General features: G+C 45.4%; 2 protein-coding genes, 2 long non-coding RNA genes and 1 pseudogene across 10 annotated transcripts; 2 read left to right on the top strand and 3 right to left on the bottom strand.

Annotated features, from left to right (window-relative positions):
• The first annotated feature begins 73,839 nt into the window (after positions 1 to 73,839).
• On the top strand, positions 73,840 to 169,389 carry STK24 (serine/threonine kinase 24). Of its 4 annotated transcripts, none has more exons than XM_081548935.1 (11): positions 73,840 to 74,246; positions 118,446 to 118,676; positions 143,408 to 143,464; positions 149,649 to 149,757; positions 150,042 to 150,199; positions 154,780 to 154,965; positions 157,240 to 157,385; positions 159,289 to 159,418; positions 160,568 to 160,636; positions 162,161 to 162,297; positions 166,422 to 169,389. In XM_081548935.1, exons 1-11 carry the CDS (start codon positions 74,205 to 74,207, stop codon positions 166,456 to 166,458), a joined length of 1,302 nt encoding a protein of 433 aa, XP_081405061.1. In that variant the 5' UTR covers positions 73,840 to 74,204; the 3' UTR covers positions 166,459 to 169,389. The 4 variants fall into 4 exon arrangements, with proteins under 4 accessions (XP_081405061.1, XP_081405062.1, XP_081405063.1 ...); XM_081548936.1 differs by having other exon boundaries at positions 143,408 to 143,468; positions 149,653 to 149,757; XM_081548937.1 differs by lacking the exon at positions 143,408 to 143,464.
• Positions 169,390 to 170,213: 824 nt separating this feature from the next.
• Positions 170,214 to 471,196, bottom strand: FARP1 (FERM, ARH/RhoGEF and pleckstrin domain protein 1). Of its 4 annotated transcripts, none has more exons than XM_081548931.1 (27): positions 470,920 to 471,196; positions 403,460 to 403,656; positions 274,800 to 274,904; positions 252,857 to 252,899; positions 250,069 to 250,147; positions 241,686 to 241,783; positions 234,860 to 234,974; positions 233,864 to 234,011; positions 230,875 to 230,970; positions 228,949 to 229,112; positions 228,019 to 228,087; positions 225,342 to 225,417; positions 223,957 to 224,209; positions 209,880 to 210,067; positions 208,622 to 208,711; positions 207,448 to 207,581; positions 191,146 to 191,227; positions 185,480 to 185,717; positions 183,237 to 183,367; positions 179,078 to 179,146; positions 178,720 to 178,809; positions 177,985 to 178,067; positions 177,773 to 177,885; positions 177,186 to 177,349; positions 173,943 to 174,050; positions 173,414 to 173,565; positions 170,214 to 171,698 (listed from the first exon to the last, which is right to left on the bottom strand). In XM_081548931.1, the coding sequence occupies exons 2-27, from the start codon at positions 403,628 to 403,630 to the stop codon at positions 171,617 to 171,619; spliced, it is 3,141 nt and encodes a 1,046-aa protein (XP_081405057.1). In that variant the 5' UTR covers positions 403,631 to 403,656; positions 470,920 to 471,196; the 3' UTR covers positions 170,214 to 171,616. The 4 variants fall into 4 exon arrangements, with proteins under 4 accessions (XP_081405057.1, XP_081405055.1, XP_081405056.1 ...); XM_081548929.1 differs by lacking the exon at positions 470,920 to 471,196 and adding an exon at positions 470,249 to 470,649; XM_081548930.1 differs by lacking the exon at positions 470,920 to 471,196 and adding an exon at positions 470,249 to 470,649 and having other exon boundaries at positions 403,460 to 403,653.
• On the bottom strand, positions 276,941 to 277,030 carry LOC145530651 (U6 spliceosomal RNA; annotated as a pseudogene).
• On the bottom strand, positions 391,120 to 394,930 carry LOC145529157 (uncharacterized). Its single transcript, XR_014070976.1, has 2 exons — positions 394,793 to 394,930; positions 391,120 to 392,279 (listed from the first exon to the last, which is right to left on the bottom strand). It is a non-coding gene; the product is annotated as an uncharacterized LOC145529157 (long non-coding RNA).
• Positions 471,197 to 487,912: 16,716 nt separating the features above from the next.
• Positions 487,913 to 490,442, top strand: LOC145529153 (uncharacterized). The gene is made up of 4 exons (XR_014070972.1): positions 487,913 to 488,015; positions 488,180 to 488,347; positions 489,119 to 489,283; positions 490,275 to 490,442. It is a non-coding gene; the product is annotated as an uncharacterized LOC145529153 (long non-coding RNA).
• Positions 490,443 to 513,877: the final 23,435 nt, after the last annotated feature.

The following is a 513,877-nucleotide window of genomic DNA, read 5'->3' as shown; positions in this document are numbered from 1 at the left end:
CATCTCAAAGGATTTATCTCAATACTCATGAGCATTTTTCTGCTTGAATAAAAATTGTTCCAAAATACTGTAAACACTCCCTGCCCAGTCCATCCTATAGATATTTATCATACAACCATTCCCAAGTGTCAGACCCAGAGTGAGTCTGCCTTGACACTCCCGTAAAAAACAAGCAACAGTTTATTTCAGACGTGCGCCCAGCTGTGAATGTGGGCACGGGTTCCTGGGTTTGGAGCTTGGATCTCCGAGACGCCTCTGCACAAGCTGATCGTCACACCGTGGAGACGGAACGACGCGGAGACAAAGTCCAGAGTGAGAAACAAGAACGCGATGAGCAAAGCTTGCTGAGGGATCTCTTCAGTCCTTTGGAGCAAGTCCTCATTCTCAACTGAGGAGGCTCTTTCTTCCATGGATATGTCACCTTTCTCTCCACTCACTGCGATCCACCAGCTTCCGTCTCCTGGAATGCAGTGGGTTCTCTTTCCCGTCAAAGGCAAAAGAAAAATCAGATCCTGAGACACTTAACCCCGACCCACCCTTACTCACGTGCCCCTCCTGGCAAAGTCCTCTTGTCTTTGGGGTCCAGGCCACCGGTTTTGTTACTGAATTAAGTTGCAATGGGCTTCCCTTGTGGCTCAGCCGGTAAAGAATCCGCCTGCAATGCGGGATACCTGGGTTCAATCCCTGGGTTGGGAAGATCCCCTGGAGAAGGGAAAGGCTACCCATTCCAGTATTCTGGCCTGGAGAGTTCCATGGAGAAGTCCATGGTGTCGCAAAGAGATGTGACAGAGAAACTTTCACTTCACTTTGAGTTGCATGGACCCTGCTTGAGCCCTCGCCCAAGCTGGGTTCAAGTAGGGAAGTAGCGAAACTGAAGCTGAGATCGACAGAGTGAGCACAAACTTTATTCAGTAGCCAAAGAATGGAGAAATGGAGACCAAGTTCACAGATCAACTTCTCACCCTCCTGGGAGAGATTTGATTTCAGGGTAACGACAAAGGGGGGTGGAGTGAGGCTGATGATGGGGAAACATATGCCATCTACCCCGGCGGGTGGGGGGAGGGCCTTTTCAAGGAAGTGGAGTGCCACTCTGTTTATCCTTTTCTGGTCCTCAGTGTCCGGTCATGGCTGTTCGTAGGGGTGTCATTTAATATGCTAATGATGCTAATGTAGTAAAATCAGTGTATAATAAGACTCAGGGTCTGTCAGAGATCACATTCTGCTGCCATCTTGGTCCCAGCTTGTTCCATCTGTTTGTTTGTTTATGGCTTCCTTTCTTATCTCTAGACCCTTTAAGATTTTTGCTCATGCTTGCTAAAGGTATGGTTGGCAGGTTTTGAGCAAAAACATGTTCCTGTTGCCCTGACAACAGTTTGGCTGTCTCTCTTCTGCACTTCCATCACTCACCCCTTGGGTATTGAGACTATCCAGCTTTCCCTGGATCAGAAGCTCTCTGACCGGAAGCTCTATATCCTGTTGTCTGTTTAATTTCCAGAAGTTGGTTGGCCTCTCTGTGTTAAATGCCAATTTAAAATCTCTCGGACTGAGAGGAGTGAAATGGAAGAGGCTGAGAACTGAGCATTCGGCAGTGATTTGAATGACCTCGTTGACAAAATCTAGTATGAAAGACTAGCTCTAAGGGCCTATGACTTTTGCCTCCCTGGTCATTTCTACCCCCAGCTTACACAGTGTGCCTTTGATGGGGGAAACCAGCAGTCACGAAGATAAGCACTCAGCTTCATTACCCTACTCTTGTCAATAATCCAAGAACTCCTCCTAAATCCTCAAAAGATACTCTGGTCCTAACACTTCTTACAACTGCAGGGTAACATGGGCAGCTCTTCACCTTGCAAAGCTCATTTTCCTCTCCTACAAAGTGAAGAGACCATGAGACAAACAGAAGTCTTTGCAATCCTTTGTTTCAGGGTGCCTGACACACACCAGGCTTCCAAATGTTGAGTGGAGACTTGCTCCTCGATTGACTCTGATATGAACACTGACCATGCTTTACAGCTGGACAGGAACCACAGCTGCGTGATCTCCATGGCCTTTAAAGGATAAGGGGAAGGCCTGAGGGGCACCAGCGCACTGTGATCATTAGAGGTGAGTTTTCAGAGTAAACTTGCCGTAATCTTCCCGTTTCTTCCAAACGTAATCAAGACTGATGGGAACCACCATGGGTGTTGTAGACTTTGTTCACAAGACTTTGACCAGTGGCAAGTGTCATGGGGCAGGAGTGGCCGAGGGGGACACATGGGGCCATATCCACAACCTCTGGTCTTCTACCCTTTCCTCAGCCCCTATTTTTTTGTGCTTTACACCTTTCTCTAAGTTCTAGGCTGATCAGTGTTTAACCAAAATAATTCACTGACTTTAATGTTGGCTGTGTTGAAGTACCAGCCTATATGGGTTGGGAGAATGTCTGGGGTGGAAATGAATTCCTTGGAAATAGCAGGATTTCATTGCTTTTACCTAAAAGTCAGAATATTGGGGGGTTTTCTGTTTTGTTTTTGTTTTTTTATTTTTATTTTATATTAGAGTATAGTTGATTTACAATATTGTGTTTCAGATGTACAGCAGAGTAATTAGGTTATTCATATACATATATCTATTCTTTTTCAGATTCTAATCCATGTAGGGTATTATATTGAGTAGAGTTGCCTGTGCATATTATACAACAGGTCCTTATTGATTATCCATTTTATATATACTAGTGTGCATATGTTAATCCCATACTTTCAATTTATCCCTCCCTTTCCCTTTTCCCCTTTGGTAACCATAAGTTTGTTTTCTAGGTCTGTGAGTCTGTTTCTGTTTTGTAAATAAGATTATTTGTATCATTTTTTAGATTCCACATGTAAGTGATATATTTGTCTTTTTCTGTCTGACTTACTTTACTTAGTATGATAATCTCCAGGTCCATCCATGTTGCTGAAAATGGCATTATTTTATGCCTTTTATGGCTGAATAATATTCCATTGTACATATGTACCACATCTTCTTTATCCATTGCTCTGTTGATGGGCATTTAAGTTGCTTCCATGTCCTGGCTATTGTAAACACTGCTGCAGTGAACACTGGGGTGCATGTACCTTTTCAAATTATGGTTTTCTCTGGATATATGTGCAGGAGTGGAATTCCTGGATCACATGGTAGCTCTATTTTTGGTATTTTAAAGGGACCTCCATACTGTTCTCCATAGTGGCTGCACCAACTTACATTTCCATCAACAGTGTTGGCAGAGAAGGCAATGGCAACCCACTCCAGTACTCTTGCCTGGAAAATCCCATGGATGGAGGAGCCTGGTAGGCTGCAGTCCGTGGGGTCTTGAAGAGTCAGACACGACTGAGAGACTTCACTTTCACGTTTCACTTTCATGCATTGGAGAAGGAAATGGCAACCCACTCCAGTGTTCTTGCCTGGAAAATCCCAGGGACGGCAGAGCCTGGTGGGCTGCCATCTATGGGGTTGCACAGAGTCGGACACGACTAAAGCAACTTAGCAGCAGCAGTAGCAACAGTGTCGGAGGGTCCCCTTCTCTCCACACCCTCTCCAGCATTTACTGTCTATAGACTTTCTGGTGGAGAATATTTTAAAAAGTGGTTATAATGTCCACATGAGTCTTATCAGCCTATTCTTGTTTTGCTTCCACAAGCCTCCATCATGCTGTTGTTTTTTTTTTCTTTTTGGTGGTGGTTTTTTATTTCAGTGTACTAAGATATTTATTTTGTGGTCTATTTTAGAATTTTTAAAAAGTTACTTCATTAAATGTATGTTCCAGTTTGATTTTTGTTAACCATTGTAGCCATGCACTCTGGACTTTTTTTTTTGCAGCTTCATGTTTTTTTATGACAAATAATAGTGGTTAACATTTACTGGACACTGAATATGGGCAGATGGCATGTGAAGCACTTTACTGTGTCAAGTTTACAAGCATGTGGCCTTTGCAACAGCCCTATAATGTAGATTACTGTTATTATTCTGATTCCACAAAGGAGAAAAAATAAGAACTGAGAAACCAGGTAATCTGCCCAAGGTCACATCCACCGTCTGGCTCCAGAGCCCAGGCCACCAACCACTACACAAACCTGTCTCTCAACTGCCAATGCTAACTGGACAGTATGGATTAAATGAATTTAATCCTTATAACGATACTAAAGAATGTCTTAATGCCCCCATTTTAAAGATAGGAAAACTGAGGCATAACCAGCTTAATTAACTTGCCCACAGCCATGTAGCCGGCACAAACCCAAGCCCGTCTGAGCAGGGACGAGTGCCTGCCTCCTCATCACCAGGCTGTCCAGTCTCCTTTCACATTGCCAAATGCAGACATGTGATGGCAGGGCTGATGTACCAGGTCCAAGAGCAAAGGGGGACCGGCCTGAGGGGCCTCAGAGAAACACGGTTCACCTGATACCCAAGTGGACACCCCAGGCCTGGCCTCGGTGAGCGAGAGGGGCGTGTATAGGGAGGAGAAACTGGGAAGCCCTGCTCTCAAAGGATTACATGGAGAAGGATTAAACATGTTTGCCGTCTTCGAGAGAGCCAGGCCCTCTTGTAAAGATCTCATGACGTTCTGGAAACACCGGGACCCCCTCCCCAGTCGCTCTGGATTTTGCACGCCTCCATCACCAGGGGGAGTCCATCACTGGCTCCTCCGGTGTTGTGGCGATCAGCTCTGAAGCTCACCATGCCGGGCCCAGGGTCTCAGGTGCGGGGAAGCCAGCTTGGGAGGTGGGGCATGGGGGTGAGCCACAGAGGAGGGGCCAGCAAGCCACCGCAAGAGCCTTAGAGGAAGAGCAGGCTGTTTTGTTCTCTTTTTTTAGTTGTGGCAAAATACTGGGTTGACCAATAAATTCATACGAGGTTTTCTATAAGCTGTGATGGGGGGGAGGGGCATGGGCGAACGAACTTTTTGACCAACCCAATACATACAAAACAAAGTTCACCACTGAGCCATTTTGAAGTTACAGACTCCAGGGGTGTTAGGAGCATCCACGTGGCTACACAGCCGTCACCACCGACCCACTCCAGAACTTCTTTGGTCTTGCAAAACAAATTTATCCTCATTGAACACCAACTCCCCACTACTCCGCCCCTCCTCCTGCAATTCTCCTTGCAGTTGCCTCCCTCCTGTGATGTTGGAGGCCTGGCAGGCTTTCTAGAGAAGTCCTGGGTGTCAGAGGCCTCAGCTCACCCCCAATCAAAGGCGATCAATAAGACAGAGCCTGGGCCGAGGGGTGTCAGTGAGGACACAGACTGCCTCCAGCCCCTGCAGCCTTGTCCCCACTTCCCAAATCCTGCTGACCTCTGATTATTCAGAACTCCAGGGTTTTGATGGAATGTTTGGCTTGTGCTAATGAAACTTGGAGACTCCGCGCTGTGTGTGCATGCTAAGTCGCTTCAGTCGTGCCCAACTCTTTGCAATCCCAGGGACTGTAGCCCGCCAGGCTCCTCTGTCCATGGGATTCTCCAGGCAAGAATACTGGAGTGGGTTGCCATGCCCTCCTCCAGGGGATCTTCCCGACCCAGGAATTGAACCCACATCTCTTATGTCTCCTGCATTGGCAGGCGAGTACTTTACCACTAGCGCCACCTGGGAAGCCCCTGGAGGCTGCATAGATAGGTTTAAAGGGGACAGATCTGTAAGGCTGCTGTCCTGGTGCCCTCTAGACAGCCTTGCACTGGCCAGGCTCTGTCCTGTTGACTGCCTTTGATCAAGGGTGAGCTGAGACCCCTGACATGCAGAACTTCTCCAGAAAGCCTGCCAGGTCTCTAACATCACAGGATGGAGAACATCCTTGTGCTTCTTAAGACTGGAGGCCGCTGTGAGGCCCTAAGAGCTTTCTGCTCATGCAGGAGTCAGAGGATGGGTCCAGACGACGGGCCTTTGTGCCTGGGGACTGTCCTGTCCTCAGCGCTGAGTGAAGAAGTGTTTCCCTGGACACTTTCAATTTCATGCGCAGCTCCTAAAATGGTCTCTGCCCCCATCACCACAGGTCAGAGGAGGGAGGTGCAGGCCAACTCACAGAACTCCCTCTGACAGGTTTCCCAGCTTTGCAATTACCAGCAAAAAGGTGCCGGGAGCCCTTCTCTAAACGGCCCCTTTGGGCAGAGAAGACATTCCCAGCTGCCCCCTGCTGTTCAGCGGGTTTCTATCTCGGTAAGACTCACCCTCAGTAAGGCTAACCTGGAGTAAGTCTAACCTTCAATAAGTCATCCATCCTAACTTGGGTCCTTGGTTTGGTTTTCAAACCTGCAAAGAATTCTTCATACATCCCACTCAGCTACTAACAGCACAGCCCATGTGTGTCTAGTAAGTCTTGAGGACCTACAGCAGGCGGCCCAGCTGGGAGGGAGCGAGGGAGGCCTCACTTTGGAATTCACGCTCTTAGAAGTGAAGCTCTCCCCCCCACCACACCACTGTCCCCTCTTTCCCTCCCTCCTTCTCTCCAGCCCCCCATCTCCTAGCACCCCCAGGCCAGAAAGAGAGGCCTCACCAGAAAGCCAACCCTGATGGCGTCTTGACCTTGGACCTCCAGCCTCCAGAACTGTAAGTAAATGAATTCCTGTTGTCGAAGCCACTCAGTCTGTGGCATTTTAAGGCAGCCCAAGCTGACTAATACAGGGGCCAACTGTCCCTGTCTGTCAGGCACTGAGAGCGGGGGCTGTTCTGGGACATTCTTGGGCAAACTGGGACAGGTTGGTCAGCCTGATTTAGGAGACAATGCGTGTAAAGTGTTCGGGCTTCCTACAGTGCATGGCAAGTAGTAAGTGCGCTATAAATACTCACAACTATTATTTCATCCCCTCAACTGTCTAGTCAGCACCTACACTGTGCTCAATGCAGTTTAACATACTAGTAGTACAAAATAGATAAAGCCTGCTGTCGTGGAGATGGCGAGCATTTACTGAGTCCCCAGACCAGATCATCAAAGTCTAGCTGTGATAGGTTGGTGCAGGGATATGTCAGAAAGGGACTACCAAGGTTGAGCCGGCCTGGGCTCTGGGGGGGTGGCCCTCGGACACTTCTCTCTGCTGTCCCCCAGCAGAAGCCACCAATCGAGGCCGTCACTTCGGTTGCTTCCTGCTTCTAAAAAACAGAAGCCTGAGAAGCTGGGTAGCACTGGGGTCCTGGTTAAATGACCACAGCTGTTTTACCGAATGGCCCTGGGCAAGCCCTGCCCAGATTCTTCCGTTTGACTAAGCAGAAAAGAAAAAAGTAAATTGAAAGTAGCTCAGTCATGTCCGACTCTTTGTGACTATATAGTCCATGGGATTCTCCAGGCCAGAATACTGGAGTGGGTTGCCTTTCCCTTCTCCAGGGGATCTTCCCAACCCAGGGATTGAACCCAGGTCTTCCACATTGCGGGTGGATTCTTTACCAGCTGAGCCACAGGGGAAACCCAGCAATACTGGAGAGGGTAGCCAACAAAGATCCGTCTAGTCAAGGCTATGGTTTTCCCAGTGGTCGTGTATGGATCTGAGAGTTGGACTATAAAGAAAGCTGAGCGCTGAAGAATTGATGCTTTTGAACTGTGGTGTTGGAGAAGACTCTTGAGAGACCAAGGAGATCCAACCAGTCCATCTTAAAGGAAATCAGTCCTGAATGTTCATTGGAAGGACTGATGCTGAAGCTGAAACTCCAATACTTTGGCCACCTGATGTGAAGAGCTGACTCATTTGGAAAGACCCTGATGCTGGGAAAGATTGAAGGCATGAGGAGAAGGGGATGACAGAGGATGAGATGGTTGGATGGCATCACAGACTCAATGGAGTTTGAGTAAACTCCGTGAGTTGGTGATGGACAGGGAGGCCTGGGGTGCTGCAGTCCATGGGGTCGCAAAGAGCCAGACACGACTGAGCGACTGAGCTGAAGCCTATCCCTTCTCCAGTGGATCTTCCCGACCTAGGAATCGAACCGGGGTCTCCTGCATTGCAGGCGGATTCTTTACCAACTGAGCTATCACGGAAGCCAGGCCATCACCAACTACTTGCCCGAAAGTTCCCCAGTTTGGCCACAAGATGGCAGACGAGAACATCCTTGGGAAAACTTGGGACAACGTACCAGTATTTTTTTCTAACGTTTCATTCTTGGGACTGGCATGAATAGGTTCTGTTCTCTCTGGAACTCGGATACAGATTCCAGCAGGGGTCGCTGTTCCCCGATTTGGCACCAAACAGCATCTGGAAGCCACTGGCTTGGTGTAATTGGGGGAAAAAACTCACGTTTATCAAGCACGTCAGTTTGCATTATTTAACTTACATCCTCATCCACTCATTTATTTGTACGGTACATATTTATTAAGCTTCTCCCATTTTCCAGACACTGATATAGGCCAGGTAAACTAATAAATGTAGTGTCAGGTGTTGATAAGCGTTATGAAGCAAAAAATAAACTGAGTGAGGGGTGAAGCCTGATATTTAGAAGGAGTAGCCCAGGAGGGCCTCTCTGAAATGGTGACATCTGAGCAGAGATCTGCATGGAGTAAGGGAGCAAGACAGAGGAAGAACATTCTGGAGGATCCTGACAAGAGCAGGTGCTTGAGATGGCAATAGGGTTCGTGGGTCTAAGAGCAGCCATGAGGTGCCACGTCCGGAGTGTGGTGAGCAGGGGACGAGGGCGGGGCGACCAGATTGGTCGTCTAGGGCCTTTGGGGGCCGTGATAAGACCCGGGATTCTTTCCTGTGTGTATCGGGAAGCCGTCAGTGGTTCTCAAGCTGGGCTGCTCCTTAGCATCATCTGAGGAGCCCCAATGCCTGTGCCTCCCTAGACCCAGGTTCAGCATTCTGGGGTTGTAGCCTGGGCATCTGGGTTTTTTTCTAAACACAACAGGGAGTATCAGTAACAGAGGCTGACACACAGCTTTCACTATCATGCAAGAGCACAATAGAAGCTGTCAAACGTGGTGGAAACACTCTGATCCTGTGTGCCTTTGGGAACAACTTTGGAGCTAGTGAGTATATGGAAGCGTGGTGTGGGTCACTAAGGACGACTATTCAAAACTATGAGCTTTAAGCTGGAACTCCTGTCTCCCATCACCACTAGTGAATCTTTCCTGGGGAAAATGCAACTTCTAAAGCACCGTGAGTCACTCGAAGGTGTGTGATGACCAGCGCAGTAAGCCAGATGGTACAGCTGAAACACGGGCGTGTGTCTGTTAAATTTGTCAGGTGTGTTTAGATGTAAACTCTCCAAGACACCGTTCCGATTTCCTTGGTGCTGTTGTTAGAACAGATTATCAGGTAAGTGTGTTATTTAGTAGTGATTAAGTGTGTGTGAAGCCTTTTGACTGGTCTTTGAAATTTCTATCTCATTGCAGTTAAAAAAATTTCAAAGGATGGTGGGCCCTAAACAATGTGGTTTGAGCAGCAGAGCTAGGAAACAGCACTGCCTGCACGAGCCCTTCTTGGCTCTTCTTCAGTAAACAGTGGTGCGAGGCTTTCAGGTTACCGTTCCCTTGGTCAGTAACTCGGCAAGACTGTGTGCAGAGTGGCCGGTCACCTGCTACCCCAAGTTTATTTTGACAAGATAGAGGTGAGGCACCCAGAAAGCCTTCTCACCAGGGATTTGGGTGCATGAAATCTGTCCTCACCCACCTGAATCAAAATGATTGTCCAAACACAATCCGTCTTGAATACTCTGTACTAATGCAGTATATTTTTTTAATTAGCTTTTTAAATCAAATCAGTTCATGCAGTCTAAAAAGGCAAAGATCTCTACAAGACTTGTTTTGCAAAATAGCAATCCATTTTCCCTCCCCCAGCCAATTTCCACTCCCTAGAGGCACTGCTTTGAACTGTTTCAAATAGTCTGAGGGTTTATCTCCAAATAGCATGCTTACATAACTACTTGTTGGTTTCTCAGTTTTCAACTGTATATATTAGCTTCCTACTGTAGACCAAAGGAATTTAGCTATTCTTCACAGACCCTGATACTGGAGAAGATTGAAGGCAGGAGGAGAAGGGAGCGACAGAGGATGAGATGATTGGATGGCATCACTGACTCAATGGACATGAGTTTGGGCAAACTCCAGGAGATGGTAAAGGACAGGGAAGCCTGGTGTGCTGCAATCCATGGGGTCGCATAGGATCAGACACGACTTAGTGACTAAACAACAACAACACACATACCTTGCCATTTGCACCAGCTGCAAATGCACACTTGTATCCACCCAATATAGCTTTATAGTAATTTTAGTTAGATTTATTTATTATTATATTAAATTTATTTAGTTAGATTATTATATTAGATTTATTTAGTTAGGTTAATATTAATATTCCAGGACTTCCCTCATGGCTCAGATGGTGGGGGAGCTTAACCGTCTGATTCCACATGCTGTCTCACCTTCATGCATGCTTCCCGAGATGCTAGTGCTGCTGATTCTGGAGATGGGTGTGCATGGGTGTGTGTGCGATTTGAGTTATTGTATAGCTTCCTTACTATACAACTTTGAAGCCAGCTCTCTGAATGGGCTAAGTTACCCTCATCTATCTGCTTTCCAGCTTCTAAACTTGTCAATACTGACTTCTCTCCAACTCTTTGAATTGGTACATTAAAAAAATTCTCTTTTCACCATCCTCACTGTCATTTCGTGAGTTGATGGCGTAGATGTGAATATTTGTATTCAGTCCTCATCTCTATCCAGAAGCCCACTGCCTCCGTGACCCAGCTCTATAATTGCAGCCTTTCTTCTGATTGAACAGACTTGCTGTCTCTACTCTTTCCAGCACCTTATTCCAGATGCCTGGAAAAGCTGCTTTCTCCCCGGGTCTAGTTTGGTGACCTGTTCTTCCCAAACCCTGCAGAGATTAGCTCGCCACCCCCCCCCCCTCCACTCTCCTGCCATTGGACTTCAAGCCATAAGCCAGTTTGTGGCATCTACTCAGCACAGACCTGGTGGAGCTGAAAATCCTGGGATCCGGGGAGAGTAGAAGTCATTTATCCCCATAGATATCCTGACACTGAGAACCAGGCGGCCTCAAATCCTGATCTGGCCACCTCACATCCACAAAATTTGTTTTCTGATTTGTTTTTCACTTTTCCCCATCTGCTTAGACTTAGAAAAAGGGAAAAACACTCATCATGTACTTGCCTTTGACTGCAAGTAAGAGAAACCCCAAGCCACACTGACGGAGGTAACATGGACCTTTTTTTTGGCTACATGCTTGAAAGTCCAAAGAGGAGACAGGCTTCCGGGCTGGCTGAGCCAGCTGCTCTATGATGTCATCAGTGGCTCCGTTCTTTCAGTCTCTATTTCCTTTCAGTTTTTCCTCTACCCACATCATTCTCATTTCATTCTGAAACTGATTCCCCTCGGGGTTATAAGGGCTATGCTGGTAGCAGTAGTTCTGCAGTCATGGTCAATGTCAGTGCACACGTGACAGAGAAGAGACTTTCAACTCAAAGTCCTTCCCTTCATGTGCATCACATGCCGACCGACTACTGCACTCATCACTGTTAGCAGAGAATGTGCACAACCGGCTCAGGTCTGGACGGTGGGGAGGTTCCTCAGGAGACCGGGACAAGGCAAAGGAAGTGAATGTCTTAAAACTAGGGTGGTGGTCATGGGGCCAGTTGAGAAAGAAGAGTTTTCAGGGGGACTTCATTTGAGGTGCTAGGAGAATCAAGCAGGGGAGCATCTTGAAGGCAGGGGAGGAAGGACCAGTGGAGGAGAGTTGGGGGCAGGAGAATTTGGAAGGGGAGAAAGACGCCTGGGGGCCCTACATTGCTCAGGCCCTGGTGTGGGTTGAATTGAGTCCCCAAAAGGAGAGGGTATCCACACCCCATTTCCTGGGAACATGACCTGATTTGGACATGGTCTTTGCAGATGTCATCAAGTGAAGGTGAGGTCATCCTAGAGTAGGGTGGGCCCTTTATCCAATATGATTGGTATCTTTTTTTTTTTAATATTTATTTATTTATTTGGCTGCACCAGGTCTTAGTTGCAGCATGCAGGATCTTTAGTTGAAGCATGAGACCGCTTAGCTGCAGCACGTGGGATCTAGTTCCCTGACCAGGGATCGAACCCAGGCTTCCTGTCTTGGCCACTGGACCACCAGAGAAGTCCCAGCTGGTATCTTTTTAGGAAGAGAAGGGACGCAGAGACACAGCCTCATGAGGAAGGCAGAGACTGGAGTGAGGCAGCTACAAGCCCAGGATGCCCAGGCTGGCTGACCGGCAGCACCAGAAGTTAAGGGAAACGTCTAGAACAGAGTCTCTGCTAGAGCCTTCCGAGAGAGCCTGGCCCTGCCGACAGCTGGCACTTGGCTATTGGACTCCTGGACTCGAGAGCTTTGGGAGAATGAAGTTCCGCTCTTCTAAGCCACCCAGTTGGTAGTAATTTGTTACGGTGGTTCTAAGAAACTCACACCCACCCCAGCAGACAACAGATGGCACCCGCAAGGTGGGGAAGTGAGATGAGTCTGTAGGAACCAGAAGCAGAAAAGAGTGTGGGTGAGGCTGGGGGGAGATGCACATCGATCAAGCACCTGGCTGTGGTGGAGACCTTACCAGTGTGAGACTGAAGGAGGGAGCAGGTCCCGGAACCCGGAGCCGGCAGCCCAGCTGCGGGGGAGGGCTGGGGCCCTTGGAGGAGGGGATGCGGCCAACCCAAGGCCACCAGGGAGGAGAGATGCCCTGACCTCCCTCTCTGCCCCCAGCCTCCCACTGGCTGAACCCAACCAGAGCAAGGCAGCCTCCTGGGGCACACAGCAGACTGGAGGTGGGGTGGGGTGGGCAGAGAATGGACCTGGAGAGGCCCATGGAAAATACTCCTCAGAAACAATGGGGATTGTGGTTTTAGCTAGAACCTACTGATGGGCTTCCCCATGGCTCCGTGGGTAAAGAATCCGCTTGCAATGCAAGAGACTCAGGAGACGTGGGTTCGATCTTTGAATTGGGAAGATCCCCTGGAGAAGAAAATGGCAACCCACTCCAGTATTCTCGGTAAAGAGTCTGCTTGCAATGCAAGAGACTCAGGAGACATGGGTTTGATCCCTGGTCAGGAAGATCCCCTGGAGGGAGGGCATGGCAACCCACTCCAGTGTTCTTGCCTGAAGGATCCCATGGACAGAGGAGCCTGGTGGGCTACAGTCCATGGGATTGCAAAGGACCTTCTGAGAGAAAACATAAATAGGCTGGTTGTCTAACCAGCTGATGTGAACTAGCTTCTTGGTTCCTAGCTGGAATGGGTCTTGGTGTGGGGCTGGGGGGCCACACCTCCCAGCCCAGCTGGCTGCTCCAGACCCCCTCATGGGTCTTGTCCGTCTTCTGTTCCATCCTCTCCAAAAGGTTACCATGCCTGGGAACCTCTTCCTAACAACTCTGCACTCCCTTCACATTTCAGAGTTAGGCTTGAAACAACAAAAGGCTAGCATATTATCCTGGAAATCACTCAGACCTTTTATTATGGCATAAAAGGCAGAGTGTTTAATAGGCAAATAAAATAATGAGAATTGAAAACTATACCTTGGAATAAAGCAAATAACCAAATTCCAGTTAAAAACACTGAAGACTGCTGTGCCCTCCATTGTTGTGGGATTTTTTGTTTGTTTTTATCTCAAATTTGAGCTTTTTTACAAAGTTTTGCGTTGTTTGTCAAATTTTGCATTAATTTGTCATTACGAGAAAATAAAGTTATTTGGGTTCTACACATGTCCAGAAAATGAAAAGCAAAATGAGAAATTTTTTTCTTCTATTTAATTCTGAATTGCCTCAGTGGCCTGTTTTTACAGAGTATTTTATATAACAGCTCCGGTCAACATTAATCTGTGAAGCAAACATTTTCAAGGGCAGAGGACTCAGAATTATAATAGTACTGATATAGAACAAAGCCATCCATTACTATCACTTTCTGCATAAGTCTTTCATCCTCATTAAATTTTAAAAATGATGAAGTTGTGGCCTCCATGAGAAATGTAAAGTGTTTTTTAATGAAAAAATACATTTGAGGGAGAGGTTTTATTTATAGACGGTCATAACCATATTCATCAAGTTAATGTAGCCATGTTGGATAGGTGTCCAATAAATCATTCCTATTTTGTAAAAGCTATCCTGAGCTTCCTCACCAACAGATCTGCACATATTAAAATGGCTAGAGCTGGGATTTGGGGGGGCCAGATCACTATTACAAAAAAGAAATAATTATAATAGCAACTGCTACCATTTATTGAGCTCTTACCATGCCTGATCCACACACATGAATTCATTGATTCTTCACGACAGTCCTGTAGGGTCTGCTTATTTTACAGATGGGACCCAGGCCCTGTCCAATGACAGGCCATGTTTTGGCCATGATGCTTTTCATCCTATTGAAAAAGGGTTTTCTCCCATTTTGTGTAAAACATAATTCAAGATATGATTTTAAGAAGAGCTGTAGTTCAAGTGCAAACTAAGAACCTGGATTACAAGACTGACCATGAGAATACAAAAAAAAAAAAGAACTCTTCAAAAGTGAAGTCAGAGATTTGCCCTAAATGACTTTGTGAAATTGTTCTTTCAGTTGCTAAGTCGTATTTGACTCTTTGTGACTATAGCCCACCGGGCTCCACCGTCCATGAGATTCTCCAGGCAAGAATACTGGAGTGGATAGCCATTCCCTTCTCCAGGGGATCTTCCTGGCCCAGGAATCAAACCCGCATCTTCTTCACTGGCAGGCAGGTTCTTCACTACTGAGCCACCAGAGAAACTTGTGAAATTAACACTCATGTAAAAACACAAGTTTTAATGAAATTAACACTGGTATAAAAACACAAGTTCCTGTTTGACTGATTAACTTTGGGAACTAGATGAACTACTTCTGAAGTTGACATGAACGAATAAATATACAAGGATACCAGAAAATCCTAAACAAGAAGACCACTGAGGAAAGACTCGCCTACAGGACAATGTCAAGAACTGGGAAGAGTGGAAGATTTTACCCTTCTTAAGAGCCAACAAGCTACCCCACCACAGTTTCATGACACTGGTAGAAGACATGAGACCCCTCGGTAAATCTGAAGTGTCAGCATTAGCAACATTTTACTGTGTGGCTCCCCGAGCCTTAATTCCCAGAGTGACTTGAAGAGGGCCAGGTGGGTGAAGGGAAAGAGACCCTGCCCTCAGGAAGCCCACATCTTTCATGATGGGCAGGACCACACATACCCGTTGCTTCCAGGAGACACTGCTGCTGTTTCCCAAGGCTGTCTGCTATACACATATCCTTAAAAGACAGCCCAGAACAAAGGCATCTTCAGCTCAAAAGATGTGCCAAGATGCAAGAGACCCAAAGACGACTGTCTCCTGGCAGATAACACATTATACAGCTCTATAATTAAAACAGGAAATGTGGATCATGAAAAGACAAACCAATGGAATGGGACATAAAGATCAAAATAGACCCAAATAGGGCTCCCCTGGTGGTCCAGGTGGTAAAGAATCCTTGCAATGCAGGGGACACCGGTTCGATCCCTGGTCCGGGAAGATCCCATATGCTGCAGAGCAACTAAGCCCTGGAGCCACAACTACTGAGACCACATGAAGCAACTAATGAAGCCCGTGGGCCTGGAGCCCAAGCTCCACAACTAGAGAAGCCAGTGCGGTGAGAAGCACTGCGGTTAGGGCAGCCCCGGCTCTCTGCAACTAGAGAAGAGCCCTCGTGCAGCCATGAAGACCCAGTGCAGCCAAACAATAAATAATAAATATGTTAAAAAAAGACCTAGATATATGGGAATTTAGAGTTTGATAAAGGTGTAGTATCAAACCATTGGAGAAAAAGATGGCTTTTCAACAAATGGTGTTAGGAAAATAGAGGAATTATCTGGGGGGAAATTAAGTTGGCTCCATATGTCACAATATACTCTGAATAAGTTCCAAAAGAAGAAGATATTTAATCACTTTAAATAATGAAACTGTGGAATCGTGTACATCAAAGTAATCATTTATATATATAATATATATACTACCTCTGGGAAACTTGGCTTTATCTGAAACTTTCTACTCTTTTAAAGGCTAGTAAATATAGAAGGAATGATAGACTGAGACACCTTGCCATTTTGAACCATCATAGTATTGATTGATGAAAGCTAAAATTATCGACGGTGCTAAAACCACTGAATGAAAGTTTGGAGAATTTGATGGCTGACTCTATATGTCAGCTTGGCTGAGCCAGATATTTGGTGAAACATCAGTCTAAATGCCATTGTGTAGGTATTTTTAAGGATGAATTAACATTTAAATCAGTAGATTTTGAGCAAAGCAGATTATCTCCCGTAATGTGGGTGGGCTTCATCCAACAAGTAGAAGGCGGTTGGAGAAAAACACCGAGGTTCCCAGAGGAAGTAAGATTTCTGCCTCCGGGCTGCCAGCCTGCCCTGCAGAGTGTGGACTTGACAGCCTCTACAACTGAGCAATTCCTTAAAATCAGTTTCTCTCTCTGTATATGTGCGCACGCACAGACGTTCAGACGCACATCCTGCTGGTTTAGTTTCTCTGGAAAACCCTGACAAATACAGTGGTATATTCCCACAATTTAAAAATGTTATTAATTACAAAGGAAAAAAAGGAAACTTTGGAGTGGAAAGAGCTGAAGGGCAGTTTTGGTTTTGACGGAGGGTTTTGGCCACACTGTGTGGCATGTGGGGTCCTAGTTCTCCGACCTGGGCTCGAACCTGTGCCCCCAGGCGCTGGAAGGGGGAGTCGTAACCACTGGACTGCTGGGAAAGTTCTCTGACGGCAGTTCTTTGAATGATCACCAATAATGAGAAGAACCAGCATCACAGCCCCCCTGAGGTGATGCTCTGAGAAGGATCCAAGAACATTGATGTGGCTGCTGCTGCTGCTGCTAAGTCGCTTCAGTCGTGTCCGACTCTGTGCGACCCCAGAGACGGCAGCCCACCAGGCTCCGCCGTCCCTGGGATTCTCCAGGCAAGAACACTGGAGTGGGTTGCCATTTCCTTCTCCAGTGCATGAAAGGGAAAAGTGAAAGTGAAGCCGCTCAGTCGTGTCCGACTCTTAGCGACCCCATGGACTGTAGCCTACCAGGCTTCTCCGTCCTTGGGATTCTCCAGGCAAGAGTACTCGAGTGGGGTGCCATTGCCTTCTCCGACATTGATGTGGAAATCCTGCCAAAAATGAACAACCCTATTCTAATCAGGAGGGAAGCTGATTGTAATCATGAGGAAACAATCAGAGCTAAAATGGAGGCAACTTCCACAAAGCAAATGGCCTGTCCTCTTCAAAAATGCTAGTGCTGTTGAAGAAAAGGTCTGAGGAACTGGTCCCGATTAAAGGAGAGTAGGGAGGTGTGACAACTAAATAAATACGAAGCATGATCCTGGATGAGATCCTGGATCAGAAAAAAAATTAAAGGATATTACTGGACAGGTGGTTAGATAATAGGATAATGGCATCGTTAAAATATCTCCTGACTGACTAGTTGTACTATAATTAGGTAAGAGAACATCTTTGTTCTTACAAGAGAAGGGGAGGGAGAGAAAGCAGGAAAGCAAAAGTGAAAATGTGTAAAAATGACTAATTGGTGAATTCAGGTAAAGGGTATATGGAGTTCGTTATACTATTCTTGTAACTTTTCTGATGTCTGAGATTTTTTCCAGGATAAAAAATTTAAATTTAACAAAGAATACATAAGCACTGTAAACGTTTTAATCAAATATTAGTAAGCCTGCTTTGAAAAGACAGAAGGATTTCCAATTCATTTAATTACATGGCAAAAAAAATAAAAAATCTTAAGCCTTCCTGCCGCTATTCTAGCCACCTAATCAAGATGAAGTAAGATGCTGTGGCAGGAAGCTTTCTACTTGCCCTCCCCTAGTTATCTGGTACAAGTTCCCATGGGGGCCCCCCTCCCCATAACTGATACAGTGGGTATCATCTCAAAGCCAGGTATTATAAGACTTGGTACAAGAGCTGTTTTTAAAAATGCCTGTACCTGTGATATGTTTTTCTTGCTTTACCTGTTTAAAGATTTTTTAATTCGAGCTTATTTTGGCATAAAGCTCTGATCCAGTCCCCATTTCCATCCTTAATATGGCAGCTCTCCCATCATTATGGGGTTTCAGCTCAGGCAAAGTCAGGAGCAGAAACAGCCCATCCTAGAAACCTGGGACTCAGCCCAGGGAGGGGCGCTCAGTGAAAGAAAGTTCTTGTCGGAGAACCTGACAATGGGCAGTAGGGGGGCAGGCCCAAGCTCAGGGTTTCAAGGTTGGCTTTGGAGACCCTCAAGACTTGGGAGAGAAGGCAAGGTCCCAGTCCTGGAGGATCTCTGGACAAAAGAACTCAGAGCAGAAGTGAGGACAAGATGAGGATCTGGGTGCTAAACTGCTTATCCGAATAGGGCTGTGCTGTGCTCAGTCTTGTCCCACTCTCTGCAACCCCACAGACTGCAGTTCCCCAGGTTCCCTGTCCATGGGATTCTCCAGGCAAGAATACTGGAGTGGGTTGTCATTTCCTCTTCCGGGGATCTTCCCCACCCAGGAATCAAACCCATGTCTCTTACATTCTCTACATTGGCAGGTGGATTCTTTACCACTAGCACCACCTGGAAAGCCATGGTCTCAAAACAGAAGCGCCTGGGGCATGGGTGTCCGGTGAGCTGCAAAACCAACTTTGTCAGGAGCTCTTGAGCTCACAATTCCTTCAGCTATTTGGGTTACCCTTTGATCTTTGCCTCATTGTCCTTTCCTCACCCCCTCCACTTCCCCATGGACCAGCCATTCAGAACTGTGCAGACTCAGGCTGACAGAGTCCTCAGTGACTACAGATGCATTGAATGTTGATTTCTGCTGAATGGGAGTGATTGAGTGTTAAAATCGATACCTGGTTGATGCTGAAGCCGGATATCAAAGACCAAGTTCATGGGTTACCAAAAAAAATCTGACATATCCTCAAAAACAATTTGATTATTCTTACAATGTTATATTAAAAAATTTAGAAGTTAATTTTTTTAATTTGACATTTCACTGTTGAAACAATTTCTCTTGTGGTCACAAAACTACATTTTCCTGATATTAGTCACCCACTTTCAACAGAACTTGGTGGGGGGAGCAAGGTTTCTTCGGCTGAGTTTTGCAGGTTCTGTGTGCTCAGCTGATTCATCATGTCCGACTCTTTGTGACCCTATGAACCATAGCCCGCCAGGATCCTCTGTCCATGGGATTCTCCAGGCAAGAATACTGGAGTGGGTTGCCATTTCCTCCTCCAGTGGCTCTTTCCCACCCAGGGATCGAACCCACATTTCTTACATCTCCTGCATTGGCAGGCAGGTTCTTTACCACTAGCACCACCTTAGCAGGACAAGGTACTGATGCTGATAATGCTGTCACCAAGTATTAAGCTTCCCTTCCTCTCCAGTGGCAAGTGACAAGGGTAAAGATCTATTTATTCTTTAACACCTGAACCTAGAGATTGATCCGTGGAAATGATGCAAGTTCACTGAAGCAGTCCTGCAGACTGAGACCTTCTCAGTGCTCTGAGAAGGATGCTTTATTACACATTGATGTGTTATTGAACCAAACCTGGACCCGCTCGCCCTCGAGCAGTCAAGCCAATCTACTGACACTGGTGGTAAAGGAAAGTGCAGCATTGTTTACAGGGCACCAAGCAAGGAGTCCAAGGCAGCTTATCATCAAACCCCCCAAACTCCCCCATGAGGTTCAGGCAAGCCTTTTCACAGGGATGGTGAGGAAGGGGAGTTCCAGTTCATGTACTGTTCTCTGATTGGTTGATGATGAGGTCATGGGGCAGGGTCACAGGGGTTATCATGATCAATCCTTAGGAGCCAGTAGGTCTGGGGGCTTCATGCTCCTGGTCATCAAGGAGTTAACATTTTAGCACCTGCAAAACAACTCAGAAAATGTGCATCACATCCTATTATTATCTAGATACTTCAGAGAGGGGCAGGGGATATGAGGGAGGGGTCTGTCCCAGAAAGGCCCCATAGAGTCCTGCTCTGTAACAGATGCCTACTCATATTCGAGAGTAAGTATTCAGGGATAACAATAAATGTGAACAGCATTCCTTGTATCACTTGCATCACCCGGCTGACTAGAGTTAATGGGAACCTAGGCACCTGAGGTCAGGGAGCCTGAAAAGACAAAGAAGTTGGCTCTTGGACCATCCAAAGGTGCCCCTGACTGCACAGCTGAATCACAGATTTGCGCCAAGAGCCAGGGCTAAGCCACCCTCACAGGCTTATCTGCTATTGGGTATTTTTCGAGAAAGCTTTCCTGGTCTCTCTGCTGAACCGTCTTCAGGACGGTGAGGTATAGCAGGATTAGACCACATGCCAGGTGACTCCTGCTGTGCTCAGCCGTGTCCGACTCTTTGTGACCCCGTGGACTGCAGCCCCCCAGGCTCCTCTGTCCATGGGATTCTCCAAGGCAAGAATACTGGAGTGGGTTGCTATTTCCTTCTCCAGGGGATCTTCCCGACCCAGGGATTGAACCCGCCTCTCTTGCGTCTCCTGTATTGGCAGGTGGATTCTTTACCACTAGCGCCACTTGGGAAGCCCCAGGTGACTCCTGGGGACCCACACAAGCCTCTCAGGGGGCTGGATGGCTCTGACCCCTCCACACACACACAGGTCCAAATATTTGTTCTCTCTCCAGGAACACACACAAGCAGTATCTCTGCTGTGTCCACATCATCAGAACAATGCCCTTCACAAAGCTGACCATCACCCCATTTTTGTGGAAAGAATGAATGAGTGAAGGAATGAATGGATGTCCAGTCAATGGCAGCAGGTGGCCACATTTTGTTGAAGGTCAGACCAGCAATCACCTGCCTGAGGACATCCGGCCAAGACGAATCTGAAGACCGAGAGTTTGACCTTAAGATTTACTGGAGATCTTTTCTTGAGCTCTGATTGCTTTGCTAGAAACCCACTTGGGGGCTCCTGGGGGAGGTTTTAGGAAAGCAGGAGGCTGGAGGGAGGCGGGGTGGGGTTGGGGGTCGGCATTTCCAGAGGGCGGTAGGTTGCCAAGAGACTCCTTGGAGGGAAGGGGAGAAAACGTGTGTGCTTAAGGCTCACCCGCTCACCCCCCACCCCACCCCCGCACCATGTTCCGGCAGCTCGCGTTCTCCTTTGCTTCCCGCTGCAGCCCCAGCGGCAGCCCTTCCAATAGGGCGTCTTCAATTGCTGTTGAATGGCTCTGACTCATCACCTGACGCTCGTTTTTTTTTTTTTTTTGCTCTCATTTTCCATTATAGAAACCTTAGCTTGTGAGTCAGGATCAGAGAGAAAAACGTGAGCCTGGCGGAGGGTGGGGGCGGGGAGGGTGTAAAGGCTGCGTGGTGGGCAAGAAAGGGGGACAGGAGCCCCCCCAGTGAATCCCCGCTTTGCCGCGAGGGTTTCTCTCGCCAGGACCGCGGAGCCCCCTGCCCTCTCTTTGGCAACGAAAGGGGAAACCGCACCCACACCCGCGGGTTTTTCCGCCTGCCCGGTCCTCGCCAGGCTGGTCCCTCTGAACCAGGAGTCCCCGACTCCTGAGTCAGGTATGGGTGGTTTTTTGTTGCTGTTGTTGTTTTAATTAAGGTAGAGTTGATTCACAATATTATATTAGTGCCAGGCGTACAAATTCCGATTCAATATTTTTATAGCTTATACTCCATTTAAAGTTATTGCCAAATCATGGCTGTTTCCCTGTGCTGCACAACATACCCTCGGTGCTAACCTGTTTTATACACAGTGGCTTGCGTCCCTTAATCCCCTTCCCCATCTTGCCCCTCCCCCCTGCCCACTCCCCACTGATAACCACTAGTTTCCCTGTGAGTCGCTTTTGTATACATTTTTTTAGATCACGCATATAAGTGATGTTTGCTTGAGTGTTCAGTCGCTCAGTCCTGTCCAACTCTTTTCGACTCTATGGACTGTAGCCTGCCAGGCTTCTCTGTCCATTGGATTTCCCAGGCAAGAATACCGAGGTGGGTTGTCATTCCCTCCTCCAGGGGATCTTCCTAACCCAGGGATCGAACCCAGGTCTCCTGCATTGACAGGCAGATTCTTAACCACGGAGCCACCTCAGAAGCCCCCATGTAAGTGACAGCATAGAATATTTGCCTTTGTCTGACAGGGGTAGCTTTTGTAAGGGCAAGTATAAATCAAGAATAGAGGCTTAATTCCTGCAACTGAAAGGAGGGGGAAAAAGACTTCTCTACCTCTCCGTTTTCTTTCAGAATTTCTTTTTCTGTCTTTTCAAACGTAGGTAAATCGTTTTAACGGTCAAGGAAACCACTTGCCAGTATTATGACACAATCGTTTCCTCCAGGGCCTGGAGCTGTCCCTTTGCAAAGTCAGGGAAGATGAGGCCCTGGCTCCCAGTGTCCGGGGAGAAGATGGGCCCAAATTGTCATCTGACTCCTCGTTGTGAAACCTGCAGATGTAATCCATGTACCCACTGAGCCGCCTAAGAATGAGGCTACTTCCTGTCTGCATCCCTTCAGCAGACTGCCTGCCATACCCATCACGTTCTGGTTTAACGCTTGCTCAATAGTCAAACTGCTTTCTTTCTCTTCTACCATCGTGGAGAGGTTTTCAGGGTTAGGAGCGGATTTTGTTCTTAATTCTATTCACTTTGCACAGCACCGGGAATGAATCTCATGTCAGGGACAGGCAGAGACACGAATCCTCCAGTTGACCCGACGAAGGCAGTCCAGGCCCAGCGGTCTGTGGCTTCTCTCCCCAAATTTTCAGCTGATTTTTTTTTTAAGATTTATTTATTTTTGGCTGTTCTGGGTCTTGGTTGCCGTGTGGGGGCTTTTCTCTAATTGTGGTGAGCGGGAGCTACTCTCTGGTTGTGGTGCGTGGGTCTCTCATTGTGGCGGCTTCTCTTGTGGTGGAGCTCGGGTTCTAGGGCTCACGGGCTTCAGTAGTTGCAGTTTCTCGTCTCCAGCGCACAGGCTCAGTAGTTGTGGTGCATGGGCTTAGTTGCTGCTCAGTATGTGGGATCCTCCCAGATCAGGGATAAAACCTGGTCTCCTGCATTGGCAGGTGGATTCTTGACCACCGGTGGTGGTGGTTTAGTCCCTAAGTCGTGTCCGACTCTTGCTACCTTGTGGACTGTAGCTCGCCAGGCTCCTCTGTCAATAGAATGTTCCAATCAAGAATGCTGGAGTGGGTTGCCATTTCCTTCTCCAGGGGATCTTCCCGACCCTGGGATCGAACCTTGGTCTCATGCACTGCAGGCAGATTCTTTACCGACTGAGCTACCAAGGAAGCCCAGGGACCACCACTGGACCACCAGGGAAGTCCCCAGCTGCTGAATTTCTTACTTATGAGTTTTGAATTGTAGGCAGAACATGCTCTGTGAGCATCAAAATATTGAACCTAAATCTACAGGAACGGAATTTTGTAAATGTCCCAAGATGGTTGCTGATGGCCCACGTGCTTTGAGTCCATTTCCCATCTGAGAGGCCAGGTGGCCGGTGAGAATCCTAGGAATTGTGTCACTCCACGTGGCACCAAATCCCTTGCTACTTCGTCCAGGTGCAGCCTGCCCTTGGCTGTGGCTGTCCTCTGAGCAAAGCAGCGAAATCAAAGAGGCCCTCCCTGCTGCACAGGACATAATTACCTGCCGCAAGATACTCCCCTCCCTTACTGCCAGCAATTCTTTCCCTGAGTCACACCCCAAGACTCTCAGGAGTTGCAGCTGAATGAGCTTTAATCGGCGTCTCCTTCGGAGACGCAGAAGCACCTGGGAAGGCTCTGCGGGGTGCGTCACACTTAACCTGGTTGTTTTTGCAAATGTCCACGGAGACCTCACACTTATGGAGCTTTGCCAGGAGGAGGTGAGGATTGAAGAAAGATGGGTTAAGAAAACAGTTGTTTTAGAGTTAGGCGTGTAAATGTGGGGAGAGGGGGCACCGTGGGGAGGGGTCTGTTAGGACATTGATGTGCCTCCCAGGAAGCCAGCCAGCTGTGTACGTCAGACTTGTAGGAGGTCAGGCCAGTAACTCTCGCAACCAGTCCAGGAAGCAATAATCATTCTAGCAATTGGGCAAAAAAATGGCCGGGACTCGCTTAACAACTGCCAGCTTCCCTAATTTTTGTTCTCCCTTCCAACTCGCAGCCAACCGGAGAAAGCCAAATGTGGCCCCCAACCAATCACATAGGAGCTCCGCTCCTACTGGCCCGCCCCCAGCTTCCCACGGCCAGCAGCCTCCAATCAGGGAGGAGCCTTCCCTGTTCTCTAAATCTTTCCCACCCCTCTGCCTGCCCTTGAGTCTCTGCCAAAGGCAAGTGTTGGCTGCTGCCTCCCTTGCTACAGCAAGAGCTGACTTGATAGCCTCCCCCTTTCTCATTTCAATTTCAGTGAAAGTTGCTCTTTGCAGCCCCTTGGACTACACAGTCCATGGAATTCTCCAGGCCAGAATACTGGAGTGGGTAGCCATTCTCTTCTCCAGGGGGTTCTTCCCAACCCAGGGATGGAACCTAGGTCTCCTTCATTGCAGGTGGATTCTTTACCATCTGAGCCATCAGGGACTCCCATTTGGTTGCTCTTTATTTCCACAAAGGTCAGACCAGCTACTCAAGTTTCTGAAGAGAGAAGGCTCCATCCAGTGTGGGGGATGGGTAGAGTGAGTGAGAGCAGTATCCGCCTCTCCTTCCAGGGTAGGTCCCTCTGATGCATCCAGGGGGCCAGAGATGCTTTTGAGGACCAGGGACATCATCTATGGTCACCACAGGCAGAGGGCTATGTAAGATATTTTGCCATGTGCCAACTTGGGCCTGAAGATCTTCTTTCCAGAATCCTCACTACCCTCCCCAATGGGCCGGCCACCTCATCCCTGCCTGCCCACCCCAGGGGTGGGGGAGAGATGATCAGATGGAGGTCTGGGGTGGTTTTCACTTGTTTTTGAATCATCTCCCCAGTGTGGGTGCTCCGGTTACTGAGCCATCAAATCTGTGGGCATAATTTTGGAGTTTCAGGGGAAGTGACTCTCTGGCCCATCTCCTTTGGAAAGCAAACAAAATTCCCCCTGGAAGTCACCCTGCAGAGCTGTAGTCGGTGTGGCAGGTGGCAATACAGGCTGGGGGCAGGAAGGAGAATGCTATGAAAGACCATAACAGCATCAGCGGGATTATGCTTGGTGACTGCTTGGGGTAATCTGATGGCTGGTGATAACAGTGATCAGATGCAGAACACAGGCAGCCCCACCACCACCTTCAGAAAAGAATTAATCAGGTTTCCCATAGAAATAGTGAATTAAACCTTGTGGAATAGAGTTTCATGTGCTTTTCCAGCTCTTCCTTTGCAAAGTAGAATAACTTTTCATGAAAGTATTCAGAGGAGGTGTCCCTTCCCCTGCCTTCATCCTTTATGCTAAAGCATAAATAAATAAGGAAAATATAAAAAAATAAGGAAAAGGGCTCTTATTTCCTTAAAGCTGATTCTCCCATATTTTTTGAGAGTGTCAACTCAGCCATATCGGATGTTCTGGGGGTTATAAAGAAGCCTCCCTGAGCCGGCCCCAAAGTATCTGCACCCATCTGAGACTAGATGGGACACCAAATGTCCTCGCTAACTCCAGTATTGTTCTCGTGTTGGTTTGGTTTTGGTTTTGTTACTGTCCATAGACATCCTGTAGACATTACAGAATTAAAGCACTGGGATGAAAAGAAAGTGAAGTCGCTCAATTGTGTCCGACTCTTTGTGACCCATGGACTGTAGCCAGCCAGGCTGCTCTGTCTGTGGGATTCTCCAGGCAAGAATACTGGAGTGGATTTCCATTTCCTTCCCCAGGGGATCTTCCTGATCCATGGATCGAACCCATGTCTCCTGCATTGCAGGCAGGCTCTTTACCATCTGAGCCACCAGGGAAAAGAAAGGAATCTACAAAGCAAATGCCAACAGGCATCTGAGTGCTGAGGCCCCTGGGTCAGAGGAGTGTTTAGACTTGATCTTGTCATCAAAATGTGGCCCAAAATGGGCACAGAGCCTTCCCAGTTGGATGGTGACGGCAGTCATGTTTGCTCGGTCTGAGAATATTCTCAAATGACACCCATGTGACTACTCAGCCTGGTGAAGGCTCTGAATTCCATTTTATGGACCTTTTTTGAGTTCAGAAAAATGTTTTCAAAAAGCCCTCAGAAGAGAAGTGTGGAGCATTATCAAACTCCCCTGTCTCCACCATTATATTCCAAACCCCTTTTAGCATAATTACTACACTGAAGGCCATTATCAGCTCTGGGAGTCGGCTCGGCCTTTCTTATTTTTAACTGTCAGCCATCACCCTGGAATTTTTTTCATTTCTCGTTCCATTTTTGTGCTTTCTCATCTTAATACTTCTTGTCTGTTACTGAACCTTATTTTCGCCAAGGCTCAATACAGTGTTCAATGCAATTAAGACTCCATTTAGAAGAAAGCACACGAAAGACGAAACAAAAATGTGCTAACCAACAGAAACTGCTCAACATTCTCATTCTGATGTTCTTTTCATTAAAGGCGTTCAGGAAAGGAAACGAGGCTTCTCTGACCTGAGTACCACTGCATTTTGGAGCACGTGCATTGGCCCTATGGTATGAAGATGCTCCAATAAAAACTATTTACCAACTGAAGAGCAATTAGTTGAAAACTGTTTTTTTATTATGACGAGGCAGGGTACAACATTTTTTCTTACTGAAAAATTTTAACTCCTAGGTTAGGTCATATTCATTTTTCATTTAAAGCAGTGTGTCCTCATTTGGTCTGGAAATGTCAACGAGAGCCTGAATGATGGATAGAGGAGCTTAGGAGAGGCTCAGGGCCCTGCCAGTGCTCCCCTGTGTTCTAGGGGAAAACAGTTAGCCGTCCCTGACTTCACCTTTGCTTGCTCCTCATCATAGTGCAGAAGAGCAAAGTGGAATTTCAAAATGAATGAAGGTGATGCTCCCCAAGATGGCACAGAACCAGCGAATCCAAGGCACTGGGGCAACTCTAGACCAGCCAGAGGAGCTGTGCGCTTACCGTCTCCAGCGGGTAAAAGCCACCGACATCGGACGTTTTCTACCAAAATGGTTCCTCAAGATCAATTTCTTACCTTACTCAGCACCAAACAAAAATTTTTAGGTAACAAGCATGCATCCATCACAAGGATATTTTCATGTGGCTTTGGCAGGGTTGCCTCCCAGGGCTCTGAGCCCCTCCAGCTCCCAATGCAGGGGGCCCAGGTTCTATCCCTTGTCAGAGAACTAGATCCCACATGTCACAATGATGACCGAAGAAGATCCTGCGTGCCGTAACTAAGACCCAATAAATAAATAAATAAAAGACTTTCTTGATGTTGGAGGCTTGCGTTTCTTCTGGACTTTGATCTTCACTCCTGGCATGCAAGGCTTCCTTAACTGCAGACCATCCGTGTTCAGCCCTGGATGTCGTCTGATCCAACAAGCGAAAGTTCTAGACCCCTGGTCCTGGCTCTGCCCAGCATCACCACCTCAGGCGCCTCCCCGAGGACCTCTAAGCGCACGCGACCAAAGAGAGGAGGAGTTCCGGGACCAGGGCAGCCACGAGGCGGCCTCAGGGTCACTCTCAGAATTGCCAGGAATCAGCCTCACAAGGCTCAGGTGATACAGTGGCTGCGTCTGGAACCCAACGTGGTCCCTGGACCAGCAGCGTCAACGTGACCTGAGCGCTAGTTCGAAATGCACAGCTGCGCTCCATCAGAAGCTCTGGGCGTGGAGCCCTTGGATGCTTTAAGAAGCCCCACAGGTGATCCTGACACAGGGAACATGGGCAGTGGGTTTTAAGAAAGGCTTTGCTGACATGCTGGGCCCTTTACATACCTCCTCGTGATCCAGTGTCTCCAGAAGAAGGCACAGCCCTCAGCCAGCCCACTGGGATGACAAGCCGTGACCATAACCCCTGGAATGCATCAGTATGTCGTCGGGATACCCAAAGACAACAGTCAAAAGATTTCCTGAAGTAAGATCCTCACGAAGACAGGCGATACAGCACGAGCTACGCCCTGGATGGAAGGCCATCATTGTCTCGACTCCAGAAAACAGACTGCGTTGCAGCGGCCCCAGAGGATCCCCCTGGTGTTGACTGTGGCTGAGCGAAGTTGATCTGGGAAATCCAGGACTGGGGGTAAGTAAGGACCCTGATTTTTATTTTTATGCATCCAGTAATCACCGAAAAGGAACGTGATGCCTTCCGTGCTTTGGGCGGCAGGGGGTGGGGTTGTGGAATCCAAGACACCTCAAAAGGTGTAGGTTAGAATAAATTTCGTCTCAAGTTAATAATCCAGTTTTTCCATTCATTGACTAACGTGCCAGGCATTGTGCTAGGAGTGTCTTGGTTGATCTGCAGAACAACTGTACGTGAAACTGCTGATGGAGAGATGGTAGGCGGTGGAAAGAATTGTGCCTAGAGTCTGACCACTTGAGTTGGGGTCTCAGCTCTGCCACTAAGCAAACACTAAGTCTGAACTAGGGGAAAAATAGTTCTGGATTCGTGGACTTTTTCTGGTGACTCAATGAGACAATGCCTAATCTGTGCTCAAGAAGTTTTGGTTGTGAAGGATTACTTCCATTTTAAGGAATATAAGAACCAAAAAGCTTGGAGAGGCAAACCAAAGGTGCTCCATGCTGGTGGCACTTTGAAATCACCTGCAGGGCTTTGCAAAGCCGCCCAGTGTTTGGCCAGGGGCAGCAGGGCTGAAACCAGTGGGTGAGTGAGTTGCTCTTGATCCCCCAGCCAGCAGGTGGCAGGGCTGGGACTGGAGCCCAGGTATTCTGACACTGAAACCCACACTGTGGGTAATGAGCCAGCTCAGGGAAGCGCAGGTGACACCTGCTTCAAGAGGCAGAGGTGGTGAGAAGATGCTGATCTCTACGGGGCTTTCCTGTGGCCATCTGACTGGTCACGGTGGGGATGGTGTTTTCCCAGCAGGTCCAGTTCAGAGTCTGTCTCAGGTGGTGCTGATCTCAGCAAGGGTTGACCCTTTGGGGGACAGACAATGCTGGAAGTCACGGGGAAGGATCGGAAGTTTTCCTACGGATGAAAGGGAATACTCGGCCATTTAAGAAAGAAGGAAAAAGAAAAAGAGAGGAAAGCTGCTCCCTGACATTATACAGAGCAGAGTAATAAACAAAGCACATTCATACTTATTTACCAGCTCTGTCACTTCCTAGCTGTGTGTCTTTGGGCAAGTTACTTAATCTCTCTGTTTCTCACTTTCCTTGTTTGAAAAACTGGGGTGATCATCGTATCTATCCCCAAATGTTTCTGTGATAATAGGATGAGATGACGTATGGAAAGCCCTGGGAATAGTGACTGGCATATGGATAGTGGGCAATGATGTCGGCAATTATTGCATTCAGGTTTCACAAACTCAAACCGGGGCTTTCTAAGTCTGGGTCTAAAGGTCCGTTCCTTCTCCACCCGCACTGCATCAGCCCTGTCTTCATCATCTCTCACCTGGGCTCTGCGGTGGCTGCCTACCTCGGTCCCTATCTCTAGGCCTCCATCCAATTCCTCTTTCTTCCTTTCTACTTATATATTTTAAATCTTTTAAGTTGGTGTGGTTTTATTTCTATTTTATTTTTCTTCACAAAAGTAAAAATACTTCACTTTTCATTGTAAAGTAGAGGTAGCAAAAAGTGTAGGGTAAGGGAAATCCAGCAAGAACCCCCCTAAACTTGATGCACGTCATGGCTGCAGCTCTGTGTCCTAAACATACAGTTCTTTCCGCCATGGTTCTCTTTGGAGTCTATAAGAACCACCAGGATGACTTGGGTCAAACTCAGACTCCCGGGCTCTGGCCTCAGGTATTCTGATTCGGCAGACGTAGGAGATCTAGATACTTCTGATGGCATCATCTTTGAGAAACGCCCTCTTGGCATCACGCGTGTCCCTGTCCTTTTTCACCTGTTCGTGGAAGTGCTTCCCCACACACACCTTTCCTGGTTGCCTCGCAGGCTTCACGACTGTAACTTGGCCTCCACAGGGTTCCATGGGTCCTGATGTTCACTTGTCACGGTGCTGTGTGCTGATTCACCTCAGTCGTGTCTGACTCTTTGCGACCCTGTGTACTGTAACCTGCCAGGCTCCTCTATCCATGAGGATTCTCCAGGCAAGAATACTGGAGCGGGTGGCCATGCCCTCCTCCAGGGGATCTTCCCGACCCAGGGATTGAACCTGCATCTCTTATGTCTCCTATATTGGCAGGTGGGTTCTCTACCACTAGCGCCACCTGGGTGTCTTTTCCTAGCTGACCAGCTCAAACTCTGCAGTTGCTCTGATCTCAGATAAGGGGTGCAGGAAATACACTGTTCAGCTAAGGGGGTGCACAGTCGTTTACCTCTGATGAAACCTTTCAGTTAAATCTGAATAAGCTGTCCAGGCAGGTCTGGGTGTGACTAAGCCAAGTGGAGGTCCAGGGTGGAGAAACTAGACCCAGAGTCTGAGCAGAATCTGAGCTCAACCCACTGGGCAAAGCCTGAGTCTGGAGCAGGAAACTTAAGACTAGGGAGATTCTAGAATCCAGCCACTGGACGAAGACCCCAAATCACCAGGAGAGAAGTCAGGAGGGTGAGGGGGTGGCCAGGGCTGAGTGACCCTGAGACACAGGGCTTTCCTTGCATCACATGGTCCCTGCTCTGTTAACCACATTGTCTGTGACTACTTCTCAAGACTTCTTGTTGAGTTTAGTGCGGAAAAATCATGCCCACTGACCTGCTCATCCATCTGTCCCACACCTCTGGGTTTAAAAGGCCCTCCCTTTTCCTTACCCCTCATTATCTGGGTTAATTAATAAGATTATGTCCTCAGCTCCAAAATTTATTTTCTTGGGTTCCAAAATCACTGCAGACTGAAATTGAAGTGACTGTAGCCATGAAATTAAAAGACACTTGCTCCTTGGAAGAAAAGCTATGACAAACCTAGACAGCATATTAGAAAGCAGAGACATTATTTTGCCAACAAAGGTCCACCCAGTCAAAGCTATGGTTTTTCCAGTAGTCATGTATGGATATGAGAGTTGGACCATAAAGAAGTCTGAGTGCCGAAGAATTGATGCTTTTGAACTGTGGTGTTGGAGAAGACTCTTGAGAGTCCCTGGGACTGCAAGGAGATCCAGCCAGTCCATCCTATAGGAAATCAGTCTTGAATATTCATTGGAAGGACTGATGCTGAAGCTGAAACTCCAGTACTTTGGCTACCTGATGGGAAGAACTGACTGATTTGAAAAGATGCTGATGCTGAGAAAGATTGAAGGCAGGAGGAGAAGGGAACGACAGAGGATGAAATGGTTGGATGGCATCATCAACTCAATGAACATGAGTTTGAGCAAGCTGCAGGAGATGGTGATGGACAGGGAAGCCTGGCGTGCTGCAGTCCAAAGAGTCAGACACGACTGAGCGACTAAACAACAAATATCCTCAGCCAGGTTGATGGAAGGAAAAGAAGCTCATGGCAGAGCGTGTTCAGTTATTTCAGTTGTGTCTGACTCTTTGCAACCCCATGGACCTCTGCACATGGGATTTTCCTGGCAAGAATACTGGAGTGGATTGTCATGCCCTCCTCCAGGGGATGATCCTGACCCAGGGATTGAAACCACGTCTCCTGTGTCTCCTGCATTGCAGCCAGATTCTTGACCGCCGAGCCACTGGGGAAGCCCTCGTGGCAATGAGTGGAAGTTGCTCAGTCGTGTCTGACTCTCTGCGACCCCATGGACTATACACTCCATGGAATGCTCCAGGCCAGAATACTGGAGTGGGAAGCCTTTCTCTTCTCCAGGGGATCTTCCCAACCCAGGGATTGAATCCTAGTCTCCTGCATTGCAGGCAGATTCTTTACCAACTGAGCCACAAGGGAAGGCCTCACGGCAGAGGGAGAGCAAAGTAACCCAGCAGTTCAGCGGTCTTGTGGTCAGTCTCCCCTCCATCAGCATTGTCAACCAAAAGCCTCCCCCAGAAGCAAGATGGTCCCTCATCTGTGGCCATGAAGCTCCCCTAGGGCCTCCAGCTCTGTTTCCAGGATCCTTAGCATTTCAGGTCCTGAAATTCAGACTCACCCAAGGGTGAAGGGGCCAGACTCCACAAAACCAAAATGCTCGTTTATTAAATTACAATTAAAAACAGGCATGTCTTCATTTCAGCTGGTCAACAGAAAACTATGACCTCAGAAAACCTCACTGAGGTCAGAGTTGCACAGTGAATACAGAATTAAAGTGAGAGAAGCCAGATGCTGTAAGAATTATTTCCACCAAACCGTGGTGCATGTGATAGGTTTCTGTTCTTCACTGTCGAGACTGTTTTATCCTGTCCATGAACACTTTTCTCCTGTTTCCAGCTCTCTGACCGATTCCTTTCCCTGTCTTTCCCTTGTCAGTGTTGCGAGCCAGCTCTCTGAGCCAAGCTCCCAGAACTGTTGTTTCATGGTCAGCCTTTGGGAGGAGCCTGTGCCAGTTCTAGTTGCACTTCCTCATATGACTTGGTGGTTTTATGACATTTCTGATAGCTTCTCTTCTTGGCCAATTTCCCCTTCACCTAGTCCTGGGCTTCCTGGTCTCTGTGTCCTCTTGAGCCTTTGAGTTCACATCATTAAGGAAGAGGCGATTTGGAAACACGAGGGCTCGGCTGCCGGGCTTGAGAAACTGGTTTGACAGGAAACTCGCTGTGGTAAGAAACAGGCTTTACAGAAAGGGCGGTTGGCACGAAGGCCTCTTGAGCCCGTAGGTCACAGGCACCGTGTCAGAGCAGGGGCCAACCCCTGCCAGCTCAGGCAGACTGGTGAGGTCGGTCTTCATCCGGTCAAAGCTTCTGGACATCACATTTCCAGGAGCTGATGATATCACTGAGGCAGAACCGCAGGCCTGGCCATGACCCCTTACTTACTTTTTGTGTCCTTTGCAAATGACAGCTTCCCATGAGGGTCTGGGTCACGAAGCCCCAACCTCATCTTCACTTCTTTTATCCCTAGAGCAAGGTTTCTGAACCTTGGCATTATTGACATTTGGGGCTGGGGACATTTGGGGCTGAGTCATTCTTTGCTGTGGAGAAGGAAATGGCAACCCACTCCAGTATTCTTGCCTGGAGAATCCCAGGGACGGCGGAGCCCGGTGGGCTGCTGTCTATGGGGTCGCACAGAGTCGGACACGACTGAAGCGACTGAGCAGCAGCAGCAGCAGCAGCATTCTTTGCTGTGGCGGCGGTGGGGGTTGTCTTGCGTATTGGAGGGTGTTTAGCAGCATCCCTGACCTCTGCCCACTAGACAAGCAGACATCGTCCTCCTCTGTGACAACCGAAAGTCTCTTCAGACTTCGGAACATATCCCCTGGGGTGTAGGTGGAGGCCAACTATCCCTGGTTGCGAACCACAGATAGAAAGGTGACTCTGCTTTGAATCACACAAGGAAGTCAGGGAGGGAAAGCAACCGACACTAATTGTCTCTAATTTCAGGTGGGTGCAGAGAGGAGGTGAGATTGGAGGGAGGGGAGTGTTGGAGAAAGAATATCCTGAACAAGAGCGCTCAGCTGGTCTGGTCCCCTGCCACTCCCTCTCAGAAACTGATTTATGCAGCCAATCGTTAAATATGCTAAATACAGAAACCTGCTCTTTCGTTTCTTAGGTTCTGGCCAGTTTCAGAGCTCCCCTGAAGGCTTCCTGTGTCTATTATGTATGCTCACTCTGACTCAAACTAACCAGAATCTTGAAAATAATTTTTTTAAGAATGAGATTTTACTTTTTAAGAGTAAGATTTTTTCCCCCCAAGTCCAACGCTTTTATTTTTCACTTTCCTTCTAGTTCTCAACTATACAAAGACATGTTTTCTCTACACACTAAACTCTTGAGTAGATCCTCCTGTTAGGTTCTCAACACCACCTTCTAAATGAACATTTGTGGGGTTGGCATATATGAGTTGTTCTTTTGGTCTCTGAAGATATTTTAAAGAAAATGTAAACCAATGCACGTACATTTGCAGCAATCATTTCAGCTGTGGCATAATATTTAGTGGAGGGTGTCCAGGAAGACAGTTTCAGCCTTGATTCCCCAGATGTGTAATCACTCTACTTTAATGACGGGACTTTAAACCAGAAAGGACCTTAGGAGTCATTCAGAGTGTTCACTTTACAGATAAGCTAACTGTGGCCCAGTCATGATGACTGTTCTGCTAAGATAACATGGAGAGTTAACGGCAGGCATCCTGATTCCCTGATGAAAGCTGATGACTTCAGCCACCGCCTCCCGCCTGCATACCCATAAAAGTTTACTAAGGGGAATGACCCATCAAAGCAAAAGCATGACATCATAAGGAAGCTTGTACATAGCTGATTTTCACAAAAGATTTAATTTAGGTTCCCACACCACAAGGATTAGGGTTCTGAGTTTGTGGCATTTCATAAAACTATGAGTTTAATCTGCTTTCTTGTTCTGAATTGTAAGAGTCCCTTTATTCAAAAAAAAATTTTTTTTTTTGGCCATGCAGTTTGGCTTGTGGGATCTTAGTTCCCTGAGTAGAAATCAATCCCAGGTCCACAGCAGGGAAAGCACTGAGTCTTAACCACTGGAAATCCCAATACAAGTTGAATCTGGCCTCTACAATTTATGATCTCCCAGTGGCTCAGGGGTGAAGAATCTGCCTGCAATGCAGAAGACTTGGGTTTGATGGCTGGGTCAGGAAGATCCCTGGAAAAGAGAATGGCAACCCACTCTAGTATTCTGGCCTAGGAAATCCCATGGACTGAGGAGCCTGGTGGGCTACAGTCCACGGGGTTGCAAAAGAGTCGGACATGACTTAGCAATTAAACAACAAACCCTAGATGAATTGCTTAACGTTCTCTTAGCCTTGATTTCTTAATTCAAAAAATGTCAATAATAACACCTACCAAGTATATATTAAGACTCTAAAGAACATTATATCCTTTGGACCAATAATCTCCCACTTGGAAAATTTTATCATTAAAAAAATTCTGGCATACAGAAATAGTATACCAAGTAATAGGACTCATTTTAAGAAACAGAACACTATCAGAATCCCAGCACCCTCTCACACTCTTTACCCACCTAAGGTTATCTACTATCATGCTTCCTAGCTCCACTGGTCACTTTTGCTTATTTTGAACTTCATATAAATAGACTCATACAATATATATTCTTTAGTGTCTGGCTTCTCTCACTTGACATTAAGTTTGTGAGATTCAAGCCTATTGTTGTATGTAGTTAAAGTTGATTCATTCTCAGTGAATCTCATTTTATATACAACAGTGTGAATATGCCATAATTTCTTTGTTCTTCTGTTGATGGAGAGTTGGACAGCTTCCAATTTGGGATTATTCCAATAGTGTTACTATGAATATTCTTGTACATATCTTTTATCAGACACATGTATGCATTTGTCTTGGACATCTGCCTAAGACTGCAATTGGTGAATCAGGGGAGATGTACGGTAACAGTTGGTAAATATTACCAATTTTCCAAAGTGATTGTGCCAATTTACACTCCCAACAGCAGTGTATGAATGAATGTAGCCAGACTAGTTGTTCCACAGCCGGACTAGTCCTCATTTTATTTTTGTCTTCTTTTGTTTTAGCCACTGTGTTGAGTTTATAATAGTGTCACATTAGAGATTTAATTTGCTTTCATGATGTCTAATAAGAATGAGAGTCTTTTCAAATGTTTATTGGCCATTCTTGAAATCAGACTCAAATTTGTCATGCCACTGGAATTTTATCTCGCTTTGCATTAGTAAACAGACTTGTGTTAAAACTGAGTGTGTATGCTCTTAGTATCCTTGGTAATACTCTCACCCCCAGGGTTCAGTGTCAGAGTGGAGTGACAAAGAAAAGAGTTCATTAATTAAAGAATAATCTTAAAAAACCTCAAGTTCTTGTACTGCAGTTCTCAGACATCATGAAAAGAAATATACAGACTACCAAATTGCTTCTTTAAATCTCTTTTGCTCTGTTATTTAGCCCTCACAGCTGCCCTGGCATCTTTCTTCCAAAAAGGGGGGAAAAAAAAGTTATAAAATAGTTTTCAGTGGAAAGTCTTATTCATCAAAATCCAAAATTCATATAAGATTGATAAACACAGCCTTGGCCAATAAAACAAACAAAGTCCACAAAAGCTTCTTCATTTTATTTAATGTCTCACTGGAAGCCCTGGCCAGTGCAATAAGGCAAAACATAGGAAGAAAGGGCATGCAGACTGAAAGGGGACCCAGATGGTTTCTCTGCACAGGTGAGATGATTGTCTACACAGAAAATCTCAAGGAAACAAACAAACCAAAAAAAAAAAAAACCTCCTAGATAAAAAGTGAGTTTAATAGGTTGCAGAATAAAAGGTCAATATGAAAATCAATCATCTCTACATACTAGCAGTAAAACATATACTGAAATTTTTAAAAACACACATTATTTATAATAGCTTACTCGAAATGATAAATCTATAAAATATGTATAGCATCTGTATGCTGAAAACTATAAAACTCTAATGCTGAAAGCAATTAAAGGAGGTTTAAATTGATGGAGAGTTGATAGACAGGAAAGACTCAGTATAATTAAGATGTCATTTCTCCCCAAATTGACAAAAAATTTAACATAGCTTTAATCCCAGCAGGATTTTTTTCTAGGTACAGGTGAGCTGATTCTAAAATACACATGCAGAGGCAAAGGAACAAGAATGGGCAAAATGATTTTGAAAAAGAAAAATTCAGAGGAACCATTCCTCTCATTTAAAAAACTTATTATAAAGCTATAGTAATCAAGACAGTGTGGTATGGCAAGGGAGAGTCATATTGATCAATGGAACAGAACAGAGAAGCTAGAAATAGGGCCAAATGAACATGGCCAATTGATTTTTGAGAAAGATGCAAGGCAAGTCATTGGAGAATGAATAATCATTTCAGTGACTTTGCTTTAGCAGCTTTGGAGCAATTGAATATCAACACACACAAGATGAGCCTGGACCTAAATCTTACATCTTTTATAAAAATAAACTCAGAGTGGATCATAGATCTGAATGTATAACCAGATATCATAGGAGAAAGTCTTCATGAACTGAGGTTAAGCAGAACTCTTAGGCAGGATGCCAAAACATGATAAATAAATGAAAAAATGATTAAGCAGACCTCATCAAAATTTTACAATTTTGTATAAAGCACACAGAATTTTGATTTGCAAAGATTATGCTAAGAAAAGGAAAAGACATGTCAGACCCTGGGGCAAAATATTTTCAACTCACATATCCAACAATGGATTATATGTAGAATATATGAAGAGCACTCTAAACTGAACAGTCAGAAACAACAACCTAATTAAAAAGTAAGCAACAGATTTGGACACTCACCTAAGAGGACATTGGGAAATAAGCATCAAATTGTTAGGGAAATGCAAATTAAAACTGTAAATGAGATACCACTACATACCTATTTAATAGCTTAAACAGAAAATATTATCAGGACTTCCCTGATGGTCTAGCAGTTAAGACTTCACTTCCACTATAGCAGGCACAGGTTAGATCCCTGCCCTGGTTGGGGAACTAAGAGCCTGCAAGCCATAGGGTGTGGCCGAACAAAAAAAAACAAAACAAAAGACATCCTACAACACCAATTGCGGAGGAAGAGGAGAAGCAACTGTGCTGGTGGGAATGCAAAATAATCAGTCACTCTGGAAAACAAGTTGCAGCTTTTTATAAAGTCAAACATACAACCCAAAAAGTCCACTCCTAGGAATTTACCATGTGTTCACATCCAAAACTCTTATGTGAATGTTTGTTCAGCTCTATTCATAATTGTCAAAAACTGGAAATATTCAAATGTCCTTGGTGAATGGATAAACCAACTGTGGTATGTCCATACAATGGACTCAGCAGTCAAAAGGAATGAGCTAAGGATATAAACACACTTTGAATGAATCTCAAAGGCATGATGCTAAAACAAGCTCCATACAGAATGATTCCATTTATAAAATATTCTTGGAAAGAAAAAACTATAGTGAAAGGAGGACATATCAGTGGTTTCTAGGGGTGGGGAAGACATGGCTACCCCTGAATGGCACCAGAAAGTTTGTGGGGTGATGGAATTGTGCTGTGTCTTGATTGTGGTGGTGGCGGCTCTATGAATCGATGCATGTGTAGAACTGTACACCAAGGAAAGAGGTCAGTTGTATTTTATGTTAATTTTTAATAAAACACCTTTTGCATGGCCAAAAGCATCATAAGCAAATTCAAAAGACAGATGACAGAGTTAGAAAAAGTATTTATATGACGCATATCACAAAGCACTAGTCACCCTAATATATAAAAAGCTCTTCAGTGTCAATAACAAGACCAAAACACCTGCTTCCTGAAAGAGCAAAGAATATGAACAGTTTACATTAAAATAAATACAAGTAACTTAAAAATATAAATAGATGGTCACCCTTGCTAAGTCACTTCAGTCGTGTCTGACTCTTTGCAACCCCATGGACTGTAGCCCACCAGACGACTCTGTCCACAGGATTCTCCAGGCAGAAATACTGGAGTGAGTTTCCATTTCCTTCTCCAATGGTTACCCTTACACATAAGCAAAATGCATACTAAAGCTACAGCAATATACCCCTGTTTATCTATAGGACTGGCAAAAATGTCAAAGTTCAACAACATAAATTGTTGCCCAGACACACTCATTTATTGCTAGAGGGAATGTATATTAGAAGATTTAGCACTGTAAATATTTCCTTTGACTCAGACATATTTATTCTGGGCAAAATACAGCCTACTCAAGGTTATTCCTTACAGCATTTTTTATAGTAGCCAAAGAATGGAAACTAGCCAAATTCCATCACTAGGGGGCAAATATATCCATTTATTGAGCTGCTCTGTAGCTATAAAAAAGAGTGAAGGAACTTTCTATGCCCTGATAGTGGATGATTTCCAGCATACATTATTGTTAAGTGAAAAAAAAAAGGCGCAGAATGGTGTATAGTGTACGCTTGTTCTGTATAAAAGGTGAAGGGTATAAGTAACGATGGGGCTTCCCAGGTGGCACTAGCGGTAAGGAATCCGCCTGCCAATGCAGGAGACTTAAGAGACTCAGGTTCCATCCCTGGGTCGGGAAGATCCCCTGGAGGAGGGCATGGCAACCCACTCCAGTATTCTTGTCTGGAGAATCCTATGGGCAGAGGAGCCTGGCAGGCTACAGTCCATAGGGTTGCAAAGAGTCAGACACGACTGAAGTGACTTAGCTGCACGGATGCACGCATAAGTAAGGGTATTGGTACTTGTACTGCATAGAGAAACTCTAGAAAAATAAACAGGAAAATACTAGAAGTGCTTATCGGTGGGGAAGAGAGGGTAGGGAACAGAAAGATGGAGAATAAGAGCAGAAACAAGATTTTTCAGTTTGTGTCTTACTGTATGGTTCATTTTGGAATCATTTGTGTAAATTACTTGTTTGAGAAAATAAATTCACAGTTGCGTGGTCAAACAAGATAAAGCTTCAGTGATAAATCATCCATTCTCCCCGCTGGATACAGAACAGACAGAAGAGTACGGGAAAGCTGAGACAGGAAACGAGAAGGAGAAGAAGTCCTTTCCTTGCTTCTTGTTGTTATTTTTCATTCGCTAAAGACGTGTCTAACTCTTTGTGACCCCCATGAACTGCAGCACCCCAGGCTTCCCTGTCCTTCACTATCTCCTGGAGTTTGCTCAAACTCATGTCCATTGATTTGGTGATGCCATCCAACCATCTCATTCAATGTCGCCCCCTTCTCCTCCTGCCCTCAATCTTTCCCGGCGTAAGGGTCTTTTCCAATGAGCTTGCTTCCAAGAGGTAAAAATGCAGGAGAAAAATAGAATTGGTGAAATTTATACAAAAGCAGAAAGGCTGTGTCCTAGAAAGGGGTGCTGGTGAGAGTGGAGGAAAAAGTCTTGACCTGGGTAAAGAAGACTTGCTTTGGCCCTTCTTTGCACTGACTGGGGGACTTGGGGTTGGTCTTCTAAGTTCTCCAAGCCGGCTTTCTCACATGAAAAATGGAAAGAAGAATAAAACCTACCTCACAAGTAGATTGTTAGGATTTAAACGAAAGAAAAAAACACCTTGCAATGGGGAGTGGAGCTGTGTGCCAACAATGTTGTATTAAGAAGTAAACAAGAGAGGGACTTCCCTGGTGATTCAGTGGTTATAAGACTTTATGCTTCCACTGAATGGTGCATGGGTTTGATCCCTGGTCAGACTTAGGGAACTTAGATCCCAGAAGCCCTGAGGCGTGGCCAAAAAGAATAGAGAGTAAACAAAAGCGTAAACAAGGAACACAAAAGCCTCCTACTTCCTTCCTGCTGCCTCTTTCTTCCTGAGACCTGGGATCTTACACCAAGAGAATCTCAAAGAGAGGGACCTGCAAGGCTGGACCCCCTGGGAGGATGGGGAGACAGGAAAGGACAGAGGGGCAGGGTGGGAACCCACCTCACAGGCCGGGAGGGAAAGGACGGGTCATCCTGTCCCAAAGGACTCTGCTTCCTTACCAAACTCCTTGAGTAAGTTCACAGTGGGTTACCTTGCTGTGACCAATTTCAGAGAGTTCAAATGGTGTCCTGAGGGAAGCCATCTTTGAGGGCTTTGAGTAGGGGCAGGGGAGGGGCACAGATCAAATGTGCTCTGTTCAGAAAGACTGGGGGCTGAACATCTCCAGAAACTGCTGCAACAATGTGGGAGAGTCGATGTGGTCAGAACTGGAGCGAAGGGTTGGAAAGATGTGGATGGAACTGAGAGATGCTGAGAAGAACCCAGAGGGTGTTAGAAACACAGCCAGACAGTAAAGTGGTGGAAACAGATCTTAACCAGTTAACTACTGGCAGAAGAGGAAACTCCTGGGGTTCATTCTGATCTGAGCAGAGGTGACTGGGTATTTTAAAAGGAGAATGGAAGGGAGGGGTGGGGAATGGCAGGAACTTGAGAAGAGTCAGGGAAGTGAAAAATGACAAAAAGCAGGAAACGGGGTGGGTACGTGTGAAGCCATCTGGGTTTGCTAAGTTAGGCTCATCCCCTCCCACGAGGCTGGGAGCAGGGGCCCGTCTTCAGGCGTGGCTGCAACAGGCACTTCCTTGGGCAGCCTTGAGTTTTCTCAGAAGGCACTTTAAGGAAGCTGCGGCCACCCTATGAATGCGACCTTAAGATGCTAGAAACCACGCTCACATTTGACCAAGTCTTATGGGCCAACTTTTTTTCTGCTTTAAGTAATGTCTCTGCTTTTTAAGACAAAGGTCTTAAAAGACAAAGGTCTTTGCTTTTGCCAACAAAGGTCCATCTAGTCAAAGCGACGGCTTTTCCAGTAGTCATGTATGCATGTGAGAGTTGGACTATAAAGAAAGCTGAGCGCCAAAGAATTGATGCTTTTGAACTGTGGTGTTGGAGAAGACTCTTAAGAGTCCCTTGGACTGCGAGGAGATCCAACCAGTCCATCCTAAAGGAAATCAGTCCTGAATATTCACTGGAAGGACTGATGCTGAAGCTGAAACTCCAATACTTTGGCCACCTGATGCAAAGAACTGACTCATTTGAAAAGACCCTGATGCTGGGAAAGATTGAAGGCAGGAGGAGAAGGGGACGACAGAGGTTGAGATGGTTGGATGGCATCACCAATGTGGTGGACGTGAGTTTGAGTAAACTCCGGGAGTTGATGATGGACAGGGAGGCCTGGCATGCTGCAGTCCATGGGGTCGCAAAGAGTCGAATACGACTGAGCAACTGAACTGAACTATGGGCCAACATTGAGGCCTGACCAAGGAGAGGACTCAGAGGAGCCTGGGTAGAGTCTAGTCAAGGAGAGACTCTCAGTTGAGAATTCGGTGAGGTGACTGATGACCTGTCGTGGGCGAGGGAGAAAGGAGAGGCACGATGCCTCCCAGGTTGCCCGTGGAGCAGCCAGGGGGGTGGGGTGTTGTTGCTATTCCCTGAGACAGAGAAGAGAAGGAGGCCAAGGTTGATGGTGAAAGATGGTGAGTTCAGTTCTGAACATGGCATGTGATGGCGGTGAGGTGCCAAGTGAAGGTAGTTGGTGGTCAGCTGGGCATCAGGGTCTGAATTGAGCATAGCAGTCTGGGCTGGAGACAGCCAGCTGCGGATACCCATGGAAGGTCTGTGAGAGGTGGCTAGGGCCTGGCAGTGGATGTGGAGTGAGAAGGACCTGAGACAAAACCCTCAAGAATGTCACTTTATTTAATCCTCCCCAAATGCCGTGTAGGGCTAGGAAAGGACATACGGTTCTTTTCACTGGTCCCTGTCAAATAGGACAGTGGATCTGAGCCTGAGGTTGTGACTAACGTCAGCCAGTCATTCCAGAATCCGCACCCCTAATTAGCTACCTAGTTATTCACCTGTTAATTAACTCATTATTGATGAAGCCACTAGAATACATTTCTCCACTCTTAGAACTAGATAACTACATTTTCTTTTTATGGATTTTGATTTTTGAACTATTTTAGTATTAAAAAAAATTTACCCACCAGGAATTAAGAATCCAAAGATAGAAAAAGAGGTAGAAGAGGCCACATGGTCCCCTAGAACTAATAAGAAATACTTCCACTTGTTACTGCAACATCTCAAACAAGCATTCTCAAAAAAACAAAACAAAACAAAACATGCATTCTCTCTATCTTCAGTCTGTTGAGTTGGTGATGCCGTCCAACCATCTCATCCTCTGTCATCCCCTTCTCCTCCTGCCCTCGGTCTTTCCCAGCATCAGGGTCCTCTCCAGTGAGTTAGCTCTTCATATCAGGTGGCCAAAGTATTGGAGTTTCAGCTTCAACATCAGCTCTTCCAATGAACATTCAGGACTGATTTCCTTTAGGATGGACTGGTTGGATCTCCTTGCAGTCCAAGGGACTCTCAAGAGTCTTCTCCAACCCCACAATTCGAATGCATCAATTGAGTGGCATTAATCCAACCAAAAACATCTGTAATCACTGCAGGGTAAATTGTGATAGCATACCTCCAAGGGATGAAATTTCTCAAGGTTCTCTAAAGGCAGCATCCTAGTTCTGTACTCTTGCTAAGTGTTGCTGAAGGGGTTGTATACACAAAGGCTCTGGTGGGGCAATGAGCATCTTGTTGCTCTACATTTAAAGTTACCTCTCATGTCCAAAAACACACTTTATAGATTAAAAGAGATGATTAGCCTATCAATGCCTTTCTCTTGACTTCCATCTGCTAAATTATTTTTCTCAGAATGGCTTTGTCATTTACCGTCTTAAACCCATGATATATTGCCCACAAAATAAAAATCCATTTATCAGTTCAGTTAATTTAACACTGTTTTCTCCTATAGTGGGCAGCAATTCAGCCACTAAGATGAGGGAAACATTAGTTTTTATTCCCTTTATTTAACCTCTATCATTCCTCATTCATACTAAGAGTTATATATCACAGCCTGTCTCTAGTAAATTTGATTTCTTGGAATTGCACTCTTTTTTGGGGGTGGGGGGAAATTGTACTCTTAAATCCCACTCTGCCTGTGGGAAATCCTCTTTACCACATGTATAGGGTTGAAGGTGAAGTCACTCAGTCGTGTCCAACTCTTTGCGACCTCATGAATTGTAGCCTCCCAGGTTCCTCCATCCATGGGATTTTCCAGGCAAGAATACTCGACTGGGTTGCCATTTCCTTCTCCAGATAGGGTTGAAAAGAGTACACAATCCCATGCCTCCAAATTTATGTCTTTCCTCTAACCTCAGAATGTGACTTTATTGGAAAATAGGGTCTTTGCAAATGTAAAGTTAAGATGAGGTCATACTTGTATCTATTAGAATGGTGGTGGTTTAGTCGCTAAGTAGTGTCCGACTCATGCAACCCCATGGACTGTAGCCCACCAGGCTCCTCTGTTCATAGAATTCTCCAGGCAAGATTACTGTTCAGTTCAGTTCAGTCGCTCAGTTGTATACGACTCTTTGTGACCCCGTGAACCACAGCACGCCAGGCCTCCCTGTCCATCACCAGCTCCTGGAGTCTACCCAAATCCATGTCAATCGAGTCGGTGATGCCATCCAGCCATCTCATCCTCTGTCGTCCCCTTCTCCTCCTGCCCCCAATCCTTCCCAGTATTAGGGTCTTTTCCAATGAGTCAACTCTTCGCGTGAGGTGGCCAAAGTATTGGAGTTTCAGCTTCAACATCAGTCCTTCCAATGAACACCCAGGACTGATCTCCTTTAGGATGGACTGGATGGATCTCCTTGCATTCCAAGGGACTCTCAAGAGTCTTCTCCAACAACACAGTTCAAAAGCATCAATTCTTCAGTGCTCAGCTTTCTTCATAGTCCAACTCTCACATCCATACATGACCACTGGAAAAACCATAGCCTTGACTAGATGGACCTTTGTTGGCAAAGTAATGTCTCTGCTTTTACATATGCTGTCTAGGTTGGTCATAACTTTCCTTCCAAGGAGTAAGCATCTTTTAATTTCATGGCTGCAATCACCATCAGCGGTGATTTGGAGCCCAAAAAAATAAAGTCTGACACTGTTTCCACTGTTTCCCCATCTATTTCCCATGAAGTGATGGGACCAGATGCCATGATCTTAGTTTTCTGAATGTTGAGTTTTAAGCCTACTTTTTCACTCTCCTCTTTCAATTTCATCAAGAGGCTCTTTAGTTCTTCTTCACTTTCTGCCATAAGGGTGGTGTCATCTGCATATCTGAGGTTATTGATATTTCTCCTGGCAATCTTGATTCCAGCTTGTGTTTCTTCCAGCCCAGCGTTTCTCACGATGTACTCTGCATATAAGTTAAATAAGCAGGGTGACAATATACAGCCTTGATGTACTCCTTTTCCTATTTGGAACCAGTCTGTTGTTCCGTGTCCAGTTCTAACTGTTGCTTCCTGACCTGCATACAGGTTTCTCAAGAGGCAGGTCAGGTGGTCTGGTATTCCCATCTTTTTCAGGATTTTCCACAGTTTATTGTGATCCACACAGTCAAAGGCTTTGGTATAGTCAATAAAGCAGAAATAAATGTTTTTCTGGAACTCTCTTGCTTTTTCGATGATCCAGCGGATGTTGGCAATTTGATCTTTGGTTCCTCTGCCTTTTCTAAAACCAGCTTGAACATCTGGAAGTTCACAGTTTACGTATTGGTGAAGCCTGGCTTGGAGAATTTTGAGCATTACTTTACTAGCATGTGAGATGAGTGCAATTGTGCAGTAGTTTGAGCATTCTTTGGTATTGCCTTCCTTTGGGATTGGAATGAAAACTGACATTTTCCAGTCCTGTGGCCACTGCTGAGTTTTCCGGATTTGCTGGCATATTGAGTGCAGCACTTTCACAGCATTATCTTTCAGGATTTGAAATAGCTCAATTGGAATTCCATCACCTCCACTAGCTTTGTTCGTAGTGATGCTTCCTAAGGCCCACTTGATTTCACATTCCAGGATGTCTGGCTCTAGGTGAGTGATCACACCATCGTGATTATCTGGGTCATGAAGATCTTTTTTGTACAGTTCTTCTGTGTATTCTTGCCGCCTCTTCTTAATATCTTCTGCTTCTGTTAGGTCCATACCATTTCTGTCCTTTATCGAGCCCATCTTTGCATGAAATCTTTCCTTGATATCTCTAATTGTCTTGAAGCGATCTCTAGTCTTTCCCATTCTACTGTTTTCCTCTATTTCTTTGCCTTGATTGCTGAGGAAGACTTTCTTATCTCTCCTTGCTATTCTTTGGAACTCTGCATTCAGATGGGAATATCTTTCCTTTTCTCCTTTGCTTTTCACTTCTCTTCTTTTCCCAGCTATTTGTAAGGTCTCCTCAGACAGCCATTTTGCTTTTTTGCATTTCTTTTTCATGGGGGTGGTCTTGATCCATGTCTCCTGTACAATGTCACGAACCTCCATCCATAGCTCATCAGGCAGTCTATCTATCAGATCTAGTCTCTTAAATCTATTTGTCACTTCCACTGTATAATCATAAGGGATTTGATTTAGGTCATACCTGAATGGTCTAGTGGTTTTCCCTACTTTCTTCAATTTAAGTCTGAATTTGGCAATAAGCAGTTCATGATCTGAGCCACAGTCTGCTCCTGGTCTTGTTTTTGCTGACTGTATAGAGCTTCTCCATCTTTGGCTGCAAAGAATATAATCAATCTGATTTTGGTGTTGACCATCTGGTGATGTCCATGTGTAGAGTCTTCTCTTGTGTTGCTGGAAGAGGGTGTTTGCTATGACCAGTGCGTTCTCTTGGCAAAACTCTATTAGCCTTTGCCCTGCTTCATTCTGTACTCCAAGGCCAAATTTGCCTGTTACGCCAGGTGTTTCCTGACTTCCTACTTTTGCATCCCAGTCCCCTATAATGAAAAGGACATCTTTTTTGGGTGTTAGTTCTAAAAGGTCTTGTAGATCTTCATAGAACCGTTCAACTTCAGCTTCTTCAACGTTACTTGTCGGGTCATAGACTTGGATTACTGTGATATTGAATGGTTTGCCTTGGAAACGAACAGAGATCATTCTGTCATTTTTGAGATTGCATCCAAGTACTGCATTTCGGACTCTTTTGTTGACCATGATGGCTACTCCATTTCTTCTAAGATTACTGTAGTGGGTTGCCATTTCCTTCTCAGGGTATCTTCCTGACCCAGGGATTGAACCCTGGTCTTCCACATTGCAGGCAGATTCTTTACTGACTGAGCTATGAGGGAGGCCCTATCTATTAGAATATGAGTATGCTATTATGGAGAAAATGGAAAATAGCAAGTGCTAATAAAATCGTTGAGAAATTGGAACACTTATGCATTGCTGTTGGGAATGTAAAATGGTTGTAGCCACTGTGGAAAATAGTCTGGTGGCTCTTCAGAAATGAAACATGGCATTAGCATGTGATTCAGCAATTTTTCTTCTAGGAGTACACCCAAAAGAGTTGAAAGCAGAGATGCAAAGAGACACTCATGAACCAATTGTTCACAATAGCCAATAGATGAAACAACCCAAATGTTGAAAATGTATGTACACTGGAACATTCAGAGCAGCTGCTATTTTTCTTATGAATTTTTCAATTTTGGGGGGCCTGAGTTACTTTATTTTTTAATATTTATTTATTTATTTATTTGGCTGCACTAAATAAATAATTATTTATTTGGGTCTGAGTTGTGGCATATGGGATCTAGTTCCCCTGCCAGCGATCAAACCTGGCCCCCATCCCCTGGTTTGGGAGCTTGGAGTTTTAGTCCCCGGACCACCAGGAAGTCCCCTGAGTTACTTTAGTAATCAGAACAAATAATGAATGTTAAAACTTTTAAGTTTCAAAATCAGAAATAATTCAGTTCAAGTTGGTTTAAGTTAGGTTGAAATTGGGCTTCCCTAGTGGCTCAGACGGTAAAGAGTCTGCCTGCAATGCAGGAGACCCAGGTTCAATCCCTGGCTCAAGAAGATCCTCTGGAGAAGGGAGAAGCTACCCACTCTGGTAGTCTTGCCTGGAGAATTCTTGCGGGCCAGCTTTCATACACTCCAAGCCAGAGGTCCGAAAGCATGCTGCTGCCCGTGGGCCCCAGCCCATGACACTCGGCTCAGGCCCCAGGTACTCCTCATTCAGTGGTCTGGACAGGAGACCACGTAGGCATCAGATCCCCTGAGAAGCCCCTTTTATCCCCAGGCTCACAGCTTTGGATGCAACCATGTTCTGAGTTTTTCTCCCACCAGAATGATGGTGTTCCCATGTCTATAGACATTCTCTACATTATTTTCTCACCAAGAGTAAGCCCTCTCTAAACAGTGTGGTTTGTACTGACAAATATTTATTTTTGCCAGGCACCTTGCTACGTACCCCGAGGGGTGGTGCAGTTTTGTGATTAGGACCATGAGATCTAGAATCAGACTGCCTGGGGCTTGCCTCCTGGCTCTATCATTTCCCTGCACTGTGAAATGGGCACATTACCCAATTTCGTCATGCCTCAGTTTTTATATCTGTGAAATGGGCAAAATATATTTAATCAAGTCTCAGATGTCTTTGAGTAAAAGCATAATATATTTAATCAAATCTAAGATGTCTTTGAGTAAAAGCATAATATATTTAATCAAATCTCAGATGTCTTTGAGTAAAGGCATACATTATTTACTTCTCAGAAAGGCAAATGCTGCCATTTAAACTTTGGCATGTTGCCTTAAAAAAATAGCCCTGTATAGAGTATGAATTGGTCACGGCAGCCTCCCATGGTTTTCACATCTCCTGCTGCGTTGCTCAATATGTGATGGGTATTCCCTTTGTGTGCATCTCGGGAGCTGAAGGTGACACAACTCCATCTACCTTTGGGGAATATTCTCTGTCCCTGAAGCCCGTGGTTGTTGCTTTGCAAGAAAGTGTAGAAGTGCAATCATTTCTCCACTAACCATTTTCCAGCTCTGTGTCTGTACTCACGTAGTCCTGGCAATGCACGTAACTCAGTTGAAATGCTAATATTAACAGCAATGACCGAATCTGTGTACATATAGAAGACAGCTACTTATTGCTGCTGCCTAGTCCATACTGGAGAAGGCAATGGCACCCCACTCCAGTACTCTTGCCTGGAAAATCCCATGAATGGAGGAGCCTGGTAGGCTGCAGCCCGTGGGGTCTTGAAGAGTCGGACACGACTGAGCGACTTCACTTTTCCCTTTCATGCATTGGAGAAGGAAATAGCAACCCACTCCAGTATTCTTGCCTGGAGAATCCCAGGGACGGGGGAGCCTGGTGGGCTGCCATCTATGGGGTCGCACAGAGTCGGACACGACTGAAGCGACTTAGCAGCAGCGGCAGCAGTCCATACTGATTGTAAAATGCCATCAGTTATAAGATGCATCAGGATTCTGAGAGGTTAGTGAAAAAAATATATTTAATACATAATATATATTAGCATATATAGTTTATATTTATTCATAGTATGTTAGTAGTATTATTAGTATTGTTATACACATCATTAGGGGCTTCCCTAATATCTGAGCTGGTAAAGGATCTGCCTTCAATGCAGGAGACCCTGGTTCAATTCCTGGGTCAGGAAGATCCCCTGGGGACAGGATAGGCTACCCACTCCAGTATTCTTGGGCTTCCCTTGTGACTCAACTGATAAAGAATCCACCTGCAATGCGGGAGACCTGGGTTTGATCCCTGGGTTGGGAAGCCCACCTGGAGAAGGGAAAGGCTACCCACTCCAGTATTCTGGCCTGGAGAATTCCATGGACCATATAGTCCATGGGGTGATAAAGAGTCAGATACAACTAATCAACGTTCACTTTCATATATCATTAGTATATATATTAGAATTGATGAAGTCAGTGTGACCTCCCTCTTGGAGTTTTCTGGTGATTGAACAATGCCTGGCGTGTATTAAGCACTCATTCATTGTTAGCAGTTGTTCTGTTATTATACATGTGGCTATGACACTTTCCCAGCCCAGAAAGGCATGGGTCCTGAGGCTTGGATCTCAAACTGGGGTTTTGAGGGACTTCCTTGGTGGTCCAGTGGCTAAGACTCTGAGCTCCCAATGCAGGGAGCCTGGGTTTGATCCCTGGTCAGGGAACTAGATCCCACATGCTGCAGCTAAGAGTTTTGCATGCTGCAACTAAAGGTCCCACATGCAGCAACTAAGACCCAGCTCAGCCAAATAAATAAACAAAATAAAATAAAAAATAAAACTGGTCTCTGAAAGAACTAACATGTGTGTAATAAAGTGAGTAGAACCCTAGTCCTTCCTTCCTGTCCTGAGGGATCTCTATACACCATTTCTTCTTGGACCCAGACACTAAGTCAGTGTTTACTGAAATCTTTCTATGTGAGGAGCTGCACAAAGGGCCCTCCAGACTCGTGGTCGGTGTGCAACACATTAAGGCAAGGGGTCTGTGGCCACACTGGAGCCCCTAAGCATTGCTCATCTGGGTTTAAAGGTGGAAGACGATCAGGAAGTCCAAAGAATAACTGAAAACAAAGGAACAGCTTGGGGAGACAGCAGAAAAGATCTGCACCTTAAAGATGCTGGAAACAAAAGAAGAAGGCCTTGGATGAGGAATGAGAACTAATGTCCAGTCCTGTGCTTCTTAAGTCAATGTGATTCTAATATCTCCTTCCAGAACTCTGTTTTGAATTTCACAAGAAATCATCGAGGTTTTAACGTCCACTTCATTATTTCATTATGGAGCAACGCAAAGCCTGATTTTCTGTATTTATCAATTATTTTATCATGTGCTCTCAACACAATGGAAACACCTAATCTACTGACAGAAAAGTCTCTTAAGCAATATTCCTTTTCATCACAGCCTGGGAGGAACAGCTACTATACAAAGAAGTCCCTGACTTTCAGTAAAGAATCTTAAAAAACAACAACAAATAAAATATCTCTGTGTCAGCAACAAAAATATCTTTGTGAGGCAGGCTCTAGTAGGAGAAACATAAACACCAAATAAGGAACATAAGTCTCTCTTTTTTTTTTTCATTTTTATAAATAGACTTTTGGATAAAAGGGCAAAGGACATGAACTTGCCATTAAAATAATATTTTTAAAGCTGTTCATTGCAGTAAAAATTTTGCTCTAGGACAAGGGTGACACACATATATAATAAATTTGCATGTACATAAAATATTTACATATATTAAATATAGTTCTTTTATATAAAATAAGTATAATGCATATTTAGCTTATAAAGTTCTGGAAATAAATATACAAGCATAAGCATGGCCCATAATAACACTGATGAGTGACTGAAAGGTCTAGAAATTCTACTGGAAGCCACTTTCTAGTAAAAGCTGAGCCTCTCATAAATTCTAAACTTGTCTTGCTGATAATGTCATCTCCAAATGCTGACCAATCGAAAATAAATAATTAATCAAAGTTAAAGTTTGGAAGCTCTGAAGGACAATGACCACCAGCAGCGAGGGCATGCTGAGTGACCCAGTTAGGTCTTCAGGGCAACAAGTCAAGAGAAATTGGCTGATTGGAGCCTAACCCCGCAGTAGGGTGAGTTGAAGATTTAGGAGCAGACCACCAAACCCACGGGTGAAAAGCTTCAGGCCTCCCAGGGGACCTGAACCAGTCCTAGTCGTCTCTCAGGCCCAGGTGATTCTCTGCACTTATCTGGCTACCAACTTTCCCATCTATTTTACTTTGTGTGTGTGTGCACGCTCAGTGGTGTCTGACTGAGACACCATGGACTGTGGCCCACCAGGCTCTTCTGTCCATGGGATTTCCCAGGCAAGAACACTGGAGTGGGTTGCCATTCTCTTCTCCAGGGGATCTTCCTCACCCAGGGATTGAACCCATGTCTCTTGCATCTCCTGCATCATAGCATGGGGAGAGAAGGCATGGAGGGAAGCAGGAAGCGCCCAGGAGCTCCTAGCCCCATGGATGAGTGTGCTCCAGGACCCCAGGGTGATTCGGCCATCCTGTTGCACTCTGCCTGCTTCTGGGGATCAGGCCCCAAGTAAACTGTCCATATGCAAACTCTTACTCCAGGCTCTGCTCATGGGAGGAACGCAGCATAAGAGAGTGGCTTCAGCAAACTCTTTAGAAGCATCCAGGCAAATAGCAGAACAAAAGCTAAAAGTATTACAGTACAATTATATTGCAGCGTTCTCTAACTTGGAGACTTGAAAGTTTCTCTCTTCTCCCCATCCCCACCATGTCCTCCTCCTCCTCTTCTCTCATCACTTCTAAGATGCATGTGAACTTCAGAAGTAGTGAAAAGTACAAGGTCATGCATCTTCTTGTGCATCTATAGGTTTTCTGATTGTTTACTCTCTGCCTGCTTCACGCTTGTGATTTCCACCAGGGCAGAGATGGAGTCTGATGTAAATACTTACCAAAACATAGTAGGTGTTCAGCAAGTATTTGTGAGTAGCAGAACAATGGACAGCAAGGAAAAAGGAAGCTGAGAAAACTGAAGTCAGTTTTGGAAGAAGAACTCTAAGAAATAGATCTTTAGTGAAGGACTTGAAGAGGAAAAAAAAAGCTGATTGAATCCCCAGGAACTGGAATGAATAAATAAAGACACAAGGGAAGGAGACCCATGACCAAGAAGTAGCTTAACCAGCCAGCAAAAGACCTAGGGAGGCTGGTTTCCCTGAGGACTCTCTTTCAGTTCAGTTCAGTTCAGTCGCTCAGTCATGTCCGACTCTTTGTGACCCCATGGACTGCAGCACGCCAGGCCTCCCTGTTCATCACCAACTCCCAGAGCCTACTCAAGCTCATGTCCATTGAGTTGGTGATGCCATCCAACCATCTCATCCTCTGTCATCCCCTTCTCCCCGCTTCAATCTTGCCCAGCATCAGGGTCTTTTCTAATGAGTCAGTGCTTTGCATCAGGTGGCCAAAGTACTGGAGTTTCAGCTTCAGCATCAGTCCTTCCAATGAATATTCAGGACTGATTTCCTTTAGGATGACCCTCCTTCACTGAAAGGCAAAGGAGGAGGGTCTAAGAGTTTCAGCAGAGGATAATGCTTTTGCCACAATCCCCTTCCAAGAAGTCAGAGAAAAATAGGTTCAAAAAGGATTATTTTCATAAGCATGCTTCCTAACTAGCTTATAACAATTTTTCTATAAATCCTTCCAGTGCTGCTTCTGTAATCCACGAAGGAAATTTTATATTTCAGTTCCTTCCGATGACACTACTTCCTAGATAACATACTTGGATTTCACAGATTAAGACGATTACTGCTGCTTAACAGAACAATTACTGGGTCAACAATGCCTTGCTAGTTAAGGGCAGAACCGTTTTCAAAAAAAAGAAACCATTAAGATATCCAAGGGGTGGCCCCGGTAAATGTGCCTTAAGACTCTCCTTTTGGAAAATCTTGTTTGATCCCCAAATTAGGACCCTGAAAAGGCAGCAAATGCCCTGTGTAAGGAACCAGAGGACTGTATATATGGGGGATACTTTAGGAAAATGAGCAGTTATTTTCCCCTTCTCCTCTTTAAGGCACTCAGAGCTGGATTTGCTTTTAGCTGAGTAGAGTCCAGGGCCCTTGTCTCAAGTGTCAGGCAGTGACCAGGACTTCTGTTTATCAGCATGAAAAAAAGTCTTTATGGAGATCATTATAAACATAACAGGCAGAGCTCGAGTTGATTTTGTGGTTGGTGTTTTAAGTGGAGGTTTCACCTTACATGCAGCCTTTCCAGAAAACCAGAAATAAGCCTGACTCTGGCTTGTGAGCTTGGGTAACAGATGAGACTGGGTCAGTTGAGTTTCCTTGTTCAGGAATCTTAGCACCACTGGTGTTCCTGCAGGGCAGTGGGGACCCACTGGAGGCTTTGGAGCTGAGGAGCAGCTTGATCTGACCTTTAACTGGAACAGTCTGTTGAGAATAGATCAAGGCACCAAGAACAGAAATAGGAGAACTAACTGGGAGGCCATTGCAATAATTCAAGGGGGAGTTATTGTGTCTTGGATCCGGGAGTTGGGTGGGGATGGGCATGGATATACCATGGAAGTGGTGAGAAGGTGTTGGGTTCTCAGTATGTTTTGAAGGTGGAGCCACATGGTTTTGCTGACAGATCAGTTATGGGATGGGAGAGGGAGAGTGAAGTCAGCAATGTCTCCAGGGTTCTCGACAGGGAAAGTGGCATTGTCATGTACTGAGACATGAAAGGCAATGAGAGGAACAAATTTTGGAGGGGGATCTAGGGCTCAGTTTTGGACAAACTAGGTTTGCAATGCCTACTTAGATATTGGCTTCCCTGGTGGCTCAGATGGTTAAAGAATCTGCCTACAATGCAGAAGACCTGAGTTTGATCCCTGGGTTGGGAGGATCCCCTGGAAAAGGGAATGGCTACCCACTCCAGTACTCTTGCCTGGGAAATTCCATGGACAGAGGAGCCTGGCCGGCTTACAGTCCATGGGGTTACAAAGAGTCAGACACGACTGAGCGACTAACACTTTCACTTTCACTTAGATCTTAGGGTATAGATGTTTAGTAAGCACTTGGATATGGTCCACACTCAAGAAAGAACTCTGTTGGAGATATAAATTTGAGACTCATCAATACTGAATATCAATCTTACCAAAAATTACAATACAGCTATAACGGGAGGGTGGTGAGAGGAAAAAGTTTACATGTACATGGAGCAGGTGGTGTGTAAGAAGTGGAATCTTCATCTTTTATAGTAAGAAGTTAATGGTTGATAGAGAACTCGGGGAAAAAAGTCAAGAAATAGCTATATATGCATCATAAGAAAGAATCCTCCCTATTACTTCTACTCTGTATCTCCATATCTTAACATTTTTCTTCTTCATCTTTTTTGGGGGGTGGTATGTTTATAATTTAATTTTATTTATTTTTAATAGCTTTACTGAGCTATGACTCACATACTATAAAATTCATCTATGTAAAGTGTACAGTTCAGTATCTTTTAGTATATTCTATCATGACCACTGATTTTAGAATTTTCATTAAGCCAAAAAGAAACCCTGGAGCTTCCCTGCCTGTCCAGTGGTTAAGACTCTCCGCTTCCACCACAGGGAGTGCAGGTTTGATCCCTGGTCAGGGAACCAAGATCCCACATGCTGTGTGGTGCAGCCAAAAAAAAAAAAAAAATCAGATAAGAACCCCTGAACCCCTTAGTCATCAACCTTAATCCCTCTGTCGCTCTCCCAGCCCTAGGCAATCAATCATCTACTGCTATCTTCTATGGCCTACCCTGTTTCATATAAATGGACTCATACATTACATCATCCTCTTTAACTGGCTTCTTTTACTTTGCGGTTTTGAGTTTTTTTTTAAATCCTCCTCCTCTTCTTCCCCAAGTTCTGTCCTTTCAAACCCATCCCCAGGTTTCAGGTTCTCTGGTCCCATTTTGCAGAAGCCGCTGTCAGCCCGCTCCCCACCCACTGGAGTTGTCTTTAGAATTTCCTGCCTCTGCTCGAGTCCCTCCAAGGCAAAAAGACACTCTGCTGTAACTCCACTGATGATTGCCATTCAGCGCTTTGAATGAATCAGAGGTGCTCTGGGGAACCCCTTCCGTCTTCCCGGAGGTGACTTGGACTCGGCATCCTGAAATGTGAGCTGCCTGGTGATTTCAGCATACATTCCAGGCAACTTCATCAGCAGTTATCTCTTAGCCAGTTGCAAATGATAAGGGATAGAGAGCTTTTGAGGAAAGTCTGCCTTGCATTTTATATTTTGGGTTGGGTGGTGTAGCCTTATGATATATTTCTATCCCCCAAATTCTCTTTTATGTTTGAACCAGTGAAAAGTGTTTTGTTTTGTTTTTGTTCAGTTGAATTTTACAGGCTTGCGCAGTGCTTGTTTCCAAAGGCCCGTGGGTTACCTATGACAACAAAAACATTTTCCACACTGGCATTTGACTCAGGATTGAAATAGAGTGCTGAACCTATTTTTAACATATTTGGGTATACCAGATGATGTTCTTTCAAAGAAATAGCCATCACGTCCAGGATAGTCTTCCTAAAACTAAACTAAACAAAGCTAGAAAGAGTTCTATTTTCCATACTGACAACATTTGAATTTTGATTCTTTATCCAGAGGGGTTTCTCTCAAGCTTTCAGAGCATAATTTATGGCATTTTGCAAAGAAAACCACTTCTTTAATACTTGAGGGCCTTTTCCATGCATTTATTATATGAATTAACTAATGACTTGAACTGAGAAATAGTCCTATTTGCAATGCAAATATAACATTCATACAAAGAAGGACAAAATCAAAGGAAACATTTCTGGATTTAAGGTACTTTAAAAAAAAAATGAGGCTGTCAAATATTTCTGGTCTTAAAAGAGATACAATAAAGATGAAAGTTAGACAAAGGACAGCAGTATCTTAAACCACAGTATATTAAAGGCAAACTATACAGAACACACTTTATTCTAAGAAAAACAGGAGGCTATTGGAAGGCTTTTAGTATGTGAGGGACGTGATTTGTTTTGCTACGTGGAGAATCTATTGGAAGGAACCAAAGACAAAGCAGGAAGGTCAGGGGGAGAAATTACAGTGGTTTAAGAGAAATGCTTCTCAAATTTCATATATAGGCAAATCATGTGGGGCCTTATTAAGTGTAAATTTGGACAGGAGGTCTGGAATGAGGCAGGAGACATGGCATTTCTGACAGGTTCCTAGGTGAATAGGATGCTCTTGGTCATGGACCCACACCTGAGTGGCCAGGGTTTAGCACAGGGCAATAGGGCTTCCCTGGTAGTTCAGATGGTAAAGAATCTGCCTACAATGCAGGAGACCTGGGTTCGATCCCTAGGTTGGGAAGATCCCCTGAAGAAAGAAATGGCAACCCACTCCAGTATTCTTGCCTGAATAACCCCGTGAACATAGGAGCCTGGAGGGCTACAGTCCATGGGATTGCAAGAGTTGGACATGGCTTAGCAACTAAACCACCACCACCAGTAACAGCACAGACAGAGGAAATAGGTCGAGTTCAGAGCCATGTAGAGGATAGGATAATGGGACGAACTGATTAACCAGGAGAAGGAGATGCCCGGGTCAGGGATTTTTGAGTGAGTGAGTTTGTATGATCAGATTAGTCAATATTGGGAATGGAGGAGGAGAACGAAGTTTTTGACCTTGGCAAACATCCTGATGGATATCATAGATAGTTGACTTTACAAGTCTTGAGCTCAAAAGAGAGGGCCAGAGATATAAATTCAGGAATCTTCAGGGTAACTTAAATGGTATGTTGGACCCAAGGGAGTAAAGAAAAGTAAGAGAATGAGGAGGTCTGGAACTGAGACTTAACTCATTATTGACCAGAGGATTTTTGCAGAGACTAATGCCTATGGCCCCTGATTTGTTATATAAGTGATACTGATAACGTCCCTTGGGGATGGTCTTAATCACTGCCTCCTGTACAATTTCACGAACCTCCGTCCATAGTTCTTCAGGCACTCTGTCTATCAGATCTAATCCCTTGAATCTATTTGTCACTTCCATTGTATAATCGTAAGGGATTTGATTTAGGTCATAGCTGAATGGTCTAGTGGGTTTCCTTACCTTCCACAATTTAAACCTGAGTTTGGCAATAAGGAGTTCATGATCTGAGCCACAGTCAGCTCCCGGTCTTGTTTTTACTGAGTGTATAGAGCTTTTCCATCTTTGGCTGCAAAGAATGTAATCAATCTGATTTCAGTATTGACCATCTGGTGATGTCCATGTGTAGAGTCTTCTCTTGTGTTGTTGGAAGAGGGTGTTTGCTATGACCAGTGCATTCTCTTGGCAGAACTCTGTTAGCCTTTCACCTGCTTCGTTTTGTACTCCAAGGCCAAATTAGCCTGTTACTCCAAGTATCTCTTGAATTCCTACTTTTGCATTCCAGTCTCCTGTAATGAAGAGGACATATTTTTTGGGTGTTAGTTCTAGAAGGCCTTGTAGGATTTCATAGAACCATTTAACTTCAGCTTCTTCCGCATTATTTATTGGTTGGGGCATAGACTTGGATTACTGTGATATTGAATGGTTTGCCTTGGAAACGAACAGAGATCATTCTGTCATTTTTGAGATTGCATCCAAGTACTGCATTTCAGACTCTTTTGTTGAGTATAATGGCTACTGCAAAAAGGCAAAATGGTTGTCTGAGGAGGCCTTACAAATAGCTGAGAAAAGAAGAGAAGCGAAAGGCAAAGGAGAAAAGGAAAGATATTCCCATCTGAATGTAGAGTTCCAAAGAAGAGCATGGAGAGATAAGAAAGCCTTCATCAGCGATCAGTGCAAAGAAATAGTGGAAAACAACAAAATGGGAAAGACTAGAGATCTCTTCAAGAAAATTAGAGATACCAAGGGAAGAATTCATGCAAAGATGAGCACAATAAAGGACAGAAATGGTATGGACCTAACAGAAGCAGAAGATATTGAGAAGAGTTGGCAAGAATACACGGAAGAACTGTACAAAAAAGATCTTCATGACCCAGATAACCACGATGGTGTGATCACTCACCTAGAGCCAGATATCCTGGAATGTGAAGTCAAGTGGGCCTTAGGAAGCATCACTACAAACAAAGCTAGTGGAGGTGATGAAATTCCAGTTGAGCTATTTCAAATCCTAAAAGATGATGCTGTGAAAATGCTGCACTCAACACAGCAAATTTGGAAAACTCAGCAGTGGCCACAGGACTGGAAAAGATCAGTTTTCATTCCAATCCCAAAGAAAGACAATGCCAAAGAATGTTCAAACTACCATACAGTTGCACTCATCTCACACGCTAGCAAAATAATGCTCAAAATTCTCCAAGCATGGCTTCAACAGTACGTGAACTGTGAACTTCCAGATGTTCAAGCTGGATTTAAAAAAGGCAGAGAAACCAAAGATCAAATTGCCAACATCCGTTGGATCATGGAAAAAGCACGAGAGTTCTAGAAAAAAAATCTACTTCTGTTTTATTGACTACACCAAAGCCTTTGACTGTGTGGATCACAACAAACTGTGCAAAATTCTGAAAGAGATGGGAATTCCAAACCACCTGACCTGCCTCCTGAGAAATCTGTATGCAGGTCAGGAAGCAACAGTTAGAAGTGGACACAGAACAGCAGACTGGTTCCAAATAGGAAAAGGAGTACGTCAAAGCTGTATATTGTCACCCTGCTTATTTAATTTATATGCAGAGTACATCATGAGAAACGCTGGGCTGGAGGAGGCACAAGCTGGAATCAAGATTGCCAGGAGAAATATCAATAACCTCATATATGCAGATGACATCACCCTTATGGCAGAAAGTGAAGAAGAACTAAAGAGCCTCTTGATGAAAGTGAAAGAGGAGAGTGAAAAAGTTGGCTTAAAGCTCAGCATTCAGAAAACTAACATCATGGCATCTGGTCCCATCACTTCATGGCAGATAGATGGGGAAACAGTGGAAACAGTGACAGACTTTATTTTTCTGTGCTTCAAAATCACTGCAGATGGTGACTGCAGCCATGAAATTAAAAGAGCTTGCTCCTTGGAAGAAAAGCTATGACCAACCTAGAGAGCATATTAAAAAGCAGAGACATTACTTTGCTGACAAAGGTCCGTCTCGTCAAAGCTATGGTTTTTTCAGTACTCATGTATGAATGTGAGAGTTGGACTGTAAAGAAAGCTGAGCACCAAAGAATTGATGCTTTTGAACTGTGTTGTTGAAGAAGACTCTTGAGAGTCCCTTGGAATGCAGGGAGATCCAACCAGTCAATCCTAAAGGAAATCAGTCCTGAATATTCATTGGAAGGACTGATGCTGAAGCTGAAACTCCAATACTTTGGCCACCTGATGCGAAGAACTGACTCACTGGAAAAGACCCTGATGCTGGGAAAGATTGAAGGCGGGAGGAGAAGGGGATGACAGAGGATGAGATGGTTGGATGGTATCACCGACTCGATAGACATGAGTTTGAGTAAACTCCAGGAGTTGGTGATGGACAGGGATGCCTGGCCTGCTGCAGTCCATGGGGTTGCAAAGAATTGGACTCGACTGAGCGACTGAACTGAACTGAACTGATATATCTCTGGTCAACAATGTTCGGGTAACAAAAGACAGATTAATGCATCTCTGGTCAATAATGTGTTAAGAGCTTCCACTATTTAGAGGTTTGGTAAATAGACTGAGCCCACTGGGGACAATAAGAAACAGAAACCTGAAAGGTAAGAAGAAGCCAAGAGGATTTGTGAGACAGGTGCCAGCAGAAGGGATGGCTGCAAGAAGGCATTGTAGTCAACCTTGTCAGATGCTCAGATGAAAAGATGAATGTTTTCAAATTGCCCTTGAGATACATCTGTCTCAGTCAATGGTGAATTCAGTGCTGCTTCTGCAGAGCAGTGGGGACACCGAGATTGGAGAGAACTGTGGAGTTGGTGGGAGCAGGCGCCAGGTTGGAGGGATTGGGGAAGGGAGGATAAAGTGAGGAAGTAGATCACAGCTCCAAGAGGTGGTCTGTGGATGCAGAGAGACAGTTGGGAGGGTAGCTGGAGGGGGTCCGTGGGGTTAAAGGAAAGTCATTTTTGTATCTTTTAAAATAGAAGAGACATGTGTGTTTAAATACTGATGAGAAATATTGAGCAAAGAGAAATAGAGAACCAGAGATAGCACAAGATCACTGTAAAGAGCAGAGAGGGGGAGGAAGCGGACTTAGATGTGGAGAAGGGCACGTCCCTTCTTTCCATGGAAGGGAGGACTGGGGTCAAGGTCAGTGGGTTTGGAGACTCGGAGGTGAGATACTGAGAGATTTCTCATCTGACAGCATCTGTGCTCGGTGAAGCAGGAAAGAAGAACGCCTGCTGAAAGTGATGGGCCAGAAGAGGCAAGAAAGGCCTCCTGTCACAGAGGTGGTCTACAGGGAGCCTAGGGTCCCACTGGAGACTGGGGATCTGAGGTCTGCAGCCCGTCCCCCCCCACAGTGACGTTTACCCCAGGTGCTCCACTTCTCAGGGGCCAGAGGGAGAAGATGGACATTTGATTCATCTAGGATTAGAGACTTGCCAGGTGGATATGAAAGACAAAGGGCTTCCCGGGTGGCACTAGGGGTAAAGAACCCACCTGCCAACGCAAGCTAGACCTAAGAGATAAAGGTTCGATCCCTGGCTCAGGAAGATCCCCTGGAGGAGGGCATGGTAACCCACTCCAGTAGTCTTGCCTGGAGAATCCCAAGGACAGAGGAGCCTGGCAGGCTACAGTCCAGGGGGTCGCACAGAGTTGGACACGACTGAAGCAATTAAGCATGCACACATATGCAAGACAAGTCCAGAGAGACATAGAGTTTAGTTTAAGCTATGGAAAAGAACACTCTGTGGGCTCTAGGGCCTGGTACCCAGTAAGATCCCCAAGAATTGTGTTTATTATTAGGAGGGAAGAGAGAAAATTCCTTACCTCCCCAAGCCTTCCACAGCTCCTGCCCGACGACCATCACCTACACACACAACTCCAACCTCTTTGTTCCCAAGGTATCTGTACAGAAAGTAGATGGGCTTTCAAAGGTAGATGTGATTTTTTAAAATATATTAATAGTTGGTCATTTTTCAGTTATTTTCTGTATCCCCACTTCCTTATTATTCAGGGACGATTGTAAAGCCTCAGAAATTGGGTTCTTTGTTCAGGCGTTCAGTTTACCACTGGTAATCCAGTAATGTTATGCACAACTGATTCTGAGTTTCAACAAATGATTCTGCTTAAGAAAAGTGATCATCAGATGAGCCACAATATGTAATTTATTATAATCATAATAATTTTTTAAAATCCCTTATGGAGAAAATCACCTTTTTCTAAATATAGTTGGACTTAAGGTCTTTTTTTCCCTTTAAAGTGTTCTCTTGGTTACAAGTCTGTAAGGAAGGCTTTTGGTCTGCTAATCTGAAAATTAAAAGTTTCTACGTAAGAAATAGATTTCAACATAAAGGTCACACCATGTATGACTAGTGACAAAACCAGGAACATGTTTTGGTACAAGGAATTAGGAAGTTGGGCAAATAATGTTGGCTTCATTTAGGCTGGGTTTATTCATCTGTAAAGGTAGAAAATTAGAAAATAAGAGTTCTAATATCACGAGTCTATCCAAATGGTAGCCACTAACTACACGTGGTTACTTAAATTTAAATATATTAAATTAAATAAAATTTAAAATTCATTTTGTCAATCATTCTAGCCATGTTTCAAATGATCAGTAGCCATAGGCAGCTAGTATAACTACTGGGAAACCCAGATACAGAATATTTCCCTCACTAGAGAACATTCTAGTGGACAGTTCTGATCTATAATTCTAGTTTTAATACAAGTGCAACAGAGGGAAGATGGTAAGATGCTTCCAGAAGTCATCACATTATAATTTTCCACTTAATTATACTAGGACAACATTTCTAGAATATACCTACAGCTCACCTGGCCTAAAGGAGCAAGAGTGAATTCAAGCAAGCTGGACCTATTGCAATGAAATAATCTCCAGATAATGGAGAGATGATACACTCTAGACTCCTCCCACTTCCCTTCCCTCCCTGCCCTTCTTTCTTTCTCATATTTTTTATTGAGTGCTAAGTCCTGAGTCGTCTACTCCCATAAAGTTAATTAGACCTGTCAACTTGATCAGACAGAAATGGGTGATGGTAACACAGTTTATTTGGTAAGGGATATGATAGGATCCTTGAAGTTCCAGGAAAGTCTACAGGAGGAATCATTTGTTCGTTCAGTCGCTCAGTCTTGTCTGACTCTTTGTGACGCCATGGACTGTAGCTTGCCAGGCTCCTCTGTCCATAAAATTTCCCAGGCAAGAATACTGGAGTGGATTGCCATTTCCTTCTTCAGGGTATCCTCCCAGATCAGGGATTGAATCCATGTCTCGTGCGTCTTCTGCATTGGCAGGCGGATTCTTTACTACTTAGCCACCAGGAAATCCCAGGAGGGCTTACCTAACTTTAATAGAAGAGACAAGGGAAAACTTTCCAGAAAGGGTGATACTCAAGGAAAGTGATAAAGGACGTTTATGAGTTTAAATGGTTTACAGGTTTGAATATTGTGGTTTGACTATTAATTATGACCCTACTGAAATGCAACAGTAAAGAAAAGAGAAAATTGAGGAAGTGAATAGCAGCTTTTTATATTATTAGCATTACAAAGTCTCTGTGGTACGCATGATTTTCAGAGGCACTACCTACCTTCCTCAGTCTTTTTAGTTGCTTCCTCCTTTGCTTTAAAAGAACAGTGAGTTGGTTCTGCCCCTTTAGGCCCATTCCCTTCTCCAACTGCATTTCTCAAGACTACATTGATTCAATAAACATTGCATCTGAAATCTCTTAGTTTCTCAGAACAAAATCCTTGGAGTTATTCTTGACTCTATTTTTTTTTTTTATATTCCATATCTATTCCTTTAATAGATCCTATTGTCTTTGCCTTCAAAATATATCCAGAATAATATCCCTTTTCCCTTTTCCTTGTAATATCTTTGTGGTTCAAACCACATCCTGCTGAGAGAAGAGCAAGTCTTTTCATGATCTTGTCCACAGTTGCCTTTTCACATCAATTCTGCACTCAGCAGCCAGAGAAACTCATTTAAAACTTAAGTCAGATCTGATCATGCATCTGTTCCAAACTCTCCAACAGCTTCCCATTTCACAAAGAGAAAAGTCCTCATCCCAGACCATAAGTCCCTACGTGATCTGCTCCAGGCTACTTTGTGTGTTACATTCTTTCTTGCCTACTCATCCTTCTCCTGCCTGCTGCTTCAGGCATGGTCCAAGCACACTGGCTCTTCCAGGACTGCTCAAAAGCCACGTAGATCACCTCATTCAGATGTCTGTCCCAGTGTCCCCAGACACAGCGTGCATTCAGCCTATCGCAAATAGGTGCTCTGTGTCACCAACTACACCATCATTTTTCATCCTTACTCGGCTGTGTTTTTCCTTCATTGCACTTATCACCACTTGATGTGTTATATATTTGTTTACTATAGTCTCCATGAGAGCATAGATTTTGTTTTGTTTACTGCAATATCCCAGGCTCTGATTCAGAGTCTGACTTGTGTATATACAATTCATAATGGTTAGTGAGGGCATGAGTGGCATTTACTTTATCACATTTCGTCTACAAGTATATGACCCCTGTAGACTGTAAGGTCCTAGAGTCATGATTACACATTATTATTCCCAGCCATCAGCCCACTATGTGGAAAGTAAACTCACTATAAAAGAAATTCCTTGAATGTATCCCCCTCCTCATATGGAAAACTATAGGATCACAGATGAAAAAATGAATCATAAGAGGTGTTCTGGTCTACAGCCATGCCCTCAGGAGGACCACATTTAACCATTATTCTATTCTGAAAGGTTATCAGGAAAGAAGAATCCATCATTTTTTCTGTTTAACAACTTTTAGTTCTAGGAGACTCTTAAGCCAAATCTAAATCTCATTTTTACTCTGGGATCAGGAGAATTTGAATAAATAAAACTGGTTAGTTCTACATCAGTTATACCTCAATTTAAAAAAAAATGGTCAGTATTTCATTTTTTTTTCTTTTTCTCTTTAATTTCCTTTTCCGCAAAGAATCCAGATTATTGTAGAAAAACACAAAGAAAAGAAAAAAATTGTTATAAAGCTCAAATATAACCTCTATTAATAGACTCTCTTATTTACAGGTATGTATACACATATATTAGTAAATATTTTATTGATGTATAACATATACAGAGAGAAGTACACAAATCATAACAGCTTGAGGAATAACTTAGTCAGTAGATCAGTATAACTACAACTCAGGTCAAGAAATAGCCTCCCCCATTCCCACACCTAACCATTATTCCCTTTATCTTTCCTAAATTTAACCACTGATGTCTGACACTGTAGATTATTTCTGTCTGTTTTTATTAAATATTTTAAAAAAATTTTTTGGCCATGTGGCATGTGGAATCTTAATTCCCTGACCAGGGATCGAACCTACACCCCCTGCATTGGAAGCATGGAGTCTTAACCATTGGATCCCCAGGAAAGTCCCTATTTTTGTCTGTTTTTAAACTTCATATAAGTGGAACTATCCAGTATTCTGTGTGTACAATATTCTTTTATGTCTGTCTTCTTTTATTCAATATTATGTTTAAGTTGCAGTGTACACACACACACTTTTTATATTAAATCTCTCTTTAGTTGTATCTAATCAGCTTTTAAACCCACTAATTTTTTTAAAAAAGTCAATTCTATTTTTTATTTCTAGAATTTTTGTTGATTCGCTTTTATAGCTTCCAGTGTTGTAGCAAATTCTCCACCTTTTAGTTTCTTGACTGTATTGCATGTGTGTGTGTGCTCAGTCATGTCCGACTCTTTGCGACCCCAAGGACTGTAGCCCACCAGAGTCCTCTGTCCATGGGATTTCCCAGGCAAGATGACTGGAGTGGGTTGCCATTTCCTGCTCCAAGTCTTGACTGTATTGGTCATATTTATTTTCATGTTCATTCTGATGATAGCTCCTATGAATATATTTCTATTGTATTTTTCTTCTCTTGGTTTTCTGTCAAGTCTTGCCTTCTTGTATGCCTGGTTATATTCTGTAGGTTCTAGTTCACTATGCCTGGTTATTGACTCACCCTTACTCTAGAGAAGTGGCGCTTTGTGCTCCCAAGCAAAAGTCTGGATTATTTGCCTGAATTTATCTTCCTTAGAGGGCACCAAAATCTAAACTTTGCCTGCCTGGCCCTGTGAAAGTGCCAAAGTTCTGTCTGTTTTGTTCTTTTGCCACTGAATTGTCTCTTTCAAATTAGCAATTGCTTCAAGGAGAAAAGCAGCCCGGAGTGCCAGGTTCACCTCTCTTGGCTTCACTATCTTCTGGATCTGGCTCCAGAAACTGCCTTGCTAGTTCCCTGATAACTTCCAACACATGGAATTTTTTTCTTCTTTATTAATTCTTCTACTAATCAATTTGTCTAGCTTTTCTTGTCATTCTTAATGGCAAGATTGTTCTAAAACAACCTACTGAAAAATCTTGTTATACTACATTTCTATAACTTCCTTTTCTCAGTTACCCTTATGTGAATCATGTATATCTTAAATAAATGTCAATATTAATTGACACAATCATTTAAAACCATTACATAGAATTTATACCATTCTATGAGTGCATCATAATTTTTTAGACAAGCCCTTCTAACTGGATATTTCAACTGTTTCTATTTTTTCTCTATTATAAACAGCAACACAATACTCATCTTTGTATACACATTCCTAAGTAGTTGAAATTATTCTCTAATTATTATACCTTGAAACAAAATATTTACTTTATTTGAAATAAAAATTTTCAAGTATGACTATTTTAAGGTTTCTGTTATATTACTAAAGATTCCTCTAGGAAAATCATACCAATTTACACTTCTATCAACAGTATATAAGTGCCAATTCCCTTATATTTTTAAACACTTTCTAAATAATAGAATTTTTAAACTTGCCTGTGTTTGATATAAATGAATAAGTATTTATTATATGATTCCTCTATTATCCCATACCAGGAACACTCTTGGGATTACAAGAGAAAGAAACTAAACTTGGACCCTGACCTTAATTCTGACCTCGTGATTCTTCATAGATATTCTATGACTCTCTTTTTATTATGAAGATTTCTTGGTAATGTTCCTGGAAGGCTTGCATCCTCATATGGAAATTGGCCTCCTCGTATTCTTGCCAGTTATATTTGAACTCTGCCTTTATCTGTAACCTCAATCATGCATTACAGACTTATTTACAATACACAGCCCAGGATAGTTCCTTGGTCTCAACTCTTCTATCCATGTGGGGTGGCTGTAGTTTTTTCCTCCTTCTTCCTGTCCTTCCCTGAACCTGTCCTGCCTGAACTCCATTATGTGGTCTGACCACTCACCCAGCTCTCCAAGTTACTCATCCATATCAGGGGTCCACAAACCTGCCAGCTGTGCTTGTAAATGACATTTCCTTGGACCACTTCATCTTGGGTTATGTGCATATATCTGTGCTGCTCTGCTGACACTAGAACTGAGTAACTGGGACAGAGGTCGTGTGCTCCACAAATGTAAAAAATACCGACTATTTGGCCCTTTACAGGAAAGATCTGCCAACCCCTGATCCATGGATCTTTGTGAGAAGATTCTGAACTTAGTAAGAGATTTCCCGTCTACTAGATTAAGCAGCTGTACAGAGCAAGCCTCCAGTCCCCCCACTCCAATGGACGTAGGGCTCTTGTCTGCTCATTAACATTTCATTTAGTGTACAGTTCCCTCACCCTCCCCCCCTGATGACCTTGAAACTGTCTTCTGTCTCTGGATTCTGATCGGAATCTGACTGAGTTATTACCTCTTAATGATTTAGGACCTGGAGCATGTGTAGGCTTTGGACTCAGTAGGGACAGAGGATGAAAATTTATGAAATCCACATCTACAGAGGGAAGGATAGCATTTGTTTAGCACACTGGGCTGGGGCTCTGGGTGTCTTGGCACTACCCAGCTGGTAATACCTTCAGGCATGGAGAGCTGCCCTACCGAGGTACCATTGCCCAACACTTAGAAGGTTACTGGTATAAAAAGGCCAGAAAACGCAATGAAATGGTAGCTACTAATTTGTTCTATCTGTGAATCTGCTTCTTTTATGCTATATTCACTAGTTTCTTGTATTTTTTAGATTCCATATATATTATATCATACAGTATTTGTCTTTTTCTGACTGACTTATTTCGCTGAGTATCATGCCCTCCAAGTCCATCCATGTTGCTGCAAGTGGTAAAATTTTGTTCTTTTTTATGGCTGAGTAGTATTCCATTGTATATATGTACCACATCTTCTTTATCCATTCACCTGTTGGTGGACACTAAGGTTGTTGCCATGTCTTGGCTATAGCAAATAGTGCTTCTTTGAACATTGGGGTGCATGTATTTTTTCAAATGAATGTTTTTGCGAGTTTTTTTGGATGTATACCCAGGAGTGGACCTTCTAGGTCATACGGTCGTTCTATTTTTAACACTTATTATTTAGATGTAGATTTAACATTTCGACATAACTGGCCTGTGAAAAGCCACATCTAGATTTGACAAAAGCGAATGCGTATTATCCGGAGCATCTGGACTAGGTAATGGATGGTCTAACTAGAAGGTACTAGGGCTTGACCTGCTTTGGGGAAGAGGTAAGTACATGGTTGGATATGCATAGCTTGGCTCTATCATGTTGGAGAAGAAATTACATGTATGGAAAAAGAGAACACGTATGTGTGCACAAGTGTGTGTGCATGTGCAGGCTCCTGCTGGGCAGTCAGGGGGTGGAGTGTATCAGGCCAAGCGTCCTTTTTCCCTCGGTAAGCCCCCCTTCCACATTGTACGCTATTTGTATTGGACTCTTCCATGGCTGTGTCTTCTTGTCCTCTGGTTGGTCTCACAAGAGTGTACAGGCACAAATTTGAGTCCTTCCACTAGATGTAGCCTAGGGACACTGGGGTTGCAAGGACTATGTCGAGTGACTTTTGTAGAGAGAACCTATATGAGGATGAAGCCGTGCATAGGTTGGCAGACGTGACAGAAAGACAGAGCTCGGATTGGATCACGGTGCCCACCCTTCTGGATGTCTCCACGCCTGATTGAGCCACGCTTGGATTTCCGCCACTGAGCTAAAATTTTCCCCTTGTGCTTATGGAGGCTTGAGCTAGGTTTCAGTCACTTGTTATTCGAGAATCTCTGACTAATAGTATCACTAAGCATAGCTTCTTGGGAAACCAAATAAATCTGGGCTGGAAAATCAATGTATGGGACTACATGCTTATCTTTTTGCAGGTGAAGTCTTGATGACAGGGCAGTATAAGGCCAGTGTTTTCATGAGGGTTCCAAGTATATACACTTGGTTCTGTGCATTTTGGAACTCAGGCTCACCATCAATGCCTGCAACTCAGAGGCAGATTTTACCTTTGTGTGGTTACACAATGTTCCTTAATTCCCTAGATCGCCTTGAAGTGAAAATTAAAATCATTTTCTACAATTTATCTTCCTTGTCACAAAACAGGGCCAAGGGCTTTTAAGAACTCTTGCTGTGGTTCCGTGATAGTAGGATGGATGACATCACCCTTATGGGGAGGATTTCATTTATGCCTCTTCTGGATACTCTTGAGAGCAAACCCAGCCTTGGGAGAGAGGGAACTACACACACACACACACACACACACACACACACACAGCGCTTGATGAGTCTTTGTATACAGAAGCCTTTCTAAGCTGATTGGCAGGGTCAAGTGGCCACTATTGAGAGAGTGACGTGCTTGGTTAATTGGCTCTCTGCCAGGCAAAATTGCACAAGAGAATTTTTCTAGTGAGCCTGTTTCAGCAAGTCCTTCTGAACAACCTAAGTTTCCCTCTTGTGAGCCCCTAGAACTGTCATGCCAGGATCACACAACAGAAAGCACCCTGGGGCCCCAGACGCCAATCCTTCTGGTGAATTGCATCCACAACTGTGGTGACACTCAGGGGTGAAGGAGAACTAGAAAGAAAAACAGACCTTACGAAAGCACAACCTTTTGGCTGAAATGAGTGGTTACGACTTTTAATGTACTCCCTGCAAAATACTCTGAACTTTTTTTCTGGTAGGTATTGCTATGTATTCCAGGTGAATTCTCCTAATTAGAAATATTTTATCAAGCAAACACCTGCCACTGCTCTGAGTGGTCCAGTGATTAGAGATGGTGTTCTGGTTTCTGTGCAGCATAAAGTTTAGGGACTACGCCCAGGGAAATATGAAGCAATGCCTCTGAGCAGAAATGTGAAATGTGATGTGTGTAGAAAGGCCTTGGGAAAAGAGAAAGGAAACTTGTGTTCGTGGAGCTGAGCCTGGAGGAGCTGCTTAGAGGGAGTGACCAGAGATGCATTTACAGTGAGAAGGGTGTGTAATGGGCTGAATCGGGTCCCCTCACCTGGTTCATATGTTAAAGTCTTGATCTGAAATAGCTTAGAATGTGACTCCATTTGGAGATAGTCTTTTTTTTGGCTGCGCTGGGTCTTTGTTGCAGCGTGCGTGCGGGCTTTCTCTAGTTGCCCTACAGTACACAGGATCTTAGTTCCCCAACCGGGGATCCAACCTGCGTCCCCTGCGTTGGAAGGTAGATGCTCAACCACTGGACCATCAGGGAAGTCCCTGGAGATAGTCTTTAAAGAGGTAACTAAGTCAACATGAAGTCATTAGCGTGGACCCTAATCAAATATAATGAGCATTCTTATAAGAAGAGGAGCTCAGGGCACATTCACACAGATACAGACACACAGGAGAGGCCAGTATGGACACAGGGAGAAAATGGCCGGCCACCAGCCAAGCAGAGACGGCTCAGAAGAAACCAACCCTGCTGACACCTGGACTCTGGACTTCTAGCCTCCAAAACTGTGAGGGAATGAATTTCTGCAGGTTAAGCCACCTAGTCCGTGGTACTCTGTAATGGCACCCTTAGGACACAAAGGCACGGATGCAACCCCAGACTGAGTGATGCTGTTGTGAGAGCCTGCCCTCTGAGCCCCACACCCCCAGAATAAAACTTTATGTGCACCATGCCTCAGTGTAGCTAGATCTTTTCCTAGGGCTTGAACATGCATTTTCTTGCTGTCATGTCATCCGACTGTGACTAGACATGCTTCTTGTATACTGATCTTAATTATCTGTCTTCCTCTTTTGTGTCTTCACCTGCTTAACATGTATAGAAATTTGTTAAGCCTTCTGTTACATATCCAAGCTACTCATATTTCTCTTTTAAAGTTCACCGTGTAAGTCCTTTTCTTTAATCCGTAAATTTAAATTGCTAATGTGCTACTTGTCTAGCTGTTCTTTATAAAGTGGCATTTGGGGGGTGTTTATCTTTTCAACTCAGAAGGAGAAGTGAAGGGACTGATTGTTGAATTCTTGTTTTCAACTGAGCTCTGCTGAGACTATGAGCCGGCTGAGGGGAAGTCAAACACAAGGGTTCTATATTTGGAGGGGTATGCAAATGTCCTTTGTGGTCCCGAATATATGTGAGAGCACAATTCATCACCCAATTCATGTCTTTAAGTCAACACAAAAGACAAAGAGGGTCAGGGGATGAAAATAATTTCATGGGTTAGCATCTCCATGGAGACCAGGAAATGCATAATCTCTATGGAGACCCTCAAAATCTCTCCTTCTGAAATTACAGTAATGTATGATCTGTTGTCATTGTAATTGAGAGTGGAAGCAACGTGATAAGAAGAAGGGGATGAGAGGATAATCTTCTTAGTGGAAATTACGTGTGGTTCTGATTTTAATCAATCGATATTGTAAGATTCTGAAGTTAGGATGCTGCGAGGCTATGTCACCAAGGGTGGGATGAAGCACGTGAGGATCTGGTTGTTTGTACGCCCAGCACTGAAGTAGATGTCTGACATAAGTTGGCACTCAAAGAATGTGTTAATATTGAAATGAATGCAGTGGACAATTGGGCAGGATCTCATCGGTGGCTCGGCCCTGTCAATCATCTCTGCTCTGCTGAAACAAAGGGAGGAGGTTACTGTCCACCATACTGAGGAATGTCTGCCTATGGCCGAGCGAAACCAGTACCTCCTTTTTGGTTTCTCTCTTCTCTTTCAAGGAGAACGCTGCTCAGTTGTATATATATGGTCAAAGGAGGAAATGAAGTTTAGTTGGGATGAGGAGATAAGCAGGGAATAGGGAAACAGACCAGCTAATGAATGCAAGTCACTGTGTCCAGATAGATCCTATCCTGTTGTAACCGACATGGGCTTAGCCTCACTAGTCTCTGGGATTCTGAATACTTAAAAAAAAATTATTTATTTGGTTGTGCCAGGTCTTAGTTGTGGCATGTGGGCTCTTTTTTTAAAAAAAAAATTTATTTTTGGCTGTTCTGGGTCATGTTGTGCCAGGTCTTAGTTATTGCGTGTGGGATCTTTTTAAAAAATAATTTAGTAATTTTATTGACAGTGCTGGGTCTCCGTTGCTGTGCATGAGCTTTCTGCAGTTGCAGTGAGCAGGGACTACTCTAGTTGTGCTGCGCACAGTGGCTTCTCTTGTTGTGGAGCACAGGCTCTGGGGAGCACAGGCTTTCAGTAGTTGCAGCTCCCAGGCTCTAGAGCACAGGTTCAATAGTTGTGGTGCAGGGGCTTAGTTGCTCCGTGGCATGTGAGATCTTCCCAGATCAGGGATCGAACCCATGTCTCCAGCACTGGCAGATGAATTCTTTACCACTGAGCCACCGGGGAAGCCTTAGCACATAGGACCTTTAGTTGCACTATGCAAACTCTCAGTTGCAGCATGTGGGATCTAGTTCCCTGACCAGGGATTGAACCCAGGTCCCCTGCATTGGGAGCTTGGATGGAGTCTTAGCCTCTAGACCACCAGGGAAGTCCCCTGAATACTTTTTATGCCTAGATTACTATGGGTCAATGCTTTCCCCACCATCCCTGGGTCATTTGTTGGAAACTAGCCCACTGCAAAGTGGGCCCAAGGGTTCTTTGAATTTCCTACGCTACTGCCTCAGATCAGTGCCTGGACATCCCTGTTCACTCGCCCTTATTTCTTCCTCATCTTGCTGCCATGTTATTGGCCTGGTGGCTGACCCTAAGGAGAGACCTATTAGCATGATGGTCTCTACTGGTTGACTACTAACTTAAAAAAAAAAAAAAAATCATCTTTAATTCCAGGGCTAGCCACTGCTAAATCTTGGGGCATATACTTCCAGGTTTTTCTCTATTTATTCATTTACACACAAAATTATATACATACACACATACATATATATATATATATATATGAAGGGTTATATATTTAAATACTTCATACATATGAAGTAACTTGAGATCAGACTATACATATTGCTTGCTACCCTGCATTTCCTTAACAATGTATCATGAAAATATTTTCCCGTGTTAGTAAATATTGAAGTACATCACTTTAAATGACTTTATGAATATATTATCATTTAAGTAAGTCTCAGACTTTTAATCTGTTCCCAATTTTACCACGATCATAAGTATCACCGCATTGCATCTTTTTATATCCATTCTTCCGCACTTCTCCATTCTTTCCTTAGGCAAATGCTTGGGTTAAAGATGCTGAGCATTTTTATTATTCACACTCTTGTCTGCTCTGCCGTCTATCTCTATGTACACATTTTTTTTTTGTACATAAAATTTACACAAGCTGGTGAGCCCCCTAAGCATCAGGGTTCATGCTTTTTTTAACTTTGTATTTGCTTTATTCTCTTCACAGTACTTGGGGATGGCAGGGTTTCAGGGCTCAGTGAAGGTCGCACAGCAAGGACCACCGTGAGGTATCTGAAAGTATCCTGGAAGATGCTGAGGAAAAAAGCCATGCATAATTTCCTAAAGGAAAGCGGGGAGTAGGTTTTTAAGCACCTCGCTTCTTGTCTGCTCCAGAGCGCCGCAGGGAACTCTGAATCCAGTTGACACCTCTGAGAAGAAACACTCCTCAGTTCGGTGGAGGACTTTTTAACTTCTTCCAACGGTCTGCGAACTCTCGGGGGCTCATTTTTGGAGGTCTAGCCTCGCCCAGCCTTGGTGCAACGTCATTCACGGGCACGAATGTAGACGTCGGGGTCCTAGCAACCCCGGCTGCAGCCGGTCCCTTCAGGGGGCTGCCGCTGTTTGTCGTTGTAAACAAAATACTACTTTCTGGAGTCAGCACTGACTCATTCCTTCTTGTTTCTTTCCTCTGGAGTCGGAGGAGAGGTGACTAGAAGGTGGAGGCAGCCGAAAGAGCGGGAGAGAGCCAGGGGAAAGTCTAGACACCGTTTCCTTCCATTGTCTTCCCTTCCGCCTTGGCCCTCCCTGCCCCCTTCTCCTTTCTGGTGGGTGGACGCCCCCCGCCCCCACGCCTTGGTCCGGGGCCCAGCGATGATGGGGTTCAGCTCCCTCACTTTTTGGGGGCTAAGTTCACAGCTCCTAGTATTCCAAATGCTTTCAAGCAGCCAACGCACGGGAAACGAACCGCTCTCGGCCTCACCCCTCCCGGAGGGCTTCCTCCTCGGGTTGGTTTGGAAACTTCACCCGGACACCGAAGAAGCTCCGCCCCGGTAGTTCTGAACCGGCCGCTGGCCGAGGCCCTCGCCGGGCCCCCCACCCCTCCCGAGGGCCGCGGGGCCCAGGCTCTGCCCTCGGGGAGGTGGCCTGGGGCCCGTCGCCAGGCCGAGAGGGCTGGGCTTCCTTGGAGGGCAAGCCCAGATCCTCCGGGACGCCCGACCGGCCCGGGCCTGGAGGGCGGGGTGGGCGCGTGGCCCATCCCTGACTCCGAAGGTCCCCGCGCCGCCCCCTCACCACGGGCGGGGGGGGGCAGGCCCGCACCCGCCCGCGCGTCCCTCTCCACCCGCCCCGGCCGGCGCGGAGCTGGGGGCGCAGCCCGTGAGAGCCGCGCAGACCTCCAACCGGCCCGGCCAGCGGCTGCGCGGGCGGCTGCGGCCTAGGGCGCCGGGCGGCCGCGAGCCTCCTCCCCCTCCCGGAAGCGCGGGGCGGGGTCCCCGGCCCGGCCGCGGGGGCGGGCGCGGGGGCCGGGCCGGGGCGGGGCGCGCTCGGCGCTCGCGGGCTTGGCCGGCGGTGCGCGCCCCACTCCAGCTGCAGGCGCCAGTGCGCGGGCCCAGGCCGCCCGGTTCCAGCCCAGCAGCAGCGGCAGCAGCAGCGGCGGCCGCTCGCGGGGAGGCCCCGCGCTCCTCGCAGCCCCTCCCCGGCGCGGTGCATGGAGACGAGGCCCGCCGTCCGCCCCTGAGCCCGCCGCCCGGCCCAGGACCCGCGGGGGGCTAGGGTGGCCTCGGGCTCCGGCCGGCCGGCCCTCCACCCACCCACCCCCGGCCGCCCGAGGAGGGCTGCGCGCGGCCCGCGGGCCTCGTCGCCCGCGCGGATCGCCGCGGCCCGGCCGTCCCGTCCCAGGAAGTGGCCGTCCTCACCGCCATGGCTCACTCCCCGGTGCAGTCGGGCCTGCCCGGCATGCAGGTACAGGCAGGAACCGGGCCGCCGAGGGGCGGGAGGGATGCGCGGGCCGGGGCGGAAGCGGGGAACTTGGCGGTGTAAACACGGCCGCTCCCCCACACCCCAGTCCCCCCAAATGCTGCCCCTTCCGGGGTCGCGCCGGCCTCCCGCGCCGCGCTCGCCGCCTCCCGGGCGCCCTGCCCGGCCCCGCGGCCCGGGCCTCGGGGGTGGGGTGGGGGCCGTGCGGGGACCTGGGGGGCCGCGGCCCGGAACCGGCCCTCGCCGGTCGGGAGTCGCGGTGGTCCGAGGGGGAATGTGCGCTGCTCGCCGCGTCGCCCTCCTCGCGTCCCCCTCCCGAGCCGCAGGCCCCGCGCCGGCCCATCCCCCGGGAAGAAGTGATGTGGAGAAATGCCCTTGGAGGCCCGGCTAGCTCTCCGGGCCCGGGCGCGGTTTGGGGGCTGGGGGTGGGCGGCGGTGGAGGCCCTGGTCCCTCCCCACCCCCCCCTACCCCGGAGAGGGGGGGCCCCCGGGCGCGCCCTGGCTCGTCCCGGCCCGGCGGGCGGAGGAGACAGGGCGGGGAGAGGAAGGGGTAAGCGCCAGCTCCGCTTTCAGCGCGTTGGTCCGCGCGCTTCTTCCCGGTGCAGACGGACGGGAAGGTGCGAAACCTGGAACCCCCTTCTGGAAGGGAGGAATCGATCGGACAGCGTGCACTCGGACAGCGTGGGTCCCGGGACTCGGCTGGACTTGGAGACTCGATTGGATCCGGCCACGGAGAGTCCCTTCCCACTAACCCTCTCCGTGGCTACTTTGTGGCCTGTTGGCCTCCCAGCGACTTAATTTTTTTTTTTTTTCTGGAGTGGGGGCGGGGAGAGACGTTGAATTTCACATTTACCTGGATGCATCAAAGAAAGTTTTTCGCCTTTGGGGACTGTTTAGCCCTTTGAAAAATAAAACCACCTTCCTTGGCTAGTTTGTAATGTGTGTAAACGGGTAAATGGTGGCAAATGTTTGGGATTAAAAATCTCACGGAAGGGTTAGGGTATCTCTTAAAAGTCTTGTTCCCCCCAGGTTAGCCGGGCGAGGGAACGTACAAACTTTAAGAAAACAAGCACAAGTATACGAGTGGGTTATTTATATTTCAACGTGCTGTTGCGCTTTTTTTTTTTCCCTCCCCTCCCTCTTGAGGGCTGAGAAGTATTTGGACCACATGGGAGCCAGGAATCTGCCCCTCATTCGAGAGAGATCATTTCTCTCTCTCTAAATCCGAAATAGAAAACTCAACTTCATTGTTCAGGTTTGATATCTAGAAGAATAGGAGCACAAAGTTACCGGGATTTTAGCTTTTTTTTAAGTGGAGCAACAGTTAACATTAATAACTTTACTGTGCTTAAAAGAAAACTGTCCTTGAACCTCTTGTAAAGAGCTTTTAAACAACACGCATTTAAAAACCTAAGCTACTGCTGACCGCTAGGTAGAAATCAGATGTGGTTTCTTGGTATTTCCTAAAATTCCTGCTTTGGTTTGGTTTGAATTTAGAGACAAGAAAGCAGGGTGAACTGGGTAAAAAAGTATTTGTGACCAGTAGAGCAAGAAAGACCTCTTGTAATGAATAAAAAAAAAAAACAAAAACAAAACCCACATTTACTCAGTACTTTCTTGAGATATACTCTTATGCTGTTAATCAGGTTGTAATCTAGTACACATGGCTTGCTCAGTACTACCATGGAGGTATAGTCAGCCTTTGTGGAAAGCAAATCTATTTAAAAAGGTACTTAAAGCCTCTCTGGCTGATTCCCTCCAGTCAGTATCAGATGGTCACCAGGTGGTTATCTAGTCTCAACACCTTTTTTTTTTGTCCTCACCTTTTAATTTTTTGCTTCAAGAGTGTGGGCCAGAATTCTTAAGTCTTGGGTAGAGAAGATACATTTACTCACAAAAGAAAAGTTTGCTTCCCCAAATGTATTTCCTCGGTAGGGTTACAAGGGAGCTGTTTTTATTTTGCTTTCTCAGTATAAACGCTGGTAAGTTTTTATTTGGTTGAAACAACCAGATTTTCAGCTGTTGCAATTTTAGGGGCGCGAGGTGGCTTTGGACAGAGTCATCCTTGTGTTTTAAGTGTCTCCATACAGTGTATGATGATTGTTTTTGATGTGCCATTTGGGAAAGAATATTCTTTCCTTCTCCTTTCCACTCCAAAAGAAAAACAACACGCACATTTATTTTCTACTTTGAATCAGCAGCTGCTACTGCCCAGGGAAGCCTTCCTCAGAGTTGTTGAGGATTAAATTAAAGGCACACCTGCCTTGGACGGCTCTCTAGGATAAAAAACGGCTCTCAGGCTGCCGTCTATGGGGTCGCACAGAGTCGGACACAACTGAAGCGACTTAGCAGCAGGATAAAACGGGAGGAAAGTACTAACCCACCTGTGCCCTTGTTCTGTTAATTCCATCTCCCCCCCTTTTTTCCCCTCTTATCTCCTGACCAGGATTTATGTGGAGATGGCTTAAAAATTTCAAGAAAGACAGCAGAGTGGGTTCAGGCAGCCTAGACAAAGATGCTTAAAAAAAAAACCTGAATTAAAAGAATAATTGCAGTAAAAACATCATTCTTCATTGTCTTGCAAATCATTTTTACGCCTCTTGATTCTTACTGGTACCACCTGAGGCGCAGGTGTAATTTGTCTTATTTTCTAGATGTGGAAACCAGCAGAAACTAATTGAACTGACCCAAGGTGAGAAGGTGCATTATGTGGCAATTTGTGACTAGAGACCAGGTCTTTCCTGCCTTTGAACTCATGCTCCTGCTCACCTTGCTGAATTACTGTGTTATTATTACTTTAGCAGAAAGTAACATTTGTTTCATCCCAGTTGGGTTTGCAGAAGAAATTAAAATATGAGATTGATATTTTGTTTGTTCGATCAGCAACTGTTACTGAACTCTGTTGTGCCAGGTGCTCCATGAGGGGTTGATGGCTGTAAGTCTGAATGAGTTATCCTTTTTAATAACTGTTTCATAAGAGTTGCTGGTGGTGGGGGAGGGGGGCTTTTCCTTTTTTTTTTTAAACCTCCCACATCCCAGTTTAATTAGCATTGGGGAAAAATGGAAATCATGAGCTGAATGTAGTAACTACAAATAGAAAGAAATTAGGTTGAGTGGTGGATTTAATAACTCCCTGTCCTTCATCGAACATTTGTTGCTTCTCTGAATTTAATTCAGATTAAAAGAGGAGCAAGCATCAGCTGGATACAGCAGCATTGATCAGCTTTTAGTTGCAGAAGTTGTAAGTTAGAATTAGATCTTGGTTTATAAATTTCTATCATGGAATTTTATGAGTCACTTTAAACCTCTTTTGAACTGTGACCCATATAAGAAATACATTTTACATCAAGACCTGAAACTAAAAGTTTCAGAAGACAGTCCTAATCCTCACTACTTGTGGTGTGCTGTTGTGTGATGCGTTTTATTAAAGAGAAGAAAGAAGCCTTGCAAAACTAAATTGATTTCACAGCTGACTGAAGTATTGTCTTCAGTCGCTAAGTCGTGTCTGACTCTTTGTGACCCCATGGATTGCAGCACGCCAGGCTTCCCTGTCCTTCACTATCTCCTGGAGTTTGTTCAAGCTCACGTCCATTGAGTCGGTGATGCCATCCAACCATCTTGTCCTCCGACTGAAGTATACTCCGTTGATGTGTAACACGTATGGTAGGGCCCAAGTCAGCTCTAGTCGGTGTTCAGGATGTCATACATCCTAGGTGGCTCTAGTGGTAGAGAACCCGTGATCAATGCAGGAGACGTAAAGAGACGTGGGTTCAATCCCTGGGTCAGGGAGATCCCCTGGAGGAGGGCATGGCCACCCACTTCAGTATTCTTGCCTGGAGAATCCCATGCACAGAGGATCCTGGCTTTCTGCAGTCCATAGGATCACAAAGAGCCATGATTGGAGCGACTTAACATGCAACTACATATAAGATAGTCTCGTATTTGAAAGTACAGACCGTTTACAGGAAGAGCTGGAAGAGTAAAAGTCTCTACTTGTCACCGTCATCCTTCCATTTCTCTTGCTACTTGGAGAAACCTTCACTGAGAATGCCTTTTGTGTGGGGAGCGAGAAACGTTTAGTGGCCATTCGGGGTGAGTTGGGACACATCTCCAGCGCTCTCGCTCACCCTGGGGAAACCTGTGTGCGCTGGAAATCTAGAGACAAACAGAAGGATGGCCGTACTTAATTGTGCCTTCAGTGCTCTCCGACTTTTTCCCTTCTTGGTGGCCCATCTCCATAGTTTTCGTTTTTGTGGAAGAGACCTCCCCACGTTCATCCTGTTGGCCCCTGCACCCTGGGCAGAGGTCGGCGTGAGTATGTGGACTTGGGGTGTTTGTGAGCTGGGTGCCCTGAGACTCTGGAAGGGAAGGCTGACCTGTGGAGTGTGGTCCAGCGTTGGACTGGATGGGGAAACCCGCATACACGCGGCTTGTTTCTCCAGCAGCCCCGGCTGGTGCAGTCGCCTTCTGGCCGGTCCTTAGGAAGTCCGCAGCCTAGCGAGGGCCGATTGGGGTGCTCTGCCCAGGAAGGTTCAGAAGGGTGGGGGGGCGCACAGAGCAGGGCTGGAGTGGGCAATTGGACTCGACAGGCCTAGCTGGAGCTGGAGGAGTGGCACCCGGGGTGAGGGCCTGCATTCCTGGCTCCCTGGGGCCGAGTGCTGTCGGAACCCTGCTTCCTCCATGCTTTCTCCAGTGGTGAGAGAAGGTGGAAGAATGGTGGGCGCGCTGGTGCACGCTCAGGAGGTGGTGGTTGCTCTTCAGCGGTGTGATGCGAGCTTCGTTGCTCCCTGGCATGCGGGATCTTCCCGGACCAGGAATCAAACCCGTGTCCCCTGCATTGGCAGGTGAGTTCTTATCCACTGTACCACCAGGGGAAGTCCATAATGGAAACTCTTAACCATCATTTTATAGTCTTTATTGCTCTTTCATGCCCCTTGCATTTGTTTTGACCTTTTTCCAATGCAGTGTTACAAGGAAAATAAAAGACACATTGCTGTTGTTGTTAGTAGCTTGTTTTTAAGTTTTTTTTTCTAAATATTCATTTCAAGACTTCATGTTTCCTCTTCTCTATCACCAAAACTTAAGAAAGTTAAGAATTTGTTTTGCTTAAAGTCAGCTCTTGAGGGAGAGGGTTGTCAGAAGATTAGAAAAAAGAAAACAGCTTGGAGGAGTCCAGGACGTTTTGGTTCTAATCCCGCATCAGGGAACGTTCGTGATAGTATCTCACATGGAACCAGTTGACCTTCAAGTAGAAATTGGTCCGATTCGATTTTTCTGGGCCGCTAACAAGCCCAGCATCCTGGAGGAGGGTACTTATGCGTCCATGGCAGCTGCCATCGGCCTTTCTTGTTCCTTTCTGTAATTTTTTTTGGCCATCTTTGAGTCACCGTTCTGGTGTGCAAAATGGAGCGTACTCATTTGACGCAGGTTGACACAGCTTTTCAGTTGAACCGTATTTTTCTAGGACTTGGGTTCAGGTTTCTGCGGAAATGAACTTGTTGGCAATTGCTGTGTGTTTTACAGTCACACTGAGGACGGTCCAGGATTCTGAGGGTTTCTTGTGAAACAGGTCACTTTGCTCTCTTTTTGGGCTATTTCTCCCAGTGGTTCAGAGTTGCCTGCTAGGCAACTCCATACCTGCAGGAAATGGACCACACCCAACCAGCCCAGCTGGGGCTTTTTTTGTGCTTGGGCTGGGCTCCCCATTGTTATCATTAATGGAATCTTGGGGCGGTCGGGAGTGCAGGAAATAAAAGAGTTGACTCTGTTATCCCTCCATTGCTGCTCAGAGTCAGGCCATGTCATCCGGCTGGCCCTTCCCCTCCCAGAACTTACATTTTTGCAGTGTAATGCCTTTCAGACTCTCAGTGCCAAATGCTTTGAGAAGGAGAAAAACAGGGCTGTTACAGCACCTGGCTCTTGGGTGATAGGAGTTTCCTAATCCTAAAGGGCTCCCTGGTTTCCAAGGTTTTGTTTGCTCAGTCGCTCAGTTGTGTCCGACTCTTTGCGATCCCATGGACTGCCGCATGCCAGGCTTCCCTGTCCTTCACCATCTTGTGGAGTTTGCTCAAACTCCTGTCCATTGAGTCGGTGATGCCATCCAACTATCTCATCCTCTGTCGTCCCTTTCTCCTGCCTTCAGTCTTTCCCAGCATCAGGGTCTTTTCCAGTGAGTCAGCTCTTTGCATCAGGTGGCCAAAGTATTGGAGCTTCAGCATCAGTCCTTCCAATGAGGATTCAGGGTTGATTTCCTTTAGGATGGATTGGTTTGATCTCCTTGCAGTCCAGGGGACTCTTGAGAGTCTTCTCCAGCACCTCAATTCGAGAGCATCAGTTCTTCTGCGCTCAGTCTTTATGGTCCAACTCTCACATCTGTACATGACTGGAAAAACCATAGCTTTGACTACGTGGACTTTGTTGGCAAAGTGATGTCTCTGCTTTTTAATATGCTGTCTAGATTTGTCTTAGCTTGTCTTCCAAGGAGCAAGTGTCTTTTAATTTCATGACTGCCGTCCACAGTGAGTTTGGAGCCCAAAATCTGTCACTGCTTCCACTTTTCCCCTATTTGTCATAAAGTGATGGGACCAGATGCCATAATCTTAGTTTTTTGAATGTTGAGTTTTAAGCCAGTGTTTTCACTCTCTTCTTTCACCCTCATCAAGAGGCTCTTTAGTTCCTTTTTGCTTTCTGCCATTAGACTGGTACCAAGGTTGAGAGGAGAGAAATAAGATGTACCTTGCTTGAGACAAATAGTAAAAACATCCCAGTTGTGGGTTACAAAGGTACTTGGTGTGCACCCCGCTGGGGACAGCACTCCACTTACATACCTTCCGTATTTTCAAGAGGGCCTCAGTCAGTAGAAGAGGCTGTGTGTTCAGCGCCCTGTTGGTATCTGAATACATTGTGGGAACTTTCTGAGTTTTATATTAATGCTTACCAGATAGGCAGCCTGTGTTTATCTTCCCACTTAGTCCCTTCCTGTTTTTCAAAAGACTTTTCTGGCCCTAAGATTTGAAAGGACCCCATAGGTCCAAATACTTTGTCTTATGTTAATTGTTTAGGTTTTTTTTTTTTTTTAGTTTTTATTTTAAAAGTTATGCATGTGATAAAGGGTTTGTTGGAAGAGAGGCAGTTCCTTGCCCTTTGCTTCCATTTTCTCCTCCCTGAAGGCAGCCCCTTTGCTCTTTGCTGGCAGTTGCTATTACTTCTTTGGTCACAAAGAGCATTTGCAAATAGCCGCTCGGTTTCCGGTCTGTAAACTTTGGACCCCGACGATGGTGACGATTTAGTTCTTGAGTCCTTGCCTCCTTCCCTGGCTTGTCCCTCCCCTCCCTGCACCCGTGCAGTTACAGGGTAACTTGGGTCCGCTGCGTGTGTGTACATTAACGGGACTCCAGAATCACAAAGCCCAGCCGGTCATTACTAAACCAGGATTACTTTTTCAAGTCTTGTTTGGAAGTTCTTTTTTTGGAAATGTAATTGTTTTAATCTGAGCTGCTGTTACAAAATAGCATTAAAAAACCCTAGTGGCTTAAACAAACACTTGTCACAGTTTTGGAGGCTGGAAAGCCCAAGGTCAAGGCTCTGGCAGATTAGGTGTCTTCTGAGAGCCAAGGGGGTGGGGGGGTACTCTGGGGCTCTCCTTCCAAGGGCACCATTGCCAATCTGGAGGGCTCCACCTTCGTGACCTAGTCAACATCCATCACGTCGGGTAGGAGGTTGGGTTTCACCATACGATGGTGTGTGTGTGTTAGTTGCTCAGTCGTGTGCGACCCTTTGCGACCCCATGGACTGTAGCCCGCCAGGCTCCTCTGTCCATGGGATTCTTCAGGCAAGAGTACTGAACCATGTGATGGGATAGGGGGTACTCATAAACGTTTAGTCCTTAGCAGCATTTGTAACTCACTCAGCCCCAGCCCCAGGCCAGTTGTTGAAACCTTCCCTCGGGGAGTCCAGGCGGAGCACACAGGCTGGCTGTCTCGTTTCACTTCTTTGGAGACTCCTTCCCATGAGCCTCCTGGCCTGGACCGCTGGCATCCTGGGTCGTCTCTACCTTCATCCCCTGGGTTCCTCGTGCTGCTGTCTCGGCTTACCTTGTGTTCTGTGTCTCCTGCCATTGTGGCTTCCACCACTGAGTTGGTGGAACATAACCTTGTAGTGGCCTTCTTGTGAATAGGGTGCATGGGAGATAGGTTTTTTTTTTGTTTTTAAGGTCTTGGATATCTGCAAATTTCTTCTTTTTGCCTTTCTCCTCCGTTGATATTTTGGCAGGGTATTTAGTTACGGGTTGGAAATTGTTTCCTCCACAGTTGTGACGGCGTCTCCGCAGTTTATATTAATATTAAACAGATGAATGAAGTAGAAGGTGAATTCCAAGGTCAGGACTGCCCAGTCTCTGGTGCAGGGAGGGCCTTCTGAGCCGCTGTCCTCTTCATCGTGGGATCTTGCCTTCTGGTTTCTGTCTGTCAGAAAAAGGTGGTGTACACACATCCTTGTTTTTCCATGTGTCTGTGACCCCCACCTCCCCTGACTTGAATACCCCTTCCCCTTCTGTCTCTCGTTCTCTGGTCTCAGGGCAGCCCGCCGTATCTTGTCAGAGAAACTTGTGCTTAAGTTGACTGATGTTTGAGGCATGCAGCTGTGGTCCGGGAGTGAGTGTGGGCTTCCTGGGAGGACGGGGGTGGCACCGCCAGGGTAGGTCAGGTGCCCATGGGACCCGGTTGCCCCTGCACATGTGTCCGGGACGAATGAGGAGCGAGCATACCCGTGACCCCGTTCTTGGCTCCGTGCTGCTCCTCAGATGCTCGCATCAGTGGGCACGTGGCTCCAAGGCTGCGCCTCCTACTGAAAACAAAGTACCTTTTGGGGGGTAGAAGCACACAGTGCTAAACGAGTGGAAATGAAATCTAGAACTCAGGGACCGGGCGTTGGTCAGCAGCTGTTTTCAGCACAGCTTTCCCAGCATTGCTTTATTTATTTATTTTTTTAAATAAATTTATTTATTTTAGTTGGGGGCTAATTACTTTACAGTATTGTAGTGGTTTTTGCCATACAATGACATGAATCAGCCATCGGTTTACATGTGTTCCCCATCCTGAACCCCCCTCCCACCTCCCTCCCCATCCCATCCCTCTGGGTCATCCCATTGCCGCACCAGCGTTGCTTTAAAAATCCAGTTCAGCGCGGTTGACTCACAGTTGTCAAACTGGCACCTGAACTCCTGCTGAACCGAGAACCTGCCGAAGAAGGCCCTGTGTGAGCACTACCTCCCCTGGGTGCGATGCCCTTTTGTGGTACCAAACATTTCTTGAGAGGTAATTTGAAAAGAAAAAGATGGGTGAGTACGAAGAACTGCTTTCTTCCTCAGCAGTTGCTACCGGGAGGCGGGTGGCTTTTTCCTTCTGCTTCACTGGGGTACCTGAAGAGACAAGCAGGGAAAGGAGATGGCCTTTGGGCGTTCCCAGGTTGATGCCTGTCAAGGAGACAGTGGGGTCCTTGTAGTAAGGGAACTTTGTTTTCTTTCTTTCCTCCCAAGGGCCCCCACGTGGGGGCAGCTCACGCCCTCGGCCAATCCTCAGGGCTTCTGCTGTGAGAAGGGCTGTTGGACCAAGTTTTACAGATGAGAAAACTGAGGCTAAATGAAACTGGACCAGGGCTCCCCAGCTGGGAGCAGAGCTGTGATGTTTAGCGCTCTCCACCCGAGTGCCTCCTGCCCGGCATTTCGGGTCCTGCCCCGCCCTCCACGTGGCTGCTGTTTTCCTAAGGACCTGGCTGTGCCCCCAGCTTCTCTGAGAGCACCCCAGTTCAGAGCTAGTAACTGCTGGTGTTTGGGGGCACTTTTATTTCCATGATTTCTTTTTTTTTTTTTTTTTTTGACTTTTGAAGAAGATTTTGTTCATGTTCCAGGGCTATTTTTAATTGACTTCCTGGAGTTTCGGATGGTGGGTGTTGGGGAGGTGACTGGTTCTCGTTCTCTCAGTTCTCTCTGCGGAGTCCTTAGGCCACCCTCGGGGTGGGAGAGCGGCCTCTGGCTTCTGTTTCTCGCCTCTCAGGTGTTGCCCAGGTTGTTTTGAAACACACAGGAGTAACTGGAAAAAGCAGCCTATAACAGTGGATTTTTCAGATTTCAGCGTTTATCCTTATCCCTCGCCTGGAGAGCTTGGTAAAGTGTAAACAGTCTGGGGTGGAGTTTGTGTTTCTAACAAGATGCCAGGTGTGCCAGGGCCAGTTTGAGAGCCGCTGCACCGCTGAGTTAAAAATCCTCATCATGGGCACACACCGCAGTGGTGCCCGTTTGCGGAGCGGCCCAGTGCATAGTCAGTGCTGGCGAGTTGGGATGTGTGTTTCAGAAACCGACTTTGGAAGCACGGGTCTGACTTAGAAAGTTGAGATTGGCTTTTCAGTGGAAAGAATTGTTGGACTCTACTGTTTCAGTGTGTATTTCACACTGGCTGTGGAACAGAGGAAGACGTGTGCTCCATGTCCGTTTGACTTTGGAACCTTATTTTTTAAGAAATGCATCTCAGAACTCGCCTTTGTGGTTCTTTTGGGAAGCCCTGAGCCTGAAAGGACTAACGCAAAGATGTTACTTTGCCAACATAGGTCCGTCTAGTCAAAGCTATGGTTTTTCCAGTGGTCATGTAAGGATGTGAGAGTTGGACTATAAAGAAAGCTGAGCGCCAAAGAATTGATGCTTTTGAACTGTGGTGTTGGAGAAGACTCTTTCGAGTCCCTTGGACTGCAAGGAGATCCAACCAGTCCATCCTAAACGAGATCAGTCCTGAATATTCATTGGAAGGACTGATGCTGAAGCTGCACTCCAATACTTTGCCACCTGATGCCAAGAACTAACTCATTGGAAAAGACCCTGATGCTAGGCAAGATTGAAGGGGGGAGAAGAAGGTGATAGAGAACAAGATGGTTGGATGGCGTCACTGACTCGATGGACATGAGTTTGAGCAAACTTGGGGAGTTGGCGATGGACAGGGAGGCCTGGCGTGCTGCAGTCCATGGGGTTGTAAAGAGGCAGACAAGACTGAGTGACTGAACTGACTGAACTTACCGTTTTAGTGTGTATTACACACTGGCTAGGGGCAAAGTCTGTTTGACTTTGGAACCTTGTTTTTTAAGAAATGAGTCTCAGAATTAGCCTTCGTGGTTCTTTTGGGAAACCCTGAGCCTGAACGAAGGTCCTGAGCCCAAAGCTCTTCCTCGGCGTTGTCAGGGTCATCTCTCTTAACTGTTTCCATCACGTTGCTCCCTGCTTAAAACTCTTTGGTGGCTTCCTGACCACATACAAACTCCAGCTTAGCACTCAGGACCCCCTCGCCTTGCAGGAGAGCCTGCCCACCCCTCAGGGTCACCCCAGGTTCCTGTGCCCGGGAACCCCTGGCGAGCCTTTAGTGTTTATATTCTGTCCCCTTTTCTCCCCCCTTAATTGGATTGTGAGGGAAGACCTGCAGTGAAGATCCCCATTGGCTGCCTCCCACATGGTGCTCGGCTGGGAGGAGGGCCTGTGCCTGGTGGGGGGTGGGGGGCAGCTAGGAAATGAGTGGGCACCCCTGGGCAAAGTTGATGTTCTTTTCTCGTGGTGGTTCTGCTTAACACTTAACTGAAGATATGCGAGTGTCTGAACTGAGAATACTATTCCAGACCAATAGTCTTTTTCCTGTTTCGGGTGTCAGAGGTTTTGTGCTTTTATGTAGAAGTTGTTGATTTGATATTTTAATTCAAAAACAATCCATTTCTGTGTTGTTGTTTAGTTGCTAAGTCCTGTCCGACTCTCTTGTGACCCCATGGACTACAGCCTGCCAGGCTCCTGGGTCGATGGGATTTCTCAGGCAAGAATATGGGAGTGTGTTGCCATTTCCTTCTCCCCGGAATTTTTCTGACCCAGGGATTGAAACCTGAGTCTTCTGCTTTGGCAGGCAGATTCTTTACCGTCTGAGCCACCCATTAGCAGCCCTTTATTAGAGTGTTCTGCGATTACCTAGACTTGCTTATTTGAGGATAGTTTTTGGTGGTGGGGAAGGGGTAGAGGACTTTTTCTTTTTTAATTGTGTTGTAATTTTTTTTTGCTGTTAACTGTATGAGTTTTTTCTAGCATGAGGGTGAATGGCATAAGAAGCAGATTTAGGGGATGAACTGTGTCCAGAAAGGTGGTTGTGAGGTTTGGGGGCTCTTATCTTTCCTTTGTTAATAAAGGATCTGAAGTATTTGTGTGTTTTTCTTTTTTAAAAGCCAACACAAGAAAACCCGTTTAGTGTCCTTCAGAATGCCTTCCTCCCAGTGTCGTCTTCAAGAAAAAACGAAGTGCTTACATGGAGTGAAACTGCATTGCATTTCCTGGCCTGCTGACCCAGGCTGCCTGTATTTTTCCGTGCTGTGGGCGGGACGCGCTTGGATCTGAGTGGTGGGGGTCTCTGGTCACCCTCCTCAGTGAGCCTGGGGCTTCAGCGACCCCCGCACCAAGGTGTGGCCCGGCTATTGCAGGATAAAATTCTGTTTTGCCATACTGTGAAGCGGAGTCATCTTCTAAAGTGATCACATAGTTTAGAATAGTTTTTAATGGAAAAGCAGTTTTCCCAGGAATCTACACATTTCCTGATCTCGTGGATCAGTTACTGCTTATGTGAAGCAAACGGTTTCATGAGAGGAGGCCTTCTCAGCCCTCCTCCCAAAATACATACATACTGATACGTGTGTGCGCGCCTATAAAATGGGTTTTCATCTTTTACTTTTATATTTTCAAAAGGAATAAAATAAAACCCTCAACATCCTGAAAATTAATAGGAGTGAAAGTTACTAAGTTGATAAAATGCTTTTAAGCCTTTTTTTAAAAAAAAATTACTTATTTCAATTGGAGGATAATTACAGTATTGTGATGGTTTTTGCCGTACATCAGTATGAATTGGCCATAGGTATACATGTGTCCTCTCCATCCTGAAACCCCCTCCCACCTCCCTCCCCGCTCCATCCCTCCCAAGTTGCCACAGAGGACTGGCGTTAGGTGCCCTGCGTCATACATCAAACTCTGCACTGGTTATCTGTTTTACACATGGGAATGTATATGTTTCAATGCTATTCTCGCAACTCATCCCAGCTTCTCCTTCTCCCACAAGCCTTTTTAATATGGCAAAATTCTCAATATTTTGAGATATTTTATATTTTATACCTAGCCTGTTGCATCAGTTATTTCTTTATATGTTACTTGAAGCCATTAAATGAGGCTGTTTTTCAAATTCCATGAAAACAGTTCCTCTCTTGGTTCCTTTTTTTGCATCAGAGCAGCGATGATCCGGTTCAGAAGGGGTGGGGGTGTGGGGGTGTGTGCTGGGGAGGGGGGGCCGTGAGGACTTCTGGCCACGCTGTCTGCCCATCGTGAAGTGCGAGTTTGAGGAGGAGAGCGTCTAACTTACTCATGTTAAATACAGAAATGGAGGAGCACCTTCAGTCCATGGGCCATTAAACTGCTTTTAAAGCAGGGACGTCTGTAAACCCACCTCTTGAATACAGCTGTCTTCCAGTCGTCGTTTCTGCACGCGTCTCTCTCTAAGTGATGGCAGTCACCTGCAGGTGCTCTTGATATATTGTTTTCCATCCAGAAATGGATCATGAATATCTTGCCCGTTTCCCTGCAGTTTCCTTGTGACGATTTTAATGGCATTTCTGACTCACCTCCTTACTGTGGGGCCTGCCCATCCTTAGGACACAGAGTTCTAGCCAGAAGCGCATTCCTGTTTGGCTCTGCTGGTGGAGATGGAATTACCTTGCTGCTTTTTCCTTTTGCCTTTGGAGAAAGAAAAATTAGTCATCCTCCCCCTCCCACAACAGTGTTATTGGAAAACACTGGTTGTTGTTATTTAACAAGTTTTCGTTGGCGATTGCTTCAGTTAACATGAGTAAGTTAGATAGCTCTCCTCGTGTTATTACGTATTCACTCTGGGCCCCTTTCCCTGTGACAGTTGCGTCCTAAAGAGAGAACCCCACCTATGGATGGGGACCTGCAGAGACTGTGTGTGTGTGTGTACACGCGTGTGTAACAGTGAGCGTTAACTCAGAACAACACTACGGGTCTCCTTTCCCAACTGCCTGTCCTCTGTGGATGGAGCAGAGGGACGGACCTGAGGCTGGGGGGTGTGGAGTTCTGCCTGGCTGAATTGCATTCTTCCTGGTTGTTCTTCAGATGGATATTTTGTGTATATGATAAAAGTCCTAGTTTTAAAATAACTTTTTACGTCCCACGTGTCTCTTTTTAGTCTTTAAATGAAAAGTTGTAGAAGATGTAGAAATTAACAGGTGCAATAATAGGTGCAAGTAATAATAATAACGGGTGCAAATATTGTGACTTAAAAATCTAATCACTGCTGTGAGTGAACAGCCCTCCCCTGCCGCCCCAGACGAGGACGAATGTGTCTTTGACTAGTTTTATGTCCTGAGTGACGGGGCCGTGGTCAGTGAGGTCACGCAGACCGTGTGCACGCGTTTTCTTCCCGCCCAATGTGCACATCTGAGTGAGGCTCTGCTGGTGGTGATGGTGTCTGCCTTGGCTGAGCCACTCCAGGTCTTCCCGACACGTGGGTTCTGATCACTTTAGGTCTCCCCACCTCCAGGGGAGTTTCGAAAAACGCTTTGTTCCCAAAAACGCTTCGTTCCCAGAGACTTTGAGGATTTGGTTAAGGGGCACTGACCTGTGCTACTGGACTTCTATCATGTTTGATGAATAGAAAAACTTAGGGAGACGTACACAGCAATAATATGAAAATATAGCATGACTGAATTTTGCTAGAACCGGTTTGCTTTTTTCTTTATTCAGACTTAAAAAATGTTTCCTTATTGTGTGACTGATTGTCTTTAGTTATTTGTTTCACTCTTACAAAAGTGATCACAGAAAGGGAAACCTGTTGGGGAAGAGAACAATGAAAGAAAAAGAGGCTGTGTTGTCAGACTTTATAAAAGATCTTTGCTATTTGAAGCTGAAATTCTATGTAGTAATGTAGTCAGTGTGGCCATTTTACTTTATTGTACTTTATAAAACAAAATTAATAAGGGATTTATTAATGTTTTTATTTGTAATTTCCATGATCACCTCTCTTACAGTTTGCTACAAAAAAAAGCAGATTGGTTTCATGTGTCTGAAATAAAGTTTAAAATATGGGTAGTCCCCAAGTACATTTCAGATTTCGTTTGAAAGTTTGTTGGTTACAAGTGCAGCTTGTTTTTTTTTTTTAATAGAAATGAATTTGTAAACAGTGGTTAAATTGTGAGGCTAGGCTTGAAAAGCCTAACTGAACTATGAGTTAAGAGTTTCTGGTTCTGCAGGCAGGAAGCTAGTTGGTATAAGAGAGCTGGAAAAGAAGGCAGACTTTTCTTTACTATTCTTGGTGCAGGCCTGGTGCCATGCAACACCTCTGAGTTCAGGTTGGTCTCTTGCCCTATACTGGGCCTCCCTGCTACCGCCAGGACCCTTGTTCTCCATTCTTTAATGCCTTCCTAATATTGCGTCTCTGGCATCTCTTTGCTACATTTCATTGAGAAGTTCGTATTCTTCATTTTAAAATTGATTTTAGCTAGATGTTGGGAAAGCATTTATACAAGTTCATACCGGTAGTAGTCTTCCTTAGTAAGAGGAAGAATGTGTGTTGATCTAACCAGATGCCTAATAGGTAGAATATGAGGCAGTGAAGAACTGATAACTTGAGACAGGCATGATGTCTAGGGCTGCAGAAGAATCTGCCACTGTGCTGGCATTGATGAGGAAGAGTAATGATAACCCTAATTTCAAGGGGCTTACAGTCTAAGAGCAGAGGCACGTGAGTGAACACTTTTCACTGGTGCACATGCAATTGTAGAAGGAAGTATAAGGCCCAGAAGTAGCACAGAGGAGGGAGTAATTATATCGAGAGGTGGCAGTTTGAAAATCAGTAAAGGAAATGATGCCTGAGCTCTTTTTTAAAAAAAGGCAGAAGGAATCCGGACTTCCCTGGTGGCTCCTGCAGGAGACCCGAGATCAATCCCTGGAGGGAGAGTGGCGTGGCAACCCACTCCAGTATTCTTGCCTGGTTGAAATCCCATAGAGAGAGGAGCCTAGCGAACTACAACAGTCCTTGGGATTGCAAAAAGTTGGGCATGAATGAGCGACCCACGCAGATACACACAGAAGGAATCTAGACAGAAGAGAGTGTTTAAAAGCATAGGAGGGTTTTTTGTTTTTGTTTTAATAGCACAGAGTGTTTGGAAAAGGGCAGGGAATTCAGTTTTGCAGGACTGTTAAAGAAAAAGAACGAGATGGACGAAGTTGAAAAGGGGACCAGCTCATAAAGCACTGTGCTTAGCGGTTCGGGCTTTGGTTAGGTGGTGCAGCATTGGGGAGAATGTTTGAAGGGGCAGAATGAGACCAGTTTTTGTTTTGACAGTTTGGTGCTTGGACTGGAGGAGGGGTGGAGTGGTGGCTGGTTGACCATTGATGGGGGGAAGTGGATCAAGGCTTCGCTGTGTGGATGGGGTTCAGGAGGGAGCTGTGGGTGGAATGAGCCGGCTTGGCGATGGGGATGGGCCGGAGGGAGGGTGGAGTCCTGGGATGGCCCCTCTGGATCTGGCCTGGGTGTGGGGGTGAATGAGTCATGGGGCCACCTATTGGCATAGATGAGGAAGAAGCTACACAGATAAGGAGTTTCTGTTTCAGAGGACTGGAATGCAGGTGGAGGGAAGGGATAGGAGCATGGGCCCGGAGCTTGGGGGAAGAGTCCAGGCTGGGGACTGCGGAGGCCTCTGATTTATGAATGAGGTCATTGGAGTGGTTAGCCTCCTGAGGAGGGGCATGGACACTGTGGGAAGGGCGGTTGGAGAGGGCAGAGCCCGCACTCAGCTCTCAGAGGCATCTGCTGTCCCACCCTGCTTTACCTGTTACGCACCTGTGAGGCCTTCTGCTCTGAACTCGGCTGCATCACAGCATCAGGGCAGTCACAGCGTCAGTGATTTCCACCCTGGCCCCGGGGGGCGGGGGTGGGCAGGGAGGGGCACCGTGTGGCTTGTCTGTCTGTCCCCAGCAGGAGCAGTTCATGAGCTGATTGTCTGGAAGTGCAGAGCAGCTTGTCGTTACTTGGGTGATGGGAGTTTGATTAGATAAACCGTATGCCAGGGTTCCAAAAACCTAGTATAGACTTAGTTTTGACCCCGCCAGTCTTTGATGTGTAGTTTGATGAATGTCATGCCTGAAGTGGCTCAGAAAATAACTTTCTGAGCTGGATAGCAGAATTTTGCAAGAATGTCGTTCGGGCGTCTTAGACCTCGGTTACACATGCAGAAATCGTTGTAGAAGCCCCTTGTTGCTCAGTCGATAAATCTTGTCCAGCTCTCTTGTGACCCCATGGACTAGAGCCAGCCATGCTTCTCTGTCCAAGAGCTTTTCTAAGCAAGAATACTCGAGTGGGTTGCCATTTTCTTCTCCAGGGGATCTTCCCCATCTAGGGATTGAACCTGGGTCTCCTGCATTGCAGGCGAATTCTTTACTGCTTGAGCCACTGGGGAAGCCCGTCGAAGCCTCTCGGTTAACTCTAAACCCATCCAAGCTTTCTTGTTACCCCAGACAGGTGACGCTGGGTTTCCTGTGGTGCTTCTTAACCTGGCCTGGTGCAGCCTGGAGAGTAATGGGGAAAAAGGAAAGCCGTGTTCGGGGTGGATTTTTTTTTGGATTATGGTATTAAAATAATTCTCTTTAATATTTGTACAGGTTAAGCATCCTAAAATGCTAGTTTTAAATGAGAAGGGGATTTTGGAGTTTGAGTCCGTCTACTTTTAGTTTATCTAATCTCTTAAGCGGCACGATACTTTAGAATACTTGGGGGCCTGGGGATGTCCATTTATAAAATTTGACAGGTTAAATCAGATCTCCTGTTTTATTACAGTTTTAGCCAGAGGTAATTTTAATAATTAAAGTGAAATGGCCCATTTAAAAATTCCCCTCGGTAAAGAGCAGTGGCCGTGTTTTGGGGAAGTATGGGCTGACTGGGGGAGTGGGTAACTGGAGCAATGAAGATTACTCATTTTTAAAAATGAACTTTATTTTTTAGAGCAGTTGAGGTTCACAGCAAAATTGAGCAGAAGATGCGGAGATTTTCCCAAGCAGTCTCTGCTGCCTGTCACTGTTGGCGTCCTGCACCGGACTATTGTTACTTTTTATTAGGGACTAACCTTCTCTGACACATACTTGTCACCCAAAGTCCATAGTTTCCATTGGACGTTGCATTGCATTCTGTGGATTTTAATAAATGTGTAAGGATCCTACAGAAGAGTTTCACTGCCCTAAAACGGCGTTCTTAAAGGATGTCACTTTGATCCGACTGAAGTGGTTTTCTGTGAATGTACGCCGTTTCCCATACCTCATCAGCTTCTGCAGTTTCTGGTGTCTCTTGGCATGGTGGCCCCGCGATTGCCCGTGTCCCTGTGACCACTAACGCCGCTCGCACTTGGGGTTCCCAGGACGCCCAGACCCAGTGTGCACCCTCAGGAAGAAGTGAGTGGCTCTTTGCAGCCACCCCACCCCCCCAGAACCCGACAGGGAGATTCTGTGACAGCACACTTCTGCACAGCTCATTTCGGTTCTCTGCCCCTTCAATTATTTTGAGACTAAGTTAAAAATCTAAGTGTCCAAAAACTGAAAATGGAAGCACCTCCTTCTCTAAGTAGGTCCCTCCTTTTTTTTTTTGTCTTGACTCCATCATCCTGTCCTTTCCCAGCTGGGTCGAGTGGATGGAGTTCTCCCCTAGGGATGGATGGGTGCTGACTCAGTCTCTGCAGGGCGGGTGTGTGTGTGTGTGTGTGTCTGTCTGTGTGTGTGTCTGTGTGTGTGTGTCTGTGTGTGTGTGTCTGTCTGTGTCTGTGTGTGTACACACAGCCCCAAGCCTCTCCTGCCTCCAGCCCTGTCCTCGGTCTTGCAGCTCCTGCGGCCTCATCAGCCTGTCAGCAGCAGCTCTCGTGTTCCTGACCTCGGTCTGGGCCTCACTCTAACTCCAGCGCCTGCGGGAGACTCTTGGCGATTTACAAGAAGGGACAGACACCATATGGTGCACACCCCACCCCACCCCTACCCCCCGCCAATGTAAAGATTCTTTTTTAAAAAAATTGAGCTGTCAAAAATATTCCTTTATTAAAAATATTATAGAAGTAGTGTATAATCGTTAAAGAGAAAAAACAACACAGGGTTGTATAATTTTGTTCCCCAGGGGAGTAACATATGTTGAAGTCAAGGAGTCTGGTTGTTTAATTGCAAAGGCTTGTTCACTGTCTTGCATTTAGAACTGAAGGCAAGGCTGGGAATTCCATTTGATGGTTTTTTCCCTTCCCTTGTGCAGCAGTTCCATCAGAAATGTCACTAACCTCTAACCAGGACCCTTGAAGCAGTCGGATTTCTCCCAGCACTTAAGTGCTTTTCATGTTCCTAATGAGACACGAGGTTCATTCGTCAACCAGCAGAGGCTTAGTCTGCTGTGTTAATGCGCTGTGCTCGAGACTGGGCAGGGGGCGAGCTGTGCCTGCTGTCCTTAATGCACTGACAGCCCGGTATGGGCAGACTCCAGTGAGTGATGGCAGTCTAGGGTGATGTAACCAAAGTGAGAGAAAGAAAGGAGGCCTTCCTGTAGGAGACGGCACTCAGGTGTGTATTTGAGCAGTTCTTCAAGGTGTTCTAGTGGGTAAGCACACTCCAGGCAGATGGGTCTGTTCCGCGAATTGGCTGTAGTTTGGGGTGACTGGTGTAGTAAGGTGACAGGTTTTTTTCTTGCCTTCCTCCTACCTGAGATGATGGGGAAGAGAAGGTATGGGGGTGCTTGGAGTAGGTTACAAGTGTTGAAAAAGGAAGGGGAAGTATGATGGGGGCTTCAAGTCAGGTGGTGTCTCCTGACTTGGATGGACAATCCGGACCAGTCCTGAAGGGGTCTTAGCTTCTTTCTGATTTGCTTGAGGAACCAGATAATAAGGAGCAATTGGAAACCTGGGTAGGCTTGATAGAATATTCTGTGTGTCTCTTTTTAAAAAGTTGAGCTTAGTCTTCACTCCTGATTCAGAAGAGAGATGTTTTTGTTTTCTTTTTTTTAAATTGGGCTGAATACACCTGAAGCACAGTAGACAGTGTCGATGGTTTCATTTTCTTTTGCATAGTTAGAATTGGGCCTCTCGAACGAAACAGGACAGTTTTTTTTTACAAAAATGACTAGCAAGTTAGTGATTTTACATAGGAGCCAAGAGCCCGGGGGAGAAGGCAATGGCACTCCACTCCAGTACTCTTGCCTGGAAAACCCCATGGACAGAGGAGCCTGGTAGGTTGCAGTCCATGAGGTCGCTAGGAGTCGGACACGACTGAGCAACTTCACTTTCATTTTTCACTCTCATGCATTGGAGAAGGAAATGGCAACCCACTCCAGTATTCTTGCCTGGAGAATCCCAGGGACGGCGGAGCCTGATGGGCTTCCATCTATGGGGTCGCACAGAGTTGGACACGACTGAAGCGACTTAGCAGCAGCAGCAGCAGCAAGAGCCCTGGGGCTGGTTTCTCTGGTCCAGGAAAGGGATGGCTGTGTCCGTGAACCAGGGTATCTGGAAGCACGGTTGGACTTGGTAACAGTTAACTAGTAGTTTGTCTTTTGAGAAGACAAAACTATAGAAGGGAGGCTGCTCCTATTTAAAGAGGGGGAAGAGGGGTAGGAGAATCAAGCTTTTACGTTTTCTGAAGAATTAGCTCAGTTGGCAGCAACCATTGGTGAAGTTTTGGTGAGTTAGGGTGACAGCCCCTTTGTGGAGGATGGAACTTGGCTGTCGTGGGGGACCCTGCAGCGTCACAACTCCAGCCACTAGAAATAACGTCTTCATGAGTTAAATGAGTAAGTGAGGTTCCTGTAGAAAAGTCAGGGTCATTCAGTTAAAGAGTTGTAAGGTGTGACAGCCTGGTCTGAGGTTCCGCAAGCAGAGGCAGGCAGGGAAGAGGTGTGTGGCTGAAGGAGGAAGTCGCTAAGCTTCGTCGATGGTTAGCTGATGATATTTCAAGGCGTTGTAGCAAAAAGTCCTTCTTTTTCTGAAACCTTTGCGTTTCACAGCCTGTGTCACCTGTAGTCACAGGATGGAGCTACTGGTGCGGTTGTATTAGCAACAACCCGATTGCAGAGGCCCCTGAGTCGGGCCCACTCTGGTCCTCGCCCTGGGTCACGATTCGGGCTTGTCTACTTACTATTACTTAGGGTTTGCCTGAGAGATCAGAATGCACGTTGAAGGTCATGCAGTAGATTAAGGAGTTCATTCGTGTTTCCTAGAGAAAGACTTGGCAGCAGGGAGGCGAGTGATGTGTGTATGTGGTCAGATGTATGCTTTGAGGATAAACCCTTGAGAGGGGTCAGGTCCTTGACACTTGCGTGACTTGTCTGTCCATATCCAGCCATTACTTGAAATTTACAGGGTGGCAGTTGTCTGCATTTCAGTGACGACTGCATGGAATTTGGCAGTTGTGAGGCAGAAGAAGGATGCAGCAAAGTCTTCAGGTCAAACTGGAGTGGGGACCCAGGATCATTTGTTATGTGCAGCTTTAAAAAGTTAATTTTCGTATTTTATTCTCAGGAAAACTATAGTATATGAGCTTTGTCCTTTTACAGTTGAGTAAACTAAGTCCTAGAGAATCAAGTCACAAGTACAGAGGTGGATTTGAACCCAGGCATCTGGCCTCGCCATGTTCTTTCTTCACACTGTGCCCAGTGTTCCAGTGGATTTCCGTACTGGAGTGGAGACTGAGGGTTTGAGTTGAGTTCTCAAGGAAAAAGGGAGGGACTAGTGACCCAGCCCCATAGATGGCATCCATTCCCTGAGGGTTTGGTGGTGGTTGTTCGGTTGCTCAACTCAAAGAGTTGTATCGGACTCTTTGTGATCCCATGGACTGCAGCACACCAGGCGACCCTGTCCTTCACCATCTCCCAGAGTTTGCTGTAACTCATGTCCATTGAGTCGGTGATGCCATCCTACCATCTCGTCCTCTGTCGTCCCCTTCTCCTGCCTTCAGTCTTTCCCAGCATCAGGGTCTTTTCCAATGAGTCGGCTCTTTGCATCAGGTGGCCAGTGTATTGGAGCCTGAGGGTTTAGCAGCAGATGGTTGAGTATGGGTAAGAACTGCAGCTGGGTGCCGATACATTGGAGTGATTGATTGAGGCTGTGATGCTGACCTCTAGATAAGGTTAACTGTATATGTTGTGCTTTTGTTTTCAGTCTGTTCCATTTTGGTCAGAAGGAGTCGGTAATAGGGCCAAGGTTATTGGGTTGATCGCTAAACAAAGCTGGGGGCCTTGCAGAGAAACCAGTGATGGGCAGTTAAAGCTGACAGCTCCTAAGCTCCCCTCCGCTACTCTCACGGCATCCATGCCCTTTTGAGAGTCAGCAGACAAAAAGGTGTCTCAGTGCAAATACTGGGAAAATACCTCCCAGTCAGCACCCTGTTGACGTTTTCTTTTTATGGGCATCATCTTGTAAATTTTTATTTAGTTTTGGCTGCGCTGGGTTTTCCTTGCGGTGCACGGGCTTCTTTTGTGGAGCTCCGGCTCTCCGGTGCCCACACTTCAGTAGTTGCAGCTGCTGGTCTCTAGAGCACAGGCTCAATAGTTGTGGCGCACGGGCTTTGTTGCTCCCTGGCACGTGGGATCTTCCCAGACCAGGAATCTAACCCGTGTCTCCTGCATGGGCGGGCAGATTCTTTACCACTGAGCCACCAGGGAAGCCCTGTTTTTAATTTTTTAATGTAAAAAATGATGCCTTAAAACAACCCTGGTGGCTCAGACGGTAAAACGTCTGCCCGCAATGCAGGAGGCAAGGGTTCGATCCCTGGGTCGGAAAGATCCCCTGGAGAAGGAAATGGCAACCCACTCCAGTACTCTTGCCTAGAAAATTCCATGGGTGGAGGAACCTGGTGGGCTACAGCCCAGGGGGTCGCAAAGAGTCGGACACTACTGAGCAACTTCACTTCTCTTTAAAACAAGTATAGAAGAAAGGCGCTCTGAGGCTGCTGCAGGGCCCCAGGGGTCAAAGCTCTAAGAGGGTTCACATGACACCCACAAAGAGTCAATATGTTATGTTATGTCAGTTTTTAGTTGAGAAAATCCGTCTTCTTGGCTCTTCTGAACTTGCTGCTTGGTTCTTGGTGCCTTTTTGAAAGTGAGAAACGGGAGTTAAGTTTCCAGGCTGGAGGCTGTAGCACCTGCGCTTGTGGGGTTGGAGATGAGAAGGCCTGTTTGGGTGATAAAAGGCCCTTGTCTTCGGGGTGGCTGGAAGGAGACCTGGCAGAAGGACAGAGGGCAGTCCCCAGCGGGTGAGGCCTCTGCTGCCTCTGAGAAGCGCCGGAGTTGGCCTCTGTTCACCGTGTTCTTGGCAGAATTGGTCACCTTGCGGTGATACCATCAACAGCACCTAAGCTTTTTGACAAGTCTGATAATTTCATCATTAAAAAAAAAAAAAAGGAAAAATACAGAAAGGCTTTTAAAATGAATGATTCAAGTGCTGTTTGATTTTGTGATATTATTGGAAAGAAGAGAAGCAGGTGTTTGACAACAGAGGGGTGGGGGTCTTTCCATCTGTGAGCCTGGCCCCTGGAGAGCTGCCTGGACTGGGAGGGACACCTCTGGCAGGAGAAGACCGTCTTCAGGGAGAAGTGATTGATCCGTGCCACGTGCAGGCCCCCAGAGGGCCTTCATCGGGGTCTGTGGTGGGAGGTGAACCTCCTCATCGGCTGGACGCCTGCATCCGCCTGGCATCTGTCTTGTCACATCTTGTTCTCTGCCTGGAAGTGAGAAGCCACCTGTAATTAAATGTGCTGTCTTTTAAATGGAACGATGTCATAGAATGTAATTTATTTCTCCTCTTGTTCTCCTTGAGTGCAACCTAGAATGACAAAGATTTTAAGAGGAGTCCTGAATTACTTGTCTCTTGAGGAATTCCTATGAGCTCCCAATTTCTTTAAACTTTCACGTTTCCTGTTTCGCTTTAGAAAAAAAAAAGGTGGATTTAACAATAAATGCAGATATGGCAGGAATTACGTTTTCTTGAGCTCTGTCAGGTGATTTATCTCTTTTAGTATTTTTGTTTTGTATATCGGTTCTCCTTATGGGGAGAATTGCTTAAAAGTAACGCAGTAATTAGTGTTTGGTGTAATATAATTCCAAATGTGTAATCTAATATAGAAGGACATTGGCTGCTTTTAGCTTCTTTATTGTTTCCAGATTGGTTTAGGGTAATGGGTTAGAGATCTCTGATCTTTTGTAGCCAGAATGCATTAATCCAAGAATTGTGGACTGAAAACTGAAAATCTCCTTCCTGAACTTAACACTGGCATTTTTTGGTCTTTTAGTGTGTGTTCTGTATGTGGTTCTGTTCTTTAAAGATGGAAGTGCTGTGTTGTTCTGCTCTTGGTAAATTCACAGAATAAACTCATTTTAAACAATGGGGACAATGCAGAAAAACAGATTAAGTAAAACAGAAGCACTGTTACCATTTTCGTGTACATCCTTCCACAGTGTTCTTCCCTGGATGTATATTACCTGACCCCCTCTCCATACACACGACACAAGTTGGAGCCATTCTGTCTGTACTGCTCTGTATTGTGCTTTTCCTTCTTAAACATCGAGATGCTTTTCCATGTCAGTAAATCAACGCTATTTTGAGTGGCTGCTTGGTATTTCATTGTATGACTGCAGGGTAATTCCCGTAATTAATTGATGTCTGCTTAGGTAATTTGCAGCTTAAAAAGAAATTATGGAAATCTCCAGTGACTCTGTGAATCTTTCCACTCGTCTTAATTATTTCCTGAGGATAAACCAGAAGTGAGATTTTTGCTTTTTCCTTATATCCATTTTTAGGTATAATACATATGTATATGTGGAATCATCTTTGCTTCCGTATCTAGCAGCTTCTGTGTTCCCTTTCATCTTTGCAGTTTTTCCATTTTTACACGATTTTATTTTTGTTCTGTCATTGTTTTCGGCAATGTCTTGTCTACTTTTTTGCTGCTCTTAATGTGATATTTATTTTGGTAATGATTTTATTATCTCTGTCTCCAGCCGTGTTGACTTGGAGATTTTGAAAAGAGAGCCCCAGTTTTCTTTAATTTTGAGTCACGAAAAGTATTTGTCTGAAATGTCTCCCCTCTCCCTTGAGAATTCCTTCTGCCTTTTGCCTGTTGCATTTTTTTCACTGTCCCTTCCCTCTTAGAGGCGTCTCTGCATGTTTCTCTGGGGCTTCCTCTGGCATGGGCGTCTCTGGAGGGGGCAGTTCCGTCTGTCCAGCAGGGTGCCCAGCACAGTGCAGGGCCCCCGGGTCGCCTGTGTCCTGCACCCGACACCGTCCTCTGTCCAGTTCACTCTTCCAGGTGACTCAGCCAGCATCTCCTAGTTTGATTGTCGATGGATCTTTTTTCTTATTTTCATTTTATTAACTTCACTGTGGATCAGAGGAGAGCAGCGTAAACGTGCCTTTCGTTTGCCTTCTTAAAAGAGGCTATTTTTATCTTTTTAATAGTAAAATATGTATGAAAGTGTTAGTCGCTCAGTCATGTCTGACTCTTTGTGACCCTACTGTAGCCTGCCAGGCTCCTCTGTCCCTGGGATTGTCCAGGCAAGAATACTGGAGTGGGTAGCCATTCCCTTCTCCAGGGGACCTTCCCCACCCAGGGATGGAACCTGGGTCTCCCACATTGCAGGCAGATTCTTTACCATCTGAGCCACCAGGGAAGCCGTCTTTTCCTGAAAGTGTCACCTTAGTTATGCTGAAGCCTGGGCAGGACTGACTCTTCGAATGGGAGCCGGGAGGGACGTCCACACTTGCCAGTCTGCTCTGTGCCGTCCTCATTCAGGGCAAGACCAGGGAGGAGGTGCAGCTGCGTTTGTGTAATAGCTGGTTCATCTGGGGTAGAGCGCTGCGGGGATGACCTTACTAATGTCTGGCAGTAAACCGTCTCGATGGAAGTCCTTTAACGATCTGCCTTTAGGTCAAAGCTTCATTTCACAGTGCTGATCACGAGGTCCTGTGAGTCCTGAGTCTTTCCGGTGGGTGGGCTGGGAAAGCAGGAACCCTGTGCTCTGGGGGCCTCTGATGCTCCCTCGGTTCTGTTCTGACCTGGCCCAGTCCCACTGGCCGCAGGTCCTTTATGGCAGGGACTTGCGGAGGTCGCCTCCCTGGTCCCCCTCTGGAGACAGTTGGAAAGAAGCTAGCTTTAGGGACCAACTGTGGGGCGGGGTCTGGGGTCTGAGTGTCTGCAGCAGACCCTTTAGGGAGCTGCATCTTGACTATTGCAGTGTGGTATTTCCAGACTTCTTCCCATGGGAGCTGGCTGGCATTTCCCCCCTGCCCGGGGAGGGGGCAGGGTCCAGGGGGTCCGAGATTCAGTGATGCATCAGGGCACTGCCTGTCTGTGCCCTGGTTGCTGTTAGGCACCCAGCCTGCTGCTGTGGGTTAGGAACCTCAGAACTTGGCCTCACTGAGAGCGTGTTGACAGTGGACCAGAATGTTCTGTGGGAGAGCAGAGAGCCCAGGACCCCTTGTGTGAAGAGCAGTGCGTGGGAGTTCAGGCCCGGGATTCGTGACGGCTATTTTTGTGCTCAGAGGCCTTTTTTTTTTTTTTGCTTCGTGCTTCCGGAGAGTTGAGGTTTCTAACCTCTGACCTCTGAATCAAAGCTGAATAGTTGTGCAAGCTTCAGTTAAATATATGCATACTTGCCAGCGCACTCCAGCCCGGGAGCAGATTTGTTGCATTATTCATCTGATTTGCCCTTCAAGTGTTGAGTTCTCTTTTGGCGGGGGGGATGCTCAGCTCCGGGGGAGGGGGGGTGAAGGGGGAGCTTTGGAGGAGGGCGGCCTGGGCTTGGAGGCCGCCTCCCCACCTCCCACCCCTTTTCCCTGTGCTGGCGTTTTCCGGCCCAGGGTGGCTTTGGTTAGATGGCTTCCCCTACACTCGGGCCGGAGGGTCTCAGACTTTGTTCTCTGTCCTGTTACCTTCACAACAAACCCATTCTTGCCAGGCTGTATGTTATTGCTCTGGAGGTTGAAAATTATGGGGTCTGAACTTGTGCTAAGCTGTTGCAGCTGGGTACTGAGAGTTAATACTCAGACACGTGGATGGAGAAAATCCAGGAAAAGAGTCAGAGGTAGGCTCTCTTGTCCACTGTCCCAGGGGTCTGCATTGCTTCCCCTCAGTTTCACTGCGTGTTTCCACTCCAAGAGACAGAGATTTGATCCAGATGATCTCCTCCTGGAGATCAGGAGCCAAGAGGACTGAGTGTTCATCTCAGCCATGTGCCGTGTAACGTGTATCTCTTAATTGGAAGTCAGTGGACCGTTTTGTCCATTGTTTCCTGGATCTGAGAGGTCAGCTAAACGATGCTTTTCTGAGAGACGGGTTTGAGGGATTACCGTCTTACTAGTTGAGTTGAACCCAAATCTTCAAGGCTGGCTCCATTTTAATGACCATCAGTAAAATGCAGGGCTGGGAGGAGGTTGGAACCAACCTTCAGGTGGAGTGTTTTTTTTTTTATTTTTTGACTGTGCAAAGGATGAGTGTATCATTTTTGTCAGTCCTTTGCCCTTTACCTAACATGCAAGAGAGACTTGGCACGAATGGTCCTTATTCAGCTATATTTACTCAGGTTTGCACGCCTTCCAAAAGGTTGCTTATTTCAGCGCCGCTGCTGCCCCTCCCCCCCACCTCCCCTCTCCCCCGCCACCCCCCCCACAACAGAGCAGTTGACCACCTGATGCGAAGGGTTGATTCATTAGAAAAGGCCCTGAGGCCGGAGAAGGGGACCACAGAGGATGAGATGGTTGGATGGCATCATCGACTCGATGGACATGAATTTGAGCAAGCTCTGGGAGTTGGTGATGGACAGGGAGGCCTGGCGTGCTGCAGTCCGTGGGGTCACAGAGTCGGACATGACTGAACTGAGCTGACAGAGCAGTCAGCACCTGGGCTGCTGGACTCTGGTGCTGGAAGGGGGTTACCAGTCCAGAACGTGATGCAGGCCTGGGAAGGCCTTGTGGTGTTCAAGCTGGGATCAGAAATGGGAAGCCGTTAATGGCCTGTGATTAGAGGAAATTAAATCACTGAATCCTCCCCTCTTCAAAGACAGGGAAACCACAGTTTCTTCAGAGATTCTTTCCCACGATCATCAAGCAGGCATGTGGTAGGGCCTGGCTTTGAACCCGTTTGTTTCAGAAGGCTACACCCTGAACCACGATGCCCAACACGCACGAGGAAGCCTTGTATTTCCTGTGTAAACGGCAGATGCCGGTGTTGCTGAAACCTGGGATTAAGTGGGACAGGCCGCATGAGTTCCAGGTAGTCTGCCATGTAGCAGGCAGTCCGTGCTTACTCACTACTTGCAATAGTAATGGGACTAGTTCTAGAAAATAAAGTCCTGCATTTCAAAGATTGATGGTTTCTCCTTAATAATTACGGTCTAGCGAAATGCCAGACAGACAGATGGTGCAGAATGCAGGTGAGTCAGGGCTTCGCTCACAGCATTTAATTCCCCCGGTACACTTATTACATTGGCTGCCTCTGAGTCAGAAGCAACAAATCTTTCGCGACAGAACTTAAACATTTATTTTAAATTGCAGTTTTTCCCGAATCTTCACCGTGTTCGAAATCTGATACTGAGATTGTTCTCTTTCTTCTCTCCCCACAGCCCCCAAGGTTTTTTTTTTTTATCCTATTGCTCTTCCAAAGATAAAAGGAAAACACTTTTTAAACTTTGAACAGACACCGCACTTCATAGATAGTTTGTCAAGGTCCTGTCACATTTGGTCTTGAAGCTTCATGGACACGTTGGCCAGTGACCTCTGCACACCATTCTGTCTGGGTGCCAGATTGGGTGGGGGAGTAGATGGAGTGTGAAGCTGAGGTTAATCTTGGAGCCGTGGAAGAGGGCAGAGCCATGTTTTGTTTTTAAAAAGAAAAGTCATTCATTCTCTGGACGTTGAGCATTCCCTCTGTGCCAGGAATCTAGCAGGGTGCTGGGGTAGGATGAGCCGGGTGGCATCTCTGCCCTTCCCTGCAGTCACTGGGGAGGCAGGTTAAGAAAGATGCCCTGTGTGGTTTTTCTTATCAACAGCTTCGTCATTGTGGTTTGTTTTACATGTCATAAAATGCCCTCCTTCCAGGTGAACAACTCAGTGATTGAACAACTTTAGTAACTTTACCAAGTGGTAAAATCGCCCCCAAGTCAGTGTAGAATATTCTCGTTCCCCCAGTGTGGTCTCTCATGCTTTTTCTCTCCATCAGTTTGCCTTATCTGGGTGTTTCCTATCCAGGGAGTTGTACAGGACGTGGTCCCTCATTGCACCTGGATAGTGTGTCTGAGGGTCATGATGTAGCACGTGTCCGTAGTTAGCGCCCATTTCATGCTGAACAGTGTCTGTTGTTAAGAATCCCCACGTTTCTCGGTCCATCACCAGCTGATGGACATAGAGGTCATTTCCAGTGTTTGCCTGATGTGAATGCTTCATGTCATACGTCCGCTTCCTAATTCTTTGGGTGGACATATGTTTTCAGTTCTCTCAGGAGTGGAATTGCTGGGTCCTAAGGTGGTTTTATGCTTAACTTTTTGAGAAATTGCCAAACTGCTTTCTGAAGCAGCTGCACCATTTCCTGTCCTTCCAGCAGTTTACTGTAGGAAGGGACAACATATTGTGGTTTTCATGGATTTACTACCACTGCTTCCAGTATAGCATGGATATGGTACATCAGTGCGGCAAAATGGAGAAAAGCAAGCTAATAACCAGAAGGTTGTGATACAGTACTGACTCTCTGGGAGGCATCTGAGTGTGAGAGCCAGCCTGACCCACCCGTGGGAAAGGAATGCGCTCCAGGCTGACAGCTGGAGTGAACAGGTTGAAAGTGGAAGCGTTCGTCACTCGGTCACGTCGACTCTTTGTGACCCCGTGGACTATAGCCTGCCCAGCCCCTCTGTCTGTGGGATTTCCCAGGCAAGAATAGTGGAGTGGGTATCCATTCCCTTCTCCAGGGAACTTCCCAACCCAGGAATTGAACCCAGGAGTCTTGCATTCTTTGCCATCTGAGCCACCAGGGAAGCTTCTGCTTTGTTTTGGGTGGAACAACTTTTTATGTAAGTTTTGGTTATTAACCCATTTCCTTCGGTCATCCCCATGAACCGCAGCCCTGGACTCCTATGTCTACTTATTTAGTTTTCCTTATGGTATCTTCCAAAATCCTGACAGATTTCGGGAGGGCAGGACAAAGTGATCCCTTTACCGTGGTTTTCTGGGTAATGAGGAAATTCTTTCACCTCCGTTTGGGTCTAATTAAGGAGCCAGCAAGCAAGAAAGGCTGCTGGGGTGGGGGCCGGTGGGAGAGGTAATGAGCCTGGGAGGTTGAGTGGCAGGTGGGGCACGGCGGGGAACCCATGCTAGAGCTATGGTTCTCACACAGGGAGTGTTCCTCGTGTGTGTGTGTGTGTGTGTGTGTGTGTGTGTGTTCCTCGTGTGTGTGTGTGTGTGTGTGTGTGTGTGTGTGTGTGTGTGTGTCACACACATAGGCTGGGAAGAGAAGGAGAAAACGCTCCACAGAGTCCACAGAGACGGGAGATGAGACAGATAAGATGAGCTGACACCTCGTCCCTGGAGCTGAAGGTCAGTGTAAGGTGGAGATAAGCTGCTGCCCAGGAGGGGATCAGCAGAGTGATGGCCCAGGTGGGAACACCGCTCTCTGCTGAAACCTGAAGTCCACTGTGATCCTCAGGGCAGAGGTTCTGGAAGCGGTGGGCACTTGCTGATTGCCTGTGGACCCGTGACGATGATGAGGGGTGACGGAGAGCAAGTAATCTGTCGTGATGGTGAAGCAGGAGGGCAGCTGGAGGCCGGGCGGGGTCGGCCGACTGTGACCTTGAGCTGAACCCGGGACTGAGCGGAAAGAGAGGCGCCTAGTCCTTCCGCATAGATGAGCTCTTATCCCCGCCTCCTGCATGGCCTGTGACCGAGGTGTTCTTCTCCCCCGTTTACAGAAGAGGAAACTGAGGTCCGGGTCAGCTGGGTGATTTGTCCAGGGTCCCTCATCAGGTCTGGGAAGCCGATGCAGGCGATTTTGCATCTCCCCTCTCACTCCCTGGAGCTTTGCTGGTGGCTCAGGCGGTAAAGAATCTACCTGCAATGCAGGAGACCCGGGTTCGATCCCTGGGTCCAGAAGCTCCCCTGGAGAAGGGAATGGCAACCCTCTGCAGTATTCTTGCCTGGGAAATCCCACGGACAGAGGAGCCTGGTGGGCTGCAGTCCAAGGGGTCTTCTACCTGGGAGGCAGCGCTGCCTGCCCAAAGCCCCTGTCTGCGCTGCTGGGCCCTTAACTTGCTGGGGAGGCTGAGTAGCCATGGTGCCCAGCAGGGTCTTTGCTCTGGGGAGAAGGCTCCCGCCTGCCTCCTCTCTGCTACAGCCACAGCTGACACTCACTGAGGGTCCCCTCAGTGCCAGGCTGTGGGCTGTGTGACGTGAGCCCCTTCTGTGCAGGAGAGGGGACCAGTGGGTGCGTGGTCTGCTCAGAGCCCCCTGAGGTGGCAGAGTGTTGCTCTCGCCTGGCCTGGCATGTCCACCTTGTTATTTGAGCCCTGTGTGAGGACCAGCCTCCTCCACGCTTCTTGTGTGAGTGACCTCTGCACCCCAGGTTTCTCGGCTGTGTCGTGAGGCTCAAGCTCTCTTCCTCGTTGGCCGGCAGCTGGGAGGCCCCTAGACGAGGCCTTGGCAGAACTGCTCAGCATGGACTTTCGCTCGAGGAGCTCCTGGGAACAGGAGCGACTGCTGGTCGTCAGGGTGTCTTGTTGTCGGGTCTGGTCAGCGTATTTTCTGTGGCTGGCTTGTTATTTGTGTTTTGGTTTTAATAAAGAAGCTGCCAGGGTTCATTTTTCAATGAGCTATATACATAATTTCATTTGGAACGCATGGCCTATCTTTCATCAAGTGCTTGCCTAAACGAAACCAGCCTGATGTTGGTCTTTGCCGCGACACCTGGGCCTGCTTGCCACCTCAGAGAAACCCCAGGCCTTCGTCTTCCAGCCGGGGAGCCTCTCACTGCAAAAAAGTGCACCCAGCATCTGCTGGGGGAGCTGGCTGGGGTGGAGGGGCAGTGAAAGGTCCCTGTGTGGGGATTCTGGGGTGCCGAGCTCGCCCTGAGCTTTGTGACCCGGGGCGAGTTGGAGCCCCAGGCCCCTGGCTCATCCTGCAGTTGGGCCTTGAGCTGCAGGGGCTGCGAAGGAGGTGACCCCGCCAAGCATCCAGCACAGTGTCTGGGAGCGTTTGGTGCTGGGCAGGCGGTTGGCGGGGTCGTACCCAGAGCCTCAGAGCCTTTGTTCAGTCTGTGCTGAGAAAGAGCTTGGCCCCGAGTGAGTGATGGCGGAGGGCTTCTCTAGGCGGCTTCCAGCCTGGACCCCTGTTCCGCACCCCAGGAGCATGTCCTGCCTGAAACAAGTAACCTGAGTGTTTGCAATCACTTTTTTTCCCCTCAGTTTTAATGCTTTTCTAAAAGTTGCATTTTGTTAGAGCCGTTTCTGCCTTAAACATCCACATAATAGAATGCTGTTACTAGGATTCCCTAAATTTTAAGTTTTAGGAGAATTTCTAGTAATTTGGATATGTAAGTCTAGACATAAATTCGTGCATTTAACATCTCCGTCTCTTTTTTGTCACATTTTGTCGAGTATTTATCCAGGTGGCTGGAAACACAGGTGGGGGGAGGTGGGTTTACTGACAGGGTTGTGGAGTGCGTGTCACGTGGCTCAGAGCACTGGGGTGAGAGGCTACACGGGCTGCTCCTCGGAGGCAGCGATCGGCGTGGAAACCGGCTGCAAGGAGCTCACCAGGGGATTGATGCGCTGCGCAGGGAAGCCCGTTTCTGTGCAAACCTGGGACTTAGGCCTCACCCTGAAAAACGGCCTCCCATCAGTTAGCTCGGAGTGAGACTTCTTCTAAAAGACCATCTGAGGATAGAAATCTTAATGCTGAACTAATTGGAGCCACCTGCTCTTGAAAGAGCTTTATCTGGTAAATAGTTACTGATTCAATGGACATGAGTTTGAGCAAACTCCAGGAGATGGTGAAGGACAGGGAAGCCTGGCGTGCTGCAGTCCATGCGTTGCAAAGAGTCGACCGACTGAACAACAACGGTTTTTACTTTGGAGACTTTAAATCGACCAACTAGTTAATGTGAAACACTTGGGGCTAGAGGCGGAGAATGCGTGTCCTTGGTGGTCAGCGAGGCGGGAGAGGAAGGGGCTGGAGAGGAGAGACTGGACACGCAAGCTGCTGGGGGGAGTTCCACAGGCCTGTGACTGCAGACGCCCTCTGGGGCCAGGCCCCCGCTCTCAACTTTGGCTGCACAGTGAAATTTTCAGGGTGGGTTACGTGGAGGTTAAATAATGCTGGGGCTGGGGTCCTTGCCCCAGGGATTGGGGTTTGCTGGTGGGGCTGGGGCACAGGCGGTCCTGGCTGGTCGCACCTGTGCTGGGAACCACTGGCCCCGTGGCCCCCCCCACCGTGGGGTCCCCCGTGTGCCCTGTGGGGACCCTCGGGGTTGCAGTCTCTCCCCTGGCCCCTGAGTTCCTTCAGCCGAGACAGAGGAGACGGCAGACTCCTCGGGTGGTTCTTTCTTCCTCCCGGCCGAGACCCCACCATGTCTCTGGTGCCTTTGAGGGATGCGAGCTCATGGAGGAGGAAGCCATGGTAGCTTTGCCCTTGGCTCCCCAGGAGGAGCCCTGAGTCCCGAGGCAGCATCAGGGGTGAAAGAGAAAGTCCTGCCCCGAGACCTTCTCATCAGGTTGGAACAAGGAGCCCGAAGTTCCCCTGTTCTGCTCGTGTCCAGCCATGTCTGGCGGGTGGGAGTGGGCGCACTGACATGTTAGCGTGACTGATGTCTGGTGGCTGGACGCCTTCCCAGAAGTGTGGGAGGGGCTTCCCAGGCCAGGGAGAAGCAGGGATTTCCCCCCGCCAAGTTTCTTTGTGCCTCTGCTCCTGGAGTCGAACGGGGTTTGGATGTTGTAGAGACTCCTGGTTATAGGATTTCTGGGAACATCCCCATAAAGAGTATTTGGCTTGGGGGGGGGGCCGGCGGCGGCTTTTTCCGTTCGTTGACAAACTTGGCATTGGCCTTGTGTGTGTGTATACAGATTTCTGTATGTATTTTATAAAAAGGCAGCTTGATTTTCAGGTGGACAAAGTGTGGAAAAGACCCTGGTATAGAGTGAGCTTTGAGCTTGTTAGGAGGGAAACCCTGTTACAGGTCAATAGGCTTGATCAGACAGATGGCCCAGGTGTGCTTTGAGTAAGAAGGCCTCTTGAAATGTAATGGTTTGATGAAACTGATGAGGCAAGTTTTCAGGGCTTTTTATTTGTTCTCATTAGCTTTAAAGATATTTATGGGAAGAATAATTTGTGTTTTAAAAAAAATAGGAATATGAAGTTAAGCCGAACTTGAAGACAATAATTTTTAACCTCGTCGGGGCCATGTTTGTTGTGCATGGTTTATCCTCAGTGTTTGGGCCAGTGTTTTCAGTTCAGTCGCTCAGTCGCGTCCGACTCTGCGACCCCATGGACTGCAGCACGCCAGGCCTCCCTGTCCATCACCAACTCCCGGAGCTTGCTCAAACTCATGTCCGTCAAGTCAGTGATGCCATCCAGTGTTTGCCGGGCCAGTGTTTTAGTGATTTCTAAAATGTCTCCAAAGCCAAGTGCTGTTTTAAAACCCACCTCACTGCCTCTGCTGTGCTTGCTGAGAGCCGGCGCCCACCCTGCAAGGTAACAGCCGTCACCTGCGCTCTGCAGAAGGGTTTGCGGTGGGCCTCGCTTTCCCCTCTGCACTTGGGTGGATTTGATTCTCTGCCGCACCTGTGAGGTTAGTAAACACTCAGGCATTGTTGTTCCCGTTTTATGGAGAAGTTAAGACCTTGCTCAAGGTCGTGCAGCAGTGCGTTACTGCAGGAGGGAAACCCAGGTCTTTTGAGTCTTTAATTTTGTGCTCTTTCTGTCGCAGTCTGCTGCCAGAGCTTGGAAGGCAGTTATCAGTGTGCTTGCTTTTGGAGTCAGACGGCCCTGAGCTCTGTTTCAGGGTCTGTCACAGGCCCTATGTCCTGGGGCAGATCCCATAGCCACCATATAGCGGAGATGCCCCTCCTTCGGGGGCACATTTGGAAATGGGGGGGCGTGCAGAAATGGTGGCCGTCTTTCTCAGGGTTCATTCCACCCAGGCCAGGTCCAAGACTAAAGAGTTTCATGGCCTCCAACTGCAGCTGCTTTGTGACCTGGGGAGCCAGGATTTGAGCTTGTTTATGGCTGTCGGCATGCAGCGGCCTCATGCATTCGAACCTTCTGCAGATTGTTTTGCAAGATTTTCTAGATTTGGGTTTCTGCTCAGAAACGATGAACAGGATTCCTGTTACACAGACTAAAAGTATGTGTTTCTGTCCTCTTGACAAGCTGGTGGAGTGTCTGTGTGTCCCAGGACCCCTGCCTTTTGCACCTTGCCTTCTTTGCTGTGATTCTCCCTGGGATTGGGCCTGCGTTCCTTTTTTCCACTTAAAATCTCTTCTGCTCATCTAGCTTGAGTCCCTTCTCCTGAAGCTGCTGGTGCAGAGCGGACCCTTCTTTTGTTTTTGGTTCTGCTGGTCTTCATTGCTGTCTGAAGGCTTTCTCGAGTTGCAGCGAGCAGGGATTCCTTTCTAGATACGGTGCACTAGCTTCTCATCGTCGTGGCTTCTAGGCTCTGGGGCTCCATAGTTGTGGCACAAGGGCTTTAGTAGCCTCTCAGCATGTGGATTCTTCCTGGGGGCAGGGATCGAGCCCATGTCCCCTGCATTGGCAGGCGGATTCCTATCCACTGTACCACCCACCAGGGAAGTCCTTTTCTCTATTTTAAGGGATCTCATAATCACCATTATCGGAAAGTTTGAAAGGGAGGTTTGTGAAGGCTTGGAAGGTTCTCATAGGCACCATCTTTTGCTTATTTATGGCTCCCAGCTTCCTTTCTTAGCCCTGAGAGCCTCATACTGGGGGTGGGGAGGTGTCATTGTCTGGGTGGCTCAGGGCCCTCTCTGGACCCTCGTGATAGAACACCACCCGGGCCGCAGGGCCCTCTGGCCTCGCTGGCTGGTGCACCCCAGGGTGGCCTCTACTTGGTAGTTTCACAGCTGTTTCCTTCCCTCTTTCTGAGGATGTTCACTCAAGGCCTCCTAGAACTCTCCTTGTCCCCTTCCTGAGGGAGTAAAGGGGATTTTAGCTGATTTTAGGATCATGCCGTGGAGGCTGTGCCGGTTTGTGAGTCTTGTTATCAGGGTTTTAATTCTGGTTCTGGTTCAAGTAAGAGGCTTCTAAGAAGCTGCTCAATCTTGACCAAGTGTTGTCAGAAAGAATAACTCAGTGTTAAGTACACACAAAAGCAACTGTAACAGCCAAAGTGGTTTCTGTTTACTAAGGACCGTTTAGCAGATCCCATTCAAGGAGCTTTCCTTAGGTTCTGATTTTATCCTCTTGGCATCCTAGGCAGTAAGGAGTGTTAGTGTTACGTATGTGGAAGCAGGTGGGGTGTTAATGTGGCTCGCTGGTAGTATGGTAGAGCTGAGACCTGAACTTGGGTTGCTTCGAACGCAGGTACCTGTGGCCACCTGGAAGCCTGGATTTCTGGGAGATGATTTAAGCACTCAGAAGGACCGCATTGAATTTCCGTGTTTGGTAGCTTATCCGGGGTAGGGGCGGGGGTGTATCTAGTGTCTTTTCTCTGCAGGTCTTGTCCAGCTGCTGCCCCAAAGGATACTTTGCAGAATCAGAGCCGAGCATCTGTTTGGTGTGCCCAGCACCTTGTAATATTTTAGGCCATGGTTGCATTTTCCTTGTCTTCTCCTTATTATGCGCTGAACTTTGGCTAGGGTTTCGATTTTTTTTTTTAATTTTTTTTTTGGTGTAGTATTTTTTTTTTTTTTAAGATTTACTTATTTATTTTTTGCCTGTGGGGGTCTTTGTTGCTGCTCACGGGGTTTTTTCTCTGGGGGGTTTTTTCTCTAGTTGCGGCAGGTGGGGGCTCCTCTTGGTTGCAGTTTGAAGGCTTCTTGTTGTGTGACTTCTCTTACTGTCCAGCATGGGCTCTAGGCCTGAGGGCTTCAGCAGGATGCCGCACGCGGGCTCAGTTGCTCTGAGGCATGTGGGATCTTCCTGGACCAACCAGGGATCGAACCCATCTCCCCTGCATTGCAAGGTGGATTCTTAACCACTGGACTACCAGGGAAGCCCTTGATTTTGTTTTTTTTTTAACGGGGCTTGGGTGTCGCCTGCAGGTTCCCATGCTGCTCACCTCTTTGCTGTGTTAGGTTGGCAGGATCACAAGATGACGTTCTTAAGTGGCAGTCATAGTCTTGAGGAAGGAAAATGCTCTGTAAAATGTCTTGAATATGTGCCGGAGTCCTGCTCTAGCTGGTCCAGGGGTTCCCTCAGGATGGACGGCGTCGGCGAATGAGAAGACACAGCGAGTCTTAGCGTCTCCCAAGTGTCTCCTGACTTTATTGCTTTCAGGACAGCTTTTATATTTTTAGTTGTACATAGAGACAAATGTAAAGTGTAAAGTCATGCCAAATGAAATCAATGGGTCAGCAGTTTTTGACCCTTATCGGAACCAGGACACTGTTTGTGTTTTTAGTTACAAAAAGTTTAAAGTTGTTTACATCATCTTCTGGCCTGGAGGCCTGCTAACATCTGGTGACTCTTTTATTGATAAGGGTTGATCAGCCAGGACACTTTTGCATCAGGCACAGAAAGCACCAGGGTTACATTTTTTTAAAAGAATACAGGCACAGCAGATTATGACAAAGAAAGAATTCACAAACTCAGAGTTTCAAAGTAAAACCTGTTTTCTGTGCTCTATCTTATGCCTTGAACTTGAACAGAGAAGAATGTGGTCCCATAAAGTCATGGCACAGCAAGCTGAAAGTGCCAAGGTCAGTGCTTAGCAAAATCACCAGCTGAATTAACAATCGTCTTATTATTTTTTGTATTAAAGCTTAACTTCGATTTATATAAATCTCTAACTATTATGCTTTCATTATAGAGGCTAAATACGTTAAGAGCAAAAACACAGTGAGTAAATGTAGACTAAGTAACAGTTTCATAAAGCAGTATCTCTTATATTTCTTAATAAGCCTTTTTTTCTACGAAGGGCTCTGTGCCCATTGGGGCTTTCTGTGTGGAGGCTCTCAGTATTGTTTATTGTTAAGGAGCAGTCATGCACATTAGCTCCAAAGGCACAGGTACATTTATTAAACAAACTAATATGCTAGCAAGAGGAATTTAGATTAGCATACTCTATATCCTAGATAATTTTATTAGGGTGCTGTCGTTCAGGGGCCTTGTCGATTGAGGTTTCAGATTGATTTATTTTAGAAGAGAATCAGGAAAAGCTTTTTGCCCAAGTCACAAAAAAGAAGAGGTTTATTATAGCAAACATCAGAAAGACAGACATCATCTTTAAGGTGAGCGCTGAGGCAGCCTTCCGAGAATCCCTGAGGCCTGAGAAGCTCTGCTCAATCAGTCCTTTTCCTCATGACTCTGTCATGGGTGGGATCTCGTGGGCTGGCTCCCGGCAAATATGGTTTTCAACCAGTGTCACGAAACATGTGCCCTGGCAAAAAGGAGCCCTGGAGCCAGACTCCAGGTTCACATCAGCAGACGGGAACTTTTCAGCTGTAACAGTGGAGTCATAGCGGCCTCTTTGGGGGCACAAGGAACCAGGTATAGAAAGGACCAAAAATTCTAGTAGAATCACCCAGTCGGGTTGCGGAAGCCCCGGTGTTAACCCTCACTCATTCCTAGCCCCCATCCTCCCCTCTCCCCCCCCAGTTCTGCCCCTGGAGAATTCTCTATCCCCAGTCATGACTACAGCCTGTAACCCTGGGTGCTCATTGACAGTGTTAAGAAGTTGGGTGGTCGGAGGGTAAGTTGGGGGAGCAGCAGGAAGTAAGGGTGGGACAGGGCTGTGGGCTTCAGCTTCACGGCGAGTGCATGACGTCAGTCTTGAGATGGTGTGCCGTTGCCGCCGCTTTAAGCAGTGAAGGAAAAACCATGAGCTGCGAGGGAGCTGAGCTCTGCCGGCAGGGTGTGCAGGGGGGTCTGGGGGTGTAGCCACTGTGGGTGAGCCTTGCGTGGTCGGGGGAGCACACGCAGAGACCGTTTCAGTCGGGGGCCGTAAGACAGGAATTGCAGTGCAGGGGTTTCCAGCTTTGGGAATAACAGACAGTAATACTGCTAACAATGGGACCCACGGGGAAACCGACATGGGAGGATGAGGTCGTGGGAGACGGCCTGTAGCGCCCGCCTGGGTGCCTTGGGGAGGTGGGGAGGGCGGGGTTCTGAGGCCAAGTTGGGCTCCAGGAGGAGAGTTCTGTCCTTCACTAGGGATGCTTACCAAGTTCAGAAGAAGGAAGGGGCCTGCCTAGTCCAGACCCCGCTGCCCTCTCGTCTGTTGTTTTGGGGATGGTGATGTGATAAGGTGCGGGTATTAAGAGCACAGCAAACCTAGACCGTTCCTTTTTCTTTTCCTTGAGCTTGGCTTCAGCCCAGAGTGGTGCCGTGTGCACAGTCGTACAAGTAGTACGTCTGAAGCTGAGGGCCTTTGAAGGTTGATTAGTGATGCCAGATGCATTCTTTCATTGCCAGAAGTGATCAAAAGAACACAGTAATAGCTGTTCAGGTTTAAAAATATAAAACAATTAAGTCATCACGGAAGTATTTTAATGAGTTCTCTCGATGGATCATGAAATGGGCTGAATGACCGTAGAGGCCAGAGCTCCAACGGGGCACTCCGGTGGAGGGTGGGGAGCAGGCATCGCACCCTGGGTTTCTTTTCTCAGGGGGATCGGAATCTTTAAGGTTCAGGGACTGGACCCCTCCCTGTGCCACCTGCATGGTGACAGCCACTTCTCCTGCGCTCATGCCTGTTCACGTCCGGCTTCCGGGAGATCCCAGGCTTTTGGGGTAGCCAGTAGCCCCGGCACTTTCTTATCATAGTTAGTGAGAAACATCTGCGGAACTGGTGGTCCCAGAGCGCCTGGGCACGTTTGCTTGGTTTTGGCTCTTCAGCGATCCTGAGCCAGGCTTTCCTGAGCTCGATGGGGAAGGGACGTGGGAGTCTTTGCAGAGCCCAGATCTGTACCTGGACTCCCCTACCCCGGGGGAGCCTCAGTGTCTCCATATTTTGGTCGGTTTCAAGAATCCTGACCTTAGGACATATAATGAATGCCCTGTTTTTTTCTAAATCTTGAAGTTAAACAAGACAAAGTGTGAGTGGGTAGAAAGGCTTAGAATTTCACTGACCAAAGTTTGCAGAGACAGATGGCTTGGAGTTGCCGTGATGAGGAGGGTGATGGAAAAGACTGAAGCCATAAAAATTAGGATAAGCCAGTGTCATCTCCTGCAAGTTTTCACTTAACCTCCAGGCTCCCCCAGATAGGATGTTGGGCTGTTTCCTGACCCAGGTGGGGAAGGTTTTGAGGAATGTGGAGAGATGGGAGCAGAGAGGAGGCATCAGTATGGGAGTGCCTTCTCTTACAGACACATCCTTTGGTTGGTGGGTACCAGATCCCCACTCTTAGCTGCATGTAATCTGGAGAGATGCTCCTCTTTCTGTTATTTCTCTCTCCAGTCCTTCCCTCAGAGGGGGAAACACAGACCCAGGGGCCAAGGTACCTCGGTGGGATCACATAGGTTGGTGAGCAAATTTGTGAGACTCATACCCCCTTGGCCGTGGAGTAATGATCTCCTGGCTCGGCTGCGGGACTGGGAAATTTCCGCTGGGCATCGAAGTGATGTTCTTGAGTGACCGGTCTGGAACCTGAAGAGCGGGGTGTGCAGGCAGCACCCAGCCCCACCCCCGGTCTCTCCCCAAGTCCCTCAACTCGTTGCCCTAGGAGAGGGGAAGGGTGGGGAAGGGTCCTGGCTTTCCCCTGCTCAGAGAAGGCCGAGCCTTTGTGTGTCCCGACTCCTGCCCGGGAGCTGGTTGCCTTTCAGGCACGTGGGGGACAGGTGTGGTGAAGGGCAGGCCTTTCTAACCTCAGGTGATGACCAGTGCTTGGTTCAGCTTAGACCTCTCCGAAAAGAGAATTGTCGAGATGGTCAGCAGGATGACACCCCTCTTCCTCAGGGGGTCTCCTGTCTTCGGAGAGCGGATTCTGGTGGCAGAATCTTGACGTTCCTTTGTGCACTAGGTCATCTCTGGCTTTGATTTCCTGACCGTAGTGCATGGGCTGCAGCACTTCGTGATGGTCTTGTGCAACAACTGCCTAAGGGCGGGGACCCTTGTTTGTTCAGGGCTCTGCCGTCACCATCTTGACAGATGGCTCCCTTCTTTTTAAAAATTTATTTATTTTTCGGTTGCACTGGGTCTTTGTTGCTGCACGCAGGCTTTCTCTAGTTGCAGCAAGAGGCGGGGGCCACTCTTTCTTTGCCGTGAGCCAGCTTCTCTATTGTGGTGGCTTCTCCTGCTGCAGAGCACAGGCTCCAAACTCACGGGCTTCAGTGGTTGTGGTGTGCAGGCTCCGTAGTGGTGACTCTGGGGGTCTCGAGCACAGGCTCAGTAGTTGTGCCCCACAGGCTTAGTTGCTCTGGGGCCGGTGGGAGCTTCCTGGACCAGAGTGGAGCCTGTGTCCCCTGGATTAGCAGGTGGGTTCCCATCTACTGCACCACCAGGGAGGTCTGTGGCTCCCTTCTTGCCAGGGGTGGGTTTTAGTTCGGTTTATAGCTGGTGGCCCAGAGGCAGAGTGTGGAATGTCGCGCCATACTTGAGCAGGTGTGAGACCTGCACTGACTTTATGGCTGTGGATGCTTGGGAAAGGGCCGCAGGAGGGTCAAGGCAGTAGTGGAAACAGCTGTTTTTTCCTAAGGGGTTTTAAACCCAGCACAAGGGAAAGGGGCAGTTTATTGAAATGACACACTCCTCTCCTGAGTACAGAAAGTCTGTCTGTCTGGACCCTGTCCTCGGGAATGGACACTTTTGTCTGGTAGTGGTCAGCGATCTCTGTTGATTTCCGTTACCTGTTGGGTTGTTATCAGAACTTTGTGCCTGAAACAAATAGTGATTTAGTGTTTCTCCTGATTCCTTGGGTTGACCTGGGGCTTTTCCACAGGGCCCGCTAGCTGCCCGTGGTCAGCGGGAGAGCTGCTGGCCTGGCCCGGGTGGGGCAGCGAGGACACTGGGTGTCCCTCCCTGTGCCTGCAGTCGGCCGGCTGGGTGACCCGGGCCTGGGTTCTCCCCGCCGGCAGCCAGCGCAGGCCTCCTGAGGGGCTGATGGAGGTGCAGCTGCAGGGCCGCAGGCTTAACCTAGCCCAGCATCGCAGGAAATCCCAAGGGCGGCCGGGGTTCGATGGGAGCAGCAGGCACAGTGCAGGAGGGGCCCGGGCTTGGGGAGGGATCGTTTCGAAGCTGGAGGCATGATTGTAACAGTCTACAGGCTCGTCCAGGTCAGGGGAGGAGGTATCAGCCAGCAGTTGATCTGGGAGGCATGGCTGGAAAGGCAGGACTGCAGCCAGCAATTTGAAAGTTACCAGATGCATACACGATAAAATATGGAGATCACACTGCCTCCTCCTCGTCCCCCCCCCACCCCACTTATGACTGTGAGAGTGTTTGGGGGTCTCTAAGTGTCCCAGGTGGTTCTCACCAGCCAGGTTTGGGGAAGGTGGATCCTAACCCCGGGAGGAGCAGGAGGAGAGAATGAGCAAGAGGCCAAGTGTGGAGGCTGGGCGGCCGCCCGGGAGGACAGCCCGCGCCTGAAGAGGCTTCTGGAGCCAGGAAGGCTGGAAGAGGACCGGCGGGGAGCAGAGCCGGGCAGGGCGTCCTTGTGGAGGAGCCAGTGCCAGAGCCGGCCTGTGACGGGGTGGAGGGGTGGGGGGGCTGGCGGCTCTGATGGCTCTCAGGAAACTTGCTGGGGAGGGGGCGCCCTGAAGCACAGTGGCGGTGGTTTTTCAATGGGAGACACCTGACTGTGTTGCCCAGGGTGGAGGCAGGTGGGGGGCGGGCGGCACGCAGAGGAAAGGTTCCTGGCTGAAGCCACGTCCTAGGGCGGGGGAGGGTGGACTCAAAGGCCCTTGGAAGCCCTGTCGCAGGCAGCTCCATGGGGTCACCCAGGAAGGCGGGTTGGTGGGAGGGCCCGGTGAGTCCGCAAGGCCCACCCACACTGCCAGCTCTGTGCCTGACCCCTTACTTTCTGTGGGTCTGCCTTCCTGGTTTACTGTTCTTGCTCCTCCTCTCAGCCCCCCACCCTGCTGTTTCACAGGGAAGGCGTGTGTGTAGGTTGTAGTCTGAGCCGCTCCTTGAGGTTAAGATGGGAAGGATCCCCAAGTGTCAGCGTCACCTCTCACTCCCTCCTGGGGGTGACGGGCGCTGCCCACGGAGAACTCAGCTGCTCACCCTTCTCTCTGGCCAAGGGAGCCGCTAGGGTGGGTGCTGGAGTCCTTAGAGATAAACCTTACGAGGTAGGCGGTATGTGCCTTTCAACGAATCAGACTGGTTACAAGCCTTTAGAAGCCATTTCAAGGGTATGACGTTTACCTAACAAAAGAAAACAGTTCCTTATTGTTTCCTGGGATCCGGTTAAAATATTTAGGCCAAGGCAGCAGCAGCAAGCGCAGATGCATGGGACTGTGTTTGCTGGACACGGCCTGTTGTACAAGCTCAGGTGTACATCTTTTTCTCTGTTACATGATGTTGCTGGTTAACCTATGTTTCAGCATATACCTACCCAAATTTAAAAAGTTGGGGGTGGGTGTAGGGAGAAAAGTAGAATTTTTGCTTAGGCACGAGTGATTTTTCAATAAATCCATATATCTGTTATGTTCAAATAAGTGGTTTGATATTTGTTTACTTTATACAAAAGCTGGAGCCTTCATCAGTTTCTATAATTGAGCTGGGTCACTGTTCCTGTTTGCACACTTGCCGTGTTTGATAGTCTAACTTGCACATGCAGGTGAGATTGAGAAATGTGTGTGTCCTGAGTGTGAAGACCTGTGATCACCACCAGCCTGATCCTTAAGGAAAACGAATCTGTCCTTAGAAAGACCATGGTCTGGACGTTGTTAATACATGGACATTATCCAAGTACCCCTGTGAGTTACTGAAGTTTCCCTTTTCCTTCTCTCCTGCAGAACCTAAAAGCAGATCCAGAAGAGCTTTTTACCAAACTGGAGAAAATCGGGAAGGGCTCCTTCGGCGAGGTGTTCAAAGGCATTGACAATCGGACTCAGAAAGTGGTCGCCATAAAAATCATTGACCTGGAGGAGGCAGAAGATGAGATCGAGGACATTCAGCAGGAAATCACGGTGCTGAGTCAGTGCGACAGTCCCTACGTAACCAAATATTATGGATCCTATCTGAAGGTAAGGCTCAGAGATGCGAACACGAATTAACAGCGGGCAGCGCCTGACTGAGATGTGAGCTGCAGTCGGGAAGGACTTCAGTAAAGAGCACAGCGGCCTCTCAGAGGAAGAAGTGTCCTGACCTTTGCAGTCAAAAGGACCTGGCTCCGATGGTGCTCTCATCTTAAATGTCACTGACGGAAATGTATTTTCAGTAGAAAGTGTTTGATGTTGAAATTTCTTTCAAACAAGTGTAAGGTCTGAGTAAGACCTTGTCATCAAAAGGGCATTTTTTTTTTTAAGCTATTATAATGACAACTACTCATCAACTAATTTTAGCATGGTTTGTGATGAAGACTCAGGCCAACCTAAGAATATGAGTCTTTTGATATTTTCATATCAAATGTGTTTTAATTTACTGTTTTTTTTTTTTTAACTGCTGAGAACTGATTAGTGAGCTAGTTTATCTCCGTTTGACTTCGAAGAATTCTTGATTAGTAAATTATTATTTAAAGTGGTGGTTACAGTATACTACTACAAATAGTCCTCAACCTTCACGCAGTTGTTAGGTGGGAAAGAATTCTGTTAAAGATGGTTTCCCAGTCCTGTGTGTAAAATTTAAGATTGTCCCTCATGTTTCAGGTTCCTTGACATAAACCTGTTTTACTGCATTTTCAAATGGAGTTTTAAAAATCTTAAAAGAATTGGTGAAAAGCTTTCTGAAATAATTCTTGCGGAAACTAGAACTTGGCAGGTAGAAAGAACTTCCGGAGAGGTAGGCAGCAGTACGCCTGGATGATAATGTAAGGCCAGGCCTTGTCCTGCCCTGGGTGTGTCCTCTTAGGTCGCCCTATTGTAGCGGTCAGCCTGCTCTGACGTCAGAGGGCTGGTGCGGGCTTCGATTTTGTGGAAATGTGGTAATAAGGTATAAGTGGGAGGATGGGACATTGGTGAGCCGTTGATTCACTAAAATGCATATTTAAAGGAAATGAATATTGGATGGTAATGCTATCTTTTTTTCATTGCCTGAAGAGTGGCGGTATGTCGTAGGTCGAGTGCAGCAGTTTGAAATGGGAAGAATAAGTTTCAGAGTCAGTTGTCCTGGACTTTGTGTTTAAACGTCCCTGCTTCCTCATTTGTAAAATGGAAGATCATGGTAGACACCTCATTGTAGCAAAGAGTAAATAGAATTGAGTATATGAAAGTACCTGGCGTGTCGTGGGTACTTAATGAGTGTTAATTTCCTTTCTTAATTGGCTGGGTTTATTTCCATTTATCTCAAGTTACCTTGCAGTGGAGGATGTATCCACTGAGGTTGGAAGCAAGAAGGAGGGGGTAGCAGTGACAGTTGCTGTGGGGCAGCATCCAGCTTGGGCCTCGACGGGACAAAGGGGAGGCCCTGTAAATAAGCTTTATCATTTTCATGGTCCAAGAGAAGGGCACAAGTGACTTCCACACGGGAAGGCAAAGGTCTTCTTGATGTTAAATTTCTATTGAGAAGAAAAAGCTTAACAGCTGAAGAGACTCGCCTTGAAATCTGTCTACTGATCATCACTTACCCTTGAGAAATGACTTCAACATAGTTTCGTAGTAAATTCAGAGTTGGGTTTCATGTGGTACGCAGGCATTGTAATTTTAACATGAATTATTGTAGCTTTGGCAAAGGAAGTGCAGAAGAACCTCACGAATTTTTGCTGATGAATATACCGGCTAATATCTAACTATGGAAGTTCAGGAGCAATGGTGCAGAGGTGTCCCCTTCAGCCACAGCTCCTCAGCGGAATTTTTACTGCATATTGAGTAGATTGCTTTATTGGGGGCAAACGTGGCATCATCTTGACTGTGCATGTCTACAGAGAGAGTCCATCTGCATGTCTTGTCTCGCCTGAGCCACTAATCCCAAGTCAGTCTAACCTTGTTCTAGAGTCGGCCAGTGAATGAATTAACCTCATGTCAGCTGCTCCTGGAATGAACACCCTACGTTTTTAATGGCTTGATAAAATAGAAGTTTATTTCTTGCTCACGCATAGCCTTGATCCGTGGCTGGTTTTCCTTCTGTTTCTAGGAACCCAGGTTCCTTCTCTCCTGTCACTCTTCCCCGCATCCTGCCTGTATGGCTGTGTTCAGCCGCCCTAAGTCAGCTCCGGGGCAAAAACGGAGGCTCCTGTGGGGAGTTCTCGTGCACCCAGGCCAGGACCCAGGGCACCTCGTTTCTGCCCACACGCCCTGGCCAGGCTCAGCCTCGAGACCACACTCGACCCGGGAGAGCCTGGGAAAGGCCATCTAGTCCAAGGGCTGCAGAGCAGACCGGCTTGGTGCTGAGCCAGGCAGTCCTTTCCAAGGCCATCTGCTCTCAGAGGGAAGCGGAAGAACCCCAGGGGTGACTTTCTCTCGCTCTGCTCAGGCAGGATGAAGAGCGGTAATAATTCTGTCTGTGGTGCTTCATGTATTTCACCAGGCAGATTGTCCCATGAAGAATGTAACTGCCTCAAAAATGCCAGGAATAATATCACTGTTGTGAAAAGTCGCTCTTCATTTCTTAAACCTTTCTGACACATTTGATGAAAACCTATGAACTGCTCTTGTTAAAACGGTGTTAACTACTGTAGCTTGAGCAGGACAAGAATCCAGACCCCTGGTTCTGCCTGCTCTTTTGTGAGAGAGTCACACCAAATTCCTTGGCCCAGAGGAAGGCCCTCAGTCATGAGCCAGAGGCTGTTTCCTACCATCTCTGTAGGATTAGATAGTTTGATTAGTATGGTCCATACTGTCAGGGGCTTCCCTGGTAGCTCAGATGATAAAGCGTCTGCCTGCAATGCAGGAGACCCAGGTTCGATCCCTGGGTTGGGAAGATCCTGGAGAAAGAAAAGGCAACCCACTCCAAGATTCTTGGCTGGAAAATTCCATGGATGGAGGAGCCTGGCAGGCTACAGTCCATGGGGTTGCAGAGTCGGACACGACTGAGTGACTTCACTTTCACTTCCCATACTGTCAAGTAGCTTCCCCCCGTGGCTCAAGACAGTAAATAAATGCCTGCAGTGCAGAAGACCCTGGTTCCATCCCTGGGTGGGTGAGATCCCCTGGAGGAGGAAATAGCAGCCCACTCCAGTATTCTTACCTGGGGAGTCCCATGGACAGAGAGCCTGGTGGGCTACAGTCCATGGGGTCACAAGAGTTGGACACGACTTAGCAACTAAACCACAACCACGATACGGTCAAGTAAGATACACTTTAAATTGACATGTAAGAGGAATGAATCCTTGACACAAAGTTGAAAATTACTGTGCTTCATGTGGCTGTTCCTGCCTTGTTAAACTCCCCATAGCTTTCAGAGCTAGTGTTTTTAGTCCTTTAAGTGGTGACGGGGAGAGGACCTCATTGTTTCACCTTGTATTAAGGGACTCTAACTCACTGGAAAAGACCCTGATGCTGGGAAATATTGAAGGCAGGTTGGATGGCATCACCAACTCAGTGGACATGAGTTTGAGCAAGCTCCAGGAGTGGTGATGGGACAGGGAAGCCTGGCATGCTGCAGTCCTTGGGGTTGCAAAGAGTCAGACACGACTGAGCGGCTGAACTGAAAAGGGACTTTCACACAGCTGAGACTGAGTAAGGAGGAAGTGAGCAGAGACTGGTTTCTCTCTCGCTGGATTCGCATTAGAAGGTCTCATAATTATGTTTTCCTTTCAGTACTGTACTTAAGGGGAAATTAAAAAACAATAGATAAGTGGTCTAAATATGCTGAATGTTACTGAAGGTCAGCAGAGTAGAGCGAATTTTGACTGTGTAGCTATAATCAAATTACAGAGTTGCTATGTAGCCTGTCTCCCCCCACTCACCCCGCCCCCATAGTAAAAACAAAAACACCACCACCAGTTTAGGGAGGAGGGGGAATAATGCAACAGTGAAAACTTAGATTGATGAATCTGAGGCCTGAAAAGGTCTTGAAGATGATCACATTCCATAGAAGTTTCATTCACTGTACAATTTGGGGAAAGTTAAAACCAGCTGGAATATTAACCAAAAGCTTTCGTATCCCAACCATTACGTATTACCACTGGAACTTTCTGCCACGAAGATACAAGGTCATCATGAAGCCGTGTGTGTGTGTGTGTGCGTGTGTGTGTGGAGTGACGGGTGGTTTGGGTGTGGTGTACCGGAAAGAGAGACTTTTTTGGCTTTAAGTTACTCTGTGAAGACATAAGATTGTTAAGAGTGGACAGTGAGATGCTATAGATGAATCTAAGCCTGATTTCTTTTTAAACAGCATTCATTAGAATCACTCATTCTGTTCAGCATCTCAACTCTATGGGTCTTTTGGTCTTGGGAAGATTGCCAGCCTTTTAGAATCTCTATGTTGAGATTCTTGCTTACGAGTTATAAGCCAGGATTTTAGTCTTGAATCCTAGTTCATGATTACCTAACTGTCTTGTATCTGATGGGATTACTGTAAAGATTGAAATCAGATAGGTAAACTGTCTAGCATGTTAGATTTTTAGTAAATGCTAATTTAACAAGAGTTTTTTTTTAATTAAGGGAAGAGTTATCTTGCCAAGTTTTAAGTCTTAACATTTAGCATGTTAAAATTGGGGTTATCATTCTCTTTTATAATAAATTCTGTAATATTCGTAAATATCAGGCCAGTTTAACCAATGCAGATCAGGCGCAAGGCAAAACAAAGCTGTGTTTGTCACACCTTTACTTTTCCCAGTCATTTTTGTTGTATTAGCGATATGAAGGAAGCATGTCCATTAGTTCTTGTCTAATAGTGCATTCAGATTGTTGACTTAAGAGTAAGTTTTTCTTCAGTTCCTAGAACTTTCGGGGTAATTTTATCAACTGTATTTGTCAGAAAAGTAATACAGGAAAGTCCCTTCGTATGTTTTGGAGCTGTGTGCAAGTATAGACGATTCTGCTATGGGGTTGATTGTACGTTAGCATGATGGTTTCAGAAAGCTCATCCATCTTGTAGCATGTGTCTGTACTTTATTTCCTTCTATTGCTGGATAATATTCCATTATACAGATGCACTACATTTTATTTACCCATTTGGCCGATGATGAACATTTGGGGCTGTTTCCACTTTTGGGCTATTACGGGCAATGTTGCTGTGAACATTATTTTCTGGTTTTTGTGTCAACATGCTTGCGTTTCTCTTGGGTATATGCCTAGGAGTGAAATTGTTTGGTCATATGGTAACTCTGTGTATAACACTTTGAGGAACTGCCAGGCTGTTTTCTTTTCCAAAGACCTGCGCCAGGAGGGTTCTAGTTCTTCTACATCCTCTTTGCATTCCTGATGATGGCCACCCTCAGGGATGTGAGGTGGTATCTCACTGTGGTTTTAGTTTGCATTCCCCTCATGGTTAATGATGTCGGGCCTTATTTTTCTGCTTCCTTGCCAGTCTTGATAAACAACTTTAAAAAATGTTCCAATTCCATAAGTGCAATAGAGCATTTTATTATACTCCTTTGCATTTCTGTCAATAGTGGGTTTGAGTGTCTTCACAGATCCTTAGCCCTTAGGATTTCTTACTCTGTTGAGTTTTGTTCATATCTTTTTAAGTTTTCGGTTGGCTTTCCTGTGTTTTAATATTTGATATGTATATTGAAATGTTACCAGTTTTAGATACCACAGGTATTTTCTCTGAGTCTGTTACAGTTCTTTTAACTTCAGGGTGTCCTTTGTTGAAAAAAATCCTTAATGTAGTTATCAATTTTTACCTTCAGATTTCTGCTTTTGGGAACCTACCAGTTATCTAAGGTTAAGAATTATATGATAATTTCCATCTTTTATCAGCCTTATAATTTTGCCTTTTGCATTTAGCTGTTTTATCTGTCTGGCATACAGTTTGAAGTGAGGGTTTTTTCTCTGTGTAGAAATAAGTTTTATAATACTATTGTATAAAATAGTATTTTCCCCACTTATATGTGATGTTATATACCAAAGTCCTCTTGTATGTCTAGGCCTATTTCTGGATTTTCTGTTTTATTCCTGGGCCAGTATCACTCACTGTCTGTGTGTGTGAGAGAGAATTATTGTTACCTTGGCCTTGTTTTGAGTCGTAATATCTGGAGTGATAATGGTCTCCACCTCTGCCCACATACATCCAAAGACTTTTGCTATTTTTAACAAGTACATGAGGTCTCTGAAGACCTTTTTTCTTCCACATGTCTTAGAATGAGTTTGTACATTTTCAGTTTAAAATCTTACTGAAGTTTCAGAATTGATTTTTGAGAACTAACATCTTATGTCATCCCATCTTTGGCTATTAATCTCCATTTTTTTTAATCAGGTTTTCATATTTGAGCTTTAATGCAATGTAAACGTTTTCCTTCAGAAAGATTGTGCAGGTTCCCAGACGCATTTTTATTGCTGTTTTGAGTGATATATTTTCAGGTTGGTTATCACATAGTTAAAGGGAACAAGTATGATTATTTTTTTTCACATCGTTTCTGGCAATCTTGCTGAGCTCTTACTAGTTTTCTGTGTATGCACTCACGTCTGTAAATAATGATGATTTTCTGTTCCCCCGTCCATTCACATCACCATCTTACAGCCTATGTTTTGATGACCATGACCTCTGAAACGGTGTAGGCTGGCAGCAGTTGGAGGGATACACTGGCCTTGTTCTTGATGTTAAAAAAATGCACCTTAAATTTTTCTTTAAGTATGATATTTGCTATAGAATTTTGATGTGTGGCCTCTTTTTTTATTAAGAAAGTCTGCTTCTATTCCTGGTTAGACTGTTTTGGTCTTCATTTTTATTTTTATTTATTTATTTATTTTGATATAGCATGTGCTTTTTTTTCCTGTTATTGTAAAGATAGGTGTGGTTTTTCTCTTTCCATCTCAATGTAAGTAGATGGCAAATAGCCAGATCTCCAGTGTGCCCTGTCTGATTTCTAAGAAAGTAAATTGGTTTCATAGAGCCCGGAAAGTCTTCTGTAGTTGGCTGTTGCCAAGAGGCTCAGAGAGTTGCTTTATTAGCTGAGAACTGTCTGAGCCCCTTCTGTTACATGTCAGTTCTCTTTTGTTGAATTCTGCACGGTGCTCACAGACAGAACAGGAAAATAGAATTTGACCTTGCCTCAGACAGCATTCCCATTGCCGACTCCCTCCCTGGGTACTTCCTTCCTGCTCATGGGTCAGGAAGGATGCTGATGCAGCATTTTTGCTGGTGGTTCAGTTGATCGTTGATTTTTCTTTTTTTTTTTTGAATCATTGAATATTGACTCCCTTTTGGGCTGGCAGTTCTGCATCTCGACTCCTAAACCATCTCTGGGTTCTGGGGTGGAGGACTAACTTGGCTCAGAGTGACAGAGCTGAGAACACTGTGAACTGGCCGGTGCATTACATTGAAGAGATGTCTGTCGTCTGTGGACTGTTTGTGTCTTGGAACCAGCAGGAAGGGGCAGTGGTGTGTCAAGAGTCACTCAGATGACAGCGGGGAGAGGCCTCGGGTGGTCCTCATTGCTGTATGTGGCTTGGAACCATTTTTGCCTTAGCCGAGGTCGGTCCGAAACACACTGGAGCAAAGCACCTCAAGAGGCAGGAGGCCTGGGAGGAAGGTGGGGCTCTGGGGGGCTTGAATGGCTTCGGTGAGCCATACATGGGTCCTGAATTTACTGTAATACTAAGTCTCCTTCCTCCATTGCTTTCAAGTTCAACTTTGATACTTTCCCTCCGTGTTTCGGGCCAGGCAGCTTGGTGGGATGACGTGGCTCCAGCCTGACTGGGAGAGAGGAGTTTGGGGACTGGGGGCGGAAAGCCTGCAGATGTGATTTGAAGAAAAATCATAAGCAAGCTGGAGATGAAGCCTAGTTAGAAAAAGAGGTGATGGTTTGCCTTGTGTCCCCACTTCTCTGTGCTTTTCTGACCCCCAGGCTTGAGCTCTGGAGATAGTCTACCTGCCTCTGAAGGTAAGGGGCCCCAGCTCCGAGTTAAATCAGCCCTGTAGTTGGTCACCTGGTGTCGGACGTGTGTCCTTAACTGCAGAATGACGGAGTTTGGACATGCTGATCTTTCAAGTTCTTTTCTGTGTGCTTCACCTTGGCTTGCCATTTAATCAAACAGGTCTCAGGGCTTCCCTGGGAGCTCAGTGGTAAAGAATCTGCCTGCCAACGCAGGAGACATGGGCTCAGTTCATGGAGGAGTTAAGCCTCTGCACCACAACTCTTGAACCTGTGCTTTAGAGCCTGCAAGCCGCAACGACGAAGCCCACGTGTCCTGGAGCCCATGCTCCACAACAAGGGAAGCTACAGCAGTGAGAAGCCTTCACATCGCAACCAGAGAGTAGCCACTTTCCACCACTAGAGAAAGCCCATGCAGCAATGAAGACCCAACACAGCCAAAAATTAGATGAATAAGTAAAATTATTTAAAAAACAAAGATGTCTCGTGCAGAGAAATTATTAGAATTGTAGGTTATTAGAGCGGAAAGGGACCTGGGAGGCTCCCGGCCTCACCCTTTGTTCTCTCGAGCAGAAAGCTGGAGAAGCCACCTCAGCGGCTCCCGCCAAACAGGATTTTTCCTCTGGAGCTGGAAGGAGGGTGGGCTTCCCAGAGTCCTGGGGCCGGGCCAGGGCAGGAGGGGAGAGAGCCCGTGGCTGCGTGGCCCAGCCGTCCGACAGGGTGCCTACGGCCGGTGGCTCCTGCAGGGTCCTGCCCTGACGGCTGACGTGTCCGTGTTTGCAGTGCCCGCCACCACCATCCCATGGAACCTGGCGTCTGCTCGCAGGTCAGCCTTTCCGCGGAGACTCCACGGGAAGCTTGAGCAGGTGGTCAGATGGCAGACCTGCAGGCCCCCGGCGCAGGGTCCGCGGAGACTCCACGGGAAGCTTGAGCAGGTGGTCAGATGGCAGACCTGCAGGCCCCCGGCGCAGGGTCACCCTGTCACTTCTGCCTTGGTTCTGAGGCTGGAAGGTGTCGTCTCCACGGGACGTTATTGTCGCCGTGTTGAATTTTTATTTACTGCCCCCTCGTTTCCTGGGTAGTCCCATGGAAGAAGTTCTTGCCTGGCACGGGGAAATTGTTTTCTTCACTCTCCGAGGCAGAGCTGATGGTCCCCTCTGTGGCGCATGGATGAAGACCACGTGGACTCGGACTTGTTTAGGAGCTGGGGCCCACGTCGACCTAGACCCAGAGGCCTTGCACATGCTGCCAAAACCCCCGGGGGGCTGGGCAGCTGGCCCCCCGCGCGGCCCTGGAGCCCTGGTTGCAGCAGCCCCGCCGGCTGCCCCATCCGTCCCACTGCTTTGCCCGCACCCAGTCTCTGCCAGGAATCACCGTGTGGCCTGGTTCTTCGGCCAAGGGTGGAACGCCAGGCAGCCCTTGCCTCCGCACTGCCCGAGCCCATCCCCTTCCTCCTCAGCTCAGCCCTTCCTGACGGCTCCAATTTGATGCTCTGTGCCCTGGCATCCTGGGATGATGATGTTGCCTTTTGATTTGACAGTTGAGACCCCTTGGGTTCTAGAGGACTGACTGCTGGAAAGTTAGTTAGCTCTTGGTCCTTTCAGGAGGGTTGAAGTGGTTGAGATGTTTTTGAAAAACCTGCATATGAAACCGAAAGGTTTTACTGGTGCATTTGAGGGTCCTTTTGTCCTGGTCGTGACAATTCATCTTTTTAAAGGGCTTCCCTAGTGGCTCAGAGGGTAAAGCATATGCCTACATTGTGGGAGACCTGAGTTCGATCCCTTGGTCGAGAAGATCCCCTGGAGAAGGAAATGGCAACCCACTCTGGTACTTTTGCCTGGAGAATCTCGTGGACCGAGAAGCCTGGTAGGTTACAGTCCAACGGGTTGCAAATAGTCAGATACAACTGAGCGTCTTCACTTTCTTTTTCTTCTTTTAAAATATGGTGTTGGTTTCTGCCATACATCAACACGGATCGGCCTATAGGTATCCATTTGTCCCCTCCTGTGATGACTCATCTTTAAAGAAGTAAATTGATCTGTAGGTGACTTTCGTCTCCTTCCTCTTTGGAAGTCTAAAACGTAGATTTATTAAACTCCTCATGAGTAGGTTCCCCGCTCTTGTCTCCGTATGCTTGATGCACAAATGTCCAGACAGAGTGTTCTGATGTCTGTTAGTCACATTATTGTGGTGGCAGGTAGCAAATATCTTCAGGCATTTCTTTGAAGGAAAGAGGAATTCTTTTTGAAGAAAGGGAGCTTGGGACGTGACATTCTGTAGAACATGTGCAGACAGCTTTGCTAGCTGTGCGTTTGCGTGCGTGCATTCTACGTCGCTTCAGTCGTGTCCGACTCTTTGCAACCCTATGGGCTGTAGCCCACCAGGCTCCTCTGTCCATGGGATTCTCCAGGCAGGAGTACTAGAGTGCATTGCCATACCCTCCTCCAGATCTTCCTGACCCAGGGATCGAACCTGCATCTCTTACATCTCCTGGATTGGCAGGCAGGCTCTTTACCACCAGTGCCACCTGGGAAACCTGGGAATTACTGATGTCTTGGCTTGGGTGGCTGTAGATCTACTGCAGGTTGAGTTGCTAAAAGCAGTTTCTGTAACCTGTTAAGCCCACCAAGCATCATCACACTGGTTTAGGTCTTTTAAGTTAGTTGCCTGGATTTTTATGGTTGTTCATTGCCTTAGTGTGAGATTGGCTTTCTGATTATATGCTTCAATTCCATCTAATGACTGTTCCATGTTGAAATAAATGGGAATCAGTGGAGATAGACCAGTGGTGAGGTTGGCTATAGACCAGTGCTTATTGAAACTAATCACCCACATTTTTTGTTTATATAGAAGCCCTTTTCCCCTGCTTTTAATCAGGCTGGTATAGAGAGCCATGTGGATTTGGGAATCATTATTGGGCACATTTTTTAAACGGCTGTGATGAGGCGTTTGCAGGTGTTGAAATGTTTGGTAGAAAGTGGTTGGTTCTTTAAAAGTAACAGTTGATTTCTGGCTCTGTTTTGAGAAGGAAATGCTCTTAGGCTTGCTTTCTGTCCTGAGTTGTGGCATTCAAGACCGCTTGCTTTTCTCTCTTCCCCTTAATCCACCCTGCCCTTAGGTGGAGCGGTATTTCTGGACACTGAATTTTGAAAATGGAGCTCCATTCACAGGGGGACAGACTTGTCCCTGGAGGAAAAGGGACATAAATACGCCAAACGCAAAACCACAATGATTTCTTTGATTGCAGGGACCTTGGGGCCATCTTGCGCTAAGAACTTGCCTTTAGAAGATGCTTTGGTTCCCATCCATGTCTCCCTCTCCTCAAAGGGATGGCAGCCCGATGGACAGTGGGCACATGACCCCCGCCTCGCCAGACTGCCGCGGAGGTAAGCTGCTGTCGGTGCTGCCCGGACAGACGTGTGCCCTCCGTCAGCCTGAGCTCCGCCTCCACCCACAGCTCGTGCACGCATGTCAGAGGCCCCGAGACTTTCTCTCTGCTGTCTCCAGCCAGGGCTGGGGCTCTGCCTTGTCAGATAACCATACAGGGCTTAGGAATGACTGGAGTGCAAGGCAGGCCTGGCCACTTTCTCCAGGTTGAGGACAGGCGTTCCCCTGACTGAGATGGTGGTCTTGAATGCCAGGATCTCCCTCCTAGCTCCAGGCCCTGTGCTCTGGAGAGGCCTGGCCCGTGTGGAGAGTGTTAGCAAGATCATCTCCTGGTTCTCACATGCCCTTTTACCTCCCAGGTCCCCATAGTGTGTGTACTCTCCTAGAGGCGTGGTCAGCCACCCGCAGTCCCTCGCTCTTTCTTTCATGGACTATCTGATGAGGCGGCCACACCTCTAGTCAAAGGAAGTCAGTCCCAGCCCAGCATCCATGTGAGCAGCAAGTTATGAGCTCAGGGTTATTCAGAGAATTTTTAATTCTAGCTTCCCTTCTTGGTTTAATAGTGTACCGAGTTTGATACTACCTTTTCCGGTTTGAATCAAGTTTCTGCCTCTCTCTGACATTTGGAAAATTAGAGCTGGTCCCCTGAAGTTGACTGTCAACAGGAGCGGCAAGTTCCTAGCCGGGCTCTCTGCCGTCTTCTTTGAGCAAAGGAGCTTTGGGGCTCTCAGTCCTGCCCTAGGTGCGTTGCAGTGTGCAGAGCTGTGTCCGTCTTTTACCTCATTTCAGGAAAGCACTCTCTGGGTCAACTGGGATCTTTGGTAGTTGGGTTAAGATAAGGACTGGCCCCCGCAACTCCACCCCCAGAGCATATTTAACTAGTGTTCACTTGTGCCATACTGGAAAAAAAACAAACACGTAGGAAATGTTCGCAGCATATCCAGTGAGGTGTGTGAGCTCTTAATGACTTTGGGGTCTAGAGTGTCTTTCCCCACAGGTAATCTGACAGGTGCTTGCTTTTTAAAAACTTCGAGCGGTATTCTGTGTGCACGCACAGGGCCCTGGGGGTTCAGAGTCCGGCCTCTCCCTCCTGGAGTGTGTTCTGACTGTGCTGGTCATTTGTGTCGGAAGGTTGTCCTCCCTTCATGCTGCTGCTGCTGCTGACAAGAGCTCAGCCATGTCTGGCTCTTTGCAACCCCATGGACTGCAGCCTGCTAGGCTCCCCTGTCCATGGGATTTTTCCAGGCAAGAATACTGGAGTGGGTTGCCACTTCCTTCTCCAGGGGATCTTCCCGACCCAGGGATGGATGGAGCCTGTGTCTCTGGCGTCTTGTCTCCTGCATTGGCAGGTGGATTCTTTACCATTGGTACCACCTGGCCTGGGTTTTAGGGCCCTGGGCCCCCTGCATCAGGTCCAGCCACCCCTCCTGCCACCATGTCGTGTGACTCGCTGCTTCTGGGTGCTCCGAGCCCCGCTGCCCTGCCTCCGTTGGGCACGGATGCAGGTGGGGGCCCTGTGCCCGGATCTTCTTGGGTTGGTGAAGGAAGGAGACGCGTGATCTGGCCATTGCCACCCTGGGCAAGTGCTCCGGTGGTCAGGGCCCCTGTCCAGGAGGGGGGAGAGGGTGTGTTAGGTCAGGGTGAGATGGAGCCTGGCCTCCTGGATCTGTTTCTCAGAGTTTCTCCAGCTCTGGATTCAGACCGAGGAGTCCAGAGGGCTGCTCAAAGGCAAGAGACCGCGTGGCCTGGGAGACTCACCCTGTGCCAGAGGGTCCGGAGATGGAGGGGGCAGATAGCAGGGGGGCTGCGGTGATGAAGACGCCAACCCAAGGAGGGAGAAGGGAAAGCCACTCGTCGTGGACGCTGACACACGTGACTCCCGCGTGCTGGTCGCACCACAGGGCCACAGAGGGGTGTCGTTCCAAGTCAGATAACTTAGTCTGAACTGAACTCACCCACATCAGACAGCTGTACACACTACTGAGTTCTCTGAGCTTATTATAAAGGTGGTGTGGTTTCTGCTCCTAAATTATAAAAAAAAAAAAAAAAAAAGACTTGAAGCATTTGGCGGGGCTGGGTCTTGCCCTCCGGGTCTTGCCCCCCCCGGGTCTTGCCCCTCCGGGTCTTGCCCCCTGGGTCTTGCCCTTTGGGTCTTGCCCCCTGGGTCTTGCCCTTTGGTGCCCTCGTTCTCCCCCTGCCTCTCTCAGCTGTTCCCGGTGCCCCCTTCCTGCTGCCAGTTAAGGGGAGGGGCCTCGGGCTGTGAGCAGGGTGTGCGCAGGTCTGCATGGCTGTCCCTTGGGGTCCTGCTCCTAGCCGGCCACCTTGGGGGCTCCCTTGGCGCTGTGCCCGGGAACCCCACCCCAGTCCCTGAAAACTGTGTTTCATCGCTTTGGTTAATTAGATACTCAAGAGTTTGAAACCACACATAAGAGGTGTGAATAATGGGATATAAATATTGCTGGAGCCCTCTGTGGTGGTTTCCCTTTTTTTTTCCCTTCTATTTTCATTTCAAAGTTTAAACAGTAACGTGACTGACAAGTCTCTAGAAAGACAAGTTTCTTGGCTCGTCTGACATGCGTATACAGTTCAGCTCATCACAGATAGTAAGAAAAGGTGCAGGCACTGGAGCGCATTGAGGTGTAACTTGAAAGTCTGGTGAGTGAAAGTCACTCAGTCATGCCCGACTCGTTGCGACCCCATGGACTATTTAGTCCATGGGATTCTCCAGGCCAGAATACTGGAGTGGGTCGTCTTTCCCTTCTCCAGGGGATCTTCCCAACCTAGGGATCGAACCCAGGTCTCCTGCATTGCAGGCAAATTCTTTACCAGCTGAGCCACAAAGGAAGCCCTTAAAGTCTAGATGTGTTACTGAAAGTGTGAGCCTGCATGGTTCTCATGAATAATGGAAGTTGGCCACCTGCCTTTCACACTGTATTTGGGCCTGTTGGGTCTTTGCGGGCCGAATCTCCCAGTTATCACATAACTGGAACATAATTGGGCCCCGCGGATTGGCGGGGGTGGGGTGGACGGGAAGGACCTCACGCCGATTGGAGCGCAGCAGGCTGGCTACCTGCTGGACGGCTCCGAGGAGGGGCTCGAGCCAAGGGCGCGTTTCTGGGTGCGCCCCGTCCTTGAAGCTGTTAGTAGGTGCAGCCTGGTGAGATGTTTGGACACGCTGGGTCTGGCAGGCTTCTGTTAGAGTGTTCCTGGAGCTTTTGAGCCTTGAAGGGGAAGTTTCATAAGTGGCATTCCTAAATGTATTTTCTCTGTGGGACCCTTCTCTCTGTCTGTGTTTCTCGCTTGGTAAGACAGATCCCTCTGGAAGTAGCTCTCTAGTCAGCACTTGCAGGATAAGCCTTAGAAGACAAGTGTGAAGAACGTAAGCCCGGAGACGCCAAGTTGCCACTAAGCAGCAACTGTCTGTGGGTCTTCTGCTATTTCACTGTCTTTAGAAAAGCATTCCTTTCAGTGTTAGTGGTTTAAAAGGACCATGAAGCATGAAATAAAAGGCGGTTAATGACATAGCATGTTAATGTTTTAAACAGTTTTATTTTCCAGTAGTTTTGTGAGTGAGACCATGGGATTTGAGAGGAAATAAGCTGTGAATTATTTGTGCACGCCTTGTTCTGTAGGAAACACTAGGTAATACATTAGCACTCACACACAGATCACGAGAGCCGAAATCTACGGTGGATTTAAAATCTTAACGGACAGAAATTGTTGGGGGCTTGGTGGTGGTGGTGGGGTGATTAATACCACATGTCTCTAAAATCTTGTTGTCTCACTTTTTCATAAAAGTTTGCCAAAGCTGTTTCTAAGGGTTCCTCTGTCCCAGCGGGGGTGCAGTTCGCTTTCTGTTCATTGCTTCGTCCCCAAGCAGACGGTGTAACCGAGGGATGAAGGTACCTTAGGAGAAGCCATCCCAGGCCTGCCCTGTGGGCCTCTCTGCCCTGCCCTGACCCTCTCAGGCCCCTGCCCCTCCTGCAGGGCTGCCTGATCTTGCCCCAGCATTGGGGCCGCACACGTGCAAGCGGTGGGTGGGTGGGCAGGCACCCCCGCCTCCATCTCTCTGCAGTCCTCAGGGACCTCGACTCCTAGTTTGGGGTGAACGGGCCAGCCGCAGGGAGAGGCCAGGCAGGGAGGCCGCTGCCCACCTGCCTCCCTTGGGCTCGCCTGTGGCTGAGCCTGGTGCGGTTGGGAGGAACCTGGAAAATGCCTGCTGCTTCTAGAAGCGCTCGACCTGATGACGTTAGACTCTCAGTGTATTAAAACTTGGAAGGGAGCGTGGACTCTCTGCCAGGAAATGATACGATTTGTCCATTTTATCATGTGTTTGTGAATCCTCTGGGTCACTTTCTTAGGTTTTTGGCTTAAACTCTTTTAAACACAGTTGATTTCAGAGTAACTTCCAAATATCTGCCCCGTTCCTGTACTCCTTCCTTCTGTGTTCGCTATTTGTTGGCTCCAATTAATTTTCTATATTTTCTAAAGAAAACGGGCTTGGGGCTTATGATTCCATGTGAGCAACATGGCTATGAGAAGGTAGAGTCTCTGAAAAGGGAGGAAATGCATGCATGTTTTCATCAATGTGAGCAGATGCGCCGCTCTCTCGAACCTCCTCTGAGCGGTTGTTTCCCAGATGTTGGATTTTTTTTTTTCCTTTCAATTTTGTGGATAGGGGAGCCCTAGTGTTCTGTATGTATGGCCAGATGGTGGGTCCACGCCCAGAGGGGCCCCCAATGCCGGCGCAGGGCAAAGCCTGTCCCGGGCCGGCGGAGACCTTGGTGCTGGTGCTGGCTGTCTAGTCACTGACTTTGGTTGCATGAAGACCTGGCAGCAGCATCCTGTCCCACGTCCCCCAGCTCCACGAGGAGGGCCTTTTCCCCAAACAGGAGCCCGGGCTTCGGACTGCACACTCTCCCTCCATCCACATTTGCTGCCTTGTTTGGAGATGGTACTGTTGACTCCCAAGTGTGGAGACCAGGGTGTCTTTGGCTCTCGTGAGCCGCCTGCCGCTAGCCACCCGGGCTAGTGGGGCCCTCATTTCACTGTGCTGATCTGCGCAGTCATTCAGCCACATAGGGGGAGCCCCGTGTCCCCTCCACACGCACCCACACGGTGACAGCCACCCTCCAGCCTCCATGGCCATTTGGAAGTCATCTGCCGCACTCCCTGTTGTCCTGGAACAGCTGCAGCTGCTGCTTCTGGGAGAGGGGAAGGAACATCTGTTTTCTCTGAGAGTGATTTTTAGTTTGCGAGCATCTGTCCTTGCGTTTCTGGGAAAAATAGAAACGGCCAGGGAGCCCTTTGTATCAGACCCCCCCAGGGTGACTGCGGGTAGAAGCAGAACAACTGACTGGTGGGTGGACTAAACGAATACCCAAGTAAATCTGGCTGTGAAATCACAGGGGAATATATTTCATCTCACAATCAATTATGGGAATCGAGTAGTCGGCTCAGCACCAAAGAGAACAGAAAGCATTGAGATGTTTCGGAGGACGGGGACGTGGATTCCTTTCTCTCCCCGAACACACTACCTGACTAATTGAAGAACATCTCTGCAGACACTGGGCAGCTCCATTTTATGGTTTTCAAGAAAGTTGAATGAATTAAAATTCCAATCAGGCGAAATATTTTACTTCACCAAAAAGAAACTCAGGTCTGTTTTCTGACTGATGATACCTATGATTTCAAATAAGCATTAATTGTATTCCTAGTTCTGTTTGTCTCAACAGCTGATGGAAATACCCAAGTGAACTTTTGGCCAACCCTTACCGCTTCTGCACATTCAAACCTTGGACGTATCTAAACACAGCTGATATATTTAGATATAATAATTGTAACTAATTATGCCATGTTGGGCTTCCCAGGTGGCGCTCGTGGTAAAGAACCCACCTGCCAGTGCTGGAGATTATAGAGATGCAGGTTCGATCCCTGGATTGGGAAGATCCCCTGGAGAAGGGAATGGCAACCCACTCCAGTATTCTTGCCAGGAGAATCCCATGGACAGAGGAGCCTGGCAAGCTATTAGTCCATGGGGTTGCAAAGAGTCTAACACAGCTGAAGCAGCTTAGAACCCAGTTACGCCATATGCTTTTTTTTTTTTTTTTAAACTTCTGTTGTCTAAGTTAGAGATGGAAACGACAACCCACTCCAGTATTCTTGCCTGGAGAATTCCATGGACAGAGGATCCTGGTGGGCTACAGTTCATGGGGTTGCAAAGAGTCAGACTTGACTGAGCGACTAATCACATCACATTGTCTAAGTAAATTTCTGAGAGGGGGAAAAGAAGTATCCTGAGATGACAGCCCTTGCTTAGATTATGTAATGAGGAGCTGCTTAGCATGTAGTTACAGAGAAGCTTCCTGTGGGTGAGGGGAATGGACTCCTTCCCACCCACTGTCACAAGCACAAGCGGGACTTGAAGGTGTTTGGGTGAATGCAGACGTGGACTGCTCGGACCAGGCCCTTTTACTGAACCCTGTCTGGGAGCCACACGATGTGACGGTCATTACTGACCAACCACAGTTTGCCAGTTGCTGGGTGGGGCATTTAGCGTGACTCCTCTCTGAGCGTCTGTACAGAGCTGTGTGGACGTTTGTATAAATGCCGCGATGGGGTCTTCTGGCCAAGACAGCAGTGGAGCTGGGGGAGGGGGTAGTTGATGTCACGGTTGGGTGTGAGGGACCGGAACCACCGGTCTTGTCAGCGACCTCAGGTCTGTGCTCTGGGAAGGGGTTGCGCATTTGATGCATACACAGCTTGACTGTGTCCAGTCACCCTGTATCCATACGAGTACCTGCGTCTGTCTGACTGTTATCCTGGAATAGAGCTGTGCAGAAGATAAAAGCAAGTGAGGTGGCCAGGAGGTGGGGAGGAAGAGGAGCAAGGATTCGGGTGGCAGAAACGTCTCCTCAGGACAACCCAGCTCTGAACAGATAGCACATTGAGAGGTCCCTTCCTTCGGAAGCGGTTTACTGTTGGGGTGTGGTAATTACCCTGCAGGATGGAAATAGAAGTATAAATACATAAGAGAATTCTCCACCCATGCACTTGAAATAATAGCATCTGTTATTCGTGAATATCCTAATTCCATAAATTGTCTTTAACACTTAAGGCTCCTCTTCAATTTGCAAACCACAGTAAAGTCTTCTTTCTCAGCTGTGTTCACCCTCAGGCTTGGTCTTGTCTAATCTTTGGGCTGGGCCTTAATCAGAGAATTAATTCTGCACCCTAGCAATCACTTCTTTTGGTTTTATGGTTTTGTTGCAGATATTTCTGATGTATGCTGTGTTGTCATCGTTCAGTCACTCAGTCGTGTCCGACTCTTTGTGACAACATGGACTGCAGCACGCCAGGCTTCCCTGTCCTTCACCGTTTGCTCAAACTTAAGTCCATTGAATTCGTGATGCCGTCTAATCCTGTGTCGCCCCCATCTCCTCCTGCCCTCAGTCTTTCCCAGCATCAGGGTTTCTTCCATTGAGTCAGCTCTTCACGTCATGTGGCCAAAGTGTTGGAGCTTCAGCTGTAGCATCAGTCCTTCCAATGAACATTCAGGACTGATTTCCTTTAGGATTGACTGGTTTGATCTCCTTGCAGTCCCAGGGACTCTTAAGAGTCTTCTCCAACACCACAGTTGGAAAGCATCAATTCTTCAGCACTCAGCCTTCTTTATGGTCCAAATCTCACATCTATACATGACTACTGGAAAAACCATAGCTTAGACTATATGGACCTTTGTTGGCAAAGTGATGTCTCTGCTTTTTAATACGCTGTCTAGGTTTGTCATAGCTTTTCTTCCAAGGAGTAGGTGTCTTTTAATTTCATGGGCGCAGTCACCATCTGCAGTGATTTTGGATATGATGTGCAATGATAGGAAAATCTTCGCCTGGCAGAAGGATACTCTTGTAATTATTAGAAACACTTCACTTTTAGGAAGAGTCCATTTTTAGCTGATCGTGATTATGGCAGACGTGTTTGACTTGGCAGTTTATGCCCACTGACTGTTCTGTTTGCTCTTGTATGAGGATGGGGGGCAGGGGAGGGGGGAGTCCTCCTCTTTCACCTCCCCAGGCACTCCTGCCACCTTCTCTCTCTTGTTTTGTTTCCTCTCCATCAGATTTAGGTTGTGACTTTTATTTCCTTGAGACCCTGTAAGGACCCTGTAAGGACTGCTTTTATCCATCTTAATTTCTACCAGCATTCAGCACAGAAACGTTGCATTAACACATCTTTTACTGCGCTGTGCCAGATTTGTGTTGATGCCAAAGTGCAGAACATCTCAGTACCCGTCTGGGGAGACTTAATTGCTGAGACTCAGGCACACACATGCACGCAGTTAGAAGGCAGCCTTTTCCAGGAGAGAGAACCTCCTGACATGAACCTCGAGAAGCACGTCTGGGGGACGGCTCTGTGTCCTTTCCAATTTACCGCAGGACATTAGGACAAAAGTTCTTCTTCTTGGCACAGGGGAGCGGGGAGTGGGAATGCCGCAAGTCCCAGGCACTCATTACATAAATTGAGCTTCTTTTCAGGCTGTTGGATTAGAGTTTGTTGCTTTCTGAAAGGAAAGGGATTAAGAGCAGTTATGTTAGAACATGTTTCCCTCACTGGCATCCTTGAGAAATTGCTTAGCGTCTGTGATGTTTGTTCCTGTGGTTCTTGCTGTTTTGGTGTCTGACTCAGCATTAAGTCTGGGTTTGAGCCCCAGTTGCCTCCCCTCCCTGCACTCGACCGAGTATGCAGTTCTGTCGAGTAGAAGAGGCTGATGACCTAGATGCATGTTTCCTATGTCTGTGAGTCTGGTCCTGTCCTGTAGATAAGTTTCTTTGTATAATTTTTTTTTTTTTTTTTTACTAGACTCCACATATGAATGATATCGTATGATACTTGTCTTTGCCTGCCTGCCTTACTTTACTCAGTATGATAACCTCCAGGTCCATCCATGTGGCTGCAAATGGCATTATTTCATTCTTTTTTATGACTGAGTAGTATTCCACTGTCTATATGTGCCATACCTTCTTTATCCATTCATCTGTCGATGGACATTTAGGTGGCTTCAATGCCTTGGCCTTTGTGAATAGCGCCGCTGTGAACACGGGTGTATTATCGTTGTGAATGATAGTTTTGTCTGGATATGTGCCAAGAGTGGGATTTGCTGGATCATATGGAAACTCTTTAATTTTCTAAGGAACCTCCATACTGTTCTCTAGTGACTGCACCAACTTAACATTCCCACCAACAGTTTCAGGAGGGTTCCAACAGTTTGGGGAGATTTCCCCTTTCTCCACATACCCTCTAGGCGTTTGTTATCTGTAGACTTGTTAATGATGGCCATTCTGACCCTTGTGGGGTGATACCTCATTGTAGTTGTTTGATTTGCATTTCCCTAAACATTAGTGGTGGTGAATACCTTTTCAGGTGCCTTTTGGCCATTGGTTTTCTGACGGATCTTCTCATCTCCTTCTCTCGCTATTACTTCTGTGGTGTCTGTCATTGATCAGACGGGCCTCTCCTCTGAGCACCCACAGCATTTTGTCCCACCACAGACCGGCTGGTGGTACTTATTTGCTCACTTTTTCTGTCACAAAAAGTGATTCATTTAGGAAAAGAGCCTGGGCCCTGTCACTTTATAGCTCCCCCACGACCCTGTGTTGGAGGGCAGGTGTCTGAATCACTGAGGAATGCTGACGTCTGTGGGACAGAGGAGCAATTAAATCCGCCTTTGTCGAGGTCAGGGGTGGTGTTCTTGTGCCTGGAGTACAATTGGAAGGTGCCAAGATCGTCAGGGTGTTGGTTTGACTGTAAAACAGGGTAGGGGTTTGGCTTCGATACCAGTTTCTTGCCTCCTGGTTTCACGAGCCTCCCGGTGGACCTGGGTTCAAACAGGGGACACTCTATAAAGTCCATGTGGTCATAACAGCTCAAGTTCACGGGCACTGCGGTGTGCAGGGCTCGCCCCTGCGGTGGCCGTCCTTCCGTCCCTGGAGCAGACGGGACACTGAACATGGCTTCAAGCCCTGTCTTTGGGTCACAGAGCTGCTGAGGGCCAGAGGCAGATCCAAACCTGCGCTGGAAAGTCTGCGTTCATGCCTGGCATCTTCACAGAAGGCACCTTTGCTTTTTATAAACTGTTCGCTGGCTTACTAAGACCTGCTGCATTGTTGAGACCTCCTGGGCCTGGCCTTTCCTTGTAGCACAGATGCACAATGTTTCATTTCAGAATTCATACTGGAACACGTAATCTTTGTTAACGCTGCCGAATCTGCCGCATTTCTCATTTACCTGGTTTTCACCTTCCCGTTGTCTGAATGTCTGTCAAGTCCCCCGTGATGGTTGTGAATGTGGGGAGTGGCAGTTCTCAGTCACCTACTCCAGACGGCACAGGGCAAATTTGCCTGTCAGTGGTGTCGTTGTAGACGTGGTGTCCACGTTAAACTAATCTCCACAAGCAAAAATTGCCAAAAGCAAAATCAAAAGACAGATGAGGACATTGCTGTGTTTGTGGCTCATGTTACAGGGAGCTAGCTGCTTTCTCTAATATTAGGTCAACAGAAAAGCAGACAAACGGTGTAACAAGGGCTTACAAAAAAGAAAACACACGTGACTCAGACTCAAGCCCTCGGTGTCCTTGAGGCCTCTCTCCTTGGCTGGGAGGTGCCGTCTTCCTTCTCCCTGTGTCGTCTCGTGGCTGTCCCTCTGTGAGCCTGGGTCCTGATATCTCCTTAGGAGGACACCAGTCACTTTGGACTAGGCCCACCTGTGTGACTTCACTTTACCTTTCACCCCTTGATGAAGACCTTGTCTCCAAACACAGTCACATTTTGCGGTGCTCAAGATTGGGACGTCAGCGAATGACTTTCGGAAGGGGACTACAATTCAGCTCTTAAGTTCCGTGACACTGGTTAAGGGATAGAGTGTGTTGACAAAGCAGGGGGAAAAATTAGCACCCATACATTGTTGGAGGCAGGATGAACCCGAACTGACCTCTTTGAAGAATCATCTGTCATTATCTGTTTAAATTCAAGTGGATTCGTTTGACTCAGCATCCAGGAACTCTTAAAATGATACCTATGGGAGGTTCTTAAATTGACAGCTGGCTCATGATAGCAAAAGAATGGAAATAACATTGTCAGTAGGGTGTGGGTTGGTTATGGCTACCAAAAAAAAAATTCCTTTATGGACAGGTATAGAGTGCTCTGAGGAGAAGCAAGGTATAGGACAGTGGCTCAGATGGTAAAAAAAAAAAAAAAATCGCCTGCAATGTGAGAGACCTGGGTTTGATCTGAGAAGGTCCCCTGGAGGAGGGCATGGCAACCCCCTCCGGTACTCTGGCCTGGAGAATCCCCATGGGCAGAGGAGCCTGGTGGGCTACAGTCCACGGGGTTGCTAAGAGTCGCTAAGACCCTACTGAGCAACTAAGCCCACAACGTTGCATAGAGGGTTGCGTTTGGATAGAAGTGAAGGAAGCGTTTAGAGGTCTCTGCAGAAGACACCTCCCTGAAGTTATAGAGAACATGATGCCATGTTGGATGTGGAGGCTGGGCAGCCAAGAGCCAGGGGCGAGACGGAAACTTCCCACTCCACACACTTTGTGTGCGTGTGCCAAGTCGCTTCAGTCGTGTCCGACTCCTTGCGGCCCCATAGACTGTAGCCCTCCAGGTTCCCCTGTCCCTGGGATTCTCCAGGCGAGGATTCTGGAGGGGGTTGCCAGTTTCTACTCCAGGGGATCTTCCCGACCCAGGGATCGAACCCACATCCCTTCCGTCTCCTGCACTGGCAGGTGGGTGCTTTACCACTAGCGCCACCTGGGAACACTTGGGTGCCTTTTAAATTTTCAATCCTGAAGTTGTGATAAATAAATATTTTCTTTCCCTTATGAGGAACTTACAAGGTTATTTATAATTGACATGGTCTGAGGTCATTTTTTTAAAAATATTCTGATTAAAATCATTCTTATTTTTAGAACTCTTATTTTTCTTAGAGCGCTCCCACGAGTCATTCATGCAGGAGGCTTTGTGAGGGCACTGACTGCGTATCTGGATCCTGACTGTGCTTGGTCACCAGTTTGGTCCCCAAACTGTGTGTCCCTGGAGCAGGCCTCCTTCTCAAGCACCTGGCCTCAGGGCTGGTGGGGCAGTAATTATTTTTTCATTCTACCGTAGAATGTATATGGATCAGTGTTACGGATTTTATTTGGCTCAGAAATTCCCATGCAGGGAAATACGATTTGGCCTTGGTAGTTGGACCGTTTCGGTTTTATGAGGTTATTCTGAGGCACTTCAGGGTGACGCTTGTGGTGGAGGCTAATAGCACTTGGCTTGTTTAGTTCCCTGAGCTTTGCAAAGCGCTTTCACATTTCATGATCTCATTTTATTATCAGATGAACTGTGAGGTTTATTATTGCCATCTTTTTCTGGCCCACGCACTCACAACCTGGCTGTCTCACAGTGAGTTGTGACCGGCGCCCAGCTCGGAGGCTGCCCGATGTAAAGTGGCTTTGCCAAGGGCAAGAGAGAGTTGTCGGTCAGCACTGCTGTGCAGTAACACTTGAGGCTGATGGACATCGATCATGCAGTTCAGCGGGGGCGACTTTGGCCCCCAGAAGACACTGGCCGTGTCTGGTCTTCAGGATGGGGAGTGCGCTGCTGGCCTCTAGTGGTCGGAGGCCAGGGATGCCCTTCAACACCCTCTCAGGCACAGGGTGGCCCCCGGACAGAGGTGATCCCGCCGCAAATGTCAGTGGTGCCCAGGATGAGAAATCCCGACGGAGCCTGCAGCCCTCAGGGCCCAAGCACGTTGGCTTTCAGGGGAGTAGCACTTGGGGATTTGTGAAGTAGCACTTTGGGATTTCTTGAAAAGAACCTGGGAAGCTGTGGGGCTTCAGAAGGGATGGAAGGAAGAGACACAAGACACAGAGGCTGGGGAGAAGGCTGGAAGATGGGGAGCACGCCGCCCACTGCCCCCCACCTGGAGATCTCCAAGGAGGGCACGGCGGCCTTCCTGGGTGACCAGCTACACCAGCCGAGCCACCTGCCCCCCCTGCATGGCTCAGAGCGGCAGGCCGGAGGGAGGTGGCCTGTCCCCAGCACTGCAGTCCGGGCGCCTCCTGGCTCAGCCCTAGGGCCGGACCCAAGTGGCTGCTGCTGGCCTGGCCTGGCCCCGAGGGCCAATACCCCACCCCACCCCTGCCCCGACGCTCCTGTGCCAGAGGGTCACCCGCTGACTTTGTGAAAACAAGGCGCCCCCCTTCAGAGCCCTGGTGCAGCAGGTGTGGAACCTGGTGCCCAAGAGCAAGGGGGTTCTGGTGCAGGGTCCCTCTGACACAGTCGAGGCTTCCCACACAGTTCTTACTTGGATGTGCTTTACTTGCTGTTACGTATTTATAAAATTTTCTAGTTTCAGAATCACAGTGAAAAATACCTTTAGGTTATTTATTTTTTGTCTTTGCAGGACACTAAATTGTGGATAATAATGGAATATCTTGGCGGGGGCTCTGCACTGGACCTCGTAAGTATCACGTCGGATGTTGAACACGCAGCAGCAGTCTTGGTTGTAAAGATGAGAGTGTTTACATTTCTGTCTCCCTCTTCAGTTGCATGAGAAAAGGGCCAAAATACTCCTTATAATAGGGATTTCTGCTCCCGACACATTGCTGAAAAGTAGAGGTTCCCTTGTGAAGCCAGTTTTGGCCATATCGTGGGAAACCAGTGAATTCATTCCACGCAGCCACGAAAGGTGTTGCCTGCTCTGTCTGACCTCAGAACAGTTTCTAATTTTCTAAAAGGTTTGAACTTTTGTGACATTCAAACACCATCATTGTTTCCCATTTCAGATGGTAACTTCACTTCTAAAACATGCGTGGAGCATTTTCATTTATAATTCATTAGAATTTTTAAAAATTAAAATTTGGTTTCGGGGTAAGAGGCACAGCGTCACACGTGGGAGTGGTGGTCAGGCCACGTGTGAACGCACATGTCTGTTTCCTGGGTGCACATGCAGAGGGGCCTCGCTGAGCCTGCGGTGTGTTTCTGGGGGAGCTGACCCCTGCCAGTGGCGGTGTCTCCTACTTGGCCTGGACCCAGCTGCCTGGCCCCCGCACACGGTAATGGCAGCTCAGTGTAGGATGACCTCAGTCACAGTCTGCGATTCGTTGCTCATGGTAAAACATGATTACATGTTAGCCTCAGGTCAGCTGCTCAGAAATCACCAGCAGATCATAAGCATTACTTGGGTCATCCTTGAAACACAGTATATGCAAAACAAAGATTTTTAAAAGATCTCACACAGCTGTTTAGCCCCTGACATCTCACCCCGATGTGGTCATGCAGTGAAATCAGCATAATCAGCACTCTTTTCCCTGACCACGGGGAAAGGTAAACCTCTAAAACTGTGTGTGTTATGAAAGGCTGTTTTAAAGAACAGTTTTTAAAAAATCACATAATGATATAACCATAAAAGCAATTGGTCAAAATAGAGTTTGAAAGGAAATTTCAAGAAAAAAATTTAACACAGTCTCAACAATTGTATTAAAATGGAAAAGTGGCAAAGCAGCTGGATACACTTTATGACTCGCTTTGCTTTTCCATAAATATATGTATTACACAAAGAGCTGTCATTTTTTTTTTTTACTCTTTTGAGAACTACTACAGAAATGTAGAAAATTGCCTCATTTTGTATAATTAGATTTACTATTATCTTAAGTGAATTTCACTTGTGGCATGTGTGAAGTTATTTGTGGAGACGCTTTCCCAACGCTGAGCTCTTCAGAGCAGCAGTTCTAGTCTCTAGATGCTTTATTTATTCATTCCTAATGCCACCATAATTGAATTTATTTAGTGGTAACTTTCTTTGGATTTTTGAGTTGAAGTCTGTGGAATTGTGGACATGACAGTTTGCAAGGCAGCGTAGAATTCTCCACTTATTAGATAAAATCCCATCTGGTGTGAGTCCCAGCAAATTGCCATCCACCTTCTTACCTCAGTGGCTCCAGGCACCTTTTTTGAATGTCCCCAAATCAGCTTGTTTTAGTCGAGGAAACAGAAACACTCAGAAATTAGGTGTCCCAGCTAGCAAACAGAGCTGGGCTTTGCACGTTGTTGTGACCAGCTGCAAAGCCCCGACTCCTCCCTCTGACTTTGTCGTTTCTCTCTTAATCTCTTACCTTTTTCTCTTTTGCTGTCCTGACCCCAGTCCTCAAAGAAGATGCACTTTAATAATAATGAGATAGAAGAATTATTTATTTATTTTTTGAATGTTGAAGACTGTTAGGATTATTTTGAGAGAGTCTATTAAGTGTTCATACAAGATTTTAAAAATGAGTATGGCTGTAGTTGAATTAAATGGGTTTGGGGCATTTCTTTGAAAAATTTCACCTTGCTTTATCTAGCGTCTGTGTGTTAAGGGACGGTGCTGACAGGTTTGTGGGTGTCTTTGGAGCAGCCCGCATACATGTGGCCTGTCGAGGGGAGATGACCGTGTCTTGTTAAGGGCAGGGCTCTGCTGTTTTCCTGGAGCACAGAGGTCTCACTGGCGCTCTCCTCGCTTTAGAGACATAACTTCTTCTTCATGCACCGGAGCTCCTCTAACATAACGCCACAGTCCGGGTGGCTTTTCTCACTCTTCATTTTAGTCATCATGCCTTTTTACTGAGGCTGTAAGACATTAGTCTCAATGACACCTTAGCCTGGGGCAGGAAGATGGCACCTTCCTTCACCCAAGATTACCTTTGAGCATGTCTCATGGCTAACACTTTCTTTTCCTTCCTTTCCATCTGGAGTTGAGGTTCCGAGTGGAGGCAAACAGTGGATTATACTGCATGTGGGGAAGTGCTACAAGCAAAGGAAACTAGCGTGAGGTCAGTTGGGAGAAGGGGAAGGAGGATTAGCACTGGAGGGTCTGACACGGAGAGATTTGTCACTGATGATAAGATGTCAATATTACAGCAGAATCTAAGGAATCTAATTAAGGAACTGGGTTATATGAAGCAACGGGACTATGTAAGGGGGCTTCCCAGGTGGCGCAGTGGTAAAGAATCCGGCTGCCAATGCAGGAGACACGGTTGGATCCCTGGGTCAGGAAGATCCCCTGGAGAAGGAAATGGCAACCCACCCCGGGATTCTTGCAGGGACAATCCCACGGGCAGAGGAGCCTGGAGGGCTACAGTCCATGGGGTCGCGAAGAATCGGACACGGATAAGTGCACGCGCAACAAGAACAAGGCTGCGTAAACCGGTCACTCAGTCAGGCAGAGAGATGTTTGACGGACTTAAAAACGAGTATGCAGCATGAATTTTAAAGAGTAGGGTGACATGCTCATTAATGTTTAGGGCAAGCTGCTGTGGCAGCCGCCCCAAATGGTGTCTCACACGAGATGGAAATTCGATTCTCTCCCGCACGTGGGCTCAGTGGCCTTAGGGCCCCTGCTGTGGTGGGTGACTTCCCGTGGTCTTAAGTCCTTGTCCTCTCCGGCGGCCGGTGTTTCAAAGCCAAGACTAGGGTTAGGAAGGGGCTCTTCTCATATTCCTTTGGTGAGAGCTTGGTCATGTGGCCAGACTTGGTGGCCGCAGAGGCCAGCAGATGTGGTCCATAGTTGGGTGGCCGCCTGCAGGCTGAGGGTCTCATAATAAGAGGAGGGAGGGATGACAGACTTGGCAGAGGGATTAGAGGTCACCCAGAGACGAGGAGCAGTCTGCATCCTTCCCCCCTGCCCCTGAATCTTTGTTTTATAGAGATTATCACAAGAGTTCCACAGTCCTCTTAACTGAAGAGACTGCTTAGAAGTGTATTGTTAGTGGTGAACAAGGCGAGTCCCCACAAATTGAGCAGCTCTGTGCTCCAGGGAACAACTGGACGCCCTTTGCAGTGAATTTTGACCCTCAAAGGACGTCCCTGCTCTGTAAATAAAATGGTCTTTCTCTCCCCGCCCCTGCCTGTGACTCACTGGTGGATGGTGTCTGGGCCAGATGTAAAAGGGCATAACCATCCATGCATCAGTCAGCGAGCCAGCTCTCAAATGGTCCAGGGGAGAGGTTTCAGCTCTTACCTCCCGTTGGTGATGACTCCAGGCCGCTCTGCCGTTCCTTTCCGGACTCTTGATCGTAGGATGGAGGGAGTCCAGCCAGATGTTGTGGGTTGTCCGCCTGGATGACCATGCTGGCGGAGGAGATGGAAGCCCAGCGTGGGGACAGTGGTGTGGATGGCAGGGTGAGCCTTCTGCACTCTGTGCCAGGAAGGAGGGCACATCTGGCAGCTCCTCTGCCTCCTTCCTCTTTTGCCCTTGGTTATGAGAAAAGTGCATTTTTCTTCATCTTGAGTATCTTGAGTATTAAAATTCTCACAATCTACGAACTCAGAACTAGACGTGAAGGCAGACAAGGCGGAGCTTCCAGACTGTGCTTTGGAGCAGTCAGTGTGTTCCTTGAGAACAAGACTCCGAGTCAGATAACTTGGGGAGGAATTAGGTTCTGCAGATTGAGATGTATAGTGAACCGTCCTGGTCTGTGGTGACGGCGGGCAGGACTCTGTAGCCCACTAGGCTCCTGTCCATGGGATTTTCTTGGCAGGAATGTGGAGTGGGTTGTCATTTCCTCCCCCAGGGGACTTTCCTGACCCAGGGATTGAACCTGTGTCTCCTGCATTGGTAGGTGGATTCTTTACCACTGAGCCACCATGAAAACCCCTATGTGTGTATACATGTCATCAGTTCAGTTCACTCACTCAGTCGTGTCCAACTCTTTGCAACCTCATGAACCGCAGCACGCCAGGCCTCCCTGTCCATCACCAACTCCCGGAGTTCACCCAAACTCATATCCATTGAGTCGGTGATGCCATCTAACCATCTTATCCTCTGTCGTCCCCTTCTCTTCCTGCTTTCAGTCTTTCCCAACATCAGGGTCTTGTCCAATGAGTCAGCTCTTCACGTCAGGGGGCCAAAATATTGGCGTTCCAGCTTCAACATCAGTCCTTCCAATGAACACCCAGGACTGATTTCCTTTAGGATGGACTGATTGGATCTCCTTGCAGTCCAAGGGACTCTCAAGAGTCTTCTCCAACACCACAGTTCAAAAGCATCAATTCTTCCGTGCTCAGCTTTCTTTATAGTCCAACTCTCACATCCATACATGGCTACTGGAGAAACCATAGCTTTGACTAGACAGACCTTTGTTGACAAAGTAATGTCTCTGCTTTTTAATATGCTGTCCAGGTTGGTCCTAACTTTCCTTCCAAGGAGTAAGCGTCTTGTAATTTCATGGCTGCAGTCACCATCTGCAGTGATTTTGGAGCCCAGAAAAATAAAGTCAGCCACTGTTTCCACTATTTCCCCATCTATTTGCCATGAAGTGATGGGACCAGATGCCATGATCTTAGTTTTCTGAACGTTGAGCTTTAAGCCAACCTTTTCACTCTCCTCTTTCACTTTCATCAAGACGCTCTTTAGTTCTTCACTTTCTGCCATAAGGGTGGTGTCATCTGCATATCTGAGGTTATTGATATTTCTTCCAGCAATCTTGATTCCAGCTTGTGCTTCCTCCAGCCCAGTGTTTCTCACGATGTACTCTGCATATAAGTTAAATAAGCAGTGTGACAATATACAGCCTTGACGTACTCCTTTTCCTATTTGGAACCAGTCTGTTGTTCCATGTCCGGTTCTAACTGTTGCTTCCTGACCTGCATACAGGTTTCTCAAGAGACAGGTCAGGTGGTCTGGTATTCCCATCTCTTTCAGAATTTTCCACAGTTTATTGTGATCCACACAGTCAAAGGCTTTAGTATGGTCAGTAAAGCAGAAATAGATGTTTTTCTGGAACTCGCTTGCTTTTTCGATGATCCAGTGGATGTTGTCAATTTGATCTCTGGTTCCTCTGCCTTTTCTAAAACCAGCTTGAACATCTGGAAGTTCACGATTCACGTATTGCTGAAGCCTGGCTTGGAGAATTTTGAGCGTTACTTTACTAGCATGTGAGATGAGTGCAATTGTTGCGGTAGTTTGAGCATTCTTTGGCATTGCCTTTCTTTGGCATTGGAATGAAAACTGACTTTTTTCAGTCCTGTGGCTACTGCTGAGTTTTCCAAATTTGCTGACTTATTGAGTGCAGCACTTTCACAGCATCATCTTTTAGGATTTGAAATACATGTCATATCACGTAACAAAAAAAATTCCATTGTGAGGGATTGACCTTTCTGCTCTCTTCCCCCCAAGGTTTAAAATTTAGAGTTATTAATAAAAAATTCTGGTGCAGGGGGTAGCCTCGGAAATCTGTCAGCTCCCAGGCCTTCTCTTCGTGACGGCTCGTGTTTTGATAACCGTTGCCTGTGTTAGGACAGAGCCTGACTGCCCGGTCCCCTCCCTGGCAAGCCTTGCGAGGTGCCGGCTTTGGCTTTCTGGCCTGACCTCCCTCCTCTCTCGGGCTACAGGCATGGCAAACTGACCTTGGCCTCTCTCATTGGCCCCACTTTGATTCATTCAGCAAAGTCATTTTCTCTGGTTCTTTATGTTTTTATTTATTTATTTTTGGCGAGGAGGGGGATTCCTTTTAAGTAGGTTTTAATTGTGTGGGCAAAACGTCTGTTTTGGAATGAAGAAGATTTCAATCTTGATTATTCTTGTCCATTTAACATTGGCTCTGTCCTGTCATCTCATACTTTTTCATCTAATCATGTAAGTAACCTTAATCATTTTTTTTTCTTGTTAGTTAGAACCTGGCCCTTTAGATGAAACCCAGATTGCTACTATATTAAGAGAGATACTGAAAGGACTTGATTATTTGCATTCGGAGAAGAAAATTCACCGAGATATTAAGGGTAAGAAAGCACCCTGTTTATGTTTCTTTGAAATCCCCAAGGCGGGTAGGAAGGTTCGTTGTAGCATCTTAGCTGTGCTTCTCTTCTCAAGGGAAATGGTTTTGCGGGCACGTGGAGAGTGCCTTCAACGTGCCTGAGTGGGTGGGGGGCTCTGAGAGGGTCTCACCCACTGCCTGCTCCTGTTGACCTCTGATGGCTCTGGGGGGCATGCCAACCCGTTTCTAAGGGAGCAGATGGAAGCGTCCAGCAGCCAATGTCAGGGCGTCTTCGGTTTTATTTTGCAGCTGCCAACGTCCTGCTCTCTGAACATGGGGAAGTGAAGCTGGCGGACTTTGGAGTGGCGGGCCAGCTGACGGACACCCAGATAAAGAGAAACACCTTCGTGGGCACCCCTTTCTGGATGGCGCCTGAAGTCATCAAGCAGTCAGCCTACGACTCAAAGGTGAGGCTGCCGCCTGGGCTTGCAGGGTCTGTGGCAGGCGGTGGCAGGGTGTGTGCCAGACACCTCTTCTTCTCTTTAAATGGAAATCTTCTCAGTCCCTGGCAGATCCCCCCACCTTGTGAAACGTAGCACACAGAACGTAGAGTGGCTTTCCCTGGGGACCTCAGCTCCACGTGGTGAGCCGTCACGTTGGTGCTGAAGTTGCTGGGGGACCTGTCCGTCAGGGCTTAGGTGGCCCTGGCCCTCTTGCTGTTGAGGGCTGTGACTTCCATAGGCTCATGGCCTTGGAAGCCACTGGCCAGTAATTGACGGTAGGTTTTCAGCAGAGCTGCGCAGCCTTTGGCGTGTTAAGACTCCATAGGAATTTATGTATTCAGTTCATTCTCTTTATTTTAAGCCAAGGCCCATTTATCATTGGCTTCCTGGTGGTTCAGATGGTAAAGAATCTGCCTGCAATGCAGGAGACCAAGGTTCGATCCCTGGGTGGGGAAGACCCCTGGAGGAGGGCATGGCAACCCACTCCAGTGTTCTTGCCTAGAGAATTCCATGAACACAGGAGCCTGGCGGGCTACAGTCCCTGGGGTCACAGAGTCGGACACGGATGAGTGATGTTCACTTGGAATTTTTTTCACTTTTATTTATCCAGGTTCACAGGTCTAGATTTTTAGGCAGGGCTGGGACTAGAGTCCAAGTTTCTTAACTCCTCTGATTACACCCCTGATGTTTCTATTTTCTTCCTTTCTGGTCAGTTAGCTGGTCAGTGCTGGCCCCCTGTGACTCGGGATTCAGATTTTACCTTCTCTGTGTTACTCCTCACTGCCCACCTCACACTTCCTCAAAAACTGTCCGGCCTTCCTGAGACTCCCCCCTCTCCACCTTTCCGCCTGGGCGGGGGGGCCTCTCCTCGTGTTTGCTGAGGACAACGCTCTGCGCCATGGAGATCCCAGGACATTGGCAAGCTTGGCTGCCTCTTCCCTGGAGCTGTCTAGATCAGAATGCTCTTCTGTAGTCAGCAGATGCTGCGACGTTCTTTTTTAGGCAGATCAGAAGATGCTGTCACAGACATACAGGAAATGCACGCTTGGTTGGGCAGCTTGAGAAAACACGTCCGACCTCTCTGTTGTTGTTCGGTCGCTAAGTCGCGTCTGGCTCTTTTTGCAGCCCCACGGACCACAGCCTTCCTGGCTTATGGCAAAAAGCCGATTCTCTTGTTGGCTTGGATCAGACCCAGCAACCCTTAGCTGGAATTCAGTGTGAGGAAGTTTGTGAAATGCGCCTCCCAGGCTTGTTGACACAGGAGGTGTGGGCAGCGCAGATAAGGCTCAGGGCAGTGAGTGCGGAGCTTGGTCAGAGAGGCTGCTGGGCAGGGGCTGCCAGCGCGCAGTCTGACAAAGGGCCTCTTCCCAGGGACCGCCTCCCGCCCGAGACCCATCTGGCAGGGCCGTTATGCTCTTTAACGGGCACCTTTGCTCTCCTGAGACACAACTCGGCTTCTTGCCAGTGCCGGGCTCCTCCCCGCATCCTTAGACAGTCCCCCCACTGGTCTCTGCGTTACAGGTAAAGAGCGTGTCCCCTGGGGTCCCTGGGGGAAGCCAGGTGCTCCTGATAGTTTTCAGGGCCCACGTGCTGATGATTCTCAAAAGGGGGAGCGGGTAGGGTGAGGATGGACTGTGCCTGCCTCCCCAACGTCTTTATCTCCCTGAGCTTAAAGGGGCATCGGCCTTAGTGTCGTGTGTGTGTGTGTCTAGAACTGGCTTGGCACAGTCATCTCTGGAACCAGTATGTTTGGTCCCTTGTCATTTGCCCCAGCTGAGAATGCTGATCTCAGGTCTTGATCTGAGCCCAGCATTTCTAACCCATGTTAGCTCAGAGGCCTTAAGGACCTTCTTCATCATTATCGTTCTCTTTAAGGTGACCTGGGAAGCTTAGTATAAGATGCCTGCGGGCGCAACCGTGGAGCCGGGGCTTGGGCCGAAGACCCTTCCATTTTTTCCCCCTTTCTCTGTAAGGGGAAAAAAGGTCCGTGGATGGGGTGGACTCGGGTGGGGACCTTGCCCCCTTCTGTGCTCATTCCGTTCCATCCTTGCTGTAGCTGAGCCCAGCGCCGTGCCAGGTGATTGACATCTTCAGTGAGCCAGTGTGGCGCTGGGCGTCAGGGGCTCTGACGGTGAGCTGGTTCAGGGGGGCCGAGAGGGCGTCGGCGTGATCCTGGAGGGCAGCACAGACGCAGGCTTCTCAGTCCTTCAGAGACGAGGGGGGAGGAGAGGAGAGACACTTGTGCTGGGATTGTCAATCCACTTCCCTGCTAGCAACCCCTGTGGAGGCTTGAGGGGCCAGTGCTGGAGTTCTCCTTGTAAACAACTTTCCCCTTTTTTGGTCTCAAAAGCAGCACATAGTCTTTAATCTGGAAAATACTGGAAAAAATGAGACGAAAGGAAAAACATCTGTAGGCCTAGTACCCAAGCACAAGCTAAGTTATTTTGGTGTCCAGTCGCGTCCGAAATAACTGTTTGCAGTCACCATGGTGAGAGATGAAAACAGGTGATGTGTTGATGGAAAAATAAAGATGAGTGGAAACGCGGTCAGACCGGCCCATCTGTTGGAATGTGTACAGCCGGCTGGTCCACTGGGTACGTGACCAACCCTCCCGTCCCGATGGCAGCCCATGGCCTCCCCTGCTCCAGCCTCAGGACCAGGAGTTCCCACGTCCTGGCCGGGAGTGATGCACCCTGCAAGTGGGGGAAGGGTGTGAGTGGGAAAAGCATGCAGCTTTATCCTAGCATCCAGCTTTATCCTAGCATCCAGCTTTATCCTAGCATCCAGCTTTATCCTAGGTGATGGAGGCGCTGTGTATTGCCACGGAGTCGGTCACAGACAGTTTTTATACCTCTCGTGCTACTTAATGTGTTTCTGAATATTGCATCTTATTAAATAGTTTCTGTTAAACCCTTTTTGAGCTATGTTTTAAACTAGTTGTAACTGTTGTTTGGGGTTCTCCATGGTTTTCTTTTTTCCCCTGTCTTCCTTTTATTTTGGCCGCCCTGCACACCGTGGGGTCTTAGTTCCCTGACCAGGGATCAAACCCATGCTCCCTGCAAGGGACCCCTGGATTCTTAACCACTGAACGTCCCCCTCTGGTGGTGCTTCATAGACTGTTTTCTATACATAAATTTTTAAATGCCACTTAAATTGTATTTTGTCTACAGAGATGTGGCCAGGTGACTTTTACTTAGCTTGGTATTCCTGCAAGGATTTTGAGAGTTGCTGTTCGCTAGTAGTGGCCCACTTGGGTCCCCGCACCCCCACTGCTCACCAATAATGGATAATTCTGTGTTGTCACTTTTAGGAGAATGCTACCCAGAACTGACCACATATGGAAAGAAAATTTGTGTTTACAAGTAAATACCTGTAGTTCAGTTGTGATTTTTGACTTAGTCTCATTATTGAAAATCACTGTTTGTTTCTCTTAATAGCTAATTTCCCAAATGGTGGTAAAACAGGTCTCCTCTTATACCTCAATTTTAATTGCTTTGTAAAATGATTGCCCTCTCCCACATAATTATTTTAAAATCCAGACACATTTTTAAATCTGATGTCGTAAACCCTAGGTACTGTAATAGACAAACTCAATTGATTCTCTATCAGTGTCATTGGTGAATATTTGATACTTCAGTCAAGTTAATGTGCCATAGTAAGACAGTCATTCTTCTAAGGTTTTAGCATAAGTAATCCTGCTTTTGAATATTTTAGGCATCCCTTACCATTTTCTAAATATAAAATTTATTTAGGATCAATTCCTAGAAGTGAAATTAGTTGGTTTTAACAAGTGTGGGTATTTTTATGACTTTTACTGCATAATGCTGAATTGCTTGCCATTTATTCAATAGGGCCAGTCAAGGTTTCCAAGTTAGTCAGCAGGCTGTTAGATGTATGCAGGGGAAGCCTGCGGGCAGGAAGACCACTCCGGAGCCCGCCACAGAAGCGCTAGGGACAGAAGACAGCTCTGAACTAAGCTGGGGGGAGGAGGGATAGGTGGGGACCCAGGGCACCAAGAGATCAGGAGCCACACACTTGGCAGCTGGTTGATTTAGGAGGAACCAAAGAGTAGTTCCAGGGGTTGGGCCCAGGCTCCTGGCCGGGCTGTCGGGGAACAGGGGTCTCATTTTGTCCTGATGTGGCTTTAAGGGCTGTGCCGGCTTCTAAGCATGGCTGGATGCGGTAGCCGCAGACGTGGCGTGGTCCCTGGACACGCCGTCTCCACTGACCTCAGCTTCCCTGTCCTGTTGACTCAAGGAGTTGAACGTGGAACGTCTTCCACCTCCAGCAGCAAAGGGAAGAGGCGTAATCGTCAGAGCCGGCCTCCACGTCGAGGCAGAAGATGTTACTACATGTCCTCCTGTGCGTTGCCTGTTTTGAAGTTACACCAAAGGCTTTATCTTTAACAAATTTTTTCAATTAAGATTGAGTATTCAAGACCTCAGAAGCATGTCAAGATTTTTTTTTTTCCTTCTCTTAGGAAGTATGTTTCTTCGAACTGCCTCCCCGCTGAATGTGTAACTAACTGTGCTTTGCTGTTGCAGGCGGACATCTGGTCCCTGGGCATCACGGCCATTGAGCTTGCCAAGGGGGAGCCGCCGCATTCCGAGCTGCATCCCATGAAGGTCCTATTCCTTATCCCAAAGAACAACCCCCCGACGCTGGAAGGGAACTATAGCAAACCCCTCAAGGAGTTCGTGGAGGCCTGTTTGAACAAGGAGCCGAGCTTTGTGAGTGTCTCGACCTGGGAACGGGCATCTCCCCCCACGGGGGCCTGATGGGTCTGGATGCGTCTTAGTGGCCTGTCTTCCTTCTCTGTTTTCAGCTGTCTTCATGATCTCATTTTCTAAAAGGGTATATGATTGATTTCTCTGAAGTGCAAATGCTTTTTATTGTTATTTTATCTTTTTAAGGCTTCAAAGTCTACTTACCGTCTTTCAGATTTTCTAGTATCTCCTACCGCATTGAGCTTGAAGACTGTTCTCCTTAATATTCAATGTGGAATCATACATTTTTAATATTTATAGTGGAAGGTTGGGTTATTTTTAGCTGTTGTCATAACCGCAAAGTCCGGCCTGAGAAACAGTGGCTAAATAAGTCTTTAAAGTAAATGTTTTCAGTTTCTTCTTGGCATGTGTTAGGAAGGAAAAGAGGGATGAGATAAATGTAGCCCCGCCTTGCTTTCCCCTCTTCCTTCTGACTGTCTCTGCTATTGAGTTGACCCTGGCAGAGCCATATGGCAGAGATAACTACATGGCTTCAGCCCCTTTTTCTCTCTGAGTTAGGATATTTCTTTCAAAGTTGTCTGTGTATTTTGGTGTTGCAGGTAACACCCTGTGTCCTTGTTTGGTTTCTGAGTTTTCCAGCAGGGTCAGCCACAGGTCAGGTTGAGACTTCTGAACCCGTGTCCCCCCGCCCCCCTGCTCCCTGCAAAGAACTCTTTTCTAAAAACATGCTTTTGTTAGCTGCTCAGTCGTGTCCAGCTGTTTGTGACCCCCATGGACTGCAGCACACTGTGCTTCCCTGTCCTTCACCTTCTCCTGGAATTTGTTCAAACTCATGTCCATCGAGTCGGTGATGCCATCCAAGCATCTCATCCTCTGTCGCCCCCTTCTCCTCCTGCCCTTCATCTTTCCCAGCATCAGTGTCTTTTCCGTTGAGTAGGCTCTTCACATCCGATGGCCAAAGTATTGGCGCTTCAGCATTAGTCCTTCAAATGAATATTTAGAGTTGATTTCCTTTGGGATTGACTGGTTTGATCTCCTTGCAGTCCAGTGGTTAGTTATAATAAGAGCACTGTGGGTTTCTAATACCATACCAGGTTTTGGTAGCGGAATTCAGTGAGGAATGCCAACATTTTCTAAGACCCCCTTGGGGATGCAGAATACACCACTCATCTGGTGCCATGTGGGTCACTGGTCATCATGTCCTTGAGCTCTGAATGTTGTTGCCAGGAGTTTATTCCCAGCGCTTAGAAGATGCCTCCTCATGCCCGCACATCCTCCCGTTACATATACAGGTCTGGTATTGCTTGCCAGCCCAGTGCACACATCTCTAGCCCAAACATACCGAGGGGAAGATGAGAGGCTGAGAGTCTGGGCTCTTCTGAGGTGCTTGGTGTTTCACACTCGTGTGGACGGGGACTGAGAAATCCCGGAAGTGACCCAGGCTTTTGCACAGGCTTGAGTCGGAGGAGCGTGCCTGGCTGTCATTCAGGAAGCTTCAGTGATTCAGTGCAAGCGGGAGTGCAGTCTGACGTGTGTGGTTCGTGTGCTCCTGCTGTCCGCTCCTCTTTGGGCTGCACAGTTTCTCGGGAGGGGTGTGCCCTACAAGTGGTTTTGCCATTCTCAAAGCTAGCAGCTGAGTTCAACGCACACTTACTGTCTGGGGCCATGCTGAGCCCAGGCCCCGGAGGAAGTCCTCACCCCGATCACAAGGAAAGAGGCAGACCTGGGAAACCAGTGTTTCTAACTCAGGAAGGCTGATGACTAAGAGAACTTGCCCTTTCAGCATTCACAAAAAAGCTATCTCCTGGCTCCTTTCTTCCAGATGAATCTAAATGAACATTTATCTTCTTATTGTTTGGGGGATGGAGCCAAACAAAAAGAAGGTTAACGAGGTGATATACAGAACACGTTTTCTCTCTTGCCAGTATTAGCGATGATGGTTGAATGACTTCTGTGAAATTCTCTGTAACATTTCTTTGTGAATGCATTTTCCTGGGGGAAAGGGCGTCTGCTTTCATTGAATGGTTAGCTCCAGAGTTTTCAGGACTCCAGTAGATACTAGGTACCTGTCCACACTGTGAACGGGATCCCACCCACTGATGCCGAATGACCGTCTTTGAATCAATCTTAAAAGGAGAAAGCTTTGAAACAGGACTCTGTCTTTATGTATTAGAATTGGTTGCTGGACGTTTTGAGGCAGAAGCCTGTCCTTTGGGGTGGAGTTAAATGGAATGCCAAGAACCTGATCTCATGTTTTTTCTCTTTGGTGTTTTCCAGAGACCCACTGCTAAGGAGCTACTGAAGCACAAGTTCATAATCCGCAACGCAAAGAAAACATCCTACTTGACCGAGCTCATCGACAGGTACAAGAGGTGGAAGGCTGAGCAGAGCCACGAAGACTCCAGCTCGGAAGACTCAGACACGTGAGTCGCTCGGCCTGAGTCCTTCGGGGTGTCTGTGACTTGCGGGAGAGGGGGGTGTCCCCCAGCCCTGGGCCGTGTCCGAGCCCCAAGCTGTGCGTGACGTGGGCCTGTTTGTTCTCATCTCTTGATTGGGGTGGGTTTGGGGTTTCTTTTTTCTTTAAGAAAGAACATCCAGGCTGACGGTGCTTTTGGTGTTGGTATGGGTCTGTATTTGGGAATCTTTGAGTCTCTCTTTGTTGCCAGTGGAGTTTCTCTGAGTAAATCTGTAATAGTTATTCAGTCGCTCAGTTGTGTCCGACTCTTTGTGACCATAGACTGCAGCACTCCAGGCTTCCCTGTCCTTCACCCTCTCTGGGAGTTTGCTCAAATTCATGTCCAGAATCTGTAAAGAGCTGGACCTGGTTTCTTTTTTTCAAAATACGGATCAGGTGAAACGACTTGAAACACATTTTTCAGTTCAGTCGCTCAGTCATGTCGAACTCTTTGTGACCCCGTGGACAGCAGCATGCCAGGCTTCTTAAAAAAGCAAACAAACACATTTTTAAGAAGAGACAAGTGAAGGTATTGGTGATTCTGTGTTGTGTGTCGGTATATGCCTGGTGTTGTAAAAGCTCCGCCCCAGGCATTTCCTGTAACCTGGTGTCAGGTTGAGCACTTAGGAGATCTGTTAGCTGAAGAGGTGAATTGAGTCTGGGAGCCCTTTGGGTGCTTAGAGGTGGGGAGAGCTGGACTGGCTGTGCTGATGTGAGCAGAGAAGGGAGCCGGGAGGGGAGGGTCAGGGGTGGAGGTGCTCCCAGGGGTGGTGGCTCCTTGCCTGCACTCCTTCACACCATGGCCAGAAGTGCAAGCTGACCCCCAGCCCAGGCCCACGTGCCAGGCCACTGGGGGAGACCTAGAGTGTTTTCAGGGTCCCCAGCTGATTGCACTGCAAGGTCAGGGTGAGGCCCACAGGCTAGGACATTGCTAAGGTCACAATGTTGAGCAACGCCGGTGGTTGGGACGGGGATGAAGAGACGGGCGAGGGGGGGTGGTTTGGTGGTTCTGGATGTTTATGGTTGGGTCTGGATAATGGAGGGGGGGATGGCGTCCAACTTGCGCAGTGTCAGGGGTCCACTGAGGGGATGGCCCTGGAGACCAGGCTGGTCTGGGGAGGCCAGGGCTCAGGGAACCGGCTTTGACGTGGCAGCTGTGGGCCTCCAGGAGGATGTGTCCTATCTAGAGCAGCGGTGAGATTTGGCCTTGAGGCGAGAGGTATAGGCAGACCATGTGGACTTAGAGCGCCACCCTGTGAATGGTCACAGGAGCCCTGAGGACGTACCTGCAGGGAAGGGCCGGGGCCTACGACTAAGCCCTGGGGAACAGGAGCAGGAAGGAAGAGCCCTCGGACCGCTTGGGTGGGAGGAGGTCTGGGTGCTGTGACCAGGGGCCTCTAGGGGAGGCTGATGAGTGGGAGCGCCCAACAGAACGAGGACAGAGGGGTGGCCCCCTGTCCAGTGGCAGGCAGGGGACGGGGCCTTGGCCACGGCGGGTGCAGGTACAGGGTCGGTTTTGAGGGTGAGCAGAAGGTAAGAGATGGAGGCAGGAGTGGAGGTGACGTGGGTGGAGGTGACATGTCCAAACCTGTGACTGAGGGCTGAGAGGGAGCTGAGAGGGCAGGTCTGCATGCTCACATTGGGGTGGATCGAGCCGGTGGTGCAGCTGCTTCGTGGGATGTGATGGGGACCACATCCCCACGAGGTCTCCCGCCTCTGGGAGGTTGAGGGCAGGATGGGCTTCTGCAGTCCCAGAGGGACTGGATCAGGCATGGAGCACGGGGCCCCCCAGCCACAAAGCACTGCCCCCTCCCCCCCCCCCCCCCCCGAGCTGGCGCCACTCACCAGCACACCTGGGTTTCTGTGTTAAGGGAGACGGACACGGACGGCCAGGCTTCCGGAGGCAGCGACTCGGGGGACTGGATCTTCACGATCCGGGAGAAGGATCCAAAGAGTCTAGAGAATGGAGCTCTCCAGCCGTTGGATCTGGAAAGAAACAAGGTACGTCTGCGCGTGCGAAGAGACTAGCCCTTGTCATCAGGACTGGCAGCATTTCGGAGCCACTTTGGCATGAAGCCTGCTGTTCTCGTGGGCCTCGCGGTCCGTCTGGGCAGCCTGTGTTGGAATTTTGCTGTCAGGAAGCCGAAAGATTAAGGGATTCCCTTCTGTCTGACTACCCAGCGAGGCTGGCCCGTGAGTCTGAGTGCTGGCCTGGTTCGCGGTGCCGCCTGCTGCTCTCTGTGGCCGCACCATCAGCTCAGCATTTCTGACACTGGGTCGTGGTGGGTGGGGAAGGGTGGCCGGGAAATGCCTGAAACGACTTTCCAGCTTTTGATGACACTCTGCCTCTGGTCCACGTTGGCGTTCCTCATCAAGGCACTGCGATTTGGGGATTGAGTTTTAAGAAATCTAAACACATCACTTTTGGTACTTCCCTGGTAGCTCAGGCGGTAAAGAATCCGCCAGCCATGTGGGAGACCTGAGTTTGCTCCCTGGGTCGGGAAGATCCCCTGAAGAAGGGCATGGAAACCCACTCTAGTATTCTTGCCTGGAGAGTCCCGTAGACAGAGGAGCCTGGCGGGCTACAGTCATCCACGGGCTACCGTTGCAGAGTTGGACACAACTGAGCGACTAACACTTTGGTACTTTGGTAAAATGTGATTTTCAATGACTTGGTTTTGTGCCTGTTGGCATTTATGAAAAGCTGTAGTTTTGGGGGATCATTTTGAAACACAGGCGTAGTTTATCCTTGGCAGAGCGGACCAGTGGCTGTCCCCTGGCGACCCTAAGGTCCCGCTCTGAGAAGCAGACGGGGGTCATGATGTGTTCAGATAGAGGCTGCAGATGAGAAAAGGCAGCGCTGTCCTGTGACAGCCCTTGCAGCAGCCGGCTCTGGCGTGAGGGTCTCCAGGCCCTCTCTACGCGTGGCCCGGCGGTGCAGTTTCGGCCCTGCCCACCTCCACGCGGGATGCGGCTCCCCCGCGCTCCATGCCTTTCCATGGGGAATGGTATCTGTGGTCCCCCGTAGTCGAGTGGAACACAGTGAGGCAGCCCTACGCAGCTACCACTGCGGACGTGTCTCAGAGTCCATTGAACCCCGGCAAGTGTGGGTGTTAAAACATTTCTCATTACCTTTTGTTTCCTCCCAAGATGAAAGACATCCCAAAGAGGCCTTTCTCTCAGTGTTTATCTACGATTATTTCTCCGCTCTTTGCAGAGGTAAGATGCCCAGCAGATGGTTGGGGGCCATGCGAGAGGGGAAGGGGGGCGCAGGCGCTTATGTCTCTGGCAGGGCTGCCCATGGAATCAGGGAGGTCGGAGCAGCCGGTGCAAGCAGGCAGACAGTGGGCTGTGTTTCCAAGGCCAGCTGGGCCAGGCCCTGCCTTCCAGGAGGGTCTCCTGCTTTCCCGGGCTGTCTTCTATCCAGTCCGTCGTCCTGGGAGCTGTCACCGTGGGGCTGCCAACAGCGTCCATGGGGACTTCAGCAGCCTGGCCCCGGTCCACGGGGCGACTTGAACTTCAGTTGTGCTGCTTTCTGTAGAATCTGGTTGGGTGCAGCCTGGCCTCTCTGCTTCTGCCAGACTTGGGTAGGGCAATGTGAAAAGTAGATGTTTACTTTAAGGGGATACCAGATTGCCTGAGGTGCTTGGGTTTCCTGAGGAGCCTCCACAGTAGGGGCCTCACCCCACAGGGCCCCTGATTGCAGCCACTGCATCCCGGTGCCCTCTTGGGGGACCCCTGCACCCTATAGATAGGTGCATGCGTACAGCATTCGGAGGTGTTTTGAGAGTGGGTCTCAGGGTGAACATTGTTCTTCATCGGGTTTGTAGCGACTAGAACATGAATTGGAAATAACCCTCTCTGACACTGCCCTGTGGGCCCTCCTGGCTCAGGCCGCCTTTGAGGTAATTCCGAGTGAGCCACCTAGCCCCTTCTGTTCGGGTGGTGATCAGAGCTCTTCAGGGAGGCTCTAGCAGGGGCTCCTCTGTCCTGGGTTGGGGGTCCTTGGTGGGAGGGATGGGAGGGACCCACAGGCTCATCCCTGGGCTCTGCTTGGCCTTGAATCCCCCTTGGGGAGCGCCTGGCTGGCAGAGGTGCTGGGTGGACACCAGCTCCCCAGGAATTAGGGCTGCCACCCGGTTCCATGAGCTTCCTGGTGGCTCAGCTGGTAAAGAATCCACCTGCAATGCGGAAGACCTGGATGCGATCCCTGGGTTGGGAAGATCCCCTGGAAAAAGGAACGGCCGCTACCCACTCCAGTATTCTGGCCTAGAGAATCCCATGGACTGTGTTGTCCATGGGGTCGCAAAGAGTCAGACACGACTGAGTGACTTCCACTCACTTTTCACTGGTTCCATGAAGTTGAGTGTTCTGGCAGCACCCCAAGGCCTTAGCCACCTGCCTGGTAACCCCAGGAGCTCCGAGTTCCCAGCCCGCGCGGCAGCTCCAGGTGCAGACCAGAGCTGAGTGGGCATGGGACGGCGTTGCTGGTGGGAGATGTGGGTGGAAATGGAAGGAGAGAGCAGAGGGCGCAGACGAAGAGGTGCACAGACGCCCCCTCCCCTGGGGAAGACAGAGACCGGGGCCTGCCTGGAGCTCTCAGCCTCCTGGTGGGGAAGGGTCCGAGCTGAGGCCACCGGGGCCCCGTGGCTGGAGCAGGCGTGGGCCACATGTTGCATCGCAGATGCCCGTGGTTCCTCATCCTCGGAGGAGTCACGCTGGCCCCGTGTCTTGTGTTCGCAGCTGAAGGAGAAGAGCCAGGCGTGCGGAGGCAACCTGGGGTCCATCGAGGAGCTGCGCGGGGCTATCTACCTGGCGGAGGAGGCCTGCCCCGGCATCTCAGACACCATGGTGGCCCAGCTGGTGCAGCGGCTGCAGAGGTGAGTGGCGTCTGCGCCCAGTGCCCTTGGGCTGGGGCCAGCTGCAGAACTGGGGAAGGGAGGGGGTTCCGCCCTCGAGAAATCGGTTACGGGTGAACTGTGTGAATCTGGACTCTCCAGGCAGGGCCCAGAGAGCTCTGTGGTTGTGGCGCTTGTCTCATAAACACCGGATGACGTCGGGGGGCGGGGGGGCATCTGGGCTTTGCCCAGTCTGTGGCAGCCTGCTGTGGGGTGGAGTTGGGGGTGTCCTGTCCTCGCCAGCGGCCCTGGTGGCACGCCTTGCTGAGTGAGGAGGAGGTGGGACTGCCCATCTGGCCCCCCGCCGGCTCCCCCGAGCTTGTTTGTTGGGGAGCCTCCCCGTGGAAGAGGTTACAGAAGCGCAGTCCCCCAGGGTGCTGCAGAGAGCGAAGGTGGACCTTCCTGCAGCTCTGTGAGCTGAGCTCTCCTCCACACCCAAACCCTTCTCTCTTCCCCGCAAAACACTGGGCAGGTCATTGCTCTGAGGTTCACCTTCCAGGAGAATTGTCCAGGCTGCCGAGCTCATCCTAGAGGTTGGCCAGGCCTCCATGGGAATCAGGAGCATCTCAGATCTCTCCTGAGATGTCGGCTGGATGGCACGTAAAGTTTGGGGTGTGGAGGATCACTTCTGCCACTTGGAAGTGGTCATGAAGGGGCTGCCTGAGTCCCCCCGAAGGGGAACGTCAGAGAAAACCTCAGTGCTAACCCTTCAGGTTGGTTCTCTGGAACTCGGGCTCCCTCGTGAAAACATCCCAACTTCATAACCTGCTCTCACGTTCAGGCTGGAGGAAAGACTTCACTTGGCTGCGGTCAATTCTGAGGCAGTTGAGGGAATCCAGTATGGTGTTTCGGTAACTTCCCTGCTCCTCCCCACTTTTGATAACTAACAGACTAGGGAAATAAAGGAAAATAGAAATAAAAAGTCACCCGTATGCTCACCCAGACACCATTGTTTTTCACCAAGATTGTGTCTCCATTCAGTGTGTGTATGCAATTGCATTTCTAACATAGCTTTGTTAAAATCATTGAACATTTTATCCTAGAGTAATGTCACGTATGGAGAAGGCAATGGCACCCCACTCCAGTACTCGTGCCTGGAAAATCCCATGGATGGAGGAGCCTGGTAGGCCACAGTCCATGGGGTCGCTAAGAGTCGGACACGACTGAGCGACTTCACTTTCACTTTTCCCTTTCATGCACTGGAGAAGGAAATGGCAACCCACTCCAGTATTCTTGCCTGGAGAATCCCAGGGACGTCGGAGCCCGGTGGCTGCCGTCTATGGGGTCGCACAGAGTCGGACACGACTGAAGCGACTTAGCAGCAGCAGCAGCAATGTCACATAGACTTTGCCCTATTGAATTAATAATGGTCTGTCTTTCTGATTTCTCTGGTACCGCTTCATACCGGCATTTATTTCTCGTTGAAAAGATTGTTCAAGTCAAACGAAGAGAACCAAACCAGAAACGGGTGCCGTCTTCAGTTTCCTGCGTCTGGGGTGCCCATCTTAGAACTGATGTTTTCCACGTTGTCCTGAGCTTCCTGAGGTTGTTAGCAGCGGGGCCTGTGGGTGACTCCATTTCCCCGCAGCTCCAGGCCCAGAGGGTGTGGCCTGTGTGGCTTTAATTGATCTGTGTGTCTGTTCCCTTTCTCTAGTTGCTGACACAGGTGATCTGTCCTAGTTCTGTTCAGCAGAAAGATGGTGTGAGACACACATGTGTGGCTTTAAATTTTCTAGTAGCCACATTAAAAAAAAATAGTTTAAAAAAGTGAAATTGGCTTTAATAGTATATTTCTTAACCCCCTGCATCTGAAATCTTGTTTCATCATGCAGTCAGCATAGAGGTCTTTCCCCTTGTTGTAGGGCTGAGACTCAGTAGCACGTGTGTGTTTCACACTTGACGGCACGTGTCACTGGGAACTCCCTGCATCTCGATGTCAGCGTCGAGAGTGACCGTACGTAAAACAGGATAACATGGGTTTAAGTGCCCGCCGTCTGCATTGCAGTTGGCGTTTTATTCCCCATCCTCCCCAGTTCTCTCTTGTCTTCCTCTTCCTAATATGTCCTTCTTTATCTGGCCGTGCTGGGTCTTTGTTCTGGCACGTGGGATCTTTAGCTGTGGTCTGTGAACTTCTGGTTGCAGCATGTGGGATCTGGTTCCCTAACCAGGGATGGAACCTTAGCCCCCCCTGTATTGGGAGCACGCCGTCTGAACCACTGGACCAGCAGGGAAGTCCCCTTCTTTCCTCTCTGACGTGGGACTCTTCCCCAGCCCTTGGATGACCTTGCTCCCCAGGGTCCCTGTCTGGCTCTCCGAGCTCTCTATGTGTTGTCCCCCCCCATCCAGAGGCCTCACCGTCCACAGCAGCATGGTCGTGGCTGACTCCCCAGACTTGCTTTCGCTCCCTTTGTGTCCCTCCAGTTGGGTCACTGAGGAAACGGGGAGGGCCGGATTTTGTCCAACGCGTTTTGAAAGGCTTCTGTGTGTTTTACTCTGAGTTAATGTGTGGGTCCTTTTGTGTAGCGTCAGTCCTCCCATGACTTCAGTTCAGTTGAGTTGCTCAGTTGTGTCTGACTCGTTGAGACCTTATGGACTGCAGCACCTCCTTGTCCATTGCCAACTCCCGGAGTTTACTCAAACTTCTGTCCATCGAGTCGGTGATGCCATCCAACCATCTCATCCTCTGTCATCCCATTCTCCTCCCACCTTCAATCTTTCCCAGCATCACAATCTTTTCAAATGAGTCAGTTCTCATGGCCAAAGTATTGGAGTTTCAGCTTCAGCATCAGTCCTTCCAGTGAACACCCAGGACTGATCTCCTTTAGGATGGACTGGTTGGATCTCCTTGCAGTCCAAGGGATTCTCGAGTCCTCCAACACCACAGTTCAAAAGCATCAGTTCTTCAGTGCTCAGCTTTCTTTGCAGTCCAACTCTCAGATCCATACATGACTACTGGAAAAACCATAGCCTTGACTAGATGGACCTTTGTTGGCAAAGTAATGTCTCTGCTTTTTAATATGCTGTCTAGGTTGGTCCTAATTTTCCTTCCAAGGAGTAAGCATCTTTTAATTTCATGGCTGCAGTCACCATCTGCAGTGATTTCCTAATCGTTTGTTCCCTGGGCGAGCGTCACGTGTCCTAAATGCTCTTAAAAGAGGACGTATAATTTGGAATGTTTGCAGCGAGTCCCATTAAGCTCGTCCTCAGCCATCTCCTGTGGTTGGGTCAGCTCCAGTTTTGAGGTGGCTAAGGGAATCTTGGTCATGAAAGGGACTCTGACCCCCATCTGTGTTCCAAAGCGAGACCGTGTGCAGAATTCCTGGGGGAGAGGAGCTGTCCCACCATTGAGTCTAGCCACCACCACCACGATTGTTGGGGTGTTGCATTGCTTTCCATTGCCGCATACGAGCCGTGAACCTACCCAAGTTTTTGGATTGTAATCTTTGGTCTTTATGTAGAACAAATTGTGTAAAACCAGACATGTATAATTTTGTGTATACTTCTTAAGCCTGTATTTTTCATGTTGCTTAAATATTACTATGATTTGTAATCTGTTTCATTCAGCTCACTTTTACTTTTCCCTATTGTTGGACATCAGAATTGTTTCCTAATTATTGTAGTTACTGAACATCTAAGAGACAGTTTTAGGAAGCAGATGACTTGAACCAAGCCATCAATATTTTTGTGGCCAAAAAGGGTTTCTTACACTGATACTCAAATTGGCATGTACATGTGCCCTTGGGATCTTACTGTGTCATTGGATATTATCGATATTTCAGTTTTTAAAAATTGATTGTAAGTGAAGGTGTATCATTTACCGCTTTATTCGTATCTTTTTTTTTCTCTCCTGGTATGCTGAATACATTCTTTTAAATTATCTGTGAAGTTTTTAGTGTTGGAATTGTGATTTTCGTAGTTTTTATGAATTCTTCGTGTCATACTATAATAGCTCACTGAAGCCTTGTACCACTAATTTGTTACAACTTGGGGTTGTCTATGAACACTAGCACTTTGATCATTGCTTGAAGTTTTGCAAATTTTTTTTTTTTTTAATTTAGAGAAAATGACATTGACTTACTTCTATTTCTTGTTTTGTTTCTTCCCAGATATTCTCTAAGTGGTGGAGGAACTTCATCCCATTGAAATCCCTTTGGCATTTGGGGTTTTGTTTTTCCTTTTTTTTTTTCTTCTTCACCCTCTTCCTTTTCAAAACTCAACAAGAGCCTTTGCTGACTCCGCTGAAGAGGCGCACCATTGGGGGGCTGTTCCCGCAGCGGGGTCGCCTGTCCAGGGCCCCACAGCCCTTCCTTGCTGGCCTGGGGCCTGATGATGACTCTGGATGGGGTGGGGGAAGGCCAGCTCCTCCAAGCGATTATTTTATTATTCTCGTTTTTAATTTTAACCACAGTGCACATATCAAGGAAAGTGTCTTTGAAAACAAAAATAAACCCTGAAATGTATATCTGGGATTATGATAAGGCGATTGAAGAAATGAAACCTCAGGTATCCTGCTTTACGTTGATAAGCCGCCCCCCCCCGCCCCCCCTCCCCCCAGGAGATGGAGAAATCACTCTGGTGGATTAGTGTACAGACTTGTAAATAGCGTCATTTCTACAGAAACCCTTTAGGCGTGCATAGGAATCACTGTGTACACATCGGCCAAGTGCTTCTGTAGATACTGTCAGTGGAGTAAATATTTGACAGGCCATAACTTGAGTCTATTGCCTTGCCTTTATTACATGTAAATTTTGAATTATGTGACCAGTGATTTGGGTTTTATTTTGTATCTGCAGGGTTTGCCATTAATAATTAAATGCCCCTCTTTGGGAACACTCCCTCTGTTTGTACCTCAGCAAATGCAGATTTTTTCCTCCTGCGTGCCCTACAACCCCTTCGGTACACTTAGAAGTTGATTTTCTTGTTTTCATTGATGGTACTATTTCTTAGTGTTTTAAATGGAAACATATCGCGCCTCATGAAGCTTTAAATTATTATTTCAAGTTTCTCCCCAGTGAAGCGTCCTCGTCCCACTTTTGCTGGAGTCGCGCCTGGCCTGTGTCCCGCACCAGCCGGCCCGTCCTCCCTGTAGGGTTTTCTGTTGCATCTTGTAGTGAAACCTGCATATCATCTTTCAAAACCTCAACATGTCTGAATGCTTACATGAATAAATTTTATAACAGGATTTTTGCATACTCTCCTTGGAACGTGACTCTTTAAGCGGGGGCCGTGTCCCTGCCATGTGTGGTGTGAGTGAGAGTGGTGTGTGTGTGTGCGTGCGTGCGTGCATACACTGATGAGGCTCCAGGAAGAAGTGCCCACATTCAAGCTGTGGCAATGTCCAGGTCAGCTCCCTATGCAACTTTTAAACGGTCCTCTGAAGAGATGGGTGACTACTGCTGGTTGGTAAAATTGTTCCATCTTCTGAGTCGTTTGCTTTTTCCTTAAAGGAGCGGGTGTCCACCAGTTGGTCGGCCAGGTGTCTGTGCTTTTCTCGGCCCGTGGCAGGGGTCTCTGGGATGGGCAGTTGAGTTCTTGCCGTGATTCTTGACCGATCTGAGTTAACGTGTGACATTCTTGTATATTTGTTGATACGAATCATAGTCGACTCTTCCTGGGCTAGCAGTTCTTGAGGTGGAACCCAAGGCTTTTTGGAAGGAGGGAAGTTACTGGGTGAACTTGAGGACAGGTCAGTTGTCTGCAGGCCCAGTGGCCTGGAAGTCACCGGGGGAGGACACAGGCCTCAGTGCGAGACCTCTGAGGGGTGCTTCTTGTTCGTTCGGTAATGGAACGGAGCTAGTTTTTAAAACTCTAAAATTGTCGTGATTTTTTAAATTAAAAGATTCGGGTTAATTTCTTTAAGGGATACATTTTGGTTAGGAGACATAGAACCGCATTGCTAATCCTCCTTGTGCAGATATGTGAAACAGTTCAGAATTGAGAGAGTATTTCGTTTTGTGTTTTGGAGAGTGCTCCATATGAGGGGGCTGGCTGTTTCCCCACGTGAGGCATAAGCCACAGCTGAGTTTGGTCCTCGGCTGGAGAAAAGCATCAGAGGACGGAGCCGTGTTCCCCCAGGGGTGTGCCGCTCCGCTGATCTCAAGAGCCCCGTCACAGCAGCTTTCCGACCTCAAGTTCTTCAGACCCACATACGGACAGTGGTTTCGAGACTGGACGCTGATGTGAGTGAGGGTGATGCTGACGGGTGGACGGGGCTCGGCGAGCTGGTGCGACCCGTTAGCAGTCACTGGGGAGCAACAATGCGCATCTCCCAGGTCAAGTGGCCAACTGCTCTGGGGTTGGGTTGGAAATGTCTTCTGTTGATGGGCTTCTCGGAGTGGGGGGAAGGCGTGCTTTGACCGGCTTTGGAAAGTGGGTCCCCTTCCTCTGTGAGTTCTCCTGCTTGCTTTCTGTAGACAGAGCATCTTGCTGAGTCAAGGGGGGCTAGTGCTGGCCCCTGTCAGGTCCTTTGTTAAAAGACCAGGCACCAGAGCTCCAGCAGGACCCCCTTGGGCCTGTAAACGGCAGGTCGTGTTGAGTCAGACCTGGAGCTCAGCAGTCAAGGTGCATTCAGCACCACACTGGAGCCTCTGGCTAGTGAGCCCCAGCGGCCAGCGGCCTGTCTGCCCACACTGCGAAGGCAGGGCACCCACATGGAAGCACAGCCGGCCTTTTGGAAGTGGAGGCGGAGGGCCGACCGTGACTGGTTGTTTACATTTTCCAAAGTTGTGTCTCCGCACGGGCTGCACCACTGTGGTCTGGGGGCTTTGACACCGTAACAGTCTTGGGGTTGTCTCGCTGTAACCAAGTGCTACCCACCTTCCCAATCTGACGGTTTTGTTCTCTGATGGGTCTTTTGAAGCGTTTCGTTGGGTTCTTTACGCGGCATTTTGTACTTTCCTTTTGGCAAAAGATGCGGTCTATTTATAAGCATTTTTATATTTTTCCTTCCTTAAAAAGACATGGCTTCTGTATTTCTGCTAGAAAATAATGGCAATAACTGGGGAGTTAACACTGCAAGGCGTGTTAAGCACAGGGTCTGTATCATGCGAGGGTCAATAAAGTTCGCAGAAACAAGTTGTTTTTGGAATTGTCTTGTGTGCGGAGGGAATAGATGATGTTTGTGTTGTGGTCCCCTGCATCCCCCCAACCCCAGCTTTACATGTATGAGGCGGTGGGGGCTTTGGGAGACAAGTGATGAGGGTGGAGCCCTCAGGACTGAGGTCAGCTCCACAGCGATCCGTCACCCCTTCCACCACCTGGGGAGTCGGCCTCTGTGAGCCAGGAAGCCGGCCCCCACCAGGCACCCAGTCTGCGAGGACCTTGACCTTGGACTTCAGCCTCCAAACCGTAAGACAGATACTTGGTTTTCCTGCTTGCTTGTTTTTTAAGAAATGTGTTTTATATGCCACCCTGTCGATAGTATGTTTGTTAACAGCAGCCTGAACGGGCTGAGGTGGAGGGTGTCCCTGAAACCTCACGTTTCCAGCAGCTTGGGGGTGGTCTGAATCGCCCCCGTGATCTGGACTTGGGTTCTCTTTGACGTCGCAGAGGGACACAGGTAAGCGTGAACAGAAGACTGAACCAGGAGATGACTTCTCCCCAAGCCTCGCAGAGGGGTGTGACCAGGGAGGCTTCTGGAGATGCTCGCTGACTCTGCCATTGCAGCTGCTCAGGGACTGGGCTCAAATGGGCGCCGGTTCCCCAATCTCGCCCCTCAGCCTTCCAGAGCCTCTGACCGTCAGGTCTCTTGGAGATGTTCTGCTTTCCAAGTTTGGAGATGCAGATGAAAGTTATAAGATTCCAAGTTTTTTCCTAATACACTGTCTTCCCCCCTTCCTACCCCCTCCCCGTGACCAGCCACCTCCCTGACCCAGTTAAAAGACACGAGACAAGGGTGGTTGTTTTGCCTTAAAACTTGAGTGTGCTGGATTGTGGCGTGAGGTATTTTTTTTTATTCCCTTTTGTTAGTACTTAAAACCATCTGTACAGATTGTAAGGCAAGTGATTCACACATCTCGAGTTCCTCATCCATTTGTGTGTTTCCACGTACGCTGGTCACAGCCCCCCCAGTCGGGCTCGTCCTGTCGGTGTGAACCGTGGGTGGATGGACCGCCCGCCCCCCACAGGGGCTCAACAGGATCAAGGGAATAGCGGCCACCCAATTCCCCACGGAGATAGGCAAACGGATTTTGACTGGCGGCCCCAGCGGTCACTGGAACCCTGTTCCCTGTGTCATCCGACTATCAAGGATGTGCAATGTCACATGTCCATCATACCCCAGGCCTGGGGGGTGGTGAGTATAAAAAGGAGGAAAGAATGGTTTGTGAAGACAGGCACGATATATATATATATATACTACTATCGAGTGTGCAGTTCCAAACCACAGTTGCAGGAGGATACAGGTATGATTGTGGGGCAGTATGCACCGTTGACTCGGAGCCCCCACACCCACAGGAAGCGCAGACACGCCCTACAGCGGAACACAGCACAGATGGCCCTGGCCACCGACATACACGTTCTCATGCTTGTGAAACAGCAAAACACCACAGCTTACTACCCTCCCATCGACACAGCACTCGGTACACTTGACAGTCCAGAGAGCTTCTCTTAACAGAAAACAACCCGCCACACCACATGAGTAGCCATCACTTCAACAATTTGGTCAACCTACGCCAAGAAGTAGGTCTGGGAACCGGTGGGATACAAGGATGTTGCAAATTGCTCATTTTATCAAAGAAGTAAAATCGTACTAATTTCCTATCATTATAAAAGTAGAAAGATTGGGGTGGGGGGAAACCCAAATCTGAAAATGATCTCATTTGCTTAAGACTGTGCCACGTGTATTGCAAACACTGGAAAATCCATTTTGTAAAATGCAGCAGCCTAGAAATAAAAACCCCCCGAGTTTAAGAAGAAAAAAGCACTCGCCCTGTCTCTTGGTTGAACGGATGTGTTGGTGCTGCTTTAAGGTGCAGCTGTGGAGGAAGAAACTGTCATTTGGCACTATCTCCATGACACTGCTTTATACTGGCCCGAGCTGGAGAGAACCCACCAAGGGGACGATGGCCAGAACGCCGCCCGCACCGGAGAGGGGGCTGCAGCCCCCTGCAGATGCAAGATTAGCAGCTGAAAAGACAAGGTTGAAAAATGGTCCTGTGGGGACAGGTGAGAGTTGCTGCAAAACCACGTTTTTTTTTTTTCCCAGACAGGTGTTAATTTTACTAGGCTTCATTAATACAGGAGAGAAAACGCCTTCCGAGAGTCAGCACGGCTGAAGCAATCCACATGTGTGTCCCCATCATCAATACACGTGAGATTCCTTGTGACTCAGGGTGTGGGCACGTGAGGCCGAGCTGGTGGCACTTCGGATCACCTCCATCCATCTAGGATAAGAAAGAGAAATAACTGTCAGGGCCTGCTTTTTATAAACCATGGCTCTGAAAGGTGCTTGCTTTATTTGTAGATAGCTCCTGACCCTTGGCAGTTGTTACAAAGCCACACAGTCTGACCTAACACTGCCTGCTGGACAATCTATTTTAGCAGAAGAGATCGTAAATGAACTCCTAGCTCCCAGGTAAATCAAGGGGGGGGGGGCGGACGGGGACTAAAGGTTCCTCCTGGTATTCCTGAGGAACCCACCTTGAGAACCACTGACCTGGGCACGCTCACCCTGCAGAAGTGCCCAAGGTGGGGCTGCAGTGCCCACTCCTAATCATCCTCAGGACAATGGGTGGGGCCCCATCCTGCTTATTGGTAATTCCATTTTATACATTCAAGTATTTGCAGTATAACCAGTGGGTAGAGGTGGGGCTGCTGCTAAGCATATCCACCCCCCCGCCCGACCCCCAACAAACAACAAAGCCTCCTCTGGTCTGAAACATCAGTAGTGCCCAATGGAGAAAACTCGGGGCGGTGGGCCCAGCTTGCTGCCTTTGTGGAGCTTAGAGGGCTTAAGAAAAAGAAAGTGAAGTCACTTAGCCGTGTCCGACTCTGTGACTCCATGGACTGTGGCCTGCCAGGCTCCTCCAAAATCCATGGAATTTTCCAGGCAAGAGTACTGGAGTGGGTTGCCATTCCCTTCTCCAGGGGATCTTCCCCACCCAGGGATCGAACCCGGGTCTCTGCACTGCAGGCAGATACTTTACCATCTGAGCCACCAAGGAAGACAGCCTAATCCCAGGCTCCTACCACTGCCAGGCTACACCATAGCAGTGACAGCATCTCAATTTTCCAACCTGGAACACATTTGAGGACTGCTAACCCCCCAGGCTCACTTTTTAAGCAGTGTCGCTCAGGGACCACTGCTCTGGGATGTCTCAGGCACCTTCAACCTGGTTTTAAACCTCTGTGCTCTGCAGCAAGCGAACTTTACCAGGGCTTGTGCGTGGATTATAACTGGCGCAATGGTCAGAAACTCGTGGGATCATGATGACAGCAGTGGGACCAGGAGAGAAATTTCCCCCTAATAGGGGTGGTTTGGCACTGACGACTGCTTTCATAGTCTGCCGCATGATGTTAAGACCCAGAAGATTCAGAACTGAACTTATACTTGAATGTGGGCAAATGAGCTAGCCTGGCTCCTTCTGTTCTCTCTCTTCACTAAAGGAAGACCACAGCCCCTGGTTCTCTATACCATAGAGCCAGTCTCATTGATCAGGTAGCTCTCAAAGGCGCTGGGATTATTTTTTTTCCTTCCTCGTGTTGTCTTTTGACCTGAATCTTAGCCTTTGGGCCACAGGACTAAGCTACTGCAGCCATCAACTGAAAAAACACAAGTTCAAGATCAAAAAGTATGCCATGCATAGTGTGTGAACTAGCGTCCAGGTTAAGAGCTGATATTTCCAGGGAGAGTCACGCTTCCATTATCCCAGGAAAACAGGTGGTTCCTCGCGTTGGGCAGAGGGAACCCAGATCTTATGAGATACTTTCATTTTAAGCAAGTGGCAGGGTTAGAACGACAAGCCCATTCTGGAAGGAAGCAGGCGTCCAGGCTGCAGGGAGCTGCTGCTAGGATGGCCTTACCGCTTATTCGCTTGGGAGACAGCCCACAGCTCAGAAGAAGAGTGTCCTTTCTCTGCAGGTGCCTGGGAACACTTACCTTTCAAACGTGTATTCGCTTTCGGCCCTGAAGTAGTACACATGGGACTTGAAATGCAGCTTGAACACGTAGTCTTTGTGGATGTCCTCAGACTCCGAGGGGATGGTGAGCGAGTAGCCAAGCAGAGGCAGGCTGGCGAGGGGGTGATTGTCCTGGAAAGAGGGCAGGGGGGGGGTAGGGCGCTCTGGAGAGGCGACCGCAGGCGTGGAGCCTGCCCGCAGCCTCTCACCCCACCGCGGTCAGTCTTGGCTGAGAGGTCCTGGCCTGGATGGGTTAGCTGGACACCAGCGTGTCGGCCACCTGTTAAAGCTATCCCTCCTCCGTTGTGGGTTAACGTCAGCCTCCACTTGGACCTGAGGCGTCTCTGATGGCTGTGCCCTTCCTTGCATGGCCTGTGGCAGCCACCCCCTGACACCTGGCTGGGGGGCTCAAGGGTCAAGTTCTTCATCCTTCTAGAGGAAAGCGGCCTGTCCCCTAAGAACAGAGGGTGCTGGGAGAGGGTCCTTCAGCGTCCACCCCGGCCACCTACCTGGTGCGATTTGTAGAAGAAGAGGCAGAAGTTCGTGAAGACCACCCACAGCTTCTGCCACCCGTTGCTGTTTTTGAATTTCCTCAGCAGGTTCCCAGACAGCTGATTCTGCAAGACAGGGAGGCCTGGAAGGAGTACCGGTGGGGGCGCCCCTGCTCTGGGTCCACGGGCGGGGCCGTGATCCCGTGAATGGGCTTCCAGAGGACAACTTAACGAAAACGACCTTTCTCCCTGGTAGGGGGAGAAACCCTTGGCAGAGTGACTACGTGAACCTGGTTTAACTTTGCTGTCTCTGGTTGAATGCTGTCCTCCGATAATATCTTGAAGCCCTAACTCCCCCACCTCTGGGACCTTACAGGGAAACAGGGTCATCAGATGTAGGATGAGGAGGAAACCACCCTGGAGCTAAAGGTGGGCCCGTATCCACCACGGCTGATGTCCTCATGAGGAGGCGAGGACGTGCCTGTGTGGACCGAGACTGACTCAAGTGATGTGTCTACAACCCAAAACACACCAAGGCCGACCCTCAACCACAGAAGCCGAGGAGGCAAGAAAGCTTTCTGCCACACAGGCTTCAAAGGGAGCCTGCACCCCTAGCCACACTGATGTCTGGACTTCTGACCTCCAGGACAAACCTGTTGGTGGTGCTTGTTATGTCATCTCTCAGAGAGGACCACCCCCCTCCATTCTAAGCTCTCGGGAGCCCCACGCCCGCGCTCCTGGCCGCCACCTGGTGGCCATGGCTGGAACATGGGTCTCAGCCTGCACAGCACTGGTGGAACCCACATCACTGCACTCCCAGGCGAGTCCTCCCTCCAAAGCCCCCGAGTCACCTCTCAGAGGACCCTGAGAAGGTGCCTCCACGACTCTGACGAGCCAGCAACTCCTCACCAGGAAGACTCAACGAAAAGAGAAGCGGATGGTGACGATCACATAGCCTTGTCATCACTGCCACTAAATCAATCACTTCAGAATGGTGAAATGGGCAAACTCTCCACAATAAAAAATATATATATACAATTATACCTGTCTACTGTACTCTCTTCCTTTGGGACTTTTCTGTACTTACTCAAACAGGCACTCTTAATTAAGGCCCCTATGAGAAGAGTTTAAATGGCTCTGATGACAGGTTTCCCACAGTCTGATGGGGAAACAGGGTATTAGGCCAAGAGAAGGAAGGAAGCAGAGCTGTCGCCCGTGGCCAGGGGCACCGCAGACAGTGTGCCATCACCCCTTCTGGCTGCCGCTCGCCCGCTGGTGAGAGGCAGGAGAGAAGGGGCAATGCTCCGAGTTTCAGCAGGTGAGGGTGGCAGCCAAGTGGTGCTTTGATGCTTCTGCAACAGTGTTAAGATCCCACACCAGCCTCACTGTGGAGGAAGGAGATTAGCACATTTTCCTTTCCTTGTGCTTATTTTTTTTATACTGAATCCAATAACTTCCTCCAGACAGAGTCCAAAAAAACCTTTCTCTTGGCTGCAGTTGTCTTTGGAGCTGCCACCTTAAAACCACACTAGTCCAGGGCTCACTCTCGTGGGCTGCAGCCCTCAGCAGATTTTTCCTTCAAGGATCACAGCAAGTATTTGGATCTCTATAGTAACCATTCAGAAATGGAAAAGCCCATTCTTCGCTGACAGCCTAGAACCAGGCAGGAGGCGGGCAGGGTCTGGGCTGCGGTCACCACGTGCTGACCGGCTCCGTCACTCAGCCGACCCCGCATACGCAGGGCTGCACAAGGCTGACTGTCACCCAGAGGGCTGTGTGCCTCCTGGGATTAAAGAGGCAGTTTCATAACCAAATTCTCTACTTCTCTACGGCCCTGACTACACGTAAAGGTGAGCATAAAGTGAGGCGAAGAGGATTTCTCACACACAGCACGGCCCTTCCCCCTGGCCTCGCCTGGACAGCAGATCTGATCAGGTATCTCTCAGTATCAGAGGATCACTGGTTCTTCCCTGCTCCCTCCTTGCTGGAAACATCCCTGTTCCCTGGAGGAAATCTCTGGTTGGCAAGGTCTGCCAACAGATGCAGTGGAAGGGAGGGAGGAGGATGGGTATTTTCTTGGGAAGAGAGAGCCCCCCCTGGGGGTGGGGGTGGGTGGTTCACCAACAGCCCAGCCCATCCAAAGGCCAGGCACAGTGGGATGGCGGGCACTGAGTCCCCTGGGGATGTTTTGAGAAGGAAGCACGGGTTTTAAAACATGATCCATGGCAGGGAAACTCAATAAAAGCACTAGCCTGAAACTGTGACAGTCATTGCCAGAGATTCATCTCAGACAACCCTATCCATCAAGACAGTCGGCTTCCCTGGTGGCTCAGACAGTAAAGAATCCGTCTGCAATGCGGCAGATCCCTGGGTTGGGAGAATCCCCTGGAGGAGGGCATGGCAACCCACTCCCAGTATTCTTGCCTGGAGAATCACCATGTACAGAGGAGCCTGGCAGGCTGCTGTCCACGGGGTTGCAAAGAGTCGGACATGACTGAGCAACTAAGCACGTCCATCAAGAAACCTTAGGCACAGTCCCAGTACTGTTGATTCAAAAAGGAAATGAACTGTTCTTGGCTCATCATCTCTTATGTGACATCTTTTGAACCAGGCATACCTGGGGATCCAGAACTTGTCAGGTTTTAGAAAGATCACCCAGTGCCTCTCCTCCCTAGCACCCCAGGCAGTGGGGTCTAGGGCCACAGCAGAATCGAACTCATTCTTCAGTAAAACAGAGGCACCCACAAAACCAGTAAACAGCCTCCTGCTGCCAATGGGGTATGCTGGTAACTTAGAGGTTTTAGAACTTCCTGGGCTTGGCGTTTTCGCAAAGGTTACGGATTATGAATCTGGACTGGGGGAGTGCTTTTAGAATGGGGTTTGGCGTGTTCTGGAAGGTTCCTGGCCCCAGACACGCCAGAGAGTGGGCTTCTCATAGGTTCTCCCGTGAACGACACCTGCAGAGGCCCTGGCTGGCCCCAGCTTTCCAACCACACCGCCTCCCTGCACCCAATTCAGGGGTGGCGGGGGGGCTCCAGGGTACCGCCAGCACAGGGCTTGGGTGGCCCAGCCCAAACTTCCCAGCGCCGACACATGAAAAAACTGCATAGACCGTCTGCCCTACGACTGACTCCACGAGAGAAGAGGTCCGGGAGAGCAAGAGAAAACCACCAGCGTGCAGACAGGCCGCCGGTCCTGCAGCCTTCCGGGGTACAGCTGCGCACGCACAGAAGGCCGCGCCTGGCCCTGCCCCGGCCCTACCTCCACGGCCACGCTGAAGTCCACCATGGACACGCTGGTGTTGCGGTGCCAGCATACGTGCACCATAGTGTTGCCGCGGTGCGGGGCCTGGCGCTCCAGCGAGGTGCGTGAGGCGCTGAGGTCGTCCTCCGACTCCTGGTCGCCTGCCGCCTCCTCCGGGGACTCTGCCGGGGGGAGGCGAGAGAGGAGCTTCCATCTCTGCCCTCCAAGAAGCGCAGGACGGCCTTTCCCCACTGGCTCCTGGGGGGGCCTAAGGCACCCCCTGGGCAGGAAGTCACATTATAGCAGTGAGGGCTTGGGCTTGGCCAAGGGGCGTCCCACCAGCCCCTCCCGGGAGCCCCTCAGCATTTTCTCCACCCCCCAGGCACTGACAAGCAGCAGGGCTGGCTCAGAAACAGGGATTTCTCTGCTCATTCATACTGCTCAGTTCCTGGATGTTGAGCTTAAAACACAAACGTAGACCATGGACGTGAGGCGCCCTGGTAAGGCGATATTCAGTGCTAGGATGCCTTCCAAGTGCTAGAGCGGTCCCTCTGCATCCTGGCTAATCCCTCTGGGGACCCCGGACCTGTGTGCCCCATACTTACTGTTGTCTGGGGGGCTGCTGGCCAGGAACTCGGGGGCGGGGCCGCTGCTTTTCTCAGCCAAGTCGATGGCCATCTGTATGTCCTCCACCCACTTGTCCATCTCCAGCCGAGAACTGGAGAAGAGATGGACGTCAGGTTTTTTTCAGGCCACGGGGAGATGGGGGCGGGGGGAAAGAGGGTACCCAGGTCAAAGGTCAGGCTCCCCGAATTACCTGGCGGCCACCACGATGGACTGGCGCTGGCCCCGCAGGGTCAGGCAGTGGGGGACGCCCCACTCCTCTTCACTTTCCTCGATCTGTAGGGCGAGTGTGGTCATAAGTTACAGCCAAGCAGGGGGCGGGCCACAGTCAGTGCGTTTTCCAAGATACACTGAACTGGCTACAGCCCCAAGGGAGCAAGTCAAAAAAACCCCAATAGGGAGGGTAAATGAAAGGTGAAAATGCACTGTCTTTTTTTCAGCAGAGTCATAGACTTCCCTCTCCCTGACCACCAAGGAGCATTCAGGGGATAAGCCAGGGAAAGAATCCTATGGACACTGGCTCCTTGTTTGCCTCGCCCACCAAGGCTCATGGAATGTGGACACCCGTCTACAGGACATTTCGGGGAGAAAGATGGTTTCCTGGTCTTTACTCCCCGTGCAGTGAGGACACAGCCTCTCAGGGTCTGGGGCAGGCACCAGGCAGTAAGAAGCACGTCCACACCACGTGGCCGCAGCAGCTTGCCTCTGCACCCGACTCCAGAAGGAACGTGCTGTGCATCCCACCTGCAGAAGGAGTGCTGTCCCAGGGCCCGTCCAGGGCAGCCCTAGCAAAGCCCAGGTGTTTTCACAGAGCTCCTGACGCTCTCACTTCCTCATCAAGTCCCTCCCTCCCTCCCTTCCTCGTGCAGTCACTGGCTCCTAGCCCAGAGGACCAGGTCCCCAGCCCTGGCCCCAGGCGCATACTCACGGTCATGCCGTAGAGCGGGAGCTGCCCGTGGACTTTAAATTGATTTGAGGCTGTCAGCCCCCGGCTCGTGTACAGCAAGACGTCGTTGAACTAGAGGAACAAGGACAAGAGCGGCTGAGACAAACGGGCCCCATGTGAAACCAACAAGGGCAGAAACGACTGATACATTTTCAGAACGCTGCATGAAAATCCATGGATCTCAACATCTCCAGTCTGAGCAGCTCTGACTGCTCTTCCTGCCTCCCACGTATGCCCGCTCTGGGGTGGCCGACGCCCAGCCCCGTGCCCCTTGCTGGTTCCACGGGCCCACGTGTCACTGATCGTGGTGAGGAGGGACAGCTCGGCTCTCACCACTTACCAGGAAGAACATGCGCTGCTGGAGCCCCTTCCCGGAGAGCTTGCTGAGGCTGCCCAGGCGGATGAATTCCTGCAGAGAAAACACACCCACGAGTTGGCTCGAAGCCTGCAAACCCGCGTTGGCGCAGATTCAACAGCCACGTGAGATGCTTCCACTCACCGCGGTCCCTTTCATGCTAAAAATCGTAGTGATCACAGCTCCTGTTTACTGAATGCCCAGCTGTGCTGGGCATTTACTGAATGCCTCTCAGTGCCTTGCCTTCCCAGCAACCTGCAAGGCCGAGGCTAACTTCGGCTTCAATACCAGACGGGAAGCCAGCGGTCAGAGGTCTATGGACAGCTTCATACTGGGACCTGTCACTGTGCACTTCGCCCCCAGGCCCTGCGGGCTTCCGCTGCGAGGAGGTGACCAAGGACTGGGAGGGATACAACGGGGCAACGGGACCAAGGACGAGAGATACGCCAGAGGTGAGAACTATGAATAGAGAGATCTTCTTCACCACTTAAACACTGGTTATCAAAAACTAGTAACTGTGTTCTAGAATTAAAGAGCCTCAAGTAAGGAAGAACAAAGATTCTGCAAGCTGCAACTAAGACCTGGCTCGGCTAAATAAATCAGTAAAAAATAAAAAAATATTAAAAATAAAACACCCCTCCCCCCCAAACCCCTATGAAATAGAAAAAGAAAAGGCCCCTAATATCCTTAAGCTCAATCGGCTTCCTTCTGGAACGAAATTCACGATGTGCAGGCCTCTGAGTTTTAACCAAATGAACCCGCACTGCGCTTCTGGAAGGACTCTCTGGGCACACAATGCCTAGGACAGAAAACATACCCCAGGGCCTGGCTCAGGCCAGACTGTGCTGGGGTCTTTTGCCTTGAAAGAAATCCTGTTTCCAGGACACGACACCCCCATCTCAGCCTGACCCCAGCAAGAGGGCAGCAGGATTATGCCTGGAAGCTGTGTTAGGAATTAGACTGCAGGGAGCGTGAACATCAGCTGTAAACCTCAATTTTTCAAATTCCACGTGTAGACCAACCTACTGGAGCCGTCTTTCCACTCATCAGGTTATTTCAATAATTTTAAAAAGATAATCAATTAGCCTCAGTGTGTGGAGCAGCCCACCTTAGAACTTGGCCCTCTGAGGGCCTCGGATCCCTCTTTCCCATTTCCGTCAGGGCTGACCTGAAACACCGAGGGGCCACGAAGATGGCTGATTCACAAAAGAACATACAGGCAAGGTGGGTCCTGCAGTGTGTACCCAGCACCCCAGTTCTGACTTCAGCTTCATCAATAATGATTTATTAGCACATGGTGTGTGCCTGACATGTGCTGGCTGCTTATATTAGGTCCGTACGCAAGCCTGTAAATTCATCCTCATTTTTCAGATAACGATACTGAGGAGCAAAATGATTAAGGAACTTGCCCACACCTGGTCAGTGGGTGAATAGAGTCCACATCTGGTGAAATAATTCTGTGCCTTGTACAATGCTGTAGTGTGAAAGTGAACGTGAAAGTCGCTCAGTCATGTGCAACTCTTTGCGACCCCATGAACCATACAGTCCATGGAATTCTCCAGGCCAGAGTACTGGAGTGGGTAGCCTTTCCCTTCTTCAGGGGATCTTCCCAACCCAGGGATCAAACCCAGGTCTCCCGCACTGTGGGCGGATTCTTTACCAGCTGAGCCCCCTGGGAAGCCCTCTGGGTACTCAGTTACATTATACTAAGTGTACACATAGTCTCTTCAAATGAATGTAGGCGGGAGAAGAGGAAGGTAACATATTTACTATGTTAGTTTTGCAGATTAAATCTCATTTGATCCATATAACCTTCTTGGACCTTTGCATAGGAATCAAATGTTTTTCTATCATAAGCATGATCCTATGTTAGTTTTAGAAATCAATCCAACTGTTGGGTTTGTTGCCAATTACCTGTGTCCAGTATTTCTGGGTTACCTTGAATTTCTGCACTCCAAGGTTCTAATTGGCCCTGAAGAAATTTACTTTAAAGGGAAAATGATAAGTCATGTCCAGTCAGTCACAATTGATATTCCTCTCAGCTGGCCAATTAATAATACCTGCTCTGACCCTGGCAGTAGATTTAAATGTTCTTTTGGGGTCACTCAGACTCAATCAGAGTGATGAGCTATGTCTCAATCAAAAACTTAACCTCTCGTCTCCAAACGGAAAACTCCCACAACTGTGGGCTGGATCCATATGATTAACACCAGGCTGTGGTCATTTGGAGAAAGAAATGGCAACCCACCCCAGTATTCTTGCCTGGAGAATCCCATGGATAGAGGAGCCTGGCAGGCTACAGTCCATAGGGTCACAGAGTCGGACTGAGTGACTAATACACACACAGCCTATGACAGAGAAAGTATGGTCCCCATGTTACAGAATGAAAGGAATATTCCAGTAGGTGAGACAGTCCAGTCTGGTGGAGCCAGAAACTGAACCCAGGGCCACCTACTCCATTCCACTGCTCTTTTCAAAGCACCGTGGAAACTGTTTCTCAAAATAAGAAGTTCCTTACAGATGCTGTGTTTGCCGTGTAGCATATAATATGTTAAATATTTTATAACATCCGAAGTTAAGAGAAAATCATATTGATTCCATAAGGTTTTAAAGGCTTCTGCATGGATGGGTAAACATGGGTTGTTATGTGCTGAGTCCTGGCAGAAATGTCTCACCAGTAGAGCTGAAGTAAAGTCCCAGCTTTAATTTCCAGCCAACAATTACCACATAACTCTTCTGACAATGTTTTATAGCTGATACTCTGCTCAGCTTTGTAATTAGGCTTCCCAACAGAAAGACCCAATACCCAAAAAGATGAAGGATATTTTTCTGAAGTTTAAGACAGGTATATGACAGATCAAAGAAGCTAAAATAAAACGCCTTTCTGAACCTGCGTCAGGTGTAGTTTGAGACAGGAGAGCTGGTAGAGAAAGTTCCCATATAGAGATTTGGTGAGATGGAGCAACTATTTTTAATTCCTGGTCAATGACTGTTTCCTAGGAAGAGAGGTGGAAAAAGGCAAGCTACCCTGTATGTTTAAAATGCCCACTGGCCTGGAGGAAGCATGCTTGATATTGAGGTCCTTTACTGTGAATGTCACGTGCATAGAGAAAGTGGAAGTGTTAAGTCACTCAGTTGTGTCCGACTCCTTGTGACTCCAAGAATACTGGAGTGGCTTATCATTCCCTTCTCCAGAGGATCAAACCTGGGTCGCCTGCACTGCAAGCGGATTCTTTACTGTCTGAGCCACCAGGGAAGCCCCATGGGGAAGTAAAGGTTAAATAGCATAAGTGAAATGTGTATCTCTCCCAGAACTGTGTTCTGGCTACAGTTTTAATTTCTAACTTTCCCACTTACATGGCAGTTTATAGCACACTTTCGTACACTAACTTCTTCTCTGCTTTCTATTGCCCCTTCACCCAATTATTTTTTTGGGGGGCCACACCACAAGGCATGTGGGATTCCTCCCCAACCAGGGATCAAGCCTGTGCCTCCTGCAGTGAAGCATGGGGTCTGAACTAACCCCTGGACCACCAGGGAAATACTTGACCCAATTCTTTAAAAAATATTTTTCCTTTTCTTCCATCTTCATTTACCTAATTTTTTTTTTAAACAAGGAATCTCAAAGCCTCTCAGAATATGGTGGGGAAAAAGTAAATAAGCATATCAACTAATAAGGAGAAAAAGCAGAATATGAGGTCAAAGGATTCATTTATCTTCTTTTGACCCAAAATTTCTGAATTGTCACTGTAATATTCAAGGCATTTTCCCAGATGTCTCCCTGGGTGGGGAAGAAAGCCACTTCAGAAGGAGCGTATTTTAATTTTGGGGTGCCCATATTCAAAAGGCTCCAATGTAAGTCACTGCAAGTCTTTCTTGGGGCTTCCCAGGTGGCACTAGTGGTAAAGAACCTGGCTGCCAGTGCAGGAGACATAAGAGACACGGGTTTGATCCCTGGGTTGGGAAGATCCCCTGGAGGAGGATGTGGCAACCCACTCCAGTATTTTTGCCTGGAGAATCCCATGGACAGAGGAGCCTGGTAGGCTGTAGTCCATGGAGTTGCAAAGAGTCGGACACGACTAAAGCGACTTGGCACACACAAGTCTTTCTGGTTTCACCTCCAGAGCACACAGAGAGAACTTACCCTTCCTGGGATCACAAGATTGTCAACGCCAATCAAATCTTTCTTGAGTTCATGCAGTTTCTGGAAATTCTCCATCTTGATCATCGTACCGTGAAGCTGGGCCACCATTTCCGTGATCTCTGCCAAAGCAGCTGAGGAGGGAAAGACACAAAAACTGCAGCATTCACAGCAGACAAGGGTCATTTCCCCCTACATCTTGAAGCTTAATTCTCCAGGGTAATATCCTCTGGTAGCTGAATTATGTTAGAAGCCTTCCTTCTAAGGAAGACACTGCTATTTCTGAGTGATAATAAAAACTGAGTGATATACTTTATATATTGATTTGCTTGCTTTAGTTTCCCACAAACCATCTTGAAAATGTCAATGCCTCCTTCATAGCTCGGTGGTGGACAGCTGTCCTTCAGTTAGAATTACTTGTTGGCATAAAGGGGCAGCAGCGAGGGGGTAAGAGTACCTGGAATTTTGTCCCCAGGACAGAGATTTTTTCTCCCCTCCTCGTTAACCGGAAAGAACAGAGCAGAGTGAACAAAGAGGCCACAGAAAAATCCCGGGCGAAGGAGAGATCTTTCTGGCAAAGGGTCTAACTGATAGTGTAACACTTTTGGGCAACAAACATTCCAATATGTCCTGGTTTTTCCTTCTGCACTCATCTATAGTGTTTACCAAGCTGGCTGCAAAGAAAAACTGCAACTAAATGTTCCAATATTGGGCACATCTCCCCTACACCGATGGGCACTCAGGGTTGAGGGCTCGAGGGTCAGGCACAGTCTGAGCCTTAGAGGAAGAGGAGGATTCTGCCAGAGAAAGGACCAGGAGGTGGTGGTGGGGTGTCCAAGTGGAAGGAATAGAATATGCCAAGGCCTGAGGCCGCATGGTTTGTTTTAAAAACTGATGTCTAAAGCAAGTCAAAACCACATCTTGAGCCATTTCTGTTCCCATTGCATGAATTACCAATGTCTTCATTGGTGGTGGTATTGGTGGTTTAGTCACTAAGTCATGTCTGACTCTTACAACCCCATGGACTGTAGCCCGCCAGGCTCCTCTGTCCATGGGATTCTCCAGGCAAGAATACTGGAGTGGGTTGCCATTTCCTTCTCCAGGGGATCTTCCCGACCCAGGGATCAAACCCGGGTCTCCTGCACTGCAGGCAGATTCTTTACCAACTGAGCTACCAGGGAACAATGTCTTCATTAACTCTACCAAATCTTCCCTTGGTTTGCCTTTCTAAAAACCAAGATTAAGTTTACATACTTTAGGTAAGAGACACAGATCCTGACATACTAATGGGTGTGCAAAGTCTTGTAATCTGTCAAGAACCACCTGGGGAGGGTACACTGTGTACAGACTGGCTCCAGAGTGTCCTAGCCCCCAAGGCTACAAGTCTAGGCCAAGGAGTGCAGACAGTAACAGACCACAAACAACACGAGAAGAGGATGTAAGTTCAAAAAGACGATGTGTGGCACAGTGGGAAAAGCATGGTCTAGTGTCAGCTCCCATCTTTGGCTAGCTGAGGAATGCTCACAAATCCTCTACCCCCTCTGAAGCCTGTTTTCTTATCTATAAAATAGGATAACAACCCTTCTCTCATGGAGTTGTTAAAGAAGTAAAGGTGTTAATGTAAGAAAGATACCTGGCAGAGTACCTGGCCCAGGTGCTGAGCGAGGGACAGTGAGTAATATCATCATTAGCTGGTAGGGAAGGATGGTCAAGAATGTGGGTTCTGGGTTTAGGTTACAAGTCGTTTACTTTGCAGCTGTGTGACTTTGGGAAGTTTCCTTAACCTCTCTGGTCTCAGCGGTCCCCATATGTAAAATGAGCTCACCATTATCTTGCAGGTATTTCTTGAAGACTGAGAGCTGATACACCTGAAATGCTCAGTGTGGTGACCTCACGAATGCCCTGAAGCAATGAGCAGTAGTGTTTATTACCAGCCATTTCCGGTGGCCCATCCAAGGGGAAAGTGATGAGCTTCTACCTTGTAGGTGAATGGAAGCTTTTTGGAAGGGACTGACTCTAAGTGGAGCTTCTCCAGGGTTCTTTGCACTAACCACCCAAGATAGAAGGAGAAAATGCAGGCAAGAGGATGGAGAAGAGAAGCGAATCACTACTGCCTTCTTGACAGGACAGACCAAGAGGGAACAGAAAATATCAGACCACGTCCTACAAAAGCATGTCTGCCTGGCTTGGGAGACAATCCCAGAGACCTCCCCCTCCTTCCCTCCCCAACACACACACCCACTCACCTCGGCAGTCCCTGAAGTCGGTGTGGCTGGGCGGGTAGTGTTTGCACAATCGCTCCAGGACCTGCTTGTAGTGCATGAGCCGGTGCAGCGGGCGCAGAAGGAAGGTGTTGAGCGGTAGATAGCACACCTTTTGCAGCTCAAAGTCTCGGCACAAGCTCTCCAGCCGCCTGGAGCCCCGGATGCCGGTCTCCAGCGCCTCCAGCGCCTCGCTGTGCTTCCACAAGTGAGCAGCCAGTTGCTGGTGGGGAAGACATGGGAGGGGGCGTGGCCGGGGCCGTGGAGAGGGGCGGAGTCTGGCTCAGCCACGTGGTCCACTCCAGCTTGACCCTCCCAAGGCATCACCTTTACTTTCATTATCTCATCCCACTTGTTTAATCTCATGCTTTTAATATTTCACTATTTAAGTTCTCAGGATGAAATAAAAAAGCTCTATAAAAGCACAGAGCAGTTTAAAATAAGCAGGGATCATAAAATATTTCAGATGTATATGGAACACTAGAGATATAAAAGTGTCCTTTTAAAACAAGACTGGTGAAACTCAGGGGAAATAAATGAATGGGAGTGCCTTCAGGGGGCTTGGGGTTTTCTCCTAAATGTCAAAAAAAAACCCGACAAAGAGGCCAGGGCCACTCAATAAACGTCACATAGTGAAAAGTACACATTTCTGTTAGGCCCCGTCCCCTTCGCTCGGGTAATAACTGAGCATCTGCCGTGAGACACCTGCTCTGCTGGATTCTGGGGAGCGGATGGGAATGACGAGCCTCGGTCCTTCTCTACTGGGGTCTGACCGAGATCCTTTGCTTGGGCAAACTTTTGTCAGGCTCCTGAACCTTCTCCCAGGCCTGGCTGTACACTTCCCTGTACCATCCAGTTTTAGAATCCTGTTATAAGTCAGTTCAACCAGAACCCTCCACCCTGGGTATCTGGTCACCCTTGACATTGGGGGTCTCCATCCGCCACTGCCTACCAGGTGACGTCTTCACCTAAGAATCCTATTAGGTCGGTTCAGCTAGAATTCCCCCTCATGACCCTGATGTTTCCTCCTAGTACTTTTTCACCCTCTGAGCCTGGCCCTGATCCTTGGCTGTAGATCCCCGCTGCACTGAGAGCTGAGCGCAGTCTCTCCCCCATTGTAAGAATCCCCCTGCCGTGTCCCCGCACCTACTGCAAAGGTCCAGAACAAAGTCTGCTCTACCCTCCTTAACGACTGTTGCTGAATATGGTTTTCCTTTAATGGGTGGTGGTGGAGACAGCTGCAGGGTAAGAAGTCTGATAGAGCATTCCAGAAGGGATTAATTCCTCACAGCAGCTATTGTCCTTGTCTTCGCCCTCCTTCCCAGAAGCGGGCTCACTATCTGTGCGCTAATTCCCAGAACATCTGGGTTCCCAATCCTGGCACCTCCATGCCCACAGCCCACAAACAGCTGGAAATCCAGGAGTCCAGACATCAACCCCCCCACGCCCCCCACCCTACTGCAACTGAGGCTGCCCCCCAATCCTCTCACCCCAGGATGGGTGCTGCCACCTGTTACTCAAGACAGAAAAACCAGATGCCCTCAGGTTTTGGGTCCTTCACCAAGACCTACCAACTCTACCTCCTGCAGACAGCAAGCCTGTTCCTGGCTTTGCCCGGTGGTCACCAGGGTCTCTGCCTCTACTCTTGCCCCTTGACTTTCAAGTACCCCCAAAAGGAACTTCCACCAATGCAATCGAGCACATTGCCTTTTGCTTGGGATATGTAAAGAACTCCCACCTCCTCAGGACAACCTCCAGAGTCTTGGGCAAGGCACATGGGGCCCTGATCAGTGATCTCTCCTCCCCTCCATTGTGGCTTCTTGCTACTCACTCCGGGCATGTACTGAACAACCTGGCCTTGAATGTGCCGGGCTCTGACACCCAGAGCCGTGGCACAGGGCACTCTACTCCTAAGGGCCCCCTTCAGGCTCAGCTCTGAGGCTTTCCCTGTTCTCCAGGCTGAGCTAGTGACTCCTCCTCCTCCTGGACTTCCTGTCCCCCTTAGCCATTATCACGTGGTCTCCCTGTTGAGTTTATTTGGTTATTTAAAAAATATAAATATATAGATTCATGCATGCTGTGCTGAGTTGCTTCAGTCATGTCCGACTCTTTGCGATCCCATGGACTGTAGCCCACCAGGCTCCTCCATCCATGGGATTCTTCAGGCAATACTGGAGTGTATTGCCATTTCCTCCTCCAGGGGATGTTCCCAACCCAGGGATCAAACCTGCATCTCCTGCATTGCAGGTGGATTCTTCACCACTGAGCCACCAGGGAAGCCCCATATAGATTCACAGAAGTTGCAAAGACAAGTCCAGGGGGTCTTAGGTGCCCTTCCCCCGGCCTCCCCTCCTGCTCACATCTTGTCTAGCTACAGCACTGGAGCCCAACCAGGATGCTGACACTGGGACAGTCCAGGGTTTATTTGGATTCAGCCAGTTATTCACACCCTCAATTGTGTGTGTGCATATGCCAGTGTGTGCATATGTCAGTGTATGTGCACGGGTGTGTGTGCATGTAGCTCTATGCAGTGTTCGCACACATGCAGTCCCTTTTTTTGAGAGTGTCCATCCTGTTACTACACCCTCATGGCCTGATACACACAGTCGGTGCCTCCAGGAGGCCTTCTGCCCACCTGCAGTAATGAGTAGATGAACCACTGCAGGCATCCCGCTCAGGCAGGGTCTTGCAAGGCTCTGAGTGCCTGGAGAGGTGGGTACAAAGTCCTTGGAGCACAGAGTAGAATATGAAGGATCTGGGGGGAGGGTGGGGTGGGTGGAGGGGTAAGGGATCTGGCAAAACTGTCCAGGGAAGGCTTTCTCTGAGTTTGGACTATATTCTTTAAACCACAGAGAGACAAGGCGGGTTTGGAGCCTCATCAGGGTGGCCATGATGCAAATGGTGGCTGGGGAGGATAAGAGGTAGCTGGTGAGTCATCGGGAAGAGAACTGAGAGCCAGAAGGAGGGAAGTGCTAGGAAATAAACAAGGAGAAGGGGCAGGAGGTGACCGGGCCTTGGGGGGAAGGTCACAGCCTAGATGACAGGGGAAGGGTCAAGGTTTAAGGCGAGGGCCTCCTCTGAATGTGTGGATGGTGAAATGCTGATGCTGCCAGTAGAACACTTCGGCCTGGGAGAGAGATCACCACCTGGGTGCCTCTGACTTTTAGGTGGGATTGGAGCCCTGGCCGGCTTGCTCATCCTGTGCGGAGGGCCTGGGGACAAAAGCCGGTGATGTCCCCAGCCCTGCTGAACATCTGCACGTGCACAGGTGGACGCCCGGGTAGGGGGATGGGCAGGAAAGACTGCAAGCTGGAGCCCGTGCGAAGCACTGTGGACAAAAGTGCCAACATTGGCACTTCTCTAGAACCTTCTGCTGCTCCCCTCCATGCTTTATAAAAATTCCCTATAACCGACAATAACAGCCACAATAAAAAATAAAAAGAAAAACCAATTTCTCTAAAATGCTGCCAGAGTCTAAGCCTCCCCATCTATTTTTATTTTGTTTGCACAGAGTTCTGCACCATAAATGCTTGTGGCATTGGCACAGTAATTAAAATACCAGCACGGCCAAGGAAGCCAACTAAATGCAAAAGTGCCAGCTCACTAGACGGAGGGGAAAGAATTGCCTTGGGCGGAAATCGGGTCTATTTTTAGGAGGTTTTAGGTGCTAGGTGACCAGAGAGGAGCGTGGATGTCTAAGCAAGGGCACCCTTCCTTGAGAGGGTCGCAAGGGGAGCTGGTACACAGGGAGAACTCCGGGGCTATCCCCAAGGGGGTGGTGGGACACTTTCAAACCTCAACAATAACTGTAACTCTACAAGTGCTTTAGACATTGTAGGCTCTCAGCTAGTATGGATGGATGGTAGATATAGACAGACGGAAGGATGGTTGGATGGACTGAAATGGTGACGGGACAAGCAACCTGCCTTCTTCAGGGGGTAAAGAATTCGCCTGCAATGCAGGAGATGCAGATTTGATCCCTTGGTTGGGAAGAACCCCTGGAGAAGGAAATGGCAACCCATTCCAGTATTCTTGCCTGGGAAATCCCATGGACAGAGGTCGCAGAGTCAGACACGACTTAGAGATTAAACAACAAGCTTAGTTATTAGTAAAGGTTTCGCAGAGTCGGACATGACTGAGCGACTCACACACACACAGACAGGCTTTGCAGGTTGAGATACAGGAAGATTGCTTTAAAATGTTAAGTATAAATGTATTCAGGCTTCCCTGGTGGCTCAGACAGTAGAGAATCCACCTGCAATGCAGGAGACCCAGGTTTGGTCCCTGGGTTGGGAAGATCCCCTGGAGAAGGGAATGGCTGTTGTTGTTCAGTCACTCAGTCGTGTCTGACGCATGGACGCAGTCTTTGTGACCACATGGACTGAAGCACTCCAGGCTTCCCTGTCCTTCACTATCTCCTGGAGTTTGCTCAAACTCATGTCCATTGAGTCAATGATGCCAACCAACCATCTCATCCTCTGTGCCCGCTTCTCCTCTTGCCCTCAATCTTTCCCAGCATCACAGTCTTTCCCAGTGAGTCAGCTCTTCGCATCAAGTAGCCAAAGCACTGGAGCTTCAACTTCAGCATCAGTCCTTCCAATGCATATTTAGGGTTGATTTGGCTACCTATCCCAGTGTTCCTGCCTGGAGAATTCCATGGACAGAGGAGACTGGCGGGCTACAGTCCATGGGGTTGCAAAGAGCCAGACACAACTGAGTGACTAACACACACACACACACAGATGTATTCATATTTGAAAGATGAATTGTGCGAGTTAAAACATTCCATTTTTAAAGGAATTACTAATGGATTCGAATGAAAGGCAAAAACGAAATTTCAGACCTGAGAGGTAGGACAGATTTCAAACAAGAGGCGGACTACGGGTTCCCTCTGTCCCGACATTCTGGGAGACTTTCATTCTTTGGTATCATTTGCTACTGCTGCTGCTAAGTCGCTTCAGTCGTGTCCGACTCTGTACGACCCCATAGACGACAGCCTATCGACGACACCCCATAGACGACAGCCTATCAGGCTCCCCCGTCCCTGAGATTCTCCGGGCAAGAACACTGGAGTGGGTTGCCATTTCCTTCTTCAATGCATGAAAGTGAAAAGTGAAAGTGAAGTCGCTCAGTCGTGTCCGACTCTTAGCGACCCCATGGACTGCAGCCTATCAGGCTCCTCCGTCCATGGGATTTTCCAGGCAAGAGTACTGGAGTGGGGTGCCATTGCCTTGGTATCACTTAATGGTCCAAAATATATTTACCTTATAAACAGACTGAGAGTCACAGAATTGCCTGGAATTCCTACATAGCTCTGAATCCAATATTTCTGTCGAAGAAGCCAAAACAACTGACTACCAGTGAAATGCTCAGTCAACCCATGTTTTGTCTACACAGCTTTTTTCAAATGACTCATAGAGAATCCCTGTTGTTCTGGTTACAACACAGAACTCTGGAAAAGTACCGAAAATGCCTTCCCCAGAATGACTGGATTTTCTTTTATGCCGCCAAATAAAATTATCCAGAGGAGGCAGGAGTTTCCCCAAGGCTGTGCTACATGCAGATGTGAATCACAGGCAGGGATCACAGTCCCGAGTTATCTTCCCAGGGGAGCCCCGCCCCCACCTCCCCTCCCCACCCCAGCAGCTTACCTTCATCCCCTGAATGTTCTTCAGCATCACGTCTCCGATTCTTTGGTAATCTCCTCTGATGTGGGCATTCGAGCGGCCTTCCCTGGGAGCAAAGGGTTGGAGACCAAAGCGTTAGCAGTGAAAACATGACCGGATCCACATGCCAGCCCCAGATGACAAACCATCAACCTTCACGTCTTCCAATCCGTTAACCCAACTGGACATCAGCGCTAGAAGGAGACTTCAAAATGACCCCAGTCCTTCTGCAGACAAAGAAGTCCACTTGTGCTCTGAAAAGTGGCTGGGAAGAGCCACTTTCTGTTCACTTTAGTTTGATCTCATTTTACTTTTCTTTTTCCATCCACGCTGGGGTGATTTTCTCAGCGTTAGAACAACGAGGCGATGACTTGCAGGAACAAGCTCATGAAACTGATTCTTTTTCACAGATTGGGACTAACAGACACTTGTAAGAAGCCAAGCTTAGCCTCAAAAATCAAGGTTTCTGCTCCCAAGAGTCCTTACCTGAAGCAGACAAAGGGCTGTGTGAAAAGCCCTTGGCAAGAGAAAAATATAATTGAGGGAGTGCAGGAGACCCACTTACGGAGGTGGGTATGTGAAGAATGACCCAGAAGAGGGCAGGATGGGGTCCCAGGTACTGAGATGGGTCAGGGGTCCCCCCAACATGCTGGGTGGTGGATGACAAAGATATGGGTGTTTTGAATGGAGCATCTGGATATATATTAATTTCTCTTTGGCTGTAGACTATATCCAATATTGATAATCTAGGGGCTTAAACAGCAGTGAGAAAAGGAATGCTATTAATAATAATGGCAGCTTCGGTTACTGAGCACTGACCACAGTGCTGAGCATATTACAGGCACTGACCAGTCACTGAATCCTCTTGGCAGCTTTGTGACCAGGTACCACCATCACCCTCTTCAAACAGCTAAATACTGAGGCACAAAGAAACAATGCAATATGTCTAATGTCAGTGATCACAAGGCTGGAGCTCGGAGCCGAGCCCAGGAACCCAGCCTATGCACTTCTAGCCACCATATCTGTGCGTATCTGCCAATTAATCCGCTGAATCTCCCAGAGAAAATTAAAACATGATTTTAACAATGAACCTGGCTAATATCTTCAAACCAACTGTTCAGGATAGCCAGAAGCCAATTTAAGGAAAAGGGACAAACTAAAAACGAAAAAAAGGTAAAAATCTGGGCGGGGAGGTGAGACGTGCTCAGGGTGGAGTATAATACCTGCAGTCCGAGCGCGGAGTGCTTCACACCCACAGGAGCTGCTGCCCTAAGCCTCCAGCACTGGGAGGAATGACCCCCCTTCTCGGCATTCAGGGCTTTCCAGAACTGCCGGCTCAACCTCTCACACGGCAAGGGTCTCAGGATGGGGAGAGGAGGGCAGGGAGGAAGGTACTGAATGAGGCTTTCCAGGTGGTGCTGGTGGTAAAGAACCCACCCCCAATGCCCGAGATGTAGGAGATGTGGGTTCGATCCCTGGGCTGGGAAGATCCCCTGGGAGAGGGCATGGCAGCCCACTCCAGTATTCCTGCCTGGAGCATCCAATGGACAGAGGAGCCTGGTGGGCTGCAGTCCATAGGGTCACAAAGAGTCAGCCTCGACTGAAGGGACTTAGCACGCAGGGGGCAGAAAAGTCTGAGCAGATAGAAACAGGAGGGCTGGCTCCTCTCCTAGCTCCCCTCTCCCCACACCGAGCAGTGACAACACCACGTACTCCACCATTTATAACTGAGCACAGACTGGGAATTACATCACAGGAGAGACAAGCAACCAGACCCATCAGGGAATTAAAGCTTCTATAAAATAAAAGGAGTGAGGGTACTCATGATGTTCCCAGCCCCTGCCAGGGTCTTCTAAGGCTGTCTTTATCTTTTTAAATTAATATTTATTGGAATATAGTTGCTTTACAATGCTATGTTAGTTTCTACTGTACACCAAAGTAAATCAGTTATATGTATAAACACATCCCCTCTTTTTGTTTGCACTTCCTTCCCATTTAGGCCACCACACAGCATTGACCAGAGGTTCCCTGTGCTCTGCAGTAGGTTCTTAGTGGTTACCCATTTTATACACAGTAGTGGCTACATGTCAGCCCCAATTTCCCAATTCATCCCACTCTCTCTTTCTCCGCCCTGGTGTCCATACACTTGTTCTCTGCATCTGTGTCTCTTTCTGCTTTACCAATAAGTTCATCTGTATCGTTTTTCTAGAAGGGCTGTCCTCTCGTTAACCTATTCCATTCTTTTCCACCCCAGTGCAGAATTCCTCAATCCTTCTGCTTCCTCTTAGCTGCCAAAACAAACAAGCTGGCTGATGGCCTCAATTACTATGCACTTCTCTTCTGATTAAAGTATGGATTCTCTTCTTGCTACTGCCTGAAATGCTTCTGTGCAAGACTGCCGCTGACCTCTGAGGTACCTAATCCACCAAGGGAAGTACTGTCACAGCTGCTCCTGGTCACCCTCAGTCCCAAACGCTCTGGCCCTGCTCTCTGGCTTCTGGAAGCCTCCTCTCCAGCCCCCTGGTTTCTCTTCAGCTGACATCTTCAGTCCTGTTTGCCAGGCCCTCCTCTTCAGGCCATTCCTAAGCTGTTTCTGTGTTTTGAGAACCCATCCCTGGCTATCTTCTCTCTCTTCATTTCTACCTCTCCCTAAGCAAGCCTTTCTATTCTCCATGGTTTCAACTCACAATGCCACAGCTATGCCTCAATGAGCTATGTAGTTACTAACCCAGGCCCTGTATTTTATGACTTTCAGAGGTCACTGCCCGAGTGACCTCATGGTGGTGGTTATAAAGATGCCACATCATATGTGGTGGTTTAGTCACTCAGTTGTGTCTGACTCGCGACCCCATGGACTGTAGCCTGCCAGGCTCCTCTGTCCATGGGGATTCTCCAGGCAAGAATATTGGAGTGAGTTGCCATTTCCTCCTCCAGGGGATCTTCCCGACCCAGGAATCTGCATTGCAGGCAGATTCTTTATCAACTAAGCTCCAAGGGAAGCCACCTCATAGGAATCTCAAACTCAAGAGATTCTGCACAGAGGTAGTTATCTTGCTGCCAAAATCCAATCTCTTTCCTCCATTTCCTTCCTTAATGAAGCAACTGTCCTGCCTTAGCCTCAAGCCAAGAGCCTTGGTTATCCACACTGGTCTGCCTCCCTCATCCCCATCCATCGGGTCATTCTCCCCCAAAGTGGTCTCAGTGGAGAATGCTCCAGCGTCTGACTTAGACCAGGCTCCCCTGGTGGCTCATATGGTAAAGAATCTGCCTGCTAAGGCAGGAGACCCAGGTTCGATACTGGATTAGGATGATCCCCTGGAGAAGAGAATGGCTACACACTCCAGTATTCTTGCCTGTTGAATCGCATGGACAGAGAAGCCTGGCGGGCTACAGTCCACGGGGTTGTTTGACACGACTGAACAGCTAACACTTTCCCTTTCCCCTCCTGAGACAGCACTTAGCTCTCTGCTTATGATCAGAAATTACTCCACCCCATCAGCTACACGGTTGTGGTATCTTTGGATCTTTGGCAAATGGTTCTTAATTGGGTCACAACAGAGATGTTTATCGTTTGGTTATTCTGTGGATCCTGTGTGAGTGTGTGGGTGCAGTTGTGAATTTACAGGTTGCTGCTTCTCCTTACACACTTCAGGCAGGAAGGAGCTCCTGCCAGAAACGGAGGCTTCCTGCTGTTCAAACCACCCACCTCGCACCTTCAGCATCACGGGGAAGCTCTCTTAGGAGTTGGGAAATTCTCCTTCCCTCCCCACCACATCTAAACAACAAAGGAGGACCGAATTGCTGAGCTAGAACAGCCTCGTTTCAATAAAAAGAGGGAAGACACAACTTATGCTGGATTTCCAGGTATGCAGCTATCATCTTGGAACCTAAGTCACTGACCCCAAACTTCCAAATGGGCGTGCCACTTGACAACGCACATGGGACAGGTCTTCAGCTCATCCAAAGGACATCATCCAGATATTTTAGTGAGAATGCTCTGGACTGGGCAGGGGCGGGGGTGGGGGGAGGACTGGGTGTCTCGGTTCCCACTGGTACTGAACAATCTTCTCTCACAGAGAGCATCCTGACCCACGGGAAACCAGGAGCAGTGGAGGAGGCAGGGAGGAGGGGCAGAGCGCGGTGATGGAGGCCAAGCTAGATTGACTTCACTTCCTTTCTTCCTTTGCCAACTCTTTATTAAAAGAGACGTGCCCTGATGTTTAAAACCCCAGACGCAAGGGGGACCTTCCTTCCTGCTTCGGCTGGCCGGCAGAACTTTATCTGTTCCCGTCAGTTTGCAGAGTCTTTGTTTCATTTGGGAAACTGCTCTGGGAGAGCATCACGGATCCTCTGTGCTCAGCCAATCCACTGAGCTGGGGGCGGCCCGAGGGAATGCGGTGAAACCAGGCTGGGGTCCCAGAAGTTCACGCGGCCAGTATGGGCAGCTTGGCCCCCTTCCCTCACCCTGCCCACCGCAGCACGCAGCAGGGGCCAGCCCTCCTTGGTCCCAGAATCCTTGGTCCCAGAACACGGAGTCAGCCCTCGGGAAAGGGGACGAGACCTGCGCTCCTCTGCTCCATAGAGAATGACCGTCACGTTTACGCTTCCTCTACATGTGAACGCCAGAGAACCCGCAAGTCTAGTGCACTGGCCTTACCGTAAAGAGCTAAAAGGTCACTTGATTATGGAGAACAGGGAAAAGTAATTATAACTCTTCCGGAACAGCCTCTGGATGTTAACCTCACAAGAAAAGGGTGCTTGTTGGGAAGATGGGGCCGTGTATTCACTGTCTGGGTAACTACTGCGCGACAATGCAGCGGAAAATTCTTTTGACAATTTCGCTCTGGAAACCCAAGGAGCCTCCCAGATGCTGAATTCTGACCTGTGCACCATGATTAATGTGCTCCAGCGCACAACTATGTGTCATCTCAGCACAAGGTTGAACACACACACACACACACACACAGAATCTCTGACTCTTCCAGACCCTCTGTAAATGTTTCATTCACCACTACAAACAGACCAAGGCTCCGCCCTTTCCTCCCTCTCACAACAAAGAATCAGCTCATTAGATTAAAACATAAAAGCAAAACCACACAGCTTGGAGCTAAAAGGGCTGACTTTTTCAACTCAGCTTTGGGTCGCCGTGCTCTCTGACTCCAAGAAAATAGATTTAACTTTGTGAAGTTTTAGGCCTCATTTGCAAAACAAACATCATGCCCTAATTCTTACTATTCCTTGTGGTTCCTATGATTCTAAGTAGGGGGAAGAAAATAGGCTGTAATTATGTGTTTGTGTGTATCTGTGCTGTTATTGTGCTAAGTTGCTTCAGTCGTGTCTGATTCTTTGCGACGCTATGGACTATAGCCCGCCAGGTGTCTCTCTCCTCTCCATAGGATTTTCCCGGCAAGGATACTGAAGTGGGCTGTTACGCCCTCCTCCAGGGGGCCTCTAGCATTGGCAGGCGGGTTCTTTATCGCTAGCACCATCTGGGAAGCTATGTATCTATGTATCTGTATGTCTATGTGTATCTATGTAAATAAAAGGATATGTAAATGAGCAAATGACTAAAGACAAATCTTCCACTAATATGTAGGGTAGGAAGGGCACCTGGGTTAAAAAGCAACAAATTAGCCAGAGTAATAGATTTTATGTCTGTGTGTATATATATATATTAGCTGCATGTAATAGATGAGGATTTCAATATTCTTTGATGAATTTCAATGCCTTTTGAAATCCCTGGAGAGGAAACCCCATGAATGTGAACATTAATTCACACTGCCACTTGCAGGGAAGCACTTGTGAGGCGTTCTTGCTGGGCCGGGGTATTTCCCCCCGGTAGCGACAGGTACGCGACCATCCCGTCCTTTGGCTCAGGTGGACATGGCAGCTTCAAGCCCTCCGCTACCTTGTGCTCATCAGCTATGAATACATAGCTTTTCTTCTTCCAAGTTTACCAGGTCCAGTGTAATATGAGGCACAAGAGTTACAGCCCACTCACAGGCAGGCTTGACGGCACCAGATGAGACCTGGGTTTGGTTCTGTTGATGGCCGTGCATTAAAATATAGCACAATAGAAGGGCACTTTCAAACTCATCAGTGGCCTAAGTGTGTTCCAGCAGAAATCCACCTGCAATTGGAAAAATCATTTCCATTTTTCTAAACAAACAAACAAAAAAGTAGCTTGCTCTTAAAGCACAGTGGGCTATATAGACAAGAATAAGGCAGACAATTCAAGAAAAATAGCTCCTGCATATGCTTGACAACAGGCAATTTTACTTGTGTGTTAAAAGGAAACAATCACCAACCACCGCTGGCCTCCTAGGGGGACAGAGGGAAGCTGAATCTGGGCAGGATGCAGTGGGAAGATCCCAGCATCCTTAAAGTGTCATTGCCCCCCATTGTATACCCTCGATCCGTATCTTGCCCTAACTTCCTTCCACTGTGTATTCTTCCAAGCTTTTTTCCAGGTAGATCACACTGCCTTGTCTCCAGTGAGTTTCATGGTTTAATTTGAAAGTAATGATTTTAAACCCTTTTTGCAGGGCCTTCTTTTAAAAAAACCAGTGAAAATATTTTCAAACAAAAGCTTTTACACAAGAGAAGTAGATCTGCCTGAAGCAGGAGCAGAGGGCTCAGACGGCCCATCCTTGAGTTAACCGCCCGTCCTTGAATCTTGCGTTTTGAATACAACTTCAATGACTCTGGACAGCTTCCCTAGTGGGAAGCACTAATGGTATTTTATTTTTTAATATTAACATGTTTCAGATTTTGCATGTGAATACAGATTTTCTAAGTGTAAAAGCATGGTCCATCATCATTTGCCAGGTGCCCTTCTGCTTTGATCCTTTGAAACACAACAACAAACTAAATAATCTTTACCCCAGAGGAAACCAAGACATTTTCACGAATTTAAGTATTTTGAGCAACTATTGTGTGGTGGGCCCTGTGTTTGGTGTAATGAGTACTATTCATTCTTTTTAATACAATTTGTAAAGGTTGCAACCCACTTACAGTTACTACAAGATATTGCTCCATTCCCCATATTGTACAATATGTTCCTGTAGCTTCTTATACCCAATAGTTTGTACCTCCCAATGCTGTGAAAAAGAACTTTCTATGATGATGGAAATGTGTTTTATGTCTGCTGTCCTAAACGCAGCCACTACCCACATGGGTCTAATAACCCTTGAAATGTGGCTCGTGTTACTGAGAAACTGAATTTTTAATTTAAATTATTTTAAATTGCTCCAAGTGGCTAGTGGCTACCACATGGAACAGTGCACTTTCGATGTCTTTGCTTATCTTTATCTTGAATTGTTTTCTACTTGTTAACTGTCTCAAAATCTTTGTGGAAGATGAGGCATAAAAGGATTTAAGCGAAATGAAGTGAAGTGAAAGTTGCTCAGTCGTGTCCAACTCTCTGCGACCCCATGGACTGTCTATGGCATTCTCCAGGCCAGAATACTGGAGTGGGTAGCCTTTCCCTTCTCCAGAGGATCTTCCCAACCCAGGTCTCTGGGATTGTAGGCGGATTCTTTACCAGCTGAGCCACAAGGGAAGCACAAGAATACTGGAGTAGCTTATCCCTTCTCCAGGGGATCTTCCTGACCCAGGAATCGAACCAGGGTCTCCCACATTGCAGGCGGATTCTTTACCAACTGAGCTATCAGGGAAGCCCTAAATAAAAATGAGTCTTAACAAGAGTTGTGATGCAGTTTACCAATGAGAAACCATTCATTCGTTCTAACAGGCATACATTACCTGGAGTTCCACCCTAGACTCTGAGACCCAGGAACAGGTCCGCCTGGAGGAAACTACAGTCTTGGCAGATGCTAAGACTCACACATCAGGAGCTGAGATTCCAGGTGAACCAGGACGAGCGAGTGACACAGGAAGGTTAGTAAACGTCTCGGGAATTCAGAGAAGGAAGGATGGAGGTTGGTGGGGAGGAGGGAGTGAAGGAAGAGTCATGGCTTCTGAGCCGGGCTAAGTCCATTTTACAGGTGGAAAATCAATGCGGTGAATTGACCTTGCTGGATTCGAGAGTGACTCGGGGATTTCTGACATGCAGGGTCAACACCCTAACTTCCTGCTCAGGACAAAAAACTCATTACGGCTGGAGCTGCAGGAGCATGTCAAGCCTGCGACGCAGTGGGATCCCTCGTCACACGAGAATGTTCGCTCCACGAGACAAGGCACCACAGCTGATTTTACTCTGAACGAGCAAAGCTGTCATTGCCAGTGGTAAACGCACTATGGTGACGACAGGAGCTGGCGCACGAAAGAATTATCCAACCATGAACAAAGTGTGTGAGGCTGGAATAATTCCCCCATGAAATAATTACAGGGGTTCTCTGCAGTCAACCTTTACAAATATTTTGATCTTGGGCGACAACAAAATAACATGGAAATCGGATCCTTTCCTTTACGTGGATGTGGGAAACAGTCCACAGACATCAACTTTGGGGGAACAAAGCTTTCATATCATATAAACGACCTGCTTGGCAGAGTCAGCCAGCACTTCATGGTGTGGCAGGAACCACTTGCCACTGGCGACCTCTCAAAAGGATGGTGGCCAGGGTCCGGTCCATCCTCGGGGATCCAGAGATGAAGGCAGCTCTCAGGGTTGAGAAGAGGGGGGCATGGGGGGTGTGTCCATGTGTGTGGTACGTGTGTGTGCTCCTGACTCAACCAACCACAAGGGGATGCTGTGAGAAACTGCCCTGGCTGGAGAGCAAGTGAGCTACCTTTGGGGGTGGTGGCCACAGCACAAGGAAAAAGAACAGTGTCTCTTCCCGCCCTGTTTGCAGGACCTGCCAGTGCACCTCAAGCTCATGACAACAGGCTGTCTGGTCACCAGGCTCCTGATGACCCCAAATTCAAGCACAGGCCAGAGAAGACAAGAAGTTTATTAACGTCAAAGGTCTCCACCTCGGGATAAAAGCAGTCTGACCAGCTGGGATCATTGCCCACCACACCCTTCACCAGGTCACTTAAGAAAGGTAAAAAAGCCTGTTTTTACTTTCCCACTGTTAAAAATAAAGCCCATGGACCTCACAGAGCAGTAGGGCAGTTAAAAGGAAATAACAATGGGAGCTGAAAAGTACCTCCAAGAATGAGGAAGCTGTTGAGAAGTGAAACTTTGCATTGTGAGGTCTGCCTTCCAGTGGAAAGGCACCTGGACAGATAAGCCCCGCCCATGGCAGCTGCATTCTGAATCCGTAAGACAAGAGCGGAGCTCCCAGCTCTGCTGGGAGTAAAATGGTACTCTTACCATTTTAGCTTTAAACTGAGGTCTAACGTTCAACTTAACCTCTCAAGGCCTGGCTGTGAATGCTGACTGAGTCAGAATGGAGGCAATTCAATCAGCCAACACACCTGTCAAGTAAGCCTCACCTGCCTGCCTCTGGGAGGTTCCAATGAGTTAATTCAGGAAAGCCCTTGGTAGCGCCCACAGAGAACCCACAGGCATGGTGACCTTCATGTGCAAAGCACTGCTTTGAAGTCTCTTGTCTTCTTCTGCATTGGAGTCCCTATGATTTTGTTTTTTCTGTTTTTAAAAAATTGTAGCTAGATAAAGATTGTCGGCAAAGAGACATCTCTTTGCTGACAAAGGTCCGAATAGTCAAAGTTACAGTTTTTCCAGTAGTCATGTACCAATGTGAGAGTTGGACCATAAAGAAAGCTGAGCACCGATGAATTGATGCTTTTGAACTGTGGTGTTGGAGAAGACTCTTGAGTCCCCTGGACTGCAAGGAGATCAAACCAGCCAATCCTAAAAGAAATCAACCCTGAATATTCATTGGAAGGACTGATGTTGAAACTCTAATACCTTGGCCACCTGATGCAAAAAGCTGACTCACTGGAAAAGACCCTGATGCTGAGAAAGATGGAGGGTAGGAGGAGAAGGGGGCAACAGAGGATGAGATGGTTGGATGGCATCATCAACTCAATGGACATGAGTTGGAGCAAACTCCAGGAGATAGTGAAGGACAGGGTAGCCTGGAGTGCCACGGTCCATAGGGTAGCAAAGAGTCAGACACAACTTAGTGACTGAACAACAACAAAAGATCCTTTAGAGGAGGAAATAACAACCCACTCCAGTATTCTTGCCTGGAGAATGTCATGGACAGAGGAGCCTGGGTGGGGCTATGGTCCATGGAGTCGCAAAGAGTCAGATATGACTGAGTGACTTACACAGTTTCTTTTCTCACTACATAACCTAATATCTACCACCATAACCATTTAGCAAGTGTACGGTTCAATGGCATTAAGTACAGTCACATTGTTTTCTTGAACCTGGCTGATTCTTTTTGGAAGCTGTGTGCCCACAGCCTACCCATGCCTCCTTGCATGCTCATCCCTTGGTCCCAGTTCCCCACCAGCCGAGTTCTATCCCTGGCAGAACCTGGGGCAGGTCTGCATCCATCTCTGGGGAGTTACTTGGCCAGTTTGTGCCCAGCTTCTGCGAGTCATTTTAGGGCTGGAATTCGGGACTCCTGCCCAAAGGCCAAAGAGCTTTAGTGGCTTTCTCTGAATGCGTTTGAATAGCTGAGTAAAATGTCCTCACTTGCAAAAGAAAAAGCACTCTTTGTGTTTTCAGAAGTCACTGAACCTGTTTCCTTGTTTTTGAAGAAACGGGGTAACTTGGGCTTGGGCCTGAATGAAACGGTCCAGCCTCTTCTCCCAGCGTTGACTTGGGAGAATGCACCATTTGGACAGGAGCAGGTGTGTTTGCTGAGCCAGGCTCCAGCCTAATCATTCAGGAAAACGTCCTGGTAATTTTTCTGCCTTATAATTTCCCCTTGCTGATGGAAGTATACGACAGCCTAACTTAGGGCAGCAAAGAAAAGCACAGTGGCGGTGACATTTATGCCCCAAATCCGGGCGACCTTGATGAGGTACAAGGTAAACTTTAGATTTCCATTAACAATAATTGAAAATACTATCCTGGTTAAAGTCTGGAGTTTAGTTAATAACACAGTGTTAAGAGAGAAAGGACAGGCCCAAAATGGAGTCACTTGGGCTAAAGCCAAGACTTAGTACCTAACCAAATCACAGTCACAACCCCCCACCCCCACCCCTCGAAGGTCATCCTAACCAGTCAGCCATTGGTCAGCACCAAGGAGGTCATTGGTCACATGGGCCCTCTTGATCCCCAAAGGAAGATGAGGTCATCTGCCACCGAGACCCCTGCCGTCCCCCAGGTAGGTTACCTACGTCTGAAATAACATTGTTTATTCCTTGTTTTGCTTGTAAAGTTAAAAGTGTTAGCTTTCTAACGCTAGTTAGTTAACTAAAGTCGTGTCCAACTTTTTGTGACCCCATGGACTGTAGCCTGCCAGGCTCTCTGTCCAGGCAACAATACTGGAGTGGGTAGCCATTCCCTTCTCTGGGGCATCTTCCCGACCCAGGGATGGAACCCAGGTCTCCTGCACTGGCAGGCAGATTCTTTACTGTGTGAGTCACCAGGGAAGCCTTTCCATTTCTGGAGCACCTCCCTCCTCGCCACCTGAGATGCTGCTCATTCATGAATCATTCATTAGAGCCAGTTAGACCTTTCAATTTTACTTGCTCAGATTTTGCTTTTTAACAGAACCACAACACTGGTTCCTTAGGTTTGAGGAATGTGCCCAGTGATGTAAGAAGCTGACGTCAACGGGAGGGTCTGGAAAAGGAGTGTGCAAAAACTATTCTCATGGCAACTTTTTCCTAAATCTAAGATTTCAACTTATAGGAGAAGTTTATATTAAAAAATGGTCAGCCTTTCCCCTTTCCTCTGTGGGGGACAGGATGCCAAGCCTTTTACAGACACTGTCTTATTTAGTTGGTGTAACAGCCCTGTGAGATAGAAACCACATCTCATCTTATAGGTGAGGAAATGAGGCCATAGACAGCTGGACGTGGACCTCAGGTGTTGGTGTGATGAGGGATGCAGGTACTGCCAGCCCACTCCACGTGGGCCAGTCCATGTCTCCTGTCTCAGAATATCAACACACACACACTCAGTCTGTCAATAACCCAGAGCAACCTCTTTTCTTAAGAAACTTTATGTGGTACCTTCTTTTCATTGAACATATTTGCTCATGGGTTGCTTCTTCTGCGCGGGCATTAATGGCCCACATGTCCTCCCAGACAGAACTAGCCAGTGATGCCCTCATTGGACATGGCCCATTCAGCCATGAGAGGGCCTGCCCCCTCCCCTGAGACTGCAAGTCTCCAGCAGACGAAGCCTGGCGCTTGCTCACTCACCCATGCATTCATTGCTTATAGAAGAAACAGAGTTATAAGTAAAACGCAAACCAAAGAATCATAGGGTCGCTGGTTTCTCAGACACTGCACATGAGTTGTTCCAGAAAATTCATTCATCACAGTCATCTCAAGAAACACTGAAAAAGTACAAATTTCTGGATCTCATCCCAATGTTCTCCTAAAGGAGGGCCGGGTACAACGTAGCAATCTGTAGCTTTTCAAAACTCCGCTGGCCCACCAACCCCAGGTGACCCTAATGCCCTGCCAGGTTGGAGGTTTTGTCCAATAGATAAGTACCTTCTGGAAATGGGCAACTTCAGCTTAAGAAACCCTGAGGCGGAGGAGCCGATGCCTTGGAAGGCAGCCTGTCATCACTAAGCTGCACTTGCTGTGAAACCCTTTTCTATGCTCAGATACAAGGTGCCTCTTCAGAAACTCACTCCTTTGTTTAAATTTTGTCCTCTGGTACAACTAAGATGATGCTGACACCCTCTTTCATACAACCAGCCTGAAAAGAGCCATCTTCTTTTCCAAAATCTTCTCTTTGAGGCCAAATGCCCATACTTCCAACATTTTTTTTTTTTTTAATGAAATGCATTCTATTAGTCCATTTCAAACGTGACACTCAGAACTTGGTACAGTATTCTGAGGGAGCTCTGAGCCTTGAAGTTCCAAGGGGCAATCCTTGGTCTCCTTCTAATGAGGCACAGTCGATGGAAGAGGTTCACAACCTTGGCTGCACATTGGAATGATTACCTAGGAAGCTTTAGGAACTACTGACGCTTACATTCTACCTCTCAGGGATTCTGATACAACTGTCTGGTGTCCTGCCTGGTTTTCAAGATACTTTTTTTTCTTAGAGGTTCCAGGTGATTTTAATGAGCAGCCAATGTTGACAGCCACAGACAGAACCGACATTGATATCTCTTCCTCTGTGATTCTACTGGCTCATTCACATTCAGCCTTCTGCCGTGAATCCCTGCCGAGCCAGGTCATTTTCATCATGCACTTGAGGAACTGATTAGCTGAACTTAATGGCACGCTTGGATACTGACTCCCGATAAACATCATCAGTATGCCATGGGTCCATTGTTGCACAGCCATGAAGGTCAAGTTGATGGAGCTGCGTATTGACCATGCATGCTCTCTCGCTAGCCTTGAGTCTTTAATACGCTTCTGGCATCTTCATGGAAAACATGAATAAAATTATAAACCTTTGAAAGATACGCTACTGAAAATTCTCTGGGGAAATAAATGACAGCAGGTGCTTTTTAAGCAGCTGGACACTCTTTCACAGATAAAGGCTAAAGATTTATGATCACAGATAAATCCAAGAGCATGGCAGTCATTCTAAAATGAAATGTGTTTCATACAGCTCGGCAAAGCTCTCTGGTGGCAGTGTCAGAAGTGAGAAGCGTCTGTAGTTAGAAGTGAGAATATCCCTGCCCCTCCATCCTGGACGGGGTCATCCTTCCCTCCTCAGTCTGGACACTGGGAATCAGAACATGCCCAGAGATCCTCCGTCTTGTGGTCAAGGACCACCCTTCAAGTTTCCAGCCCAGTCGAGACCAAGCAAGATAAAACAGCCAGAACAGGTTGGTATAGGCAGACCAAGACCTAAGAAATGACTCAGCAACCCAGGGTTCATGACACTGTCATTATAATAAGTGAGCATTACAGGTTTTGCTCCCTCACCTCCCCCACCCCGGATTTCGCTTGGGTGCTTATGGGTTGGGTCCTGCACACGAAGGGGCAAGTTATATAACCCAAAGCTGTCAATCAACTTGTCAGTCAAATGACGCAGGACACAGGGAGGGGAGGGACCACTCATCTAAAAACCCAACCCTACCCCCATCATGGGCTTCTCAGGTGGTGCAGTGGTAAAGAATCTGCCTGCCAGTGCAGAAGACGTGGGTTCCATCCCTAGGGAGGGAAGATCCCCTGGAGGAGGGCACGGCGACCCACTCCAGCATTCTTGCCTGGGAATTCCCATGCACAGAGGAGCCTGGCGGGCTACAGTCCACGGGGTCGCAGAGAGTCAGACAGGACTGAGCGACTGGGCGGGCACACCCCCATGGCGGGAAGGCCTCTGGTTTCCAGACAGCGCACTCTCATGTTTCTCAGGGGCATACTTTCACTTTGCTTAATAAACTTCCTGCTACTGAAAACTGCTCTATTCCTCTTGTCTGAATTCTTTGCCTTGAGAGGACAAGAACCAGGGAAATGACCGCTCTGCCAGTGACAGCAGGAGTGAGCTGAAGCCGCCACACTGGGCTGCCAGGGCACTGCCAACTGAAGACACCTCCTGTGTGTGACCTCCCCGACCTTATTTAAATCAACTGCCACGTGGACCAAACTGCCGTTTATGATACATCTCAAGATGCTCTGAGCATACAGGAAAATTGGATGAATATGAAATCACTGGCCAGAAAATGAACCACTGGATTGGTTTCTCCAGAGCTAGGTTGTCTTCAATTCCACTAAGAAAGCATTATTCAACTTTGTCTGACTAAGGAGTCACATGGCAGAACACAATTGAAAGCTTTCCAGTAAATCTTGGGAAGATAGAGTTAGATGTTATAGAGCCATTTTTTTAAAAAAATTTCTAAAAGTGGTATTTCTCTTATATTCATAGCACCAATCTAGAGTAAGAGTCTAAACTGGCATTTTCAGTCTTTCATCATCTCCTGTGGAGCTGAGTTTTATACCTGTTCTTTCTCAGTCCAAGTTGAGCTCTCCTGCCTGGGGCACCGGAGTAAAGCCTCCCACTTCCTTCTATCATGGCAGAGAGAGCTGCACTGAATTCTCTCCAGGTACAAAAAACATACAAAGTTGGATATCTGAGCACATTTGCTTCACAGCACAGGGAGTAGCTCTGTGAGCCTGTTAACCAGTGCCCGAGCCCCCCACTTGGAATCCCCCAGGGTGGGACCACCTCATCCAGGTCTCCGGCAGGCCCTACAGTCACTAAAACACCCCGAGAACACCTTGAACCAAACTCTCACCTGTAGTGAGGATGGACACAGTATACAGTGGGTTCCATTTCGGCCCAAAACACAGAAAGCTTCTGCTATTATCTCCTGGCATTTTTCAAATGCATGTTTACTAGAGAGTCAATTCCTCATGTGTCTATACATGTCTTAAAAAAAAGAAAACCCATAGGAATTTTCTGCAGAAGTTTCCATTTTAGGCCAAGGGACTTTGCATTCTACAGTACAGACGATTTCTCCTGATGTTTTGCATCCACAGATTAATATTTTATATGGTATTTATAAAAACAGACTTAATATTTTTATCCAGCCTGCTCTTCCTGAGTATTTAGGTCAGTTCCAATCTTTTAATTCTGCCATGGATATCACTGCCATTTGTCATTTCATACATTAGAATGCATCCTTAAGATAAATTCTTAGTAGTAGGAATCAAGGTAAAAATGTATGCATGTGTGGGGTACAGGGTTCTATTTTTTTTTTTTTTGGCCATACCACACAGCAGGTGGGATCTTAGTTCCCCAACTAGGATCAGACTCTTGCCCCCTGCAGTAAAAGCATGGAGTCTTAACTAAAAGACTGCCAGGGAAGTCCCTATGGGGTCTATTTTTCAAAGCACTCTTTATAAACACTATGAAATATATTACTAAGAACAGCATGAGACAGATGATACTTAAATGACTATAAAGCAAGCATCAGTAATATTACCACCCTAAAAGTTCCTCTTCTGCCTCTACTCTTTATAATCGTCATCAACCATCCAAAAGACATTACTATATTCTGTGGGATTCATTATCGTCAGAAAACATGCATTTTGAAGAATTGTAAGCCAAAGGGGGGAAAAAATAATTGGGGATGTGATCTGACACGTATAGATTTACTGGGAAATCATTGTAGGCTTGGCTTGTCTGAAGCCAGCTTCTTGTTTTATCTTTGCTCATAGCTACTGCTTACAGGGAACAACATAAAAATAAAACGAGAAACAGAGAAGCCAAGAGGAGAGTGGTGGGGATGAGGCTGAACAGTCACCCAGAATTGTACTCACCACAGAGCGAGTCGTTGCTCAATCTCCTTGAGAAAATTTGTATGAAATTTGTGCAAAGGTTCAAAATTCGGGAATATGAGACTTTTCAAGGTTTCGGGCATGGAGTCGTCTTTGCTCACTGTGCTCTGAAACCACTAGGAATAAAAAAGAGGGCACATTTAGAAACGTAGAGGTGAAGAACCAAGGCCTGCAGCTCTTTGGAGGTACAGCCCACCACGCTTGGAGACATAAGGGCTCTCCTGCCGCATCCGTAGGATTTCAAGAGCGTTAAGGGCTTTAAGGCTTTTCTGTTTTCCCTCCTTCCATTAGATGGAGTAAGAAGTACCACCTCTGCATTACCGCTTCCTAAAATTTGTTACCAAGTGCTGTTGAAGCCAGGACAAATCTCTGAAGCGAGCAGGTACTCAAATCAAAACTTCCATCATGGCCAACTCCCTGGGGTCACCCCTGATTTATGCCCCCGCACGCCCTCAGTTCAGTCCCGAAGAAACTTCCATTGCTCTTCCTTTGTTGAAATGCTGAGCAGGAAGGTGGCTGAACCAAAGAGGTGATGCCTCTGCCTGCACATTCACCACTCATCTCACCGAGCTGAGGCTGGGCTGGGCCCCACGAGGACTGCTAAGCGCCTGCTCTAGAGGCAGACACCAGACCATTCCAATTGACCTGCAGTTGGCTAGCTCCTTTCCAGAATCCAGGGTCACAAAGACATCTGCCACCACGCTTTGAATTTGTTTCTAAGACTGAACAAGATGGATTAAAGTGATAAAAGGCAGTCTTTGAGGCAGATTTTACTGACATGGCTCAATTTATTAGCAGAGATAAAACAAGGTTTTCCTTTCACCTCTGAGGTCTCTCTCAAGCAAAATTGAGGCAAAACACACAAAGTTCTGCATCAGTGCAGGCAGTGCAGACAGTGAAACGTTTAATATTAAATTTCTCCACTTTAGAAACTTCCTTCCTTTGCAGTTAAAAAATCATAATTATAAAACCTTTTTAGGGCATATTCCAAATTAAACATACCATTACTGCCTAATTTCTACAACTCAGGACTAAAATTCTTTTAACTGGAGTTGGAGAACCCAATATTTAATTAGATCCAGCTTGTCTCCTAAAGCTGAGTATTAGTCAAGATAAATTATGTAATTTAACACTTTAGGGGAAATGCTACACATACCGAAGTGATGACTTCAAGATCCTTCAGATACGTTCTCTCAGTGGTGGAGACTTCCTTAGCGATGAAGTATGCTTTGTCAGTTGGGAATCTCTGCAAAATTCATAAAAAGAAAAAAGACACAATAATTTGAGCCTCAGTTTCTAAGAGAGTCCTAGTTATAAGAAAGTCCTAACTGAAGTGACGCATTGCTAACTTACGATCTTTGGTTGGTTGGTATCAAGGCTAAATGAACTCTTACTTACTCTCCTTTCTGTGCGAGAGGAACTAGAATAAAGAAAGGGTTTCTATGATGAGAAAACTGTCTAGGAATGTTTCCTTCCAAGCAAATCCTACTGGCAGTGAAAGAATTCAAGTGAGTGTGTCAGTTACCACTGAAGACTTTCATTCAAAACTGGGTGCCTGAAAATCTAATTAATTAGGATAGTACTAGAGTGATGCAGCCTTCAAGGAAATGAATGAAAAAGAACCACAGCAGCCTTTGTCCTGGGTATCGTGGCCTGGTGGTATTGGTTTTTAGGAAGTGGACGTTACATTGTTCTTGGGAACATGAAGGGTGGCTGATCTAAAGGGCCAGGGTGACAGGAGGCAGAGTCCCTCTGTCAGGTGGGCAGGTGGCACTGCCCTAGAGAGGTCTACCACTGGTTTTGCTTCTCTTTAACCAGTCAGTTAAAGGAAGCCAACCCCCTGTTGCTGACCATCCCGCTTACTTCCTACAGGAGTCCACCCCATTCTACCTCTGGGGATACACATGAAGCAGAGATGAGACCAGATACTCGGTACACCATGTTCCCAGGACATTAGGCAAAACAGCCAAGTGGAGGAAACAACCCAACTGTCCATCAGTGGGTGGATGGATGCACAAAATGTGGTACCTCCAGAGAGCGGAATGCCAGTCAGCCTTAAAAAAGAAGGAAATTCTGATGCAGGCTACAACATGCATAAACCTCGATGTTATGCTGAAGGAAATAAGCCAGTCATAAAGGCGCAGACACTGCATGATTCTACTTTATTGTTGTTATTCTGTCACGAAGTCATGGCTGACTCTGCGACTCCAGGGACTGTAGTCCACCGGGCTCCTCTGTCCATGGGACTTCCCAGGCCAACCAGGGTGGGTTGCTATTTCCTTCTCCAGGGGATCTTCCCAAACCAGGGATCAAACTTGTGTCTCCTGCATTAGCAGGTGGATTCTTTACCACTGAGCAAATTACTGGAATTAAAAAAAAAAAATCAACAGGTGAGGGCCTGCCAGTCCTCATACCTTTCTCCGGCCGTCATCCTCGTCCTCGGCCCGTGGGCCGGCCTGGTCGTTCAGCAGGGGGCTGACCAAGGGGGAGGCCTGCTTGGTGTCAGGGCTCAGGTTGGGCGACAGGATGGTGTTGGTGGGTGCAGTTCCTCCCTGCGAGTTGATGGACAGCTCTGAAAGGTGAGGGCTGCCAGTCAGGGAGCCTGTTTGGGGATGAGACGTATTAAAGAAAAAAAAAAAGTAATTCCTTCTGGGATCCAGTCTCCACTTACAATTTTCACCTTTTCAAACCTTTAGAAGCTTAGACTACTATATTACTATATAGCACGCTTAAAATGCCCCCTATGACTTTCTAGTTTTTTTTCCTTAAGTTGTAGCAGCCTTTATCCTCAAGATACCATTCAGTGGAACCACAGTTACGTCATTAATGATAAGCTGGAGAACTCTGCTTAGAGCATAATTACAATAGTTTAAAAGCATGTGTATCTGCAAATAGCATCTTCATCTCCTAACTATTGCCTTTATGTCTTAAGAATTACTCGAGAAAGACACAGGGTCTATATCACAAGGAGATGTGGAAAATGACTAGAAAATAGCGCTATTCTAATAGAAGACTAGAGGACTTGCGACACCAGGACAGACTACGTCTTGGAACAATGGGTCACAGCTAAAGAAAGGGAAAGCAGCTACCTCCCCATTCTACGAAGAACAGAAGCAAGCTGGTTATACCTGGTGATGGCACTCCATGTCTCTCTCACTGTTTGGGACAGAAACACTAGTATCACAATTATAGTAAAGGTGATCATTTAAAAATGCAAAGCTGGAGGTTATCACATTATCACAATTTCCCCTTTTGAGTCAAAAAATGACAGGTAATTAGTTATTCCTCTGAAAATGATACCAGATCATAGGAAAATGTATGATTACCCATTATGAGTCAACCAAATGAGATGACATGCACATGAAAACTCTTTGCCAACAGAATTTTGCAAATACCAATACCTCAATCTATTGAAACAAGTGAGATGTTTCAAAATCTACTTCTAAACTCAAATGTTTTGGCCTAACAGATCTATAATTCTCATGCAGACTCATAGAAACTAGGATTAGGATGAACATGGTTTAGGTAGTCTGCAGCCCTGTCAGTTACTATCATAGAGAAAAACTACGTCAATGCTTTCTCTATTTTCCAATATCCAGTTTCATGGTTGCGGCTACTCAGCCCAGTGTCAAGGAGCTCGGAGAGAGAGGTGAAGGGCAGTTTTCTGAGAATTCCCCCAATTTGTTCACCTCTATCCTGTCTCTCTGGATTCATTCAGTTTGCTTGGACATTACAAGATAGGTCCGCCTCGAATGGAGCTGCTGGAGTTGGGTCGTGAACGTGATCCCAGTATGAATGAACCATGCAGAAACCCCCCCCCCCCGCCCCACCCAGTCTCAGGTCACCCCGCTAGCTGTGTCACCTACACACAGGGTGAAAAGCCACCACGCCCACAAAAACAACAGAAAGCAGACATCCTGTCCACTGACTACTGGTCAGTACAATCATCCTTGAAGAACAAGATTAGAAATGTCAGGAAAAGTCAGGTTCCAGAAGTTTGCATTAAAAAAAAACCCTCCATTTCAATGCCTTGCATTTTCATAAACATCATTATAACAAAGTCCTGATGTTAGACAAAGACCCAATCGCCCCTCACACCACCAGACCCAGGAAAACCCGGAGAAAAAGGCCAGAAATTGCTTCACAAATGTCAATTTTATTGACACTAGTGCACAACTGAATACAATAATTGAGAGAATTTGAACTTGTCAAATAGAAATAGTGACAACAATCATAACTGCAATTGATTCAAGATACTATGCTATTCTCTTAAGGAAAAAAAAAAAGAATCACAAAAAGAAAAATGTTATCACTACAAAGAGGAATTAGAAAAAGAGAAATTCTGGCAGTCTGTCTGGAGATCGAAACGTTTCATGCATTTGTGAGTCGCTGCTGGAGAGTCACTTTTTATTTGTCCACCATCATCTGGCACAGTGTGGGGGCTTACCTTCAGTTCTCACACTGTGTGTGAGACCAGGTGAGGCAGTTTAAGTGAGACCGTGCTGGGCCTTGAATCTGCAGTGACGCGGACAGAAAAAGCATTTGCCTCGTCTTTGAAAGAGTTGGAGCCAAGAACAAAAAAGCAGTTAGAAGCTTGGACTAGTGTGGACGAGGAGTGTGGGTGGGGAGATAGTACCCAGGAAGCCTTGGACCGCATCCAGCAGATCAAAAACCAGATGCCACATCGCAAGGGAGAGAATAAGGGTGAACACATTCGAGTGCAACCACGTCCACCCTCCAAGGTCAAAAGCTGTTGTTGCCCTTGTGAATTCCCCTGGGGACACTTTGGTTCGGTAGACCCAGTGGGCCGCAAGGATGATCTAATGGACTCTTGGAGGGCTCTTGGAGAGGTGCAACGCTGCCAAGAAGGCAGGACACATGGCAGAGAAGATAGCCATCTAGAAGACTCCACACTGGAGACAGGAATCAGAAAGCAGGGCACTGAGAGTGAACCTGATGGCAACTGTGTTCCTAGGTAGAGTCGGGGACAGTTCTGGGTTCAGCTACGTTCTCACTTATCATGCGGCCTAAAGATGTGTGTGTCACCAACATGACACATGTAATACACAACTCTGGAAGGGGACCAAATTACAGTAGGCAAAGTCCATTTCCAGAGAGGTTACTTCAGCTGGCTTTGTGTCTGATCATGGGGTCCAAGAAAGCCAAGGTGATGACAGTAAGACCAATAAATCAATAAATACCAAGCAGCCTGTTCTAGAAATCTATCAGCAAATGCTAAGGAGGGGAAGGATCCAAAACTCTGAAGTTCAATTTTACCAATCTGAGCCACATCCATGGAGAACAGCCTCTTTCCTCCCCTTGCAAGAGAAACTCCTCAAGGCTTTGCAAATTCAAGGATGACAAGGTTGCAAACACAAGCAGGTAGGCTCATTTACCATTCAGCAGCCAGTGGCATATGCAGAGGGGAGTAATTAGTAGAATTTGGCAGCTTGATGAGTAATTAAAATTCTCTTTCGACTATGAGCCAGTGGGTGGCAAGGGTTTGTACAAACTGATGTCCACAAGGGGCCTGCCCTTGGTCCAGTGTGAGGAGCTGTGACCCAAACGTCAATGTCTGAGGTCACCATTATCAGAGCTGCATGTAACCAATTTTCACTGAAGTAGTCCATTTAAAAGAAAAAAAAAGCAAGCAAACATGGTGGTGTTAGATAAAATGAGTTTGCCAGATTTCTGCAGCTTCATAAAGCCTGCTCTCATCAGTCTGTCACCTGCCTTGAAGGCACAGCCCTGCACGCTGAGGAGAAAAGGCGACTGGTGTTCATTGCTACCCCATGAACATATTAATGCCCGGGAATTGTATCACTTTCCTCCTTGAGAAAATGTTATACATTTCCTTCACTGACACAAAGGAACTTCTTTCAGCAAGGGGCTCTAGATAAATAATTGGGGGGGTGTGTGTGTGTGGTGTCATCTAAGAAAAGCACATGGTTATTAAGGCAATGGGTAGAGAGAAGTATGAAGAGATTAGAAAAAGATCAGTTACACCTTGAAAGTCTGGAAGCTTTTGATTCTTAAAAAAAAATTTTTTTCCCTTATTTTTAGAAATTGCCCTGCATGTTTTTAGCATTCAGTTATATTTCTGGTTAATAACCTTCAGGTCCCTCACCTGTACCAAATAACTTCCTGACACCACCCTCTACCCTTCATCTGTATCCAGTGGGATGAATTTATGTCACTCCCGCGGACTAAACACACCTTCACCAACGTTACTCTTGAGGGAGGCATTTCTGGTAATTGCTTTTAAAAACCCTTTTATGTGTACACATTCTCATGGCACAGACAATTATGGAACTTCAAATTAGCACTGCGATATTTATGGATTCCAGTTTATCACCCAGCCTGGAAAATGGCTTATCACTTTAATGTAAAATACATTCATAATTCTTCTCTCTGGCTGCACAGGGAAGCTTGGTTTGCAACCTCACCCACACTGGAGCATTTCTCCACCAACTCTCCGGCAGAGGCACATAAACAGCAGGAACATAGTTTATGCTCAACGAGCCAAACTCGCACCCTTCTTCCCCTTCTGGGACTAGGCACAAGCCACCGGATAACCATCTCTTCCTCCAACTCTATTAAAAGCTTAAGAGCAACTCACACAAGCCTGGGAAAAGAGAATTTTCTGTTTTTCAAGTCATAAAAATGGCATTTCGAACACCTAGTTGTACCTGTCCTGTTTTAAATTAGCCAATAAATTGGGAGTCCTTGCTTTTAATTAGATAAGTGTTATTTTTCCCAGTAAGGAGGGAATCAGAAAACCTGACAACTTTAAAAACAGTAATACACAGGTTTGTGAAATACGAAAATATGAGATTGAGAATCCTAATGAAATTTTGATGGCTTTCTCAAGTCCTCTTTCCAAAATTTAGAGAGTATAATGATTAAAAAAGTATCTATGCAGGTTCCTCAGTATTTCCCCCAGAGTTATACATTTGGCAAGCTTCTAAACGTCATCCTTCAATCATTACTTGTCTTCTGTTATTTGGTTCTAAAATACAGGAGATTGCATCTCTACGTACCCACAACGTGCTTCAAAGGCACATGCAGAAAATACATTATAGATGCAGGTTTTCATTTATTTTTAGAAAGGCTCTTTTTAAATCCACAATTTTCTCCCTCTAAAAGAGAAGACAAACTCTCTGGAGATGGCTGCATTTGAAAGCCAGTTATCAAAATAAAAAGGTCAGTATTGTATTGATTCATGGCTAGTCTCCAGAACAAGCATGACTCATTCTAGTCTGATAACTAAGCTAGATCCCACCCCAATGGAATATGTGAGGGGGGAAAAAAAAGGCTGACAGTATTCATCGAAATTACAAGATTCCCCAAGAAAAACCAGATTACAGGATTACCAATCATAGCAGGGTGGCCTTCTTCTTGACAGCTTAGGTTGTTGTGGGAAATGTACGTGCTTCTTAGACCAAGTTCCTTGAAGAAAAGTTTTACAAGCAGCCAAACATCAGCGTTACTGTTCACCATGAAGCAAGCCAGAAAAGCAACAGTGATGCAAGTTTCAGAAAAATAAAGAGAAATGCTGCTAATGGGAGAATATGGTGGTGGCGGGGGTCACAGTGTCTGGGTTGGGGTATACGATGCTTTGAACCAGTGAAAAACACCATCTTGTACTTAGGACGAAGCTTCAGTCATCAGTAGGAAAGAACAGTTACAATTGACAGTTTTTACAGCAAGATACCTGTTAGGTCAAGTACAACCCTCTTTCGGTTGAGATTGACAAGAGCTATTAATCCCGTGCATACACCGTGACATGAGTTTGGCCTTCCCTGCTTAAAGAATCACCGAGTTCACTGTTATTGGAGAAACCAGCTAACCACCCCAGTGGAATAAATCCATGCTTTAGTGAGATACTGTGCTCAGCCATTCTGATGGAACCAGACAGTATCTGTGAGTGCCTACATTCTGGGCAGACAGCAAACCATTACTCAAACAGCTCATTGGCCACAAGGAGCCAACTAGGGTGGAGCCAGATAAAGTTCTCTCTACATTTCTACCTACCCGACTCCCTAACAAAACACACAGCTAAACAGTTATAAGCTATATAAAGTCTGCTATTCCCATTGGCATAGAGATGTGCGTGTGTGCTTAGCTCCTCAGTCGCGTTCGACTCTTTGCGACCCCATGGATTGTAGTCCACCAGGCTCCTCTGTCCGTGAGATTCTTTTCCAGGCAAGGATACTGGAGTGGTTGCCATTTCCTCCTCCAAGGGATCTTCCAGACCCAGGGATCAAACCCACGTGTCCTGAGTCTCCTGCACTGCAGGTGGATTCTTTACCACTAGCATCACCTGGGAAGCCTATTGGAATAGATGCTCCCATTGAACAATAGGAAGCCAATCCTTTGGCTAGCTGTCTGAGCGCCCCCATATAAGCTCCTTCACAGATGCTCTCTGTTTCCATGAGCCCTGTCGTGCCCCCCACTACAGAGATTCTGCTCACTTCCAAAGGCCACCCATACCCCCACACAGTATGAAGCACAGGCCTGGAGAAGATGAAGTCAGGAAAACGAAGTCCGTTCTGTTCATCTTCTATTTCCCCACCTTTAGTGAAATATGGTACCACTGAGCAATGCCGCTCAGGATGTCTCCATGGTAAAGCTTGTTGTTTAGTGAGCAGGATCACTGTATTCTAGAAGAAACAGGTATTCCAAGTACAAATTGGTATTCAGTCATGTTAAAAAAAAAAAGATGTCAGACAGTGCTCCAACAATGCAGGGAACAGAAGGTACAACATGCTCTGAGGATAAAGACAGAACATTGGGGAAAAAAAAAGCTTTCTTTTAGGTAGGTACATGCTGACCATCCAGGGCATACCATGGCACAACATAAAAATGTTTTCTCAACTCAATTAAACAAATGACAAAAATGAGAATGAAGTCCCCAGCCTTGTCTATTGTAAAATTAATTTAGCGTATTAGAAATTTTTAATAAAATATTAAATACGCACACAGAGAGAACAGAAGGGAATTGGGTTAATAATTAAGGCCAAGCTTGTGAGATGGGGTTAGTTAGGTTTTCATGGCAACTTTAGGCAGAAAGAAGGTGAGGGCAAGGGACTGAATCCACTGGCCATTCAAGTGCAAGTGTAGACAGCAGCAGGGGTGTGTCCTCAACTAGGGAAGGCCTATCTGTGGTCTTTCTATAAACCACTGTGGGCAGAGTGACACATGCTTTCTTTCTTACGAGGGAACTTCCAGGTCCAGGAAAAAGCAATCGTTGGCCCAGTTTCGTGAGCCAGAAAGGTCATCTGTGAAAATGACAGGCCCATCAGAGGTTCCAAAATGACCCCTCTACTGTTTCCTATCTGAGAGGCAGTCAACAACCCCAATTTATAATAAAGCCAAAGCATTGCTTCCAAACTCTCCAACTAACACCTCCACCTCTTACTCAAATGTAGTTAATTCCTGTTCGATGCTTTTTTACCACACACACACACACACTGATCCTCGCTCTCTCCTTACTATTCTTGGTTTACGTTACATTCGGCAGTGATTTCTAACTACTACTCTTCCATAGTCTGAAGTCTTTGCACTTGGCCCCTAGCAGCAAGATCACGCAATTCCTAGGACCATTTCCATGGTTGCATCAACAGCATCTGCCTTGCAGCTAGCTAATCTTCCACACCGGCTCTCAGCTACACCCTTCGATGAGATAACCCATGTCAACTGCTATGAGGTTTTAATCCTTCCTACTTTCAAATATAAAACCACCCCAAGACATATCAGGGTAACATGATCTAGCACCCACACCAAGATGCCAAGGAGCTGTCTTCTATCAGAAGTTATAACCAAACACCAGAGGCCAAGATGGTTGCCAAAGGCTGTTTTCAAGGCTAAGCTGTGATGTCTGCATCGTTTAGTCCATCCACAAGGAAACGATCCTGAACAAATCAGGGTTTCTTTGATTCTTAAAGCTTTTAGGAAAAGAAGATTTTCTCATTCTACCCTAGGTTCCGCCAGAGTTTCAACTGCTTTCATTGGAAAAGAAAAAAAAAGTTTCCCATGCTGGAGGGTTCGTCTATGTTTTCTGGAGTGATGTGTGGTAAATTTTATGAAGCAAGACCTTTTTTTGTTTCCACAAGACTCAACTCACCTCCTCTCAGATATATCTATGACATATAAATCAGCATTTGCAACTTCCATTCATAGAGGAAACACACAAAATCCCTAAGTTTCCCAGGAAACAGTAATAGTCCTTTTCCAAGTATGTGTCCAAACAGGTAGAAATCAGGCCGCTTTTGATCTTTGATGTCTACAATACTAGGCCAAATCATCATGGGTATTTTTGCTTTTCATAACGATGATTATTCTTTTATTTTTAAAAAGGCTGCCACATTAAGTGGCATGCTTATTTTGATCTAAAAGTCATGCCTTCAATTTAAAAACCAGCAACCAGTGTTAGAGGTATACACAGTGTACACTAGAGACCTGATTTCCCTGTATTACATTTCACTTAACTAAACAGAAACAGATGGATTTAGACTAACAAGGAAAACACAGCACCAGTGAATTCTTTAAATGTCACCAGAGTCAAGTTCTTTAATCACTTCCTTCTTGTAGAAGCTCATCCACTAGTACCTTTCTTTCCATACATTCTTATGAGCTTGGCTAACAGGCTGACTGTAAAACTCATCTGAGAGCTATTAGCAATGGTTTATTTTGAAATATCCACCTCTTCCAGGTTTAAAAGAAACTTATTCTATTGCAGAGGTTGCACTGAAAGATTCTTCTGCAGTTTGATTTGTAAAATCTGCAGCAAGAGAGTTGACCCTTGGACAATGCTGCAGGGGTCAGGGGTGCAGACCCTCCAAACAGTAGAAAATTCACATGTAACTTGGAATCGGCCCTGTGTTATATATTTACACTTTCACAGCTGCGGATTCAACCAACTTTGGATTGGGTAGTGCTGTAGTATTTACTACTGAAAAAATATCCAAGCATAAGTGGACCTGCATTATTCAAATCCATGTTGTTCTTCTAAAGTCAACTGGAGCTTCATCCCCATGAAACTAGAAGAAGGCCAGCCTTAGAGTCATTAAGCTCTTCAAAGGATGGATGTTTATACAGTACAAAGGAGAAGATGGAGAACAAAAGAGCCTTTCTTGGGGAAGCAACTCAGAGAGCTCTTTAAATTCTGGTTAATAAAAATAAGGACTCAGACAAAGAAGAGTGATCGAAACAGAAGCAAATAAACTCAAACTTCATGATGAGGGGGACCCCAAGTTTCTTAATTTAAGGCTGGGCCTATCTGCAGTCCAATTACTCACTAACGCCTTCAATTGCACCAAACCCATGAATATTCATTGGAAGGGCTGATGCTGAAGCTCCAATACTCTGGCCTCTTAATGTGAAGAGCCAACTCAATGGAAAAGACCCTGATGCTGGGAAAGGTTGAGGGCAAGACAGGAAGGCAGCGACAGATGAGATGGTTGGATGGTATCACCAACGCAATGGACAAGAGTGTGAGCAAACTGCAGGAGATAATGAAGGACAGGGAAGCCTGGTGTGCTGCAGTCCATGGGGTCACAAAGAGTTGGACACAACTGAGCGACATACTGTGCTGAAGTAGGGAATAGCATTTTAAGTGGAAAAAATTGATTAAAAACATAGGAACACCGATTAAAGATACGAAAAAGGGAAGCTGATATGCATGTTCACCAGTTTTAACAAAATTTAAAATGGCATCTCAATATTTTAATTGTTTCTTCTTTTAGGAACTGCTTGACAACACAGTCAAACTGATTCGAGAGCTAAGATGCAAGTGGGGTTTCTGATTCAATTGTGGACAGGCTGGGTTTCATATACTTGGTGGAAATTTCAAGAGGTTCATCCTATATTTTGGTTTTGCAGCCCTAGCTTTAAAAAAAAAAACACTGCTTGGTTTGAATCTTCAAAGCAGTTCTGAAGACTCAAGTGGGAATTATTCACATTGTAAGTGCGGGCCACAGCAGCACAACTTGGTGAAATAAATCCGTGAAAAGTTTCCAAATATGAGTCACATATGCGGGGAAGAATCTGGTCCACGGACGTTCTTTAATTAAATACCTGTCTAATAAAATGTCGTCAATGGCATACAGATGACTGGTAAAGGAGCCGGGGCAACCGGTTGTTGAGTTCTGGAACTCATTAAGTGCATTTATTTACGCTATGAGAATTTCTTGCATTTTTATCTTGCCCCGAACGAGCAACAACAAAGTATCTACTGCAAAAGGGTCTATAATTTACATATTTTGAAATATTACCAAGCGAAAGATATTAATGCAGGGAGGCCATGGAGTAGCCCTGAGCGGCTTGAACATTTCTGCTTATCTATCTGGCTTGTTTTCCATCTGAGGCCTTAAGAAGACATCATTGCATAGAGCAGCCATGACGTGAAGACCTGGCTTCCTTGTTGATGCAGGCAACCCTCTCCACTAGCTACGAAAAACTTGCAGACTGGTCTTGGGAAACCCTTTGAAAATCTGAAAGAATTCACGGGTCTCTCATCTCTGCTGCCCATTCTGTTTATACTCAAGCCCATCTCTGACGTTCCTGCACTTGGTTCAACTTCATGGATGTGTCTGCCCTTCTCAGACCACACAGGGAGATTGCAAAGGCCAGGAAGGGCTTGGGGACCAGTCTCACTATAGGCAGGGAGCATGGAAGGTGGGAGGGGGGAGGCTTTTGGCTTTTCCGGACAACCTCACTTCAGTGAACTGGCTCTACCGCCAGGCTCACAGAACGCTTAGACTGACTCCCCCAGCAGTGCAGGCAAGCTCTCCCAGAGGCAACGAGTGAATATTCTGAGTGCTTCAGAACATGTGGCTTTTGAACAAACTATACCCCCACATCCCCGCACCCCTCTTTTCCTATAAGCACCGTGAACCACACCAAAATTGCCAGTCTCACAAAGACTGGCTGAGAAGCAGAAACTGAGTTGCTTGGCTGGTACAAAACCAACCTGAGAAAAACTCCCAGTGACCCTAAAAGTGGAAAATCTTGTCAATATAGAACTGGGTACACCACTGTTGATCAGCTGCTTTTGAAAACACTTTAGATAAAAAGCCCACTTCTTCAGGCCAAAGCAAAAGAAAATAATTACTGAAATATGTTTTGCTTTGGGATTTACATCTGATGATTCACATTCTAAGCTGGGTGAGTTCATACCTTTTGCTCCTCCATATTTCATGATCAGACTGCTATATGATTAGAGGTGAAAACAAAATTCATTTGAGCAAACCACCTTCACAAATAAACCACAGATTCCAAATGTGACTCTGTTTAACTCACATTTGACTACTTTTTATATAGCAAGTTGACATCTTTTTCTAAGTTCAAAACAGGAAAAGCAAAATTGGGATATAAACTGCAAAAATCCCACAAAATAAAAAGCAGAAGTTCATCTTACCTAGTGTGGACTCTTAACAACCTACGCCTACGGGATTCCTAATCTCCATGATTTTAATTATTAACCCACACAAGAATGTCAAAAAATAAAATATTGACTCCAAAAGTTCCTAGTGCATTAAGATGCCACAGAGAGTAAAACACTGAAGTCTAGAGGCCAAGGCTCTGGTTTTAGCTTTGTCATGCAATAGCTATAGGACAACATGAAGTCTCTTACCTTCATCAGAACGAGGTTTCTCAACAATAAATGAAGGTTTAACCTAGGTGACCTCTACAGTCCCTTTTGGTTTTAAAATTCTGCGACTCTGTTAAATATGTAAATCTAAAGCAAGACATGAAAAGACTACTTCAATGAACATCTTTCAAGCTATCCAGTAATCAATTTGATTCAACAATCATGCACTGAATCAAATGACTAGGAAGATAAAGCCAAAGTGTGTATAAAAATGGATTAAGTTTTCAGAATCTTTAAAACCAATGTCTTGACATTCATGTGGACAGATAGTCACGTGTGAACCACAAGATCTGTCAATATTTTTGCTTGTTCAACATTGCTGCCAAATTCTACTCGGTTTCCTAAACACGCTTAGTTAGCTCTTCCTCATGACAAAGCCACATGATGAGTTTTTATAAGGCCACTGGCAAGGCGGCACCCCAGGGATGGATCACTGTTACAACTCTTTCCAATAGTTTTATAGTTACTTAGAATCTAAAATTTTTGTTCTACAATTTATCTTAAAAAAAAAAAAAAGTACCAAAGACTAAAAAGTACCAAAGAGCAGGCAAAGTACCAAAATACCAAAGAAAATTTCATCTGTAATGCTTTTCTTATTCAGCAAGCAAGCCAACATTTCAGCTAACACTTTCATCACATTCCACTAGGTTCTAGAAGGTAATAGCATCTGGCCAAGAAATGACCCTGGCTGCCTAGCAGAGCAATCTGGGGAGCCCAAGAGGCACTCCAGACCAGTTATATCTCAATTTCTAGGGTCAGGGCTCAGGCAACAACCACTTTTAAAATGTCTCAGATGATTCCAAAGTGCCACTACGGCCAAGAAGCAAAGCAAGTTCAAACCACCTTCCATCTGAAATGCAGGAATACTGGGTGGAAGGCACTAGTATAGGTGGGAAGATTTAAAAAGAAACCAAACCTCTCATTACTTCCACTTTTTTTTTTTTCCTGCACAGAGAAACAGCCCGAAGTCACTGATCTGGGAAGAAGACACTGTTCCTGAGAGTGTGAATGTTAAGAATATGCATAAAAATCAACCAAAGGCCATGAGACTGGGAAACAGTCCTCAGCAGACTGCACTAGTCAAAGGCAGGCACTGAGTTTGCAAACTTCCTAGTGACAACAGCATGCACCCTTTGAGATCTTACTTTCTCCTGTGTCATCACTCCAAAGCAATTCTGTGCTTCACCAAGAGGTTCTGACAGCCAGAGTTACAACTCCTTCAAGCATCACTAACATTTGACTCACGAAAGCAAACCCAAACCAAACCAGCAATCCCATGCCAATTATGGTTCACGAGGATTTATATCCTTTCATAGGAAGTCTGCAAAGAAGAGAAAGAATTCCACATGCTTCCGATTTAAATATTCATTAGTCTTCACTAAGATTTCAACCACGCTTCATCTCAACAAGCAACCAACTGGGCCTTGAATTTTGCCAATTCCTCACTTTATGAGGCATAGCAAAGCAGTCCTCCTTTTAAAGAAGGGGTTCAGAGTAAAGCCTGCACCTTTCCTGGGACCTCAGTGACACTTTAGTCCCAATACTCAACCAAATGGGGGGATGATCTGTGTACATGATTGAACATACGTAGAAAATTTCCATGTAAATACGACACACTATACACAGGATCAGATTCATAATAGTATTTCTTCCTCACCGTCAACCAGAAAGAGAAACAAGCTCTTGGTATGACCAGAGAAACTTGTCATGATACGTGAAGTTTTGTTAGTCTGAAAGATTTGAGAAGTCAGGCATGGCCTATCTAAACCCATCTGCCTAAAACTCCCTGTGACAAATGTCATCACAAATTAACAAGCTGCTAGGACTCATCCTCTCCAGGGAAACCCTGGACTCATGACACCAGGTTCCCAACTTTTGAGGACTGGCCCTCTTGTCTCCTCATTCCTCCTCCTCTCTCTCCTGGGTCAGAGGCAGGCTACCCAAGGACTTCTTTGTCCTCAACCTGGAGGGGGAGCTCAGCACGGCTGGATTGCCAAACACCAGGGGCTGGCTCAGAGGGTTCACCATTTCAGAGTCTGAATCACTGGATTCACTCCCACTGCTGGTGGAGCCCTCGGTCATTTGCAGAGGTGCCTTGCTAGCAGTACCCACTGACCGTGCCACCCTTGAGATTGGACCCATGAGAGGTGTACCATTAGCCAGCATTCTACCTCCTGAACCAGCCAGGCCTCCCTTCTCAAGGCCATCAGGCGTAGCCATTGCCTCCGGGGTTGAGGCTACCTGGCTAAGAATGAGTGGGTCTGTCTCTGACTTGTTGTATCTCAGATTTCTTAAGTATGGCCTTTGTGAGCCAGGGGAATCATTTTCATAGCGGGGCTCCTGGCTTGGGAAACTCTCTCCTCCCACACCTCTCTCTCTGCGGTCATGTGTGTTCTCAGAAACATAGCCTTGAGACCCGGTCCGGTCCCAGCTCAGACTTGGACTTGAACTCCTGCTGCTGGGAGACAAGGGTGTGGCCAGGGGACTGTGACCGCCTGAACCTCTGAACATCTCATCTATCAGAGAGCTGTGTCGTGGGAGTCGGGGGCTCCCACTCAGATCGAAGCTGAGGTCTGCTGAGTCATTGTCACGGAATTCTCTGGAAGGGGGCCGGGAGGACTTGGCAGGGTGAGGGGCAGCCCGGGACCTAGCCTCTATTCGCCTCTCCTCATCCCTGGACGGCAGATAAACGCCACTGGTCACGTCACCCTCATAGTTGTCATTTGTTTGGGACCGGGACGCGTGTTCCCTGAGCAGGTCGGATTCACTGTCTACGTCACTGCAGTCAATGAAAGGAATGGACGCGCTGCTGCCTCGGGCAGCCTCGGATGCTGGACCTGTGCTTGGCTGCAGGGGCCGCGGCCTACTCTGCTGGGGCCTGTCCTTAACGAGCTCCTCGTCTTCCTCCGCCGCCGCCCCGCTGGTCCCGTCTCCCTTCGTGCTCCCAGCCGGGCTCCTGGATGGGCCGGGGCCGCGCTGCCGCTCAGGGTCCTCGGCCGACGCCGCGGTCAGGTCCCCTGCCTGCGGGCAGCTCTGGCCGCCCGGGGGTTCCGAGCCTTCTCCGAGGGTCAGGCTGACACTCTGCTGAGCCTGGGGGAAGAAGTGGGTTGCGGGGGGCAAGAGAAAGGGATGGGGGGAGATAGAAAAGAGAGCCGTTAGACCCCAGTGCAAAGAGAGAGCAAGACGCAGCGTCTAATTGAATAGCAGAGCCTTGAGCATCAAGTGGCCAAGGAGCGCGTGAGAAAACCTGCCCACCAGTCTTGGAACAAAGCACCCTGTCACTAAGCAGGCCCTCCCAGGGGTGTCTCACCGGGTTCCAGAACGTTCTTTCAGGGTCCCTGGCAGCCCAACTGAGGCAGGGCCTCGCCATTCTAGGACCTGGGGTCTCCTCTTGGGTCTCCCGCGTTTTCTTTGGAACAAGAGCTCCCTTCCCGCCCACAGGGGGCTTCCCGAGGCAGTGTGGGGGCAGGGGCGGAGGAAAAGGCACCCCCAGCCCCGGGGCCCCTGAAAGCGAGTTGACACGGATTTCAGACAAATGACAGAAACCGGATTTCAGACAAATGACAGAAACCGTCTTTGTTTCGATGCTCAAGGGTAGGAATGGGCTGGTCACGGCTCTCTTTGGAGTCACACAATGAAATCGCCTTCAGGTTCTTCCCCAACAAAGCTCTTATTCTCCTGTAGAGAAAACCCTGAGAGCACATCCAGAGACCAGCTCCGGGGCAAACGAGCTCTGGCCACCCTCAGAGTAAGAGTGATAATGGGTTCTGCTGCCAACTGCCGGCGCTGCTGTGTAACGTGAGCCCTGGGAACTGGCCGCCCGGTCCTCCGCCAGTGCGAGGTTCTGACCTTGGCACTGAAGGGGAGCTATGCCCATCCCTCGCGAACTAGGTCTTGATGCTGGCCACAGCTGGAGGAGGAGGGTGGGCTTGGCTCTGGGGGGCCCCACGCTGAGCTCAGGCCAACAGAGAAACATCCTTGGGGGCAAGGGCATGGGAGGGATGAGGGGCAGGGATATAGGCCGAGGTCTCGGATCCCAGGCTGCAAGGTGAGGAGCGCAGAGCCTGAGTCTTGTCAGGGTCAGAGCACAGAGCTCGACTCTCCGGAAAACACCCCTGAAGGGTGAAGGACGAAGACCTCCAAAGCAGACTAGGACACCTGGTCCTCAGCGGAGGACGTCTGGTGGCAAACAGCTAAGACAGCGACTGACACCATCACTGACTTGTTTCAGCACTTCTGAATTTGGCTCTGACGGCTGTGTAGCAAGGCTTCTGATGGAATGGATCTTGCTGTGTTTCCTGGGAGAAATCACACAAGGCAGACCAAGTTAGATGACTTGTGTTTTTTTTGTTGCTGTTGATTAAAATAAATAAAAACAGCACTAGGTACTCACTCAATAGGGAAGGCACCTAAAGTAGTCTGGATAAATGATTCCTGGAAACAGACCCAGTCACCCCTTCTATAACACTTGTAGGATCCAGGGGTTGCTTCAACCTTGAGCTAGTTCTCGGCATGCCTAGCTTCCGCTGGATTGGTCCAGCTGGTTGGGAGCACCAGCCACTGAACGCTCCCTCTCTAGTTACGGGAAATGGCGCTGGGAGGGAGAAGGTGGCTGGACTCGTGTAAGCTCTGAATTGCAAGCGATGGTGTGACAATACGAAATCAATTTGTGTGCTCTGGGTAATGATTTTCTAGATCAGTTCTGTAACAGAGGCCACTGGCACTAATTGGCTGACTCCTTCGCAGCCCTCAGTTCAGAGAAAAGGCACTACCCCAGGAATGAATTTATAGACTCCACAGAAGAAGCAGCTTGATTTCAGTGCTACCAACACCTCCCCTTTAATCTTTTCTTTCCGTTAGCATGTCGGGCCCCACCTTCCCAGGGAGCAAGCATTAGAAACCTTTAAGGCATTCACACACGTGTGCTAAGCCACTTAGTTGTGTCTGACTCTGCGAGCCCATGGACTGTAGCCCGCCAGACTCCTCTGTCCATGGGATTCTCCATGCAAGAATACTGGAGTGGGTTGTCATTTCCTTCTCCAGGGGATCTTCCCAACGCTCATGGATCGAACCCAAGTCTCTTATGTCGCCTGCATTGGCAGGTGGGTTCTTTACCACTAGTGCCACCTAGGAAGCCCATTCATACACATCGAACTGTAGAGAGATTCAATTCCAATCTCTATCCAGCTTTTCTTTAAAATACTCCAAATTAACACACCAAAGCTCTGGAGCACCCACATTTTGAGTCAGAAAGAGCAGGGCCCCTTCTTATATGATCCTCAAAAGACTAATTTAAATCATCTGAAAAAATGATGGGGTTTGTTACATCTAGATAAACAGGCAAATAACCTTCTGAACCTTACGTCTCTGGATACGGGGAGGGAGAAACAAGCCCAGTTCTGAATCACGACAAATATACAAGGATGGTCACGGCAGCATGTTTGTTTCAGCAAAGCAAAACACCCAACAATCCCAATGTTTGTCAACAGGGAATCAGATAAATTAAAAATAATACTTTCATGATACCATAAAATGATGAACCTAGATCTCAAACTCAGGGTAGGGTTTAAGAAGCAAGATGCACAATTATGTACAATGTAATACTGCTTATACAAATGAAAAAGGACATCCCCAGGGCAATTCTGCCTGTTCTCTTGGGTGCATGGATATTTCTATTACAAGTAACATGAATCAGGTACTTTGCCTCTGGGGAGATGAGGAGGGACATAATGAAGGCTGTTGGTTAAAGGGGATTTTTCACTACATCCGTAACCACAATAGCTACGAATAAAAGAAAGAAATAAAACCCCAGAAGCAAAGTGTTAAAAATGTTACTAGCTAACTCTAAATAGTAGGAACATGCATGCTTGCTGTATTCTCTGTGCTTTATTATACTTTTTAAATGTGTTCAAGTGAAAATAGAAAAACATTAAAACAAACACTTGTAATTCTCCAGGTAGGTACACCGGAGTGGGTAGCCATTCCCTTTCTCCAGGGGATTTTTCAGATCTAGGGATTGAACCCAGGTCTCCTGCATTGCAGGCAGATTCTTTACCATCTGAGCTACCAGGGAAGCTCTGTTACTAAATAGTCCTTGGTGAACCAACATTTCACCCCTTAACCCTTTTCTTTTAGTTCCTGTAGGCATAACAATGCTGAAGGGCAGTGGGCCCTGGAGCTGGGTGACCAGGGCTCGCTCACCAGCTCTGAGATCTGGGCGAATTACTCAGCATCTTTGAGCTAATGTGTTTCAATCTTTAAAAAGGGAAGAAAATAGCACCGACCTCGCAGAGAGGGTATAACGACTCCATGAGTTCATATGTCTAGGGGACTTGGGGCAAGGCCTGGCTTATAACAAGAGCTACCAGCATTTGCTAACAACAACAATAATAATAAATTCTGTTTCTCTTCAATCAAACTTCATTGAGTTAAAAAGTTTATAGAACTCTACTCAGTACAGTACTCTGTAATGACCTGCAACGTAGATTCTATGGGAGTAGGATACAAAAAGAGGGGATACATGTTTAACTGATTTACTTTGCTGTACATCAGAAACTAACACAACACTGTAATCAACTATACTTCTAATAAAAATGAATTAAATAAATAAATAAAACTAAAGAAAAGGGGTTGCAACTTTTCCAATTAAAAAAGAATTCATAGAAATACTGTCAGTTCAAATCCCCGAATATCTAAGGACTCAAGGATGAGTAGGTTTCCACAGTGCTGTATCCCCTCTGTAAGCTCCTGCTCCTCCTCCATCTCTGCCCTCTGCGGCTTCCTCTCACTCCGGAGTGAGGGTCTGCAGCTGTTCTTAACACTGAACAGGCAGGGGCCTACCCGTGGCCCACCAAGAACGACTCCTCTCAAATCAGAAGCAGCACTGACATTTCTCTTACCTTTCAAACTGCACTTTCTTATGTCCGCCTTCTTTAACATAGTCGAGAACCTGCTTCTGAGTCCGACCACTACAATGAAGACCGCGAGAGGGAAGGGAGAAGACAGCAAGGCGTTCTCAGTTCACATTCAGCCCAGCCCTCGGCCATCTTTGCCTCCCCTCCTCCCGGAAGCAGTCCCAGGACAACCTGTGGCTTTGGCGTCCCTTCTCCCTCTCGATATTTCCCTTATAAATACAACAGAAAAAAAAGTCCAACCACCCAATAATTCTGTGTTTGGTTATGAAGCAACCATCCCAAGAGCCTGTATACTTCACCAAAGTGGGATAGTTCTAATCACTATACGCCAATGCCTAGGATGGAATCTGACAGGCAGTAGACACTCAAAGATTTGTTGAAAGACTGAGAGAGAAATTGAACCAATGACTGGCAAGTCTACACAGCCTTCGGTGAAGATAACAGCAACTTTTTTTAAGTTGTTTTTTTTTTTTTTCCATGTTGAGCATTTTTAAAGTCTTTATTGAATTTGTTACAATATTCCTTGTGTTTTATGTTTTAGTATTTTGGCTAGTGAAGCATTTGGGATCTTAGCCCCGGAATCAGGAATCCACACCCACTGCATTAGAAGGTGAAGTCTCAACCACTGGACCGCCAGGGAATTTCCTCTACAGCAAATGTTGACAAAGGATGTCCACCTCTACCTAGAAAGGGAATTCTTTGTGCCCTAGAGAGTTCCACTGGGAGTTGACCGTGGCTGGGTAAGACAGCCTCGTGGCTATCTAAGATTCAAATAGAACACAACAAGGATCTACCAGGAGCCTTCTAGGATGACCAAGCCAACACCCTATCCACCAAGTTGTCTTGCAAGATAACTTGAAAGTCTTGGGGAAATGAATCCATGATAAACGTGGAGATGGGAAGCATAATCCTTACCTGAACCGAAACGATGACCCTCGGCTAAAGAGAACGGGCTTGGGCTTTGGCTTGGGCTCTTCGAAAAGTCTGAAAAAGGCATGATGTTCAACACAGATTTTCCAGAAGGACTTGCAAAAATCCCGACTGGCCATTAGGAACTCCAAGGTATCCTGGTACGAGCTCTAAAAAGAGAAGAGAGAATCGTGGGTTTTGCCATTCCCACAGACGTTCAGTTGAAAAACAGGAAAGGGGGCAGAAAACAAACTCGCCCCATAAAGTTTCAGCTGTGTATTTCATTATGGCATGACCATAAACCCACATATTGAGTAAAATACAGGTGTTCCCTATGATGCAATATTGTCATCTTTCAACCATTTTCTTCCCCACTTAATTCCTTAGAGGAACAAACAGAAAATGGGACACTGGGCAGAAATCGTAACATTCCCTTTGACTGAATTCATAAACAAATTCTGTTCACTTGGCTTACATTTCCTTCTTTAAAAAAACCCAAGTACCAAAATTCCTTTCATGCCTCCTTAAAAGAATCGAAACAGTTTTTCTTTCCATTCTCTCTCTCATGGTTCATGCCAACTTTGAATATTGTGCTTAAGCCTTTCCTCCATTAAATAGCGTAGGATTCCAGCCTCCAGGTGGCCCTAGGGACCGTACAGGAAATGAACATTTTTTTTCTGGAGCACAAAAGTATCAGTCAAGGCTGAAAAATTCATGTCCTTTGATTTGAGAAAGGGGATATGGTAATTTTCTGCTCCTACACTGAATGCTCCCAATTTAAGTGGCCAGCTTATGTAAACAAAGGTTACCACAGTCCTCAACATTCCCAGCAGTCCCAGCTATTTTGGGGGAATCTCACAGCTCTGTTTCAACTTACAGACAAGTCAGGCTGCAGTACACAGTCTTTTGGACTCAAAACCCATTTTCTCATACAAAACAACTTCCAAGGGTGCCTGCTTTCCAGGTCAGGTCATAAAAACCCATTTCATCCATACTGTATCCAAACTACTATAAGCCTTGTCATTGTTCAGTAGCTCAGTCATGTCCAACTCTTTGCAACCCCTATGGACTGCAGCATGCCAGGCTTCCCTGTCATTCACTATCTCCCAGAGTTTACTCAAACTCATGTCCATTGAGTCAATGATGCCATCAAACCATCTCATCTTCTGTCATCCCCTTCTCCTCCTGCCTTCAATCTTTCCTAGCATAAGGGTCTTTTCCAATAAGTCAGCTCTTCACATGAGGTGGCCAAAGTATTGGAGCTTCGGCATCAGTCCTTCCAATGAATATTCAGGGTTGATTTCTTTCAGGATTGACTGGTTTAATCTCCTTGCTGTCCAAGGGACTATGAACCTAGACTGCCATTTATCATCTTTCCCCACCCCCCATGGGAAAAAAGTACTCCAGTTCTGGTTGGGGACACCAGTGCTCTGTCATCATCTCCTCCATCCCTATTTATGGTGGAAGAAGATGTTTTCTTCCTTCTTTGATCCAGTGCCACGTGAATGACATCTTTAGAGGGTCTGCGGGCAGCCTGTGCGGGAGGGGCTGGGTCAGCTCCTGAGAATGCACTGTCAGGGGTGGGGGGCCCCTGGATGGGCAGGGACAGGCCTGGAACACGGCAGAATGCTGAACGGGATCTGGAGGTGGCCGAGGCTGGAGACACAGAGGTTACAAAGCGGGGTTGGGGAGGGGGTGTCGGATATGCACAGGGAAGTGACCCCTCCCAGGCGCACATCTGCGCCCTCTGCTGATGGCAGCTGCGGAGTGGCTCAGCCTTCAGACACACCGTGCAGACTAGCAGACGCCTGGAGGGCTGCTGGCAGCGGGTGCCACCTGCGCCCTAGTGAGACCCACTCCACCCCGAGGTGACTCAAGTTCACTTGAGGAACATCAAGTCCCGTCCGCTGGAGGTTCCTGAGAGGCACTTACGTTCACATCTGGCCGGAGCTTGATGAGAAAGCGCTTCCTCTTGAAGCTCAGCTTCCGCACCTTTGCCCAGTTGAAGGCATTGATCTTCGTAAAACCCTGAGGAGAGAGGCATCAGCTGGTGAGCCGGGAACTGCACGACAAGCAACACGGGAGTTGCTCTGCTTTGCTCCCGGGGATCAGAAAGGAGGGCTGATGTGACTGTTCATAAGAATGCCTCCTGCTGCAGAATTCCAGGGCTCTGTGGCTGTGGGTGATACCCGCTCCCTTCCTAGATTCATTGTTTCACACTAATTCTATGATCTGACTTTCACACTTAAGTCTGCCTCCAGGGAGAGAAGAGGCTGGCCAAGCGGCTGATAAAGAGAAAGATAAATACCAAAATAATAACCACGACAACTACCATAATTATTAGCGACCATCACTGAGGAAGTGCCAGGCATGGTCCCAAGTCCTTTACAGGCCTTTTCTTGTGAAACCTTACATGAAAGCCCAGTGAGCTGGGTTTATCTTCATTCTACCCATGTGGAACCTGCAGTGTGGCGAGATTTTAATTTGTTCTAAATCACACAGTTTCTGCAGCAGAATGAGATTCCCAGGCGTGTGCCTAAACCAGGAGCCACAGAAGCAAGAGAGCAGTTAGCAATCACACTTTGTCCACTTTGTCCCTGGACCCGGCGGGCTTCCGACAGCATGGGACAGAGGGAGACTCCACCCTCGGGGTGTCTCTGATACCAGAGAACAGTCTCTGGGAGGAACGCGTATATCCTCATCTTTGATCACCAGGTGGGATGTGGGGGACCCACAGAGGGGAGCCCCCATATTCCAGCTCCCATCTGTTCCATCTTCTCAGCTGAAATTAGAATTCCTCCAGCCCACTGGAACACCAGGACCATTTGTTTAAATTGGCTGGAATGAAGCAATTAGGCAATGGCAGGAAGATTAATTCCAAGACACAGTCCTTGTACATGATTACATTACTGAGCAGTTCTCCACATTTCAAGTGTCTCAAACACAATCAAAGCAAATTAATTCAATTGTGAGGCACATCTTCCCCTGCCAGCCCTCCCCTCCCATCTTTAGAAATGTTGAAGGGTTTTAATTTTGAAATGGGATGCTAGGACTGACAACTACATTGTTTTATTGTCATTTTTTTTTCTCATCGGGGACTCCTAGATTATGTCTGTGGGTCAAGAACTGTTAGGGACAGTCACCTCCTCAAACGCCACACTGCTCTTAAAATATTGCTTCCTAGTGTCTCAGAGGAAACGGACTTCAACTTCACTTGGGACATGAATCTGTGGTGATTAGTGTCCACTGTAAACGTCTGAGGGCATCCCTGGTAGCTCAGTGGTAAAGAACCCACTTGCAATGCGGGAGAGACCCAGGCTCGATCCCTGGGGTCAGGAAGATCCCCTGGAGAAGGGAATGGCTACCCACTCTAGTACTCTTGCCTGGAGAAGCTCATAGACAGAGGAGCCTGGCGGGCTACAGTCCATGGAGTTGCAAAGAGTTGGACACAACTGAGCAACTAACACACAGATGCAGATTAACATCTGACACAGGAGAGACAGAATCTCTGGTTATTTTGGTAAAATACAAAGGGGGAGATGGAACACAATCCAGCAGAGTTCAAAAAAGTTTTAGGTCATGCATGAGTTGACACATTCAAAACAGGGTGAAATCTGACCCTACTTCATGAGACAAGGCAGATGCTTTCTTCATATCCCTTTGAAACTGAAGCACGGATTATCCACTCTTGTTTAAAAGAGAAGCCTTGAGGGATGCATTGTGCAGCACAGGGAATCTAGCCAATATTTTCTAACAACTTTAAATGGAGTAAAATTTATAAAATATTCAATCACTGTGTTGGGCACCTGAAAGCAATATAATACTGCAAATTGATCATAAAAAAAGAAAATTAAATTAAAAATTCTTCAATTAAAAAAAAAGTCTTGGGGAAAAGCTTTGAGGTGGTGCATACGTTCCCTGCCTTGATTTCATAGGACATACAAGGTTAAGAACTTACCCATATTGAAGAATGGCACATTTTAAATGTTTGCATTTAATTGCATGTCAATAATACTTCAATGATATTATTAAGAAAAAGAGATGCACTCATCAACAACAGTACAGCAGCACTGTGGTCTAGGGTGCATACATTTCAGAATGCAGAGTATTATGTCCTTTCATAAAACACAAGTAAGGGTCCAACACCAGTATGTGTTTTGCTGCAAAATTACAGCAGAACATGGACACAGCTTCTAGGAATTCATAAAACTGCTATATCTTCTAAGTTAGGGAAATGTGAAACCACAAACAAGCTGACTTGGGTAAAATCCAAATCAATTTAAAAAAACAAAACAAACAAACTCAAATTAGGTTAAAAAAAAAAATCCGATGAATAACATGGGCAAGTGTGACAAAGGTGCTTATTTTGTGGATCTGAAATCTCGATTCTGTTCAACTATGTTCTAAGTTAGGTCCACAGAGAGATACAGATAATCTGTGATCCTACAAAGTCAATGTGCTAAGTTACTTCGGTTTGTGTCTGCTTCTTTGCAACTCTATGCACCGTAGCCTGGCAGGCTCCTCTTTCCATGAGATTCTCCAGGAAAGAATACTGATTGGGTTGCCATGTCCTCCTCCAGGGGATCTTTCCAACCCAGGAATCAAACCCGTGTTTCTTACATCTCTTGCATTGGCAGGTGGGTTCTTTACCACTTGGGAAGCCCACAAAGTCACTAAACACAAACAAATCTGCAAACATGGATTCCCCATGCAGAGCAAGGGCAATGGAAATCCAATCTGCAAGTCTGAGGGCATGGAAAGAAATAGGAAACCTTGCAGCAAGGTTTGCCTTTTCCCTTTGTCACCTAAAAATAACTATCAGAGATCTTAGCCTGGACCACCCAACATGGAATCAGAGTTGAAGGGTCAACTCTTATCTCTCCATCACCAAGGGGACCGAGCTGGTTCTAAATGCTCTTACCTGAAACACTAGAATCCCCGTGTTGGCCACGGCCAGGTTGATCTTCGTGCCTTCCCGGTCCTTGGCTGGGTGCAATCGGATGCCGTACATCTCCAGTCTGCGGGCAATCTCTAGGAGCTGGAAATCCGATTCTGCTGGTGTTTGTCCACTGACAATACAAAAAAATCAAGAGAAAGGCCAGGAGATTTGAACTCCCTGTGTCTATGAACTCAAGATTAAGCACCTTCTCCTGGCAAATAAAAAGGCGTTTCATCACTAACAATGGGGCTACCTGATCAGACGACACCCAGCCTCCAGCTCATTATAACTCAAAGTCAGGCCAGTGGAACAAGAGCTGTATTGCTTGTGTAACATAAAACCCCCAAAGTCTATCTCATACTCGGCCAGTTTTTTGGAATCTCAAAGAGTTTCCTTTAAGGTCATATGAAAGCAAAACACCATCATGCTGAAACAAGTTTCTAGTCACTTAACAATAGCCCTAAATTTGCAAAGTTCAAGGCAACACTCTATCAAAGGCAACTATCAACCAGGACTTGAGTGCTTTCCTTGAAACGCAATAACAAAAACAGAAGGCACAGAGAATAGTTGAAAATATTTTATTGATCAAAGGAAAGAAACCAAAATGGAGGTGGAACAAAGGTTCCCCATTTCCACACTATTCTTATGTTGTCCCTAGTTCATGATGAACTCTTCCTGATTTCCTGGTACTTGGTCTTACACTCTTTCTTGTACTCAAAAGCACAGGGTCCTAAAATGCCAGTGTTATTCTTGTCTCACAAAAAAGCAAGGAAGGAGTCCAGGGGTTTGGTCTCGAGTGGGTAACCTGCATCTCTGAGAGTCCAGGGTAAGTAACAACACTGACTAAGCCTCTGGGCCCTCCTCCCTCACTCTTTGTATATTTCTTCCCAACACTTAATCCCTGCGTGTGTACAGGTACTTAATGAATGTCGGAGGACAGAGAGAAACAGCTCAAAGGAAGCAACAAAGGAGACTTACATGTGGTTATGGTGAAATTCCACGATTTTGTCTTCTAGCGCATCTTGCTGAGGTATGTACTTATTTTTTGCTAAATGCTCTCTGTCCGACGCCTCATCAAAATCCCCAATCTCAGCTACAAAGTAAGAGAGAAAGAAAACCCAGCCACATATGATTAATACTTCACAGCTTGTTACATTCCCAGGGGACTGTTCCCCAGCTAGTAAACCGGAAAAGCTAGTCGAGAACATAAGGCGATCCCAGCTGGTGGGTATCATAAGGGTGAGATGTGAGAAGCTGTGGACGGGAGGACAGATTTAAGAGCTCTGCCAATGCAAGATGACAGTTTCCACTTTTTCTCATCTCTACCCGTTGGAAAGAAAACTTCAGAATCATTCATCTTTGGCCATCCCTGTTCCTAGTTTTCTTTCCTCCCCACCCAACTAGGGGTTGCTTCTACTTTAGTAAATTCTAAACAAGTGGATCAAAACATTCTGACTTCTAAATAAGCCCCAGAATTTCAGGACTTGACAAAATCGACTTTGGAAATGTACATATAACAATTAGTGCAAACCCTACATGCTTAGAAAAGACGATTACAAAAAGGGGTAAAAGTACACAATGGGCTTCCCAGGTGGTTCAGTGGTAAAGAATCCATCTGCCAATGCGGGAGACCTGGGTTCAATCCCTGGGTTGGGAAGATCCTCTGGAGAAGGAAATGGCAACCCACTCCAGTATTCTTGCCTGGGAAATCCCACGGACAGAGGAGCCTGGCAGGCTACAGTCCATGGGGTTGCAAGAGTCGGACGCAACTAAATAACAACAACAAAAGGTAGCTAATCTAATTTGGTAAAAATATATGGCTCTTAAATTTTGTGTAGTCTTATTATCAGAAATGACCCAACAGACTGCAAATCCTTACAGAATTTTCATCGACAAGAAAGAGGGTGCCTGTTTTTCTCATGTAACCTCAACACAGTCCCCTAATTGCTCTCACCTGGAAAATTAAAGCATAGAGCTTTAAAGTAATCATTGTTACCTTTAACAACACTAACTCCAGCTCAGTTTATAGCAATTCAGTACAGATGGGACAGTGTGCCTTATCATATAGTCTGTGTAACAAGCTTAATAAAATGAGCGGAGCCCAGCTGTTTAGAGGAAAAGCAAGTAAACCGTTGCTATGAAACCCACTTTTCACTTTGTCTTGTGAAGCAGCTTGTCACACTTTGGGCAATGCACCGCAGTAATCACGCAGGATATGCACTATATGTTGCTATAATTCACAGCGCCTCAGAATATTTGCTTTGCACCCAACAGTGCCAACCGGCCTGGCACCAGCTGGGCCACTGGAACAATCAATCACTCCCTAGCTTCTGACTGCTATGGCAAAATCAATATTATATCCTAACTGCCCTTTCTTAACAAATTTCCTCCTCCCTAAGTTGCCACTTTCTATCACAAAGCACAGCATGGAAGTGGGGGGACCTCCCCACCACACTGCCACCACTCACTGGTGGCCTTGATGATGATGGCACTGTCTTTTCTGAAATCCCTTCTATCTTGGCTCAAAAAAGCCAAGTTTATCTCATCATTCATGGTAATGGTGTTCTAGCAAGTCCCTATGAAACATCAAATTAGTGAATACTAAACCATCATTCGGAGAAGGCAATGGCACCCCACTCCAGTACTCTTTTGCCTGGAAAATCCCATGGATGGAGGAGCCTGGAAGGCTTCAGTCCATGCGGTCGCTAAGAGTCGGACACGACTGAGCTACTTCACTTTCGCTTTTCCCTTTCATGCACTGGAGAAGGAAATGGCAACCCACTCCAGTATTCTTGCCTGGAGAATCCCAGGGATGGCAGAGCCTGGTGGGCTGCCGTCTATGGGGTCGCACAGAGTCGGACACGACTGAAGCGACTTAGCAGCAGCAGCAAACCATCATTCCCAGGTAGCTCAGCTGGTAAAGAATCTGCCTGAAATGCGAGAGACCTGGGTTCAATCCCTGGGTTGGGAAGATCCCCTGGAGAAGGGAAAGTCTAGCCACACCAGTATTCTGGCCTGGAGAGTTCCATGGACTGTATAATCCATGGGGTCGCAAAGAGTTGGACACGACTGAGCGACTTTGACTTTCAAACCATCATTCCCAGGGGAAATAAGAGCTTAGGTTCCTCCAAGAACCTTGAAACACTTTCATCAACTAGCTGAGTTTTCTGTATGCTTCTGTAGAAATACATCCTCTTTTATGCACTGTGTTGATTCATTAGCATTGGATCCACAGCCAACAGCATTGTAACTCATGCCTGAATGAAGCATATCTGCATCCATGTCTGTTTCTCCATGTGTGAGTGTGTGCTCAGCTGCTGTCATGTCTGACTCTTTATGATCTCATGGACTGTAGCGTGCCAGGCTCCACTGTCCAAGGAATTTTCCAGGCAAGAATACTGGAATGGGATGCCATTTCCTCCTCCAGGGGATCTTCCCAACCCAGGGATCAAACCTGCATCTCCTGCAATGGCAGGCAGATTCTTTACCACTGACCCACCTGGGAAGCCCTTATTTCTCCATAAGGCACGTCAAAACCTTCCTGCACTTAGGAAGACTACAGAGCAGTTCAGCACCGATACTTGGGGGCCATTTAAACAGGGAAGTCACCAACAATGCACAGAAATGCAAGAAGTGTGTGTGTGGCACTGAATGGATCACGAAAAGGATACTCGTTTCCAGTATGAGAGCTGAAACCAGAAAGCACAGCATCAACTTCTCAGGCCCCAGCTGGGGAGGTGTGTGTGGGAGGTGACTCAGATGTTTTAACCATCTTGTGCATGTCTGCACACGACCATGAAAGCACCAAAAATGCTAATTCTGGGGCTACAAAGAAATGTTAGAGGGCAGGTGCATTTGCAAACATGAAATCTACAGATAATGAAGACTGACTGCATATGGTGAGGGCGAGTGGGGACTCACCTAAATCCGGAATTTTTTTTTTTTTTTTTTTTTTTTACAAGTTTTGAGTTTGAGTTTCTTAACATACATGGATTTTAAAACACAGTCTCTTCCATAATTCAGTATAACAGTTAAGACTTCCAGTTTGTCCTCTGGCATCAGGGTCAATACACCTAAATTGTTTTTTCCTTAGAATCACTTGCCTTTCAACTCCTAAAATGTAAGGGCAACATGACTATGAAATTCACTTTCTCCCATATGCTTTCTTCTTGGAACTATAAAGTGGTGCCTCCTTATGTCTGGAGAGTTTGAGAAGTGCTAAGTGTTCAAGATATGACTTACCATTTTTTAATCAGAGGTGTCCGATTAGCTGATGCGTGCAAGCTAAATCGCCTCAGTCGTGTTTGACTCTTTACCATCCTGTGGACAGTAGCCCACCAGCCCCGTCTGTCCATGGGGTTTCTCCAGCCAAGAATACTGGAGTGGGTTGCCACGTGCTCCTCCAGGGGATCTTCCTGACCCAGGGATCAAACCCCTATCTCTTAGGTCTCCTGCCTTGGCAGGTGGATTCTTTACCAGTAGCGTCACCTGGGAAGCCCCCATATCAGCTGACGTATATACTGAATTCCGTATCAGTCTACTCTCAGCAAAAAATAAAAATAACAGCTCCAGATCTTGTGATTTTCCTGAACAAACTCTCACGAGGATGTGCTTGGGCAAACTTGTGCTTGTACAGTCCTAAGACTGGATGCACACACAACCTGCTGAAATGTACCCCAGCCGGCATCCACGCTACACAAGAGGTCCTCTTATAAACAAGCCTGCCTAGTGTTTGAATTGAATCTTCTCTTCATCAGCTTGTCCTACTGGTCTTCTCAGAGTCGATTAGGGAAAATTAAAAGTCCGAAGTTTATACAGGGGGTATCTAAGATCAGTAACAAAGGAACCAATGAAAAATATGTGTGAAAGATGACAGCGAATTCAAATGAAAAGAGGAAAATTTTTAAAAATCGAATTGTGTATATAGGAAAAGATGAGATGAAAATATAGCTCAGTAGAGATAATTTTCCATCAGCATTAATATTGCTTTCTACAGAAGGGAGATGAACTGACCCCTTCTACCATACTGATCATGTAAATAATTATCAATCATTTAAATGAACACACTATTCACAGAAGATTCTCCTTCTATGATACGATGTACGGTTTAGTTGCTAAGCTGTGTCAGACTTTTGTAACCCCCTGGACTGTAGCCCGCCAGCTCCTCTGTCCATGAGATTATCCAGGCAAGAATACTGGAGTGGGTTGCCCTTTCCTTCTCTCTCCAGGGGATCTTCCCAACCCAGGGATCTAACATGGGTCCTCTGGCATTGCAGGTGGATTTTTTACCGACTGAGTCACCAGGGAAGCCCAATACAATGTATGGGATGCTCAAAAATACAGAAATAGGGCTTTGTAAGTATAAGAATATTGAAAGTGTGTCACAGAATTGTGTATCAGAGAGAATGGAAATAGCAGGAGTACTTCTATTTTATCTCCTGTGGAGAATTAAAGACTCTCAGGGGATTTTTGAGCCCTTGTTGATGTCTGGGGTGAAGGGTCCACTGGAGCAAGCACATGGCTTTCTGGACTTCAGTGACCCTCTAGTTCCCATGTGTGTGGTTTACTCTAACAACCGACTTTAAAAAGGAAGGGGCATAAGAGAAAGCAAGTGCAAGACTAAACGGCATCAGAAATGGTTGAGTAAATTTCTCTTCTCTCACCAAAAGCCCAGGGTCGGAGACATTTCCTGAAGTGGCTGTTCCAATAAGGAAGTTTTATTTCAAATTTTCCCATTGTTTGGAAAGGGAGGGCCGCAGGTGAGTGAGAACAAAGACAGGAAGGCTCGTTTATTGAACACCTAGCGTATTCTATATCAGTGCTATCGTTTCATTTTCACAGCTGTAGGAAACAGATTCTATTAGTCCCCTGTTCCAAAGGAAAGAGAGGTGAGGGACTTCGTAACTTGCGGGCTGATTGATCAACTAACAGAAAGGAGGACTGCCTGATTCAAAACATTGCTCACTCCACTATTACTGTCAGAAGAGGGAAGACCGAACACATGAAAGGGAAGTTAGGTGACTGTCTGCACCAAAGTGTCCTCAGTTTAAAACGGGGACACATGGGGCTTGTTGCTGCTGCTGCTAAGTCGCTTCAGTAGTGTCCAACTCCGTGTGACCCCATAGACAGCTGCCCACCAGGCTCCCCCATCCCTGGGATTCTCCAGGCAAGAACACTGGAGTGGGTGGCCAGTTCCTTCTCCAATTCAGGAAAGTGAAAAATGAAAGTGAAGTCGCTCAGTCATGTCTGACTCTTAGCGACCCCATGGACTGCAGCCTACCAGGCTCCTCTGTCCATGGGATTTTCCAGGCAAGAGTACTGGAGTGGGGTGCCATTGCCTTCTCCACATGGGGCTTGTTACGAAAATTAAATGAGATAATACACAGATCTGAGCTAATACACAGAACATGGTCAAGTCTAATAAAGATCACTTTTTTTTTGGCCTATCTTTTCTTTCTCACATCATTTTTTCCCCAAAATTAATAAGAAAACACCCATCTAGTAAGTCTGGTAGATATTCAACAATGCCCAGGCACAAAAATGGCTTCCCTGATAGCTCAGTTGGTAAAGAATCCGCCTGCAATGCAGGAGACCCCTGTTTGATTCCTGGGTTGGGAAGATCCGCTGGAGAAGAGATAGGCTACCCACTACAGTATTCTGGCCTGGAGAATTCCATAGACTGTATAGTCCATGGGGGTCGCAAAGAGTGAGACACAACTGAGCGACTTTCACTTTTAAGCACACACAAAAAAGATAAGCATGGTTTCTACAAACACCTCATCATTTTGGACTAAAGTAGTTTGTTGACTACTAGGAGTGACCCTTCCTACAAACCTGTGGAATCTTGTTAACTGGGAACCTTGTGGACAGGCTGGGCCTGATTACATGGGATTGCTTTGTATACAATGGAAATTTTAAAATGGTATGATAGCATTTTTATACTAGTGCTTATATACATATGTTGACCCTGGTCTATGTACATATTATCCTTCCTGAAACATAATGTGTGTATTTCATTTTAAGTAACTTCTCCCTTACCAAGAGAAAAAAAAATGCCCAGGTGAGTAGTCAGTAAGCCTTAGAATGAGCACAATCTAATTATCCTTTATTTAGTGTAAGAAAGTTAAAATCTCTACTTCAGGCATCACTTGGATTCTATCCAGGGTCATGAGTCTTGGTTTACTGAGCTCTTGAGCAGAGTACAGGAAGGGCAATCTTTGACAGTTTTATTTCTTATGTCTGTAGGCTAAAGTGTCATATTCAATGATGAATATTAAATCCAAGAACAGGACAGAACTAGTTTTGTCTACTTGGCCACCGTCCATTCAACTGAATTCGAGTCAGCTGAGTTTTCAACAATTGCATCTTCAATCTTGAAAAGTGTAGACAACCACCAGGACACAGAATTCCTGGGTCAACGTTTAGGGGAGAGGGGTGAAAGCGTTAGTCACTCCATCAAGTCTAACTCTTGGCGATCCTATGGACTGTAGCCCACCAGACCCCATGGAATTCTCCAGGCAAGAATACTGGAGTGGACTGCCATTCCCTTCTCCAGAGGATCTTCCTGATCCAGGGATAGAACTCAGGTTTCCTGCACTGCAGGCAGATTCTTTACCGTCAGGGAAGCCCATGGCAGGGCAGGAGTATTAAATGATGTTAAGAGTGCTGCTTTCCATCCTCTGGCTTTTGTGCTAATGCAACATAAGACAAAAACATTGTTTTTAGTAGATGTCATTTTTTCCCCCAACAAGCAGATCACTGTGTATTTCCCACACGCTTTCTGAAGGAGATCAACAGAACTTACATTGTACAATGTGTGAGATCAGGAGGGCAGCGCTGGTGTCATTACATGTTAGCCTGCCTTGAGCCAGGTCCTGCTTCACCTGCAGAGCAAACAAGTACCTGCAAACAGAAACAGAGACGGGCGTCATATACATAGAGGTGGGTGTCAAGCAAAAAGGGTATAGAGTTTTCGCAACAAAGTCAGGCTCAACCGTGGCAACTTGCCTTTACAGTGAGGACCTGGTCAAAGGTATATAAACCAAAGAACAAGAATGTCTGCACAGGTGGGATGAATTCTTGGTGCTACTGGCTGCAATGTAAATATCCACACCTCCCTAAAAACACTGGGAGACATATGCTGCAATCTTCACACAATGAGTAATGCACTTCATTTTATATGGAGAGATACAACCATAACAATTAAGACTATAACTTACCACCCTATATATTTTTGTGGGGTATAGCACGCATTTAAACTTTTCTCACAGATCAGTCAATTATTCTGAAAAATGGCTCTATGGCTCGGACAATAACAGTAGGCTATCATGGTTAGGAAAAGCCTTGTCAATGGAATTGGAAACACAAGAGTGTCTTTTTTGTGGTGTAACAGTCACTCAGCTTCTTCCAAAAGCCTCAGCTGCCAGATGTGTAAAAATCCATTTATTTAAAAATTCTTTTCTTTGCATGGTAGAATAAAGCAAGTAAACATTTTTAGTGGAAGAGAAAACTGAATTTATAAATCAAACAAATTAAGTAAAACCAGGGTGATGTTAAAATAGATTTGAGAATACCAGTATGAATGCACAGATTTGTAGGAAGATAGTTGCTAGTTTGGAGAAGGCAATGGCGCCCCACTCCAGTACTCTTGCCTGGAAAATCCCATGGATGGAGGAGCCTGGTAGGCTACAGTCCGTGGGGTCACTAAGAGTCGGACACGACTGAAGTGACTTAGCAGCAGCAGCAGCAGCAGCAGCAGTTGCTAGTTTGGGGCTTCTCTGATGGCTCAGAAGTAAAGAATTCACCTGCACTGCCAGAGACCTGGGTTTCATCCCTGGGTTGGGAAGATTCCCTGGAAGAGGCAACCCACTCCAGTATTCTTGCCTGGAGAATCCCATGGACCGAGGAGCCTGGCGGGCTACAGTCCATGGGGTTGCAAAGAGTTGGACACGACTGAGCCCAGTTCCTTCCTTCCTTGCTAGTTTTGTCCACTGTTGAGAAGAAGTGTCACCTTGGCAGCAAGCAACCCTCACCAGCTAGATTCTGGCTCTCACACAATTACCACTTGAAGGATATAAAGGTAGGTCCTTGGAGAAACGGTAGATTCCAGGCACGGAGTAGGGAAAGGTACAGAGTGAACCTGGAATATCTAGTTATGCCAGAGGGCAAACAGCTTGCAAATATAAACGGGCTGTATTAAAAGGGGGAAAATATCTGGAAGGTGTGTCCACTGGCCAACATTGTGACAACCTGAACAGCAACATGAGGGATTAAAGTGAATCAAAACACATGGAACTAATGAAATTTCATGAGTACATTATGATACTCAGGAAAAAAAGAGAAAGCAGGAAAAATGAACTGTATGACCATTTGAGGAGTCTATTAAAGCATTCTGTATTAAAAACTGGTGATAGTGAAAGTTGCTCAGTCGTGTCCGACTCTTTGCGACCCCATGGACTATACAGTCCATGGAATTCTCCAGGCCAGAATACTGGAGTGGGCAGCCTTTCCCTTCTCCAGGGGATTTTTCCCAACCCAGAGATCTAACGCAGGTCTCCCGCATTACAAGCGGATTCTTTCCCAGCTGAGCTGCAAGGGAAGCCCAAGAATACTGGAGTGGGGTAGCCTATCCCTTCCCCAGCAGATCTTCCCGACCCAGGAATCGAACAGGGGTCTCCTACATTGCAGGCAGATTCTTTACCAACTGAGCTATCAGGAAAACAAGGAAGCCCAATATCAAGAAGCTCAATATCAATATCAAGGAAGCCCAATAAAAATTGGTAATCCAAGGCAAAAAACTGGGCATGTAATCTGTCTCTCCTGTAGGAAGAGTATTTCATGACATACAGTCAGGTAGCTCTAGTGGTAAAGAACCTGCCAGTGCAGGAGACCTAGGAGATGTGAGTTTGATCCCTGGGTTGGGAACATTCCCTGGAGGAGGACATAGCAATCCATTCCAATATTCTTGTCTGGAGAATCTAGAGGAGCCTGGTGGGCTACAGTCCATAGGGTTGCAAAAAGTCCGACACAGTTGAAGCAATTTAGCATGCATAGATAATCCAGCGAGATGAGGCAAAATTCTACTTTACAGAAGAACACCAACAAATAACACAACAAAAGTAACAATTATAAAACACTCATCCTACGGCCTCTAAAGAAATTATTGACTCTGGCGAGGATTGTTACTTGGTGTAAAAACCAGTTAGGAGTTTGGACATTTGAATGTAGACAAACTCACAAGACTTCCCTTCAGAAACGAAAGGTCAGAATGCTACCTCCCTACCTCAGTGGTCCATCTCAGCATCACTAATGACATAGGAAGCACACAGCATCATTCACGAGGCGATTCCAGTCAAGAATGTTTAACTTGTATCTGTCAAGCTTTTAGAACCGAGGTCCAGTTTGCAAGGAGTACAGAAGACACAGAAAGAAGTTAAACAGGAAGCAATCCAACAAACTTAGGAGGTAGGTTATCTCACAGTACAGCTGGTCCAGTTTTTTCAACAAGATGGTATCATGAAGAAAAAGAGATTCTGCTGGATTAAAAGAGGTTCAAAGGCCATAACAACCAGCTGCAATGTGGGGTCCTACAGTAAATCTCACTTTAGATGAACAGATATAAATGACATCTGGGCGACAAAGGGGGATATTTGACTATAGCCAGGGTATTAAATGAGATGAAATGTACATGTATATACACAGAAAAAAAATCAGGAAGGCTCTCCCTGAGGTGCTAGCAATGCTCAGCTCTGGGCAACAGGAACATGGTAGGTTTATCTTCTTAGTCACATTTATCTAGATATTCTAACTTTCTACACTGTACATGGATTACTTTTGTAACAACAAAAGGGTCTAATTTTTTAAAAAAGGGCTTTTAGCAAGACTAACCACAGAGGTGTCGTGAAGAATTAAATAACACATGGAAAGCACAGTGACTGGAATAAAAGCATTCAATACAAATTAGCAATTTTAAAAAACTGAATAAAAATGAATCCCCTTTAAGTCATTTGCGTGTGTGCAAAATCGCTTCCGTCATGTCTGAGTCTGTGGGACCCTATGGACCGTAGCCCACCAGGCTCCTCGGTCCATGGGATTCTCCAGGCAAGAATACTAAGTGGGTTGCCACGTCCTCCTCCAGGGGATCTTTCTGACCCAGGGACTGGACCTGCGTCTCTTTAAGTCTCCTGTGTTGGCAAGCAGCTTCTTTACCACTAATGCCACCTAAGTCATTTAGGACCATGATTAAGAACTAAAGAACGACAGAGGCATTTCATAACCAGAAAAAAGCAAACACCCAAAGGTCTACCAGTTGACAACAGCTGACCTTTCCCCAAGTCCCCATAACGTCCATTCATTCCTTCTCTTTCTCTGTCTCTCTCCCTGGGAAGTCAAAGCAGGGTAAAACACAGCACGTAAAAATAGTCACAACATCAGCACACAGGTTTACATGGGGAGAGGTGGCCCAAACCATCTCTTTGGATTAGGCTGTGGTTATTGTGTTTTGAAGCCAATACTTCTTAGAACTACAGGCTTTAATTCTTACCTGTGTAGTTAATTTTCAGATAAGTAGGAAGTCACTTTTCAGGAAGTCACTTTTCACTTTCAGACATTGGAGAAGGAAATGGCAACCCACTCCAGTGTTCTTGCCTGGAGAATCCCAGGGACGGGGGAGCCTGGTGGGCTGCCGTCTATGGGGTCGCACAGAGTCGGACACGACTGAAGCGACTTAGCAGCAGCAGCAGCAGCAGGAAGAACATGTGTTTTAAAAGCATGACATTCCAAATGTAGCCATCTATCAGTTTAAACACAGGGCCCTGTGGTCCAGAGACAGAACTCAGGGTTCAGGGCCTCTAGGGAGGGTCTCTTGTGGGTGTCGAGAGGGTGTGGGGTTTCCGAGAGCACCCCTCTTTCATTAGAGCACAAAGCCCGAGCTGAAGGCTGCAGGAGAAACCTGTCACTCCCTGATTACGCTGACTCTTCCTGTCCTAAGGCCCTTGTAATCCCACTGGGCACCGTGTCATCTTATAATGACAGCTGTAAGTCAGGCACGCTGGCTGCAGGGCTAACTTCAGAAATTCAGCAGCACTTTCTGCACCATAAACTGAAGCAATTCCAATCGACTTCACACAAAGTGCTCAGAGCAGAATAAACTGTCCTTGGCAGAATATGAGGAGGGAGGCGACGACAGTGGTGGGGCCAGAGGGCTGGCACTTCCAGGGCCCTCAGGGGAGGAAATCACACCCCTCAGAAGCCATGTTTTAAACACGCCTGTTTCAATTTATTTCATTTGGGAGCTCTTAATCTTTCTGCCACTTACTCAATGTACATGACAGTGTCCCAGCCAGCCAAAGACAACACTGCAGCGGACCCTGCATAGCAGCAAACTCAGATAGGTGCCCTCCGCTTAGAAGATCACAGCCGAGGGACTTCCCTGGCCGTCCAGTGGTTACGGCTCCACTTTCACTGCATGGGGCGGGGGTTCGATCCCTGGTCGGGGAACTAAGATCCTGAGTGTCATGTAGTGCGGCCTTCCCGTCTCCCCGCAAAAACACAGCCAAGTAGAAACTAGATCCTACTTAAGATGCGATGCTCAGAGAGTACTATGTCTGACCTCACCAGCACAGCCAAGTAATTCCCATCTAGGCCAGAAGAAAGCCTGGTAATTTCTTTTTCAAAGACCCCTTCTAAAGTGGTTTTAAATCTGCACCGAAGAGTCAGTACTTCGCTCCCTCCAGATGCTTGAGCCCTGGTGTCAGGAGAGCGAGAGATCCAGGGAGAATGTAGTCCAATAAATAGAAAGGAATCCAGCCTCTTGTTTAACAGCGAGGTGCAATTCAACCTTTGATCTATACAGACGGGGAGCTGAAAGCTATTCCTGGAGGCCCGAAGAATTAGCTCCAGCTCGAGCGCACTTCAAGTCTGCTCAATTGCAGGCCCATTTCCATCTGTCTCACTCTCATCCACATGTCCCCCGCCTGGAGTACTGCCCGTACAGGGCTTCTCCCAGATCCTCCCTCCCTCACCATCCACTATGGAAAACTGCCTGGAGTCTCAAAGGTCACATTATTAGATTTCTGCTTAAACAGGACTTGGCGAGTGTAGGAGTTGACCCCTTGGATCTGAGAGGTCGCCTTCCTGTCACATCTTGCAGCAAAGCGGCAAGTGATGCGGAGCTTCTAAACTTCCGATCAAGTTTATCAACCCTGAGCCAAAGTAATTCTCTCGTCGGGAAAGACTTCTAAGATGTCAGTTAACTCTGGAAGCCAGAAAATGGCAACAACAAAACCCCAAACCTGCTTGTGGCAGTTGAGGAGTTTATCAGATTGGTCAGAGCAGCTGTCAAGATACCAGGAACAGACACACACACAGGGCTGACTGGTCACAAGTTGTATGGAATTTTATGACAAGGACCAGAATGACAGAAAACTCCCAAGTCTCTAGAGATGATGATTCACGAAAACTGAAAAGGTGCAAAACTCATTGCAAAGTAGAATGGGGAGAAAGGTGTGGGGGGCGGGATTTAATGCTGTCAATTCCCTAAGCAGGATGAAGGCCCAGTGAGATGCAGAAGGAAAAGGCCCACTGCCGACCGACAGCTGGACTTGTCTTTAGATTCATTTCAATGTTCTGAGCTTCGAGCAATGCACGTTGCAACAACAGGAAAACCAGGCCCAGAAACTGACACACTAGCCCAATAACGACACGGCGTGAAGATGCTACTGGGGTCGGCCCCTCTGGCCTGGAACTTGGGGCGGGGGGGTGCAGCCCCAGCTGCCTCTCCTTCACATGAAGCGTCCCAGCCACGTGGGTCCCAGAAGGCTGACGGTCTCTCCAGGTCCTGATCACGTAACTGATTCTTTCAAGGGATGGAAGTGGAGGAAAATAACCAGTAGTGACTCATTCAGAACACAGTGGGCTTCCATGGTGGTCCAGCCATTAAGAGCCCACCTGCCGATGCAGGGAACACGGGTTCGATGCCTGCTCCGGGAAGATTCCATCTGCCGAGAGGTGGTGGAACAACTCTACTGAGCCCATGTTGTGGAGCCTGGGAGCCACAACGAGAGAAGTCCGAGTGCCTTAGAGCCCATGAGCTGCAACTACTGAGCCTGTGTGCTGAAACTGCTGACGCCTGTGCACCTAGAGCCTGCACTCTGCAACAAGAGAAGTCACCACGATGAGAAGCCAGGCTCCGCAACCAAGAGTAGCCTCTGCTCACTGCAAGGAGAGAAAACCTGTGTGCAGCAGTGAGGACCCAGCCATAAATAAATAACATACAAAGCCATGGGAAGGGTCTTTGTCTTTCCCTCTTCCTGGAATCGCGCATTCGGGTACCCAGTGCCCCTCCTGATGCAGCCCTGGGATGCTCGGCAGGGACCTCCCACATCACCTGGCAGCACCAGACTCTCGACTCCCCACCATCCCCAATCCTCTACCTTCCCTCCACCTGTTCCCATTCTCGTTATCACCCACCTGGTCGCTTAAGTCCAAAACCTAAGCATTCCCTCCACTTCCCTCACCGTCTCCACTTCCAACCCATCACAAGCTCTGAACGACCCCACCTTGAACACGTGTTCCACGTGCACATATCTTCTCCACTCCCACTCGTACCACCTCCTCTGCCACCATCATCTCGGCCTGGGTAGCTGCCGTTTCTTCTTGTCATCCTCCCCTCGGTATCCACGGCAACTGGTCTCAACACTACTTATCATCCAGCCTCTGTCCCACCTCAATGCACTTCGCTCTCAATGTGCCTGCCACGAAAGCCCTCTTTTAGGTCTTTGAACATCCGGTGCTTCTTGTGATCTTGCGCACTGACTAACTGTTCCTTCTACCTGGAAAGCTTGTCCTCTGAAAATGACCGACAGATCCTTGTTGCTTTCTCAGCACCAGCACCCCAGATCCAACACTGTAAAGTCATCAGAAGTCAAGTCATCACCAGTCTCCTATCACATCATCTACTTCCATTACCTAAAGGCTCTTACCGTTTTCTGATATTTTTCGTGTTTAATTATTGTGTCTGGTCCCATGGGAGTCAGGCCTGTCTTTTCACCAGTACGTCCCCCGTCCCTGGGACAAGGCTTTCACACTGTGTACATTTCATCACTATTGTTGACTGACTGCCTTCACCCTTCTGATAAATCATGGTCAACCACCCAAGATACTGTGCTCTGTACCGAGGGATGAGAAAGATGTGACAGCCTTCACTGGGAACAGCTAAAGCTGAAAGGCAAGTGTGGCAACAATCTGGCTGGTCAGACTAGCGTACTTAGTCTTGAAAGGGAGGCATTTTATCTTCACATGTTCCCAGCAGGCTCTGCTCTCTTTTAGAACAGCATGTGTCTTGCTGCAAATTATAAAATGGGTAATGTAATAGTAGGGGTGAGGATGATGGCATCCCTACTGGGTTCAGAAAATGACTCCCCTGGTGGTTCAGATGGTAAAGAAGCTGCCTACAACACAGGAGACCCAGGTTTGATCCCTCGGTCGGGAAGATCCCCTGGAGAAGGGCATGGCTACCCATTCCAGTATTCTTGCCTGAAGAATCCCATGAACAGAGGAGCCTGGTGGGCTAACAAGTCCATGGGGTCAAAAAGAGTTGGAGACAACTGAGTGACTAATACTTGCACTTGCCTGCTACTGGGTTCCAGGCATTCTGTGTATATTAGCGCTTATCCTCAAAACAACTCTGGCTAAGCAAGCATTGCAGTCCCATTAACACGGCAGTGAACAGAGGTGCAGGGGGATTAAGTAACTGGCTGGCCACACAGCTACCAAGGGCAGGGCTTGGCCACGCTTTCGAAGACATGGACAGTTCACAGCCATTCGGCCACCGCAGCAATGGACAGAAACTCTGATTTCACATCTTGGCTCCACAGAAGAGATTCATTTCCCAAAACTGCCTTGTGATGTGACAGATAGAAGAGGGAGAAATATGACAGTAACAGATTACAGGCCCAGATACTTCATAGCACAGCTTTTAAGAAATCAGCTTGCAGGGAAACCGCGGCCCTTTCTTTATTCCCATGCTTGTAAACACAACTGGGGGACAGGAAGGTTAAACTGTCAGGCACAGAGCACACGCTGGTCAAGGCAACATCGTGTCAATGTTTCATCAGTTGACTTATAACATTCACTCTCTCTCTCTGCGACATCCACAGCCACAAACACCCCGTTTCCAAACCACTAACCTTGTGAGTTCTTCTTGGAGTTGAGTGTGGTCAGGTGGAAAGAATTTCACCACAAACTTGACAATGACATGCTTCGGCCCTAAAAAGGGAGGACAAAAGTAGCAAAGCATTTATCGGTTTGTCTTGCAGATGCCATTAAAGAAAGACACAAGAGGCGATATTATACACCAAATAGTGAGTCTCATTCCAAGCTGCTAAGAGGAGTTCCGCCAACATGCAAGTCACTTCATTAGTTGGTTAAGTTTGGTTATTATTCACATTTTCACATTGTGGGGAGACATATAGCTCTTTTTTTTTTTTTTTTTAACACCTCGTGGCATGTGGGATCTCAGTTCTCTGACCAGGGACTGAACCCATGCCCCCTGCATCGGAAGTGTGGATTTTCAACCACTGGACTGCCAAAGAAGTCCAGATACCTATTTTTTAAAAATACTGTGACAAGGCTATTACACTGAAGCATCAAACTTTTTCTCTGGAGACTTAAACTATACCCAGATTTTAAAAGCAGACATGTTCTTCAAAAACTTTTCTGTCTGCTTTACTCCAAATATGGGCTTCCCAGATGGTGCTAGTGGTAAAGAATCCACCTGCCAATGCAGGAGACGCAGGTTTGATCCCTGGGTAGGAAGATCCTCTGGAGGAGGGCATGACAACCCACTCTATTATTCTTGCCTGGAAAATCCCATGGACAGAGGAGCCTAGAGGGCTATAGTCCATGGGGTCACCAAGAGTGGGACACGACTGAAGCAACTTAGCATGCATGTACATTTAGCCCAAATATAGGCTTTAGATAGCTTAAGGAAAACATAATGAAAAAGTAAATCAGTTATGTAATTTATTATTTCTGCCTCCAAGCCACAGCAGCTAATGTGTTCATCACAGTTGATCAAAGCCTTTGTTAAGTGTCTGGTATACCATTTTATTAATAAGGCCCAACAAAATTAAGAAGCAGATCTGGAAGGGAGTAGGCAGGGTGAGACTGGGAATGAGATAGGGAACTTCATGGAATTAAAACAGAACATTAAATCAATGATAAAATAATCATTTGTCGCCTGAGTCAGAGTATATTTTGCTATATAAGCCACAATGCAAAAGCAGTCTTACAGGTTCTGCTATTTAGAATAAAAGCAATAAATTTATGTTCTATGCAATACAAGGTATTATGATGAAATTCCAATTTTAACAGCAGTTGTATAAAAGCAGAAAATGTCGTTTTGATCCACCTTTCACTATTACAAAAAATAGATGTTGTGCTACCATTTCTATGATAACACATTCAAATGTAAAGAAACTAAAATGATGTATCATCAGGTGATGCCAGGTGATCTGTACAAAACGGAAGGAAGACAACAGGGCACATGAGTACTGGAGCCAAGAGAAGCCAGGCTTCTTTCCGCTAACCACTTTGAAAATTAACAGAAATCCCTCGCCGGTCAATTCCGGCTCACAAAATAAGAAGAGCAAAATGGGAAAGACAGGAACGTCTAGCTAATTCCTCATAGCAATTTTCACAAATGGGGATTTAACTGAGGCTACTTGGATCCTCAGACAACCCGCGGCTAGGCAGATGCTGGTACTAAATGGAGAACGACGGCCTTGTCACACGAGGCAAGTCACAACCCACAGAGTTGAAAAGGCGAACTTCTGCTCAGGTGCTGACCCAAACCACGGCGGCGGTCCTGGCACTGACATCTTTCCACCATTTGCAGTTTCCATCTCAGGTTACTCTCAGGGACAAATGTCATCATTTGAGATGCTACGCTTCCTCTAGCCTTCAGGCCTGTGGGCTTTTCTCAGCAATGTGTCCCGCACTTAGGCCCTGGCCAGCCACCCAATAAACGCTGAACAATGGCTGTTTTGTTTTCTGCATTAATAATTGCTTAATTTCAATGACAGAAGATCAACATCAATTTCAATTGCATGAGGGCACATTTAACACAGTGCGCCTGTTTATTACACTCACATAAATTGCTGTAAGTGGCCTGGTGGGGTTTCTTAATCAGACATAAAATCGACCCCACGAGGTACTGCGCGTTTCATGCTCAACTAAAGGCATGCAGCCAGGGGCCCATCCTCAGACTCTTGCCTGGTGCCTGGCTGCAGTGAGGGACCGTGTGGGATGACCTGGAGAACAGAGCTCGTCTCTGAACCTGACCCCTCCAACCACAGAGAGGGGAGAGCGGTTTGGTGCTGGTGCACAATGAGAGGAAGGGGAAATGCAAGTGTGTCTTTTTCTTACTTCTCTCCTAGACTCTCCTTAATCTTTTCTTTGACAACTCGGTCTAAATGCAGGCCAGACCTCCTCTGTTCTGCTTACCATTCAGACAGACACAGACACATACATTTTTGGGCACTTATTCTCCCCCCCCCCCCCCAAATAACACTTGCATTCTAATTTCACAGGCTTTGAAAAGGCAGCATAGAAATCCTAATGGCAATTTTATGAATAAATACTTCCATCTCCCTCTGCAAAAGTGACAATAAGAAACAGGATTACAGACAGAAACCAGCTCAATTGCTCTGGGCCTTAATAGCCTGCTTCAGTCATTAATCAAAGTGATATTTGATTTTTCCAAGCAAGGTTCTGATTACCAAATTGTTATATATTAAAATTGCAGAAGATGCATTTGAATAGCACGTAAATTAGTGGATGACAAAACACAATCGTAGGGTAAAAAAAGAAGAGATGGCTCCAGTGCTTGTCGCCACAGGGCAGTGGACGTCTAGACAAGGAAGCCATCTGGCTTATATCTGACATCACTGTTAAACAGGAGGGGCATATACTTACTTCTAATCTGCTTGACAATAGGTTTTAAGAGATCCAGCCACACCTACAAAGGAAAAAAGAAGAGACTGAGACACAAATTCTCAATGATGAGATGCAAGTATTTTGAGACTTCACTAGGAGCTGTTCAAAATCAAAATAATTTTGAGGGTTTGAGGCTGTCTGTGCCTTTTTTTTTTCTTTTCTCCAGAATGCTGTAACTTATATTGTCTCCCACATTTATAGAACAGACCCAAATTTGCTATGAGTATCCCTGAGCTTAAAAACCAAAATCTCTCCTAGAGGCAAATAGTCCACATGGCTCACTAAGAATTTTCTATTCTCACTGGTACTTTTATCACAGTTCACAGTTTTACTCAGTAAACATTAATGCATGATTGCATGTCTGGCTACAAATGGAGTAAAATACACATGCTCTTCAGTGAAACAAAATTCACATATGTAGACCCGCCTACAGAACAGCACAGCTTTGAGGGGTACAGAAAGGGAATATTTATAGAACACACCTCTGCACTAGACACCATCCATAAGCTATCTACCTCTCAAAGCAAGGCCAGAGGGTTCCTGTTACTCAGGAGAGAAATCTGAGACTTGCAGAGGTTCAATAAATATCCCAGGCCCTCAGCTAGACAGCGTCAGGGCTAGGACTGAAATAGGTCTGTCCAACTTCAAATTCCAGACTCTCTTCACACTGTCTCCTGAGCATGCCCTCTGAACAGCAAAATTTTAAAAAGAGAGAGGGAAACCAGTTGCCCTTCATAATAAAGTGTAAGTTGACTCTTGAACTTGTGATCCTGTGAAAGGGTTCTACTGAAGCTCATATTTGGATATATAATAAAAACAAGGTTAATGGGCTTAATGGAAGAGGGGTTTTATAAGTAAATACAAAAAAGAGAAACACTCTTAAAGAAAACTATGCAAAGAATAACAGGGTAACTGATGACAAAAAAATGCCAATCGCTCACAAGAAGATGTCTAAGTTTAGAAGTAATTTGCACTATAAGTGCAAGTTTCAGTTCAGTTCAGTCACTCAGTCGTGTCGAACTCTTTGCGACCCCATGAACCGCAGCACACCAGGCCTCCCTGTCCATCACCAACTCCCTGAGTCCACCCAAATCCATGTCCACTGAGTCGGTGATGCCATCCAACCATCTCATCCTCTGTTGTCCCCTTCTCCTGCTTAGTCAATATCATTTCTACCCCTAAATATGCAACTAGATGTGCCTGTATGCAGTACATGTATTTTATAAAGCTGAAGTTGGCAAGGGTGCCAGAAAATGAGCACTGCCTTACTTTATTGGTAGATGTATGAATTGGTACCATGTTTCTGGAGACCAATTAGGGAATGACTATCTAAAGCCTAAAAAGTATTCACAAAGATACTCTTTCATCCAGTAACTTGACTTTTGAATATTTGAGAGTGTGGGAAACTGTTTCAGAGGTGAGAAAGTGGGTTATTTCCTCTTTTCTTCTGCCTTTCTACATTACCCATATTACCTTCAATGATCATTGGAATTCTCATAGTGAAAAACGTAAAAATTTTAAGTGTTTACTTATTCAGGTTAATCTTCCCCACCACCTTTTCAAATAAATAGGTTTTCTTAATGAAATTTTCATTTCTACACTCCCCATCCCCAACCACTCTGTTACCTGAGAAAAACAATAAAGGCGTTAAGTTGCCTTAGGATCATCTCCACTGTCACATTCATAAGACCTAACCTTAAAGGAGAGAGAATAACCATTCAAAACAACGGTCTTGTGAGATGTATTATTTTCCTCTCAAGAATCTTAAAAGATGGCAAAACGTCTCCATTGACAGATGAAGAAATTGAGATTTGGAGCACAGCTGCCCAGGGTTGGGATTCGAACCCTGTTCTTCAAACCCATTTACTTATTCAACAACACACCACTGTGTCTTTCTGCTGGGTCTGGGAATGCAATGATAAGAGACAAGTCATGGCCCCTGCTTCATGGAGAGTAGGGTCTAGTAAAGACAGACAGGAACCAAGACCTTCCCAAGAAAAGTAAAGAAATACCTAGGACAAAAGCACTTTGCCAACAAAGGTCCGTCTAGTCAAAGCTATGGTTTTTCCATGTGAGAGTTGGACTATAAAGAAAGCTGAGCGCAGAAGAACTGATGCTTTTGAATTGTGGTGTTGGAGAAGACTCTTGAGAATCCCTTGGACTGCAAGGAGATCCAACTAGTCCATCCTAAAGGAGATCAGTCCTGGGTGTTCATTGGAAGGACTGATGCTGAAGCTGAAACTCCAATACTTTGGCCACCTGATGTGAAGAGCTGACTCATTTGAAAAGACTCTGATGCTGGGAAAGATTGAAGGTGGGAGGAGAAGGGGACGACAGAGGATGAGATGGTTGGATGGCATCACTGACTCAATGGACATGAGTTTGAGTAAATTCCAGGAGCTGGTGATGGACAAGGAAGCCTGGTGTGCTGCAGTCCATGCGGTTGCAAAGAGTTGGACACGACTGAGCGACTGAACTGACGAAAGAAACAAGGGGGGAGTCCCAGATGACTCTGAGCGTCAGGACAGAGAGGTCTGACTCAGTTACACGTGGAGATGAGGCAGGAGGAGGGCTTCCCTGAACGTGACATTGTGCTCAGATCTGAAGGGGATGAGAGAGGTGAGGAGAAGCTATGAAGACCTGCAGTAGAAACACCTGTCCAGATGGCTCAACATCCTGATGGGAGACCAACGTGACTGCAGAACAAGGCTGGTGGGTCAGGAAGGGGCCAGACTCTACCGAAGCCACATGAAGACACTTCACTGTTATCCTGAGAACATGGTGCAGACTTTGTAAGTATAGAGCGATACAATCAGATCGACACTTTGAAAAGATTAGTATGGCAATGTGAGAACAGGCCGAGGGGTCAGAACAGATGCAGGATGCCTGCTGTATTCGTCCAGGAAAAAAAGATGGTGTTTTGGATCTGGAGGGGAGAAGCAGAGTTGGGGAGAAGTAGATGCACTGGAGAAGGACATGGCAACCCACTCCAGTGTTCTTGCCTGGAGAATCCTAGGGACGGCGGAGCCTGGTGGGCTGCCGTCTATGGGGTCGCACCGAGTCGGACACGACTGAAGCGACTTAGCAGCAGCAGCAGCAGCAGGTGGACTCAAGAAAAATGTTAAGAGGTAAAACCCAGTGGGACTTACTGGTGGGCTAGATGAGGTGGCCGAGCAGCAGACAATAACCAGAGTGGCACTGAGATGTCTGCTGTCGGCGTCTGGATGGAGGCTGGTCCATTCGGAGACAGGCAGCAACTGGAGGAGGGTCAGGACGGAGGGGTTCTAGACACTTTCATTTTAGGAGGGGCCCTTGGATTTCATGACGAAGAGACAGCGTGGGAGCGGCGGGACACACACATCCAAAACTCAGAGAAGCCTGGGCAGGAGATCTCCCAACACCTGACCCCAGGAGGACAAGGTGGTCTCATAGAGCCCAGAGGATGGACTGCATCAGCACTGATGACATGTCCACCAGAGAACGGCCAATGGGAGCAGATGAGGACAGAAGGGACGTAAGGAGAGAGTGGGGTCACGGAAGCCACGGGAACACGGTGTTTCCAGAAGGAGGAAGAGCAAGAACTGTTGGACTATCAGACAAGGTGGGAACTACAGGATCTGTGGGTCAGTGGACCTGGAGGTGGGTCTGAGAGTCTAGTGGACAGTGAGGAGACAGGAAGGATGAAAGGCTTTTCCAAGAAGCTTGGCTGTGAAGGAAGAGGCCAGAGACCAGGAATGGGAAGGAGAGAGAAGAATCAAATATAGGTATTGTTTTTTTAATTTTTAATTTTTTAAAATTGGGGGATAATTGCTTTATTGAGTTACAGTGTTGTGTTAGCTTCTGCTGTACAACAACACGAATCAGCTATAATGCATATACACACACACACGCACACACATATATATCCCCTCTTGGACTTCCTTCCCCCTCCCCGCCCCCATCTCACCCCTCTAGGTCATCACAGAGCACTGGGCTGAGATGAGTTCCCTGTATTATACAGCAGCTTCCCATCAGCTGTCTATTTTACACATGATTGTGTATATACGTGCCAACGCATCTCTCGCAATTTGTCCCCTTCTCTCCTTCTCCTCTGTGTCCACATGTCTATTCTCTATGTCTGTGTCTCTCTATTCCTACTCTACAAATGGGTTCATCAGGACCATTTTTTTAGATTCCATATCTATGCGTTAATATACGATACTTGCTTTTCCCTTTCTGACTTACTTCACCTCTGTATGACAGACTCTAGGTTCACAAATAAAGGTACTGTTAATTGCTTGTCTTCCATAGGAAAGACCTGTTGTGCCTGAAAAGGGGAGGGTTTGAGAATATGAGCAAGGGATAGCCACTACCCTAAGACACCTGAGATGGTGTGAAAAGACAGCTTGACAACACAGGGCATTGGGGAGCGAGCAGAAAGGCTAATGGTAGACACGACCGTCTCCACTTCTGCATCGGGAAGATAAGACAGTTCCTCTGATGCCATCTGTCTACCCCTGTAACATCTGAGGGCTGGAGGATCCAGGCAAATGGAGAAACTCTGACACAGCTGTGTTTGCCAGAGTTGAATTAACTAGAGAATTCTAGAGGGGTTTCCCGTGACGGCTGAGCGCCCACTCACAAGCCTGCCAGCCTGTGCCCTTGTGGCCTCCTGGGCCACCTCAAGGGAACCATCTCTGAGCTCATTCACCATCACCCGTTCTATTGCAGAATCGCCTAAACTTCTGCAAACCCGCTCAGGACCCAACAGCTATGCTCTGGCGCTGTGGCTGCCAATTTTATGAATTGTTTTAAAACATCTCTCTCCTGTTTTTGGCATTTCTGCAGAATGCATCAAATACAAGCACCCATTTGAGCCAACTAGCATGTGGTTTTAGAACATGGAGGTCTGGGAACATCGGACTGGCCTGAATGAGCCTGTCGGGTAGAGTTCTACAGTGATAATGCTCCAGGGCCTCGGTGAGAATACTGGGCCTGCAAGAGCCTTTGTTTACCAATGAGATCGATATTCGCAGGGCTGACAGAAACACATTGCCCGTGGAGGACTTAAACCACTCTAAACCACTCTAAATGGATGAGATGGAGGCAGCAAAAAGGAATATAGGGTTGCCGCTTAACTAGTTAAAAGTATTGAAGCTTGATATATAGAGAGGGCTCTGGTGTGCTTATTCGCTCAGTTGTGTCCAACTCTTCGCGACCTCATGGACTGCAGCCCGCCAGGCTCCTCTGTCCAGGGGGATTCTCCAGGCAAGAATACTGGAGTGGGTTGCCATGCCCTCCTCTAGGAGATCTTCCCAACCTAGGGATTGAACCCAGGTCTCCTGCATGGCAGGCGGATTCTTTACCGTCTGAGCCACCAGGGAAGCCCATGAATACTGGAGTGGATAGCCTAACCCTTCTCCAGGGGATCTTCCCAACCCAGGACTGAACTAGGGTCTCCTGCATTGCCAGCTAATTCTTTCCCAGCTGAACTACCAGAGAAGCCCACAGAGAGGGCCACAGGGGAGTATTTGAACCACACCAGGTCCTCCTAGACAACTCACTTGTTCCTTCAGCCTAAGCAGAAGAGAAACAAAGTTCCAGATGAGTAACAAAGGAAACAAAAGCACCATCATCTGTCTTGGCCTGCCAGAAGATCTCTAGAAGGTCACAATTGTAATCACCCATCTCTAACCTCACCTCCTGCAACTTCTTCAACCAAACCACACATCCCTGTGCTCACAAAAATCACGCTGCTGGTCTCCAGAGCACAGCTGGAGATCCACATTACCTGACTGCAGAGAGATGTGGTTAAAATGCATGGGCTTCCAGAAATCCCACACCTGGTCAGGAAGACCTTATGGAACAAAAAACTTCCCCCACTGGGCTTTGAAGGCCTGGAAATAAAGAGTTTGCTCAGGCTGCCATCACAAAGGACTACAGACAGAGTGGCTTAAACAACAGAAATCTATTTCCTCCCAGTTCTGGAGGCTGAAGGTGCCCCAGCTCTGGTTACCCCTGAGGGCTCTCTCGTTGACTTGCGGACACCGCCTTCTGACTCTGTCTTCACCAAGTCCCCCCTCTGTGCACACAGGCCCAGTGACTCCTGGGTATCTCCCCGTTTCCTCTTAAAATTGATACTGTTCAGACTGGTCTAGGGTGCCCTCTAATGCCCCTATTTTAACTTAATCACCTCTCCAAAGGCCTTGTCTTCAAGAACAGTCACATTCTGAGGTGCTGGGTGTCAGAACTGCACATACACATTTGGTGGGGGGGACACAATAGAGCCAACAATAGCTATGTTCCACAATTTAGTTTCAACACAACTTTTCAGCCCCATTTTGCCCTGCTTGCCTCTATCTCAGCCAGCCTTCCTGTTTTCCTTTGATCCCCTATTAATGTTACTTTCCTCTTTTGGCATGTGTTTTATGCACTGAAATACTCTTAGAGAAGAAATGCTTTAATGCCTAGGTTTCAAAGGCAAAGCAAGATGAATCGCTGTCCCCAAAGCCTTTATGTTCTTTTCCTAAACATCTTTCCCCCCTATTGTTTGGTGAGAGGCATTTCAGGTGGGTTTTGTAGGCAACTGAAATATTTCAGGTACTTTTAGAAAGCGTCTTATGAAAAGCGAGTCACTTAGGGACTTCCCTGGCAGTCCATTGGTTAAGACTCCACACTTCCACTGCAGGGGGCGTGAGTTCAATTCCTGGTCAGGGAACTAAGATCCCCCCTATTGTGCAGTGCAGCGAAAAAAAAGTCACTTAACATGACATTAGGCAGAAGGACAGGGAAGACGTGATTTCACGATTTCTGTGTGCCAGGCATTGGATAGGTAATTTATACACTCTCATTTAATATTCACAACAAAATGGTTGTTTTTACACATGAGGGAAGCCAAGTTCAGAGAGCTTATTTAAGTTGTCCAAGGTCAGACAGCTGGGATTTGACTTCAAATCCATCTGACTCCACACCTGTGCTTTTTCTGCAACATAATATGCTGCTCCTCTAAAAAGACTGAAAAGTTCATCTTTCTTTTTCTTAATGTCAAAGCTGCATACAACAGAAATATTTTACCATCAACTATAAGATGTATAGGAGCCAGATAAAATCTGATACAAAAAATTATCCAGTGTCTAGAACTCACTGCAATAAATTAATCTTCCTGCAGGCTGGCTCCTATAAGAAATGACTTTACTTTGAATTTTTGTTTGTAATAGTTTGCTTGAATGCAATTTTTCATATTGATCTTAATTGGTGGCTCAAACAGTAAAGAATCTGCCTGCAATGCAGGAGACCCAGGTTAAATCCCTGGGTTGGGAAGATCCTCTGGAGAAGGAAATGGCAACCCACTCCAGTACTCTTGCCTGGAGAATTCCATGGACAAAGGAGTCTGGCAGGCTATAGTCCATGGGGTTGCAAAGAGTTGGACATGACTGAGCTTTCTTTCTTTCATATATGGCTATATGTATATATATATATGATTCTAAATGTGGCTTTCTTTTTAAAAACCTATTAATTTTTAGAGAGTTCTGGTCAAACTAGAGTAATAGGAACTAGATTTATCTTCCTACATGAAACACCAACAAAAAAAGAAAAAAAAAACCATTACATCTGAAGATCTGGACACCAGTGAGAAACTGAATGATCCCTGAGCGACAAGAAAGTAGAATCATGACCCCGATGACTACAGCAGCCTCTGCCCTGAGCACGTCTTCAGGATACAGTGCAGAGAGAAAGAGAACAGCAGCACCTGGAAAACTCCATGAGCTGAAGAGATGAGGCTAAGCATGCAAGGGATCAGGGCAGAGAGGGTTTGCAGGAAAGTAGGAAGCACGGAGGAGAGGACAGAGGGTTAGCAAGTAAGCAGTAGAGTACTCATCAATGTGTGCTCATGAGCGAAGTAGCCAAGATGCATCAAAAAATTTAAAAAACAGAACACAGACGAATTAGAGGGAACAGGCCTGGTGCTCACACAAGGCCAGGAATGCTACCTATTTGCACCAGCCTAAGCTCTTGATTCATGGACACTGGGTAGAGTACTGGAGGGTCATCGCTAAGGAGTAGGGAATAATTCAACCGAAACTGCACACTACACCAGTCCTACCTAACAAGAATTAAAAGCCAGTTCTGACAGGACTAAATTATTTCCAAATAACTTACATGCAACTCCCTCCCCAAACTCAGTAACATTCATAGGAATGTAAAACTACCCAGCACTCAACACAGTGAAATTCACAGTATCTGACACCCAAGTGAAAAAAAAATCATCAGGCATACAAGGAAACTGGAAAATATGCCACATAAATGGACAAAACAAAAGCAATCAAGTCTGACCTAGAAAGGACACAGATGTTAAAATTAGTAAAATAAAAAGGATGTGAAGACAGTTATTAAGACTGTATTCTCTATGTTAACAAGGTTGTGATATGGAAGATTTTAAGAGGAATCAAACTAAACTTTGAGATGAAGATACACAGTGTGACATAAACACACACATGCGCAAGATGAGATTAACACCAGGTGAAACATGGCAGAAGAAATACTGGTGAACTTGAACCAGCAATAGAAGCCATCCAAAATGAAACACAGAAAGAAAAACTACCAAAAAATTAACAGTGTCAGAGAACTGTAGAATAACTTTGGGCAGCCTAACACCCATGTAATTGGAGTCCCAAAAGAGAGGAGATGGCAGGGGATGAGGCAAGAAATGAAAAAATATTAAAGAAATAATGATCGTAAGTTTTCAAAATTTGATGAAAACTATAAACCTACAGATCCAAGAACCTAAGCAAACCCCAAGCATAAGAAACATGAAAAAAATCTGTATGAAAGCACAAATTATTATATAATCAAATTATTCAAAAATAATGATAAAAAGAAAAAACTTTAAATCAGCGAGAGGAAAAGAGATATTACATACAAGGGAGCAAAGATAAAGACAACATTAGCTTTCTTGACAGAAACAATGCAAATGAAAATACAATGGTAAAAGATTTTTCAACATACTGAAATCATCTTAGAATTTTACACTCAGCAAAATACATCTTTTGCTGGAAAGGAAAGCAAAATAAAAAACATTTCCAAACATGAAAGCCCAGAGAATTTATTATCAGCAGAGCCACATAACAAGATATGTTAAAGGAAGCAGGAAAAAAAAAACAATATCAGATAAGAAATCTGTATCTACACAAAGAAATGAGGAACACCAAAATGGCAAGTTCATGGTTAATATGTTTTAAGAATTTTTAAATTATTTAAGTCTCCATAGAAGGTAACTGACTGGTAATCAAGTATACTTCAATAAAAATATAACTGCTTGGTAAACAAAAACAGTGTAATACAGGTTTCATAACTCATGTAAAAGAAAAGCTAACAATAGCAAAAAAGTTAAAAAAGTAGAAAATGGAAGTATGATGCATGCGTGCTAAGCTGCTTCAGTTGTGTCCAACTATTTGCAACTCCATGGACTGTAGCCCACCATGCTCCGCTGTCCGTGGGATTCTCCAGGTGACCATACTGGAGTGGGTTGCCATGTCCTCCCTTCAGGGGATCTTCCCAACCCAGGGACTGAACCCAGGTCTCCTGCATTGTAGGTGAATTCTTTACCACTGAGCAATGTGAAATGAACCAGTATCACTTGAAGACAGGCTGTGATAAGTTGAAGATGAACATTACTAACCTTAACACAACCATTCAGGTTACAAGTCAAAGAGCTGTAGCTAATAAACCAATAAAGAAAATAAAATGAAATCAAAATATTCAATTAATCAAAAGGTAGACAGGAAAAAAGGAACAAAGAGGGATAAGACAAACAGAAAACAAATAGTAAGATGACCGATTTTATGATATCAATAGTTAACAGTAAATGTAAACGGTCTAAACACCTATTTACAAGCAAAGATAGTCACATCTGACAAAAAGGCAAGATCCAGCTCTATGCTGACTATAAGAAACACACTGCTAATACAAATACACACATAGTTAAAAACAAAAGGATGGGAAAAAAGCACATTATGCTAACATTAAGAACTCTAAAAAACTGAAATGGTTAGATTAGTATCAAAGTCGACATTAGACTAAAGAATATCATCAAGAATAAAGAAGGTAATTTCTTAATGGCAGAGAAGTCAATGAATTAAGAGAAAATAAAATCTTAGTTATTTATATGCTTAATAACAGAATTTCAAAATACATGAAACAAAAACTGATCAAACTGCAAGGAGAAAGAGACAAAAACACAATTATAGTTGGTGATTTCGATACCTCTCGTTCAATAACTATTAGAACATATAAGACAGAAATTCAGTAAGGATAGAGATGATTTGAACATCACTATCAACTCACGTGGCTCAGTGGTAAAGAACCTGCCCGAATGTGGGAGACATGGGTTGGATCTCTGGGTCAGGAAGATCCCCTGGAGAAGGAAATGGCAACCCACTCCAGTATTCTTGCCTGGAAAATTCCATGGACAGAGGAGCCTTGTGGGCTACAGCCCATGGGGTCGTAAGCAGTCAGACATGACTGACTGAGCACACACATATTTACCGATATGATCTAATTGATACAGATGGGATACTGCATTCCACCCACCAAAATTTACATTCTTTTCAAGTACACATAAAACATTTACCAAAACAAACCACATTTGGGGCCATTAAAGGGATATCAATCAATTATTTAAAAGCCTTTCATGTCATACAAACTACATTCCCCAACAAGCAGAGAATTACATTAAAACTCAGTAACAGAAAGAACTGTGGAAAATCCCTATATTTGGAAACAAAATAACATACTTTTAAATAACACATGAGTCAAAGGGAAACCAAAGGGAAATTACAAAGTACTTTACACTGAAATGAAAGCGAAAACACAATAAATTAAAACTTGCAACATGCTCTTAAAAGCCTCTTAATTTAAAAATAATCTATTGGTATAGAATTCATCTATACGCAAGCTATAGATAATTCAAATAAGCAAAATTTTAAAAATTACAGTCTACCACCAAGAGATCATGGTTAACACTTTAATGAAATTGTTCTCAGAATTAGGCTTGTATCCTCTGTGATGACCTAAATGGGAAGGAAATTCTAAAAAAGAGGAATATATATGATAGCTGATTCACTTTGCTGTACAGTAGAAACTGCTGCTGCTGCTGCTGCTAAGTCGCTTCAGTCATGTCTGACTCTGTGCGACCCCGTGGACTGCAGCCCACCAGGCTCCTCTGTCCATGGGATTTTCCAGGCAAGAGTACTGGAGTGGGGTGCCATTGCCTTCTCCGACAGTAGAAACTAACACATTGTAAAGCAACTATACTCCAATAAAAATTATAAAAAAGAAAAACCACTAAAAAAAGAAAAAAAGGAATTGAGCTTGTATCACATTCACCCTAAGAGTTTGTTAAAACATGTACCACGGGGGGCCCTGCTCCTCGAGCTCCTCATCTGGGTGAGGACCTGAGAGCCTGCACTGCTAAGGTGATGCTGAATGCTGTTGCTGCTTGTCGGCCTGGGGGGTGTGATTTAAGACCCACTGCCTTCGTGTATATCCTTTCTACATCTTCTTCTACGAGCAATGTCCCTGGATATAAACATGTGTACACTTTTTAAAATCCCAAATGAGGTCATAATGTTTATAACTTAGTTTTTGCTTTTTAGTCAATGATTTCTATCTTTCCATTTTGTGAACTTTTTCATCACCAAATACTCAGACTACTCAAATTTTTGCATGTGAATAAAGAAAGTATTTACTGTGATATGTTAAAGCTAACATCCAATCCAGGACCATCCTTCATATCTGCTTATGTCCATTAAGTCTCTCTTAATCTAGACTCATCCCTTAAAAAAAAAAACACACACAATTGACTGCTGAAGGAATGCAAGAATAAAATTTGAACTGAAAAATTGAGACTGTACTTACTTACAAGGAAAGCTTTAAATAAAAAGGAATTAAAGATAGATCTGTAAACCAAAATATGAGATGAAATGTATAAAGGTATTTATGCATTAGTGCATTCAATTCACTAGGCAGCATTTGATATCCCAGATGTGTGCAAAGGGAGCTTACCAAGTGGTAAAGAATCCATCTGCCAATGGATTGGCAGGCAGAAAAGGGGACATAAAAGACACGAGTTCAATCCCTGGGTTGGGAAGATTCCCTGAAGGCAGGCATGGCAACCCACTCCAGTATTCTTGTCTGGAGAATCCCATGGACAGAGGAGCCTGGTGGGCAGGTCCATAGGGTCAAAAAGAGTCGGACGTGACTGAAGCAACTTAGCACTCATGCATGTATGCAAAGGGAAGTTTTGGAAAAAGAACTAAGAATACTATAATGCAATGCCTGGGGCTTCAGAGGACGTTAGTCTGGAGGAAAAATTTAACCTTTGGGAACCTCTACTTTTTAAGAAGGGCTCAGCAGTAGGCCTCAGGCATGGTACTTGTAACACATCAACTACTCAGTTTTAACTAATTTAAAATCATTTGTTCAATTTGCATTAGCTTTGAAAAATTCAGTTCAAAGGATTTCACTTGGGCATTCTGGCTACTTAATTGGATATTCCTCCTTTAATCTGTAGTTTGTTTCTTCTGTTTTCTTTTTTTTTTCTCCATTTTAAAACTCTAAAATAATATACAAGTGCTTAAAACTACTGAAAACAAATGTATAGCTTAGTGAATTATTTAATGACACACACCCTTGTATCCATCAACCAAGTCAAGAAACAGAACTTTGTCAAGCAATCAGCCACCTTATCCTAAAACCAACCCCCTCCTTCTAACAGGAACCACTATCTACATTTTTTACAGTAACCATGCATATTTCTTGATGTTTCACTTCATCAAGTGGTACATCTCTTATACTACTGTTCATTCTTCCTTATTTTCAAAAACGTGATGTCCTTCAAGCATCTTTTTACCTATAGGTTCTTCCTCTCTCCCTTCTTTTCTTTATAGTAAATCTATTGATCTGGGGAATTTCCCAGAGTCTGGACTTTGCAGATTGCATACACAAGGTTATCATTCAACATGTTCCTCTGTCCTCTGTATTGAGTGCAATTTGGCAGCTGGATCCAGTTGGTCCCTTTGGTAAGGCTATATATATGGTATGTTGGGAACAACCCACTTAAGGTGTTTTTTATTTTAAATATGACTGTGATACATTTCCGTTACTCATTTTTATGTGAAAACTGTTTTCTAACCCTTTGAGAGGAAGATGGTTCACAGTAGTTTTCCTAACCCCCCAGAGCTTCCTCTTCTGTTGATTTTGGGCCATGTTCTTTTTTTGTTTTTTTTTTCAATGGCAGCTTGCTTTCTGAGATCGCCTGGCTGAGTTTCCCTCCTCTATTATTTCTCTCTGTTGTCCTTGCCTGACTCAATTTCAGTCCCATTCTCCATAGTTTCTCCTATGTGATGGCCTGTCCTGGAAGATCAGTTACTCCAGCTCACTGGAGCTGGACTGTTCCAGCCTCTTCTGAGCTCCCAGTTTCCACTGTCCTTCTCAGACTGTCCCCTGTGGTTTCCAGCGGCTCTTTGAGGGCTCCCTTCTTCGGTCCATCGAATGCCCTGCTGCTTCCCTCTCTCTCCTCCTGTACAGGCCCTGATCCAGCACACAGACCTTGTGTCCGACTGATGCTTTGTTTCCGGTTACTTGTACTTCGGAGTCTAGGGCTTACGCTTTGACACCTAGCTTTGCCATCAATGGGGTTCATGGGTGTTTTGATTTTGCCAAGTGGCCATTTTTATGTGGGATCTTGGGTTCGTGAAGATCCAAAAACTATGACTGCACTTCCATCTTCTCAAGACTATCCATTTTAGAAAGCTATTTCCCTGTATTTTTTTTTTAACCAAATTAAGATGGGGTCTTTGTTACTCACACACTGGGGTTAGGAGATGACTGCCGTTGAAAAGAGAGTTTGTTCCTCATGGGCTCCAGGAGGAGGAGACATGCTACAGCATGCAGGGCCCCGTGGGGAAGCCCCAGGGTCGGTAGCAGAAAGGACAAGGACCAAGCATGCGCAGGAAGCGTTACTGTGGTTTCCATGGGGAAAGGAAAGCTACGTCAGGGTGTGAAGCTTAGGACTGGGGAGCTTGAGTCATCTTAGTGGGCTCTGGGGTGTAGGGCCATCTCTAGGTGTCTAATACCTGCAATAATTATGAGAAATGAATTCTGTCTTCTGAAGCCTAAGAGCCAGACAGAAGAGGGGGTTTGGAGTATGGGCTCTGGATTGGTTCATTTGCACACTGGAGGTGTGCTGGCAGGGGAATCACTTGCCATCTCTAGGAAATGGCCTGCTCTGGGAAGGGCAGTCTCTTCTTAGTCAGTGAGGCCCCAGATGCTGAAGCATCAAGAACACAGGAAATAAGAAACACTGAAGGAACAAAAAATCAGTGGTTCTTAGGGGCTCAGAGGGAAGAGAAGGCTCAACACACAGACTAGAGGGGATTTTTAGTGCGGTGAACTATTCTTTACGGTATTATAAGGGTGGATATATGTCATTATACACTTGTAAAAACCTACAGAAGGTAGAACATGAAAAATGAACCCTAATGTGAACTTAGAACTGTAATAATAATGTATCATCACACTACTAGTATAAGATGTTAATAAGAGGGGACACCGTATGGAGAGACATCACTGGGGACCACTTGACTTTCTGCTCAACTTTTCTGTAAACATAGAGCTTTTCTAAAAAATGAAGCCTACTAAATAAAACAAAATGATAATACACAAAAACCTCAGGTATCTTTCTTCCAGTCTAAGAAATGGAAGATCAACCATAGCTGTATTTTTCCAGCAAGCTGCCCTTCCCCCGATTCTCTACTGGAGGAAAGCTTTGCCCCCTCTGGGACCTGCCCTGTCACCGCAGCCACTGTCAGATTGAACCACAGGGCTGCTCTGCCACCCCACCTCTGCTGGCTTCCCAAACTTTCACCTGTTCTCAAGCCTGCAACGTTCTTCATCCTTTACTCCTCGCCATGTTCCATAAGGAGCCCCTCCTGGTCTCAGATGTCCGCAGGCCCCCAGGAAGAAGCAAGGTCAGAAGGCTGCAACTAAGCATAGACGAAGAATATCTGCCCAACCCAAGAAGAGCTGGACAAGGAGCAGTAAGTGATGCTGTTATCCCAAGTAGCCTGGGGTTTCTGACCTGAAGCCCTAGAAAGCATGCTTGCTGCTATGGACTGAATTGTGTCCTTCAAATACCTGTGTTGAAGCCCTAACCCCCAATGTGGCTGTATCTAAAGATGGGGGATCTTTAGAAGGTAATTAAGTATGTGGCTCTATCTAAAGATGGGGGTCTTTAGAAGGTAATTAAGGTTTAGTGAGGTCATATAGGTGGGGCCCTGATCTATTAGGATTGCAGCCTTGTAAAAAGAGACAAAGAGATCTCTCTCTGCTGCTTGAGGACACAGTGAAAAGGTGGCTGCTGACATGCCAGAAACAAGAGTCCTCACTAGAATCTGATCATGCTGATACCTTGATCTCAGACTCTAATACTTAGAGAAATGTCTGTTGTTCAAGCCATGCAGTCTATGGTATTCTGTTATGGTGGCCTGAGCTAAGACACCTGCCAATGGCAAAACTTTCTTTCCCTGGCATAAAGAAGATTATAAAATGAATGAAAGATTCTTCCTGAGCTTTGAAAGTGAAAGTCACTCAGTCGTGTCTGACTCTTTGTGACCCCATGGACTATACGGTTCATGGAATTCTCCAGGCCAGAATACAGAAATGGGTAGCCTTTCCCTTCTCCAGGGAATCTTCCCAACCCAGGGATAGAACCCAGGTCTCCCACATTGCAGGCAGATTCTTTACCAGCTGAGCCACAAGGGAAGCCCAAGAATACTGGAGTGGGTAGCCTATCCTTTCTCCAGTGGATCTTCCCGACCCAGGAACTGAACCAGGGTCTCCTGTATTGCAGGAGGATTCTTTACCAACTGAGCTATCAGGGAAGCCCAAGCTTCATCAGTATTTATTTATACAAAGCTGGGATTTTTTTTTTATCAGGTCTCTGAGCATCGTCACTTTCATGAAAGATGGGTGAGCCAGCCTCACTGGTTTCTGAGTTGGAATGCAAGAAGAAAATCCAACAGATACCTGAGTGTCTTGCTATGTCAAAAATTCTGCTGGGCTCATTATTGTAAAGTATCTGAAGAATTCCCATGATAACCTTGTAAAATAGTCATTTATTAATCCCAGTTTTCAGATAAAGCACAAAAATCAAAGACATTCAGAATCTACCCAGCTGTTAAATGACAAAGCAAAGGTTTAAACAGATTTACAGGCTGCAACACAGAGCTGTTCACACTCTCCCCAGTAACCACAAGATAAATCTTAGGTACACACCCATCTCTGCTGCCAGTTATGCACAGCTCTTTGCAGCGGGAAGATGCAGCAAAGGCAACAAGTGAAGCAGAGAGAACTTGCAACACCTGAGACAGGTCTGCCTGTGACTCATGGTCATACAGTCCACATTGAATTTGCTCATTGTAAAACACGGATGATAAAATACCTACCTCGGAGAAATGTTGTAAAGCAGAGATTGGTAAACCAAGGCCTATGGGCCAAATTCAGCCTATGATTGGTTTTGCTTCAGTCCAAGAGCAATCACGGGCTTTTAAATGGTTGGGGGAAAAAAACAGTAGCAATATATTTCATGACATGTGAAAACTCTGTGAAATTCAAATGTCCATGTCCATACATAAAATTTTATTGGAACTCAACCACCATCGTCCATGTACATTATCCATGGCTGCTTTGCACGGCAGTGGTAGAGCTGAAGAGTCGCCACAGAGATGGTACAGCCTGCAAAGCCTAATGTATTTATCATCTGGCTCTTTTTTGCCAACCCCTAAGGGGAAGAACAAGGAGATCAAACTAGTCCATCCTAAAGAAAATCAACCCTGAATATTCACTGGAAGGACTGACGCTGAAGCTCCAATACTTTGGCCACCTGATACAAAAAGACCTTGATGCTGGGAAAGATTAAGGGCTGGAGGAGAAGGGGACGACAGAGCGTGAGATGGCTGGATGGCATCACCAACTCAATGGACCTGAGTTTGAGCAAACTCTGGGAGATAGTGAAGGACAGGGAAGCCTGGTGTGCTGCAGCTCACGGAGTCGCAGAGAGTCAGACACAATTTGGTGACTGAACACGGTGAAGAACAAACAAGGTGCATTTAAGTTAATAGCAGAGTGCCTGTCACACTGTAGAAGTTCAAGGATAGTGAGCTCTCTCAGTCCACTGGCAACCCAACCTCTCTGACCGTTACCAGCCTTCAGACTCTAGGTACCCATTAGCTGGCATATTAGGTAGAGGGTCTTGATTCCTAAGATCCATAGTGTCCCTGCCATGGGAAGGCAAATCAATGGTGGGGAAAAAAGCTGATTAAAAGATTTCTCTGCTCCTATGGGACAGTCCCATGGGTCAGCTGCTGGACTCAAGGACAACATGGGCCTGACTTGCATGTAAACATAGCACTCAACCCTATTAACAGACAAGCCATGGGGCAAGTCTAATTGAGCGTAGAGCACAATTGATTACTTACTAATTATCACTGGTTTATTCCCAGTCTTAAGAAACACATCTTAGACAGTGGAATGCATTCATTCTTAAGTGCTTAAGCTTTTTCAAACCCTTTCTATGAAGAATGGTCTGATGTGGGCTATTTAATGATAGAAATGATGAGAAAAGGGTGGAAGGCTGAGCTGCAATGCGAGCTGCCTGGCCTTGCCACCTCGGGACAAAGGTTCACAACCTTGCATGCTGGGGGCCTTGGGGGAACAACTGGTTTCCCACACATCACACACAAATAAATAAACAAAATCAGTAGTGACAGCCCAGGTCTGGGCATTTGAGACCAATCACGCTTCCTGTTGGGCTTCCCAGGTGGCACTAGTGGTAAAGAACCTGCCTGCCAATGCAGGAGACAAAAGAGATGTGGGTTGGATCCCTGGGTCTCGAAGATCCCTTGGAGGAGGGCATGACAACCCACTCCAGTATTGTTGCCTGGAGAATCCCATAGACAGAGGAGTCTGCAGGGGCCACAGCCCATAGGGTTGCACAGAGTCAGACACGACTGAAGCAACTTAGCACACATGCAAGCTTCCTGTTGGTTTGTCAGTTATGCGAGCAGCCTCCCAAATGAAGGCTGGCAGAGGTAATAATCATGACAGCAGTATTAAAACTAATAATGACAACCCACCCATGTTCGTGGCAGCATTATTCACAACAAGCAAGGGGGAAGCAACCTGAATGTCCATTGACAGATGAGTGGGTAAGCAAAATGTAATCGAGCCAACAATGGAATAGTATTCAGCCTTAAAAAAGGAAGGACATTCTGACACATGCTTCAACATGGATGGACCTTGAGGACATCACGCTAGGTGAAATAAGCCAGACACAAAACAATAAATACTGTGTGATGCCACTTACATGAGGTATCTAAAGTGATCAAACTCACAGAAACAGAAGGTAGAATGGTGATCACCAGGGGCTGGTGGGAGGAGGAAAGGAAGTAGTTATTGATTGGGTGCAGAGTTTTATATAATGAAAGTCCTCTCTGTTGCACAACAACGAATATACGTCACACTACTGCACTGCACACTTACTTAAAAATGGCTAAGATGGTAAATTTCGTGGTATCTATTTTTGACCACAGTGAAAAAAATGGTAATGATGATAATGATAGCAATAAAGTTTTATTGAAACAAATCCATGCCCATTCATTTACACTACAAGGGAAGAGCTGAAGAGCTGGAGTAGAAACACTCTGCTGTGTAAAGTCTATTCTAGTATTCACTATCTGGCCCTTGACAAAAATTTGCTGCTCTCTGCTTTAGAATGTGGGCCTTGTTCACTACTGTGTCCACAGGAACTAGAGCACTCTGATGTATGGTAAGCTCTCAGATAGTAGCCTTTATTTCTAACAATTAGCTTCTATGTCTTTAAGCCATCATTAATGGATTTAGTAAACTCTGCAGTTGAACACACTCCAAAACAATACAATAAGCAAACAGTGAAATCATAAAAATCAAGCCTGATAAAAGCTGAAACAAGTCATCTCCGAAAGATCAACAGGTTTGTAAACCCTAGCGAAAGAGAAGCACCCACAGCCAATACAAAAGGCAGCAAGTCTGAGGTCAGATGCGGTCAGAATCCTAGCTCTGCTGGTAGCTAATTGGTTGACCTAGAAATGGAACAATCCTCTTGCTATCCAGTCTTGATACCCTCACTACTGCTAATTTATGTTTGAGAAAAGAAACTTCAGGAGGTTCAGAACAGGGTAAGACTGGAGTCAGGAAAACCATTGGAACTCTGAGAATGCAGGTAGGTTGTTAGAAATAATGAGAGAACAAATCTTCAGGTGTTCTGAGAATCATTACTGTAATACAAAACAAATTTAAGAAACAATGTTCCACTGAACTTGCTACATGGCATGATAATTATTTGCTTCCGTATCAACTTTCCTAAGCAGGCACTTCTAATGACTGGAAACAGGAACTATTGCTGACAAGCTGTCCCTTCATAGCATGTGTCTTCGACTGTATGAAGTTTGATGCTAGACTTGGCATTGGCACAAATAATTGTTAGATGCATAAATGAATGTGGAATTAGATGTGGCCCCTCTGTGGTCATTTGTCACATCAGAAAGAGGACTGGGAGTCAGGGCAGCTTCGATTTAATGTAAGCACTAGAAAACGGCCAAGTCGCTCAGTCGTCTCCGACTCTTTGTGACCCCGTAGACTACACAGTCCCTGGAATTCTTCAGGCCAGAATACTGGAGTGGGTAGCCTTTCCCTTCTCCAGGGGGATCTTCCCAACCCAGGGATCGAACCCAGGTATCCCGCACTGCAGGCAGATTCTTTACCAGCTGAGCCACAAGGGAAGCCCAAGAATACTGAAGTGGGTAACCTATCCCTTTCTCCATCAGATCTTCCCAACCCAGGAATTGAATCAGGGTCTCCTGCACTGCAGGCAGATTCTTCATCAACTGAGCTACCAGGGAATCCCAGAAGGCTTAGAAGTTAGAAGTATGTTGAGAAAACACAGTTTGTGCCCATCTTTAGGGACATGTTAGATCCCCCAGTCTTCCCCTATTCCAATCCAGCGACAGTTCTTTTTCTACACCATAAATCAGATGTCACACTCTCTTTAAAATTCATTAACAGCTTCGCAAACATATTAGCTCAGTACAGAGCTGTGCTGTCCCCACACACGTGACCACAAAGCACTTGAAATACAGCTGGTCTGGCTGTGAATGTCACATACATATAGGATTCAAAGACTGAGCAGGAAAAAAAATGTAAAATCTCCTACTCATAGGTTTTGATGTTGATTTCATGTTGAAATGATAATGGTTTTGGTTGTTTTATATCAAATTAAATAGGCTATTAATTCCACTTATTACAAACTTCTAAAACATTAACTGCTAGAAAAATTGAAATAAAGTTTGTGGCTCGTATTCTATTGCTACTGGATAGTAATGGTACAGAAAGCCCTTTGAGATAGACCTGGCTCCCTCCTCAACTTTCAGTGTTTTCTCTCTCACCTCCTTCAGTAGAGCCCTCCTCCACCTACCTCTAAACTTCAGCCTCATTTGCAGGTTCCTGAATAGCTTACTTGCTCCCTGGGCTTTGTGCATCTGGCGCCCCCCGCCCTGGAACACCCTATCAGGTCAACTCCTACTGATCTCAGAGGACTCAGTTTCACAGAACCTGGAAAGGATTTCCTGAGCACAAATGCCGTTTGCTGTTCCCCGTGCCCCATGCCCCACGCCCCCTGCTTCCAGTGGACTGTGTGCCACGTGTCTTGAACTGGCCACTGACTCAGTTTGATTATTGTCGTTGTTTAGTCGCTCAGTTGTGTCCAACACTTTGTGACCCCATAGACTAGGGCCCACCAGGCTCCTCTGTCCATGGGATTCTCCAGGCAAGAATACTGGAGTGGGTTGCCATTTCCTTCTCCAAAGACTCAGTTTGATGCCGCACCTGGATCCTACATTCTCTCCATCTCACTCCTGTTGGGTCCCCAGTGGCCAGCAAAAGTTCTAGGCACTCAGTGTGGACTGAATGAAAAGGTAAATAGAAATGCAGTCAATAAATTTACACCCTAAAAGCGTGCCTCATAAGAGGCAGACTAGGATACAACCTTGAGAAAGTGCCATCAGCCAAAAGAGAAAAAGTAACAATAAGTTATATTCTAAACTTTGGGTTCAAGTCAATGAAACCTTTTTAAAGACCTACATGACATATTTAGCAAACTTCAAATGCTTGATCAGCAACAACACTCTAAAGCAAGCAACTACACTCCAATAAAAATTTAAAAAAATAAAAGGCTTGAACTCATAGATGATACAATTCTGTGCCTTTGGATCTGAACTGAGATAAATCCTTGACCATGAATGCAAACATGAATGCATCAGTATGTTCACTGGAGCATCATTTGTAATAGCAAACAATTCAGTACAACCTAAGTATCCCATCTTTCACAGCAAAGGTTGTAAGTGATGGTATATCCATTCAGTGGAATAGTATGAAACTGTGTAAAGGAAGGAAGTAGACTATGTGCTGAAAAGGAAAGATCTCAGGATATATAAATAGTGTGTGGGTGGAGTACAGGGTACTGTATATTGTTTCTTCACATTATATTTCAAAAATATGTTTGTGTGCACATATACATAGACTTTTACAGGAAGCATACACAAAACACTAGTGATGGTGATTCCTGGAGGGAAAGGTAGAGGGAAAGGAGGAGAGAGAAGTAGCCTGCACTGCATATTCTCTTTGGATGTCCTAATCATATGCACACATTACTTTCAAAAACAGATCATCAAGGGCTTTCTGGGTACTTTTTCTGGTGTACATTCCTGTAAGGCCCAGGAAGGTCCCAATTATTTCCCACTCTCAAGTTGAACAGATGGTAAAATAGCAACATCTCATGGACATCACCTACCGTGATCTTCTTGTGGTCAGGAAACTCAAGGCCAAAATAGTCTCCTTCCACGAGGTTGAGGTGGTTGCACACGGCATCCAGCAGCACTTTCCCGGGGGCTCTTTGCTGGGAACAGAAAGAGCAGGAGTTACGCCCTCTGAGATAGGCAGCTACGGAAGCAAACCGCGGCTCCCACCTCAGGAGGCCTCTCATTCCCAGGTCTGTAACGGTTCCCCACCCACCCCTCCATGACACCCAGGCCACCAGCCCCATGCACGCTGCTGGTTCCCTTCCCACGCTGCTCTCATGCTTAGAGGCTGATCTCTGCCATCTTTTCCTCACCCCAATGCCAGGCACTACACCCCTTAAAACAAATGGACCAATACCATACGATACCACTTGCATGTGGAATGTAAAATATGACACAAATGAACTTATCTACAAAACAGAAACAAACTCACAGACAGAGAACAGACTTGTGGTTGCCGAGCGGGAGGGGGTGGATCGGGAGTCTGGGATTAACAGATCAAAGTACGAGACAGAGGATGGAGGAACAGCAAGGTCCCGCTGCAGAGCACAGGGCACTCTATTCAATATCCTGTGATAAGCCATCATGAAAAAGAATTGTGTATATATGTACAGCAGGGGTTCAGGGTAGGGGAAAGCACAACATTGTAAAATCAACTTCAACAGAATACATTTTTAAAAATACACTTTATTTTTTAGAGCAGTTTCCAGAAAGTTGAGCAGGAAGTGTGTAGCCAGAGCACAAGTGCGTACCAGGTACCCACCACACCTGGGGTCTCCTCTTACTGACATCTTGGATTAGTGTAGGACATTTGCTACAACTATTGAGCCAACATTAATATTAATACATATCACCACATGAAGACCACAACACGCATTAGGATTCACTCTGTGTCTATAGTTTTATGGGTTTTGACAAAGGCATAACATCATAAAGCCCCCATCAAAGGATCACACGGGCGAGCTTCATCAGCCCTAAACATCCACTGTGCTCCCCTCTTCCACCCTCCTCCTTGCCCTACCCTGAACCCCTGGCAACCACTCATCTTTTTACGGTCTACAGTTTTGCCCCTTCCACGATGTCACATGGCTAGAATCATACAGTATGGAGATTTTCCAGATTGGTGTTTTTCACTTAAGTGTCATGAATTTAAAATTCTCCCCATTCTTGTCATGGCATGCTAGTCATTTCTTTTTATTGCTGAATGATATGCCACTGTCTGAGTGGACTACAGTTTGCTTATCCATTCGCCTACTGAAGGATATCTCGGTTGCCCCAATTTAGCAATTATGAATAAAGTTGCTACAAATATTGTTTGTGTGCAGTTTTGTGTGGATGGAAGTCTTTATGAGCCCATGCCCATTTTGTGACGGCTGAAAGCCTATCCCTGGTTCCTCTCCCTTCCCAACAAATGTGGCAGAATGCATGGCTTTCTCTAGACTTCGCACAGGCTCATCTAGACTTCATATGCATGAACATAAAAGCCATAGGTTATTAAAAAAAAAAAAAAAAGCCATAGGTTATGTTTTTTTCTATTTATTTAAATTAAAAAAATTTTTCTACAATGTTGTGTTGGTTTCTGCCATACAACAAAGTCAGAAAGAGAAAAACAAATAGAGTGTTTTTAAGGCCATAGGTTCTTAATCGCCTTACCCAGGATGCCCAGTGAAAGGAGAAATGAATACAATCACTCATTCCATCGTATTCTATTAATATGTAGTTAAGTATCCACAAATCTGTCTCTCTAATGAAACTCTGGGCTACATGTTCACCTTTCTGTTCCTACTGGCAGAGTCCCTGGCACTCCTTCAATGTCTGCTGAAATCCATACTACACATACATATTCTATACCTTGAGTCTATAGTGAAAGGGAAAATGATATGCAAGAATCCATTTTCTACCCTCAACAGCTCAGCATCATACGCCTTGGTCTCTTTTCTCTCTCTGGTCAATTCTTAAAGGAAAGACAGTGAAAGTAAAAGTCACTCAGTCGTGTTCGGACTATACACTCCCTGGAATTCTCCAGGCCAGAATACTGGTGTGGGTAGCCTTTCCCTTCTCCAGGGGAACCTTCCCAACCCAGGGATTGAACCCAGTGCAGATTCTTCACCAGCTGAGCCACTAAGCAAGCCCCCAAAATATGGAACGCTTCACAAATTTGCGTCATCTGCTCATCTTCTCAGTATCATTCCAATTTTAGTATATGTGCTGCTGAAGCGAACACCAATTCTTAAAGACCCACTTGCGAAACAGATGCAATTCCACCACACAGATCAAACCCAGCAAGAAAAAATGTTTCAAAAACCTTGCCATCTCCAGTTACTGGTTTTATATTTTCACCTCCCTTCTGCGAAGAGCAGAGCAATTTAGGAGCCAATGAGTAACCCCGGGACTGAAGGCAGTAGGAGTCAGACCCTGACAAGCACAATGATGGGCCCGTCCATTAGGCCGCCCAACAGCATGACCTGAGGAGCCAGCAATAAAGCATCTCTTTTTTTTTTTTCAGACACCACTTTATGTTCCTATATTCCTCATCGCTGGAATTCATAAGACCCTCACAGCTATCTAAAGACATTTGGTAGTCCCCATGCATAATGTCAAACTCACAAGGCTCTAGACATTGAATGCCTGGTTCAAAGGTAACTGGGAGTCATCTCAATGGCACAACGAACACGTGATGGTGTGTAAACCCCATTCGTCTCAATCAAACAGATCCCTGCCACCCTATCCAGCACACACGTGCGTGTCCGACTCTGCAACCTTAAGGACTGTAGACCATCCTGGCTCCACTGCCCATGGGATTTCACAGGCTGGAGTGGGTTGCCATTTCCTCCTCCAGGGGATCTTCCTGACCCAGGGATCCAACCCGTGTCTCCTGTCTTGGCAGGCGGATTCTTTACCACTGAGCCACCTGGGAAGTTCCCCACCCAGCGCGCACACACACACACCTGCATTTATCCAGTGTTAACAGCTTCATGGATTGGGTCACCAATCTTATTTCCCACCTCTCTGGCAGAGCAATATCATATTGAGAGCACTTGGGAATTCACTAGCCAGGCCCACGGGGTCCTTGGGTTCAAGTTCTCACACCTGCCTCCATAGAGTTACATGAAGAACTTAGACACAGCTCCTTGTTCAACGTCCTCCTCCCCGTCCAGTAGAATCTGCAGACACGAGCTAATAAAAACACGACAGGAATGGGTTGGGTGCTGAGAAGTTGTGGAAGAATTCCTGTGTCGTTAAGTTTGTTTTTTAAAGAGACAATCACATTCAAGTTTCACAATTCTTCTTTCTCACCATTCTTGACATTTCCTACTTGTCTTAAAACGCAGCACCAATTACCTGACCAGCTGGCAAGCACTCACCGTCTTCCAAAGAATTCCTGGAACTAAGTGAATTCGATAACTTCATCTAGATTTACAGGGGCTGGGAAATGAGACTTTACAATTCAATGCTGGAAGTCTAAACAAGTTTAAAAAAAAAAAAAATCAGAAATCAGAGTACATTGGACGCCTTTATAGAACGATGTTCAACTAAGCACTTGGTGGAACATACCAAGGAGAGATAGTATTACGTCTGAATTAGGTCCTTGGTGGAGTCGACAGGGATTTTTGTGACCATACTGAGCACATGCTGGTAATAATAAGAGGATGGAAATAGATGTTTGCAGTCAATTTAGTTAATACATGATATAAGCCTCCTCTCAAGTCTTAAACATTTCCTTAAAATTTATTACGTTGTACAAATCTTTGACACAAAATGACTGCTCAATGGAACCTCAGTTTTTACATAGGGAGAAGTTAATTTCAAGTTTGGTCTTCCCTGGTGACTCAGACGGTAAAGAATCTGGCCGCAAACGCAGGAGATGCAAGAGACGTGGGTTCGATCCCTGGGTAGGGAAGATCTCCTGGAGAAGGGAATGGCTACCCACTCCAGTTTTCTAGCCTGGAGAATTCCACGGACAGAGGAGCCTGGTGGGCTACAGTCCATGGGGTCGCAAAGAGTCAGACATGACTAACACTTTCATACTTTTCACTTGACTGATATCATAGCTCTTAAAATTGGCCTGTGAAACAGATGCCTTTAATGCATTATATGAATTCTCCTGTGAACACGGCTATCTTCAGGGATAGAAGGAAAGCCAGCATGTAGCATTACTAGAAAGTATTTCTAAGGGTAGAAATGCAGTTGCTACATGACAACTGCATGGGGAAATGGACACAGCATTAACATCTCAATGTGCACCAGGCAGCTATGCCTAAAATGTTTCTAGACATCACAACAGCAAAGTTCAGGGACCCTGTTCTCTTCTAGGAGTTAGTGTAGAAATGTCTGGGTTTCATTAATGGACCCAGGGTTGAATTCAGCTTCAGAGGGGGCACCTCAGAGAAGGGAAGCCAGAAAAGTTTTATCCACATTCTTAAAGAAAAGTTATCCCCTCCTTTCTTCCAACAGTGGATTCACTCCATTAATCCTCAACATCCTTTCTTTATGCTTGTCTCCAAGGAATTCTTTGAACTTCACATTAAAAGTAATTCTGCTCAAAAATCATACCACGGAATGTAAAATGGATGGTTGCACAACCCTGTGAATGTACTTAATACCTCTGAATTGTACACTTAAGAATGGCTAAAATGGTAAATCTTTTGCTGTGTTCATTTTACCAAAATTTAACAATGCAGAAGAAAGAAGACCAGAAAAAAAAAAAGTAAACAGAGGATGGTATTCACATCTACAATATTCATATCTACAAATGATCGAAGAAGATTACTCACAATAGAGCCTGTTTAAAAACTATTTTTAAGAACAAAAAAAATAAAGAATCCACTTCCTTTGCATTAGATCTTAGAGTAACACTGAGGGCGGTAGGACCCAGCTCAAGTTGAGTGGCTGCGAAGAGCCTTATCATGTGGGGGAAATGAGCTAAATATCCATGCGTGTGACGAAAGGGCTGTTAGTATTTGACAGCACAAAGGGCTCTTTTACCTGTCTGGCAAAAAAAAAAAAAAAAAAAAAAAGGCATGATATGAACATTGTTGGAAGTAGCCACAAATTGTGCACCTGGGGCAGGCTTTGCAATAGACAGATGATGGGATTCAACAGCTACAAATCCACCAGCCCTCTGCTGCTAAAACAAACCTGTCAGTGAGTCAATCAAGTCTGGACATGGGGAAAAGTAGCAGAAGCACAGATTAAGTTGGCAGAACACAAAGAAGAGACGCTCAGAACATTCATTTGTAAAGGCACTGTCTCAAAGAGCGACTTACTTTAAGAAACACAGAGACTTACATTTATGACTGCACAAATGATCATACACGAGGAAGGAAAACATCACGTACGCATCATATGAAAACCTATACACGTTAATAGTGGTTTAACAGGAAAGGGATCTTACAATGAATGTTTTTCTAATTGTTCCCAAGTGTTTCTATTGGGGCTGAGAGGCCAGACCTCTGAGACTCCCAGAGCCTCTAAGAAACCAAGAGTCTGGCCGACCCCACACATGGCCAGTCTGGACTGAAATAGTCCAGAAGTGTACTCCTTACAGAGAAGAAACCAAATAGTAATTGTATGTTACATTTGAGAGAACAAACTGGTGATTAGTGAAACCACATAATCAAATTTTGATCACTTTTTCTTATTGGCTACTTTCAATTATGTTCCAAGAGGCATCTGAGTTTTAATCTGAGGCACAAATAAGGTGGCTGATTGCTTACTGATGTACCCACTGCTTTCTCCATTTTGAACAGGCTTTTCATGGAATCCTATAAAATTAAATTTTAGGAGGAGGTGTACATTCTTGGGGAGTGTCTGGCAATGAAGCACTGAATAATAAATAGCACGAATTCACACAGAGCTTCAAGCTATTAAAAATGGTGAAACAAAGTCGCTTTGGTTTATTGTGCCTTTAAAATATGTCTGTGCCTTCAGGTTATTTTTGTCACATCAGGTTTTATGAGGAAGTATTTTCTTTCTCCTCTAAAAGAATAAAGACAATTCTTTCTGGGCTGGGAGTGTCTTCTATACCCTCCCCACCTCCTCTGCAGGGCTGAACAAAGGAGTCACCTCACTTGATACAAGCTAACATCTGCCTTGCTGAAATAATCTCATAGATGGAAATGGATGAAGATAACATTTGACCAAGTTCACAAAATGTGCATCTGCTGAGGTTTCAGAGAGCAGTTTCTGGGAAGTATTTTGTTTTTCTCTCATTTGGGATTAACGTAACCATGACAACCAGGGCATGCTCTTCTCCTGCAAGAGGGAATGGCTCTCTCAAAGGCCTCGGCCCCTTTTTCCTAGCATTACTACCCATTAGAACATTGTTCAGATTTCCACAGCCCACTAACCCTCCACACAGGCGCTGTTAACACTGCAAATTCTCCTCCTGGCCCATTGGCAGGTTTAGAACAGCTGGGTGGAAGTATTAATAGCTACGATGGCTTAAGAAGCCTGGGGTACATTTGTCAAGTGAGTAGCCACATACAAACAGTCACTGTGCTAAGGGCCGAGGGAATGGAGATCAGTTTAGCATCTCTCTCTCTCTCTGAGTCAAGGGTCAGACACTAAAGCGACAAAGTGACTAAATTAGAATGTATGATAAGTGCTAAGTTAGAGAGAGACGCGCGCACACACACACACACACACACACACACACATGCACAGTGCATGCACAGTCTGGTGTCATTTCTTAGAAGGATACTAATCCTATGCGATCAGGGCTACACCCTTATGACCTCATTTGGGCTTACCCACCTCCTTATTCCTTATTCTGATGTTTCAAGCCACCAGTTTGTGGTTCTTTGTTACAGCGGCCCTATCCAACTCATACAGCCACCTTGCATGGGGCTGTTACCGACCTTTCAGGCACATGCGGGCACAGATCACACAGTGATGAACCGCACTGTCCCTTGTAAGTGAAGAGATTACAGTGAAATAATAACAGGATAAGTGGACTGGGGATAACATAAATATTCTGGCCTTGAACATTCCTCCAACTCGAGAAATCAAATAAGCTCAGGAAGTAGAAGACTAATGATAGGCGGTGATTGATTCTTTCCTGCTGATTATTAAAAGGTGTTCCTCTTTTCCCTGTTGCTGTGCTGTCTTAGTTGCTCAGTCCTGTCTGACTTTTTGCAACATCATTGACTGTAGCCCGCCAGGCTCCTCTGTCCATGGGACTCTCCAGCCAAGAATGCTGGAGTGGGTTGCCGTGCCCTCCTCCAGCGGATCTTCCCAACCCAGGGATCAAACCCAGGTCTCCTGCATTGCAGGTAGATTCTTTATCGTCTGAGCCACCAGGGAAGCCCAAGAATGCTGGAGTGGGTAACCTATCCCTTCTCCAGGGGATCTTCCTGACCCAGGAATCGAACCAGGGTCTCCTGCACTGCAGGCGGATTCTTTACCAGCTGAGCTACCAGGAAAGTCCCATTGCTGCTCTAGATATGAGCTGTGTTCTATGATCAAAATTCTTTTTTATATCCTAGTCTCTTCTGGACCCTTCTGCCCATGCATCGGGAAAGCTGGGGTCCAGGCTGGGAAGTCACTCAGCTCATACACGCTCTCCCCATCCCAGTCCTCCATCCAGGGCTCCCCCTTCCTGGCCCCCCAGCATGTAGTCAGGAGCTGCCACTGAATGAAGCAGAGGGCCAACAATACAACTCAAGAAATCCTCACTGGATCTATCCATAAATACATCTTTCTTAGAAATTTTACAAGGCTACTGCCAGACTGCGCCGAATAGAAATGATTGGGAAGATGATACTTAGATTTCCCTGGTGGTCCAGTGATTAAGAATTGCCTTCCAATGCAGGGCACATGGGTCCAATTCCTGGTTCGGGAAGATTCCATGTGCCATGGGGCAACTAAGCCCACAAACCACAACCATGGAAGCCCGCAGCCTGCACACCCTAGAGCCTGTGCTCCAGAGAACAAGAGAAGCCACCACGATGAGAAAGCACCACGAGAGAGGAGCCCCGCTCTCCGCAAGTAGATAAAGACCATGGCAAGCAGCAAAGACCCAGCGCAGCCAAAAATGTGTGTGTTCAGTTGTGTCCGACTCTTTGCGGCCCCGTGGACTATAGCCGCCAGGGTCCTCTGTCCATGGGATTCTCCAGGCAAGAATTCTGGAGTGGGTAGCCATTTCCTTCTCCAGGGGATCTTCCCCACCCAGGGATCGAACCCATGTCTCCTGCGTCTCCTGCATTGGCAGGCAGATTCTTTACCACTAGTGCCACCTGGGAAGCCCAGCCAAAAGTAAATAAATAAAAGAAGATGTGGCTAAAGATGGCAGACTGAACACTTGCAGCTTATCTCCACAACACCCAGAAACCTTGCTTAAAAAAAAAAAAAAAAAAGAAACAAGGAATAAATTCATAGAACAGATAAAATGAGAAGACAGACAGCAGGTGACAGATTTCCCCCAAATTCTAGAAGATGACAGAGGAGCAAACTGCAGTCTAATTACAGAGGAGAAGAGACACAGCAACGAGCAGCCTAATTCCGCAGAACTCCCCAAAAGGTCAAGAGTGGGAGACGCCAGGTACTTCCGCTGCTGCAGGGTAGAGTTAAAAACTTTTAAAAACACTGTAATTTGTATCCTCATATAGCTCAGAGTTTATAAGGAACATTACCCCAGGAGGTTATAAAAAGGAGTATTTGGTTAACGAGAAAGAACTCTTAGGGAAAAAAAAGCACAGCAGAAATAAAAATGTCATGGGGAGAGTTTAAAGACACAGTTGAAAATTCTCCTAGAAACCAGACCAGGCGACAAATAAATGAATGGGAGCGAGGCGAGGAGGCGAGACATTTAGAGGGTCAGCAACTGAACCAACCCTGGGACCCCTACAACTAAAGTCCCCAGGGGAAGGGGGATGATGCAAGAATAATAATAAGAAAGTTTCCAAGACTGAAAAAGGGTCAGAGGGTATCTCGCAGAATCAATGAGTGTAATCTATTTCAAGGCAAATCACTGGAAAACTTGGGAACACCAGGAAAGACAAAGGATTCTAAAAGTAACAAGTGTGTGTGCGTGCTAAGTCGCTTCAGTCCTGTCCAACTCCTTGCAACCCCATGGACTGTAGCCTGCCAGGCTCCTCGGTCCATGAGATTCTCCAGGCAAGAATACTGGAGTGGGCTGCCATTCCCTTCTCCAGGGGATCTTCCCGACCCAGAGATCAAACCCAGGTCTCCTGCATTGAAGGCAGATTCTTTACCAGCTGAGCTACCAGATGAGGTGTGTTTTTTTTTAACCACTAGTGCCACCTGGGTAGCCCAAAACTAATGAGAAAAACAAAGGCTAGTGAATTGTAAAGGCTCAGGACTTCTGGGCAGTAGGCTGGAAGCCAGAACAGAGTCCCAACCATATTCTTTTATGGGATATCACTAATAATGTCTGTGTGACGTGCAGGAGTCAATGAAGATGCACCTGCCCGGGGTGGGCGTGTGTGTGTGGATGGGTACCTCTGCACGCCCACGACACACCTAAGCTGTACCCCAGGGATACTCCAGGCCACAGGACATGGAGTTGGCACCATGGGCATGCCCACTGTGGAGCTGAGATTGCAATGCAGCTTTAGAGAATCTGCTCCCAAGACTGTATTTCCCTCTTTTCTCCTCTAAGACTTCCAAGCCCAATTTTGAGGACACAAACTGTCCTGGAGAAAACATGCTGGTAAAACCAAGGGAAGAGGCTGCGTTTGCCAGTGCTGAAACTCAGGGCACCCAGGCCGGTCAGTAGGGCACATGGGCTGATAATGACACAGCCCCCGCAGGCAGGCTGAGTGTCACATAAACCAACGGTGACCTGTTGCAAAGGCAGGACTCCTTAGTTAACCAAGAAATCAGACAGTTGATATGTGGGGGGTGTTTCTCATGCTCTGTCTCCAGCCCCTGGGGGGCCTGAGAGAAGCATTGTAATAAAATTATGAAGAACACAAACTCGGGGGCCATCTGCCTTCTTGCAAATCCCATATCTCCACTTCAGGCACTGTGACCTGGGATGTGTTAGTCTTTGGGCCTCAGTTTCCACTTCTGTAGAATGGGTGCATGACTGGAACACTTCATAGGATGTGGTAAAGATCAAACAACTCAGTATATAGCAAACCTGAGGACAGTACGGTACCCAAAACAAAGAAAGCTCTCCCTGGTACTAGCTATGATGAGGAGGAGGGGGAGGAAGAGGGGATAGAAGAAGGTGGGATGGAGGAGGGGGGAGGGGAGAGGGGGAGGGAAGGGGGAGGAGAGGGGGGAAGGGGGACAGGGAAGGGGAGGGGGAGGGGAGGGGGAGAGGGAAGGGAAGGGGGAGAGGGAAGGGGAGGGGGAGAGGGAAGGGAAGGGGGAGGGGGAAGGGGGAGAGGGAAGGGGAGGGGGAGAGGGAAGGGAAGGGGGAGGGGGAAGGGGGAGAGGAAAGGGAAGGGGGGAAGGGGGAGGGAAGGGGGAGGGGGAAGGGGAAGGGGAGGGAAGGGGAGAGGGAAGGGGAGAGGGAAGGGGAGAGGGAAGGGGAGAGGGAAGGGGAGAGGGAAGGGGAGAGGGAAGGGGAAGGGAGGGAGGGAAGGAGAAGAGAGAGGAGGAGGGGAGGAGGGAAATGACTCAAAGCCCAACAGCAGAGTCAGTGGCAGCCTTGGCTGTGACAGCGTGATCTCCATTGCTGTGAGATGCCAAGCAGAGCAAGAACAGGAACCACAACGGTAAAACAAGAGTTTGTGGAGCCAGGACAAGGCTTTCATTCTGGGAGAATGGAGCTAAACGTGGAGGCCGGCCCATCTACTGGGCGCACAAACGCCTAATTCTTCCTTGGCACTGCGGCTCCAAGGGTGGGCACAGCGTCTGGCGGGCCCACACTGAGCTCCTGTTCCCTCTGCACTGAGTCCCCGCGTTTAGAGCGCTCATTAAACACCCTTCAGCTTGGGTTTCAGAGTCCCGGCTCTGGGCTGCAACGAGAAAGAGCCCTTTCAGCAACTTTGCTGCAATTCAGCTACGTTAAAACTGCCCACCTTCCCTCACCCCAAGACATCATATGTGTGTGTGTGTACGTGTGCACATGCGGTGAAGGATTTCTACTGCTTTTGTGCAAACCTGTTACATGTGAACAAAAAAAAGAAAAATATTGATGGAGAAATTGGCTACTCACAGTGCAGGGTTTGTCTGCTCCTGACGTTGAACAATTCACTGTCTTTCAATCACTTTTCAAAGTAGATGAAAATGAAAAAGTCCAAGATTTACTGACACTTTGTTTCTTTAAATACCCACTGGACAGGGGACAAAGGATCCCATGGGGAATGAAGGAGGCAAGTGTAAACCAGAGGGTTTTAAGGAAAAAGCGCCAGAGCTTTTCCAACAACAAAAACATGCTCGCCTATTTCTCACGTCTCTGCAGTTTGGTACTTTTCTCCCTGGACTCGATGGTCTAATTAAACCTCAAAAGTGCATTTAGGCCCTTGTGCCTAAACTCTCTGAAAATACGCCTAATATCATACCTTAGCCTCCAAAATTAGTACCCCAAAGGAAGAAGAAAAGCAGATATTTGATTGAATTTAGCTTAACATTTTAACAGAAAGGTGAAGACTCTGTAAACCCAGGTCACCGAATGACCCCTGTGGTTCTTGGTTCTCGTTTTTTCTTCACGTGCAGACAGCTCTTCAATCGTGTTTCTGAAACACAACCTTCCCCAAAACCAATCACCGAGGCTCTTGGAGAACCTCTGAGAATGTCAAGTGAAAGAAAAATCATTTTGTATGTTTACAGACACTTTCAGCAGAAAACATTTTTAATGTTTTTCAGTTAGTGGGAAGAACTAACCCCACTTAGTTCTAGAAAATTAAAACTAATCATTTTCTCAATCTTGAAGAGGGATTTTAAAATTATCTCTTAGGCAGAGGCTTTCAAGTTTAAAAATATGTCAGTTACAGGGCGAAAACACCGCTTTCTGCATCCTCTAAGAATCCTCGGCTCTGGGAAATTCCCGGGTGGTCCAGTGGTTAGGACTCAGTGTTTTCACTGCCGGGGCCTGGGTTCAATCCCTGGTTGGGGAACTAAGATTCCCCACAAGCTGCTACTACTATTTTCCCATCTTTCTGATGTACTTCCCAGGCTTGAGAGTTTGTTAACTGTGGAAGTGACGGGGGTGGGGTGGGCTCTAGTGCCAGCTTTATGTATTTTGCAGGGAGGGCAGAGTTCTAGGAGAAGAGCAAGGACTTCTCCTTTGAAAAACTGGAAAGCTTGGATGAATGGGAAGCACAGAGGCGCTAGACTTAGGGAGAAGAACCAAGGTTAAGTCAATAACAAAAATGCAAGATCCACATCTGAGAGACCGAAAGTAGAACGGTGGTCCCCAAGGGCAGGGAGTCAGTGGGGACGAGGGGTCCTTGATTAACGGGTACAGAGCTCAGTCTGGGGAAATGAAGGGAGATCTGGAGCTGGATGGTGGCGAGGGGTGCACAACAATGTGAGTGGACTTACTGCCACTGAACTGGATGCTTAAAAGTGCTACAAAGACGGCAAATCTTATATGGTCATTTTCGGTGTGTTTCATCACAATAAGAATAAGTGGAAAAAATATGCCCAAGCACTGACAGTCTACAGAAGGCACTGATAAGTTTAGGGGTGAGGGGTAAGAAAAAGGCAAGCATTTTCATCACAAAGACAGAGGGGAACCTAACATTTGCGACATTTCCAATGGATGAAAACTATCACTATTATGTATAAAAATGTGTGAGATGATGTCGCCAAGCAATGGGGAAACACAGGCTCTGGTGTCGGTCAGTTTACAACTACAATGCCTGGGTGCACGGCCCAGGCTGGGCACTGATCTCCCCTTCCGAGCAACGGAGGAATGATGTCCCGGAAAGAGGGGGTGGGGAGAACTAAACGAAGGAAACACACGTCAAGTGCCAAGCACCAGGGCCAGTGTTCAGCAGAGACTCAATAAATCACAGTCAAACCATTAAGCTTCATTTTTAGTGGAAACCTTTCCCAAGTTATTTCCAACTTTTGGGAGCTATGCAAACTCCCTCTTGAGCATGTTTATGCCTGACGACACATTCACCACTACAAAATAAAATTTGTATTTGCCCTTATATTCCAGTTATCTTCTTTTTTATTACAGTTTTTGGCTGGGTCTTCGTTGCTGTGGGTGGGCTTTCTCGTTGTGGCAGGTAGGGACTACTCTCTAGCTGCAACACACGGTGGGCTTCTCATTGCAGTGGCTTCTCTTGTTGCAAAGCACAGGCTCCAGGGCACGGGCTCAGTAGGTGTGGTGTGCCGGCTTAGGTGCCCCACAGCATGTGGGATCTTCCCAGACCAAGGATTGAACCTGTGTCCCTTACACTGTCAGGTGGATTCTTTACCACTGGACCACCAGTAAAACCCTCCAGCTATCTGCTGATGAGGGGTTAGAGAATCCATATCCACTGATATTAGAGGAAGGGTGAGGGAGATAGATTGATGTACAAACTAGGAAAATACTAAAAAAGCAAAAAACAACTCCAAAACTGTATGCGTTCGCTGTTGTTAACAATCCTTTCCTGCCAGCAAGCTGCCAGAGTAAGACAAAATATGAGCACACAGACCCTAGATTTCAGCAAAAGAAACTTACAGATACATATACAACAAAATTACAGAAAGCACATCTCAAAATACTAACATCTATTAGAAGGACTGAAAGTCTGAATAAGATGCATTTTCTCTTTACATATCAGACAACAAGCTCCTTGAGTGTACCACAGTGCTGACGCACAAGATTATTCTGCACAGGTTACACACAGATTCTTTACGTTCTTACAAACTTCAATAGAAAGGAATGCTGATCACCAGCCTAGATGTAATTAAGGAACTCATTTCAGTATAGCAATGATTCCAAAGGGATCCTGAAGATCAGGTTCACCTGGAGACATCAAATCATTCACATTCTCTCTAATCCCGGGCATCCCCAGAGAATCACACAAGAATGAAGAGTTTGGAGATGAAATCTGCCCTCTTCCCTACCACAGGATTCTAAAGAACACACACCTCACACGTATTTGTGATACTCGGGAACCTGGAAACCATGCAGCTTACCCTTTCATGACATTCCCCTTGAATTCACCATTTTGAACATCTTGCTGCAACTTTTTTCATGACAATTCCTTGAATTTCTCTGTTTCTGACCACTGTCACTTTTGGTTGCCATCTGACTCATTAAATACATAAATAATTCCCAAATAGCTTCTCAAGTCCATTCTATTAGAAACAATTTATCAACGAAATTAGATGTTGTCACTCCTCTGCTCAAAACTCAGAGTAAAAGCCAGAGTCCTGACAATGCAAAACAAGGTCCCAGAGGGCAGTTCCACCCCGTGTCACCATGTCACCCCATCACCCATGTGCGTGCGTGCAGTCGCTTTAGTCCTGTCTGACTCTGAGGCCGTATGGACTGTAGCCCGCCAGGCTCCTCTGTCCATGGGATTCTCCAGGCAACAATACTGGAGTGAGTTGTCATGCCCTTCTCCAGGGGATCTTCCCGACCCAGGGATCGAACCAGCATCTCTTTCATGTACATGCATTGGCAGGCGGGTTCTTTACCACTAGTGCCACCTGGGAGGTCAAATCCAGCTGCTTTTCCCCCTTGCTCACTGGCCTCCAGCCACTCGGAGCACATCAGGAAAACAGCAGCCTCAGGGCCTTTGTACTGGCTGCTCCCTCTGCCTGACAGGCTCTCTCCCCAGAAATCTTCATCGATAATTTTCTCACCTCTTGGGAATCTACACAAATATCAGCTCCTCGATAGGGCAGACCCTGAGCACCTAGCTTAAAACTGCAATTTACCCCCACACCTCCAACCTCTTATTCTGGCCTATTTCTTTCATTTTTCACTTTCAGTTATCACTCTCTAGCACCCAAACAATGTATCTCTTCATAATATCTCTTGTATTTATCTTTTGGCTGCTCCTTAGCATGTGGGATCTTAGTTCCCAGACCAGAGATGGAAGCCCTGCCCCCTGCAGTGGAAGCTTGGAGCCCTAACCACTGGACTGCCAGGGAATTCCCCATCATGTTCCTTATACAATACACGGCAATCCATCTCTGAAAGGACACACGTTCTGCCAAAACATGCATCTTCATCTGTTTTGTTCACTAAAAACAGCATGAAACACAGAAGGTGCTTGTCAAGATTTGCTGAATGGATGAATGAATGAGATCATTTTAGAACCGCAGTTTTGACGAAGAGACCGTAATAGCACAGTCCTTAAAAAACAACAACTCTAAAATGGGGGTCTGGACTCGAAAGTCAGTTTGAGAATATATTCTGATTTCAAGAAATTGTTGCTCCAAGGGTTGACATTTTCCAAAAACCATACATGGAAACCATTCAGGAAAGGTCAACCTTCGGGGAAATGTTAGAAGGAAAATGAGAAAATGAAAGATCACATTCTATTGACCAGGAAATATGTTAAACTGGGCACGATGCACCACAAATAGAGTCACGTGACAGTTGCACAGGGACAGAAACACCTACAGGAAGAAACTCTGTGCATTGCACAGGGGGCCTGTCTGCCTTGTCCTCAGACAGCTTCTATGAATATACTAAATAAGTGAAGCTACGATAAACCTAGACAGCAAATTAAAAAGCAAAGACCTCTCTTTGCCGACAAAGGTCCATCTAGTCAAAGCTATAGTTTTTCCCCGTAGCCATGTGTGGATGTAAGAGTTGGACCATAAAGAAGGCTGAGCACCTAAGAACTGCTGCTTTCAAATTGTGGTGCTGGAGAAGACTCTTGAGAGTCTCTTGAACAGCAAGGAGATCAAACCCATCAATCCTAAAGGAACTCAACCCTGAATATTCATTGGAAGGATTGATGCTGAAGGTGAAGCTCCAGTCCTCTGGCCACATGGTGCAAAGAGCCGACTCATTAGAAAAGACCCTGATGCTGGGAAAGATTGAAGGCAGAACGAGAAGGGCAGCCGAGGATGAGATGGTTAGGTAGCACCACCGACTCAACGGACATGAGTTTGAGCAAACTCTGGGAGATAGTGGAAGCCAGGGAAGCCAGGTGGGTTGCTGTTCAAGGGTGGCAAAGAGTCGACACAACTTAGTGACTGAACAACAACGAACAAGTGAAAGAAAAGGAGGGCTTGCATTCTCTTCATGCTGTTCAGAGACTATCCCGACATGCTGGCAATTCCTGATGCAGTACTCCTAGAGTACCTGGTATTTCAGTTTTCTTCTGAACTGGTTCACTAATTTCTTCTTGTCAGAGTATTTCAAACTTTGGTACAGAGAAAGATGGCCTGGGTTTAGTGCATTCTTTGTTAATTCACACTGGCTCTCAGATGTTGGCTTGTTGCAAGCCCCCTGTGACAATACCTTATTTGGAAGTATGGGGTTGGCTAAAAAGTTTTTTAGGGTTTTTCTGTAACGTCTTATGGAAAACCCTGAACAAACTTTTTGGCCAACCCCAAAGAACATCCGCGCAATCCTCATTTTAGTGGTCCTTCACTTCCTGTACCTCACAGCTGTTCAGAGTGAGTGGTGGGAAAATAAAAGGCAAATAGATGTAAGATCTGTAATAGAAAGCACAGGTATAGATTATGTCTTTTACACGGAATCCTGCCCAGCTCTAATTTAGTATTGCAAGCAGCCTATGGTCTTCCCAACATAATTATTGAGAGAAAAGCCATATTGGAGACATATACAGATGTTTCTGAAAAACAAAAACAACAACTGTCCGCTATAGTTTGATAACATGCGAAACATTCACCTGCAATGGGGACAGACAAGAAGGGATGTGCAAGCTGAAAATTCAGTGAGCTCCCCTTAATTGGGGTTATTCAGGATGACAGCATTCTAGCAATGGTGTGGACTCGTCAAATGTATTGTGTCCAAATTTGTAAATTATTACCTTAGTGCTAAAGCCAAATTAAACTAGAACACTGGAGGTCGATAAGCATGTTTCTGAGAGTCTGTCATCTGTTGAAAATTAAATACACACTGATAAGAAGAAAAAGAGTTCACAGGTTTGCCTAGAAACTGAATAGTTAGACTCATTCTGGCTGAGAGAGACAGAAAAAAAGGTCTAGTTTTTAAAGGTTGGATCAGCCTTTCACCGCCTAATTTCTTAGTTCACCATGCAAGATGACTTTAACATATTTTAAACAGTGATGCCAAAAGAAATGCTAATTAGAGCTCCCTACACTCGTGGGTATATGCTGGTTCTATTTTACGAAACCTCTGTGAAAATTATGGGTGGTTTCTCTCTTCCTTAAAGGCACGATTAGCCCAAATTGCACAGAAGCAAGAGAGAAGACTCCGAAATGAATATTTGGAAAAGAAAGCAGAGAACAAATTCATAGAAACAGAAAGCAGAACAGTGGTTATCAGAGGGTAGGGGGATAAAGATTCAGATTTGCAAGTTGAGAAAGTTCTGGAAAGGAGTTTTACAGCATTGTGAATATACTTAATGCTTCCCGGGTGACAAACAATCTGCATGCAATGCAGAAGATGCGGGTTCGATCCCTGGGTTGGGAAGATCCCCTGAAGAAGGAAAGGCTACCCACTCCAGTATTCTTGATCAAGTACGAGAATCCCATGGACAGAGGAGCCTGGTGGGCTACAGTCCATGGGGTGGCAAAGAGTTGGACATGACTGAGTACACAAGCGCACGCACACACACACACCAGATTATATACTTAAAAATGGGTAAAATGGGCAATTTTATATGTTTTTAACCACAGTTTGAAAACAGAAAAGAAAGCAAGGAAGACTAAATCTCCAAGGTGGAGCCTGTGAAAACGAATCTTTCCTTCCTTTAGGATACTATAGGCTAGGCTGGTTTATTAATTGCACGGAACGCAAGTAGAAAGCATAAATAAAACACTAAAGGCAGGCGACACATATGCACTTGAATGTTCTTTGGCGTGTGTTTATTCATTACCAAGTAGAGGGAGCCATTTGTGTCTTTATGTTTGATTTTCATTCATTTTTCAAAGCTGTCATCTATTGATGGATTCCCCGATGGAAAAATTTCAAAGACATTTATTATATCATTAACAGCTCCGTTTCAAGCCCAATGTGTCTCCAAGCTTGTCAGATAAACCCACGAAGAGCAGCGATAAAACAAGCTTTGTTTCCTCCGCTGAAATGCCCGGTGGCTCTTTCAGGGTATTAGGGACAAAGCACAGCTTTCAGACTCAGTGGTTCCAGCTTTTACTTTTTTTTAAACACACAAGACATTAACTCTAACCAACACACTACATTAACACACTATGTGTTAGTGTGTTGGCATAACACACTATGTTATGCTAACTCTCCAGCTACACATCTTTCCTGTAGGATGGCTCTAGTAAGACCAAACTGGAAAATGCTACAAATAGTAAGATACATATCCTTAAAGGATCTTCTGAGCATGTGTTCAAGAAGGTACCTCTCCGAATTGTCAAATGACATTTGACACATGTGTAATTTTGAATTTAGGGAACCTGATTTTGCCTTCACAGTTACGATAGCAAGATAGGTAAGCCTAGCATTTTCCCTGGATCTCAGCTTGTAACCCTCCACCCAGAAGTCTTCAACAGTTCATGGATAAAGAAGCTGGCAGAGTGTCAATAAGACTGGTTACTCCAAAATGACCAGTCTAACCTGAATTTAATCAGCAAGCCAATAAGGCAAGCAAGAGCTTTCATATTTAGGAACATCGTATGGTTACCCAAATACCACTAAGAACAGTGCATAAGAGAGAGAGAAAGGAGCAAAGGTCAATGGTTTTATTAATCAGATTGATAATAAGCTGAGTATAAAGATGGATCTAATAATACTGTGAAAAATATATATATATATTTCTAGAAGTACTGCTTCAGTACTCATGGGAAGACAGCTGTTGAAATGTAGGAAATAATTTCTCCCACCACAACATCAAATGCATAAACTCAACCTTCCTGGTGCAAAAATCGAATGTATGTGTCCTCCCAAAATCCGTAACTGAAAAACTGAAAAACGAAAGTGTTAGTTGCTCAGTTGTGTCCGACTCTGAGACCCCATGGACGTAGCCACCAGGCTCCTCTGTCCATGGGATTTCCCAGGCAAGAATACTGGAGCGGGTTGCCATTTCCTTCTCCGGGGGATCTTCCTGACCCAGGGATCTAACCTGGGTCTCCCACATTGCAGGCAGATTCTTTACTGTCTGAGCCACCATGAAAGCCCACCCAAAATCCATACATTGAAACCTAATCCCCACTGTGATGGTATGGGGAGGTGGAGCCTTTATGAATGGGATTATTACCCTTTTAAGGAAGGTCCCCAAGAGTTCTCTTGTCCCTTCCTCTGTGTGAGGACACAAGGAGAAGAAGACAATCATCTATGAACCAAGACTGGGTTCTCACCAGACACTAAATCTGCCAGCATCTTGATTTTGGATCTCCCAGCCTCTGGAACTGAGAAGTCAATTTCTTCTCTTTATAAGACACTCAGTCTATGGTATCCGTCACAGCAGCCCAAACTAAGACCCTTGGGAGCTATATCCAAAACAAATTTTACATTTGAAAGAAGAAAAGTGGGAGGGAAACTTTACTTGTATTATCTGAAATTTGACCATTCATGAAGGACACATCTGCTTCCTGCAGACAGGTGATCATGAAGTATGTAAAGATTCATGAAGAGAGATAAGGGACACCACGATTTAGCAGGCAGCAGAAACAGGAGCTGGCCAAGAAAACTTAACGTTAGCAACATGAACAACACGTCGCTCTCCACTTCCTAAGAACAGCACCAGGACAGCAAACCCTGGACCATTCCAACGACAAATACTGTGTACGCATTCGAGTCCAAACTCAAGAGCAGCTGACCCTGAGGCTGACAACAGAGAGGCGCTCTGCTGGTTCAGCCAGAGAAACAGGACAGGGCTGTGGCTCAAAGAATAAGGGAAAGGAAAAATTATTATAGAAAAGGAGATTTTAAGCTTAAAGAGAATTCCAAAATAAAAGCATTCAACTGCATAACAGTTTGTCATGGAAAGCAATGAGCTGTCACCTCCAGTGGGGTTTAAAGATAGATGAGAGAGAAAATGTGGGCTTCAGGAAGAAGGTTACAACTATAAGACATCAAATGAGGCAGGATATTCTCTATCTAGATAATAGATAAACTCAGGTACCATCAGATGCGAAGACACTGAGATCTAGTGGGAAAACAGAAAATCACTTGAAGCAACGTGAAGAAACGCAGAAGGAATGAAACCAATCTGTTAATTAACAGTGACCTGCACACGTGTGTGGGTATGCACATGCCCACAAACGATTTGCACAACAAAACTTACAAATGGCCTGGCGATCTCTATCTTGAGTAAATATTTATCTCATAGGAGACGGCTGGTTTCCTACTGTGCTGATTCGTTCCCCAGCATCCAGAACTCAAGCTCTTTCCATACTCTTACATACATCATCCCCCCACCACCACTAAATGAAAAATGTTACCATTACTATGTAAAGGACAAGAAGTTTGCCACTTCATGGGGGAAAAAAAAAGTTCCACTAAAGCTTAGTGTGGAGAAGGCAATGGCACCCCACTCCAGTACTCTTGCCTGGGAAACCCCATGGATGGAGGAGCCTGGTAGGCTACAGCCCATGGGGTCGCGAAGAGTCAGACACAACTGAGCAACTTCACTTTCACTTTTCACGTTCATGCACTGGAGAAGGAAATGGCAACCCACTCCAATATTCTTGCCTGGAGAATCCCAGGGACGAAGGAGCCTGGTGGGCTGCCGTCTATGGGGTCGCACAGAGTCGGACATGACTAAAGTGACTTAGCAGCAGCAGCAGCAGCAAAGCTTAGTGACGTCTAAGAAGGGACAGAATTGAAAACATATGACAGTAAAGAGACCTCTGAAAAAATAAAAAATCTAAAGATTAGTAGGATTAGTAATAAAAGGGCTGAAGAAGGAGGAGGCCTACAGTTTGGAATTTCCCATAAATTAGATCCAATTTTTTGCTCCGAGGGGAAACAGACTATCAAATGAATTATGTTTATGGAGAGAATAAATCCCTTCGATGTTTCCCAGCTGAAAGAATAAAGTACTGTGATTCATCACGGTCATTTTGGTCACCATCCCAAAGAGATCACTAAATTCTAGTGTGATGAACCCCTCCAAGGCACTTCACCTGATATTAAGGGCTTTGGACGCTCACAAACATACTTCAGCTTTGCAGGATGAAAAAAGTTCTAGGGTTTGGCTGTTCAACAGTGTGAACGCACTTAACATTGAAATTCAAAAGGGTCAATTTTATGTTACATATATTTTACCATAATTAAAAACATTTTGAAAAGTGTATTAGTGTGAGAAAGACAGACAATACTAAATGTTGGTGAGGACGTGGAGCGGACAGAACTCCTGGGAAACGAATCAGGTGCAGCTCCTTTGGGAACCTGCTAGACAGTTTCTAAGTGGAACATAGGCAGAGATGCAGCATTTTCATAAACATGCATCAGAAATTGGTATATACATTCAGCAAAAGACACTGCAATAGGCCCAAGTTAGAAACAAGTTATCATCGATAGAACGAATAAATAAATTGCGGAGTTCATTCCAGAAATCAGAATGCATACACCGTGGCCAGAGTGACACCAGGCACGAATCTCCCATACATAAGGCCCAATGAAGGAATTCACACAAAAGAACACATGCTGTTGGCCCTCTGAATTCACGGGTTTCACTTCTGCCAGTTCAGCCAACACTGGATATGGGGAGCCAACTGTCTTCCGCCACTTTATATAAGGGACGCGACTACCTGTGGATTTTACTATCTGGGCAGGAGTGTGGGATCCCGAAACCAATCCCCTGTGGATAACAAAGAATGACTGCAAGGGATGCCACCGATTACAAATCCACTTGCCATACTAATTGATGGTGTTACAAATCAGGATAGTGGCTACCCTGGGGAGAAGCAATGATCCAGAGAGACTGGGGGTGGGTTTGAACATCTATTGCTTGATAGGGGTGAAGGACACCTGAGTTGTCCACCTTGTGGACACTATATGAATTTTACACTATAATAATGCTTTTAAAAGCTACTGTTATCATTTGCTAGAGCTCATTTATTTTTATGATTGACCTAATTCTATGCTCCTAAAATCTGACAAACATCTAAATCCTGGGTTCTTACTCCTCCAGCTGGGTTTCTGCAACATTAATGTTCAACGGCTCTGAACAGCGATCCACCACAAGGGCCTCACACGCTGCCTGCTGGAGGAATGTCGTCTGGACAGCCACAAGAATGCCGGTTCTGTCCTGTCCACAGCTTCTCCCTATTGCCTTCTGTGGGTTTCTGCCAGGATCCCTCCCGGGCCTGCGAAGAAAAAGCCACCAGCCAGGTAATTCCTGTCCACCCTGGGCTGTGTTATGGAAACTCAATTTCCCAGAAGAGGAGCTCTGAAGCGTGGATAAAAGGGTAGAAGGACCACTCCCCAGCACTGACCTTCTCGAAGCATGTGTTCCTTGGCGAGCAAAAATTATAAAAACCGTATGCGTCAAGGATTTCTAGGACAAACAGAAAACATACAGGACTGGCAGAGCTGCTGTAATGCACTAAAGGAAACGCCATAACATCATGAGGTTTCAAGAGAGTGCTGTTTATTATTCCATAATAATAATGGCCACACCCGAGCCAGCAATTCTTTTTTCATTTTCACAAATGTTCCTTTTAAGTTATTTGCCAACCAGGCTGGGAAACCTTCATTGGCTCTCAATGGTTCACGAAAAAGTGTCCAGAATTGCTTTACCAGTATCCATTTCACTTTCTCTACCCAGTCTGGCTAAGAAACTTCAATTACGTGTTAACATCTCAACAAGCAGAAGCCCAGGAGGCCCTGCATGATTGGTAGGAAGGCAGCCAAGAGTCATGGAAACCAACAGGTGGGAGAGTCTGCCTTCGATGGTGACAGAAGCACAGACCCTGACGACCCTCAGAATGGGGTCCAGCCCACTGGGACCTGGTGCTTCCAAGGGTCTTACTGGCCCAAAGGGTTGAAAACAGAAAGGAGTTTGGGAAGAGAATGGTTGTGAAAGTACAGGTCATGGAAGATGGTCAAAACACACAGCAGGTTTGGTCAACATGTTTTGACCACAAAAAATAGACCAGTGAGGTCTTCATATTTTTTCCGATGGTAGTTAACTATTTTCTTTTGAAGGCATTAGAAAAAGAGCTCTCTAAAAGTAACATATCAAAAGTAGACTCTTTCCAGAAAATGTCAAATCACTGTTACATCAAACTATTCAGACTCCATAGATGAATCATGAATTTCAGCTTGGTAACAATTTGCAGACAGTTATAAATTAAATGCGAAAACTCTGAATACCCAGGTTATCCACTACGAAATAAATCTTACATAAGGAGCAGTAAGAACTGTGCTTTCCTTGTCTGTACTGCCAAAATACACAGGCTGGTTTAGATGTAGCAAGATTTCCTCCTGAAAATGGGATTTCCTTCATGAAAGGCTAGGCAATAAAGTCTGAAAGCAACTTGAGCCTTTATTCTTTCCAAGCCACAAATTAGAACAAAGAAAACGAAGAGTCACCTGGAACTGACAAAACATCTTAGCAACCAAGACTATACCAAAATTCAAATTTATATATGAAATAAAGGATTACTGTAACCCTTAAATCACAGACCTCAAGAGCAAACTTTCTTAGTACACTGAATATATTAATCAAGTGCTACAATTCTGACTTACATGAAATTCTTTAGACACAGTTCATCTGTGATGCAGCTCAGAAGGTATATTAGTTATAAATACAAAGTTGACTAAATTCTATTCTGATTCTTGAGTATTTAATCGTTCTAGAAATTAAGCAAAAATACACAAATGGGACCTAACCAAACTTACAAGCTTTTGCACAGCAAAGGAAATCATAAACAAAAGGACAACCTACATACTGGGAGAAAATATTTGCAAATGATGTGACCAATAATGGCTTAATTTTCAAAATATACAGTTGATACAACTAAATATCAAAAAAGACAAACCAATCAAAAAATAGGCAGAAGACTCAAATAGACATTTCTCCAAAAAAGAAACACAGATGACCAACAGGGACATGAAAAGATGCTCCACGCTGCTAATCACTAGAGAAATGCAAATCAAAACTACAATGAGGTACTACCTGACACAGGTCAAATGACCATTGTTTAGAAGTCTACAAATAATAAATGCTGGAGATGGTGTAGAGAAAAGGTAATCCTCCTATACCATTGGTGGGAATGTAAATTGGTACAAACACTACAGAAAACAGTCTGGAGGTTCCTTAAAAGACTAAAAACAGAGTTATCATACGATCCAGCAGTCCTACTCTGGGATATATGCCTGGAAAAGATGAAAACTCTAATTCAAAAAGATACATACACTCCAATGTTCGTAGCAGCATCACTTAACAATAGCCAAGACATGGAAGCTATCTAAATGTTCACAACAGATGAATGCATAAAGATGTGGTACATATACATAATCGAGTATTATTCAGCTATAAAAAAGAACAAAATATTGCCATGGGCAGCAATATGGATGGACCTAGGTTTATCATACTAAATGAAGTAAGTCAGACAAAGACAAGTGTTATATATTACTCATATATGGAATCTAAAAAATAATACAAATCACTTATTTACAAAGCAGAAACAGACTCACAGACATAGAAAACAAACTTAAGTTATCAAAAGGGAAAGGGGACAGGGAAGGATAAATTAGGGATATGAGATTAATAGATAACACAGCTATATGTAAAATAGATTAACAAGGATTTATTCTACAGCACAGGGAACTATATTCAATATCTTGTAATAGCCTGCAAAGAAAAGAGTCTAAAGCTGTATACATGAAACGAACACGGTATTATAAGCCAACTACAGTCAACTAAAATAAATATATATATATTGTACTGTGCTAGGTATAAAATATCAACCAGCCTACTTTCTTGGCTTATATGAATTAAATATAATAATGGATTCAGAACAATGAATAAAATATAGAGAATATCAAAAAAATAAAAAGAAAAATAAATGCTATGAATTTGCAAAAAAAGAAGAAAATAGAAAAAGGGATGAGAACAGTGACCACATTTTTTCAAAGGTCATTGTTGGAGGAGTTCTGACTAAATGACTGCTCCAGGACAGTTATGTTTACAATTCAAATTCCAACAAATACTGAAGTTTATCTAACCGTCTAAGGTGTCACTGGGACACCAAGGGAGCAAGTTGACTCTGCTCATTCTTATCTGACTTATGAACCTACCTGAACAGCCCATTAGGCACTGACTGTGCCATCAGCTGCCGGGATAAATTAGGGATATGAATCCCAGTTCTCCCTTCCATTTCATCCTCATCTTCTAAAGATGATCCTAAAAATTCAGCCTCACGAAACTTAGGATGGGTACAGGTACCCAGCAAACTGAGCAAAACTATAATCAGACAAACAAAAACGAAGCAGCAAGAGGGGCACCTCCAGACAGTTCCGGAAGACAGAGAGCTGGGGTGCGGAGACAGAGGGCGGGCTGAGCGCACCTGAGCCAATCGGAGAGCCTTTTCGGGGAACTTGGAACTGCAGCTGAGAACCCGGCCTTGCCTCCTGCGGGCAGGACTGTGACTCTGGGCTCATGTCCCAGGATGGGCATCTTCCACTTTCCACGAGGCCTGGCGAAGCCAGGAGTGCAGGTCGCCAGCTAGAAGCAAGAAGGCAGGCCCACGGGGGAGAAAGGGCGGGTGTCTGAGCCCCAGACCAGCTTCGGATAACGCCAGACTCCTCGACTGCACTCCCAACCTGGTGTCTGAGATGCCCTTGGAGCCTGAGAATCTATTTCCATTTTCTACTTGAGTTCTCTGTTTACAGTAATTCAGAAATTATGATTTCTGTTCTCTGAACAATCTGGAGGTCCCTTGCTGCCTGGTTTTTGTTTGTCTGATTATAGTTTTGCCCAATTTGCTGGCTACCTGTACCCAGCCTAAGTTTTGTAATTCAGTAATTCTCTTTTGTTGACGTAATTCAGAAACACACTTTTAGTCTTTTTTCCCCAACTGACTTCAAGAAAAGAATGTTTTTTTCAGTGAATATAGGTATCCAGATTTCAAAAATAAAGGTGAGGCTTGTATCTGTATTAAAAATATTCTACCATATTTTTGCCCTGGAGGGTACTATGCTAAGTGAAGTAAGACAGGCAAAGAAAGACAAATACTGCACAGTATCACTTATATGTGGAGTCTTAAAAAAAAAAAAAAAGTCATAGTAACAGAACAGAACGGTGGCTGCCAAGGACTGGGGTGGGGGTGGAGAAATAGAAGTTGGTAAAGACTTTCAGCGATAAGATGAATAAGCTCTGAGGGTCTAATGGATGAAATAGTGACTACAGTTGACAACACTGTATGGTAAAACATTGAAATCTGCTAGGAGAGTAGAACTTAAACGTTCTTCAGTTCAGTTCAGTCACTCAGTCATGTCCGACTCTTTGCGGCCCCATGGACTGCAGCACACCAGGCCTCCCTGTCCATGACCAACTCCCGGAGCTTGCTCAAACTCATGTCCATCAAGTCGGTGATGCCATCCAACCATCTCATCCTCTGTCATCCCCTTCTCCTCCTGCCTTCAATCTTTCCCAGCATCAGGGTCTTTTCCAATGAGTGAGTTCTTTGCATCAGGTGGCCAAAGTATTGGAGTGTAGCTTCAGCATCAGTCCTTCCAATGAATATTCAGGACTGATCTCCTTTAGGATGGACTGTTTGGATCTCCTTGCTGTCCAAGGGACTCTCAAGAGTCTTCTCCAACACCACAGTCCAAAAGCATCAATTCTTCACATCCATACATGACTACTGGAAAAACCATAGCTTTGACTAGACAGACCTTTGTTGGCAAAGTAATGTCTTTGCTTTTTCATATGCTGTCTAGGTTGGTCATAACTTTTCTTCCAAGGATGAAATGTTCCTACCCGCACACAAAAATAAGAAAGTGAAAGTGAAAGTCACTCAGTCGTGTCCGACTCTTTGCAAACCCATGGACTATACAGTCCATGGAACTCTCCAGGCCGGAATACTGGAATGGGTGGCCTTTCTCTTCTCCAGTGGATATTCCCAACCCAGGGAACAAACCCAGGTCTCCAGCATTGCAGGCGGATTCTTTACCAGCTGAGCCACAAGGGAAGCCCAAGGGAAACGTGAGACAATGGATGTGTTAATTAACTAGATAGGAAGAATCCTTTCATATACACATAAATCACCACAATAGACACTTTTAAAATCCTACAGATTTATTTCAATTAAACCCCAGTAAAGCTGAAATTTTAAAAATATTCTAGAATAGTCAATGATAACAAGTTAAGAAATAAAACTAATTTGATCCTACCTAGTTATACTTGAGCTGTAAATTTTTTAAACATGCTCTACTGCAGGTTTATATATAAATTTATGGTGGGAAAATAGAGAAATAATGAGGATTGTAAGCTTATTCTTGGTTTTCCATGATGGCTTGCAGTCTTCTCTTCCTAGTATTCGGGGCTTCCCTGGTGGGAGACTAGGGTTTGATCCCTGGGTTGGGAAGATTGCTTGGAGAAGGGAACGGCAACCCACTCCAGTATTCTTGCCTGGAAAATTCCATGGACAGAGGAGCTTGGCGGGCTCCAGTCCACGGGATCGCAAAGAGTAGAACACAACTGAGCAACAAACACATCCTAGTATTTACTGTTTAAAAACTAAACTCCAGAGGGTGTAATATATATACATCTGAAAACATATGTATCTTATGTATTACACAGATGCACAAATGAAACAACCACACACACACACACACTTTCCAAATGCAAAAGCCACCAGAGGCTTAGACAAGCAATGGCAACCCCATCACCCACTGCCTGGAACTGAAGGCAGGGCAGGAACTCTAGAGAAACACGGCAGATGGCAAAAGAAATGGAAGACAAGGCGGGCTGCTTAGTGGGGGAGCTGCAGCAGCCTGGGTACCGGTCCAGGTCTCCCCAGCTCACCTCACCACCCAGAAAAATGCAAGACCAGGCAGGGAATATGGCAAGAAGCCCAGGAAAGCAACAGCCACCTTCAACTGGAAGATGCTAGGGAGACACAGGGTGGTCTGGCTACCTCCCAGTCTCTTGCCTTGGGTCTCATCTTCTCCCTGATTACACAAGATGATGGCTTATGGGTGGAATTGTGTGTCCCTGCAAAATTCCTATATGTTGAAGCCCCAAATCCCCATGTGACTGAGTTTGGGGTAAGCAAGTCATTACGGTTCAGTGAGCTCAGAAGGGTGGAGCCCTTGTCTAAGAGAATTAGTGTCCTTATAAGAGGAGCCACCAGAAAGCTCTCTTTCCCTCTCCCCCAGGGGAGGCCACAGGGAGAAGATGGTGGTCTGCAAGTCAGGAAGAGAATCACCAGGAACTGAATCAGCTAGCACTCTGATCTTGTACTTCCCAATCTCCATAATAGTAAGAAGATATATTTTCATTGTCTAAGCCACCCAGCTTGTGGCATTTCCTTACAGCAGCTGGAACTGATCAAGACAGCCACTTATCCCAAAAGACGGAGGGGATAAATGGATAATTCCATCTTTACCATCACTGGAAAACAGGTGGATAGAAACAAAACAATCACCTTCATAGCGGAAAGGGGCCTTAGAGTCTAAGGAAGGGAAGTCTTGTCTCAACAACAAAACTTCCACTTCCAAATACATTTATGAAGTGGATGTCTCCAGTTCTAAGCAACAGTGCAGACCGTTCGAGGTGGGGTTTCACTTAAAAAATTTCTCTCAACCTCAAGAAGAGTTCCTTCTTCTTGAATCTCCTTGTAAATGTTGTGTGTTAGTCACGCAGTCATGTCCAACTCTTTGCATTGCTTTGGACTGTAGCCCTCCAGGCTCCTCTGTCCATGGGATTCTCCAGGCAAGAATACTGGAGTGGATTGCCATTTCCATCTCCAGGGGATCTTCCTGACCCAGGGATCAAAGTCATGTCTTCTGCATTGCAGGCAGATGCTTTACCATCTGAGCCATGAAGGAAGCCCTTTGTGCTGAGCTTTGGTCAAAACAAGAAAGCATCTTTCCCAGATGATATCAGGGTAAGGAGTGGGAGCTGACAGAAGCTTCCTGCATCCAGTGCAGCTGAGAATCGAGGGGAAGCCTACCACTTACCCTCAGAGTTTCTGATGCAAAAACTGTTAACATTGGGGGATATTTAGAATCAGCCTTACAAGTCTTCCTTTCTGGGTTTACCGATCTACCAAAAACAGATTACAAAACAGGATGAAAAGAACACCTATTTGATTCCCACTGGTTGCTTCTAAGTAGGTCTTGACTCTTTACAATGAACCTCCTAATCACACATGTTCAAACATCAGGCCTCATTTGATCTCTGCCTACATCACATCATTGGCCACCCAAATACCACTTTAAGGAGAAAGACCCATTTCATCTAAATTTCCCGATAATATAATCACTGGAAAAAATTATAAACAGACTTGAAATGAGGTCTTTTGGCATCAGCTTGTTATGAATGGAACTTTAGTTCTGTTCACAGACGGCTATGGCAATGAAGCCAGCTGTCACTCAAAGGTGCCCCAGTGGGGAAAGAAGGAGGAGGGGGTGCACCTGGCTTGGGAGGCCTTGGAATGAGAGGAAGGTGACTGCAAACATGGGGCTGCTCGGAGCTGGCTGCACCCTCTGGGGTGATGGTCTCATGGGTGTTGGGGAGAGGGCTCCTGGCCCTGTGTGGAGAGAGGGTGCAGCACCAGGAGATGGAGGGGGAGGGGTGTCTGCTATAGTTAGAGTACAGGGTCCACCAGATGTGCGCTGTGTGACCTTGGGAAAGTTCCTCAACCTCTCTGTGCCTTCATTTCCTCATCTGTGAAATGGGGTGATAAAGCACCCACCCAGCAGGGTTCTTGTGATGAATAAACAGGGGCTCACAACCCTTAACACTGAGTGCAACTTACTGAGGGCTTCCCAGGTGGCTCATCCACCTGCCAAGGCGGGAGACACAAGTTTGATCCCTGGGCCAGGAAGATCCCCTGGAGGAGGACATGGCACCCCACTCCACGATTCTTGCCTGGAGAATCCCATGGACAGAGGAGCCTGGCAAGTCACAGTCCATGAGGTCACAAAGAGTCAGACATGACTTAGCGACTGAGTACACACACACAAGTTAATAATTAGTAGGGGCTGATAACAAGGAGCTATGGGTGGGTGTCAGGGCCTGTCAGTAGTGTTACGGCTGCTCTTTCAGGACGCCCATGTGCTTCAGAAGCAGGATGATAGCCAGAGGCCAGGTAGGGGCTGTAGGGTGTGGGGCAGAGGGCCGGTCCCTGCCCAAGGTGGGCAGCCCTCTCTGCTTGAGAATCCAAAGGACAGGAAGAAAACTGCATACAAACTGGGCCAACATAAAAATGTTCAAGGGTGGCCACTGGATACAGGGATACCAACCTCGCCTCAGGCCCAGCACCATCCCAGGGGTAGGACCAGAAGGAGGGAGCGGATAAGATTCTGATGCTCCGGCCTTGGTCCCGGAGCAGAGTCAAGGCTGCAGGAAGGAGCTGAGCTGCTGAGTTTGGGTGTGGTGTGGCCCCCAGGCAGGTGGCGTGGGGCTGCTGTCTCTGCCCGGAGAGGGCACCTTCCCAAACTCCATCCACCCAAGGGGACCGTCTCCTATCCCAACAATTGTGTGGGCAGCTGAGCACCTTCCTGAGAAGCAGACTGACAACAAGCCCTGAATGAGACGAGAACCCAGCCAAACACTGACATGGACAGGCGTTCAATCCCTGCCAGCGGAGCCCGTATCATCCACCCGAAACTGCCTCCTCTCACAGGCTCCCCCGCGCTCCCTGGCCCCATTACATAAGATTGCATTTATTTTTATAGTCGGAAAGGATTGACTGCGCTACCCGTAGGAGGCATAGGCCTGCATTTGCTAAGCATCTGAAACTATCTCAGATTATTAATGGTAATGAGGTGCTGAAAAACAAAGCTTTAAGAGCTATTTTATTTGAGGATAATAATTATGACTCAGACTTGAAACCAAGATCTGCCCGGCGTTTCGTACTCCCCGACGGCTCAACGGCTGAACTGGAGCTCAGAAAGCCATCAGTGAATTCTCCTAAAGATGGTGACTCAGACCTTAAGAACAACCTTTACATCTCAACTTCTCCGTAACATCACAAGGGGAAGGAAGGAGAAGAGTGCAGACGTATATCACTGGCTGGTACCACTGCCTGCGTTGACCGTGATCTCCCAAAAGCAGCCTGATCCTCCTACAGCACACGGTCCTTTGATATAAGGCTGCGTATTTCCTAGTAGCTCAGTTGGAAAAGAATCTGCAAGCAAGGCAGGAGACCCGGGTTTGATCCCTGGGTCGGGAAGATCCCCTGGAGAAGGGAATGGCAACCCACTCCAGTACTCTTGACTTGAGAACTCCATGGACAGAGGACCTGGTGGGCTACAGTCCATTGGGATCGCAAAGAGTCGGACACTGTGTGACTAACTTTCCTTTTTATTCTCATATTCATGCCCTGAAATTCCTTCTGGAGAGGGGGAACAGAAGGGCACAAGTAAGTTACTTGAGTTGTGATGTTCACTGGCTTCAATCAGATAAGCACTTGACAATACATCAGCCATATTAATAGAGCATCTTTGCTTAAAACGTTTCATCCTAATTTGCTATCAACTGTCATTGTGCAACCATCTGAAAAGGCCCAAGGAGGCGTGAGGCAGAGCCCCAGAGGCTCTCCGCTCCCCTTTGTCCATCTGCCACTGGGCCCCTGGCCACTCTCTCCCCCACATCACCCTGGTCCCCTTCTGGAATCCTCTCTCCAAATCTGCAAACCATCTGCTGCCTCCAACCCGAGGCCCCAGGAAAACAAAAAGTTTTCTCTCAATGACACAACAACACAGCATGTGAAGATGGTCTGCTGGGCTCTCCTCCCTAATTTGATCAACCTCCTTCCCCAGTGGCCGGGTCGCCCCAGGAAACGGGTACCCTGTATTTGAGATTTCCTTACGGCAGATAGTGCAGACACAGGAATGCACCAGAGGCTTCTTCCTCTTTTTTGAGCCATTTCCAGTTGCAAAACTAACAACAGTACTTTGAAGAATATACTAAATACCACTTAGCACTGTCCCTGACTGTCTAGTATTTGATTTTTAGGTTGACTGTTGCGAAGAAATGAAAAACTAACATTTATTGAGCACCCACTGAATGAGGCAAATTGTACCAGACATGGGCAGACCTCGTTTCACTGCATTTTGCCTTATCGTGCTTTGCAGATATCATGTTAGTTTGGTGTTGTCATTGTTGCTGTTGTTTTTACCAATTTAACATCTGTGGAAACTGCGTCAAGCAAGACTATGGGCACCACTTGCTTGCTTCATGTCTCTGTGTCACATTTTGGTAACTCATGAAATATTTCAAACCCTCCACCAGCCAAGACGATTATAGTTCACTGAAGGCTCAGAAGATTGTTGGCAATTTTTAGCAATAAAGTCTTTTTAAAAAAAAACACACACACATTTTTTGATGCGGACCAGTTTTTTCTTAAGTCCTTATTGAATTTCTTACAATACTGCTTCTGTTTTGGTTTTTTGGCCCCAAGGCATGTAGGATCTTAGCTCCCAGGGATCAAACCCACACCCCTAGTACTGGAAAGCAAAGTCAACCACTGGACCACCAGGGAAGTTCTTATAAAGTCCTTTTAAATTATATATATTCAAGATATGATGCTATTGTACACTCAGACTACAGTATAGTGTAAGTACAACTTTTACATGCACTGGGAAACCAGAAGCATTCATGTGACTCGCCTTATTGCAATATTTGCTTTACTGCCGCAATCTGCAACCAAACCCTCAACAGCATCAAGGTCTTATATACCTGACTTTATATACCTTGTCTATCCTAACAGTATGCCAAAAGGTAGGAATTATTTGGGGGAAATGTTAATTATTATTAGGTCATGTTGGAACTACCACGGTAAATCACTGGCTTGGAAGTGTTTTTAAAAATTAAAGCAACACATTTTGGTGCCCAGCAGAGCACCAGATGTATAGTAGACTCTTGAGGAAATGCTCATTCTTCTACGTTCTTAGTGGGGCTGCGAGTTTCATAGCGGGCTCCACATCGCACATGAAGGACAAGAGCCAAGTTCAACCCCAAGTGTACTCGCCCTTCCTGGTCTGAACGAAATCCTCTTGCACACGGCCCTTCCACCCAACAGGACGGTGGACCCAGCCTAGCCCATCGCACACGCAGACGCTGTGGTGGGGGAGGTCTCGGGACAAACAGGAGCAAGAGTCACCAGCATGCGACCCTCCAAGCCCAGTCTCTGTTTAGACCCTGAGGACTTTCACAGTAGTTCTTCCTGACATGTACATCCTTTCCTAAAAGTGAAATAGAGTAGGGCTCTGGTCTGGGGAGGAGGTGGGTAGGTATAAGGGGCCCTCACAGGCAGGCTGAAGGGGTCTTGGCCTTTCACCCCTTCCCAGTGCTGTGTGAGGCTGTTTCTTCCACATTTCTTGTCTGAAGGCTACTTTTCCCTTCGTCACAGAACACGTGTAGACTGACGCAGCAGCCTGTGAGGGTTGTGAGGCGGAGGAAAGTGCCCACAGCAGGTTGATGTGGGAGGTGTGTATCAGCCTCCTATGGCTGTTGTGACAAAGTACCAGAAACTGGGCGGCTCAAAACAAAAACTTTCTTCTGTCACAATGCAGGAGGCTGGAAGTCTGCGATCAAGGTGTGGGCAGGGCTGGTTCCGAGCGGAGGCTCTGAGGGAGAATCTGGTTCTGGCTTTGCTTCCTGCCTTCTGGGGCTGCCAGCCATCCCTGGCGTTCCTCGGCTTGGAGAGAAATCACTCCAGCCGCTGCTCCGCCTTCATTTGGCTGCCTGTTGTGTCTCTCTCCTCTTCTCCTCAGGACACCAGCCAGACTGGCTCAAGGACCCACCCTACTCCAGTCTGACCTCATCCAAGCCCACATCTTAATTATATCTGCAAAGACCCTTTTTCCAAACAAGGTCACATTCACAAGCACTAAAGGGTTAGGATGTCAACAGACCGCTTGATGAGGGGCACAATTCAACCCCGCTTCCCAAACAGCCCACGAAAAATCCCACCCATTCCTCTTTTTGCCCTATTTATCCAAATTATGCCTGCGATCAAGTCAGAAAGAACATAAATATATGAAGGCAGCTGATGACACTGGCCGAGACAAAAGGCAGAAAGAGCCCCAGTCTAACCCAAGGGTAGCATTCAACTCTGTTCTGTGTCAAAATTTACTCTCACTCTCACGCCAGAGATGCTTGTTTTGTTGTCTCAATTCTCTTCTTATAAATAATGTCCCCACCCTTCACATCTTCCTAAAACAAGACAAAATACCCAAGCCTGCCCTAGCTAGGAGTCACTGAACTATTCCACTGAGTTATGTGAACCTCTTTTCAAGTGGGGAAAAAAAATAAAAGCATTCCAAAATGTCTTCGCATATCATCAAAATTAGAACCAAAATGCTAGAAGAAACCTACCTTTTCTCCATCTCTAATCTTTATAATTTGGAGAGCAAACATGCACCTTGGCAATGTAGCAAAGACCATCTTAAAAAGAGAGCTGAATTCGCAAGCAAGGCAAACACATCATTACAGAAGGCCAGACCTGCTCATCCAAGTTTAGTTTTTAGAGTACAAATTCTCTCTGGGAGCTGAGAGTTATGTATAAAATTTCTCTTAGAAAGAAAAGATTTTGTAAAGTCAAAAAGGGTCACCTACCAAAACACTAGAATTGCATTTAAAAAGCTATCGTTCTACCAACACACACACACACACACACCTGATACTGCATTTAAAAAGCTATCATTTTACCAACACACACACACACACACCTGATTTACCATCTGTCAATTTTCCTTGTCTTAGTTGCCTGAAAGGGCTTCCCTGATAGCTCAGTTGGTAAAGAATCCGTCTGCAATGCAGGAGACCCTAGTTCAATTCCTGGGTCGGGAAGATCCGCTGGAGAAGGGATAAGCTATCCACTCCACTATTCTTGGGCTTCCCCTGTGGCTCAGCTGGTAAAGAATCTGCCTGCAACGCGGGAGAGACCTGGGTTTGATCCCTGGGTTGGGAAGATCCCTGGAGAAGGGAAAGGCTACCCACTCCAGTATTCTGGCCTGGAGAATTTCATGGACTGGACAGTCCATGGGGTCACAAAGAGTTGGACACGACTGAGCGACTTTCACTTTTCACTTTGAGCTGGCTGAAAAAAGGTAAAGAGAGCTTGTCATGGAACTAAAAGACACTAAACATTTCTTAAAGGTCAAAATTCATAAAGTCAACAGGGGTGGTGGGGTTGGGGGGCTTCTATCAGCTGGCGCTTTGCCAATCGTATTGCTTCTAGAGTGAGAAAACCTGAGATAAAATTCCATTCAACTGCTCCTTGGCCGTGACCTTGATACAGCATTGATCTTTCTGGGCTCCAGTTTCTTTGTCTGTAAAACGAGGCTCACACAACTTCCCCTGCAGGTTTGTTGAAAGGGTGAAACTCTCACACGTAAAAAGTGCATTGTGGGGCACCAGGCCTACAGGAGAAGCTCAGCAACTAGTATTGATGCTGTTGCTGATGGGTGAGTGGTACTGTTTCTGCTGTAATGACAGCTATCACTGATAATACTACCAGATCGTAAGACCAGTCTCCTGCTAAACTTCCTTACTACCTCTTCCCGACCTTCCTACTACTACTACTAAGTCGCTTCAGTCATGTCCGACTCTGTGCGACCCCATAGACGGCAGCCCACCACGCTCCGCCGTCCCTGGGATTCTCCAGGCAAGAACACTGGAGTGGGTTGCCATATTCTTCCCGACCTTCCCCGGGCCTCCAAACGTGGTGCCCTCTTCTCAGAATCCTGACAATTTCTGGGGCTGCAGGTCCTCGTCCTTTAACCTCTCCTCAGGTGACTGAAAAGAAGGACGGGCTGACCCCTGGCCCTAAGGATGCCTCTGACTCTTTTGCAAAAGGGGTGAGCGGGAAGAAGGATAAATAAAGGTTCTTCCCAAATGCAAAAGTTAAAATCTCAACGACCTCAATGAACAATTTGAGTGTACTTAAACACCTCATGCTGTGCTAGTTGCTCCATCCTGTCCGACTCTTTGCAATCCTTTGAACTGCAGCCTGCCAGGCTCCTCTGTCCATAGGATTTCTCAGACAAGAATACTGGAGTGGGTTCCCATTTCCTCCTCCAGGGAATCTTCCTGACCCAGGGGTTGAACCTGCATCTCCTGTCTTTCCTGCACTGCAGGTGGATTCTTTACCCACTGAGCCATCTGGGAAGCCATCTGTACACCAGAAACTAACAACACTGTAAATCAACTATACTTCAATGAAAAAATTTTAATACTTTATTTCTTGGGGAGATAAAGTTATTGTTTAAAACAAATCTACGTGATGACCCACTTTGCCACCACCTATTCAGCTGCTGGTTTACAAACAGTCCTTGCAGGTAACATTTCTTCCCATCACCCAAAATCTACAGGTTTCCCACTTGTGGCTCACATCCACCGCACTTTCAAATCTCAGGTTATAATGTCCAGGATGAAGAAGCTATGTGTTTTGTAATTTTTAAATTCCTCTTTCCCCACATTTTCACTCTGTCAAGATCAGACACACACTTTTGATCAATGACCAATCACATCACATCTTGCGGTTTCTAGGTGGTGGGTCACTCCCCACAGTGCCCACAGACAGCAAAGCCTCTGGCAGTGTGACCTCCTCATCTCCCTGTGATGAATCCATACAACATTTCACAAAAATGGATCACACAAAAAGGGACTGACACACAGAGAGGAAAGCAGAGGCAAGAAGTGAACATAAAACACGAAGCAAAAGGAAGCAAAATGTGAAGGAACATTCAAGATGTTAAGGAAATAGCTGGAAATAGTTGAAATAACATTCAACACAAGAATGTTGATGCTGCCACCACATACAAGACTCTAAAGATGCAGCCAGAGCTATCTACGGGCATAAACGAAGAAAGTGTGATGAAAAGGATGAAGATGCCCCAGGAAGAGAGACTAGAGAAAAGCTTCATGTGAAAGAAATTCTCAGAGATACATCCTGACATTGAAGGTGCAAAGGATAAAGCGCTGGAAGCGGATCCCAACACTCAGAAAGGAATATGACAACGGACCAAGGAAGAGCAGAGATGCTCGCTCGGTGTCGTGCCCTAATGACAGGACAAGGAGGCAGCAAGCACTGTTCACACCACTCTTATATGTTTAAAAATTCTCACTTCATATGTTTAAAAATTTAAACTACGGCATACTAAATATGTATGAGTTTTTACTGTTTTCTTCACTTCCCTCTACATTTGTAACTAACAGCAATAATGTTTTTCATGTATTGATGCGAAGTTTTAGAGGTCATAAAACAACTATAATTTTAAATTCTGGCTCTGCCACTAACTGTGTGACTTGGGCCAAGTTACTTAATAAATTCGACCACTGTTAAGTGTCTAACTCACGATTTTTAGTAAATGTAGGCAGTGATACTAATATTACCACAATTCAGTTCTAGAATGTTTCCATCTCCCCTAAACATTTCCCTCAGCCAGTTTGTAACTGGTTCCTGCTCTTGGCCCCAGACAACCATTTGCCTTCTGCTTCTATAAACTCATTTCAAGATGTAGTCATTTGGACCTGGCTTGGCTTCCCAGGTAGCTCAGTGGTGAAGAATCTGTCTGTCAAGCGGGAGACCTGGGTTCGATCCCTGGGGTGGGAAGACCCCCTGAAGAAGGAAATGGCAACCTGCTCCAGTATCCTTGCCTGAGAATCCCATGGACAGAGGAGCCTGGGGGGCTACAGTCCCTAGAGTCGCAATGAGTCAAACACGACTTAGTGATGTATGTATGCATCCTTCACTTAGCATAATGCTGTTTGAGGTTCACACACATTGCAATGCCCCTTCAAGGGAAATTTTACGGAGATTTCCTTTACAGTCAAGAGCCTGCTACCCAGAGAGCAAGTCCAAGGAAAACTGAAAACTGCACCGGCTCAACTGGTCATCTCCAGACCTCGAGCAAATACCCCAGGGGCATCCCAGCTCATCCTGGTTCCATGATCTCCCCCCACCAGGACTCTGGCGCCTCTTTGATCATTTATTCAGGTGGGCTTATCACTTGCCTTACTCTCCATCGCCCATGATTTCAAAGCACCCACAGCTGCAGATCAATACCTACCAGGCTACCCGACTCGCTAATTTACTAGAGAGAAGGGATATATCCCGTAACTGAGAACTAATGGCTAGATTTTCACCCTAATGAGATACTGAAAAAGTTCTTCCTTACTCTTCATCTTATCTTTTCTCTCTCTGGCAAACAGGGAAAAAAGATGGTGCTTGCCTGACTATGCCTCTCAAGGATAAGGGCTGATAAACTAGATCTGCCTGTGGTTGGGAGTAGAGGCTTAGGGAAAACAAAAACGGCCATCTTTGGTGATTCGTGGCTGCAATGGTTAAAAAAAGGCGGTGGGTGAGGGGGGAGTGGGCAGGGTGAATGCACCAAGTAGGGAGTGGAGGATTGAATGTGAGATACAAATTAATTCCTTGCTAGAGGCAAAATGACAAGCATCAAAAAAAAAAAAAAAAACAAAGACACCCATCAATTAGCACTTGGTACTCACAGGAGACTCTACAGAAGTGGATGAATGAATTTCTTTAAGTGCACTCGCCATGTTTTTCTGGAGGTGTGATTATGGCTTTCCATCCAGGAGTAGAGTCATAGCTAACTGGCCAGCCCCTGCTTTTGTGTCATAAAAAAATGTGGGGCAGCAGAATCCAAAGCATGGAGAATTCCTTTCTGCTTCCTGGTTCTCAGCAGGGTCCACAGAGGATCTACGGAGGGGTCAACACTGAGGTATGTCTACAGTAAGTTTTCCTTAAGCGGAATCTGGCTTCATAAGGGCAAAGAATGTTTGTCTGTGAATGTTCGTGGCTAGAGCCAGGCTGATCTGTTTTGTTTGTGAAATCCGGTCACCCTAATTAACCAGGTTGCCCTGAGCAACCTCCCAGCCCTGGCCCAGGCTTGTGCTCAAAAAGGGCAGTTTTCAGTTTCTGCTTTTTAAGAGGTCCAAGCCATATGCCACTGAGCCCGTGTGCACTTGAGTAAAGGAACAACGAAAACATTTGCTCCTTAAGCAGGTTAAGTGTTCCTGAGTGTGTTTTCCATGCACCACCATTTCTTGGCTGGTTTCCACCCCCCTCCCCTGCCCCTCAAAAGAACCCTGCCAAAACATTTCCACAATCACATTAATTTATTTTGTTGAAGTGCCGCTTCTTCAGACATTAGCCCCTAGGAAGATTAAATGATACACTATAGTCTAGAAAACTCTAAGCTTTGAATAATCCAAGTCCCAGGAATGTACTGGAAATATGGAAGAGTAAACAAACGCCATGTTGAGAAATTACTGCCAGGAAAACTCTAAATGAGAGAAGAAAATGAGCCACACATTTTTAACGTGGCTTAGAAAGCCGACACCTCTGTGTAACTGCGGGTTTCTCACCCTTGGCAGCACACAATAGAGGCTCTGTTTCCTTGAATTGAGCCCATCAGACTTATCCCAGAAGCAAGCTCCTCCATCGTTTCACCTAGAAAACCTGCAGATGGCACATGAACAAAGGAAGCCGTGCACAAACCAGAGAAACTCTGCAATCCAACAGGAGAGAGGTGCACTGAGGAGGGAAGGCAGGCGCCAAACCAGTGCGTGCCCTGGCTTCCTCCACGTGGGAGTACCCCAACCTTAGCACAACTGACACTTTAGATGGATAATGCTTTGCTGCAGTGGGAGGTCTTGTGTATTGTGGGATGACTGGCAGTCTCCCTGGCCTGTGCCCACTAGATGCCATTAGGAGACAAGCAGAACAGTCTTCAGAGATTCCCAAGTGGACCCCAGTCGAGGACCACTGGGCGAGACCAACTATAGAATCATCATTTTCAGGGTTGGGGAGATCCCAGAGACCACCCGGGCCAAGGAGGAGTTGATGGAGTCTGAGTTAAGGAGTTAAAGGGGCTAAGTCCTGGACTTCCCTGGTGATCCAGTGGTTAAGGCTCCATGCTTCCAAAGGGTTTGATCCCCTGATGAGAGGTTCAGCATGCCATGCAGTGTGGCTAAAAAAATTTTTTTTAATTTAAAAAGTTAAAAATAAAGGGGGCTGAGCCCCTACTCCGTGGCAGCGCGGAAACCAGACATCAGGGTACCTGAGCAGACCACCATTTTTGGAGAAGTCTTTTTCCCATGAAATGACTGAATACAAAGTGCATCATACATCTTCAAAACCACCACTGGGTAAAATAAAATAGTATTAACAATGCCAGTCTGTCCTTCTCTATTTTACAGAAGAAAAAGTACAGAGGGAACAAAGAGAGGTGGCCCCATGGGGACACCCCAGCTGCTGAGATGGTGGATCTGATGAGGGCAACAGTCAAGAGGGCACCGTTGGAGCACAAAAAATAGCAAACACTTATTAAAGCCATTTTGTATACCTTTCTAAAATTACTTTGATGTAGTATAAAATTTCAACCCACTCCAAGAAGTGAACGCATTCACATTCTAGATGCATTGTAGGCAGGTGCTTGGACAAAAGGGGTCCCAAGCACCTGCCATCCTTTTACCGCCGTTCAAAGAACAGACTACTAGAAATAAGGGAATGGTGTGGTTTGTATAATTACCACCAAAATCTGGACAGTCACAGGGCCCACGCATGCCACAGTGGCCCAGGACCTGAAGAATATGTTTCCAGCAATTGCCAAGAGACTTACAGGAAAGCCTGCAGCCACCACCAAACCAGGATGCCAGCACCTGCTAACCTAAGGCCTATTTCCTCCTTGCCTAAACAAATAATCTGAATCAAGATACAGGGCTCTTAAGGCACAGGTGTGGGCAAAGTCTCAGTTTGGTGGGGTTCTTGCCATGCCCTGGGGACCCACAGGGAGCTGATCAATGAGTTCTTAGAAGATTATTTGGGGAAACGCCAGCGACTATTGAAAGGTGAGCTCAGGAGAGGGGATGTTCAAAACTCCTGGAGTACTTTAGTCCCAACTGATGAGCACATTTTTGTCCCAAATGAAGCACAGATAATCTGCGAAGCAGAAAAGCAGCGAAGACATTATTTAAAACTATTTCAAACCATTTAAAAATAAGAAAGAGCCAGAATCATATGCATGGATGACTAAAGCAGGAATGATTTCAGTACACGTTTTTTGGTACACGCAGTCATGGTTTACAGCCACATTGCTCCATCAAGCAACTTTTTGTTACTATTTTTTTCCCTTGAAACTCTCAAATAGAATGATTAAAGGATTACATTTCTTGTTAAGGCTGCTCATAGAAAAGGAAAGGAGAGAGGGACTTCTGTGTACCGCTCTTATAATTTGTGAATTCTGGTTTCCAAATGGATTACTGGAGTTAAGACTTTGGTGTAATTCTTTTGGGTGGGACCAGATCTTTATAACATTTTCCCTTCTGTAGTAATTATACTGTCCCCTCAAGGGCATACTCTACACCCAACACTCTACACCCAAAACTCTACAGAGTTTTCTGTAGAAGAGGCAAGGAGAGAGATTGCGTGAACACAAAATCCTGCCTTCAACAGGCAGCCCCAACACTTTCATCCACTTTACCTGTTGGGATCTAGTTTCCTAATGGAGCTGGTCAGGGCATGCTTCTAGGTCTTTTAACCAGTAACAGGCTCATTGTCGAGGCATGGCAGAGATGGTATAAAGAGAAGAGGCTGCTTTTAGCAAAGCTCCAATACTTCGGCCACTCGATGCGAGGAGCCAACTCATTAGAAAAGACCCTGATGCTGGGAAAGATTGAAGGCAGGAGGAGAAGGGAACAACAGAGGACAAGATGGTTGGATGGCATCACCGACTCCATGGACATGAGTTTGAGCAAGCTCCAGGAGATGGTGAAGGACAGGGAAGCCTGGCGTGCTGTAGTCCATGGGGTCGCAAAGAGTCAGACATGACTGAGTGACTGAACAACAACGATATTAACAAGATATCCAGTGCAAGGAAAAATGGACACCAAAAATTTATAATAGTGGTCAGCTGGGTAGGATTGGGGGCAGGAGGAGAAGGGGACGACAGAGGATGAGATGGTTGGATGGCATCACTGACTCGATGGACATGGGTTTGGGTAGACTCCGGGAGTTGGTGATGGACAGAGAGGCCTGGCGTGCTGCAATTCATGGGGTTGCAAAGAGTCGGACACAACTGAGCGACTGAACTGAACTGAACTGATGCATTGTTGGGCTTCCCTGGTGGCTCAGATGGTAAACAATCTCCTGCGATGCAGGAGATTGATCCCTGGGTTGGGAAGATTCCCCAGGAGAAGAGAACGGTAACTCACTCCAGTATTCTTGCCTGGAGAATCCCATGTACAGAAGAGCCTGGCGGGCTATAGTCCATGAGGTCGCAAAGAAGTGGATGTGACTAAAGTGACTTAGCATGCACACATGCATAGTAGAATTTCTTTTCCTTTCTTTGGCTTTAATTTTTTAAAACCAGGAACAGGTATTCCTTACTGTTTTATTTAAAATTAAAAAAAAACAAAAAGGATTGTTATTTTCTGAAGTTGTGAATTGTGGGGTCATGCCTGGGCCTGCTCACTGCTCTCCCATTGAAAGCCCGGTTTCCCCATCCTGTCTCTCTGGCCAGATGGCATCTACTAAGCAGGATGCCTCTGCGCTTGGCAACCCACCCCCACCTACGACACAGTGGTCTCACTGAGCACAGTCTGAAAGCTCTTAGAGAGACACATAACCAGAGAATTAATAAACATCTCAGGAAGAAAAGATTCTGGAAGGTCGACAGCATTAACACACAGATTAAAAAACCAAACGAGGAGTGTGCTGTATTCCTAAGAAGAGTTGGCAGAACCAACTGACAATGACTGAAAACCACAGGGATGGCTCAGCAGGTAAAGAATCCGCCTGCAGTGCAAGAGACGCAGAAGACGCGGGTTCGACCCCTGGGTCGGGAGGATCCCCTGGAGGAGGAAAAAGGCAACCCACGCCACTATTCTTGCCTGGAAAATCCCACGGACAGAGGAGCCTGGCAGGCTCTAGTCCATGGGGTCACAAAAAATTGGACATGACTGAGCGACTAAGCACTCATGGGGAAACCAAAAAGAATTAAAGCTGATGGTCGCACCCAAACCAAAGCTTTCACAGCAGCTCATGTTACAAAATGAAACACAAAGTGCAGGTCCATGAGAGATTATATCTACCACTTCAGGACTTGGGTTTTCTAGGTGAGTCAGTTAAATTTGAAAAATACTTCCTGGGCCCCATCTTTGTTCAGGTATAGGACCACTCTACGGCAGGCCCTTTAAAGCATGATGTTTAAGTATGAGCCACAGTTTCTTCCCCTCTCTTTGGCAAAATGGGGATAACCAAGCACCTTTCAAAATGCTGATACAGAAGTTAAAGCAAATGCTAGAAGTTAAAGTAAATACAAGGTGTCTAGTATATGACAGGTGCTCAAAAAGTGGGGTACACCTAGGGCCACTGTGTAACTCAATTTTGGGGCTGTGGGGCATTCCCATCACAGTCTTCCTTGGCCTTGCAAGCAAATTCTGGATCACCCTTCTTCTTAACATCCCGCGTTGGGTTCATTTCATTTCTCACCTCTCTGCCTTTTCTCATCAGAAATGCTCAATAGGACGATGGCACACCGGACCCCCATGAAATACCTGTGTGTGTGTGTGTGTGTGTGAGTCGCTCAGTCTTGTCTGACTCTGTGACCCCATGGACTGTAGCCGCCAGGCTCCTCAGTCCGTGGGATTCTCCAGGTAAGAATGCTGGAGTGGGCTGCCATTCCCTTCTCCAGGGGATCTTCCCAACCCAGGGATCAAACCCAGGTCTCCTGCATGGCAGGCAGATTCTTTACCATCTGAGCCACTAGGGATGGCACACAAGATACAAGAAAATGGATAATTTAGAAAAGAGCAGGCTTCTCACAGAGATCTACTTCTATGTCGTAGAAAAAAGACAAGGAACTCGTTCAAGATCTATCTTTAACTCCCAGACACAACTGACGACTTCAAAGAAACATGAATCAATGTTTAATCCTCTCATTTCTTTTGCAGGCATGGACGTGGAGGCTCCACAGGACCCTTTTGAGGATCCGATGAAAGAGAGCAGCCTCTTTCCCGCCCCCCCTCCCCCCGCCAAATATACACATATATCCAAATTTTGCTTACATTTCAGGCAATTCAGAAACACACATCTCCGCCTGTAGCTCCTCCACCACAACGGTAATACAAGAGAATCAGGTTGACCTTCTCATGATTTCAATACAGAACAAGCTGATTTCTTAAGATTATTGTACAGACAGCTGGCTGCAGTCCCAGTAATTCTCTCTCTAGGTTGAGTTAAGAGTCCAAGGAACAAAACAGCATGAAGAAAACCCTGGGAAGTTTGTGCAGTCAGTCTTCAGTCCAAAACGCCTGCTGCTTCACCAAATAATTAAGCCATTACTTCATTTCTATTGCACACCTGCAGCATAATTGCTTCACAGGACCACGCTCACAGATGGCTTTGAGAGGCAAGTCTACATAATAAAAGTTCACAGGGCAGCTCGGATATTTGCACAAGGTTTTGGAATTACAGAGATGCCGCCTGAGGCAAACACATCACCTAATTAGCTCGGATTGATCAGCTGAACAGGATTTTGCAGAGACTGGGTATGGGGGACAGGGGGTTGCTGCCGTATCTACCTAGAGGGCAAGCGGATGCCTTCTAAACAATAAATAACACAAAACATCCCGCATCCTGGCTTAAAGAGGAACAGAGTCTACAGAATGGTGGCATATGAAAACCCATGTGCTGTCATTTAAGGATCAAAGCCGACAATAACCGTAAACTACTTGGCTTGTGTAAAATGCTTTGCCCTTTACAAGCACTTTATCAGGGCTCAGAAGGAAAGGCAGCGAGCGTCGCCAGTCCACTCAGTCGTTAGCAAATGCTTTCTGGACACATTGAGCTGGGCGTGAAGGGTGCACGTGAAGAAGGGTGGTCCCTGTCTTCCAACAGCCATGGAAACGTAGGACAAGAGGGCCAAGTCATCTCAGGAAGGGAGGCGGGTTTCACAAGGGATGGAACGCTAACTCTGGTTCTTAGGGGGAAGCGATTTTGTGCAGAGAGCTGGAATGGGAGGAGACCAGAGAAACCACAATCAAGGCACAAAGAATAGGGAGAAAACAAAGGGAGAGAGCTGAGAACGGGCCTGTGCCAGGGAGCCGAGGGAGTGATGGGGAAGGAGGCTGGAGAAGTAGATGGATCAAATCTAGAAGGATCCTCTCTGCAGGTGACAATGGGTGTTTTTATAGGTGTGGTGGTCAAAGACCCAGATCTGCTAGAATAACTGTTCTCAAAGCAAGACATGCATTAAGTCTCCATGGGGAGCTTTTCTAAGTGTACTGATACCTGGGTCCCACCCCCAAAGACTCTGTGGGACCCAGGCATCAGTACTCTCTTTAAAAAGCTCTCCAGGCAAGTCTACTGTGCAGTTCATATACACAAGCCCTGGGCAAGAGGTTAAGTAGCCGTCTAGGGTCATTCACGCTCAGGGCTCTTCTTGGACTCTCAGTGCCACAATGATTTCCCTTTAATCTTGTATAAAAGAATGCAAAAGAGGGACTTTCCTGGTGCCAGGTGGAATCTGCCTGCCAATGCAGAGGACATAAGTTTGATCCCTGGTCCAGGAAGATACCACACATCGTGGGGCAACTAAGCCCATGAGCCACAACTACTGAAACCCCCACGGCTAGGGTCCCATGCTCTGCAACAAGAGAAGTCACCACAATGAGAAGTCTGATTTTAGCACTGCAACTAGAGTAGCCTCTGCTTGCTGCAACTTGAGAAAGCCCTCAAGCACAGCAATGAAGACCCAGTGCAGCCATAAATAAATAATCAAAATGCAAAAAGAAAACAAAAATTTTAGGGTGGGAAGAAAAGGCTCCTAGAACAACCCACATACCCATACCTCATTCATTACAACACAAAGTGCTTTAGCATTAGTTATTTGTTAGGTAAGATGTCCTGATTAATATGGATGTTAACAAATCCGAACTGACCTTTGCTTCTGGAGCATGTGTTTGGACTGGGTAAAAAAAGAAAAAAAAAAAATTCTCAATGTCTCTTTATCCCCATACCTTTCTTTAAGGCTTTGACGCTTTGCTGAACAAGATCAACAAGTCAAATAGGGTTCCTGAGCTAACTCACCTGCCAGCATGATGCGGGGGCAGAGAAGGTGAGCTGGGAGGTGAGGTTTATCTAAAGAGCATCAGAGCTTTCAAAGGCCATCGTATGGACAAATCTGGAGTTCATAAGCAGACCAGGTGAGACAAAGGTAATGACCCTGCCAACCTCCATAAACCTAAATGGCTGCCACTCCCCGGGTAGTACCGTCAGCAAACCTGGTCGTGTCTACTGCCCCTTGGTCCCTCTCATGGCCAGCAAGGTCACTGCTCATCACGGAGCAGCCCGCTGTCTTTCTACACGCTGCTCCGGCAGCTGCTGTGGACCAACTAGACTCAGCAATAGAATCAAACTTGATTTCTGATTCCTGCCTTATGTATGACTTAACACCACTTTAAAAAGAACCACTCACAAAGGCTACTTTGAAAGAGTACTAATTTAAACCAGGCAAGAACCCAAGACGTTGATTCTACTCATTTAAACTAACAAGACAGCCTCAGATCAGGAGAAGAGAACTTCCAAAACAAAAAACATTGGTAGGTATAGATTTGGGGAAAGAACGAAATGCTTTTCACTGCTGCCAAAACAAGAAGAAGAAATAACGGGGGGCACCCTTCAATCTCAAAACAGCCTCTGATACTAACCTTTGAACACACTCTCTCCCAAAGTAATTCCAAGGATTCATCTTTATGCCAAGGGCCAGGTTTGTAGCTATTTAATTAGGACCTTCTCTGTAATCACACGAAGAAGTAATGAAGGTATTGCCTCTTCCTTGTGAGTTGTTGTGTGTGTGTGTGTGTAGATTTGTGGGCATGTGATTTTCTTTCATTGCTCAACATTAAATTATTTTTTTAAATGGAGTGTAACTGCTTTACAGTGTTGTGTTAGTTTCTGCTGTACAACCGTGTGAATCAGCTACAAGTATACATGTACCCCTCCCTCTTGAGGTTCCCTCCCAAGCCCCAATCCCACCCCTCTAGGTCATCACAAAGCACCGAGCTGAGCTCCCTGTGTTATATAGCAGCTCCCCAATAGCTAATCATTTCACACATGGCGGTGTATATATGTCAATGCTACCCTCTCCATTTGCCTCACATGCAAGTTTATTTTAAAATTAACATCTAGAACAACTCAACTGCATGGCAGTTGAGTATAAAGTTTATAAAAGTATACTAATACTTATCAATATTTGTTGGATGTGTGATAAGTGACGGTTGACTCTTTCAGGCCATCTAGGAATTTGCGCTCTTTAAGTTCACCGTTTTTGAAGTGCGTCACTTCCCTGATGACTAGCACCACATCGGTGTCACAGAGCTGTGCTTTCCCAGCCCTCATTGCGGAGGAGGCTGAGGGTCACATGAGGGTTTAGCAAGACAACCCTGGGGCCAAAATGATGCTGGTCAACATGTGTGTTTATCCTGTCCTTTCAGAAAGGAAAAATGATCAGCATGCTGAGATGGATCCAATCTGGGGGAAAGGGTTCAAGCCTACCGAAATTCCGCAAGATGGGTTTCTACATGTATAAATACACTGACCGACTTTGGAAAGAATAAAGGCCAACCAGACCAGTCTATCTTGAGGGATCATCACATTTATCTCATAGTCTAAAAGATGCCTGGAAATCCAGCCATGATCAAAAGCTTTGCTGACTCGAGAGTGATCACGAGATGTAGGTAACAAAGAGGCCGTCTTGGCAAATCGAATGTCCTACGGTCCCCTCTGTCGTGTGGCCAGCAAGTCGTTAGTCCCCACCCTCTGGCCCGAGAACATTCCCAGGCTAGCCTGGTCAATCCTTGGTCTGTCCTCATCCAGACTCCACCATCACTGTGTGTTATTAGAGGATCCCCCAGGCTCATTCAACACACGTGCTTGGTAAGCTGCAAACTGAGACACGTCCATCATTGATACTGACTCCATTTCAGGTTGTATTTATTGACTGTTTCCCTTGTGTCACTTGAGCTGCTCCCAGACCTCTCCGTGGCTGGGTGGCCTCACACCTGGAGTTCTCCCAGGGACGCTGCGATCACCTGAGGCATACAACTGAGCACCCCAGAGAGGGGGGTCCCCACTTCCTTAACGGGCCCGATTTGGAAAGCCCAGCTGCCCTCTGTCAGGTGGCCTGGAGTCACCTTCTCTGCAGGGTCCCCTTCAGGCCCTGGGGCAGCAGCCTCATGAAGCAGCTCGGCTATGAGGGGAATGCGCCCCACTCCCCGGCACCCCCAGCCCGGTTCTGCTCTCCCAGGCCCAGACAGCTTAGTCAATATTTATCCAGCAGGTCCAGCCTCAGCCAAAGCACAATAACCACCCTTCGCCTGCTCTTCATACCAGAAAAAACAACTGACTCTGTTTAAATGTCATTGATAAATAAGGTGATAACATGTTGGTAACCCACGGGCCTGTTGAGAAAAGATCCCTCCATCTGGCTAGCTTTTAATGAAAGTTGGATAATACTATCTACATATGATTTTAAAGGGCTTCCTTGGTGGCTCAGATGGTAAAGACTCTGTCTGCTAATGCAGGAGACTGGGGGTTCGATCCCTGGGTCAAGAAGATCCCCTGGAGAAGGGCATGGTAACCCACTCCAGTATTCGTGCATGGAGAAGTCTATGGACAGAGGAGCCTGGCGGGCTACAGTCTATGGGGTTGCAAAGATTTGGACACGACTGAGCAACTCACACATACACACAGGATTTTAAAGATGCCCTTCACCTCTGCTTCTGCTTTCCTTCCGACATCTTATGACATCATGGATTTAAACTATTCCATTGCCTTTTTACTAAGATGGGTTATACTTCTATTGGAGAGTCTTGCAAAGAAGTGAGCACAGTACCTACACGGGTAACTTGTACTGTCCTCAACCAGGGTTACCAGAGAAATAAACGTCCAAACTGAAGGGCGAAAAAAACCAGTCCTCACCAAGCACTTGCACCATTTTACAAGATCACATCATTCTACAAGAGTGGAGATTTTCTTCAAGCCTCTCGACCCCTTTCTACTCTCAGGCAGATTCAGACAATCAGTGAAATGTATGATGCTATTATAGGTGGTCCGTATTTTACAGCGTAGACCAGCACTGCCCAGTACAATATTCTCTGATGAGGGCGATGGTCCAGTAGCCATGAGTCACATATGGTTGCTGAGCACTTGAAGATGGCCAGTGCGACTGTGTCTTTAATCAGATTTCATTTAAACCAGAGCAGTCACATGTGGTTAGTGGCTTCTGGACCGGATGGTGCACTTCTAGGCTGTGAAATACACTTATGACTCCTTTATTTAGTAACATGTTTCGGCAAATACATTTTCCCCCCAACAGCTTTCCTACCAAGTACTGACTAGCATCTTATCACTTAGGGTCGCCAGTTCTCTAAATCGAACCCAGGTCTCCTGCATTGCAGGTGGATTCTTTACCAGCTGAGCCACCAGGGAAGCCCAAGAATACTGGAGCGGGTAGCCTATCCCTTCCCCAGTGGATCTTCCCAACTCAGGAATTGAACCGGGGTCTCCTGCATTGCAGCCGGATTCTTTACTAACTGAGCCATCAGAGAAGCCTGAAGCAAAGGTTAAAGGTCGGTTTAATGGAATAACAGGAACCAATTTAAATGTGAGGTTTCTAGTTAGAACTATTGACACTCTATATTGAATTCAGTGATTCTTCCTCATCCCACATCTGTGATAAACAGCACTTTTTAGACAAGTCACAGCCTGGGGGATACTGCAAGGGGCTAAGGATGCATCCACAGCACACCCTCTGGGCACCCAGCACACGCACTTGGCTCACGAGCAGGAAACATGAACAGAACAGGTCCGCCGGGGGAGGAGAATTACATTTGGCTTCCCACTCTTGGGAAAGCCTTTTCTGTGTCCACCCACCCGAGTTGACAAGAACCTCTCTGGAGGGCAAACTCAAGAACACAGGAGCTTTTGTTCCCTCCGAAGCAACTCGCCTCAAGCAGGGCTCTGTCTCGATGCTGCCAAAGACGATCACTCTCGGAGAAAACGCCACCGAAGGACTGGGTCACGCGTGTCCACTTGGAGCGTCTGCACACATTGCTCCTGAAGGACCAAGGAAGAGGCGGCAGGGTCCCTGGGCACCGAAGAGTGGAGACCCAGAGGTAGGGTCCCGGCACCCCCGGCTCCATGCTCAAACAGGAGAAAGCAAGCGGTGGAGAAGAGGGGCTCGCCTTGATATTGAGGGTGGGAGGCGGGGGTAGGGAGGAGCTGGCTGGGGGAAGGGGTAACCTGGAAGGTGGGCGGTCCCAGGGAATTGCACTCAGTAATGGGGTACAGCATCCTGCTGAGTGTCAGAACACATGGGCTGGAGGGAAAAATGTCCACCGACAGAAACCTGCCCGCCAGGAGACTTACGGTGCGAGCCTGGAACCCACCCACACACTGTAGGATCAGAGTCCCCTGCTGCGATGGGACACTAAGGCCAACTTCACAGACCCAGACAATCGCGAAAATCAGGCAATGATCTTATTTACCTATACTTTCAGAGATGCACATCCTTTCAAATGAAGCTCTTGTAAGGAGCAAAGGACTCATGTTCTTCTCCATGCACTCACCCCTTGGTCTGCCCTTCTCAAAACTGGTGACTCCATTTTGCCAGCTGCTCAGGCTAAACCCAAGAAGTCATCCTCAACTCCTCTTTCTCTCTCCCTTAATATCTAGTTCCTCAGCAAATCCGGCCAGATCTACCTTCGAAATACGCCCAAGACCCAACCACTAACCACCACTGTGGAACTCCTGGGTGACCACAGCAACTTTGTAATTGACCTTCTCACCCAGCCACTGCTGTCCGCTCAACTAGGCAGCTGGTATGATCCTTGCATGAAGTCAGGTCAGACTGTGTCTCTCAGAATAAAATCCACCCACTGTCTTGGGCTCACCAGACCCCATTATTTTTCTGGACACCTCATGCACTGCCATTCTATTCCAGCCACTGTGGTTGTCTTTCAGTTCCTCAAATGCAATGACCATGCTCTGGCCTCAGGATCTTGGCAAGCCCTCTTCTGTCCTTTGAAATGACTTTCACCTCTCAAATGTAGGGCTTGTTCTCTCAATCCCCGTAAGTGTGGGTGTTAGTTGTTCAGTCATGTCCGACTCTGTGATCCCATGGACTGTAACCCACCAGGCTCCTCTGTCCATGGAATTCTCCAGGCAAGAACACTGGAGTGGGTTGCCATTTCTTTCTCCAGGGGATCTTCCCAAACCCGGGATCAAACCCAGGTCTCCCGCATTGCAGACAGATTCTTTACCGTCTGAGCCACCAGGGAAATTGTCACTCCATCCAAGGGCTTTCCCAGACAAATTCTAAATAAAATATGGACACACATCCATCCATCCACATACCACTACACTCTCTCCTTTCTCCCTTGCTTCATTTTTCTTCTCAGCACTTAGTACCACCAGCCTATGATGTATTTCGTTCTGTTTCTTTCTCTACTGGAATATAGGTTTCATGAGGACAGGGGTATTCTCTGCTTGGGTCAACACTATACCCCCAGGCCATACTTATTTAGCACATACTAGGTATAGCTCAGTTGGTAAATCATCTGCCTGCAATGCAGTAGACCCAGGTCTGATTCCTGGCTCAGGAAGGTCCCCTGGAGAAGGAAATGACAGCCCTTCCAGTATTCTTGCCTAGAGAATCCCATGGACAGAGGAGCCTGGCAGGCTACAGTCCACAGGATCGTAAGAGTCAGACATGACTTAGCGACTAAACCACCACTACCAGATGCTAAGTATCTGCGGCTTTTCTCCTTGAATATTTCGCTCTCGCCTTCACGAAACAGAGTTTTCTCAAAATGAGACTCATGTGACTATGGTACACATCAGGAGGTTGACTCAAATAAGCTATGGCTCATAAAATCACTAATTTATACAACTATTTAACTTATACAAAGCAAGTGAATTTAAGACAAAATGGTTCTATGTAACTGGATCTGGACTCAAATTTAGGTTCACTAGAGTCTCAACTAGTTCTTTCTCTGAGGCTCTCCCTTGAATTCTCAGAGGAGAGAACGCATCTACCCACCAGGCAGCTCACGTCGGAGGGGGACTCTGGCTGCCCCCACCCAATCTGTGTACAGTCATGGGATCCCCTAAACATAAGGTCTGGGGGTCCTGGATTGTCCTCTCCCCTTGAAAAAAAGGGGTAAGTCCACTACACACATCTACATCAGAGGGTGCTTAAGTAACAAGCCACGAAAATGAACACACGTGCACATGTGTCACTTACCTGTGTGTCAGGAAGTCTATTCAACAGGCACTGAATTCCCTTCTTCTCTGTCAACAAGGGGCTGTGTGCTCCTCTAGGCCTGCTCCTGGCTCTACCCGCCCCCCTCCCCAGAAGGCTGTAAACCCCGTGAAGATATCAGACTTGTCCTTTGGGAACACCTGTCCTTCCATACCCAGGGCCAGCAACATTGCAGGGACATCAACTGAATGTCTGCGGAGCAATGAAGATGCTGGTTCAGATCTGGGGCCAACCATAGCTAACTTGTCCCTAATAATCCTCAGGCTGAATGGACCCGAAAGTATGTGAGATGTCATGGGAGACAAGGCTGCTTTTACTCTTTAGAGAAAGTTGAAAAAGTGTCAGTCACTCAGTCATGTCCGACTAGGGCAACCCCATGGACTGTAGACCGCCAGACTCCTCCATCCTGGGATTCTCCAGGCGAGAACACTGGAGTGGGTAGCCATTCCCTTTCTCCAGGGGATCTTCCCCACCCAGGGATTGAACCCGGGTCTCCTGCATTGCAGGCAGATTCTTTACCGTCTGAGCCACCAGGGAAACCCTGAAAAAGCTGACCATGTAGCGATGCTTTTGTCATTCATTTTCAGGACAGCAATCAGCATCTCACTAATAGTCCCTGTGCTCTTTCTACTCAGGCTAATTTTAATCCCATCTCATCGGTTCCTTCAATAATCAATGCTGACAGTCCCAGCTGCCAGGCCCTTGGTGATAGCATCTGCTTATCCCCTCCAGATTAATCTAAACATCTTAATCTCCAGGACAGCAGGTCTTCCTCTAGAGTTTTGCAGAAGAGAAAGCATACAACACAGGTCAGGCCAACAGCCACATGAAAATCACTGTACTCAGAGCATCTCTTTACCTGGATGGTGATCTCCTTGAGAGCAAGGGTTTCTGTCCCATTCACTGTGGGCCCAGGTGCCTCACAGAAGATCTATACCTAATAAAAGCTTGAAAAATGTCTCTGGATGTGGTAGGTGCCAACCAACCAAAAATTAATAGGTAATCCAACAGTGTTTACTGCACAAGGATGGTTCAAATGAATGGTTCCAATAAATATCATTGGGAAAAGATGCATTTTTTTCGCAGCATCACCCTATGGTGTTACCAGAGTTCATATCAAGTGTATGATCTTAGACACCATACATGCAGCCAGATTTGCACTCAGTAGGAATAAAGTTGCCTCCCATTTTCTAGGAGGAAAATCTCTTAGAATTTCCTATGCTGTGCTTAATTTAATTTCAATTTTCTGAGTTAGCCAAAGAAACATTAAAGTTCTTTCTTTGGAGAAAGAAAGATCCAATTGGATTTACTTGCCACCATGTACATTTACCAGGCCAAGCATGTGGTTCCCGTCTGTCACTGGATGCATGGTGCTTAATTCTTGGCATAGGATAATTACAGCATAAAAGTACATTCTAATGGCCCATGGGATCAATTCCAGTGGTAGTTGACAGCTAATCCTGAATATTTGGGTACAGAGGATCACAAACATTAATGAGTTATAAAATATCATCCCACTGAGTCAAATGGCTCATATACAGAAAAACAAAATAACACTAAGACAGCAATTTCTACAATACCCAGAAATAGAATTCATAACATATGATGAGCCCAATTAAGACATTTGGGAGCTTGGCAAAGATAAATAATTACGTAATGGACAACAATTCAGAATCAGAGAATTTAAATGGCATGGAGGCCAATATCTCACCAAATACTGAAGCTTCATTCGTCAGATCTCTGACAGGGGTTTATAAAGTCTGACACTTACGGAAACCAGATGTTACTACCCCCTTTGGAACAATGATTCCATTGGTAGGCAGCTCTTACCATTAGACTTATCAAGCATCTGTTACACACTACATGTCATGATAGATGCCAAGGATAGAAGACATCACTTCCATCCTCAAGGGTCTCAGAATCTACTAGAGGAGAAAATAAATTCTATAGGTGAAACGATCAGCGAGGAGACAGAGAGAGGCCACAGGAGCACAAAGGAGAAACAGCACACAGAGGAAACGGGGAAAGGCTCACAAGAAGTCACGGACACAGTTTGAGGCCCACACTGAAGTCTGCTGAAGAAACAAGGGGCCAAGATGCACAAGGCGCTTCCCAAGAAGCACAGACAGGAAACCCAACAAGTACAGTGAGCCTGGGGGATCTGCAAGCCTATTAATTGATCCTAGTTGGTTCATGAAGGGCCTTGTGTACAGGCTAAGGCGTTTGGGTTTTATCCCAAAGATGAAGAAAAACCACTGAAGAAGGACATGCTCGGGTATGCATAAACACAGCTACAATGCTCTCATCATTCTTGATTGGGCTGCTTACTACTTAAACGTCAAGTTCTTCCCCATAAACCTTAAGCTCCCTAAGGGCAGGGACTGAGTTGGCTTCATACACCCATGTGTTCCTATTATGTAATAAAATGCCTGAAACAGGGAAGATATTGGGTGGACACTAAATGGATCAATCAAGCCATCCATCCATCCATGAGTGGTCTTGGGGAAGGGTGGGTTGAAAGGGGGAGATCTGAGGGAGGCAGAAAGACCAGCCAGTTACAGGGTTGCTCTAAGACTGGTTAGGGGAGAATTCAAAGATGCCTCTCCGTATGGTCTGTGGGGCTGAGTCGAAGGAACAAAGTTTTAGAGACAAGTAAGGGAGAGTAAGGGGCTTCCCTGGTGGCTCAGTCAGTAAAGAATTCGCCTGCAATTCCGGAGACTGCCTGCAATATAGGAGACCAGGGTTCGATCTCTGGGTCAGGAAGCTCCCCTGGAGAAGGAAATGGCAACCCACCTTCAGTATTCCTGCCTGGAAAATCTCATGGGCAGAGGAGCCTGATGGGCTACAGTCCATGGGGTCACAAAGAGTTGGACACGACTGAGCGACTAAACCACTACTAAAAGGGAGAGTAAGTTCCCTTTCAGACACACTTATCTCAGAGTATCCGGTATTGACGGAGCAGCCAAGCGGAGCTATCAAGTCAGACTTGGGTCTGACTAAATGGGGTGGAGGGATGTGGCCCTAAATCAATACAAGTGGTCATTAAAGGGGCCAGGAGGTCACCGATGAGGACACAGTAGCCTGAAGAGGGGATTTCATCTACATGTTGTGAACCTGGGACAGTTTTATGCCAAATAACGACTCCCTTCGAGTTCACTGTTACTACCACGAACCATCTTGGGAAAGCAAAGACTGACCTCACTGAGCGACTTGCTAAAGCAATTCATTTTCAACTTTGAAGACTGCCAAGAGCTAAAGCAGTAACTAGATTATATCCACAAGGAAATTGGTGGCTTGAGTGCTGGCTATCAGGTTAAAAAGCAATTTCAAACAAATACGCATAACAATGTTACCCTAATGTCAGATGCAAAGAGGACAACGATGACTCTTTTCACTACAACTAGGATCCAGCAAGGGTTTTGGGTTTCTGTGAGAACAAGGGACAGATGATAGGAAAGATAATGAGCGTGTTTTAATGTCTGGCATGCACCTGGCTTTTTCATACACTAGTGACATCACCAAGCAGCCATGCATCTTCATGGAGCCTATTTGAGAAAATGCTCAGAAAGTTCTGAATAAAATAAAATGAATAGCTGATCCAGGCGAAAAGGAAACGCAGCTGAGATTCAGGACCAGAAATTTTAAAGTAATCTGTTTTCTTCCAATCTTGTTAACTCTTTACTAGTAAGAAAGTCTCCAAGTCCATTTTGGTGGAGGGAGAATCTCTCAATAGAACAAATTTAGAAAAAGAAAATTAAATGTGTACATTTTTTCCCTTCAAAATTAAAACAGCTTTGTTAAGTTTGATAAGGGAAAATGTACCCTCTTACCACCTGGATTGCAACTCACAAGAGTCTTCTCCAACACCACAATTTGAAAATATTAATTCTGTGGTGCTCAGCCTTTACAGTCCAATTCTCACATCTGTACATGACTACTGGAAAAACCGTAACTTTGACTATACGGACCTTTGTCAGCAAAATCATGTCTCTGCTTTTTAATACGCTGTCAAGATTTGTCATAGCTTTTCTTCTAAGGAGCAAGCGTCTTTTAATTTCATGGTTGCAGGCACCATACATTTTTGTAAAGTAGCAACATGGAGGCAACTTTCAACATCATTTGTTCTGCAATCAGATCAAGAGTCAGCTCATGTCAGATAGATCCCATGTGGCTTTCAGGCCCAAGGGAACTCATTTCTGATACAGGAATAACCATTCTCCTGTCTACCCAATAGGGAAGGAGTACTCTCAACATTAACGAGACATGTGCTTTAACAGGAGGAGAGTCAATAGTCAGCAGTTGGTGATGAAAAAGCAGTTCCTGTGCCTGCTTTTAATCTCAGTCGCAAATCACCCTGTGACACAAAGAGCCTCGGAATGTTAAAATTAACCTTTTCAATTCACTATGGGACCAAGTTTCTCTTGCAAATATAACCAGAAAAAGACAGCAAGGAAGAAAGGAGTCAGCAATCTGATATAACTGGGATTCATATTTCTGGAATATCCAGGAGTCCCTAGTATAATTAAGAGAATAATAAAAGCAATCCATTCAACTGATTCCTGAGATTGTAAAGAGTTATTATTACTATTTTTTCCAAGCATCCTTACGTCTGCTGAAGCCAACCTGGCCACCTACTTCTGGGGATCAATTTCTAGCTCATTTCTTATACATGCATGCTTCTCATGAAATTTTTCATTGCCCAGGTTCTACTGGGAGATGATGACAGAACTAGGGCAGAGCACAGGAGGGGAAATTAAGGTGTGTGCATCATCTGACTTTTTTAAGACATTTATACATAGAGGGGAAGTGGTGATAGTGGTTATCTCAAGTGTGGACCAACAGAGCTTTCTGTAGTGATAAAAATGTTCTACGTAAATCTGCCCTGTCCAATATGGTAGCCATTACCCATATGGGGCAACTGAGAACTTGAAACATGACTGGTATGAATGAGGAACTAACATTTAAATTATAATTCAATTTTAAAAGCCATATGCAGCTGCCATAATGGACAGTGTAGCCTTTGGAAAACAACCTAACTTCTTTGTGAGTTGCCCACCCAAATACAAAATTCTAGCCTTGAAAACGTTAGAATTTTATTAATGAACGTATATTTCCTTAGGTATGGTTAGTAAAGGGATTCCCTGATAGCTCAGTTGGTAAAGGGTCCATAAAACCCATATTTGGGCAGTGTGTTTTATGAACAAGCCAATTAATTAGCTTTTGTTTTCAGAGATATCCAGACTACCCATATGGAACAAACTTTCAGTTTAAAGGTGTATCAATTATGTAAAAGCACAAATCTTTAATTACTTCAAAGTGAGAGCGAATACCTAGAAAAATTATAATGAACTGGCTGATAATATCAGGAGGCTTATTATCCAAAAAAATATTTAAGGTAAAAAACCAAAACCAAACAAAATGTCTTAGAATCCCACAAGAGCCTCAGGCGTGGCTACTGTCACAACACACGACCTAGATTCTGTCTGGTTCTGCAGTCTTTTCTTCATTCTCTGGCTCTTCTACATGGTCTTCTGGGTGATACACCAACAGCTCTGTTAGTTCCTTAGGCATTTAGAGGACATACCAAGGTTTTAATCAACATGCATAATGCTTTCCAAAAGGAATGCCTGCTGTATTGTATGTTCTAAAGAGCTTGAGAATAGGTCAAAACCCCAAGTAATTTTAGCCTTTCTTGTCATTCATTTTGCATAAATAGCTTCCCCTCCAATTCCCCTTTGGTTTTCTCCTTGGAATGAATAAAGATGTCCTCATTTTCCTTATGAAAATTTCAAACTAAGTCAAATTACAGGAAAGCCATTTTCATTCACCAAAGCACATACACAGATTACAGCATTTATGTAGAGTTATCTTGTTTAATCAAGAAAAATGATCCTTTTTAAAGTACAGAAAGACAAATTCTCTCAAGTGCACATAAAGCCCTTCATTATACAGAGAAACGCATAATAACATGTGCATACTTAACATAATTTTAGTAAAATGCATCTTCTAAGAGAGAGTACAAAGGCATCTCATATTTACAGCAATGTTTAAAAAAATGAAGCATTCAACAGGAGAGAATTTTCTAGAACTTCCCTTTTACGATCAAATCTTTCAATCCTCTTCGATAGAAGCCATTTCTTAATATGTTTATAATTTCTTTCGTTCTTAAAGAATGGAATTTTACACTTTTCATTGAACACGATTATTGCTGTCATTACTACTACTATCCTGATTGTAGTATTTGAAATATCTATGCCTGCTTCTGAATTACTACTTACTTCTTTCAAAGTCAAAGCATCAGCCAGCTATCTATTCTCTGCTAGTCTTCTGATTGATAAGCTTCCAGTTTTCTCTGTAGGGGAAACAATAGCCAAGCCTCTGTAGGTTAACTGAGTTAATCATGCTTTGAATGGGGAACTCAAGAGTCAAGTACAGGACTGCGGGGCGGCGGAGTTCTGCCAAGTGAAGCATTCAGAGAAAGGGTCAGCGCTCCCCTCCTCTCACCCGCCACCCACAGTAGAATTTTACTTGTGCTAAAAGAAGCTGAGCAGGCCAGAACTGGGGTCTCCAAACACCGAAAGTCCAAACTCCAGTGAACATAAAATGAACTGGCTAATTTAGCCTTAGCCAGAATTAAGTTTCCTAGCGGATTCCTGTAATCATCGCAGAGGTGCACAGCTTATCCGCAGCTGAGAGACAGCTTCGCTGTAAATCTTGAAATACAAAAGCCTCATCATCTTGAATGGTGACCATGGGGCAAATTTTCTGCGTGCAGTTGGCACCATTTAACTTTTTTCCGTTACAATCAGTGAGGGCTTAATGCACTCCGGTGAGCTCCCCGGGCAGGGTTCGTGGGCAGGTGGAAGCGTGACCGCAGGACAGTCAGGAAATGCAGGTCAGAGGGCAGACCCTGCGCTCACTCGGGAGGGTGGTGGGGAGCAGGCTGAGTGCCACCAAAAAGCCATTCCTCTGAAAACCTTCTTCAAAAAAAAACAAAACTATTTTTATCACTTGTTACCCACTAATGTAAATGTTCTCATTTCTGCTTTTATTATTTATAATTGTCCAAAAAAAATTTTTGTAACAGTATTACATGAAGTCCTCTAAAAACTCAACTCATAACAAAGGCAAGCCTCTGTGTATTTTTCTTTTTATAGGGGGAATCCAGCCATTCAGAATAATCTAGATTATTCTAGATTCATTCACAGCCATCTATGAACAACATACAATGGGCCCTGAGTGGGTGAATAGTACCCTGAGTAGAAGGTCAAGTACACACTGCTATATTCAAAATGGGTTACCAACAAGGACCTACTGCACAGCACATGGACCTCTACTTGCTGTTTATGTGCCAGCCTGGAGGGGGAGGGAGCTTGGGGGAGAATGGAGACACGTATATGCACGGCTGAGTCCCTTCGCTGTGCACCTGAAACTACCACAACATTGTTAATTGGATACATCCCAATACAAAGTAAAAAACTGAAGCTTGAAAAAAAAAAAAAAAATAGTACCCCAAGTAATAATAATGTGTTTTTGGAAAAAGAAAAATTTGAATCAAGTCAATGACATTGAGTAATCAGCAACTAAAGTTCAAGCAGTCAGATTTTATGTAAAAAAAAAAAAAAAATCATTAATTTATCAAACTTAGGACTTAAAAGACGTGAGAACGGATGGAAACCACCCCAGGGTTGAGTGAAATTATTAACTTGGTCATGTCACTCATTCACCAAACACAGCCACTGGCCAGGCTGTGGCTCAGTGTCCTGCCAGGCACTGCCAGGCTTGGGCAGGCAACAGGAGTGACCTCTCTGGATGGGTGGGAGGGCTTCCTGCAGGAAGTGGCATCTGAACCATCACAAGAAGGAATGAGACCTGGACGAACTGTGCTTGAGCTCCGTATCGCCCTGATTATCTCAATGTTCTCAGTGAAGGGAATCAACATGGAATATAAAAATAAAAACTGCTTTGACATTCTCTTGAAGATACAAAAGACTCAAAGAACCTTAATTGAAGCAATAAATTTCAAATGCCAGCACTGCTTTGCTAGCATTTTTTCCATTGTGCTTATCTAAACTTACTATTCATTTATTATGCTGCCAATGTGGATAAACGGCACTAAAATAATAAGAGAAACACTCCAGCCTGGTCGTGGGGGGCATCAAAAAGTCTTCCAAAATGTTCACAATTCATGTTTTTAAATTTATGATAAGAGTCCATAAAACCAAGCAGCATAAAACCAGAATTAAGGAACTGCTCAAAGTAGCAGTTAGGGATTGTTAGATCTAACAAGTCCTGTGGGTTTTTAATACAGGTTTATTGATGGATAGTAGTAGTTACACCAATAAATACACACCCTTAATGTTCAAACAGTTACACCGTCAGGGTAGCGATAGGTTTGGAATAAAGCACCATTTGCACAAAGGTCAGCTGGGGAGTCTCTCTCACTCACACACACATACATACATGCAGGCACCATTACTCAAACCCAGACCAAGCCCATCCAGTGGGGTGGGGGCGGGAGGTGGGGACAAGTACTTATATTTTTTAAGAGCCCTTGAGGAGATGCCAACATGCAGAAGGAACTGGAAACAACGACAGGCATGAGACAAAGCTTTGCCGTCATCTATGTGCTCCCATTAAAGCCTCATTATGGACCCATGGGAGCAAACACAGCCCTTCTTAAAAGTCACAATATTTTCCTTAAGCTCAATTTAAAGCAACATCCCATTATCAGCCAAGTCACTGGGTTCTAACCCTTGCTGCGTGTTACAATCATCTAGAAGGCTCTTTAAAAATTCTAATGCCCAGGCCCCCTCATGACCAACTGAATGAGAATTTCTGGTCGTAGAACTGGTGTGTGGTGTGTGTGTGTGTTTTACAAGATTCCTAGGCGATTCTAGGAGGCAGCTAAGATAGAGAACCCCTGAGCTGGGTGAACCAAATGCCTTATTGCTTGGAAAATTGAAAGCAGCCCAAACAAGCCCAAGAAAATCAGACTCATTCCAGAGAAATCTGTCTAAAATCATGCCACCAGTATAGGAATTTATCCCCGAGGCTGTAGCCAGGAGATGCTCTGGACAAACCTTCACTCAGCTCTTACCACCACCATTTCCCACCTCCTCACAGAGCATAGGCAGCAATCAGCACTCAAAAACTGCCTGTTGAATCAAGTGGAACCAATTGATATGGTTATGGATAATCTTTTTATAAAAGATGAGTAAATTAAAATCTTTCTTTTGAGAGGAAATACAAGAGCCCAGAAATGCTTTGAGACCAAGTCCTGATTTGACCTCACAAATCACTCTGAACACACAAATTTTTTATTTACAATGCTGAGGCTTCCATATCCATCAGGTTTGACCATCAAAACAAAATATCGAAAAAATCTTATTAAGGACAGAACAGCAAAGAAACCTATCTGTGAACAGCTACTGGAATGTCCCTTCTCTGCCAACCTCCCTCTCTCTCCCTTGTCATGCGTGCTTTGCAGGAAACATACTCCGTGTGGGTGGGTGGTGGGGCAGCATTGGGAACCACACCCCCCTGCACAGGGTTTGAGAGGTGTCATCCAGGGCTTCCCTGGTGGCTCAGACAGTAAATAATCTGTCTGTAATGCAGGAGACCCTGGTTTGATTCCTGGGTTGGGAAGATCCGCTGGAGAAGGGATAGGCTACTCATTTCCAGTATTCTTGGGCTTCCCTGGTGGCTCAGCTGGTAAAGAATCTACCTGCAATGCGGGAGACCTGGGGTCGACCCCTGGGTTGGGAAGATCCCCTGGAGAAGGGAAAGGCTATACTCACTCCAGTATTCTGGCCTGGAGAATTCCATGAACTGTATAGTCCGTGGGGTCACAAAGAGTCGGACATGACTGAGCGACTTTCACTAATCCAGGTCTTGGGAAAGACATAGGCAGACCCTAAATCCTCTTCACTGACATCATGGAACCTAACCACATGGAACCTAACCACTATTTAAACCACTGCATTGGAAAATTCCATCTTTGGAACTTTCTGAATACCAGAAAGTCAACTTATTTTAGTTCTTTCGTAAACAAAAAAACCAAACGTAAAAAAACAACTTGAAGGGCAATTTTAATCACGAAAAAGAAAAAAAAATTAGCCATATTCCCTTTACCCAAACACAATTACATACTGGAAGTTTCCTACCATCCCAAAAGGAGAGTGTTCCTAGGAAAACTTTCCTAAGTGGAAACGTCATAAAGCAAAGAGTATCCCACGCTTTGGTTTGAGTTTTGATCTCTCAATTAGTGAGAAGAGGCATTTGCTTAGTTCTTTGATTTTGTTTACTGGCGCAACATCCTCATACAGCTTTTGCAGATGTTGCGTATATACAACGTAATCATCTCATATTCCGCCTTTGCTCACACCATCACACGGTGAAGCACCAGTTCTACAGAAGGGGAATTCTTGTTCTACAACATTCGTTACAAACCCTGGACACTCCAGATGAAAATCAGCAGGCCCTGAGGCTCCTCTAGAATTCTTCTTCAGAGACTCTGTTACCCTCTGTAATCTAGAAATGGACCTCGTCCTTGCCATTTGGGGCCCCATCAACCACAGGAATAGAGGGAGGGCTGAACACAGTGCTCCAGCCTCCGGTAACGCTTAACAGCACTGGTGACAGGCACGGAGCCATCAGGCTGGCCAGACCAGCCATCGTAAGCCTCTCAGCATGTTACGGGGAGCTGCTGCTGCTGCTGCTAAGTCGCTTCAGTCGTGTCCGACTCTGTGCGACCCCATAGATGGCAGCCCACCAGGCTCCGCCATCCCTGGGATTCTCCAGGCAAGAATACTGGAGTGGGTTGCCATTTCCTTCTCCAGTGCATGAACAGGAAAAGTGAAAGTGAAGTCACTCAGTCATGTCTGACTCTTAGCGACTCCATGGACTACAGCCTACCAGGCTCCTCCATCCATGGGATTTTCCAGGCAAGAGTACTGGAGTGGGGAGCCATTGCCTTCTCCGTTACAGGGAGCAGCCAACATCAAACCAACGGACTCCATCGCCTGCAGGACTCAGAAATGACAAGAGACTGTCAGCATCACCGAGGACTTAGGACGCTTACACGCAGCATGTCCTTCACCTCTTTGTTAGTTTAACGTGCAGACTTTTATGATGCCTTGAGAGATCCACACATGAAGGAGTGTTTTGTGTTTCTCAACTGTGCTTAACCACCACACAAATCACACTGTCTCCTGCCCAGAGAGTGACCAGGAGGTTAGCTGTCAGCCATTCATCAGTCTGAGACTTTCTTCTCGTCTCAGGCCTGAAACTGACCAGCCACCAATGCCAACCACTCGCTGGCAAAGTGGGATTTTTACATTAACTGTCACCATACTTCAGCTCAGTTTCAGAGATACAAAAACTGCTCAGACAAGCATTTTCCTTCCTAGAAACCTGTCAGATTTCTGCCTTCGAACATAACTAAATTTATTAACATTTTTTGATTGTAGCATATTTTAAAACATATATCAAATTCGCACCCAACCTCTGTGACAGTCAACTCACTGGCTGTTGCTACCTTAATTTATCTCCCCCCAAATACTCACACATCCTTTTTCTATGGAAGCAAAATCATTTATTTTATGCATCAATAGTGGAGTGGGGGAATTCCCTGACGGTCCATGGTTAAGACTCTGCATTTCCACTGCAGGGGCACAGGGAGGGGTTGGATCCCTCACCAGGGAACTAAGCGCCTGCATGTCACCTCGTGGCTTTTAAGATAAGCCGCTTCCATAGAAGTGGTGAATGAATAAGCAATGATCCCTGCTCAAGAAAAGGAAACCTGGGGTTAGTCTGTGAAGCTCTGCATTTCAAAGAGAAACTTGAAGGGTCAGCATGCCTTTCCTAAATTAAGCCTGTCTGTGTGCCCCTCAGGAAGTGCCAAAGAATCTGGCTGAATACCTTGGGGATACCTTGTGTCCTCACTTATCATTTTTCAAATCCTTAAAATTTTCCCTACGGAGATCACACCGGCGAAACGACCATGCGTAACACGGATGCCATCTGAATCAAGATGAAGGGTGATGAGAAAGAAAAATCCCAGACTAAGCAGCGAATATACAATGAATTAGTAGAAACGGTGTTCACTTGAAGGGAAATATCCTTGGGTCCATACCTCCTTGGAATTGACCGAGGCTAACGGGCACACTCACAAACTTTTTTTTTTTTTAATGCTTTTGCATAGGTTTTGCCATTTTTTAAACAAAGGAATTGATTATAAGTGGCTAAAATCTGTCACTAGCCCACATGATTCTTGCCTGTCCTTCTGTAGTACAAAGAAGATGAGCCATGTTAGGAGATAAACCTATGTTCAAATCCCTGCTCTGTTGGTCTCTCTCTGTTTGACCTTGAACTCCTTCCTAAAGGTCAGAAACAGCAGTCACAAAGTTTAGTTGGTGTCATCTCTTTAGGTCCCTGCACAAGACTCTTGAGAGTCCCTTGGACAGCAAGATCAAACCAGTCCATTCGAAAGGAAATCAACCCTGAACATTCAATGGAAGGACCGATGCTGAAGCTGAAGCTCCAATACTCTGGCCACCTGATGCGAAGAGCCAACTCACTGGAAAAGACCCTGATGCTGGGAAAGACGAGGGCAGGAGGAGAAGGGGGCAACAGAGGATGAGATGGTTGGATGGCATCACTGACTCAATGGTCATGAGTCTGAGCAAACAGGGAGACGGTGATGGACAGGGAAGCCTGGCGCGCTGCAGTTCATGGGGTTGCAAGGAGTCGGACACGACTGAGCGACTGAACAACACACAAAGGAGCAGTTGCGACCTCACAGGTGCTGCACAAGCAACAAACTTGACAATTTTATTCCACATTAATTGGCAAATACTTATTGAATGCTTACTGGGTCAGACACTATTGTAGGCAAAAAATCAGACTGGGCCCTGGTTCTTGCATAGATTAAGTGTGGCCTGGGCCCTCCTAGCTCTACACAAAACTGAAAATATTTGTGCCTCATACCCCCTCTTCATCCAGCCAGTCAGTGCCTTCTTTCTGCTTCCATCCTCAGCCAGTCCTTATAATTGTCACTTACTACCTCTCAAATGTGAGCTGATGGGCACTCCAGTCAAGGCCTTGTGCCATCTCAGCAGCAGACTTCACTAGCAGACTGATCTAGCACAGCACCTTCGGTCCCGAACTCCAGCTCCAAGCCCTTCTGGAAAAGACACTCTGACCAGCCGCTACCAACGGTCATAGAGTTGGCAAAACTGAACCGACTAATTAAAGTTCTTCCCACATATCTGTACTTTAGTATCAGGCCCCTGAAGGCTGAAATATAAAGACCCCTTAAGCTGGCAAACACAAAGGTCAAGAAAGGAATTAAGGGAGAAAAAGATGAAGAGCATGCACGTCATATGAGTTGATCCAAGTTAAAATTTCCTCTTATCTTTTAATTAAAATCATTCTCTGTAATGACTGTTGGGCTTTTTCTAAAGTGCAAACGGGGCTATTTGAGGTCCTTTAAAAATCATGTATATTCCTTAGTGGGAGACGAGATACACTCCAAGATGTAAGATGTGTCCATGCGATTAGCTCGTCGTAGGCTGACAAGGCTGACTCGGCCAACTGCTAAGTGGAGCACTGAATGAATGACACCAAACTCACCGCTGTCACCTGGACTTGAAAACCTGTAGCCACGTGTGTAATCGTTTGTAGGGTGTCTTATTTCTTCCAAACTCGACAGTTTCACGAGGGCAGATTCCATCCAGGTCTCTCTTGTTGAGTGTTGTTTCCCCAACAACTATGTGGTTTAGCAGAGTGTCTAAGCCACAGCAGATTCTCAAGTATTTATAAATGAAAGAAATAGCTCCTCCACTCCCTTAAATAATCTCATGTAGGCCATTTTCAACTATTCTGTCATCCTGACTTGGGAAATCCCTGGGACACCAGCAAAATCTATAATAATACACATGAAAAGGGCTTGGACAACTTTGACCTTTCACTTTGGTTTGTTTTTAAATACTTATTATTTATTTACTTGCTTGCACTGGGTCTTAGTTACAGCATGTGGGATCTAGGTCCCTGACCAGGGATCAAACTCGGGCCCCCTGAGTTGGCAGCGCAGAGTCTTAGCCACTGGACCACCAGGGAAGTCCCTGATTTTTCTTACTTTGTGAGGACAACAATGTGAAACTGTGAGGAAATCATGGCCCACAATTACTCAGAGCAGCCTCTAGATTCGTACATTGACTGGTCTTCTGATGTCAGGCCACTGCTTTCTGCAGGTCACCATGCTATCTCCATACACTGACTCAAATGAATGGCCCACTAATTTAAAAAAAGAAAAAATTAAAAACACATTCTGTTTCAGTTTCTGAGCTGTCCCAGTTCTCAGACTAAGAAAACCATTCTCATCAAAATAAGAGTTGGCTACCTACCTCATCTAGACCATGACAATATCCATATGTGGGTTACATAACTGATACAGATCACGACAATACTCATATGTGGGCTATATAACTGATACACATCATGACAATATCCACAACCCCCCATCTTCCCTAGCAGGTTTCATGAAGCCAGTATCTGTGAACTCATCGGTTTCACATGTACACAGCTGTAAACACAAAGGAACTGTCAGATCCCACGTACTGCCCAACATCCAGGAGGGGAATGCAGCCAACATGTTGAACATTTAACCAAGTGGATGCTTCCAAGAAAAATATACTGAGCGTTATAAATCATGAAGAGTTTAAAAACCAAGACACAACAAAGCCCATGGACACATGTATCGAAAACCAGATGTGCAACCTACACTGCAATAGGAAATTTAGGGCAGTCTACGAGAGTTCTGAAAAAATAAGCACAAACAGAAAATTTAGGGCAGTCTGTGAGAGTTCTGAAAAAATTAGCACAAACAAATGGAGACAGTAGCATGGCAACATATACACTACCATATGTAAAAATATGTATATATGTTTTATACACATATATGTATATACATACATACGTGTACATATGTGTGTATACATGTATATACATGCATATATACTACCATATGTAAAACAGATAGGCAGTGGCAATTTGTTGTATGACTCAGGGCTCTGTGACAACCTAGAGGGGTGGGATGGGGTAGGAGGTGGGAGGGAGGTTCAAGAGGGTGGGGACATATGTACGGTTTAGTCCCTAAGTCATGTCCGACTCTGCCACCCCATAGACTGTAGCCTGCAAGGGTCCTCTGTCCATGGGATTCTCCAGGCAAGAATACTGGAGTGGATTGCCATTTCCTTCTCCAGGGGACGTATGTATACCTATGGCTAATTCATGCTGATGTACAGCAGAAACCAACACAATACTGTAAAGCAGTGACCCTTCAATGAAAAAGACAATTTTAAAAAATAAGCACAAAGCACATTTTGTCAGATTTACTAGTTATGTGTTGTTGAACATACATGAACAGCTCAGTCTCCACAGGCGTGTGATGGACCCTGACCAAATGAAAAGGATTATTATGGCTTATTACATGCTTCCCCAGTGGTCAAACGTGAAACATGCCATTGAATAATAACCTAGGTTTACCTGGCAATAAGGATTATGTATTTTTCCATCTATAAAATTTCCTGTTCTCAAAGCCTTTTGATTAGTAGCAGTACAGCTGGATCCATGGTAAGTATTAAACAAATATTAATTTACCTCAAACCAGATGTTTTTTTATCAGTACCCCTACTCACTCAGGCAATGTGATCCAAATACCGACCTAAGGGGGAAAAGATTTAAGTAAATTTTCCCTTCTTTCCCCTCTCCCTTAAGTAGCAACAAGGCAAAGAATCAAGCAGTCATTGGAAAGTTAAATAACAGGTTGGCCCATAAGAAGGACAAGGCTCCTGCTTATCTCACTATCCCAAGAATTTAACATTAGAATGGGGTTTATGTTATTGTGGTCAAAAGAATATCCTTATTTTGGGGAGATGTACTCTAGGTATTTAAGAGCGAAGGCTTTGTGAAAACCCATCAAGCTGTCATTTGTGTGGTTTTTATACATATGTTACATATTTCCATTAACAGAGTGAGAGAATCTGATGTCTAATTTAGTTTTAAAAGGTTCAACAGATATAAATAGGTTGGTTGGATGGATGGATGGATGGATGGGTGAATGAAACAAACACGGCGACTGTTAATTGTTGAATACAAGGATCTTGTATTGTTGAATACAACTATCTACTTTTCTGTACGTTTTTTTTTGGGGGGGTGCTGTGCCACATGGCTTGTGGGATCTTAGTTTCCTGACAAGGGAATAAACCCACGCCACTGACAGTGAAAGCAAGGAGTCCTAACTACTGAACTGCCAGGGAATTCCCTCAAATTCTCATAATAAAGAATGCACTTGGATTTCCAAGGTGTTCACACAAATAGTTTTAAGTGATTTATAGAAATTAACAGGGTCTCTGGCAGGAGGAAGGGACAGCCTAATGAGATGTAAGGAGATACAAATGCCTCCAAACGACCTTCTGGAGTTTTCTAAGTTCCAGAAGGGCTTAAACCAACCTCCACCTCACCAAGCCCAAGGATAGAACTGGGATGACCTGTTTCAGTTACACAAACGTTGGAAACAGGAGAAAAACGGGTAAGAGGGAGAAAGAAGACAGTTACTTGAGTAACTGTGGCAACCGAGAAGTGTGTGCACACCCATCAACACTGTCTCTAGGGAAGGAGAGAGGAATCAGGCAATTCACGGGTGAAACGCACCAGTCTATAGTCACCTTTTATGAAAGTAGAATTCTCGCTGGGGGGAGTGTCTGTATCTGAGCCTTTGGTTCTGGATCTGAGCCCCAGTGTTGACTCTTCTGCCTTTCAGAGCCTGACAGTTCTCTTCTGAATCTCATTCGCCAAAAGTAGAGGCCGACCTCTGCTCCATCCACTTTCGAGGGCTGCTGTGAAGGTCACTCCAACAGCAGGCTTGAGAAACATAACTGGAATCATCGTTGGGTTCCCATCTTAATGTTTGAATTTAATGAATGGACAGGGCTTTCAAATTCAAGCTCATTTTCCTCTCCCACCAGAAGAATCTATTAGGATTTTATTGTTTACATCTGTGTTGCCCACGTAACTACTTAACATCCCCTTTCACGGATAATTAAAACTGAGAAAGAGTAAAAACGAAGCTCATTATATTTGCCTGCAAAGGTTGTCATTAGATTTGCCAAGTGAAGAAGATTCATTTCTATGGAGGTGAATGATTCAAAGTAAGGGGGGTGATAAGATCATCAAGGGTCACAGCAGTGCATTTACCATAGCTTTTATATTAAAACGAAGCCAGTGAATCATCAATATTTATTAAATAATACAGATGTACAAAAATGCTATCTACAGGGCACCTTAAATCAGTTACAGGAAGGGATAAGCAGAACTGTAATCAACTAGACTTGCTTTGAGGGAGGCAAACTTTTCCAGTAAAGGGTCAGACAGTATATGTTTTAGGGTTTTCGGTCCTCATCATCTCATCACAAGCACTAAACTGGCCACAGCGGCAGGAAAAACCTCCCCAGACAAGAGATAAATGAATGGGCAGGGCTGTGTTCCAACAGGACTTTCAATACAGGACACTGAAAGGTGAATTTCACGTCATTTTCACGAGTCATGAAATATCCTTTTTACTCTTCAACCATTTAAAAAGGTAAATGGGCACAGAGAAGTAATTTTGCAGGATGAGAAAGTTCTGGAGGCTGGTTGTCCAACAACACAAGTATATTTAACACTACTGAACTCTACACTTAAAGAGTTAGTGTGGTTGATTTTATGCTATTTTTGTGTGTATTTACGTGTATTTTATAATTTATAATGATTCCTAGCTGGTAGGTGGGATCTAGTTTATAAACTGTAGTTTGTAATCTACAAACCCTTATGTAATCCCCCTTCTCCATTTCATTTGGAAGCGAGACATGAGGCGTCCAGCAGGTTAACAAAAAGCATCAGGAAAACAGCAGTCAGCAATCTCTAGATACCGGCTCCCAGCACAGTGAACCAGAGTCCGGGGGTCCTTTGCGCCTTTGAGGGCATAGACATTGCTTGGATTCTTGTCATAGTTCTGTTGACCGTGCCTTAGGGCTTGTGAACTCAAAAGTCACATCCCTTCAGCCTGTGTGAGCCTAATCAACTGGAATCCTTTCCCACAGTGAAAAAAAACTGGATTTGAGGAAGGTCCCCACAGGCCCACCACCCCACCCCAGCAGCCATCCGCAAGGCCATTGATGATGCTGGGCCAGCATCTCAGCGTGGGAAGGGGCTGGCCCAACAGAAGACTCGGAGCAAAGCTGATACAGGTCTGAGCTAAAAGTCTGGGGCGCGGCGGCCAGACTTGGAAAGCATTTACATCATCACCAAGGAGGGAAAGGGACTGTATTTACAAAGCCCACACTTCCCATGTCCACACCAATAGCCAAATGGAGGCGGGAGGCCAAGTATTCTGAAAGCAGCGCCTGTGATGCAGGAAGCCAAGCCCCAAGGACAACCCCACGATGCCACAAACCTGAAGCCTTAGGCCAGAGGGTGAGGGCTTCTTTAAGAAAAACACAGGGCCCTTGTTTGCGAATGAGCGTGTGGCTAAAACTTGCTGTTTATGCGAAGATATTTTTCCTCTGATGTTAATTTGTTGAACGCCTTGGTTAAAAAAGCAAAAAATTATCCCTTTTTGTGTATCTCTCCTCCATCCATTTCTAGTTTTCAAAGGTTTCATTAACAATTAGAGTATCTGGGGATCACCTTCCCTCTTTGATCTACAAGTAAGATCTGGACATTTTGCAAACTGGTTTGCAATCTGTGACTTCAGAAAACTTTCCAAAGGTGGTTGTTCCAAAGACTGACTCACAGCTAACCTAGACCCTGGTTTCTCCTCTGAGCAAGTGAATGAGTAAGCTGTGTGTTAATGTTCAAACTGGATTAAAAAGGGATGATGTTTATTCAGCGTGGAGGGTGGCGCTCTGGGCCCTGGTGCTTGTGGAACATTACTGCTTTCAAAGGACAAAGCTGCTGTTGTGAATCCCATTGTACAGAGAGGGACAGTGAGACCCAGAGAGCAAACCTGCCCAAGACCACAGAGCCAGTACTGCGTGAACTGGGATCTGAGCCCAGATCTTTGACACTAAAATGAATGCTCCCTCCCACCATTGCCGTCTTGCTGCCTTTCAGATGGATTCAACAGAAAAAGGGTCTATTAATGTGACAATCATTGCTAACATGAGATGGAAAACCATTTTAGACAGAACACCTACCCCTCGGCTACTTATGCTGAAGTCTCACTCTTCTTATCAATAAAGGACTGGGTGGTGCAAAAAGCATCTATTAATATAATGCCTCTTGACACCAACTTTGCTCTCATTAGTCAGTCACACATGCCAAGAGGGGAAAAAATGGAAAAAGGCACTTAAAAGTCATTGGGCACTTTTTAGCTTGCTCTCTCCTGTCACACAGAATGATCACCATCACCCCTGGGAATCCAGGGGTGATTCTGGCAGGGCAGAGAACTTTATAACATGCAGAGAAAACCAACCCATTTCAGCGGCAGTCTGACTTCCAGCTTTTCACGTGGGGCTCACATTTACCTCTGCGACTGAGCACACGCACACACAGCGTTTTACATCTGCCTCTGCCATCAGACTGTGAGCTGTAAAATGCTCCCCCCAGCACCACCACAGGACCCACAGCCATCAGCAGAACAAAAGCCCAGTTTCCCTGTGTTGTTGAAAATAAGGTTGAAATAAACACCTCTGGAAAGCAGCATCAAGAGCTGGTGTAGCTCAGAGAAGCACAGTTGAAATCAGCTCTGTATGCATCTAAACAGCTGGCTGTGAATTCACTGGACTTACAGAAATTCACTAGGAGATGTGTGTGTGTGTCTGTGTGCATTGTGTGCGCGCACATGTACGCAAGCGTGCACATGCACCACACTATGATCAGACTTGCTGCTCTTCAGTTGCTCAGTTGTGTCCAACTCTTTGTGATCCCAAGGACTGTAGTGCGCCAGGATTCCCTGTCCTACATCATTTCCCACAGTTTGCTCAAACTCATGTCGAGTCGGTGATGCCATCCAACCATCTCATCCTGTCACCCACCTTCTCCTGCCCTCCATCTTTCCCAGCATCATTGACTGGCACTGTTAACACAAAAACATCACATTCTATAGGTCAAGGTACCACACCCACATTCAGCTACGTCCAGTGATACCACCATTCCTATGCTTAGCACTGTATATCTTTCAAAGTGTCCTGAATTCAGTTCATTTCCACCCTTTCTGAGAATCCAGTATGTGCCATTGCCCACACTTGGGACCTCGTTGGGTTAGAACATTAACTAGGACCAGCTTCTTGCCTTTAATAAACTCAGGTCTGGCAGGTATAGTGCTATGGAAGTGAGTAGTTATGATACTGTTTATAAAGTTCAATAACAAAGCACATATTACACACAGATTTGCACAGACTTCCCAAATGAGATAATGTGTGATCAAGGTTTAGAAGGGGAATAGTTTTCAAGATGGGGTTAGGGAAGCAGAAAAGAGCATGCAAGTAAGGCGTTCTCGAAGCAGAAAACAGCATGTGAAAAGGCCCCAGCCTGGCGCACCAGGTCAGGTGTCTGGGGAACCAGAGACGGACTTTCTTCACTGCAGGGGCAAAGAGCAGCGAAAGGGAGAAGCTACCTTTTGCCAGGGAGTGTAGGAGTCTGGGTATTTTCCCAGGTGTTCCCTAAACGGCAAGACAAAGAGACAGGAATGCTAGTTTCACGTTGTTGAACAGGAAACCAGGACAGAGGCAGGGATGGCTCCATGGAAGGCGATGTATGGAAGGATGAAGGGAGGTGATTTCCCCAAGGTCAATGATGAGTTCGTGTTTTAGAATCAAGGATGCTCCAATGCTTATAACAAAAGCCACTGCATTTCCAAACAGGGTAGGAACAACTAACAAAAAGTTGAGGGAGGAAACCTGAAAAGAAATGGGAAAAGGAAAACCAATAGAAGAATGGCACAGTGTAAAAGGTTTAGACTCATAATGAAACATGAGGTCAATTCTAAGATGATATGTATTATGTAACACTTAGAGAATATTTTGCTCTGTAGCTATGCCATGATTTACTCAATCATGCTGCTGGACATCTATGAGGTCAGTTTTTTGCATATAGACCAAGTTATTTCTTAGAAGAAATTCCATAAAGGAGTGTTCACCAAAAAAGTGTATATTAATGTTACACACTAGTAGGATCTTAGTTCCCTGGGCAGGGATCGATCCCAGGCAGTGATAGCACTGCGTCCAAACCACTGGACAGTCCAGGATTTCCCATAAAGTTATGTACTTTTATATAAGGTCACAAGAGATCTTTATTTTCTTTACACTGTCCACTAGTTTATGACTTCTGAATAATGGGCATAGATTTTTTTTATTTACAGGGAATGGTTTTTAAAATAGGGTAAAGAACAAAGAATGATAAAAGAGTAACTATATATCCACCACCCAGGAATGGCAAATAATATTTTGTCACATTTATTTCAGATCTCTTTTTAAATAATAGAAAAAAAACACTATGGATAAAATTATTCCCATTCCAAATTCCTTTCTGAGAAATCAGTCACTATATTTTATGTATCTTTCCAATCTACACACACATACATCCCACAACTACAGAAATGTAGGCAACTGCATGTACTATTTAAAAAATAAATTAAACCATACTCTTATACCACTCAACAATACGTTCTTGCACTCAATCTATGTTGATTTCTGTAACTGCAGTTTACTCATTTAACTCTGGCATACCATTGGTTTCAATATTCCATCTTCTATTTATCTAGCCTATTAATAGATATTTCTTTCCAATTTTTCTCTGAAAAAACAATTCAGTAATAACTATCCTTGTATTTGTCTTCTTGGGAGATGGCCAGAGATCTGAATATATTCTCTGTGGATACAGACACTAATAAAAATAATGTTTAAGATGAACTATAACTAGGAAAGTAATAGGAAAAAGTGGCTGAGATAGTAAGATGACTTGGTGAATGCCTCTCATTATAAATGTTTCTAAATCTATCAACGTTTATACAACACCATGGTAATACTTGGGTTCTTAAAAAAAAAAAAAACACTCAATACCTCTATAGACTCATGAACAATAATCAAATGATCTGGTAAATTAACCTCAGATTTTTGGCTCTATTCCTTATCCTCTAGCGTAGTTCCAATTTTACTTGAAAAACTTTTCACCTAAAATTCTTATGCAACTAACCAACCAAATGCCATTTTAACACAGCAACTCAATGCTAATGCAACCGGGTTACCTCTAATGAACACAAAACTGCACAAATTCCATGAACATATGCCCGCAATGACCAGTTCCCATACACACTATAATTCAATCTTTTCTATTTTAACTAGAGAGCTTTGCTCATCTCTTCAATGAACTCAGCTTTCTGTGATCTTAAGTGGAAAAACACTTGATTGCCTCACCCAGCCCAGAGGCAAATCATATTTTTATAAGCTGCCCTCCAGCTGCTTAAATTCGGCTAAAATAAGCCAAGCGTGTTGTGTGTGACCCATTTGGAGCCTGGAGGAAGAGGAATCATTGGCAAATGAAAATGATGTGGTATCAACCTGGAGGAAGCCAAATCAGCACAAGGAGAGCTGGTCAAGGAATTATCCACGTGGAGAAATTCAAACTGTGTGCTGTCGCCTTTTCCACACCCTCCCCCACTCCCACATGAGCATGTCATGTATCAGAAAGCCAGCATCTGTATAACTCACTGATATTTTTCCAAACACCCATGAATGTTCTCCCTAGGACACCATAAACTCCTTCCCACACACGACTTTCTCACCCACCCATCCCTGTTCCAGTCAAAGCCAAAAAGCAAAGCTCCCCACCAAAAAAAAAAAAAAAAAAATGCACAAAGTCACACAGATTTATGGGAGCTGATTTAAATCTATGAGGAGGAATGCAGTCTGGTCAAAGCAGAGGCAGAGGTGACGGTGAGGGTCTGGAATAGAAGGTCACACTCCTCGAGGAGGGAAAGACAGATGGACGCCAGGGTTTCTTTCTAGAAGGCAGGCATTCCCCACTGCCAGGATGAGCCAGGTCTCAACAAATCCCCCCATGGCTCAGTCACCCAGAGGTGGGGGCCAGTGCTTCCCCGGGACCCTGAGCAAACCATCTCTCTCCCTCCGCCTCAGGCCTCATCAGTAAATCAGGCACGAGGGGACAGATGGGGAGGGAGTTTGGGATTAGCAGCTGAAAATCACGGGCTTGGCCAAAAAGTTTGTTAGGGATCTTCCAGAAGACCTTATGGGAAAACCCCAATGAACTTTCTGGCCAACCCCTAAGTCATAACAAGAGTGAATAAACAAGGTCCTACTGTTCAGCACAGGGAACTATATTCAATATCCTGGGATAAAGGCCAGAATGGGAAAAAAATATGAAAAAGAATGCATCTGTATGTATAACCGAGCCACGCCGCTGTACTGCAGAAATGGACACAATATTGTAAATCAACTATACTTTGATAAAACAAATTAGAAAAAAAAACAAAGGCAGGAGGCCACCCACACTCGAGCAACCCTGGGTTCCCATCATACTAGTGAGGATCGCGGAATCACACCCTCTGACGAGAACCGCCACATTGGTCTGTCCCTGGGGACATCCTTACAAAGGCCTCCAGTAGCCCAGGAGTTAACTGTTTCAAGTTTCTCCTCCAGCCTCTGTGTTGAACGGATTCAGAAAGAGAGCCTTGAGTCCCCCTGGCCACCGGGCCCAGTGATCACACCCAAGCCCTCTGCTCCCTGCCCACGGCCCAGTTTAACGCTGCCCTCAGCCTGGTGAACCTGGCCAAGCAGCAGGTAACAAGTGAGTTTCAACACTGGTCAGCTTCTCGGCAGAACAGGGTGATGAAGGCCAGAATATAGTTTCCGTGTTGGAACTCACTGCCCCGGGAAAACATGAAAAGGGTAGTTCTATCGAAAGCATCAAGGATTCCAAGAACAAGAGCCTAAAAGGCACGTGGAGGGGGAGGGGGTCTGGGTAGTTTTAAGAAAACAAGCGCTGTGGGCAAGCTTGACGTTAACCCTCATGTTTTGTTTTCTCAGCCCCAGAGCTGAGCTGGGTTGGGTTCCAGACCTCTGGATACCATACATAACCTTGATCTTTCAGGTGATTGCATAGTTCATGTGAGAAGTAGGGAATATTTGCGATGGCTGAACTCAACGTGGAAGAAGGTGGCAATACATGGAAGAAGGGGGCAATGCCAGTTGAAACTTATTTTTTAAATGGAATAGATGGAAAAGAGCAAAGAAACATTTTAAATGGTGCAACGTTTCACCAATCAATAGGCAACACCGAGTTAAGAGCATCTTAAAATATAAGGCAAGTGCTAACATGTGAACTGAACTGAACATGATGATAAGCATCCTGAAGTATAAGACAAGTTTTACGTATTTTAGACAGATGAATGATGAGTAAGTAACACACAAAAGAACATTATTTTGCCTTTCCCATTGTGTCTAGAACCACTGATGGCAACTAGTTAGTATCCAAAATCATAAATAAGAAAACAAATAAGGCAGGAATTTATTCAACAAGCTAATGTTAGGCACACAAAATTCTTTGGGGAGTAGAAGAGATCCATAATTTTATTAAAGAAATGTCCCCTCCCTAAAGCAGGCAATAAGACACTCAGCATTTAACTGAATAGTGAAGCGAAAAAAAAAAAAAAGTATTATGAAGTCTGATGAATTTTTTTTCAACTGCATTTAACCAATGTAAGGCTTCCCTGGTGGCTCAGATGATAAAGAATCTGCTTGCAATTCAGGAGACCCAGGTTTGATCCCTGGGTCAGGAAGATCTCCTGGAGAAGGGAACGGCAACCCACTGTAGTATTCTTTTCATACTGTTTTCTTGCCTGGTGAATTCCATGGACAGAGGAATCTGGAGGGCCTACAGTCCATGGGGGTCACAAAAAGCCAGACATGACTGAGTGACTAACACTTTTACAAGGAGTGGTTATTCTAGAATTTTCCTTGAAAGGAGCTGTCTCTCTAGCAGATGTAGGAGTTTACACATCTAATATAGTCCAGAGCTGAAGGGTTAAAAGCAGAAAAGAACCTTGATCCCAATTCCCTTGTTTTATGAGCATCAAAGTTAGCTGGCCAGAGGACACACAGATCTTCTCAATACACATACACACCTACACAGAGACACACATACACACACACATGTGCATACACAGACACCCTTTCCAGGTGTTTTTGAATTTCCCATTTCTCTGGCTCCTGCAACATTCCGCAAGCAACCTCTCCTTCACTCAATCAGCATCTTTGGTCTGACGCATGAGTCAAGCTCCATCTCACACCAGGAACTCTCCCTTCTCCTTACAAAGTGTGCAAACAGTCAAGTTCTCAAGAAACTTTTGGAATATTAATTTCAAAAACGTAGTGCTGCCATTTTTATAATCAAACACCATGAAAGAGGGTGCTCTGAGTGGTCAGTGGCCAGCAACCTTGGGACTACAAACCTCTGGTCCCTCGTGTTGAGTCGGGGGATGGCCCAACACTGGGGAGCAGGTGGGCAGAAAGATGCGTTGTGCAAAAGCACCCCCTCCTCCACATACATTGCCGAGACAAGTTACAGACCAGCCAAATGCGTCCGGATGATTAAAAGAACAGCGGAAATCAAGCACATCTTAAATTCTTGAATTAGTTACCAAATGAAATCACAAAAATACGTGTGAAGCATCTTACCAGCTGGCAGCATTCCTGAGTTGCTTTCAACAATTTGCCGCTTCACCGTGAGGGCAAGAAACTACATCCCCAGCGGAGAATGAAAGACGCAGCAGACAACTACTGATGGATTTTGGTTTTCTTCTTTTCTTACCATCTTTGCAACTGTTTAGGCTTTTCACTTCTACCTATATTCCTGGCAACTTGACCTCCTTAGGTCAAATGATACCCGTTGAAGGTGACAAATAAGTAAGCGTGATGCTCAGGTGGTCTAACACATCTTCAAGATGTACTGATGTATCTTGACGTGAAACCATTATGACTGTACAAACTTCAACTATCATTAGCTGGTGTCAACAGTATTATTGCTTAGTGACTGTATAAACTCCAACTATTATTAACAGTTTTTAAAGAAAACAGTGTAGTCAAAGTGGGAGGGCTTCACAATCTGCTCTTCTCAGGTCCTGTTCATTAGGTCAATAATGAGTAAAAGCTCATTACCTGACAGGTCAAAAGTTCTAGCGTGGATACCTTCTCTGTAGCCACACATCACTTATGGTTTTACTTCTTAAAGAGGAATTTAGACAGACAGAGAGCAGGAAAATGGCAGTAGAGGACGAAAAGTTAATGGAAAACAGAAGAGGACCAAAAAAAAATGAGTATTTTTATCTTGACATGATTAGACCGTGTAAGAAAACCCTATCCCTCTCTCCCTCCCTCATCATAAAATCCTACCATGTCCAAAAGCTTCCAGAACACTGACACTGCCAAGGCCAGTGGTGCTCTAAACACATTGATGATTCCATCTCTGAAAAAGTTTGAGGAATATAAGAATAAGAAAATACCATATTTTTTAATCAAAAAGCTTTCCTCGGCATTCAATGACGTTAAGGAATTTTCGTTAAGTATGTTAGGCATAATAATGCTACAGTAATGGGGCTGAAAATACTTGATCTTCTAAGACAGTGGTCCCCAAACTTTTTAGCATCAGGGTTTGTTTGGTTTTGTGGAAGACAATTTTCCCATGGACTGGGGCAGGTGGGGGATGGTTTCAAGACGACTCAAGTGCATTACATTTATTCTGCACTTTATTTCTATTATTTAGTACATCAGCTCCACCTCAGATCATCAGGCATTAGATCCTGGAGGTTGGGGACCCCTGTTCTAACAGATATAAACTAAAATGTTTATAAATGAAACCTAAAGTTCCTTCAGAGAAACCAAACTTTTCATTGGTGAGTGGTGTCCACATATACATTTTAAAGTTATTATTCATCATTCCTTTCCTTACGAACTGTAGTACCATTGCATACATAAAAGTTTCCATTTTTATGTGGACAGTTCAGTGGTATTAAGAACACTCTCATTACTGTGCAATCATCGTCACCATTCACATCTCCAGAACTTTCTGCATGTTGCGAAACTGTACCTGTAGGACTTCCGTGATGGTACAGTGGATCAGAATCCGCCTGCCAATGAAGGGGACGCGGGTTCAATCCCTGGTCCGGGAAGATTCCACATGCTGCGGGGCAACTGAGCCCGAGCGCCACAACCATGGACCCTACGTGCCTCAACTACTGAAGCCCGTGCACCGCAACAAGAGAAGCGACCGCGGAGAGAGAAGCCCGAGCTCTGCAACTGGAGAAAGCCCCCGAGCAGCAACGAAGACCCAGCACCACCGAAAATTAATCAATCAATTAACTAGTTAAAAAAGAAACACTACCTGAGCATCCACTAAGCAGGGACTCTCCTCCGCCCTCCCTCCGGTCCCTGGCAACCACCCGTCTAGCTTCTGTCTCTACCACGCATGCGTTTCCCAGAGGTCCCGTAGTTTCACCAGTTCAGAATGGATAACACAATAAGGAAAGAAACCTCGCTCACATTTCAAATACTGCTTCATCACTTAAAATGCAGCATACTAGAGGCATCCCATTTTATTTGCAATAAAAATACTTATCAACATTTCAGAAGTTATGTAGAATTCTGTGTGCTGCTGCTGCTGCTAAGTCGCTTCAGTCGTGTCCGACTCTGTGCGACCCCATAGACGGCAGCCCACCAGGCTTCGCCGTCCCTGGGATTCTCCAGGCAAGAACACTGGAGTGGGTTGCCATTTCCTTCTCCAGTGCATGAACGGGAAAAGTGAAAGTGAAGTCGCTCAGTCGTGTCCGACTCTTCACGACCCCATGGACTGTAGCCTACCAGGCTCCTCCGTTCATGGGATTTTCCAGGCAAGAGTACTGGAGTGGGGTGTACGAATAATCAATCACTGAACTGGGCAAAAGGTATTAACATCCCTTTCATGAACGTCTTTTGCTGGGCTTCTTCCTTCTACTCACTCTGTAAGAGCACTTCCTAAAATCTGCAGAGCTAACCTAGGCACATTTTTAAGATTTCTAACTCATTGCCAGAGTGCCCTCCAAAAGGGTTGCTGCTTTAAATTTTGGCGAAGCTTCTAATGTTCAAAGAGATGGTTCTGGATGTGGGGGATGGGAGGGAGGCCAGATGATGCTCCAACAATGGCCTACAGTTCCTGCTAAATGTTTCTACACACACCCTTTTCCCATGGTTATAGTAAGAGATCTGTGCCTCACCATCTCTGACTGACACAGGGTTTAAGAAATCTACAAAGATCATAAATGGTCATGAGCCAGGAATCAGGTTTTCCAAAGAGGACTTATTTCAAAATTAAGTTGAAGGGCCTCCCTGGTGGGGCTCAGTGGTAAAGAATCCATCTGCCAATGCAGGAGACATGGGTTCAATCCCTGATCCAGGAAGATCCCACATGTAGTGGAGCAACGAAGCCTGGGAGCCGCAACTACTGAGCCTGTGTGCTGCAACTACTGAAGCGCGAGCACCCTAGAACCCGTGCTCTGCAACAAGAGAAGCCACCGCAACGAGAAGCCCGCGCACCACAACTAGAGAGTAGCCCCTGCTTGCTGCAGCAACAAAGACCCAGGACAGCCAAAAATAAAACTAATAAATAAGATTTTTAAAAATCAGGTTGAAGATTCAACATCACTCTTTACACCTCTGAAAGACATCTGCTGCGTGGGACTGTAAAAGAGGCAATAAACAAAGCACACGTTTCCACCTTATTCTCATTACCAATATATTTTCAAAACCAACCCATTAAAGTAAAGGCAATTAAAAAGAGTACTGTTTCATATTTTAAGGTATCACCTAATCAGCAGATGTGATGGTCACACAGCAACCACTTTTGCATTTATATGAAATCTGCAAAACTGGCAATATTTTCTCATTTTGTTTTATGTCCTGTCCATTAGTTAAGCTTCTTCAGGGTGGCCAAAGGGGGCTGGAAAAGGGACTCCCCATGCTTGCTTCCTCCTACGCCCTTCAAAATCTCGTTTCTCAAAGGAAGCTAAACCCTCTGGTTGCACAAATTCATCGATCCAAAAAATTTCTTCTAGAAATAAAAATGTCTTCCTCTGCTTTTCAGGGCAAAGCAACCCTTTAAAAGAGAGAATGCCATAAAAGGAACTTTGTACTAAATGTATCTTTTTCTTTGCCCCAATGGTGGCCAAGCCAGCAGCTCTCCTCCATGAAGCAGTTCCTGAACATCCAATGGTTACTTTTCCCATTTCCCCACTGTCATCGGTTATCCTCACGTGTGGTTTCATTTACAGCATCATCGATATTCTCTAGACAGTCAGTCTGTTGGAAAAAAAATTAATCCCAGCCATGAGCTTAAGATCCTGAGCACTCAGCAATTTCTTGTGAATTCATGGTAAGGCTATTCACGCTGAGGCTGAATCTGAATGCATAAACAGCTGACCAGAGCTAAACTGTTCTGCATTTGGCTTATTTGGCTTAAATCCCATTCTGCATTTTGAGCAACACAAGCAAAAGAATACAAGGCTCATTGACAGATTTCAGACAAACACAACAGGCAAAATTCTGACGACAGCTTCAGGTTCAAGCACTGAGATAGAACACCTCTTTATTGAGCATCTACTAGATGCACAGAATTACCTCATCATTTTACCTATGCTCTCTAGTCCCTTTGCAGGCCCCACTGCTAACTCAAAAGTAGACCTGTATTACCCTCATCCACATTTTACAGCGGATGTAACTGAGGTTCCCCAAAGTGAAGAAGTTTGTTCGGAATCACACAGCTGCCAAGAGTGGAGCTAAGGTTTGAACACTCACTCCAAACGCAAAACACTAAGATGATACCAGCCCCAATGCTGGCACGCATTAGCATGTCGTTACATGATGGTTGTTTAGGTCCAAGGGAGGAGGACACAGTGCCTTCCAGGGATGCCCACTCCCACCATCACTTTGCCCGGAAACTCAAGAGTCTCCATAAATGACGAGCGAGAGGAGGTGATCTCAGCACACAAGTGCAATGATCACAGGGACCAAATATATAGAGTGTTACTTTCAGAGATGTTTTACAACTATCTCCTGTGCCCCAATTTGTGTTGTGAAGAATGAGACAAAACCACCAATTTGTTCCAAATCCTAAGCATAGACACGCACACTCGCATGTACAATGAGGAATGCTGATCTTGAACCCAGAAGTTCTGCCCGTTTGTTACAGCAAAACTAAAACTGATCACATGGCCTAGTTTGCTTGAAAATTTGCTGCGAACTGATGAAGGGCTGTGCAGAGTACAAGCAACGCACACCTGGGTTTGAAACTGAGGCCAACACTGCCCAGGTGGGCGACCTTGGGCAGCAAGCTACACAGACTGAGTGCTTTGAAAGTGCCGTTATCAACCCAACACACGCTATCTCATTTAATACTCACAACCACCCTCTGAGGTGGGTACCATGACCATCCTTTTACTAATGTCAAAACCCAGGTCACAGTTAAAAAGCGGCGGAAGCAGGATTTGAATCCAGTGTTTGGTTAACATTGTACCTTTGATGGAGTTCCCCTAGTGGCTCAGATGGTAAAGAATCTGCCCGCAACGCGGTAGACCTGGGTTTGATCCCCGGGTCAGGAAGATTCTCTGGAAAAGGAAATGGCTATCCACTCCAGTATTCTTGCCCGGAGAATGCCATGGACCGAGGAGCCTGGTGAGCGATAGTCCACAGGGTCACAAAGAGTCGGACACGACTGAGAGACTAGCAGTTTCACTTTTCATATGAATCTCAGTTTTTGTTTTAAAGATACATCATTGCAATATCTACCTCAAGAGGGTTGCTATGGTTATTTCCGAGACAGCATCCCCCAAAGTCCTCTGCAGCCACACTCAATGAGTAGCTACTGATGTTCTCACCACCACCACCATAATCATCTGATCAGAGAGGCTAAAATGCTCACCTGAAGGCCACTGCCCATAAACACTGAACAACATTCCCTTAATGCTTCCAACTATTTTCATTTTCCCTAAGCACCCTTTTCAAAGCTTGGAGACGTCGTATGTTTCTTTGCAAGTAACAAAGAACAAACTCGGCTTGAAAATCGCTTTTGTTGCCTCCTAGATCAACACGCAGCTCTTAATTCATCACACTCCACACTTGTAGTTATCAGTGCCAGCCTTTGGAATTCTACCTACTCATAACCAAGTAGCTGGTTTTATTTTGATAAAGAGCTACTTTAAAATCCCGGGGAATCTACGCTTGCCAAAATCAAGTTGGAAAATGTTGGTGTCAAGCTATTTGGAAGGGTTCTAAAAATAATACCCCGAGACTCTGAGGCAGTTATGAGCTTCCTCTGAAGTATAAATTATCACCAGGGCTCAGAGAGTCATGGACTTGAATATGAGAGTGGGCTTAATAGATAATTTAAACCCCAATACCAGACACTTCCTTTAACACTGACTTACACACAATGTCAGACCCTTAGAAGGCATAGACGACTAAGTGGGCTGGTTATGAAAGATAAAAGTCTTCAGAAGTGTTTAAAGTACAAAGTACAGAGATGGCTGGTATTTTTGGAGGGCACATTCTAAAGCAACCTGTGAACACAGAAGCACTGAGCTTTCCTGTGGTACTCGAGGGATCCAGCCAGCCTGTCAGCTGCCATCACACCTCTCCTGCCCATTTGCTGGGCACTAATGGCTCAACTTTGGGTTCATGTCAAAGTAACGTGACAAAATCACCATGCGTATATATGTGTGCGTGCTTGAGGGTTGGGGTGGTGGGAGCTGAGTCAGAAGAATCTCCAAATGCTAAAACCCAGGCCCTGCCCTTGGCAAATGCCATCTTTTGGAAAATAAGCAAAAACTCAGGTCACGAACCTTATACTGAATCTACTGAAGACCATCTGATGTCAACTGGATAAGGGCCACATCTGACATCTGCAGTTATTGAGTGATACCGCAAGCACTAATCTTCTTTTAGCCTTGTAATTCTCACACTGAATCATCAAGTGGGAGGGGCCATACAGGGAGGGCTGTGTTTTTAACTTGGATGTCCGTGTTCCTATTCGTTTAACTGTATGTACTCATTTTATATATAGCTCATTTGCAAATATGCCATATTTCACAATTTCAAGTTTTAACAGACTTCATAAGAAAAAAAATCATGTACAAACCCCCAAAACTGGCATTATAGAACATTACTTTAGAACCTCAAGTATCTAAGACATATATAGTGCCAGACTTTAGCATAATAGCTTTCAGGTGACTTAAGATGACATTTTAAAGAACAACCTCAGTTTCGGTTTTGGTTTAAACTCTTTTTTTTTTTTTTTTTTTTTCAAAGTGTCAAAGTTTTCCATTCAGTCAATGGATAGCCCCCATGTTTGGATCAGTAAATTTCATAGATATATTTCAAGTAATGTATTATTTACTACAAATGAAAACACACACTCTTCTCTCTTTCATCAAGTGCCTATCTGTTCCAGCAAGTATTTCGAAAAACTCACCTGACAATAAAGACACTTTTAATTTTCCCAGTTTTCTATTAATAATAGTATAGACTATTAACATCACTAAAAATACATATACATGTTTGACGATTCCAATCTAGTCTGCTTTCTTAGTTGACCAGGAATCTTATTACATGAACACTTTAATGTTCTGAATTTGAGGAATTTGAGGAATTTCTGTAGTTGTGTGTTCACCTCCTTCCCCAGGGGAGGTTTTCTATTAAGTTGAAAAAAGCCATTCCTCTCTTGAACAAAACCATCAAGAGGGTGCTCCATGGCCCAGTTCACAGACTCCTGGGCCAGCAGGAGGAGATGCCCATTCCAGCCCCACTTTGGTCCCCATTAGCTAAATGACGTTGAGTGAAGCTCTCATCTGTTTGAGAGCTTTTCTAGTTCCGTCACTTTTCTAGTTTGTAAATGGGCATGTGGGACTGACCCTCTGAGAGCCATCCATGTAAAACTCATGTTCCCATAAAACCTCTTGATATTACCTATCTTTCTTTTAAGATTATTCAAATACACATTTATGTATCTTAGTCATACATCAGAAACTGCTATTTTTTTTTTACAAGAATAAAACATTTTTATTCATTCATTTAATCCATAAACATCTATTAAACCCCTGCTATGTGCGAAGGGCCATGCTTGAGGCTAGTAACAAACCAGAGACCAGAATCCACACAATTCCTCTCCTCTGAGTTAACTGGGAAGACAGACATGAAACGAGTAATTTAGGACTCAAACACGCTATTGTTTAGAATCACACACATGTGTGCCAAACCATAAAGAGAAGCAAAGGAATGATTAACAGGAAATCCAGGCTGTGATTATTTCTGGGAGAGAGGGTGAAGCAATGGGGGAGGGGGCCCATACCAGGAAGGTTGTACTATAAACTTGGAAGGTTGTGTTAGTATTTATTAAACTACATGTGCTCATTTTATAGCTTCATTTGCGAATATGCCATATTTCACAACTTAAAGTATTAACAGATTACATAAGGAGAAAACAAATCATGTACAAACCCCCAAAACTGGCATTACAGAAAATATTTTTAGAACCTAAAGCATCCAAGACATGTATAGTGCCTGATTTTAGCATAATAGCTTCGAGGTGACTTGAGATGACATTTTAAAGAACAACAACTTCAGTTCCGGTTTTGGTTTAATCTCTTTTTCCCCAAAGTGTCAAAGCTTTTCCATTAAGTCAATGGATAGCCCCCACGTTTGAATCAGTACATTTCACAGGTACACTTCAAGTAATGTAATATTTACTACACACAAACACACACACTCTTCTCTCTTTTATCAAGTGCCTATCTGAAGCTCAAAGGCTTGAAAACTATAATCACCAAAAATCAGGTTTTCAAGAAAGTCAAGACAGCCTATAAACCCTGCTTAATTTTGAAGACTTCCAGAAAAAACCTGGGAAGGAGCTGTCAAACATCACATATGTCACTGAAAGGACAGAGGTGGGTAACCAGAATGTTCATTTCCCACTGGAAATGTTTTAAATACCACCACTGGAAACCGTCACTATAAAATGGTCCTGCGCCAGGCTTTCTTTGGCCTTTTCCTTCTCTAATGCTCAAAGACAGGTATAAACACAGGGCTTCTGTGATCTTTTGTAGACATTCATCTGGTTACCTTCCTTCCTCCCTGAGATGCTGTCTGGTGTGGTATCAATCATTTCAACTGTCAAACAATTTAGGTCTCATCAAAGCACTCTAACTTGGGTGGAGAACATGGGAGGGAACAGAAATTTATTAAAATATCACCCTCACCATAAGGAAAAAGTTAGACTGGCTGGATTGAAAGTTCTTTTTAATGCAGTATTCCTCGAGCAAAACAAATGCAGAAGTCCTCTTCCCTAAATAAAAGGGTCAGAGAATGACCCTTGTCAAAAAGTCTTGTATTACAAATGTTTATGTTCTTATCATGCTAGGTAAAAGAATACACAAGTGCACAGTGGACCCAGTATATCACAACTGCTAGGAGCTCACACATCCCCTTTAGGACTTGGTGGCTTCCATTCTGTGAACAGGCCTCATTCTTGGATCCACTTTACAGCTTGCCTTGGTCTCCCTTTGGACTTTCCTGGTGGCTCAGATGGTAAAGAATCTGCTTGCAATGCAGGAAATTTGACATGGGTTTGATCACTGGGGTGGGAAGATTCCCTGGAAAAGGGAATGTTACCCACTCCAGTATTCTTGCCTGGAAAATCCCTCGGATGGTGGACCCGGTGGCTACAGTCCATGGGGTCCCAAAGAGTTGGACGCAACTGACTGCATGCACACACACACACACAACTGTGTTCGTGTGGTAAATAATCCGACCTTTCCTCTACCTTAGGAAATTTTTCTCTGCTGCTTTTGATCCCAACAGAACCCTCTTTGCTTTTCCTGCCATCACTCTATGTTGGTCCAAGTCGCTCTTGGCATCTTATCTGGCCACCCATTCTGCCAGGATGCTCCACACCACAGGGTGGTGGGTTGTGACAGCCCATGGCAACCACACTCAGCACTAGGGTGTCCATGGTGGTGACCTAGCCCGGCCACGTGACTTTCTTAAAGCGCAGTTCCAGAAATCATGTGGGGACCAAAGTGGGTCCAACCAAGCCAGCCAGGTGTGTGGAAGACTGCACATCACTGACATTGGGAGCAGGCAGGTGTGCGAAGAGCAGGCTGTCCACCAGAGAAGGCAGGTGTGTAGGACACGGGAGTCTCGGCTCTGAGCTCTCTGCAGGACGTGCCGAGGCAGGACTCATAGGTTCCGGGAGCAGCTGGGTTCTTTAACCTAATTAACTATTAATGTTCCATTTCAGTGCTCTGGTCTAGAAAAGCTCAGACAAAGCCTCTATTCACCAAAATGCTGGGTGCTTAGATGATGTCATCTGGTCTGTTTGCAGTTTGAGTACCTGGTTAAAATTAAACTTTTCTAAATGCCCCACTTGGAGCACTGGTTCCGCATCTGAGACTAAGGACTTTGAGCTTTCAAAATTATCCCCAGGGAAGCAGATGGAGGGAGAGAGGATAGTATGTAGGTAGACAGACAGACACACTCCTACTTTGAGAATTATCTAACACAACAACTAGTCACCTTTCCTAGACAAAAACTAAAGAATCTCATTTTATAAAAGTTACAAGAATGAGAAGACGAAACGCATTCTTCTAATTTTTCCACGACACTTAAGAATTCATTTCAAAAGTCAGAAGAGGCATGGGAGAGACCTCTGTATTTTCTGTGTTATTTGAAATTGTTACTGCCAGGTAATCACAATCTACCTCTGATGACCAAAGAAGTTTTTCTTTGGAGGAACTGTTCTATCAACCCTCAAAAGATCATGCAAGCATTAACACAGAAATAAACATCCGCTATTCTAACTAGTTCTGGAAAAAGAAATGGCAACTCGCTCCAGTATTCTTGCCTGGGAAATCCCATGGACAGAGGAACCTGGTGGGCTACAGTCCATGGGGTCACAAGAGTCGGACACGACCGAGCGATCATACCACCACCACCATTAACTAGTTCAGGTTTAATCATCGACTTTACTCTGGGAAGGAAACTGGAGGGGGCTTTTAAAAATAAAGCTTTGAGTTTGTACAGGTAGAAAACATCTATTATACGTTACTCAATGACACCATTTTCTTCGTATTACTTGGGTGCTCCAGTACTCTTGCCTGGAAAATCCCATGGACGGAGGAGCCTGGTAGGCTGCAGTCCATGAGGTCGCTAAGAGTCAGACATGACTGAGCATCCTTGCTTTCACTTTTCACTTTCATGCATTGGAGAAGGCAATGGCACCCCACTCCAGTACTCTTGCCTGGAGAATCCCATGGATGGAGGAGCCTGGGAGGCTGCAGTCCATGGGGTCACGAAGAGTCAGACACAACTGAGCGGCTTCCCTTTCACTTTTCGCTTTCATGCATTGGAGAAGGAAATGGCAACCCACTCCAGTGTTCTTGCCTGGAGAATCCCAGGGACGGGGGAGCCTGGAGGGCTGCCGTCTATGGGGTCGCACAGAGTCGGACACGACTGAAGTGACTTAGCAGCAGCAGCAGCAGCAGCATGACTATCATAGGAAACACTGCATTAAACATGGGAGCTGAAAATTTGTTCTCATTGAAATTAACTACCCTCATTAAAAAAACGCTTATCAAGAGACTGATAAGGCAGATGAATTCAAGTAGATACTTGGTTTTATGGATCTTTCTAAAAGGCTTTACAGGGAATAATCCATTATTTAAATTTCAAAAACATCTTATGCAGAAATCACAGCAGATTTCTCAGAACAGAGTAACATGGTAAAGGAGATGCTCCTTTTATATTTAAAACCTTTCAGGAATTGAAAGGCAACAATTCCAATTAACATTTTAAAACTAATGAACCTAATTAAGGGACCACTTGGGAAAAGGAGATGGTTTTTAACTTCAGCACTAGCAATAAACCAAATTCCTCTCTTTGGTCTAATTTATGTCTGGAAGAGAAGAGACTGTCTCCCTGGAATCAAACCACCCACAGCGGGAAGGCCTCCTTCCTCCCCTTTAAGGGGATCCAATTCTGAGATAGCTCAGCCTCTCCCCCCAGTATCTAGCCGGGACCGGCCGTCTTCCCTGGAAGGGGGCTTCACTGACCTGAAAGTACACCTCCATCTACATCAGCCCAGCAGAAAAGTAACTTTTATTTGGCACTCAAGTTTGTTCCTAAACACATCTCAATGTAACTCCAGCCTTGGCCAGTCACTTGCTTCCACTGAAATAATGAAACAGAACTTTATCCCCCAACTAAAATAAATAAATTTATTTAAAAAAAAAAAAAAAGAAACAGAACTTTAGGTCCTAACTCAGTGGAGAGTAGGCAGCTCTTCCTCAGTGAATGGCTCCCGTAAGCCCCTACCTTCAAAGGCCCATTTATGTAAGAAATAGAGCCTTTCACTTCAGATGAGTGAAAAGGCAGCACTCTCCAAACTTTGCAGCGATGTGCAGATGGTGGTTAAGTGCTTGGGTGCCAGAGGACCACAAAACCACCCAAGTGGATCAGGCACTTGGAGGGAGGATGGGAAGAGGCCGAAGAGCATCCTTGGAAGGAGAACGCATGCTACTTCTCTTCATTATGATCAGATACTGAAATGTCTCATTGCACTTCATAGTTTCTGAACTGTTCAAGGCTATTTTTTTTTTTTTTTGCTGAAGAATATGGAAACCTTAGTTCCCTGATCAGAGATCAAACTCGAGCCCCCTGCACTGGAAGCTGGGAGTCTTAACCACCAGGGAAGTCCCACATGCTACTTTTCTTTAAGTAACGCTTGCCAGAAACATCAACCTGCCAACAATCAGCTAAAAATGTGGGATTACTATTTCCACCATCAATTCTGTACCCAGTTCTATTCCACTTTAAAAGTATGCAGAATTCTCTAGTACTTACATGAATATATTTAATTAATAAAAGGCTTCTCTGAAATTTTAATCAAGTTCAAACTGTCCCAAAGGAAATAGATCATTGATACTCTTTGCAGAAGACTGCTGATAAAAAAAAAAAAATGATTCTGGAAATAAGGTGGAAGGAGGAAAATTAACTTTTGTAATTATTTAATATAAGACTATAAGTCTCATGTACTTTAAAGAATTTGTTTAAAATTGCACTGAAATCCAACATGTGTGTGCAGGAGTTGGCGGGTAAAAATTTAATACTCTTCTCAAAAAAAGTCAACAGTGAAGTCAATTTGAAGTCCCAGTTTTTGTTACAAAAATAGTAACTGATGATTAATAGCAAGATCCTTTATCAAGCTAGAAAAAAAGGGAGAATTTATTATCTAAAGGGGCAGGGCAAGTTATATGCTCCTCTTTCTTTAACACAACACAACGACGAAAATATCTCCATGTGACTGATTTTTCATGGTATAGAACTGAATAATGGATTGAAGACAAAACACTCCACCAAGCAGTGAGTCCTTGTTTATTGGAAGTGGTCAAAAAAAATATTAAAACTAATAACAAATCAACATTTCAAAACCTAAACTTAAATTTTAGACTGGGAATCAACAGATGTCAATATGACCTTTTTTGGAGCGGACGCACCTTATCATACATTTGATTTTATAATACTGCACTAAACACCTCTGAAAGCTACTGCTCACCACTTATAAGTCCACGGAGAACCATCACAGTTCCTCATGAAAACAAGGAAAACCTTTATCCATAAAATATAATGAGTCTTTTTCCCCCATTGCAGGAAAAACAGCAGGCTTGGGACAGAAACATGAAAGTCCAAACTGGGCAGTAAAAGTTTCTTTTCTACTTTCTCTGAGCTAACTGTCTAAAACTTAAATTCTTCCCACAGAAAATGCACTTTAAAGCTTTGACTTCTTAAAGAAATTCATAGACAACATACACACATTAAAAGCTAAAATACATTTATATGATTAAATATAATAGTCTTCTATGAGCTTTTTCATGCATTATAAAATATCCTTGAAGAGTGTTGTTATGATGCTTTTCAATACTCTTGTATCTTTGAAAGAAACAAGGGAAATACTATTATATGTCCACATACATAGTTCTGTAGGTATTTCCACTCCCTTTGAATCAAAATAAAGTCTTCTTTGTAAATAAAACTGAACAGTTTTTGAGATTAATTGTGCCGTAGGTATAGACCTTAGATTGAAGGAATATTTATTTTTGTGTGTGTACATATAATATAAATAGCCTTACATACACAAATACTGAACTTAGGTTCACTAAGAGAAGTCCAGATTTTTCAAACCCCCCTTTAACATGAAAGGCAACCCCCCTGAAGTAAGTCTCCTATTCAGCTTGTGAGTGTTTAGTACTATCTCAGACTAAAACATCTGGCAAACCAGTTTTAGTGCAGGTAGTCGACACTAGTTTTCTCTGCTGCCTTGTGGGAGGAGAGAACACTAGAAATATTTATATATTAGAGAAATACGTTTCTTGAACAGATCTAAAACAGAACTTTCAGGGTGGTCCAGGCAAAAAACCAGGTCACGATGGAACACCAAATGACTTTAAACAGAGCCTGTCAATGCAAGACATTACTACATCTCTCACCTAAAAAGACGAAAAGAAATAAGCTGTACAGCAAAGAACGGAATGCAGGCTTGCACTTTCCCGTCCAGCTGTATGGTGTACACACGCACCACAAAGGGGTTCCCTCCCATTTACGTGCAGTGTGTCAAGTTCATCCAACACAACAAGCTGGTGTGCAAGGGCCTCGCCCATCACAACTGCTCGACATTTCCTCGCCAGGCAGTCTCTGTATGGTGCTTCCGGCCCCGCCTGCACCTGGCACGCTTCTCCCTGGAAGCTCGCTGGCTCCTTCCTGCCAGCACACACGTTCATAGCCAAGGAACTCTGCCCACTGGTTCATGGCTCTTTCGAAAACTCCACTTCGGGCTTATCTATGGCAGAAAGCCACCCTAACCCTCAGTTCTTCGCGTCACCAGACTCTGCATTCCGTCAGCACTCATGAATTTAGATTTTACCATTCTCTAGTCACTTATATTTGCTCACATTTGTAGACTCCAACTATCCATCAACTGTTGCACGTGTATATGTGCTGGCTTAGACTCTTCACTGGGCTAGGCATTTTGTCTTCTCATGTCTTTCTAATTTATCTCCTAGACTCCTGCCTTGGTATCTAAGACACGATATTCAGATCCTGTTGTTGTTCAGTTGCTCAGTCGTGTCCCACTCTTTGCTACCCCACAAACTGCAGCACACCAGGCTTCCCTGTCCTTCACTATCTTCCTGGGTTTGCTGAAACTCATGTCCATTGAATCGGTGATGCCATCCAACCATCTCATCCTCTGTCACCCCTTCTCCTCCTGCCCTCCACCTTGCCCAATGAATCGGCTCTTCACATCAGCGGCCAAAGTATCAGAGCTTCAGCATCGGTCCTTCCAATGAAGATTCAGGGTGGATTTCCTTTAGGATTGTAACTCACAGTAAGTCAAAGGAGAAAACTCAAGACCTAACGTAATACTGAAATTCTCGATTATACCAACTCTTTTCACTCTTCCCTACCCCTCCCATTTCTACAACCTTCACTAAGAACAAGGAGGTACGGACTGGAAAACTTTACAAAAGCCACTCTCACTCTCCAGGGGAATGTCTGTCAGGATGGTGATCTTGTTTTTCAATAATTAAAATGATCATTCTCAGCTGGACAGAGAGAGCAGGTCTCCTCACATGACAAGTCTCATGAGCACAGCTCACCTCCATGTGACCTCCGCTCCAGTCTCCCCCTAAATCCTATCAAACGACCTCTTCTCCATTGTACCTCAGCTCGAATGTTTTCATTTTCCAAAGACTCAGAGAACTCACTGACAAAAGACTCAGTGCCAGCACGTATAATTTTGTTCACTTCTCAGTCACTGAAATACACGCAAGCATCAATTTGCTTTTCTTGTCTGCCCCAGAAATATCCTGCACTTTCTTTCTTCTCTCAAAACAGCTGAAAGGTAACAGTCATGCTTCGACAGACTAGACACACCCCCTCCCTCTGTTTTTTCTCCTGCTTGGCTCAGAACATCATGCAGGTGATGACCTGGAGGCAGATTTGCCAGGAAGTACCATCAGTGGTGGTCACTCGCTGACACTCACCTGGCCCTAAATTTTCATTCATAACTTTCTTATTTTTTTTTTAAAGGAAAAACCCCCACAAAAAAATGCATCTGCCCTTTTATGAAACGTGTGCTTTATCTATCCATCAGAAGGCATCATGGTCCACGCGCCTCCGAGCCCTGAGCCAGTGGAAAGATGGAGAGATGCTCCAGGCCTTCCTCCTCCTCCTCCCTTCCCTGCAGTGGCCGACCTCCCTGCCAGCATCTCCCTGTCTCTTCAGCATCTCTGTCTTAGGGCAGGGGCGGTCTCCTTGCTGAGGAGCCTTGTCCACAGCGACTCCGGGCTCACCCTCCCTCCTCTGTTCCTAGGACAGAAGCACAGCCTCGCTCACTCTTCCTGGAGAAGCTGGGGCCCAGCACAGACCAGCATCCTTGCCCCGTGCCCGGGACACAGGCTGCCCTTCTTTCCCCATGACATTTCGCTTTAACTCCGAACGACTTTGCTCTCCTCCGCCGTCCCCAGCAGCCCTGCACTAGCCAACGCCATCAGCCACCGAGTGGCCCAGCCAGAAGATGCTTGGGCATCTTCCTCTCCCCTAGTCCTGGACCACACCTGAGTACCTTCCTCTGTCCTGCACACCAGCAACCCCCAGTCCCAAGTCACATCCTCAATACCCGGGTTCCTGCTGTTCCCACTGCTCCTTTGCTCCTGCATGGACCCCACAAGGATTCCCAAACCGCTCTGCCTAACCTTGACCTCTTCCCTGGTGGCTCAGATGGTAAAGAATCTGCCTGCCATATAGGATTCCTGGGTTCCATCCCTGCATTGGGAAGATCCCCTGAAGAAAGGAATGGCTACCCAACTCCCATATTCTTGCCTGAGAATTCCGTGGACAGAGAAGCCTGGTGGGCTACAGTCCACGGGGTCACAAGGAGTCAGACATCATGGAGTAGCTAGATGCAAACCTTGACCTCAGCCTTTTTCTCACTTGAGGATTAGCTCTTTAACTCTGATTTTGGCACCTCTCCCTAAACCGCCTAAAACCCTTCCACAGTAATCATCCAAATAACTAAAAATGCTGGATAAAACAGGAACAACATCTTTGTCAAGGCACGGCTCCAAGAAAGTGAAGGAACTCAGGTCCAGGGAACTTGGATCACAAACGGTAGACATGGACTGTAGCTGCCGCCAGGCTCCTTTGTCCATGGGATTCTCCAGGCAAGAATACTGGAGTAGGTTGCCATTTCCTTCTCCAGGGGATCTTCACGACCCAGGGATGGAACCCAGGTCTCCTACATGGTGGGCAGAGTCTTTACTGTCTGAGCCACCAGGGGAAACCAATAAATGTGGCAATAGCAACTCTTGCCCAGATGGCCTTGGCTGAACCTGGGGCACCCAGGGCTCCTGTTTTGATGATGCAGAAAAGAGAGAAACACAGACAGGGCCTGTCCAGAGAAGGGATATGAAGAGGAGAGACTGGCAGAAAATGGGCACACATTCCCTTTGGGGTTCTTTCTTGATGTGGTAAATAATTTAACTGCACCAGCTTTTCTCTAGCTGCAGAAGTAAAGTGTTTGTTGCTCAGTCATGTCTGACTCTTTTGCAACCTCATGGACTATACACCTGCCAGGGTCCTCGGTCAATGGGATTTCCCAGGCAAGAATATTGGAGTGGGTTGCCATTTCTTTCTTCAAAGGATCTTCCCGACCCAGGGATCGAACTTGTGTCTTCCGCATTGCCAGCAAATTAGAGCGGGGGCTATTCTCTAGAGTTTCAGGTGTTCAGGCTTCTCATCGCATCCGGGTCCGGCATCCACAGGCCATGGTGTACTGAAGACTAGTGTTGACTATTTCCCCACAGCTGAAATAATATGCTAAACCAGTCTGAGGATAAACTAAGCCATAAGGAAGTCCAACTCTCTCTGAGGATTAAAAAGGAAGATCTAAGCCATCTGCCCCAGACAGGAAATGGGTTTTCCCCTGAAAATAACAAAGACAAAGCCTGCTTTCTCTGTTACCTGCTCTGCAAATCCAAGTATTATTTTAGAATGCGTGGAGGAGATGTTGGCAACATTTATGCATTTTTTTGCTCCACTTTAGTAAGTCTTGGACCAGGTGTAATATGACTAGATTTATGACTCCGTATGGTTTTAATTAAATCTCTTGCTTGGAAGTCCATTTCTTTTTCTTAAGTCTTCAGGCAAGTGGCACTTAGAGATCTTGACATCTTAGCTAAGTCTGATGTTCCTGACTATAAATTAAGATTTTTTTGAAGGAAAAAACGCCATTGAATTGAGTGTTATGGTTAAGCAAACTTTTTTTTCATCAGTTACACAATGAATTAATGATTTTTTTTAAAAGGCTTTTGGGAAGCCAGTCATGAAAGGCCACATATCTTATGATTCCATGTATATGAAACATGCCAGAATAGACAAATCTAGAGACAGAAAGTGAATTATTGATTGTCAAGGGCTGGGGGTGGGGCAGGGAGAGGCTGCAAAATAGGTTTGAGACTTCTTTTGGAGATGATGAAAATATTCAGAAACTGATTGCTGCATAAATGAGCAAATTGTATAGTGGGTGACTTACAGTAAATAGCGCAGTTTAAAGAACTGGGCCTGGAGGCTTTTTTCGTGGCTCAGTGGTAAAGAATCCACCTGCTAATGCAGGGGACACAGGTTCGATCCCTGATTTGGGAAAATCCCACATGCCATGGAGCAACTAAGCCCATGTGCCAAAACTACTGAGCTTGTGCTCTAAAGCCCATGTTCTGTAAAAAGAGAAACCACTGCGATGAGAAGCCTGAACACCCAAAACTAGAGGGAATAGCTCCCGCTCTAATTTGCCTGCAATGCAGGAGACGCGAGTTCAACCCCTGGGTCAGGAAGACCCGTTGGAGAGAAAAAATGGCAACCCACCCCGGTATTCTTGCCTGGGAAATTCCATGGACCCAGGAGCCTGGCAGACTATGGGGGTCACAAAAGTGTCAGACACAACTGAGCAACACTTTATTTCTGCAACTAGAGAAGAGCTAGTGCCGCAATGAAGACCCAGCACAGTCAAAAAATTTTTTAAAAACTGAATAAATTTTAAAAACTAAAAATTAAAAAATAATGATAAAAACATAAAGAACTGGGCCCGGATGGTTGGCAGGACTCAAGGACAGGGAATGGGGGTTGCTGCTCAAGGTACAGTTTGAGTCTGTAAGATGAAGTTCTGAAACGTGGCTAAACAAAAACAGGAATATACTCAACACTACTGACCTCTACATTGAAAACAAATGGTTATGATGGTAAACTTCATATGATGTTGTTTTATGAGGGGGGGGGCCCAGTGGAAAGTTTTTAAAATTATTTTTTAAAGTGGAAGAGAGAAGGGCTGGAAAAACACCCCACGTGGTTCAAAGTTGCCATCTGCGTTCTGTCTTCCTGCCGAGAGCACGGGTCCAGCATCCACAGGCCATGGAGAGAGGTGGTTCCCTTTACCACATCCCCCAGAGTTCTCTTATATTAGAAATATCAGGCAAAATCAAAAGTTTACATACAAATTACTTTAGCAGCATTGCCCCTCGATAGTGCCTCTGAACTCACTGGTAGCTGTTTTAGACTTCCCATTTCTATTAGAATATTACACTGGACTCCTTGCGGCTGACAGCCGGGGTGGAGCAGCAAGGTTCATGCCCGTGAATGTGGCTCTGGGGGTTCAGCCAGGGAAAAATCCTCATTAAACGGATGCTGAAACTGGAAGGTGGGGGAGAGCTGAAGTTCTGAGCATCTACACTACACGGCTTCCCTGGTGGCTCAGCTGGTAAAGAATGTGCCTGCAATGCAGGAGACCGGGGTTTGATCCCTGGGTTGGGAAGATGCCCTGGAGAAGGGAAAGGCTACCCACTCCAGTATTCTAGCCTGGAGAATCCTGTGGACTGTATCGTCCATGGGGTCGCAGAGAGTCAGACATGACTGAGCAGCTTGCACTTTCACACTACAGGGCAAAGCAAGCCCACAGGTGGAAAACACGGTCAGGGACTCAGAGCTAAACGACTTCTTCCCTTGCAAGTTACTTAACCTCTGGGTACTGGATCTTTCATGATGTAAAATGAGAATAATAATGGTACCTCCCTGAGAGCTTAGAATAGTACCTGGCTCTGTACATATACGCTGCTATTATTGTCGCTGTTATTAGGCAGCATGCTAATTTTAAAAATATTATTCTGTTATTATGTTAGTATCTGCCATAATAAAATAGCACAGATTGGATGGCTTTGACATCATAGATTTGTCACTGTTTTGGACACTGAGAAGTCCAAGATCAAGGTGCCAGCACACTCGGGTCCTCGGGAGGGTGCTCTTCCTGGCTGGCAGACAGCCAACCCCTTGCTGTGTCCCCACGAGGAGGCAGAGGGCAGTGAGTTCTATAGTGGCTCCTCTTATAAGGACACTAATCCTGTCAGATTAGGGCTCCACCTTTATGACCTCACTGAACCGTTAATTACTTTTTGAAATCTTTTTCTTTAAGTTTTTTATTTATTTTTGGCTGCGCTGGGTCTTCAGTGCTGCCCGCAGGCTTTTGGCTAGTTGTGGCGAGCAGGGGCCACTCTCTCAGTTGCTCTGCAGCACATGGAATCCTCCCAGACCAGGGATTGAACCCATGTCCCCTACACTGGCAACCAACGAAGTCCCTTAATTCTTTACCCCAATACATCCACATTGGGAGGCTAGGGCTTCAATACAGGAATGCTGGGGGAGACAATGCAGTCCACAGCATACATTAAGAATGATAAAATAGAAACTATAGGTCACAAAATACACACAGCAGTCAGAAAAATAGTGTAGAGTTTGGTTATACACATTAGCTTCAACTTCTTGGTAAGGACACACACACAAAATGCAATGGCTGTATAAGGACCTTCTAAAACCTATGTAACCTAACTTACAAGTGTCTAATTCAGAACTTATTCTTACTACATACAGGTTTCTAACAATGTCTGCAGTTTTACTTCCCAAATAATAGATTAGAAGTAGCAAATTAGAGTCTTAGGGAAAAAAAAATTCCCCTAGGGTCAAGAATAAGAATAGTAACAAAAAGAATTAGTGCTGAGAATATTTTTTCAAAATCTGACCCATCAATGTGAAAATAACAGCAGTGTAATTTCATTCATTTACTGTTTATTCAGCACATGCTTAGGTGCCTGTTATGAGTTGAACTGTGTCCTGCCCAAATTCATATGCTGAAGTTCTAACCCCGAAGACCCTAGAATGTGACCTTATTTAGAAATGGGGTCATTGCAAATATAATGAGGAAAGATGAGGTCATACTGGAGTAGTGTGGGCCCCCCAAGCCAATAGGACTGGTGTCCTTATAAAAAGGGGAAATTTGGACACACACACACACACACAGGGACGTGAAGACTGGAGCGATGTTGCCACAAGCCAAACCACTACCAGGGGCTGGGAGCGGGGCCGGAAACTGACCCTTCCCTGGAACCTTCATAGGAAGCATGGCCTTGTTCTTAGACGTCTAGCTTCCAGAATAGTGAAAAATACATTTCTACTGTTTAAGCCACCTAGTTTGTAGTACTGTGTTGCAGCAGCTTTAGAACACGAATATAATACCTCCGTTCCATGCATGGTCAAAAGGGGTGGGATACAATAGTGACCAAAAACACACGTGGTTCCACAGAGCCCAACCATTTAAAGACAAATCCAACGAATAAAACCATATGCAATAGTGAAAAGTTCATTTAGGGGTTTTTTGGTAAACCAGTGTACCCAGTACATGCGCTTCAGTAACACTGCCTCAGAACTATCCGGGCTTCCCAGGTGGTACTAGTGGTAAAGCTGGCGCAGGAGATATAAGAGACTCCTGTTCGATACCTGCGTCAGGAAGATCCCCTGGAGGGGGGCATGGCAACCCAATCCAGTATTCTTGCCTGGAGAATCCCAGGGACAGAGGATCTGGTGAGTACGGTCCGGAGAGTCGCACAGAGTTAGACACAACTGAGGTGACTTAGCATGCATGCAGAACTATCCAGAATGATTAGACTGCATTCAGAATTGTATGATCGCTATTACAAAATAGGTCACAGGGAAAGGAATGATCCTGTTAGAAGGCAATCAGTATAGTATTGATACATTTTTATATTCATGTACAATGGCTTTCCAGGACCACAAATAAACTTGTGAAACTTTGAGAAAACTCAGTTTTCTCCCTGAAAAGGTGCCCCCCCCAACCTACCTTTCCTTTTCACTCTGAAACCAAGACAAATCTATGGAGCAATGTTACTGCCGAAGTTGAGACCCCAGAATGTTTGATCTATTTATTTTTATCACTCAATGAAGAGCATGGGAAGAAATCTAGTTAGCTACGCTTGTTTATCCTCTACATAAAATTTCTTTTGTTTAATATCATTAGAGTTGAAAGATGCTGCTAATCCTCAGCTTAGGGAAGGCATTATTATAAATCCAGTGTTTCTTGAAAGTATTAAAGAAAGTAGAGAAGTTGGAAATGTCTCAGAGCATTTTGGGCAAATATGAACCAATGGGCTAAACTAACTTCCCAGGCCAATTTGCTGTCTCCAAATGAGGCTGTTGTGTTATAGATATATTTTCAAAGAAATACTACAAAATCCTTGAGCTATGTGTTTGGCTAATTGTCCATACTTCTTTCTTCGTTCCCAATCAACACTTAAAAGCAATGTATTTCAAGGACTTCCCTGTTGGTCCAGCAGTTCGACTCAACCTTCCAATACAGCAGGTGCACGTTTAATCTCTGGTCTGGCAATTAAGATCCCACATGCCTCATAGTATGCCACTAACCCCCAAACACTATTTCAGGTTTAACCTTATGCAAAAAAATTTTTACACTATTCCAGTAATAACACAATTTCACTTTGTTAGGTTTCACTAGGCAAAGCATTATTAATTACGTGAAGATTTCTTTCCAGATGTTTAAAGTAATATTTAATGACACCAAAGTGTTGTGACATCAAAGCTCGCTGAGTATTTTAAAATATTTGAGATTTCAGCAAATGTCTTTTTTGATCAGTCAATTGGTATAGATAGGAAAAAGCTGAATATTAACAACAAATATATCTCATAGCCCCTGTTCTGTCCAGTTTTTAATTGAGTAGCCTCTTTTCCATGTATAGATCCCAAAACAAGGAAGAAGAGTTAAAACATTTGATTTTAAACATACTATAGGGAATTCCCTGGTGATCCAGTGGTTAGGACTCCACACTCTCACTGCCAAGGGCCTGGGTTCAATACCTGGTTGGGAAACTACAAGTCTGTGGCACAGCCAAATAAACATTTTTTAAAAATAAAATAAAAAATAAACATACTCTGACCTGTCTTTGTAGATGTGACACCTTAGCATTAGAAGATTCAGGCACTGGATGAAAATTCAAGAATGACTTAATTTATGAGAAGACAATATTACACATGATTTGACCATTTCTAACTCTATCTCATAGATCTAATTTGACAAAACAGCTATAAACAGGGGCACTGTCAAAAATCTACTTTTATTGCGTAGGTCATTATTTTCAAAACAATCTTATTTGCACAGTTAATTTGCTTATTAGCATTTAGCAAATCTTTCTACTACACAATCCAAACATAAATATCAGTGGATGCCTTGTCAGAATTAAAACTTGCATATTAGTGAAACCCAAATTAATGAGCTTTTATTGTAGAAGATTGTCAATTGTGTGAACATCAATACTGTGCCCATGTCTTCAAAAATATTTTGAGCAATAGATTACAAAAGTTTTCAGTAAAGATAATCATTGCTAATTTTAAGTTCATGTGTATATACACATATTTTTTATGGAAATGAAAATATGTCCCTTGTATCAGAGTTTCCCAAAGTAGACCGTGCAGAAGCATCTCCTGGAGAACTTCTGAAAACACAGATAATTGGGCCCCACATACATGGATTCTGATTCTATGAGGGGGTGGGGGGGCGGGAAGAATTTGCATTTCTAACCAGCTCCCAGTGACCCAGGCGCTGCTGGTGCCTGGGTCACAGTCTGAGTACCACTGCCATAGATGCCATATATGTCTGTATGCCGCACAACTGTCTATGAGATTGAAAGCTATGCTTTTTTGAAAAAAAAAGTGGCACAGTATAGTGGAACGAACATAGGGGTTGTTTGGACTTAGACAGTGTGCTGGTTAATTTTGTGTGTCAACTTGACCGGGCAATGAAGTGCCCAGATAGCTGGTAAAACATGATTCTAGATGTGCCTGTGAAGATGTTTTAAAATAAGATTAACATTTAAATGGTAGACTTAGTAAAGCAGATTGCCCTCCCTCAGGTGGGTGGGCCTCACTCAATCAGCTGAAGGCCTCACTAGGACAAAAAGGCTGCCTCTCCCACAAGGGACATTGGTTTTTTTCTTGATTGTTGTTCAGTCACTGAGTCATGTCCGACTCTGCAATCCTGCAAACTATGGCACTCCAGGCTTCCCTGTCCTTCACTATCTCCCCGAGTTGGCTCAAACTCATGTCCATTGAGTCAATGATGCTAAGATATTAAACACTGACACTCGAAGTGTTTTTAATAAGCCTATTCAGACTCCTTGGACCTATCCTTTGGAGCCCTGCTCTAACAGCAAACAGTTCCATTTAGAAGTTCTGCCATTTTGGAATAGTGAGGTTTCTGTAAGCCCATATTTCAATATTTCATTGCAGTCATTTCTTACCAGTTTCTCTGCAAACTAGTGTTTCCTGTTCTGAGGCCTTAAATGGAAACATCAATTCCTCCTGAGTATCAAGCCTGCCAGCCTTCAGATGAAGGGATACCAAGCATTCTCCCAGGTCTCCAGCCTGCTAACTTACCCTGCAGGTCTTGGGCTCATCAGCCTACAGGATCACACGAGCAGAAAACCCAAGCTGTGAGAAATCACTGCAAACAGCAGCTTGAAACACCACTCTGACAGAAAAGTTGGAAGATCTCCAAAGCCAAATGTGGAAACTACGGGAAAATAAATTTTAATGCTGTTAAGAAAGATATTTAGGTACATTGGAAAAAAGAATACTTCCTTCTCTGAAGGTCCAACAGCTAATACACACACCTGTGAGCATAAATCACCTGTGAACAGAGTCCACTTCAGAGAAGGACTTCTTATTATTTTCTTGTTGCTGCTGCTCCAAGTTCTTTCAAAGAAATGATGAATTTCCCCTCCCAGCATACTTCAGCCCAGCCACCCTGAACAAACACAACTGCTGAAAATGGCTAAAGATACTAGATACAACTATAAAATCATCTTTTCAGCTGCACTGCTCAACCTGCCAGAAAGCAAAGCCTCAAAACAAAGAGAGCAGGAGAACCAAACAGCTGGTGGTAGCCCCAAGAGCTGCAGCAGAACCGAGTCCAAAGCAGGACGATCCACATCCACAGATGGAGACACCACCTCCAACCGACCTCAGACCAGCTGGCCTGGGTGCTTCTGTCCCTAAGTGGGAAGGACCCAAGGGAGGGCAGAGAAGAAGGGGAGGAAAGGGCACACAGAATCAATCACAGGAGTCCCCACGTAGACACTGCCCTCAGAGGTGGGGTAAAGTCAGGTTTAGACAAGGCTCTGAGTTCCTCAGACAAGTGTCTGCCTTGTCCCCTCATTTCTACACAGAGGACACGACCTCTATATTCTTATAGACTCTTCAGAGTCCCTTGGATAGCAAGGAGATCAAACCAGTCAATGCTAAAGGAAATCAACCCTGAATATTCATTGGAAGGACTGATGCTGAAACTCCAATACTTTGAACACTTGATGCAAAGAGTCGACTCGTTGGAAAAGACCCTGATGCTGGGAAAGATTAAGAGCAGGAGGAGAAGGGGGCCGCAGAAGATGAGACGGTTGGGTGGCATTGCTGACTCCATGGACATGAGTTTGAGCAAACTCCGGAAGATGGTGAAGGACAGGGAAGCCTGGCGTGCTGCAGTCCGTGGGGGTCACAAAGACAGCGAGACTCAACAACCACCACCACCACACTGGGGTGTTCTTAAAAGCCAAAGAGCTTAATTACTTACTAAAGTAACATTCCTTGAAATAGACATCTCAGAATCTGAGTAACTGAAAATACAACTACTTGTTGTTTTTAAGGAATAGTGCCAAATGATTAGGGCTTACATTTTAGAATACGGCAGAAAATGAGTGTGTATATGTGTATATACAATGCATACTTTTCTAAGAGTGTTTTCATGATTCTGAGAACTATTGGGCATAAATAGATATTATCAGACACACTCCTCAGTTCAGCTTACTCCAGCCCCTCCCCGTCCCTCTATCCTTACCCAACCATCCTCACCCCCCAAAGTAAGCGCTCCAAAAAATCAGCACCCTCGCTTTAGTGCAAATAAATGGAAAGATATGAATTTTCCCTTTTTACTTTCATCAGAACTGTAGTCTGGAACTAGACTGTTAATGCAGAACACTGGCAAAGTAGGTCGCAAGAACAGACAGAATTTAAAATCAGGCTGGACAAAGACCATCCTAGGAAACTGCTCAGTCTATTGTGTAAATTAAGGTCACAGGAGGTGGAGAATGCACTGACTACAAAAAGCTCTGGTCTACTGTGTCAGGAAAGACGGGGAAATGCAGTGAGGTACCCAGGATACCTGTGAAGAGATGGGAAGCCAAAGATACTAGTTCTTAAGCCAAAAAGGGCTTTAATTCTCAAATCTACCATCTACTTGATTGGCTCCAAGGTTTAGCTACAATTTCACAGTTGTAAATGGAATTTCAGTAATTATAGGACTAATGCAGCAACTTCAGTTTTCCCAAGTGTCTACAGCATCCTCAGTGAATTGTTTTACTGACATTAAAAGCAGAGTTTATGAGCAACATAGAACATGAAGAAGTGATTATAGATGTAAAGTCATTAGGCCATAGCAACGTGTCCTAGCTGAAAATCACTCTGAGGTGTAGGGGTGGTCAAGTTAAATTGAAGTTGGTGTATTTCCAGCAGGAAAAGCAAGTGGAATGAATGAATAAATAGGTATACATTACTCATCTCTTTCCTTATTGTCTCAGTTTCCTGTATAACCCCAAAGCTATATAAATAGTTTACCAAATGTTTTCCTAATGCCTTTTTTATGTTTAGAGCTAGACCTTCATTTGATCTCAAAGGTTTTCTTGTACCTAGTATAAAATGAAAAGATTAAATTTTTTCTTCCAAATGAATAGCTAACTCGGCCAGCACCATTTATTAAATAAACCATCCTTTCCCCACCAATGTAAATGCACTTTTACCATCTATAATTTCCCAGATGTCCTCAGGCTCTTGATTCTATTTCTGTGCCAAAACCTGCTGTTTTAATTACAGTGGCTCCAAAATCCTAACATCTGAAACAGCAAGGCCCATTTTAAATATTCCAAAAATGTCTTGGTGATTCTTAAACATTCCTTCTCCCACATGAACTTAATACCCTTTTCCCTGCTTTCCCATTCCCCAAAGAATAAGAGTGCTCAGACTGAAGGGGTGTAACAGCTGTAAACGCCTTCAGAGAGGACTAGTGTTTTCTTTTGGAAGACTCAACATATATTCTATAAACTCACAGTGTATAAAGTTAAAGCATTCTATGATCTTCTGCTTGGTTCTAATTATTTTCTATCCATGGCATTCTCCAGGCAAGAATACTGGAGTGGGCAGCCATCTCCCTCCTCCAGGGGATCTTCCCAACCAAGGGATTGAACAAGGGTCCCTGCACTGCAGGCAGATTCTTTACTGTCTGAGCCACCAGGGAAGCCCAATTATTTTCCATAGTTTTATGTAAACATACCAAGAACTTATTACTTCAATAACTAATAATTGCATATAATTACAATGCATGCGTACTCAGTCATCTCTAATTCTTTTGCAACCCTATGGACTGTAGTCCACCAGGCTCCTCTGTCCATGAGATTCTCCAGGCAATAATACTGGAGTGGGTTGCCATTTCCTTCTCCAGGGGATCTTCCCAACACAGTAATCGAACCTGTGTCTCCTGCATTGGTAGGCAGATTCTTTACCACTGGACCACCTGGGAAGCCCATTAATCACAATAAATAATACTCAGCAGTGGTTGACCTCAGAATTACTATATGACCTATGTATTCTAAAATAAAGTGCCTATATTTTAACCATAGTGAGCCTTTTACAAATAAAGTAATTTGCTCAGTCACAAAAGGGCTGAGTCCTTCAGGATTCACCACTATGCTTAGCTGTTTCCAGCATCTTAGTTCATCCTCCATCTGGCCATTTACATCCCTCAAAATGGATTTAACAAATATTAACAAAATATTTTTAAATTGAGTTAGACAATTTAATAGACATGTCTACGACACCTTTTTATCTTACAGTATCCTGTTTTGTTACAGCGAGTTTCTGCTTACTTAGGAACAAGCATTTTACAATACCATCTTCCCACCCAGGAGTATAGCCCACTCTTCCACTATTCAGATCTTCCAGTTTTAAGTCCTTCTATTAAGTTTTACATTTTTCTTCCCTTTCAGGCATGTTTCTCCTTGGTTAAATCAGTATTTTGTTTACCCTTACTCACAATTTTGAACTTTCTCCCATCTCTAAGTTGGTCCAAGGATGAAAAAAAAGCTATTCATTTTTGTTATTTCTTTTACTTAGTCATCCAAATCCATTTAATTTCAAAAGTACTTAAAGAATTATCTTAGGTTTCTAAGTATAAGATAACCTCTGAAAACAAAAACAATTTCTTTACTTTTCTGCCCAGTCTTTTCAATTTCTCGTTGTATAAGCTAACATCTTTAAAATCTGTTGAATCATGTTTAGGTGAGAGGGCAATCACATGTTCAGCTGATTTTAATAGGAATATTAAAATTCCTATTACAGTATTTTATCATTTAATAGAACATTGCTGGATTTTGGTAATTGGTCTTCATCAAGTTTATGTAATTTCTATTTACTCCTATTTTAATCAGATATTAAAAATCACGGCTACAAACAACTAGAGACACTTAAAAATCTAAGGATACTTTTTCTTCATTATTTTGAAAGACTCCCTAATGTTGAAACATCCTTGAATTCATGGAATAAACCTTAGTTGACTTGACTTTTTAAAAATACCACACCTGGTTTTAATTAATAACTATTTTATTTATAATTGTTCCTATATTCAGTAGTAAAATGGGTACTTTTCTTACTGTACTTTCCCATATTATCTATGTTAGATTTTTGTTACATTGTAATATTATGTATTATATTCTTAATACTATGGAAAGTATCAATAAAAATGTCAGATGAGCTGAATGCAATGCTTTACCAACGCACTGAACCATCCATACCTTGCTAAGAAAAGGCTAACCACTGGGCCAGAGTTAAACCCAAGGCAACACTGCTTACTTAGAACCACAAAACACCTGCAGGCAGCGGGCCTAGGAGGATTCGCACACCTACAAACTGGGTTCCTTGAATATCTGAGCTCCTAAAGGACAACACACCACGAAAGGCCTTCATGGGTCCATACTTGATCTTCCGTAAACGGGAAACTATGATGAACATTTCCTGGGAAAATCAGACAGTACTATAAAAACTTCACTCTAAACACAAAGCTTCAGAGCACCGCATTCTCAGTAGGAAAGTAATTTATTAATCAGGCCAATTTATGAAATCTTCCCTCAAACACGGAAACTTAAAAACCATTTCCAATAAACACTTTTTTTCCTATGAACCCTAACAGTTCTCTAAAACAACAGTAAATAAAATCTTACAGCACATTAAGCTGTGGTTTGCAACCAAGACGTAAATGGCAAAATAAGACTATGTGAAGGAAAGATAACAGGCTCTTAGAGACGCAAGGAGTCATTAGTTAAGCAAAAAAAAAAAAGTGAGTGGAAGGGCAAACTGTGTTCCTTACAATAAAAAGAAAAATACTCTAATCCCATTATGACTGTTAAAGCTGCCATAGTAATGGGTTCCAAGATAGTGTCTAAATGGGAAAACGTATGTGTGGCCCTATAAACTGCTTTATTGCTTCTGTTCTCCTCCCCCGACTGCCAATAAACTTGTTCAGGGTTTTACTTCTCTGCTGTCACCTTTCTGCCCCTGTCTCTGGCCCATATCTAAAGTCTGGCCAAATATCAGGAGTGGTCAGAAAGTGTGGGGGGTTAGCCTTGCTCCCTGCACTCATCACAGGGAACTGTTAAACCGCTACCTGTTCATCACACGGCTGCTGACAGAAGAAAGTAACAGAGCAAGACAGAGGTAATTTTCTCTGCATGCGCCTCCTAAGCCCTTAGATTTTCTTTGAGAATCTCTCCATCCATCAGTAACACTCTTGTTTCCCGAGGAAGACAGAATGACGTCCACCCAGCATGTACAGTATGTCCTGGTTTTATAAGAAGATATTCTAAAAGACAAATGGGGTGGTAGCCTGGCTCATAAGAATTCACCTCTCTGGCCGTGGGGAGCTGCCCAGCGACCTTTCAGCAAGCCCCCTGCTTGACTCACATGAGCCAGAATCATTCTATTTGTTTACAACCCAAAGACTTTTAATTGAGGAAATACATAAAACAACCATATGGAAGATCCATGAAATATCAATATTGTTGTCTGGTTGGATGATTTTAAGTTTTCATGCACCTTCTCAGTTTTCTACCATGAAAACACATAGCTTCAGGGAAGTAACTTAAATGATGGTAGGGTTCACTTCTTTTAAAGACCAAGTGTTTCCCTGGTTTCACTAAACCCCTTAAACTGTTCAAAGATGCCCAAATCGCTAATGTTCAAAGTCATTATGTTAACAAGCAATTATTAAAACGAGCTCTTATGACAGTTTCACGGTTAATGACAATGGTCTCCACGATGCCCAAATCTCTTTTTTGGGGGAGACAGGAGGTAACCAGTTCTCTAAGGCAAGTAAGAAGCAATGACTCACTGATTTCATGACCCTGTGGAGGTCACAATGAACCCACACCCGGGGTTCAATCCCTGATCAGGGCGCTGAGATCCCACATGCCTCAGGCCAAAAACAAAACATAGAACAGAAGCAATACTGTGATAAATTCAGTAAACATGTTTAAAAAATGGGACAACACACGATGAGATGGATGGATGGCATCACTGACTCAATGGACATGAGTTTGAGTAAATTCTGGGAGTTGGTGATGAACAGGGAGGCCTGGCACGCTACAGCCCATAGGGTCGCAAAGAAAGAGTCGGACACAACTGAGCGACTGAACTGAACTGAATCCAAAAAATATCTTTAAAGAAAAAAATGCCCATAATCTTGAGCCTGACCTGTGACCATCACACAACCTGCTAGGAAATGTCATTAGACTATCATAACCTGGCTTTTAAACAAAATGTTTACTGAACACTTTCCTAAAACGTTCACATCCTAAAACAATATATTCAACCTAATTTTTCTTTTTTCCACTTCTCTAAGCTGTAATGGGCAATAAGGTAGAGACAATTGAGGCTGAGTAATCCAAGTGAGATACTGCAAGTTCCAGGACATTCCACAGTGTTGTCAGCATTTTGCTTCTATCATATGCCATGCTGTGAACCTATCCGCAAACAGAAAGACTTCTGAGATTATGTTACATGTCCCGTTGCTGCCTTATGTTGATGGCATTTTGCAAGGTCATTCTGAGGCCTCAAGATGTGATAAAGTAAAAAGGATTTCACAATGGGAAAATAAACCCAAAAGCTCTACTTTAGGGACAAAAAATTCAGAACTTTTGGACTTCCCTGGAGATACAGTGGATAAGAATCTGCCTGCCAATGCAGGGGACACAGATTTGATCCCCAGTCCAGGAAGATCCCACGTACCACAGAGGAGCCAAGCCCACGCACCACAACGAATGAGCCTGTGCTCCAGGGCCTGGAAGCTGCAACTACTGAAGCCCGGGCACCTTGAGCCTGTGTCAGGCGACAAGAGAAGCCACCGCAATGAGAATCCCTCGCACCGCAATAAAGAGTAATGCTCAACTGCCCCAACTAGAGAAAGCCCTTGTGCAGCAAAGAAGACCCAGCACAATCAAAAATAAAACACTTTTCTAAAAATTAAGACTCCTTGTAAGAATTTCTGAGCTACAAATTTCTAAATGCTCCAACACAAGCAGAATAAATACCACCATGATTTGTTTCATCTTCACTGTCAGATGAAGCTTCGCAAAGGAGGAGAAAATGTGGGCAGAAGGGCAAAGAACAGAAAATTTATCATTTGCAAGGAATTAATTAGAACAAGGTCCAAATGGTACGTCTTGGCAGCTATCTGTTTAGAATGTCATCTGTTATTCAAAAACAGTATTTAATTGCAGATCTGTGTGCCAAGTGCCGCAAGAAGACACTCCTTGGCCTGCTGCCTTGAATGTATGTTTTATATGCATATTAAAAGATTCAGTTTCTGAGGGTATGAGAAGCTTATTATTCAACTGGTCAACTCACATAGACAGAGCTAGAAAATAAAGAATGCATAACATGATGGTAACTTGAGTATCACCTTGAAATTTTGTCTCTGCAAAGTATTCTCAGTCATTAGTTGGCCTAAGACCCAGCAGATCATGCAACTGGAGGTGAACTGACCCTTAGAATCAAGTGATTTGCTGAAGCTACCACAGATGAGTCAATGAACAGAATAGGTCCTACTAACTCTTTACCCCTGGTATGTGCGGGAAACTCACTAGCACTGTGGAGGTTACAAAATAACCCAGCCCCAGTTTTAAAGGAATTTATGGTCTTTCTGGCAGGCATGAGCCATAAAATGATAATGAAGGATATACAAACAGAAAATAAACATCAACACCAACACCAAATGATGTTGTAAACACTAGTGGAAGATGTTACCTTGGATGTTTTCAAAGCGTCTTCATCAGTCATCTACAGAAATGAGGTCACAATACTTTTGAGCTAGTATTTTAGTTTATCAGAATAAGTTTTTTCCTTCCTCCAACTTTTTTGGAGAGTTGGACTATAAGGAAAGCTGAGCGCCAAAGAATTGATGCTTTTGAACTGTGGTGTGGAGAAGATTCTTGAGAGTCCCTTGGATTGCAAGGAGATCCAACTAGTTCTGAATATTCATTGGAAGGACTGATGCTGAAGCTGCAACTCCAATACTTTGGCCATCTGATGCAAACAACTGACTCATTTGAAAAGACCCTGATGCTGGCCAAGATTGAAGGCAGGAGAAGGGGACGACAGAGGATGAGATGGTTGGATGGTATCACTGAGTCGACGGACATGAATTTAAGCAAACTCCGGGAGTTGGTGAAGGACAGGGATGCCTGGTGTGCTGCAGTCCATGGGGTCACAAAGAGTCAGACACCACTGAGCAACTGAAGTCTTTTTACCCACAGCTAAATCTATTTCCGTATCCCCTGACACCTACCTAATACACTCTCAGTGTTCAAATGAAGCACAGTACATGGAAATGAAGGTCTAGACTAGTTTTCTCAAGAGCTGAAATCAGTTGTGGCTATTTTAACTAGTCTCCAATTTTTTTAAATATATGGTTTTTTAAAATTCCATAAAATTTCTTATCTTAACCATTTTTAAGTGTTCAGCAGTTCAGTAGTGTTAGATAGATTCACAGAGGTCTCCAGAACATCTTCAACTTTCAAAACTAAAACTATATTGTCATTAAACAATGACTCTCCATTTCCACCCCATCCCAGTCATGTTTTAGTTGCTCAGTCATGTCTGATTCTTTGTGACCCCATGGACTATAGCCTGCCAGGCTCTTCTGTCCCTGGAATACTCCAGGCAGCAACAGTGGAGTGGATAGCCTTTCCCTTCTCCAGAGGATCTTTCTGACCCAGGGATGGAACTTAGATCTCCTGCACTGCAGACAGATTCTTTACAGTCTGAGCCACCGGAGACGCCATTAAACAGCAACTCTCCATTTCCAGCCGCCCCCAGCCCTTGGCAATCACCACTCTTCTGTCTCTATGAATATGATTACTCCCGGTAACTCATGCAAGTAGATTCATACGATATTATCTTTTTCTGACTGGCTTAGTTCACTTTACATAATGTCCTCAAGGTTCATCCACGTTGTAACATTTGAAAGGACTTCCTCCATTTTCAGACCGAATAATATTCCATAGTATGCATATTCCATGTATTGTCCATTCATCCATCAACACAGGTTTGGGTTGCTTCTACCTCCTGGCTATTGTGAATTGCACCATTTAAAGACAGGTGTACACTACCATGTGTAAGAGGCTTTCCCGGTGGCTCGGTGGTAAAGAATCTGCCTGCTGATGCAGGAGACGTGGGTTCGATCCCTGGCCAAGAAGATCCCCTGGAGGAGGAAATGGCAACACACTCCAGTATTCTCGCCTGAGAAATTCCAAGGACAGAGGAGCCTGGCGGGCTACAGTCCACGGGGTCGCAAAAAGTCAGACACGACTGAGCAGGCAGCAGGTGTAAAATAGATATGTGGTGGGAAGCTACTGTACAACACAGGGAGTTCAACTCGGGGCTCTGGGATGACCCTGAGGGGTGAGAGAGAAGCTCGAGAGAGAGGGGATATATGCATACTTATAGCTGATTCCTGTTGTTATACGGCAGAAACATAACACAGTAAAGCAACTATCCTCCAATTAAAAAAATAAAGTTAAAAAAAAATAAAAATAGGTATTATCTCTTCCAGATCTTACTCTCAGTTATTCGGGGTTGATGTCCAGAAGTGGAGCTGCTAGATCACACAGTAATTCTATGTTTAATTTTTTGAGGGACTCTTCCATAGCGGCTACCATTTTTACATTCCCACCAAGGCACAAGGGTTTCCGTTTCCCCGCATCCTTATTAGTTGCTGTATCAGTGTTTTGTTTTTTTTTAATAGCAACCATACTAATGGAGGTGAGGTAATATTTCATTGTGGTTTTGATTTGCATTTCTCTAATGATTAGTAATGTTCTTTGGCATAACTGTTGGAAGACAAAGGATGCTGGGGGAGCAGTGAAGGCTTATTTTTTCAACCTGGACCAATTCATCAAAAGAACGGCTCTCTGCCAGAATTAGAGTGAATGATGTTGGGAGATACTACGTGGTGACTTTCAAGCCAGCGCTCTCCCATTACGGATTCATGGAAAAATGCTGGGGGAGGAAGGAAAATGACTCCAAACCAACCCACACTCCCAATGGCTCACTTGACTGAAAGAGTCATGGTATCTCATCCAATATGACTACCCACACTACAGTTTCCATTTTGAAAGTGAAAGTGAAGTCACTCAGTCGTGTCTGACTCTTTGCGACCCCGTGGACTGTAGCCTACCAGGCTCCTCTCTCCATAGGATTCTCCAGGCAAGAATACTGGAGTGGGTTGCCATTTCCTTCTCCAGGGGATCTTCCCAACCTAGCGATCGAACCTGGGTCTCCCACATTGCAGGCAGACGCTTTAACCTCTGAGACACCAGGGAAGCCATTTTAATCATGCATAAATGTGATTTAAGCAAGTGTTATGTGATCAAGTTCTCCTCCACTTACCAAGGAAAGGTCCCATTCTACACTGTGACTCAAAGGAACCACAAAAGAAAACTGGTCCATAAGTTGCCCATGTAAAAGTCACAGCAGTAAGTGACCCAACTTTTTCTCGAATAATGTTTCATAAAGAAGCCAAACGATGAAACTTGCTGTATGCATGGGTTGTATTGTATCTCCCCAACTGTGTCCTGTCCCCCACCCCTTAAGAACTAGTGACCTTATTTGGAAGATAAGTCTTTCCAGTTGATCAAGGTACGATGGGGGTGGGCCGTATACTAGTATGTAAAAGTCGCTCAGTTGAGTCCAACTCTTTGCAACCCCATGGACTATACAGTCCATGGAATTCTCCAGGCCAGAATACTGGAGTGGGTAGCCTTTCCATTCTCCAGTGGATCTTCCCAACCCAGGGATCGAACCCAGGTCTTCCACATTGCAGGCAGATTCTTTACCAACTGAGCTATAAGGGAAGCCCGATGCTAGTATGGCTGTGACCTTATAAAAGGCAGAAACCAGGACAAACTCATGGAAGGAGAAGGCCAGGTGAAGAGGAAGGTACAGACTGGCAGAGATACATCTATGCACCAAAGAACATCAAAGATGGCCAGCAGGCTTCCCAGGTGGCTCTAGTGGTAAAGAAGCCACCTGCCAACGCAGAACACATAAGAGACGTGGGTTCAACCCCTGGGTCAGGAAGATCCCCTGGAGGAGGGCATGGCTACCCACTCCTGTATTCGTGCCTGGAGAATCCCATGGACAGAGGAGCCTAGTGGGCTACAGTCCATGGGGTCGCAAAGAGTCAGACAGGACTGAAGCAACTTAGCACGCAGACCACCAGAAGCTAGCAGGGAGGCCTGGACAACACTCTCCCTCAGAAGAAAGCAACTCTGCCCCACACCTTGATCTGAGTTCCAGCCTCTAGAACTGTGAGACAAGCATTCCATTGCTTCAACCGCCCATCTGTGATATGTGACAGCAGCTCTTACAAACTGGTAAGATCTGTCAAATAGAGTTGCTGAGTGATGGAACAGCCAGGAAGATGGACCACAAATGAAGCGTCACCTCAATGGCAGGGTACCAAGTGCTGCTGGTAGGACTTAGAAACATCACTGATGACCTCCAGGGTTCACATGGATACAGGGCCCAAAGACAAAGAACTTGCTTTCATCTAGTACCTTGTGTACCAGAAAATAAAGACCCAAAACCAAAACCAACTCCCCAGGCCTCCCTGGGCAGGCATTTCTGGAGCCAGACAGAGGGCAAAAATAAGCTTGGAAGCTAAGCCCTGTGACTGGTACCCACATAAATCTCTAAACAGCCCTGGGTTGGCAGGATGCCCAAGGGCTGCTGCCAGTGGCTTTGTTTCTGCTGAACCAGTTTTCTGGAGAAAGTTAGAACTTCATTTTCTAAGGCAGCCATGTACCTTTCAGGAGCTTCAAAAGAGAAGGCAGCTAAGGGCAGGAACTGAGGAAATCTACCTTAGATTTGGAACAGAAAGAAAGGTGGGAGCAGGGTGGGGAAGACAGATTCACCTTGTTATTAGGGATTCAGAAAGTTCTCAGAGAGCCAACACTGAGACCTCACTTGGAATGAAGGTTTTTCCTCTGAGATGGGAATAATGGCTGGGAGCTTAAACCAAAAAAGCCCTGAGCAGGCACCTTGTCATGGCGTCAGCAGACATTTCTGATCACCTCCATGAAACCCACCTGGATGTGTGAGCCTCTCAGCACACTTGAAACCCAGTTAAATACAGGAAGGAGTAATTCTTGGTGCTTATGAAACTGGATGTTCCATTTAACCGCTCTAATAAAATCTGTCATCTTGGTACGTACAGAAAATCTACATCAGGCAAAGACATGATAGATGGCCAAGAGTAACATCTAAGTTTTGTTCTAACTCACAGACTCAGCATATGCTATAGCTATTGCACCTCCCTGTCCTTTTTATCACTGAGATTCTAGTATTAAATTGTCTATAAATTAAAGCATGCCCAAGAATCACAGGACTTACATGTGAATAAGAGGAATTTCTGTTGGCACCTACTGTGGGCAGCAATGTCCTGCAGGAGATAGGATGAAGGTTGGAGGGTCAGAGGCAAGGCTGCAAGGGTGGAAATCAAGGCAGAGGGAGAGAGATGAGCCTAAGTGTTAACTTGGGAGCCCGTGCCTGGTGGTCTTGATTTTCTCTGGGAGTCTTGGGCATCTCCCAAGAGACGCGGTGTCCTCTTGCGGTTTCCACTGGTCTCTCCAGCCTGCTCACCTTGGGCTCCTTGATCGTGGGTCTCTAATTCAGCAACAGGAGATGCTAATAGGGGATGGGTGGCCAGGGGAGAGGGGGACGACTCACCACCTGCCCCTCCTCTGGTCATCACTCCTGCTGGCCGGGCTGCAGAATGACCTGCTTAAGACCCATCTTCTCTTTCTTCCTACAAGACTAAGGAAGATACCAGCTTACGGGACTGCAGGAATATGAGAGCTGACTGGAAGGGACTGGGAAGGGCTGTCACAGCCACCTTGGGACCCAGGGGAGCAGTGACCAAGGGAGCTCTGTTACAGTAATCAGGATGCTCCGAGGACCGGGTAAGAGCTGAGTTTGCAAATTTATTGCAGCAACAACCTCTGCTGTAGTCTGTTTATTTCAACTGCTCTTAACTGCTTCATGTAGCAGCAGAGGAGAAAGGAATGGTGGCCGCTTCCAGAATCACAGCGGAGCGAGGGAGAATCTGAGTGCTCTCGGACAGCAGTCCCCAACCTTTCTGGCATCAGGGATCGGTTTCGTGGAAGACAATTTTTCCACAAACCAGGGAGGCGGGGATGGCTCCAGGACAATTCAAGAGCATTACATTTATTGTGCACTCCGTTTCTATGATTATTACATCAGCTCCACGTCAGATCAACAGGTAGATCCTGGAGGTTGGGGAGCCCTGCCCTAGGAGAAGAGGGTCGAGGGAAGGGAGGGTCCTAAGAGGCTGAAGGGCAGATGGGGTGGGAGAGGACAAGATGGATAGGCAGTTCAGCCAGGATTCAGAAAAGCAACTCAATGCCAGCGTTGAAAACAACTGCCCCTACACCAGGCAGTGGGCCTCCATAAAAATGCTACCAAATATTGATTCCTGGCCATCTATCCCATTGCAGTGTGCCCTGGACCTCGGGAAGACCAGTCACACATGCGTTTTATACCTTGTTTCTGTTCCTCGTTCAGGGACACACACTCAGAATTGGGAATTGAGGAATGCTTAGAGTTAAACATCAGACAGCCTTACACACAATGAGCTTTAATTATATCTCGAGAAGGAAATACATCAAAAAGGAAATATTTCTACAAAACATTCAGGGAGAGCAAAGACTACAGTATTTTATTTTTAAAAGGTATGTGTTAAAGGAAAGCTGTCTCAAGGCTCAAAGTGAAATCGAGGTTCTGTCCCCTTCCTTTCTCCTCTGTTTATTAAATATGCTTTTGCTGTGAGTTGACCTGGGTGCCCCCAACGTCACGGGCTGAAGTGCTAACCCTCTGGACATTGGAGCGTGACCATACTTTTACAGAAGTCTTTACAGAGGTAAGCAAGTTTAAGTAAGACCATTAGGGTGAGCCCTGATCCTGTATGACTACTATTCTTATAAAAAGGGGAAATGTGGAGAAGGACACCCACACAGAGGGGATTCCCTGGTGGCACAGACGGTAAAGAATCTGCCTGCAATGCAGGAGACCCAGGTTTGATCACCAGCTTGAGAAGATCCCCTGGAGAAGGGAATGGCTACCCACTCCAGTATTCTTGTCTGAAGAATTCCATGGACAGAGGAGCCTGGCAGGCTACAGCCCCTGGGGTAGCAAAGAGTTGGACACGACTGAGCGACTAACACACCCAAAAAGGGAGAAGGCCACATAAAGACAGAGGCAGAGGGACTTCTCTGGTCCAGTGAAGATTCTGTACTTCCCTTGCAGGGGGTACAGGTTCGATCACTGACAGGGGAACTAAGATCCAACATGCATGTGTGCTAAGTCGCTTCAGTGGTGTCTGACTCTTTGCGACCTTTTGGACTATAGCCCATCAGGCTCTTCTGTCCATCGGGATTCTCCACCCAAAATCCAACATATATGTATGTATTGCTGAGCCACTTTGCTGTACACCTGAAACTAACACAGCACTGTAAATCAACAATATTTCAATTAAAAAAAATTTTTTTTTAAAAGATGGAGGCAGAGAATAGGGTACTTCATCTATGAGCCAAGGTACCCCAGAGACTGTCAGCAGGTCCACAGAAGCTAGGAGGGTGCCAGGGACCAGATTCTCCCCCGGAAGGGGCCAACCCTGCCAACACCTGGTCTTGGACTTCCAGCCTCCAGAACTGAGCAAGAACGAATTTCTGTCGTTGAAGCCCTCTCTGTTTGTGGTACTGGGTCTTGGAAGCCTGAAGAAGCTGCAACACAGATTGTAACCATGAAAAAGGTACTATTTTGATACTCTAATACCTCAAGTATTCTTGGGTCTTGCTTTTCAATGCTTTAGACACTCAGCATCATATCTTTACCCACTGAGCTTGTTCAAGGGCTTCCCTCATAGCTCATTTGGTAAAGAATCTGCCTGCAATGCAAGAGACCCGGGTTCAATTCCTGGGTAGGCAAGATCCCCTGAAGAAGGAAATGGCAACCCACTGCAGTATTCTTGCCTGAAGAATCCCACGGACAGAGGAGCCTGGCAGGCTACATACAGTCCATGGGGTCACAAGAGTCGGACACGACTTAGGGACTAATCCACAACACTAAACCACATCATAGCTAGAGCACAGGCAACTGAGCCCTTGAGTTCTGTTTGTGGACAGAAACCTTCCAACAAATGGCCATGGAAGATGGCATGACAGTCAAACACTGGAGAGTTGATAAGTAGATGGAATTAAAATTAAAGGACAGGCCACGCCCCCATTCCTTTCAAAGGACTGTGAGCGGTCGGTCACTTGAAGATGCTGGGTGTCAATGCTTTCCCAGCTGGGCCTTCAAGATGAACAGAGTGGCTTCTGGGATGACAAGTTAATTGAAATGCAGAGAGTAAATATAATTTTCCTAATATAAATGGGAAGCAAGCAATCAACCTCCCTTTGATACTTCCAGTTCGTACAATCTCCATAATCAGTATGAATCTCAGAGGTTCATTTACAGAGTCAGATTCTTCTTTGCGATTAGAAATGAAGCAGTGGCTTTTATTAGGAACATCAGCAATGCGTCTTTCACGTAAACTGAAAAAAAAAAAAAAGACACCCTTTCCAGTGCAACAGCTGTCATAGAAAGGCCAGCTGATGTCCCAGTCCTCCGTGGCGGCATGGAGCCACCAAGGTGTAAATCTAAGGGCGCTCCCCTTCCACGTGTTGCCAAGGCCTGTCAATCCTACCTCGTCAATTTGTGAAAACTTAACTGATGCTATAGGACGGTGCTTTAAATAAATACACTTGACTGATGGGGGAAAAAACTCTACCTACCCAGTTTCTCTTGCGTCCGACAGCTCTCCAACATGCCATCCGGGGCCCTGACCAGCCACCGCCGTGTGGATGACCTCGGGAGGCCCTCTGGTCCCTGGGTTGTCCCCACTGCAGGCTCAGCCCTGTTAATCCACCCTGCCCCCTTCGGAGTATCTATCATTGGCATCTGTCTCAGGGACCAGCACGATCATGTCCTCTCTAAGGGATCCCTGTGGCCCTGGGCCATCGAACGGCCTGGTGAGAGCAGCTTAAGTGGAGGCAGGGGCTGGGCCGGAAACCCCAGCTTCCTGTCCTCAGTCCTGCGACCTAGATCAAGCCCCTCCTGTCCTCTGTGCTCACTGGGCTCATTCATGCCCACTTCTCAGATCCACTGATCAACCGTAAATGAGAGAATGTAAGCACAGACGTTAGTACAAATTCTGGCACACAGCAAGGGGTTTTCAAAAGGGCAGCCATTATTTTTGCTCATTTTCTTATCATCAGCAGCACCTTGCTGTGCATGTCCAGAAATATATGTGAGACTCATATTAGGTTTCCAAGATCACGTTCCATAAAACAACACCAGCGCTCCCTGAATTCCACTCTGAGTATCAAGTCTAGCTTCCTGTTTATATAAATGGGGAAAGAGAAACCTATAAAGCTCTCGCTCACAATGATCAAGTACGACTTTTAGAACTGCTTTTACACAATGACTTTCTCTACAGATCACAAACTGATTACATCATTCCACTTTCTTTCTCTGGTGTTAAAACCATGATGTCCAATGCACAAATTGGTACAAGACAGCAAGTAAGTGAATCATAAAAAATAGCAGATAATTTAAACATCACTCCAATTTATACGTTAATATGTTTTATATTCACATTTAAACATAGAGGTTCCTAGCCAGCTAAATGCTTCCTTCAAAGGAACCCACAGAGAAGACCCATCCGAGAGGGTCCTAAAACCATCCACCTTGAAATCCTACATCTAGCCTGTGCCAGAGGGAAGCGAGGTTCCCCTAGGAAAATCCTGACTCTAGGAAAACAGAGAGGCTTTTGGCTACATAAATGTGTGCTCAGTCATGTCTGACTCTTTGTGACCCCATGGACTGGCTCAGTCATGTCTGACTCTTTGTGACCCCATGGACTGTAGCCCGCCAGGCTCCTCTGTCCATGGGATTCTCCAGGCAAGAATACCTGGGTTGCCATTTCCTTCTCCAGGGCATCTTCCTGACCCAGGGATCAAACTTGCCTCTCCTGCACTGCAGGTGGTTTCTTTACTGCTGAGCCACCAGGAAAGACAGGCTAAGTATATGGAAGAGACCAAAAACTCAGTAAAACCAATATGCACATAAAACATTTAAGCTTTAAGAATATCCCCTCAGTGTTAAAGCTACCAGAACTGAAGCTCAGAGGAGCCACAGCTACACTGAAAAAGGGGAGTAAGTGTGTTTGTGAGACGCTGAGACTTCATCACACCTGTCCAGGTGGCACTTCCTTCTCACAGACCCGCGAAAGCCACCTGGAATCCTCATCTCTATTTCAGGAAAGACTCATCTGAGATGACAGAGAAAGCTGGGGGAATTAAAAAAAAAAAAAAAAAAGAAATTACTCCACCTGACACAAGTATGCTTTTTTAATTTCAAAATGTTTTCACATGCTTTCTTTTTTCCACTTCACATACCCAAAAGCCCTACAATAAAAGCACAGTCTCAGTCCTGCTAATAAGCAAGAAAAGTAAAGTTTACGTGAAACGAAGAAAGACGACTAGCTTTTAGGGGAATCTAACCTCCATCTAGGACTCTGCGAGGTATCTCCTCAGAAGGTATTTCACCTGAGCTTCACCTCAGCCCCGTGAAGTGTGTGTTCTCCAGATTCAGAAACAAGGAAACAGGCTGAGAGTGGTTATCTTCTCGGCCACAGCCCCCCAGCCAGTAAGCCACGAAGCCAGGACGCACTTCTAGCCCAGGGCCCGATTTTCCCCTTTAACCACTCTGTTTCTTATAATCAGGACAATTTATTATCTCCACTTAAAAAGAGGGGGGGAAAGCAGCTTCTCAAACTCCCTACGTCTCCCCGGAATATTGGCCCATTTTACCACCAGATACAGACATCCTCGGTTACAGTTTATTCCTTTTATTTATTAGTGTCTACTGAGAGACTTTTCAGGGAGAAAATAGCAAACAGCTGGTAGAGAATTCCTGCCATCACGTCAGAGCCACAGAAACGACTTTGATCAAGAGTCTGCACTGAAGTTGAAAGGGGCACACAAACATTTTGGACCAACATTTAAGTTCCACTCTTCACATCTAAGGAACTAGAAAGAAAAGGCGAATAGGATTTTGCCGAAATGATTGATGAAAAAAATTTTTTTATCTATTAAAATAGCCTTTAAATTTAACCTCAAGAGACCAGACCCAGACGGACCATTTATCACTCAAGTTAAATAAAACACAGAGTGGACCATGCAAAAGCCGAGTGGACATAAATACTCTTTCAGAAACTCTGCTAAGAGACGGAGCCAAAAGCAACACTGATAAGGGGAAAGAAATATTGACTCATGTTTAAAAAGCTTGAGTGAACTTGTGAAATTCCTTTCCCTCTTTCTGGTTCAAACTGCAGCTGCTTAAGAGGCAGTTAATGGAGCTCTGGGCACACACACCTCCCTTCTGGTTTTAAATGGTCGATTAAATTTTATTTAGGTCTCAGTATGGCCGCCACCAGCTCTTATGTGCACTTTTATACAAAAGAAGAAAATAAAGGAGCCCTGAACTCATACCTCCCATCTAAGATCATATAATCCAATCAACTACAAGGAATAACCCCGCTGCCGGGGATGTATGATTCCAGGGGAGAAGCAGGACACACATTAAAAAGAAAGATATACCAATGCTTCCCCCTCTTCAAGATCTTAGGTTACATATACATTCCACCTCTTTGGGGAGAGGAAAAAACAAGGACATTCGGCGGCTTTAGATCCAAAAGGGCATCGTCTCTAAGACGGCTGACGTAGAAATCAAACAGGGAAACAAAATCATTCACAACAAGACAAAGATGGAGAAAAGGACCTTGCTTTTCTATAGGCACAGTTGCTGTGAGCATCACAAGCCCAGCTCCAAGCCAGCAGCCTCCCTTCTTCCTGATGTAACCAGGGAAAGTGAACTGAAAATATTAGTCGCTCAGTCGTGTCCAACTCTTTGTGACCCCATGGACTGTAGCCTACCAGGCTCCTCTGTCCATGGGATTTTCCAGGCAAGAATACTGGAGTGGGTTGCCATGCCATCCTCCAGGGGATCTTCCCGACCAGGGAATCGAACCTGGATCTCCTGCATTGCAGGTCGATTCTTTACCATCTGAGACATCAGGAAAGCTGTTGATGTAAACTAGGGAGTCCTCAAAAAGACACACAAAGCTTTTCAAAGAGACAAACTTCTGCTACATCCTCTTTTTCTGAGCACCAGCTTATGAAGACAGTTTAAAAATTCTCCAACCATTTAAGACCTTTTGCAGAACCACAAAGCACTTGGAGGAACAAGCCCTCAACTGATGTCAAGGCCAGGTTTCAGTGAAAAATAAATTAAACAATTGCTTCATTTCAAAAGCTAAGAAAATGAAATAAAGGTTTAATCATTTATGGACTGACCATGCCAGACTCCTAATTAGGCCTGAGATAACACAGGCACTTTTGCCCTCAGTAAAAAAAAAAAAAAAAAACCCTTTGCAGTCTTTCTTATTATGACGTGCAAGCTAATTATTTTTGTTAAAAATTTTAGATGTCTGTTTCCAACAAAGTTGTTTGTTCCCGCTAATAATGTGTTGTCTAGAAAATACCTGATTTCTTTCTGTCTTCTCAAGTGGCATGATGTTTAGCCCAGTTTAGTTCACTGATGCTTATTTAAGTTACCCCACCCACCTGGGCTTCCCTGGTGGCTCAGGCAGTAAAGAACCTGCCTGCAGTGCAGGAGATTCAGGTTCAATCCCTGGGTCAGGAAGATCCCCTGGAAAAGGGAGTAGCTACCCACTGCAGTATTCTTGGCTGGAGAATTCCACAGACAGAGGAGTCTGGTAGGCTACAGTCCATGTAGTCAGAGAGAGTCAGACACGACTTAACACACACACACTCCCCAACACACATTAAATCCTAACATTTCCTGATGCCCCATAAGCATATTTGTTGCTGTCACTAAGTCGTGTATGACTCTTTGAGACCCCCTGGACAGCAGCACAACAGGCTCCCCTGTCCTTCAGCATCTGCCGGAATCTGCTCACACGCATGCATGCTTATTCACCCTCACCATATTTGAGTTGAGCACTTACTAGTTACACAATAACTGTTAATACTATCTCTGATGAGGCTTTTGTAATATTTCTTAGATTAAAATCCCTGTTCTCAAAGAGTTTACTATTTGTCTGAGGAATTAACAAACATAATCATGGAGAGGTAATTCATCAACAAAAGATGTCAATGCAAGGTCCTGAAGTCCAAAAAAAGAAAGGGAGGGGGAAAAACACGTGGATTATCATCTGGACCAAACTCCTCATTTTGCAGATAAGGAAACTGAGTCTCAGTACGCTTATAGTTAGAGGGAGAAGCAAGATTAGAGCTTCTGATTCCAAGTCGAATTAGAGGTATGGACAGCAAGTAGTTTAAAAGAGAGATGACCCCCACCAAGAGCCCCGGGGAGAGGCTTGGATGGTTGGGGGATCTCGACAAATTTGTTGGTGGATGTTGGGCGGTGTTTACAAATGGGAAAGGAACCAGAGCAGCTGGAAGATGAGAGTGAAAGGAGCCTTGGAGGCAAGTTTGAAAACATCCAATAAGGCAAGACAGCGGAAGCCCACAGATCTTATACGAGGCCGCAGCTCGGGGAGAGGGAAGGCGGACAAAGTTGGGGTCACGAGGACTGGGTTCCAATCCCAGTGCTATCCCAACACCATACAAATGTGAGGAAGTGACTGGAAGAGTTCCCCGGGGGTTCCCCCTCATCTTAAAGAGATGACAGCACCACCCAGCTTTCCTCATCTGTGAGAAGCACATCACTGAACAGAGGTGTGGGCAGTCGGTCACAGGTTATAGCATCAGTCTGGGGCACTGTGGAGGAACAGAATGCAAGGATAAATAAGAACCAAAGGGGCCAGGCCCCCACAGAGCTCCCCTTCTACCTGCAGGAAGTCAAAACTAAGCATAATAAACAAGTCAAGAGAATTTTCCAGCTTGAGATGCTAACGCAGAGGATGAACCAACCCAGGATGATGGTGGAGAATAAGGAAAAAGTCACTGGAGCACTCAGCCGTCTGCCTCTCTCCCAGCCTCCCCAAACTAAGAAACCCACACTTTACCCTCAGGCACCTGGGAGCTGGAAAGGCTTCTTAGGAAAGCCTCGACAATACACCAACACAAGGGCAGGATGATCAGCCCCCGGACAGCGGTGGCTGACGCGGAGCGCCCTGCACCCGGCACCACGGCGACTCCGGCTCGCTCTGCAACACAGGCCAGGGGTCTTCCCATCACCTGTGAGCATCTTTTCCAGGCTGGCTTCTCAGGGCTGCTCAAAAGCAGCAAAACGTGGCTTCATTTCAGTTCCTCTACTCTTCTCTGCTCCTCCTAGAGCGGCCTTGCTAATGAAAACACAAACTGAATAAACACTTGGGGGAAGAAGCCATCTGCTTCATCCTACCAACGTCAGTAGGGACAGCGTTTTGTTTACCAGCAGGGTCATGAAGACAGGACACATAAAACCTTCTCAGGAACCTTCTGGGGGGGCAGGCGAGGGGGAAGTCATTTAACCCTTTCAGATCCACATGAGTCAGCTCGAGGTACAACCTCTGGTTGGAAGGGACACCGCAGATACCACAAGCCACAGGGTGAGGCTTCTCTGCACAGCATTTTCCACATAAAGACTGTAAAACGTCCTGGAAGAATTTACTATAAATATTGCATTTGAACTTTCAACTCTATAGAAAAAAAATACCTAAAAAGACCGTCCAAGTTTAAGAGCAAAGGTGACCGGGAGAACAAGCCATGGCGTAGCAAAGTCTGACGCTCCACGGCCAGGCCTCTCAAAGGATTAAATTCTTTGATAAGACTTCGTTCGAGGCTGTAAGTAATGATGCAAACTGGTGTGGTTCTCTGGGCCAGGAAGCGTTTGGGGATCATGCATTTTAAAACGATGCCTTTGCCTCCATCCATCCTCTGAAACGAAAGGATCAGGAAAAGACCCAGGAAACTCAGTCCCCCAGGGAACGATGTGGTTCACAGAGGAATGTTCCCCAAAGGGAGCGGTAACTTCCGGCCAAGTGCCTGCCCATCTGTGTGACAAACGTGAATTAGCAACGAGAATTCATCTTTACGGGGCGCCCAATCAATCCAAGGAAGGAGCATGGGGGGATGAAGGGGACTGTGACACCCGGCCTGCACGAATTCACAGCAGGAAGTTTTAGAGCAAGGTTTAAAAGCAGTTGTGGGAAGCTGTGTCTCTTGCAATCCTGCTCCCTCCTTTCAAATCGCAAGCACAGCGGTTGAGTCACCACGGCCAGCCTGCTGCCTCCCAGCTGCAAAGAGTCCTGGCCCGTTCTCTTCTTAAAGACCACAAGGTAGCAATTTAGAATCAGCACAGTCAATAAAAATGCTGATCGCTGACTTTCTACAGGCAGTTATGGAAAACATCTGTTGCCTATGGGTTGAGAAGGAACATTCTGACCCAACTTGAATAAGATTTTTAAAAATTAAACATGAATGGATGAGGCATGTGGAAAACTAACAATAACATTAATTCTATTTGTCAGATCAACTCACCCTAATATTGAAACTTTCAATAAGCACCCACTACACGCAAGGCGCTGTGCTAGGTACTGCAGATGAGGCAACAAGGCAAGGACCCAGGCCCAAGAAGCCAGCAGTGAAATGCAAAATGTACATGGGTAAGGCCTCCAAAATAACTGCAGACAGTGACTGCAGCCATGAAATTAAAAGATGCTTGCTCCTTGGAAGAAAAGCTATGACAAATCTAGACAGCATATTAAAATGCAGAGACATCACTTTGCTGACAAAGGTCCGCATAGTCAAAGCTATGGTTTTTCCAGTAGTCATGTATAGATGTGAGAGCTGGACCATAAAGAAAGCTGAGAACCGAAGAATTGATGCTTTTGAACCATGGTGTTGGAGAAGACTCTTGAGAGTCCCTTGGACAGCAAGGAGATCCAACCAGTCAATCCTAAAGGAAATCAACCCTGAATATTCATTGGAAGGACTGATGCTGAAGCTCCAATACTTTGGCCACCTGATGTGAAGAGCTGACTCACTAGAAAAGACCCTGATGCTGGGAAACATTAAGGGCAGGAGAAGAAGGGGACAGAGAAAGAGATGGTTGGATGATATCACCGACTCAATGGACATGAGTTTCAACAAACTCCAGGAGACAGTGAAGGACAGGGAAGCCTGGTGTGCTGCAGTCCATGGAGTCACAAAGAGTCAGACACAACTGAGCGACTGAACAGTAACAACATCAATCATGTTATGTTCCAAGCTCTTTGTATGTGCCAAGAGTTGTTCATTTATATCAACTCTTTTGTTCTCATGAAATGAGGTAAGGTTTATGATGAGCCTCATTTTACAGAGGAGAAAATTGAGATAGAGTGATTAAGTACCTTGTCCAAGTAGATCAGTGAGTAGGTAGGCGAAGCTGCAATTTGAATCTCAGTGGTCCAGCTCCACCCTGACATACCTATGAATGAAGAGGTCTGAAGGAGGGAAGAAAAAGTCCCACCTACTGTCTCAAGAAGTTGGCATCTGGGTAAAACAGAGAGGGCCTATAAGGGTGCATAGGAGTTTATGGTGCGGGGGGGAGCAGGGAAGGAGGTGGTATAAGAAACCTTCCAGGCAGAGAAATTATAAATGCAAAGCATGGACATCAGAAATTATCAAGTAAAATCATTTTAAAAGAGGCAAACAAACTTCTATTCCTATTTTCTTAGTCAGAGAGTTCCTAACTAGTTCCTAGCTAAACAGTAGCTAGGAATGGAGTTTTGACATTCTTTGCTTCAAGGAAACAAGAACTGCAAATGAATAAATACAATGCTCTCTGTGTACATAACAGCAGTGTTTGATGGCCCTTTGGTCCAAACCCATATACGGGAATACCATTTAAAAGAACATATTGCTAGAGATCTGGGCTCAGAAGTCCTTAACAGTACCAAAGGAGAAACATTGAAACCAAATACCTCACCAAACCAGTCTTGCAACAAAAAGCAAGTGGGGGAGAGAAGGGTGGAAGGGGGTGGGACGTGTTCCAGAAGGTCTGAGTCTACCAGGCTGGCAGGTGTGCCCCTCTATTTTTTTTTTTTACAATTTCAGCAGATAATCAGCAACTCTGTTCCTCAGAATATGGGGTTCCCAAGTCCTTGAAGAGATAGGAATTCCACAAGAAAATTAGAAAGATACAAAGGTCGTTTGCAGTGTGTGATAAATTGGCAGGTTTAAACATAGTTCTTCTGAGGTTTGTCTACCCTGAGACACTTAATGGTAATTCACACTTTTGGAACAATAGTCTTGGAAATGAATACAACTGAGTGACTCATATCACATAAACGATTAAATGATGGGTTGCAGACGTTAATGCCCGACTGTTAAAATTTTAGTTGCTCTAGCCAACAGGAATAATAGACGGATTGTCTCCACTTTAAAAACAGGTTACGTTCCCAAAGTTTGTTTACAATTTGGCTGTTTGGAATTCAAGAGTTATTTTTCACCCCCACACACAAGCAGTGTGAGATACAGTGTTTAGTCCCCAAGAGAGAACACAGAGAAAAAGCCAGAGTGTACTGTGAATTCTACGCATGCTAATTAATTCTTGAGAAAAGTGCCATCAGCGTTGTACAGAGGTGAACACAGGTCCAGACTTTCTCTGCCACTGAAGAGATTCTCTACCTGCACGTAATTGGTGGTGGTTCCTGAGCCTCGAGCAGCAGCGGGATTTCAGGAGGAGATTGAGAAGGATGGGAAAAGTGGGCAAGGGGTGACAGGGCAGAGGTTCAGAGGAAAACAGCAGAACCAGGGGCGTGTGCAGTTCCAGCTGATGAACAAGCCAAGGCTGCTGTTCCTTCATCTCTGCCCGCCTCCTGGACACCTCTTTTGTCCTCCCCCAGCCCCTGGGATGGGGGTCTCTTCAATTCTAGGGCTGTTGGACTGTAGGCTGGGTTCAGGGTTTTTCTTTACCCCAACTCCCTACCCACAAACATGGTCAGCAAGTTCTCCCCTGATGTCAGAACACCCATTCAGCTCTTTTTCTTGCCAGTCACACAGAGAAATGGAGCTCTCACACACATACATTGACATTCAGAGGAATTGCTTGTAAGCGAGGTTCGATCCCAGGGTTGGGAAGATCCCCTGGAGAAGGGAAAGGCTACCCACTCCAATATTCTGGCCTGGAGAATACAATGGACCGTATGGTCCATGGACTGTATGGTCCATGGGGTTGCAAAGAGTCAGACACGACTGAGCAACTTTCGCAAGGAGATCAAACCACTCAGTCCTAAAGGAAATCAATGCTGAATATTCATTGGAAGGACTGGTGCTAAAGCTCCAATACTTTGGCCACATGATACGAGGAGCCAACCCATTGAAAAGACCCTGGTGCTGGGAAAGACTGAGAGCAGGAAGAGAAGGGGGCAGCAGAGGATGTGATGGTTGGATGGCATCACCAACTCAATGGACATGAGTTTGAGTAGTCTTCCAGAGTTGGCGATGGACAGGGAAGCCTGGAGTGCTACAGCCCATGGGGTCGCAGAGTCAGACATGACTGAGCGAATGAACAACAACAAAGGAAATTAAACAGATTGAAACCACAATTCCCTCCAACTCAAAAATATAAGTAACATCTACATAGGCATATACACACGTGTCTATTAGTATACGGAAAGTCAAAGTAAAATTCAAGTGACACACCCACTGATATCACTGTACTCGGTGCACGCAATGAAAAAAACACGCATCAATCAAAAAAATCCATGGCTCAGAAGGAACCAGAGGAGCACAGTGAGGGTGGGAAGAGGGCTGCTGAATACACAGACCATCTTCCTGCCACCCAGCACCACCAAAACACAGGACTGAGATGAGCGCCCTCACGCCAAAGGCTGCCCCCAACTTACTGGAACTTCAAAGGCCTCCTGGGTATCATCCAGCATCTGGATCTTGATGGACATGAGTTTTCCTGAAGGCGTAGGGGGCGGCTTCTGTCCATGTTCCAACGTGCTGATCCCCGAATTCTCCGGGGCCCCCAGTCTTGATCCTGGAGTTGGCCTCTGCTCTATCTCTCCCATGATGAAAGCAGATTATACAGTATCTACTGGAAGCAGAGAGAAGAAAGATACATCAGAAGAGAAGACTCACTGAGACCACTTCAGTAACATTTGTCCTCTCTGCTCTTCATTGTAGGAATCCCCCGCTGGCTCCCCGGAAACACATGAGGGCCAGTCAGCCCCCCACCCCCCGGGGCAGCAATCACCTGCTGAGGCTTCCGTTCATTCAAGAACAATGTCACCTTTAGCCAGGCAAGGCATGCTAATATTTGTGCATATTTTATTCTTCTGCATATTTTTACATAGCTTATCCTTTTCTAGTTTTACACTCAGCTCTTAATTATTCACACGATAGATTGTGTTCTACGTATTATTATTATTATTATTCAGGCTCTAGGAGGAGTCAGGCACCACGCATCACACATTTCCAGTCTGCTGGGAAGATAATGAGCAGTACCTAATCCATATGATTAGCATCCATTAGTTACCCTTTATGCATCCAGGAACAGACCAAGCAATGCAGACATTAGCAAGATAAACAGATAAAACATATCTTGTGGCTCCCAAGCTTATAATCTGGTTGAAGAAACTAAACACGCAATTGAACAAACACAGGTGACATTAGGTAGGGTCTTTTCTCTCAATTTCTTGTTGGTTTCTGTAACAATTACCTCCTTATTAATTTCTTTCCGGCCACACCCCTCCCTCAATTGTTCCTCCTTTCCCAGGAAACCATCCTAACATTTATTACGGTATTGACAAATCTCTCTTCTCCACCATTCAGAAGATAAGAGCTAAACCCAGTTGAGTCTCCAATGTTGGGTAATACTTGGAAGGACACAAACACACAAGAACAAATTCCAGGGAAGCAGAACAGCACAAAGAAAGCCATGGGACAGAAATCAGGAAACATTCAGGGAGACGAGTGAGACTCACTGCTGCAGAGTCTGCAAAGATGCATTTGGAAACTAGATTGGAATCAGACCACAAAGGACATCAAAAAGCCTAGCTGAGAAATATGGTCTTCACCCTGCAGGGAGTCACTGAATCATGACACAACAAAAGTAGAACTTGAGAAAAATGAACCTGAAGGTGATATGTACTAATGGGTTGGAAAAAGAGATGAGCTGGCGGGGACTAGGGTAGATCAGTTATAGAGCTATTGCAACAATTTGAGCTTGAGGGGATAACTTGAACAGTGGTGATGGAAATAAAAAGATGATGCTATAAAACGCATGTTCATGGAAAGATTAACCTGCTGTTGTAAACAGTGAGCTCCTGGGAAGAAGGAGATTAAAGTTTAACAATGAACAGCAAGTTTTAAGTCAGGACAGAAGGGAAGAAGTGGGAGGGGAAGGTGCGTGTGTGATTGGGGGCACTGCTGAGGGTTATGAAAGGATACCCAGTAAGCTGTAGGTGAGGTGGAGCTGAATTTGGACTGTGGGTTCAGAGTCCATGTCGCTGCAGAAGTGTTAAGCCAGGGTGACAGAGAATGTGAAGGGGGTGGGGTGGGAGAGGGGTGGGTGGAACATGGCAATGAAAAAGCAGAAAGAACAAACATATCCAGCCATGGGGGTTATTATGGACTGAACTGTGCCCCTGCCCCCACCCCAAATTCTTATGCTGAAGCACTAACCCCAGGGAACTCAGAATGTGTATTTGGAGGGAGGAGACTTAGAAGAGGTGACCAAGTTAAAAAAGTCATTAAGGAAGAGGGAGGCAGAGGGCGAGATGGTTAGATAGCTTCACCAACTCAATGGACATGAACCTGAGCAAACTCTGGGAGAAAGTGAAGGACAGGGAAGCCTGGTGTGCTTCAGTCCATGGGATCTCAAAAAGTCAGACATGATTTAGCGACTGAACAACATCACCCAATCTGACTGGCATCCTTATAAGAGGAGAAAATTTGGACAAAGAGACAGCAGGGATGTACAGAGGAAAGCCACGTGAGGACACAGGGAGAAGGTGGCCTCAGGAGAACCAATCCTGCCAACACCTTGATCTAAACTCCCAGCCTCCAGGACTGAGAGGAAATAAATCTCGGATAAGACACCCGGCCTGCGGGACTTCGGGATGGCAGTAAATTCACACATGGGTCAATGGAGAAGAGGCAGAGAAAGAGTGACACAAAGTCACAGAAGGGACACTCCTGGTCACCTGTGGTGAGAGGTATGGACCTCAGGGCTGTGTTTTACACATTTGTAAACAAGTCACCCTTCAGCTCTTTCCTTCAGGATAAATGGTGCTTCTTTTGCAGGTTCTCCTTGCCCAAGGCTCTTTCCTCTCCTGAAAGATAAGCCAGGTTTCCAGGAGCTTCCCACTAAATTCCTTATGGAAACCTTTCCTTTTCTCTCTGTGAACCTTGAACTTTCTCACTGTGACACAGAGGGTTGGCCTGGAGGCCAGTAGATCAGAAACTGTGGAGTCACTCAATAAGCTGGGTCATTGACTCAAAGCACTTTGCCCTAAAAAGACATACCCTTTAACTGGACAGGGAGCGAGTCTGACCACCAACCAGGACACATCATTTACTACTGAGTAAAGTTTCTCCCATGCTCACTTTCCCCACCAACTTTCCACCAAAGCCTGTCAGACCTTATTATTCATTCCTCTAGAATCCTTTGAGGTTGGTCTTCAGTGTCAAGGCCACATTATTTAAGGACCAGCATTTTGAGACTTGCTTCTTTTTCGAACGGCCAGGTCTGATTCCATAGGTCTGCCACACAAACCACTTCCTAATTTCTGTCCCAAGTTTTTTTTAAAGAACATAATCTCAAACTGTTTCACGTGATTATCCTTTGCTTAATCATCTCCTAGTCTTAAGACAACTAGACTTTGCTCATGTACTTTACACTCAAGTGAAACAGATCACCTACATTGGTTCAATGAATCACATGTGGGTGGCATAGATCTAATTAATTATGACATCATTGTGTTTAAAATAATCTTCACAAAGCAGGCAAAATTACTCCCCTACATGTTTTCTAATTTATTGTCTCATGGGTAAAAATAAACACAACTGCCAGAAAAAACTGACATCAGTCCAGTTCGCCTTCTCCATCACCAGCCTCCTCCTTGCACTCTTGCCTACTTTGGTGTTGATCCTTCCATGCCTCTGGCAGCATCCTCCATCGCCCATCTCCAACCTCACCTTCTGTTTCCTGCCCTCAATCACTGGTAGTGAGCCCGAGCACACGGCTGCCTATTGTTCTGAGTCAGAGCAGGATAGGTTGGACTGTGGCTTTAATGTGCAGCCAGAGAGGGAGGAGAGGGTTTGTCCTCTCCTGTCCCCCGACCGCAAAGGTGTTCTAGACACACTTGCTCTGTGTCCGACCTAAGCAAAGAGCAAGGCTCCCATTCTCTAAATGGGAGCCTTTCTCTCCACGCTAGCCTAAGATCCCCAGGAAAACACTAATTTTTAACAGCTTGGCATTTAAAAATTAAATTGAGCTACTGACTTAATAGATAGTACCTTAACTTCTTTTTAGTCTTCGAATGACCTCATGCTTGGATTATTTCTACTTCTGGATACTAACATTTCTTTTTTTTTGATATTAACATTTCAACAAAGCCTGTCACACTTTCTTTTTGTTTTGATACTTGCAGGCAGATTGTTGCTGCACATGGAAAGTGCTGTTTAACTCAAACATAAATCCAGCCAAGAGTTTTGAGCTGAGCAGCCTAAGAATGTCAAGGGAATATCTGAGAAACGCTGGCAAGGCATGAATGGGTAACCATAACTAATGCAGGCTAGCAAAACTGGTGAGTCCAGTAATAAAACAGCCTTCTACATACACATCTAACAAGCCTAAAGGCCTCCTGTTTTTAAGTATCAACCCATGCTTGATTCTGACTTTACCTTAACTTCCTCCGACTTCTGAATTCCTAAATAGTCAAGCTAAAAAAGATAAATATTTCTTTCCTTGTGGCATGTTATTACTAAAGTGATCATTCCAGACCTAAAAGTACAGAGCTGTTTGTGAAACTACTTTCTTCTTTAGATTTTTTTGAAAAGTTATTTTAAAGGCAGTGACGACTACAACAAAGAAAGTAGTGAAGATTTTAGCTGGCAAAGAAAATATAAAAAACTAGAATTGTCTTGTTACAGTCTCTTGGCTTAAAGACTTCCACTTGGAATTCACCCAAAAGCAACAAGGAACATGAACATGCAAACTGCATCCCAGAGGAAACTGGACGACATCTGCAGCTTTGAACCACAGGAGCAACAGGAGGTGGAGTTGCCCGACTGCAGTGAAGGTCAGACAGAGGGGAAGAAAAATGCTCGGAGAGGCTGCCCATGCCTGCAGAGCCATGCTGCCCAAATAATGAGGATATCCAGCAACAAACACAGCTGTAACTTTCTGAAAAGGGCAACAGATGTGCAGGTAGCACTAAAAGCTTTCCTGGGCACGTTATGGTGAGACGTTTCCAGAAGCAGGAAAGGTCAAATTAAATGAGATACTGTACAGGCAAGACATATTAGCAGGAAGCAGTCTGTTGCCAAGGCAAGGTGAAAAAGAGAGACCCCACTAGGAGCACAACCAGTCCCTGCAAACTCGAGGAAAAACAAGAGTTGAAAGGATTATACACACACACACACACACACACATATCACAAGAATTCCCATGGGCATGGGCTATGGCCCTGTCTCCTGCCCAGGTGAAGTTCCTATAAATAGCTGCTTCATAAAGAACTCACCTAATCACAAAAGAGAACCTTTACAGAGCTGACACAAGAAGAGAGATAGGAAAATGAATGACAGATGAAAAACACCCACCAAAGCAATGTTACATGCCACAGGTGAAAATTTTACCCAAATGTATTTTCATAAATTAACAAAACAATGAAATAACTGATTCTGTCTACAAAAACAGAGTAGGATTTACAAGAGTTCAGGGAAGCAAGAGAAGGAAATAAAAGAGGAGGAGAGACCTCAAGATGAAAAAACAGAAGAATGGTTAAAAATGTCACTGCTACATAATTCATGTTTGTGTCACTCTCAAATTCACACACTGAAACTTAATGCCCAGCGTGATGATATTTGGAGTCAGGGCCTTCAGGAGGTGATTAGAGATTGTAAAAGTGGAGCCCTTCCTTGTGAATCGGGTTAGTGTCCTTATGAAAAACATTTAGAGAACTCTCGTCTCTTCCACTATGAGGAAATCACACCACCCAAGACAATAATTATGAACTAGGAAGTAGGTCTAGACACCGAACCCACTGACCGTTGATCTTGGTTTTTCCAGCCTCCAGGACTGTGAAAAATAAATTTGTTGTTTTCCTGTTTATACTACTTTATCTGAGTCCATCTGGGTTGCTATAACAAGACACAAAAATGGAACTAGCTAAAAGGAAATACACACTGGTGAAAAAATGAGAGTCTTGAGGGGAAAAATGGGGGGAAAAAAAGCAAGCAGAAGATTTAAAACAGGAAAATCATAAATATGGAAGACAACCAGAGGAGACCCAACACACCCTTAACTGGTGTACCAAAAGAAAAAAAAAAACTAAATAATGGAACAAGAAAATACTCTTAAGGTATAATTCAGGAAAACATTTCAGAAATAAAAGTCTCCATAATAAACAAACACATCATGTCTCAGAAACAACTAAAATGATGAACACATAGAAGCTTCCTATGTCATCACAGAAATTCAAACATTAAGGAATCATTTGGGCATCTAAATAAAAGTAAAAAAATATATATATATATATGAGGGGACGAAAATTCAGACCCGTCCACAGCAACAGCTGTAACCGAGCAGGACTCATGAGTGGTTCCACATCCTCTGCTGTAGCTCCTCCCTATCTCAGGCTTCTTTCCTGAGTTTTTCAGATGCTAGAACCCACCACCAAATGGAAGGAATTAAGTAATTGATGATCATGAGCACGTGGACCTCAGATCTACTGATGCCTAAGGATCAAGTTAGCCGCCCTGTTACCTCACCATGAACCAATCAGAAAACTGTGCACGAGATAACCACACACCCTGCTTCACCTGGCCTTTAGAAACGCTTTGCTGAAACATGGATGGACCCAGAGATTGCCATATTGAGTAAAGTCAGACAAAGAAGGAGAAGTATGGTATGATATCCAAGACATGTGGAATCTGAAAAGAAACAAGTGATTTACCTGCAAAACAGAAACAGACTCAACAGACTCAAAGACTTAGAGAATGAACTTAAGGTTGCTTGCTGCTGGAGAGGGGGAGGGAGTGGAGAATGGGAGAAGGGAGAGTTAGGGAGTGTGGGATGGACATGTACACACTGCTGTATTTAAAATGGATAACCAACAAGGGCCTACTGTATAGCACATGGAACTCTGCTCAATGTTATGTGGCAGCCTGGATGGGAGGGGAGTTTAGGGGAGAATGGATACATGTATATGTCTGGCTGAGTCTCTTCACTGTTCACCTGAAACTATCACAACATTGTTAACTGGCTATACTCCAATACAAATTTTTTTTTTTTTTTAATGCTTTGCTGAAACCCTTTGGGAAGTCTGGGAGTTTTTTGAGCATGAGCCACCTGTTCTCCTTGCTTGGACCTGCAACAAAACTTTCTCTGCTCCAAACTCTGACGTTTCAATTTGTTGGGCCTCACTGTGTGTTGAGTACACAAACTTGCACTCAATAACGCATTCAATGTTTAAATGACCAAACTGTTCCAAGAAATAAAAGAGGAATCCAAACATGAAATTCAGCTGAATTTTCGTTCAAACATTTAAATGAATCAAGAACTCAGGCCCTTCTGGGGTGCGTTATTAAAGGATAAACTGCAAAACAAGAGGCAAAGTGGTGAGACGAGGGAAAGCAATTATTGGTAAACTTTAAATCCATGTATACAGCAAGAGGAAGGCTCAAATCACTAATGTATGCAGAATATTATAATTCCTGACAACACAGAAATAATTTAAAAATTGGCAAAGGAAGGAGTTGAGATGGCGAGAGGCTTGTAGGTTGTTACCATATGTTACCATAAGACTGATAATAAAAAGGGAATTTAAATCCCCAAAGATATACAACTGGTTAATAAGCATGCAAAAATATGTTCAGCACTGTTTCCCACTAAGAAATGCAAATTGCATCCACAATGATATTTCACATCCACTATAATGGACAGTAACGTGTTATTGACAGTAGGGGAAAAAACTGGAATTTTTCATACACTGCTGATGGCTGGTGGGAATACTAAAAGGGGCAGACTTTGGAGACTAGGGGCAGACTTTGGAGACTATTTGGGAAGCTTCTTAAAATTTAATCATAAATTTCACATACAACCCAGTGATTGGGTTCCCCTAGTGACTCAGATATTATACTCCTAGACATCATCCCAAGATAGATGAAAATGTATGTCTTCACAAAGACTTGTGTATATAGCGATATTCAGAGCTTAAAAAAAAAAAAAAAAAAAACAGCACATGGAAATAATCCAAATGATCACCACCCAGTGAATGCATAAGGAAAACGTGGTATATCCATACAAGGGACTATTATTTAATAACAGAAAATGAAATGCAAATAAACACTACAACACAGATAAACCCCCAAAATATTGTTAAGTGAAAGTAGCCAGATGCAAAGGACTCCATAGCATACGACCCTACTTACGCGAAAATATCCAGATAAGACAGAATTAGTGAAACAAAGTTGTTGCTTGGGCTGACGGCAAAGGGCCTGGGGGGATGGAGATCTTTTGGGAGGCGATATAAACGTTCTGAAACTCGATTGTGGTGATAGCCACGTAAATCTGTAGATTTACTAAAATCCTTTGAATTGTACCTTGAAGATAGGTCAAAGGTAGAACATGTAAATTGCACATTAAATACATGATATGTAGGTGGACACATGCAAGAATATTCTTGGAAGGGCTGAAGTAGGAGAGCTAGGTCCATAGAGACAACAAGCCTGGTTACGAACAAGAGTGAGGAAGCTTTGAGATACGCTTTTCGCTGTATACTTTTGGGGACCTTTAACATTTTACACCATTCAGAATAAAATTAAGACAATTTTTAAAATTTCACTTTCTAAGTAGACACATTCCTGCAGTCCAGGTGGGTCCCCTTGAGAACATGAAATCGACTAAGATGAATTCAGAGTAAACAAGGTGCCAATTACCAATCAAAACAAGTGATAAAGAGGAATTTTGGCAAGAGGTCTTCCTTCCAATCTTAAATGTAAGTCACTGAAAAATTCCAGGCAAAGACAGACTCATAGAAAGTGACTAATTCACAGAAGCAGGAGCCCAAGGTAGATGAGCAGGAAGCTACAGACCTGGGTTCTAAAGCCTCTGGAGAGTCAAGGGCTGAGGGTTGGAGGGGCTGGCGCTGGTCAGTTTGGGGAGGCAAAGACCGACCATGTGAGACTCCCAGGAGGGCAAAGGACGTGTAGCCCACGCCAGGGCTGTTCACTCCAGCTTAGCAGCGGGGGAAAAAGCCACCTTGGGCTTCTGTCCCTGGGGAGCCACAGGCCAGGGACCAGGAGACACGTCCCAGAAAGGCAGGCAGCCCAGCAACTCTGGAGAACAGGCAGCCACGGCTGGCCTTTCATGAGATTCTCCAGGCCAGAATACTGGAGTGGGGAGCCTTTCCCTTCTCCAGGGGTTCTTCCCAACCCACGAATTGAACGGGGGTCTCCCGCATTGCAGGTGGATTCTTTACCAACTGAGCTATCAGGAAAGCCTCACGAGACTTAGATAAGGGGTTTTGAGAAAGTTCAAAACACAGCTATCTGGACGGATAGATTTGCTTATTTCAAAAAAATTCTGAACAGAGGTAGCAACTGTAGATCAGCTGTTTTACATCAACCAGACACTTCAAACAGGAGAGGGGCTGACAGGCCTACTGAATCATTTGGGAGAAGAGGGACCAGGGTATCAACTCTTGGCAAGTGAAGTCAAAGTCGTTCAGTCGTATCCGACTCTGTGACCATGGAGTCACATGACTGTATAGTCCATGGAATTCTCCAGGCCAGGACACTGGAGTGGGTAGCCGTTCCCTTCTCCAGGGGATCTTCCCAGCCCAGGGATTGAACCCAGGTCTCCCCCACTGCAGGTGGATCCTTCACCAGCTGAGCCACAAAGGCATGGGACAAATCTCACCCGCAAAGTAGGGAGAAAACTCAACCGCGGAAACCTGATAGAAGAGAATTTCTTCACTGTCTTCCCTCTCCAATCCCAGTGGGAAAAAATTAAGCAGGCTCTCTTAAAGACCTCTACCAAACCTCGCAAAGTACTTCAAAGCACACTCACGGCAAAGCAGAAAGCTTCTCACATCGTAGAGCTTATTTCCAACGTCTAGTTTTAACCACACCGCTTTTCTACTCAAAAGCCCGAGTCTTACCCTCACCAAGATAAATGAGAAAATTCCCAGCTGGACATTTCAACGACCTGCCCCCATCTCCCTCCTTGTAAATAATAAACTGCTTTCTAACCCAGCTGGACTCTGTTCCACACGCCTGCATTTTCCTCCTGCTGTGTTGTTGCTTCCTCCTGCAAAATATTCTACTTTACAGACGGTTCTGATGTTACCTCCTCCATAAGTCTTCCTTGATCTACTTTCAGAGGGGGGAAAAAACCCACCTTGCATCAGTCTCCCTGGCATTTTGCTTGTCTGTGGCTTACATTTCACTTGCTCTCCAGGCCTCTCTCCTCTTTTCCTGCACTGCGAACTCAATTACAACTCCAGAGGGGCAGGACGAGTCTGGCTGCAGTTACCTGGGAATGTGACATTCCTCTCCTGTCTTTAGGGCAAGAACCCACCCGACTCGGGGGCTGTAAAAACTTCAGGAGTTGCATCTCCACCGCAGACATCACTTTCCTAGAAGATGGCGAAAAAGCCCACCTCTCCCTGCAGGACTTCTTAAAAAGTGGCTGCAAACTGGCAGCATCAATACCACCTGGCAGCTTATTAGAAATGCAAATTATCGGCCTCGGCACAGGCCCCCTGGATCAGAAAGAGGGGTAGGGTGGGGTTAACAAGCTTCTCAGGAGACCCTGGCAGAGGCTCCATCCCGGGACCACTGCCTCTTCCTAGGGTCCCCAGCGAGGATCAGCTGAGGTCATTAAACCCACCTGACACCAATCAAGCACTTACCTGTTAACTTCACCAAGAAAAAACTAGAATGATTTTCTCAATAGCTCTTGGCAAGAAAAAGTGGCATTCCTTTTCCCATCTGATTTTCATTTGTATTCCAACCTTGTCCTGAAAACGGTTTTAGACAACGCTTTTGTTTGCATTTTCACCGATCTGGTATAAACAGGCAAAGACAAAAATGTAGGATGGGGGTGGAAGTAAATAAAAGGCATGGGGAAGAGAAGGGTCTTACTCCAGTAGGAAAAAAAAAAATCTCCAATGAGTCACATTTTCGTGATATCCATTTCTTGGTGATTCTGAGAGTACGAAATTAAATTTCAGCTTCCCCTCCATTTTTCTCTCTAATTAAAAGCCCTGGGTAAATAAAATGGAAGGAGAAAGGCAGTCTGCTATAAGATAAGAAACCAGCTGGCAGCTTCTTCCGGTTCCCACATAACAATGGCACTGCAGTGGACCCAGAGGCTGTATTTCTGAGGCTGTAGTCAAGCTCACTCTACTTAACACACATCATTCTTATCCACTCACTAAGGAAAATCCTCTCTCTTGTTCGCCAATTGACACTGGCCAGCTCTCCAAAACCCCCATCTCCTCCACCTGTAAGGAGGGTGCAGTATATATTATTGGATCTGCTTACTGTACGTCCTTGAAAATGACAGACTGTTTAAAGAATACTATCACTGAAATGTCACAATAACTGGTATCATCGCCATTCACAAGCACTTTGAAGGACCTGTTTTAATCCAGGGGCTACACCTGGGACACCAAGCAGGAACATCGAACCACACAGTTCAGCTCTCAAGCAGAAGAGATAACTGTTGAAGGCAATGAGTTTATTCTGACAATAGGTACAGTACTATGTGAACTGTAAAAGCTACAGAGAATGTCAAGGAAGTCACCTGTCCTTGGGAAAAAGCTACCAGTTTTTAAGTAGCCCTGAGGGCAGATGGAAATGCATGGAGAACACACACATTCTTGCTGGAGTTCACTCCTGCATTCAGTAAGAAAGTGTCCACCCAATGCCAGGGGCATTGCGCACACGCAAGGTGGATACAGACTAAGAGAGGCAAGAAAATAGTGAAAAGGAGAAAGTAGGTGGGATGCAGGTTTCACTCTGCCTGAAATAATAGGGGCCATGGGATAGGAGGCACATCTGATGGATCAGAACGAGCCACTGTGGTTTTTAAGACAAGGTAAACCCATGCAACTTTAAGAAAAAAGTTGGCAGGGACTTCCCTGGTGATCCAGTGGTTAGGACTCAGCACTTTCACTGCCACAGGCCTGGGTCCAATCCCTGTTTGGGGAACGAAGATCCCAGAAGGCTTGGAGTGAAGTGAAGTGAAAGTTGCTCAGTCGTGTCCAACTCTTTGCAACCCCATGGACTGTAGGCCACCAGGCTCCTCTGTCCATGGGGATTCTCTAGGCAAGAAAACTGCAGTGGTTTGCCATGCCCTCCTCCAAGGGATCTTCCCAACCCATGGAACAAACCCAGGTCTCCCAAATTTCAGGCGGATTCTTTACCATTTGAGCCACCAGGGAAGCCCCCCGGAAGGCATATGGTGCTACTAAAGAGAAAAAACAGAAAAAATTTGGCAGTGAAGTATTGGTTAGATAGGGACATGGGTCACCTCTTAGGAAACAACTCTGTAATACTCCATGCAAGAAAGGATGGTAGAAACAATGAGAACAGAGAGAAAAGAGGCATATTCTGGGAATACTTTGACATTAAGAATCTTTACAAATTGATGACAAATTAGAGGTGGGAGAAGATGGAATTATGGGCAAATCTGGAACTTCCATGCTAGTGAGAGACACAACTCAAGGACATGCTGGGAGGTCCACGTTGTGAATGACCGAGGTGACTGCAAGACATGAAGGTGGAATGTCCTAGAATATTCTAAAGATCATTCTCTCCATGTATTCAATGCCTACCCTTTCTTGTCCCCTGGCTACCTCCTCCCAAATGCTTTCTTCAAAGTAATTGAGCAGAGGGGGCTGAGTTCAGGAAAGGGACTTTAAAGTCATCCATGTATAAGTCAGAGGCAACATTGTGCCAGTGGGTGACATTTTGGAGAGCCTGGAAAGGGCACAGAAAGACAAAACCAAGATGGTACCCTGGAGCGCATGCCAAGTCTCATGGGCGGAAAGAGGGAGTAGACTTGGTGAAAGATTCAAAGATTCTCAGAATTGGAAGGACTTCTGGAGAGCATCAGGGCTTCACTGGTGGTGCTAGTGGTAAAGAACCCGTCTGTCTAATGCAGGAGACATAAGGGACGTGGGTTTGGTGCCTGGGTCAGAAAGATCCCCTGGAGGAGGGCATGGCAACCCACTCCAGTATTCTTGCTTGGAGAATCCCCATGGACTCAGGAGCCTGGCAGGTTATCGTCCATAGAGTTGCAAAGACTGAAGCAACTTAGCATGCACGCTGGAGAGGATGTATGACCACCTTGTCCCTGATGGATAAATAAATCTCTTATTTTTAAAAGACTGAGGCTGAAAATCCACTCCACGATTATAGCAGGAAGCCAAGGAGGCAAGAGCATCATCAAGGACTAGAGAGGGAACCACAATGCTGAATGCTCTTGGGGCAACAAGGCAAATGAGGATTAAGAATTAAAGTTTGTTCACTAGATCTGATATGACCGGGTATTCACTGGTAGGAAGAAAAAAGTTATCTGGTGAGAAATGAATGTAGAGCCAGAGGGATTATTAATAATGCAGAGAGCAAATATATTATCCCATACTAATCTGTTTTTAATAGACTTAATTTTTTAGAGCAATTTATGTTTCTAAGAAAATAAAGAGAAGGAGTTTGGGATTAACATAGTCACACTATATATAAAATAGGTAAAGAAGAATCTACTGTATAGCAGAGAACTAAACTCAATAACTTTTAATAACCTAAAATGGAAAAGAATCTGAAAAAGTATATATATATGTATGTGGTATGTATATAATCACTGAGTCACTTTGCTGCACACCTGAAACTAATTCAGTTCAGTTGCTCAGTCAACTCCAACGCTTTGTGACCCCATGGACTGCAGCACACCAGGCTTCTCTGTCCATCACCAACACCTGGAACTTGCTCAAATTCATGTCCATCAAGTTGGTGATGCCATCTAGCCATCTCATCTTCTGTCGTCCCCTTCTCCTCCTGCCTTCAATCTTTCTCAGCAACAGGGTCTTTTCCAATGAGTCGGTTCTTCGAATTAGGTGGCCAAAGTATTGAAGCTTCAGCATCAGGACTGATTTCCTTTAGGATTGACTGGTTAGGTCTCCTTGCTGTCCAGGGATTCTCAAGACTCTTCTCCAACACCACAGTTCAAAAGCATCAATTCTTCAGCACTCAGCTTTCTTTATGGTCCAGCTCTCACATCCATACATGACCACCGGAAAAACCACAGCTTTGACTCGATGGACCTTTGTTGGTGAAGTGATGGGTCTGCTTTTTAATATGCTGCCTAGGTTTGTCATAGCTTCTCCTCCATCTTTTAATTTCATGGCTGCAGTCATCATCTGCAGTGTTTTATACAATATTGTAAATTAACTGTACTTCAATTTTTTTATTATTTATTTATTTGGCTTTACCAGGTCTTAGTTGTGGCACATGGGATCTAGTTCCCCGACCAGGGATCAAACCCTGGCCTCCTGCACTGGGCACTCAGAGTCTTAGCCACTGGACCACCAGGGAAGTCTTGTACTTCAATTGTTAAAAATCATTTAAAAAAAACAAAAAACTCAGTGCTGCTGGATTGAGTATATTAACAGATTCAAACTCCTGCAAATACAGCTGATGAAAATCTTAAAAAAAAAAAAAACAACCAGAAAAGAAAACAACCCAGAGAGTTCCTAAATACCCCTCTCCCCACACAGTTTTCCTATTAACATCTCACATTACTGTGGTACATTTGTTACAACTGAGGGACCAAAACTGACAAATTATGATGAACTCAAGTCCGTAGTGTATGTTAGGGCTCACTCTTTGGGTTATACAGTTGGGGTCTAACAAAAGCATAATGTCATGTATCCACCATCACAGTATCATATAGAATCCTTTCACCACTCTAGAAGTCTTCTGTTCTCCATCTATTCATTCCTTCCCCCTCTTGTCCCCAACAACCACTATCTCTATAGTTTTGCCTTTTCCAGAAAGTCATATATAGTTGGAATCAGACAGTATGCAGCCTTTTCAGACTGGCTTCCTTCACTTAGCAATGTGCATTTAAGATTCCTCTGTGTTTTTCAAGGCTTGACAGCTCAATTCTTTTCACTACTGAAAAATATTCCATTGCCTGGAACTGTGCTGCTGGTTAAGACTCTTGAGAGTCCCTTGGACTGCCAGGAGAGCAAACCAGTCAATCTGAAAGGAAACCAACCCTGAATATCCACTGGAAGGACTGATGCTGAAGCTCCAATACGTTGGCCCCCTGATTCAAAGAGCTGACTCACTGGAAAAGACCCTGATGCTGGGAAAGACTGAGGGCAGGAGGCATACGGGGTGACAGAGGATGAGGTGGTTGGATGGCATCACTGACTCAGTGGATATGTTTGAGCCCTGGGAGATGGTGGAGGACAGAGGAGCCTGGTGTGCTGCAGTCCATGGGGTCAAAAAGGGTCAGATATGACACAGCAACTGAAAAACAACAACAACACCATTTACTGATTCACCTAGTGGAACAGGTTGCTTTCAGCTTGGGGCTACTCTGAGATGATTTCCAATTACAAGCATGGGAGAGTGTAGCTGTCGCCTCCAACAGTAACCAGCTCCACTTGAGATTAGAAACTTGAGGTTAGCAAGTCCTGGGGCTTAATGGACAAATTTTCTGTCAATTTCAGGCTCAGTCAAGCCCACACACTGGCAGGCAGTTTATCTCAAAGGTCCTATGAGATACCTTTCCTCCTTTACTTCAAGATACAATGACAGGACTTCATAAATAACTAAAAATGTTTTTAGAATGCAAAAAAAAAAAGGCACCAGGTATTTTCCTGAATAAACTCTAAAGCATTGTTAAGTTTGTTTTCAATTAAGTCAGGATATCTCCAACAACCTCATTATTTAATAAATAAATTTTAAATAAAAGAGTTAACTTACCCTCTATCATTATCAGCTGTAGTTTCAAACACTCAGAAAATGATGCTTAAGAACTAAATGGCAACACTGAAATGTGTCCTATATCCTGTGTAACATTCTACTGACATCTTTTCTAGAGTGAGTAACGACATTATTTCATATAACTTGAAGAAAAAAGAAAAGCATTTCCTAAAGCTGACCAAATCCAATGAATCATAAATGACAGGGCTTCCCTTCAGGGTGGGAAAAGGAAAGCAATTTCTATTAAACCATTAAAGGACAGACTGTGAAACTCTCTCACCCTTCCAATATTATTTGGGAAATACACTGGGTGCTATTATCGTAGACCGAATGATACAATAAAATACAACAGAGGTGTAATGGTATCAAATTCTGTGAACACTTCCCCTAGAATTAATTATTAATCAAAACAATGAAATGTCAAGGGGAAAAAAGAACATAATAAAGTGAAACCCCTTGTGAAAACAAAAAGAATTTAATTTAAATGTCAGCTTGGTTAATAAATCAGGTATTTAATTAAACAATGTTGTCCATTAATAAAATTAATGATAATGAATAGCACATTTTTGCCATGGGGTGTTGGAAGAGAAAAAGATTTAGATATCATCCATCAGACTGTGTATCCATCAGGTTCTAATCCTCATTTCTGAACTGTGAGTGTATGATAAAATTAACTTTCCTGAATTTTGGGCTTCTCATTCACAGAATGTGGAGAAATCAACTAAGCACAGAACAGAATATTTTCATTTAACCAACACTTATGTACCCCTTTCTAGAGCAGATACTGTTCTATGAGCTTTGTAAATACGAATTTACTTAATCTTCAAGACCACCAGTATGTGGATACTACTAGCGACCCCCTTCACAGATGAGAAAACCAAGGCAAAGAGATTAAGTCCATTTTCCCACGGTCACCCAGCTAGTAAAGCCTCAGACAAGGGGCCAGACAGCAGACAGGCTGGTTTTACCACTTGTCATGAGCCCTCCTGGACAAGATAATCTGTAAATTGTCACCCTCTCTAATACTCAGTGACCTTATGACATAGTCACTTTAGATGTAATCAAGTCTTCCCCAAACTTCTCACCTTTTCCAGCACAGAGATGTCAATCAAGCTAATCACTAGGCTAATCACCCATGTAAGCTGCAAAGGACACCAGTGGAGAAAACTCATCAAATAATCAAAATGCTTACTGAATTATCACTAGACCTACAAAGAGTATAGGGTACTTTTCTTCTGTGACAGATTTTATTTTCTTGGTCCCCAAAATCACTGCAGATGGTACCTTCAGCCATGAAATTAAAAGACACTCCTTGGAAGGAAAGCTATGAAAAACCTAGAAGTGTATTAAAAAACAGAGACACCTTTGGCTGACAAAGGTCCATCTAGTCAAAGTTATGGTTTTTCCAGGAGTCATGTACAGATGTGACAGCTGGACCATAAAGACAGCTCAGCACCAAAGAACTGATGCTTTTGAATTGTGGTGCTAGAGAAGGCTTGAGAGTCCCTTGGACTGCAAGATCAAACCAGTCAATCCTGAAGGAAATCAACCCTGAATATTCATTGGAAGGACTGATGGTGAAGTTCCAATACTTTGGCCAGCTGATGTGAAGAGCCAACTCATCAGAAAAGACCCTGATGCTGGGAAAGATTGAAGGCAAAAGAAGGGGATGGCAGAGGATGAGATGGTTAGATAGCATCACCTACTCAATGGACATAAATTTGATCCAACTCCAGGAGATAGTGGAAGATAGAGGAGCCTGGCATACTAAAGTCCATGGGGTTCCCAATGAGTAGGACACGATTTAGCAACTGAACAACTTTTTTCTATCTTTTAAAAATTATACTCTATTTATAATATTGTATTATTTTCAGGTATACAGCATAGTAATTCAGTATTTATACAGATTATATTCCATTCAAAGTTATTACAAAATAATGCCAATAAGTCCCCATGCTGTGTACTATATCCTTGTAACCTAATTATTTTATACATAGAAGACTATACCTCTTAATCTCTTACCCTTATCTTGACCCTCCCCTTTTCCCTCTTCTCACTGGCAACCACTAGTCTGTTCTCTATATCAGTAAGTCTGTTTCTGTTTTGTTATATTCACCAGTTTGTTGCATTTTTTAGATTCCACATATAAGTGATAGCATAAAGTATTTATCTTCCTCTGACTTATTTCACTAACCATCATATCCTCCAGGTCCAGCTATGTTGTTCCAAATGGCAAACTTTCATTCTTTATCATGGCTGAGTAGTATGTCAGTGTGTGTGTGTGTGTGTAACACACACACACCTTTATCCATTCATCTGTTGATGGCCCTTAGGTTGCTTCCATATCTTGGTTATTATAAATAAATAAATAATGCTGCTATGAACATTAGGGCTTCTCTGGTGGCTTAGAGGGTAAAAAATCCACCTCTTCAGCGATGCAGGAGACCCGGGTTCGATCCCTGGGTCATTAAGATCCCCTGGAGAAGGGAATGACGACCCACTCCAGTATTCCTGCCTGGAGAATCCCATGAACAGAGAATCCCATGTACTGGTGGGCTACAGTACATGGAGTTGCAAAGAATCGGACATGACTCAGCAACTAATACCTTCCCTTTCGTGAACACTGGGGTGGGTGCAACTTTATGGACTAGTATTTTCATTTTCTTTGGATATGCACCCAGCAGCAGAATTGTTAGGTCATATGGCAATCCTATTTGTAGTCTTTTGAGGAACGTCCATACTGTTTTCCACAGTAGTTGCACTAAGTTACATTCCCACCAACAGCAACAGTGTAAAAATGCCCTTTTTTCCACATCCTCACCAACATTTGTCCTTTTGTCTCCTTGACGACAGCCATTCTGACAGGTGTAAGGTGATATCTCATCGTGATTTTTATTTGCATTTCTCTGATGATTAACGATATTGAGCATCTTTTCATGTGTCTCTTGGTCATCTGTATATCTTCCTTAGAAAAAATGTCTATTCAGGTCTTCTGCTCATTTTTTATTAAGGATGTTTGGTTTTGGGTTTCCCTTGTGGCTCAGCTGGTAAGAATCTACCTGCAATGTGAGTGACCTGGGTTCGATCCCTGGGTTGGGAAGATCCCCTGGAGAATGGAAAGGTTACCTACTCCAGTATTCTGGCCTGGAGAATTCCATGGACTGTAGAGTCCATGGGGTTGCAAAGAGTCAGACACAACTGAGTGTCTTCGCTTCACTTGGTTTTGATTATTAAATTGTATGAGCTGTTTGTATAAGCCCCTATCAATCATACCATATGCAAATATTTTCTCCCATTTGGTAGGCTGTCTTCATTTTGTCAATAATTTCCTGTGCTATGCAAAAGATTTTAAGTTAATTAGGTCCTATGTGTTTATTCTTGCTTTTGTTTCTTTTGCCTTAGGAGACAGATCCAAAAAAGATTGTTATGATTTATATCAAAGAGTGCTCTGCCTGTGTTTTCCTCTAGGAGTTTTATGGTTTCCAGTCTTACGTTTAGGTCCTTAATCCATTTTGAGTTTATTTGTGCACAGTCTGAGAAAACGTTCTAATTTCATTCTTTTACATGTAGTTATCTAGTTTTCCCACGGTGCATTGTCTTTTTATGGTTCTGAATTATGCATTTTTAGCTGTCTTAAATCATTTCTCACTTCTATAAGCAACGATTTTTCGAAATGTCTATACACGCAGTGGAGGAGAGCCTTCATGGAACACCCGTCAATTAGCTGAGTTCTCAGCACTTGCAGAGGGCAGGCCAAGGCCTTCAGTGTGAAAACTGCCAAGCATCGAGGGGACCCTCCTGGGAAAAGTCAAAGAAAGCCCAAGGGCAAATTAAGATAATGACTCCTCTCCCAACGCAAACCCTCCGTTCCCATGGAGCTCACTGCTCGACTGAAATATACAAAACCAGACCCAATCCATATACCACACAGGCACACACGAAACTAAAGTGGGGATGAGGACTGAGCTCCATCAGTCTTCAGCTCAAAGGACATGTCACCTTCTGAAATGAGAGCTCAAAGCACAGCACTACTGTTTCTGTCACTGCTGAGAAACACAAGTTTTCATTCCAACCGTTCTGTCTTCTCACAAAGCGCTTTCGCCCAGTAACACGTGCCATCCAGTAAGCACTAATCTGCAGGACTTAGCTCACCAGTCACAATTCTACAAGACTGACTGCTACACTGGGCAGATACCTGCAGAAGGAAGTTTTACTGGGAGAGGCTGGGAAAAGCTGGAGAACCGAGAAGGGCAAACAAGAGGCCAAGTGAGCTCTTGGCTGAATGCCAGGCCCTGGTCTGAACACTCACTCCTACAAGGGGTCTCCCGGACCCTCCTCACGGCTTAGAAGAAGGTGCCACCAGCTGTTTCCCAAATGGGGTGCCTGGGGCTCACTTACATAGCAGCCAAAGTCTAGAAGTCATCAACATTCTATTACTTGCCAAACAAGCCAATAATTAAAGAAATATAAGTGTACCCAGAATACCAGACCATCTGAACTGCCTCCTGAGAAATCTGTATGCAGGTCATGCATGGATGTCAAAGTTGGACCATAAAGAAGGCTGAGCACCGAAGAATTGATGCTTTTGAATTGTGGTATTGGAGAAGACTCTTGAGAGTCCCTTGGACTACAAGAAGATCCAACCAGTCCATCCTAAAGGAGATCAGTCTTGAATATTCATTGGAAGGACTGATGCTGAAGCTGAAACTCCAATACTTTGGCCACCTGAGGGGAAGAACTGACTCCTTAGAAAAGACCCTGATGCAGGGAAAGATTGAAGGTGGGAGGAGAAGGGGACGACAGAGGATGAGATGGTTGGATGGCATCACCCACTCAATGGACATGAGTTTGAGTAAGCTCTGGGAGTTGATAGTGGACAGGGAAGCCTGGTGTGCTGCAGTCCATGGGGTTATAAACAGCCAAACACGACTGAACAACTGAACTAAAGTGTACCCAGTACAATAAATAAGGACAGAAGTAACAATATCTGAACAGCAAGAAATGGCAAATAAAAAAACATACATTTTTAAATATTATAGTCCATTTTTTCAAATAATAACAGTTTTTGTGTGCGTGCTCAGTCACATCTGACTCTCTGCAACCCCATGGACTGTAGCCCATCAGGCTCCTCTGTCCATGGAATTCTCCAGGCAAGAATATTGGGGTGCGTAGTCATTCCCTTCTCCAGGGGATCTTCCCAACCCAGGGATCAAACCCAGGTCTCCTGCAATGCAGGCAGATTCTTTACCACTGAGCCACTGGGGAATAACTGTTTTGCTGGAACACAAAAACCCTCCTATAACAAGTTCTATGTATAGAATATATATATATTCCTAGATCATACAGCATAAAATTTTAAAGAGAACAAGGCAAAACTCAACCAATTATTTGCAAACTCAAATACTGTTTTATGGAAAGACAATGAATGAAAGAAAAAAATTTTAAGTTACAAAGAATATTTCTAACATTGAAAATACAAATATAAGTAAATGATATTCTACCAAAGTCCCACTGAAAGGAAAATGGACTGTTCTATACACCAATATAAGTAAGTAAAATAAAGTCTTTATGAAATTAAAAGACGCTTACTCCTTGGAAGGAAAGTTTTGACCAACCTAGACAGCATATTAAAAAGCAGAGACATTACTTTGCCACCAAAGAATTGATGCTTCTGTGGTGTTGGAGAAGACTCTTGAGAGTCCCTTGGACTGCAAGGAGATCCAACCAGTCCATCCTAAAGGAGATCAGTCCTGGGTGTTCATTGGAAGGACTGATGTTGAAGCTGAAACTTCAATACTTTGGCCACCTGATGCGAAGCGCTGACTCACTGGAAAAGACCCTGATGCTGGGAAAGATTGAGGGCAGGAGGAGAAGGGGACGACAGAGAATGAGATGGTTGGATGGTATCACCGACTCGACGGACATGGGTTTGGGTGGACTCAGGGAGTTGGTGATGGACAGGGAGGCCTGGTGTGCTGCGGTTCATGGGGTTGCAAAGAGTCGGACACGACTGAGCGACTGAACTGAACTGGAAGAATTTTGAAGCTGATGAGATTAAGCAAAAAATCAAACAACAAAAAGTATATCATCTGTTACAGAAAACATGAAGAGACCAAAGAAAGAAAAAATCAGAAAAAAATTATGGAATCTTCCTCTCCGCGAAGTCTACATAAATAAACAAGCCTGAGAAATTTTTCCAAACTTTCAACAGATAAACAATCTTTTCTTTTGAAAAAAAAAAAGTTATACTCCCAAATTCATTTTACTTGAGCCCAAGCAAAACATTTCAAAAGAAAGTTATACTTAAAAATTATTAAAAAGCCTAAATAAAGAAAAAAAAAAGAAAAGCTACTATAAACAAGTAATACATACTTAAATTGGAAATTCTGAGATGGAATACCTCATGGAAAATTAGCCACTTAATTCATTATTATCAGAAATGACAGTATCAATCCTATAGTAACTACTAGAGATAAAAAAAGACATTTGAAAATTGAATTTTTATTCTTTATGAATATTCCTAAATGTATGTAAGCACAGAATAGCAACTGGTAGTAAATATATTAAGGCAAGTTTTGGGGAGAGGTGAGATTAGAAACAATTTTTATGTTTCTTCTTTTTATTGTTGCTGTTCAGTTGGCTAATTCATGTTTGACTGTTTGTAACCCCATGGACTGCAGTATACCAGGTTCTCCTGTGTTCCACTATCTCCCAGAGTTTGCCTGATTCATGTCCATTGAGTCAGTGATGCCGTCTAACCATCTCATCCTCTGCTGTCCTCTTCTCCTTTTGCTTTCAATCTTTCCCAGCATCAGGGTCTTTTCTAGTGAGTTGGCTCTTCTCAATAGGTGGCCAAAGTACTGGAGCTTCAGCTTCAGCATCAGTCATTCCAATGAATATTCAAGGCTGATTTCTTTTAGGACTGACTGCTGTGAACTCCTTGCTGTCCAAGGGACTCTCAAGTCAACATGAAGTGGATCCCCAGCTGAAGCTGTAAGGGATTCAGGCTCTCTCAAGGACAAATGGCAGGAAAACTTTCTCGGTCAACCGGAAAAGGCAGATGTGTGTGCTTGCAAGGAATACCCAGAAGAGCTACCCGGTCACCCTCCAGAGTAGGTCACAGTTCTAGAAAGGCCCACAGTCAGTACCAGGTAAGAGAGCTGGCCTTCAGCGGGAGGTGAAACCTGGGTCAAGTCAGGGGATGCATGGCTGTCCACCTACTGAGGCGGCCATGGACACCGGACTGTATGGTTTGGTAAAAAGAAATTATACATGTAAGCTCCAACTCCATGTGCTAAGGAATCTGTGTGTGTGTTAGTCATTCAGTTCTGTCCGATTCTCTGTGACCCCATGGACTGTAGCCCGCCAGGCTCCTTCGTCCATGGGAATCTCCAGGCAAGAACACTGGAGTGGGTGGCCAGTTCCTTTTCCAGGGGATCTTCCCCACCCAGGGACTGAACTCAGATCTCCCACATTGCAGGCAGATTCTTTACCATCTTAGTGTCTTAAAGTTGTCATTATTTTGAAACAGAAAGGTGAACCTAAACATATATATCATTCCAATGGTGCTGTATCTGGAATTCAGACATTTAAAACTTAGTGTTGGGGCATTTTGACAAAGAGCAGAAAGCATGTGATCTCTCCTCTTAAACCCGATTCTGCGACCTTCTCAGCTTCCAGTGCCCATTGCTGCTTTGCCTAAATAAGTCACGGGAAGGCCATGGATGTTATGTATCGCATACATTTCATGTGTAACCCAGCTGCCTCTAAGTGGGCATTGTACAAAGGGCAACTGTGTGGGACTCCACTTCTGCTCATCAGCAAGGATTTATTCATATGCCTCCCTAGAGAGCAGCATATTGACCATGCTTTACAAAAAAAGGACAAGTTTCAAAGTTGAAAGCCTTTACAGTTCTCTACTTATTAGGACCATTTATAAAAATTATAAGCATTCAAACAGTAACTATTTCATTTCTATTCATGTTTTAAGTTGTGATGAATAATTATACCAATCAATGCTGATACTCAATGGCATTGAATGAGCAGTTTACAAAAGACAGAGGTAAATGGAGAGAGAACCCTGTTAGTGTTGAGAAGGAACCAATATGGTAGCTAGGACAATTTTCTTGAAATGAATATAAAGATTTTTCTGCAATATAAAAATCCATGCAGAATATTTATAGAACATGACAAAGCCATAGAGAATTCATCCAGAAAATAAACAGGCAGTGAAAGCAAAGGACATATTCATTTTATGTCGTTGTAGAACTTAAAATGCACTGCTAAGGATAACTGTCAAGATGGATCGTTATAAACTGAGAGGAATTGGAAAGGGAAGCAATGATCACTAGAAGCTAAAATGGCTTCATTAAGAACAATCAGGCCACAATCACCGCCTCTCTGTCTTTGACAGATTTCTGCTCTCAAAGATCAGGAGACTGTGAGAGTGGTAATCTAACTGGAATTTTGGCTAGGCATTTGGAAGAAATGCTTAGGACATGATTATGCAATAAATGGAATTAAGAGGAGGGTGACAGTAAAGTTATCATTACGTTCATCTGTTATTGAACATTGTGCCCAAAGAGTTCTGAATAATTGAAGAACATCTCCCTAGGCGCTGAGTCCCAGAAAAAGGCCCCGCCCTTGCAACTTAACAGCTATTCTTTATTAATTGCTCCAGTGAAGGTTTTAACGGCATGCAAATCGTATTTATGGATGACAAAGCATTAACAAAGAGAAATGCCAGGAGGAAATTTAATAAGAATGTACTAAACGGCCCACATTACATCTTTTTATAGCATATGATATTACTACTCCACCGGATCGCTCTGAATAAAGAAGTCAGCTGACTGCTTCTACTTGAGCACACATCTTCTATGAAACGAAATGGATAAATGTAAGAAGAGCCAAGTTTTCTGTTGGCACAGCTACCGTAATTATCAGAAGCTCAGGGTTAGCAGCATGGTATCTTCCTGGGAAAGACTCCTGAGCCCCGACTGATCTATTGATTGATCTATCCATTTATGTACAACTTGTTGCATAAGCAACGGACTGGAGAAACACAGACATCTCATAAAATCGATAAAATGTCCACTGAAGCCCCACTGAGGGACAGAGTCCTTTCTTATTACTTACATAGGCAAAATTCTCCACATTCATCATTTTTCTTGTCAGTCTAAAACATCTGCCTGTAAACCATGGTTCTTCTTAAAATGTCAAAAAAAAAACTGGGGGAGATTTTTTTTGAAAATAGAATCAGTTCAGTTCAGTGATGTCCAACTCTTTGCAACCCCATGGACTGCAGCATGCCAGGCTTCTCTGTCCATCACCAACTCCCGGAGTGTGCTCAATAACAATAACTTATTATTATAATATTAATAATAAGTATAACTCAAAGTTACATTGCTGGTATTGCTGGAAATGTGCCATAACACTTCTAGAAACTAATATGTCCCAATACCATAAATACTATGGAGTGCCTATAATTTGTCACTTATAAGAATTTATCTTTGGGAAAACATCCCAAGGAATGAAAAGGCTACAAATACAAAGGTGTTCTTTGTAGCCTTGCTTACATAAATATCAACTCAAAATACCCCAAGAATGGTTAACCAAACTATGGTATATCTATGGCCTGGGACAGTAAACACTCAAAAATTATAAACATGAGGACTGTGCAGTATAGAAAAGTCAGCTTGTTATATTAAAGCTAAAAAAAGAGAGAAAGTAAAATTACTTCTGCACAATGATGATGGACACCATAGGCAGGGTGTGGGTGTCAGATGCAAAGAATTCGACTCATTGAGGTTTCAGGATTGTGGTCATTTTTCTCCTCTAACTGACAAGTTGGCTTTATTACTACATTGTAAGAGTGGGAATAAAGAAATATTAAAAATAAAATAATACTTCCCTGTAGCTCAAATGGTAAAGAATCTGCCTGTGATGCAGGAAACCAGGATTCAATCCCTGGGTTGGGAAGTTCGTCTGGAGAAGGGAATGGCAATCTACTCCAGGATTCTTGACTGGAGAATTCCATGGACAGAGAAGCCTGGCGGGGGCTACAGTCCATGGGGTTGCAAAGAGTCGAACACGACTGAGTGACTGACACACACAACACACAAAAATAAAACAGAGTCTTCTACAATGACTTCGTAACTGGGATTAAATTCATCTTGGTAGTCTAGAGATTATAAACAGGTTGTAGTCCAAATATTTTCTCCCATAATGACGACTATTTGGAACCCCAAAAGCATTTTTCACTGTTACATGGTGGAAGGGTTCTCAAACCAACCTTGAAAGGCCATTTCAGCACAATGAAGCTCACCAACAGTCCAGACAAGTTTTAACTACAATTTATAGTTACAATATTGTAAAGTAAAAAAAATAAATAAATATAGTTTCATTTCTACTGAGAAGTACACCCTGTAGCCCAAAGCCACTGCTCACTTGACCTGTTTCAGACGGCTCCACTGGGGGTGGGGGAAGGGGGAAACCAGCCAACAAGTGTCTCCGATATTGACACCACTCTTAGATTCCCAGGCGTCAGTAGGGTCAGGGTTCTGCAGGGTGGAGTTCTCTCAAGCACGAAGAACTGGGACCATTGCGGGGTGCCCAGCAGGGCAGCAGCAGTGGAGGGAAACATGAAGGCAGAAGTAGGACTGGGGGGTCCCCTCATGCCTCCAGCAGTGTGGGGCAGGGGAGGAAAGGTCCCGGCCGTGTTGGTTGTGTCCGCTCTTCGGGAGGGTTAGGGCACCAATGGATGACAGAGACAGGAGCCGGTCTAGGGGAAGTGGTAGGAGGCCAATGTTTGCACATTTAGCGTTTTTGTAATTGGCATTCTGGAGTCAAGGATACCTATGTAACATTTAGCATGAAAAAAAACAGAAAAGAAGCTAAATGCTACAGACTGAATTATGTCTCCACAAAATGCATTTGCTGAAGCTCTAACCCCCAATGTAACTACATTTGGATATATGGCTTTTGTTGTTTAGTCCCTAAGTCACGCCCGACTCTGTGACCCTTTGAACTGTAGCCCACCAGGCTCCTCTGTCCATGGGATTTCCCAGGTAAGAATACGGGAGTGGGTTGCCATTTCCTCCTCCTCCAGGTGATCTTCCCAACCCTGGGATGGAACCCACATCTCCTGCATTGCAGGCGGATTCTTTACCACTGAGCCACCTGGGAAGCATATGGCTTTTAGGAGGTAATTAAAGCTGAATGAAGTCATAAGGTTGGGTCCTAATCCCATTGGGTGGGTGGCCTTATAAGAAGAGAGGGATCTCGCCTCCCATGTACACCTACCAAGGAAGACCACGTACGCACACTATGAGAAGGAGGCTGCTACCAGGAGGAGAGCACATACCAGGAATTAAATTAGCCAGCACCTTGATCTTGGACTTCCCAGCTTCTAGAACTGTGAGAAATATAATTCTACTTTCATGTCATCCAGTCTATGGTTTGCTGTTTTGGCAGACTGAGCTAAGACACTACAGTGTATAGATTTACTCGAAATATCATGACTACTGTTATTAGTATTTATCAATTTATCTGGGTGGGAAGAAAATGAACTCTGCAAATTACCTACCAATCAACCTTGATTTTGGTTCTAATAAGTTTGGGGGAGAGAGAAAAAGATACAAAATGAACACAGTTAAAAACTTTGAGGTATTCTTCAAACATTGATCTATAATGAAAGGATCTGGAGAAAGAAATGCCTAAAGAGAAAGGAACTTTCTCAGAGTATTATGATTTATTAAGACGGTACAGAGGTACAACAGAGGAAAATGGTTCATCTAAAAACTTTTGCACAGTAATTGTTCATATATCAATGCAAAATATCCTCCAAGAAAAGAGACCATTGTAAAATATTTTTAAAAGAAAATAACAAAGGACTGGAGATTGCTTTAATCCCATGACCACTGCAGACATTGAGGCATTGCTAAGCAACATTTCTTCAGCAGCTCAGCTCAAAAAGAGAAAAGCTAAGAAAGGCTATTACAGACAGGGTCAAGACAACCAAAGGGACAGGGGCAGAAGGGGAGTGACAGCGGCAACAGGCAAAAGACAGAAGACAGCAAGTCTCAGTCACCAAATAAAGACATTCTGGTAAAAAGTCAAAGAAAAAAAGAAAACTATTATATAATGTGAAGATGGAGAACTTAAATGATAAAGAAAAAAATAACTACGCTTTCCAACAAGAATCACCAGAAGGTTTCTCTGAACAGAAATCACAGACCTCGGCTTTTGCTCTTGAAACTGTGACAATACACTAGGTACATTCGAAATCTTTTCTGGAGAGCTGAATACAAAAATTCAAAATATATTTATTAGTGCCCTCTTTCTACATTCCATGTATGTGCATCAGTGTACGGTATTTGTTTTCCTCTTTTTGATTTACTTCACTCTGTAACACAGGCTCTTGCATTACCAGATGTAAAATTAGATAGCCAGTGGAAATTCGCTGTGTGACACAGGGTGCTCAAATCCGGTGCTCTGTGACAACCGAGAGGAGTGGGATGGAGTGGGTGGCAGAAGGAGGCTCAGGGAGGGGGGAACATATGTATACCTACGGCTGACGCATGTTACTATACGGCAGAAGCCAACACAATATTGTACAGCAATTATCCTCCAATCAAAAATAAACTTTTAAATATATACATTTATTACATTAGACCTTAAGTAGATTTTAAGTTAAAAATTCACTATGTCCAACTTGAAATGTCTTTGCAATATGCATGGTGATAAGTAAATATTCTCTCTGTTGAGTATGTATTTAATCCTAGTATTACATCTGGTTAGTGAGGGAATTTCTATTTCTATGATTTACATAATCTGGCTAACTAATGCATCATTAATTCAAATCTTTGTCTGTACTGCTCATTATAATACCAAATGTCTTAACAGAATCTGTAATTATTCTCAGATAATCAAAAGCTCTTACTGTCTACCTGTGACAATGACCAAATTGTGGCAAAAAAAAAGAAACAGGCATCCTCTGTGAACTTGTCTAAAGCAACCAGTGATATTCTGGGTAGACACTGAACAATTACTTAACAATGTATTACACTTCCCTGGCGGTCCAGTGGTTAAGAGTCTGCCTTGCAATGCAGGGGACACGGGTTCCATCCCTGGTTGCCGTGAGGCAACTGAACCTGTGTGCTTGGGAGCCCGTGTGCCACAACTAGAGAGCCTGTGCACTGCAACGAAAGATCTCACATGACACAATGAAAATCTTGCCTGACACAACTAAGACCCGATGCAGCCAAATAAATAAATACAAATAAACATTTTTTAAAAAAGAATGTATGAAAAACTAAAAGTCTTTAATACAATTTAAATGCTATTATTTTTTCATGATCACAAAAGAAAAAAAAAAAACTCATTTCTGACCATCACAACCTTAAGAAGCCTGCCCCAGCTGCCCAATCTATTGGGTTGGCCAAAATGTTCATTCTGGATTTTCGTAACATGGTATGGAAAAACCCAAATGAACGTTTTGGCCAACCCAATACTTAAAAACCTTCAGAGGGCATGAGTTCGTGCACCTGACCATCCTGTCACCTAAATCTTGTTCCCAGTCAATGAGGACATCTCCACCAGCCAGCACCCATCAGGCTACCCAGTCCTGCTCTCTTCCTGGGAAGACAACAGGAAGTGGTCATGCATCACACGGCAGGTAGAAGAGGAGTGCTCTCTCTACCACCCTGGGAAACGGATGCTGGGAAGCCAGTGGAAGTCTGACACCCACCATGCTGGCAAACCTCCACGGGCCATGTCAGTTTGCAGTCCACCTCGAGTTTCAAACCTGGAAATGTCCTGTTGAAGTTGTTCAGTCGCTAAGTCGTCTCTGACTCTTTGCAACCCCATGGATTGCAGTATGCCAGGCTCCCCTGTCCTGTCCTCCCGTTTCTCCTGAGGTTTGCTCAAATTCATGTCCACTGAGTCAGTGATGCTATCTAACCATCTCATCCTTTGCCACCCCTTTTGCCTTCAATCTTTCCCAGCATCAGGGTCTTTTCCAGTGAGTCGGCTCTCTGCATCAGGTGGCCAAATGCTTCAGCTTCAGCTTCAGCATCTGTCCTTCCAATGAATATTCAGGGTTGATTTCCTTTAGGATTGATTTAGGGGTGGTTTCCTGATGAAGTGTTAGTGGCTCAGTCATGTCAGACTCTTTGGGATCCTATGGACTGTAGCTCGCCAGATTACTCTGCCCATGGGATTTCACAGACTAGAATACTGGAGGGGGTAGCCATTCCCTTCTCCAGGAGATCTTCCCAACCCAGAGATCGAACCTGTGTCTCCTGCACTGTAGGCAGATTCTCTACTGTTTGGGCCACCAGAGAAGCCCACAGTGTTGAGAGGCCAATGCTTTTCCCTAACCACACACAAGGTTAATGTCAACTAAAGTTGAACCCACTTGTTGCATTTGGAAAGCCAGGACAAGCACTCCTATCTGACACTACAAACAGTTCTAAAGGAGGACTACTCAGAAACTCATCTCTAGGAAGTGGCTGCAGGGGCGGGGGGAGGTGGGTGCATGCGGTGGTCTTCAAAGGGTCAGTTCAGCCTTCACTGCCCTCAAGTCCACAGTGAGGGCTGCAACAGGCCCTCAAGTAAACTTGTCCAGTTCAAGCATAGTCAAGGCACTAGGGCATCACTACAAGCCTTTCAAATATCATGCCCTCACCTTGATATCTTGAAACTCCTTTCATTCAACAAGTGTTTATTGGGGCTTCTCTCTTACAAGAACTGTTCTAGACATTCAGGAATGAAATAAGGTCCCTGCCCTCAGGGGTCCTGCCAAAATGTGAAAGTCTCATCAGAAGAGTCCACAGGCCATGAAGGATGACCAATGGCCAAGTTCAAGCTGGTAACACCGCCAATTCAAGTTCACTAGAACACACACTGCGTGCATTGGAAAGAACTTCAGAGCTTGGAGATATTTGTTTTCACGGCTCAAAAGACCACATCTGAACACTTTCCCCCTCAAGTTTTGTATTTTATTTTTCTCAAGACACAACTAACTGTCTTAAAGATTTGATGGACTCCATAAAGAATATTCAACACATGTACTGTATGCTATATTTAATAGCAGCATTTAAATAAAGGTAAAAAAGCGATGGACAAAAATTGACCCAAACTCTCGTCATGGAAATTACATCAAGAGGAAAATGGGAATAAGAGAACTAACTTTCCACTTCTCCATCAAACCTCTCCATGAGATTATTTCAACAGTCAAATGGCTATTGCAAATATAATCTCCAGCTCCACGTGGTATCCATCCAACTGCCCAGATTAAAATGTTTCTGACTCAACTTCCTAATTATTTTCCTGGATTTTTACTGGGATCTATGCTCTTCAGGTTAATTTTTGCCTAGTGACAATTTTACAGAACACTCCCACCACTGCATGGCCCTTTCTAATTCTGCATTCAATCATGTCTCGCTGAGAGCCTGAAATTGGCCACGGTAGACATATTTATACCACAGGAATCAGTGAATGCTCTGAACCAGAGTGCTGGTCTTGTTTTTGCTTTTCGAGATAGCTGATCATTAAACGGTTCTTCCCCATCCAAAGCACCTCATCAAAAAATTATGTACCTTAAATATTAGTCATAAACTGAAAGATCACCAACTATTAGCCAAAAACATAAAATGAATTTTGCTTCAATACACAAAAGCAGAGGAGGTTCAGTAACTGAAACAATCTTTTAGAAAGATGAATTTCTCACAAATTCTTAGGTCTTATTAGTATTGAGATATTCTAAAGGCCCCAGAGCCTTCCTACCCACAGCCATCACCGGGAAGAGCAGACTGATCTTTACAAATCTAGGAAACAACATTTTGGTATCTTTTTTCCTTCAAATATTTTTTAATGCACCACTCCATACTTTTCTAAGAAGCAAAAACAGGATCACACCACACACCCTGTTTTATAAACTGCTTTTGAATGTAAATCTAGTGTGAATAATTTTCCATTGATCAAATAATCTCCCATACCCTTATTATAGCCTGAATCTTTAAAATGACACGTTAAAATACATTTTAAAAGTGAAGAAAGGGGCTTCCTTGGTGGCTCAGAGGTTAAAGAATCTGCCTGCCAACGCGGGAGACACAGGTTAGACCCCTAGTCTGGGAAGAATCACATGCCGCACAGCAACTAAGCCCATGTGCCACAATTACTGAGCCTGTGCTCTAGAGCCCGAGAATTGCAACTACTGAGCCCACGGGCTGCAACTAGAGAAGCCAAAGCCTGTGCTCCACAGCACGAGAAGCTACCGCAATGAGAAGCCCAGGCACCGCAATAGAGAGAAGCCCCCGCTCACCACAACTGGAGAAAGTGTGCAGAGCAATGAAGACCCAGCACAGCCAAAAATAAATAATAATAAAAAAACACTGCAGGAAGATTCTTTTCAAGGTATAAGAAATAAGAGAATGGGAAAAAGGACAGTGGATGAAATGCACACGAGTAGATAGATGTTTCACTGTCCTCCCCACCCCAGCCTTCTGACCTTCAATATCTCCTACACATTAGCCCTTTTAGCAAATAGCTCAGCCTCATTCAAATATGAGTACATTGGGAGTAGGAATGCAAGCAAAAAACAGACAATAACACGCACATGTAAAAACAATTACCAGAAGTAGGGCTACATTAGAAAAACGCAGGGCCCCTTTTTAATTCCCTTCAGGAATTATTGGGAATTTCAAGACAGTGATAGCAGAGTGTGATCTAAGCGTAGGGCCCTGAGTATATGTACAGATCACGTGCCCAGGAAGCTGGCCACAGAAATCAACAAAGGTAACACACTCAGAGGTCAGGGGAAAAAAACAGTTCTCCCTTGTCTCCAAAATACTCAAGGTAAAATTGTCTCTCTAAAAAAAGAGGCTCAGTGATGAGGTAAGAACTGGTTATCATTTATCTAAGAGATTTTAAATGGACTGATAAAGCTGAAGAGCTGGAGTTTTGGCGCTAGTGGTAAAGAACTCACCCACCAATGCAGGACACCTAAGAGATGAGGGTTCAATCCCTGGGTCAGGAAGAATCCCTGGAGACGGAAATGGCAACCCACTCCAGTATCCTTGCCTGGAGGATCCCATGGACAGAGGAGCCTGGCCACCTATGGTCCACAGGGTCGCACAGAGTGGGACACGGCTAAAGTGACTTAGCAATCTAAGAGATTTTAATTGGACTGATAAAGCTGAAGAAATGGAGTCTATTAATTTATTTTTTACATGAAATAAAGATGAATATTTTTTAATGATAAAAAGTACAATTCACAAAGAATTCATCAGACACCTAACAGCAAAGAAACAGATACATAAAGCAAAGATCAGAAAAAAATACAAAGGAAAAGAAAAATATATATAATCATAGTGAGACATCTTAACATTTCTTCTGAAAATAAAGAATGGAGTTTTAAAAAAAATTGTAGGGGACATCTTTGGTGATCCAGTGGTTAAGAATTCGCCTTCCAATGCAGGGGACGAGGGTTCAATCCCTGGTCAGAGATCCCACATGGTGCAGGGCGACCAAGCCTGCACACCACAGAGAGCCAGAGCGCTAACTAGAGAAGCATGCGTGCTGCAATGAAGACCCAGCACAGCCAAAATAAAAAAGAAATGAAAAATCATAGAATGGAAACCACATAACTGCACCAACAAAACAGACAGTAAGCACCTGAAAACACAAAGGCACACAGGAAGCAAACTTGAGGAAATGACTCAAAACTAAGTAGAAAGAAACGAAGATGCACAAATGATTGCAAGAAAAGGCAAAGATTTGGAAGACAAAGGATACAGAACACAGCAGCTACAGTTCTTGAAAAGTGAAGACAATCCAAAATACATACGAGGTATTAAAAGGTCTAACCATGAAAAACTTTCTGATAAGCAGACAGACCTGACGCTACAGATACTGTGGTACAGGAAGTCCCAGGAAAGTGACCTGAAATAGCCAATGCTGAGAGAGGCTGCTGCTGCTGCTGCTGCTAAGTTGCTTCAGTTGTGTCCGACTCTGTGCGACCCCATAGACAGCAGCCCACCAGGCTCCTCTGTTCCTGGGATTCTCCAGGCAAGAACACTGGAGTGGGTTGCCATTTCCTTCTCCAATGTACGAAAGTGAAAAGTGAAAGTGAAGTCGCCCAGTTGTGTCAGACACTTAGCGACCCCACGGACTGCAGCCTACCAGGCTCCTCCGTACATGGGATTTTCCAGGCAAGAGTGCTGGAGTGGGTTGCCATTGCCTTCTTCAAGAGGCTAATCAAGCCTAAATTCCAAAAGAAATGAAACAACCCAAAGGGCATGTCCAACGGAAAAAGCTAGTGGTGTGAGAGCTAGTGGTGCAAGAGAGAAAAACATTAACCTGGCCTCAGCCTTCCCCTCCACAAATACCCAATGCTAAAAAAGAAGGGAGAGTAATGTTTGAAATTCCAAGGTCAAGAAAGTGTGACCTCAGAACTCAACACTCAAACTGTCTTTCACATATTAAGGGAAGAACCAGCCATTCTGAAGCAGCTCAGAACACAGTATCCATGAGGACTTCAACCTGACAGTGAAATGCAACCAAACTAGAATGAATCACAAACTTTTTTTAAAATCTCGAGAATGGCGAAATCACAGGTAAGAGACTGCTGATAAGTCCTGAATCCGTGGGAAAAAATGGACTAAGGGAAAAGAGCTATGGAAATTGTGGTATTAGAGCAGAAAACAAATACTACAATCTTTTCCATTTTAAAATTCATAATTGATTAAAAAAATTGGAACTACAGAGAAGGGGGGTTAAGGTCAGTGCTAATATTTTACTTTCAAAGGAGGAGTCAACATGTCTCCATTTGCAATAAATAGTTTATAAGAAATTGTTCTAATCCCAACATCTTTTCTTATAAATATAGTTTCTTATAGATACCTCTAATCTCTGTCTTGGTGAGGAAGTCAGCAACTCTTTCCCTCTTGCTTAAATTTCCTTGCCTTTGTTTTAAAGTCAGTTTTATTTTATACTTTTATGTAAATGACACATATGATAAGATCCCATCCATCCTTCTAATTTGGCCTGTAACACCTTCCAGATAGAATTTACAAAATGTCAACATTTCTAAATAGTGAAACTTGGGGTAAGATTTTTTTATATTTCTTCTTTGTACTATTTTGTATTATCTGACCTTCTGTAACAAAAAAGTTGGAAGGACCGACGCTGAAGCTGAAGCTCCAGTACATTGGTCATCTGATGCGAACAGCCAACTCACTGGAAAAGTCCCTGATGCTGGGAAAGACCGAAGGCAGAAGGAGAAGAGGGCGTCAGAAGACGAGATATCTGGATGGCACTATGGATGCAATGGACATGAACCTGGGCAAACGTCAGGAGATGGTGATGGACAGGGAGGCCTGGCGTGCTGCAGTCCATGGGGTTGCAAAGAGTCAGACAAGACTGGGCGACTGAACAACAATAACAACATATCACTCCCCTACAACAAGTTAATTTTCAACAGCAAAGAATATCTTATCATTGCTACCTGAAAGAGTAAGTTTATTGGTTTTGATCTTCTCCATGCCTGCCAGGCAGGCAAAAACCTAAATATTAGTCTCTTCATTTCTTATTGTTCCTATTATCTCCCTTTCATAGGTGAAAAAACTGAAAGCCAGAGAAGTTAAGTAATGCACCCAAGAGCACCCAGCCAGGATGTGACCTTAGATCCCCACCTTCACCGGAGGTGGGCTGACACAATTCCCCGAGTTAACTTGGTTTCATTCAGTAGGTGTGTCTGTGCCTACAGCAACAGGGAGAAGCCTGATCTACAATGAAAAGGATACACTCATTCATGTCTGGTGGTTGCAAAAACTGACACAACTGTTAGAAAACAAACCGGAAAGATGTATTCATGAGTCTTTAAAATGCTTATATATTTTAACATAGTAGTTCTATTTTCAGGAATCTAATCGAAGGAAACAATCACATGGAAAAAGTATACAAATAAAAACACTAAATAATCACTTCTACTATCAAAAATTAACAATACAATGTCTAAGAACAGAGGACTGGTACAATAAAGCATAGTAGAATCATACATGTGATCACTATGCAGGCATTAACATGCATATTACAAAGGAATACTAAGTGCCATGGGAAAATCCTTAGCAAGTAAAGAGAGCCCTAGAGCATTTCTGGTTAAACAGTACAGATTACACTCAGGCACTCATGTCTATTTCCTCGCTAACCACCTCCCCACTTCAAAGGTGATAACCAAATTAAAAAGGTGAAGTCCCACAAAAGGAATCAGAAGAAAGAGACAGAAGGGAACAAGAACATTTAGGCGGAAATATTTTAAAAGAAAGTGAACTAAAGAATGTTAACTGACGTAGAAGAAAGCTGAACCTTTGCCTGTAAAGCAAGATGACAAGAAGCAGCTCACCAAACTCTAAGATAAACCCTGAAAAGCTCAGGATCTGTAGGCATCAGACACCGTGAAACCAGAAGGGGTGAACACAGGAGGTCCGGCCGAAATTTAGAAGATCTCCCACCCCTGGCAGATGCAGGACATTTCCCACCTGTGGAGACTGAACCTGGAGGTCCCCAAGAAAAAAGACGGGTTCCAACCCATCAGCGTACAAGCTCTATCAACATCTCCAGATTTCTGCCAGCTCCTGCTGAAGTGTTTCACTCTTACATATAAACAGCCTGAGGCAACCAGATATTTTAGGAAAGCTTCCAACATGAAACATGGGAACAAATAAAACAAAGAAAAATCTAGAATTACCATCCTAAAAGAAACTGACAAATGATCAACAGTTCTTTACATTGATAGCTCATTCATTGGAACCTCATTCATCTCATTGGCTCTAATCAGAGATGCTCTGGTATCCAGGAAGAGAAACCCACACACAGCATCTTCACACATCCCACATTGGAGGTGTCTGGGGAGACTCTGCAAGTGAGTTTCAGCTCGTCTTTCATACAAGCTGGTAAAGTGATAAAACCTAAATCTGAAAAAAGAAGTCAAGAAATTATATACACTACTTTATGATTACATCTGGTAAATGATTAAGAATTATAATCACACAAAATCATATAAACAAATTATTTTAAAATGTGGAAGATAAACATGAGAAAAATAAGAGTTAAAATATTTGAATATGATCACCTCTAGGTATTAGAAATTAGTTTGTATCTTACTTTTTCTTTGTATTTCTTTGCATGTGTGCTTTTTATTTTCTGCCCTGAGCACATATTACTTTTAAATCTTTTAAGAGGGTGTGTTTCAGAATAACCTCTATTGCAAGGGCTTCCACAGGAAACTATCAGAATGTGTTGAAAAAGGAACACTAGGTGAGGGAGTTGAAAGGCAAATGAAGAAGAGCCTTTCAAGAAATTCATCTGAGAGTGAGAAATAGGTCAGAGGGGAAGGTCTGGGAAAGAAACTTTTCCATTCACTGTTTTTTAAAATGAGAAAGACAAGTCTGTTTACAAAGGAGGAGGAGAAGCCAGCTGAAAAATCTGCCTCTTCTAGGGAGATTTCCATCTCTCACTTAAGATGGCAACTTATTCCTCTCCCAAGGTAAACACAACAGTGCCTACTGAGTTATTTACAGGGACTCTGTGGGGAATTATATAAATTTTCAGAGAAACTAACTCATATCTCAACTTTGGCTGTGAATTCCTTGAAGATGGAAACCATGGCTTATACTTCCTGTTTTTGAATGGCTCACAAAGCAGGTCCCTCAGTAAAGACTGGTTGATGAGCAAAAATTAATTACATCAAACTGCCCAGCCATCTGCTACTCAAACACTTGCTACAGAAATCTTCAGCAACACCTTCAACCTGACTTTAACCTTGAACCACACCCACTCACTCATCCACTGACCCAGGTTCCAATCAGAGGTAGGTAGTGGCTAAGGGCACAGATCAGTAGCCACCCTGGATTCAAATCACAGCTCGAGGGATTACCAGCTGTGTGACTCTGGGCATGTTGCTTGACCTCTCTGTGTCTCAGTTTCCTCCTGGGTGATAGTATCTGCTCTTCAATACTGTTTTGAGAAAACAAATTAACACTGTAGCGTGCTTAGAAGCATGCCTGACATATAGCAAGCACTCTAAATGTGTTGGTTATTATTATTCAAAGAGGGAAAGTGACAATCGGACAGGAGACAAAGCAGACAGTTCAAGTGCTCCATAAAAGTAGGTCATTTTGCAGAGCTTTCTCTGAGAATTGTCTTTGCCAAAGTTAACAGCACAATGCTTCTGCACAATGACTCACCAGTCCTCTCCTCCCTTCATCCCTCAGTTTCTGTCAGTTCTGTCAAAGGGTTATTTTATTCACTTTCAAGCCTTCCAAAAACATTTGGAATCTGCACCAAAGAAGAAATATGAAACTTTCAGGCAGCGATAAGCAGAAATTCTAAGCCGCTGCTCCAGGGTTCCTCTGCAACTCTGACTAGAGCTCCTGCCACAACACTTCACGTGTGTTTGAGAATTTCTGAAGCGTGCTAGACTCAGCTACACACCTGGAACTTTCTCAGGTGCTTCAAGTCATCAACCTTTGAGAACATTCCAGATAAACACTAACATATGGACATATTTATACATACAAATATGTATTTTAAATATATATTCCTCTACTTTAAAATACTGAAATGTCTCATTAGTGATTCATTTGCAAAATTATAGCAGAAAGGCCATCTCCGCAAACCATTGCTAAATTTGATACTTTGGTTGGTTGATACTTGGGTTGACCAGTTTAAGGCTGGTAAACAAAACTTGACCACATTTCAGTCAATTTCCTTGTCTCTACTCTGTGTATTTTTAAGGTTTGAAATAAACATTCTGTAATTGGAAAGAAGCAAGCCCTGTCTTGAGTGAAATGCACGCGTCCACAGATGGTGGAGTCTTTCCCAACACCAAACTCCAGGATCAGGGCTGTGGCAAATCCCTAGCTTCAGGTTTAACAACTGCAAACAGGACTGGCACCATCTTTGTCCCAGCAAATGGGGGGGTGCAGGGGCTGGGGTCACGACCCATTATTCTCTCTGGATTGGGGGGAGGTCCCCTTCACTAAAAGGGACATTTAATTTAAAGTGGACATTTAATTTACAAGTACATGGGGTTTTTAAAGCCCACCACATCACACCCCAATCCCTTGGTCCAAAAAGCAGATCTGCCAGGATACAGAAACTCTACTTTATAAAAAAAAATTTTATCCTTTTTTTCTTAAAATTATGAAAGTATGGTGACACATTTACAGGAGACTTGGAAAATACAGAATAAGGTTACATATATTTCCACTATATGATACAATTATTTTTTAAATAGATAAATTAAGATTTTTACTTGGAATTTTAATACCAAACTCTCAAAAATTAATAGAATGAATATACAGAAAAGTAGAAGGATACAGTAGACTTGAAAAGCACCATGAACTAGTTCAACATGATTTATACAAATTTCACACAACAGTAAGATACAAATTCTATTCAAGTTCCCATAGATTATAAACCAGGAGACACTAGAATATATCCAGGGACATAAAACATGCAAAAGATACCTTTAGACCTTTAGACCTTTAGATACCTTTAGACCTTTCATGGTCTAAAGGTATTAAAATCATACAGAGTCTGTTTTCTTACCACCATGGAATTATGTTAGAAATCAATACCAAAAAAATATTTGAAAATAATCTACATATTTTCAAGTGCAATGCGACATTTACCGAAAGAGATCTTTGACTTAGCCACTGAAAGCCTCAATAGTTAGAAGACTGAAAAAAGAGGGTGACTGCAAAGAAAACATTTAAATAAGAAATATCAAAATGAGAAATGAATATCAAAGATACTTTAAAAACCCCATGTAATTGGAAATTAAATGTCCACTTTTAAATGCTGGGTGTATCTAAGAAGCTGTAACAAGAAAAACTAGAAAATATTTGGAACAATAAAAATGAAAAGAGAATGTATGTTGGGTGTATCTAAGAAGCCGTAACAAGAAAAACTAGAAAACATTTGGAACAATAAAAATGAAAAGAGAATTTATCAGAATTTGTTGCATGCAGCTGAAGTGGCTCAAAGCAACTAAATACAATAAAAACTAACTCTGCTTCTTTCACTAATTAAAGGCACATGTAATGAATGGTCAACAGAGCCTTCTGATCACACCCAGGTGAGAAGGCTCTGGCCAAGCCAAATAGCACTTGGATGCCTTCCTGAATTTTCAGGAGAGGTGCCCCCCTACTACCTCCACCCATAGCCCCCCTGACTGTGGGATTCTGGTTACAATCTTGCTAAAATCCTGAAAATAGCTCACAGGAATGCATTTCAGGGTTGCAAACCCCTTAGGGGTCCAAAGACTCCAGGTTGAGAGGCAAAATCCCAGAGTAAACGAAAATCAAAACCTGAAGACATTTTACCCAGGTTGACGGATATCCTAAAATATACAACATTCCTTCTCAGGAATTTGTCTAAGTACCACCTGAAATGGAAGGCGAGCCCTGGAAAGATCTGCCATTGACTTTTCTATTTATGCCAACTGCCCATAAAAATTCTCCTGCTTTGCAAGGACAGAACTCAGGAACAAATGACCTAATTAAGCAGGAGATTTCCTGGCTTACAGCTATGAAGAAGACTAAAATGCAATGAAATGATGCTGAATTTGAAAGGGGTTGTAAGCCAAACCGACTGAGCGAACTGGGTTTGCTTTTTTTTTTTTTTTAATATGTGTGTACCCAACGCCGTCGGAGCTCAAACTGTGAGCATGACAGCCATCCTTAACCACTTTTATTTAGGAAGGAACCAGAATGCATTATTTCCCCCACTTATCTGCTGTACATTTTTCAAAATGTGATTATGCAGCACTCTGAATGCCTCTTCTTGGCACATTTTGTCAGGTCTGCCTTTGCTACGGCGTTGTTGCCAACGCAACACAATAGACGGGGTTTGCTGTCTCTCACCCCAGCTCTCAGAAATGTGCTCAATTACCCCATACTCTCACCAGGCTCTAAACTCTCCACCCTCTCTGATTTTGCACAGATGTTCAAGGATAAATTTTTTTTTTTTTGGCTTTAAACGAATGTCAAGAGCCTGGCACAATACTGTACAAAGAAATGCACAAGTCAGCACTGTCCAAAAGCTGGTTATGAGCTCACTTCCTCCTCTTTCCAGCTTCTCCACGTCCCAAAAAATAAACATGGGAACGATCAAGCTTGTCCAAGGTCTAAAAAAAACAACCAGGAAGTGCGCGGGTGACGGGCTCACAGGTAATTTTTCTCCGCTCCTTTATGCTGAACTTTAAGGAGCTGGGTGGTATGTTAAGGGCGCTTTGCTAGAAGCAATCCTGGTTCTTTTGGCTACCCCCAACCCCCCCGGGAGGTGAGGTCATGGGGAAATTCCGAGGGGGTCACATAACTGCTCCAAGGAGCCTGAGACCATTCCCATCCCCCATGCCCACTCCCATGACACCCTATTTTCGGAGCTGTGTTGATTCTGCCAGTTTCTCTCTCCTTCCCAGCACTTCCTCCCTGGGGTCACCGAGATCTCCCTCGGCGGCCAAAATTAAATCAGTAGCTGGATTCCAACTTAGAATGTCTCATTTCTGGCTAATCAGAACTAGGATTCTCGTACTCTTGGCATGTCTGGGAGTTATCAACAGTGACAAGTCTCTGTTTCATCCAGGAGAGAACTGCTAACCTGGTGTGAGGCTGGCAAACACCCACAGGGAGAGCAAAAACATCTGTAGTCAAACAATTAAAAAAAAAAAAAAACACAAAAAACTCTCACACACTTATTTTCTGTGTGATGGCGAGAAAACTGAGACAGAAAAATGGGAAGGTGTGTGCTGATACAAACAGGGGCACATATATGTTTGAATGGCAAACCTAGATCATAACAAATCACAGACATTCTTAGACTGATCCATAAATCAGGCTGAATCTGCACCCTTGGAAAATGAAAATTTTGCAATTTTTTGAACCATTTTGGTCTCATGTATTATTGCTTCTACAGTAAAGTTTTTATCATTTTACATTGCACCTTGACAAAATAAACTTTGAGCTGAACATGGCAGATAAACCACATGCCAGCAACACCTCTCCCACCAAAAACCCAATTGAAAGGATAGTAAAGGTATCTTTTTAAAAGGACAAAAAATACAGCAGCAGAGATGAGAACAGACAAAACATTCAACTGACACTTGGAGGATGGGAAGCAGACATGTAACTGGTGATTTTGATCATAAACGATGCTCAGAGAGGGTCCAACCCACAGGCCTGTCCTACATTTCTCCACTCTTGAGTCTCTGGGAGGCTCCCACAGAAGGGATGGGCAGGAGACAGGGGAGAACACAGGGTGAAGGTCCGATACAAAGAGGATGGACCTTGGGGCTCCCAATCCCCTCCTATCTGCCCCAAGCGCCAGCTAAGAGGCTTATTATCCAAACAAACTGAACCAAGGAGATCAGAGATGACAGAAGGCACAATGAGAAAGTGATGTGATTCAGGGCTGAAAACTCAGAATCAGGCGGTGGGAATAAGGGAGAGTCTACTGACGACCCCACGGAATCCACACCCCCTCCCTCCATCCTGCTTCCAGATGCTTTCAGAATACTCGGGAGTTTATCCCAGCACAGGCTTATCTCAGACAAGGCTAGTGGAATTTTTCTCTGGAGAACCTGAATGAACACACATACTAACATTTGAGAAGACCAGCTGCTGCTTCATCACTTTAAAGAAACATCAACAATTGACACGCCTGTCCACATGCACAGAGATTCAGATCTGATTTTTTGTATCTTAATGCTTAGTAACAGCCAAGGCTGAGCAAACCTTTACGGAAAGCCTATGAAATGAAAGGTGGGACCAAAACACAGAGAAGGGAAAAAGCCTGGTGAAAACATGCAGACATTACAGGGGGTAGAGGAAACTTAACATATAGAAAGACATGCTATGAGGAAAGTAGCTCTTAGAAATTAATCATATGGATAATTAAATTTGTTAGAGGAAATTTCATACAAAGTAGAGCAAAAAATAAATATATGGAAAAATTCAAAAGATAAGGAGGGCATCTTCTGGAAGGCCTAATCCTCAAAACATAGGAATTACAGAAAGACAGAATTAAAAGAAAAAAAAAATTTAATTCAAGAAGTGTCCCAGACTGATAGACAAGGTCTTCATACAAAAAAGAAAAACAAATGCCCAGCATAATTCTTGAAAGGACCCACTGAGATATATGCCAAAAATTGTGAAACTTTAAAATATGGGAAGTGAAGATTCCACAATGTTTCACAGAAGAAAAAATTTAAATCACATAACAAAGAATGTTAGAAAACAACAGAGCAATGTTTCTAAAATGTCAAAGAGAGTATCTTCAGTTTTTAATTCCACATGTGGTAAAATTATCAAGCAAATCTAAGCAGACATTAGAGACCTTTTTATATGTAACGACTCAAAAAGAATTTAGCTACCTTGCACCTTTCTGAGAAAGCTACTTGAGTATGTGTTCTATCAAAACAATGGAGTAAATCATGAAATTAGAAGATGTATAACCCAGAAAACTGTGGGTCCAGAAAAGAAGTACAGTGAAGGAAAGTCCCTGAATGATGGCTGTGTACTAGGCCTCAAGTACAACCTATCTGCACAAGAGTTGAAAGTGGGGGCTCCAGACGGTGTACACCAGGGGAAAAAGATGGGGAAACTGAATGGTTACGTGATGTGCTTTTGAAGTTTGGGAAAAATTAGTTGAAAGAAAACTGGCAGGTCTGTTGAAGTTATTTGATAGAGATTAGCAATGGGTATATAGCAAACCAGGCAGATTTTTAAGAAAAGAATTATCTCCAGAGAAAACAAAATTTTTGAAGGAAATAATCACAGGACAGTATTTAACCCAGCAGTGAACACACAGTGAAATCAACAGGCACACTGACTAATGAGTTATCAAGCACGGTACTATGGCCACGTGGGGAGTGGGAGGGAAGGAGAAAGGTGGTGAGACAGGGGTGACAGACCTCAGTCACTGCCCACTGTGCCCTGGAAGTTTTAACTCTTTTTTTAAAAAATACTTATTCATTCATTTATTTTTGGCTGCGCTGATTCTACGTTGCTCTGCGTGGGCTTCTCATTCCGGTGGCTTCTCTTGTTGCGGAGCACGAGGCTCTAGGCACGCGCGCTTAGCAGTTATGGCACACGGGTTTAGTTGCCCCCTGGCATGTGGGATCTTAATTCTCCCAGAACAGGCATCAAACCCGTGTCCCCTGCATTGGCAGATGGATTCTTAACCACTGGACCACCAGCGAAGTCCCAAACTCCTTTCTAAACAGCCTCTCAACTCATCATCTAGTTTCCAGATTTCCCACCCAGCCTACAAGTTCTTCCCAGACATTGAGGGAGGGGTTCCACCAAAATGAGGGGGGAGGACGTAAAACTGAGAAGACAGAGGCTCCAGAAAACAGATTTCAGGAAGAGAAGTCGGGGGGATTCCTAGGATAACATCAGAGATCCTACACCAGGTAACAGAGGTAAAGGGGATGGCCAGGGTCACCGAGGGGGAGATGGCAGGATGCTAACCAGGCCAGAGACAAAGCCAGGCCAGAATGGAGCAACTCCGACCTCCAGACAAATCCCCTTGAGGACTGGGGATAAAACAGGGACTATCTGAGCATCCGATGAATTTGAATAAACTAAAAGGGATTCAGGCAGGAGGTGAGAATTTTGGAGTGAATTAGGTAAGGTTATGGAAAATGAAGTGGAAGAAAAGTTAGATAATTATAAAGTCCAGGGAAAGGAAAATTGGGCAAAAATGGAAACTAGCCACCGTTGACTCTCACATTATTCTTTGAACCAACATAATTTAAAAAAAATTAACCACCAAGTTCTAGAAGAAGTTATGAGACTTTAAAAAATGCTCTCAGACAGCAGAAGCTCTCTCCAAACATGACCTAGACCCCAGACGCCACAGAAGCAAAGACTGACAAGTGCAGAACCAAAAAGCCAAGTACGGAGTAGGACAGAGCAGCTACATTTGACAGAGGGCTCATCTGCACAGGCAAAGCAACTCCTATGTATCAATCAGAAAAATATTTTCAAGTCAATAAATAGACAAACGGACAAAGGACAGGAACAAGTAGTGGATAGATACCCCCAAAAATGTCCAAATGGCTCGTCAACATCTGAAAATGTCTCCAACCTCAAAAAGCAGTAAGAGAAACACCAGTGATAATTAAGAAACCCTAACATTTCTCACTGATCAGATTAGGAAAAGCGAAAACACTGGACATGACTGCGGTTGCTCACTGGAACAGGCCGTTAATGCAATGACTCAGAGGGTTCTCTGGATTCAGATGGCCTGGGTTCAAGTCCTAGTTCACCACTCACTGGAGTTGGCCTTTAGCCAGGTTACATCATCTCTATGACCTCAGTCTCCTTTATCTGTAAAGATGTGATAACCACAGTACTTTTAAGAGCTGCTCTGAGAATTAAACAAGTTAACATCCGTAAAGTATTTGAAATAGCACAAAGTAAGAACTATGTATGCATTAGTAGAACAAATGAACAAACTCCTGATGGGCAATGTGGCAATATCTATCTACATTAAAAAGAAATACACCCTTTGACTGCAGACCCCACTTCTGGGATTTATATTTCAGATGTACTCACAAAGAGACATCAAGAACCTTCACTGCAGCATTGTTTATTAACAGCAGACCATTTGAAATATAAATGTCTATCAACAAGGACAACTTTACAGGTAATTAAAGGTTCCCCATAAAATGAAATGTTACCTGCCAATAAAAAATGAGGCAGATCTGTATATACCAATATAAAATAATCTTCAGGGTATATTAAGTGAACAGGATACAACATAATATCCAGTATATGCTGCTGCTGCTGCTAAGTCGCTTCAGTCGTGTCAGATTCTGTGCAACCCCATAGACGGCAGCCCACCAGGCTCCGCCGTCCCTGGGATTCTCCAGGCAAGAACACTGGAGTGGGTTGCCATTTCCTTCTCCAATGCATGCAAGTGAAAAGGGAAAGTGAAGCCGCTCAGTCGGGTCCAAATCTTCGCGACCCCAGGGACTGTAGCCCACCAGGCTCCTCCGTCCATGGGATTTTCCAGGCAAGAGTACTGGAGTGGGTTGCCATTGCCTTCCATTTGTGTTAAATGGCTATGCATCAAATATTTCTGGAATAATATGCTTTTTTTTTTTTTTTAATGATGGGAGGTTATCATATAAAGGTCCTACCAGGTTTGTTTTTAATGGGCAAGAATCAAGAATGATTCTTTCCAAAGTGTTGGAAAAGTCTCTCTTCTTAAAGAAAGTAAACATTCCCCGTGTAACTTTATTTCCACTATTTGCTCTACAAACCTTGTTCCCACAGCATTGTGTTAAAACAAACTTCAGCCTAACAGAGTTCAAACTGCGTGAACCCTGAATTACTGGGGTTAAAAACCAAGGCCGGATGGTCCACGTGCACAGCAGCATGTTCACAACACCTACTTCAAGCATTACAATTTGTCTGAAAGCACTGAGACTGCTTTCACTTCTTTCAATATCAGCATGATATGCCAAATTACAGTACACTTAATTGTTAGAAAGACAAACAAGTTCAAAAATAGATTCATACATGCACCCCACTGTTCATAGCAGCACTATGTAAAGTAGCCAAGACGTGGAAACACCTAAGTGTCCATCAACAGATGAAGAGATAAAATGTGGTACATATATACAATGGAGTATCATTCAGTCATAAAAACGAATGAAATAATGCCATTTGCAGCAACATGGTTGGACCTAGAGATTATCATACTAAGTGAAGTAAGTTAGAGAAAGACAAATATCATCTGATATTGCTTATATTTGGAATCTAAAATATATATAATATATATATAATATATATATAAATGATCTTATTTACCAAAAAAGAAATAGATTTAGAGATGTGGAAAACAAACTTATAGTTACCAGAGGGGAAAGTATGGTGTGGGGGAAGGAGGGAGTAAATTAGGAGTTTGGGATTAGCACATACACACTAATGCACATAAAATAGGTAACCAACACGGATCTACCATATAGCACAGGGAACTGTATCCAGTGTTTTGTAATAACCTATAGCGGAAAAGAATCTGAAAAAGTGTGTGTGTGTGTGTGTGAATCTGAATCACTAAGTCAACTATACTCCAACATAAAATAAATTTTTTTATAATTCACTTTTTGAGTATTTTTTAACCACTTTTTTTTAAAGATTGAAGTATAATTTACAATGTTGTGTTAGCTTCAGGTATACAGTAAAGTGATTCAGTTATATACATATATATATCTATTCTTTACCAAAGTCAAAAAGAATTTAAAAATCAAACCAAATTTCAAAGTATTTTGAAGATGAATGATACAATTCCTGATGGAACCTCTTGGCCTGCCAGACCGGCTCTTTTTCAGAGAGACAGAGGAGACTTTCCTTCCACACAAAATGCACAGTGGAAGACAGGGCAGGAAGCTACCCTGGTGGTGAAGTGCACTCCGCAACCCTTAAAACAATTAAGAATACGAACTTGGTTCATATTAAACCAAAACCTAAGCTCTATGAAGATTAATAACGCCTCCACCGGATTCACAGCAGTAGGTAAAAGTGCATACAAAGTCAAAGTCACCGATGTGTCAGTCTGTGTAATCAAACACAAATCAAAGGAGTCAAGAGATTCAATGAGGAAAAATCAAGACACTTCAGCGTAAACCCACAAGGAGCGCCCCAGGCTTTGTGGCTCTTTCAGTCTCAAGCGAAAATGTCTCTTTCCACAAAAACAAGAGGCCTTGAAATGCTGACTGGTGGGTGTCAGGTAAACAGAGTCCAGATGTTCCACCAGCCTTCATACGGTTAAGACAAATGACGTTCCTTAAAAAAATATATATATATATATATATATGTATATAAATGAACTTATTTACAAAAAAGAAATTGGCCGAAGCCTGAAAGGGAGGGGAGTTCGTCTCGGGGAGAAGGGATACATGTATATGTATGGCTGAGCCCCTTTGCTGTCTACCTGAAACTATCATAACATTGCTAATCAGCTACATTCCAATATAAAATAAAAAGTTAAAAAAAAAAAAAAGAAATTGGTCTAGGTAGCCAGCCAATCAACAAATAATAATAGAGGCAAAATCCCCACATGACAACTTCCTCATCCTTTCTTCACTCCTCTCCCCCGCAGTCTTAAAGGCAATTAGGTACACTTACTGTTCGCTAAAAAGTAAGACTATTTCTGGAGTTGGTGCCGATGGCATTATTCATAGATTCAAACTATCCAGTAGTTTACTCAGAATTCAGCTAAAGAGGGGTAATTAAGACTATTAGAAAAGGCCATCTGAGGTTTAATTTACAGACCACTAACGTAGGATATCATGGCCCCCAAATAAGTTCTTTTTCTCCTCTAAGTAAGCATTTGTTGTCAGGTTTCTGATGTGCGAGGTGTCTCAGCCACTCACAAAACATGAAGCATCTCTAACTTCCCAAGAGGCTAAGCAGGCCTGTGCCTGAGAGACTGAAACCAAGGCCAGAAGCTAAAGGACGGGGATACTAAAGCAGACAGTGTCAGAGGGTAGTTCAATTCAGTTCAGTTCAGTTCAGTCGCTCAGTCGTGTCCGACTCTTTGTGACCCCATGGACTGCAGCACACCAGGCTTCTCTGTCCATCACCAACTCCCGGAGCTTGCTCAAACTCATGTCCATCGAGTCAGTGATGCCATCCAACCATCTCATCCTCTGTCGTCCCCTTCTCCTCCTACCCTCAATCTTTCCCAGTATCAGGGTCTTTTCCAAGGAGTCAGTTCTTTGCATCAGGTGGCCAAAATATTGGAGTTTCAGCTTCAGCATCAGTTCTTCCAGTGAATATTCAGGGTTGACTTCCTTCAAGACTGGTTTGATCTCTATGCTGTCCAACAGACTCTCAAGAGTCTTCTCCAACACCACAGGTTCAAAAACATCAATTCTTCAGTGCTCAGCCTTCTCTATGGCCCAACTCTCACATCCATACATGACTACTGGAAAAACCATAGCCTTGACTAGATGGACCTTTGTTGGCAAAGTAATGTCCCTGGTTTTTAACATGCTGTCTAGAGGGTAGGGTGAGGAATAAATTTAGATCTGCCATCAACGTGTGACTATAAATTCAAGGTTTTTACAGACCACGGGAGCCCAACAGCTGGTGAGAAGGTCGGCTCAAGTTTAAGAGGTTCGAGGTCATTTTACCAACAAGGCCCCAAAGAGGGTCTCGGCTACCTTCATTTGACAAAGATTTAATGGCTACTGACGATGGCCACAGCCTGTGCTAGGCAGCAGTCACACAGAAATGAGCCTACTAAACCAGTGTCTACAGGTACACCAGCGAAAGGCACACAGCACTGAGAAGGCAGCCCGTGTTCCCGGATCTCACCCGTCCCTCCCCTTGGAAATCCTGCACCACTATCAACCCCCCAGCCTGGCAAGCAGGCAAGCCCCGTAGTGGTATTCACTTCCAGAAGCATCCATCAGCGTTAGGTGTTTCTGGAAACACTCCTGCAACAGTTCTATTTTCTAACTCGTGAGGAAGGCTACACACTTCTAATAGAAAGTAGATCCCAAGCCCCCTCCCCGCAAATGCCATGAGGAAAAAAGAATCCAGAGATAAGACAGGCAGAAGGAGTGAGTCTTCATCAGCCCCCTACATCCTTATAAGGACATTCTGCAAAATCTCCACATGATAAATATTCAAAGGGCAGGTCATCCAGGAACCACCCCCCTCCCCGCTGTGAGCCCAACTGCATTCCTCTGAAGAAAGGTCAACAGGAAGTGACCTCATGAGACCTTTGACCTTAATCACGTTAGTTTAAGGACTACTGAAGAAACGTTAAGGGGGGAGAAATTCACAAAACAAATGTACAAGATATTATAAAGTTGAAAAAAATTAAACAGTTAAAAAAAATCTAAAATTAAGGAAAATGCTGGATGTTGGTAATGGGGGAGGTAGGGGGTGAGGAAGGGGTATATGGGAACTCTGCTTTCTACTCCATTTGCTGTGGACCTAAAATTGCTCTTAAAATAACCTTTTTTATTTTTTTTAATTAAGCAAAGGAAAGAAAACTATGTAAGGCAAATATGAAGAGGTGAACAATCTGTGTGTGGGTATGTGTATGTGTATATTTGCCAAACCACCCTTCACTTTTTTTTTTTTTTTTTATAAATTTATTTATTTTAGTTGGGGGCTAATTACTTTACAATATTGTAATAGTTTTTGCCATACATTGACATGAATCAGCCATGGGTTTACATGTGTTCCCCTTCCTGGACCCCCCACCCACCTCCCTCCCCATCCCATCCTTCTGGATCATCCCATTGCCCCGGCCCTGAGCCCTTGTCACATGCATCGAACCTTCACTTTTCAAAGTTCTACAATGATCCTATTATTTTTACAATTAAAAAAGAGACATGCAAAAGAAACAAGCTGCTTTTTTAAAGCTTTATTAAAAAAACAAAAACAAAAAAAGGACTCAGGGAAGCACAGCTAATTCCCATGTGAAATATACATCAGGCCAGGCTTATGATCTGTTCAGGTTACCCAAGCCACTCTGCAAGCAACACAGAGGAGAAGCAGGCAGCCATCCCCCTGCACCAGGCTAGCACAGCCACAGCCCTGAACCAAACGAGCCCTGCCAGCAGAGCGACAGCACTCACTGCCAGGCTGGCATCGGCGCCCGGGAAAGCCTCGTGGCACAGGTCCTTTGTCATGTGGCTATTAAGTTGAAAACAGATCTCCTTCCTGCTGCAGCTCCCACACATCCACACGGAGTGACAAAACACCACTCTCCGAGACTCTAACAGGCCTTCATCAGACCTGGGCGTCAGGGTCTCAAAGCTGAAATTCTGTAAGTAACCTTGGAGCCAATCACTTGTGTCAGAGCAGCGACTGCAAAGGGCCAAGACGTGTCCTTTAAGACTGGTGACTCGTCCCCCAAAATGTCTTCAAAGGGAAAATAAAATAGTATCACAGTGCTGAAAAGGATGCTGAACTCCCGTGAGCTGATCAGACTGTCCTCATTCTGACTCCAGAGCCACTGGCTGCGTGGGGTCAAGGTGAGGCAAGTGAGGCATGGCCCTGGATGTGAAATTTAAGGGGATGCCAAAACTCACAACTAAGATCATCTTTTTTTTAATCAATTTTTTGAAAATCAAAAGTTTTTTAATTCACAATGAACAAAATAACACACTGTTAAACAAAGACAGATTCTTTAACATCTGAGCCACCGGAAAGGCTTGAACTGTGGTGCTGGAGAAGGCTCTTGAGAGTCCCTTGGACTGCAAGGAGATCAAGTCAATCCTAATGGAAACCAACCCTGAATATTCACTGGAAGGACTGATGCTGAAGCTGAAGCTCCAATATTTTGACCACCTGATGCAAGGAGATGATTCACTGGAAAAGACCTTGATGGTGGGAAAAATTGAGGACACAGGAGATGGTTGGATGACATCATGGCCTCAATGGACATGAGTCTGAGCAAACTCCAGGAGATGGTGAAGGACAGGGAAGCCTGGCGTGCTGCAGTCCCTGGGGTTGCAGAGAGTCAGACAGGACTGGCTGACAGAACAAGAACAAATAAACATGCAAGCACACAGTCAAACACAGTACCTGGTTTAAAACCGGCAGCCCAAATCCTGCTTCCAAGAAGAAGCCGAATAGGATTCCTAGAAGGACTTCTAGCCCATGCAGAAGACTTTCAAGCAATTTTCTGGTGATAGGTTTTAATGGGCTGTTGGGTTTTCCCTACCATCACTCTGGTGATGGACTTTTCTATTTTTTTTTTTTTTTGATATTTATTTATTTGGCTATGCCAGGTCTTAGTTGCAGCATGCAGGCTGTTCTAGTCCTGGCACGCGAACTCTTAGTTGTGGTAAGTGGGATCTAGTTCCCTGACCAGGAATCGAACCCGGGACCCCTACATTGGGAGTGCTGAGTCTCAGCCACTAGACTTTTCTTATTGCATCTTTAGCTGGTAGAACTGAGGGCCATTCCTAGCACTGAGCTATGCCAGGGGAAGACAGCAAGTGAGAATGAAGAATGATGCCCACCCTGGTTAGCTCCTCAGGATAAGCAGGGAAGTGGTACCCAAACAGGATGGCACGCGATCAGACAAACCACCTCTGTGTCTCTCAGATTCTCCTTCCTACAGCAAAGTGCAGGCATTATTTCAATAAAAGGAATCAAACTACCAGGAGAATTTTTCAACCTCTTGAAAAATTGACAACTTTTCAAACTTCAGTCCTTGCTAAGGTACCTACCACCCAGGGAAAAGCCACTGTTGCCCCGCCACAGGCCTTGACCCTCACCACCATCTGTGGATCTGATAATGCAGACTCTGGGATTTCTTTTTTTTTAACACCAAAAACATTCTGTACTGGGGTATAGCCAGTTAACAATGTTGTGACAGTTTCAGGTGAACAACGAAGGGACTCAGTCATACATATACATGTATCCATTCTCCCCCAAAACCCCCTCCCATCCAGGCTGCCACATAACATTGAGAGTAGAGTTCCATGTGCTATACAGTAGGGGTTTTTTTTTGGGGGGGGGCAGTATCCATTTTAAAAATAGTGTGTACATGTCCTTCCCAAAGTCCTCAACTATCCCTTCCCCTCAGCAACCAGGAGTCCGTTTTCTAAGTCTGTGAGTCTCTTTCTGTTCTGTAACACAGGTTTCCTCCAGTCCCATGGGAGCCAGCTTCCAAGATGGCTCCCAATGACCCTTGCCACCTGGCACCCCCACTTTTGTGTAGTCAACCCCCCACTGAATCATGGCTGGCCTGTGTGATCAAGACTCTGTGGAAGCGACAAAGTAGAACTTCCCAGTCTAGGTCATTAACGTCACGGCAGTTTCCACCTTGGTCTCCTCACGAACTACTTGCTCTGGGAGAACCCAGCCACCATGCTGTAAGGACACTCAAGCTGCCTACCTGAGAAGCTTCCTTAGAAACAGATCCTACCACCCCAGCTGACATCTCTACTGCAAACATCCAAGCCAGAACTGCCTGTCTAAGACACTCCCAGAGTCCTGCCCCAGAGAAGCTGTGAAAGACAATAGTTACTATTGACATGTGTGTTAGTCACCCAGTAGCGTCTGACTCTTTGTGACCCCATGGACTATAGCCCACCAGGCTCCTCTGTCCATGGAATTCTCTAGGCAAGAACACTGGAGTTGGTTGCCATTCCCTTCTCCAGGGCATCTTCCTGACCCAGGGATCAAAACTGGGTCTACTGACATAAGTCACTCAAATTGGGAGTAGAGTGTCACACAGTAACAGATAATGAATCCATGCCCTGAAGCCTGTGTTCTTTCCTCCAGGTCTACACCGCCTTTCAGTTGCTTCTATAATTCTTTAAATCATTATCACTGTATATTCACATGGAGAATTAACAAGATACTTACTCAAATCAAACCTCCACACACTATCAGGTCTCTGAGATAAGTATCTACACCACATGCTACTTACCTCTATTTCTTGCTGGCATTGTTACATTCTGAGCCTCAGCTTTCATATACACAATTGCTCTTTTTGATTTATTCCTTCCAAAAATAAGCAGCTAACAGTTTATCAAGCCTCTGCTTGTAGGATTCCCTAGTGGCTCAGTAGTAAAGAATCCACCTGCAATGCAGGAGACACAGGTTCAATCCCTGGGTGGGCAAGAGCCCCTGGAGAAGGAAATGGCAACCCACTCTGTATTTTTGTCTGGGGAATCCCATGGACAGATTTTAGGGAAATTAAATAAATAGTCTTCTTTAGGCTTCAGAGACAAAGCAGAACAGGCCTCTGACCTTGCTTCTAACCTGCCTGGACACTGCCCTGACTGTGACTTGAGTGACTGCCTGCTGTGAGTGCAAGACTTGCTGCACCATAGATGAGACAGTCTGGAGATTGTTGAGCCCCTGGAGGGGGTCTGGCCAACCAAGCCCCAGGCTGAACAATATTCCAAGTTTTTCAAGACAAAACAAACAACATTAGCATGACACCAGAGTTGCTATTTGCTCACAGATTGATGATGATAACAGTTTTCCTCCGGGGATTATAAATGGGAACCGAACTGCAATCTTTGAAGTCTCACCCACAGAGCCAGTGTGCTGCCTGGGACCTTTTCTTAATGGAGACTCCAGATGTGCTATGTCCCGGGACTTCCCAGCACTCTTGGCCTGGATGTTGGTCTAAATCCAATTTGGTGAAGTATCCCCTGCTGTTTCTGTTTCTCTTTTCTTCTCATGTTAGTATATTGAAAGTAAGCTAGATAATTCTCTAATAAATATTGGTATTACTTATTTGTCTATAAGAAGTGGCTTATTTTGTTAACAAATCCTTTGAACCGGAGACGAAAGTGAAACTTTTCAGCAAAACAGAGGAGCCTGGCAGGCTATACAGTCCATGGGGTCGCAAAGAGTCAGACACGACTTTAGTGTCTAAACCACCACTGGGTAGTCCAGGAAACGTTTTAGTCAACATCTTTGAATAAGCCTCTCATATACTGATGTTTTCTCAGCATGTTTTGTTTAAAAAAATAAACAGCCATGCCGACACACCACTACACACCTGTTCAAATGGCAACAATGAAAAGCCCGGACAACATCAAGTGCTGGTGAGGACTCCACCTTTGGGCACCTCCCAGGGAGAAATCACACCCATATCAAGACCTGCATGTGAAAGTTGCTAGCAGCTGCACATTTAGCCATTCTATTCACAATTGCCCCAAACTGGAAACAACCCCAACGTCCTTCAACAAGTGGTACACCCATACAACGGAACAGTCAGTACTCGGCAAGCGAAGGGAAAGAGTGATATTAAAAACAACCCAGAAGAATCTCAAAGGCACTGTGTGAGTGAAAGAAGCCAGTCTCAAAAAAGTTTCATACGATGTGATTCCACTTATAAGACGTTCTGAAAAAGAACAGATAGTGACAGAGCAAAGATGAGCAGTTAACGGGGATGGTGGAAGGGGACAGAGGAAGCAGAACCAAAGGAAAGCAACAACATATGGGAATTTTTTGAGCTGCTCAAAATGTTCCATATCCTGGGGCTTCCCCGGTGGTTCAGTGGTAAAGAATCCACCTGCCAGTGCAGGAGACACAGGTTTGATCCCTGGTCCGGCAAGATCCCACATGCCACGAGCAACCACGCCCATGCCACAACTATTGAGCCTGTGCTCTAGAGCCCAGGAGCTACTAGTGAGTCTACGTGCTGCATGTAAGGTCCACGTGCCTTAGAGCTTATGACTGACAAGAGAAGCCACTGCAATGAGAAGCCCACACGCCCCGCTCACCACAACTAGAGAAAAGCCCAGGCAACAACAAAGACCACACTCAGCCAAAAATAAATAAAATTATTGCTTAAAACATTCCATATCCTGACTGTGGTGTTGGTCACACAAATCCATACACATGGTAAAACTCACAGAACGCTACAGGGGGCGGAACTCCTTTTTCCCCTTAAGAAGAAACTGTGTCTTGTTAAGTCACCTTCAGGGCCTAGAGCCCTGTTGATTTTGAAAGCTTTAAAAAAAAAAAAATGCTGATCAAAAGGACTTCTACAAGCAACTTACTTGGAATCTGCTGATCTGTATCTCAGGAGTCCACCGTCTCTCAAACAATTCCATTTATTATTTTCCTCCAGAGGAGAAACCTCCCCCTTGTATGTCCCTGCAAACAGCCTTGCCTGGGAGCAAATCTTTTAGGAGGACACAAACACAACCTCACGGACTCTCAATAAATGTGTCCAGTGAGGGAATGATGGGGTACATCCCTGAAGTCACAGGACCCACACTATCCTGAGGGCATATGATAGCCTCAGGGGAAAACCAGCTCCCACCTCCAACCCCCTGCTTTGGGCCAGGCTTCCCATATGGCTCAGTGGTAAAGAACCTGCCTGCCGATACAGGACACTCAACAGACCCAGGTTCGATCGATCGAGTCGGTAAGGTCCCCTGGAGGAGGGAATGGCAACCGGCTCTAGTATTCTTGCCCGGAGAATTCCATGGACAGAGGAGCCTGGCGAGCTACAATCCATGCAGTTGCAAAGAATCAGACAAAACTGAGCGACCAAGCATGCATGCACCCACTTTGGGCCAGTCTCTGAGCACAAGGGTGACCATCCACTTAGGCGCCTTTTGTTCTGACACCCCAGGCAGTTAGCGCCTTTCAGTGTCAAAAATGTCTCAATTTGGACCAAAAAATATACACTGCCCCCTTGAAGATGAGGATTTTTCAGCCTGTTTTGTTCACTGATGTGAATCTCAGGAATAGTGCCCTCTGGGTAAAAGGTGCTTGACAGACCTTTGTGAGAAGTGAGATCGGTTTTATTCTTTCTAACTTGTGAAGAGTTATTGAGACTCTAATGAGTTGTGATTTTTCCAGCTGCCTGAGATCCTATGATAAGATCCTCATTAATCCATCAAAGAAAGGCTCTGTTTTAAGTACCCAGAAAGCAGAACAGAAGTTTTGAGACACGGCTCCTGACCTCCAGAAATGAACTCTGGGGGAAAAGGCAAAATCCACACATCGGGGAGTAACTAATGACTCGAGCTACACTACGGATGAAACCGGTCAGGCCGCCGTTGGCAGCAGCCTCCTTCGGCGCTCCCCTGGGGGCTCGCCAAAGCTTCTGTGGATAATCTCCAATGGTAAGCCAATGGAACTGAGACAGAGACACTGCTTTGCACGGCTTGGCTGGGTCACATATGGGTATCTTCTCTCTGAACATATGGTTGAAACAGTCCTGTCTGCTGGGGACTGGTTAGGGCTGCCAGGAGCTAACACCCTTGCTTACTAAGTGCCTCTGACCAACATCGGAGAAAAGGGGCACATGGGACTCCCCTGATGGTCCAGTGGTTAAGAATTCACCTTCCCAATGCAGGGGATGCAGGTTTGATCCCTGGATTGGGGAGCTAAGATCCTGCATCCCACGGGGCAACTAAACCCATGCACCAGGAACACGAGGAGCCCACGGGCTGCAAGCAGAGAAGGCCTGCATGCCACAACAAAGACCCAGCGTGGCCAAAATTCCAGAAGGCAGGGGGCACCTCGAGAGTCATCACAAGTGATAAGAAAAGAGCGTAGAGGCACAACTCCCATCTCAGCCTAGCTGGTGGGCTTCTGCAGGGGCCAGCTTTGCTATAGACTCACCCTGAGCAAGCCTGATCGATTTCCACCCCTTTCCTCCCATTCTGGATGGTGTGTCTGCATGTAAGCGAGAGGAAGGTTGTTTGGGGCTGATATCTAACCACTGTGACGCCCCTCACAAGGGAACATCAGGTTAGAACTGCAGCTCTCGGTGCTCAGACATCAACCTTGACGAGATGGGAATCCTCCAGCTTCGGCACAGCCCCAGGAGGTATGGACGGTGGCCCTCCTTCCTGTCTCTGTCCCTCCTTCCCTGCTGGGCCCTCCCCCAGGAAGTTAATTCCCCTTATTTCCGTGTGTCAATCCTACCCACCTGGAAAGGCTGCTGCTCCCCATCCCTGCCCCATCCTCATACACCCCTCCATCACAATAGGTCCCTCATTTGGCCTAAACAGGGGTCCTTCCCTGGAGGGATGGAGATGGGAGCTCAAACTAGGTGAGTCTCAATCCCAGCATGAGTGGCGTGAACGTTTCATCCTCGGGAATGGAACATGCGCGAAGGTGTGATTAATTGCCAGCATGACTGGCGGGGGCTGCTTGACTTTTAAGGTGGGGCCGTGGATGGTATGGGCTTCCTCAGTGGCTCAGCAGTAAAGAATCCACCTGCCAAGGCAGGAGACACGGGTTCGATCCCTGGGTCAGGAAGATCCCCTGAAGAAGGAAACGGCAACCCACTCTGGTAACCTTGCCTGGGAAATCCCATGGACAAAGGGGCCTGGCGGGCTACCGTCCATGGGGTCGCAAAGAGTCAGACACGACTGAGTGACTAAACAACAGTGGATGCTACAGTTGCTGTGATGCGCAGGGCAGCCCCATCGTCACCAGCAAACTGTCCCAAAGTGCCAGTGGAGAGAACCAGGAACACGAAGCCAACCCCACAGGTGGCTAGAGTCTTCGGACCAAGGTTTCAATTCCTGAAATGACTCACCTTGGCCCGTTCTTGGGTTGGTACTGAGAGCTACCAAATTCCCCGTTCTACCTCTTATGACTCAAGGTGGGTGTCTGCCCCCTGCAACAAAAGAACCCTCTTTCCACAGATTTATGTACAGATGGTCACAGCACTCAAATATTGCAGGCAAAAAAAAAAAAACACAAACAGACCAATAAAGGGCAACATTAGGTATATTATGTAGAATTATACAGGGGAACATTATAAAGTCATTAAAATTTCCATTTCCAAGAAAACTCAATATGGAAAATACACAGCGGTTAAGGCGGGAAAGTGGCTTCTAATTATACATGCATTGTTCTCACAATTTTTAAAAAATGTATGTCTGTATGTAGAGAGGCAAATACTGAGAACATATTGAATATGCCAAAAGTCAAATGGAAAGAAACCAAATTTTAATTTTCATAAATTCTGACCAGCAGGATTGCAAGGAATTTTTACTTTGTTTTATACGTGAATACTTTTCTAATCCTGTTACAAAAAGTACAGTACAAAGGGAATACTAAAATGAGCAAACAAGTTAACAAACAAAAATACTTCTTTACTGAAAGCTCAACTTAAATGCAACTTCCAACCAGAATCCAGTGTCTTAATATCTGAACACTTCCACCATTACAGTACCTTTTGCAAAGCTCTTGTCATACTGTAATTATCTAGATAACTTCTCCAATCTGGTCTGGATGCTACACTCGGACAGCCGAGAACTGGGCCCTAACTTTGTGGCACCAATAGTAACTAGTAATTCAACACAGCTGGTCAATCAAATACCTGTTAGGTTGATAAATCCTTACACAAAATGAAGTAAAAATAAAATGGCAGTGAATATGCAAATTACCCTGGTCACCTGACCATCTTGATAGTAATGGGTGGGGGAATGACCAGATTTCTTTTTAAAAGTCATACCAATCAAAAGAAAATAGACTGGAATCTTGTAATTCTATATTCTGCAAGTTCTTCACTTGGATATTTTCCATTCAATTCATTTGCTTGGATTAAGGTTATCATAAAATCATTCAACCTTTCTTTACAGGGTCACAAATACCTGTGTCTAATTTTTGAATGTGGTAAATCTCTAGTTTATCCAAATCCTGACATTTCCAAGCAGCTCCTTCTACTAATAACATTGGCCCCCAAAAAGATTTCATGCCAGAGAATCAAAAGATTTGGCAAGATTATAAAGGAAGACATTAATCTCTGATTAATAATGGCCTCACAAATCTCCTAATCCAAAACCCAAATGGTCAATTCTAAGTAGATGTCCTGCAAGGCCATCATGAGAGGAAAAGGTGAAATTTATGCAGATACAATGACAAGATTCACACATGTTATCAAATACCTACAGTCCTTAAAAATCGTTCATCTTTCACAGCAACTTGATATGATCACTAAGCCACTTTCCACATAATTAACAGTAAGAACTCTTTTTTCTCATAATGTTAAATGGCAGATGAAAGATCAAGTCTTCCAACCTGTCAGAATGGTTATCATCAAAAAGACCAAAAAAGAGAAGATATTTTTTAAAAAGAAAGACAAACTCTTCCAATGAAATAACAAGTATTGGTGAGGATGTAGAGAAAAGGAACCCTCCAGCACTGGAGGTGGGAATATATTGATAAATTGGTGCAGACCCTGTGAAAAAGAGTATGGAGGCTCCTCAAAGAATTAAAAATAGAACTAGCATACAATCTAGCATTTCTACTCCTGGGTATTTACTTCAAGAAAACGCAAACACTAGTCAAAAATAAACACACACCCCTGTGTTCATTAAAGCATCATTCACAATAGCCAAGACAAGGAAACAACCTAAATGTCCACTGACAAAAGAAGAGATAAAGAAAATATAGGGATATTACACAATGGGATATTACTCAGCCATCAAGAATGAAATTTTGCCATTTGTGACAACATGGATGGACCTAGAGGGAACAATGCTAAGTGAAATAAGTCAGACAGAGAAGGATAAATACTGTAATGTTTTCACTTATATGTGGAATCTAAAAAACAAATGAATAAATATAATAAAACAGGAACAGACTCACAGGTACAGAGAAAAAACTGCCAAAAAGGGTGGGGATGGGGGGGCAATGGGCAAATTAGGTGAAGAGGATTAAGACGTACAAATGATCTGCTACAAAATAAAGTCACAGGGATATAATGAATAGCACTGGGAATACAGTCAATAATATTCTAATAACCCTTGCATGATGCATAATCTACAAAAACATCAAATCACTATTTTGTACACTTGAAGCTAATATAATATTGTAAATTGACTATACTTCACTTTTTAAAAAACAGACCAAAAAAGAGAAGATATTTTTTAAAAAGAAAGACAAACTCTTCCAATGAATGTACCAGTCAAGATGCTTTGGATGACAAGAACAGAATTAGAAAGTGGGTAAATTTAGTGTTTAATACACCGAGTCAGGGTTGCATTATTTGGTATACAAAATTTGCTATTATTTAGTATACTAAGCTCCAGGTTCAGGAAGATCAGTGACCAAGTGATGCCCACAAGAATTCTGCTTCCATCTTTCAGCCCATCATCCTCTTGCCCTCATCCCAAGGCTGATTACAACATGGCTGCTGTGATTCCAGATATCACATTCAGTCCAGCTGTTAGGTATCCCCATGAGAGCACAGAAACACTCCCCAGATCCTTCTTCAAAGACCACCAACCGTTGGCGGCTTCTGAGAAGCACTTTGATTAAGGACAAAACGAGCGTGAAGAAGGCCGTGCCATCACTTCCTGATGACGACAAATGTGTGACACCCAGAAGCCCAGGATTGCAGCAGCCCTCAGCCGAAACAGCTCATCAGGCTACAGCAGCGTAATTAACCTCCAGGCAACAAGCCTAAGTACAGAAAGCAACGAGCTGGGCATGGCAAGGGAGAAGGACAGAAAGAACTTGTGTCCTGGGTGATGCTGTGAGCTGAGACACTTAACCAGAGACCCCTTCCTTTCTTCTTATTTGAGGCAACTAATTGGTGACTTTCACTGAAATAAGTCCAAGATTCTATCACTTGAAGACAAATGCGCTCTTGAAGGCCCCTTGAGGTTTTAGGGAAAGAGTACCAATAACTTGCCCAACGTCACAAAGATGGACAACATACAGAAGGGCAAATCTGTCTCATCTTAATATCTATATTCCCAACTCTTCTTCCCTTTAATACCAATCTCTAACTTCCGTATCCTAAAATGTCATGGAGTTTTCAATATAGAAATTTTTAAATTTATGTATGTATGCATTTCTCTTTTCCATTATGGTTTATCACAGGATTCCGAATCGAGTTCCCTGTGCTCTACAGTAGGACCTTGTTGTTTATCCATTCTATGCATAATAGTTTGCATCTGCTAATCCCAGACTCCCAATCCATCCCTCCCCCACCCTCCTCCCCCTTGGCAACCACAAGTCTGTTCTCTATTTCTGTGAGTCTGTTTCTGTTTCAGTCATGACACAAATTTTAATTCAAATCAAGCAATATTTATTTACCTTCTATGAGCAGGAGAAACAAAAATCAGGGAAACATACTTTCTGATCTGACAACGCTTGTTATCCGGTTCAGAAAATGAGGAGAATACATAAATAACATGATAAAATTCACACCAAAATAGGAAAACTAAACTGCTTTCACAAGCACCCGCATATGCCATTCTGACCTCTTTTTGGAATGTTACATCTTGCTTTTTCCTAGGGCTCCATGTTTTGGTATTGACTTTGAAAATACTTATTTTCCACAATCCTTCTGTGTGCTAAAAGAACAAACAACTCAATTTTGAATTTTGGAAATCTGTTTATTTGGTCATAGTCTTAAACACCTTTGTTTCCTCAGATTTTTCAAAATAAGCAGGGTTGTTTTGTTTTTTTTTTTCCATTTTCATGTCTTTTCAACTCCGTTTCAGTTAGGAAAAATCAGACTGCATGAAGTAAAGGGGGTCTGACCTCCTGAACAGAGTGATATTAGTGTACGTCTTACACACAAAACTGTGTTATTTTTCCAAAGTTGAAAAAAAAATGCTCTGACCTTTAATAAGCTCAATAAGTGGACCATGTACAATGTTTTCCTCATAAATTTTGCTCTTCAAAGATATCGTTAAAAAAGGAGATTAAAAAATAGCCTGGTGAACATATTTGTAATATATTTATCTAACAGTGTACTTATATGCAGAATATACACAGAACTCCCATAACTGTAAAATAAGATGACATTAAGTATGTATGGTTTCTTTCACATCAGTTACACTCAAAAGCTATATAAAACAATCAGGCAAAAATCAATGAAAAAGAACAAAGTGTGAATGGCCACGTCAAGAAGAAAGATAGACAAATGGCCAAAAAGCACAGGAAAACCTATTATTTCTCTTTCAGGGAAATATAAAATTAAACCACAAGGAGATACCACTAACACATCCACCAGAATGGCCAAAATGAAAAAGATGGGTAATTTCAAGTGCTCATGAGGATTACAGTAAGTGGTACACTCGTATATCATTGGCGGGAATGTAAAATGGTGCAAACACTTTGGAAAACAGATGGCAGTTTCTTATAAACATACACTTATTATAAGACCCAGCAATAAAAAGGAAAACAGATCTCCGCACAAAGACTTGTTCACAAATGTTCATAGCAGCCTTATTCATAACAGCCCAGACTGGAAGCCAGAGTGGCCCAGGGTGACCAGACCAACAAAGAGTAGCACATCTAGACACTGAAATACTCCGGGCAGCAGAAAGGAACACACGGGTAAGAGGATGGAGGAAGGGGAGGAGGAGGAAGAAGATGGAGGAGGAGACAGAGGAAGGAAAGGAAAGGAGAAATTACACCCAGGCTTTGTGAAATTGCAGAGCTCCAAAGGATCTTAAAAGCAGCCAGAGAGAAAAGACGAGACCGTTTACAAGTAACAGTTAGCCTGACAGTGGACGTTACAGCAACAACGGGACCAGAAGACAGAGGATGAACACAGAAACAATAATCCAGAATTGCATACCAGCTACTTCATCATTCTGGAACAAATTTCAAGGCCCACAAAAATTGAGGTTACCCTCTGGCTTGGGAAGATTCCCCTGGAGGAGGAAATGGCCACCCACTCCAGTATTCTTGCCTGGAGAATCCCATGAACAGAAGAGCCTGGTGAGCTGCAGTCCATGGGGTTGCACAGAGTCGGAAACGACTGAAGCAACTTGATACACGCACACACCCCAATAAACACTCACTCATGGAACTTCCAAAAAAACCTCTCTCAGGAAGAAGGAAAGTTATCCCAGAAGCAAATTTTTCAGGTAGGTTTTACTTTCTCCTTCATGCTTTTTTGTGTCGGATTTCTTAAAAATGAGTCTGTATATTTTTACAATACCTAACTTTAAAGGTTAACTTCAATGGTTAAATTAGATAACAGAAATGAAATCAAATACCAAATTTTCAAATTCCCAGAGAACAACAACTTGTCAGGGCTAATATCAAATTTCCCTTAAATATTTTAAAGGCTAACTTGAAAGGACATGAAAATGAGGTTTACTTATTCACTCAGCAAGTATTTAGCAAAGATTTGCTGTGTGCCATGCACTATAGCAGATCCTGAATCAATATGATGAGAGCAAAAAGCAGAAGGCATCATAATACTGGATTTATGTCTTCTAAGATACCGTTACGGAAAGCCCAAAGTCTACACATAGAGTGCAGTTGCTCTTGTGGATGAGGAATTTTACATAATAGAAAAAAGATAATCTAATTTGGCCCAAGGCCCTTTTGTTTGAAAATGTATGCACAAATATGACCATTTAACACATGAAATTAATTCAGTGTAAATGATGAATTCTCATATTAATTTAATTGCCAATCTTGCCGTCTGTCTCTAATTTCCATCCCACTTTAAATAAGAAAACTGCCTGAGTTCACAGACGGCACTGAGCACGGGCTCACTTTTAGGCCCCTTGTACCCTACGGTCCCTGGTTTATTTCACAAGTATCAAAGGCTTAGAGCTCCCGCATTCAATAGGTATCAATTGTTCCCTTTTCCTCAAAGTATCCACTTGGCAAAATATTTTTAACTGACTTAGACCTGGAGGAGGGAAGCCTATAAAAAGACAGTTTCTCCACTTTTAAAATAAACAGTTTCTGGGGGCTTCTTGATTAAAAACAAAGGCGGCATTTGGCATAAAAGGACTGGTGAAATCAGAATTTCGAGTAATTTTAATGGAAACCATTGGGCTCTGATCTTGCCCGACATGTGGAAGTGGTTAAGGCAGTAACCTGGCGGAAACAGAGTGAGGGGCCTGTATGATGAAGTGAGGCCATAGCAGAAACTCTAACCATTAAAAAGCAAAGAGGGAAAAAAAAGTTGGTCCACCATTGCCCATTCAACAGTCAGGCTTGGTGAGCCCTCCTATCAGTCAAAAGCACCAAATAATAGGAGAGGTGCAGCTGCAGGAACCTTTAAAATCCCACCCTTTCCCTTCCCAGGCAATGGTAAGCAACACCTGGAATACCTGGGCACTCAAAGTATCAACAGAAAGGACTCCAGTGATTGTACTTTGGGATTACAAGTGCATGCTCAGTTGCTTCAGTCGTGTCTGACTCTTTGCGACCCCAAAGACTGTAGCCCGCCAGGCTCCTCTGTCCATGGGATTCTCCAGGCAAGAATACTGGAGTGGGTTGGCATGCCCTCCTCCAGGGGATCTTCCCGACCCAGGGATCGAACCCAGGTCTCCCGTATTGTAGGTGAATTCTTTACCACCTGGCAAGCACTGGGTTTACAAGAGCCCCTCTCTTATCTGTAGCATCTTCAGTTCAAGGGGAAAGTGCCTTTCTCAAAAACACTAAGCAGCTCTCTGCAATACGCAAGGTCAGTTGCAAAAGGTTTGTTTGAAATGCCTGGTTCACCATGCTGTCAAAGCATCAGCCAAGTACCTACAAATTCACACAACTTCCCTCATCCTCTGGGAAACCCACATGCCATCTTTCCTGAAGAGTGTTCAGCAAGCAAAAACTGGGCTCCCATCTCTTCTTCAGTCTTCTCTAATCTCCTCAAGGATGGAAAAAAAGGTGTTCATTTCTGATGTCTATCACATGCATATATATTTATATATCTTTATAAATATATACCATGTTCCAAATGAACTAAACTCTTCTATGATTATTAGAGTTCAGTGAATACTAGAGGATGAATTCCACTTAAAAAAAGTGACCCTTTCAATACTATATTCAATTCGTATCTTCTTAGAAACCATTTCCTCCAACAGTTTTTTAAATGAAAAGCAAAACAAAAACATTCACCCAAGTTGCTCGTAGTCTTAAGATAATTATGACATAACTGCAATACATCAGAGGAAAATTATCTAGGGTAGATTTTTAAGTCTCCTTTTGGTAAATCTGGCCACAGAGTAGCCTTAGTATTCTATTATGACCTAAGGAATTCAATCCCTGTATAAAATTCCAGGAAAAGACTAATTGTTTGAAAAGGACATTATAAACCTCACTTCAGGATTCCCATATGGGAAGCGCTCCTTGAATGAAAAACCACAGCCCAACTTACAGGGGGCACGCTACTGAGTTTGTGACCCTATGGAGAAGAGCTACATCATCACCAGGCATTTCAAGTTTCTCATCCACAAAGAAGAAAGAAGAGATTCCGGGAAGCGCTGGGCTAGCAGCTTACTATTTCCACCAACACTTCGCCCAGGAAGCCAGCCACTGGCCAATCATGTGTCTATTTATTTTACCCAGAAGCAGATCTATTAGCCAGACATTCTAAAAACACAAACGTTCCACTGTGCTTGGAGTAACTCCAATACTGGTGCCTTGCTGCAGAAGGATGCTGCAGGAATATAAAGTGAGCCATGTGGATGCTGAGCCCACATGAAGAGCATTATCAGAAACTATCATACCCAGAAGACCAACCCTACCGAAAGGCTGAAGGTAAAGCCCCAACCGGAAGGCTGTGGAATATGGAAGACAGCCAAAAGCAGGAGACTTCAGAAGGGCCTGCCTGATCACAACAGTGAGGACAATTTTTAAGGCAAATGTCCCAAAGCTCTCAGGACCGAAAAGGCCTTTCTTCCTGCTTTCTGTCCGGTTTAGAATGAGTAAGAAAAGCAAGACAATGCTGGAAGATGTTCTGAAATGGGCTTGGCCAAGTCACCAGGCGCAAAGCACAGTGAACCTAACCCACGGGGTTTAGGCTGGGGTTTGGCTCCAACTGAAGACGCTGCCTGCAGGGTGGAAGAGATGGTGGTCCCCAAAAGCCATGGCTCAGGATGTAACAGTAATACAGGGGAGGGCGGGGCCGAGCAAGTCAAACATGGGAAACTAACAAGCAAGACATTAACCAGGACCATAAAATGAAACAGCCAGAGGCCACCATGGTACTCCAGAAGGATCAGAGAGAGACAGGCTGAGCCGGCTAAACTGTTCCAGATGCGAGGCAATCTCTCCGCATCTCAAGAGGCGGATCTGATAACCAGAGTCCTCAGTTCTTCGTGCGTCGCTCCTCGCTCGTTTTCTGGGAGACCCTGCACAGATTCCAGAGCTGGGCTCCCACTGCCAGACACGACATCAGACTGATGCCCAGGAACGCCTGTTCCCCCTCGAATAAAACACACACACGTACCCACTCTCAAAGGGTCTGGCCGGATCACACAGCTAAAGTTTCCGGAACTTAAACCGTAAAACCACAACCAGAAGTTGTTGTTTTGAAACGCTCACCACAAAAATCTGTGTCCTTTGCTTTAAAAAAAAAGGGGGGGGCGGGACTTTGGTCTCCATAAAGGCTGGCGGTAACGAGGGACAAAAATCCAACTCGGGGAGAGGGCGTGTTCCTCTTTGTCACCCACCCGGGGTCCCCGCGCCGCGCGTGGGCGAGCCGCGGGCACCCGGCAGCGCGGTGGCACCCGCGCCAGCGGCCACCACCACCCCCCCTCCCCGGCCCGCGGGCGGCCTCGGGGACCCAGATTGCGGCCGGAGGTCCGGAAGCCGCGTCGGGCGCTGTCAGCGCGCCGGGTGGGATGGGAGGAAGCGGGGGGAGGGCGCCGCGGGGCGGGGGGAGGCGAGTGGGGACGCGCGCGGAGCCCGCGGCTCGAGTCCGGGGCTCGAGTCCGCGGAGGTGAGGAGGGCGCAAGGGGTGGCGCGGGGCCCGGAGGCCCCGGAGCTCCGGCTATTGTTGCCTACTGCCCCGGGCTCGGAGGGCCACTCTCCCGCCTCAGTTAAGAGGAAGCCCGATGCCACCCGCCCCAGCTCCCGCGAGCAGGACCCGCGGGCCACGCAGCTCCCTCCAGCCGCTCCCGGATAGGTCGGCTCCGGGCGCCCGACTCGCACAAGTTGCCGCCCGCCCGCCGCGGTCATTGTTCGCCGCGCGCCTCCTACCTCCACGGCGCGGGCGGCTCCGGCTCCCGCTCCCGGCCTCCCGGCTCCGCAGCTCCGAGCCCCGGGCGGCCGAGGGCGCGGCGGCTCCGGCTGCGCGTGCGGCGGGGACGCTCGGCTATTAATACCCGCGGGCGGCGGCAGCGGCGCGGACGCGCGCACGGGGCTGGCGGTGGCCGGCCGAGGTCCGAGCCATCAAAGGTGGCGCGGGGCGGAGGGGAGGGCGGAGCAGGCGGGGTGGGTGGGGAGCGGGCTCAGGGTCGCCATGGCCGCCTCGACGCCGGGCCGAGCGCCGCTCGCACGGGGAGGAGCGGCGCAAAGCGGACGGCGGCCGCGTCCCCGCCCCGCGCGCCAGCCGAGCGCTGCCCGCAACCCCCTGCGCCCGCGCCGGCACCGCCGCCTCCAGGCCGGCGAGCGGGAAGTGAAGGCAGGCGAGCCCCTCCCCGGGCCTGGGCCGGCCCCTCAGCGAGGGGCGGGGGAGCCCGGGCGCCGCGCCGCCCGAGCCGCGGGCACAGCGGGAGAGCCACAGCCCCCTCCAGCGTCCGCACCCGCGCCCTGCGAGCCGGAGTGCCCCGCCCCGGCTCCGCTCCGCCCCGGGGGCAGGTGCGCCTGGCGGCCGCCCGCCGCGAGCGCCCTCCCCGGCCCGGCGAGCCCACCTCCGATCCGCGCCTTACTTGGTCCTGCGGCCCGAGCCGGGCTCGCCGCTCGGCCACCGCCCGGCCAGAGCGCAGGAGGCGCCGGGGAGAGCGCCGCACCAGCAGGGACGCGCCAGTCCAGCCCCTGCGGTCGAAAGCGAGATGAGGACGCTGGAGACGAGCGCCCGGGTGAAACCGCGAGCCGCTGGCAGAGGATCGGCCAGGATCGGGACTCTGCGAGTCGTGCCTGCGGTCGTTCAAGAGGGAGCCCCGCCCGTGAGCCCACCTACTAGGACTTTCCGTCTTCGCGCGGGCCGCGGCGCGGTGCGGGGATCCACGAGCACATCCCCTTCCCCGGGGCCACGGGAGCGGGCTTCCGGCAGCACCCTAGGCCACGAGGGACTTAATCCCGGAGGGGCAGTGGTCACCTCCCCTCCCCCGCCGCGGCCCGGCGTCCTCTACCCCCACCCCAACTCGCCCCCTCCGGGGACCCGAGCGATGCCCGCGCACGGGAAAGGAGTGGAATAGGTCAGCTGTTTTACAGATTCTTGTGGGGCCTCGGAGCTCCGGGAACTCGATGCAGGCGGGAGCAAGATTCAAGGACCCAGCAGGCAGGGACCTAAGGGGGAAAAGTCAGCGGTTCCCACCCTCCAGCTGAAAACTACCGCTTTACACCTCCATCCCCTATCCTCAGCCCCCCGGTCTGACCCTTTCTTCTCCTCTTGGATGGACTCTACAAGTGGAAGGCAAAGGACGGACGGCAGGCAGCAGGTTCCAAAGGAAAACCACCCTCAGCTAGAACCGGAGGGCACCCGCCCCTGACGGCCACTGGCTCCAGCGCCCTGGTCATTTGGCGCCTTAGAGAAGTTTTCCTGGCTTCCCTGGTAGCTCAGCTGGTAAAGAATCTGTCTGCAATGCAGGAGACCCCAGTTCGATTCCTGGGTCGGAAAGATCCCCTGGAGAAGGGATCGGCTACCCCCTCCAGTATTCTTGGGTTTCCCTGGTGAAACGGTAAAGAATCTGCCCGCACTGCGGGAGATCTAGGTTCCATCCCCGGGTGAGGAAGATCCCCTGGAAGAGGGCAGGGCAACCCACTCCAGTATTCTTGCCTGGAGAATCCCCATGGACAGAGGAGCCTGGCGGGCTACAGTTCATGCGGTCGCAGAGTCGGACACGACTGAGTGACTAAGCAGGGCACAGAGAAGTTTTGGACTTCCACCCTCCATGCAGGGTTCTTAGGAGAGGCCACAAGTGAGCTGGAAGAGCAGCAGGGCGGGGGTCCCCATGAGAACAGGGTGAATCGAGGGAAGGGAGCACCCCTGCGTAGCCAGTGTGAGCAGTTTCTGGGACAAAGACATATTGAGTCTGGGGTACCAAACTGGGTTTTTTGGGGGGGAGGGGTGTTTTAATATTTTTTTTAATTTTGTATTTATTTACTTGGCTGTGTCTTAGTTGTCGGAGAAGGCGATGGCACCCCACTCCAGTATTCTTGCCTGGGAAATCCCATGAATGAGGAGCCTGGTAGGCTGCAGTCCATGGGGTCGCTGGGAGTTGGACACAGCTGAGCGACTTCACTTTCACTTTTCACTCTCATGCATTGGAGAAGGAAATGGCAACCCACTCCAGTGTTCTTGCCTGGAGAATCCCAGTGATGGGGGAGCCTGGTGGACTGCCGTCTGTGGGGTCGCAGAGAGTCGGACACGACTGAAGCAACTTAGCAGCAGCAGCAGCAGTCTTAGTTGTAGCATGTGGGATCTTATTCCCTGACCAGGATTGAACTCCAGCCCTCTGCACTGGGAGCTTGGGATTTTAGCCACTGGACCACCAAGGAGGTCCCTGTTTTTTTGTTTTTAACCCCTTTCTATTTGGTGAAAGGGGGCTTCCCAGGTGGTAAAGAAACTGCCTGCCAATGCAGGAGACCCAAGAGACATTGGTTTGATCCCTGGGTGGGGAAGATCTCCTGCAGGAGGGCAGGGCAACCCACTCCAGTATTCTTGCCTGGAGAATCCCACGGACAGAGGAGCCTGGCACACTACAGTCCGTGGGGTTACAAAGAGTCGGACACGACCTAAGTGACTTAGCATTTGGTGAAGATGGAATTAAAAAGGCTCATACAGGCCTCAAACCCCAAAGACCAGCAGATGGGGAGTTTGTGGTGAAAGAGAAGAAATATTGGGCTGGAGATGTGGTTCTGGACCAGCCATAGATCAGAAGGTTCCCTGATTCTGTACATGTGTTTCTCAGATCTGCTATAGGAGCAGCACTTGGAAACTTTAAGAAATATAAATTCTTGGGCCTCCCCACCTCCTAGACCTACCTTAGCGGGTTCTCCCACCTCGGTGAACATCAGAATTGCCTGCAGCACTAAATCAAAGACCTCCTGCATCAGAAACTCCAGGAAAGGGAGTCTGGAGTGAGCTTGAGAATGTGTGTTTGTAAGAGGTTCTCAGGTGGCACAGGGCCCACACTTGGAGAACCACTGGATTAGGGTACTGAGTCTTGGAATCACAGAATCACCTGAGATTAAAGAGAAGAACCTCAATGTCCAAGCTTCACCCCAGCCAAATATACCAGGATTTCTGGGGTGAGAACCCAGGCATCAGCATTTTTAAAGTTCTGGAGGTGATTCCAGTGCATGGCCAGGTATGTGGCAGACCTGGAGACCGTGGTAAACCTAGATTCTGGCTTAGTAAGCTTGAGACACATTTCTAACAAGCTTTCTGGTGCTCTTTTTTGCTACTCCGGCCACTTCACTGAGCAGCAAGCAAGGTACCTTGCCATACCTCCCAGCTAAAACCAAAAAAACTAGAAATCGCAGAAAATTAGATAACCAACATTTATCTAGTCACTCTAGAGTATTTGCTTCATCTTCTTTATGTCTGGAGTAAGGTTTGTGTTGTTTTGCTCTTAACATGCCTATGATCATAGTACATAACATCTGATGCTGGTTAGTTGTTTTTTGTTTTTATTCTTTAAGGGAGTGAAGTGAAAGTCACTCAGTCATGTCCGACTCTTGGCGACCCCATGGACTATACAGTCCGTGGAAGTCTCAGGCCGGAATACTGGAGTGGGTAACCTTTCCCTTCTCCAGCAGATCTTCCCAACCCAGGTATACGAACCAGGGTCTCCTGCATTGCAGGTGGATTCTTTACCAACAGAGCTATCAGGGAAGGTGACTTATAAAGGACACAGTCTGAGGGGGTTTACAGACAGAGGCTAGCCTTTGGAGAGGAAGGAAAAGAGAGGCGGGTGAGGACAGGGACGTCTCCGGCAGTACAGTGGCTAAGACTTCACTTTCTAATGCAGAGGGTGCTGGTTTGATCCCTGGTCGGGGAGCGAAGATCCTACATGCCTCCTGGCCAAAAAACCAAAACAGAAAGCAGAAACAATACTGTGACAAATTCAATAAAGACTTTTAAAATAGTCCACATCAAAAAAAAAAAATCTTAAAAAAAAAAGGAGGGCAGGTTTAGGGGCTCCCACTGGGGGAGCAATTCCCCAGATCCCTTCTAGTTCTCACAAACATTTTGGGTTTTGTACTTAATCTCATTGAAAGCACTTTTTATATTCTTTTATCTAAAATCCTGATGCTGGGAAAGATTGAAGGCAGGAGAAGAAGGCGGCACAGGATGAGATGTTTGAATGGCATCAGCTACTAAATGGACACGAGATTGAGCAAGCTCCAGGAGATAGTGAAGGACAGGGAAGCCTGGCGTGCTGCAGTCCATGGGATCACAAAGCAGCAAATAGGACTTGGCCAGTGAACAACAACAACCAAAAACCAGGGATATCTGGCCTGGAAAATCATCCACCTGGAAAATCAACCCCAGAATAATTGAGGTGTTTCCTTGTCATTTTGTGTCATTTATGCCTCATTTTCAGATTTCTAATTATAAAAAATATAATTACCTAGTCCCATTTATAACTCATGCCATCGGGTTATTTAGAAATCTCTCTGAATTAAGTAGTTTTCCTGTTCTTAACTTTTACTTTTATTAATTTTAGCTATTTTTTGTTACAATAAATGTGTGTATATGGCAAGTGAAATAATTAAACAGTATAGAAGGGTATTAAGTAAAACAAATAAGACACCCTTGCCTGCATTCCTGGTCTCACTTCTCAAAAATCATTTTCCCATCAGTTTTTAGTCTTTCAGAAACTCTAAGCTTATACAAGTATGTGGGCAAATGTTTTATACTAAAGTGATGACATGTCACAGTGAAATGAAACATTCCATGGTTCCCACCTCCTCCTCCATGGCTCAGATGGTAAAGAATTTGCCTGCAATGTGGGAGACTTGGTTTCAATCCCTGGGTTGGGAAGATCCCCTGGAGGAGGGCATGGCAACCCACTCCAGTATTCTTGGCTGGAGAATCCCCATGGACAGAGGAGCCTGGCAGGCTATAGTCCATGGGGTCGCAGAGAGTTGGACACGACTGAGCGACTAAGCACAACACAGCCCCTAGAACATACCACCAGCACGTTGCTGGGTCAGGGAAGCCTCTCTGTTTAGGCCAGCGCTGATCTATGGACAAGAGAATAGGAACGGTCGATTACATGAGGACCACCTAAGTGAGAGGTTACATAGTGATGTTCCAACTGACAGTCCCAGATCCTTTACTGTCTCAGACCAGGAAACAGGGAGTCAAGGAGTGTTTAGAGAAGGCCTACTCCAGCCCTCTCCTGATGCTCAGCCATGCTGGCCCCTCCTCCCCCCCCACCCCCCACCCCCCCCACCCCCGCCTTTTTGGTCTTACCAGCTAAGGATACCAGGAAGCAAAGGAGAGCCACCCCTGCTGTGCCCTTTCCGTATTCCTGACCCACCAAATCCATGATAAAATTACTTTATGCTGAAGCTCCAATACTTGGGCCACCCGATGTGAAGAGCCGACTCATTGGAAAAGACCCTGATGCTAGGAAAGACTGAAGGCAAAAGGAAAAGGGGGCCACAGAGGATGACATAGATTGCATCACTGACTCAATGGACATGAATTTGAGCAAACTTCAGGAGACAGTGAAAGAACGGGGAGTCTGGCATGCTGCAGTCTGTGGGGTCACAGAATTGGACATGACTTAGCGAACATCAGTAACAATGCCTTTAAAATTTGTGTGACTTGCTGTTAAGCAATAGATAACCAGGATACCCACTAACCAACTGTGCTTGGGAATGCTTACTACTTACCCTTTAGTCTATGCTGGGTCCTGGCAAACTTTTAAAATTTGTCTGTTTCATAGGTAAAATCGATTCTTATTTTAAAATTATCCATTGACATTTCTTTATCCATGAACTGACTTTTATTTATTTTTTTAATATTTATTCATTTGGCTGCACCAGGTCTTATTAATAGTTGCAGCACTCAGGATCTTCAAGTTTCTTTGCGACACACAGGATCTTTAGTTGTAGCATGTGAACAATTATTTGTAGGATGTGGGATCTAGTTCCCCAACTAGTCATCAAACCCGGGCTTCCTGCATTGGGAGTGTGGAGTCTTAGCCACCAGGGAAGTCCCCATGAACTGACTTTACATTCTGTGCTCGTTTTGCCATTGGGTTGTCTTTTTTTGTTGATTCTTAACATCTTTGTATGTTAAGGAAATTAGCCCATGAATTTTTTGTTTTTGACATTATTTACGGTCCTTTATTTGCAACAGGAAGTTCTGGATTTTTGTGTTGTCAGATTTATCTGTGTTTACTTTTATGATTTCACATTTTTGCATCATGCTTGAAAAAGTCTTCCCTATTCAAGGCTCTTGTAGAAATCACTGTATTTTCACACTTTAACAGTTTATATTATATAATTAATCTATACAGTATTTGTTTTGGCATAAGAAATGAGGCACAGATCCAACTTCTGTTTTTTCCAAGTGGCTAAATAGACACTATTTCAATAATCCATCCCAGGACCTCCGCTGTGGTCCAGTGGCTAGGACTCCACTCCCACTGCAGGAGGCCCGGGTTCCATCCCTGGTCAGGGAACTCGATCCTACTTGTTCCATGTGAGAGTTGTCATGCCACAGCTAAGACCCAGTGCAGCCAAATCACATAAATAAATAAAAATATCTTTAAAAATAATAAATAGTCCATCTCTTCTACATTTGTTTGAAATACCAATTGTGTCATGTTATAGAGCCCATATTCCTTTCTACTGATCTGCCTGTTCGTGTCCCAGTAACAGAATGTTCATAATGTATTTTACTCTTTGATAGAACTTACATTCTATAATTTCAAAGTTTTCCTGGCTAGCCTTAATGTTTGTTTTTCCAGATGAATTTCAGTATCATTTTGTCAAGTTCTAAAACTAATCGTACTGCACTTTGATTAGAACTGCTTTGAAATTTTAACCCTCAACTTCAATTCCTTCTAAAGTTTATTTTCTATTTACAATAATAAGAATAGCTAAAACATATACCTGTTAGAGGGTTTCCCTGGCAGCTCAGCTGGTAAAGAATCCGCCTGCAATGCAGGAGACCCCAGTTTGATTCCTGGGTTGGGAAGATCCCCTAGAGAAGGGATAGGCTACCCACTCCAGTATTCTTGGCCTTCCCTGGTGGCTCAGATGGTAAAGAATCGGCCTGCAATGCAGGAGACTTGGGTTCGATCCTTGTGTGGGGAAGATCCCCTGGAGGAGGGCATGGCAACCCACTCCAGTATTCTTGCCTGGAGAATCCCATGGACAGAGGACCCTAGTGGGCCATGGGGTCACACAGTCGGACATGACTGAGCGACTAAGCATAGCACACAGTCCATGGGGTCACACAGTCGGACATGACTGAGCGACTAAGCATAGCACACAGCATTCCTGTTAGAACTTAGTATTAACTCATTTAACTAACACATCAACCCTATAAAGTAGGAACTATGTTATTATGTCCATTTTACAGCTGAGGCTAAGTAACTTAGCCAAGTTCACACAGGCAGAGGAGGTGATTCAGACTCAGGCAGACAGACTCCAGTGGCCATACTCTGAGTGATTATGCTGTGTTTTGCCTTTATATCCATAAATCAAGGGCAGCTGGAGAAATGCATTAAGCATATACTTCTTTTAGGATAGAAAATAGAATAGGATAAAAAGTAAGGACTCTAGGTCGTATTTTTTCCACTTTACTTTCAAAAGGAGACATTTAGGAGGAAACCAGAGAAAGGTCATAGATTAGAGTCATTTTTAATCTGGCCTGTGACCTCACCTTTTGATTCTCAGAGAAGGAAATGATACCTAAGGGGAAGGTATATCACTGTTGATGGTTATAGGAAACATTTTTCATCGTTCAGAAATGCATTGAGAGTTGAAGTAGGAATGAGTGGAAAAATGTGTGTGTGTGTCTCCATGGTCAAGATAGCAAATCTCTTTGGACTGTTGATCTCATGTGTAATGGCCCATACAAAATCACTCAATGCTTAAAAATCAGCACTGGGAATTCCAAATGTATTTCCGTAATTATCCCCTTTTTAAAAAATTGGACCTCCACACATTTTAAGGTAACAATAAAAAAAATGTTCTTTGCCACCCCCCACCCCATGCGCACTCCAACAATTGCTGCTAAAATCCATAGGTCTAATGCATGCTGAAGGATCATCGAAGGATACATCTAAAAAGAAATCACATAGTTGCTGGGCTTTCCCTGTGGCTCAGTGGTAAAGAATCCACCTGCAATGCAGGAGACGCAGGTTCAATCCCTATGTTGGGAGCAGCCCCTGGAGGAAGGTATGGCAACCCACTCCAGTGTTCTTGCCGGGAAAATCCCATGGACAGAGGACCCTGGCCGGGTATAGTCCATGGGGTTGCAAAGAGTCAGACACGACTGAAGCGACAGCATGAGCACGCATGCACCTGGTTGCCCCCCACCTGGACAGGATGAGGGACCACTGGTCACAAAGACACCTGCATCTCCCAGCTTTACTTCCCTCTTCCCTCCCTATATCAAAGCCACAGGCAATCAGTCCTCTTCACTCCCAAATTACCATCTCGGGGGGGAAAATCCTTTTGATGAACTGGGGACTCTTTGTCCTCCTGCATGGGATCAAGTCTGCTTAAGTGCAACTCCTAATTCTTGAAAAGAAAGTGAATTCACTCTATAGACACACCTTTTCCCTAAGTAGTGGGGTGGTGCTTTTCCCAGCGAGAAGAGCCCTGTTCTTGAGCTCATCAGCAAAGGGGCTGAAGATGCACAAACACAGCAGTAAACTGGCACTTGACTGAATTATTCCTTCTTATCCTTTTCATACATACTGAGAACACTGGTGGAAAGGAAGAAATCAAGCATATCATTTGTGAAATAATTTCTATCTTTTAATAAATTAAAATTCCCGTCATACATCCAAATATAACCCGGGAGGGGATGAATTGGGAGATGGGGATTGACACATATACACTATTGATACTATATTAATCTATAAAATAGATAATGAGAACATACTGTATAGCACAGGGAACTCTACTTAGTGCACTGTGGTCAACAAACGAGAGGGAAGTCCAAAAGCAGGGGATAGATGTATGGGTATGACTGATTCGTTTTGCTGTACAGAAACTAATACAACGTTGTAAAGCAACTATATTCCAGTAAAAATTAATTTAAAAAATGAAAATAAGCAAATAAATGTGCAATGCCTCATCACAGAGCATTTCTAAATATTTCTGTTTTTACTCTGAATAAGGAGTAACCAAGAAAAATGGTCTTAAATGACAATGATCTGAAGTTAATTTTCTTACAGTTAGAAGTTTTGCAATGCCAAAGACAGAGAAAGAGATAAGGTTTTCCTTTCCTAGAAATACTTAAAAATAGAGTAGATTTGTGTATTATTAGTGGTGGTTCTTCAGAACTGGCCCATAAATCAGGTAGTAAAACTTTCAAAAATGGGCAAAATATTTGAGCAGACAAGAATATTTGAGTACACTGAAGAAGATTTATGAACATTCAGTGACTGGAGAGCTTACTATTAGTCTGGGAAACACAAATTAAAGACACAACTAGACACTCTACACACCCACATAGAATTGCTAAAATTAAAAAAACTCCCAACATCAAAGTTTGATAAGGTGGGTGTGGTGTGAAGCAACTGAAACTTACATGTGGCAGATAAGAATGTAAACTGGTCCAACCACTTTGGGAAAAAATCTGGTAGTTTCTTATAAACTAAAAATATACATTCACAGTAAGACTGAGAAATTCCACTTCTATGTATTTACCTAAGAAAAATAAAAACCTATGGCCACAAAAAGACTTGTACAAAAGTGTCCATAGCAACTTGATTCATAAAATTGAAAGAAACGGGAGGTCAGGAGACAAATGCCCATCAATAGGAGAATGAAAAAGTCAGCAGTGGTCTATTCACACACAATGGACTTACAACTCAACAAGAGAAAGAAATGCACTCCTGATACATGTACAACATGGATAAACCTCAAAAACATTTTGCTGAGTAAAAGGAACTTTGCATACAAAAAAAAGAGTACATATTGTACTTTTCCATTTGTATGAAACTTTACAACAAGCAAACCAAATACATGGAGAAAAGCTCAGAATAGAGGTTGTCTTTGAAGAGCAGAGGGTGAGGGCTGGAAGGGTACATGAGAGAATTTTCTGGAGTGATAGTAATGTACTTCAATAAAAGTTTGGGTCAAATAGATGAGTTTGTCAAAACTTAGGGAATTTACACTTAAGATCTGTGCCATCTCATCATATGTACATGTTATTGCAAAAGAAATGAAACAAAACAAAATATTGAACTCTAATCTAGCTAATGATATAAACGCTGAGATATTTAGAGGAAAAGTACTGATGTCATTTACCTTGAAATGCATTTAAAAATAAGCTTAAAATGGGCTGCTGCTGCTACTGCTGCTGCTAAGTCGCTTCAGTCATGTCCGACTCTGTGCGACCCCATAGACAGCAGCCCACCAGGCTCTGCCATCCCTGGGATTCTCCAGGCAAGAACACTGGAGTGGGTTGCCATTTCCTTCTCCAATGCATGAAAGTGAAAAGTGAAAGGGAAGTCACTCAGTTGTGTCCAACTCTTTGCGACCCCATGGACTGCAGCCTACCAGGCTCCTCCGTCCATGAGGATTTTCCAGGCAAGAGTACTGGAGTGGGTTGCCGAGAAGACCTAAATAGACACTTCTCCAAAGAATACATACAGGTGGCCAACAGGCACATGAAAATATGCTCAACACTAATTGTTAGAGAAATCCAAATCAAAACTACAAAGAGGTACCACCTTACATGGTCAGAATGGCCATCATAAAAAAATCTACAAATAACAAATGCTGGAGAGGGTGTGGAGAAAAGCGAACCCTCTTCCACTGTTGGTGGGAATGTAAATTGGTAGAATCACTATGGAAAATAGCGTGGAGGTCCCTCAAAAACTAAAAATAGGATTACCATGTGCTGTGCTTAGTCGCTCATTCGTGTCCAACTCTTTGCAACCCCATGGACTGTAGCCCACCAGGCACCTCTGTCCATGGGGATTCTCCAGGCAAGAATACTGGAGTGGGTTGCCATGCCCTCCTCCAGGGGATCTTCCCAACCAAGGGATCTAACCCAGGTCTCCCGCATTGCGGGTGGATTCTTTACGACCTGAGCCACCAAAGAAGCCCAAGAATACTGGAGTGGGTAGCCTATCCCTTCTCCAGGGGAACTTCCCGACCCAGGAATCGAACTGGGGTCTCCTTCATTGCAGGCTCAGATGGTAAAGAATCTGCCTGCCATGCAGGAGACCTGGGTTCGATCCCCAGGTTGGGAAAGTCCCCTAGAGTACTACCATATGATCCTGCAATTCCACTCCTGGGCATATACACAGACAAAAGTATAATTCAAAAAGATGCATTCATCCTCTGTGACTCACCTCCCAGAGTAACGAAAATAAAAACAAAAATAAATAAATGGTACCTAATTAAACTTAAAAGTTTTTGCACAGCAAAGGAAACCAGAAACAAGATGAAAAGACAACCCTCAGAATGAGAAAAAAATAATTGCAAATGAAGCCACTGACAAAGGATTAATCTCCAGAAAATACAAGCAGCTCCTGCAGCTCAATATTAAAAAAACAAACCCAATCAAAAATGGGCCGCTGCTGCTGCTGCTGCTAAGTCACTTCAGTCGTGTCCGACTCTGTGCGACCCCATAGACGGCAGTCCACCAGGCTCCCCCGTCCCTGGGATTCTCCAGGCAAGAACACTGGAGTGGGTTTTCATTTCTTTCTCCAATGCATGAAAGTGAAAAGTGAAAGTGAAGTCGCTCAGTCGTGTCCGACTCTTATGACCCCATGGACTGAAGCCTGCCAGGCTCCTCCCTCCATGGGATTTTCCAGGCAAAAGAGTACTGGAGTGGGGTGCCATTGCCTTCTCCATCAGTCAGAATGGCCATCAGCAAAAAATCTACAAACAATAAATGCTGGAGAGGATGTGGAGAAAAAGGAACCCTCTTGCACTGTTGGTGGTAATGTAAATTGATGCAGCTATTGGAAGATCCCCTGGAGAAGGGAAAGGCTTCCCACTCCAGTATTCTGGCCTGGAGAAGTCCATGGACTGTATAGTCCATGGGGTCACAGAGAGTTGGACACGACTGAGTGACATTCACTTCACTTCACTTCATCAATAAAAAAGGAGACAGTATGAAGATTCCTTAAAAACAACTAGGAAAAGGACTACCATATGATCCAACAAAACTACTACTATGCATATACCCCGAGAAAACCATAATTGAAAATGACACATGTACCTCAGTGTTCATTGCAGCACTCTTTACGATAGCCAGGGCATGGAAGCAACCTAGATGCCCATCAACGGAGGAAAGGAGAAAGACGTTCTGGTGCATACATACAATGGAATATTACTGAGCTATAAAAAGAAATGAATTTGAATCAGTTCCAGTGAGGTGGATGAATCTAGGGCCTGTTATACAGAGTGAAGTAAGTCAGAAAGAGAAAAACAAATATTGTATATTACTGCACATGTATGGAATCTAGAAAAATGGTACTGACAAATCTATCTGCAGGGCAGCAATAGAAACACAGACATAGAGAGCAGAGTTGTGGACACAGTGGGGGAAGGGGAGGGACAAATTGAGAGAGCAGCATGGAAACACATACGTTACCACATGTAAAATAGATAAGTGAAAGTCACTCAGTCATGTCCGACTCTTTGCGACCCTATGGACTCTACAGTCCATGGAATTCTCCAGGCCAGAATACTGGAGTTGGTAGCTGTTCTCTCCTCCAGGGGATCTTCCCAACCCAGGGATCGAACCCAGGTCTCCCACATTGCAGGTGGGTTCTTTACCAGCTGAGCCACAAGGGAAGCCCAAGAATATTGGAATGGGTAGCCTTCCCTTCTCCAGGGGATCTTCCCGACCCAGGAATCGAACCGGGGTCTCCTGCATTGCAGGTGGATTCTTTACCAACTGAGCTATCAGGGAAGCCCAGTCAGTGGGAATTTGCTATATGACGCAGGGAGTTCAACCTGGTACTCTGTGACAACTTAGAAGGATGTGATGGGCTGGGATGGAGGTTCAAGAGGGAGGAGACATATGTACCCTACCTATGGCTGATTCATGTTGATGAATGGCAGAAACCAACACAACACTGTAAAGCAATTATCCTCCAATTAAAAATAAATTTTTAAAAAGTTACATGCACCTCTATGTTCATAACACCTTAGCTATTCACAATAGCTAAGACGTGGAAACAACCTAAATGTCCACCAACAGACGAATGGATAAAGAAGACATGGCATATATGTACAATGGAATTTTCCCTGGTGGCTCAGTTGGTAAAGAGTCTGCCTGAAATGTGGGAGACCTGGGTTCAGTCCCTGGGTCGGGAAGATCCTCTGGAGAAGTGAATGGCAACCCACTTCAGTATCCTTGTCTGGAGAATTCCATGGACAGAGGAGCCTGGCAGGTTACAGTCCATGGAGTCGAAAAGAGTCAAACTCGACTGAGTGACTAACACTCAATATACAGTGTAATACTACTCAGTCATAGAAAAACATGAAATACTGCCACGTGCAGCAACACGGATGGACCTAGAGATTATCACACTAAATGAAGTTCAGTTCAGTTCAGTCGCTCAGTCGTGTCCGACTCTCTGCGACCCCATGAATTGCAGCACACCAGGCCTCTCTGTCCATCACCAACTCCCAGAGTTCACCCAAACCTATGTCCGTCGAGTCAGCGATGCCATCCAACCATCTCATCCTCTGTCGTCCCCTTCTCCTCCTGCCCTCAATCCTACCCAGCATTAGGGTCTTTTCCAATGAGTCAACTCTTCTCATGAGGTGGCCAAAGTATTGGAGTTTCAGCTTCAACATCAGTCCTTCCAATGAACACCCTGGATTGATCTCCTTTAGGATGGATTGATTGGATTTCCTTGCTGTCCAAGGGACTCTCAAGAGTCTTCTCCAACACCACAGTTCAAAAGCATCAATTCTGAGGCGCTCAGCTTTCTTCACCGTCCAACTCTCACATCCATACATGACCACTGGAAAAACCGTAGCCTTGACTAGACGGACTTTTGTTGGCAAAGTAGTGTCTCTGCTTTTAAATATGCTATCTAGGTTGGCCATAACCCTCGTTCCAAGGAGTAAGCGTCTTTTAATTTCATGGCTGCAATCACCATCAACAGTGATTTTGGAGCCCAAAAAATAAAGTCTGACACTGTTTCCACTGTTTCCCCATCTGTTTCCCATGGAGTGATGGGACCAGATGCCATGATCTTAGTTTTCTGAACGATGAGCTTTAAGCCAACTTTTTCACTCTCCTCCTTCACCTTCATCAAGAGGCTCTTTAGTTCTTCTTCACTCTCTGCCATAAGGGTGGTGTCATCCGCATATCTGAGGTTATTGATATTTCTCCCGGCAATCTTGATTCCAGCTTGTGTTTCTTCCAGCCCAGCGTTTCTCATGATGTACTCTGCATAGAAGTTAAATAAGCAGGGTGACAATATACAGCCTTGACGTACTTCTTTTCCTATTTGGAACCAGTCTGTTGTTCCATGTCCAGTTCTAACTGTTGCTTCCTGACCTGCATACAGGTTTCTCAAGAGACAGGTCAGATGGTCTGGTATTCCCATCTCTTTCAGAAATTTCCACAGTTTATTGTGATCCACACAGTCAAAGGCTTTGGCATAGTCAATAAAGCAGAAATAGATGTTTTTCTGGAACTCTCTTGCTTTTTCGATGATCCAGCGGATATTGGCAATTTGATCTCTGGTTCCTCTGCCTTTTCTAAAACTAGCTTGAACATCTGGAAGTTCACGGTTCATATATTGCTGAAGCCTGGCTTGGAGAATTTTGAGCATTACTTTACTAGCATGTGGGATGAGTGCAATTGTGCGGTAGTTTGAGCATTCTTTGGTATTGCCTTTCTTTGGGATTGGAACGAAAACTGACCTTTTCCAGTCCTGTGGCCGCTGCTGAGTTTTCCAAATTTGCTGGCATATCGAGTGCAGCACTTTCACAGCATCACCTTTGAGGATTTGAAATAGCTCAACTGGAATTCCATCACCTCCACTAGCTTTGTTCGTAGTGATGCTTTCTAATGCCCACTTGACTTCACATTCCAGGCTAGGTGAGTGATCATACCATCATGATTATCTGAGTCGTGAAGATCTTTTTTGTACAGTTCTTCTGTGTATTCTTGCCACCTCTTCTTAATATCTTCTGCTTCTGTTAGGTCCATACCATTTCTGTCCTTTATCAAGCCTATCTTTGCATGAAATGATCCCTTGGTATCTCTAATTTTCTTGAAGAGATCTCTAGTCTTTCCCAATCTGTTGTTTTCCTCTATTTCTTTGCACTGATTGCTGAGGAAGGCTTTCTTATCTCTCCTTGCTATTCTCTGGAACTCTGCATTGAGATGGGAATATCTTTCCTTTTCTCCTTTGCTTTTCGCTTCTCTTCTCTTCCCAGCTATCTGTAAGGCCTCCTCAGACAGCCATTTTGCTTTTTTGCATTTCTTTTCCATGGGGATTTTCTTGATCCCTGTCTCCTGTACAATGTCACGAACCTCTGTCCATAGTTCATCAGGCACTCTGTCTATCAGGTCTAGTCCCTTAAATCTATTTGTCACTTCCACTGTATACTCATAAGGGATTTGATCTAGGTCATACCTGAGTGGTCTAGTGTAATAGAGAAGAACAAATCTGACTCCTTATTCGATCTGTTTCTTTTCCTTTAACCCTTGTGCTGTGTTGCCTGGGCTGTCACGTTGGCTCTGCTCCTTTTGTAAAAGAATGTTACCTACAGCCTAGAGACTAGACACCTGACTAGGAATTTCAATCCTAAGTCTAGTAACACCTTCGTGCCTTGAGATTCAATTCCGACAATCACAGTCAGTATTAAGACAGAACACTGATGTATTGTTTTAGAATATCTATTGATGAAACTGATTTTTCAGTAGTCTACAGAGAGCCTCTGACATATCAAGCACTAAACTAAATGTTCCAGAAACAGAGCTCACCACCAGCACCTGACAAAATACGTAAATAAAAATCCTTACTGTCTTTAGAAAGGAAAAGGAAAGTCGCTCAGTCGTGTCCGACTCTTTGCGACCCCGTGGACTGTAGCCTGCCAGGCTCCTCCGTCCATGGGATTCTCCAGGCAAGAATACTGGAGTGGTTTGCCACTTCCTTCTCCAGTTCCATTAGGTAAGGTGTAAGCAAAAGGTTAAGGTCATGCACGATTAGGATAAACAGACAAAGACTGGTCGGGTGGTACACAAAGTCTATTTAACTAATGCAGGGGGAAGGTGACTTGAGGGTCTTTAGAAAAGCAGACTGTAATTCAATCAAGGTCCCATCCAGCAAGTTCTACACAAGAAACCAGTGAGATCCTGACTCTCTAATTCCAGGTTTCTAAGTGTTTTTAACCAGATCCTATTTCCACTGCACATGCAAATTTCATTTTTTTTATACCCTCATTTATTCCAATCTCTGTTTCTGAAATAAACATTTTAGTTTAAAAACATATTATGCAACAAATGACATGAAAAAGAAACAAAGGGAGACTGTTTTAGATTAGAAAAGACTTAAGGGACAGAACAAAAGAACATGTGTGGAATATGTTTGGATTCTGAATCCAGCAAATGTAGAAATCCAAAAATCTGAATCGAAGGCAAAAGTGGAAAACTTTTTGAGACAACCAGGGAATTTTTATTGTGGTCTGGGTGTTATGAGTCTAAGAATTATTGTTAATTTTGTGAGGTGTGATAAATAGCCTTGTGATTATATAAGAAAATGCCCATAATTTTTAGAACTATATTATAAAATATGTAGGAAGAAAATGACATGAAACCTGAAATGTGCTTTAAAATATTAAGGAAAGGGGAAAAGCAGGAAGCAACTATGACAAAATCTTGATAATAATCTAGGTTTTGTTTTATGGGAAATCATTCTATGACTCTTTCTTTTGAATTTTTCATGGCAAGTTTAGAAAATATATATAAGCAAAACTCCTCTAGCAGTTATCACACGATAACCTACCTTTATCTATGATAATAACAGAAACTCAAACACGCATTTTGCATTAGACCATTTATCATGTGAGTTTCCCAGCTCTCTCAGACACAGCAGCGTACTTTTAAGTTCGATAAAAGCAAATCCCAGAGATCTTGTCATTTCGCTCAAGCATCCTTCAGGGCGGTTTGCTCAAATGAGAAACGAAATGAAAAACTGCTGCCTTACGGAGGTTTCATCCTGGTGAGGGCCACTGGGGGTGGACAGCAAGTCGAGAAACTAATAGATATAAATGTATCAGGTGGGAATTGTTAACAAGAACAATAAAGCAGGATGCGGGAACAGAGAAAGACGGGGTAGGTGCAGTTTTACACTGGGTGGCCCAGCACTGCTTTCCTGATGGGTGGTACTGGAGAAGGGCCTTGAACCGGGTGAGAAAGACCATGTGGTTGAGAGTAAGGGGCGCTCCAGACAGAGGGCACAGCAAGAGTTGGCGAGTCAGGAGACAGTTGTGGGGGCAGTGTGACGGGTGATGAGGTCAGAATGGAGCCTGGACCAGATGATGGAGGGCTGACCCGGGGGTCCCCAAGGCCACCCCCAGGTTCAGGGATCCTCAGGAGGACGGATGGGCTCCATCCATACTCATACTCATGGCTGTGATTTATTTCAGCTAAAGGATCCCAAGCAAGGTCAGGAAAGACAAAAGGTGTGTGGGGTGAAGTCTGGGAAACCTGGGTGAAAGTCTGGGTGAAGTCTGCAGCTTCCAGAGTCCCCTCCCAGTGGAACCACACAGAACACCCTGTATTCCGCCAGCTGCGTGTTGTGACAACGGGTGTGAACTCTTGACCCCCAGGGAAACGCACTCTAGACCGACCCAGTGCCCAGGGCTTTCACGGAGGACTGGCCACGAGGTACCCTCTGCCCGTCAGGTACCCACAACCCAGACTCCCAGAAGGAAAGCACGTGCTCAGCATAAAGCATATCGTTTGCACCAACAGCTTAGGGACGATGAGCCACTCATGTAAGTTAACGGTGGGAACCTCCCCGCAATCTAAGTTCCCAGGTGCCCGCCCAGGGCTAATCCTGCAGGGTTAGCGGCCAGGCTGGTGGTGCTGGCTCTTTCTCTGCATAAGGGCCTCATAGGCAGCAGGAAGGCATCCGGAGTGTGGGAAGGGGAGGGTGGAAGTGGGCGATGAAGGATGCCAGGGTGCCCCCTTCCTTCCCCCTCCAGGGGTAGAAACATGAGGGAGGGCAGAGATCCACCCCCCGAATGTCAACACTAGTGTCATGCGTCCCTGGGCACAGCCTGCCCCAGGAAGCATCCACTGAGTCAAGACCCTTCATCAATGCAGAGCATCTACTCAGAGCAGAAAGGAAAGCTTGTTCTATGTTCTGGGGCCAGAAAAACACAATGGCTGCACTTGACTCTCAAAAGCCAGGGGCTGTGTATCAGCTCGGGGCCTCCAGAGAAACGGAATCAAAGGGGCATATGTGTCGGTAAAGAGATTCATTTCAAGTCACTGGCTCCTGTGACAGTGGGACTGACCAGTGTGAGATCGGTAGGGCAGGCCAGCAGGCTAGAAATTCTCCCACTGCAGCTGATGCTACAGCCTTCAGGTGGCTTTCTCCTTTGTCATAGAAACCTGGATTTTATTCTTAAGGCTTTCAACTGACGGGGTGAGGTCCACTGAGCTTGCGGGGCAGTGGTGGTGGTGGTGGGGGGGTGATCTCCTACTCTTCAAGTCAGCTGATTGTAGATGTTAACACATTCATCTACAACATGCTTTCACAGCAACACCTAGGTCAGTGGCTAGTTGAATCTCTGGAGACCAGGGCCCAGTCAAGATGAAATGTGAAACTAACCACTGCGGACGGGAGCAGGAGCCTGAACTAGCAAGTCAGAGGGGTGATCTCCACGCACGCTCAGCAGGCTGGAAGTGGACTGTGGTACAACCAGGTGAAGTCAGGCCAGTCAAGGGCCAAACCCATAAGTGCCTTTGACTGAGGTCTTCTTCAGATGAGTCGGTAAAGAACCCGCCTGCAATGCAGGAGACCTGGGTTCGATCCCTGGGTTGGGAAGATCCCCTGGAGAAAGGAACAGCTACCCACTCCAGTATTCTGGCCTGGAGAATTCCATGGGTAGAGAACCCTGGCAGGCTACAGTCCATGGGGTCCCAAAGAAGCGGACAGGACTGAGAGACTTTCACTTTCACTTTTCAATTTACATATTACGGGCTTCCCAAGTGGTACTAGTGGCAAAGAATCTGCCTGCTAATGCAGGAGATGCAAGAGACGCGGGTTTGATCCCTGGGTCGAGAAGATTCCCTGGAGTAGGAAATGACAACCCACTCCAGTATTCTTGCCTGGAAAATCCCATGGACAGAGAAGCCTGGTGGGCTACAGTCCGGGGTCACAAAAAGTCGGACAGGACTGAGCAACTAACACTTGAGATGATTAAGGCTGAGAGAATCAGGGACCCAGGCACTCCACATCTCTCCCGAGGTTGCCCATCCCCTTATGGCTTCTGCTGAAGGATATACCCTCCCAGGGAACAACCTCAGTTTGAGCTGAACCCTAACCCCACGTGGAGGAGCAGGGCTTTCCCCTATACACGCACTCGCAACCCCAGTCATGTTAATTTAGGGGCAAGGGATGCACATGTGGCAACTAGAAGTTTATCACAACACAGTTCTTGGCATGTAGTGGCTGCTAATTAAACGCCCCTTCTCTCCCCCTTCATTCCAGATGAGATGACATTTAGACTATCCTGGGTGCACTTCTCAATGCTCTGGTCTCTCTAGTTTGTCAAATTTTTCTTAAAATGTCTAGCATCCAAAATCTGACATAATGTACTCTCTGTTATTAACAAAATCAGAAGAACTATTATTTTCTGCAATCAACTTGGTGTTCAGTCACTAAGTCATATCTGACTCTTTGTGACCCCATAGACTGCAGCACATCTGGTTTCCGTGTCCTTCACCACCTCCCAGAGTTTGCTCAAACTCATGTCCATTGAGTCAGTGATGCCATCTAATCATCTCATCCTCTGTCATCCCCTTCTCCTGCCTTCAATCAAATACTAAATGCCTATCAATTCAATTAAAGCTGCAACTGGGTTTGTTTTTTTTTTTTTAGCTCTGCATCTGTTCACACAACAAATATTTTTTGAGTACCTACTATGTGCCAGGGACTGTTCTAGCTATTAGAGATACAGACATGAACAAGAGGTTACATTCTAGCGGGGGAGACAGACATTAAACAAGCACACAGGTAAGTAGCTCAGTCATTTCAGATAATAAGTGCTAGGAGGACAGAACCGTCCAATGTCATAGGGAGTGACCAGGAATGGGGAGCAGTACTGGACAGGGTGGTCAAGGAGGACCTCCCTGAGGAGGTGGCTTTGGAGCCTGGACCCGAGTGATGACAAGTTGCTATGTAGAGAGCAAGGTATCACATTATTGATTCATTAACCCATCATCCAACAAAACAAAGCCAAACCTACACTTGTTCACATGAATTATTAAACCTGATCTTCCTGGGCTTTCTTCAGCAAGAGATTTACGCATTGTGTTTTCATAATAACTACATTTTGATGCTTTGACAACTTGAGGCCTTGTGGATCCTGGAGTGACAACCCCCTTCCAGGGCCAGCCAATTCCTGGAGATGGTAAATTCTCCTGCCAGCACGCCTTCCAAATGCAAACCAACCAATCCACCAACTGCTGCCTCTACTGGGCCCTCACACTCCAGGCCACTATTCCCTTGCCTTAATCACCCCAGGGCCAGGCACCAGACAGTAAGGATGTCTCCTACACCCCAGAGCCCACTGGGATTAACCAAACTAGCCAATCCTAAGTCAGCTCACCACTCCCTTCACGTTGCCTTTCCCAAAGAAATCACAATACAGGCTCTTGTCCACATTTTCCCCTCACCTCTGTCTGCCTCTTGAGAACCCTGTTGTTTCCCAGTGTGGCCTCACATGACCTGGTGTGGCTTGTCTCCTGTTTCCAGGGGACTTCAAATATAAAAAAACAAAAAACTTCCACCTTCATAACAGTCGTTTCCATGTCTTCACGTCTCATTTAATAAATCCAGGTACATTTTTAAACAGTTATCTTCATTAAATTTCTTCCTGCTGTTAGCTTTGGCCCTTGGGGCTTCCCCAATGGCTCAGCTGGTAAAGAATCCACCTGTAATGCAGGAGACACAGGAGATGCAGGTTCGATCCCCAGGTCAGGAAGATCTACTGCAACCCACTACAGTATTCTTGCCTTGGAAATCCCATGGACAGAGGAGCCTGGTGGGTTACAGTCCATGGAGTCTCAGAGAGTCAGACATGACAGAGCAACTAAGCATGCACACAGTCTTGGCCCGGTGGTCCAAGATGGGAGCTCTTGGTTTGTCTCCTTTCACGGTGTGCACCCCTCCCATCTTTGCATCGTGGCTGAGTGTCTCCTGCATGTCTGTGTTCACATTCATCTCACATCACATCACCAGGAGCAGTCATGGACCATGCCTGTGATGTTCCCCTGCAGACCCCCTAAGTTAATGCACCCTGGAAGCTCAGACGGTAAAGAATCTGCCTACAATGCAGGAGACCTGGGTTGGGAAGATCCCCTGGAGAAGGGCATGGAACCCCACTCTAGTATTCTTGCCTGGAGAACTCCATGGACAGAGGAGCCTGACTGGCTACAGTCCATGGGGTTGCAAAGAGGCGGACATGACTGAGCAACTAAGCACACATTATATAATCTAGACACAGGGTCAACTTATTCCAACTTCTCTAAAATTTCCACATTTGTCCATCTATAACATACAAGCCAATGTTAATTGCCTAGGAAAACTATGATACTGGACTATAGCTTGCCTCAATGTCAACCTTAAAAAATGGGATGAATATCATGTGACTTATGCTTAGCTGATCCCTATGGACTTCCAGTAATCATCATGTTATTTTTAAAACGCTTGTCAGAAATTGTGGCTAAACATACTAGTCTAAGGGTCCTGGAATTTCAACTTACCTCCTTTTTAAAAAACTGAGACACCCTTTACTGCAACTTCCCTGGTGAAATTACAGTAAAGAATTCTATGGACAGAGGAGGCTGGCGGGCTACAGTCCCTGGTGTCACAAAGAGTCGGACATAACTGAGCGACTAACACTTGCTGTAACTAAGATTCATTGGTTGTTTGCTCCATAAAAATTTCATTTTACTGATAAAACATATGGGAATTTGGGACTGACACATGGCAATGACATTCATTCAGAGTAAAGATGTAATTATTGGTAAATCATGATGTAATATTCCCAACATGTTAAAATTAATGAATTCTGGGCACTCATTAGTACCAAAATTATGAATATTGCCCATAGTTTAAAGAATTTGAAAGACAAGACTGAGAACTATAAAATTAGAAGGAAAACTATTTTTTCAAAGAATAGCTAATTTTTTCCACCTCTACACCCACTTCAAACAGTAGAATATTTTCACATTTCCCATGAATGCTTCTTAAATTAGAACATGGGATGTGTTAAACTAATGCATGTTTTTATTACATATTTTTATTGCGTTGCTTTAAAAATAAAATTAGTCTTAAAAAGGACTTGGGAGTTCATTTTTTTCTTTTTAATTTAAGGGCTAGAAACTAGAAGCTACTTTACATCAATTAAAAAGAAATGATTATACTCTGACTATTCTGTGTTTTATTGCACTTGAGGACTTTTTTTTCCAGCACAACAAAGAAAACGTCCAAAGGCATCTCTAAGTAAGAACTTTCTCAATGTTTTTATTTGAAAAAGTCTTCAAGTTTTGGTTGCTCTTAAAAATTAATAGCCTTCCAAGATTTAGCCCTTTACTCAGGAAAAAAATTTAATCACTTTTTCTTGATCCCAAAGAAGTGCTTTCCTCCTTGTTATTCTAAAATGAGGGGGCAGCAGAGTTTGGAGCCTGCAAGGGAAGCCAGAGGACTCAAGGGCATGGTTTCAGTGACAATAATTCAGCAGAAGCCTTGCTGCTGGGCTAAAGGAGAGAGAACTGACAAAGACTAAGTAGGCCAAAAGCATGAGGAACGCAAGAAAGAAAAAAACCAACCCCTAAAATATTAATGCTGACCTCATTTCAAGGCAGGCTGATAATAAAAATGGTATTATAATACCCAGGGAAAATAGTATCAATTTTCAAGTCCCATGATGAAAACAAGGAATGAAAACAGGGACCAGGGAGAAAAATATTAAATATTTAGGAACCAGATGACATTTCTGTGTGGACTGATTCTGCTTCATGAAATACATACATTTAATTGCTTTGAAAGGTTGGTGTGATTTGAATTAATAAAGGTTTTTGTTCTAAGTGACTTCAGAGAATTGAAAAATGAATGTCAAGGCTTTGGTGGCTTCAGGCTCTTGGGGATGCAAGAGAGGTTATCAGCAGAGGAATGAACAATCAGAGCTGGGATGACTGTGAGCAAGGAAGTGACTTTATCATCACTAGATGCTGTCCCTTCTTAAGGGAGGGACCGGAGAGTATTTGTTGATTTGTTCGTTCATTTATTCATTCATTCATTTGTTTTACGGTTTGTTATGAAAATTTCAGGCATATACAAAAGTAGAAAGGATAATATAATGAACTTGCAATGACCGACTTCAACACTGACCAACCCTTGGCCAATCTTGTTTCACTTATACTCCTATACAGCCACCTCTCCAAATACACACAATCTGGCATTATTTTATATATACACACGCACACACATATACATATATTTAATGTTTATTTATTTGGCTGTACTGGGTCTTAGTTGTGGTATGCAGGATCTGTGGGCTCTAGCTCCCCAACCAGGGATCAAACCTGGGGCTCCCTGAAATGGAAGCTTGGAGTCTTAGCACTGGACCACCAAGGAAGTCCCCCAGGCATTTTTTTTTCCTGATCCCCAAGTTCCTTATTTTTATTTTTTTAAATAAATTTATTTATTTTAGTTGGGGGCTAATTACTTTACAATATTGTAGTGGTTTTTGCCATACATGGACATGAATCAGCCATGGGTTTACATGTGTTCCCCATCCTGAACCCCCCTCCCACCTCCCTCCCCATCCCATCCCTCTGGGTCATCCCATTGCCCCAGCCCTGAGCATTTGTCTCATACATTGAACCTGGAATGGTGTTCTGTTTCACATATGATAATATACATGTTTCAATGCTATTCTCCCAGAACGTCCCACCCTCACCTTCATTTTTTTTTAACTTCTTTTTGGTCACATTTTTGTCACTAACATTTTATGATAGAGCTCTGGATTTTATTTATTTATTTGCATGTACATGCTCAGTCGAATCTGACTCTTTGCAACCCCATCCCTGGGATTTTCCAGGCAAGAATACTGGAGTGGATTAGCATTTCATTCTCCAGGGTATCTTTCCGACCCAGGGATCAAACCCACATCAGTGGCATCTCCTGCATTGGCAGGCAGATTCTTTATCACTAGTGCCACCATTTATTTTTATTAAATATTTATTTTCATTAATTTGGCTGCAACAGGTCTCAGTTGTGGCATTCAGGGTCTTCACTGCGGCCTACGGGAGCTTTAGTTGCAACAAGCAAACTCTTAGAGCATGTTGGATCCAGTTCCCTGACCAGGAATTGAACCCAGGCCCTCTGCATTGGGATTGCAGAGTCCTAGCCCCTGGACTACCAAGGAAGTCCCAAGCTTTTTATTTGAAAGGAGTGGATACATTCAACAGCATTTTTATGGTTTATAAAAATTTTTTATGGTTTAATTTTATAGCTAAAGAAATTAAAAGTTTAACTTTCATGTACCTTAAAGTACTATTCAGTGAATTCTCTGCCTTTAAGTGAAACTAATGAAAAATGTATATAAAATTGGGCATTATTTTGAAGTGACTTCTAGATATCATATAGTTTCATCTGTAAATATTTTGGTGTAGGGTGTATGAGGGTGTGTGGGTGTATGATTATTTTTATATATGGTCACAATATCATTATTTTCACTAAACTATTCATACTCAGATTTCTTCGGTTGTCTCATCAGTGCTTTACACCTAACCTGTTGGAGGCAGGGCCCAAACAATCTGCACATTGCATTTCATCAGTATATCTCTTTTTGTAAAAAATATTTTCTTGGCTACGTCACATGGCCCTGTGGGATCTTAGTTCCCCAAATTAGGATCAAACCAGCGCCACTTGCCTTGGAAGTACCCCTCCCACTTGACAACCAAGGAAGTCCCTTGTCAATATGTCATGTGTTTTAATGCACAGGTTCTTTTTCTTGCTTTTTTTTCTTGTAATTTTTTGCTGTTGGAAAAAAATCAGGTCATTTGCCTTGTATACTGTAGTTTCCCACATTCTGGGTTTTGTGACAACATCCTTCTGGTATAATATTAACATGCTCCTCTGACCCCAGTACTTCCCATGGTTTGTAGTTAGATTTAAAGACTTGATCCAGTTCAGTTCAGTGGGCGGGAGAGGGGCAGAATACTTTATAAGTGGAAATTGTAAGCTTCCAACAAGAGGCAGCTCACATCTGGTTGTCTCTTTCTATGCAGCTTGTGACCACGGACGATCCTTGTCTACACTCTATTTCATTCGCAAGCACTTGGGCACCAACTGGATATTTTTAGATGTGGTAGTGAAATCATGGCCATGTGTCGAAAAAAAAACAGTTTTGTCTTTTAGAGATGGATACTGAAATATTTACAGATTTTTGTATCCGGCCTTCTTCATTTACAGAAGCTGAGAAGCTTCTGGAAAGAGAAATCTCTAGCAGAAACAGTTCATATTGGAAGAACAGACAAAGGACTCATTCTTTCCCCTTTACTGACCAATTTTCAAAATAATGCATTGATTCCATAGGACTCCTAGGATGGTGAGTTGGTTTTTCAAACAACTGCAATGTGGACTCATGGATTTTAATATCGTTAATATGTGACATGGTCTCTTTTATCCAAAAACGTTAGGGTACTGCACCTAGACCTACATAGCTGTAAAAGCGACTTTATTATGATAATTATTTTTCAAAAAAGCAACAGTAAAAAATAACGAGGTGACAGGAGAGGGAACAAGAAGGGTTTTACAATGTGGCCTAATGAACAAACGCATTAGGGACATCAAGCAAGGAAGTTCCAAACAAGGAAACCTACTGTCTAATTCCCCAAGGATGGTGAGTGGTGGGGCTGAAGTCTGACCAGAAGGAGAAAATGTGAACTTTGACCTTGGCTAATCCAAGCTCCCACTGTCTGGGGCCATAGTGAGTCTTGTGATATGAATAGCCATTCTTTTTTCCCCTTTATACAAGGGGTTATGTGGGATAAGAGAACTAATCCTCCAGTCCCTGCAGTTCTCTATGAAAGTCAGGTAGGAAATGAGCTCTGTCCTCAGCCTAAACCCCACATCTAATAACCAGGAATGGTAAGACAATGGTCAACGTTCTTTGTTAATTCTTCCATCACCTGGTGACTCTACGGCTGATAAAGCTCATCTGAAGGAATTCATTAGCTTCCTCTTATTAGCAGACACACTCAGCTCCGCCCACCCAGACAACAGTGGGAGGGGAGATTGACTCCAGTATGGAAATCACTGCTGATGCCACCACGTGGCAGCTCTCAAAACCCAGGGATTCGGAGACCTTAAGAAACCACCCCCAAGGGTGCTGCAGAAAGATGAGCAGACCCTTATTAAAGGAATAATTAGTTAATCTTGAAACCTTGTGGCAAATGGAATGCATTAATAATTCATAGGCAGCCTTGCCTCCCCCTCCCCTTCCTGGAAGACAGGCTTCCTGTGTCTTTAAGTTCTTAGGGGAGCCCAACCGAGCTGTTATTAGTTATTAGGGAGATGAGGGCAGCAGCAGCCCTGAGCTGGCGTGGGAAAGCTGCAGAAATCTTACGTGGCCCACTGGGACTGGCTGTTTGACCCCACGAAGAATGGGTGGCAAAGAGAGAAGTATATGGAAATCAGGCAAGAAACTAAAGAGATTCAAAATACCAAAATGAATAAAATCTGAGAGATAAAGAAAGGAACTGTGGATGTTCCAGGGGTGTTAGTCCCTTCCCTAAAGTAGGTAGGGATAGTGGAAGCAGATGAACTGAAGGAAATAAGGGCCAGAAAAAGCTATGCCAATAAATAATAGCAGTAACTATATTTTTATATAGACCTTCACCATTTTCAAAGGGCATTATCTCAATTGAGCCTAAAAGCATATTCTAAAGGGTAGGTAGTCCTTTTTATAGCTATATTTGTTCAAGAAAATATTTGTCATACACAGGGGCCAGGTTTCAGATGACCCAGCTATCAGATGGCCATGCCCCAGGGTTTATACATTCCCTTCTAGTTCCTGGTCGTCCAGATATGAGCTGGGCAAATAACTCAACAATGGTAGCTGAGGTTATTGCTAATTATGAAATAAATCGATTTAAAATAATGTGCACACATCCACATTCATAATAGCATTATTCACAATAGCAAACAAGTGGAAACAACCCAAGTGTCCATTGATAGGTGAATGGATGAACAAAATGTAGTATGTAGATACAATGGAGTATGACTCCACCTTGAAAAGGAAGCTCATTCTGACACAGGCCACAACATGGGTGAACCAGAAGACAATATGTTCAGTGAAATAAGACAGCCACAAAAGGACAGACACTGTATGATTCCACTTATATGAGATATCCAAAGCACGGTTGATGGTCAAAAGGATGGCTGAGTCATTCAACACGCATTCACACTTGAAAGATTAGTTGGGCTGAAGACATGGGTGTCCCCATGAAAAGACGTGTTACAGTTCTAACTTCAGATATCTGTGAACGTGACCTCATTTGGAAATAGCACCTTACAGATGTCATCAAGGTAAGACATGTTACAGATGTCATGCTGGAATAACCTGGGCCCTAATTCAACATGACTAGTGTTCTTATAGAGAAGGCAATGGCACCCCACTCCAGTACTCTTGCCTGGAAAATCCCATGGACAGAGGAGCCTGGTAGGCTGTAGTCCATGGGGTCGCGAAGAGTCAGACACGACTGAGCGACTTCACTTTCACTTTTCACTTTCATGCATTGGGGAAGGAAATGGCAACCCACTCCAGTGTTCTTGCCTGGAGAATCCCAGGGACGGGGGAGCCTAGTGGGCTGCCATCTATGGGGTCGCACAGAGTCGGGCATGACTGAAGCGACTTAGCAGCAGCAGCAGCAGTGTTCTTGTAAGAAGAGGCAAGAGGCATAAAATCGTTATGGACTGAACTGTGTCCCCCCTCAAATTCATATGTTGAAAGTCCTAACCTCCAAAGTGATTGCTTGTAGAGACAGGGTCCTATAGGAGGCAATACAGTTAAATGTGGGCTTACCAGGAGTCTGAGTGGTAAAGAAGCCACCTGCCAATGCAGGAGATGCCAGAGACAGGGGTTCGATCCCTTCGATCAGGAAGATCCCCTGGAGGAGGAAATGGCAACCCTCTCCAGTATTCTTGCCAGGAAAATTCCATGGACAGAGGAGCCTCATGGGGTCGCAAAGAGTCAGACACGACTGAGTGAGCACAAGGTTAAATGAGGTCATAGGGCGGGGCCCTAATCCAATAGGACTGGTGTCCTTAAAAGAGGAGAAACACCAGAGAGTTCCCTTTCTCTCCAGGTGCCTACGGAGAAAAGGCTAAGTGAGGACACAGCAAGGGGGTGGCCACCTATAAACCAGCAAGAGAGGACTCAGACAAAACCAACCTCGATGGCACCTAGATCTGGGACTTCCAGCTTCCAGAACTGTGAGAAAAAACTGCTGGGGACTTTCCTGGCAGTCCAGTGTTAAGACTGTGAGCTTCTACTGCAGAGGGCACAGGTTCAATCCCTGGTCAGGGAACTAAGATCCCAAATGAACATGGTGCCGCAAAAAATAAACTTCTGTGGGGTAAGTCACTCCATTTGTGGTGTTTTGTTGTGCCATCCCAGCAGGCTAATAAACACACAGAGAAAGCCATGCGAAGATGAGGAAGGGGATGGGGTGATACATTTGCAAGTCAAGGGACACCAAAGACTGCCACCAAAGAAGCCGGGGGAGGAGCCTAGGACAAAGTCCCCCTAGGGCCTCCAGAGGGAATCCACCCTGTCAACGCCTAGATTTCGGACTTGTGGCCTCCAGATCTATGAGGGCATCTTTCTATTGTTTTAAGCCATCCAATTTATGGTACTTCGCTATGGCAGCATCAGGAAACTAATACCATGTAGACTTTGTTTCAGAAGAGAAACAGCTCAGAAAGAAGGCAAACTCATGAGCGAAAAAGACCTGGGGGCAAACCTGGCTCTGGCATTCACCGATGCTAGTGCCTGTGGCAAAAACTAGCCCTTCACATTTGTGGGGCACAGGGCCAGAGGGCAAAGGGAGGCCGGTAGTCCATGGAACTAAGTCCACCAGAGTCACAGCCAAGCTAACAAAGTGCCAGAGTCAACATGTTCTACTGCGTACCTTGCAAATATTCCTTCGTAAACATCTGAAGGCAAGATTCTAATCCAGAATTCTTGGGCTTTCCAGAATATTCTGGAAACTTGGAGAAATTACCCCTCTCACTGACAATACCCAACTTGTTAAGAGTTAATTACAGGACTTCCCTGGTGGGCCAGTGGTAAAGAATCCACCTGCTAGTGTAGGGGACATGGGTTCAGTCCCTGATCCGGGAAAATCCCACATGCCACGGAGCACAAGCCCTCGAGCCACAACTGCTGAAGCCCGCACGCCGCAACAAGAGAAGCCACCACAATGAGAAGCCTGCACACCGCAACTAGAGCGTAGCCCCTGCTGTCTGCAACTAGAGGAACCCTGTATGCAGCAATAAACACCCAGCGTAGCCAAAAACTCAATCAATCAATTGAAAAAAAAAAAGACTCCATCTTTCCAGGGCATGGATTTGATCCCTGCTGGGGGAAGTTTTGCATGCTGTGGGGTGTGGCCAAGAAGAAATTAATGAACTTTTTAAAAGATTAATGTTTTTAAAGAGTTAATTACAGCTGACCCCTGAACATCTGGGGGTTAAGGGCACTGATCTTTATGCAGTTGAAACTCTCTGGATAATTTAAAGTCAGTCCTCTGTATCCATGATTCTACATTTGTGCTTTCAACCTATCTCGGATCATGTAGTGCTGTTTATTATTGGGGGAAAAAAAGTCCATGTATAAGTGGATTTGTGCAGTTCAAACCTGTGCTGCTCAAGGGTCAAGAGTACTTCTCGCTGAAAAACCTGAACATGACTGTGGGTAACAGGCAGCAATATGACCCATGGAGTCCAGACACGGTCTACTGTGCTCTTATCCCCTCTATACAAATAACCCTGCACAATTTTCCCTGAAGTGAGGCACAGAAAAAAAAATCTCTTTCACTTTCAATTAACAAGGGATAAGAAACCCTTTTTAATGGTTTAACTAGACCTCTGGGTCAGATTCTCTCTTTTGAAATAATTAGACTACGGTGATACACTGAAACTAGCTTTCTTCAATAACATTTTCATTTTGTAACAGTTTGAACAGAATTCAAATATTCATTACTACTGATTTCTATAACCTGAGCTCATTTACCCAATTTAAATGAAAATCTAAGTAGGCTAGTCAGGAGTTAGGGGACCTTTTTGAGGCATCTGGTGTTTGGAGAAGAAGCTAGAAAATATTCATATTAGAATAATTTTTCTGTTCAGCCTGGAATATGTAAGTAAGGAGAGGGCAGGGAAGCCAGCCCGAATTTCCTTTACCTTGAATGAACACGAGGGCTTCATCCTCTAGAACAGGGGTCCCCAGCCTCTGGGCTGCAGACCGGTACCTCCTGTCAGATCAACGGTGGCATTAGATTAGAAATAAAGTGCACAGGGCGGGAGGACACTGAAGGGGATGGGGCTTCCCTGTGGTCCAGCGGTGATGAATCTGCCTGCCGACGCAGGTGACACGGGTTCAATCCTGGTCTGGGAACTAAGATCCTAGATGCTGCGGGGCAACTAAGCCCATGTGCCACATCTACGGAAGCCTGCACACCTAGAGTCCGTGCTCCACAAAAAGAGAAGAAGTCACTTCGGTGAGAAGCCTGCACACCACCAACTAGAGAGTAGGTCCCACTGTCTGCAACTAGAGAAAAACTGCGCGCAGCAACAAAGACCCAGCACAGCCAACACTTACATAATTAAAAAAAAAGAAGGTGCACAATAAATGCAATACTTCTGAACAGCCAACACTTACATAATTAAAAAAAAAGAAGGTGCACAATAAATGCAATACTTCTGAATCATCCCGAAACCATCCCCCACCCAATTCGGTGAAAAAATTGTCTTCTACAAAATGGGTCCCTGGTGCCAGGAAGACTGGAGACCCCTGCTCTAGAACAAGGATCCCCATGGACTGGTACCCTTCTGGGGCCTGTTAGGAACCGGGCTTCACAGCAGGAGGTGAGTGGCAGGTGAGTGAGTGAAGCTCCATCTGTATTTACAGCTGCTCCCCATCGCTGGCATCCCTCTGGTCCGTGGAAAAACCATCTTCCACAAAACCACTCCCTGGTGCCAAAAAGGTTGGGGACCACTACTGTAGATACTGTATAAAATCTGAAAGTGAAAGTGAAGTCGCTCAGTCATGTTCAACTCTTTGCGACCCCATGGACTGTACCTGCCAGGCTCCTCCCTCCATGGGATTTTCCAGGCAAGATTACTGAAGTGGGTTGCCATTTCCTTCTCCAGGGGATCTTCCCAACCCAGGGATTGAACCCTGTATAAAATCTAATGATTTTGAAATACAAAATCATGAGAGAAAAAACTCCCCAAAGGAAAAATATTAGAAATGTGAAGATATCACAGATGCTTAATATTACTTTTAGTACAATAAGCTTGGTAATTATTATGATCATTAACTAAACAAACTTGACATTTAGCTTGTAGGTTTTCATGAGTCATGTCCTAACTGGATGCTGCCATTGCTTCAGTTCTGTCCATGAAACTTAATAGTAACTTCATGGTGGACAGCTGTCCTTTTCCAAGGAAATTAACATCATTCAGAGTGGATAACTTAGTTAGTTAGCACTGTGCAACTTTTCCTTCTGTTTTGCCTTTCAGAATGTATCCTGGAAAGTGATAGCTTTATATACTAGAAAGAAGAAAGAGAAGTCCAATCCAATGATTATCCACTACTCATATTTTTAGAAAAGAAGTAACTTCTTATAAAGGTTGAACAGGGACATTATGATGTTGTTACAATACTGAAGAATGAAAGAGAATCCAAGTGACTATTTTCCAATGCATTTTGTTGTTGTTGTTGTAATTTACAGAAACAGTCCTTTTGTGAGACAACATCAGAATGTTTCTAAAGGACAGACAAGGAGACATAATTGCTGTTTTGGAAAATAAGCTCAGTGAGAGACAGGGAGCCATCTGGGAGGAACCTGACAGTATACTACACAGCATCTCAGTAATTTATCAGAATCCAGAATCTCAAATCTGATACTCCATCTTATATATTTTAAAGCACAATGTTGTTGTGTGCTAACCCAATTCAGAAGAGACCAGAATGTCAACTCACTAATTTCTGATGATACATGGACTGGTTTATTTGCATTGTTTTGCTCATGCCTCTGGGAAGGCATAGTGATCCAACCTGAGTTCTTATTCTCAGGCATCATGGGTCTTGCGAAGCTACATGAGTAACCAGGAGGTTGCTTGGGAAACACAGAGTGAGAGCAAAGAAGAGCAGATATTTTTGAGGGCAACTCTATTCACATTATGGTGACTCAGAGCAAATGTCTCCTGACCAGATGGCTACTATCCTCCAGAATAAATATTTTATAGTTCAAAATTCCTTTTCATCTTGTATTATGTGTGTGCGTTAATCACTTAGTTGTGTCTGACTCTTTGCGACCCCATGAACTGTAGCCCACCAGGCTCCTCTGTCCGTGGAATTCTCCAGACAATAATACTGGAGTGAATTGCCATTCCCTTCTCCAGAGGATCTCCCCAACCCAGGAATTGAACCCGGTCTCCTGCATTGCAGGCCGATTCTTTACCATCTGAGCCACCAGGGAAGTCCTCTTGTACCATGATCTGAATGGATTTGTATTTATTTGGGATCCCATGTACTTATGTGAAATCAAGGCTATAGAGCTGTATTACATAAAACAATACCACTGATATATATATATAAAGATATAGATGCATTGTTGGTTATATTTGACTCTTTTGAATTCATCCTGGGTGACTGCAGACAGTAAACAAACACAACCCTGAAATGCTGCAGACACAGAACTTTTTACTGGTGGACAGTAATTGATCAGTTTATCCCAGAAGTGTAAAGAAGTTTTCTGATTGACCAGTTAACAGTTTAAAGGCCAGCCCTTTTTCAAAAAGATGAAAACTGTTGGGGTGGAGGAAGGAATCAGAATTCTGAGAAGATCAAAGAAAAGTTTAGAGCAGAGAAGAGCAGACACCCATTCTGGAAGCTTCAATGGTGGGCACAAAAGCAATGATAACTGGAATATGTCACAGATGGGAGAGAGGATCAAGAGAGTGACTAAGAGGGAAGACCCTTGATGTCTGGGAATGAGGGACTCACCATATACCTCCCAAACCTTAAATCACATGCACTTCTAGGATACATCACAGAAGGAAACGCATATTGTTTTACTCTTCTTCCCTTTAGATGCTGTTTCTCTTTTTGTGTTTAAGTATACTTTGTTGTTGTTCACTCAGTCGTGTCCGACTCTTTGCGACCCCATGGACTGCAGTGCGCCAGGCTTCCCTGTCTTTCACCGTCTCCCAGAGCTTGCTCAAACTCATGTCCATTGAGTCGGTGATGCCATCCAACCATCGCATCCTCTGTCGTCCCCTTCTCCTCCTGCCTTCAATCTTTCCCAGCATCAAGGTCTTTTCTAATGAGTCAACTCTGCATCAGATGGCCAAAGTATTGGTGCTTCAGCTTCAGCATCAGTCCTTCCAATGAATATTCAGGACTGATTTCCTTTAGGATTGACTGGTTGGATCGCCCTGTAGTCCAAGGAACTCTCAAGAGTCTTCTCCAACACCACAGTTCAAAAGCATCAATTCTTCCATGCTCAGCCTTCTTTATGGTCCAACTTTGACATCCATGCGTGACTACTTACTGGAAAAACCATAGCTTTGACTAGATGGACCTTTGTTGGCAAAGTAATGTCTCTGCTTTTTAATATGCTGTCTAGGTTGGTCATAGCTTTTCTTCCAAGGAGCAGGCATCTTTTAATTTCATGGCTGCAGTCACCATCTGCAGTGATTTTGGAGTCCAAGAAAATAAAGTCTGTCACTGTTTCCATTGTTTCCCAATCTATTTGCCATGAAGTGATAGGACTGGATGCCATGATCTTAGTTTTCTAAATGTTGAGTTTTAAGCCAGCTTTTTCACTCTCCTCTTTCACCTTCATCAAGAGGCTCTTTAGTTCCTCTTTGCCTTAGTAAGTTTGAACAGTCTTTAAAAATGGGGTCTACATACAGTAACTTACATACTTCAAAAAGGTGTTAGGATTTCCCTAGCAGTCCAGTGGTTAAGACTCTGTGTTACCAATGTAGGGGGTGTGGGTTTGATTCCTGGTTGGGGAACTAAGATCCCACATGCTGTGGGCTAAGGCAAAAAATATATATATCTATATATATATAAAGCATGGAGTGATGAAAAACTGTGGCAGTTCCTAAAATGTTGAATGGAGAATTACCATATAATTCATCTACTTTAAGGATATACGCAAAGAACTGAAGCCAGTGTCATGAACAGATATTCATTACAGCCATGTTCACAGCCTCATTATTCATAATAGTCAAAATTGGGAAGCAACCCATGTTCACTGATGAATCAATGGATAAACAAAATTTGATATATACATAGTGATGGAATGTTTTCGACCTTAAAAAGGAAAGAAATCTTGACACATGCTCTAACATGGATGAACCTTGTGGATATTATGCTCAGTGAAGTAAACCAGGCACAAAAAGACTCTATGATTCTACCCATCTGAGGTGCCCAGAGTAGTCAAATCACAGAGACAGAAAGAATGGAGGTTGCCAGGAGCTGGGGGAAGAAGGAATGGGAGTGAATATTCAGTGCGCAGGAAGTTACAGTTTGGAAAGATGAACAAAGCTCCAGAGACGGATGCTGATGAAATTCTCACAACAATATGAATACACTTAATGCCACTGAACCGTGCACTGAAAAATAGTTAAAATGGTAAATTCTGTTATGTATATTTTACTGCAATAAAAAAAGGATGCTTATTGCTTATTTTTTTAAAAAAAGGATGGAGTGAAAAAAATTTGCCTCATTTCATTTTCACCCAGTTCCAAAGTTGCAGGTATTGGGTCGGCTAAAAAGTTAGTTCGGATTTTTCTATAAGATGTTATGGAAAAACATTTACAATAGCCAAGGTATGGAAGCAATCTAAATGTCCACTGACAGATGAATGGATAAAGAAGATGTGGTACATATATACAATGGAATATTATCTGGCCATAAAAAATAATGAAATAATGCCATTTGCAGCAACATGGATGGACCTAGAGATTATTATATTAAGTAAAGTAAGTTAGAGAAAGACAAGCATCAAATGACACTACTTATATGTGGAATCTAAAAAAAAAAATGACACAAATGAAATTAGTTACAAAACAGAAACAGACTCACAGACATAGAAAATAAATCTATGGTTACCAAAGGAGAAAGGGGAGTGAAAGGGATAAATGAGGAGTTTGGGGTTAACACAGACACACTACAATGTATAAAACAGATAACCAACAAGGATCTACTGTAAGTACAGGGAACGCTACTCAATATTCTGTAATAACCTAAATGGAAAAAGAATTTGAAAAAGAATACACACACACACACACACACATATATATATATAAATGAATCCCTTTACTGTACACCAGAAATTACCACAACACTGTAAATCAGCTATGTGTGTGCTAAGTCGCTTCAGTTGTATCCAATTCTTTGCAACCCCACGGACTGTAGCCCGTCAGGCTCCTCTGTCCATGGGATTCTCCAGGCAAGAAAACTGGAGTGGGTTGCCATGCCCTCTTCCAGGGAAATCAACTATACTCCCATATAAAATAAAATTTTTTTTAATTAAATATTTAAAAAAGAAAAAGAAAGAAAATAAAAAACAGAATTTCTATTGTTTGAGCCGTGCAAACTAATACAGGAGCCTGCAACTTCTAGGGGCAATCCCTTCCATTCTGACTCCTCTGGTGGTGAAAAAGTTCTTTTCTATGTGGAGTGAAATCCTCCTCTCCATAACTACTTTTATTTCTGCTTGTTAGAACAACCCAGAAGAAATCATCCTTCACTTTTATGTGACAATGCTCAATTATTCTCAGAACCAAAGAACTTTAAATCTACAAAGTATCTGAAGAGATCACATTGGGAACCCCGCCAGAGAAGTACACCCCATTGCTGGTACACAAAGGCGGTCAGGCGAGACCCCAGGTTTTTACATCAACTATCAAAGTGTAAAAAGGAGGCCGCCAACAGTGAAATGGCTTTCTTGGAAAAAGATAGAATTTTAGTTTCTGCCCTGCTGTAACCTGGTTCTTTGATAGCATGATTAGAGGGATAGAGTATCAAGAACATAGTCCTTCCTTTTAGCTTTTTCAGGAAGCAGAAGCTGAGATGGAGTTAAGAGTGCCAGCAATTTCTTGGGGAAAGGGGTGGGAGGAAAGCCTGGGGGAGATAAAGAGGGAGAAATGAGAACTAGGCAGGAAAAGCCTTCAGAGTAGGATGCTAGCCTGACACTCGGGGAAGGAGAGGGGGAAGGAAGTAGGGCTGAGTGGAGAGAGCCCGGACTGTGTTGCAGGCCTCAGAGTCTTTTTTTTTTCTTTTTTTAAAAATATTTATTTTTAATTGACTTGATGATCGCTTTACAATATTGGTTTGATTTCTGTCATACATCAACATGAATTAACCATAGGTGTACATATGTTTCCCCCCACCCTCTAGATTCTCCCTCCCACCTTCTGTCCATTCTCACCCCTCTAGGTTATTACAGAGGGTTATTAACTCAAACTCAGAGGCCCCGTTTGAGTTCCCTGAGTCATACAGCAAATTCCCAGCAGCTATCTATTTACATATGTTAGTGTATATGCATCCATGCTACTCTCAGAGTCTTGCCTGACCCAGCTAAGAGCTCCACGATTTCCCAGGAGAGGCGTCCTGCACTGGGCAGAAACAGCCAGGCTCTCGTACTATCTGGGAGCCCAGGCATGGGCTGGTAGAGGGGAATTATTTTATCTACTATCCAAATGTTAACAAAAGCTATTCCAATGCTATAGTTTCAAAAAGTTGCCATGAAATGCAGCTAATATGAAAAGCCTTCTCACAAGGATTCAAGGTCAATGGCAGGCTGACTAGGAGGTTGAGGTGAAGAGTGAGGACAAAAGACATATTCCCCACAGTATAGTCACAGATGTGATATTTTAATCATCCTGTTTTGTCATTCTTCAAACCCATATGACTTGTGAAAACAGACTAATATTTTGTTATTTGAAAAAAAGCATATATGCTAACACAAAAGGTGCTCAGTAATAAATATTTTACTTTCACTAAGACACCTACCCCTTAAAACCTTCCCTTCCCAGAGGCAGCTACTGATATTTATCTCACTCCAGAAGTGTTGTGTGTGTGTGTGTGTGTGTACACACAACCCTCCACGGTAAAGTGAAGGACTCTGGCACCAGGCTGCCTGGGTTTGGGCCTTGACTGACCAAGTTCAGGCTTCTCACTTGTGAAAAGGGGATCATAACAGAATCTCCTCATAAGGTTTTTCGTGGCTTAAATGAATTAAGGCATGTAAGTGCTTGGAACTGAGCCTGGAATATTTCAAGCTCTTGTAAATGCTAGATATTTTTATCATTATGTACGAGTCCCTGTGCTTACATAAATAGGAACACATGTCAACTCACCTAATGTATCAGTGCTAAGGGAATCAGACCCTCTTCACAGCAGTGATGCCCACGGCATGGGTGGGCCCCATGCTATTTACCATCCCCACCAGGACAGATATCTGTTCCGTAACCAAGATTTTGCCTTTATAGACAACCTTGCACCCAAAATTCCTGCATGTGGGTCCCTTGTCCCACGTGCCAGTGGATCTAGAGGGTAAGTTCTCCAAGAAGAATTACCAGTATGGTGTGGTGGTAGCGGTTTAGTCACTAAGTTGTGTTTGACTCTTTGAACCCCATGGACAGAGGAGCCTGGTGGGCTACAGTTCCCAGGCAAGAATTCTGGGGTGGGTTGCGATTTCCTCCTCTAGGGGGTCTTCCGCACCCAGGGATCAAACCTGCGGCTCCTGTGTTTCCTGCGTTGCAAGCGGATTCTATACCGCCCTGCCACTGGAGAAGCCCCACTAGGTATGGCATTAGGCATTCGGTCTTGAATCCGTAGAGAAAACACACAATGAATGATATTTGTTTCTGGTTATACTGGACGTTTATTACTATGCTTAGGCACCCTCTATGAATGATACCATCCCTGAGCTTGGCGTCTCCCAACAGTGCACGGACACTGCACACTGCTCTTGCCTGTGGACAGTGCAGTATTTCTGGCTTATTTGTCTCCAGGGTGAAACATCTTTGCTCCCAACTTCAATACAACAAGAGCAAAATATGAGGTGAAGGAAGAATGGAAGAATGGGGAAGGGTTGTGAAATGGTTGTGTTTTTTTTAATTGTTTTTATTTCACAGTTCTGGCAAAGAATGGAATGATTTCCAACTTCCAAGCAAGATGGCAGGTTGAATATGCTCATTAATCTCCCCAACTTCCTAAACCCTCAGTAAAGGAATCTGTTTTTAACCAAGGAGTAATACAATCAGGACAAAGAGAATGAAAAAGGAAACACCAACAAACACAATTTTGAAGGCTGGAAAGGACACATAAAACAAACTGATTTGCTAGAACCAAGAATTCTGTCTCATGAGCCAGCAGTGGAGAAAGCTGGGAAACAATCCAAAACCTTCAGAGGTTCCTCTAGCAAACTGTCATTTTCATCTCTAGGAGGTGAATGGCGGCTAAATGAAGGATGACTGGAGATTGCTCAAGAATCAGTCAAGTCCCCAGTTCCCTTCCCATTTGCCTCTGGGTTGTGAATTACCAGGCAGAGGTGAGGGCAGGGTTACCAGATAACCAACAGAGGGATGAAGGTCACATGCGGAATATTATAACTTAGCCACTTTCTCCTGAGCCCAGAACCTGGCTCCCTGGCCCTGGCAGGAATCATTCTACCCTCCAATCATGAGATTATAAAGTCTTCAGAGGAATCTGATCTGATGAAAAGAGAAGCTGACATAGAGACCGATGCAAACCAAGCCCCACCCCCTACCTACCCTGATGCCAACTGTAGACAAGCCTAGCCACGTACACAGAGCATTCAGTTAGTCCTACGGGGCCCCTGTGATCAGAGAGCCAACTCCCCAGCTATTGGAGGAAAGCCCCCATCACTGAAGAGAGTGGCCAGGAAATAATCCAACAGAAAGCAAAACATCTTGGGGAAAACAGACACTGTGGAGAGATTGAGAGAAAAAGACTTTAATTACAATACCTGGAAATTTAGAAGAAGATACTGAATCATCAGTCAACAAAGATAGGATGCTATTCTTTAAATTACAGACCACAAAAGAGGTCTTGAAAATTAAAAGTGGAAAACCACAAACAAAAGAACTAAAAGAAAATCTGATAGATAAATTTGAAGGAATTTTGATAGATAAATTTCTGGGAGCAGAAAGCAAAGCAAAAAGACAAAAATTTAGAAAGTAAAGATAACAAAATAAAGGCCCAGTTCAAGATTTTCAACAGCCAGGTCATGGAAATTCTAGAAAGAGAAAACAGGAAAAAAAAAAAAAAAAATAGCTTTGAGAAAAGTCACTGAAGAAATAACCCAAGAAAATTTCCCAGAACTGAAGAATCTAAGTCTTCAGATTGACATTTAAGAGTTATCAGTCCTTTATGCAAAGTCCCATTTAGTCATACTGCCTTTCTAATCCCTAAACATGAGCAACTGAACAGAAGAACAGAAGCTTTGACTTGTAGGACAAGAATGTAGCTTTAGAAAATGGAACACTTTGGAAGTTCTGTAGCCTCATCAGGGGTTTAATTATTTTTAAATTTTATTCATTTATTTTGGCCACACTATCCAGCACATGGGATCTTAGTTTCCCAACCAGGAATTGAACCTGTGTCCTCTGCATTGTAAGCAGGGAGTCTTAGCCACTGGACCTCCAGGAAGACCCCCTCAGGGGTTTAAAGTAAGGTTAGTATGAAGGCTGTCAGCACACAGGCATCTATGGAGATGGAGTGAGGAAGAGGTACATTAAGGGGGCTTTGTCAAAAATTTTTGAAATGGGCAAAGTGTTTCTTGTTTTGCCAACAGAAAAATGGGGAGGAAATTCTTCTCAACAACTCTGTTTATACCACAAGTATTTTATTTATTTTTTAACCAGCCTGTTGGTGATAGTATTAGGCACAGAGGACATCAAAAAGATGGGTGGGTCAGCTCTTAAACTTTACTATTAATCACAGTAAAAAAAAAAAAAATGGTACTGTCATGTTGGAAAATCATTTAGAGTTTCTCAAGATAATTAAAACATGTCCACAGAAAGACTTATGTGTCAATGTTCATAGCAGCATCATTCATAATAGCCCCAAACTGGAGATAACCCAGTATCATCCCCCAGTGAAACAAATGGTGGTATATCCATACAACAGAATCCTGCTTAGGAGAAAAAAGGCCTGAATTACAGGTACCCACACACAACATGTCTGAGTCTCAGAAACAGCATGCTCAGTCAAAGCGGTGAGACACAGAGGAGTATATACTACGTGAATCCATTTGTACAAAGTTATGGAACAGGGAAAACCAGTCTGTATTTATAGAAAGCAGATCAGTGGTTGTCTGGGGCTTAGCATGGAGGAATTAACAAAGGGATTTTTTTTCAGTGTGGGAAATGTTTAATGTATCTTTATGCAGAATGATTACATGGTGTGTGTAACTGTCAAAACACACGTACCCATGCACTCTAAATGAGCGTATTTTGAGTAAAGTATACCTCAGGGAAAAAAAATAAATAAAGTCTTCAGATTGAAAAGTTCCCTGCCCCGTACCCAGGACCCACACTAAGATACATTATTCTGAAATTTCAGAATGCTGGGGACAAGAAAATCCTATGAGCTTCCTGGAGGGAAAGTAATGTTACATACAAAGGACCAAGGATCAGAAGAACACACTTTTCAGTGGTAGTCACATTGGAAGTTTGAGATCATGAAGAAATGCCATCAAAATTCTAGGGAAAGAAGATATCTAACTTTGAACCTGGTACCAGCCCGACTACCAATCAAGACATTTTTAGGTCTCCAAAGAATTTACCTTCCAGGGAGCTAAATGGATGATACATTCTACAAAAACAGTAGTTAACCAAAACGTAGTAAAACATGGGATGCCAACAAGAGAGAAAGATGAGGGAATTCTCAGCATGATGGTCAAAAGAAATCTCAAGACGGCAACTTGCACGACTAGTTCAGAGATCAGCCGGCCTCTGGGAGCACATTAGAATAGTCTAGGTGAGGTTTCTTTCAATGGGGGGGAGGGAAGGAAGGAAGGGGGGAGGGAAGGAAAGGAGGGAGAGAGGGAAAGAGAAAGAAAGAAACCTAATGCATATAGAAACGGTAAGAGGATATTTATTACATAAACGGGGGAAAGTTTGGGGATAAGAATATAGAAACCTTGGATCATATGAAGTATCTCTTCCAACCACAATGGTTAAATATGTGGAAATTAAACACCACATTCCTGGAAACCAATGGGTCAAAGATGAAATCAAGGGAAAATTCAAAAATATCTTGAAACAAGTGAACATGAAAACACAACATATCAAAACTTACGAGGTGGGCTTCCAGAGGGCTCGGTTGTAAAGAATCGACTGTGCCAATACAGGAGATGCGGGTTCAACCCTTGATCTGGGAAGATCCCACATGCTGCAAAGCAACTAAAGCCCCTGTGCCACAACTACTGAAGCTACTGAAGCCCCCAGGCCTAGACCCCACGCTCCACAACAGGAGAAGCCATCGCAATCGGAAGCCAACACGCTGTGACTAGACAGCAGCCCCTCCTCGCTCGCTCAGCAACAAAGACCCCAACACAGCCAAAAATAAATAAATAAATGAATGAATAAAACTACATATTTTTAAAAAGCTTATGAAATACAGCAAAAGCAATGCTAAGAGGGAGGTTTATAGTGACAAATGCCTATGTTAAGAAAAAATGATCTCACTTACGTGGAATCTAGCAAACTCATAGACACACAGAACAAACTGGTGGTTGCCAGATGCAAGGGATGGGTGCAATGAGTGAAGGTGGTCAAAAAGGACAAGCTGACAGTTATAAAAGAAGTAAGTCCCAGTGATATAATGCACAGTATGGTGATCATAGTTAATAATGCTATACTACATATTTGAAAGATGCTAAAGAAAAGATCTTAAAAGTTCTCATTGAAGAAAAAAATTTTGTAACTATGCATAGTGATGAATGTTAACTAGATTTATTGTGGTGATCATTTCACAGTATATATAAATAGTGGATCATTACATTGTATACCTGAAACTAATACAGTATTATATATCAATTATACTTCAATTTTTAAATTAAATTAAATTTAAATGTTTTTAAATGAAAGAAAAAAACAATATAGAAAACTTGGGATACTAAAAAATTATCATTATTCCCTCCAGTTAAAAAAAGTTGTATAGAAAAGGAAAACAACTAGAATTTATTTCATAATAGATATACCAACTGCAATTATATGGTCCTAAGAATGTGACACTGAAAATTATTCTAAGCAAAATTATACTCTTGTTCTATTAGGAGGATAAGGTGTAAGAGGTGTAAGAAAGAGTTAAATCCTTATATTCCACAGCAGGAAGTCAACGTGTGCATAAGTTGCTCAGTTGTGTCCAACTCTTTGTCACCCCATGGACTATAGCCCGCCAGGCTCCTCTGTCCATGGAATTTTCCAGGCAAGAATACTGGAGTGGGTTGCCATTTCCTCCTCTAGGGGATCTTCCCAACCCAGGGATCAAACCTGGGTTTCCTGCATTGCAGGCAGATTCTTTACCAGAGAGAAGGAAGTCAACAGGTACTGCTTAAGGTTGAAGAAGAAATATCAAAATAAGCCTGTTATGTAAAGAGATGAAGAAAAATAAAATAATCAGTTAAAGAACTAAAACAGACTGAGAAGTTGAGTTGGTGAGGTTTTGGGGAGACTAATGTCAATAGCTATACCCATCAGCACTAAATAAAAATTAAAACTAGAAAAAAAAAAACAAACAGAAAATGTTAGAGAGTTCATGAATAGACCAGCAGAATGCACATATCACTCTCACATTTCAGGTTTTCTTTCCCATGGGTTACTTGGACTTCAGTTTGGAAACACTTTTCTTAGCGGTATTTACACACCTGTCGGTCAATCAAGTGCAGTGGGTTCTTGTTGTGAGTCACACATTGTGAGTTAAGGAAGGGAAGTCGCTCAGTCG

This window comes from Giraffa tippelskirchi, chromosome 12, assembly GCF_054371585.1.
Source record: "Giraffa tippelskirchi isolate mGirTip1 chromosome 12, T2T-mGirTip1v1.2.pri, whole genome shotgun sequence".
NCBI lineage: Eukaryota > Metazoa > Chordata > Mammalia > Artiodactyla > Giraffidae > Giraffa > Giraffa tippelskirchi.
This window is presented reverse-complemented; position numbering and strand designations above follow the sequence as displayed.

Coding starts and splice junctions, on each gene's coding strand:
- FARP1 (XM_081548931.1), bottom strand. CDS start 403,630: ATGGGAGAGATAGAGCAGAGGCCAACTCCAGGATCAAGACTGGGGGCC. Junction 207,582..208,621: donor ATCTTGAAGTCATCACTTCG/GTATGTGTAGCA, acceptor TTTTATTCCTAG/TGGTTTCAGAGCACAGTGAG. Junction 177,350..177,772: donor CAGCAGCCCCCCAGACAACA/GTAAGTATGGGG, acceptor TCCCCCCGGCAG/AGTCCCCGGAGGAGGCGGCA.
- STK24 (XM_081548935.1), top strand. CDS start 74,205: ATGGCTCACTCCCCGGTGCAGTCGGGCCTGCCCGGCATGCAG. Junction 150,200..154,779: donor AGTCAGCCTACGACTCAAAG/GTGAGGCTGCCG, acceptor TTGCTGTTGCAG/GCGGACATCTGGTCCCTGGG. Junction 162,298..166,421: donor CTGGTGCAGCGGCTGCAGAG/GTGAGTGGCGTC, acceptor GTTTCTTCCCAG/ATATTCTCTAAGTGGTGGAG.